The sequence below is a fragment of the Somniosus microcephalus genome, chromosome 4 (genome assembly GCF_052327205.1).
Source record: "Somniosus microcephalus isolate GS21.2 chromosome 4, FLI_Smic_1.0, whole genome shotgun sequence".
In the NCBI taxonomy this organism is placed as follows: domain Eukaryota; kingdom Metazoa; phylum Chordata; class Chondrichthyes; order Squaliformes; family Somniosidae; genus Somniosus; species Somniosus microcephalus.
The window spans coordinates 275,384,308-275,909,816 of NC_140990.1; the positions used below are offsets into that span (position 1 = coordinate 275,384,308).

General features: G+C 46.9%; 2 protein-coding genes across 8 annotated transcripts in view; one reads left to right on the top strand and one right to left on the bottom strand.

Moving 5' to 3' along the window:
• Window positions 1–3,128, bottom strand: part of csrnp3 (cysteine-serine-rich nuclear protein 3) — a 367,963-nt gene extending 364,835 nt beyond the window's left edge. For both annotated transcript variants that reach the window (XM_085986454.1, XM_085986453.1), the window contains exon 1: window positions 2,701–3,128. The gene's annotated coding sequence lies outside the window, so the exon portion shown is untranslated. The remainder of the gene's footprint in view (window positions 1–2,700) is intronic.
• A 196,572-nt stretch (window positions 3,129–199,700) lies between these two features.
• Window positions 199,701–449,856, top strand: xirp2b (xin actin binding repeat containing 2b). Of its 6 annotated transcripts, none has more exons than XM_085986456.1 (11): window positions 199,701–200,011; window positions 201,291–201,879; window positions 302,155–302,305; window positions 333,204–333,340; window positions 343,941–344,069; window positions 378,528–378,638; window positions 380,689–380,764; window positions 387,813–387,928; window positions 388,584–398,709; window positions 449,129–449,253; window positions 449,735–449,856. In XM_085986456.1, the coding sequence occupies exons 2-10, from the start codon at window positions 201,664–201,666 to the stop codon at window positions 449,212–449,214; spliced, it is 11,148 nt and encodes a 3,715-aa protein (XP_085842582.1). In that variant the 5' UTR covers window positions 199,701–200,011; window positions 201,291–201,663; the 3' UTR covers window positions 449,215–449,253; window positions 449,735–449,856. The 6 variants fall into 6 exon arrangements, with proteins under 6 accessions (XP_085842582.1, XP_085842581.1, XP_085842583.1 ...); XM_085986455.1 differs by having other exon boundaries at window positions 199,705–200,011; window positions 449,120–449,253; XM_085986457.1 differs by having other exon boundaries at window positions 199,715–200,011; window positions 390,063–398,709; window positions 449,120–449,253.
• The last annotated feature ends 75,653 nt before the right edge of the window (window positions 449,857–525,509 follow it).

Genomic DNA, 525,509 nt, shown 5'->3' on the forward strand with positions numbered 1-525,509 from the left:
TTGAGAGCAAGTGAGGAATCCATTTTGTATTAAATCCTAGACTAAAAGCCTGCAGAACTTTGCTGACAGTGACCGTCTTCACAGAGGTCACAAACAACCTGATCTCGAGGTTAAGCACATTGATTAGGATATTTAATTCTGAACTGTCTCACAAGTTCATACATGCTTAGAGACTAACTTATCTGTGGTACAACCATAATAGTGTATAATATATCCTTTGCTTAACCTAGGTACCAGCAATTTCTGTTAGCTTCTGAGACCAAAGATGATTGATGTTTAGATAGCCTGGAACTTCTTGGTAACAGCTGGTACAGAGTTTATAAAGGTTATGGAATGTGTGTGTAGTAATATGTAAAAATAATATAAAAAGGGCGAGAGTAGAACACAGATTTAGAAGATGAAACAGAAAGAAGAGATCTAGAAAGTTGAGCACAATGACTGTAACGAGTGATCTTCTGTAGTGTAGCATTAATGTTTTCTAGTATGTTGTTGTGAGTATGTTCATGTAATCCTTAATAAACTTGTAGGTGTTTGACTCCTGCGTCTAAACCTCTAATTTCTGGTACATAGACAGGGTCTGCAGCCTGTCTATCCTTACACTATAATGGTTAGGCATTACTCAAATTAGTTGTTTGATAACATTGCTAATGGTACATTTACTTCATATAAAAGTGCAAATTAAAGATCTTAATTAAAAACATTAACAAAATGACAACTACCTGATGCAAACATTCTGTTAGCAAAGTTACTGATAAACAATGCTCAAAAAGTTCTCCAATAAAATATAAACAACAGTAATTCTGAAATTAAGGAACAAATGCAAACTTTAAAAAAAATGTGACAAGAGATGGTGAGCACAAATATTAAGATGAGGCTTCAAGCCTGTGATTTCCTGCACGATAAGTTCCTGATCTCCACTAAGTTATCAAGAGAAGGCATTGCGCAGAGCCGGGCATCTCCCTACATTGAGGATGGAAATGAACAAGCAGGTCGCCCTCTTGCACTCATTCCAAAGGCAAGCTCAACAATTCAGGAGCATCACCATTAGGGGTCTGGAAAGAAATTAAAATACATTGCGTTTTGGATCCATATTTTGCTGCAATGCATTCTATGGGATAACCCACTCCACTGCTCATAATCATAATCAATGTATAGAAACTAGAACAATTACAACATTAATAACCATTATAATGTAGGTCAATTATCAGAACTTTTCTTTCAAACATTTATTATAACCAACATTAAATATAAGAAATATACCTACAGAAGCAAAACCTAAAGTCTAGACACTAAAACCTCAGAATCATTGGTCAGAAAATGTAAAATGTAATTGGCTCCATACCATGTTTAACTTCAGCTGACACAGAATGGTAGAAATGAAGGGCACTCTACCTAAAAAGATTAAGGAAGCTGGAGTATAAGTCAAAAGGCCCTCTGCTGATTTGAGGGCAACTAAATATTGCTACTAAAATTACTGCTTTTAAACTAACAGTGTGAGGAAATAAACTCCAAACTGTTAACTGCACTTCTGCCTCATTCTATATAATTCTTAAATGAACAGTAGTTGAGTATCATTATTTTTGAATATTTATCATTTGACTTAAATGATCTGAACAACCATACTTATCGCCTTTAAGTACATTTTTAAACTATAGAAATATTGACAACATTTCGTTAAAGTTGCGACTAATTTATTCTGACCACCAATCAACAGTATGCAGAAAGTACGGACAGTGAGGATGATCTACCAATGACATCTTGCCCCGGTCCTGTTTTTAACAAGAGACCATTTATGAAACAGGGATCTCAATTTTAAAACATTCCGCGTTATTGAACGGTCTAGACACCTTTTGGCTCAAGAATCGTAATGTCAGTGATCACTTTTTTTTAATGCTTCTCACTCTGGTCGCTGGCAAAAAGGTGTGGAACAGATAAAAAAAACTGCAGCATGTAAATAAAACTGCCGGCTAATTATATTACTGCAGCACCGAAATAAAAGCTGCATTATTAATAGAATATACGGCTCCAGACTGCAGGTTAGACAGTGTGTGAGGCTGATTTGGCTCGCTGCCTAAACTCAGGAAGCAAAGCGCACAAACCGATTACTCGCGCAATTTTAAATAAGCCTTAAACATCTTGCGCTTTCGATCCCGAAAACCCTGCCAACTATTGCTGAATTTTTTTAAAGAAAATATTTTCCAAACTCGTGCATTTTTGTCGCGACAGTACCTCGCAATGTTTATAAAGTCTAAAATAACACAAGAAAATATTTATTTAAAAGCAATGGGAAAATGTACGATCTGAGGTTGATCTATTTCCTAAAGCTCTAACTTTCACCCCCTTTGATTAATATCGCTTAACCTCCCCATCTCTTGTGAAAAGCAAGTTGATCAAATCGTATTGATAAAAAATAAAGCTAATTTGACTTGATCACTAATCATTTGGTGAACTGCTGTCTCTCCATCCACAGCAGTTTGACACACTCGCCAATGATCTACACACTCAAACCCGTGAGTTTCAATGGTTACTTTCATTCACGCCAGATGGCCAGATTGACAAGCCGTCTCAGAGTCACCGGCAAGACGCAGCCCCGGGACAAACAACCTTCATTCTCCTTAACATTCAAATGGCAGCGACCTAGAGCCTTGGCAAACATTTCAAGAAGATAAAAGTATTCAAGCCTAAATTGACATTACGTACTTTTGGTTTTCCCCCCTGTAGAAAATCCTGAAGATCAAATGTTGAATGGGGGCTTGGTCACGTCGTATAAGCAAGCCCGAGGCTTCCTAGCTGCTGATCCGAGCCTGCTTTTCACCCGATCTTTGCTTTTTGTTTATTTTTGTGCAGAAACATTAATTTGCAAAGCGTGACAGTTGCATTTTTAGTTCCTTGTCCTGCCGGACTTCGTTGTGTCCACATGAAGCGAGGCAAAGAAATAACGCAGCGAAACTGACACACAGTAATACCCAGCTGGAAATAGGAAAGATCTTCCGCCTCTCAATCGAAACAATGGAGCGGCTCTGCACCGGCAGAATGGCAACACGCTGTAACGTGACTTGCCAGAGCCAATCATACACGCATCCACTGAACTATATGGGAGTCATTTACATCGTCTACATGTGCACATTGCTTTTGTTGCTGAGATACACAGACTGCTGTGGAAAGAATAAGAGCAAAGCAAGAGCTATGCAGATGCAGCATGCACATCCACACAAGCCTGGAAAGCACAAAAGGCCTCTGCTTCAATGCATTTCGCATTATAATGAGATTATTATGTGGCCATTGTCCAGATTTTTCTCCCGGCTCTGCCAGTGACATTGCAGTCTGGTAAGAAAGCTGCTCTTGAGCCATCACCAGGTGCGACATAACAGAACAATCTTAAAGATGCCTCATAGCGGGGGTGGGGTAATGCAGCAACTCAGGACAACTTCTCTTTGAAAACTTTGCTTTAATGTTGCCCTGTCGGTCCTGGGGAAGTTTGTCTCACAGACAGTGCTTTTGTAATGCATTGGTTTTAAATGCTAATTTTGAGGTGTTTTTCTAAATGTAAAAAAAATCTTGGGTCTTTGAGACACAATTAGAGTTGTGATGACATTGCACCACCAAATATATACCTCATAGTGACTTATTCTCCTGGACAGAGGAGGTAAATGGAATCTCTAGAGTCGATTTGGCCTGGTGATGGAAACCTGGAACTGGGTCAATCCTACATAGAATACTCAGTAATCCGATATCTAGCTAAAAGGAACCTGCAATATTTCTGGGTGCTGTTGATTTACCAGCCATTAAAGACTTTTTGATGGGACTTGGAGGTGCACTCAGCTGCAGATAACTCAATGATAATAAGATGGGTGGGATGGTACTAGCGCAATTGATGATGGATTTCAAGTGGAGTTATAAAATAGGCATTAGGACTATGATTTGCATATTCAAGGCACCTAATGCCAGTTTCAGGTACTTGGATACTTGGAAGTCACCGGCTTTCAATATGGCGATCGGCACACTTTTGGGCGAGATCAGGCATGAGAGATTGCACCCCAAAATTAGTACCCCAATCCAAATTATTTTGTCCAAAAGATGGGTGTGACAAAGACCACTTTCATCCTTTATAATCCCCCTGTGACTTAATTGTTTCTACCTCCATCAGTTTATAGAATCATAGCAATGTACGGCACAGAAGGAGGCCATTGGACCCATTGGCCGAGATTTTGCTCACCCCGGCAGGTCTGGTGCGGGCGATGTCGGTGGCGGGTCGCGGCCCTGATGTTGGCTCCATCCCACTGTTCAAAATGAATTTACGTTGATAGGGCTTGTTAAGCCTGCCCAGCACGTTTCCTGGTCCAATTAGAGGAAGTGGGTCTGGTGATGTCATTCATGACGCATCATCAGCCAGTTTCCTTAAAGCTTTCATGGCCACATTTCTTTTGGTGTTTGTGCTGTCAGTGTTCTACAGCATTGAGGTGCTGCAAACACTTGACAATCACTGCACAGAGGCAGAGGGCTGCACCCAGGTTCTCCCATGACTCCCTCCATATGCTTATGGAGGGAGTCAGAACACGCAGGGAGGTCCTCTTCCCTTCTGATGGGCGGAAGAGACCTCCACAGGAGACCACAACAGCCTGGTTGCACATTGCACAGGAGGGCACAAGCAGGGATGTGGTCAAGGGGACCGGGCTGCAGTGGCGCAAACCTTTCAATGATCTCAGTAGATCACAAAACATTAGTACAAAACCACACTCAACCTCATCCTGCTGTGCCTCCCATTATATCCCCATCACTCTACCTTCACTACCTTACTCCTGCAAATCCTTACTCACACCAACTTACCTTGCAACCCCACCCATCCCTCTTTATTTACATTTTCACTTCCCCATCTCACTAGCCACCCCTCACACTCACCCTCATCCTAGTGCAATCATACCAACTAACAACACACAAGGATAGGCACTCGGGTGTTTTATCCAATGTTTATATAAAGTTTCTATTAATGTGCTGTCAAACATTCAAACTTTAATTTTCAACACTTTCCGGTGTACACATTTAGAAGTGGCTTAATGAGTTGCAGTGAATGGTGAGATATAACGGTACATGTCCCCACCCACCCTGCCCCCCGCAATGGCGATGAGTGTGAAAGGAATGGCTTGGTCATTGTAGGGGTGCTTTATGGTGTTGGTGTGGAGTGATGCCAACCTGGCGCATCATGTGGCAGCCAGGGTGTACAGCGTAAAGTTAAGTAAATCTGGTCATGATGAGGCCATCCCTGCCTCCCAGGCAGCAATGTGCTTAGGTGCTGATGCCCTCTGTCCTGTGCAGCATCAGGTGATTGCGGAGAAGGTTGGTGTTGTTGTTGGTGCTGCTGGTGTTGGGGCTCATCGTGGTCCGATTCTGAGGACCGAGGTGAGACAGTATAACCGGCATCCATGCTGATGGAACAGATGGCAGTTCAAGTACAGATGATGGTGAGAGAGGTAATGAGGTGAAACTGGATGGAGACTTTGGTGGAAACACTTGCAGCCTGCTGATTCTGTTCTGGAAATGCACCGAGGAGCAGCTTGTGGCTGAGGAAAGTGATCATCTGTCAGGTGGGAGCTTTTACTGTCAAGTAATCAGCTGGAGCAATGGCCACTGAACTCCCGCCTCAGGTTGATAGACGTGGCCATCGAACAGCGTAGTTCTTGGCCATGCAGTTAAAGTTAAAAAGTATGGTTAAAAAAAAGCCTGTTAAGGGTCTGGTAAGTACATTATAATTAGTTTAATTGGGTCGCCCGCCGCTTCCTGTCGGGCCTGCCCAGCGCTGACACACCCGACTTTGGGAAAGCTGCGTTGCGGCGGGTTAACAGCGGGTTCTTGACCCTCAGTCAAATATTTTCCTACCCAACCTGCCACCGATCCCGCCCGCTGACACCCTGGAAAATTCCAGCCCCCGTGCCTGTGCCGGCCGAAACAGAGCTATCCAGTCTAATCCCACTTTCCAGCTCCTGGTCCGTAGCCTTGTAGGTTCTGGCACTTCAAGTGCATATCCAAGTACCTTTTAAATGTGATGAGCGTTTCTGCCTCTACCACCCTTTCAGTCAGTGAGTTCCAGACCCCCACCACCCTCTGGGTGAAAAAAGTTCTCAACTCCTCTCTAATCCTTCTACCAATTACTTTAAATCTGTGCCCCCTGGTTATTGACCGCTCTGTTAAGGGAAATACGTCCTTCCTATCCATTCTATCTAGGCGCCTAATAATTTTATACACCTCGATTAAGTCTCCCCTCAGCCTCCTCTGTTCCAAAGAAAACAACCCCAGCCAATCTTTCCTCACAGCTAAAATTCTCCAGTCTTGGCCACATCTTCGTAAATCTCCTCTGTACCCTCTCTAGTGCAATTTCCCACACTCTGATGATTGCATATGTGCACTTTATCTTTTTATTGTTCATATTTAATACTACTACTGTTCACTTGATAATTTTGTCCATGCTCATATCTCGATCCTTAATCTCACTCTTTGCACTGTTTATACTGGGTGAATTAGATTTGTTTCCTCTACTTTCTGTATTTCTGCATCCTTTCTATGGACTCTATGGTTATAATTGAGGAATAAGAGAGCACTTAAAACTGTAATGGGTGTTTTCTACAGGCCTCCCGATAGCAGCAATTAAGTGCCAGAATGTATTTATTCAGAGATAGAGAGGCTTGTAACAAAAGCAGAGTTGTTTTAATGGGAGACTTTAATTTTCATATAGATTGAGAAGAGCAGAGTAGCTCAAGTCAGAAAGGTAGTCAATTTCTTGAGTGCATTCAAGCTCATTTTCTGGAGCAATATGTTCTAGAACCAACAAGAGGACAGGCCATACTAGATGCGTAACGAGCCAGACTTAGTTAATAATCTAACAGTAAGGGAACATTTATCTAACAGTGATCATAATATGATTGAATTCAATGTTAGGTTTGAAAAGGAGAAACAACACAATTACTATGATTGTACATTTTGCTATGGCTAACTTTAACAGGATGAGACAGAGAATGACTATAGCAAACTGGTCGATTTGTTGTGGAGAAGTTATTGAAATCTATAATTAAGGAACACTTAGAGAAATTTGAGTTGATTAGAGAGAGCCAACATGGATTTGTGAAGGGCTGGTTATGTCTAACAAACTTAATTGAATTTTTGAGGAAGTAACTAAAGCAGTAGATAGGGGAATATCTATAGATGCAGTTTATATGGTCTTCCAGAACCTTTCATTAAGGTTCCACGTAAGAGACTATTAGCTAAAATTAAAGCTCATGATACTGAAAGAAAATTATTGACCTGGTAAGGAGATTGGTTAGGCGGTAGAAGACAAAGAGTAGGGATTATGGGTATGTACAGTACTCTAATTGGAAGGAAGTGACTAGTGGTGTCCCACATGGACCTATGCTGGGCCTCAACTAGTCACTATATTTATTAATGACTTAGATAATGTAATAGAGAGCAATATATCCAAGTTTGCTGATGACACAAATATTGGTGGATTGGCAAGTAGTGTAGACAGGAGCATAAAATTACAAAGAAACATTGATAGGTTAAATGAATGGACAAAGCTGTGGCAGATGGATTTCAACGCAGGTAAGTTCATCCATTTTGGACCAAATAAAGGATAGATCTGAGTGTTATTAAAATGGTGAAAAGCTAGGAACAGTGGAGGTCAAAAGGGATTTAGGGGTCCATGTACACTGATCACTAAAATGTAGTAGTCAAGTACAAAAAATAATCAGTAAGTGTAATAGAATGTTAGCCTTTACAACTACAGGGCTAGAATATAAAGGGAAGGAAATTTTGCTACAGCTATACAAAGCCCTGGTTAGACCACAATTGGAGTATTGTGTACAGTTCTGGGCACCGCATCTTAGAAAGGATAAATTGGCCTTGGAAGGAGTGCAGTGTAGGTTCACCAGAATGTTACTAGGCTCCACGGCTTAGATTACATCCCTGGAATTTAGAAAGTTAAGGGGTGATTTGATTGAGGTTTTTAGGATTTTGAAATTAATTGATAGGTTAGATAGAGAGACACTTTTTCCACCAATGGGGGAATCTTAGACAAGGTGATATAATCTTAAAATCAGAGCCAGGCCATTTAGGAGAGAAGTTAGGAAACACTTCAAAGGGTGGTAGAAGTGTGGAACTCTATCTCACAAAAAACAATAGATGCTAGCTCAATTAATAATTTTAAATCAGAGATTTTTGCTAGCCAAGGGTATAAAAGGATATGGAGCCAAGGCAGGTGGATGGAGTTAAGACGCAGATCACCCATGATCTCATTAAATGGTAGAACAGGCTTGAGGGGCTGATTGGCCTACTCCTGTTTCTAAGTTCCTATGTTTCTTTCCTTTTTGCTGAATTATTTTTTATTTGTATATTAACTTCATCTATTTGTAATCTCTCTGCTTGCTGTTTCTGATTGTCTTTATTTTCCCTGGCCCCTTTCCTTTCCAGTTTAAATAATAATTCACTTCCTTATTTACAGGAAACTTTGGTTTATCCGGAGGTTGTATGTCCGGAATACTCGATCTAACGGCAAAAATCAGGAGCCGTTTTCTATAAGTTTTTTTAGTTCTCATTCTTTTTTTTTCCCAGTCAGGCACTGCAAGGTCTGTAGCTATAGCAACAGCTTCAGCTAGAGATGCTTGCAGCTGCAGCCGACTCTTTAGAAGCTGTTGCTAAGCAACAGTGTTTGTTGTCAGATATGGAGATGAAAACCTCCGTATGCTTCAATATTAACTTTGTATGTCCGGCAGTTTTGATAGATCGGCAACACGCCGATTCCGTCGGTGCCGGATATCACAAAGTTTCCTGTATCTAGTTTGCTAGTTCATTAGCTCTCTTCCTGTTCAGAGGTAGTCCATCCTTGCGGAACAGCCCCCATCTTTCCCCAGAATTGGTCCAGATGCCCCATAAAACAGAAACCCCCTCTTCCTGACACCACCCTTTTACCAACAGGTTGAGTTCTGTAATTTTCCTATCCTTCCTTATTCTAGCTCCCCCAACCCTGAGCCATCTCCTGCTTTTTGGTGTCATTGCAATGCAGTCCTGCCCAGCATCCTCATCCACCCCACATGAAGAGTGGTAGCATGAATTGGGAGATTGGAGGGAGAGAAGAGTGCCACCTTAAAAAGAGTGCTGGTAAGAACTGGAAGGCTTGGGGGAGGAGAGAGTGTTTCTGTAAACAGGGTGAAGAGTTGGAGGGAATACAGTGGGCAGGATTTTCATTGGGCCGTGGAGGCGGGATTGGAGGCGTGTGGGTGGTTAAAATTGCAAAAACTGGCGGGCGGGCCCGACCCCGCCTCCACGCAATTTTCAAAAATTCATGTTTGATGGTCCCGTCTCTGTCCCGCCTCCAAGAGGCGGGATAAGCCATTAAGGCCCTTAACAAGCACTAAATTGCCTCTACAATGCCATTTTGAATGGCCATTGCGATTTTAACCCTTTTCCCACATGAAACACGCCTGTTCTGAAACACGACGGTGAAACCTGACGGGAGGACAATTGGATTGCTGACTATCAGCTGCAGGTCAACCATTAAAGAGGAGATTTGATCAGCCATCATTTGCAGGTGGCAGGACTTTGTAATCTCAGGTCTGGGGGAACTTTTAGAAGGCATAACCACAGCTGTGGAAGTTTGGAGCCTGGCACCCATCTCCAGTGTGACCTCCTGGGAAACCCCTCTCGCCACCTTCACTCAGCGCTTCCTCAACTGAGGCATCTACCAGAAGCATGGGAGCCATTTATTTCCTTCCCTTCTGGATATTAGATGAGGCCGAACAACAGCAGCAACAACAACAGCAGCAGCAACAACAACAGCAGCCCCAACAGCAGCAGCAACAACAGGCGCGCCAAGCTGCTGCTCACCCACCTGAAGATGCACTGGCCAGAAGGGGCCAGTGCATTGTAAGGCTCGCAAAATTACACAATTTCCCCCAAAGTAAGAGAGGAGAGATATTGGACTGTTTGAATTAATATTTGGGCCAAAGGGATTTAAAAATCAAAAACCCCAGGAAGATTTGGCTGGTTTAAAAGGCATGTTCAGACTTGTGGAAAACCTGTGACAAAAGGGAGGTGGGATGGGCCCCCGAAACAGACAGTATGAGTATTGGGCTGTCTGGGAATGTTCTGGGCCACCCCAACCTTTACATAAAGACAATAAAAACTGTTCCCGCCGAAACTCACAGAGCCACAAAGTACATGAATAAAACAGTACATGTCCACAGCAAAACAAAAGAAAGAACATGGCCCAGCAGGAAACAACAATCAAAGAGCAATTCAAAACCAACCAGAGAGATTTCCAAAACGTTTTACATTTTTAAACTGGTTTCAAGGCAATCCCGAAACCAGTTAAAGGCCAATTAAGAATAGATGGACCATCCTGAAGCTCGTTAAAGTTAGATGGACCATCCCCGAAGCTCGTTAAAGTTTTAAAACATATTAAAAATAACGAGCCCGCCAAATTTAACAAAGGAACCAGAGATTTGGCGGTCAGATAAGCCAGGCCTCAAACCAGTATAATTAAGGCCTGCTTGTTCAGTGAAACAGTAAGATCACAGTCACCTACAGTCAGTGAGGAGAGAAGGAGTTCAGATCATCATCAGAGCATGAGTTCAGTACAGGAGAGAAAGTACGGTTCAGAAAAAGGTATCATCATTACCGTACTTAGTCGGAGAATCGGAGACTTGAAGGAAGAAGAAGGAAAAGAAAGTCGCGGCAACCAACGGCCTCAAGAAACCAACAACTACCAATATTACCACCAACCAGGTAATAGTGGGCCACCACGAGCAACAAGAAACCAACCACCGAAAATTCGAAAATCAAAACTTGTTTCCACTCTACAGGCTAGTCTGACTTACCCCGGGTAAGATTTTGACACAAAAGACCCTAAAAACTTTACCTAGCCAAAGAAAATTGGGTACTCACCCAATACATCCAACTACGCAGCTAACCGCATCAGCGGACAAACCCAACACAGGTGCAGTCTTCTACCACGTCCGGGGTACGGCAGGCCCCAACCGCCACAGCTAAGGAGAACCCCGAAATCGCGAACCTCTACAATCTGTCAAGAAAGTCGTTTGGTGAGCATTTCCTGGTCCTCTGGATTTCAACCTAGTTAGGATAGTGGGGTTGGGAGGGTAAGGGATTTTGTCTATTGTAATTCTCCCTCGCATATTCCGAGTGTTTCCCACCCTTTTAGAGTGTAAGTTTTATTGTATTGTATATTTTCCTGTCTCAAAATAAAGATCTTGATTCTGTTGACCAACCCAGGTGTCTGTTGCAATTTCATTACAACTCCCAAATAAGGCCAAAGTCTAGAACCAAAGTGATTCGAACCGCTCAGGGAGTCAGAGGTGAAGCTGACCACACACACCATGTCTTACAGCATGGAAGCCCGTCAGCGCAGGAGATACCCCCCAAACAGGGTCTACAGACACAGGGTCAGCTATCTCAACATGTCTGAGCAGTAGTGCCAAAGGCGGCTCCGACTTTCGCGAGAGGTAGTGGGAGACATCTGCGCAATGCTGCAACAAGACCTGCAGGTCAGAGGACCAAGTGGACAACCCTTACCAGTGGCCATCAAAGTCACCACCGCACTCAACTTTTTTGCCTCAGGCTCATTCCAGGGATCAGCAGCAGACATCAGTGGCATCTCCCAGGCGGCGCACACACTTGCATCATGCCCTCTTTGCCCTTGCGCTCAATCACATCCATTTCACCAAGGATCGAGCATCATGGCGCGTGCAGTTGGATTAGCGCATCTGGCAGGCTTTCCAAGGGTGCAGGGCATCGTTGACTGCACACATGTGGCCCTTAAGGCACTCCATTGCAATCCAGGTATTTTTGTCAATCGCAAGGGCTTCCACTCCCTTAACGTTCAGCTGGTGTGTGACCACAAGGAGATTTTGCATGTTTGTGCCAAGTACCCTGGCAGTTGCCATGACTCCTTCATACTGCGCCAGTCTAGTGTGCCTCCGCTATTCAGTCCGCCAGACCAACTTAACGGATGGCTACTTGGAGACAAGGGCTATCCCCTGAGGACGTGGCTAATGACGCCGTTGAGGAGACTGTCCAACGAAGCTGAGGAGAGCTACAACTCCAGCCACATGTCCACCAGAGCCATAATCGAGCAAACCATCGGTTTGCTGATGATGCGCTTCAGATGCCTGGATAGATCAGGTGGAGCCCTGCAGTACTCAGCAGCCAGGGTCTCCAGAATCGTCGTGGTTTGCTGTGCACTTCACAACATGGCACAGCGTCGTGGCTTGCAGATTCCTGAGGACCAAGTGACTCCTCACATATCCTCCTCAGATGAGGAGGAGGAGGAGGAGGAGAGCGAAAACGAACATCCTGCAGAGGCCCATCAACCAGCGGCAGCAGTACGCGAGAACATAGCTGCCCGGGATACATGGAACGCACTCATCTTGGCCAGATTTGCTTAGCCTAGCCACTCAAGCACTTTTGCCTCGCATCTTCTTACCTGAGCATCGACAATGGCCACGAACCAGCTGTTTCCTAGCAATTTGACCACCATACTGACAATTGCAAGTAATCCTAAGCCCTCAATGTGGAAGACCCATTCGCGAAATGACACACGCCACAACTACAGCAGTAGCCATCAGATTTTTTATGTACATGATTCATATGATGGCTTTTACACATAAAAAATTAAATTTCACCCAAGTGACTACCCTTGTGACTATTTGTGCAGTATCTTTCTCTTACGCGTGCTCCTACGTGGTGCTTCCCCTGTGGCTTCAGCAGATGGTGGAGGCCCCTTGCTTAGTTTCTTGCTGCTCCTGTCTCGACACCTTTGGCGGGTGTCCTCTGGGGTGGAGAACCTGTGAGGGCTCGTCAACAGTCTGCTGCTCCTGCAGCTGTGCAGGGGTTGAGACGCCGATCTCAGTTGGGTGTGGACTCTGATGGGGCTCTGACCAAGGGCTCTGCAGTGGCATGGAAGTGTGAGCGCTTGGAGAGGAGTCCCCACTTCCTTGATGCCTGCCACCAATTTCCCTCTCATGGGTCAGGTCCCCCTCAGCACTTGCAAGTGGCTTGAGAGCACCTTGCTGCACATCAGGGGGGCCATGGGGACCCGTCCCTACACTGGCAGTCCTACTCAGAGGGACTGCCATGAAGGTCTGGTTTCTCTGTTCAATAGCTGACCATCGCTCCTCTAGAGATGTCAGTCTATTCTGAACACTCACCATGTTTTCAACACTCTGGCGACTTAGCACCTCCATGGAGGTTGACATCCTTTCCATGTTGATGCGTTCATGCGCCAATGACTCCACAAAGGCTCTACTCATGTTAGCGAGGGACTCCTCCATTCGCTCCACACTCGCAGTGACCCTGGAGCCAAAACCTGCTAGAGACTCCTGCATCTTTTCCTGGAGTGCCATCACCGCTGATACTGTGGATGGACCCAGAGGCAGAGGGTTGACATGCAGCTGAGCCGAGCTGGCAGAGTCCTGCGCCCTCCGACGAGGACTCTCCACTGCTGTCCCTGTCTCCACAATCTGCTGATGCTCACTTGTGAGCTGTGATACACCAGGTGACAACACTACATTATGCCCCGAAGGTCCCACCGAGGTGTGAGTGTCCGCGCTGGTGCTGGGTGCACTGAATTCTGCTGACGCTGCGCCCTCAGAGGTTGCAGCTTCCTCTGAGGAGTTTGGAGGCTCAGCCTGTTCCTCCTGGCTAGTGGGGATGGGTGCTTGCGATGGTCCTGTGGGGGAGTAAAGGAAAGAGTCAGAGATATGATGCCAAGGTTACATGCACATTGCATATTGCAGATGATCATTAGTCCATCTGTTAGAGCTTCCAAAACATTATCAGCGTCTCATGCAATGTCAATGAGAGAGATGGAAAACTATTCTGTCACCAGCTTGGTGTGATGCACCCGTCTGTCCGTCCCCCACATGCGCACCGTCCTCCACTCTTGCAATCTCCAGGACCGCCTCCTCCCAGGGGGTGAGGTGGGCTACTGATGGTGGCCCTCCTCCTGTCCTCACTCATTCTCTTTTATTGTGAGCTCTCTTTTCCTGCAATGAGGGAGACAAGTGGAGGTTGAGTGAGAATGAAGGAGCGAGTGTAGAGAATCCATAGCATAGATGCTTAGAAGGAGACAAAGATGGAGTGAGGTGGCAAGACCAAGGGCCTTACCTGTGTGTTGTCAGTTGTTTTCATAGCATCACAGTGATAGGGAGTGTGAGAGCTGCATAGTCAAATAATTAGGTGAATGTGACCATAGAGAGAGAGGGAATGGGTAAGGGTGCATGGATGTCAGTGTCAAGTGGGATGTGGAGGAAGAGATTGCTAAAGCTGAGTGCTGGTGAGGAAAAGCAATAGGGATCAGATTGAGAGTGATGGGAAATTCATACTCACTTTTCCAGTGTGCTGAAGGTCATGAAATCTCTTCCTGCACTGTATCCAGGTTCTGCGGGTAGCCGATAAGGAGTTGACCTTCTCTGCCACTTGCAGCCACACAGCCTTTGTCTGCTGGGGAGGCACCTTCCTCCCTGATGAAGGGAAGAGCACCTCCTTGTGAGCTTTTGCTCCCTCCACTAAAGCCTGCAGGGCAACGTCGTCAAACCGGGGTGCAGACCTAGGTCTTTCTGTGGCCATTCTGCTTCCAGCTCAGTGTATCAACAAATGCCAAAAGGTTGGCAGTCAGCAGAAGAAGCAAGGCTTTTTGCGGACCTTAAATGCAGCAGCAATGATGACATCATCGGAGGCAACTTTCAGACTGGAGAAACTCATTTGCCATGGGTTCCCACACGCTGGAACTCAATTGGGCAATTTAGTTAAAATAGCATCAATCTCCCACATCAAATTAGATTCGTGTGGATAACATGAAATGCGGATTACATGACACCAACCCGCACCTGAATGAAAATCCAGCCCAGTGTCTTTGCAAACTGAGTCTGATAGGGGTAAAGACTAAGACAGGTGAGTTGAATGTTGGAAATGTGACTATTGAGGCAGGAACGGATTAATACACAGGCCAACGGGGCCAGTGCTCAAGAGCCATAGGCAAATATGCCCCCTCCCCTCCTGGTAAAACTCACCAAAATGCACACAACCACTGGATCAGTTTCAATTAAGCGTAGTTAATTGTGATATGATTTGCTTTATTATTAATGCAGTAAACACTCTACCAGTCTATTTCTTCATGCTTTTTGCTGCAGGTTTGTGTTTTAACAGTTCAGGGGTGGGGTGGGGGCAGAGGGGGAGGGGATTGATGCCCTGACTGTTGGTGCCCATGGCCCTAAGAATTCTTAATCTGACGCTATGTTTAGGCAGCTTTTGGGGAAGCGATGGACTGGCTGGTCTGTTGAAACCCAAATTTCAGTTGGCTTTTAAATCCAAAAGAAGGAAAAACAATCAATTGTGAAGCATAAAAGTGTTTGAAACTAACCTGCATGCATCATCGTTAATGTAAAAATTCAACATTTTTGAGGATAAGATCCCCTGGACACCTAGAAATGCACCAACAGCTGTGAGCGGTATGGGAGGGATCACATTTGGAAGGAGTGTGCGCCATCCTACAGCCCTGACTGGAATGGCTCCACGGTCCACATTACTTTCATTGCTATCAGACTATTTATTTTTGAAAAAAAATTATTTAAAACTTTTTCCACCCAATTATAGATTATTTGCTGCTACTATGAGTTTTAAACTATAAAGACAAATAATTAATTCCCAAACAGCAAAGAGAATAGTTTTCAATTAAGTTAGCAAATGTCCTGTTTTAGATGAAAAAATACAATGCAGCTTTTGGGGAAGTGATGACCCGGTTGTAAACCCAAATGCAACAGTCATTTTAGATTCCTAATACTGTACTGTACTGCAATATGCACCAAATAAAGTGTGAAAAATCTGTATTTTCAGTGAGGGGTTGTGTCCCCAGACCCCCTTATAAAATAAAATTTGTGCCTTCAACATTTATAGTCCACTCAGGCTTTAATGTGCTTATGTCATTTTCCTCCAATATTAATGATGTAATGTTGGGTACACCTATAGCTTACATTACAAGCCACGCAATAGGTACTTGCACATGCCATAGGCTTATGATGAGGACAGTTCTTGAGCTTTCAGCTTTTTGCAGGTAGTACCAGCTTTTTTGAAACTGTTGGTAAGTTTTGCTAGTTTTCTAGGTTGGCATGTAACTAGTAAGGTGCGCTTTTATAGATTGTTTAATGGCAGCAGCACTTGTGCACACACTTGGGTATCCCTGAACCTTGACTGAGCTTAGGTAACGAAGTAGATATTTCTGACATGTAGACAGTGTGTACTCCTAATCAGGGAAATGAAAATACTGCTCATTTGCATATCTCAGTAGTTTGGCTTGGAGACTCTTTTGCATAATGAGGAGTTTTTGTGAGAGTCAGACATACCCAGCTGAACAAAACTAAAATTAGTTCAGCAAATTGTTTAGCAAGATAATCTCAGATGTAACCTGCAAGAAGATTGATGTTAGATAAATTGTTTTACAATACAAAAACAATGCTATTGACAATGTCCCACATGACAGATTGGTCAGAAAAGTAAAAGCCCATGGGATCCAAGGGAAAGTGGCAAGTTGGATCCAAAATTGGCTCAGTGGCAGGAAGCGAAGGGTAATGGTTGCCGGGTGTATTTGTGACTGGAAGGCTGTTTCCAGTGGGGTTCCGCAAGTACTACGTCCCTTGCTTTTTTTGTGGTATATATCAATGATTTAGACTTCAATGTAGGGGGCATGATTTAGAAGTTTGCAGATGATACAAAAATTGGTCATGTGATTGATAGTGAAGAAGTAAGCTGTAGACTGCAGGAATATGTCAATGGACTGGTCAGGTGGGTAGCAAAGTGGCAAATGGAATTCAATCCGGAGAAGTGGGAGGTAATGCATTTGGGGAGGGCTAACAAGGCAAGGGAATACACAATAAATGGTAGGATACTAAGAAGTGTAGAAGAACAGAGGGACCTTGGAGTGCATGTCCACAGATCCCTGAAGGTAGCAGGACAGGTAGATAAGGTGGTTAAGAATGTTGGAAATATAACACAACATTGCACTTTATTGTGTAATAATTAAATAAAATGTGAAGTAAATTATTGTGAATAAACTACAACAGCTGCATGAACTTCACAGTTGGATATAAATTTGCACATGTGCACTGTGAAGGGTTAATTGTATAGCTGTTACTTTTAGAAGGTGAAGCGTTCAAGTGCCCAAGGAAGAAACGAGAGATTGGCCGGTGTATTACCTTGCCTGTCCTGGTTAGGTCATTGAACTTTTTAACGATACTGGTTGGTGCCACCTCCCTCCACATGGGGCATGAGTGACATTTCTGTCAGGTTTACCAACAGCAGTTGGTGTCTTCTGACCTCAATATCATCAAGGTGGGTTTACAGATCAGACTCCATGAAATCTACATTCTTAAAAAATAGCACAAAACCTTTGTTGAGATGCAGTCAAGCTAACTGATAGTTAACAGAGTGAGCCAACACTGTTTCTTACTTACCTGTTGCTTCCACGGCCTGCTGCTACAATCTTCAGCCAGAAATAGTTTTTTTAATGGCTGCACTCTCATTTCCATAAACCCCAGCAGATTACTTCTATTTTATACACGTTTTATGCCAACCACTGCTCCAATGGATATGCAAATGAGCTAACCCAGGAAATTCTTGTGCAAATACCTTTCTAGATCAGGCTGGCACAACTCTTTTTCCATTGGCATATAAGTGGTGCAACTCACTGTTGAAATTTGGGGTAGTTATATTTAAAATATTGGCTACAAGGACGACATCATAAACCATGACAGTAATGCTTAAGTAATTTACTACCGTCAGCTAAACTCTGAATTAAATTTAAACTTAAAATCATTCCATGGTACCTTTTTAAAAATATACTTCCAAAGCTAATTACTAGTGTGCTCCAACTCATTGATGTGCAATGAAACTCACACTGCAGAATGAATGATTGTGACATAATTAAAATGAATTCATTAAGAAATAATTGGCAGTGGATCAAAAAATTCTATAGCTAATATTTATTATATATAAATAATTAGATGCATATTACTAGTTTGCTTATACTTGGACTTGTAATTCAACAGGTCGACTCAATCCAGACTAGATCTGTGTAGTTTAAGTTATTAATTTGGGATTATTGGAGATATATCTAATATTTTAAAAAAATCAATTCATATCATTAATTGCACTTCTAGTCACTCGCCAGGAATTGCTTTAACAGCAGCATTTTAATGCAGCAATGTTTTAACATGGTTGGAATAAAGCACATGCAGCATTGTATGTAGTACTGGAAAGGAGCTGTTTCCATATTCCGATATAATTACACAATCTAAACATGATCTATAATATATTACATTTGTTATGTAAGTCACACACACACACACACACACACACACACACATTTTTGGCAATTCTGTGACAGGTCTACCAATAGATGGTGCTTCATAAGCTCAAGTTGCTGCAGATCTCTGTACCAATATCTATTGCCTCCTAAAGGAAATTTGCTTTGTCCTGACTTTCTCTCTCCCTCTCTCTCACACACACACGCACACACACATTTTCCCTCTCAATGGTATTCCTTATTGAACCTGCCAAATCATTTCCAAACACTGAATAAATGTGACATTTTGACCTTAGATGATAAACTTGCCTCCCTCTTATTGTGAAGCGTTTTACAAGCCATTTCCTGTGGTTCTGGTAAACTTATTACATTTCACAGTCACCCACATGTTCTCAGGACAATGGGGTCAGGCTGCATGCTGTTGGTCTGTACTGCACCAAGACGGGAGGGAGGCACAAAGTGCAAGGGCCGTCCGTCAGCGGCTTATTGCAAGTCGGTTCTAGGCCCCCTCTCAGGGAATGGCTTGTGCCATTGAAAGAACATGAATGGAGCCGCTCCGCAAACCCTGAGGCAGTCAAGGCAACAAATAGTTCAAAGTGCAAACATGGACAATCTGAATAAAGACAATTTTTTATTTAACAAACTCTGTGCCCTTCCCGCATGACAAACAAATACAGAGAAACCCCCCAAAAAACAGTCAGACACATAACTGGCTCTCACAACCTGGAGAAAATGAACAAAACAGTGAAACAAAAATGACCATGATCCTCGGCCTTCATAAAAAACTAACACAACATCCTCGGCCTTCATAAAAAAGTAACACAACATTCTCGGCCTTCATAAAAAAGTAACACAACATTCTCGGCCGAAATAAAAAACTCAACATTTTGCCACACCGCCTACCTTTTGGCCTGCGAGGGTGATCCGCCTCGTTTGCACGATTGGCCCCTTCCCGCCCTGCAGCTCCTCCTCAATGGGACACCAGTGGCTGCAGCAAGGCTGGGGGAAGGCTGCTGAGGGTCAGATAGTGAGTCGGCAGATGCCCTTGGGGGACGGCCTGGACCAGCTCTGGGCCTGGAGGGCCCGGCTGCTGACTGCTCCAACTCTGCTTGGGCGGCAGCAGTCTGTCCTACGGGTGGTGGCAGCTGCAGTGGAGGAGTGACAGTGTTGGCAGCAGGAATGCTGCCAACCTGACAGAGTACAGCCACTCCCTGGTCGGCCGAGACACTGGCACTCGCACGGGCCAGCACTGAAGCATGCGCAGCAATCTGCTGAAGCACAGACCGCTGGGCTGCTGCGGCGCGGCGAGGACCCCGGCGATTCCTGGCCGATCCAGCGAGGGTGGCAGCAGTTAGTGCCCGTGTGGCCCTGATCTGTGTCTACATCAGACCAGCCAGTGAATGCATGGCACGACTAAGCACTTGGCTGGAAGCCGCATGTGATGCAGCGACGTCCTGCTGACTCCTGGCCTGTGATGCAGCGACCTCCTGCAGACTCCTGGCCTGTGCAGCCCCAAAGTCCTGCAGACTCCTGGCCTGTGCTGCCCCGAATTCCTGCACACTCCTTGCCAGTGGCTCTATGCAGTCAGGCATCCTTGCCACTGCAGCCATGAGTTCAATGTGCCTGCGCTCAGCCTGGGTGCCCATTTCACCAAGGAGCTGCAGCTCCTCTGCGCTCACCGTAGCAGGACTGGAGGCCGAACTCACCCTCCGGGGAGAAGGCCGCCGAGCTTCCCTACCCCTCCCGCGTTGCTGCAGCCCGCTGGGCCCCGGAGCTTCACCGTCATCAGACCCTTACCCCCTGCTCCCCTCCAGGGAAGACGTGTCCCCATCATGGCCATGGGCTGCCTTGGCTGAGGGTGGCACTGATGGTCCGGCTTCCTCTTCCTCCTCCTCGCCTTCCGATTCACTCACAGTGCCAGCTTGAGGGCCCGCCTCCTTACCTGGCGATTCAGCATCTGAAAGCAGGGAGGCACAAGAGTTGCTTTAGAGTGAGGACAGGGCGGCAGCGAGGGAGGCATGAGTGCTGCAATGCACTGCATTGGTTCGAGAGTGGCAAAGGATGCTGCTGTGAGGCACAAGTGGAAAGAGAGAGGTCAAAAAGGTGATGACCTTACCATTGCTGTCCAGAACGGGGTCGGCATCTCCAGTGGCGACGGGGCCAATCAGCCGGCCTCCCATAATCCGCTCCACTCGCTGCTCCAGGTCGCTGAGGTCTTTAAGTTCAGGACGGCCTCCCCCGGTCCATAGCTGCTGCCTGTGATTGTGGGCCAGCTTGCCCTGCAAGAGAAAGGACGGGCTCTGAGTACAGAGTCAAGCCCTGATCTTGCCTGCACTGCCTCCCATGGTGGAATAGCTCTGACAGTGTCAAGCCCTCATCTTGCCTGCACTGCCTCCCATGGTGGAATAGCCCTGACAGTGTGTAAAGTGGTGAATGTGCATGTGATTTTCATGAGAGTCCCATAGGTCTTGGATGAGGGCTGGGCATTGGGGCTTTCAGGACCCTTTGGCCAGAAAGTGAGGTGCACATGCAGGGATGAAGAGGGTACTGGAAAGGGTACTCACCCCGACAACCCGAGTGAGTTTGTTGAACTTCTCTTTGCATTGCGTGGGTGTCTTGGGGACCATGCTGCTGGAGGTCACTCTGTTTGCCACCTCCCTCCAAGCTTTCCTGTACTCGCTGGGCAGTGGCCTCCTGCCACTGTCAGGGAATAGGGCAGGTCGCCGGCGCTCCACTGCGCCAACCAGAACCTTCAGGGCACCCTCACTAAAGCGCTGCGCTCGCTCCCTAGCCTTCTCCATGGTCGTGGGTGTTGAGTTGTTGTAGCAGGTCTGTCTGGGCCTAGATTCAGGGCTGCAGTGTGCAGGGCGTGGCAGCAAAACAAATCGAACCTCCCCCTTTAAGAGCTGACCGGCGCCAACGTGTCTGCCTGCAATCTATAACTCGCCACACCTGTGCTGCGCCCGCCCTCGCTGGTAGCGCCTCGGCTCGCCGGCTTAGCGCCTTATGATAGTCATGCACCGCCTGCTTTAGCGCAGCAGCAACCTCTTGGGGCGATGCAACTCAATTTCGGCGAAGGTGGCGCTAAGTTGCGCTCGGCGCTAAATTTAGCGAATGCCCGGCTGTAGCGCTCCAAACGTGGCAATACTGAATTTCTAGGCCTTAATATTTAATTATTTGTTTTCTTTTGTATTGTTCCCTTTTAAATGTTTAGTGAGTGACGTAATAGCTTACTGCCTATGAAGGCACAGTACAGCAATATATCGGTTGTAGCTCAGCAGAACTAACTCGTTGTTCCTGATGTTCCACCTTCTTTTAATCAACATTAATAAATCAAATAGTTGCAATGTTTATCACTGTGTTTCTTTTATTTTGATTTCACAAAAATATGTCCTCCACTGCATGTATGTGCAGTCATCTCGTTAACAGGGCAGGACACCAGCCCTGTATTTGCACAGCATGTTGCAGAGAGGTGAGGGGAGTATAAAAACAGTGACAACTTTTTCATCCAACCACACTTCACTTTGAGCCAAGAAGTCCATCCTCCTTCACACAACTTGTTTTTGCGCCAGAGATATTCTTAATGTTAGGGCTGATAATGGCATAGAAAGCAGCAACAAAATTTACCTATTCAAATATATGACTTACCGCCAGCTACGAATCCTAACTGTACATCCCATGGTAATCCAACCCATGAAGCTTTAATTTTCAACCAAAATGTAAAAAAAAATATATGATGGAGCAAAGCTAGTTTATGTGTATGATCAATTAGTCATAAACATTTTGAAGCATTGATTAGAAACTTTGCATTTTTAAACACATTTTTAAACAATGTATTCATTCATGGGATGTGGGTGTCGCTGGTATGGCCGGTGTTTATTGCACATCCCTAGTTGCCCTTGAGAAGGTGGTGGTGAGTCACCTTCTTGAACCTCTGCAGTCCGTGTGGTGAAGGTACTCACACAATGGAATTCCAGGATTTTGACCCAGCGATGATGAAGGAATGGCGATGTATATCGAAGTCAAGATGGTGTGTGACTTAGAGGGGAACTTGGAGGTGATGGTGTTCCCATGCGCCTGCTGCCCTTGACCTTCTAGGTGGTAGAGGTTGAGGGTTTGGCAGGTGCTGTCGAAGAAGCCTTGGCGAGTTGCTGCAGTGCATCTTGTAGATGGTACACACTGCAGCCATGTTGCGCTGGTAGGATTCCCAACCCCCCTGGTATGACCAGGAATTCCAGAATCGGATTACCTCTTCCGAGCTGTGACTCCAGCAGCACGGGAGATCAACTATTTAAATTTCCCGCCGCAGTGCACTACCCCTCTCTCTGTGACATCACCGGCTGCTGCTTTTATAGCCTCAGGCTTGGTGATGTCACCCAACGACTGCCGTAAAGAGCCGTGACCGGCAGGGGACCGGAGGCTCGGCAATTGGGAGGCTCAAGAATCCTGGGTGTCGGTATTCGGGGAGTTTCTGAACTCATGAGGGCTCTGAAATCGGTGAAATTGAAATCTGGGGAGGTCTGAAATCAGGGAGAAATCTAAAATCGGGGTGGGGGGCGCTTAAGATTGGGGAGGGGAAGATAAGGAGACTGGGAAATAGGGTTCGGGGGGATAGCTAGAACCTGGGGAATGGGGGCTCTGGGGGAGACTGGGGAATGGAGATCAGGGGCAAAGATGAAGACTTGGGAATGGGGGCTCGGGGTTAGAGAGATGGAGACTGGGGAATGGGGACTTGAGGAGAGGGAGACTGGGAAATGGGGGCTCAGGGGGAGAAATGGGGAATTAGGGGATGGGATGTCATGGGAGAGGAGGGGACTAGTGGTTAGGGGATTGGGGCTCAAGTGAGTGGGGGGGGGAGATGGGTTGAGGGTGGGTGTGGGGATCAGCATTTCCCACAGAGCCGGGAACAGCAGCAAGGTGGTGAGTGTGAGTGGAACTGAGGAAGGAGCAGCCAGTAAAGGGGTAAGTGAAACCTGGAGACCTTACCGTGGGTAAATAGTGAAAGATTATTTCCACTGGTGGTGGAATGGGGAACTATGGAACATAAAACAAGGATTCTCACCAGAAGAAACAAAGGGGAAGGGAGGAGGAAAGTTCTTGAACTGAGGACTATTAGACCATGGAATACTTCACCACATGTGGCGATTGAGGTACAGCCTAAAACTTCATTTCAAAGTGAATGGGATATATATTTGAAAAGTGGGAATATAAAAAGATCTTGGGGGGAGGGGGGGAATGGGGTTGCAGGAGAGAGCGCCAGTACCAGGGATGAATGGCCTCCTCCTGCACTGTATAATTTCTATAATTCTATGAAAACTTTCCTTTATCGAGTTTGAGCTCAGGGAGTGGTTTAGAAATGTTGGTGCTGAGCTGAGTTTAGGACGATGTGCCCTGTGAGAAGTGCCCCAAACACAGAGCCTGCTGTCCTTTGTGTGATCTCTTGGTTTGGTTCAGGTCGGTCTGTGCCGCACGGGTTTGTTGTGTGAAGTCCAAGTACAGATCAGCTCGGACGTACCTTCATACAGAACCCGAGTCCAAACCAGAGTCCAAGAAGATAGGGAGAGAAGTTTCTGGTCAATGGTAACTCCCTGGACGTTGATGGTGGAGGATTCAACAATGGTAATGTCGTTGAATTTCAAGGGGTGGTGGTTAGACTCTCTCGTGTTGGAGATGGTCATTGCCTGGCACTTGTGTGGTGTGAATGTTACTTGCCACTTATCAGCCCAAGCCTGGATGTTGTCCAGGTCTTGCTGCATGTGGGCACAGAATTACAAATGGAACTGAACACTGCAATCATCAGCGAACATCCCCACTTCTGACCTTATGATGGAGGGAAGGTCATTGATGAAGCAGCTGAAGATGGTAAGCCCAGTCTAGCAGCTATATCCTTCAGGACTCGGCCAGCTCGGTCAGTGGTGGTACTACCGAGCCACTCCTGGTGATGGACATTGAAGTCCCCCACCCAGTGTACATTCTGTGTCCTTGCTACCCTCAGTGCTTCTTCCAAGTAATGTTGAACATGGAGGAGTACTGATTCATCAGCTGAGGGACGACAGTAGGTGGTAATCAGCAGGAGGTTTCCTTGCTCATGTTTGACCTGATGCCACGAGACTTCATGAGGTCCAGAGTCAATGTTGAGGACTCCCAGGGCCACTCCCTCACGACTGTGGTGGGTCTGTCCTGCTAGTGGGACAGGACATACCCAGAGATGGCGATGGTAGGTACAATTCTGTGAGGCTGTTGCTTGACTAGTCTGTGGGACAGCTCTCCCAACTTTGGCACAAGTCCCCAGATGTTAGTGAGGAGGATATTACAGGGTCGACTGGGCTGGGTGTGCCATTGTTGTATTCAAATCCAATACCTAGGTTGAAGCCGAGTGGTCGTCCGGTTTTATTCTTATTATACTTCTTTGTAGCAATTTGTTACAACTGAGTGGCTTGCTAGGCTATTTCAGAGGGCAGTTAAGAGTCAATCACGTTGCAGTGGGTCTGGAGTCTCATACAGGCCAGGTCAGGTAAGGACGGCAGGTTTCCTTCCCTAAAGGACATTAGTGAACCAGTTGGGTTTTTACGATAATCTGATAGCTTCATGGCCACCATTACTGATACTAGCTTTTTATTCCAGATTTATTTAATTGTTTTTTTAAACTGAATTCATATTCACAAACTGTCATGGTGGCATTTAAACTCACATCTCTGGATTATTAGTCCAGGCCTCTGGGTTCTCCGCTCTCTTAGCAGGTTTGAATCTTTGCAAAGCAATGATACGTAATGGTCAAACAAAGAAAGAGCAAGTATTTTATGTAAAACAAATGCTTGAACCATATGTTGCCAATCAAATGTTTGGGTAATTAGTGCCCTCTGAAATGTTATTTTAACAAAAGAATGAATATTGAGAGTTAATGCTATTGGTTTGATAACAAACTCTATGCTCTATTGTCCTCTAGTGGAAGAAGTGTTTTATAACATTTCATACTGAGACAGCTGTTTTTATAATACGATGTTTGGTTTGTTGCTCTGTCATTTGGGCACTAAGCCAATAGAAATATTAAGTATAAAACAGGCAAATGCACATTGGTATTAACTTTTGTGCTGGTAATAAGTTCACCTGGAAGAAGCAGGAATGTTGTATAGCGATTGCACTGTTAAAGTATCTGGTGCAATAATAAAAACAAACTCTGGCAACGTGCCTTTCACATTTTAATGATCAGAAAAATGTTGATTATCCTGTTCTTAAATATTCTAGTAGCAGTTGGAAGCCCATTAGTAGTGTTCTGTATTTAAGTGCTTCTCCGGAGCTCTGCTTTACTATCTTCATAGGTAATGTGAGTGAACAGTATGAATGTGGCTCCCCAAATCACATTATAGCTGCAAACTGAGTTGATCTGCACATCTTGTACAGTATAAAGGAGGATAAATTGACGTTATTTTAATACAGAACAAACAGCATGCATTACTTTAAATTAAATTATGGGAGTAGAACAAGTGGACGTAGGTTCAAACTAGTAAAAGATCATTTTAAGACTGATATCAAGAAACTTTTTCTTTACACTAAGATTGATCAATGTGTGGAATATATTTCTAGATAGAGTAGTGGAGGCAAGAGCCTTTGAATCATTAAATAAACAATTTGATGCTACAACAGGGAGACGTTAAAGGTTTAAAAAGAAAGAAAGACAGAAAGAAAGAAAGACTTGCATTTATATAGCGCCTTTCATAACCACCAGGCGTCTCAAAGCACTTTACAGCCAATGAAGTACTTTTGAAGTGTAGTCACTATTGTAATGTGGGAAAACTTTAGCATAACTTCCTTGCTTTTGTACTCTATGGGCTTGATGTTGCCATTGTGGGCGGGCTGGGGCATATCAGGTGGCATTCATGTCAGGACCCCGACTCCAAAGTGAAGTGGGGAAAAAGTGCGATTTCCTCCTAATTGGGGAATTGATTTCCAGTGTGTGGGAACCCCTGACCCAATGAGTCTTTTCATCCAGAAAGTCACCTCCGATGATATCATCAATGCTGCTGGATTTAAGGCCTGCAAGCAGCCTTGCTGCTTCTGGAGACTGCAAACTTTATGGTGATTGTAGTAAGGAATTCAATAATCGACCATGTCCACCAGCAGGCAAAAGTGTGCTGCACGCTTTGATGAGCCCTCCCTCCAAGCTCTGGTGGAGGGAGCAAGATCGAATAAGGAGGTGCTCTTCCCTTCCTCAGGGAGGAAAAAGCCACCACAACAGACCAAAACTGTGTGGCTGCAAGTGGCCCAGGAGGTCAACTCCATATCGATGAGCCACAGAACCTGGCTGCAGTGCAGGAAGAGGATTCATGACCTTCTCTGCACAGGAAAAGTGAGTATGACTTTCCCATCTCCCTCAATCTGATCCCCATCGCTCTCCTCACTAGCACTCTGCTTTGCTAACCTCTTCCTCCACATCCCACTTGACAGTTACACCCCTGCACCCTTAACAATTGCCTCTCTTTCTATGGTCACATTCACTTAACTATTCGACCATATAGCCCTCACACTCCCTATCACTGTGATGCAACAACAACAACAACTTACAACACACTGGGAGGGCCCTTTGTCTCATTCTAAGCATCTATGCTATGCATTCTCTACACTCACTTCTTCATTCTCACTCAAACTCCCTCACTGCAGGAAAAGAGATCCCACAATAAGAGGGAAAGAGCCATGACAGGGGGAGGGCCACCCTCAGTAGCCCAGCTCACTGCCTGGGAGGAGGCGGCCCTGGAAATCGCTGGGATCGAGGAGGATTCCCAAGTGGGGGACGGACAGGCGGGCACATCACAGCAAGCTGGTGCCAGAATAGTTTGGCATCTCTCTCAATGACATTGCATGAGTCACTGATAATGATTCTGATGCTCTAACAGATTGACTTATGATCATCTGCACTATTCAATGTGCAGGCAACCTTGATCTCACATCTCTAACTCTTTCCTTTACTCCCCCACTGGACCATCGAAAGCCCCCGTCCCCACTGTCCGGGAGGAAGAGCCTGAGCTTCCAGACTCCTCAGAGGTAGCTGCAACCTCTGAGGGCGCAGCGTCAACAGATTTCAGCGCACCCAGCACCAGCGCAGACACTCACACCTCGGTGGGACCTTCGTGAGATAGAGTAGTATTGTCACCTGGTGTATCACAGCTCACAAGTGAGCATCAGCAGATGGTGGAGACAGGGACAGCAGTGGAGAGTCCTCGTCGGAGGGCGCAGGATTCAGCCAGTTCGGCTCAGCTGCATGTCGACCCTGTGCCTCTGGGTCCATCCAGAAGGAGAGTTGTGCTGGAACTCCAGGAACAGGTGCGGGATCTCTGGCAGGTTTTGTCTCCAGGGTTGCTGCGAGTGTGGAGCGAATGGAGGAGTGCATCGTGAACATGAGCAGAGCCTTTGTGGAGGCATTGGCGCATGAACGCATCACCGCAGAAAGGATGGCAACCTCCGTGGAAAGGATGGCTACCTTCGTGGTATGGCTGGCTACCATAGAGGAGAGGATGGCTACGGTAGAGGAGAGGATGGTTACGGTCATGGAGGAGCTTAGTCGCCAGGGTCTTGAAAACATGGTCATTGTTCAGAATAGAATGACATCTCTTGAGGAGCGATGGTCAGCTATTGAGCATAAAAACCAGACCTTCATGGAAGTCCTCTGGAGTAGGACTTCCAGTGCAGAAACGGGTCCTCATGGCCCTCCTGAAGTGCAGCAAGGTGCTGTCAAGCCACTTGCTAGCTCTGAAGTGTGGCTGAACCATGAGAGGGATGTTGGTGGCAGACAACAAGGAAGTGGGGGCTCCCCTCCAAGCGCTCACACAACCATGCCACTGCAAAGCCCTCAGTCAGAGCCCCACCGGAGTCCTCACTCAACTGAGATGGGCGTCTCAGCCCCTGCACAGCCGCAGGAGCAGCAAACTGTTGCCGAGCCCTCACAGGTTCGCAATCCCAGAGGATGCCCGCCAAAGGCGTCAAGACAGGAGCAGGAAGAAAGTGAGCAAGGGGCCTCCACATCTGCTGAAGCCACAGGAGAAGCACTACTTAGGAGCATGCGTAAGAGGAAGATAACGCGCAAGTAGTCACAAGGATAGTCACTTGGATGCTGTGATATATTGTATTTGGACCAGCCATCCTTGTCATGGTATCATAAACAGATTTGATGGCAAACTGTTGAAGTTCTGACTTGTGTCATTTTGCAAATGTGACTTTCATATTGAGGGCTTAGGGTGACTTGTAATTGTCAGTATGGTGGTCAGAGTGATAGGAATCCGCAGGTTCTTGTCCATAGTTGATGCTCTGGTAAGAAGGTGCGAGACAAAAGTGTTAGATTGTGCAGGCTAAGCAACTCTGGCCAACATGACTGCGTCCCTTGCGTCCCAGGCAGCAATGTGGTCGCGCTCTGGCGCCTTCTGGCCTGTGGAGTTCCAGGTGGGTGAGCAGCAGCTTGGAGCTCCTGTTGTTGCTCCTGCTGCTGGTGCTGCTGTTGTTCAGTGCTCTGCTGCTGCCGCGGCTGGTCTTCGTCGGAATCTGATGTCCAGGAGGAAAGGAAATAAATGGTTCCCATTCTTCTGGTATATACCTCAGTTGAGGAAGCGCTCATTCAAGGTGGGGAGAGGGGTTTCCCAGGAGGTCACACTGGAGATGGGTCTCAGGCGCCAAACTTCCACAACAATGAGTAGGCCTGCTAAAAGTTCCCCCTGACCTGAGACAACAAAGTTCTGCCACCTGCAAATGATGATTGCTGAAAACTCCTTTTTAATGGTGGAGCTGCAGCTGTTACTAAGCAATCCACTTGTGAGGCCACCAGGATTACCTGGCGTGTTCCAGAGGAGGCGTGTAGGATCGGGGAAAAGTCTAAAAATCAGAAAGGCCTCTCAAAATTGGATTATAGAGGCAATTAAGTGGTTGTTAGGGGCCTTAAGGGCCTATCCCGCCTCTTGGGGGCCCGCACGCCATTTTTTGCGATTTTAACACCTCACACGCCTCCAATCCTGCCTCCTCGGGCCTGGCAAAATTGAGCCTTATGCCTCTATTAATAAAGCCAACGATCCCATATGCCTTTTTAACAGCCTTCTTAACTTGTCCTGCCACGTTCAAAGATTTGTGTATGTACACCCCCAGATCTCTCTGTTACTGCACCCCCTTTAAATTGTACCATTTAGTTTATATTGCCTCCCCTCAGTCTTCCTACCAAAATGGATCACTTCACCCTTCTCTGCATTAAATTTCATCTGCCATGTGTCTGTCTATTTCACCAGTCTGTCTGTGTCCTCCTGATGTCTGTTACTATCCTCCTCACTGTTTACTACATTTCCGAGTTTCGTGTCATCTGAAAACTTTGAAATTATGCCCTGTATACCCAAGTCCAAGTCATTAATATATATCAAAAAGAGCAGTAGTCCTAATACCAACCCCTGGGGGACATCACTGTAACCTTCCCTCCAGTCTGAAAACAACCATTCACCACTACTCTTTGCTTCTGTCCCTTAGCCAATTTTGTATCCACACAGCTACTGCCCTTTTAATTATATGGGCTCAATTTTGCCAACTTCCTCATCTGTAATTATCTTGTGATCTTGTCTAATAATTAATCTAAATCAATCTTAAAAAAATTCCAAACACACAAAGCCAAACCTGTCTTAAAGACCATGTCAAAGCTTTCACATCATAGAATTAGAATATGCAGCACAGAAATAGTCCATGCCAATGTTTATGCTCCACACGAGCCTCCTCCCACCCTTCTTCATCTAACCCCATCAACATATCCTTCTTTTCCTTTCTCCCTCATGTGTTTATCTAGCTTCCCATTAAATGTATCTGTGCTGGTCACCTCAACTACTCCTTGTGGTAGCGAGTTCCACATTCTAGCCACTCTCTGGATATAACTTCTTGATAAAGAAGTTTCTCCTGAATTCCCTGTTGGATTTATTGACTATTTTTGGAGACGGAAAATGTAGACACACCTCCATATAATTTGATAAGATGTACATGCAAAAGGACAAAAATGGCATTGTAAAAGTACAAATGTAGAAGAACTAAAGAAAAAAAACCTGCCTTCACTGGAAGTGGAGTTTTAATTCAGGAAATAAACAGGTAAAAGTATTCTTTGGATTAAGAGAAAAGAGATTTGAGTGCTAATGTGACCCCAAAAGATGGGTGTGATGTAAATTGTATTACCAAAGGTAAAATGATATTGGAACAAATGCTTCTGTGATGGGCCAAATTAGGTTAAGGGTGTATTTAAGAAGTAATTTTTTATATTCATTTTAAATCCATTACTGAAAAGATATTTATGTGACTCTTTATTTAAGCGAAATCATAACTTCCTTTTCAAAGTTACAAATTTCTTGATGAAACTTTTATTAGTTTTCAGATATGTGTATTTATTTTCTTGTTTGCTTTTTTTAATAGTGTTTTTTGTTTTTCTCTACTATTGTTTGAAACCTACTTTTAGCAGCGCTGGCAGTTGTCCAATAGGTGTCAGCCTTGGCTCAGTGGTAGGACTCTTGCTTCTGAGTCAGAAGGTTGTGGGTTTAAGTCCCTCTCCAGAGACTTGAGCACTTCAGTGTAGTACTGAGCCCCGCTGCACTATTAGAGGTGCCATCTTTTGGATGAGACATTAAACCAAACCTTAGTTTCCCTTCTCAGGTGTACGTAAAAGATTTCATGGCATTATTCAAAGATGAGCAGGGGATTTCTCCCCGGTGCCCTGGCCAATAGTTATCCCTCAACCAGCATCAGTGAAAGAGATGATCTGGTCATTATCTCATTGCTGTTTGTGAGACATTGCTGTGCATACATTGGCTGCCGTGTTTCCTACATTATAACAGTGACTAATTTCAAAAGTACTTCATTGGTTGTAAAGCGCTTTGGGGTGTCCTGAGGTTGTGAAAGGCAGTACATAAATGGAAGTTTTTTCTTCTTTTATTAATTATTTGGATTAAGGCATTGGCATAACTGTTCACAGATGATACAAAGATTTGTGTGAATTAGGACCTTAGCTGAGAAAAAACAATCAGATCTAGATGCAATGGGAGAATGGGCCCGCATCTGGCAGATGACATTTAATATAAACAGATGTACTGTTATGTACGGGGTAGTGCAAATGCCAAGCATGTGCATAACATGAAGGGTTCAGCAGTTAAGACTGCTAAGCAGGAAAGAAACCCAGGTGTTACAGTACATAAATCTCTTATGATTCACAATCAGTGCCACAAGGCTTTAGTAAAAGCAAATAGGATGAATGCTAGGACACTCCAATACAAAACAAAAAACACAATACTGTCCTTGTATAAGACATTGTTTCGGCCACATATCGGGGAGAAACATATTGCAGGACACTCATTGGCACACCTCCCTCTTTCCTGCAGGAGAAGATAGCCCATCTGCATGATTTAACCCCATGGAGGAGACATGGGAAGGGGCATCACTGAGGCCATGGCTACTGGCGGGGCTGAAGTGATTGATGATGAGAGTATCTGCATACTGAATTCTCCTTCTCTGGAGATAAGAAATAACAAGGAGCAGAAAACACTGGTGGGAGTAGTTTATAGGCCCCTAATAGTAGCTGTACCATGGGACAGAGTATTAATCAAGAAATAATAGGATCCTGTAACAAAGGTAATGCAATAATCATGGGGGAATTTAATTTTCATATAGACTGGGCAAATCAAATTGGCAAAGGTAGTCTGGAGGACGAGTTCATGGAATGCATTGGAGATAGTTTCCTAGAACAATACTTCATGGAACCAACCAGGTAACAGGCTATTTTACAAGTTATATTATGTAATGAGACAAGGTTAATTAGTAATCTCAGTAAATGATCCTCTGGGGAAGAGTGATCATAATATGATAGAATTTCACATTAAGTTTGAGAGTGAAATACTTAACACCGAACCTAGAGTCTTAAACTTCAATAAAGCCAATATATATGAGGGGTGAGATGGCTGAGGTTGATTGGGAAATTAGATTAAAAGTTATGATGGTAGATAAGCAGTGGCAAACATTTAAAGAAATATTCCAACATTCTCAACAAATATACATTCCATTGAGAAATAAAAACTCCACAGGAACAGTGATCCATCTGTGGCTAACTAAAGTTAAGGATGGCATTAGATTAAAAGAAGAGGCTAATAATGTTGCGAAGAATGGTAGTAAGCCTGAGGATTGGGAGAAATTTAGAAACCAGCAAAGGATGACCAAAAAATTGATTAAAAGGGAGAAAATAGATTATTTGAGTAAACTAGCAAGAAATATAAAAACAGATTGGAGGAGCTTCTACAAGTATGCTAAAAGGAAGAGAACAGCAAAAGTAAGCATTGATCTCATAGAGGCTGAGACAAGAGAAATTATAATGGGGAATAAAGAAATGGCAGAGACTTTAAACAAATATTTTGTATCTGTTTTCACAGTAGAAGACACAAAAAGTATACTAAAAATAGTGGGGCACCAAGGGGCTAATGAGAGTGAGGAACTTAAAGTAATTAAGATCTGTAGTGAAAAAGTACTTGAGAAACTAATGGGACTAAAAGCTGACAAATCCCCTGGACCTGATGGCCTACATCCTATGGTTCTAAAAGAGGTGGCTGCAGAGATAGTGGATCTTCCAGAATTCCCTAAATTCTAGAACGGTCCCAGCGGATTGGATGGTAGTAAATGTAACCCCACTAGTTAAGAAAGGAGAGAGAAAGAAAACAGGGAACTACAGGCCAGTTAGCCTGACATCAGTCATCGGGAAAATGCTGGAATCCATTATTAAGGAAGTGGTAACAGAGCACTTAGAAAATCATAATACAATTAGGCAGAGTCAACATGGTTTTATGAAAGGGAAATCGTGTTTAACAAATTTATTTGAGTTTTTTGAGGATGTAACTAGCAGGGTAGCTAAAGGGGAACCAGTGGATGTAGTAAATTTGGATTTCCAAAAGGCATTCAATAAGGTGCCACTTAAAAGGTTAGCACGCAAGATAAGGGCTCATGAGGTTGGGGGTAATATAGATAGAGGATGGATAGAGGATTGATTAATGGACAGAAAACAGAGAGTAGGGATAAACAGGTTGGCAAGTTGTAACTAGTAGGGTGTCACAAGGATCAGTGCTTGCCCTCAGCTATTTATAATCTATATTAATGACTTCGATGAAGGGACCAAGTGTAATATATCCAAGTTTGCTGACAATACAAAGCTAGGTGGGAAAGTAAGCTGTGAGGAGGACACAAAGAGCCTGCAAAGGTATAAAGACAGGTTAAGTGAGTGGGCAATAAGATGGCAGATGGAGTATAATGTCGGGAAACGTGAGGTTATTCACTTTGGTAGGACAAATGGAAAAACAGAATGGCCTAGAAATTCAGTTGCGTTCGCCAGCCGTTAGCGCCATAAGAGGAGTAGATCTCGAGCGCTAGGCACTTAGCGGCCGGGCGCAGAATGATCTGCGCCTACGCCCAACTTCAGTAGACATTTAGCGCCGGCGCAAAGTGTTTGCGCGCGCTCAGCTGCGCGCGCAACTTATGACGTCATTTCGTTGTGCAACGCCGTTTGTGCGCCCCAAACCGGAACTTCAGTGGCGCTCGCCCAATGTGGGCGTGGCACTGTTAAGAACTGTGAAGTGGAACGCAGCAGAGGCCCTGCGGGCCTCGGGGAGCGCTAATTAAAGGGCACTTAGACTGAACTATAAAGGCCAGCCATTTTGCTGCAATGACTTTAGTGCAACGGATTTCTGGACAGAGACCAAGGAAGAGACCTTACTGATTTGGGCCAACATAGGAGAGGTATTTTTGGCTTCTGGCCAGAGCTTGGAAATTTGACTCATTGTGATTTCACTGTTTGCAAGTATATTATGGGGGCTGCATGGGGTTCCAACCCTCAGTTCCAGCATTATGTGCGAAGGGCTCGCAGACGCTGTGTGAGAGGGGCAGCCATGCCTAGACGCAGAGGGGCCATCAGGCGTCAGCAACGTAGGCCTTACCCACTCAGGGAATACTGCCAGCAGGTGTCCTATCTCACCATGACTGCCGCGCAGTGTGTTAAGAGGCTGCGCTTCAGAAGGGAGGTGGTTGCAGAGATCTGCCAGCTGCTTCACAGAGATCTGCATCCACAGCTGATGTGCAGGACGTCTCTGTCGGTGGAAGTGAAGGTCACGGTGGCTCTGAACTTTTATGCAAGCGGCTCCTTCCAAGCCGCTGCTGGGGACATAGCTAACATCTCCCAGTTCGCCGTGCATCGCTGCATCCGGCAGGTCACCGATGCCCTTTTCACAAGGAGACACCAATTCATCTCCTTCACCATGACCCTAGAGAGGCAGGAGCAGCGTGCAGTCGGATTTGCGAGGATCACTGACTTCCCCATGGTGCAGGGCGCCATTGACTGCACGCATGTGGCTTTGCGGGCACCTATCGACAATGCTGAGGATTACCGCAACCGGAAGGGCTACCATTCCCTCAATGTACAGCTGGTGTGTGACCACAGGCAGCGCATCCTAGCTGTCAATGCCCGCTTTCCAGGCAGCAGCCACGATGCATTTATCCTGCGCCAGACTACTGTGGCTGACATGTTCCAGGCACAGCCTCCCCCAAGAGGATGGCTTATCGGGGACAAAGGCTATCCTTTGTGTACATGGCTCATGACCCCGCTCCGCGCGCCCAGGACCCCTGCTGAGGAGGCATGCAATGAAAGCCATCAAGCCACAAGGAACATCATAGAGCAAACGATTGGCGTCCTCAAGCAACGGTTCCGCTGCCTGGATCGCTCCGGCGGATCTCTGCAGTATTCGCCGGATAGAGTCTCCCAGTTCGTCGTCGTTTGCTGCATGCTGCACAACCTGGCTATCCGCAGGACTCAGGCACTGCCACCTCACGTTGGACCACCACCTCAGGAGGACGAGCAGGAGGACCATGAGGAGGAGGAGGAGTACCAGCCCAGGAGGGAGCCACAAGGTCCAAGGGCCGTCCGTCGGCGGCTTATTGAACGACACTTCTAGGCCCCCTGTCAGGGAATGGCTTGTGGCAATGAAGGCACATGAATGCAGCCGCTCCGCAAGCCCTCAGCCGGTTAACGCAACAACCACTTGAAACATCACACATGGACAAGCTGAATAAAGAAAAAGCTTTATTGAACAAACTCAGTGCCCTTCCCACATGAAACCCAAAAACACATAACACCCCCAAAAAACAGTCAAAAACATATCTCACTCCCACAACCTGGGGAGGAATAACAAAACTTGTCCATCCAAATGGCCTTCATCCTCGGCCTTACCAAGACAAACCCCCCCATACAGAACACAAACACCCCCATATAAAAAAACATTTGCCTTCATCCTCGGCCTTACCAAAAGAACCCCCCCCATAGACAGCACAAGCACCCCCATATAAAAAAACATTTGCCAACACACTCTACTTTGTGTGCCGAGAGGGCGAGTCCTTGTCCAGCCTTTTCCGGCCCCTGGCCGACCTGCTGCTCCGCCTCAACCTGGGCCCTGTGGGTGTTGCAAGGCTGGGGGAAGGCTCCTGAGGGGCACATTGCGTGACGGCAGATGCCCTTGGGGGTCGGCCTAGACGAGCTCTGGCCCTCGAGGGGCCGGCTGCTGACTGCTGCAGCTGTGGCTGGGCAGCATCAGTCTCTCCAGCAGCTCGTCGCAGCTTTGCTGGGGGAGTGGCAGTGACGGCTGCAGCAATGGGGGCAAGCTGGCTGATGCCAGGCGCTCGCTGGTCGCCAGAGACACTGGCACTCGGCCGGGCTGGCACTGCAGCAAGCGCAGCAATCTGGTGAAGGCCAGACCGCTGTGCCGCAGCAGCGCGGCGAGTGCCCTGGCGATGCATGCGTGACACAGCGAGTGTGGCAGCAGTGAGTGCCTGTACTGCCCTGGTCTGTGCCCGCATCAGACCAGCCAGTGACTGCATGGCACCACTGATCAACTGTCCACTCGCTGCCTGTGCTGCCCTGAAGTCGTCCCGACTCGCGTCCTGTGCTGCCCTGAATTCGGCCCGACTCGCGTCCTGTGATGCCCCGAATTCAGCCCGACTCGCGTCCTGTGATGCCCCGAATTGTGCCCGACTCGCGTCCTGTGATGCCCCGAATTGTTCGAGACCCCTGGCCTGTGCTGCCGCGAGTTGTTCGAAACCCCTGGCCTGTGAGGCCCCGAAATCGGACACACTATGAGCCAGGGACTCAATGACCTCAGGCAACCGTGCCACAACCCCCATGAACTCGGTGTGCCGACGATCCGAGTCCGCAGACATTTGATCAAGGAGGCGCACCTCATGGGCGAGGACCGTCTCCGGACTGGAGGCCGGACTCTCCCTCTGGGGAGAAGGCCGCCGAGCTGGCCGACCCTTCCCGCATGGCTGCACGTCACTGGGCCCAGCAACTACACTCCCCTGCAACACTTCCCCCCTCTGGGGAGAAGGCCGCCGAGCTGCCCGACCCTTCCCGCGTGGCTGGACGCCACTGGGCACAGGAGCTACACTCCCCTGCAACACTTCCCCCCTCTGGGGAGAAGGCAGCCGAGCTGCCCGACCCTTCCCGCGTGGCTGGACGCCACTGGGCACAGGAGCTACACTCCCCTGCAACACTTCCCCCTGGCTCTCCTCCAGGGAACACGTGTCCCCTCCATTGCCATCCCCTGGCGCGGATGAGGGTTCCCCCGATGTGCCGCCTTCCTCTTGCTCCTCCTCGTCCTCCTCTTCCGAGGGACTGACACTCGCAGCTTCAGGGACCTCCTCCTCACCAGCTGAAAGCAGGAAGGCACAAGAGTAGCTTTAGAGTGAGGACAGGGCGTCAGCAAGGGAGGCATGAGTGGTGGCATTCTGCACATTGGTCGGACAGTGGCAAAGGATGTAGATCTGAAGGGCAAGGGGAACGAGAGAGGTCCAAACGGTCATGTCCTTACCATTGGGGCCCAGCACAGGGTCGGCATCTCCAATTGCAACGGGGCCAATCACCCGGGCACCTATGACTCGACCCACGCGCTCCTCCAGGTCACTGAGCTGCTGGAACTGGGCACGGCCTCCCCCGGTGACAGTCCGGCCCTTCAGATTCTCGGCCAGCTTGGCCTGCAAGAGAAAGGACGGCCTCTAAGTACAGTGTGGTGCCCTGTTGTTGTGTGCACTGCCTCCCATGGTCGAATAGCTTGGCCAGTGTGGTGCCCTGTTGTTGTGTGCACTGCCTCCCATGGTCGAATAGCTTGGCCAGTGTGTAAAGTGCAGAAAGTGCACTTGATGTTCATGCCAGTGCCATAGCTGCTGGATGAGGGCTGGCCATTAGGCCTTTGAGGTCCCTTTGCCCATAATGTGAGGTCCACATGCAAGGATGAGGAGGACACTGGAAAGGGTACTCACCCTGACAATCCGAGTGAGGTCGTTAAACTTTTTCCGGCATTGGACACCAGTCCTGGGGACATCGCTGTTGGCTGTGACCCTCTGGGCGATTTCCCTCCAGGTTCTCCTGTACACCCTTTTGGGAGGCTTCTTGCCACTGTCCGGGAACAAGATATGGCTTCTCTTCTCCAAAGCCCTAACCAGCACCTTTAAATCATGGGCAGAGAAGCGCTGCGCTCGCTCACGGGCCCTCTGCATCCTTCCTGGCGCTATTTCTCTCCAGCAGCAGTGTTTAGGCCTAGCTGGAGGGCTGCAGTATCCAGGGCGTGGCAGCAGACCAAGTCGACCCTTCCCCCTTTAAGAGCTGGCCGGCGCCAGGGTGTCTGCTGTCAATCAAAACATGACCGCACCTGCGCTGCGCCCGGCCTCGGCGGTATCAGTCTGCACCGCCGGCTTAGCGCCTAAAGATAGCCGTGCAATGCCAGTTTTAGCGCTCGAGCAAACTCCTTGGCCAAAGCTACTGAATATTGGCGAAGTGGCCTCCACTTTCCGGCGGGCGCAAACTGTAGCGGCCGCCCGACTTTACCGCCCCAAAAGTGGCTATACTGAATTTCTAGGCCAATATGTTTTAAATGGTGAGAAACTATTAAATGTTGGTGTTCAGAGAGTTTAGGTGTCCTCATACAGGAAACACAGAGAGTTAATATGCAGGTACAGCAAGCAATTAGGGAGGCAAATGGCATGTTGGCCTTTATTGCAAGGGGGTTGGAGTACAAGAGTAAGGAAGTCTTGCTGCAATTGTACAGGACTTTGGTGAGACCACACCTGGAGTACTGTGCCCAGTTTTGGTCTCCTTATCCGAGGAAGGATATACTTGCCTTAGAGGTGGTGCAATGAAGGTTCACAATAAGGGTTGTGATGTGAGGAGAGATTGAATAGATTGGGCCAATACTCTCTGGAGTTTAGATGAATGAGAGGTGATCGCACTGAAACATGTAAGATTCTGAGGGGGATTGACAGGGTAGATGCTGAGAGGTTGTTCCCCCTGGCTGGAGTGTCTAGAACTAGGGGGCATAGTCTCAGAATAAGGGGTCAGCCATTTAAAACTGAGATGAGGAGAAATTTCTTCACTTAGAGGGTTGTGAATCTTTGGAATTCTCTACCCCAAAGGGCTGTGGATGCTCAATCATTGAGTATATTCAAGGCTGAGATAGATAGATTTTTGAACTCTAGGGGAATCACGGGATATGGGGATCAGGTGGGAAAGTAGAGTTGAGGTTGAAGATCAGCCATGATCTTATTGAATGGCGGAGCAGGCTCGAGGGGCTGTGTGTCCTACTCCTGCTCCTAATTCTCATGTTGTTATGTTCTCTCATTCCACTTGGCCCTCATCCCTCAATATCTGCTGACTTAGAAGCTGCAGAGGGTGTAAGCACGCATTTCTTACTTTCTCCTGTCCCCTCACCACAACCCAACTCTTGTCCATTTTTCATTTTAGATACCCAAGAACTAGAACATTCCAGTCAGAGGAGGAAGAGTAAGAAGACAGTGAAGATGAAGAGACACCATCTCTTGACCTTGCACTCGCAGCCACAAGCTCAGATACTGACACTGCGCGTAATTTAGAGCCTAGGATAGAGGAGGGATCTACACATGGTGAGACACCGGGCACAAGTGCGCAAGAGCCAGGGCAGGGGGAAAGGGCCGCCTCGGTGCCAGCTTGATGGAGGGCGAAGTCGCACACTAATTCTGCTGCAGAGGACTCAGATGAGGACTTTGATGGGCCAGGCTACAGAAAAAGGCTGATGGGTGTATATAACCAAATGCTTGATGCACCGGATAACCTGCCAGAAGGCCTGCGCTCAATGTCAAGGAGCATGGAGGAGTCTGGCACAAACTTGGCACAGGGCTTTGCACAGACCTTGGAGCTCATCCTTTCCAACATGGAATGTGGTGGTCACCTCGATCAGTACACCTGTGGAACCCACCATGATGCAGCTTCTGATGGCCAATGTCACAGCTTCCATTGCAGCACAAACAGCTTCCATCAAAGATCTGAGTGCTGCAGTGGAAGCTCAGACTGCTGCCACCATGGTTCTGGATACTACTGTTCAAAGGGGCTTCCAGGGCATCACAACAATCCATCAGTTTGTTCTCCAACAGATCAATAGGATTGCTGAGGGAGAGTGGCAGTGGCTCCATGGAGCACGAACCTGCTGTCCTCTCTCAGGATGATTGCATTCCTGCTCCCACCCCTGCCATTCCGCCAGTGCCCTTGCTGTGGCCTGTCAGTCAGCCAGCCCAGACTGCTGTCGCCCATGTCGAGATGGTACAGTCCGAAGCAGGGCCTTCTAGTCGCAGAGCTGCTCAAGGTCACCCTCCGAGGTCACCTACAGTCTCCTCAATTGGAGGTCAGCAGCCTTCCACCAGCCACTGGGAAAGCACCTTGTCGGAGCACCAGGAGAGGTAAAGGCACATGGAAGACAGGCAGTAAGGGAATACACAAGGGTGATTAGATTATTTTTGTATGTATTATGTCATGATTGAATTTATTGTTTTTTATTTTTGCGCTGTCGCAAGAGGACAACGTCAGTGATAGGGGAAAGGTACAGAACGTGGGCCCGTTGGTCAATGGGGAGGTGTGGTTGAGGTTACTGGTATTGCCCATGAATTATTTGATCACATAGAGCCTGGGCAGAAAGGGCTGTCTACGTTGTAGCCTCCCTTCCTCTTCCTGTTCTTCCAATTCCTGTTACATTTCCTCCTCCACCTCCTTTTCCACGTGCTCCTGCTCCTGATAGGTGATGGCAAGGGCTGTTTCTTTATAATGGCCAGGTTGTGCAGTATGCTGCATACTATCGCAAATATTGATACCCGCTCATCTGTGTACTGCAGTGCTCCTCCAGAGTGGTCCAGCAGTGGAAGCGTTGCTTGAGGACGCCAATATTGTGCTCTGTAATGTTCCTTGTGGCAGCATGGCTCTCATTATATACCTGCTGTGTACGTGTGTCAGCGTTCCGGATCAGAGTCATGAGCCATGTCATGAGTGGATAACCCTTGTGGCCCAGTCGCCAGCCATTGACTTGCCATGCTGGGTCAAATATAGGTGGCAGAGAGGACTGCTGCAGAATGAAGGAAGCTTGACTACTGCCAGGATAACAGGCATTCACCTGCATAAAGAGCTGCCTGCGGTCACACACTAGCTGCACATTGAGGGAGTGGAATCTCTTTCGGTTCATGAAAATGGCTGAGTTCACATGAGGCGCACGCAAGACAATGTACGTGCAGTCAATGGCACCCTGCACCCTGGGGAAGCCTGCAGTCCGTGCAAATCCTTGTGCTCGCTCTGCTTGCTTGTCTCTGACAAGAAGGAATAAGATGAAACTGTCTCTATGTGTATAGAGAGCCTCATTGACCTCCCTTATGCAGCAGTGTACTGCAAACTGTGAGATGTTGTTTATATATCCAGCAGCAGCCTGGAAGAAGCCAGACGCATAAAAGTTAAGATTCACAGTCACTTTGACAGCCACAGGACATGCTGTCCATACCCTGCTTTGAGTTTGTAGTTGTGACTGTAGCAATTGGCACATTTCAGTCACAACCTCTTTAGTGAAGCATTGGTCCTCGCTGAAGTTGAGGCAAGAGAATTGCTTCCGAAAGACCCTGGGCTCTTCTACTGAGAGCTCTTCTCCCCCTCCTCCTCCTCCCTCTTCTAGCAGCTTGTCCTGCTCTACGTGGCCTCTCTTCATTCTCCCAGTAATGTTCAATTCCAAGAGGAAGGACTACCAGGCCACCCATGTCTAGAAGCAACTTGTTTCAGCACAGGCTTTTAAATGAGCAAAAACGTACTTCATCACCAGCCAGACTACTCCCTGTAGACTACTGAAACTTTAAGCAAGTACAGAAAAGCTCTAAAAACATGTACAATTGCACCAGCAGCCAGAAGAAATAATCCAGCAACTAACCTGTAAGTTCATGATCCCTTTAAATAGTGCTTGTGGGGGTTTCTTCATAGTATTTAATGTCGTGTTCAGCTGTGTGATGTTACGACAGGGCGTAGGCTGGAGCGTGCCATTTGAAAATGACAGAGTTGACATCAAATCAACGTTGCAGTGATTGACATCAGAATCTACCCGATCTGCATGCTGCCGGTGGGCGTTAGGCCCACATGTGCAAACCCCTTTACCAAGATAGCATCCAGCACACATCTCGTCGGAAGTGTGCGCGCGCATCTTGGATGCCATTTTCCACCATTAGAAGGCCGTGTAGCGCCTAGAAAACGGGCGCTACAGAGTCCAATTTCTCCCCCATAGACTATTTTTTCTAGTTTTGGTTCTCTCACATGGTAGGTGATACAGAGGCCCTTCAAAAGATTCAGAGGAGGGACACTGCACTGATACATAGCTTGAAGGCCCATAGTTGCCATCATAGGCTTAGAAAAGCACAGGTCTAGAAATTGGATCGTGCTGTGTCCATTTTACAGGCACAAAATGGGTGCCAAAGGGTCCATTATGGTGGGCGGTATGCACGAGCTCATTCTGCAGTAGAAGTGCACCACCAGCAATATTGGATCAGGCTGCTCAGTAGGCGTCCAGGACGTGTGCCTGAAACTGGCATTAAAACCATTGCATCTGCAAAGTGGGGGCCTAATACTTGTTTCAGACCCCTTTGAGAAATTGGTTTGTGACTGACAGCAGCATGTGCTCCTTAAAGGGACCACCAGAGGCAGCAACTGGAAAGGTAAAATTCAACTTCTTGACTTGGAGAGTGCTCTTGCGCCTCTTGGCTCCACAGCAGCGATTCTGTCTTTGAACCCTCTGGCACATCATGCCTTTCCAGGCTGTAACAGTATCTTTGATCAATATTGCCACCTCCTCCCCCTCCTTTTTTCCCTCACCTGTCAATGTGAAGTACTTTGGAATGTTTCTTAGGGATATGATTTTTAAACAGGTATATATATCTGTATAGAAATGAAGCTGTACTAACACAAGAGGGCACTTTCATACCATACTTAAACTGTCAGCAATTTTTTAAGGACTTGATAAATATGCCTTGTGGTATTTATTACAAATGTGTATTGGGGTTTTAGCTTTTTTGCCTCTGTTTTGTCAATTTCTCTCCTGCTCCTCAAGCACTTTAACTCGGGCGGGAGTACAGTGTGCGGGGGCCTGGGCGGAGGGAGGCGCCCATGATGCCAGTGCCAGCATGAAGGAGGCCTGAGCCATTTTAATTCATGGGCCTCATTTTAAATGACAGAAATTCAACTCCCACCTGAAGTTGGCAGGAATGACTTGCAGGCTGACGGGCGGGAACGTGATGTCGGGCAGTTGGAGGCTGCTGCTGGGGACCCTAGGAAACCGATAATGCCGGTTTCAATATTCACGAAGCCCCTGCTGGCCTGTGGCATATTGCCTTGATGCTCCCAAAAACATGGGAATTAAAATGTCACCTCCACCCGGCTAATGAAGAGGGACCCAGAAACTGGGCCGGGCCCCCCATCCACTCCTCCAGGTGACCTCTGCTCTCGCTTGCCCACCTCCCGCCATTTCCTGCTGGGAGACTAAAATCGGCCCTGTTGAGTCTCCAATCACCAAGCAGATCTGGGAAAATCTGAATACAATTTAATCAGGCTCGCCAGGAATCATTTAGCTTGCACATAAATACCTACTGCTCTTGTGTACTTCCGAGCAGTCAGTTATTGAGCGACATTGACAAAGGCTTGTCCACCCGCTCAGTCAGGAAAGGGTAGGAATGGGAAGAGTAAATTACTGTATGTAAAAAATGTTGGGAAAATCCTACAAGGTCAGAATAACTTCCTGGTTACTGGTGGCTTGATAAATGCCTGACAATTTGAATGAGTAGGCTCTGACTCATAGATTCTTTTCTCAGAGAGACTGATGGACTCAACCTTTAAAGGGGGATTGACATCCTTTAGGGGATTTTTGGATGGCTCATTTACTGGAAAGCCTGCAGCAAAAATCTATTCATACATTGGCTTCCAGACAAGGTCTCTGCCACAATGCAAACTATTGTGATTCTGTTTTCATTAAGACTTTTTTTTCTGATAAACAGAATAAAAGTTCTATTTTTCCAGTTGAATTACTGTCAGTGATAATGTTATGCACCCCTGTTTACAGACATTGCTCTTTTAATGAGAGCCAAGACCACTCGGCTGCTGACCTCATTACAGCCTTGGTCCAAACCTGGACAAAGGAGCTGAATTCCAGAGGTGAGGTGAGAGTGACTGCCATTGACATCAAGGCAGCATTTGGCCAAGTGTGGCATGAAGGAGCACCAGTAAAATTGAAGTCAATGGGAATCGGGGAGGGGGAACTCTCCACTGGCTGGAGTCATAACTAGCACAAAGGAAGATGGTTGTGGTGGTTGAAGGTCAATCATCACAGCCCCAGAACATCGCTGCAGGAGTTCCTCAGGGCAGTATCCTAGGCCCAACCATCTTCAGCTGCTTCATCAATGACCTTCCCTCCAACATAAGGTCAGAAATGGGAATGTTCACTGATGACTGCATAGTGATCAGTGCCATTCGCAACTCCTCAGATAATGAAGCATTCCATGTCCACATGCAACAAGACCTGGATGACATTCAGGTTTGGGCTGATAACTGGCAGGTAACATTCGCGCCACAGAAGTGCCAGGCAATGACTATCTCCAACAAGCGAGAGTCTAAACACCGCCCCTTGACATTCAATGGCATTACCATCACTGAATCCCCCACCATCAACATCCTGGGGGTCACCATTGAACAGAAACTTAACTGGACCAGCCACATAAATACTGTGGAAACAAGAGCAGGTCAGAGGCTAGGTATCCTGCGACGAGTGTCTCACCTCCTGACTTCCCAAAACCTTTCTACTATCTACAAGGCACAAGTAAGGAGTGTGATGGAATACTGTGATATCCGAGTGGTAAGGTCAGAAACTGAGAGAAGCGAGATATTAGGAACAAACCCAACTGTTTATTTACACGGTGTAGCAGAGGAACATATCTCTTACAAGCTGGAGGCCAGGCACAATTCTTATTGCACGAGCACAAGATGGAGGACCAACCTCTGAGTCATACCCATAATGCAATGCCATATTACCGTATTAGCTGGTGTACCAGGACATTGAATACATGACCCATTACCTTAAATACTGGTGAATGTGAACCCTTAACATTTGGCTCCATCTGGTGGATAACTTAAACATTACATCCCAGATTACTATAAATACTCTCCACTTGCCTGGATGAGTGCAGCTCCAACAACACTCAAGAAGCTCGACACCATCCAGGACAAAGCAGCCCGCTTGATTGGTACCCTCTCTACCACCTTAAACATTCACTCCCTCCACCACGGGCGTACCGTGGCTGCAGTGTGTACCATCTATAAGATGCACTGCAGCAACTCGCCAGGACTTCTTCGGCAGCACCTCCCAAACCTGCGACCTCTTCCACCTAGAAGGACAAGGGCAGCAGGCGCATGGGAACACCACCACCTCCAAGTTCCCCTCCAAGTCACACATCATCCTGACTTAGAAGTATATCGCTGATCTTTCATCATCGCTGGGTCAAACTCCTGGAACTCCCTCCCTAACAGCACTGTGGGAGTACCTTCACCACACGGACTGCAGCGGTTCAAGAAGGCGGCTCACCACCACCTTCTCAAGGGCAATTAGGGATGGGCAATAAATGCTGGCATTGCCAGCGATGCCCACATCCCATAAAAAAATGAATTAAAAAAAATAGTTTTACTATCCTGCTGCTGGCCAGCAGCGGTAGTGCCAGTACCTGTCATGTTCAGATCTGAAATTGGGTGAAATTGGGTTCGGTAACACCCATTTTATGGGCGCTACGAGGCCAGTTAAGGTTCCAAAATGTCATCCACGGCACAGGTGCACACTTCTGATGCAAAGTACGCCAGTCACCATATTGGTAAAGGGGATAGTGCGTGCGCACCTAACGTCCACCAGAAGTAGGCAGAGCAGGCAGATCATAAGGTCACTCAGCGTGCAGCACTGATGTGATGCCAGCACTGCCATTTTGGAGCTCCACACCCCAGCCTACACCCTCTCTTGTCCTCCCATAGCTGAACACACATTCAATGGCATGAAGAACCTCCCATCAGCACTATTTAAAGGGGCCATCAACTACTTACAAGTTAGTTGCTGGATTAATATGTTCTGACTGTTGCTGCAACTCTGCGCATTTTGGGTGCTTTTCCATACTTGTTAGAAGTGTCAATAGACTACAGGATGTGGTCTGGCTGGTGCAGAAGTCCTTTTTTGGTAACTTATACGCTTGTGCACAAACCAGTTGCTTCCAGGCATGGGTAACCTCTTGGAATTGAGCATGACTGGGAGAATGAGCAGAGGCCATGCAGAGCAGGACAAACTGCTAGAAGAGGGAGGAGAGGGGTAGAAGGGCTCCCATCAGGAGGCCTTATCCGCCCAGGGTGTTCACGGCACAATTCTCCCACCTGTGACGACCAATGTTTTGAGACACCTGTGCTTCGCTAAGGAGGTCGTCACTGAAATCTACAAACTGCTGCAGTCACAACTCCAACCTCCGAGCAGGACAAAGGACACATTGCCAGTGGCTGTGAAGGTGACCATGCCTATGAGCATTTATGCGCCTGGCTCCTTCCAAAAACTCACAGTTTGCAGTGCACTGCTGGATAAGGAGGTCACTGTGACTCTCTATGCAAAGAGAGGTAACTGAATTTAATTCCCTCTTGCCAGAGACAAGCAGGCGGAGCAAGCACGTGGCTTTGCTAGGATTGCAGGCTTCCCCATGGTGCAAGGTGCCATTGACTGCACGCATATCGCGTTGTGGGTGCCGCATGTCAACTCTGCCCTATACCAGAACCGAAAGGGATTCCACACTCTCAACATTCAGCTGGGGTGAGACCATTGGCAGCAAGTCCTACAGGTCAAGGCCCGGTATCCTGGCAGCAGTCATGAAGCCTTCATTCTGCGGCAGTCCACCGTGTCAGCTGCATTTGAACCACCACAAACAAGCAAAGGGTGGATACTGGGCAACAAGGGCTATCCGCCCATGACATAACTGATGACTCCGGTGCGCAACCCACACACATGTGCGCAGCATGCATACACAAAGTTGGTGTGCTGCCTGCAATCCACTCAACTGGTGTGGGTTAATCGCGCATCACGATCCCCACGCCTGTTTTCGGGGGCTATCCAATTTCTAGCCCCTGATCGTCTTCTATTATTGGAGATAAAAATTTTGTACTCGAGTATTTGATAAGGGATTTGGTGGTCCAAATCTGGGAGGGATGACAATATAAGTATTCCATCAACTGTTGTTCTGTCTGTTGGCACAAATATGATATTTTATAGGCTAATGAAGTAAAGTGAACAGCATTCCATGCCACTTTTAAAAGTGTTTAAAATATTTGTAATATATTTTGTCAGTAAAAGGCTTCTTAATAAAAAATAAATTGTTGAGAAGTGGTTACTTGACTTGGCTGGATCTCATTGTGCCAATTCTTCCTTGACTTCAATGGTACTAGCTTCATTTAAATGCCATTTCCAGATACAGCTTTAGCTTTGTTCAGACATGAAAATAGGAATTTTGAACTCTAATGCAAAGCAGATATAATCAAGGCTACTTATGCAATAGGAAAAATCAATGTTATAGAGCTCTAGAAAAGCAGCTCTATTTGCAGCTATTGTTGGGCAATGACCACAAACATGTGATAAAATACCTGGGGGGGGAAATTCAATTGTTTGCGCCTCCCATTAGCGCCTTAAGAGGGCGCTAATGGGGCTCAAAGCTAGCGCCCGTGCGCGGCAATGTTTGCGCCGCTCGCGAAATTAACTAGACACTTTGCGGCAGCGCTAAACACTACCGCCACGATCTCCTGCGCCGGCAGATTGTGACGTCAGTTGAGTGCGCAGCGCCCTGGACCGGATATTGAGTGGCGCCCCCCGCTAGCAATGACAGGTTGAGGGGAGCGTTTTGCAGTCAGAAAGGGACTGGGGGAGAACTATTTAAAGGCGACCGCTTCCTGCCTTTTTTTGTTGGTGACATTTGTGCACCACACATTCTGAGAGAGAGAGAGAGAGAGAGAGACTTCTGGAGAGATTCAACGCTGTGTGAAGGAGTTTTGGGTACTGAGCAGCACTTTGCAGGTTCATTTTGATTTGCCCTTCCTTGCTTCACCAGCGCTCTGAGGTAGCGCTTCGCTCCTCGGACTTTGCACCTTAAGACAGGTGTGAAGCGCCTGATTTAGTGCTCTATTCACCTCCAGGGGCGATAAAAGCCAAGTTTGCTGTCGGAGGCGATAATTAGCGCCAGGCGCTAAACTTTGCGCACGGCCGATAATGGCGCCCTAAACGGGCCGATACTGAATTTTTCCCCCCTGCAGTTCTGAAATATCAAAAAGGGCTTCAAAATGATCTTTAATGAGAACTGCTTTGAGTAATAATAAAAATAAGGGCTGGGTGTTCAGTGCACGCACCATGTGCATTTTGGTAATTCAGCTGCTGTTGCATAACTTTGTGGGATTTACTCATTTATAATTATTTGTGTACTTTTCCTGTGCACATTATACTGGCACAACGGGGATGCCTCGGCGCATGCAGGATATGTGGCAAACAGCAGCTCCTAAAGGTCCGCTGCTTGCATCTAAAGGGATGCAGCCATCAAAAGTGACGCCATATAGCAGAGTAAACATTTTATGAGCCTTTATAAGGGGTCAAAATGGACCTTAAACAGTTTTCTAAGGATGCACAGAGAAGAGAAAGAACAGGTGACAAACAAAATGAAATGAGGTAACCCAATGTAGATGCCCCAAATGGAGCCTGTGGGCAAGAGGCAGAGTGGTGCAATACATGGGCTCATATTTAATGTTTGACAAAGTGGTACATGAAATGAGTGTGAGGAAGGTTATTCTGTTTGATACTCCAGGACACATTCTCCACAAGAAACCTGTACAGCATGCCAGATTCAATGCTGTGTGCACTACCTGCATGACCTAGGGACAAATGAGGAAAAAGATGGCACACCTTAAAAAAACTGCAATGGCAACCCTATCCAACAGCACCATTTACCAGATAGGTGGTCCAAAATGACATGCCACAAAATGTTGCCTACCAATCTGTTCCTGCCTACCTATGCCAAGCCCTCACATAACTGTACAGTTCTTTCATTGCTTATCCACATGTCAGCAGGGCGCATATTCAAGCTGCAAATGACAATTAAAGGTCTTGCCACATTCACATATTCAGAGGGCTTCACACGCCAAATCATTGTAACACAACTTAGCTGCATGATCACTTACTGACACCCAAGATAGCCTGCAGGATAGACACATGTCTGTCACTGTACTCTTTCAACTTACAATATGTCAAGATTACTTTACTGCTTACATAACAAGTTGGTATATAATACAGGGTAACAGACTCAGTCTGCAGGAGGGCTCAGAAATCATTGGTCTTTATATCCCTTGGAGGATGCCACCCTAGTCATCTTGGCATATAAGCATGGAGAGAATAGAGAAAGTTAAGTAACAGGTCTTGTACAAGTACAGGGCTAATTTCATCTGTTCTTATGTCTTGTCTCACTTCTCGGTCACTTCCACGCAGGTCTGTACACAACCATACAAACATCACACATAGGGTGAAAAATTCGGTTGCTTTGTGCCTCCCATTAAGAGGGCGCTAATGGGGTGCAAAGTAACTAGTGCCTGGGCGCGGCGATGTTTGCGCCGCTCGCGAAATTGACCAGACATTTTGCGGCGACGCTAAATACTACCACGACGATCTCCTGCGCCCGCAGATCGTGATGTTAGTCAAGCGTGCAACGCCCCGGTAGCGCCCAGGACCAGATATTGAGTATCACCTGCCGCTAGCAACGATAGGTTGAGGGGAGTGTTTTGTAGTCGGGAAGGTACTGGGAGAGCGCTATTTAAAGGCGGTCGCTTCCTGCCTTTTTTTGTCGGCTACATTTTTGTACCACGCATTCTGAGAGAGAGAGAGAGACTTCTGGAGAGATTCAGCGCTGTGTGAAGGGGCTTTGGGTACTGAGCAGCACTTTGCAGGTTCATTTTGATTTGACCTTGCAGCGATTTAGAAGAGACTATGGGGGCTGCACTCTGAGCTCTTTCCCTGGGCCTCTCCATTGTTCTTTCCAGCAGATTTGATGTACAGGTCTCTCCAGGCCGAGATTCAAGGCTGCAATGAGCAGGGTGTGGATGGGGAGCAAGATCGACCCTCCACTTTAAGAACTGGCTGGCGCCAGTGTGTCTGTGTTCCATTGCTGACTGACATCACGTGATCTTCGCCAGCGCTCTGAGGTAGCGCCACGCTCCTCGGTGTTAGCACCTTAAGAGAGGTGTGTAGCACCTGATTTAGCGCTCCAATCACCTGCAGGGGCGATAGAAGCCAAGTTTGCAGTCAGAGGCGATAATTAGCACCAGGCGCTAAACTTTGTGCCCGGCTGATAATTGCGCCCCAAACGGGGCGATACCAAATTTCTCCCCCATAATATCTAGCAATGCAAACTCTGTTTGAAGATCTGTTTTGGGGCCAGAATTCTAATATTTGTTCCTTTTCTTTCATTGTGATCTTATAGTTCAGCCTACCAGCACAGCCAGCGGTCCAGAATAAAACAGCACCTCACAACACTCTGCATCCCTCTCATGGCCATTAGCAAACACCAGCACAGCTACACGTATCCTGGCAGATGCAGGATCTTGAGGAGCTAGCACCCATGAGGGAGAGTAGACAAATAAGGAGGAGCATGCTGGTGTGGTGGCAAAGGAGAAGCAGGGAAACTGCTGGCTAGGTGGTCAACAGACCATTGGGAAATGAAGTGTGTTGAAATGAAATGTGTTGTAATTGGACAGCAATGTCATGTTTCTGTTGCTTTTCAATGGGAAAGGAGCTGAAACTGCTGGCTACATTAACCAATGCATCAGATATCTGCTTCATACATGTGCAACAGCCTGGAATAAGAAAAAAAAGAAAGACTTGCATTTATATAGTGCCTTTCACGACCACCGGACGTGTCAAAGCGCTTTACAATGAAGTACTTTTGAAGTGGATTTAGTGTTGTAATGTGGGAAATGCGGCAGCCAATTTGCGCACAGCAAGGTCCCACAAACAGCAATGTGATAATGGCCAGATCAACTGTTTTTGTTATGTTGGTTGAGGGATAAACATTGGCCAGGACACCAGGGATAACTCCCCTGCTCTTCTTTGAAATAGTGCCATGGGATCTTTTATGTCCAACTGAGAGAGTAGACGGGGCCTCGGTTTAACATCTCATCTGAAAGACGGCACCTCCAACAGTGCAGCACTCCCTCAGCATTGCACTTGAGAGTCAGCCTAGCTTTATGTGCTCAAGTCCCTGCTAAAGGTGGAAACTTTGGGCTGGATTTTGTCAATGGGGGTGGGACTGCTGGTTTTCGGGTTTTAGTTCCGCCCCCAATGACGTCCAGGCAACCCACACTATTTTCCCTTGATTGACCTTGTTAAGCCCGCCCTGTGGGCTTAGCCAGCCAATTAAGGGAAAGTCAGTGACAGAGGACATCAGCGTATGACGTTTCATTTGTCAAAAATTTTTGACAGATGAATTGTCAGCATTTGACAGCTTTGAGGAGCTGTCAAACACTGATAATCTCTGTTCTAAGGTGAGCCTTTGTACTGAAGGATCACCAAAACCTATTTCCTCAGCAGAAATCAGATGGCTGCTGCATCTGAGAATCTTTGCCATTGAGATGAGGCATCTCGGGATCCCCAAGGGTTGAAGCCTGCAGAAAGAAACAAAGGTAAATAAACTTTTTCTAACACTTTACACTCACCTCTCATACTTATCTCTCCACACTTGCACCCATCACTCACCTCCACAGCGCATTTTCCGATCCCTCTCACCCCCGCAGAGCCACTGCTCGCCTCGCTGACCCTGGCGAGGTGTGCAGCCGTCGGGAAGCCCGCACTTGCAGGCGTAAAATGGGGATAAGCCTCTTAACTGCCTGTTAACTACCTGTTGGATCAAGTGATCAAATGATCCAACCATGGCTAACAAAAGAAGTTAAAGCTAGTATTAAGTCAAAGGAGGAAGCTTATAAAGTTGCCAGAAAAAGCGGTCAGCCTGAGGATTGGGATCTTTTTAGAAATCAGCAAAGGGGGACCAAGAAATTGATAAAGAAAGGGAAAATGGAATATGAGCACAAACTAGCGAAAAATATAAAAACGGATTGTAAAAGCTTCTATAGTTATGTAAAAAGGAAAAGACTGGCAAAAGTAAATGTAGGTCCTTTACAGCCAGAGATGGGAGAATGTATAATGGGGAATGAGGAAATGGCAGAGAAATTAAATAAAAACTTTGTTTCTGTCTTCACGGAGGAAGACACAAAAATCTCCCAGAAATACGAGAAAACCAAGGGTGTGATGAGGATGAGGAACTTAAAGAAATTATTATTAGCAAAAAAACAGTACTAGCAAAATTAATGGGACTAAAAGTCGACAAATCCCAAGGACCGGATGACCTACATCCTATGGTTTTGAAAGAGGTGGCCATTGGAACAGTGGATGCATTGGTTGTCATCTTCCAAAATTCTATAGATTCTGGAACGGTTCTTGCAGATTGGAGGATAGCAAATGTAACCCCGCTATTTAAGAAAGGAGGGAGAGAGAAAACGGGGAACTACAGACCTGTTAGCCTCACATCAGTAGTTGGGAAAATGCTGGAATCTATTATAAACGATGCAATAACTGGGCACTTAGAAACTAATAGTAAGACTGGGCAGAATCAACATGGATTTATGAAAGGGAAATCCTGTTTGACAAACCTATTGGAGTTCTTTGAGGATGTAACTAGTGGAGTAGACAAAGGGGAACCAGTAGATGTGGTGTATCTGGATTTTCAGAAGGCCTTTGATAAGGTCCCACACAAGAGGTTAGTGAACAAAATTAGAGCACATGGAATTGGGGGTAATATACTAGCATGGATTGAGAATTGGTTAACAGACAGAAAACAAAGAGTAGGGATAATCGGGTCTTTTTCAGGATGGCAGGCTGAGACTAGTGGGGTACCGCAAGGATCGGTGCTTGGGCCCCAACTATTCACAATCTATATCAATGATTTGGATGAGGGGACTAAATGTAACATTTCCAAATTTGCTGATGATACAAAGCTAGGTGGCGGTGTCAGTTGCAAAGAGGACGTGAAGAGGCTTCAAGTGGATCTCGACAGGCTCAGTGAGTGGGCGAGAACATGGCAGATAGAATATAATGTGGATAAATGTGAAGTTATCCACTTTGGTAGAAAAAACAGAAAGGCAGAGTATTTCCTAAATGGTGAAAGATTGGGGAATGCAGATGCTCAAAGGGACCTGGGTGTCCTTGTACATGAGTTACTGAAAGTGAATGTGCAGGTGCAGCAAGCCATTAGGAAGGCAAATGGTATGCTGGCCTTCATTACAAGAGGATTTGAGTACAGGAGTAAAGAAGTCTTACTCCAATTATTTAGGGCCTTGGTGAGACCACACCTGGAGTACTGTGTACAATTTTGGTCTCCTTACCTAAGGAAGGATATACTTGCCATAGAGGGAGTGAAATGAAGGTTCACGAGATTGATTCCTGGGATGGCAGGACTGTCTTATGAGAAGAGAGTGAGTAAACTAGGCCTGTATTCTCTTGAATTCAGAAGAATGAGAGGGGATCTCATTGAAGCATACAAAATTATTACAGAGCTTGATAGGGTGGATGCTGGGAGAGTGTTTCCCTTGGCTGGGGAGTCTAGAACCAGGGGCCATAGCCTCAGGATAAAGGGTAAGCCATTCAGAACTGAGATGAGAAGAAATTTCTTCACACAGAGGGTGGTGAATCTTTGGAATTCTCTACCCCAGAGGGCTGTGGAGGCTCAGTCATTGGGTATATTCAAAACAGAAGTCGATAGATTTCTGACTAGTAAGGGCATCAAGGGATATGGCGATAGGGCCGGTGAATGGAGTTGAGGCAGAAGATCAGCCATGATCTCATTGAATGGCGGAGCAGGCTCGAAGGGCCGAATGGTCTACTCCTGCTCCTATTTCTTATGTTTCTTATGTTCTTATTAATAAATATTTAGGAATATTGAAAACATTCTAATGATTACAACAGAATCCTAAAAAGGCACTTTACAAATTGCAATAAAAAATGCAAAACACCTACACAATGTACTTGCATTGTGCTTTGAAAGCAAGAAATGCACCGTTAGACTAAATTCTTGGAAATTACACAAGGTTTTCAGTTAAATAATTTGCATGCATTTTGGGGCCTTGATGTAATGGCTCAAATTGTACACAAGCACTCTCAGCACAGACATTTACAGGCATAAGGGGCTCGATTTTGCCAGGACCGAGGAGGCAGGATTGGAGGCGTGTGAGGTGTTAAAACGCAAAAAATGGCGGGCGGCTCTGATCCCGCCTCCAGCCCACCTCCGAGCAATTTTCCCTGAATCGGGGTTTCAGACCCCATTTCCGTCCTGCCTCCAAGAGGCGGGATAGGCCCTTAAGACCCTTAACAACCACTTAAGTGCCTCTATAATCCCATTTTGAAATGCCTTTCTGATTTTAACACATTTCCCCCGTCCTGCACGTCTCCTCTGGAACACGCCAGTTAATCCTGGCGGCCTCACAAGTGTATTGCTTACTAACAGCTGCAGCTCCACCATTAAAAAGGAGTTTTCAGCAATCATCATTTGCAGGTGGCAGAACTTTGTTGTCTCAGGTCTGGGGGAACTTTTAGCAGGCCTACTCATTGTTGTGGAAGCTTGGAGCCTGAGACCCATCTCCAGTGTGACCTCCTGTGAAACCCCTCTCCCCACCTTCACTGAGCGCTTGCTCAACTGAGGTATATACCAAAAGCATGGGAACCATTTATTTCCTTTCCTCCTGGACATCAGATTCCGACAAAGACCAGCTGAGGCAGCAGCAGAACCATGAACAACAGCAGCAGCAGCAACAACAGAAGTGCCAAGCTGCTGCTCACCCACCTGAAGCTGCACAGGACAGAAGGTGCCAGCGCGCGACCACGTTGCTGCCCGGGATGCAAGGGACGCACTCATGTTGGCCAGATTTGCTTAGCCGGCACAATCAAACACTTTTGCCTTGCACCTTCTTAACAGAGCATCGACAATGGAGAAGAAGCTGCGGATTCCTATCACTCTGACCCCCATACTGACAATTGCAAGCCGCCCTAAGCCCTCAATGTGGAAGTCCCATTTGCGAGACGACACGGTCCACAACTTCAACAGTTTGCCATCAAATCATAACATTACAAGGATGGCTTGTCAAAAAACAATACAACAGAATACCCAAGTGACTACCCTTGTGACTACTTGTGCTTTATCCTCCTCTTATGTGTGCTCCTACATGGTGCTTCCCCTGTAGCTTCAGCAGATGTGGAGGCCCCTTGCTCACTTTCTTACTGCCGCTGTCTCAACACATTTGGCGGGCGTCCTCTGGGGTTGCAAGCCTGTGAGGGCTCGGCAACAGTCTGCTGCTCCTACGGCTCTGCAGGGGCTCAGACGCCCATCTCGGTTGGGTGAAGACTCTGGTGGGGCTCTGAGCGAGGACTTTGCAGTGGCATGGTCATGTGAGTGCTTGGAGAGGAGCCCCCACTTCCTTGTTGTCTGCCACCAACATCCCTCTCATGGGTCAGCCCCACTTTAGAGCTAGCAAGTGGCTTGACAGCACTGGAGCACTGGAAGTCCTACTCCAGAGGACTTCCATGAAGGTCTGGTTTCTATGCTCAATAGCTGACCATCGCTCCTCAAGAGATATCAGTCTATTCTGAACAATGACCATGTTTTCAACACTCTGGCGACTGAGCTCCTCCATGGCCGTAGCCATCCTCTCCTCTACTGTAGCCATCCTTTCTACGGAGGTTGCCATCCTTTCCGTGGTGATGCATTCATGCACCAATGTCTCCACAAAGGCTCTGCTCATGTTTGCGATGGACTCCTCCATTCGCTCCACACTTGCAGCGACCCTGGAGACAAAACCTGCCAGAGACTCCTGCACCTGTTCCTGGAGTTCCAGCACTGCTCACCTTCTGGATGGACCCAGAGGCACAGGGTCGACATGCAGCTGAGCCGAGCTGGCAGAGTCCTGCGCCCTCCGACGAGGACTCTCCACTGCTGTCCCTGTCTCCACAATCTGCTGATGCTCACTTGTGAGCTGTGATACACCAGGTGACAATACTACTCTATCTCACGAAGGTCCCACCGAGGTGTGAGTGTCTGCGCTGTTGCTGGGTGCGCTGAATTCTGCTGACGCTGCACCCTCAGAGGTTGCAGCTTCTTCTGAGGAGTCTGGAGGCTCAGGCTGTTCTTCCTGGACAGTGGGGACGGGGGCTGTCGATGGTTCTGTGGGAGAGTAAAGGAAAGAGTTAGATATGTGAGGTAAAGGTTGCCTGCACATTGAATTGTGCAGATGATCATAAGTTAATCTGTTAGAGCATCAGAATCATTATCAGTCATTCATGCAATGTCAATGAGAGAGATGCCAAACTATCCTGTCACCAGCTTGCTGTGATGCGCCCGTCTATCCGTCCCCCACTTGCGAACCGTCCTCGACACTGGCGATTTCCAGGGCCCCCTCCTCCGGGGTGGTGAGCTGGGCTACTGATGGTGGCCCTCCTCCTGTCCTCGCTCTTTTCCTCTTATTGTGGGCTCTCTTTTCCTACAATGAGGACCACAAGTGGAGTTTGAGTGAGAATGAAGGAGTGGGTATAGAAAATCCATAGCATAGATGCTTAGAAGGAGACAAAGGGCCCTCCCTGTGTGTTGTATGTTGTTGTCATTGCATCTCAGTGATAGGGAGTGTGAGGGCTGCATGGTTGAATAGATAAGTGAATGTGACCATAGAGAGAGAGGGACTGGGTACGGGTGCAGGGATGTAAGTGTCAAGTGGGATGTGGAGGAAGAGGTTGGCAAAGCAGAGTGCTGGTGAGGAGAGGCGATGGGGATCAGATTGAGGGTGATGGGAAAGTCATACTCACTTTTCCTGTGCTGAGAAGGTCATGAAACCTCTTCCTGCACTGCAGCCAGGTTCTGCGGCACATAGAGATTGAGTTGACCTCCTGGGCCACTTGCAGCCACACAGCTTTAGTCTGCTGGGGAGGCTTTTTCCTCCCTGAGGAAGGGAAGAGTGTAAAGTCTGTGGGTTGTACTGTTAATAACGACACAGACTTCAGGAGTAACAAACAAACAGGTCTTTACTATTCGAAGGTCAGGGTGAATCTGCCCCAGCAATCCTGCCACAACACTTATATACTGGTGTGGTCACTGTCGGTATTACAGTATACAGAAGCCAAACAAGTAGTGCCACACCTAAAGTAGTTCTCTTAAAGGTGAACGGTTACATACAATAGTTTCCTTAAAGGTAGACGGGTACATACACTACAATCCTCCCTTTTTAGCTTATTACTTACAGAGTCCCATTAACATACATATCTTCAACTTCATATAAAACACTTTACAGATATAATCTCGGTGGGAAACAGTTCACAAAGTCAGTCTCTGCGGGAACAGTTCACAGATTCAGTCTCCGATCTTGACTTGGTCCGAACAACATCTCTTTGGTGTAGCCGGTTCACATGGATAGTGTGACTCCTCCATAGCCTTTTCCTTGACGTAACAGCTTGAACTTTCGTCCTGTTGAACCGGCAGTGCCGACTTTTATAACCAACTGGCTGTCTTGATAATTTCCCACTTTTCAACTAATTTAGCTCCTTTCGTAGGTCCCCTCCTGAGCTGGTAGAAGTGATAATATTTTAGATAGTTATTGTCTTCTGCCTCTTCTTTTTCTTTTCTGCCTTTTTGAGACTCTCGGGGCTCCTTTCTCGGCTGCCAGCTGTAGCGCCACCAACTCTCTATGTTCCTTAGACCTTAAGTGTTTCATCCTGATTTCAGCACTTTGGGAGTTTTCCTCACAAACTGGGCAGACCAGATCCTCGTAATATTCAGTGTCACTCAACAGGTCATGGTAATATTCGGGGTCGTCCTGAGTTAGGCCAGCGAGAGGGCCTTCTACTTCCTCCTTACCCATCTGGACGTTAGCCGACTGTGGTTCCTTCCCTAGACATCTTTCTTGAAAAGATTTCCTCATACATTCATATTCATCACGCTCTTCCTGGGTTGTCTGCCATTCCTTCACTACTGTCCTCATTTGTGAGTTCAATACCTTCCCTTCCATCGGGGATTGTGTTATCCGGCTATTTACTCCTTCTACTGGAATAGCTGTTTCCCCATTCTTCTGTTCAATTTGACGTAATTCAGCGTCCTTTTGGCATCCTTGTAAAAGCTGTGTTGCCACCTCAGCTATCTCCATCCCTTTTGGAAGCTCCGAATTCCTTCCCTTTGCAGCCTGAAGCTCGTGTTCCCCTTGTGGAGTCTTGTCACTCCGCCTGTGAAGGAGTTGGCTGGTCGTTAACTCTTCCCCGGGGACACTGTGGATCAGCTTCTTCTCTATTTCATCCACCTTTCCCTCTGGTGCTTGGGTTTTAAGCGCTCGAAGAAGTTGTGCCTTGATGCTCTCTAGCTCCAGTTCAGGGGCCATTCTTCCAGTCTCTGTTTCTCTTCCAGTTGCCTTTCCTTCCACTGCCTGGATTCCCAGTTGACTATGTTCTTCAAGTTGTTGAACCCTGGTCATTTCCGCCTCATATTTGTCTTGGGTTTCCTTCAGTACTTTTATGAGTTCTTGAACCTCTTGGATTTCATGTTCTGCCATGTCTTCCACCTCCAATTTTTCATCGATGGATGGAATCTATACCGATGAGTCTGTCTTGGCCTGGAGCTCCTCAAACATTTCCTGCATCCTTTGGACTTCTTGCTCATGTTCAACCTTTAGTTGCTCATATGCTTTCACTAAAACTAGCTTTTCGGAGGTTGCCGAGTTAACCCCCTCCAGAATTGTAGCCTGGGCCTGTTCATACTGTTCTTTCAACTTCTTACACTCTGCTTGTAAGGAGTCGTAGAGAGGAACTGGGATAAAATCCTGGCTGCCTGAAGATTCCTCTTCATTTGTTTCGTTCTGCAAATATTCTAACTCTTGAACAGCATCAGGGAGATGTGATCGATACTTAGCCATAATGGTCCTATGGTCGCTCTCAGCTTGAGCTAGCTGCCTCTGTTGTCTTTCCAGGTTCTCCCATTCGGTGTCCCAGAATTGTTCCATTGTTTTCATCTCTTGTACGAGACGGTAACTCAACTGTTCTAATTGTTGTTGTATTTTGCGATACGTTTGAGTCCGGGCTCTGTGTTCTTCCGTCGTGGATAAGTCCTTAACTTGGACAGGCTCAGAATTCTCTGTCAACCTCGAGTTCTGCTCTGAAGCTTTATCCTTCTCGGTAGCATAAGCCTTTATGCCTGTCTTCGTTTTCTCCACCATAGTCGGCAAGTCCATTTCAGCCTTGTCTTCCATATTTGAGTTAGTCTTATCGTCATCCGTTCCAGAATCTGAGCTGATTGCTCGTACCGAGTCCTCACTCGTGATGGCTTTTAGATAGTGCCATTCCATGTCTATTTTCTTAATCCACTCCCGTCCTAGAAGTGGTGGTCCTCCCTCAGGTAATACGTACAAGTTCATTCTTGGGTGTTCTTTACCCCTCTCTCTCACCTTGACTCTTATCTTCCCCATGGGGTATACTTTATGCCCCGTGTATGTCTGTAATACGAACTTGGTATTCCTTAAGGGTATGTGAGAGAATAGCCGGTGGTAGTCCCTTCGATTGATGAATGATAGAGCTGATCCAGTGTCCAACTCCATTCTTACTTGGACTCCAGCTATTCTTAGCATGACCCAGATAGTTTGTAGATCAGCTTCCCTCCCCACATTGTGAATTCTCAGACTACCCAGCTCCTGGTTGTTTGGGTCTGAGTCTGAATTCTGTTCGTCTGAACTCTTCTCAGCCACCTTGTGTACCTTGCTGTACTTTTCTTGTGGTGGCTTCCTTTGGTTGTTGGTCTTCTTCCCTGACCGGCATACCTTTGCGATGTGACCCAGTTTGCCACATTTCCTACATTCTTGGTTCTTAAACCAGCATTGATTCTGGTCGTGCGTTGTCTTCCCACAACGATAGCATTTTGTTGTATTCGAGGTAATTTGGTCCACCCCGAGTGCCGCCGCCTTCAGCTGCATTTCTGCCGTTCCTTTCGCTGCGGCTTCGTGCGATGCAGCTATAAGAACAGCCCTGTCTAGTGTGAGGTCGTTCTCTTCCAGTAGTCGCTTTTGCGTCCCTTCTTTGGACAATCCACATACGAACTTGTCTCGCAGTGCCTCTGTCAGATTCCCTCCGAACTGGCAGTATTTCGCCAGCCTACGCAGTTCGACCAAGTATTCCGCATTACTTTCGTCTTTCCTCTGCGTTCTTGCATAGAATTTGAAACGTTCAGCCAGCATCAACGGTGTGGGGTTCAAGTGGTCCTTCAGCACAGCCACAATCTCTTCGAAAGTCTGATCCGCCGGTTTATCTGGTGCTATTAGATGCTTCAAGAGCCCGTATGTTTTTGCCCCCATCGAGTTTAGCAATGTTATCGCCTTGTCGTCTTCCTCTATTTTGTTGGCTTCACAATAAATCTCTATGCATTCCACGTACGTGGCCCAGTCTTCTATCTCAGAATTAAAATCGTTAATATTCCCTTGCTTAGGCATCTTTCTTTCCTTGGGAGCAGCACAAGTATTTCTTTAAGTATTCTTATTTATTTGTTTATTTCTAAGATGGCGGTTTTTCCCGCGAAAATGGCGGTTTCCCGCTCTTTCCTTCTCTCTCCGCCCACTTCAATGGCAGTTAAGATGGCGGTTTTCCCACTTCAATGGCGGTTTCCCGCTCTTTCCTCCTCTCCCCGCCCACTTCAATGGCGGTTTCCCGCTTCTGTCGTCTTCTCCGCCTAATGGCGGCTTCCCGCGTTTCTTCCCTGGTGGAAGGGGTACGCTTTCCCCACAGTGGACAGGTTCAGCCACTGGCTGGCTTCCGCACAGCTCCCCTTACTCGGCTCTGTCTTTCTCTCCTGCTCGCACGGCTCTACCGGCGCTGGGTACACCCCGTTCACGGATAACAGTTCAGCCGCTGGACTGGCTCTCACGCAGTCTCTCTCCCCTTGCTCGGCTCTGTCTCTCTCTCCCGCTTGCACGGCTCTACCGGCGCTGGGTACACCCTGTTCACGGATAACAGTTCAGCCGCTGGACTGGCTCTCACGCAGTCTCTCTCCCCTTGCTCGGCTCTGTCTCTCTCTCCCACACGTTCGGCTCTACCGGCGCTGGGTACCCCGTTGGCGGAGAACAGTTCAGCCGCTGGACTGGCTCTCGCGCAGCCTCCTTTGGTCGGCTCTGCCTCTCCCACACGCTCGGCTCCCGTTCGCCTCCCAGCCCTCACGCAGTCCGGTGCTTCCCTCCCCGGCTGCGGCTGAGTTTCTCTCTTCCCGCGCCTGCTCCCGGTCTCAGCGCTTCGTGGCTTCGGTCGCTGCCCGGCTTTTCCCGCCGATCGCGGTCCGGCTATCTCACGACGCCATTGGACCCGACTTCCTGACCAGCTCTGCTCCCCCTCGACCGTGGTCGCGTGCACAGCCCTTATCCTCCGGATTTCGTTACACTTTCCCCTACTCACAGTCTCCGCGGCCGCCTTGTTTCCTGCTGATCGGCTCACTCCGCACCGTGGTAGAAGGGTAGTCAGTGCCTGTTGCTGCTGGAAGCTTTTGTTGCTAAAGTCTTCTTCCTTTCTATTGCTGCAGCCTCGTGTTTTCTCCCAGCATAACGACGAGGGCGGTTGCCTCTCTTCGACGCTCTTTAGTTGCTTTGGTAGTCTTGCCGCAGGGTACGATCGGACTCGTCGCCACTGTAAAATCTGTGGATTGTACGGTTAATAACGACACAGACTTCAGGAGTAACAAGCAAACAGGTCTTTACTATTCGAAGGTCAGGGCGAATCTGCCCCAGCAATCCTGCCACAACACTTATATACTGGTGTGGTCACTGTCGGTATTACAGTATACAGAAGCCAAACAAATAGTGCCACACCTAAAGTAGTTCTCTTAAAGGTGAACGGTTACATACAATAGTTTCCTTAAAGGTAGACGGGTACATACACTACAAAGAGCACCTTCTTATTTGATCTTGCTCCCTCCACCAGAGCTTGGAGGGAGGCTTCATTGAACTTTGGAGCACACTTTGGCCTACTGGTGGACATAGTTGTTGAATGAAGCGATCACAACAACGGGCATAAAGTTTAAAGTCTCCAAAAGAAGCAAGGCTGCTTGCAGTCCTTAAATCCAGCAGCATTGATGACATCATCGGAGGTGACTTTCTGTATGAAAAGACTCATTGGGCCAGGGGTTTCCACACGCTGGAAATCAAGTGCCCAATTAGGGCAAAATCGCACTTTTTTCCAACTTCACATCGGAGTCGGGGTCCTGACACGAAAACCACCTGACACGCCCCAGCCCACCCCTAATGGCAAAATCAAGCCCATGGAATTGGTTGCAAAGGTAAACTCGTCAACCTTAATATCTCAACATAATTATTTATTTGTAGGTCAAATTGGTTCACAGGAGGGAGGAGCTCCCATAATGGAGGAGGGCACACGTATCTATAATCACTGACATCATTTGAGGAGGCCATGCTGGGCAATATTGGCTATAAGCACCCATAGAGAGTGGGGCAAGATGAAGCTGGAGACCTTCTCCAGCTGAGGTTTAGTACCATACTTTTCCTGTTACTCCATTATTATAATCAACATTATTCAGTCGTGACTGGTTGCGATTCACCAAGTGACTAGATGCAGGGAATGTGCAAGCAACAAACTTTTGAAGATTTGTAACCCACTCCCTTGCCTCAATTTCACATCTTGACATTCCTGATTCAGAAGGGAAAATTAAAATTCAGTGCTAATGTAGAGTTTGATGGAAGAAACAAACTAAACAAAATACAAAAATTAATAAAAAGGTCAGTCATTCCTATGTCCTCCAACCCACAGTAGCCTAATGGTGCTGGTAGCAGAGTGCTGGAGGAAGGATTTATGGGGGAATGAAAAGTCTGATTGAAGATATGAGGAAAGTTATTAATATTGAATCAGATAAGTTAGTCAGGTCAGTTATATCTGTCAAGAACAAGTTCATAAATGCAGAGTGCAGGAAATTGAGGGAAGGATCTAAAATAAAATGGGATTGGGGAGTTGCAGCCCATAAGAAAATATAAGAGTAGGACAAACTTATATCAGAGCTTTCCAAAAAGTTGGCTGATATTCAGAATTAGAATAGAAGAATAATCTGCAGTTGAGTGTGCTTTATAAGGACCTAGCTTCCTGAGTTATTAGGCCGGAAAATTACATTTATGCTGTTTAGACAAGTGGCTTTTCACCATGATTTGACTATTTCTATCTTCCCTGCAGTTAACTTAGTGAGTGAGCACAGCTGAAAATATTCTTGGTTACTTTCTATGTGTGTTGCGGTGGGTAATTATAGATGAGTTTACACATACGCCACACTCTCATCCTCAGGCAGTTCGTCGGTCTAATTTAAATGAGGCCTGAATTCCAATATCAAGAGTGCATCACACTTACCCATTCGGGAGCAGGGATTGTTCCCTGCATCGAGTTCACATTAGCAAGCCCGGGCTATCCAATTTCAGCCCCAGTGGGTGGATAAACATGGGCAGGCGAGGGGAAAAGCCAGAAATTCGGGTCCCAACGCGTGAGTACGGACGGAGCACTCACGCGTGGACCCGATGGAAGTGCCGGAATGTTGCATGCACTACGCATGCGCGGGAAACCGGCATTCCCGATCCTCTGAACCAAGGGGTTCAGAGGTCGAACGCATGTGCGCGGGAGTCTGCGCGTGCGCGTTGAACTTCCTTTTTTTTTTACAGCTTTTAACGTGCGGGTAAGTCTGTACATTTTAGAAATGTGAAAAGCAGCTGTAAGGACTTCATTTTCAAAGGTAAGTGGTCAATTATTTAAAATTAAAACATTTTTTCCACTGGTTTTTTACTTTTAAATACTTTAAAGCAAGGTAAGTTTATTTTTAGCCCTGTTTTTTTATAAAATTATTTTTTTCAAAATTTTAAATTTTTGTTTAAAAGTTATTTAATGTCATTTATAGTTTATTTACAAAGTGTGATTTTTTTAAAACATTTATTTGAAGGTAAAGTACAGTTTTACAGCCTCAGCATTTATACGTTTTGACAGGTCTATCTGTCAAGACTTATGAATGGAGCATTCCCTGCTCCGATTGGCTGCCTGTTGCTCACGTGATCCCAGGGGACGCTTCGCACTAACTACGCCCCTGGGACACGCCAGCATAGCGCGCCGTCCTCTGGGACAGGCCTCGGAGAGGAATTCCACGCAGGCCAAGAGGTCAACTGCCGGCGCGCTAGGTAAGCGTAGGTCAGGGGGCTTGCACCCGCGGGAAGCCACCGACCCGAATTTCTGGGCCAATATGTCCACTTTGATGGTCATTACAGTTTTAGCAATTGCAGGACTGGATGAAAGTCACATTTTTTCCTCTGGAAGAAAAAGTAAAGAAAATAGTAACATAGTTACCTTCTGTGTTTATGGGAAAGATGCAAAAATTTCAATGTTACATTTCACAATATTTTATGTAGTCAATGGGGCATAAATGGTCAGCTGAGTTTGTATTCCTCCCATAAGATGGAAAAGCAATCGTTTAACGTGAATCTAGTAATAAAGAGATGACTGACTGACATCTCTTTAATGCTGATTATCATTAGGTTTCTATTCTTTAATACCATCTCTTTATTGTCTTGTGATGTGCATTACGTCCAAAGGAATATTTGAGCATATAGAAGAAAGAAGTATTTTTTTTACATTTTTATTTGACAACAAGGAATTGATTTGTTGAAAGAATGTTTCCAGGATTCCAGCTCAATTAATAAAACTGAATTACTTTGTCCCTTCATAAACAAATCTAGAAAAAATTAAATGTGCTGGAAGAAACTGGAGCTGGCTTTTACAAGTAATAATTATAATTAAGCTTCTACTAATGTCATCTTCTAAATGGAGTGGTTTCCTGCTGGTCTGCATTGTGTTCGAACTCTCACACCATGTCAGGTCATTGGCATTTCACTGGGAGGTTTCTTTTAATAGGTTGTCATTGTTTAGGTTATAATCACACACTAATGATAGCTTTGAAACCTGTTAGGCTTTTAATGGAATGTACAAATCATATTATTAAAATAAATTGCTTTTACATTTTCTTGATAAGCTTGCAGGTTTTAGCATGGAGTATTTATTTATACATCTGCATATCTTTTTGTTTTTAGTTTCCCATTGTGTATACTGTCCAAACCTTCTACTCAGGGAAGACAGAATGGAGGAGGCACAGTTAAGGATAACGAATGAAATCATTATAAAGTAATATCCAGTACAAAAAATATAAAATCACAATTACAATTCAGGGACTATTCAATAATCTGAGAATCCATGGAAGATTCACTAAAGATCTAAAAAATGTATTATTTATACTCCGGCAATCAGACAATTCCATGTGAAGAATCTAAAATACACCATTACATCATTGTGCTTCAAAAAAATCATGCAATCACATTAACAGCAAGAGCAGAGAGAAGAGGAAATGATGATTTATAAACCTTAATAAATATGTCAGGTCTTCAAAATCAGCCCTGTGCCTGACTGTGGTGCAGGCACGCCTGTGCTGCCAGTGGGGAGGGCTGTTCTTGCTGAATTTTCCAAGTTAAGTCCCTTCCTTTAATTTCCATATATTCCCTGCACATAGAAAACATGCAATGGGAGACAGGCCTGCAGTGCAATTGGTTGGAAATTGCAAAATCTGGTTAGACAGCAACTCTGAAAGGGCTGCTGCTTGCTATTAAAAAAAATAGGGCTGTTTCTTGTATTTATCTGGCTGTAGATGGGGAGTCATAGCTGTGAGGAGGTACTGAAATGATTTTCTTTCAGAACATATGTGATGATGGTAGGGGGGAGCACTCCCTCCTTTTCAGCAGAGTCACCAGAGGACATAAAAACAGAAAATGCTGGAAATACTCAGCAGCAACGTTTCCGCTAAGCTGCGCAGCCACGCAGTCATCTGCAAGGTCCCGCACAGGCCGCTCACTGGCCTTTACATTGTAGGTACCGCGCAGGCGTAAAAATTTAAATGGGCCACACACTGAGGGAGGCAACCTGCGCAGGAGGCAGTGCGGCTTACAGGTGACATTGCTCAGCAGGTCAGGCAGCATCTGTGGAGAGAGAAACAGAGTTAACGTTTCAGGTCATTGACCTTTCATCATTGACCTTTCATCAGAGGACATGCTGCAAAAGGTGCAGCAAAGGAGGGTAGCCCTCGTTAGAGCAGAAGACCACCCTCCTGTTAAATCACTGGTCCAAGCTGCACGGGAGAAGGTTATAGATCAAGTCAATGCTGTCTCCTAGGTTTCTCAGATCCCAAAGCAAATGCAGATGAAGTTCAATGAAATCAGGAGAAGGGCCAAGGTAAGTGTACATACCTTTTGAATATATGATTACTATTTGACTATAGAGGGATGGTATAAATCTAAATGTTGATCTGCTGCACCCTCAGTGAGATAGCATGCAAAGCATGGAGATAACCTTTCCCTTTTCTCCACATTTTCATTGCACAAAAGCTGTAGCACACAATTCTAATGATACACCTTAGAAACATAGAAACATAGAAGATAGGAGCAGGAGTAGGCCATTCGGCCCCTCGAGCCTGCTCCGCCATTCAATGAGATCATGGCTGATCATCCAAATTCAGTACCCTGTTCCTGCCTTCTCTCCATATCCCTTGATCCCTTTAGCCTTAAGAAATATATCTAACTCCTTCTTGAATATATTTAATGAATTGGCCTCTACTGCCTTCTTTGGCAGAGAATTCCACAGGTTCACCACTCTCTGGGTGAAGAAATTCCTCCTCATCTCTGTCCTAAATGGCTTACCCCTTATCCTTATACTGTGACCCCTGGTTCTGGACTCCCCAACCATCGGGAACATCCTTCCAGCATCTAGTCTGTCTAGTCCTGTTAGAATTTTATAAGTTTCGATGAGATCCCCTCTCATTCTTCTAAACTCCAGCGAGTACAAGCCCAATCGACCCAATCTCTCCTCATATGTCATTCCTGCCATCCCAGGTATCAGCCTGGTGAATCTTCGCTGCACTCCTTCCATGGGAAGAACATCCTTCCTCAGATAATGCGACCAAAACTGCACACAATACTCAAGGTGTGGTCTCACCAAGGCCCTGTACAACTGCAGCAAGACATCCTTGCTCCTGTACTCGAATCCTCTCGCTATGAAGGCCAACATGCCATTTGTCTTCTTAACCGCCTGCTGCACCTGCATGCTTACCTTCAGCGACTGGTGCACAAGGACACCCAGGTCTCGTTGCACTTCCCCTTCTCCCAATCTATTGCCATTCAGATAATAATCTGCCTTCCTGTTTTTGACACCAAAGTGGATAACCTCGCATTTATCCACGTTATATTGCATCTGCCATGCTTCTGCCCAATCACCCAACCTGTCCAAATCATACTGGAGTTTCTCGGCATCCTCCTCACAGCACACACGCCCACCCAGCTTTGTGTCATCTGCAAACTTGGAGATATTACATCTAGTTCCCTCGTCCAGATCATTAATATATATTGTGAATATATCGGTCCAAGGACCGATCCCTGCGTTACCCCACTAGTCACTGCCTGCCACTCGGAAAAAGACCCGTTTATTCCAACTCTTTGCTTTCTGTCTGCCAACCAGTTCTCTATCCAAGTCAATACCTTGCCCCCAATCCCATGTGCCTTAATTTTACATGCTAACCTTTTATGCGGGACCTTATCGAAAGCTTTTGAAAATCCAAATACACCACATCAACTGGTTCTCCCTTATCTATTTTACCAGTTACATCCTCAAAAATTCCAGTAGATTAGTCAAGCATGATTTACCTTTTGTAAATCCATGTTGACTTTGTCCGATCCGGTCATTTTTTTCCAAGTGCTCTGCTATTACATCCTTTATAATGGACTCTAGCATTTTCCCCACTACCGATGTCAGGCTTACCGGTCTGTAATTCCCCGTTTTCTCTCTACCACCCTTTTTGAACAGTGGGGTAACATTAGCTACCTGCCAATCCATGGGTACTGTTCCAGAGTCTATCGAATTTTGGAAGATGACCAGCAATGCATCTACGATTTCTAGGGCCACTTCCTTAAGTACCCTAGGATGTAGATGATCAGGCCCTGGGGATTTATCGGCCTTCAATCCCATCAATTTCCCCAACACCATTTCCCTACAAATACTGATTTCTATCAGTTCCTCCCTTTCATTAGACCCTATGTTCCCCAACATCTTTGAGAGTTTATTTGTGTCCTCCTTTGTGAAGACAGAACCAAAGTATGTATTTAATTGGTTAGTCATTTCTTTGTTCCCCATTATAAATTCCCCTGATTCTGACTGCAAGGGACCTACGCTTCACCAATCTTTTTCTCTTCACATATCTATAAAAGCTTTTACAGTCAGTTTTTATGTATCCTGCAAGCTTGCTCTCATATTCTATTTTCCCCCTCTTAATTAATCCCTTTGTCCTCCTTTGTTGATTCGTAAACTGCTCCCAATCCTCAGGTTTACTGCTTTTTCTGGCCATTTTATATGTCCTCTCCTTGGATCTTATACTAACCCTAATTTCCCTTGTTAGCCACAGTTGAGTCACCCATTTAGTTTTATTTGTATGCCAAACTGGGCGGAACAAATTCTGTAGTTCATCCATGCGATCTTTGAATGTTTGCCATTGCCCATCCACGTCAACCCTTTGAGTGACATTCCCCAATCAATCCTACCCAACTCGCACCTCATACCATCGTAGTCTCCTTTATTTAAATTCAGGACCCTAGTCTCTGAGACAATTATTTCACTCTCCATCTTAATGAAGAATTCTATCATATTATGATCGCTCTGGCCAAAGGGGCCTCGCACAACAAGATTGCTAATTAATCCTTTCTCATTACATAATACCCAGTCTAAGATGGCTTGATCTCTAGTTGGTTCCTTGACATATTGGTCCAGGAAACCATCCCGTATACACTCCAGGAATTCCTCCTCCACAGTATTGTTACTAATTTGGTTAGCCCAATCTATATGTAGATTAAAGTCACCCATGATAACTGCTGTGCCCTTATTGCACGCTTCTCTAATTTCCCATTTAATGCCATCCCCAACCTCCGCATTACTGTTTGGAGGTCTATATACCACTCCCACTAATGTTTTCTGCCCCTTGGTATTTCTCAGTTCTACCCATACAGATTCCACATCATCAGATCTAATATCCTTCCTTTCAATTGTGTTAATCCCCTCTTTAACCAGCAATGCTACTCCACCTCCTTTTCCTTTTTGCCTATCTTTCCTGAATATTGAATACTCCTGGATGTTGAGTTCCCAGCCTTGGCCACCCTGGAGCCATGTTTCTGTAATCCCAATCATATCATATTCGTTTACCTCTATTTGCGCAGCTAATTCATCCACCTTATTACGAATGCTCCTCGCATTGGTATCTTACATGGAACAGTTCACCTTGGTATTTGACATGTAACAGTTCAGAGATCAGCTGAGAATTAGTATGGTCACCACAAGCAGCATGAATGCTACTTTGCAATGCCTGGAGGGCAACAACTTAACTGCCTGTGCCGAGTCAGTTTAATAGCCATCCTTGAAAATGTCAAACAGGAATTCACCAGCAGCTGCAGGAACTCCAATGTAGATTGAGGGTGATAGCTCATGCATTGACCAGGTTTTGACCTTTCGTAAAATAATCAAGAAGCAAGAAAAGCTATAAATTATCAATTCAAATTAGCTTCCACTGACTCTATAATTTATTTAATTCCTCTGACTGATCGACTATGTGAAAGATGCAAAAACTGTGTGGTATTACTTCAACGTTTATTAAAAGCAAGTACTATTGTTTAAAGTATATGCAAACTAGCTCAAAAATAACTAAAGACAGTTACTAAAGTTAGATGTTATCTGACAAATTTAATCAAGTTCATTGAGGAAATAGGGGGAGAAATTGGGTATGTAGCGCCACCTATTAGCGCCTAAAGAGGGCAGTCAGTGGCTGTAGCGCCACTGGCCGCGCCTCCCGCGATATTCAGCGGGGGCGCTAATGGTGGCATTAGCCTGTTGCGCTGCGCCGCCACCGATGACATCATCGGTGTGCGCAGTGCCCCATTAGCGCCCCGATCGCGATATTTGGTAGCGAACGCCGCTGTAGCGCCATTCGCTACCCGCGCCCGGTTCACGGGGCCTTGCTGTGCCGGCAGTGGCGCAAGTTAAGGTGGAGGTGCAGGGCGGCCGCCTGCCAGCACCTCCATCCCCGGCCTCCTGACCACCCCCCTCCCCCCGCGGCATTGCCGGCTGTTTCCCGAGAGCCCGGCACTTCTCCTCGGTGCCAGACTCTTTTGCCGGCACTCGCGATCGGGGATTGCGCTGTTGCAGGCCCCTCACCCTTAACAATGGGAGGAAGGCCTGCAGTACTGCAGCGTGCCATGCCGCAGCGTGTGGCGCTGTGGCACGTTGCGCTGCGATATTCAGTTTCAGCGCCCTAAGAGGGACGCGGAGCGCCTCGAGCCTTGCCCGTCTCCCTCTAGGAACGCTGAAACTGAATTTCTGACGTTCGTTAATGCTCCGAACGCTGCGCAAAAATCAGCGACCAGGCGAACTTGGCGCCACTTTGGCGCCTCAACCCAATTTCTAGGCCATAATGTTTATTAATAAAGGAAAAACGGTGGATATGGATTTTCAAAAAGCGTTTGATAAGGTGTCGCATGGGAGGTTTGTTGATAAAATCAAGGCAATGTATTAAAGGAAGTGTGGCAGCATGGATAGGAAGTTGATTAAAGGACAGAAAACAGAGATTATGGTTAATGGATGTTTTTAGACTGGAGCAAGGTAAACAGTGGTATCCTTGAGGAGCTAACGTTGGGATCATTGCTCTTCTCAGTGATGATCTGGACTTGAGTATAGGGCACAGTATCAAGATTTGAAGATGATATAAAAATAAGGAGTGGTTAAAGGTGAGCACTGTAAGTAACTCCAGGAGGACAAAAGCACGTTTGTAAATTGACCAGCTAGATGTGAGATTAAATTTAAAGCAAAGAAATGTGAGGTGATACATTTTGGAAGGAAGAATAAGGAGAGACATATACTCTTAAAATCTTCAAAAGGAGTAGTGGAGTAAGTGGAAAGACTTAGGAATTCAGATACACAAATCTTTCAAAGTAGGAGGACTAGTTGATAAAGTTGTTAGGATCACATATGCTTTTTTAAGTTTTGTAAATGGGAGCATAGGGGGCGATTTTCAGATGTCCGAGGAGGTGGGTTTGGAGGTGGGAAAGCCGGGAAAATCAGAAACAATGAGAACGGGTTTGGAACCCGCCTCCAACCAGCCTCCGCAGGATTTTGCCGGTGCCAGTTTTGGAGGGTGGGAAACGGCAGGTGTCAGAACTTTGCTTTAAATGGTCTTTGAGCACTTTTAGAGGGCCTTCCGAAGTCGGAGGTGCTGCAGCTTGAATCTATCAACTGTGGGACCTCCTTGGAAGACCCTCTCCCCGCTTGCAATGAGCGCTTCCCCAACGGAGGCATCTGCAAGCAGCATGGGAACCATTCGTTTTCTTTCTCCATGGACCTCAGATGAGGATGAGGAGCATCCACGACAGCAGCAGAACCAGGCAGCTCAGGAGCCACAGCAGCAGGAGCCCCAAACTCCTGCTCAGGCAGCTCAGCAGCAACAGCAGCAGGAGCCCCAACCTCCTGCTCAGGCACCTGATGCTGCACAGGGCAGAAGGCGCCAGCGCATCGAGGCACCTCACCGCAGGAGATACCTCCGACAGAGGGTTTACAGACAGAGGATGAGCTACCTCAACATGAGTGAGCAGCAGTGTCAAAGGAGGCTGAGACTTTCACAAAAGGTTGTCCGAGAGATCTGCAGCCTGCTGCAGCAAGACATGGTGCCCAGAGGAACGGGTGGACATCCCTTACCAGTGGCTGTCAAAGTCACCACCGCACTCAACTTCTTTGCCTTAGGCTCCTTCCAGGGATCATCAGCAGACATCAGTGGCATCTCCCAGTTGGCCGCCCACAGTTGCATTACGCAGGTTACCGATGCCCTTTTCGTTAAGGCCCTCAAATACATCCACTTCTCAAGGGATCAAGCAAGCATAACCTTGTCCTTGGCTCCATCCTAAGACATCATTGACAATGGACATGACTCTCTGGCCTCCTTTCACTCAGGCCACCAACCTGACAACACAAGTGTGGTGGAGCCCGCAATGTGGAGCTGCCTAAGGCGAAAGAACAGATGCCATAATGCCAACATTTTGGCATCAAATCATTTTAATGCTTTCCAACAGGGGTGGCATTTCATCAATACACATAAACATTCTCGATCTGGAGGTTATATCCCTTGCCAGCTGTACCCACACAGCCTTGGTTTCTTTGGGAGGCCTCTTCCTCCCAGATGAGTGGAAGAGCACCTCCCTGCTAAGCTGTCACCCTCTCAAACAACATTTGTAGCGCCTCATCCGAGAGCCTCGGGGAGGCCCTTGCCTTGGAATTGGACATAGTGGTTTCTCAGGATATGTTGCAGGTGGTACAGCATAGGCAGAAATCCTGTGGAATGAGCCAAGGCAGCAAGAAGCCATAAAATCAGATTGGAAAAGTGATGTCAGCAGAGGCGGGTTTCAGTCTCAAAACACTAATTGACCAAGGGCATCCCACACCTCTGAAATCAAGTGGCCAATCAGGGGAAAATCGCAAATTTTTGAAAACTATCAGTGGAGGCGGGTTTCAAACCCACCCAAACCGAAACCCACCCCCATCTCGCCTCCAGTGAGAAAATCGCCCCCATAGAGTACAGAAACAAAGAGCTAATGCTAAACCTATACAAATCATTGGTTGGGCTGCAGTTAGAATATTAGGTCCAGTTTTCTGGCTTTACATTAGGAAGGATGCCAAGGTTGTGTAGAAGATGCAGAAGAGATTCAATAAAATGGCACCATGGATGAGAGGCTTTAGTTATGAGAGACTAGAGAAACTGGATCTCTTTTCATTCGATCAAAGAAGGTTAAGCGTAGATTGGATAGAGGTGTTCAAAATTATGAGTGGTTTTGTTAAGTTAAATTGGGACAAATTATTTCTGCTGTTTGGTGAGTTGGTAACTAGAGGACATAAATTAAGGGTTATCATCAAAAGAAAAAAGGGAGATGTTAGGTCAAATGTTTTTTTACACAGAAAGTTGTTAGGGCATGAAAAGTCTTACTAGAAAATGTGTTGGAAGCAGAATCCATAATAGCTTTTAAAAGGGAAATAGATAAATATTTAAAATATATATTTTTAAATGATATTGCAAAAGGGTAGGGGAATATAACTAAGTGGCTAGCACTTCCAGAGAGCTGGCACAAACACAGTGGGCAAAATGGCCTTGTTCTGTCTGTAATGATTCAGTTATTCCAGATTTACGTATGTGTTTGTATAAAACCAATGACTTCCTGTGGTCAAAAATTGAAGTAGGAACAAGCAGTAAATGTTAATACAAAAGCCACAGGCCATTGAAATAGGCAGAAATTGGAGAGGACCATCAGCACCACTAATCAGCAAGCAAATCTGTATGCTCTGCAACTGGTTGGCTGCACAGGGGTGGGGGCCAGACAAATCGCCCATCTTCCAATATGGGATTTTCCCATGGAAGGTAAATTCGAATCTTAAAGGTAGGTGGGAGTGGGAAGTAGAACCTATTTCAAACACAATACTAGGGAGAGGGTTTGCAAGAACACTATGGATCAATGGAGAGAGAAAAAGAGTTAATGTTTCAGGTCGAACGCAGATGCTGCCTGACCTGCTGAGTATTTCCAGCATTCTCTGTTTTTATTTCAGATTTCCAGCATCTGCAGTATTTTGCTTTTGTACTATGTTGGATCCCTTGGGCTCCAACATAGTGTTCTTGCATACCCTTTCCCTAATACTAATGGGGACAAGTTAACAAACCCTGTATCCAGGGACCGCAGATCACTTCCTCAGGTCATGGGGGGCACAGCATATTGGGTAGAAAATGGGCAAACTCTACAACCAGGGATATCACCCAGCTGTCCTGCAGGGATGTGTTTATTACCAGTGGGAAGATACAGAATAACAAACAACCATTACCCCATGCACACAACACATAAACCCAACACCACTGACCGTGGCTATCTTCCGGAATGTCAATGGACTGAGTCACCCAGTTAAAAGGAATAAATCTTGACTTATGCTAAGAAAGGGCAGTTAGATGTGAAATTCCTGCAAGAGCCCCAACTCACATCCTCCAGAGTGCAACAAACTCACAAGGGGTTGGGTGCCTGGGAATGAGACTTACATCATGAGATAGCAGGGGAGGAATGAAGACAGCTGTGCAAGAAAACCCTCACATCTACCACCTGCAGTAGAATGCAAGACAGTCAACTTAAAATAATACATCAAGTGTACCGCACTCCACAGTTGCTTCACAAATTCCAGCCATCTCTGGTGGATGACTGCTGAAGGAGCTGCAGTCGGAAAGGGTCAATGATACACCCATTCTTGTCATGCCTCTGCATATAGCCTTTCTGAATAGTAGTCCAGGAGAACACAGGGAATATGATGGAACTCACAATTCCTCAACCCCAGGCCTGTGCCTATAGAGTCTACTCACTGGAAGAGGAGCCCTCCCCCAACAGCTCATAAGATGTATTCCCATTCTGTGGCAAAGTACAACCCACCCACAAGAAAGATGTAGACAAAACATTTGTGGGATATATGACAGCCAGAACAGGTCATTTATGGCATCAAAATAAAATGTACAGCATAATCTATCTGCAAGAACCATTTTTAGTACTGACCTGTAATGTGAGGTAAATAGAAGATACCCCTTAGGTTCATATGATATATTTATACAGCCATATATGCCACGAGTAATGAGCTTCTATCTGGTCCGTGAATTATGTAACTGTTTCACATCAAAAGACATGTGCTATGTTATTTTATGAAGTGACAAAGCATTGGAAAATGTCATTGCTCCCTTGTGACTTGGTTAGTTTCTGGTAATCGAAAGCAGTTTACAGCACATAGTAATTGAATCACAATCTCCAACCATTCAGGAAAGACTACATAGAGTATTCTGGCCATCACTTGCAGACAGTGAAGTGTGAAGTGCCTTGGGATGTTTTACTATGTTAAAGGCGTTATATAAATACAAGTTATTGTTGTTGTTTCCTACATTACAACAGTGACTACACTTCAAAAAGTATTTTATTGGCTGTAAAGTGCTTTGGGGTGTCCAGTGGTCATGAAAGGTGCTATATAAATGCAAGTCTTTCTTTCTTTTCCATTGTTGACAGTGTGTTGCATGACACTCGCCAACACACAAAACCTACACACAGGACTGTGAGTGCATATAGTCTCATCGTCGTTTGATATTATAACCCCTTGATTGGATATACAGCCTATCAGTTGTTCTTTATGTCAATCATCCGAACTCTTCAATTAGTATCCAGCTTGCAACTCACTCCTGAGTATCCATTATTATTCAATATGTACACCATCTGAACCCCTTGATTAGATGCCAGTTTATAACTCTTTCTTTGATGTGTGTGCATGCTTATTACATATGAACCGCTTGAACGGTAATAAAATGTAAATCTTTTGTTTCCTTTAGGTGTTTGTTTTCTCAGATACAAATCCAGTACCTGATAGTTATATGTGTTGTTGCGAAGGTTCTATATGATTCTGTGAGATGTAGTTTGAACTGGTCATAGCCACATCTGATGTGGAGAGTGTTCTTCCCCTCAAGGATCAAAAATTCAGGAGGCAGGTTATTTTTTGTGCACATAGGAACAGGGTAGGCCATTCATCCTACTGGGCTGGATTTTCATTGAGGAGTCGGGTAGGAGGCGGGACTACAACTTTTGGGGTTGTAGTCCCGCTTCCATCAAGTTCTAGCCAACCCATGTGATTTTGACTTGATTGACCTTGTTGAGCCCGCCCAGCGGGCTCAGCAGGCCAATTAAGGGCCACCCGGCAACAGGTGACGTCACAGATTGAAATTTCATCTGTCAAGACCTTTTGACAGATGAAATATCAGTGTTTCACAGCTGTTTGAAGCTGTCAAACACTGACAATCTGTACTCCAGGTTAATTCCTTCCTCTCAGGATGATTTAGAGATCTCGCCAGTGCAGAAAACAGAATGCTGCAGATTTTGACAGCTGGCGGCCATTCTGCTTTCTGTGCCGGTGAGATGAGGGACTCCCGAGACCTGAAGGAAGGAAGGCTGTAAAGGTAAGTAAAGGTTAGTAGAACTTCTTTAAACACTTTACACAGACCAAACACACTTACCTCTGCACTCATGCACCCATCACTCACCTGAACACCGGACATCTCGACCCCTCCAAGCCCTTCAGCCCGACGGCCCACCTCACTAACTTGCCGTGGTTTGGAGCCATCGGCAATCCCACATTTCAACAATAAAAATAGGGATTAGGCTAAAAACTGCCTGTTAACTACCTGTTAACAGGCAGTTAATTGGCACTAATCCCCTTCCCGCCTCGGGGAGGCGGGTCCCAGTGTGAGGCGGGTACCTGCCTCCTTTGAAACTGGCATGGAGGTGGGTTGGGGGCGGGATGAGGTCGGGATCCCCGATTTCGGGATTTTAAACCCCCACATGCCTCCAATCCTGACTCCGCGGCCCAATAAAAATCCAGCCCTCAATGTTTTCTAGGGGAGGCTGGATAGGCACATGTGAGAAATAAACTTGCAGGGTTATGGGGAAAGAGCTGGGGAATGGGACTGACTGGATTGCTCTAAAGAGAGCCGGCGTGGACTCGATGGGCTGAATGGCCTCCTTTGTGCTGTTATGACTCTATGGGCGCGATCTTGCCAGCCCTGGGGAGGCAAGTATGGAAGAGAGACTGCCGGGAAAATGGCAGAGTTTGGGGTCGGGTGCCCAACCTGCCCCCAACCCACCTCCATTAAATCTTCCCAAGAGGCAGATAGCCATCCCACGCTGAGTCCCATCTCCTTGGAGGCGGGAAGGGATTAAAGCCTATTAACTGCCTGTTGCAGGTAGTTAACAGGCAGACAATAGGATTATCTCCTTTTTGCCCTCACAAGTGCGACCTTCCCGAAGGCTCCAAAACCCGCCAGGGTCACCGAGGTGAGTAGTGGGTCTGCGGGAGTCTGCGGGGTGCAAAAGTGTGCTGTGCAGGTAAGTGATGGGTGCAAGAGTGTAGAGGTGAGTACCTGAGGTAAGTGCAAAGTGTTAGTAAAAGTTTACTTACCTTTGTTTCTTCCTGCAGGCTTCAGTCGGCAGAGATGATAGATGGCCATTGCATTCTCCAATACAACAACAATCTCAGTTCTGCAAAAGAAAGAGGTTTGATGAGGTCTTGAATTCAAGACCTCATCAAACTACACAGAATGTCAGTGTTTGACAACTTCACAGAGCTGTCAAACGATGACAATTCATCTGTCAAAAATTTTTGACAGATGAAACATCATACGTTGATGTTTTCTGTAACAGGCTTTCCCTTAATTGTTCTGCTAAGCCCGCTGGGCGGGCTTATTCTTTATATTCTTAGGCAGTCCCTCGGAACCGAAGATGACTTGCTTCCACATTAAAAATGAGTTCGCAGGTGACTGATGAGTCCAATGCGGGCTCCACTGTCTCTGTCACAGGTGGGGCAGACAGTGGTTGAAGGGATGGGTGGGTGGGGTGCTTGCGTTGATGTGCGCTCCTTGCGCTGCCTGCGTCTGGTTTCCGCTTGCTCCCGGCGAAGAGACTCGAGGTGTTCGGCGCCTTCCCGGATGCTTCTCCTCCACTTTGTGCGGTCTTGGATCAGGGACTCCCAGGTGTCGGTGGGGATGTTACACTTTTTCAAGGAGGCTTTGAGGGTGTCCTTGAAGCGTTTCCTCTGCCCACCTGGGGCTCTCTTGCCATGCCGGAGCTCCGAGTAGAGCGCTTGTTTTGGGACTCTCGTATCGGGCATGCGGACAATGTGACCCGTCCATCGGAGCTGATCGAGCGTGGTCAAAGCTTCGATGCTGGGGATGTTGGCCTGAGCCAGAACACTGATGTTGGTGCGCCTATCCAGCCAATGGATTTGCAGGATCTTGCGGAGGCAGCATTGGTGCTACCTCTCCAGTGCTTTGAGGTGCCTGCTGTACATGGTCCATGTCTCTGAGGCATATAGCAGGGCGGGTATCACTGCTGCTCTGTAGACCATGAGCTTAGTGCCGGGTTTGAGGTCCTGGTCTTCAAACACTCTCTTCCTCAGGCGACCGAAGGCTGCACTGGCACACTGAAGGCAGTGTTGGACTTCGTCGTCGACATCTGCCCTTGTTGACAGTAGGCTCCCGAGGTATGGAAAGTGGTCCATACCTGGGTGGGCTTAACAAGCTCAATCAAGGGAAAATAGCGTGAGTTGGCCAGAAGTTGTTGGAGGCAGGACTGAAACCTGACAAGTGGGAGTCCCGCCTCCAAAAGCGCCCCATTGGCAAAATCACCCCCTTAGACTCTGACTCTAAATGCCAGGAACACAGTGGTCCTGCCGAATTTAAAGGCAGGACCTCATTATCATTGTTTTTCTCCGTTTCCCGCCCGGCAGCTGGCCAGATTGAGAGGCTGTCCGACTGCTGGGTGGGAAAGCCTGTGGTAGAAGGCCACAGCCATGGACCACTGATCGCGGAGGTGAGGGGGGGGGCGGGGTGTTTGGCAGATCATGGAGAGGGGGAAACCCGGCCGGTTGGACAGCATTAAATTTAAATGGCTGCCAAAATCTGAGGAATGGTGCAAGGGGGAGGGATTCAAATTCCTGGGACATTGGAACGGGTTCTGGGGGAGGTGGGACCAGTACAAACTGGACGGTTTGCACCTGGGCAGGACCGGGACCGATGTCCTAGGGGGAGTGTTTGCTAGTGCTCTGGGGGAGGGTTTAAACTAAAATGGCAGGGGGTTGGGAACCTGAGCAGGAAGACAGAGGAAAGGGAAACAAGGATAAAAGCAAAAGACAGGAAGGAGAAAAACAAAAGTGGCAGTCAGAGAAATGAAGGGTTTAAATCAAACATGGCCACAGTAAATAATAATTCTAAAGGGTCTAAGAGCATTAAAAAAACAAGCCTGAAGGCTTTGTGTCAATGCGAGGAGCATTCGTAATAAGGTGGATGAATTAGCTGCGCAAATAGAGGTAAACGAATATGATATGATTGGGATTACGGAAACATGGCTCCAGGGTGGCCAAGGCTGGGAACTCAACATCCAGGGGTATTCAATATTCAGGAAAGATAGGCAAAAAGGAAAAGGAGGTGGGGTAGCATTGCTGGTTGAAGAGGGATTAACACAATTGTAAGGAAGGATATTAGCTCTGATGATGTGGAATCTGTATGGGTAGAACTGAGAAATACCAAGGGGCAGAAAACATTAGTGGGAGTGGTATATAGACCTCCAAACAGTAATGCAGAGGTTGGGGATGGCATTAAAAGGGAAATTAGAGAAGCATGCAATAAGAGCACAGAGTTATCATGGGTGACTTTAATCTACATATAGATTGGGCTAACCAAATTAGTAACAATACTGTGAAGGAGGAATTCTGGAGTGTATACGGGATGGTTTCCTGGACCAATATGTCGAGGAACCAACTAGAGATCAGACCAAAATAACAACAGAAAATGCTGGAAAAACTCAGCAGGCCAGGCAACATCCGTGGAGAGAAATTAGAGTCGACGTTTCGGGTCTAACCCTTTTTCAAAACTGGAAAGGAAATGAAATAGATCGAAAGGCAGGGCTGGGACAGAACAAAAGAAGTGAAGAGACATTAAGAGGTATTCAAAACGAGACGAGATGGTGATAGGACTAGTGGAGACAAAAGACGGCTCAGATTAGGTGTGAAATGTCCTGGCAGAATGAGAGACAGCTGCCATGTGGGAGAGAGAAAAAAAAGGAAAGGGGAGGGGGAAGGAAAAAAACAAAACAAAGGGGTGGATAAAAAATATAAGTAAAATAGGAATAGGGGCCGAGGTTATGATCTGAAATTGTTGAACTCGATATTGAGTCCGGAAGGCTGCAAAGTGCCTAATCGGAAGATGAGGTGCTGTTCCTCGAGTTTACATTGAGCTTCCGTGGAACAATGCAAGAGGCCAAGGACGGTGAGGTCCGAGTGGGAATGGAGCGGTGAATTAAAATGACAGGCGACCGGAAGCTCGGGGTCACCCTTACGGACTGAACGAAGGTGTTCCGCAAAGCGGTCACCCAATCTGCGTTTGGTCTCTCCAATGTAGAGGAGACCGCATCGTGAGCAGCGAATACAGTATACTAGATTGCAAGAAGTACAAGTAAATCGCTGTTTCACCTGGAAGGGGTGTTTGGGGCCCTGGACAGTGGGAAGGGGGGAGGTATAGGGGCAGGTGTTACATCTCCTGCGCTTGCACGGGAAGGTGCCAGGCGAAGGGGAAGGGGTGCTGGGGGTGATAGAGGAGTTGACTAGGGTGTCTCGGAGGGAGCGGTCCCTACGGAATGCTGAAAGGGGAGGGGAGGGGAAGATGCGTTTGGTGGTGGGATCACTTTGGAGGTAGCGGAAATGGTGGAGGATGATCCGTTGAATGTGGAGGCTGGTGGGGTGAAAGGTGAGGACAAGGGGAACCCTATTGTGGTTCTGGGAGGGAGGGGCAGGGGTGAGGGCAGAAGCGCGGGAGATAGAACGGACACGGTCGAGGGCCGTGTCAACCACGGTAGAGGGGAATCCTCGGTTGAGGAAAAAGGAAGACATGTCGGAAGCACTGGTGTGGAAGGTGGCATCGTCGGAGCAGATGCTGCAGAGATGGAGAAACTGGGAGAATGGAATAGAGTCCTTACAGGAGGTGGGGTGGGAGGAAGTGTAGTCCAGGTAGCTGTGGGAGTCAGTGGGCTTGTAGTGAATATTGGTCAATAACCTATCCCCAGAGATGGAGACGGAGAAGTCGAGGAAGGGAAGGGAAGAGTCAGAGATGGACCATGTGAAGGTGAGGGAAGGGTGGAAATTGGAGGCAAAATGAATGAAATTGTCAAGTTCAGGGCGAGAGCAGGAAACGGCACCGATACAGTCATCAATGTATCGGAAAAAGAGGTGAGGGAGGGGACCTGAGTAGGACTGGAACAAAGATTGTTCCACATATCCCATGAAAAGGCAGGCATAGCTAGGACCCATGTGGGTACCCATAGCAACACCTTTGATTTGGAGGAAATGAGTGGAGTCAAAGGAGAAGTTGTTCAATGTGAGAACAAGTTCAGCCAGGCGGAGGAGGGTATTGGTGGATGGGGACTGGTCGGGCCTCTGTTCAAGGAAGAAGCGGAGCGCCCTCAGGCCATCCTGGTGGGGGATGGAGGTGTAGAGGGATTGTACGTCCATAGTGAAAAGGAAGCGGTTGGGGCCAGGAAACTGGAAACTGTTAAAGTGGCGGAGGGCGTCCGAAGAGTCGCGGATGTAGGTGGGAAGAGACTGGACAAGGGGAGAAAAGATAGAGTCGCGATAGGAAGAGATAAGTTCCGTGGGGCAAGAACAGGCTGAAACGATGGGTCTACCAGGGCAGTCCTGTTTGTGGATCTTGGGAAGGAGGTAGAAGCGGGCTGTGCGGGGTTGGGGAACTATGAGGCTGGTGGCCGCGGGGGGAAGATCTCCAGAGGAGATGAGGTCAGTGACAGTCTTGGAAACGGTGGTTTGATGTTCGGTAGTGGGGTCATGGTCCAGGTGGAGGTAGGAGGAGGTGTCGGAGAGTTGGCATTCAGCTTCCGCTAGGTAGAGGTCAGTTCGCCAAACAACAACAGCACCACCCTTGTCAGCAGGTTTAATGACAATGTCAGGGTTGGATCTAAGAGAATGGAGTGCTGCAAGTTCAGAGGGAGGTAGGTTGGAGTGAGTGAGGGGAGCAGAGAAATGGAGACGGCCGATGTCACGGCGGCAGTTAGTGATGAAAAGATCTAGAGAGGGTAAGAGGCCAGGGGGAGGGGTCCAGGTAGAACGGGAATTCTGAAAGCGGGAGAAAGGGTCAGTCGTGCGGGGGGAAGACTCCTGGCCAGAGAAGTGGGCACGGAGACGAAGGTGGCAGAAAAAGAGCTCAACATCGTGCCGAGCTCGAAATTCATTGAGGTGGGGGCGTAAGGGGATGAAGCTCAGGCCTTTGCTGAGGACTGATCGTTCGAGGTCAGAGAGGGGAAGGTCAGAGGGGACAGTGAAAACACGGCAGGGGGTGAGATTGGGAGAAGAGGGGTCAGAGGAAAGTGAAGGGGAAGAAGGTTCCGGAGGGGTGTTGGTGTCCAAGAGTTGATGAAGCTTGCGATCCTTGACATCGGAAAGGAAGAAAAAAAGTTTTTTGTTGAGGCGTCAGATGAGTCGAAGGATGAAATGGAACTGTGGACCCGGACAGCTTTGAGATAGAGTGCGCCGGTGTTGCTGAAGAGAGAGGTCGAGAGTGTTCATGTGGCGGCGCATGGCGTTGAGTGTGGATCTCAAGATGCGGCGAGAGCAGTAGTTCGAGGAACGATGAATATCTTGGAGATATTTGTAATCCTGGGTGGATCTGAAACACGAAGGGTGGAAGTTTAGTTGGAATCCACGTGGAATAAGTCGGAACCGGAGACAGTTGCTGAGGAAAATGATGTGGCTGTGAAACCGTGTCTTGGCAGATACCTGATCAAACACAAGAAGGGAAACTGAAAGTAATGAAGATAAACACGGTTGAAGAGCCAAACGGAGATCCCATCAAATAGAAGAGCAGAACTTCTTCAAGGTAGGCATTCCTAGAAGAGGTGTGACAGTGAACCAAACACTAGTACGACAGCAAAATACTGCAGATGCTGGAAATCCGAAATAACAACAGAAAATGCTGGAAAAACTCAGCAGGCCAGGCTGTGATCAGGCCATCTTGGACTGGGTATTATGTAATGAGAAAGGGTTAATTAGCAATCTTGTTGTGCGAGGCCCCTTTGGTCAGAGCGATCATAATATGATAGAATTCATTAAGATGGAGAGTGAAATAGTTGTCTCAGAGACTAGGGTCCTGAATTTAAATAAAGGAGACTATGATGGTATGAGGTGCGAGTTGGGTAGGATTGATTGGGGAATGTCACTCAAAGGGTTGACGGTGGATGGGCAATGGCAAACATTCAAAGATCGCATGGATGAACTACAGAATTTGTTCATCCCAATTTGGCATAAAAATAAAACAAAAAAGGTGACTCAACCGTGGCTAACAAGGGAAATTAGGGATAGCATAAGATCCAAGGAGAGGACATATAAATTGGCCAGAAAAAGCAGTAAACCTGAGGATTGGGAGCAGTTTAGGATTCAACAAAGGAGGACAAAGGGATTAATTAAGAGGGGGAAAATAGAGTATGAGAGTAAGCTTTCAGGGAACATAAAAACTGACTGTAAAAGCTTTTATAGATATGTGAAGAGAAAAAGATTGGTGAAGTCAAGCGTAGGTCCCTTGCAGTCAGAATCAGGGGAATTTATAATGGGGAACAAAGAAATGGCAGACCAATTAAATACATACTTTGGTTCTGTCTTCACAAAGGAGGACAAAAATAACCTCCCATAGATGTCAGGGAACATAGGGTCTAATGAAAGGGAGGAACTGAAAGAAATCAGTATTTGTAGGGAAATGGTGTTAGGGAAATTGATGGGATTGAAGGCCGATAAATCCCCAGGGCCTGATAATCTACATCCTAGGGTACTTAAGGAAGTGGCCCTAGAAATAGTAGATGCATTGCTGGTCATCTTCCAAAATTCGATAGACTCTGGAACAGTACCCATGGATTGGAGGGTAGCTAATGTTACCCCACTATTCAAAAAAGGTGGTAGAGAGAAAACAGGGAATTACAGACCGGTAAGCCTGACATCGGTAGTGGGGAAAATGCTAGAGTCCATTATAAAAGATGTAATAGCAGAGCACTTGGAAAACAGTGACCGGATCGGACAAAGCCAACATGGATTTACAAAGGGTAAATCATGCTTGACTAATCTACTGGAATATTTTGAGGATGTAACTGGTAAAACAGATAAGGGAGAACCAGTGGATGTGGTGTATTTGGACTTTCAGAAGGCTTTCGATAAGGTCCCGCATAAGAGATTAGCGTGTAAAGTTAAGGCACATGGGATTGGGGGCAAGGTATTGACTTGGATAGAGAACTGGTTGGCAGACAGAAAGCAAAGAGTTGGAATAAACAGGTCTTTTTCCGAGTCGCAGGCAGTGACTAGTGGGGTACCGTGGACCCGGACAGCTTTGAGATAGAGTGCGCCGGTGTTGCTGAAGAGAGAGGTCGAGAGTGTTCATGTGGCGGCGCATGGCGTTGAGTGTGGATCTCAAGATGCGGCGAGAGCAGTAGTTCGAGGAACGATGAATATCTTGGAGATATTTGTAATCCTGGGTGGATCTGAAACACGAAGGGTGGAAGTTTAGTTGGAATCCACGTGGAATAAGTCGGAACCGGAGACAGTTGCTGAGGAAAATGATGTGGCTGTGAAACCGTGTCTTGGCAGATACCTGATCAAACACAAGAAGGGAAACTGAAAGTAATGAAGATAAACACGGTTGAAGAGCCAAACGGAGATCCCATCAAATAGAAGAGCAGAACTTCTTCAAGGTAGGCATTCCTAGAAGAGGTGTGACAGTGAACCAAACACTAGTACGACAGCAAAATACTGCAGATGCTGGAAATCCGAAATAACAACAGAAAATGCTGGAAAAACTCAGCAGGCCAGGCTGTGATCAGGCCATCTTGGACTGGGTATTATGTAATGAGAAAGGGTTAATTAGCAATCTTGTTGTGCGAGGCCCCTTTGGTCAGAGCGATCATAATATGATAGAATTCATTAAGATGGAGAGTGAAATAGTTGTCTCAGAGACTAGGGTCCTGAATTTAAATAAAGGAGACTATGATGGTATGAGGTGCGAGTTGGGTAGGATTGATTGGGGAATGTCACTCAAAGGGTTGACGGTGGATGGGCAATGGCAAACATTCAAAGATCGCATGGATGAACTACAGAATTTGTTCATCCCAATTTGGCATAAAAATAAAACAAAAAAGGTGACTCAACCGTGGCTAACAAGGGAAATTAGGGATAGCATAAGATCCAAGGAGAGGACATATAAATTGGCCAGAAAAAGCAGTAAACCTGAGGATTGGGAGCAGTTTAGGATTCAACAAAGGAGGACAAAGGGATTAATTAAGAGGGGGAAAATAGAGTATGAGAGTAAGCTTTCAGGGAACATAAAAACTGACTGTAAAAGCTTTTATAGATATGTGAAGAGAAAAAGATTGGTGAAGTCAAGCGTAGGTCCCTTGCAGTCAGAATCAGGGGAATTTATAATGGGGAACAAAGAAATGGCAGACCAATTAAATACATACTTTGGTTCTGTCTTCACAAAGGAGGACAAAAATAACCTCCCATAGATGTCAGGGAACATAGGGTCTAATGAAAGGGAGGAACTGAAAGAAATCAGTATTTGTAGGGAAATGGTGTTAGGGAAATTGATGGGATTGAAGGCCGATAAATCCCCAGGGCCTGATAATCTACATCCTAGGGTACTTAAGGAAGTGGCCCTAGAAATAGTAGATGCATTGCTGGTCATCTTCCAAAATTCGATAGACTCTGGAACAGTACCCATGGATTGGAGGGTAGCTAATGTTACCCCACTATTCAAAAAAGGTGGTAGAGAGAAAACAGGGAATTACAGACCGGTAAGCCTGACATCGGTAGTGGGGAAAATGCTAGAGTCCATTATAAAAGATGTAATAGCAGAGCACTTGGAAAACAGTGACCGGATCGGACAAAGCCAACATGGATTTACAAAGGGTAAATCATGCTTGACTAATCTACTGGAATATTTTGAGGATGTAACTGGTAAAACAGATAAGGGAGAACCAGTGGATGTGGTGTATTTGGACTTTCAGAAGGCTTTCGATAAGGTCCCGCATAAGAGATTAGCGTGTAAAGTTAAGGCACATGGGATTGGGGGCAAGGTATTGACTTGGATAGAGAACTGGTTGGCAGACAGAAAGCAAAGAGTTGGAATAAACAGGTCTTTTTCCGAGTCGCAGGCAGTGACTAGTGGGGTACCGCAGGGATTGGTCCTTGGACCCCAGCTATTCACAATATATATTAATGATCTAGACGAGGGAACTAGATGTAATATCTCCAAGTTTGCAGACGACACAAAGCTGGGTGGGCATGTGTGCTGTGAGGAGGATGCCGAGAAACTCCAGTATGATTTGGACAGGTTGGGTGATTGGGCAGAAGCATGGCAGATGCAAAATAACGTGGATAAATGTGAGGTTATCCACTTTGGTGTCAAAAACAGGAAGGCAGATTATTATCTGATTGGCAATAGATTGGGAGAAGGGGAAGTGCAACGAGACCTGGGTGTCTTTGTGCACCAGTCGCTGAAGGTAAGCATGCAGGTGCAGCAGGCGGTTAAGAAGGCAAATGGTATGTTGGCCTTCGTCGCGAGAAGGTTTGAGTACAGGAACAAGGATGTCTTGCTGCAGTTGTACAGGGCCTTGGTGAGACCACATCTTGAGTATTGTGTGCAGTTTTGGTTGCCTTATCTGAGGAAGTGTAAGATTCGAAAATTTTCATTATATAATCACACGAGATAACAGGATTAATAATACAGCTTTATTGACCAAAAGAAGCTTGTACAGATAAAACCTTTGTTAAAAAGGGCATACAAAAATGGCCGCCGGACCTCATCATCAGTTTCTTGGACCATTTGATTTCTGTTACTGCAAGCCAGACAGGCTTGTGGATTGAGAACAGTAAGCCCGCGAAAGCCAGTATCGGGAAACCGAAACTCAGGGAAATGGGCATACATATTCAATTGGATTCTAAGTACAAGACAGTTTCAGGCAACAGGATGGGGCCCATCAAGATATGGGCGGACAATGAATGAACACTTAAACCCATTTAATGTACAAAGGAAAAACCGTTTAACAGCCATCAAGGGGAATCTCCAGACCGATCAATATGCGAACCGAGTTACGGTGACAAAGTAAAAGACATTATCGGCCAGGAAGGCCAGTTAAGCTATCACCGGCTCCTGTTACAAGACAAAGCGCCCCTGCAGAGATTTCTGCCCGCCAAAAATATTACAAAGACTGGACTATGATCTGGCGGGAGATAAGACTGGCCCAAAAGGGTATAACTATGGATTTTGAAAAGTCCATCGGCGCCTCTTCTACCTCGGTAGCTTCGGAATTCGAGCAGGACGTTTCTTCTTTTAAAGACGCTTCGGACGGACATTTCGGAAAAGGACAACGTGGTCGGTGTTCAGCCAGACAAGGCTCGGCCACGACGGGAAGACGACGAGGGTGGCCCGGGTACCGTTGTCGGGAGATCATCGACGACCCAGGCCGAAGAAGAAGACACCCTCAGGAAAACCGACGATCCAGGCCGGAGGAAAAGGACATTCCGGGCCTAGCACTCCCGTGCTTCAACATCCCATTCTCAGGGTTTTCCTCACTGGACTCTCCCATGTGCATCCAGTTATTCAACATCACATCGGTGGCAGAGACTCCTCCATAAATCCAAATCCACAACAGCTTTAACTGATCCATCCTTGACGAGCGCTCATCAAGGCTGTGTCCACTGCCTCATCGCCTGAGAGAGAGAGAAAAACAAGCTGCGCCAGAAGTTTCCAAATCCACGTGACGACGGAAAGCTGTGCCGAAATGCTGCGAACCCCCCTCTTTTGCGAATCTGAAAGTGGTGAGCATGATCCCGAGTTCCTCAAGTCGAAACTTAGTTTAGGTCTAAGGGGAGGGAGAGGGTAAGGGTAATCGTAATGTGTTTCCCCTTCTTCGATGTGCCGTGTGTTTCCCATTTCCATGGAATCAAGTTTATAGATATGTGCATGCTTGTAGTCGCTTTGATTTGTGCTTATGATATGTATTTTGTAATGCTGCAAACTGTTTAATAATAAAAGCATCCATTTTGTGCTATTCAACCTGGTCTATTGAGTCTTTCTCTGCACTACAGTTCCCTGCACCTAAGTCCAAGGTCTAGAACCGTAGGGAAGAGTGGGTCGAACCACTCAAGGGTAATTATTGCACGAAGCCTGGTAGGAGACCAGAACGAGCAAGAGAAACCCCCTACAGAAGGATGTTCTTGCCATGGAGGGAGTGCAGCGAAGATTCACCAGGCTGATACCTGGGATGGCAGGAATGACGTATGAGGAGAGATTGGGTCGATTGGGCTTGTACTCGCTGGAGTTTAGAAGAATGAGAGGGGATATCATCGAAACTTATAAAATTCTAACAGGACTAGACAGACTAGATGCTAGAAGGATGTTCCCGATCGGGGAGTCCAGAACCAGGGGTCACAGTCTAAGGATAAGGGGTAAGCCATTTAGGACAGAGATGAGGAGGATTTCTTCACCCAGAGAGTGGTGAACCTGTGGAATTCTCTACCACAGAAGGCCGTAGAGGCCAATTCAATAAATATATTCAAGAAGGCGTTAGATATATTTCTTAAGGCTAAAGGGATCAAGGGATATGGAGAGAAGGCAGGAACAGGGTACTGAATTTGGATGATCAGCCATGATCTCATTGAATGGCGGAGCAGGCTCGAGGGGCCGAATGGCCTACTCCTGCTGCTATCTTTATGTTTCTATGAATGAGCCTCATTATCATATTATAATCATGGACTTGTCTCTCCCGAGTGGGTTACTCAAACGCCCCAGAAACCGCCAGGGTTAAACTGGAAGTAGCTGCATTCGTGGCGGGTTAGGGACGGGTTTCACATATGTACAGTTTTAACACCCCCACCCCACCTCCGACCCTCTCCCGCCTGTCATGGGGAGCGTTAAAATTCTCCTCAATGTGTCGACATGCATTTTAAAAAGTAATCCCAGTTGCTTATATGCCTGACTAGGCCATAATTGTATAGTTAATTAATATCCCACCAGCCTCAGATCAGGAAATAGGATAAAGCTGAGAATAACAAATAGTAGATGATAATGAAGCATTCCTGCAAAATAGGGACAACACTAAACACTGCATGATGCTCTTGTAGATTGTTCTTTTCAGGAAAAGAATTGTTTTTCCTTTTATATTATTTCTGTGTTATTTTGATTTTTAGTTTCCTCTTCAATAAGGATTTGCATATAAAGACTGACCATCTGAAGAATAAAAAGACACATTGGAAGATATTTTGCTTGTTGAGGGGGCATTCTGCACTTGTTGGAATATGAGAGCCTGGGCAATGTGAGCCATTTCGTGCTAGGTAGGTGAAGCGAGACACGTTCACTAACCAGAGCACAGCTCAGTTCTTTTACAGATACAAGAAAGCAGTGACAATGGGCCACACACACTCAGGATAGTAACAGTTAGATACCAGCTGATAATTTAACATAACTGATATAATAGAAGTAACTGGATTTAAAAGTTCATACAGTTGGGTTATCACTGAACTGAGAGGATTGGTCTAGAGATTAGCTTCAGGTAGGTCTTGTTTTTGAATTGATTGCAGAAGTAAAAGCATTAGTAAAAGTTATTTCAATCTGTAAAAGTGAAAATGTTAATTATTAAAAAGAAAATTAAGAACCTAAGTGTTTCTGTTTAACTTATGTTATATAATATATTTATATTTATCTAGGTATTTCATGTAGAATTTTTTTATTTAATTAGGCTCCAGATAAATAAATTTTTAATGAAATTGCATTGTGCTATTACACAGAGGCTTCTGTTGCATACATAAGTAATAGAGATGGCATTATTAGGTCGTCCGCTTGAAGTAATATTGAAACTAAAATGAACAGAGTAATGCTCCTGTTGTGCTGCATGTTTGATGTCAGTACAACATTATCTTTTCCCAAAAGTGCGGTGCAAAGCTGCAATTTCACAGAAAGCAACAGTTTGGCATTGGTATCAAGACCGTAACAGCATCTGATGTGCAAAATAATTTTTAACTTGAAGTTTAAAGAGAACTCGGGCAGCCCATATAAGGAGGGAGAGAGAAAGCAGGGAGCTACAGGCCAGTTAGCCTGACAGGGAAATGCTGGAATCCATTATTAAGGAAGTGGTAACAGGGCATTTAGAAAATCATAATACGATTAGACAGAGTCAGCATGGTTTTCTGAAAGTGAAATCGTGTTTAACAAATTTATTAGAGTTTTTTTAGGATATAACTAGCAGAGTAGATAAAGGGGAACCAGTGGATGTAGTATATTTGGATTTCCAAAAGGCATTCGATAAGGTGCCACATAAAAAGTTGTTACGCAAGATAAGGGCTCATAGGGTTGGGGGTAATATATTAGCACGGACAGAAAACAGAGAGTAGGGATAAACGGGTCATTTTCAGGTTGGCAGGCTGTAACTAGTGGGGTGCCGTAAGGAACAATGCTTGGGCCTCAGCTATTTACAATTTATATTAATGACTTAGATGAAGGGACTGAGTGTACTGTATCCAAGTTTGCTGAGGATACAAAGCTAGGTAGGAAAGTAAGCTGTGAGGAGGACACAAAGAGCCTGCAAAGGGATATAGACAGGTTAATTGAGTGGGCTATAAGGTGGCATTTGGAGTATAATGTGGGGAAATGTGAGGTTATTCACTTTGATTGGAAGAATAAAGAAACAGAATATTTTTTAAATGGTGAGAAACTATTAAATGCTGGTGTTCAGAGAGATTGAGGTCTCCTCATACAGGAAACACAGAGAGCTGGATTTTACCAACCTTGATGTGTCTGGGGCGGGCGATGTTGGTGGCGGGTCCCGGCCTCGCTGCTGGCTCCAGCCCGCTGTCCAAAATGATTTTCCCCGATTAGGCTTGTTAAGCCCATCCAGTGCGTTTGCTGGCCAATTGAAGGAAGCTGGTCTGATGGCATCACTTGATGACGCGTCATCAGGCTGTTTCCTTAAAGGGACCATGCAGAAATTGATTTTGACATTTGTGCTGTCAGTGTTCTACAGCACTGAGGTGCTGCAAACACTGACAAGCACTGCACAGAGGTGCATGGCTGCACCCAGGCTCTCCCATGACTCCCTCCATATGCTTATGGAGGGAATCACAGCACATAGGGAGGTTCTCTTCCCTTCCAATGGGCAGAAGAGACCTCCCCAGGAGACCAACGCAGCCTTATTGCACATTGCACAGGAGGACACTAGCAGGGATGTCATCAGGAGGACCAGGCTGCAGTGGTGCAAACCTTTCAATGATCACAGTAGATCACGAAACGTTACTGCCAAGCCACACTCAACCTCATCTGCTGTGCCACTCATCACATCCCCATCACTCTGCCTTCCCTACCCTACTCCTGCACTTCCTTACTCACACCAACTTACCTTGCATCTTCACCCATCCCTCTCTATCTACATTATCACTTCCCCATCTCACTAGCCACTCCTCACACTCACCCTCATCCTAGTCCAATCATACCAACTAACAACACACAAGGGTGCTTTAGCCAATGTTCATGTAAAGTTTCTGTTAATGTGGTGTCAAACATTGGAACCTTTATTTTGAAAACTTTGCGTTCTTGGACGGATTTGTGTGCACCTTTGGAAGTGGCTCAGTGAGTTGCAGTGAATGGTGAGACATAATGTTACCCCCTACAATGGTGGTCAGTGTGAAAGGAATGGCTTGGGCATTGTAGGGATGATTTATGGCATTGGTGTGTGGTGGTGCCAACCTGGCGCATCATGTGGCAGCCAGGGTGTACAGCGTCAAGTGAAGTAAATCTGGCCATGGTGAGGCCATCCCTGGCGTCCCTAGCAGCAATGTGGTCGGGTGCTGATGCCTTGTGTCCTGTGCAGCATCAGTTGATTGTGGAGAAGGTTGGTGTTGTTGTTGGTGCTGCTGGTGTGCCTGGTGCTGCTGGTGTTTGGGCTGAGCGTGGTGGGATTCTGAGGACCATGGTGAGATAGTTTCAAGGTCATAATGAACTGAATTGCCTCCCCCACCATTGCGTGTCAGGTCTGCTCAGCATTCACAGACCCGACATTTGGGAAAGGTACGTGGCAGTGGGTTGACAGCGGGGTCTCGATCCACTGTCAAAAAAAAACATTTTCCCACCAATCGCGCCCACTGACCCCCCCCCCCCGAAAAATTCCCCCCAGAGAGTTAGCATGCAGGTACAGCAAGCAATTAGGGAGGCAAATGGCATGTTGGCCTTTATTGCAAGGGGGTTGGAGTACAAGAGTAAGGAAGCCTTGCTGCAATTGTACAGGGCTTTGGTGAGACCACACCTGGAGTACTGTGCACAGTTTTGGTCTCCTTATCCGAGGAAGGATATACTTGCCTTAGAGGTGGTGCAATGAAGGTTCACAACAAGGATTGTGATATGAGGAGAGATTGAATAGATTGGGCCAATACTCTCTGGAGTTTAGAAGAATGAGAGGTGATCGCACTGAAACATGTAAGATTCTGAGGGGGATTGACAGGGTAGATGCTGAGAGGTTGTTTCCCCTGGCTGGAGTGTCTAGAACTAGGGGGCATAGTCTCAGGATAAGGGGTCAGCCATTTAAGACTAAGATAAGGAGGAATTTCTTCACTCAGAGGGTTGTGAATCTTTGGAATTCTCTACCCCAAAGGGCTGTGAATGCTGAATCGTTGAGTATATTCAAAGCTGAGATAGCTGGAATCAAGGGATACGGAGATTGGGCAGGAAAGTGGAGTTGAGGTCGAAGATCAGCCATGATCTTATTGAATGGCGGAGCAGCCTTGAGGGGCCTTATGGCCTACTCCTGCTCCGAATTCCTATGTTCTTATGTTCTTATAAATTTCACCAACAGTTGCAGGCTGATGAATAGAGCCACAGCACAAGTTTGAGTACACATGCACGGAGCATTGCATTTCCCTCCTCAAGAATGATGAGAGAGAGCAGTGTAATCACAGCTGCCTGTGTGCATCGCATTAAATATTTCAACCATGACTGCATGGCTTGCTGTAGTGTAATTTCTACAGCATTGCTCCCTACTTAACACAATGTACTCACACAGGAGTTTATTTTAAACTGTATGGATGCCTAGCAACAATTGGACACCAGGACTGCACTAACTCATTCAGCCTCTATTAGTTCATTCCAGACATAAATTATTGCCTGCAACCCACCTCCCCTAGTATTGGACCAAAAGGGTATAATTGTTCCTGAAGGCAGGAACTGACCACCCATTTACATTCATTGCGTCGGCTCCATTATAACACATGGAACTGACAGAACACTGCATGTTACATTTAGAAAACTTTTAAAGCAGGTGGTTCATATGAAAATAAAGAGTGGCAGCCATCTCCATGACTGCCACTTGGCCTCTTTTAACAAACTAGCACTTATTAAATATTTAGCGATTAGTTTATTTGTGAGGTTTTACTTAAAATTGCCACCCTCTGGCCATTTCAAACTTTATTTGTCTATGCAGCAGCACCCAGCTATTCCGTGAGTTCAGCCATGTTGGGAACTGTAGGTTGCTACTGCCCAGTATACCCCAGCTGCACAAAATGGAGGCGAAAGTGCCATGCAAGGGCAACATGAGTATTGGCCTCACAACGTGTTCGAAGTATAACAGCGATATTAGATTCCTCGAAGCACTATATGAAATTAGTTGAAGGCACAATGAAGACAGAGCTATTAGAATCCAGAGTGGTTTAGACGCAGATATTTTCAAAAATATTTGGAAATTAAAAACTGCTTGTTGGTTTACATTGTGTATAAAACTGCCATAGGACTGGCATGTACCAATTCTGAAAGCTTCTCAGGGTATACTTTCCATCCACAGGATTGGTCCACTTGGTGGTCAATATGTATGCGAGTGTCAGAATATTGGATGGGATCCCTTTGCTGGACCCCCTGAATGAGTTCCATTAGCAATCTTCTGGCTGGCCATTTAAGTCGGCCTCAAGTATTCTTGATTACAATGTGTGAGAGCTTCATTTAAATATTATAGTATATTGCAAACATAAATAAGCCCTAACATGATTTTCCTATTAAAGACAGGATCACCTAGTGCTGCGCTCACCTGTCCAGAGTTGGCGTAAAGGGAAGTCAGTGCATGAAGTAGGTCTTAAGGGGGTAGGGGCTATTTTGTCATTTTATTTTCATTTTTTTCAGTGTTGTTTTTGTGTATCTTTCTCTGTCTTATTGGTATTAGAACATGTAGATAATGTTTATGTAGAAACAAAACTAGCAGATATTGTTTACAAAATCACTGGGAAGTCAACTGTATTTAAAGTATTTCTAAGAGTTTAACAGGACAGAACGATGGTAAAGGAAGAGCGGATATGAAAAGGGCCTCTTACAATATAAACTTTCACTCCAGCTTAGGGAAGGACAAGGCATCGAATTGCAAGCTAAAGCATCCTGTGCCATTTGACAGGACAATTTAAATTTTAATGATGGCAGCTGCATTTAAAGCACTTCGATTGCATTACTTTGTGGTTGAAGTAGTGCAAAATGGAAGAAGGCATGACAAGAGATAATTTGGCACCAAAGCCAGACTGCTTGCATTCACCATTATGCCACCAACCTTATCTACAGGCCCTGGCACACCTACCTAGCAATGACTGAGGGAACTACCTCTGCGGGCTCTAGGTCGGCACAGAGGCAGTTACACAACTGTAACATCTGCCAGGGCGTCTGCAACCAGCCTGCAACACAGGTGTGCCACTGACAGTGGCAGTCAAGGTCAAACACTGTTGTCAATTTTTCTGTTATTTGTCCATACCAGACTGGCTGTAAAGTGCCTCGGGAATCTTGCGAGTTGTAAAAGGCGCTATAGAAATGCATATCTTTCTTTTTCTTTCAGACTGGTACTGCAGTATTGCCCAAGGGTTTCAGTGTCAATTGCAGCTTGAATGTGTGCCCTGGTGGGATATGCATGCATAATGAGCAATAAAATAACAGTAAATGTCTAAAGGTTAGGCATGGGCTAGTAGTAAATGTGTAAAGGCAACACTGTGACCTGCATGCTGTGGGTACCACCTTCCCCTGGCCACCAGTTCCTACTATGCATGCTGCAGTGCTGTCCTTGAGTGCCAAACCGGGCAGCCCTCCTTGCATCCACCTTATACAGCAGCATTTCAACTAGCCATCAAACAGGGGGGTTGAAGCTGGTCTCCTCCATCACTTGTCCACAAAAAACATTTCCTGATTGCACATTTCCTTTGCCATCCAATGGGTTTTCCAGCCACTTCCTTTTCCTCATTTAGCCTTTTGAAAGGCTGCCAACTATTTTCATCCCCACATACCGTCACTTACCTTTAAGTGCCAAAATCACTTTCAGTCTCAGCTGCAATCTTTTAAGAATGCTGACAAGCAAGTTAATCCTTCTCGTTCTGCTGGGATCCCAGCATAAGGTCCAACCCACAGCAGGAACTCGCTTTGAATATTGAACGAGGGCTAACCTTGGAAGATCCAGCGCGTTTGGGTTTTCCATCTTTATACAAGTGCAGAGCTCACTGTGTGCAAATCCCACAGCTTCAGGATGAACATTTACCCTATGCTGTTTGTGTTGTTGCTATTGTTATTATACCAGAAATTTGATGCCAAATTTATGCAGTTACTGGTTAAGTTTGGCAGCACCAGCACAACACTGCTGAAATGTGATGAGTGGGGTTGATTTTAAATCCCTACCAGGCAGGAAAAGTGCACGGGCAGAGTTAAATCAGGCAATTTGTGTTACCGGCTTAAGGTTGCTCCATTCCCACCTGGTGGCATTTTCCCCTTGTTGACTGTCCCCTGCTCGCCTCCAGAATTTCTACCCCGCTGTGTTCATCATTCTTCCAGAATCCTGTGGAGAAGGGAGCGATGCTTGGGCCACACAAAATAATTTAAGGGACGTACCTGAGAAGAAAACCATGAAAGCCCAGCCGAGGGTTACAGTGCTCGACCGAGTGGGGAACGGTCAAAGAACAGAGAAGAAGCTGCTCTATCTTGAAAGGAAACGACTGAGAGGAGATTTTAACTAGCTAAAGGCAAATTTATGACTGATATCAGGAAGTTCTTCTTCTCACAAAGAGTGATTGACACATGGAATTGACTGCTGAGTAGGGTGTTGGAAGCAAAAACCCTGTAGTCATTTAAGAAACAGCTGGAAGCTATGATGGGAGAAAGGTAGGGCAACTAAAGTCAGAGCTCCCTGGATGACGAAAGAGAGAGTAAGATGAAGCAGAAAAAGAGCGCGTATGACAGATGTCAGGTCAAAAATAATCTGAGAATCAGGCTAAATGTAGAAAGTTCAGAGGAGAAGTGAAAAAGAAAATAAGAGGGGCAAAGAGAGGGTATGAGAATAGAATGGTAGCTACTATAAAAGGTAATCCAAAAGTCTTCTATAGGTATTTAAATAGTAAACGGGTAGTAAGAGGATGGGTGGGGCTGATTAGGGACCAAAAAGGAGATCTACACATGGAGGCAGAGGGTATGGCTGAGGTACTAAATGAGTACTTTGCATCTGTCTTCACCAAGGAAGAAGATGCTGCCAGAGACATAGTAAAGGAGGAGGTAGAGGAGATACTGGATGGGATAAGAATTGATAAAGACGAGGTATGAGAAAGGCTGGCTGTATTTAAAGTAGATAAGTCACCAGGACCGGATGGGATGCATCCTAGGACGCTGAGGGAAGTGAAGGAAGAAATCACGGAGGTACTGGCCATAATCTTCCAATCCTCCTTAGAAATGGAGGTGGTGTCAGAGGACTGGAGAATTGTACATGTTACACCGTTGTTCAAAAAAGGGTGTAAAGATAAACCCAGCAACTATAGACCGGTCAGTTTAACCTCGGTAGTGGGGAAGCTTTTAGAAACAATAATCAGGGACAAAATTAACAGTCACTTGGACAAGTGTGGATTAATTAAGGAAAGCTAGCACAGATTTATTAAAGGCAAATTGTGTTTAACCAACTTGATCGAGTTTTTTGATGAGGTAATAGAGAGGGTTGATGAGGGCAATGCGGTTGATGTGGTGTACATGGATTTCCAAAAGGCGTTTAATAAAGTGCCACATAATAGGCTTGCCAACAAAGTTGAAGCCCATGGAATAAAGGGGACAGTGGCAGCATGGATACAAAATTGGCTAAGTGACAGGAAACAGAGGCCCCAATTTTGTCCCAGCCGTCGGGTGGGTTTTCAGGTGGCCGGGGGCCGAAAATCGCAGAAATAGGGGGTCGCGACCCCCCCCGCCCGATTCCCCGCCCTGCCCAACTTTCGCCCCCGTGTTTCAGCGATACCCAAATCAGTCCCGCCCTCCGCAGACGGGAATGGTTGGCGGGAGCCTAATGATCAATTATTGGCATGTTTAATCCTATTTTCAAGGGCCCTTGCAATTTTGCTCCATTCCCACCTGGTGGCATTTTCCCCTTGTTGACTGTCCCCTGCTCGCCTCCAGAATTTCTACCCCGCTGTGTTCATCATTCTTCCAGAATCCTGTGGAGAAGGGAGCGATGCTTGGGCCACACGGGTCTGATCCAGCACTATGTGTCGCAGTTGGAACTGAGCCCCCGCTTGAACGAACCAGGAGGCTGCCTGTTGTTCCCAAAATTGAGGGAGCTTCAAACTCGCTGCATTTACATCCATCTTGTTCTCGAGCTTGTCTCCGCGAAAATCGTCCGCGAAGCTTCGGGGTCACCAATGTAGGAATCAACGGATTCCTATCTAAATCACTGAGGTCTAGGCAGTTCAGTAAATTAACCGAATTTAATTAAACTGGTGAACAAAACAAAAACATGCAGGAGCAACAGCAAACAGGTCTACACAGTAACTAGTTCCACGAGGTCTGAACTCAGAACCTCCCACCTCTGACGTCATGACGTCATCACGTTTCCCGCCACTTGGGGCACCACGTGACCAACGTGATGACGTCATCGCGTTGTTTCAGGGTTTTACAGAAAGCTTGTTTACACTCAGCAAACGGACATAGGTGCTGTAACATTCCTTTAAAGACAGTTATTCATTTGTACAGGAGTTCATTGGTGGTTTTACCACAATATCCCCATTCGCCAAATGACAGACGCCATAACTGCAGCAGCTGCCACCAGATTTTTTATGTACAGGAAAATTATGTCATTAAAACTTTTTACAAGACTTTTCACCCAAGTGACTACCCTTGTGATTAGTGGGGCTTTATTTTTCTCTTACGCGTGCTCCTACGTAGTGGTACCCCTGTGGCTTCAGCAGATGTGGAGGCCCCTTGCTCACTTTCCTGCTGCGCCTGTCTCGACACCTTTGGCGGGCGTCCTCTGTGGTGGCGAGCCTGTGAGGGCTCGCCAGCAGTCTGCTGCTCCTGCGGCTGTGCAGGGCTTGAGACTCCTATCTCACTGGGGTGTGGACCGGATCCGGCGGGCCTCTGACCGAGGGCTCTGAAGTGGCATGGAAGTGTGAGCGCGTGGAGAGGAGCCCCCACTTCCTTGAGGTGTGCCAACAACCTCCCTCTCATGGGTCAGCTCCCCCTCAGCGCCTGCAAGTGACTGGAGAGCACCTTGCTGCACATCAGGGGGCCCCTGGGGACCCGTCTCAGCACTGGAAGTCCTGCTCAGAGGGACTTCCATGAAGGTTTGGTTTCGGTGCTCAATAGATGCCCATCGCTCCTCAAGAGATGCCATTCTATTCAGAGCACTCACCATGTTTTCGACACCCTGGTGACTAAGCTCCTCCATGGCCGCAGCCCTCCTCTCCTCGGCTGCAGCCCTCCTCTCCTCAGCTGCAGCCCTCCTCTCTTTGGCTGCAGCCAGCATTGCCACGGAGGTAGCCATCCTTTCCGTGGCGATGCTTTGATGCGCCAATGACTCCAATAAGGCTCTGCTCATGCTCGCCATGGACTCCTCCATTCGCTCCACACTCGCAGCGACCCTGGAGACAAAACCTCCCAGAGACTCCAGCATCTGTGCATGGAGATCCATCACCTGGAAATGGACATGCAGCTGAGCTGAGCTGGCAGAGCCCTGCGCCCTCCGACGAGGACTCTCCACTGCTGTCCCTGTCTCCACAATCTGCTGATGCTCACTTGTGAGCTGTGAGAGACCAGGTGACAACTCTACTCTATGTCCCGAAGGTCCCACCGAGGTGTGAGTGTCTGCGCTGCTGCTGGGTGCGCTTACTTCTGCTGACGCTGCGCCCTCAGAGGCTGGAGTGTCCTCTGAGGAGTCTGGCTGCAAAGCCTCTTCCTCCTCGGCAGTGGCGACGGGGGCTCCGGATGGTCCTGTGGGGGAGTAAAGGAAAGAGTTTGAGATGTGATGGCAAGGCTACTTGCACATTGGTTTTGGCATATGCTCATAAGTCCAAATGATGTGGCTTCAGAATCATATCAGCAACTCATGCTATGGCAATAAGAGAGATGGGGAACTATTCTGTCACCAGCTTGCAGGCTTGCTCCTGTCTCTCCTGCCCCAGCATCCACAGGCACATCAGCCCCAGCAATCTCCATCACAGCTTCCTCCCAGGGGCTCAGGTGGGCGATTGAGGATGGTCCTCCTCCAGTCCTCGCACGCTCTCGTCTATTGTGAGCCCTCTTTTCCTGCAATGAGAGAGACAAGTGGAGTCTGAGTGAGAGTGCAGGAGTGAGTGTAGAGATTGCATAGCATAGATGCTTAGAAGGAGACAAAGATGGTGTGAGGCTGCAAGACCAAGGGCCCTCCCTGTGTGTTGTCAGTTGTGTTCCAAGCATCAGAGTGAGAGGCAGTGTGAGGGCTGCATGGTGGAATAGTTATGTGAATGTGAGCATAGAGAGAGAGGGAATGGGTAAGGGTGCATGGATGTGACTGTGAAGTGGGATGTGGAGGAAGAGATTGCTGAAGCTGAGTGCTGTTGGGGAAAGGCAATGGGGATCAGGTTGAGGGTGATGGAAACTTCGTACTTACTTTCCCTGTGCGGTGAAGGTCATGGAAGCGCTTCCTGCACTGCATCCAGGTGCGACGGGTGACTCCCAGAGAGTTGACCTCTGCAGCCACCTCCATCCAGGCAGCCCTGGTCTCATTGGGAGGCCTCTTCCTCCCTGAGCGAGGGTAGAGGACCTCCCTGTGGGCCCTTACCCCATCCACCAAGGTCTGCAGTGACGTCTCGTTGAATTTGGCGGCAGCTCGGCCTCTGCCGCTGGCAGCAGCTGGTGCAGGCTTCTCTGCCATTGTGCAACACTGGTTGAGAAGCCTGCAGAGGTGGAGAAGTTTGCTGGACACTTTAAAAGCAGCACAAATGATGACATCATACTGTGGGGTTTTCTGACTGGAAATGGACAATTTGCAAGGCTGCCCACACGCTGGAACTTAATTGGCCACTTGAGGGAAAATTACGTCCAGCTGGCTGACCCATTTTTTTTCAGGTCGGAACCCGACATTCGGGGAACCCAAAAATTTCCCGCACGATCCAGAAAATTGGGCCCAGAGAGTAGAGGTGAATGGTTGTTATTCGGACTGGAGGAAGGTATACAGTGGTGTTCCCAAGGGGTCAGTACTAGGAACACTGCTTTTCTTGATATATATTAATGACTTGGATGTGAGTGTACAGGGCACAATTTCAAAATTTGCAGATGACACAAAACTTGGAAATATAATGAACAGTGAGGAGGATAGTGATAGACTTCAAGAGGACATAGGCTGGTGGAATGGGCGGACACGTGGCAGATGAAATTAAATGCATAAAAGTGTGAAGTGATATATTATGGTAGGAAGAACGAGAAGAGGCAATATAAACTAAAGGGTACAATCCTAAAGGGGGTGCATGAACAGAGGGTATATGTGCACAAATCGTTGAAGGTGGCAGGGCAGGTTGAGAAAGCAGTTAAAAAATCTTACGGGATCCTGGGCTTTATTTTTTTAACATTCGTTCATGGGATGTGGGCATCGCTGGCAAGGCCAGCATTTATTGCCCATCCCTAGTTGGCCTTGAGAAGGTAGTGGTGAGCTGCCTTCTTGAACCGCTGCAGTCCGTGTGGTGAAGGTACTCCCACAGTGCTGATAGGGAGGGAGTTCCAGGATTTTGACCCACCGACGATGAAGGAACGGTGATATACTTCCAAGTCAGAAAGGTGTGTGACTTGGAAGGGAATTTGGAGGCGATGGTGTTCCCATGTGCCTGCTACCCTTGTCCTTCTAGGTGGTAGATTTTGTGGGTTTGGGAGGTGCTGTCAAAGAAGCCTTGGTGAGTTGCTGCAGTGCAGCTTGTAGATGGTACATTGCAGCCACGGTACGCTGGTGGTGGAAGGAGTGAATGTTTAGGGTGATGGATGGGGTGCCAATCAAGGCGGGCTACTTTGTCTTGGATGGTGTCGAGCTTCTTGAGTCTTGTTGGAGCTGCACTCATCCAGGCATGTGGAGAATATTCAGGCACACTCCTTACTTGTGCCTTGTAGATGGTGGAATGGCTTTGGGGAGTCATGAGGTGAGACACTCGCTGCAGAATACCCAGCCTCTGACCTGCTCTTGTTGCCACAGTATTTATGTGGCTGGTCCAGTTAAGTTTCTGGTGAATGGTGACCCCAAGGATATTGATGGTGGGGGATTCAGTGATGGTAATGCCATTCAATGTCAAGGAGCCGTGTTTAGACACTCGTTTGTTGCAGATAGTCATTGCCTGGCACTTGTGTGGTGCGAATGTTACCTGCCACTTATCGGCCCAAGCCTGAATATCGTCCAGGTCTTGCTGCATGCGGACATGGACTGCTTCATTATCTGAGGAGTTGCGAATGGCATTGAACACTGTGCAGTCATCAGCAAACATCCTCACTTCTGACCTTATGATGGAGGGATGGTCATTGATGAAGCAGCTGAAGATAATTGGGCATAGGACACTATCCTGAGGAACTCCTGCAGCGATGTCCTGGGGCTGTGATAATTGACCTCCAACCACCACAACCATATTCCTTTGTGCTAGGTATGACTCCAGCCAGTGGAGAGATTTCCCCCAATTCCCATTGACTTCAGTTTTACTAGGGCTCCTTGATGCCACACTCGGTCAAATGCTGCCTTGATGTCAAGGGCAGTCATTCTCACCTCATGAACAGAGGTATAGAGTACAAAAGTGTGGAAATTATGATGAATCTGTATAAAACACTGGTTCGGCCTCAACTGGAGTATTGGCCCTGAAATTAGGTTCGGGGGCTTGCCGCGCGTGCAAGCCCCCGATCTGCACTCACCCTGCGTGCTGACATCTGAAGCCCGGGCCTGCTTGCATTTCCTGTCACAGGCCCGGTTCAGATGTCAGCGTGCAGTACTTGCCTGATCCAGCGGCGTAGTTAGTGCGATGTGCCGGCTGGGATCAGGTGAGCACTGTACAACCAATCAGGGGAGGGGAAGGTTCATTCATGAGTTTGAGAGTAATAGCTGTCAAACTCATGAAAACTACGGGGGCCCAAAACACTATTTAAACTTTAAATAAAAATTTAAAAAACATCCCAATCATTAAATTAAGTATAAATAAGTTTAAAAAAATAATTTAAACAATAATTTTTTTTTGTTGAAAAAAATAAATTTTTAATAAAAAGGGTCTAAAACTAAACTTACCTTATTGTAGATTCTTTAAAATAATAAACCTATGGAAAAAAAAATTCTAAATTGCACTAAAACACCACTTACCTGTAAAAATAAATACTTACGTGTGCTTTTTACAAGCGTAAAGACCGGAGGCCTTTAGACATGCGCAAATCCCCCAAAACAGAGGAAATCCAAGACGCACGCGCTGCCCCCTACAGCGCACGCGCTAGCCTCTTCACCTCTTGGGTTAGAGGAGAGGAAATGCCGGTTTTCAGCGCATGTGCTGTGCATGCTGAAAACCGGCATTTCCTCCGGCCAGACGCGTGAGTACCCCTTCCGTACTCACGCGTTTGGGGAGGAATTACTGCCCCAATGTGTCCAATTCTGGGCACCGCACTTCAGGAAGGATGTGAAGGCCTTAGAGAGGGTGCAGAAGAGATTTATGAGAATGATTTCAGGGAGGAGGGACTTCAGTCACGTGGATAGACTGGAAAAGCTGTTCTTCTTAGAGAAGATAAGATTGAGAGGAGATTTGATTGAAGTGTTCAAAATCATGAGCGGTCTGGACGGAGTAGATACTGAGGAACTGTTGCCATTGGCGGAAGGTTCAAGAACCAGAGGACACACATTTAAGGTGATTGGCAAAAGAACCAAAGGTGACATAAGAAAAAACTTTTTTACTCAGTGAGTGGTTAGGATCTGGAAAGCACTGCCTGAAAGGGTGGTGGAGGCAGACTCAATCATGGCTTTCAAAAGGAAGTTGAATAAGTACCTGAAAGAAAAAAATTGCAGGGCTACGGGGAAAGGGCGGGAGAGTGGGACTAGCTGAGGTGCTCTTCCAGAGAGCCGGCACGGGCTCGACGGGCCAAATGGCCTTCTTCCGTGCTGTAACCATTCTACGATTCTATGATTCTATGATATAGTTCTTTGTTTATGGTTGAGACAGGATGGGCCAAAAAGCCATCCTCATCCGTATTTACCTCATGTCTGGCCACCTATAACTATCCACGGTTCTTTCGCCAAAGTGACAGTGGACAAGGAAGAGAACACCTATGGAAATTCACCCCCTATGTTACAAAATAAAATTTATATAAGAAACATGGAACATTTAATTGCAATCTTATAATATGTTTTCGTTGTGTCTAGAAAGACTACTGCAGTCCTCACAGTGTTCAGAGTGATTGACAGTTCTGTTATTGGTTATTTCTTTATGAACATTGATTGAAATCTTTGTGTGCTGCAGCTGCTGGATGAATTGCAATGATGAAAACCCTTAAAAGGAAGTTCTGCAATAGAAAGCTTATGGTTTTCTGTGTGAATACAGATTGCAGAACAAATGAAGTTATGTCATAATAGCCTGGATTAGGTAAAAGAACTGTTAGTTTCAGAATGCTGGAATTTACAGTTTCAATTCATGCTTTGAGTTTGGCTTATGCAAAGATTAGTATCAGGCTGAAGATTTTTAATCTTCCTGTCCCTCTAAAAAACTGATGCCATTCAAAGGATTTCTCAATGATGAGAGACTTGGTGGGAGCACCATGGGGAAAACTTTCTTTGTGTGCTAGCTGTAGCAAAATCATAAATCCATTTATTAACAACAACTTTTATTTATATAGTGCCTTTAACATAGTAAAACGTCCCAAGGTGCTTCACAGGAGCGTTATCAAACAAACTTTGACACAGAGCCATATAAGGAGATATTAGGCCAGGTGACCAAAAGCTTGGTCAAAGAGGTAGATCTTAAGGAGCGTCTTAAAGGAGGAAAGAGAGGTAGAGAGTCTGTGGTGTATGTAACCTGTTCCACCTTAAGAGAACTACCTTAAGAGATGTACTACTTTCTCTTGGCTGCTGTATACTGTAATACCGGTGGTGACCACACCGGTATATAAACGTTGTGTAGTGATTTGCTGGGCAGTTCAGCCTTGACCTCCGAATAGTAAAGACCTGTTAAAGTTATTCTTGTTGTCTGTGTCCAGTGATTTATAATAAACATAACTGGGACACACAGACTCAACAGTGGCGACGAGTCCGATCTTACCCTGCGGCAGTTTTACATCCAAGGCAGCTTCGTCCTCAGAACGGGTGTCGAGAAGAGGCATCCGCCCTCATCATCCTGCTGAGCACCACATCGCACGGGAGGCATCGAGAACCCGGGTTAAAAAGAAAAATTCTGACCACGAAGCCCTCCATCAGCGACAGGCAGTGATCATCCCTTCTACCACGGTGGTGGGTAAGCCGATCAGCGACACGAGCAGAAAGTCGGCCGCGTTGGCTGTGGAGTAGGGGAGGGAAAATAGAGGAAAAAGGGCGGAGAACTCGACCGTGGCCAGTGAAAAGGGCCGGGCTGCAATCGGGGCCAAGAGGCGCAGCGACTGGGGCAGCGTTAAGGCCACGAGAACCGCGGGGGAGCAAAAAGCAGCGTCGGGGAATTGAGAACCGCTGGGGAGGCGAGAACGGCAGCAGCACGGCAATCGCCATTGCAGCCAGCGGGGGAAGAAGGCAAACTCGGGAAGCCGCCATTGTAGTCGGCGGGGGAAGAAGACGAGCGCGGGAAAAAACCGCCAAGCGCGGGAAGCTGCCATTTTAGTAGGCGGGGGAAGAAGACAAGCGCGGGAAGCCGCCATTTTGGGAAAAAGAAAATTTAAAGAAACTTGCAAGGATGCCTAAACATGGTAACATCAATGCTTTTGATAGCGATGTCGAAGATTGGGCCACGTATGTAGAATGCATGGAAGTCTATTGTAAAGCAAATGAGGTACCAGATGATAAGAAAGCAGAAACCTTATTAAACTCAATGGGTGCGAGGACGTACGGGCTATTGAAGCACCTTGTATCACCAGATAAACTGACGGATCAGACTTTCGCGAATATTGTTACTGTCCTGAAAAATCATTTAAACCCCATGCCGCTGCTGATAGCGGAACGATTTAAATTTTACAGAAGAACGCAGCTGAAAGAAGAAAGCAACGCTGAATTCTTAATTGAACTGCGTAAGCTATCAAAGTACTGTCAGTTTGGAACAGGACTAGCAGATGCGCTGAGAGATAAATTTGTGTGTGGATTGTTAAAAGAAGGAACACAAAAGCGACTGCTAGAAGAGAATGATCTTACGCTTGATAAAGCTGTCACTATTGCAGCATCGCACGAAGCCGCAGCGAGAGGCACTGCGGAAATGCAGCTAAGGTCATCGGAACTCAGCACCAATCAAATGGCCTTGGGTGCAGTAAAGTGTTATCGTTGTGGAAAGACAACGCACGATCAGAACCAGTGCTGGTTCAAAAATCAGGAATGCAGAAAATGTGGCAGGCTTGGTCACATAGCTAAAGTATGCCGGTCAGGAAAGAAGACCAGCAACAAAAAGTCACCGCAGGAAAAGTGCAGAAAGGTACACAAGGTGACAGAGAACAGTTCGGATGAACAGAAGTCAGATTCAGACTCCAGCAGTAAGGAACTGGGTTGTCTAAGAGTACACAATGTGGGTAATGAAGCAGACCTCCAAACTATCTGGGTCACACTTCAGATAGCAGGAGCCCAAGTGAAGATGGAATTGGACACTGGATCGGCATTGATGGTCATGAATAAGCAAGATTACAAAAGGTTATTCCCACATATTCCCCTACGGGATACGGAGATTGTATTGAAAACATACACGGGGCAAAGAGTATACCCCATCGGAAAGATAAAGGTAAAGGTGGTCCACAAGGGCAAAGAAAGCCGAGGAATGGACTTATATGTGCTACCTGAGGGAGGTCCACCACTACTGGGACGGGAGTGGATCAGGAGAATAAATATGGACTGGCATTCCTTAAAAGCACTAACGGTAGATTCCGGTAAAAAAGAAGATATCAAACCTAAACGATTGTCCAGAATATTGGACGATGCTAAAGAGGTGTTCCAACAGGGACTGGGAACACTGAGAGGAATTACGGCAACCATCAAGTTTGAAGAACATGCAAACCCGAAATTTTTCAAAGCCAGACCGGTACCTTATGCGATACAACCTGCTGTGGAAGCTGAGCTGGAAGGGCTAGAACGTTCAGGAGTACTGTCTAAGGTGGACTGGAGTGAGTGGGCCACGCCCATTGTTCCCGTCATGAAGCGTTCATCGAGCAACAAGCCGGGGGAACCGGGGAAGGTTCGCATCTGTGGAGATTTCAAGATCACTGTTAATCCGGTGCTTCACACGGTGCAATATCCGCTTCCGCGGATTGAGGATATCTTCGCTTCGTTGTCTGGTGGGAAACACTTCACCAAGATAGACCTGGCGCAGGCGTACTTACAGATGGAAGTTGAGGAAGAGTCACGCCAGTATCTCACGATCAACACGCATAGAGGCTTGTATCGGTATAATAGACTGGTTTTTGGAGTGGCATCGGCTCCAGCAATTTGGCAGAGGGCCATGGAGCAGGTATTACAGGGAATTCCAGGCACACAATGTTACCTGGACGATATTCTGATTACAGGAGATGATGATGAGGAACATCTTGCAAATTTGGAACTGGTGCTCACCAGATTGAAAGAATATGGACTTCGAGTTAATCGCCAGAAATGTGAGTTCTTTCAGAAGCGGATCTCGTACTGTGGTCACGTCATTGACCAGGAGGGGCTTCACAAGTCACCTGACAAGATCGAAGCTGTTGTGAAGGCTCCCGCTCCGGAAAATGTATCCCAGTTGAGGTCGTTCCTAGGGTTGATTAACTATTACCATAAGTTTCTGCCAAATTTATCCACGGTGCTGCACCCGCTGAACGCTCTTTTGCAGAAGGGAGTACCATGGAAGTGGAGCGAGGACTGTAAGAGGGCCTTTCGCAAAAGCAAGGCATTGATCACCTCAGAGGAAGTGTTGGCTCACTTCAACCCAACGCTGCCTATTCGGTTGGCTTGTGATGCTTCTCCATATGGTATTGGGGCAGTACTCTCACACAAGTTGCCAAATGGCTTGGAGAGGCCAGTCGCGTTCGCATCCAGATCATTGACCTCCGCTGAGCGCAACTATGCTCAGATAGATAGGGAGGCTCTCAGCCTTGTGTGGGGAGTAAAGAAGTTTAATCATTACCTGCAGGGCCAAAAGTTTACGCTACTGACAGACCACCAGCCGTTGGTATCCATTTTTAACCCTAAGAAGGGTGTTTCGGTGATGACAGCACAGAGGCTCCAGAGATGGTCCCTTTTCCTAGGGGCACATCAATATCAGATTGAATTCAAAGGTACAAAGCAGCATGGTAATGCTGATGGGCTGTCGCGCCTGCCACTACCTTCAGCGGAGGAGGCACCGACGGTTGACCCTGTTGAGTTATTTCACTCGACCATCATCGAATGTTTACCAGTCACCAATGCAAGTATTGAAAGAGAAACCAGGAACGACCCGACACTGTCCCGGGTCTACGAATTGACAGTGAACGGATGGCCAGCACATGGTGATCCACTGTTACCGGCATTCTCAGCAAGACGAGAACAGCTGTCCGTCTGTCAAGGAACATTGATGTATGGAACAAGGGTGATTATTCCTCCTAAGTTAAGAGAGAGAGTTCTAAAGGAACTGCATGAAGGTCATCTGGGGGGAGTCAAGATGAAAAGCCTTGCTAGGGCTTATGTGTGGTGGCCGGGTATCGACCAACAGATAGAGGATCTGACGAAAAGCTGCTCAGGGTGCCAAAAAGTGCAAAATGCACCTCCGATTGCACCGCTGCATCCATGGGAATGGCCTTCAACCCCATGGCAACGTGTACATATTGACTTTGCTGGTCCACTCATGGACTCCATGTTTTTAATTGCGGTGGACGCACATTCTAAATGGCCAGAAGTGATTAAGATGACTACCACTACCTCAGAAAAGACGATCGCGGTGCTAAGAACGATATTTGCAAGAAATGGATTGCCAGAACAAATATGTTCAGACAACGGACCGCAGTTCGTGTCAGAAGAATTCCAGAAATTCATGAAGAAGAATGGGGTGAAACATTATACCTCTGCCCCATATCATCCGGCTACAAACGGGTTGGCTGAGAGATTTGTACAAACGTTCAAAAAAGCAATAAAGGCCATGAGCGAAGATCAGATTCCACTACAACACAAGGTGGACAATTTCCTACTGGCATATCGAAACGCCACTCATGCAGTGACAAATCAAAGCCCTGCCATGATGTTCTATAACAGGAGGTTGCGGTCCAGGTTGGACTTGTTCAAACCAAATGTGCGGAGGGAAGTCGAAAACAAACAGTTCCAGCATATAAATAACAAGACCACTCGGAGTTTCGAAATAGGACAACCAGTGTTAGCCCGGGACTATAAAAATGAGAAATGGCAATCTGGAACAATTCGGGCCAGACAAGGACCCCTGATGTACACGGTAGATATTGGTGAAAATGTAATACGACATCATGCTGACCAACTGGTAGAATCGAGAACAAGGGTCGAACCCAGGGTTACGGCAGAGACAACCGTGGAAGAAGTTAGTGAACCTGAAGCATCTACCTCAGAAGTGAATGTACCTGATGATGATGTCCAATCCATAAGAGATCAACTAGATGAGTCACCCCAGCAACGAGAATCAGAGACCCCTGAAAAGCGTTATCCAACTCGGATCAGGAGGCCTCCTCAGAGACTGAATCTTTGAACTGTTTTGCATGAAGTTGTATATATATATATATATATATATATGTTATTATGTTATGTTAAATGGGGATATACACTGTTAAGCTAAAAAGGGAGGATTGTGGTGTATGTAACCTGTTCCACCTTAGAAGAACTACCTTAAGAGATGTACTACTTTCTCTTGGCTGCTGTATACTGTAATACCGGTGGTGACCACACCGGTATATAAACGTTGTGTAGTGATTTGCTGGGCAGTTCAGCCCTGACCTCCGAATAGTAAAGACCTGTTAAAGTTATTCTTGTTGTCTGTGTCCAGTGATTTATAATAAACATAACTGGGACACACAGACTCAACAGAGGCGGAGAGGTTTAGGGAGGGAATTCCAGAGCTCAGGGCCTTGGCAGCTGATAGCACAACCACCAATGGTGGAGCAATTAATATTGGGATGCTCAAGAGGTCAGAATTGGAGGAGCGCAGATATCTTGGAGGGTTGTAGGACTGGAGGAGATTACAGAGAGATAGGGAGGAGTGAGGTCATGGAGGGATTTGAAAACAACGATGAGAATTTTAAAATCGAGGCTTTGCTGGGCCAGGAGCCCATGTAGGTTAGCGAGCACAGGGACTTGGTACGAATTAGGACATGGGCAGCGGAGGTTTGGATGATCTCAAGTTTACAGAAGTTGGCCAGGAGTGCATTGGAATAGTCAAGTCTAGAGGTAACAGAGAGATGGATGAGGGTTTCAGCAGCAGATGAGCTAAGGCAGGGGTTGTAATGTATGTACCTTTAAGGGGGCGAACTACTTTTTACAGCTCCTGTATCCTGTAGTACCGGCAGTGACCACACCTGTATATAAACCCTGAGTAGTGCTCTGTACAGTCAGTTGCAGTTTGAACCCTCATTCAGTAAACACCTGTTGACCGTTCCCTGCAGTCTTTGTCTGATTATTGAAGGACACCACATTAAGATACCCGGATCTAACATTGGCGACGAGAAAGATTCGAACCTACCTGCAACTCTGCATCACCTCCCAGGGATTCGCTCCTGGAGAACAGTGGAAGGAAGTCGAGTCCAGAAGCACGGGCATTGCAGGGGAGGCTGTCGAGAGCCAGGCTTGGCATTCCAGCCACGGTGGTCCAGCGAAACGGGCTGGCAACAGGTACTGCGCAGACCCTTCCCGGACAGTGGCGGCTAGTGCCGACCGAGCGGCACAGAAAAAGGCCGAGCAGCGTCGACGGGGGAGAGAGAGAGGGCAGAGCGTACGGGGCGCAGCCGGTGTTCAAGGGCCGAGCAGCGTCAACGAGAGAGAGCAGAGCGCAGCCGGTGTTCAGGGCTGAGCAGCGTCAACGGGGGAGAGAGGCGAGAGAGAGCAGAGCGCAGCCGGTGTTCAAGGGCCGAGCAGCGTCAACGGGGGAGAGAGGCGCGCAGGAAAACGCGAGGTGCTGCCATTGCCACGAGGACCGCAGAGAGTGGCATTGGCAGCAGCACAGAAGCAGCGCACAAAACCCACAGGGCATCGCCATTTGCCAGGAGGACCGCCGAGAGTGGCGTTGGCAGCAGCGCGGGAGACGCCATTTTAAGCCGCTGCGGGGAAGAAAGGAAAGCACGGGAGACGCCATTTTAAGCTGCAGCGGGGAAAAAAGGAAAGCGCGGGAGACGCCATTTTAAGCCAGTCTAACCACACCCAAAAATGCCGAAGAGTGGCAGTATCACAGCGTTCGACAAGGAAGTCGAAGATTGGACGACATATGTATACTGCAAGGCGAATGAAGTGCCAGATGACAAGAAAGCGCTGGTATTGTTGAATTCAATGGGTGCAAAAACGTATGTGTTAGATCCGTGATTCTTAAAATAGGATATTCCCAAGAAGTACACGGAGGCTGTAACTTAACAATCAACAGGTGCTTACTGGAGTAGAGTAGTCTCAAGACTGGGAGTACAGAGGCATGCTCAAGGCTTATATACAGGTGTGGTCACTGCCGGTACTACAGTATACAGGAGCTGTAAAAGTAGTTCTCTCTTAAAGGTACATATACTACAATTCCTCCCCCTTTAGATTAACAGTACCCATAACATTCAAATAACAATTAACACTTTAACATGCACATTAAACAGAAATAGTCCATTTATAAATTCAGTCTTTGGGGCGGCTTCCTGATCCTTTCTGGATAGCGCCTTTCCTGAGGTTCTTGTTCTTGGTGCGAAGGCGATTCTGGCCCCCTTCCATCGGTTCCCACTGCTACTGTTTCTGAGGTAGATGCTACCGGTATGTCGGGTTCATTCCCAGGTACACGAGACATGGGGTTGACTCGTTCCTGTGACGCTAAGATCTGGTCGACGTGGCGTCTCACAATGTTCTCCCCGACATCCACTGTGTACATTAATTTCTCTGTTCGGTAGTCACGGGCCAAGACTGGTTGTCCTACATTGAAGCTCCTTGTCGGCTTCTCATTGATGTGCTGGAATTGTTTATCCTCAACATTTCTTCGTACATTTGGTCTGAGCAAATCCAGATGAGATCTCAACCTTCGGTTAAAGAACATCATGGCCGGGGTCTGGTTGGTGATTGTATGTGTCGCATTTCTGTAGGCTAACAGGAAATTGTCCACCTTATGCTGCAGTGGAATGTCGTCATCGCACATGGCCCTTACTGCTTTTTTAAAGGTTTGTACAAACCTCTCAGCCAATCCATTGGTGGCTGGATGATACGGAGCGGAGGTGTAATGCCTTACCCCATTCCTTTTCATAAATCTTCGAAACTCTTCGGACACAAACTGTGGTCCGTTATCAGAGCAAATCTGCTCTGGCAAGCCATTCCTGGCAAAGATGGTCCGTAGGACTGGAATAGTTTTCTCCGTGGTGGTGGAGGACATTTTGATCACCTCAGGCCATTTCAAGTGCGCATCCACAGCTATTAAAAACATTGAGTCCATGAATGGACCAGCAAAATCAATATGCACCCGTTGCCATGGAGAAGAGGGCCACTCCCATGGGTGTACAGGGCCGTGTGGTGGTGCATTTTGGACCTTCTGGCATCCTGAGCAGCTCTTAGATAGGTCCTCAATTTGTTGATTGATCCCCGGCCACCACACATAAGCCCTAACAAGGCTTTTCATTTTCACCCCTCCCAGATGACCTTCGTGAAGCTCATTTAGCACTCTCTCCCTTAACTTGGGTGGAATTACCACTCGGGATCCACACATCAATGTCCCCTGGCATACTGACAGCTGTTCTCTTCTGGATGAGAATGCTGGCAACAGTGAGTCGCCATGTGTTGGCCATCCCCTCACCGTCAAATCATATACCCGAGACAGTGTCGGATCATTGCGGGTCTCCTTCTCTATATCCGCGTCAGTTACTGGCAATCGTTCAATTATTGATGAATAAAATATCTCGATAGGGTCCACTGCGGGTGCTTCCTCCACAGTAGGCAGTGGCAAGCGTGATAGCCCATCAGCATTTCCATGCTGTTTCGTGCCTTTATATTCTATTTCATATTGGTTCTCCCCTAGAAAAAGGGACCATCTTTGTAACCGTTGTGCAGTCATCACTGGAACGCTCTTCTTTGGATTAAAGATGGAGACAAGTGGTTGGTGGTCAGTCAGCAAGGTGAACTTCTGCCCGTGCAGATAGTGATTGAATTTTTTTACTCCCCATACTAGGCTGAGGGCCTCCCTGTCGATCTGGGCGTAGTTGCGCTCGGCTGCGGTTAGTGACCGAGATGCAAAGGCTACTGGCCTCTCCAACCCATCTGGGAATTTGTGCGACAACACTGCTCCAATACCATAGGGTGATGCATCACATGCCAACCGGATTGGTAGTGCTGGGTTGAAATGGGCCAACACCTCTTTTGATGTGATCAAATCTTTGCACTTCTGGAAAGCTCGTTTACATTCGTCATTCCACTTCCATAGTACCCCCGTTTGCAGTAGGGTATTCAGTGGGTGTACTACTGTAGACAAATTTGGTAAGAACTTATGGTAGTAGTTCACCAACCCGAGGAACGACCTCAGTTGTGACACATTTTCTGGTGCTGGAGCCTTGACTACTGCCTCAATCTTTTCAGGGGACTTATGTAACCCCTCTTCATCAATAATGTGGCCACAATACGAGATCTGCTTCTGGAAAAACTCGCACTTGTGGCGATTAGCTCGTAGCCCATATTCCTTTAATCTAGTGAGCACCTTCTCCAGGTTGGCGAGGTGACATTTTCGCCCGTGACCAGGATGTCGTCCAAATAACACTGGGTCCCTGGAATCCCTTGCAGGACTTGATCCATTGCCCTTTGCCAAATAGCCGGAGCCGATGCTATCCCGAACACCAGTCGGTTGTATTGATAGAGACCTTTATGAGTGTTGATCGTGAGGTACTGTTTCGAGGCTTCTTCTACCTCCATTTGCAAGTACGCCTGGGCCAGATCAATTTTGGTGAAACGTTTACCTCCAGATAGCGAGGCAAAAATATCCTTAATCCGTGGAAGCGGATATTGTACCGTGTGAAGGACTGGGTTCACTGTCACCTTAAAATCCCCACAGATGCGGACCTTCTTTGGTCCGAGTCCCTCCTGGAACACTTCTTGTGCGTCAGTTAGCATTTTTGACAGTCATCCAGGTGTGGCGTCGTCATCCTTTTTGGCCTCAACCTTCAGTGCCTGTATGGAATGCCAATCTAATTGTATCTTCCGGATCCATTGACATCCTAGTAGTGGTGGTCCTCCATCTGGCAATACATATAGGTCCATTTTAGGTATTTCCTGGTCTTTGTATATCACTTTCACCCTTATTTTTCCTTTGGGGTAGACTTTTTGCCCCGTGTACGTCTTCAAGACAATCTCTGTAGCTTCCAAGGGTATATGTGAAAATAGCCGCTTGTAGTCCCTTTGGTTTATGACTGTTAGGGCTGATCCAGTGTCCAATTCCATTTTCACTTGGACTCCGTCTATCTTGAGTGTGACCCAGATAGTCTGGTGATCCTCCATTTTGGTTACCTTATGTAGTTTCAGACAACCCAGCTCCTTGCTTCTGGAGTCTGTATCACTTCCCTGTTCGTCTGAACTAATGTCCATCACCTTATGTACCTTTTTGTACTTCTCCTGTGGAGATTTCTTGCTGTTGGTTTTCTTCCCTGGCCTGCAGACTCTTGCTATGTGTCCTGTTTTTCCACACTGTCTGCACACTTGGTCCTTGAACCAACAATCCTTCTGGTCGTGTGTTGTTCTGCCACAGCGATAACACTTCCCTGCTCCATATGACATTTCATTGGTGCCGTATTCTTGTGGTCTCCGTTGTATCTCTGCAGCGCCCCGTGCGGCTGCTTCATGTGATACTGCCATGCTGAAAGCCTTGTCCAGCGTAAGATCCTTTTCTGATGGAAGCCGTTTCCGTGTTCCTTCAATTTGAAGCTCACACACAAACTTGTCCCTTAACGTATCTGATAGTCCCACTCCAAACTGGCAGTGTTTCGATAACTTGCGCAGTTCTGTTAAGTACTCAGCATTACTTTCGTCTTTATGCTGGTTCCTTTTGTGGAACTTAAATCTTTCTGCTATCAGCAGCGGTGTGGGGCTTAAGTGGTCCTGTCGGATTTCTACTATGCTTTCGAAATTCTTATCCACTGGCTTCTCTGGGGTTATCAGGTTTCGCAGTAAGCCATAAGTTTTTGCACCCATAGAATTTAACAAGACCAGAGCTTTCCTAGCATCTGGCACTTCATTCGCCCTGCAGTACACCTCAATGCGTTCCACATATGTCGCCCAATCTTCGACTTCATTGTCGAACGCCGTGATACTGCCACTCTTCGCCATCCCTGGGTGTGATTTAACTGTCTAAAATGGCGTCTCCCGCGCTCTCCCTTCTTCTCCGCTGGCACAAATTGGCGTCTCCCGCGCTTTCCTTCCTTCCCGCGCTCGCCCTTCTTCTCCGCTGCGGCTTCTAAAAATAGCGTCTCCCACGCTCTCCCTTCTTCTCCGCGGCTCAATGGCATCTCCCGCGCTCTCCCTTCTTCTCCCCGTGGACGCGGTTCAGCCCTCGAGCCCTGGCTGTTCTCTGCGTGTTCTCCTGTGCGCCTTTACTGTTGCCGTCGCTCTGTCCTGAACCCGGCTGTTGCTTTACCCTCTCTCTCTCTCTGTTTGCTTTTCCTCGACGCCGCTCAGTTTTCAACCCCCGGCGCTTCACCCTCTCTCTTACCCCGTCGACGCTGCTCGGCTTTTCTACGCCATCGGTCGGCTCCAGCCGCCGCTGTCCGGGGAGGGTGTGCGCTGCACCTGTTGCCAGTCTGTTGCTGGATCGTCGTGGCTGTGGTACCAAGCTCGGCTCTCTACAGCCTCTCCTGCGATGTTTACTTTCTGCCGGATGACTGGGTGGTTGCTCGTGGTCGACGCCCGTGCTTCTGGCCTCGACTTTCTTCCACCGTCCTCCCGGAGCGAATCCTTGAAGGGAAATGCAGAGTTGCAGACAGATTCGAATCGACCTCGTCGCCACTGTTAGATCCGTCATTCTTAAAATAGGATGTTCCCAAGAACTACACGGAGGCTGTAACTTAACAATCAACAGGTGTAGAGTAGTCTCAAGACTGGGAGTAGAGAGGCATGCTCAAGGCTTATATACAGGTGTGGTCACTGCTGGTACTACAGTATACAGGAGCTGTAAAAGTAGTTCTCTCTTAAAGGTACATACACTACAGTATGGCTTACTACGAAACCTAGTAACCCCAGAGAAGCCAGTAGAAAAGGATTTTGAAAACATAGTTTCAATCCTACAGGACCACTTAAAACCCACACCGCTGCTGATAGCAGAAAGATTTAAGTTTCACAAAAGGAACCAGCATAAAGATGAAAGTAATGCTGAGTATTTAATGGAACTGCGCAAGCTATCGAAACACTGCCAGTTTGGAACGGGACTAGCAGATACTTTAAGGGACAAGTTTGTGTGTGGGCTTCAAAGTGATGGAACCCAGAAACGGTTTCTATCAGAAAAGGATCTTACGCTGGACAAGGCTTCCAGCATTGCAGTATCACATGAAGCAGTCGCACGGGGCGCTGCAGAGATACAATGGAGACCGCAAGAATATGGCACAAATGAAATGTCATACGGAACAGTGAAGTGCTATCGCTGCGGCAGAACAACACATGACCATAATGATTGCTGGTTCAAGGACAAAGTGTGCAGACAGTGTGGAAAGGTAGGACACATAGCAAGAGTCTACAGGTCGGGAAAGAAAACCAGCAGCAAGAAATCTCCACAGGAGAAGTACAAGAAGGTACATAAGGTGACGGAGAGTAGTTCAGACGAACAGAAGAGTGATACAGACTCCGGAAGCAAGGAGCTGGGTTGTCTGAAACTACAAAATGTGATCAAAATGGAGGATCACCAAACTATCTGGGTCACGCTCAAGATAGCAGGAGTCCAAGTGAAAATGGAATTGGACACAGGATCAGCCCTAACAGTCATAAACCGAAGGGACTACAAGCAGCTATTCTCACATATACCCTTGAGAGATACAAAGATTGTCTTGAAGACGTACACAGGGCAAAAAGTCTACCCCAAAGGAAAAATAAGGGTGAACGTTATATATAACGGCAAGGAAACACCAAAAATGGACCTATATGTAATACCAGATGGAGGACCACCGCAACTAGGACGTGAATGGATCCGGAAGATACAGCTAGATTGGCATTCCATACAAGCACTGACTGTAGATGCCAAAAAAGATGACGACATCACACCTGGACGACTGTCAAAAATGCTAACTGACGCACAAGAAGTGTTGCAGCAGGGACTCGGAACACTAAAAGGCATAACAGCGACGATCAAAATAGAGGAAAACGCAAGCCCAAAGTTTTTAAGGCCAGACCGGTACCTTATGCGATCCGCCCAGCCATCGAAGCAGAGCTGGAAGGTTTGGAACGTTCAGGAGTACTGTCCAAAGTGGACTGGAGTGAGTGGGCTACACCCATCGTTCCTGTAATGAAGAGGTCGTTGAGTAATACGCCTGGGGAACCAACAAAGGTTCGCATCTGTGGGGACTTTAAGGTGACAGTGAACCCAGTCCTTCACACTGTACAATATCCGCTTCCGCGGATTGAAGATATTTTCGCCTCGCTATCTGGAGGGAAACGCTTCACTAAGATTGATCTGGCCCAGGCGTACCTGCAAATGGAGGTAGAAGAAGCCTCGAAACAGTACCTCACGATCAACACTCATAAAGGTCTCTACCAATACAACCAGCTGGTGTTCGGGGTAGCATCAGCTCCGGCTATTTGGCAAAGGGCAATGGAACAAGTCCTGCAAGGGATTCCAGGGACCCAGTGTTATTTGGACGGCATCCTGGTCACGGGCGAAAATGACAGTGATCACCTCGCCAACCTGGAGCAGGTGCTCACTAGATTGAAGTAATATGGGCTCCGCGCTAATCGCCACAAATGCGAGTTTTTCCAGGAGCAGATCTCGTATTGTGGCCTCATTATTGATAAAGAGGGGTTACATAAGTCCCCTGAAAAGATTGAGGCAGTAGTCAAGGCTCCAGCACCGGAAAATGTGCCACAACTGAGGTCGTTCCTCGGGCTGGTGAACTAGTACCATAAGTTCTTGCCGAATTTGTCTACCGTACTACACCCACTGAACACCCTACTGCAAACGGGGGTACCATGGAAGTGGAGTGACGAATGTAAACTAGCTTTCCAGAAGAGCAAAGCATTGATCACATCGAAAGAGGTGTTGGCTCATTTCAACCCAGCACTACCAATTCGGTTGGCGTGTGATGCATCACCCTATGGCATTGGAGCGGTGCTGTCGCACAAATTCCCGGACGGCTCGGAGAGGCCAGTAGCATTTGCATCTCGGTCACTAACCTCAGCCGAGCGTAACTACACCCAGAGTGACAGGGAGGCCCTCAGCCTAGTGTGTGGAGTGAAAAAGTTCAACCACTATCTGCACGGGCAGAAGTTCACCTTGCTGACTGACCATCAACCACTTGTCTCCATCTTTAATCCAAAGAAGGGCGTTCCGGTGATGACTGCACAACGGCTACAAAGATGGTCCCTTTTTCTAGGGGCGCACCAATATGATATCGAGTATAAGGGCACGAAACGGCATGGGAACGCTGATGGGCTATCACGCCTGCCACTGCCTACTGTGGAGGAAGCACCAGCAGTGGATCCTGTTGAAATATTTCATTCGACTATAATTGAATGCTTCCCAGTAACTAACGCTGGTATAGAGAAGGAGACCCGAAATAACCCGACACTGTCTCGGGTATATGATTTGACGGTGAAAGGATGGCCAGCTCATGGCGACTCACTGTTGCCAGCATTCTCATCCGGAAGAGAACAGCTGTCAGTATGCCAGGGGACCTTGATGTGTGGATCCCGAGTGGTAATTCCACCCAAGTTAAGGGAGAGAGTGCTCAATAAGCTTCACGAAGGTCATCTGGGAGGGGTGAAAATGAAAAGCCTTGCTAGGGCTTATGTGTGGTGGCCGGGGATCGATCAGCAAATCTAGGACCTGACAAAGAGCTGCTCAGGATGCCAGAAGGTCCATAATGCACCACCACATGCCCCTGTACACCCATGGGAGTTGCCCTCATCTCCATGGCAACGGGTGCATATTGATTTTGCTGATCCATTCATGGACTCAATGTTTTTAACAGCCGTGGATGCGCACTCGAAATGGCCTGAGGTGATCAAAATGTCCTCCACCACCACGGAGAAAACTATTGCAGTCCTACAGACCATTTTTGCCAGGAACGGCTTGCCAGAGCAGATTTGCTCTGATAACGGACCACAGTTTGTGTCCGAAGAGTTTCGAAGATTTATGAAAAGGAATGGGGTAAGGCATTACACACCCGCCCCGTATCATCCAGCCACAAATGGATTGGCTGAGAGGTTCGTACAAACCTTTAAAAAAGCAGTAAAGGCCATGTGCAATGACGACATTCCACTGCAGCATAAGGTGGACAATTTCCTGTTAGCCTACAGAAATGCAACACATGCTGTTGTGTCTGTGTGTTGATAGAGACACTGAAGACAGGAGTTGGTTTGATAGGTGTTTACTAAACAAAGTCTGGAGGGGAACTAACGGATACAACACAATACTCAGGCTTATATAGCCCGAGTGGCCATTACCGGCATTACAGTACACATGGGCTCTTAAAGGCACATACACTACAATTCCTCCCCTTTTAGCTAACCAGTACATAATATTTTAAGTAATTATTAATTACATGTTACAAGAAAAATAATCTATACATTGCTGCAGTTAATTAATTATAAGTCAGTCTCTCTGGAGGCTTCCTGACTCGGCCCGGATAACGCCTCGGTGGTGTAGTAGTTTCTGGTGGTGTAGTAGGTTCTTTTGGCAAGGCTGATTCGGCTTGAATGCCAGTGTCGGGTTCATCGGGTTCCAGTATCACCGGATCGGAGGTAGATATAGCTATCTCTACTTCATCGTTAGGCGTATAGAGTTGTGGTGTAGGTTGTCCCTTTTCGGATGACTCTATGATTTGGTCAGCATGGCGCCTTATTATGCTTTCTCCGATGTCCACGGTATACATCAGCGGTCCTAGTCATGTGCAGATAGTTCCAGGCTGCCATTTCTCGGTACGGTAGTCCCGGGCCAAAACTTGTTGACCTATCTGGAAGGTTCTAGCTGGCCTTTCATGCATGCCTTGAAATTGCCGGTTCTCCACGTCCCTTCTGATGTTGGGCTTGATCAAATCCAGCCGGCATCTTAGGCTTCTATTGAAGAACATCATGGCGGGAGTTTGGTTTGTAACCATATGTGTTGCATTCCTGTATGCAAACAAGAAGTTATCCACCTTGTGCTGAAGTTTTATGTCTTCATTACCCATGGCTTTCATGGCCTTCTTGAAGGTCTGGACAAACCTTTCAGCCAATCCATTGGTGGCGAGATGGTATGGGGCGGACGTGTAGTGCTTAACCCCATTGTTTTTTAAGAACTTCCTGAATTCTTCAGACACAAATTGCGGTCCTTTATCAGAACAGGTCTGTTCCGGCAGCCCATTCCTGGCAAATATGGTCCTTAATATTGTGATGGTTTTTTCCGTGGTGGTGGAGGGCATCTTGATTACCTCTGGCCACTTGGAGTGTGCATCAACCGCGATTAAGAACATTGAGTCCATAAATGGACCAGCAAAGTCGATGTGTACCCTTTGCCAGGGAGATGAGGGCCACTCCCATGGACGTAGAGGGGCTTGGGGTGGAGCGTTTTGGACCTTCTGGCATCCTAGGCAGCTCTTGGTCATTTCTTCGATGTCTCCATTGATACCTGGCCACCATACAAACGCTCTGGCTAGGTTCTTCATTTTCACTCCACCCAGATGCCCCTCGTGAAGCTCCTTTAGCACTTTATCCTGGAGTTTGGGTGGAATCACCACTCTGGATCCACACATCAAGGTTCCTCGGCACACTGACAGCTGTTCTATTCTTTGCGAGAATGCTGGCAACAGTGGTTCGCCATGTGCTGGCCATCCCTTCACCATTAAGTCGTAGACTCGTGAGAGAGTCGGGTAATTTCTCGTTTCCTTTTCAATGGCAGAATTTGTTACTGGTAGACATTCCACTATGGTTGAGTGGAACATCTCCACTGGGTCTACTGTAGGTGCCTCTTCTACCGTTGGCAACGGTAGGCGCGATAAACCATCAGCATTCCCATGCTGTTTTGATCCTTTGTATTCTATGTTGTATTGGTGTGCCCCTAGAAAAAGGGACCACCTCTGTAGCCTTTGCGCTGTCATAATGGGAACACCCTTTTTAGGGTTGAATATGGAGATGAGGGGTTGATGGTCAGTCAACAAGGTAAATTTTTGTCCGTGTAGGTAATGGTTGAATTTCTTCACTTCCCATACCAGGCTGAGTGCTTCCCTGTCGATTTGGGCATGTTACGCTCAGCTGAGTTCAATGAGCGTGACGCAAAAGCTATCGGCCGTTCCGAGCCATCAGGGAATTTATGCGATAATACTGCTCCTATGCCGTAAGGGGAGGCATCGCACGCCAGTCTGATTGGCAGTGATGAGTTGTAATGAGCCAAAACTTCTTTGGACGTGATTAAGTCTTTGCATTTGTGGAAGGCACGTTTACAGTCTTCGCTCCATTTCCAAATTACTCCTGTTTGTAGCAGTTCATTAAGAGGGTGTAGAAGAGTTGATAAGTTCGGTAAAAATTTATGATAGTAATTTATTAATCCCAGGAACGACCTTAATTGTGAAACATTTTCAGGTGCTGGGGCTTTTATGACCGCTTCAATTTTTTCAGGTGATTTATGCAACCCTTCCTTATTAATTATGTGGCCACAATATGATATTTGATTTTGGAAAAATTTGCACTTGGGGCGATTTGCTCGTAGGCCACGTTCTCTCAGCCTAGTGAGCACCTGCTCCAAATTGGCAAGGTGCTCGTTGTCGTTTTCTCCTGTTACAAGGATGTCGTCTAGGTAGCATTGAGTCCCTGGAATCCCTTGGAGGACTTGCTCCATAGCTCTTTGCCAGATAGCTGGAGCGGATGCTACTCCGAAAACCAGTCGATTGTACTGGTACAGACCTTTGTGTGTATTTATCGTGAGATATTTTTTAGAGGCCTCTTCAACCTCCATCTGTAGATATGCCTGTGCCAAGTCAATTTTGGTGAAACGTTTCCCTCTGGATAGTGAGGCAAAAATATCTTCTATCCTCGGAAGAGGATACTGTACCGTGTGAAGGACCGGGTTTACAGTCACCTTGAAGTCTCCACAGATGCGAATTTTTCTCTGTTCTTCAGATTTATCATTCTTCAATGCTTTCTTCATGACTGGGACGATGGGTGTTGCCCACTCGCTCCAATCTATTTTGGATAATACGCCTGCCTTTTCCAAATTCTCCAGCTCTGCCTCGACTGCTGGACGAATTGCCTTAAAAAACTTGGGAATTGCTGCATCTTCCACTTTTATTGAGGCGGTGATGCCTTTCAAGGTTCCTAGTTTCTCTTGAAACACTTCCTTGGCGTTGGCTAAGATGTCTTTTAATCGTTCAGGTATGACGTCATCATTTTTTTCCTTACTGGTCACCGTCAGTGCCTGAATGGAGTGCCAGTCTAAACGTATTTTCCTGATCCATTCATGTCCCAACAGCGGTGGACCACCATCTTGTAGAACGTATAAATACAACTTCTGTATTTCCTTGCCGTTGTATACAACAGGCACCCTTATTTTTCCTTTGGGGTATACTTTCTGCCCCGTATATGTTTTCAAGATAATGGATGTGTCTTTTAAAGGTATATGCGGAAATAGCCGCTCGTAATCACGTCGATTTATGATGGTCAGAGCTGATCCTGTATCTAGCTCCATTTTAACTGAGGACCCTGCTATTGTGAGGGTAACCCAAATGGTCTGGTAATCTTCTTTGGCAATTACATTATGTAGTTTGAGAGAGCTTAGTCTCTTGTTCCCGGAGTCGCTATCGCTCTTCTGGTCTTCGGAGCTACTGTCCGTCATCATTTGTACCTTTCTGTGTTTTTCTTATTGATTTTTTTCCTGTTAGTGGATTTTTTGTTTCCAGATTGGCATACACGTGTAATGTGTCCCATCTTTCCGCATTGCCTGCATGCTTTGTCCTTGAACCAGCAGTCCCTCTGGTCATGGGTGGATCTGCCGCAGCGATAACATCTCTCGAAACCCCGTGTCATTTCATGGGTGCCGAAGTCCTGTGGCTTTTGCTGTATCTCTGCAGCTCCTCTTGCACTGAAAACCTTGTCCAGTGTTAAATCTTTCTCAGAAAATAGCCTTTTTTGTGTTCCTACACTTAGGAGACCGCAGACGAATTTGTCTCGTAGAGAATCTGCCAGTCCTGCCTCGAATTGGCAGTGTAGGGTATCAACAATCTCCTTAAAATTCTTGTCCATCGGTTCGGCTGGAGTGATTAAGTTTCATAACAGCTTGTATGTCTTTGCGCCCATTAGATTTAGAAGTACTGAAGCTTTTTTTTCATCTTCTATTCCATTTGCGGTGCAATATACCTCCACTCTTTCCACATATGTGGTCCAATCCTCTATCTCGTTATCAAAAGCATCAATATTGCCAGAATTAGGCATCTTAGAAAAGATATGGCGCTTCCCGCGCTTTTCTTTCTTTTCTGCAGAAAAGATATGGTGCTTCCCGCACTTTCCCGCCGCTGCTGCCGATGACAACGCCGTTTCCCGCGGTTTCCGTTCTTTTCCATTCATTTATTTACAGTTGGAGACTCGTTCCTGCCGGACTCTCCCTCCAGGTCTGAACGCCGACCCGCCCGCAGCGCCAGCCGTCTCCCGAGTGCTCCCTCCCCGTCCGCCACTGCCCGCCTCCGCCCCAGCCGCTCGGCCCAGCCGCAGAGCCAACCGCCCAGGAAGGACCACCGCAGCACCTGCCACCAGCCTGGCCAGCTGGTGAAACAACAGCTTCCTTCACTTCTTGATTCTTCTGGACGCCAGAGGAATCGATGTCATTGAGGTGCTGCCGAATTGTAGGTAAGTCCGTTTCCACTTCGTCGTCACTGTTGTGTCTGTGTGTTGATAGAGACACTGAAGACAGGAGTTGGTTTGATAGGTGTTTACTAAACAAAGTCTGGAGGGGAACTAATGGATACAACACAATACTCAGGCTTATATAACCCGAGTGGCCATTACCGGCATTACAGTACACATGGACTCTTAAAGGCACATACACTACACATGCAGTCACCAACCAGGCCCCGGCCATGATGTTCTTTAACCGAAGGTTGAGATCTCGTCTGGATTTGCTCAGACCAAATGTACGAAGAGATGTTGAGAATAAGCAATTCCAGCACCTCAATGAGAAGCCGACAAGGAGCTTCAATGTAGGGCAACCAGTCTTGGCCCGCAACTACCGAACAGAGAAATGGCAACCAGGAGCGATATGCACACAGCAGGGGCCACTAATGTACACAGTGGATGTTGGGGAGAACATTGTGAGACGCCATGCTGACCAGATCCTAGAGTCACAGGAACGAGTCAACCCCATGTCTCGGCCATACATACCTGGTGAGGAACCCGACGTACAGGTCACATCTACCTCAGAAACAATAGCATTGGAAGCTGATGAATCAACTGACGACAGGGTGTTAGAATCGCCTCTGCACCAAGAGCGAGACACTCGGGAAAGGCGTTATCCAGAAAGAATCAGGAAGCCTCCCCAAAGACTGAATTTATAAATAGACTATTTCCAGTTAATGTTGCATTTTAAAAGTGTTAATTGTAATTAGTTTGATATTTAATTGTTAAATGAGTGTTATGGTACTGTTAATCTAAAAGGGGAGGAATTGTAATGTATGTACCTTTAAGGGAGAGAACTACTTTTTACAGCTCCTGTATCCTGTAGTACCGGCAGTGACCACACCTGTATATAAACCCTGAGTAGTGATCTGTACAGTCAGTTGCAGTTTGAACCCTCATTCAGTAAACACCTGTTGATCGTTCCCTGCAGTCTTTGTCTGATTATTGAAGGACACCACATTTAGATACCCAGATCTAACAGGGGTGGAATCGAGCGACATTCCGGAGATGGAAATAGGCAGTCTTAGTGATGGCGCTGATATGTGGTTGGAAGTTCATATTGGGTTCAAATATGACACCAAGGTTGGGAACAGTCTGGTTCAGCCTCAGACAGTTGCCAGGGAGAGGGATGGAGTCAGTGGCTAGGAAACGGAGTTTGTGGCGGGGACTGAAGACAATGGCCCTGAAATTCGGGTCGGGGGCTTCCAGCGGGTGCAAGCCCCCGATCTGCACTTACCTTGCGCGCCGGTCGTTGAGCTGTAGGGCCCCGTGGAATTCCGATCCAGGGCCTGGTTCAGCTGCCGGCACGCAGTGCTTGCGTATCCCAGGGGCGCAGTTCGTTCGATGCGTCCCCTGGGATCACGTGGTCCATGGGCAGCCAATCGGAGCAGGGAATGCTCCATTCAATTCAATTCAATTTTATTTGCCATATGTAACTTGTACTAGTACAAGTACAATGGAATGCTTACTCCCCGTAGGGACACGTCAGCTATTCTTACAGCGCTGTGTTCAGAAAGTCAATTCAATGGCATCCAGTGGCAGTGGGAGCACGATGTCCCTCAGCCGCTCCGTCCTCCTCGTCACCGCGGCCTCCTCCTCACTGTTGCCGGCTCCACGTGTGGTGGCCTGCTTCTCCTGCTCACGATCTGACCTCTGGCCACCATGCCCAGCTCCCCTCCTCCCAGTCAGACTGCGAGCTTCCCGCCAAGGAGCTGCTGGCCGACGTGCTGTAGCGAGTCATAAGTCTCACAACGTAAGTCACAAGTTTCATAAGTCTGACAGGAAGTGCTATCAAGACTTATAAATACTACGGCCCCAAAATAGCACTAAACCTTCAAATAAATTTTTTAAAAACATCACATTTTTGAAATAAACTATAAATTACATGAAATAACTATTTTAAACAATAATTTAAATTTTTGAAAAAAATAATTTTATATTCTAACGGGGCTAAAAATAAACTTACCTTGCTTTAAAGTATTTAAAAATAATAAACTTGTGGAAAAAATGTTTTAATTTTCATTAATTCACCACTTACCTTGTAAAAAGCAGGCCTTACGCCTGCTTTTTACATTTCTAACTTCTGCTGGCTTACGTTCCCGGAGAAACCTGTAAAAAAAACGTAAGTTTGATGCGCACGTGCAGCCTCACCCGTGCACGCGTTCGACCTCTGAACCTCTTCGTTCAGAGGAACGGAAGTGCCGGTTTCCCACGCATGCGCAGTGCACTTCCATCGGGCCTACGGGTGAGTACCCCGTGCGTACTCACCCGTGAAGACCCGAATTTCTGGGCCATTGGCTTCGGTCTTCACAATATTTAATTGGAGGAAATTTTTGCTCATCCAGCACTGGATGTCGGATGAGCAGTCTGACAATTTAGGGACAGTGGAGGGGTCGAGAGAGCTGGGTGTCATCAGCATACATGTGGAAACTGATGTTGTGTTTTTGGATGATGTTGCCGAGAGGCAGCATTTAGATGAGAAATAGGAGGGGTCCAAGGATAGATCCTCCGGGGACACCAGAGGTAACGATGCGGGAGCGGGAAGAGAAGCCATTGCAGGTGATTCTCTGGCTACGATTAGATAGATAAGAATGGAACCAGGCGAGTGCAGTCCCACCCAGCTGGATGATGGTGGAGAGGCGTTGGTGGAGGATGGTGAGGTCAACTGTGTCAAAGACCACAGATAGGTCGAGAAGGTCGAGGAGGGATACTTTACCTTTGTCACAGTCACGTAGGATGTCATTTGTGACTTTGATAAGAGCCGTTTTGGTATGTAGTAGGGGCGGAAGCCTGATTGGAGGAAAGTTCAGCACGGATTTGGGAGGCGATAACACGTTCAAGGACTTTGGAGAGGACAGTGAGATTGGAGATGGGGTGGTGGTTTGCAAGGATGGAGGTGTCAAGGGTTGTGTTTTTGAGGAGAGGGGTGATGACGACAGATTTGAAGGAGAGGGGGACAATACCTGAGGAGAGAGATCCGTTAACAGTATCAGCTAACATGCAAGCCAGGAAGGGAAGTTGGGTGGTCAGCAGTTTAGTGAGAATAGTGTTGAGGGAGCAGAAAGTGGGTCTCACGGACAAGATGAGCTTGGAGAGGGCATGAGGGGAGATCGGAAAGAATCTGGGGAAAGATGCTAGTTCAGGGCTAGAGAAGGGGGGAGCCTTAGAGGAAGTTTGGCCCGGTGGGCATGGGGAAGGGAGGGAAGTGGCAGAGGCAGCTGATCGGATGGTCTCAATCTAAGTGACAAAGAAGTCCATGAGCTCCTCACACTTGTTGTTGGAGGTGAGGGTAGAGGAGGCAGGAAGAGGGTTTTAAGAAGACAGTTTGCAGTAGAGAAAAGAAGCCGGAGGTTATCTTTGCATTCCTGAATGATCCTGGAATAGTGACCAACTTTGACAGACGAGAGCAGGACTTGATAGTGCTTTATATGGTCCAGCCAGATCGGGCGGTGAATGTCTTAAACCAGTTGTCCAGCATATCCGTTCGAATCTGCGTCCCTTGGACTTAAGAGAGTGATGATGAGGGCCGTACCGGGGGAGGGGGAATGGCCAGAGTGAAAGAGACTAATGGTTTTAAAGGCATCAAAGGTGGCGGTGAGGGTGTGGTTGAGCAGATTGGTAGCTGCAGAAATGTCATGGTGAATGGAGGGCCAAAGGCTAGACAGTTGGGATTTTTAAAGTGTAGTTGTAAGTGAATTGGGAGAGAGTTTTTTCCAGAAGCGTACACAGAAGGAAGTAGGGTTGGAAGGGGGAAGGGGGATGTGGGTGGAGAGCGATACAAGGAAGTGATCAAAGATGGCTTTATCTGTGATTGACATGATGGGAGTAGCGAGGTCAAGTGAGATGGCAAGGCCGAGAGAGTTGCCATGAATATGGGTTGGGGCGTTTACATGGAGGGAGAGATTAATGGACGATAGGAGGGCAGTGAACTCAGACGAAAGAGAACATGATGAATTGAGATGGAGGTTGAAATTAGCGAAGAGGAGAAGTTGCTCAGTGCAGAGGCTGAGGGAGGAAAGCAGTGAAGATATCTCCGTGAGAACATTTTTATGGTACTTGGGTGAGTGGGAGAGAACAATGATTTTAAATGAGAGGTAAGAGAAGTGGAACAAGGTGAGATGCTCAAAGGAAGAGAAAGTGCCAGAGGAGTACGGGGACAGACCAAGATGTGATTTGGTGATAAGAGCCACACCGCCACCACGTTGGTCTGGGTGGGGCAAGTGGTGAAAGGTATAGCCAGATGGAGAGGCTTCATTTAGGGGGAAGGTGTCATTACCCTTCAGCCAGGTTTCTGTCAAGGTCATGATGTTGATGCAATCATCCACAATAAGCTCATGGATGGCAAGGGCCTTGTTCACAAGTGAATGGACATTGTGGAGCGAGATGCAGAGAGGGGCGGTGATAGCTAATTCACTGGCAGAGTCCACAGGGTCATCACTGGGAGGCAATGTTCCCCCTAAGTCCACACACCAAATCAAATCAACTTTTATTGTCATTGTTAGTGCACAAGTGCAGTACAATGAAATGTAGGCTTGCGGCTCCCGAGAGTGTACATTTAGATTAAGACTTTTAAACATTCAACATACATTTGGCTTGTAATACATTAACATAAACATAACCATAATAAAGTGCATTGGCAGATGTGCAGGCTTTAGAGTTTATTTGTGGAGTTCAGTAGGATGACAGCCCTGGGAAAGAAGCTGTTCCTAAATCTGGTCGTACGGGTGCGAATGCATCTGTAGCATCTCCCAGATGGCAGGAGGGCGAACAGACTGTGGCTGGGGTGGGTAGGGTCTTTGATGATGGACCGTGACCTCCGTAAACAGCGTTTCTGGTATATGTGCTCTATGGTTGGTAGCCGGGTGCCGGTAATGCGTTGGGCAGTTTTGACTACCCGCTGCAGGGCTTTCCGGTCATAGTAGCTACAGCTGCCATACCATACTGTGATACAGTTCGTCAGGATGCTCTCTATTGTGCAGCGGTAAAAGTTAGAGAGGATCAGGGGTGACAGGTTACATCCCTTCAGCCGCTCACCAGCTACTGTCTCTGGAAAAGATACTGCGTATGGGCGGCCGCGCAGCAAATTTAAAGGGACCGCACACAAAAAAAAATTAGAGGGAGCATTGCTGGGAGGGGTGAGTTGGACAGGGAGGAGTTTGGTAAGATTAGACCCCAGCGCGTGCGCTGGGCGGGAAGGTCGCTGGGAGAGTAGGATGGGGCAGTTGGAGTTGCTGCTCATATGGAGGCAGTGACGAGTGCCTCGATGGACCCTTGAGAGGATGCCAAGAGAGGCACAGTTGGAAGCTGTAGGCTTATCTAAGAGGAAGTCAAGAGTCAAGCCTAGGAAGGCGGAAGGAGAGTAGGAAGGTCGAGGAGTACGGAAGGGTTGGGGTAGGGATTTGGGAGGGAAGAGTACCCGCTAGGGGTGAAATGAAAGGAGGCATGATGACAGGAGAAAGGGGTCTAGGAGGGGTGGAGAGTAAAGAAGTAAAAAAGGCAGTGAAAAAAGTGGAAATAGAAGTGATGGGCTTGGGTCCGGAGCAGCAGACAAAATGCACATGCGAATGGACACAGGGAAAACTCAAGTTACACAGGTCTGGTTACCTAGCAATTATTAGGATACATATATCCTGGTAGTAACTGGGAACAGAAAGGAGTCAATAGGAGGGAGTTCAGTGTTAAAGTCAGAGGTCACGTGGTGGGATAAAGTTGACGTTGGTAGGGTGGAGTCGGCGTGGAGCTTCGACGAACTGTTGTCCAAGTTCGGAGACAGGTGTAGCAGGCGATTGAAATCCAGAAGCTATTTGAAGGGTAGAGTTTCGGAGGATGGAGGTATTTCCATGGGAATGAAGATCCAGGATATTTGCAGAATTGGTTGTGGGGCATAGAGATGATGGCAAAGTTGGAGGTCACCATAAGATCCAAAAGCGGTGGAGAAATGTACTTCGGCCGAGAAGAGTAAAACACTAGCCAGGAAACAGACTGTAGCTGTAGCTGAAAAACCAGTAGGCCAGTCACAGGCTCAGCAGGGAACAGCAGTGGTGGGGTAAGCGCTGTAAGCTGAACAAAGTTACTTTAAAATTTAAGCAACAGAGCATCAGATCACAGAGACAGCAACTGAGTCTTACGGTGTAGTCCAATGTAGTCCAGTGCTGATGTCTTGCTGTCCAGAGAAGTCCAGGAATTTGGAAGCCAGGTTTTAGAAGAGATCCAGGAGCTCAATGAGAAAAGCAGAGAGCAGGGATGGTAGGAGGATGGGCGTTTACAATATTGCTTCAGCTATCACACAAAGGAAATCATCCCACCATGTTTTATTTCCAGTCTCTATAACATACTTTTGGTGTGGAAGTGGACAATCTGTTGTTAGTTATTCCATTTTTTTATGATGTACCCAATATTGTTTCCTTATGATGTACACTAACTTTAGTAGCCTCTCATAAATGTTATGTGAATGAATCATTTATCTGGCTTAGGTGCAGTTTTGCAGAAATAATTTTAGATTGGCCAGTAACTTTTCATATTTAGAAGGTGCTGCAGATGTAATAATAAAATCATAGTATTAATATTTCTATAAGGAAACCAGGTTACTGTACATTAATGATCTGCATTTAGCTGAAGCAGAATGCAAAATCAAACAAATTCACAGTCCTGTTAGATATTTATCAGAAACAGGAAATAGAGAGCCATTTGCATTTTAACAACTCTTTGTTTGTCCCCTAAGAACATTAAATGAATTGTAGCATTATTTACTATTTATATTCCTACATTGTGCAGAATAGAAAAGCACTTATTAAGATTGACTAGAGTCGGATAGGTTGGCTTGTCTTAAAATCGAAAGTCTGGTCTATATTAAAATAACGTCTTTCCCGGCCATCTCATCCAATCATTTGGAAACAGCAGTATAGTTGTGTCTGTCGCTAATAGAGTACAGAGCTTTCATTACATGTTTAAAAAAATGCCCCTGCAGCAAAATTATCGAACTAGCAATCCCCACTTTCATTTTACTTATTACTCATGACATTGCTGTGCATTATGGATTGTCATAAGCATGTGCTCTCCTTTATTATTCCAAAGATTTACATCAGATGTACAGGCAACTAAGCAATGTAGACATTTAGCTATTAGTTTGGCCTTTCATTCATGGCAGATGTTTTTATTCATACATGTGGCCTGAAAGCATAGGTTTTTAATCTAATTTCAAAGGCAGAAAATGTGCGTGAATAGATATGAGATGCTGCACGTTATTAGGTTTGTTTCTAAGTATTCTTTAGATTCAATGCAAATAGCAGAGATGTTGCCATTTGCCAAGACTTTTATCTGTAACAAGGTACGTGAAAGTTATATTTTCTATGTGCAAGATTCAGTTTTGACCTGAGGTAATGAAATTTCATTTACGATTTTCAGCTTTCATATTTTCCCACTGCTTGTCAGATGTCTGTCTATGTTGATTAAAAACCTAGAAGTTCCTGTCAACGTAAGTGCTTCTGCTAGCATGAACTGTATGGGCAAGGGCCAGAAAACTGAACGTTGTTGAACTTGCATCTCTCCAGCTGAGCATAGCACTACAAATCCCCACACTGCTTCCCTCTGCGATGAGTGCTCTCGCACAGAGTGTGCCATAACTTCATTACCAATCCAAATCTGCTGATAAATATCTGGTGCATTTTCAAGTGCTTTGGAGTACACTTTTCTTATATATTTTTCATGTATAAAATCTACACTTTAGGATGCATACTTCATGATATGTAAAAACGTGCCATACAATCAAAGAACACAAAGCATGCTCTTCTGATGACTCAGTGATTTTTATCTAATGAGTACCTGAGCCATACACACCAGGAAGGACAACCAACCAGTCAGTCCTACTCAGCCTACCAGCCAACACCCAACCACCACCAGCAGCCAGCCAAACGACAGCCAGCTACCATTGTCAACCAGAGGTCAGCCACCAAACAACAGCAGCCAGCCACAGACAGCCATCCATCCACCATCATCGGGCAGACAAAGCACAGCCAGTCAACCATCCACCATCAAGAGCCAGCCATCAGCTGTCCGTCTGCAGTCTGCTACCAGTCGCCAGTCTCCTGCCAGTCTTCATCAGTCAGCCAGCAGCCCATCTGTAGCTCGGTGCAGGAACAGATCCGGAAGCCTGTAAGTGGGTGAGGGGGCCAAAAGAGATCGGTTGGGAGTTGCAGGTCTGGGAAAAACCTGTGGAAGACATTGTTGATCAATCTGCAAAGAAATAATTGCTGCAACACTCACTGCTTACTGGGAATGCAGAAAGCTGCCTTCTAGATGTAACTTGCAAAACTGTGGCAAACATGATTAAGGGAAAACTCCTGAAGAAATTCGCAAAACTTTCAACATCAAGAATGATTTTACTGAGGAAGAGGAAGCACAGGTACGGAAGGAGAATCAGTGGTGTGAAGAGAAGTGATCCAGCAGGAAACACTTGTGCGACTCAGTGGAAAATCTGTGGTTGCACAAAATGTATCAAATCACTAATAGCCTGTGATGACAAGATAACCATGCATAAACATTTGTAACTAGTGTTAAGAACTTGGCTTGCTCCATGAAATCTATTCCTTTTTAGCGAGTTGAGCAGTGACTCTCGTGTATTTATTACTTCACCATATCTGAAGTTTCTTCTTTGATCAGTGGAATGAAAGTTGTATAAAGAGCTCCAACTGGCAGTATGACAGCAATTATGATTTGAATTTTTTTTTAGTATTTTAATTTGTAATTAAAGTTTACTTTTTTTTTATTGTGGTTTTTCTGTTGGGTTTTAAAAAAACATTACTCTTTGTCTTTAAAATGGTCCCCCAGTTCATCTTTGTAATTTAATACATGGCATCATGGCTACTTGTGTATGGATTTTTACTTTAGACAGCCAGCTACTATCACAGCTCATGAAAACCCAACAGAATGCAAAATACCCTCGAGATTGGTGGACAGCCCAGTGTTGTTTCAAGATATATTCCTGCTACATCAAAGATGAGTTGGGTTCCATTCTTGTCCAAAATTTATTTACAGTACACAGCTGTAGTTGGTATAGAAATGTCCTACGAGCAGATAAAGGCAGTGTGAGGTTTAAATAAAAGACCTGTGCCGAAAGCATTGATGGTGGGGAGGTGTGGGTGCTGTTGGGAATGAGAGCAGCGAATCGTGATGAGCATTGTGTTTGGCACCGAAGCTTTAAAAGACCCCGGATCCATACTTGGCATAAGAACATAAGAGATAGGAGTAGGCCATATGGCCCCTCGAGCCTATTCCGCCGGTCAATAAGATCATGGCTGTTCTTTGACCTCAACTCCACTTTCCTGCCCAGAATACTGACTTTACAGTTTTAATTCTTTGAATTGCTGCCTAATGTAGAGGTATCAAGCTTGAGATATGTTCTATGATAGTGTAGAGCTGGTTTGCTTATTTTATGGGCAATGTCCTTTGAGAAATTAGCGCTTATTACTGAATAACTTTGCCACTGTTTTGGAAGTAGATCAGTACCAACAAATGGCTTTTGTTACCCTAATTACTGTAGCATTTGCTATAGCTAACATGTTTCCATTAGATCAGGAAAGTGTGTAGCAAAAACAATGTGGTTACAATGGGAGATAGTAATTTTCAGAGTGCTTAAGCAGTAATGGCAATGAATTTCTAGAATGTATCTGGGACAGTTTTCTGGAACAGGGTGATTTATAATGAGTTTGAGAGGGTTTCAGTGTTTCCTTCACTCTTCATGCCATAACTCTCAATGTAGTCAATGCACTCTCGAAAAACTGCTGGCAGCTGGATCCCATCATACAGCATAGTCCTCTCAGCAGCCTCGGCTAATGGAACACCAAAGATTGGCCTGAGGGAAGAAGGAGTATCCACCGGAACTGCTTCCTGCTCTGGTGCAGGCTTCTTCTTTTTCTTTTTCTCTTTCCACTGCTTAACAACATCTGCTGCGGTTATATCTTTGGACTTTTTCTCCTTGTGTTTTTCCTCTTTGTGCTTTTGGCTTCTCTTTGACCTTAAAGTCTTTTTCTTTCTTCTTGGAGAAACTAGGCTTTTTGAAGACATGGATACCCTTTGGCCTTTTCATCCTTGATGGGCTCTCTGCTTCATCACCTGAGTCATCTGGTCTGCTTATGGCACAGTTTATACGGTAGACTCTTTTGACCAGTTCTAAGTCCTCACAAGCTTTGTCACCTAGTATCGAATCAAGTCTTTCAGCCACAACAGAAAACATGAGATGATGCACTTTGTCTTTGACTGTCACTTTAAGTCTGCATACACCTAAGCTATCTATTTTCTGTCCATTATAGTCCTTCAGTAGTACTGACTTTTTCTGTATTTTGGGCTTTTTTTTCATATTTTTTATGCCACTCATACTGATTAAGTTTGCTTTTGCCCCAGTGTCCAGTTTCAATGTAACTAATGCTCCATTTATCTGCAGTGGGATCATCCATTTGTCCACTTTTACTGCATTGACTTTATGTTCAGCATTGTCCATTTCTGAGGGCTGCACATTTTCTGTATCTTTTTTGATATCGTCACATGACACCATTCCTACAAAAAATGTCTCACTTAAATCAGTGTCCTCAATCACATTAACTTGTTGCCCTTTCGTTGTTTTTACTTTTGAAAAGCATTGTTTGGCAAAGTGATTCTTTCCATTACACTTTGTGCGCATTTTTCCAAACGCTGGGCATTGTCTTAACTGGTGTTTGTAACCACAGCGTTTACAATTAAAAATTTCATCCTCCGATTGCTTTTCATTTCTGTTCTGCCCACATTTCTTCCCCTTGTAGGACACAGCACCGACAGCAGCATTTTCACTCATTACAATCGCATCATTATTGATTTTACTGAAAGTCTTCGCGTGCTTTCGAGCTAGTTCGCTGGCTTGGCATATTTTCACCGCATTTTCCAAATTTAGTTCGGTTTCTCTCAACAGACGTTCCCTGACTTTTTTTATCATGAATACCAAACACAATCTGGTCACGAATCATGGATGATTTCAGCTCAGAGAAATTACATGTCTGTGCTTTCAGTTTCAGATCAGTTATAAAGCTATCAAAAGTCTCATTTTGTTGCTGTGTCTGAGAACGGAAGATGTATCTTTCATACGTCTCATTCTTTTTGGGAGAGCAATGTGCATCAAATTTTTTTAGCACATCTTCTAATTTTTCTCTGTTCTCCACTGGATTAAATACAAATGTATTAAATACCTCTATCGCCTGTGGGCCTGCAACCGTAAGCAGCAATGCTATCTTCCTTGCGTCTGGCTTCGTACCGAATCCGATGGCTGCAATGTAGAGTTCGAATTGCTGTTTAAAAGTCTGCCAATTGTAGTCGATTTTTTCTGTGAGATTCAAACGCTCTGGTGGCTTCAAATTCTCCATGTCGCTTTTCACAATTTTCAGCAGATCTTCACCATCCTGGTACCATGTTATGTTCATTAATAACTAGACATTCTTATTATGAACACAGCTAGCTTCTAGCTAGTCATTTATTCTGTACACGTTCTCTAGGTACAGTATCTGTAGAGATGCAGCATGTGTGCTCCTGTGTGCAGGCTGCCATCCTGACTGTTGCCTTGTGCGTAGCCTAGTGCCTCTTGGGTAATGTAGTCATAATATATATACAGCTGGGTAGTGTAGTCTTATACATACAGCTATATACAGCTCTACGGCTCCACCTAGTGTCCACTATAGAATGACATGTTATTGATCATTACAGTGTTGTTACTGGGCTGTCATGGATTACAAATACTGTTGATTGTAGCCAATAATGCTGGAAAGAAGTGCTTCAAAGCTAGGCTACAGGCAACAGAACAGAATAAATAAGCTATCTATTGCTTCCACCTTAGTCCATGTAGGCACTGTGTGTCTCCTCTCCTCACCCAGTCCATGCCGACACTCTGCTCCCTCACCCAGACCATGCCGACACTCTGCTCCCTCACCCAGTCCATGCCGACACTCTGCTCCCTCACCCAGTCCATGCCGACACTCTGCTCCCTCAACCAGTCCATGCTGACACTCTGCTCCCTCACCCAGTCCATGCCGACACTCTGCTCCCTCAACCAGTCCATGCTGACACTCTGCTCCCTCACCCAGTCCATGCCGACACTCTGCTCCCTCACCCAGTCCATGCTGACACTCTGCTCCCCTAATGTACGGATGCGCTGGCAGCAGGGGGTGGGATGGGGTGACCTGATAATGCATGGGAAATCCAGAAAAATGCGAAGCGCATCTGTCAGTGGCTTTTTAACCCAACCGCTGCATTAACATATGATTTCTAGGTTTCCCGACCAATTAGTGTCAGCGGGTGTGATGACGACCTGCATGGCGCGATCTGAACTCCACTATTAAAAGGGACACTCCAAACACGCAAGTTGAAGCAGTTGGAGGTGGGTAGGAGAGAGAAAGAAGTGTTGCCATGGAAGGTAGAAGGTCAAAGGCTGAGACATGCTTCAGCAATGCATCCCTGGATGTGCTGCTGTGGGCTGTGAGGAACCGGAGGGATATACAGTTCCCTAGCAACGGGAGGAAGGAGCTGACTGGGGACACCAAGAAGACACGGTTGGTGGTGGCACAATAGGTTAGCAGCAGGAGCGTGGTGCCACTCTTCTGGATCCAATGCAGGAAATAGTTCAATGACCTAAGCAGGGCAGGAAAGGTGAGAACAATGGCACATTCAACTACACCCTGATGTGCGTATCACCCTAATCCCTTCATTCTGCCTTCTCAAGACTAATCCAGCACATCACTCTTCACACCAATTTACCTTGCAGGTATGCCCAACCCTCTGTCTATGCATTTCCTCACATCCCCACCTGTCCATCCACCATTGACACTCACCCTCATCCTTATGCAATGCCTCTTCCTCATAGTCACCCTCAGAAAAATGCTCTCCATCCATCCGTTCAACACATTACTCTCACTCATAGGTCTCTTCTTTCCCTCCTTTCAGGAGAAGAGAGCACAGAACATGAGAGAGGGGCAGAGAACCGGAGGTGGCCGTCCAGCCATCTCTCTACTAACAGCTGCAGAGGAGGAGGTGCTGGAGATCAGCGAAGTCTCGGCATGTCTGGTGTTGGAGATGGGGGCCCCTAGCTACCTGGTGACGGAATTAAATATCAGACAGCCATATGGCACACTGTAGTGTATGTACCTTTAAGGGGAGAACTACTTTTTACAGCTCCTGTATACTGTAGTACCGGCAGTGACCACACCTGTATATAACCCTGAGTAGGGATCTGTACAATTAGTTTTAGAGTAACCCTCATCCAGTAAACACCTGTTGATTGTTCCCTGCAGTCTCTTGTCTAATTATTGAAGGACACACAACATCAAGATACACGGATCTAACATTGGCGACGAGAAGATTCAAACCTACCTGCAACTCTGCATCACCTCCCAGGGATTCGCTCCTGGAGAACAGTGAAAGAAGAAGGCCGAGTCCAGAAGCACGGGCGTCGACCATCCAGTGGAGACTCCAGCGAAACGGGCTGGCAACAGGTACGGTGCAGACCCTTCCCGGACAGCAGCAGCTAGAGCCGACCGACGGCACAGAAAAAGGCCGAGCAGCGTCGACGGGAGAAGAGAGAGGGTAGAGCGCACAGGGCACAGCCGGTGTTCAGGACCGAGTGGCGTCGACGGGAGAAGAGAGAGGGTAGAGCGCACAGGGCGCAGCCGGTGTTCAGGGCCGAGCAGCGTCAACGAGAGAGAGAGGCACGCAGGAAAACGCGCAGAGCGCAGCCGGTGTTCAAGGGCTAAGCAGCATCAGCGGGGAAGAAAGGAAAGCGCGGGAGACGCCATTTTGAGCCACAGCGGAGAAGAAGGGAGAGCGCGGCAGACGCCATTTTGAGCCAGTCTAACCACACCCAGGGATGCCGGAGAGTGACAGTGTCACAGTGTTCGACAATGAAGTCGAAGATTGGACGACATATGTCGAACGCATAGAAGTGTACTGCAAGGTGAATGAAGTGCCAGATGACACGAAAGCGCTGATATTGTTGAATTCAATGGGTGCAAAAATGTATGGCTTACTGCGAAACCTAGTAACCCCAGAGAAGCCAGTGGAAAATGATTTTGAAAACATAGTGTCAATCCTACAGGACCACTTAGACCCCACACCGCTGCTGATAGCAGAAAGATTTAATTTTCACAAAAGGAACCAGCATAAAGATGAAAGTAATGCTGAGTTTTTAACGGAACTGCGCAAGCTATCGAAACCCTACCAGTTTGGAACGGGACTAGCAGATACTTTAAGGGACAAGTTTGTGTGTGGGCTTCAAAGTGAAGGAACCCAGAAACGGCTTCTATCAGAAAAGGATCTTACGCTGGACAAGCCTTTCAGCATGGCAGTATCACACAAAGCAGCAGCACGGGGCGCGACAGAGATACAATGGAGACCGCAAGAATATGGCACAAATGAAATGTCATACGGAACAGTGAAGTGCTTTCACTGTGGCAGAACAACACACGACCATAAGGATTGCTGGTTCAAGGACAAAGTGCGCAGACAGTGTGGGAAAGTAGGACACATAGCAAGAGTCTGCAGGTCGGGAAAGAAAACCAGCAGCAAGAAATCTCCACAGGAGAAGTACAAGAAGGTACATAAGGTGACGGAGAGTAGTTCAGATGAACAGAAAAGTGATACAGACTCCGGAAGCAAGGAGCTGGGTTGTCTGAAACTACATAATGTGATCAAAATGGAGGATCACCAAACTATCTGGGTCACGCTCAAGATAGCCGGAGTCCAAGTGAAAATGGAATTGGACACAGGATCAGCCCTAACAGTCATAAACCGAAGGGACTACAAGCAGCTATTCTCACATACACCCTTCAGAGATACAGAGATTGTCTTGAAGACGTACACGGGGCAAAAAGTCTACCCCAAAGGAAAAATAAGGGTGAACGTTATATATAACGGCAAGGAAACACCAAAAATGAACCTATATATATTGCCAGATGGAGGACCACCACTACTAGGATGTGAATGGATCCGGAAGATACAGCTAGATTGGCATTCCATACAAGCACTGACTGTAGATGCCAAAAAGGATGACGACGTCACACCTGGACGACTGTCAAAAATGCTAACTGACGCACAAGAAGTGTTCCAGCAGGGACTCGGAACACTAAAAGGCATAACAGCAACAATCAAAATAGAGGAAAATGCAAGCCCAAAGTTTTTTAAGGCCAGACCGGTACCTTATGCGATCCGCCCAGCTGTCGAAGCAGAGCTGGAAGGTTTGGAACGCTCAGGAGTACTGTCCAAAGTGGACTGGAGCGAGTGGGCTACACCCATCATTCCTGTAATGAAGAGGTCATTGAGTGATACGCCTGGGGAACCAAAGAAGGTTCGCATCTGTGGGGACTTTAAGGTGACAGTGAACTCAGTCCTTCACACTGTACAATATCTGCTTCTGCAGATTGAAGATATTTTCGCCTCGCTATCTGGAGGGAAACGTTTCACTAAGATTGATCTGGCCCAGGCGTACCTGCAAATGGAGGTAGAAGAAGCCTCGAAACAGTACCTCACGATCAACACTCATAAAGGTCTCTACCAATACAACCGGCTGGTGTTCGGGGTAGCATCAGCTCCGGCTATTTGGCAAAGGGCAATGGATCAAGTCCTGCAAGGGATTCCAGGGACCCAGTGTTATCTGGACGACATCCTGGTCACGGGCGAAAATGACAGTGATCACCTCGCCAACCTGGGGCAGGTGCTCACTAGATTGAAGGAATATGGGCTCCGAGCTAATCGCCACAAATGCAAATTTTTCCAGAAGCAGATCTCGTATTGTGGCCACGTTATTGATGAAGAGGGGTTACATAAGTCCCCTGAAAAGATTGAGGCGGTAGTCAAGGCTCCAGCACCGGAAAATGTGTCACAACTGAGGTTGTTCCTCGGGCTGGTGAACTACTACCATAAGTTCTTGCCGAATTTGTCTACAGTACTACACCCACTGAACACCCTACTGCAAACGGGGGTACCATGGAAGTGGAATGACGAATGTAAACGAGCTTTCCAGAAGTGCAAAGAATTGATCACATCAAAAGAGGTGTTGGCTCATTTCAACCCAGCACTATCAATTCGGTTGGCGTGTGATGCATCACCCTATGGCATTGGAGCGGTGCTGTCGCACAAATTCCCGGACGGCTCGGAGAGGCCAGTAGCATTTGCGTCTCGGTCACTAACCTCAGCCGAGCGTAACTACGCCCAGATTGACAGGGAGGCCCTCAGCCGAGTGTGGGGAGTGAAAAAGTTCAACCACTATCTGCACGGGCAGAAGTTCCACTTGCTGACTGACCATCAACCACTTGTCTCCATCTTTAATCCAAAGAAGGGCTTTCCGGTGATGACTGCGCAACGGCTACAAAGATGGTCCCTTTTTCTAGGGGCGAACCAATATGAAATCGAGTATAAGGGCACGAAACAGCATGGAAACGCTGATGGGCTATCACGCCTGCCACTGCCTACTGCGGAGGAAGCACCAGCAGTGGACCTTGTCGAAATATTTTATTCGACTATAATTGAACGCTTGCCAGTAACTAACGCTGATATAGAGAAGGAGACCCGAAATGACCCGACACTGTCTCGGGTATATGACTTGACGGTGAAGGGATGGCCAACACATGGCGACTCACTGTTGCCAGCATTCTCATCCAGAAGAGAACAGCTGTCAGTATGCCAGGGGACCTTGATGTGTGGATCCCGAGTGGTAATTCCACCCAAGTTAAGGGAGAGAGTGCTCAATGAGCTTCACGAAGGCCATCTGGGAGGGGTGAAAATGAAAAGCCTTGCTAGGGCTTATGTGTGGTGGCCGGGGATCGATCAGCAAATCGAGGACCTGACAAAGAGCTGCTCAGGATGCCAGAAGGTCCAAAATGCACCACCACATGCCCCTCTACACCCATGGGAGTGGCCCTCATCTCCATGGCAACGGGTGCATATTGATTTTGCTGGTACATTCATGGACTCAATGTTCTTAATAGCCATGGATGCGCACTCGAAATGGCCTGAGGTGATCAAAATGTCCTCCACCACCACGGAGAAAACTATTGCAGTCCTACGGACCATATTTGCCAGGAACGGCTTGCCAGAGCAGATTTGCTCTGATAACGGACCACAGTTTGTGTCCGAAGAGTTTTGAAGATTTATGAAAATGAATGGGGTAAGGCATTACACATCCGCCCCGTATCATCCAGCCGCAAATGCATTGGCTGAGAGGTTCGTACAAACCTTTAAAAAAGCAGTAAGGGCCATGTGCGATGTCGACATTCCACTGCAGCATAAGGTGGACAATTTCCTGTTAGCCTACAGAAATGCGACACATGCTGTCACCAACCAGACCCCGGCCATGATGTTCTTTAACCGAACGTTGAGATCTCGTCTGGATTTGCTCAGACCAAATGTACGAAGAGATGTTGAGAATAAGCAATTCCAGCACATCAATGAGAAGCCGACAAGGAGCTTCAATGTAGGGCAACCAGTCTTGGCCCGCGACTACCGAACAGAGAAATGGCAACCAGGAACAATATGCACACGGCAGAGGCCACTAATGTACACAGTGGATGTTGTGGAGAACATTGTGAGACGCCATGTTGACCAGATCCTAGAGTCACAGGAACAAGTCAACCCCATGTCTCACGTACCTGGTGATGAACCCAACATACAGGTAGCATCTACCCCAGAAACAGTAGCATCGGAAGCTGATGAACCAACCGACGACAGGGGGCCAGAATCGCCTCCGCACCAAGAGAGAGACACTCAGGAAAGGCACTATCCAGAAAGGATCAGGAAGCCTCCCCAAAGACTGAATATATAAATAGACTATTTTCAGTTAATATTGCATGTTAAAAGTGTTAATTGTAATTAGTTGATATTTAATTGTTAAATGAATGTTATGGTACTGTTAATCTAAAAGGGGCGGAATTGTAGTGTATGTACCTTTAAGGGGAGAATTACTTTTTACAGCTCCTGTATACTGTAGTACCGGCAGTGACCACACCTGTATATAACCCTGAGTAGGGATCTGTACAGTTAGTTTTAGAGTAACCCTCATCCAGTAAACACCTGTTGATTGTCCCCTGCAGTCTCTTGTCTAATTATTGAAGGACACACAACATCAAGATACATGGATCTAACACACACAACACTCAGTCATATTGACTTGATGTCAACAGCAAATAAAATATGATCATGTGCATAATGATAATTTCAAACATTCTTACCTTGACAGTACTCATTCATGTCTTTTATCCCCCAAAAGGCCTTTACGCATCCATCAGGTGGTGGTTGAGGTCACCTACAATGACAACTCCTCCTCAGAGGAGCTCACTCCCTCTAAGGCTACACCGTCACAGAACTTATTCAGACCATGCACCAGCTCAGATACTCGCACTTCAGTGGGAGGACTTAGATAGTTGTGTTTTCACATGGGGACTCGCACTTCACAAGTGAGCAAGAACAGAAGGTGGAGTCAGGGACAGCAGTGGAGAGTCTGCGTCAGAGGGCACAGGACTCTGCAAGCTCTGCTCAGCTGGATGCAGATGCTGTACCTCGATGTCGGTCGACGAACAGGATACTTCTTGAGCAGCAGCAGAGAATGTGCGATGTACTGGCAGATGTTCCAGCTGTTCTGTGCACCATTGCAGAGCGATTGGAGGAGTCCATCTCAAGCATGAGTGACATGATGTCGCAGGCCTTTGCGATGATGTCATCTTCCATGGAAAGAGTGGCCACCTGCATGGAACATCAAGTGCGGCAATCACATGAGTGCATGCAAGCCCTCACCAATGGGTCGCACACTATGAATGCCACCTTAATTAGGATGATTGATACCCTAGCCTTGGCCTTTCATCGCCCCACTGATCTGCAGCAAAGTGTTCTCCAGCACATTGCTAGCAGGGAAGTGTGGCTGGGCCATGAAAGGATGGTGGTGAAAGGGGAGATAGAAGTGGTGACTCGGCTCAAAGTGTTCCCACTTCTCACCCATTGCCCCACCTCCTCCCCTCCCCTCCCTTAGTCAGTACTCCACATGCAGCCTTGTGTCCCAATGGCCGAGTCTGCCCCTGCACAGGTGCAGGTGGAACAGTCTTTGGCATGGCCCTCACGGGCTTCAAAGCCCAGAGGACATCCACCAAGAGCATCTCCGCAGTCAGAGCAGGGATCTGAGCAGCCTGCCTCTACCTCTGCTGAAGCCACAAGGTTTGCACCACGTAGAACTGTTAGGAAAACTGTTATGCTCCTCTTGCTCTATGTGGGAATTCAGGGACGCTGCCAGTGTCCCTGACGACCACATGTGCCAGAAATGCATCCAGCTGCAGCTACTAGCAGACCGCATGGAGGCGCTGGAGCTGCGGATGGATGGGCTTTGGAGCATTCACGATGCTGAGAGGGTCGTGGATTACACATTTGATGAGTTGGTCACGCCGCAGGGTAGGGCTGCACAGGCAGAAGGGAAATGGGTGACCATCAGGCAGAGCACGAGAGACAGGCAGGTAGTGCAGGGGACCCCTGTGGCCATCCCCCTTTCAAACAGGTATACCAATTTGGATACTGTTGAGGGGGATTACTTACCAGAGGAAGGCAGCAGCAGCCAACTTCCTGGCACCTGCTCAGGAAGGGAAGAAAAAGAGTGGGAGAGCAATAGTGGTAGGGGATTCTATCGTAAGGGGAACAGATAGGCGTTTCTATGGCCGTAGACGTGACTCCAGGATGGTTTGTTGCCTCCCTGGTGCCAGGGTCAAGGATGTCACTGAACGGCTGCAGGGCATTCTGAAGGGGGAGGGTGAACAGGCAGAGGTCGTGGTTCACATTGGGACCAACGACATAGGTAGGAAGAGGGATGAGGTCCTGCAGCAAGAATTTAGGGAGCTAGGTAGCAGATTAAAGAATAGGACCTCAAAGGTTGTAATCTCTGGATTACTCCCGGTGCCACGTGCTAGTGAGTATAGGAATAGGAGGATGGAGCAGATGAATGCGTGGCTAAAGAGTTGGTGCAGGAGGGAGGGCTTTAGTTTCCTGGATCACTGGGCCTGCTTCTGGGGAAGGTGGGACTTGTACAAGTCGGACGGGTTGCACCTGAACCAGAGCGGGACAAATATCCTTGCGGGGAGGTTTGCTAGCATTGTTTGGGGGGGTTTAAACTAAAATGGCAGGGGGTTGGGAACCTCAGCAGGGAGACAGAGGAAAGGAAAACAGAGCTAAAAGCAAAAGATAGGAAGGAGAAAAACAAAAGTGGCAGTCAGAGAAATCAACGGTTTAAATCAAATGTGGCCACAGTAAATAATAATTCTAATAGGTCTAAGAGCGTTAAAAAAACAAGCCTGAAGGCTATGTGTCTTAATGCGAGGAGCATTTGTAATAAGGTGGTTGAATTGGCTGCGCAAATAGAGGTAAACGAATATGATTTGGTTGGGATTACGGAAACGTGGCTCAAGGATGGCCAAGACTGGGAATTCAACATTCAGGGGTATTCAATATTTAGGAAAGATAGGCAAAAAGGAAAGGGAAGTGGGGTAGCATTACTGGTTTAAAGAAGGGATTAATACAATTGTAATGAAGGATATTAGCTCTGATGATGTGGAATCTGTATGGGTAGAATTGAGAAATACTAAGGGGAAAAAAACATTAGTGGGAGTGGTATACAGACCTCCAAACAGTAAGGTGGAGGTTGGGGATGGCATTAAAAGGGAAATTAAAGAAGCGTGCTGTTGTGTCCGTGTATAATAAGACACAGACTGCAGGAGAACGGTACAACAGGTGTTTACTAAACGTGGCTCACACTGGAACTGATCTGTACAGATTACTACTCAGTGCTATATACAGGTGTGGTCACTGCCGGTACTGCAGTATACATGAGCTGTAAAAGATAGTTCCCCCCTTAAAGGTATATACATTACAATTCCTCCCCTTTTAGATTAACAGTACCATAACACTCATTTAACAATTAAATATCAAACTAATTACAATTAACACTTTTAACATGCAACATTAGCTGAAAATAGTCTATTTATATATTCAGTCTTTGGGGAGGCTTCCTGATCCTTTCTGGATAGCGCCTTTCCCGAGTGTCTTGTTCTTGGTGCGGAGGCGATTCTGGCCCCCTGTCGTCGGTTGGTTCATCAGCTTCCGATGCTACTGCTTCTGGGGTAGATGCGACCTGTACGTTGGGTTCATAACCAGGTACGTATGAGCGAGGCATGGGGTTGACTTGTTCCTGTGACTCTAGGATCTGGTCAGCATGGCGTCTCACGATGCTCTCTCCAATGTCCACTGTGTACATTAGTGGGCCCTGCCGTGTGCATATCGTTCCTGGCTGCCATTTTTCTGTTCGGTAGTCGCGGGCCAAGACTGGTTGCCCTACATTGAAGCTCCTTGTTGGCTTCTCATGGATGTGCTGGAATTGCTTACTCTCAACATCTCTTCGTACGTTTGGTCTGAGCAAATCCAGGCGAGATCTTAACCTTCGGTAAAGAACATCATGGCTGGGGCCTGGTTGGTGACTGCATGTGTCGCATTCCGGTAGGCGAACAGGAAATTGTCCACCTTGTGCTGCAGTGGAATGTTGTCATTGTACATAGCCTTTATTGCCTTCTTAAAGGTTTGTACGAACCTCTCAGCCAATCCATTTGTGGCTGGATGATACGGGGCGGATGTGTAATGCCTTACCCCATTCTTTTTCAAGAACCTCCAGAACTCTTCGGACACAAACTGTGGTCCGTTGTCGGAGCAAATCTGTTCTGGCAAGCCATTCCTGGCAAAAATGGTCCGTAGGACTGCAATAGTTTTCTCCGTGGTGGTGGAGGACATTTTGATGACCTCAGGCCATTTCGAGTGCGCATCCACGGCTATTAAAAACATTGAGTCCATGAATGGACCAGCAAAATCAATATGCACCCGTTGCCATGGAGATGAGGGCCACTCCCATGGGTGTAGAGGGGCCTGTGGTGGTGCATTTTGGGCTTTCTGGCAGCCTGAGCAGCTCTTGGTCAGGTCCTCGATTTGTTTATCGATTCCCGGCCACCACACATAAGCCCTGGCTAGGCTTTTCATTTTTACCCCTCCCAGACGACCCTCATGAAGCTCATTGGGCACTCTATCCCTTAACTTGGGTGGAATTACCACTCGGGATCCACACATCAGGGTCCCCCGGCACACTGACAGCTGTTCTCTCCTTGTCGAGAATGCTGGCAACAGTGAGTCGCCATGTGCTGGCCATCCCTTCACCGTCAAATCATATACCCGAGACAGTGTCGGGTCATTTCGGGTTTCCTTTTTGATACAACCGCTAGTTACCGGTAGGTATTTAACTGTAGTTGAATGGAATATTTCGATAGGATCCACTGCTGGTACTTCCTCCGCAGTAGGCAGTGGCAGGCATGATAGCCCATCAGCATTTCCATGCTGTTTCGTGCCCTTATATTCAATCTCATAGTGGTGCGCCCCTAGAAAAAGTGACCATCTTTGTAGTCGTTGCGCAGTCATCACCGGAACGCCCTTCTTTGGATTAAAATTGGAGACAAGAAGCTGGTGATCAGTCAGCAAGGTGAATTTCTGCCCGTGCAGATAGTGATTGAACTTTTTCACTCCCCACACTAGGGTGAGGGCCTCCCTGTCAATCTGGGCGTAGTTACGCTCGGCTGAGGTTAGTGATCGTGACGCAAAGGCTATTGGCCTCTCTGAGCCGTCCGAGAATTTGTGCGACAGCACCGCTCCAATGCCGTAGGGTGACGCATCACATGCGAACCGAATTGGTAATGCCGGGTTGTAATGGGCCAATCCCTCTTTCGATGTGATTAGTGTTTTGCTCTTCTGGAAAGCTCATCTACAAATTAAGGCACATGGGTATTGACTTGGATAGAGAACTGGTTGGCGGACAGAAAGCAAAGTGTTGGAATAAACGGGTCGTTTTCAGAGTGGCAGGCAGTGACTAGTGGGGTACAGCAAGGATCGGTCCTAGGACCACAGCTGTTCACAATATATATTAATGATCTGGACGAGGGAATTGGATGTAATGGCCCAGAAATTAGGTTCGGGGGCTTGCCGCGCGTGCAAGCCCCCGATGTGCACTTACCCGGCACGCTGACATTTCAATCCTGGCCCGCATTGCATTTCCTGTCACTGGCCCGCTTCAGGTCCTGCCGTGCTGTGTGTGCGTGACCCAGTGGCGTACTTAGTGTGATGAGCCGGATGGGATCACGTGAGCACTGGGCAACCAATGGGAGGTTGCAAAAGTTCATTCATGAGTTTGATAGTAAGAACTGTCAAACTCATGAAAACTCCTGGCCCCAAAACACTACTTAAACTTGAAAGAAAATTTAAAAAAACATCGCACTACTTAAATGAACTATAAATAACTGTAAAAAACTATTTTAAACAATAATTTTAAATTTTGAAAAAAATTATTATATAAAAAATTCGGGGCTAAAAATACCTACCTTACTGTAAAGTCTTCAAAAATAATGAACCTGTGGAAAATTTCTCTAATTTTACTTAATAGACCACTTACCTGTTAAAAGTAAGTACTTACGGCTGCTTTTTTCATGCATAAAAACCGGAGTCTTTTCCCCACAGGCAACTCTTCAAAAAAAAGTGAAGTTCAGCGCGCACGCGCTACCTGAAACCTCGCACGCGTTCCACCTCTTAACCCCTTGGGTCAGAGGAGAGGAAATGCCGGTTTTCCCCGCATGCGCTGTGCATGCTGAAAACCGGCAATTCCTCCGGGCCCACGCGTGAGTACCCCGTCCGTACTCACGCGTTGGGACAGGAATTACTGGCCCAATATCCAAATTTGCAGATGACACAAAGCTGGGTGGGAGGGTAAGCTGTGAGGAGGATGTCGTGAAACTCCAGTACGGTTTGGACAGGTTGGGTGATTGGGCAGAAACATGGCAAATGCACTATAATGTGGATAAATGTGAGGTTATCCACTTTGGTGGCAAAAACAGGAAGGCAGATTATTATTTGAATGGCAATAGATTGAGAGAAGGGAAAGTGCAAAGAGACCTGGGTGTTATTGTGCACCAGTCGCTGAAGGTAAGCATGCAGGTGCAGCAGGCGGTTAAGAAGGCAAATGGTATGTTGGCCTTCGTAGCAAGAGGGTTCGAGTACAGGAACAAGGATGTCTTGCTACAGTTGTACAGGGCCTTGGTGAGACCGCACCTTGAGTATTGTGTGCAGTTTTGGTCGCCTTACCTGAGGAAGGACGTTCTTGCCATGGAGGGATTGCAGCGAAGATTCACCAGGCTGATACCTGGGATGGCAGGAATGACGTATGAGGAGAGATTGTGTCAATTGGGCTTATACTCACTGGAGTTTAGAAGATTGAGAGGGGATCTCATCGAAACCTATAAAATTCTGGCAGGTCTGGACAGACTAGATGCAGGAAGGATGTTTCTGATGGCCGGGGAGTCCAGAACCAGGGGTCATAGTCTAAGGATAAGGGGTAAGCCATTTAGGACTGAAATGAGGAGGAATTTCTTCACCCAGAGAGTGGTGAACCTGTGGAATTCTCTGCCACAGAGGGCGGTGGAGGCCAGTTCATTAAATATATTCAAGAAAGAGTTGGATATATTTCTTAAGGCTAAAGGGATCAAGGGATATGGGGAGAAGGCAGGGACAGGGTACTGAAATTGGATGATCAGCCATGATCTCATTGAATGGCGGAGCAGGCTCGAAGGGCCGAATGGCCTACTCCTGCTCCTATCTTCTATGAATCTATGAATCTATGAAGGGTGAAGATTTATAGTCGCACAAGGGTATGCACATGGATGTGTTACACATTGTTAGAATGATAAGTTTCTGTTTTATATGTGAGCCACATAAATATTATTCTTTTGCACCACTTTCCCGTCTTGCTCATTCTTGGTTGCTGGCTGGCAAGTGGCCTTTTCAGTTGTATGATGATGAATGGGAAAACATGAATTGACACTGGGCAATGGGGGGGCTGTGTAAGAGAGGCTTGGATGTTTGCAGGACTGCTTTGCGTTAGTGCCATTGGGAGGGGGCAGGGGGCGAAGTGGCTTTTGCAAGTAGTTTTCAGATAGGTGCACCGGTGGAACCTAAGTGAACCTCACAATAATGAGAGTATCCCGGGCAGCAATGTGCGCCACTGGTGGTACATTAGCTGCATCACCTTCCGCCTCCTCTCCGTGAAGCCAAAGTTAAACTGCAAAGCCCACATCATTATCGCTTTAATTGAGTGAGCACCATATTGAAATTGACAACCCGCCTCTCCCGAGGGTGTTGCCACACACAGCCGAATGAGTTGGAGTGAAATGCGAAAGTTGGCGGGTTGGAGCCAGCTTCCCGACACGCTCGCATTGTTCCAGGATTTCACCACCCACCCACACCCAAACCCACGCTCTCACCCATGTTAAAATGACCCCCTCCTGTTTCTTTCACCCCTCTATACTGCCCCCAGGTTGTCCCCTCTCTTCCTTCCTCCCACCCCTACCTACGTTCTGACACAGCCCCAATTGCATTCGAATGTTGCTGTAGTAAAAACTGTGGGTGGGAGTTCTCTTGAATGGAACTGTAGTCAATCATTTTCAGCACTTACTGACATAGAATTGTGGTGGGTGGAGTGGGCAGCTGGCTAACAAACGTAGAATGTCGTTGATTGCGCCAAATAAGCAAGTAGTCGCTTGTCAACAAAAATTAAAAGTGGGTAAATGCCATATATCCACATACATTCTCCACTACATCCCTTGTTCCAATACAAAAGAGAAGGAGGGCAACCTGCAATGAGGTCAGAAACACCATTGCCACCAGAAAGACTGGTGTGCAAGGTGCTCATCCAAGACACATTCAGTGAGGTGCCCAAGTTGCCCCTTCAAGGAACTCTGATGCTCACCTGGCACCACAAAGGTGGCTCAAAGTAACTTTTGGAACATGGTCCACTGCACTTCCTCAATCAACATCAATACCAACGTTTGCTGCACTAATTCTTTACAATCAGGAGGCAGCTCGCTGAACAAAGTTAAAACACAGCACAACCAATTCATTCACCTACTTTGTATCATGTGTGATTTATGCTAATGTTACTTTGCCATTACTGCCAGTGTATTGTTTATTACTTCTAATTCCTAACCTGTGATTTCTAAAGTGGAATAAATAACTGTGCTGGCTGGAAGCTGGGTTTCAATGAGAACCAGTTGATATTCGGGTGGTTCTATATCTGCTAGTGTAGGTTCCAGAGATGACCTTGCAACTGATACAGCCACATCTGTTGTTGATCTTGTGGTTGGCTGGCTTGCCCTTCCTGTGTTCTGGCACATTTGCTGTCACTTTCACAGGGATACTGGTCGGGCTAGATTTGACATCACCTTGAGAGACAGCAGATTCAGCTATGTGTACTACAAGCATGCTCCTGCTGCTGGCACCCCTTAGTATGACCACTGATCTACTTGGGAGTAAATCCCTGAGAATAGCAATAAGGTTGGTGAAGCCCTGCCCCAAGGTTCGCTCCATCCAAATTCCCCCAGCATGTTCAAGCTGGTCAGGAGAGCTTCTTGTGTAGTTTGGATCTCAAGGCCTCATAGCAGAAGTTTGAAGATTCACAAATGATACTCTGACTGGGCTTGGTACTTCTGCCACTGGGAGCTCCACTGAAGATGCCCTAACGTTACCACCATAGTAGACTGCAGTGCTGAAAACAATTTTTTTGAACAACTGGCCAGATGTGGCTAGTGCACTCCTCCACATTCCTAGCCAGACCTTGCAAAGTGTTTCGGAAAGATTCAAGTGATTCCTTTAGATGATCTTGTGCAGGAAGCAATCTCCTTTTACTTGTAGATCTTGTGAGGCCTGAATACTTGAGCACTACATTGGAGGAAGAAACTGAATTGACCCTCCTGCCGCAGATTACTGAAACTCCTTTGCCGCCACCACTACTTGCTCCTTCTCACTGTGACTTATTGGATATTACCTCCTCAAGATCACTGTTTAAATCCTGTGCTTATGATAGTTGTTGAGAGTGAAATAAGATGCTGTGAGTTGCTGGCTTGCTAGGGACCAATAGCAGTGCTGATAGGCTGTTCTATCAAGTCTACAAAAATAAAAGAGATGCATGTTATAATCATAGAATCATAGAATGGTTACAGCACAGAAGGAGGCCATTCGGCTCGTCGAACCTATGCCAGCTCTCTGCAAGAACACTTCAGCTAGTCCCACTCCCCCGCCCTTTCCCCGTAGCCCTGCAAATTTTTTTCCTCCAAAAGGTGGCTCCAAAAGATACCTTTTAAAAGTGTGTGCTGTGCAGTATACGTATATGTTTTTGTGGTTGAGGTTACGCCTGTGTTGAATGAACGGCTGGGGTTTTAATTCGGAGTTGCTCCTGCTCCACAGTAACTGCGCCGGGTTATGCCGCACTTCCAGCAAAGTTACAGCAGTGGAGCTTGAGCAACTCCAAGGAAATTCCCAGCCAATGAGTGATAGATATGATGAGAGGAAAATGGTACTAACTCCAAGCTCACTGGAGCCCTCTGGCTTCATCCTTCCCAATTCCCTCAATGTTCTTATATTATGACCTCAAAGGGAGTTAAAGACTTATCGGCCCAGAAATTCCATTTGCAGGCCTCTCGCGGGCGGAGGGCTGCGATCTGGAAAAATCTGCGCCTGGACCGGAGAGCTCCCGGGAGGCGCAGAGTTCCGTTGCTGGGTCTCTCCAAACTGCCAGTGCGCAGGGCCCACGTATCCCAGAGGCGCAGGTGGTTCGCAGCGCATCCCTGCAATCACGTGGGCCATGGGGAGCCAATCAGAGAAGGGAATCTCCCTTCATACATTTGACAGGAAGACCTGTCAAACATATGAATGGAGATCACCCCCAAAACATAGTAAAACTTTAAATAATTTTTTTTTTAAATCACATTTTTAAAATGACTTTAAATTACATAAATTAAGTATTTTAAACAAAAATTTTATTTTTGGAAATAAATATTTAAAGATTTTAATGGGGCTAAAAATAAACTTACCTTTCTTTAAAGTATTTTTAAATGATAAATCAGTGGAATTTTTTTTTTTTTTTTTAAACTTTTTTCAACTCTTATCCTGGTAAAAGCAGGCCTTACACCTGCTTTTACCAGGCGCAAGAATTGTAAGTGTTTTCTGCGGGCGGAGGGCCTCCAAAAAACAGAACTCTCCACCCGCAGAGGCCCTGTTCCCGGGCAGGCGGAGGATCTGTCAAGACTTTCTTGACAGATCAGAAATGCCGGTTTCCAGCGCATGCGCAGTGCATGCCTAAAACTGACATTTCCGTTGGCCCTACGGGTGAGTACACAGCGCGTACACACCCGTAGGGACCGGAATTTCTGCCTCATCATTTCTGAGCTCTCCTTCAGTTGGATCCATTCACTTTTATTATTTGCCTGCAAAGACAGGCATAGCCTTGAGCTATTGCAGTTTTAAGGAGCACATATAGATTTTTTTTATTCGTTCGTGGAATGTGGGCATCGCTGGCAAGGCCAGCATTTATTGTCCCTCCCTAATTGCCCTTGAGAAGGTGGTGGTGAGCTCCCATTTCAGAGGGCAGTTAAGAGTCAACCATATTGCTGTGAGTCTGAAGTCACATATAGGCAAGGTAAGGACAGCAGATTTCCTTCCCTAAAGGACATTAGTGAACCAGATGGGTTTTTACAACATGATACTAACTTTTTAGTCCATATTTATTTAATTAACTGAATTTAAATTCCCCAGCTCCCGTGGTGGGATTTGAACTCATGTCTCTGGATAATTAGCCCAGACCTCTGGATTGCTAGTCGAGTAGTATAACCACTTTGCTATCGTACCCCTAAATATAGTGAAAGACATGTGCCCAATGTACAGTAAATAAGCATGCATCATGCAGCTTGATTTTATTAGAAGCTTGGCTGCATGAAGCATATTTAAGATTTCAAGGTAACAGCAGTTTCAGAAGCAAGTTGCAGTTTTTACTTGTGCTATTGTTGTAATATGGTCTCTCTCTCACCTGGCAGCTGTCTCTTAACTGCCTAATCTCAGCTGCCTTTTGTCTCCACGGGCCTATTGCCATCTCGTCTGGCTTCGAATACCTTTTATTGTCTCTTTTGTTCGATCGCAGCCTTGCCTTTGATCTATTTTCTTTTCTTTCCAGTTTTGAAGAAGGGTTTCGACCCGAAACGCCAACTCAAATTTCTCTCCACGGATGTTGCCTGGCCTGCTGAGTTTTTCCAGTGTTTTCTGTTGTTGTTTCGGATTTCCAGCATCTGCAGTATTTTGCTATCATTCAAAGGTGGTAGATTGTTTTGGATGCGGCAGCAATAAAAGACTACAAGAAAACAATCTGTGGCATACATACTTGGGGCAGCTATTTGGCTTAGAAACGTGTTCAGTAGCCTCACTTTAACTGCTTCTTTCAGATCTGTCACCTTATGCATTTGTATCCAGGCCCTTTGGATGTTACTGACAGCATTCACTCTATCAGCTATCTGCTGTCAGACTTGCTGCATCCATTGTTGCTGGGGAGTGTAGCCCACAGTGGTAATGAGGACAGTCCTTTTCCTCTTACTTTCTGCAGCATGCGTGATCAAGAGGCCTCCATTGCCCAGGAATTTTAAAGGTCAAACACCTTCCCTTCCGTTGCAGGCAAGAATGTTACAGTTTATATTGTTGCTGGAGCTCTTCAAATCAGCGCCACTATTGACCTCATGCAAATGTTCCATTAGTCAGCCTGTTGTGCTGGTGGAACTTGCATACAGTAGATAAATTATAAAAATCCTAAATATCACAAGTAAATAGCCAGCTGAGTGCAGTCACATTACCCCTGGTTTGTCAGGGAACAGAAATTTACAGGCCATGGGGGAAAAATTCAGTTGTTTGCGCCTCCCGATAGCGCCTTAAGAGGGCGCTAATGGGGCACAAAGCAACTAGCGCCTGGGCACAGCAATGTTTGCGCCGCTCACGAAATTAACTAGACATTTTGCGGCGGCGCTAAACACTATCGCCATGATCTCCTGCGCCAGCAGATTGTGACGTCAGTGGAGTGCGCAATGCCCCGTTAGCGCCCTGGACCGGAAATTGAGTGGCGCCCCCTGCCTTACCACCTGCCGCTAGCAATGACAGGTTGAGGGGAGCGTTATGCTGTCAGAAAAGGACTAGAGGAGCGCTATTTAAAGGCGACCGCTTCCTGCCTTTTTTTGTCGGTGACATTTTTGCACCATGCATTCTGAGAGAGAGAGAGAGAGACTTCTGGAGAGATTCAACGCTGTGTGAAGGAGTTTTGGGTATTGAGCAGCACTTTGCAGGTTGATTTTGATTTGCCCTTCCTTGTATCGATTTAGAAGAGACTGTGGGGGCTGCACTCTGAGCTCTTTCCCTGGTTCTCTCCATTGTTCTTTCCAGCAGATTTGATGTACAGGTCTCTCCAGGCTGAGATTCAGGCTGAGATTCAAGGCTGCAATGAGCAGGATGTGGATGGAGCGCAAGATCAACCTTTCCCTTTAAGATAAAAACAGAAAATGCAGGAGAAACTCAGCAGGTCAAACAGCATCTGTGAAGAGAGAAACAGAGTTAACGTTTCAGGTCGATGACCATTCGTCAGAACTCCCCTTTAAGAATTGGACGGTGCCAGTGTGTCTGTGTTCCATTGCTGACTGACATCACATGAGCTTCGCCAGCGCTGTGAGGTAGCGCCTCGCTCCTTGGCCTTTGCACCTTAAGACAGGTGTGAAGCGCCTGATTTAGCGCTCCAATCACCTCCAGGGCGATAAAAGCCAAGTTTGCCGTCGGAGGCGATAATTAGTGCCAGGCGCTAAACTTTGCGCACGGCCGCTAATGGCGCCCCAAACAGGGCTATACCGAATTTCTCCCCATTTCTTAAGTAAAAAGATACAAGAAAATCTATGATACTATGGGCTAGATTTTCAGTTGCTAGTGCCAGCAGTTAGCGCCTTAAGAGAAGTGATTTTCGGGCGCTATGCGTGTAGCGCCCGTGCGCAGCGCAGTTTGCGCCCCGCCCCAAATTAAGTTGCCCGTTAGCGCCGGCGCAAAGTTTAGCGCCCGCCCGGATGCGCGCGCAGAAAATGACGTCACATCCTCGTGCAACGCCCTTTGTGCGCCCCGATTCCAAACTTCAGTCGGACCGCCCCATTGTGCGGCCGGCGCGTTTGGAAAAAGGAACGCAACACAACCAGCGCGGGCCCCGGGGGGCGCAAATTAAAGGGGACGTGCTCTCCAGTATAAAGGCCAGCCTTTTTTCAGAAAACACTCTTGTGCAACGCATTTCTGGAGACACAACAAGGAGGATAGCGAACTGGTTTCAAGCAGCAAGAGCTCAGGTATTTTTGGACTCAGGCCAGAGCGTTGCAAGTGGCCTTTTGGAAATTTGAGTGTTTGCCAGGATTTGATGGGGGTTGCATGGGGTGCCAACGCGGAGCTGCAGCTCCATGTCCGTAGGGCTCGCAGACGCATCGTGAGAGGGGCAGCCCTGGCTAGAGGCAGAGGGGGCTACAGGCGTCGGCCACGTAGGCCTTACCCAGTCAGGCTATACCGCCAGCAGCGCTCCTACCTAAACATGAGTGCCGCGCGATGTGTTAAAATGCTCCGATTCCGAAAGGAGGTGATTGCAGAGATCTGCCACCTGCTTCGCCGAGATCTGCGGCCAAAGCTCAGGTGCAAGGCGTCTCTGTCGGTGGAAGTGAAGGTGACGGTGGCATTGAACTTCTATGCCACCGGCTCCTTCCAATACGCTGCTGGGGACATAGCAAACATCTCCCAGTACGGCGCGCATCGCTGCATCCGCCAGGTGACCGAAGCACTGTTCAGAAGGAGAAGCCAATTCATCTCCTTCCCCATGGCCCTGGAGAGCCAGCATCAGCGCGCATTGGGATTTTCCAGACTCGGGGAATTCCCCTTGGTGCAGGGCGCCATTGACTGTATGCATGTGGCTTTGCGGGCCCCTCTGGAGCATGGCGAGCAGTATCGCAACAGGAAGGGCTACCATTCTCTGAATGTGCAGCTGGTGTGTGACCACAAGCAGCGCATCATGGCAGTCAATGCCAGCTTCCCAGGCAGCAGCCACGATGCCTTTATCCTGCGGCAGAGTACTGTGCATGACATGTTCCAGGCACAGCCTCCCCCAAGAGGATGGCTACTCGGGGACAAAGGCTATCCTTTGTGCACCTGGCTCATGACCCCGCTCCGCGCGCCCAGGACCGCTGCTGAAGAGGCCTACAACGAGAGCCATCAAACCACCCGCAACATCATCGAGCTAACTATTGGGGTCCTCAAGCAGCGGTTCCGCTGCCTTGATCGCTCCGGAGGAGCTCTCCAGTATTCGCCGGACCGGGTCTCCCAATTTGTGGTGGTTTGCTGCATGCTACACAACCTGGCTATCCGCAGGACTCAGGCACTGCCACCTGACGTTGGACCAGCACCTCAGGAGGAGGAGCAGGAGGAGCATGAGGAGGAGGAGGAGGAGGAGCAGGAGTACGTTCCCAGGAGGGAGCGACCAGGGCCAAGGGCCGCACGACGCCACCTTATTACACGGTACTTCTAAGCCCCCTGTCAGGGAATGGCCAGGGGCCATGAGGGAAGATGAATGCAGCCGCTCCGCAAGCCCTCGGCCGGCGAAGCCAACAAACACTAAGAAGAACAACCATGGAGACTGCATGAATAAAGATAATTTTTTATTACACAAAAATGAAAAGCCCTTCCCACATGAATCCCCAAAAACAATAAACGGGCCCCACAAAAAGCCCAACAAACGACTCACTCCCACAAACTGGGGAGGAGTCACTCCACCTTTCTTAAACCGGGCCTCAACGTCGGCCTAACGCAAAAAATAAGCCCTCCAACAACACAACCATGGGCAAAATAAAGATGGCCACCGCCATATAAAAGGAAAGCTGGCCACACCCTCTACTGAGTGGCCCGCGAGGGCGAGACCTTGCCCAGCCTTTTGCCTCCCCTGCCCGGCCTGCTGCTCCTTCGCAAGCTCTGCCCAGTGGCTGCTGCGAGGCTGGGGGAAGGCGCCTGAGGCTCAGATGCCCTTCCGCCAGATGCCGCTGGGGGGCGGCCTACACGGCGTTTGGGCCTCGAGGGGCCATCTACTGAGTGGCGCACCTGAGCCTGGCCACCATCAGCTGCAGCCGCTTGCCCTTGACACCCCAGTGGGGGAATGGCGGCGACGGATGGCGCAATGTGGGCCAGCTGGCGTCTGGGATGCGCTGGCTGGTGCTGTGGCGCGGTGGCACTCGGCCAGGCCCGCACTGCAGGATCCGCAACAATCAGCCGAGGGGCGGCTTGCTGGGATGGTCCAGCGCGGCGGCTGCCCTGGCGATGCCTGCCTGAGACAGCGCGTGTGGCAGCAGTGAGTGCCCCTGTTGTCCTGGTGTGTGCGCGCATCACATCCGCCAGGGTCTTGACGGCATCAGTCAGCATGCGGCCACTCGCGGCAGTTGCTGCCCCGAACTCGCGCACACTGGTCGCCAGCGACTCGATGGCCTCAGGCATGCGCCCCACCACGCTCATGTGCTCCGTGTGGCGCCGGTCCGAATCCTCGGCCATCTTATCCAGCTTCCGCACCTCCTCCGAGGTGAAGGTGTCCGGACTGGAGTCGCGACTCTCCCGCTGGGGAGGAGGGGGCCGAACTAGGGGACCCTTGCCACGTTGGTGGCGGCGAGTGTGCCGATCAGCAGCACTCCCCTCTGATCCTTCCCCCCTTTGGGGGAAGGCCGCGGGCCACGCGCACGGCTCCTGGGTGGCTGGACGCCACGGGTCCCAGAAGCTGCATTGCCCTGCGACAGTTCCTCCAGGCACTCGTCCAGTGAGGAGGTGTCAAGCATTTCCTCCTCTCCTGCGGGACGTGACTGTTCCCCCGATGGTCCGGCTTGCTCCTCCTCCTCCTCCTGCTCGGAGGTGCTGTCACTGGCAGCTTCAGGGTCCTGGTCGTCACCAGCTGAAAGCAGGAATGCACAAGAGTAGCTTCAGAGTGAGGAGACGGCGTCAGCAAGGGAGTTAGGACTGGTGGCATTCAGCGCATTGGTGGGACAGTGGCAAAGGAGGTAGCTCGGATGGGCCAGTGCGACGCGAGAGGGCCAAAAGGCGAGGTCCTTACCATTGCCGGGCAGTGGAGGGTCGGATACTCCGCACGCTGTGGGGACGATCACACGGGCTCCCATGAGCACACACACGCGCTCCTCCAGCCGAGTGAGCTTCTGCAGCTTGGCGCGGCCACCCCTGGCACGGGCCTGGCGATTAAAGGCTACTTTAGCCTGCAAGAGAAAGGACGGGCTGTAAGTGCGCAGTGTAGCCCTGATGTAGTGTGCACTGCCTCCCATGGTGGAATAGCTTGGCCAGAGTGAAGCCCTGATGTAGTGTGCACTGCCTCCCATGGTGGAATAGCTTGGCCAGAGTGAAGCCCTGATGTAGTGTGCACTGCCTCCCATGGTGGAATAGCTTGGCCAGAGTGTAGAGTGCCGAATGGCCAATTGATGCTCATGACTGTCCCAATGCTGCTGGCTGAGGGCTGGCCAATAGGACTTTCAGCTCCCTTTGCCCATCATGTCAGGTGTACATGCAAGAATGAGGAGGAGACTGGAAAGGGTACTCACCCTGACAATCCTGGTCAGGTCGTTGTATTTTTTACGACATTGTTTGTGGGTCCTGGGGGCATCGCCGGTGAACGTCACCCTCTGGGCGATCTGCTTCCAGGCTTTGGTGTAGTCGTGGTGGGTTGGATTCCTCCCACTCTCTGGGAACAAGATCTTGCGCCTCACCTCCAGAGCTGTGACCATTATGTCCAGATCACCCTCTGAGAAGCGCAGGGCACGCTGACGGGCCTTCTCTGGCGTTGCCATGACTCCCTGGGGCTGAGCAGCAGTGTTGAGGCCTCTTTGCAAGGCTGCAGTGTGCAGGGCGTGGCAGCAGACCAATTCGTCCCTTCCCCCTTTAAGAGCTGGTCGGCGCCACGGGGTCTGCTGTCAGTCCAAAAATGACCGCACCCGCGCTGCGCCCCCGCCTGGGCGCTATCCCTCTGGACCGCCGGCTTAGCGCCTAAAGATAGTAGTGGAACGCCTCTTTTAGCGCTCCACCAACCTCTTAGGGCGAAGCCACTGAATTCCCGGCAACGGGGCGCTACTTTGGGGCGGGCGCTAAGGTTAGCGCCCCAAAACTGCCTATACTGAAAATCTAGCCCATTATCTATTTAAAAAAATACTTACCATTTAATAAATTCTTTATGGTGATTTGAAGAGCAGATAGCAATCTTTTAGATAAAGAAATGTCTATTTTGAAAAGTAGCACCTTGGGTGACTTAATGAGGCAAACCATCAGATGACCTCAACGAATAGCCAGTGTCATATGTCACGTAGCCTAATGCTCAGCTGCTAAATGTAGTCAACTGCATTTAAAAATAATGCCCACTACATGGATAGTATCACTGATGGTGATAACAAGTTTTAATAGAGCTATTGAGACTATTTCCACTTTATCCATGTATAATATGACATTATGCATTTAAAAATGAATTTTAACATTTGCTGCCTTGAGGGCTTAGTGAGTAGCTGAGCTACGGAGGCTATGGAGGGTCAGGTTCTATCAAGGTCGATGCTGAGTTAGCTGCTATCAGTCAGGGTAATGGTAGACTTTCTACATTTGGCTTCAGCATCTCCAGCTGGGGAGGCAAAAATCATTCAGGGTTCTCACTTCGGATTGCTATCCAGTGACTGCTGCTGGAAGTGTACATGTGTGAATGTTTGGTGCCACCCCTATGATAAAATAGGCTGTCAATGTCACTGGCAAGGTGCACACAGGAATAACGCTCACTTGGCAAGGTACCAGAGGCTGACTGGAACCAGTGGAAGGGTACTCCAGCAAGGAGTCAAACTCTTCAGAAGAGAAGGGGATGCGAGAAAACTGGTGGGGGGACAAAAGCAATGTACTGACAGCTTATACATTATCCAGTTACAAAATATCCATAAATAACATTACCATTAGTTTTCTTAGTTGATAAATCCTAAGTATGTCGTATAATATTTTGAAATACCACTAATTACAGACAAATATAACAATGCAGCAGTGCTTGTATTTCTTTTAGTGGCTTATGACACAGATACTGTTCCTTGAGAAAGTGTATAACCAACCTTTAGTTTACTGACTAACCATGAAACAAATGAGATGACCAGGTTGTTGAGTGTTAGTGTTTTTTAGATTTTCATGCAGATGGAACCCAGAAAGCAGAAGTCTCCAGGCAGGCCTTCTCTGTTATCATGGTCGCAGTCAATGCTTATCACTGTTCCAGATCTTTCAGCTGTTTCCAAGGCAACTTCAGCAACATTTATGGAATGGTTATTGAAGTGAATAACCTTATGTCATAATTCAGTTCGTATAGTTAGAGGAAAAAAAAGTGAATAACTATATTTTGCTGAACTAGTTTACAAGAACTGCACTGAAACATTCATTAACAAAGAGAAGTAATATATTTTTGCTTTAGAGTATTGGTGCATAAAAAATGAAATAAAATGAGTAGTTACTCAAAGGAAACGTGTCATTTAGTGACCATAGCAATTATTACTAAATCAGTAAAACATGGCCAAAACATTTCTCCTTACTTTATATGGGTTTATACAGTAAATATGTTTCTTGTTACCAAAACTGTTGGGAATCTGCGAGTGAATCAGTCTGTCTGACCTATAATCGAGCAGATGCTTTTGTGATTGTGAAGCATAAGATATTTATTTTTTGAGGTTTGCATTTGAAAGATATCAATCAGATTTTTTTTCTAAAGACTATTAATTCTATTTTGTCCAAATATTTTTATAGTACCATATACAATGAAGTAAAGAAATCTGTAGCTTTCTGAAACTCAGTTATTGTTTAAAAAAAAACTTTTTCCTGTGTGTTGTCACTATAAATTTATTTTCGCAGTTTATTGTATATATTCAACAGCTGTTTTGAGATTATTTATGAAAGCTACTTCATTCCCTTTTATTTGTTTAAAAACTGTAAATTTTATATCTATTTAACAAATCAGTAGTGCTACATGGCAAGGATCTCACTAATAGATTGCATGCATTATAGTCCACTAAAATCCTGAATCATTTATTCCTGTCCTGCATATACTCTGTGAGACAGTATGCAAATACAAAAGCATTGGCTGGACAGCACAGAAAGAAACATAAGAAATTCTGTGATAAAAGGACAGTAGGGGCTAGGTGATTTATGTAAGGGTTGGATGGAAATATTCAACGGTAGTGGGCACATGTGATAGAGCGGGTCAGTGCCATCAGCATTGCCCCATTGTCCCCGGTTGCAATGCAGGAAAAAGTTTAATGACCTGACCAGGGTTGCTAAGGTAAGACTGCTAATTCCTATCTCGCATCACTCTCTGCATAACCCTACACTACTTGAAGTCCCAGCACTCACAACCTTGCCCTCTCCTGATCACCAGCTCTCTCCTCCAATCACTGCAGCACAACACCCCACCTCCTTCTGCTCCTAATGCCACATTCTGCACCTGCTACTCTCCTCACTATGACTTCCTTCTCCTCAAACTCAGCCAAATTAGGCTCAACAGGCCAAATGGCTTCTTTCTGTGCTATAACTGTTCTACGAAAATAGCTCCAAAAATCCTCTTAATGGAATTGGGGATCCCTTTAAATATTGCTGCTTCATTCTGCTTCTTGAGTGTTCATGGTATGTTTTTCAGGGCATGCTTAAGAAAAATTCCCAAGCACCAATTTCCCAAAAGGATCCTAAATCAAGCGCAGGACCCCTATTTAAATATTTTAATGAGGCTAACGTTCAAGGAGCACCTTAACCAATATAACAGCGCTTTCTTTTCATGTGCATTTTCAGCACGGGACGTCCCACCGTGAAATTGGTAAATGGAACACTAATTTAGAGCCTGAAAACTGGACAAAACTGAATTGAATTTCTACCCATCCCCCTACCAGCCTCCCCCAACCACCCCCATCCCCATCCCCGCTGGACTACCTTGTATCCTTGTATGCTCATTATTTGAATGGGAAATAGCCCTAGTAGTACAAAGGATTAAAGAACTGATTTTCAAACTGGAGTCCCTGGATACTAGGGGGTCTGTGATGGGATCTCATGGACACTTCTGTTATCAAATTTCAGTATTTTTTTGCACTTGTTTACTTGGATGGTATTTGTATTCTGCAAATCAATAAACATTTTCTGCAATGATAGGATGGTTTCTGTTTGGGAAGCAGAGATTTGGGGTTAAATTGGGCCATGTAGCGCCAATTTTTCAGGCCCTACATGGCCTCCTAAGGTCCCAAAATAGCAGGCAGGAAGTGCATGCAAGCTTCCAATTGGAAGTGCGCCCCCCACCATATTAGGTAAGGAAGAATAAGAGGTGAGCTTTACCATCGTCCGAAACAGGTGTTACACCCTTTGCATTTGCAAATAAGGGTCCTGACGACTACTTCAGGTCCTTGCTGCAACAATGGTTTGCCTGGAGGCAGCCAACGCCAGCACCAGTTGCACTCAGGGAAACCAGCCCTAAGTATTGCCTACATTAAAAAAATGGTAAGTTTCGTTGCACAATCCCAATCCCAAACACTGCCACTGCTGGCCCAAGGGGGATCTTGTGCTCCAGGCTCCCTGACCCCCGATCTCACACTCCTCTCGACCACCAATCTCCCTTCACCCCACCCCACCCTGAGGCCCAATCTTCTTCTCCATCAAGGCCTAATCGTTCCCCCCCGAGGCCCGATTGCTTCTCCCACCTCCCAAGGCCCAAACACTCCACCTCCACAAGGCCAGATTGCTTCCCCCTTCGAGGCTCAATCACTTGCCCCTCCTCCCCACGAGGCCCAATTCCCCCCCTCCTCCACCCACCCCAACACCTCTACCCACCCCAACGAGGCCCAATTCCCCCCCCCCGCCCCAGTTTAGGCTCGCAATCTCACCACCAGCCACCAATCACTTGCTTGTGGGCCAATGCGGCGCTAGCAGTGGCCCCAACTTCCAGTAACATACCGGCATGGCCTCCTCTTGCAGCTCAGTCGCTATTTCAATGAGCTCCAAAGCCCAATATCCGGAGCTCCTCTGACTTCACCATTTATGTACAGGATAATTAAAAATGTGAACTCCCAAATTTCTAGCACACTGCCTTTTAGGAGTTTGGACAGGAGTTCCTGGGAAGGTATCAATATTTACAGGGAGTCTCCTGAAACAAAAAGTTAGAAAAGCACTGTATTAAGTTTACATTTTCATGAGAGAAAGCTATAAGGAACATCGTGGCCTTTAAAATGCTTTTCATACCATTGATGTCCAAGTATTTATGGCAATGTGACTCATTGGTCACAAAGAAATGTATGAGATTACATCTACTTGAATCATTTGTGGGTTAAGTGTTATCATATGACTACTGGGGATTGGGAACAAAGCCACTAGAAGGATTGATTGTTGGCTGCTTGCAAATTACACCAGGGAGACTGGTACAGTGAGCAATGATGCAAGAATGAGTCCTGGACTTTTAGGGCTGCTAATATTGGCTCTCCCTTTGTCGATAGTAGGAGCGATTTTTTTTTCCACTCTCAGAGCGGAGTCCTTCCCTACATGGCACATCTCTGAGATAGTCCTGAGATTGTGTGCTGATGTGTTTTTTGTAGCTCTTCTGGCCCTATAGCCATTTTCATTAAAGGTAATTTCAAACAGTCTTTAATTCAATGGGGGTGGTGGGGGTGGAGGATGAGAAATTTGTTATGAAACATAATGGCACAATTGATCTTTCTCATCACAATACATTCCTAAATCAAGGACATCCACTGGAACATATCACTATAGGAAGGTGACGGCAGGAGATTTTATAGTTATGACCCAAATAATTTAGAAACAGGGTAAGATGAAATAAGGCTAGATGAAAAAAAAATCAAGATCCATCTAGTTTGTCTTTTATCATCTTGATACAATGATAATGGAGTTGTTGACAAATCATAGCATTCAATCTCTATCAATTAGTCTACAACAGACCCAGACATGAAACGAGGAAAACCCAGTGGTGGAGAGCTTTGGGAAGCATGGGACCAAAGTCACCTTTTTCCTCCCAAGCATGTTGCACGTCAGTTTAATCAGATAACAGTGTAGCTTATAAGCAGAGAGCATTGGTCATCATCATCATCATCATCATCATCAACATCAAAAATGAAATGCTCAAGTTCAGCAATATGGAGATGCAGGGTACGGTACTCAAGTTATTCAACATCATATTACGTTCAGGCTGTTTTCCCGATATCTGGTGCCAAGGACTCATCTCTCCCATATATAAAAGTGGAAACAAATCAGACCCAAATAACTACCGCGGCATCTGTGTCAACAGTTGTCTAGGGAAGTTATTCTGCAGTATTCTAAATAGTAGATTACTGGATTTTCTTAACAAACATAAGATCCTTAGAAAAAATCAAATAGGCTTTCTTCCAAAACACCGCACCACCGACCATATCTATACCCTTCACACTCTCATTGAAAAGCATGTACACCAAACAAAAAATGGGAAAATATTCGCTTGTTTCATTGACTTCAAGAAAGCCTTTGACTCTATCTGGCACGAAGGGCTCTATTACAAACTTTTTCAGTGTGGAATAGGGGGCAAAGTCTATGACCTTATTAAATCGATGTATCTGAAAAATAAATGCGGTGTCAAAATTGGAGACAAACGCACCTGTTTCTTCACCCAGAGAAGAGGCGTCCGGCAGGGCTGCAATTTGAGCCCGACCCTGTTCAACATATACATAAATGAACTAGCAGACATGCTGGAGCAAAGCGAGTCACCGGGTCTATGTCTCCTGGATGGAGAAGTGAAATCCCTGTTCTATGCGGACGACCTGGTTCTGCTGTCTCCCACAGAACAGGGATTACAGCAACAACTAGACCTACTCGACAAATACTACCAAAATTGGGCCCTAACAGTAAATCTAAAGAAAACCAACATCATGATTTTTCAAAAAAGGCCCAGGTGTCAGGAAAACAAATACCAGTTTACTCTCAGTGATACCATCATAGGACACACTATGAGCTACACTTACCTTGGTCTAACCATTACAGCATCAGGGAGCTTCAGCATAGCAGTGAATGCACTAAAAGAAAAAGCCCGAAGAGCCCTATATGCAATAAAAAGAAAATTCTACAACATCCAAATCCCAATCAAAATCTGGCTAAAAATATTTGACAGCGTAATCCTGCCGATTGCGCTGTACGGTAGTGAAGTATGGGGCCCGCTCAATCACCATAGCTACACTAAATGGGAAAAACACACAATAGAAGCCCTACATGCAGAATTTTGCCGAAGCATCCTTCGCACCCAAAGGAAAACACCAACAAATGCATGCAGAGCCGAACTAGGCAGATACCCACTGATAATAAACATCCAAAAACGAGCACTAAACTTCCTAAATCACCTCAAATCTAGCTCCCCAGACACCCTTCATTTTAAAGCCTTCCAGACCCAAGAGCTAAACGCAGAAAAGAGTCCCCTGAGTCAGCTGCTACTGAAACTAAGTACTCCTACTCAGCCGGACCCTGACCAGTCCCAGACCAACACTGCCGTCCAAACACCAATCCGAGTGAACCAAATCATTAAACAAAGCAAATAAACCTACCTGGAACATTGGAACAAAATAACCAAAAGCCAAAGCAGATTAGAATGTTACCGGGCCCTAAAAAGAGAATATAAACTGGCAGACTATCTCTCGGCCATCAGAGACACAAAACAGAGACAGACCCTCACCAGGTACAGACTAAGCGACCACCAACTGGCAATTGAAAAAGGAAGATACAAGAAATCCTGGCAGCCTAGAGAGAATAGAATATGTGATCAATGTCTGGCTGGCGAGGTTGAGACAGAGATGCATTTCCTCCTAAAATGCGAAAAATTCAACACATCAAGAAACATATTATTTGACAAGCTCAGCCAAACAACCCCAGATTTCAAGGAATTGGATGACCTGTCAAAATTAAGATTAGTCCCGGGAGAAGGAGACAGACCATACCTTGGTGCCAAATATGTAACAACATGTCACAACCTGAGGACTGTTTAAAATTAATACTGAATATACCCACTGATGTACAAAGACTGTTTAAATTAATATTGTTTAAAGTAATATTGTATGTACCCAACGAAGGTCAAAATTGTTTGACACCTACAGAATGTTGGAAAACTGTACTTTTTGTTATGTAAGCTTTGGCAATATGGTTCCCTGTAAACTTTCATGCCAATAAAGCATTTGAATTGAATTGAATTGAATTGAATTGAATTGGTGAGTGAGGATTTCGATTCAATGGATAGGACCACCAGTCTGTGAGATTGCATAATTGTGTTACTTCCTGGCACTGAGCTAGCTGATCCAATACACATTTAGGTTCAGGGACGGTGCATCATGGCCTCCAGTGCCATCCTGGCCTGGGAACATTTTAATTTCCCTGGCACTGGCTCAATTGCCAATCTGGGAAAATTCCTCTTGTGACTATGTTTCAGTAGGATTGCTGTGCAGTGCATTGCTGAGGGAGAGACGCTAAACCATGGCCCCATCTGCTCTCTCAGGTGGACGTAAAAGATCCTATGGCACTATTTCGAAGAAGAGCAGGGGAGTTATCCCCGGTGTCCTGGCCAATATTTATCCCTCAATTAATATTACTAAAACTGATGATCTGGTCATTATCACATTGCTGTTTGTGGGAGCTTGCTGTGTGCAAATTGGCTGCCACGTTTCCCACATTACAACAGTGACTACACTTCAAAAGTGCTTAATTGGCTGTAAAGCGCTTTGAGACGTCTGGTGGTCATGAAAGGTGCTATATAAATGCAAGTCTTTCTTTTTCTTTTAGGATCTCCTCCCAGCTTTAGAGATCCATCATGGTTAGATGATATTCATCTTAAGTTGCTTGTTGTGCCTATTTGTGATAACAAAGGCCTTTCAACATATATTGTAGGTCACATTCCTGTCAGCATTTTTTTTATTTTTTGTGTTGCAAAAATCTTAAATCAAAAAGCATCAAACAGATAACTCACTCTACAAGAAAGAAGCCAGGGAGTCAGAAAGTAACCAGTCTGCCATTGACATGGATAAGAACTGGCATGCCACCACAGGAGATATAATTTTGTATGGTACTTCAAAAGACTATCATGTGTTTGACGTCCCAATGTGATCAACATCAATATCTTAAAAGGACAACGGCCGAGAAATTCAGTTGCGTTCGCCAGCCGTTAGCGCCATAAGAGGAGTAGATTTCGAGCGCTAGGCACTTTGCGCCCGGGTGCAGAGCGATCTGCGCCTACGCCCAACTTCAGTTGACATTTTGCGCCAGCGCAAAGTGTTTGCGCGCGCTCAGCTGCGCGCGCACCTTATGACGTCATTTCGTCGTGCAACGCCGTTTGTGCGCCCCAAACCGGAACTTCAGTGGCGCCCGCCCAATGTGGGCGTGGCGCTGTTAAGAACTGTGAAGTGGAACGCAGCAGAGGCCCTGCGGGCCTCGGGGAGCGCTAATTAAAGGGCACTTAGACTGAGGTATAAAGGCCAGCCATTTTGCTGCAATGACTTTAGTGCTTTGGATTTCTGGACAGAGACCAAGGAACAGACCTTACTGATTTGGGACAACATAGGAGAGGTATTTTTGGCTTCTGGCCAGAGCTTGGAAATTTGACTCATTGTGAATTGACTGTTTGCAAGTATATTATGGGGGCTGCATGGGGTTCCAACCCTCAGTTCCAGCATTATGTGCGAAGGGCTCGCAGACGCTGTGTGAGAGGGGCAGCCATGCCTAGACGCAGAGGGGCCATCAGGCGTCGGCAACGTAGGCCTTACCCACTCAGGGAATACCGCCAGCAGGTGTCCTATCTCACCATAACTGCCGCGCATTGTGTGAAGAGGCTGCGCTTCAGAAGGGAGGTGGTTGCAGAGATCTGCCAGCTGCTTCACAGAGATCTGCGTCCACAGCTGATGTGCAGGATGTCTCTGTCGGTGGAAGTGAAGGTCACGGTGGCTCTGAACTTTTAGGCAAGCGGCTCCTTCCAAGCCGCTGCTGGGGACATAGCGAACATCTCCCAGTTCGCCGTGCATCGCTGCATCCGGCAGGTCACCGATGCCCTTTTCGCAAGGAGACACCAATTCATCTCCTTCGCCATGACCCTAGAGAGGCAGGAGCAGCGTGCAGTCGGATTTGCCAGGATCGCCGACTTCCCCATGGTGCAGGGCACCATTGACTGCACGCATGTGGCTATGCGGGCACCTATCGACAATGCCGAGGATTACCGCAACCGGAAGGGCTACCATTCCCTCAATGTACAGCTGGTGTGTGACCACAGGCAGCGCATCCTAGCTGTCAATGCCCGCTTTCCAGGAAGCAGCCACGATGCATTTATCCTGCGCCCGACTACTGTGGCTGACATGTTCCAGGCACAGCCTCCCCCAAGGGGATGGCTTATCGGGGACAAGGGCTACCCTTTGTGTACATGGCTCATGACCCCGCTCCGCGCGCCCAGGACCCCTGCTGAGGAGGCATACAATGAAAGCCATCAAGCCACAAGGAACATCATAGAGCAAACGATTGGCGTCCTCAAGCAACGGTTCCGCTGCCTGGATCGTTCCGGCGGATCTCTACAGTATTCGCCGGATAGAGTCTCCCAGTTCGTCGTCGTTTGCTGCATGCTGCACAACCTGGCTATCCGCAGGACTCAGGCACTGCCACCTCACGTTGGACCACCACCTCAGGAGGAGGAGCAGGAGGAGCATGAGGAGGAGGAGGAGGAGGAGTACCAGCCCAGGAGGGAGCCACAAGGTCCAAGGGCCGTCCGCCAGCGGCTTATTGAACGACACTTCTAGGCCCCCTGTCAGGGAATGGCTTGTGGCAATGAACGCACATGAATGCAACCGCTCCGCAAGCCCTCAGCTGGTTAACGCAACAACCACTTGAAACATGACACATGGACAAGCTGAATAAATAAAAAGCTTTATTTAACAAACTCAGGGCCCTTCCCACATGAAACACAAAAACAGACAAGACCCCCAAAAAACAGTCAAAAACATATCTCACTCCCACAACCTGGGGAGGAATAACAAAACTTGTCCATCCAATTGGCCTTCATCCTCGGCCTTACCAAGACAAACCCCCCCATACAGAACACAAACACCCCCATCTAAAAAAACATTTGCCATCATCTTCGGCCTTACCAAAATAAACCCCCCCCATACAGAACACAAACACCCCCATATAAAAAAACATTTGGCAACACACTCTACTTGGTGTGCCGAGAGGGCGAGTCCTTGTGCAGGCTTCTCCGGCCCCTGCCCGACCTGCTGCTCCGCCTCAACCTGGGCCCTGTGGGTGTTGCAAGGCTGGGGGAAGGCTCCTGAGGGGCACAAAGCGTGACGGCAGATGCCCTTGGGGGTCGGCCTAGACGAGGTCCGGCCCTGGAGGGGCCGGCTGCTGACTGCTGCAGCTGTGGCTGGGCAGCATCAGTCTCTCCAGCAGCTCGTCGCAGCTTTGCTGGGGGAGTGGCAGTGGCGGCTGCAGCAATGGGGGCAAGCTGGCTGATGCCAGGCGCTCGCTGGTCGCCAGAGACACTGGCACTCGGCCGGGCTGGCACTGCAGCAAGCGCAGCAATCTGGTGAAGGCCAGACCGCTGTGCTGCAGCAGCGCGGCGGGTGCCCTGGCGATGCGTCCGTGACACAGCGAGTGTGGCAGAAGTGAGTGCCCGTACTGCCCTGGTCTGTGCCCACATCAGACCAGCCAGTGTCTGCACGGCAGCACTCATGAACTCTCGACTCGCGTCCTGTGCTGCCGCGAGTTGTTCGACACCCCTGGCCTGTGAGTCCCCGAAATCGGCCACACTATGAGCCAGGGACTCAATGGCCTGAGGCAACTGTCCCACAACCCCCATGAACTCGGTGTGGCGCCGCTCCGAATCCGCGGACATTTGATCAAGGAGGCGCACCTCCTGGGCGAGGACCGTCTCCGGACTGGAGGCCGGACTCTCCCTCTGGGGAGAAGGCCGCCGAGCTGGCCGACCCTTCCCGCGTGGCTGGACGCCACTGGGCCCAGCAACTGCCCTCCCCTGCAACACTTCCCCCCTCTGGGGAGAAGGCAGCCGTGCTGCCCGACCCTTCCCGCGTGGCTGGACGCCACTGGGCCCAGCAACTGCCCTCCCCTGCAACACTTCCCCCCTCTGGGGAGAAGGCAGCCGTGCTGCCCGACCCTTCCCGCGTGGCTGGACACCACTGGGCACAGGAGCTACACCCCCCTGCAACACTTCCCCCTGGCTCTCCTCCAGGCAAGACGTGTCCCCTCCATTGCCATCCCCTGGTGCGGATGAGGGTTCCCCCGATGTGCCGCCTTCCTCTTGGTCCTCCTCTTCCGAGGGACTGACACTCGCAGCTTCAGGGACCTCCTCCTCACCAGCTGAAAGCAGGAAGGCGCAAGAGTAGCTTTAGAGTGAGGACAGGGCGTCAGCGAGGGAGGCATGAGTGGTGGCATTATGCGCATTGGTGGGACAGTGGCAAAGGATGTAGATCTGAAGCGCAAGGGGAACGAGAGAGGTCCAAACGGTCATGTCCTTACCATTGGGGCCCAGCACAGGGCCGGCATCTCCAATAGCAACGGGGCCAATCACCCGGGCATGCATGAGTCGAGCCACGCGCTCCTCCAGGTCACTGAGCTCCTGGAACTGGACACGGCCTCCCCCGGTGACAGTCCGGCTCTTCAGATTCTGCGCCAGCTTGGCCTGCAAGAGAAAGGACGGCCTCTAAGTACAGTGTGGTGCCCTGTTGTTGTGTGCACTGCCTCCCATGGTTGAATAGCTTGGCCAGTGTGGTGCCCTGTTGTTGTGTGTACTGCCTCCCATGGTCGAATAGCTTGGCCAGTGTGTCAAGTGCAGAAAGTGCTACTGATGATCATGCCAGTGCCATAGCTGCTGGAGGAGGGCTGGCCATTAGGCCTTTGAGGTCCCTTTGCCCATAATGTGAGGTGCACATGCAAGGATGAGGAGGACACTGGAAAGGGTACTCACCCTGACCAACCGAGTGAGGTCGTTGAACTTCTTGCGGCATTGGTCACCAGTCCTGGGGACATCGCTGTTGGCTGTGACCCTCTGGGCGATTTCCCTCCAGGCTCTCCTGTACAGCCTCTTGGGAGCCTTCTTGCCACTGTCCGGGCACAAGATATCTCTTTTCTTCTCCAAACCCCTAAGCAGCACCCTCAAAGCATGCTCTGAGAAGCGCTGCGCTCGTTCACGGGCCTTCTGCATGGCTTCAGGTGCTATTTGGGTCCAGCAGCAGTGTTCAGGCCTAGCTGGAGGGCTCCACTATCCAGGGCGTGGCAGCAGACCAAGTCGACCCTTCCCCCTTTAAGAGCTGGCCGGCGTCAGGGTGTCTGCTGTCAATCAAAACATGACCGCACCTGCGCTGCGCCCGGCCTCGGCGTTATCACTCTGCACCGCCGGCTTAGCGCCTAAAGATAGGGGTGCAACACCAGTTTCAGCGCTCGCCCAAACTCCTTGGCCAAAGTTACTGAATATCGGCGAAGTGGCCTCCACTTTCCGGCGGGCGCTAACTTTAGCGCCCGCCCGACTTTACCGCCCCAAAAGTGGCTATACTGAATTTCTAGGCCAACGTCCGTAATGATTTTTCTCATTGACAATTTAGGTTTGTTCTTGCAGTATGTGGAGGATACCCGAATAAACAATATTCATTTCAGGCTCCCAGTATCAATTTTGAAACAGTGTGCATAAATCTTAAAATTCTTGCAGTTTAAGGGATGGTCTTACATTTGAAATGTGTGAGAACTGACTTCAATTTTCAGTTAAAGTTCAATTACTCACTCTCATTTGACAAATGGGAGGAAATATAGTGTTAAAGCTGGGTACACATGAAAGGGTTAGCAGCCTTTCTGTAATATCCAGAGTAAAATGTTTTCTGGGATGTTCACAGGCATGGTTGTTTACTATGGATTGAGTACTTGATCCTGGCTGGTATAAATATACCAAATATTTTTAGCTGTGATATGCAGTAGCAAGTTAATACTGTAGATATCTTTTGAATTCTCATTAAAGCTCAGATATCATGTAGTACTGAGATATTGCAGGCTTTTGCATTCAGTTTTTGTAAATTAGTAATTTCTAAATTAATTTATCCGTTAACATTATGCGTCAACAATAAAATGCTTTATACGGATGATTCCCTAACCACAGGAAAAAAGCAGCTACGATTATGACGCTTGTATGCACTCACATGCTGAGTGGCCTGCAGACCTTGCTGGATTTGATGAGGAGATCACCTTGTGGATAACTGCTGCCTCTACTAAAGAAAACTAGGATGTGCTTCTGGAGGAGCTGCAGCAGAACAAGATGAGCATTTTTGCCACAAAGGGGAACCCTCCAAATTGAACCAATGTGCATCAAGGAAGGTGGGCGGTGGCCAGCTATCTGAATGGGGCCTCCTATGTCCATAGGTCATGAGAGAGAATGAGGAGAACATTCTCTAAGCTGAGGAAAAGTGACACGGTAAAGGGTGCCTACTTAAAGGAAAAGAATGCTTGCACTTTGCATGCACAAGTACACAGTATGGTGCCACATTAACAATATAGCCTGAAAAGCACTGGCTACCTCCTAACATCTTCCACCTCCTAACTACTATGTCTGTAAAACTGGAGTTGCCTCACATGGCATGTTTTGTCATCATAAACTATGGTTTCTTAAACTACTTGTATGCTCTGTACTCATCCTTTCACACCGGTGGACTGTAAGTCGGTCATTGAATGTACCTCATGTTACATCATATTGCTGAAAGCATCTGTTTGTACTGTTATTAAAGAAGCCTGCCTACAACCATCATGAGAGAACCCGTACTGGTGATGGTCCAGCCAACCTGCACCACCTCACTAACTTGAGGAGATCAACTTCCAAATTATTGAGGCCATAGAGGGAGTAGGCAAGGGAGAGTTTGGTGGTCTTGTGGCGTCCCAGAAACGAAATATTCTCTTCAACTTCTTCTTGCTTGCCCTTCAAACTCAGTGAGTCACATACAGACACATCTTCCCATCAGCAGTATAGCACTGTAATTGGCCTTGTTGTGGTGTGCACAGCCATTTGTTTCATGCCCCATTCTAACCCATGTTACCTTTCTCTTTGTATTGGAGCTCCCAAGATGAAGCATCTGCCACTAGGGATGAGCAAGGAATCGGCTCATCATATGAACATCCATCTAGTAGTCCTCAGCACATTGGTACCAGCAAAGAAACATGCACTTGGCGAATCAGATAAAGAGTCAAGAGGGAGTACCTGTTGAACCACTCAACATAAGCGAGGAGGAACAGCTGGAGATAACAGCAACAAGAAGGAGAAAGGGCTCGGACCAGAAGTGCAGCTGCTGTGGGACACACAAATTTGTACTTTATAGCACCTTTTCTGCACTTAGCTAAACCGATTAATCAGCAGAGAAAATACTTTGTGCAGTCTTCTGAGCATCTACAGATCTCTGTGCAGGGAACGGTGGTGAACATGCATTAGTGCCCCTCCAACATCTGTGTAGGCATACAAGAGGCTTCAGAGAACCAACTAAGTACCATGGAGTGGCAACTCCAGAATGTATCGGTGTAAAATTCCCAAGGACACAGCGCCCAAGCAAAGATTGAATAGAATGGAGTTTAGATGAGAGATGATCTCATTGAAATGTACAGCATTTTTAGAGGGCTTGACAGGATAGATGAGGCGTGACAGCTGAGAGGCTGTTCCCCCTGGCTGGAGAGTCTAGGAATAGGGGTCATTGTCTCAGGATAAGGGGTCAGCCATTTAGGACTGAAATGAGGAGTAATTTCATCTTTGGAATTCTCTCCCCCAGAGGGCTGTAGATACTCAGGCAATGATCAATAGACTTTTGGACGTTAAGGGAATCAAGGGATATGGGGATAGGGCGAGAAAGTGGAGTTGAGATAGAAAATCAGCCATGATCTTATTGCATGGTAGAGCAGGCTCGAGGGGCCATATGGTCTACCCCTGCTCCTATTTCTTATGTTCTTAAATGCAGTGTTACTGGACATCACTGCGTTTACCATTATTGTGACCTTGGACTCTAATTTGCAAAAGGCTCTGGCTTCTGGACTGGAGAAACTAATGGATAAGCTGGAGAGGACCTCAATAACAGGCTTCATACTCTCTAGTGGTGGCCAAGGATTGGCTTCACACAGATCCATGTACATCCACAAGGGTCACCCAGCTGCTGGCAATTAGTAGTAAGACACACGGATGAGGCATTTACTTCTCAGGGTGGCAAGTGGCAACCCATCTGCCCAATCTAGCCTGCCCCTCTGAGGACTGCAGAAGAGATAAGTAGGTGACAGGACTAGCCAGTTAGTGCAGGGCCAAAGTGCTGACTCAAAAAGGAAACCCGCCACAGTTGAGTCATGAGGTTCCCATTGAAGAACAGCATTTTCTACTCCCAGTGAGGTGACACGTCTAAGGAGCACAAGATTAGGTAGTAGATGATAGGTGGTGAGACTCTTACTGAATATAAGGAATTTGTAAGGGAGTCTTCAGAGGTCCTGGGACCACAAATGTTGGCGCCCTGTGTAAACTAACTAGTATGTACCACATAAACTACATCTTCTATGATTGGCATAATATGCTACAGCAATGTGTCCATACATATAATTTTGCAGAAGTGCATAATACTGCCATAACAATAACATTATAATACCTAAATAGATAAGGGTGCTTATGTTGAAGCCAATGGAATAAAAGGGACAGTGGCAGCATGGATACGAAATTGGCTAAGTGACAGGAAACAGAGAGTAGTGGTGAACGGTTGTTTTTCAGACTGGAGGAAGTTATACAGTGGTGTTCCCCAGGGGTCAGTTCTAGGACCACTGCTTTTCTTGATATATATTAATGACTTGGATGTGGGTATACAGGGCACAATTTCAAAATTTGCAGATGACACAAACTTGGAAGTATAGTGAACAGTGAGGAGGATAGTGACAAACTTCAAGAGTTCATAGACAGGCTGGTGGAATGGCCGGACACGTGGCTGATGAAATTTAACGCAGAAAAGTGTGAAGTGATACATTTTGGTAGAAAGAATGAAGAGAGGAAATATAAACTAAAGAGTACAATCCTAAAGGGGGTGCATGAACAGAGAGGCCTGGGGGTATATGTGCACAATGCGTTGAAGGTGGCAGGGCAGGTTGAGAAGGCAGTTAAAAAAGCTTATGTGATCCTGGGCTTCATGAATAGAGGTAGAGTACAAAAGTTGTGTATAAAACACTGATTCGGCCTCAACTGGAGTATTGTGTCCAAATCTGGGCACCGCACTTTAGGAAGGATGTGAAGGTCTTAGAGAGAGTGCAGAAAAGATTTACAAGAATGATTCCAGGGATGAGGGACTTCAGTGGATAGATTGGAGATGCTGGGGTTATTCTCCTTAGAGCAGAGAAGGTTGAGAGGAGATTTGATAGAGGTATTCAAAATCATGAGGGGTCTAGACAGAGTAGATAGAGAGAAACTGTTCCCATTGGCAGAAGGGTCGAGACACAGATTTAAGGTGATTGGCAGAAGAACCAAAGGTGACATGAGCGAGTGGTTAGGATCTGGAATGCACTGCCTGAAAGGGTGGTGGAGGCAGACTCAATCACAGCTTTCAAAAGGGAGTTGGATAAGTACCCGAAGGAAAGAAATTTGCAGGGCTATGGGGAAAGGGCAGGGGAGTGGGACTAGCTGAAGTGCTCTTGCAGAGAGACGGCACGGGCTTGACGGGCCGAATGGCCTCCTTCCATGCTGTAACCATTCTATGATTCTAAGTGTAGAGTGAAGGAAAACCAATCACAATCGCATTGAAGAAAATTGGAGAAGACATCATCTCAGGTCACTTCTGTTACCCCATAGCAGCTGTCTTCAGAATAGCATTGATGGAGCCTAGGAAACAATTTTGTACTCCTCTTCTCGGGTGAGAAATGATGTGCTACAAGGTACACGGATCTATGGAGATTGTCAGATGAAAATATTTTTTAAAGAATGGGTATACAAAAGGTAAGAGAAAGGTTTAAGTTAACAGTTACCAAAATGGTGCAAGAAGCCTCAATTTTATTATCTATGCATGTTGCCTGAGTTGTTGCATTCTATAGTATTTTCATCACTTCTTGAGCACTGAGTGACTTTCCTTTGCATTTTATGCCAAATAAACTTAATTGCCTTGTAATTCAATTGCGGCGTGCCTAAGGCTCCAACATGGCAGCCGTGTGTGCGTGCTCATTCCGCTCCAGAAGTGCACCGTCCCCTTGTATTGGATCGGGCTCCTCAGTGGGTGTCCAGGGTGTACGGCAGAAGTATTATAAATCTCATTAAAATATTTAAATAAGGGACCTACGCTGGTTGCAGGACCCTTATGTGAAATTGGTCTGCCCCAGCACATTGTGATAAATTTGTTCAGCAACTCGTGGCGCTAACAGGCAGGAAAGGCTGTTCAGCAGTGTTATTTAAAGGGCTCATCCACTCCATACAGGCTAGTTTGTCCTTTTAGGATGCAGTTTAACTTCTGAGAGTTTTTTTGCCTATTTTCTGCCTTTTACCACTGATTTCTGAATTCTACTAAGAACTTGTTGCTGGTTCTGGACTGCTTTTGGCTGCTTTCACAACAGTGCAGAAGTCAAGGTTGAAGCATTCACAACTGTCTTCAGTCAGAAGTGCCGAGTGGATGATCCATATCGGCCTCCTCCTGAGGTCCCCACTATCACAGAAGCCAGTCTTCAGCCAATTCAATTCACTCCACGTGATATCAAGAAACAGCTGAGCGAACTGGATACAGCAAAGGCTATGGGCCTCGACAACATCCCGGCTGTAGTGCTGAAGACTTGTGCTCCAGAACTAGCTGTGCCTCCAGCCAGCTGCTCCAGTTTAGCTACACCACTGGCATCTACCTGACAATGTGGAAAACTGCCCAGCTTTGTCCTGTCCACAAAAAGCGGGACAAATCCAATTGGGCCAATTACCGCCCCATCAGCCTACTCTAAATCATCAGCAAAGTGATGGAAGGTGTCATCGACATTGCTATCAAGTGTCACTTACTCACCAATAACCTGCTCACCGATGTCCAGTTTGGGTTCCACCAGGACCACTTGGTTCCAGACCTCATTACAGCCTTGGTCCAAACATGGACAAAAAGAGCTGAATTCCAGAGGTGATGTGAGAGTGACTGCCCTTGATATGAAGGCAACATTTGACCAAGTGTGGCATCAAGGAGCCCCAGTAAAATTGAAGTCAATGGGAATCAGGGGGAAAACTCTCCACTGGCTGGAGACATACCTAGCACAAAGGAAGATCGTTGTGGTTGTTGGAGGCCAATCATCACAGCCCCAGGACATTGCTGCAGAGGTTCCCCAGGGCTGTGTCCTAAGCCCAACCATCTTCAGCTGCTTCATCAATGACCTTCACTCCATCATAGGGTCAAAAATGGGGATGTTCACTGATGACTGCACAGTACCATTCACAACTCCTCAGCAAGACCTGGATGACATTCAGGCTTGGGCTGATAAGTGGCAAGTAACATTTGTGCCACACAAGTGCCAGGCAATGACTATCTCCAACAAGAGAGTGTCTAACCACCGTCCCTTGACATTCAACAACATTACCATCGCCGAATCCCCCACCATCAACATCCTGGGGGTCACCATTGACCAGAACATTAACTGGACCAGCTACATAAATACTGTAGCTACAAGAGCAGGTCAGAGGCTGGGTATTCTGCGACGAGTGTCTCACCTCCTGACTCCCCAAAGCCTTTCCACCATCTACAAGGCACAAGCTAGGTGTGTGATGGAATACTCTCCACTTGCCTAGATGAGTGCAGCTCTAACACTCAAGAAGCTCGACACCATCCAAGACAAAGCAGCCCGCTTGATCAGCATCCCATCCACCACCTTAAACATTCACTCTGTCCACCACCGGCGTACCGTGGCTGCAGTGTGCATCATCCACAAGATGCACTGCAGCAATTCGCCAAGGCTTCTTCGGCAACACCTCCCAAACCCACGACCTCTACCACCTAGAAGGACAAGGGCAGCACGCGGATGGGAACACCATGACCTCGAAGTCACACATCATCCTGACTTGGAAATATATCACCGTTCCTTCATAGACACTGGGTCAAAATCCTGGAACTCCCTACCTAACAGCACAGTGGGAGTACCTTCACCACACGGACTGCAGCGGTTCAAGAAGGCAGCTCGCCACAACCTTCTCATAGGCAATTAGGGATGGGTAATAAATGCTGGCCTTGCCAGTGACGCCCACATCCCAGGAACAAATTTAAAAAAAGTTATATTGCAGTCATGGAGGGTCTGGTAGGTTTCCCTTTGGGGGGCTGAAGGATGAGAGGAGCAGCCAATAAGATAGGAGAGAGCAGGAGCAGCTGGGAGAAGAGGGGGGATGAGGGCACAGTGCAGGAGACCATACCCACATTGTGTCTTCAGGGAGCACACCTCCTACCTTAACTGGACTGAGGAGCAATATGTTTGGCGCCTTCGCTTCACCAAGGAGGCTATCACCGAGCTATTTTATCTGCTACAGTCACAACTTGAGCCTTGAACCACGGCATGGATAGGACTACCTGTGGTTTTCAAGGTCTTCAACCAGAATAAAAAAAGGCAGCCAGCAGTGACCAATAGCACTAGTTGTGGTCATTTGTAGAAAACTTGAAGATCACTTCCAAAGGTGGTTCTTGCTTCCACTGATGGTGGAAATGCCACCTCAATTATATTACCACATTGGTGTCAACTTTTCCAATATAAAGGGGGAAATAACCTAATGTCTTGAGAATGTCAGCAAATTATTATTGTTTTTGTACAGAGATCCACGGTTCTGTAGTTTGTTGGCCACAGGGGGGTGGGACTAGCTGAAGTGCTCTTTCAGAGAGCCGGCATGGGCTCGACGGGCCGAATGGCTTCCTTCTGTGCTGTAACCATTCTATGATTCTATTCAATAAATGGGAATAATGACTAAAAAAAAGGCCTGGAAACAATATTGCCGTCAGACTTTCTAAGCATTACTGTTATATCCATGTTTGATTATAAACAGCGTTTTTGACTGTTCCAACCTATTGTCACTTTGAATGATACATGATGTTGTGGTTTATTGTATTTATAACATGGATAAACAGACCTGCATTACTGATGACTGATGCAGTCACAGTGGCAATGTGGTCATGTCAGTTTAGTTCATGAATGGTGTAAATATGACAAACTACTGTCAGGCGCACTGTATAATTATTTATATTGTGCAAGTTTGTTAATTTTTTTTCAAATTTAGCATTAAAAAGTTTAAGTGAAATATGTAAATAGAAGTTACATACATCAGTTGGAATAATTGAACATATTACATAGAATTACATAGTTTACATTTACAGCACAGGAACAGGCCACTTGGCCCAACTGGCCCATGCCAGTGTTTATGCTCCACACGAGCCTCCTCCCACCCCTCTTCATTTAACCCTATCAAAATATCACAGAATCACAGAATCTACAGTGCAGATAGAGGCCATTTCGGCCCATCGAGCCTGCACCGACACACATCCCACCCCATCCCCGCAACCCCACGTATTTAATCCCCTAACACTAAGGGTCAATTTATCACAGCCAAATCAACCTAACCTGCACATCTTTGGACTGTGGGAGGAAACCGGAGCACCCAGAGGAAACCCACGCAGACACAGGGAGAATGTGCAAACTCCACACAGACAGTCGCCCGAGGCCAGATTTGAACCCGGGTCCCTGGCGCTGTGAGGCAACAGTGCTAACCACTATGCCACCGTGCCCCCCTAAATTTATTTTTTTTCCCAAAAGGCTAATGGAATCACAGAAACCTCACAGTGCAGATAGAGGCCATTTCGACCCATCGAGCCTGCACCGACACATATCCCACCCGATCCCCGTAACCCCTACACCAACACATATCCCACCCTATCCCCGTAATCCCACATATTTAATCCCCCTAACACTAAGGGTCAATTTATCATAGCCAATCAACCTAACCCGCACATCTTTGGACTGTGGGAGGAAACCGGAGCACCCGGAGGAAACCCACGCAAACACGGGGAGAATGTGCAAACTCCACACAGACAGTCGCCCGAGGCCGGATTCGAACGCGGGTCCCTGGTGCTGTGAGGCAACAGTGCTAACCACTATGCCACCGTGTCTGCTGCCACCGTATCCTTCTATTCCTTTCTCCCTCATGTGCTTATCTAGCTTCCCCTTAAATGCATCTATGTTATTCGCCTCAACTACTCCATGTGGTAGCAAGTTCCACATTCTAACCACACTCTGGATAAAGACATTTCCCCAGCATTCCCTGTTGGGTTTATTAGTGACTATCCTATATTTATGACCTCCAGTTTTGACTCGCCACAGCATTTTCTTTATGTCTACCCAGCCAGCCTCTCAATCCGTCCACCTGCCGGGTGTGAAACGGAGAAAGAAATTCAAAGGAGGTCCTGCCCCCCGTTAAATTCGGCAGGACCTCCGTGTTCCCCGTACTTCCATGTTTCTCGGCCACTAAAAGTTGCCCCGGCTCCCTCGCCACCAGGGCCATTATTTTAGAAAGGTTTCCTTCTGAGTATTTAAAGAAAACAGAATAAAGAACAACACGTTAAACAATGTGCACCATCTCAGAGTAAATGGGAAAAAGTCAGCATAAATGTCCTGAATGTATGGTCGGTATGACGGAGTACTGTCCGAGTCAGTGACAGCTCCAAAATTGGGTCGCTGTGCCCCCCACCCCCCACCCCTCGAGCTGCCAATCAGTGAAATCTCGTAAATCATTGAAACTGATGAAAACTTCGGCTCTTCCACAGTAAGTACGCTGTTAAATTCCCCACTAAAATGGATTAGGTGTAACTGGGGTTTTAACAGCGTATTGACTGCTAAACAAATGTTAAGGGGCTGGAAAACTAATTTTAATTTTGTGCAGTGTGAAATTTATCCATTTTAATAAAAATAAAAAATTTTTTGGAAACTTTTCTAAAATTTACATTTTTTTAAAGTTTGTGCTTCTTTATTTTAGGTTCATCTTTTTCCCATGTGAGAACCCCAATCTTTGTTTTACTCTCTCTAACTATTTAAAAAAGTTAGGGGGAAAAATTCGGTTGGTTGCGCCACCCATTAGCGCCTAAAGAGGTCGAGAAGTGGGGCGCTAACCAACTAGCGCCCGGGCGCAGCGAACCCTGCGCCTCTTCCCAAATTGAGCGGACATTTAGCGCCGGCACTAAACCGTAGTACCCGCTCACCGGCGCACGCAGATCATGACGTCATTTCAGTGTGCAACGCCCTTGGGGCGCCCCGGACCGGAAATTCAGTGGCGCCCCCCTCCGTTCCGCCTGTCGCTACCAATGACAGGTTACCTGGAATGTTTCCCAGTCGCTGTCGGGCTGGGGGGGGCGCTATTTAAAGGGGACTCTTCCTGGATTATTAGTGGTAGCCATTTTTGGACCACACCTTCTGTGAGAGAGAGAGAGAGTTGCTCAGAGACAAACGGAGAGCTATTTCTGCAGTGAGCCAGCGCTGGCTGAGGAACTTTAGCCTTCTGAACATAACTTTGCAGTTGGCAAGCTTCTCAACCGGCATAACTTTCAGTGCGCACTTACTATGGGGGCTGCATTGGATGGGAACGTCGTCCTTCTCAATCATATTGACAGGGCACAGAGACGCAGGGATAGCATGGCAGACATGGCCAAATGGAGGAGGGCCTACAAATGTCGGCACACGAGACCTTACACTGCCAGGGTTTTCCGCCAACAGTTTTCGTATATCAACATGTCGGAGGAGCAGTGTTTCCGAAGGCTGCACTTCAGTAAGGAGGTGGTCACTGAGCTCTGCCACCTGCTTCAACCAGATCTGCAGCCTCAACTAAGGTGCAGGACATCTCTGTCGGTGGCTGTGAAGATCACTGTGGCTCTAAACTTCTATGCCAGTGGCTCCTTTCAGGCCGCTGCTGGGGACATTGCCAACATCTCACAGTTCCCGGTGCATTGCTGCATCTGTCAAGTGACTAATGCCCTCTTTAAAAGGAGACAGCAGTACATCTCCTTCCCAATGACCCTGGAAAAGCAGCGAGAGCGCGCAAAGGGCTTCGCAAGGATAGCGGGCTTCCCCATGGTGCAGGGCGCCATTGATTGCACGCATGTGGCTTTGCGGGCGCCTCTAGAGAAGCAACCGAAAGGGGTTCCATTCTTTGAATGTGCAGCTGGTCTGTGACCACCGACAGCTGATACTCGCTGTCAATGCCCACTTTCCAGGCAGCAGCCACGACGCCATCATCCTGCGCCAGACTTCTGTGGCAGACCTTGTCGAAGCCCCGGCTCACCCAGGAGGCTGGCTTCTCGGGGACAAGGGCTATCCTCTGTGCCCCTGGCTGCTGACCCCGCTCCATTCGCCCAGCACCCCTGCTGAAGAATGTTACAATGAGAGCCATCAAGCGACCAGGAACATCGTGGAGCACACAATTGGCGTGCTGAAGCAACGGTTCCGCTGTCTGGACCATTCAGTACTCACCTGAGCGAGTCTCCCACTTCGTGGTTGTGTGTTGCATGCTGCATAACCTGGCAATCCTCAGGACCCAGCCAATGCCACCAGACATTGAAGCACGAGCAGAGGAGGAGGAGCAGCACCAAGACGGGAGGGAGGCACAAACTGCAAGGGCCGTCCGTCAGAGGCTTATAGCAAGTCGCTTCTAGGCCCCTCTGAGGGAATGCTTTCTGCCATTCCAAGAACATGAATGGAACTGTTCTGCTACCCCTAAGCTGGTCAAGGCAACAACTTGTGCAAAGAACAGACATGGACATTGTGAATAAATAAGCTTCTTTATTTAACAAACTATGTATCCTTCCCGCATGACAAAGCAATGGAAACAAACACCAAAACAAACAGACTGCCACATAACTGGCTCTCACACCCTGGAGACAATATCCAAAACATAACTGGCTCTCACACCCTGGAGACAATGTCGAAAACATAACCAACATTCAGACCAGCATCCTCGGCTTTGAATGAAAGAAATAACATAATTTAGCAACACCTCCTACTTTTTGCCCCTCAATGGTGATCTGCTTCCCTTGCAGAATTGCCCCCTTCCCACCCTGCAGCTCCTCCGTAATGGGACCCCAGTGGCTGCAGCAAGGCTGGGGGTGACCTGCTGACTGTCCGAAACTGAGACCGCAGATGCCCTTGAGGTACAGCCTGGAACAGGTCTGGGCCTGGAGGGCCCGGCTGCTGACTGCTCCAACTCTGCATGGGCGGCAGCAGTCTGTCCTACAGGTGGTGGCAGCTGCAGTGGAGAAGTGCCAGTGGTGGCATCAGGAATGCTGTCATCCTGAGAGTGGACAGCAGCTCCCTGGTCGGCCGACACACTGGCACTCTGACGGGGCAGCACCACAGCATGCGCAGCAATCGGCTGGTGCACAAATTGCTGGCCTGCTGTGGCGCAGCAAGGGCCCCGGGGAATCCTGCCTGATCCAGCGAGGGTGGCAGCAGTCAGTGCTCGCGTGGCCTCAATCTGCGTCTGCATGAGACCAGCCACTGACTGCGTGGCAGCACTCAGCACTTGCGTGGCAGGTGCCAGTGCTTCGCTGAAGTCCTGGACACTCCTTGCCAGTGCTGTGCCGAAGTCCTGGACACTCCTTGCCAGTGCTGTGCCGAAGTCCTGGACACTCCTTGCCAGTGTCTCAATGGAATCGGGCATCCTTGCCACTGCAGCCATGAGCTCAGTGTGCCTCTGCCCAGCCTGGGCGCTCATTTCTGCGAGGGCACGCACCTCTTCTGCGTTCTGTGCAGCAGCACTCGCGGGCCGACTCGCCCTCCGGGGAGACGGCCTCAGAGCTTCCCTACCCCCCTCGCGTTGCTGCAGGCCGCTGGGTCCTGGAGCTGCATCCTCCTCAGACCATTCCCCCCCGCTCCCCTCCAGGGAAGCGTCTCCCCAGTCTGGACATGGGCGGGCTCGCCTGAGGGTGGCACGGATGGTCCGGCTTCCTCCTCCTCGTTGCCTCCAGAGTCACTCGCACTGGCAGCTTGCGGGCCCGCCTCCCGAGCTGGTGATGCAGCATCTGAAAGCAGGGAGGTTCAAGAGTACCTTTAGCGAAACGACAGGGTGGCAGCAAGGGATGCATGAGTGCTGTAATGCTCTGAGTTGGCTCGAGAGTGAAAAAGCATGCTGGTGTGGGGAACAAGTGGAAGGAGAGAGGTCAAAAAGATGATGACCTTACCATTGTTGTCCACAATGGGGTCGGCATCTCCAGAGGCGACGGGGCCAATCATCCGGCTTGCCACAATCCGATGGACTCGCTCCTCCAGGTCTGTGAGGGTCTGCAGGTGAGGCCGGCCTCCTCCGGTCCGATGCTGTTGCCTTCTATTATGGGCCAGCTTGGCCTGCAAGAGAAAGGACGGGGTGTGAGGAAACCTGCAGCCCTGATCTGGGATGACATGCCTCCCATGGTCGATTAGCCCTTACATTATGCTGCCCTGATCTGGGATGACATGCCTCCCATGGTCGATTAGCCCTTACATTATGCTCCTTGATCTGGGATGACATGCCTCCCATGGTCCAGGAGCCCTTACATTATGCACAGAGCTGAATGTGTGTGTGTGTTTCCAGAAAGGGCCATGGGTGCTGGATGACAGCTGGCCATTGGGGCTTTGCACACCCTCTGGCCATAAAGTGAGGTCCAGATGGAGGGATGAAGATGATTCTGAAAAAGGCACTCACCCTGACGACCCGAGTGAGGTCGTTGAACTTCTTCCTGCATTGCACAGGAGTCCTGGGAACCATGCTGCTGGAGGTGACTCTGTTGGAAACCTCCCTCCAAGCTCTGCGATAGTCGCTGTGCTGAGGCCTCCTGCCATTCCCTGGGTAGAGTACAGATCACCTGCGCTCCACCGCGCCAACCAGAGCATCCAATGCCTCCTCGCTGAAGCGCTGCACTCTCTCCCTGGCCCTCTCCATGTTCAGGCAGTTGTCGACGCCACAGGTAGGTTACCGCCGACTTTGAGGCCTACGATGCGCAGGGTGCAGCTGGAGATGATGATCGATCCGCCCCTTTAAGAGCTGTCTGGCGCCAGCGTGTCTGGCTGCACTCCATAATTGACAGCACCTGCGCTGCGCCCGCCCACGGAAATATTGCGTTGCGCCGCCGGGTTAGCGCCTTAAGACTGTCGTGCAGCGTCTGATTTAGCACCGCAATCACCTTCAGGGGCGCAGGTATCCAATATCGCTGGAGGTGGCGATAACTTGCGCCTGGCGCTAAACTTTGCGCACCGCCAATACTAGCACCCCAAACGGGGCGATACTGAATTTCTCCCCTGTAGAATTTTACGGGCTTACCCACTTCCTTGTTCACTGAATTCTGCCTTTCGAGTGGCTGCTTAGACAGCCTGTTGCCATCACAGCACTTCGCACAAGGAGATTCCCATTAAGTTCCATTGAATTGAATTCAAGGTCGGATAACCCGAAGTTTTCGACACAGGAATCGCTGCCGGCCTCAAATTCAGGGCCATTGTGTTTTTCCAAGTGCAAAGAGATACCTCGCATTTTGCAGATTTAAATAATTAAACAGTAACACTTTTAGAAAACAAAACGATTTTTCAAATGAATGCTTTGTTAATAATATGGCAATCAAGAAAGTAACAAAGCTGTTCTGCAAAGTTGTGGTCTCTGTGGTTTGAGAAAGGACGAAGGAAGTTAGTACACACCAGTATGTTGAAATTCAGGCGCGGTTTTACCAACATAATGTCGAATAGAATTACACCGTTGTGTAAAGAGAACTTATTATGACTATTGATGTTATGTTATCTTCTGACTCACAATTATATCACGTATTGCAAAGCGAGGAATATTAGAGTATAATGGAAAGGAGCTTTGAGTACATTTTAGCAACACAAAGACAGCTTATTATGTCAAACTAAACTTTTCCTAAAAGGCACATAGGAATTGCTGGACGACTAAAGACTAAGGTCCATCAAGGTCTTATCAGGAACATCTTTTACATCGTTAGGTCCCTAATTAACATATTCAAGTGGCCTAATGCCTGTTTTAGGCATCTTCCCAGAATGCTAAAAAATGGTCTGCACAAGTTTAGCAGTTGGACCAATGCCTGTGCAGATTGGGCATAAGCCTTTCTACTGCTACATTGCTTTGCTTCCATTTTAAGCCCATAAAACCAGTGCTCCAGATACCAATTTCTACCCAGAATGTTTTCTGAAATCTTTGTATGCAGAGAATGTTCATGGACCCTGTAATCTTTGTTGACATGAGTACCAATGTTGGTCTTTGGGCGGAAGCAGTTTATTGAAAGTTGGAAGGTCCGAGATCTGTTAATGCAGGGGAGCAGGGATTGTTCAGCTGAAGCACTGTTCAGATAGCTCTGTCAAACAGCTCTGTTTGCAGGCAGGTTTTGCAGCACTCCCGCTTCCTCACCATCTTTGATGTCATCAGTCGTCTCTTCCATTTATGGCTCCATGTGTTGTCCCTGTCGTAGTGCAAAGTTGTGCAACATACAGCAAATCGCTATGATTTGGGACACTCTTTTGGGGTTGTATTGAAGCACGCCACCAGGCCTGTCCAGGTAGTAGAAAGTAATCTGGTCTTCCCGATAAAGGGCTCTAGTGGAGTCATGGATCTGGTTGTACCGCAGTTCAGCGGGTGAGTGTGGGTTTCTGAGAGGAGTCAGAAGCCGCACATGCAGAGGATAGCCCTTGTCCCCAAGCAGCCAGACTCTGACTTGATGTGCAGTGTCAAAGAGTGGGTGCATGAAGGACTGATGCAGTATGAAGGCATCGTGACAATGGTTATATACCTGCATGATGCACTGCTGGGCATTACATAGCAGATGAACATTCATTGAGTGGAGCCCTTGCTATTTACAAAAGTACCCTGTGCAATCAATGATGCCCTAGATTTTGGGGAATCCCAGTATCCTATCCTGCTGTTTCCAGTTGTCCATGGGGAAAGTGATGAAATTGTTTGCTGCGGCAAACATGGTATCAGTTACCTGCTTAATGCAACTGTGTCCTGCAGACTGACTGATGTCACTGAATCCCTTGTTGCCACCTGGAAGGAGCCAAAGGCAAAGAAGTGGAGGCTGCAGTCACTGTCACTGCAACAGGCAATGCTTTGCTCGCTGTGACAGTTGGCTGCAGGTTTTGCTGCAGGAGATGCCACAACTCTGTCACAGCCTTCCTGGGGAAGCACAGCCACTTCATGCACTGCTTGTCTGAGAAAGACAGGGCCTATAAACTCTGGGAAGAAAAGGTTTCCTGCAAGCTCTCCTCCTCCTGCTTGCTCTCCCTGAAGCTGCAGCTCTGTCTGCTCCTTCGTGCTGATCCTCTTCTTCTGCTAACCACAGTGGAAATCCCAGAAAGACCCCTATGATAACAAAAGTGCATCACCAGAAGCCACTTAACAGTCTACATTGTAGAGACACTGCCAGCAGTTGTAAATGGTTCCCAGGCAGCTCACATGTTAAAAAGATTTCAATTTTGGATCACTGTATTGCTGGCAGCTGAGTCCTGGGGCAGGGGACGGGGTTGGGGGATGGGGGGGGTTGGTGGTGCATGATGGAAGCTGTAGTGTATGTGTGGTGTATGTCCTTTGCAGAAGGAACTATATTCTGCAGCCCCTGTATACTGCAGTACCAGTAGTGACCACCCCTGTATATAAGCCTGTGTAGTAACATTTGCATAGTAGTTCCAGGTTGTCTCCATTCAGTAAAGACCTGTTATAACCAACTCCTGCAGTCCGTGTCTCAATTATACACGGGCATAATACTGGCGACGAGCAGATACGAACTTACCTACAGTCTGCACCACCTCATGGGGATCCATCCCTGAAGCGAAGTTATCAGAGGTCGAGGCCAGAAGGAAGAAAGAAACAGAAGAAACGGGCGTCGACCGTGGGCATCCGCCTCTGAGTCAGCGGAGTTGAAGATTTGCAGGAGAGGCTGTCGAGAGCGGGGCTTGGTTATCCTGTCGATGGTGCTTCAGCTAATCGGGCTGGTGGCAGGTAGTACACTGATCCTTCCTGGGCTGCGGCGGTCTAGAGCTCGAGCGGGTGGCTTTGCAACGGGACCGAGCAGCGTTGTCGGGAAGAGGAGAGAGAGGGTGGAGCACACAGGGCGCGGCCGGTGCTACGAAGCCGGGCAGCGTACAGACCCGAGAAGAGGGAGGCAAGTGTCCCGCAGGGTTGTTCCGATGACGGGGAAATAACAAAACTTAAACGCGCAGAAAGCCGCGAGGAGCTGCAGTTTGCCACGGGAACCGCGGAGAGTGGCATTAGCAGCAGCGCGGGGGGAAGTGCGCGAAGACCATAGGGCATCGCCATCAAGGCATAAAACGCCAGCAACAGCGCTAGCAACAGCGGAGAAGACAGAAAGCGCGGGAGGCGCCATCTTAATCCAGCGGGGAAGAAGGCAAAGCGCAGGAGGCGCCATCTTAGATTTCCAAGATGCCGAAGACTGGCTATATCACTGCCTTCGATAATGCAATAGAAGACTGGACCACGTATGTGGAAAGAGTCGAGGTATATTGCGAGGCAAACGAAGTAGCCGATGAGAAAAAGGCATCGGTACTGCTAAACTTAATGGGCGCAAGAACGTACGGCCTATTGCGGGACCTGATTACTCCAGCCAAACCGAAGGCGAAGAGTTTTAATGAAATTGTTGCCATCCTACAGGAACACCTAAATCCTACACCGCTGCTGATAGCAGAAAGATTTAAATTCCACAGGAGAAATCAGCATAAAGATGAGAGCAATGCTGATTACCTTACGGAACTACGCAAGCTATCAAAGCACTGCCAGTTCGGAGCAGGACTGGCAGATACCTTACGGGACAAATTTGTCTGTGGACTCCTGAGTGAAGGAACCCAGAAGAGGTTACTCTCAGAGAAAGAGCTGATGCTAGATAAGGCTTTCAGCGTGGCAGTAGCGTACGAAGCAGCAACAAGGGGAGCTGCGGAAATACAGCAAAAGCCACAGGAATACGGCACCCACAAAATGACACGGGGATTTGCAAAATGTTATCGCTGCGGCAGAACAACCCATGACCAGAAGGACTGCTGGTCCAAGGACAAAATATGCAGGCAATGCGGAAAGATGGGACACATTGCACGAGTTTGCAGGTCTGGGAAGAAGACCAACGACAACAAAAAGGCTACTAAGGAACCGTACAGGAAAGTACAAAAGATGACGGACAGTAGTTCCGAAGACCAGATGAGCGATAGTGAATCCGGGAACAAGAGACTAAGCTGTCTCAAACTTCACAACGTAATCGCAAAAGAGGATCACCGAACCATTTGGGTCACCCTCACGATAGCAGGGTCCCAAGTCAAAATGGAATTGGATACAGGATCAGCCCTGACCGTCATGAATCGACGAGACTACGAGCGGCTATTCTCACACATACCCTTGAAAGACACATCCATTGTCTTGAAGACATATACGGGGCAGAAAGTATACCCCAGAGGGAAAATAAGGGTGCCTGTTGAATACAACGGCAAGGAAATACAGAAATTGTATCTGTACATACTGCAAGATGGTGGACAACCATTATTGGGACGTGAATGGATCAGAAAGATAAGTTTAGACTGGCACTCCATTCAGGCACTGACTGTGGCTGATAAAAAGGATGACGACGTCACACCTGGATGATTGTCAAAAATCTTAGCTAATGCTAAAGAGGTATTGCAACAAGGACTGGGAACTCTTAAAGGCATAACCGCCTCGATAAAAATAGAAGAGAATGCAATTCCCAAGTTTTTCAAAGCAAGACCGGTACCGTATGCAATTCACCCAGCCGTCGAGGCAGAGCTGGAGAATCTGGAGAATGCAGGTGTGTTATCTAAGGTAGACTGGAGCGAGTGGGCGACACCCATCGTTCCTGTCATGAAGAAAATGTTAAACAAAAAGTCTGAGGAGCCAAGGAAGGTTCGCATCTGTGGGGACTTCAAGGTGACTGTGAACCCAGTCCTTCACACAGTACAGTATCCTCTTCCGAGGATAGAAGATATTTTTGCCTCACTATTTGGAGGGAAACGTTTTACAAAAATTGACCTAGCGCAAGCATATTTGCAGATGGAGGTTGAAGAATCCTCTAGGAAATATCTCACGATAAACACTCACAAAGGTCTTTACCAGTATAATCGACTGGTATTCGGAGTAGCATCAGCTCCGGCTATATGGCAAAGAGCGATGGAACAAGTCCTGCAAGGGATTCCGGGGACTCGGTCTTAGTTGGACGACATCCTAGTGACAGGTGAAAATGACAGTGAACACCTTGCCAACCTAGAGCATGTACTCACTAGACTAAGAGAACGTGGGCTACGAGCCAATCGCCCCAAGTGCGAGTTTTTTAAGAAACAAATATCGTATTGTGGCCACGTGATTGATGAAGAGGGGTTACATAAGTCCCCTGACAAAATTGAAGCAGTAGTTAAGGCTCCAGCGCCTGAAAATGTGTCGCAACTGAGGTAATTCCTCGGATTGGTGAATTACTACCATAAGTTTTTGCCGAACTTGTCCACAATTCTGCACCCACTGAACGCCCTGCTACAAACTGGAGTAGCATGGAAATGGAGCGATGAATGTAAGCGGGCCTTTCAGAAGTGTAAGGGCCTGATCACTTCAAGAGAAGTATTGGCTCACTACAACCCATCACTACCGATAAAACTGGCGTGTGATGCGTCTCCCTATGGCGTTGGAGCGGTACTGTCACATAAATCCCTTGATGGTTCAGAGAGGCCGATAGCTTTTGCATCACGCTCGTTAACTGCAGCCGAGCGTAACTACGCCCAGATTGACAGAGAGGCCCTCAGCCTGGTGTGGGGAGTGAAGAAGTTCAATCACTACCTGCACAGACAGAAATTTACTCTACTAACTGATCATCAACCTCTTGTCTCCATTTTCAACCCCAAGAAGGGCGTCCCGATAATGACAGTACAACGGCTACAGAGGTGGTCCCTTTTCCTAGGGGCACACCAATATGACATCGAGTACAAAGGAACTAAACAGCATGGGAATGCTGATGGATTGTCGCGCCTACTGTTGCCGACTGTGGAAGAAGCACCTGCAGTGGATCCTGTAGAGATGTTCCACTCGACCATAGTCGAATGTCTACCTGTGACGAATGCAAACATAGAAAAGGAAACACGAAATGACCCGACACTCTCCAGGGTCTATGATTTAACGGTGAAGGGATGGCCAGCATATGGCGAACCACTGTTGCCAGCATTCTCGCCGAGAAGAGAACAGCTGTCAGTGTGCCGAGGAACCTTGATGTGTGGATCCAGAGTAGTAATTCCACCCAAATTGAAGGATAGAGTGCTGAATGAGCTTCATGAGGGTCATCTGGGAGGGGTAAAAATGAAGAACTTAGCCAGAGCATTTGTGTGGTGGCCGGGAATTGATAGAGAAATCGAAGAGATGACCAAGAGCTGTACAGGATGCCAGAAGGTCCAAAACGCCCCACCACAAGCCCCTCTACATCCATGGGAGTGGCCCTCATCTCCATGGCAAAGGGTACACATTGATTTTGCTGGTCCATTTATGGACTCGATGTTTTTAATTGCGGTGGATGCACATTCAAAGTGGCCAGAGGTAATAAAAATATCCTCAACCACCACAGAAAAAACTATCAGTCTTACGAACCATATTCACCAGGAATGGGCTGCCTGAACAGATTTGCTCCGACAATGGACCACAGTTTGTGTCTGAAGAGTTCCAGAGGTTCTTAAAGAACAATGGTGTTAAGCATTACACATCCGCCCCATATCATCCAGCCACCAATGGATTGGCCGAGAGGTTCGTTCAAACATTCAAGAAGGCTATCAAGGCAATGTGTAATGAAGACATACCCCTACAACACAAGGTGGATAACTTCTTGTTTGCCTACCGGAATGCGACACATGCGGTTACCAACCAAACTCCAGCCATGATGTTCTTCAATCGAAGACTAAGATGCCGCTTGGATTTGGTTAGGCCAAACATCAGAAGAGATGTGGAGAACAGGCAGTTTCAGAATATGAATGAAAGGCCAACCAGGAGTTTCAAGATAGTTCAACCAGTTTTGGCCCGGGACTACCGCACAGAGAAATGGCAGCCAGGAACGATCTGCACACGGCAAGGACCTCTAATGTATACCGTGGACGTTGGAGAGAGCATTGTAAGACGCCATGCTGACCAGATTCTAGAGTCACTGGAAAACGTCAAATTTACACCACAATCCTATACACCTGGTGATGAAACCGAAGTACCAATTGCATCTACCTCAGAATCGGTGATATTGGAAGCAGACGAACCAAACAACGACGTTGATCCCAAATCAACTTTGCCAGAAGAACCTGATACCCAAAGAGGCGTTATCCGGACAGAATCAGGAAGCCTCCTCAAAGACTGAATTTATAATTGATTAACTTCAGCTAATGTATATAGCAACTGTAATTGTAAATATGTTATTTAATTATTAATCGAATGTTATGTACTGTTTAGCTAAAAGGGGAGGAATTGTAGTGTATGTACCTCGAAGAAGGAACTATATTCTGCAGCCCCTGTACACTGCAGTACCAGTAGTGACCACCCCTGTATATAAGGCTGTGTAGTAACTTTGTATAGTAGTTCCAGTTTTGTCTCCATTCAGTAAACACCTGTTGTAACCAACTTCTGCAGTCCGTGTCTCAATTACACACGGACATTACAGAAGCGATTGGAAGGAAGGAGGCAATTGGAAGAAGTTGATGTCAATCAGAAGGAAGGGTTGGTGGGGTGGGTGCATGGGTTACATTATCTTTTTTACCACCCAGGACAAGTCGCAGAAAGGAAAATGTTGTGGGGAGGTTCGCACACAGAACTCACAGGGTTTCTTTCCATTGAAATTGGTTCAGTTAGAGGCGTGTGAACCTCCCCATCGGATTGTCCTTCCTGCACTCTGCCCAGACAATGCTTGACATAAAGGTGGTAAAGATGAAAATCCACTCCAATGTTAAACTGTGCCAGTTAGGAAAGCTACAGCTGATATTTGCCTCAACCAACCTAGAATTAATCTAGGATCAGGTGTTGATCATGAATGCCGAGGATATCAGAAGAAAATGGCAGTCTCTTTTGACGGATTAAGCCCATAAAAGACAGTTGCCAAAGCAAAAGGAAACAGAAAAGGAATTTGTGGTTTTGGGAAAATAGTTCACTTGATAGATTCATCTGGGTTTTGTATAACCACATAAGGAGAAGTAAAACCTCTGATGAGGAATAGATCCATCATTTGGAAATATAGCGGAAATGAAATTCTGACATTATGACCTCCCTGCATCAGCCAATATTGACCAATGTTTAACTGCTAGGCTGTGAAATTCCAGCCTGTTTAATTTAGCAAAAGTTAGCATAAGTGCTCATCGCTTAAAGCCCTTATGTCAACCCCTTCTTTCAAGGGAACGGAAGTTCCAGTTTCCCGCGCATGCGCAGTGCATGCACGAAACCGGCACTTTCGTTAGGCCTACGCGTGAGTACCCAGTGCGTACTCATGCGTGGGGACCCGAATTTCTGGGCCATTGTTCAGTTTCCTGCGGTTCCTGCTCTCGTCCGGAACTAGAAAATTTCATTCACTTTGCTTCCAATTTCCATCCTTCCCTCACCTTCACATGGTTCATCTGACTCTTTCCTTCCCTTCCTCGACTTCTCCATCACCATTTCTGGGGATAGGCTATTGACAAACATCCACTATAAGCCCACTGACTCCCACAGCTACCTGGACTACAATTCCTCCCACCCTGCTTCCTGTAAGGACTCTATTCTATTCTCCCAGTTTTTCCGTCTCCATTGTATGTGTTCTGATGATGCCACCTTCCATACTAGTGTGTCCGATATGGCTTCCTTTTTCCTCAACCAAGGATTCCCCTTAACCATGGTTGACACGGCCCTCGGCCATGTCTGTTCTATTTCCCGCACTTCTGCACTCACTGTTTCCCCTCCCTCCCAGAACCACAATAGGGTTTCCCTTGCCCTAACTTTTCACCACACCAGCCTCCACATTCAACAGATCATCCTCTGCCATTTCCGCCACCTCCAGCGTGATCCCACCACCAAACACATCTTCCCCTCCCCTCCCCTTTCAGAATCGCAAAGGGGCCGCCCCCTTCGAGACACCCTGGTCCACTCCTCTATCACCCCCAACAGTCCCTCCCCTTCCCACTGCACCGTCCCATGCAAGCGCAGGAGATGCAACAACTGCCCTTTTACCTTCTCCCTTCCTACTGCCCAAGGCCCCAAACACTCCTTCCAGGTGAAACGGCGATTTACTTATACTTCTTGCAATTTAGTATACTGTATTCGCTGCTCACAATGCAGTCTCATCTATCTTGGGGAGACTAAACACAGATTGGGTGACCGCTTTGCGGAACATCTTTGTTCAGTCTGTAAGCGTGACCCTGAGCTTCCGGTCGCCTGTCACTTTAATTCTCCGCTCCACTCCCACTTTGACCTCTTGGGCCTTGGCCTCTTACACTGTTCCAATGAAGCTCAACATAAGCTCGAGGAACAGCACCTCATCTTTCTAATAGGCACTTTATAGCCTTCTGGACTCAACATTGAGTTCAACAATTTCAGACCATAACCTCTGCCCCTATTTTTTCACATGGTAGCTGTTGATGTTTCTGCCATTCCCATTTACACCTCTTCTAGACTCATCTTTTGTTTCTTTACTTGTCCCATTTCCATCTCCTTTTGCTTTGTACTATCATCCCTTTTGTCATTTAATCACTCCTACCTTCCACCCTATCACGGACATTCCCTTTTGTTCTTTCCTCCCCTCCCCCCTTTCCCTGCCTCTGCACCTGCTTAAAATCTGTTACATCTCTAAATCTTTCCAGTTCTGACGAAAGGTCATCAATCTGAAACGTTAACTCTGTTTCTCTCTCCACAGATACTGCCTGACCTGCTGAGTGTTTCCAGCATTATCTGATTCTATTACATATTGTTCAGTGTTGTATGCAAAGCTGTGGCAAATCTAAAACTATAGGGGTTACCTGCTCAACCTTGGTTCTACTACCATAAAGCAAGCTGGTATTTGAATACTGCATGCAGTGCACCCACGATTTTCTAATAAGATGCCTGGCGCACGTGAGGCCCTGCCAGTAATGCAAAGTCATGGATAATTTTGCCCATAGTCATCTTTGGGACAGTTCATCAACAATAACATGCACCTTCTTTCAGGCAATGGATGGTGTGCCATTTTAATTGGAGTATTACCATTGATCCTAAAGAAATACCGCTATGCCAATTAGACAAAAACATTTCATTGTTTACTCTCAGTAACATATGGAAACACCCAAGATTTGGGGACAACTTTAAGAATTATATGTACCTTATTAACTTTTGAATGTTTGTGCTGTTTTCATTGGAACCTTGATAGAATAATAATTGGCTAACATATTGCTTTAATTCAGATAAGTAATGGTACTTAAAGAGGAAGTCTAGCTTTAGGTTGTAGAAGTAAAAAGATTTTGAAATGTGATAAGGATGTTTTCAAATGTTTAGAATTAGAAGAATATGAAGTGGTGTTTAGTCCAACAGTTAACCCAGTACTATAAATTCAAAGTTAAGAATTATGAGAAATATAGTGTAATAGCATTTATACAAGGATTAGCTTGAAGTCAAAAAAAGTTCCAAAATGAACCCAAAAAGAATTTAGAGGACCCGCCAAAGCTGTATCGCGAGGTGGTACAGGTAGACTATCCTTTATCCGAAAACCTCGGGACCAGCCGTGTTTCGGTTTTTCGGAAAATTTCGGATTTCGGAAGGTGCGCGAAAACACTTCGGTTTTCAGAGGTAATTCGGTTTTCGGGAGTGCGGATAAAGGATACACTATCCCTTATCCGAAAATAACGACTATAAATACTGTAGTTACAGGGATAAATACTGTAGTACAGTTTATTTGTAAGGAAAACATTCAGTAAAACTTCAAACATGTACAGGTACAAACTAAACTAAATACCTGTACATAAACATGCAATAAAGGTACATTACATCTGGCTTGAGGATCTTGGAGAAGATGGTACATCAGTGTTGGCATCATTGTCATCAGGTTGGAGTTGGACATCTGAAGATGGGCCAGGAACAGGATTCTCAAGTGATGAAGCATGACTACGACAGACGGCCTTTTTAAAGACTTCTTCCAGTGTCATCTGTCTCATTAACATTGGTTTCTGCCTAAGCAGTCTCTCTTTAATTGAGTAAACTTGCATAATCTCTTGCTCACTGATAAATGCACATTTTTCAAGGCCAGCAATTAACTGATCACACATTGTCACCATATCGTCTATGGGGATTTTTTCACCTGTGTTCACAATGTCATCATCATCATCACTACTGTCCTCATGCTTGTCTTTATTTAACACCATTTCAGCAATTTCCCCATCACTCAATGAATTCACAACAGGTGCATCATTGTCAATGTTCAGCACTTCTTCGATGTCAGCTTCCTCTAACGTATTTACACTTTCGGATGATAAACCTTTGGCGTAAGTGAGGAGGTTTGATATCATCATCTTCTCCTGACTGACAGGAAATCCTTCAAACTCGTCATCTGCAGGTCCATCTTCATGAAACATCGTTGAAGGCCAAAGTCTGTGCCAAGCATTTGTTAATGTTGGTTTGTCAACATCGTTCCAAGCATTAGCAACTGCATAAATGGCATCCTTAACATTGAATTCTTTCAGGAAGCTTTGGATTCCTTCGCCTCTGTTGAAAAACGTCTTTATACTTGCTCTTCATGGAGCGTAAAATTCCTTGGTCACAAGGCTGTATTAAAGATGTCACATTAGGGGGAAAGTTAATGCCGAAAACATAACTTTTCACAAGAAGTTCAGGAGGGGGATGTGCGGAGCAGTTGTCCAGGAACAATAAAATTTTGCAGTTTTCTTCCAGTCCAACTTGCCTGCAATGAGCTCGTGTCGCTGGTACGAAGTGGTTATTGAACCAGTGAGAAAATATTCCTCTGGTTACCCATGCTTTCCTGCTCGCATAATAATGCACAGGTAAATTGCATACACCTTTCAAACATCTCGGATGTTGGCTTTTTCCAATCACTACCAACTTTAACTTGTGTGTGCCTGCAGCATTGGCACACCCAAGAACAGTCAACCTGTCCTTAGCATCCTTAAAACCTGCTGGTGCACTCTCATCAGCCGTTGCTAATGTTTTTCTAGGAACGTAGCGCCAGAACAGAGCTGTTTCATCAGCATTGTAAATTTGTTCAGGACCGAGGTTTTCATCCGATATTATTTTTGCAAACTCATCTATGTAATTTTCAGCTGCTTCATGATCAGCAGAAGCTTTTTCACCACAGATTTTCAGATATTTTATACCATGACGCTTCTTAAATTTATGCAGCCAACCTTCTGAATATTCACACTCAACTTCAATGTTCAGTTCTTCATGGTATATTCTAGCTTGCTTCATGACCATCAAACCAGTCAGTGGCACACGTTCACCTCTGCGTTGTCGAATCCACTCAATCAGCACACGGTCAAGATCTTCATTTTTTGCCCTATGCAATGTTTTCCTAATTTTCATTAGTTTATGGTCATCACTGTCAGTGTAAAATTTCAACAACTTGTCTTTCTGTTTCTTTAAGTCATATACGGTGGTACTTCCCACACCATATTCTTCAGTAAGATGTCGCACAGACACACCACGATCAAGCTTCTGCAATAACTCCACTTTCTGCGATATTGATAATGAGTGATGCTTCCTTCTCTGCTTCTTACTGTTACCCATTGGGGTATCTGCAGTTCTTTTTAGCATTTTCACAAATTGTTAAAAGCCAGCAAATATCTAAGAGAGCAGCAAATATCTAAGAGAGCTGCAAATATCTAAGAGAGCTGCAAATATCTAAGAGAGCAGCAAATATCTAAGAGAGCAGCAAATAGCAGCAAATATCTAAGAGAGCAGCAAATATCACACAGAGCAGCATAACACCTGTGTGGGTCAAGCATCGGCAGCGTCGGGTCATGCTTTGCGCCACTTTCGGCTTTCAGAGGTTTTCTGGTTTCGGATGTGCGGATAAAGGCTGGTACACTATCTCTTATCCGAAATGGGGTGGGGTTCGGCGGGGGTGGGGTACGGCGGGGGGGGTCGGGGGTCGGTGGGGGTCGGGGGTCGGTGGGGGTCGGGTTCGGCCGGGGGGTCGGGGGTGGGGGTCGGCGGGGGTCGTGGTCGTGCGCATTTCGGTTTTCAGAAGTCATGCTTTGCTCCACTTTCGGCTTTCAGAGGTTTTCTGGTTTCGGATGTGCGGATAAAGGCTGGTACACTTATGCTGAGCGATTTCGGTTTTCAGAAGTGCGGAAAAATGCTACACTATCCCTTATCCGGCTAGGCCTGTAAGTCATGCGCCACTCTGGTCATGTCGTGCGCACGACTTACGCTGACCGAAACCCTCTAAAAACCGAAGGTTTTTTCGGTTTTCGGAAGTCCGGATAAAGGGTAGTCTACCTGTACCAGGATCCTGCAGAAAAAAAACTGACTGTTAATACAATGGTTATATTACCACATTATTGAATAAGTTATATGCCTTTATTTTATCATAGATTTAACAATTGCTGCTTGTTATATTACCAAATAATCTCCAAAAAGATGCTTTTGCCAAGTAGGTACAGTAATCCTAGAGACGGAATATTATTGTTCTGCTATGATATGTTGAACCAAACTTATCCCACTCCCCTGTCCTTTCCGTATAGCTCTGCAAATCTTTCCCCTTCAAGTATTTACCCAATTCCCTTTTGAAAGTTATTACATCTGCTTCCACCATCCTTTCAGGCAGTGCATTCTAAATCATAACTTGCTGCGTAAAAAAAATTCTCATCTCGTCTCTGGTTCTTTTGCCAATTACCTGAAAAATGTGTCCTCTGGTTACCGACCCTTTTGCCACTGGAAACAGTTTCTCCTTACTTACTCTATCAAAACCATTCATGATTTTGAACACCTCCATCAAATCTCCCCTTAATCTTCTCTACTCTAAGGCGAATAACCCCAGCTGATGAGTTATGTTATATTAAGTTAAACCCAACTACTGCTGAGCTGTTCAAATTCTGAAATCAGGGGCACGATCTTGCCAGCCCTGGGGAGGCGGGTCTGCCGGGAAAATGGCAGACTTTGGGGGCGGATGACCAACCTGCCTCAACCTGCCTCCGTGCCATCTTGCCAGGAGGCGGGTAGCCGTCCCACGCCGGGTTCCATCTCCTTGGAGGCGGGAAGGGGATTAGTGCCACTTATCTACCTGTTCCAGGCAGATAAGAGGGTTATCCCCATTTTACCCACAAAAGTGCGAGTTTCCCGAAGGCTCTGAACCACCAGGGTCACCGAGGTGAGTAGTGGATCTGTGGGGGTTGGAGGGGTGCAAAAGTGTGCTGTGGAGGTGAGTGATGGGTGCAAGTGTGGAGAAGTAAGTATCCAAGGTAAGTGGAAAGTGTTAGAAAAAGTTTACTTACCTTTGTTTCTTCCTGCAGGCTTCAATCACTGAGTATGCGGAGAGTCTCATACCTCCGCAGCAGAGATGACAGATGCCCGTTACATTCTCCAGTGCAACAACCATCTCATTTCTGCAAAAGAAAGAGGTTTGATGAGGTCTTGAATTCAAGAACTCATCAAACTACAGAGAATGTCACTGTTTGACAGCTTCACAGAGCTGTCAAACGATGACAATTTTGACAGATGAAACATCATACATTGACGTTCTCTGTAATCGGCTTTCCCTTAATTGGCCTGCTGAGCCCGCTGGGCGGGCTTAACAAGGTCAATCAAGGGAAAATAGCGTGGGTTGGCCACAAATCGATGGCGGCGGGACATTGACCCGCCAAGCAGCAGTCCCGCCTCCAACTCGTCCCCATTGGCGAAATCACCCCCCAGTTTACTGTACTGCTTATGATGATTAGACCAAATAATTTGCTGTAGCAAATAAATTGTTATTACGCAGATCTGCTCCGGAACATACATTTTCACCTCGGGAGCATTTTGCGTGAAAGTGCAATATCCAGATAACAAATCGCGGCATATGCTTTAAGTGTACAAATTTGCGAAAGTAGCAAAATACCTCTAGTAAATACACCCGATTGTCAGTGTGCAACATCCCTGAGGTAAGCTAAGAGTTAAATAATACTTCAACCAATATTGTCTTGCATTCCTGCGGATCTAGTCAAACAGTGACTAGATTTTTTTTATTTGAGTTGTTTCTGCAGCATGATTCAAGAACCAGACTAGGCATGATAATACATCCCTCGACACGAAGATAAATGCTGATCTGTTTTTCTTGCAAGCTATTATAAAAATGGTTACAGTGTGTGTCGAACTGCAATAAAATGAACTCTCCATAATATTAATAACATCTGTATGGTTACTGATGAGTAGGCTAGTACTGGATAACTAAGCAAAATGTTCCTAATCCAAGTTTATCACTTATTTTCAGCGACTTGCAAAATTAAGCTAGGGTTTGACGGACTGCACTGTAAACTGAGCACATAGGAAGAGCTGAAATATGCAGCCATTGGCTCTTTGCTTTCCCTTGGGGATCTCTTAAATAATGCATCGTCCTGAGCGGAATATTGGAGATTTTGTATCCTTCAGCTATCTGTTATCAGATGTGTGTCAGACCATCATGCTGGATGCTCATTAGCTTAATGAGCGCTGCGAAAGTGTCTTTACTTTTAAAATTTTTATCAGATACCAGAATGCTGTTGCTGCATCCGATACTGCTACAACTTCAAAAAAGGAATCAGTGGTAAGAAAATACAGTACAAGAATTGTTTTGCTACAATGTCATAACGTATTTACAGTTATAGTACTACAGTTCTAGTTCATTTGCAATTAAATTATTTCCCAGATTTAACATATTGTACTAAACATTATAGCTATTAAATTTTTTATGGCTTCAGAATAATTTAGGAGCATGTATGAAGAACCATTTGTTTCAATGAACTGAGGCAGACCTTTATATTGCAAGAGATACATTTTGTTGTAAAGATTCATATTTTTATAACAGAATGGTATTTATGTCTTAAACCAGACATTGAAGTCTATTACTGAATATTTAAAGAACATAATAAAAAGTCTGTTTAAAATATCATGCAGCTTACTAATCTAAAATTATATTTTAATGTAAAACAAATGCTACTGAAATTCTCACTCCCCCCCCCCCCCCACCCCCCAAGGTTATTTATGGCGCTTACACAATGGGGAGCAGTGGTGTGTGGAAAAATTCACTGAGTGACAGTGGGCTAAATAACAAGAGCGAGTTATTAGGTTCTGCACACATGCAGTGTGTTTGTTTCCCAGCCCGGCCGCTCCAAACGTTTTGTAATCGGATTGTACCTTTTCCCATTTTTATTCATTTGTAAAGCTCCGGTTGGAATGATACATCATCGTGGTGTATCACTACTGTGCATGCTACAAATATGCAACATTGAATTGGCTAGTGGCACAGTCTATCCTCGATCCAGCTCTTCTCTGTGCTATAATGGGCAGGACAGTAAAGCTCTGCATTTATTGTAAATTCTAAAAAGTTGCAGAATTTTTTTTTATTTAGAAGAAAAAGGTGCCAATTTGCAAAGCAACTGGTGGTTTATGCATTAAGTGTTATCTGTGAAAGGGCTGACGTCAGGGTGTTTTTTTCATTTTTTTTCCCCCGAGCATTTACTTAACAAAAAGTGGGTTTCCAAGTAAAATCATTACGTGGCATTATTTCATATGAGGAAGTGATGGGAATGCACTCTCTTCCTGGCCTGGTTTCCTGTTAGCTGGGAATTTTCTCCCCGAGTTCAGCAGTGTTTGTTGAAGGTCAACCGTGTGCCTGATACTTGCTGCTTGAAGCAAAACAAGGAAAATGTCTTTTAGAATGACTGAGTTTTCACATGACCTGGGCTGCTGGATTTAAACAAATTCATGTTTTTGCACAGCTGTGGTTTAGCCACAAATGAGATTCATTTTATAAACACATACTTTCCCTATGATGTTTCAATTGTCTACCATATGTTTAAATTTTTAAATCTTCTGACTTGTAGAAAACTGAGGGGTTGGCAGAATGCCAAATATAGAAGGGTTCACTGAGTCTTTTGAAGAAGAAGTGGGAGTCTTGTGATTCAATTGCATCGTCCTCAAGGAATGTTCTCAGAAGCAAGTCGTATGAGTCTTTACCTCAGTCTGTTTCCAGTAATTTGAAGTTCCTGCTGAACAATTCGTTCGATATCAGGCTTTCAGACAGTACTGAAGAGCCTTTACATCAGCCCTTCACCAGTCAGCCAATGCTTCCATCCCAAGAATATCAGCGACTGTAATACAAGTACCAGAGCTGGAATTTCTGTGGTAATTTTACCGAAGACATCCTGTGTTCAGAGGCACTGCAACTTACCTGCTGAGAATATTATTTCTACAAGAATGGAAAGTGAGTCAGAAACCAGAATGATGGTGAGGGAAACGCAGAGAAAGGACATTTCAGCTTCACCACTATCCACACAAGAAACAGAATCAACCCAAAATGAAATTGTTAAGGAAGATCTACAAGCTGCTCGAAGGATTGAAAGATTTGTTATCCCACTGGATGACCTGAAAATGCTGTTTGAGAAATCAGACACACCAAAGAATAGCAAAAAGGTAATATATTCTTTGTACTTTGAAGGAGTTAGATATATTTCTTAAGGCTAAAGGGATCAAAGGATATGGGGAGAAAGCAGGGACAGGGTACTGAATTTGGATGATCAGCCATGATCTCATTAAATGGCGGAGCAGGCTAGAGGGGCCGAATGGCCTACTCCTGCTCCTATCTTCTATGTTTCTATGTACTGTACCATTTTATTAAGAAAAATTACAGAATATTTAAACTTTTCATTTCACCGAAGTATATTCACAAAAAAAAAATCAGCTAATAATATAAATTGCTTCAGGCTATCTAGAATCTATAAATTTGATAAAAACAAATATCTAGCAATATCCTGATACAAGAGATTGTCACCTGATGTTTTCATGCAATAATATCCAGTCGGTGCAGGTGTGACTGGTACGGTTTCATGGATGGTTGATTAAAATAAACTTTTTTCTCCATGTTGATTTGTTGCTTCTAAAATAATTCTACTAAGTTGGATTGGCATAGTCAGCAACATCCTTCAAAACAAACATTAACACTTATGTCCTTGAGTTAAACTATGATTTTCACATTGCAACTATGCCCAAAGCAGTCTAAATCTGGCCTAAAACTTGCTGTATGTAGCAGCAAATCTCACTGCAATTCAACTGAATGAAAAGTTCAGTAGTGAAGTAACTTTGTTAGAACTAGTCAACTGGAACTGCAAATGCCCCCAAACCTGTTAAATCTGTGAGTTGTTCAAGTAATTAATACTCAGACTTAATCAGTAACAATAAAACAGGTCTTTACTGGTTGGAGGTAGGGACTACACGTAGCTCTTTACTTCATGCCCACAGGCGGGAACTGAGGAGAGATCAGTACCCACAGTACTATTTATACCCCTATGGCCAGGAGTGGTACTGCGTATCACTACGCCCAACAAGTAGTGCAGTCCTGTCCATAGGTTCAAAGTAGCACACATATTACATACACAACATTCCTCCCTTCCTAGCTTTACAGTCATCTCCCCATTTAACATAACGTAATAACATATATACATATATAACTTCAGGTTTACATAACAGAATAACATAGATAACTTCATGTCAAAACAGATCACAGATTCAGTCTCTGCGGAAAACAGTTCACAGATTCAATCTCTGTGGTGGAGTCGGTTCACATTGCTGGAGTGACTCATTCAATAGTCCTTCCATGGATTTAACAGTTTGAACTTCCGAACTGAATTGGCTCCGTTCGGAGGGACCACGTGTGTGATCTGGTAGAGGTGATAATGGTTCAGATGGGTCATCTTCTGTTTTTACTTTTCCTTTTCTGCTTCTTGGAGACTCTCTGGGCTCCATTGTCAGCTGCCACAGCTGCCAGCTGCATGCGCAGTTCCTCCTTCTCTTCCTCCTGTTTCCGTCGTAGAGCCAGCTTCTCCCGATGTTCCGTAGACTTTTGGTGCTCCTCCATGATTTCTGCACTTTGGGAGTCGAAGTTACAAGCTGGGCAGGACAGGACATCGTAATATTCGGTGTCGTTCTGAGCTAGACCAGTGAGAGGGTCGTCTATTTCCTCCATACCCAGCTGGACGTTAGCCAGCTCTTGTTCCAAATCCAGACATCTTTCCTGAAGAGACTTCTTCATGTGTACCTCTGCATCCAGCTTTTTCTGGGCTTTCAGCAAGTCGTTTACTAGTGACCTCATTTGTGATTTTAATACTTCAACTTCCTTTGGAGATTGATTGATCGGACTATGCAATCCCTCTACTGGAGCAGCTGTTTCAGCGGTCTGTTGTTCTACGTTGACGTGAGTCAGCGTACTTTTGGCATCCAAGGGCTGCTCTGTTGCAGTCATCTCAGTCTGTGTTGCCACCTCAGCTCTTCCAATAACCTTTGAGAGCTCCGAACCCCTTTCGTTTGAATATTGAAGTTCGTGTTCAAGTTTTTCCCATTTCAGAGTCCTGTCCTTCAGCATATGCAGGAGTTGGCTGACCGTTAACTCCTCTGACATCAGACGTTTTGTGTGCTCCTGTTCCATTTTCTCCATCAGCTGCTTCTGTTGTCTTTCCAGATTCTCCAACTCTATATCAAAGAACTCTTTCGTTGCATTCAACTCTTGCTCACAACGGCGAAGCATTTGTTCTAATTGCTGTTGTAGTTTGAAATGGAGTTGAGTTCGAGCCCGGTGTCCCTCAGAAATGGGCACATCAGTAGACTTGCCAGACTCAGAATTCACAGTTAAACTATGTTGTTGTTGCTCAGTGGAATTCTGTGCTGAAACTTTGTCTTTTGCACCTGAGTTGGGCTTACCATCATCCGTTCCAGAGTCTGGGCCGACTATCTTCACCGAGTTCTCACTCGTTATTGTTTGTAGGAAATGCCAGTCCATATTCATTTTCCTAATCCACTCCCGTCCTAGTAGTGGAGGACCTCCTTCAGATATCACATATAAGTCCATTATTTGACTGTCTTCGCCCTTGTGGACCACTGCAACCTCTATTTTCCCGATGGGGTACACCCTTTGCCCCGTGTATGTTTCCAATATAATCCCCGTATCCTGTAGGGGAATATGTTGGAATAACTTTCCGTAATCTTTCTTATTTATGACCGTCAATGCCGATCCAGTGTCCAATTCCAGTTTTACTTGGACTCCTTCTATCTGAAGAGTGACCCAAATTGTCTGGAGGTCTGCACCCTTACCAGCGTTGAGTACTCTTAAGCTAGCCAGTTCATTACTGCTAGCGTCTGAATCGGACTCCTGTTCGGTCACCTTGTGTACCTTTGCGTATTTTCCTTGCGGTGACTTCTTGTTGCTGGTCTTCTTCCCTGACCTGCATACTCTAGCTATATGTCCAAGCCTACCACAAGTTCTACATTCTTGGTTTTTAAACCAACACTGGTTCTGATCATGCGTTGTCTTTCCACAACGATAACATTTGCCAGAACTCACACCCAATTTGTGTGCACTGAGCTCCGGTGACCGTAGCTGCATTACTGCCGTGCCTCTCGCTGCGGCTTCGTGTGCTGCTGCCATAGTGACCGCCTTCTCAAGCGTCAGCTCATTCTCCTCGAGCAGTCGCTTTTGTGTATCCTGTTTAAATAAACCACACACAAATTTGTCTCGAAGTGCCTCTGTCAGTCCCGTTCCAAACTGGCAATATTTCGCTAATTTACGCAATTCCAGCAAATATTCAGCATTGCTTTCATGCTGTAGCTGCCTTCTGTCATAAAATTTAAATCGTTCCGCTAGCATCAGCGGCGTGGGGTTTAGATGATCTTTCAGGACAGTAACAATCTCATCGAACGTCTTATCCGCCGGTTCATCTGGTGATAACAGGTGTTTCAATTGCCCGTATGTCTTCGCACCCATTAAATTTAATAATGTTAGAGCTTTATCTTGGTCATGAATTTTATTGGCCTTACAATAATTTTTTACTCTTTCAACATATATGGCCCAATCTTCGAGGTCACTATCAAAGGTGCTAATATTCCCGTGTTTAGGCATTGTAGATTTGCAATTTCTCAGATTTTATTTTCTTTACTTGTTATCAAAGATGGCGGCTTCCCGCTCTTGCCGTCGTCCTCCGCCCACAAAATGGCGGTTTTCCCGCGCTTGGCGGTCTTCACCCGTCCCCCAACGCCGTCTCCCTTCAGCCCCCGAGTGCGGCCCTTATCTTCGCCGCGATCGCCCGAGTGCGGCCCTTATCAGCGGATGCGATCGCTGGATCGCGAAGCGGCTCTTATCAGGAGATGCGATCGCTCTGTTGAAACGCCTCCCGCTCGAAGCGGCTCTCGCGCCCTATTCCTCCAGCTCCCCCAGCCCCGTTCGTGCGGCCAACGCGGTCGACTGCCTGTCGCGTCGCTGCCCGGCTCAGACAACGGCTTACCCACCACCAAGCTGGAGAAGAAGCTGACGGTCGCCGATGGAGGCTCCGAGGTCAGGATGTCTTCCAGTGGGGTGGAGAGGGTGGAAACCTCTCTGCAACGTCCTGGCTGTGGACGAAGCTGCCGTGGAGTGACTGCCGCAGGGTCCGAATCAGACTCGTCGCCAGTGTTAAATCTGTGAGTTGTTCAAGTAATTAATACTCAGACTTAATCAGTAACAATAAAACAGGTCTTTACTGGTTGGAGGTAGGGACTACACGTAGCTCTTTACTTCATGCCCACAGGCGGGAACTGAGGAGAGATCAGTACCCACAGTACTATTTATACCCCTATGGCCAGGAGTGGTACTGCGTATCACTACGCCCAACAAGTAGTGCAGTCCTGTCCATAGGTTCAAAGTAGCACACATATTACATACACAACAAAACCTACCTATTAATGTGAGTGCAAGTCATCACACTAGCAGATTTATGGCTGTGGGTAGATGTACCCAGCTTCCTGCAAACATCAAAGAACCATATGTAGCATGCGCATGTCTGCATAGGGCAGGTATTGCTGACCGGGTGATTGAGGCAGTGTTATTTGATATACTTTAGCTTGCATCAAGCAGCGGAGTACAAAACAGCATAAATGAGCTCCCTTGATGGTGGAGTGGGAAAATTCGATGTCTGGTGTGGTATTGAATCACAAGAGAGCAGGGTTCAATCTTTAGTCTGTGTTGAACTATCTGATCCCAACCAGGGTGGTGGTACGGGCATGACAACTGGTCTCAGGCTACAGAGGGGGGAAATCAACCAGGGTTTCCATTCTTGATCACTGCCCTGTGACCCCTGTTGATGAGGCCTTGTTTGGTATATTGTTGACAATTTCTGAGCATTCTACCTTCATCATTGATATATTAAAGAGGGTTCAAAGAAGAATGATGTTTCTGGAGCTCAGATCTAGCTTATGAAGTGACACTCAGAGTTGAACTTGCTTCCATTAGAGAAAAGTAGAGAGGAGACATGATCCACAGTTTTAAAATGCTAAAAGGAATGAATAATGCAGATATAAATAGATTTTGCAGAGTATGAGCATAGAACTAACACATAAGATTAGAAGACATTTTTTCCCCCATACAGTGACAGCTATGCGGAATAGACTTCCAGTAAAAATTGTTAATGCTGTTTTGATTAACTTCTTTACAACAACAATTTGCACTTGTTTAGCATGTTTAACATTTCAAAATATCTCAAGGTGCTACAAGGAGGGACAGAAAGGGGAAACAAACACCAATCAGGAATTAGATGTAGAACTGGAAGCACATGCAGAGGTAGGGCAAGGGTGAGACCAAGGAGAGATTTGTAAACAAGGACAAGGATTTCAAAATGAATGCATTATGCAATTGGGATCTAGTGAAAGTCATTTAACAGAGGTGAGCAACATTTAATATTGGAAAAATATCCAATTTGGATTGCAGGTGATAAGGACAAGTACAGACAAAAATGATCAAATGCTCTATGATGGTTCCTGCATGTCTGGAACCATGGAAATGTCATGGCAAGAAAGCAGCCAGCCAGGCTGAATAATGTAAGTTGTAAGTTTAGGTAGGTACTGTGGAGTTTTGCCTGATTACCCTTGAGGAGCAGGGAGAAACTTTGAAAGTCCTACCCTCAGGAAATTAAATAAGTTAGTTTCAAATGGCCTTTTCACTTTCTATGTTCTTGTATTACAAGTGAACTTACTATCAATGGATCACAGAGACAGCACTTGCAGTGTCGTTTCTATTGCAGGCTGTCCCTCCCTCCTAGCTGAACTAGGCAGTCACTTTTAGTGGAATTATGGAGGGAAGAGGAAATAAAGATAAGGAAAGGATGTAGTCTTTACTGTACAATCTTACCCAGCAGTCCTACATGGCTCTTACACTGCAGTGTAGTCCAGACAACTGGTGCAAAAGACTATAGTTTGGCTTTCTCTGGCCTCAAGGCCCCACATGCAATTTATTTACAAGAGTTTCATGCTGCTGTAGAAAAACAGACAACAGAAAACACATGTAATTTCACGAATACCGGATACCTAGAGACATGTGGTGTTCATCAAATGCTCTCCTCTCAGCAGAATGTACTTTGCACCAATGTGAATTCAATGATTAGAGGTTAATATTTGGCACTGCAATTACTTTAGCACAGAGGGGAAAATACTACAATTCGCAGGACAGAATTTGTAATGTAAATAAAGCTAATAAGCAACTTTTACTAACATTTGCGAGATATGGGTGGGCAGTAAGCTGCTGGAATTTGAATAAATGCTTTAGAGGTTTACTCTTATACACTTAAAACATGAAAAAGATGCAAATAACTTCAAAGACAATTTTTAAAAAGTTTTTTTTATCTCTTTATTTTATTTCCTCTCAACCTCCTCACCCCTCCCTAAAAAGCTAGTTCCCTACCCCAACATTCTCCTTCAGGAAAGTGCAACAGTCAAAAATGTACTGTCTGGATGTTGATAATGTTACAAAGGACTTGCTGAGACTGGCAAACTTTACTTGCTTCCTAATACAAGTCTGAGCGCAAATGTCAATCTGTCAGTGCTGGAACTGGAATCTGCTTCTTTAATGTTGTAGCTATGCCTGTCACAATTTAAATTTATAAGTGTGACTCATGACTCTTATGAGAAATGTAAAATAAAACCGTTTAAAAAAAAAACTAGCAAACTCCTCTGTGAGAAACATGAAGAGCAACTACTTTCACAGTATTTAAAGGTTATTTATTCTTGGCATATAGTAGACCATTATTGTTTTTATGAGCAATGTGTGCTGACTTTTATTGTTGTTGAATAGCAGGACCTTGTGGAAAAAATGAGTAAATGTGTGTGACTTTTATTGCATCTCAGCCCAGTCTCCCAAGAGAAAAATCAGAATCCATTTCCTGCACTTAATCATTCAGTGTCTACAGTAGCATATATGGACTGCATTAGCAATGCCAAGGTCAACAGTTCCAACGTGCGTAGTTTCAATGTTATACAGTCTCTTGATAAACAGCAGGAAATCAGTTAGAAAAATACAAAAATTTTCTTCATTATACTTTTTAATTTTAGGAATACAAAAAGTTAACGTTTGCCTAGATTCCAGTTCAGGCCAGTTTTCAGTGGGTGAGATTTGGTGTCAGTTCAAAACTCACCTACTGCAGGAAAGAAAAAGAGGCCCGGGGTAATTTAACTCCTGGACCTCATTTAAATACCGTTGGCCGACTTTGGGAGGTGGCATAAAGTTGCACGGCCCCGAAGCCGCCTGCTAAGTCCTGCTCCTTCTGTCCCCACAAAGAAAGTTACAAAAAAAAATTAAACTTACCTTTTTGGGTCTCTTCTGGCGCCGATCAGATTTTTTTTTACTGCATTGATTGGCAGGAACCTCACTGTGCTTCCCACTCCGGCCAGCTAGTAAAATTTGCTGTCAGGTCCCAAAGACATTATTGGGCCCCGACATGCATGTGTTAAAAAGAACCCCTCTGGCTTTGGGCCGGTCTCCTTACTGCCTGCTCCGAAGAACAAGTAAAAAAATCACGGCAGGTCAGTTCCCGGTGGCTCCAGGGCCAGTAAGTGACCTGGGTGATTTTAATTGCTTTCCGGGTAGGGTTAAAATTGCTCCCGTGAAACTATTTTGCAGCATATAATAAATCAAAGAGCATTGTAACTGCTCTAAACGTCTGGTGGCAAATTTCACATTAGATTAATTTAATCACCATTCTCATGTGTAAGATGATATCTGGCAACCAAATATGCAATGAAATTTTATAGGTTAGGCCTTTAAACATGTAAATCCATTTGTTCAACACTGCGAAGAAATACATCAATGTTTCTGTAGGAAAATGGAAAAGCATTGCTTATACTATAATGGAAAGTATCACATAACAAATATTTAAATGTTCAACACTGTGGCATGAAATGTATACTTCATGTCCTTTAGAATACAAAGCACCTGGCTTTGGTCATTGCTAATAATTTACCAGTAACTGCTGGTAGATTTCCACTATTTTTGTTTGCACATTCAGTCCTTCATAACCTTTTGCCTCTGCCAAAATTAAACTCCAGTTGGTTGTACAGCAGTGCTGATTCCTTTGCTGTTTGGTTGCTGGCTTTATTTGCATGTTGTTTTTACTGTAACTGAAATTATCAGTCTTGGGGGGTTGCTAATTTATTGTTTTGCCACCAAGATGCTAACTAGTTAAATAGATGACACACAGAAAGTGGCTTTCCTGTGTTTGCTAATTTTAATGAAAAAGTAGATGTGAGGTCAAAGTGCCAGCAGATGATTCATTTGTGTTTAATCCTACTCGAAAAATTCCTATCACCCCCTCCAAAAAAAGGGAGTACAAAAGCTGACAACAAATGAGAACAAATTGGATTTTTACTTAAGATATTGCAAATTAATCATTAACCTATACAGTACCACAATTTAAAAATGTATTATTTACGCTCAGCCTGACCTGTGTTAGAGGGCTCAAAAAGGAGAAGATTTGGAAGTATCACCACAGCAGTGAGACATGAATGGTACAGGGAAGGTTTCTGCCCAAGATATATTAATGGATATATCATGGCAGTGTAGCAAGAAAAGGCAGTACAGGAGCACAGGGGCACACAACTTGCAGCAGATACTAACTCATGTACTGCTGAATTGGAACAGAGTCAGCTAATTCTCATGGCTGAGGACCATTGGATGAGGAGACTGAGGCTCACAACAAAAACTGTGACTGAGGTGTTCCATGTGGCCAATAAAGACCCGAAGGGACAGTCAAGCATCTGCTTTGCCATGTCAGTGGCAGCAAAGTACATTGTTCCCTCAAATATTATACAACAGGGCCTTCTAAGTCCAAAACCGACTCCTTTGAAACTATTCCCACTAAACTGGTATCCAACCAACTTCCCTTTTAGCTGACACTGTAAATGGTTCTTTCTCCGAAGGCACTGACCTCTCCATTTCAAAACAACTGTCATCACTCCCCTCATCAAAAAACCCACTATCCTTACAAACTACTGTTCCATCTCCAACATCTCTTTCCTCTCCAAAGTCGTTGAACGTGTTGTCGCTTTCAAAATCCGTGCCCAGCTTTCCTGCAACCCCATGTTTGCACCTCCAAGCAGGTTTCTGACCCTGCCACAGCGCCTGAAATAGCCCTAATAACATCACAAAAGATATCCTCTGTAGCTGTGATCATTTTCTCTCCTAGCCCGCCTGAAACATTTTTTAAAAATGTATTCATTCATGGGATGTGGGCATCGCTTGCAGGGTCATTATTTATTGCCCATCCCCAATTGCCCTCGAGAAGGTGGTGGTGAGCCGTCTTCTTGAACCGCTGCAGTCTGTGTGGTGAAGGTACTCCCACAGTGCTGTTAGCAGGGAATTCCAGGATTTTGGCCCAGCAACAATGCAGGAATGGCGATATATTTCCAAGTCAGGATGGTGTGTGACTTGGAGGGGAATTTGCAGGTGGTGGTGTTCCCATGCGCCTGCTGCCCTTGTCCTTCTAGGTGGTAGAAATTCTGGGATTGGGAGGTACTGTTGATTGCCTTGGTGAGTTTCTGCAATGCATCTTGTAGATGGTACACACTGCAGCCATGGTGCACTGGTGGTGGAGGGAGTGAATGTTTAAGGTGGTGGATGTAAGAACATAAGAACATAAGAAATAGGAGCAGGAGTAGGCCAATCGGCCCCTCGAGCCTGCTCCACCATTCAATAAGATCATGGCTGATCTGATCCTAACCGCCAATCTACTATCACAGAACCATCTCCTGAATCTAACAGAATTAGACACACGAAATAGGAGCAGGATCAGGCTACATGGCCCCTGGGCCCGCTCCGCTACCCACAGGGCCGTGACCGATCCGAACCTAGACTCATGTCCAAATTCCTGCCCGCTCCCCGTAACCCTTAATTCCCTTTACTTCTAGGAAACTGTCTATTTCTGTTTTAAATTTATGTAATGATGTAGCTTCTACAGCTTTTTGGGGCAGCATATTCCATGGACCTACCACCCTCTGAGTGAAGTAGTTCCTCCTCATCTCAGTTTTGAAAGAGCAGCCAAACAATGGAGAGCTTTACTCCTAATCCCCATTAACTTCAATTTTACGAGAGCTCCTTGATGCCACACTCAGTCAAATGCTGCCTTGATGTCAAGGGCTGTCACTCTCACCTCACCTCTGGAATTCAGCTCTTTGTCCATGTTTGGACTAAGTTTGGAATGCGGACTGTGTTAGATCCGTGGTTCAGTGGATAAATAATTACACGGATGCTGTACATAAACAAACAACAGGTCTTTACTGGAGGAGGGTCATCTCTAGACTGGGTGCAGAGGCATGCGCACAGCTTATGGTGTGGTTACTGCCGGTACTACAGTATACAGGAGCTGTAAAAAGTAGTTCTGACTTAAAGCACATACACTACAATTCCTCCCTTTTTAGATTAATATCCCCTTAATATTCAAATAACAATTACATTTTTACATGTACATTCAATAACAAAAGTCCATTTATAGATTCAGTCTTTGGGGCGGCTTCCTGACCCTTTCGGGATAGCGCCTTTCCGGAGGTTCTTGTTCTTGGTGCAGAGGCGATTCTGACCCCCTTTCATCGGGTAGTTCATCGGGTTCCACTGCTACTGGGTCTGAAGTAGATACTACCGGTATGTCGGGTTCATCCCCAGGTACTCGAGACATGGGGTTGACGCATTCCTGTGATGCTAAGATCTGATCGACGTGGCGTCTCACAATGTTCTCCCCGACATCCACTGTGTACATTAATGGCCCCTGCCTTGTACATATTGTTCCGGGTTGCCACTTCTCTGTTCGATAGTCCCGGGCCAAGACTGGTTGCCTTACATTGAAGCTCCTTGTCGGCTTCTCGTTGATGTGCTGGAATTGTTTGTCCTCAACATTTCTTCACACATTTGGTCTGAGCAAGTCCAGACGAGATCTCAACCTTCGGTTAAAGAACATCATGGCCGGGGTCTGGTCGGTAACTGCATGTGTCGCGTTTCGGTAGGCTAATAAGAAATTGTCCATCTTATGCTGTAGTGGAATTTCCTCGTCGCACATGGCCTTTATCGCCTTCTTAATGGTTTGTACGAACCTCTCAGCCAATCCATTGGTGGCTGGATGATACGGGGCGGATGTGTAATGCCTTACCCCATTCCTTTTCATGAATTTTTGGAACTCATCGGACACAAACTGTGGTCCATTATCAGAGCAGATCTGCTCTGGCAACCCGTTTCTGGCAAATATGGTCCGTAGAACTGCAATCGTTTTCTCTGTAGTGGTTGAAGACATCTTTATCACCTCAGGCCACTTTGAATGAGCATCCACTGCAATGAAGAACATTGAGTCCATGAATGGACCAGCAAAATCAATGTGCACCCGTTGCCATGGAGAGGAGGGCCACTCCCATGGGTGTAGAGGGGCATGTGGTGGTGCATTTTGGACCTTCTGGCATACTAAGCAGCTCTTAGTTAGGTCTTCGATTTGTTGATCGATTCCCGGCCACCACACATAAGCCCTAGCTAGGCTTTTCATTTTCACTCCCCCCAGATGACCTTCATGTAGCTCATTTAGCACTCTCTCCCTTAACTTGGGTGGAATCACCACTCTGGATCCACACATCACTGTCCTCTGGCATACTGACAGCTGTTTTCTTCTGGATGAGAATGCTGGCAACAGTGAGTCGCCATGTGTTGGCCATCCCCTCACCGTCAATTCATATACCCGTGACAGCATCGGATCATTGCGGGTCTCCTTCTCTATATCCGTGTTTGTTACTGGCAATCGCTCAATTATCGACAAATAAAATATCTCGATAGGGTCCACTGCTGGTGCTTCCTCCACAGTAGGCAGTGGCAGGTGCGATAGCCCATCAGCGTTCCCATGCTGTCTCGTGCCTTTATATTCTATTTCATATTGATTCGCCCCTAGAAACAGGGACCATCTTTGTAACTGCTGTGCAGTCATTACTGGCACGCCCTTCTTAGGATTAAAGATGGAGACAAGTGGTTGGTGGTCAGTCAGCAAGGTGAACTTCTGTCCATGCAGATAGTGATTGAATTTTTTTACTCCCCATACTAGGCTGAGGGCCTCCCTGTCAATCTGGGCGTAGTTGCGCTCGGCTGAGGTTAGTGACCGAGACGCAAAGGCTATTGGCCTCTCCAAACCGTCCGGGAATTTGTGCGACAGCACCGCTCCAATGCCATAGGGTGATGCATCACATGCCAAATGAATTGGTAGTGCTGGGTTGAAATGGGCCAACACCTCTTTTGATGTGATCAATTCTTTACACTTCTGGAAAGCTTGTCTACGTTCGTCATCCCACTTCCATGGTACCCCTGTTTGCAGTAGGGTGTTCAGCAGGTGTAATACCGTAGACAAATTTGGTAAGAACTTGTGGTAATAGTTTACCAGCCCGAGGAACGACCTCAGTTGTGACACATTTTCCGGTGCTGGAGCCTTGACTACTGCCTCAATCTTGTCAGGGGACTTATGTAACCCCTCTTCATCGATGACGTGGTCGCAATACGAGATCTGTTTCTGGAAAAACTTGCACTTGTGGCGATTAGCTCGTAGCCCATATTCCTTTAATCTGGCGAGCACCTTCTCCAAGTTAGCGAGGTGATCACCGTCATTTTCGCCCATGACCAAGATGTCGTCCAAATAACACTTGGTCCCTGGAATCCCTTGCAGGACCTGGTCCATTGCCCTTTGCCAGATAGCCGGAGCCGAGGTTACTCCAAACACCAGCCGGTTGTATTGATAGAGACCTTTATGGGTGTTGATCGTAAGGTAATGTTTCGAAGCTTCTACTACCTCCATTTGCAAGTACGCCTGGGCTAGATCAATTTTGGCGAAGCGTTTACCACCAGATAGCGAGGCGAAAATACCCTCAATTCATGGAAGCGGATATTGCACCGTGTGAAGGACTGGGTTCACTGTCACTTTAAAATCCCCACAGATGCGGACCTTCTTTGGTTCCCCAGGTGTATTACTCAACGACCTCTTCATTACAGGGACGATGGGTGTAGCCCACTCGCTCCAGGCCACTTTGGACAGTACTCCTGAATGTTCCAACCCTTCCAGCTCTGCTTCAACCGCTGGTCTGATCGCATAAGGCACTGGTCTGGCCTTCAGAAACTTTGGGCTTGCATTATCCTCTATTTTAATTGTTGCTGTTATTCCTTTTAGTGTTCCTAGTCCCTCCTGGAACACTTCTTTTGCGTCAGTTAGCATTTTTGACAGTCGTCCAGGTGTGACGTCGTCATCCTTTTTGGCCTCAACCTTCAGTGCCTGTATGGAATGCCAATCTAAATGTATCTTCCGGATCCACTCACGTCCTAGCAGTGGTGGTCCTCCATTTGGCAATACATATATATCCATTTTAGGTATTTCCTGACCTTTATATGTCACTTTCACCCTTATTTTTCCTTTGGGGTAGACTTTTTGCCCCGTATACGTCTTCAAGACAATCTCTGTAGCTTTCAAGGGTATGTGTGAAAATAGCCGCTTGTAGTCTCTTTGATTTATGACTGTTAGAGCTGACCCTGTGTCCAATTCCATTTCCACTTGGACTCCGTCTATCTTGAGTGTAACCCAGATAGTCTGGTGATCCTCTATTTCGGTTACATTATGTAGTTTCAGACAACCCAGCTCCTTGCTTCCGGAGTCTGTGTCACTTTTCTGTTCGTCTGAACCACTGTCCATCACCTGGTGTACCTTTTTGTACTTCTCCTGTGGAGATTTCTTACTGTTGGTTTTCTTCCCAGACCTGCAGACTCTTGCTATGTGTCCTGCTTTCCCACACTGCCTGCACATTTGGTCCTTGAACCAACAATCTTTCTGGTCATGTGTTGTTCTGCCACAGCGATAGCACTTCCCTGTTCCATAGGTCATTTCGTTGGTGCCGTATTCTTGCGGTTTCCGTTGTATCTCTGCAGTGCCCCTTGCGGCTGCTTCGTGTGATACTGCCATATTGAAAGCTTTGTCCAGTGTAAGGTCCTTTTTTGATAGAAACCGTTTCTGGGTTCCTTCACTTTGTAGCCCACACACAAACTTGTCCCTTAACGTGTCTGCTAGTCCCGCTCCAAACTGGCAGTATTTCGATAGCTTGCGCAGTTCCGTTAGGTACTCAGCATTGCTTTCATCTGTGTGTTGGTTCCTTTTATGGAACTTAAATCGTTCTACTATCAGCAGCGGTGTGGGGCTTAAGTGGTCCTGTAGGATTTCTACTATGCTTCCAAAATCCTTGTTTACCGGCTTCTCTGGGGTTATTAGATTTCGCAGTAACCCATAAGTTTTTGCACCCATGGAATTTAACAGAACCAGTGCTTTATTAGCATCTGGCACTTCATTCGCCCTGCAGTACACCTCAATACGTTCCACATATGTCGCCCAATCTTCGACTTCATTGTCGAACGTAGAGATACTGCCACTCTTCGGCATCCTTGGTTGTGCGTTAACTATCCCCAATGGCGCCTCCCGCGCTTCCCCTTCTTCTCCGCTGGCACAAAATGGCGTCTCTCACGCTTTCCTTCCTTCCCGCGCTCGCCCGTCTTCTCCGCTGCGGCTTCGCAAAATGGCATCTCCCGCGCTCTTCCTTCTTCTCCGCGGCTCAATGGCGCCTCCCGCGCTCTCCCTGCTTCTCCGCGGCTCAATGACGCCTCCCGCGCTCTCCCTGCTTCTCCGCGGCTCAATGGCATCTCCCCTTGCTTCGCCCCGCGGACCCTGATCAGCCCGTGATCCCTGGCTGTGCTCTGCGCGTTCTTCTCTTGATATTTGTCGACGCCGCTCAGTCTAGAACCTGGCTGTTTCTTACCTTCTCTCTCTCCGGTTTGCAGTATTTTTCCTCGACGCCGCTCGGTGATCAATCCCCGGCTGTGCCCTGCTCTCTTCACCCTCTTTCTTACCCCGTCGACGCTGCCCGGCTCTCTCTCTCTGCCGTCGGTCGGCTCCAGCCGCCGCTGCTCGGGAAGGGTCTGCTCTGGACCTGTCGTCGGTCTCTTACTGCTCGTTGTGGCTGGGGAACCAAGCCCAGCTCTCCACAGCCTCCCCAGCGAAGTTGGATCTCTGCCTGACTGCTAGGCGGTTGCTCGCGGTTGACGCCCGTGTTCCTGGACTTGACTATTTTTTTTTATGTTGCAGTTAGATTCGCATCAACACTCGTCGCCACTGTTAGATCCGTGGTTCAGTGGATAAATAATTACACGGATGCTGTACATAAACAAACAACAGGTCTTTACTGGAGGAGGGTCATCTCTAGACTGGGGTACAGAGGCATGTGCACAGCTTATATACCGGTGTGGTTACTGCCGGTACTACAGTATACAGGAGCTGTAAAAAGTAGTTCTGACTTAAAGCACATACACTACAGTCTGGAGCCAAGTGGTCCTGGCGGAACCCAAACTGAGCAGGTGATTGGTGAGTAAGTGGCGGTTGATAGCACTGTCAACCACACCTTCCATCACTTTGCTGATGATTGAGAGTAGGCTGATGGGGTGGTAATTGGCCGGATTGGATTTGTCCTGCTTTTTGTGGACAGAACATACTTGGGCAATGTTTCACTTTGCCGGGTAGATGCCAGTGTTGTAGCTGTATTGGAACAGCTAGTTCTGGAGCACAGGCTTTCAGCACTGCAGCTGGGATAATTTGGGGCTCATAGCATTTGCTGTATCCAGTGTGCTCAGCCATTTCTTGATCACCTGGGGTGAATTGAATTGGCTGAAGATTGGTATCTGTGAAGATGGAGACTTCAGGATGAGGCCGAGCTGAATCATCCACTCAGCACTTATGGCTGAAGATGGTTGCGAATGCTTCAGCCTTGTCACGTGCTGGGCTCCTCCATCATTGAGGATGGGGATGTTCAAGGAGCCTCCTTCTCTTAGTTGTTTAATTGTGCACCACCATTCATGACTGGCTGTGGCAGGATTGCAGTGCTTTGATCTGATCCGTTGATTGTGGGATTGCTTAGCCCTGTCCATAGCATGCTGCTTCCACTTTTTAGCATGCATGTAGTCCTGTGTTGTAGCTTCACCAGGTTGGCACCTCATTTTCAGGTATGCCTGGTGCTGCTCCTGGCATGCTCTCTACACTCCTCATTGAACCAGGGTTGGTTGCCTGGCTTGATGGTAATGGTAGAGTGAAGGATATCCCTGGCCACGAGGTTACAGATTGTGGTGGAATACAATTCTGCTGTAGATGGACCACAGCGCCTTATGGATGCCCACTTTTGAGCTGCTAGATCTGTTCTGAATCTATTCCATTTAGCACGGTGGTAGTGCCACACAATATGATGGAGGGTTTCCTCAGTGTGAAGACGGGACTTTGTCTCCATAAGGACTGTGCGGTGGTCATTCCTACCAATACTGTCATGGGCAGATACATCTGTGACAGGTAGATCGGTGAGGATGAGGTCGTGCAGATTTTTCCATTGTGTTGGTTCTCTCACTACCTGCCGTAAGTCCAATCTAGCAGCTATATCCTTCAGGACTTGGCCAGCTCAGTCAGTAGTGGTGCTACTGAGCCACTCTTGTTGATGGACACTGAAGTCCCCCACCCAGAGTACATTCTGTGCCCTGGTTACCCTCAGTGCTGCTTTGAAGTGGTGTTCAACATGGAGGAGTACTGATTCATTAGCTGAGGGAGCACAGTAGGCAGTGATCAGCAGAAGGTTTCCTTGCCCATATTTGACTTGGTGCCACAAGACTTCATGGGGTCACTCCCTCCCGACTGTATAGCACTGTGCCGCCACCTCTGGTGGGTCTGTCCTGCTGGTGAGACAGGATATACCCAGGGATGGTGATGGAGGAGATTGGGACATTGGCTGAAAGATATGATTCTGAGTATGACTATGTCAGGCTGTTGCTTGGCTAGTCTGTGGGGCAGCTCTTCCAAGTGTGGCACATCCCCAGGTGATAGTGCACTTTGCAGGGTTGACTCTTCTGGGTGTGTCTTTGTCGTGTCCGAATCTGAAGCTTAGGTTGATGCCAGATGGTCCATCCAGTTTTATGCTTATTATACTTTCTTGTAGCAGTTTGATACAATGGTATGGCTTTATAGGCCATTTCAGAGGGCAGTTAAGAGTCAACCACATTGCCATGGGTCTGGAGTCACATATAGGCCAGCAGGTTTCCTTCCCTAAAGGACATTAGTTGGGCTCTTATGACAATCCAATAGCTTTAACTAACTAAATTCAAAAACTGCCATGGTGGGATTTGAACTCACGTCTTTTGTTTATTAGTCCAGGCCTCTGGATTATTAGTCCAGTAACATAACTACTATAACCACATAACCACTATGCTACCGTACCCACCAGAGCATCATCCTTAACAGCTTCTCTTCCCGTCTTTGCACTGTTATCTCTGGGGACCCCCAAATATCTATCCTTGACCTCCTCCTCTTGCTCCTCTGTGTCAGCTGTGACTCAGTTGGTAGCAGCCTTTGCTCAGAGTCAGAAGGTTGTGGGTTCAAGTCCTGGGTGTCCTTGTACATGAGTCACTGAAAGTGAATGTGCAGCAAACCATTAGGAAGGCAAATGGTATGCTGGCCTTCATTACAAGAGGATTTGAGTAAAGAAATCTTACTCCAATTATATAGGGCCTTGGTGAGACCACACCTGGAGTACTGTGTACAATTTTGGTCTCCTTACCTAAGGAAGGATATACTTGCCATAGAGGGAGTGCAACAAAGGTTTTCGAGATTGATTCCTGGGATGGCAGGACTGTCGTATGAGAAGAGATTGAGTAAACTAGGCCTGTATTCTCTTGAATTCAGAAGAATGAGAGGGGATCTCATTGAAGCATACAAAATTATTACAGGGCTTGATAGGATGGATGCTGGAAGAATATTTCCCTTGGCTGGGGAGTCTAGAACCAGGGGCCACAGCCTCAGGATAAAGGGTAGGCCATTCAGGACCGAGATGAGAAGAAATTTCTTCACACAGAGGGTGGTGAATCTTTGGAATTCTCTACCCCAGAGGGCTGTGGAGGCTCAGTCATTGGGTATATTCAAAACAGAAGTCGATAGATTTCTGACTAGTAAAGGCATCAAAGGATATGACGATAGGGCCGGTGAATGGAGTTGAGGCAGAAGATCAGCCCTGATCTCATTGAATGGCGGAGCAGGCTCGAAGGGCCGAATGGCCTACTCCTGCTTCTATTTCTTATGTTCTTATGTCCCACTCCAGAGCCTTGAGTGCAAAAATCTAGGCTGACACTCCAGTGCAGTACTGAGGGAGTGCTGCACTGTTGGAGGTACCGTCCTTTGGATCAGACATTAAACCGAGGTCCTGTCTGTTCTCTCAGGTGGACGTAAAACATCCTATGGCACTATTTCAAAAAAGAGCAGGGGCGTTATCCTTGGTGTCCTAGCCAATATTTATCCCTCAATCAATATCACTAAAACAGATTATTAGGTCATTATCACATTGCTGTTTGTGGGAGCTTGCTGTGCGCAAATTGGCTGCCGCGTTTCCTACATTACAACAGTGATTACACTTGTTTTGGGTTTTGGCTGTAAAGCTTTGGGACATCCAGTGGTCATGCAAGGCGCTATAAATGCATCCAGCTGTACCTCTGTTGCTCCTGCTTTGACCCCTCCACTGCCTCTGCATTGGCCGACTGCTTGTCTGACATCCATTCTCGGATTAGCCGCAACTTCCTCCAATTAATTATTAGGAAGACTGAAGCCATCGTCTTCGGCCTCCACCACAAACCCTTGCTATCAATTCTACCCCCCTTCCCCAGCCACTGTCTCAGGCTGATCCAGACTGTTTACAACCTTGGTGTCCTATTTGAGCAGCTACTTATGTCCACCTCTGCCCGTGCCACCTCTGCCCATGCCTCAGTCAATCTGCTGCTGAAACTCATCTATTCCTTTGTCACCTCCACACTGAACTATTCCAATGCTCTCCTGGTCAGTCTCTCATCTTCTATGCTCTGTAAACGATAGCTCAACAAAAACTTTGCTGCCCGTATCCCCTCCCCATCTCTGTAACCGCGTCCATCCCTCAAACCCACCCCACCCAATCTCTCCATTCCTCTGACTCTGTCCTCTTGTCCACCCCTCCTCTTCACCCCCTCCATTGGCGGCCGTGCCTTCAGCCGTCTAAGCACCATACTCTGGAATTCCCTCCACAAACCACTCCTCCTCTCGCTCATCCTTTAAAACTGTCCTTAAAACCGACCTCTTCTCCCCTCCTAATATCTCCTTCTCTAACACAGCATCTATTTTTGCTTGATTACACCTCTGTTAAACTCCTTGGAACATTTTTCTAATGTTAAAGGCATTTTATAAATGCAAGTTGTTTTTGTTCTTATTGTTATTGTTGCTAGACTATGATATTATATACGATATATTAAAAGTGAACTAATTTTATTCAGTCATACAGTCCGAGTGGCTGATTTTAATTTTATGTGCACAACGGGCTGTCAGTGGCCAGAGTGTGCCCACCACTCACCCGTTCTTACCGTGAGTCCCAAACTATTTTTAAACACTCTGATCTCATTTGCATGTTGCTGGCAAGCTGCGGGCACCAAACATGTACTCCAAGGCAGTTTGCCAGTTCGGGAGGGTAGAAGATTGTTCAGAGCTGGTCGACAGTTGTAGTCTGGGGTCGAGCTCCTCCTGGCCCCACAAGAATAAAAGTTAAAAAAAGCTTTGGCCGATTTTTGAGCGGATACCATTGGTCCTTTTAAAAGGTCCACTGGTTAGGCTGCTCAATGCTGGCATAAATGGATTGAGGAATGGCCATTTGTAGCTCAAAATTGCATTCAGGGTCCTATGTACATCATGGATCCCCAATTAGTCTATTACAAGCCTAAAACAGGACTGTACCAAAAATGGCAGCAGCCAGAGCCAGGCGGAGGTTCGTAAAATCAGCCCTATTTTAAATCTGTCATATTTGCCCTTTATGTGACATGTTGATTGTAGACATGACCTATTATTAAGTGTTCCCCCAGCTGAGGGAGTAGTGCTGGTGGATGGCTGCATAGCCAACTGGCAAGCTGTAGGGAATTGAGAAGGCCTGCTACCTTTAGCCACAACTTACCCTGTGGAGCTCCGGTACCAGAAATCTCTCTTGCTGTATTCTCCGTAGGCTCATTGCTTTTGGAAGTGGTACATGCTCCCTTATTCAGGGCTACAACTGCCACTAGCACGAGTGTTAAACAACTGCACCTTTGCTGATCCATGCATAGCACCTGCTTTGTACTTGCACTTACATTTTCACTAAAATTAAAGAACTGCAGAAAACAAACCCACAGATAGCTAAAATGAAAAAATATTTAATTGCCCAATGTTAGACACTGCTTCAAACATACCTCTTTGGCCAAGCTTTGATTACCTGTCCCAATATCTCCTTCTTTGGCTTGGTTTAAAAAAATTCTGATTACCGTTCTGTGAAATGCCTTGGGATGTTTTACTATGTTAAAGGCTCTGTATAAATTCAAGTTGTTGTAGTTAATGGCCCTTATTTGGACTACTAGTTTTTAACCAAAAAAAGTTAAAGAAGAAAGAAAAGTGATATTATTTCCTTGTAGTTGTTGGCTTGATAAACTCAATAACCATCATCAAATAAAGTTCATTAGAAAAGGTTTGCATGGTAGGGATGAGTGCTGAAACAAATTCTTGTTAAATTGCATATATGCAATTTGATGAGGTTTTCTAACTACTTGGGGTAACTGTACAGTAAAAAGGAGAGTGGCGTCTAATGCTTAGTTTCGATGTAGTGAATTAACTGAAAAATTCTGAATAAACCCAATATATTTTGTTACAGAAGAGAAAATGGTTTTATTTTTAAAATTACTTGGAACAGAATGTTTCATTGATTCTATAGGTGACTGAAAGAAGCACTGTGGTTCTTAAACATTGTATTTAAGTGCCTTCCCCTCCAGCAGGGCAGTGTGTCCCTGGAACTGACTATTATTTGAACTCGAGCTTATATGCTGGTAAACAATCAATGTTTAAGCCATCAATTATCCCAAATGGTAGCAAGGAGGTCACATTAAGTACTCTATATGTGTAATAGAAACTGCAAGTAAACCACATGACTGTGCTTAGATAATCTGTTTATGCATGGAAGTTTCCAATGAACACATTCAACTTTGGACAAACTACTTGGCACTAAAATAATAGCTCTGCATATATTAACAGCTGTATTTTTTTTCCTTCTTCTATCATTGTGGAATTCTTAATACCACAAGATTTCCACCATTACTTTTGACCATACAGGCAATGAATTTCAAAGTAACATGTTTACTATACTGCAAAAAGAGCATAAAAGGGCTTTATCTCAATCTACTTATATTTTTTGCAATTGTGATTCCCAAATGTATTTAATAATGCGATGAATTGTTAATATGTGTGGCCATTACTGCTGCACACTCTTATGTTCAAGTTGGTTAATTCTATTGGCCCTTGCTTAATAACAAAGCCAAATCACATTTCTGTACTAGGATGCATAATTAAATACATTCCATTCAGTTGTAAATAAAATATATGTGATAAATCCAATAAAAGACTACGGCCTAGAAATTCACTAGCCTTAGCGCCGCTTTTGAGGCGCTAGAGGGACTAGCGCCAGAGTTATGGCCAGTTGAAAAATTCCCTGGGGCCCTAAAGCGGCGTTGCACCGGTAGCGCTGCGCCGGCACCGATGACGTCATCGGTGTGCACAGCATCCCGGTTGCCATGCCGACGGGCCCCAGCGCCGAAATTCAGTTGCGGCCGCCTCGCCCGTGGCAGCCGCAACTAAGACTCTGGCAACAGAGTCCAACATGTGTTTGCGCCGGCGCATTAAAGGCCCCGCGGCGGCCGGCCGCTTTCCCGCCGGCCGCCTGCCCGCAGCTCCCTCCCCGGACTTCTCCCCCCCGCCCCCCCCCCGGAACAGATGCAAGCCCGGCACTTGTCCGAGGTGCCGGGCTCATTTTTAAACAGATTTGCGCGGGCCGCGGCCGGGTGCAGGCAGCTCCTCCTTAACGGAAGGAGGAGGCCTGCACTTCCCCAGCCTGCCGCACTGCATCGGGTGCCGCAGCGCCGGAATTGCGGCGCTAAACGACAGTTAGCGCCCTTTTCCAGGCGCTAAGACCCTTCAGTAGCGCCGGCAGCCGTTTGGGCGCGGCGCTACTGAATTTTTGGCGCGCGCAGGGGGACTTAGCGCCGGCACTAACTTCCGGCGCTAAAGCCCTGGCTAAGCCAAAACCCAATTTCTAGGCCTACAAGTATCTGAAAAACACCATTATGCATTTTTGTTTGGGCACACCATCAGCTCTCAGATTATTTACTTGATACTTTGCTGGCTTACAATACTATGTTTAAAATTCTTGTAATAATAGTTATACAGTTTTTCAGGGTATCATTTAGCACTAAATTCAGAACATGATGCCAGAAAATAGGTATACATAACCTAACTGTTTTGTACAATTAAAAGAAAAAAAATTGCACTTATATAGCACCTTTCATGACCTCAGGATGCCCCAAAGTGCTTCACAGCCAATGAAGCACTTTTGAAGTATAGTCATTGTAATGTAGGAAACATGGCAGCCAATTTGCGTACAGCAAAGTCCCGCAAACAGCAATGAAATAATGACCAAATAATCTGTTTTTAACGATGTTAGTTGAGGGATACATATTGGACAGGACACCAGGAGAACTCCCCTGCTCTTCTTCGAATAGTACCAGGGCATCTTTTACGTCTACCCGAGAAGACAGACGGGGCCTCGGTTTAATGTCTCCTCCAAAAGACTCCCTCAGTACTGCACTGAAGTGCCAGCCTAGATTACATGCTCAAGTCTCTGGAGTGGGACTTGAATCCATGACTTTCTGACGGCGAGGTGGGAGTACTACTGTGGTGTATGTGCCTTTAAGAGCAATTATGGTGTATGTGCCTTTAAGAGCCCCAGGTGTGCGTAATGCCGGTAATTGCCACTTGGGCTATATAAGCCTGTGTATTGTGTATATCCTTTAGAAACCCCCCCCAGACTTGGTTAGTAAATACCTATGAACCAAAAAAAAAAGAACGAGTCTCCAACAGTGAATAAACAGAAACCACAGTAAAACAGCGTTGTTATCGGTAGCAGTGGCGGGAAAGCGCGGGAAGCGCCATATCGTTGCTACAAAGAAAAAAAAGCGCGGGAAGCGCCATATCTTTTTTGAAATGCTTAAATCTGGTAATATTGAGGCTTTTGATGGCGAAATAGAAGATTGGACCACATACGTGGAAAGAGTAGGTTTATTGCACTGCAAATGGAATAACAGATGAAAAAAAAGCTTCAGTACTTCTGAACTTAATGGGCGCGAAGACATACGGGCTGTTACGAAATTTAATCACTCCAGCCAAACCAAAGGACAAGACTTTTAAAGAAATTGTTGATACCCTGCAGGAGCATTTAAACCCAACACTGCTGCTGATAGCGGAACGATTCAAGTTCTTCAAGAGAAATCAACACAAGAATGAAAGGAACGCTGATTACCTAACCGAATTAAGAAAGCTATCAAAGTATTGCCAATTCGGAGCAGGACTATCGGATTATCTTCGAGACAAATTTGTTTGCGGTCTCTTAAGTGAAGGAACACAAAAAAGACTGCTTTCTGAAAAAGATTTAACATTGGACAAAGCTTTCAGTATGGCTGTATCATACGAAGCAGCAGCAAAAGGAGCTGCAGAGATACAACAAGAGACACAGGACTTCGGCACCCATAAAATGACACAGGAGTTCGGAAGATGTTATCGCTGCGGCAGATCCACCCATAACCAGAGGGACTGCTGGTTCAAGGGCAAAGCATGCAGGCAATGCAGAAAGATTGGACACATTGCACGGGTATGCCAATCTGGACAAAATAAATCCACTGACAGAAAACAAAAAATCAATAAAGAAAAGTACAGGAAGGTACAAATGATGGCGGACAGTAGCTCCGAAGACCAGAATAGCGATAGCGACTCCGGAAACAAGAGACTAAGCTGTCTCAAATTACATAATGTACTTGCCAAAGAGGATTACCAAACCATTTGGGTTACCCTCACAATAGCAGGGTCCCCAGTTAAAATGGAGCTAGATACAGGATCAGCACTAACCGTAATAAATCGACGAGATTACGAGAGGCTATTTTCGCATATACCTCTAAAAGACACATCCATTATCTTAAAAACATATACGGGGCAGAAAGTATACCCCAAAGGAAAAATAAGGGTGCCTGTGGTATACAACGGCAAAGAAATACAAAAGTTGTATTTATATATTCTACAAGATGGTGGTCCACCGTTGTTGGGACGTGAATGGATAAGGAAGATACGTTTAGACTGGCACTCCATTCAGGCACTGACGGTGACCAGTAAGGAAAAAAACAATGATGACATCATACCTGAACGATTAAAAGACATCTTGGCCAACGCCAAAGAAGTGTTTCAAGAGAAACTAGGAACCTTGAAAGGCATCACCGCCTCAATAAAAGTGGAAGATACAGCAATTCCAAAATTTTTTAAGGCAAGACCGGTGCCATACGCAATACGTCCGGCAGTCGAGGCAGAGCTGAAGAATTTGGAAAAGGCAGGCATATTATCCAAAATAGATTGGAGCGAATGGGCAACACCCATCGTTCCAGTCATGGAAAAAACATTGAAAAATAACTCTGAGGAACAGAAATTTTTTTTGCATCTGTGGGGACTTTAAGGTGACTGTAAACCCGGTCCTTCACACGGTACAGTATCCTCTTCCGAGGATAGAAGATATTTTCGCCTCACTATCCGGAGGGAAACGTTTCACAAAAATTGACTTGGCACAGGCATATCTACAGATGGAGGTTGAGGAGACCTCTAAAAAGTATCTCACAATAAACACACACAAAGGCCTGTACCAGTACAATCGACTGGTTTTTGGAATAGCATCAGCTCCAGCTATCTGGCAAAGAGCTATGGAGCAAGTCCTGCAAGGGATTCCGGGGACTCAATGCTACCTAGACGACATCCTTATAACAGGAAAAAACGACAACGAGCACCTTGCCAATTTGGAGCAGGTGCTCACTAGGCTGAAAAAACGGGGCCTACGAGCAAATCGCCCCAAGTGCGAATTTTTCCAAAATCAGATATCATATTGTGGCCACATAATTAATAAGGAAGGGTTGCATAAGTCACCTGAAAAAATTGAAGCAGTTATAAAAGCCCCAGCACCTGAAAATGTTTCACAATTAAGGTCATTCCTGGGATTAATAAATTACTATCATAAATTTTTACCGAACTTATCAACTATTCTACACCCTCTTAATGATCTTCGACAGACAGGAGTGATTTGGAAATGGAACGAAGACTGTAAACGTGCCTTCCATAAATGTAAAGACTTAATCACATCCGAGAAAATTTTGGCTCATTACAGCCCATCACTACCAATCAGACTGGCGTGCGATGCATCCCCTTACGGCATAGGAGCGGTATTGTCCCATAGATTCCCTGATGGCTCGGAACGGCCGATAGCTTTTGCGTCACGCTCATTGAACTCAGCTGAGCGTAACTATGCCCAGATAGACAGGGAAGCACTCAGCCTGGTATGGGGAGTGAAGAAATTCAACCATTACCTACACGGACAAAAATTTACCTTGCTGACTGACCATCAACCCCTCATCTCCATATTCAACCCTAAGAAAGGTGTCCCCATTATGACGGCACAAAGACAACAGAGGTGGTCCCTTTTTCTAGGAGCACACCAATACAACATTGAATACAAAGGGTCAAAACAGCATGGGAATGCTGACGGTTTATCACGCCTACCGTTGCCAACGATAGAAGAGGCACCTACAGTAGACCCAGTAGAGATATTCCACTCTACCATAGTGGAATGTCTACCGGTGACAAATTCTGCCATTGAAAGGGAGACAAGAAATGACCCTACTCTCTCACGGGTCTACGATTTAACAGTGAAGGGATGGCCAGCACATGGCGAACCACTGTTGCCAGCATTCTCGCAAAGCAGAGAACAGCTATCAGTGTGCCGAGGAACCTTGATGTGTGGATCCAGAGTGGTGATTCCACCCAAACTCCAGGATAAAGTGCTAAAGGAGCTTCACGAGGGGCATCTGTGTGGAGTGAAAATGCAGAACCTAGCTAGGGCGTTTGTATGGTGGCCAGGTATCGATGGAGACATCGAAGACATGACCAAGAGCTGCCTAGGATGCCAGAAGGTCCAAAATGCTCCGCCACAGGCCCCTCTACATTCATGGGAGTGGCCCTCATCTCCCTGGCAAAGGGTGCACATCGACTTTGCTGGTCCATTTATGGACTCAATGTTCTTAATCGCAGTTGATGCACACTCCAAGTGGCCGGAGGTAATAAAGATGTCCTCCACCACCACGGAAAAAACCATCACAGTATTAAGGACCATATTTGCCAGGAATGGGCTGCCGGAGCAGATATGTTCTGATAATGGACCGCAATTTGTGTCCGAAGAATTCAGAAAGTTCTTAAGGAACAATGGGGTAAAGCACTACACGTCCGCCCCATACCATCCCGCCACCAATGGATTGGCTGAAAGGTTTGTCCAGACCTTCAAGAAGGCCATCAAGGCCATGGGTAATGAAGACATAAAACTTCAGCACAAGGTGGATAACTTCTTATTTGCATATAGGAATGCAACGCATATGGTTACTAACCAAACTCCCGCCATGATGTTCTACAATAGAAACCTAAGATGCCGGCTGGATTTGGTCAAGCCCAACATCCGAAGGGACGTGGAGAACCGGCAGTTTCATGGCATGAATGAAAGGCCAACTAGGGTCTTCCAGATAGGCCAACCGGTTTTGGCCCGGGACTACCGTACCGAGAAATGGCAGCCTGGAACTATCTGCACACGATTAGGACCACTGATGTATACCGTGGACATCGGAGACAGCATAATAAGGCGCCATGCTGACCAAATCATCAAGTCATCCGAAAAGGGACAACCTACACCACCACTCTATACATCTAATGATGAAGTAGAGATACCCATATCTACCTCCGATCCGGTGATACTGGAGCCCGATGAACCCGACACTGGCCTTCAAGCCGAATCAGCCTTGCCAGAAGAACCTACTACACCACCAGAAACTACTACACCCCCGAGGCGTTATCCGGACCGAGTCAGGAAGCCTCCTGAGAGACTAACTTATAATTAATTAATACAGCAATGTATATTATTTTGCATATAACATGTAATTAATAATTACTTAAAATATGATGTACTAGTTAGCTAGAAGGGGAGGAATTGTGGTGTATGTGCCTTTAAGAGCAATTATGGTGTATGTGCCTTTAAGAGCCCCAGGTGTGCGTAATGCCGGTAATTGCCACTTGGGCTATATAAGCCTGTGTATTGTGTATATCCTTTAGAAACCCCCCCCAGACTTGCTTAGTAAATACCTATGAACCAACTCCTGTCTTCAGTGTCTTTATCTACACACGGACACTACAACTACCAACTGAGCCAAGGCTGTCACCATGATATATGTTTAGCTGGTCAAAATTATTAATAATCAGGATATTTAAATATTGGTTCATATGGATCTTCAGAGACAATGGCAAGTAGCATGGGTTTAAGATGATGAAAATAATGCAAACAAAATGGGACGTTGATGTTACAACACATTACATTAAGCAATGGTAGTTGCAGTGTGTAGCCCAATAACAATGTGGCTGGAGCATAAAGGAGATCCTTTTCCCCCTACTAATTAAAGTGAGGAACATCAGTGCTGAGGAATTAAATACCCTCCATTTCAGACACCCAATCCTTGATGTGGTGCCCATTTTACAGGTGCTTAAGCATTCAATATGCACATGCACAAACCGCGAGGGAAGTGTGCCTCCTGTCTTATTAGTAAAGGCTGAGGTATAGATGCCCAGGACCAGCGCCTGAAACATATGCAAATGTGGGGCCCTTTCCGAAATTGGGCTGCCCTCACACTGCGTTCAGCATAACCATGTCTACCGGGGCCTAACCAGCCACCCTTGAAGGGATAATTTAAAATGTTTCTGGTAATACTCATTGGAAAGATTGATTTGCGTATATCTCTGCTCTCTTCCAATTGTAGCAGATCTAGCCAGATTGTCACAGCCATCTTTTCCATGTGTAGCAAATACTGACTTCTGATTCAAAATAAAATGCAGGACTCTAATTTATTATGGGTTTTCCCATAAAATATTAAAAAAGCCAAAAATTCTGTCATTCAAGCAAATTGAATTAAGTTTAATAGGCCAGCTGGTTAAACCATAGAACTCTTCATTGCTGCCAAATATTGATAAAAGACACAGATGTTCTCCGCATTTTAAACATCTAATTAAACATGTTTGTTCAAGTCAAATATTATTGGTTGCTTTGCTTCTTTTGTTACATTGACAACTGAATTCAGTTATACATAATTTATTAGTGGAATTTTGCACCCTTTAAAGAAAGGCTTTTTTGAGAAAAAGAGAGGATCTATTAAAAATTAACATTATGGGCTAGAAATTCGGCTCGTTTGCACCTGCCTTCAGTGCCTCCGGGAGACGCTAATGGGGTGCAAAGGGCGTATCACCTCGGGGGGGGGGGGGGTGCGAGAGAAGCACCTGCACCTCCAGAGAAATTTGGCAGGGCCTTGCTGAGGCGCTACCCGATAGCACCGCGCCCCCACCGGTAGCGCCCCAGAAAAATTAGCGCCTCCGTGCTGGAACTTGAGTGGTTGCGCCCCAAGGGGGAAGCGGGGCGCTACTGGAAGTGCCCTGCATCCCTCTTGGGGCGCTGCGAGTCAATAATGCAGCGTTTATGCTGCAGCGCCACACTTAAAAGGGAGGGGCCTTGTGCAGCACGACCTGAGGCCCAGCTGGGCCCCCGGGGATCGGAAGTGCAGGCAAAAGAGCCCGGCACTCAAGAGAAGTGCCAGGCTCTTGGAGCGCAGCCAGCACTCCGCGGGGTGGGGGGGGGGGGGCGTTTCAGGAGGTCTGGGACCAGCTGAATTTTTCCCCCTAAATGTCCGGCCTTAACTCGGTTACCGCCCCCAAACGGGGTGTAACCAAATTTTGTGCCCTATATGTTACAGCTACCTTCACCCAAACAAACTCAGTCTTGAAAATTTAAATTATTACAGCATCCACAACCTTTTGGGAGAGAGTTCTAGAATTCCACTACCTTTCTTGTGAGAAAAAAAGTGTATCCAGATTTCATCCATGAATGACATTGTTCTAATTCTAAAATTGTGCCCTCTTGTTCTGGATTCTCCCACCAGACTAAATAATTTCTCTGTATCTACTCTATCGAATCCTTTTATCATTTTAAACACCTTGATCAGATCACCTCTCAACCTCCCACACACTGACTGAAGCCTATAGGAAGAAACAAAGTTAAGTACACTTTTACTAACACTTTGCACTTACCTCAGATACTCACCTCTTGACTCTTGCACCCATCATTTACCTTCACAGCACACTTTTGCACCCCGCAGACCCACTACTTGCCTCGCTGACCTGGCAGGTTTTGGAGCCTTCGGGAAGCCCGCACTTACATAAGAACATAAGAAGTAGGAGCAGGAGTAGGCCATACGGCCCCTCGGGCCTGCTCCGCCATTCAATAGGATCATGGCTGATCCGAACCTAGACTCATGTCCACTTCCCTGCCCGCTCCCCATAACCCTTAATTCCCTTATCAGCTAGGAAACTGTCTATCTCCGTTTTAAATTTATTTAATGTTGCAGCTTCCACAGCTCTCTGAGGTAGCAAATTCCATAGATTTACTACCCTCTGAGTGAAGAAGTTTCTCCTCATCTCAGTTTTGAAACGGCAGCCCCTTATTCTAAGATTATGCCCCCTAGTTCTAGTCTCACCCATCAGTGGAAACATCCTCCCTGCATCCACCTGATCAAGCCCCCTCACAATCTTATATGTTTCGATAAGATCGCCTCTCGTTCTTCTGAATTCCAATGAGTAGAGGCCCAACCTACTCAACCTTTCCTCATAAGTCAACCCCCTCATCTCCGGAATCAACCGAGTGAGCCTTCTCTGAACTGCCTCGAGAGCAAGTATATCTTTCCTTAAATATGGAAACCAAAACTCTACGCAAAAACTGTGAGGCCAAAAAGGGGATAATCCTATTTTCTGCCTGTTAACAGGCAGTTAATAGGCTTTAATCCCTTCCCACCTCCAATGAGATGGGACCCGGCGCAAGACGGCTACCCGCCTCCTAGGAAGATGGCATGGAGGCGGGTTGGGGGCAGGTTGGGCACCCGCCCCTAAATTGTGCCATTTTCCCAGCAGCCCTGTCTCCATACCCGCCTCCCCAGGGCTGGCAAAACTACCCCTTAGTTTCATCTGCAAACATGGGTATACAACTTTATCCAAGTCAGTAATATATGTGATGAATTGCCCTAGTATTGATCCCTGGGTGAACACCACTTGTCACATCCCACAAATCAGAGAATGTTCCCTTTATCCCTACTTTCTGTCTCCTACCTCCCAACCAATTATAAACCATTGAGAGTTTGGTTAAAATTAGCCTGATCTTTCTCATAAAATCAAGTTTCTTTCATTCAAAGTGAGGTCAAAGAGAGACTCTAGAAGCAATCAATTGTGCACAATGAAATTATATGTTATTGACTGCAGATCCAGGGGAGTAATTTCATAGAACTTTATATCCTTTGAGAGGATTAGCATGTAGTTGGTCACATTCCTTAGAGGGATTCATTGAGTTGAGTAGATTCCCTAACAGAACAAATTGCACAATTTAACAATGGAAGGAACATCATAAGTCACCTGTGTCTGTGTAGTACACTTTAACGTTAGTAGGGTCAACTTTCCTGTTCTACGGGTTCAATGGTTCGGAAACCTGGGTTTCCAACTCTTTAATACTGCCCCAGTATTTGCAGGGGGTTCCGATAGAGACAGAGCATGGCTGGTGCCTGCAGTAGGTGCAGGCCACATGAGGTAGGGGGAGGGAGGGGGAAATTCCCAGCCTCCCGCCGTGATTTTCAACCACTACGCTTGTTGGGCAACCCAGCACAGGATTCCCAGAAGAGATGATGCTCTGGTCTGCCCCTGGATCCCTGCCAACCAGTGGGTCCACGGGATCCCAGGCACAATCTGAAGATCTCAATGTAGACCGCCTCTATTATTATTGAGTCTAATATTTTTCTTTTAGAAAGCCATAAAGGTACTCTTCAGCAATAGTCAGAAACTGTATTTTTCTCTTTACTGAAGTGTGAATAAAATGTAACCAAGACAAAAACAAGCATAAGAATCTGGTCTCAATTGAAGATAAACTGAGATATTTGTGCCCTGCTCTCATGATGAAGCATGACAATGTAGATGCAATAGACAGAAAAATTTTTTTTTAAACATATTAAAAAATGTCATAAGCACTTACGCAATATATATGGTTTTAAACGATATGCAAAATAACAAAACTAAGAAGAAACAGTAGAATAGCAAGTGTGAAAAGGAAACTAAAACAACAAATCACCTCAAGAGACTTAATGTTATATTTTAATGCAGTTAAAACTTTGCATTGGTTAAATATGTATCTGAAAATTAATCAGTAACCTTTAATATACAGCATACATTTTGAAGTACTGTAGATGTATGTCTATGTGTGTAAGGTTTTTTTAAGAAATGCACAAGAATAATGTTTAACTGGGTCATGCTTTCATCTCCACTCCAAGGTCAACATATTTATAAATCATTACATAACTCTGGACCAATGGGGAGCATTGGCTTACAGCATGAGACAGCAATATATTATTTTCATGCAGATATAGATAATCTGGGCACACTATTGAGTAACAGCCAAGGCATTAGACCAACTGAACATTCTCAGAGGGGAGCAACGTTTCAATGTTATTTTAATTTGGACTTAAAATAAAAAGAAATTATAAAAATTCAATTGGGTTGAAAAATAACACAAATGTTTCGGAATACCATCATAGTGCTTAAATTAGATCTCCGCCCCCCCCCCCAACACACATTTCAAATATTACCATTTATAAAAGGCCATAGGACCTACTGGGGATGTTTTGGTCTCTCCATTGCCCCATTTTTCAGTGGAAACAGGGCTGTAATGGCAATGAAAAACATCCTATTTTGGGTTGGGCCTAAAAATAAGTGGCCAAGGCTGCCAGCAGAAACAGGCGGGAGCCTCATTATTGTATGAAAATCAGGGTCCTATGACATACATAGGACCCCAATGCAATTTTGATGGGTAAACACCGGCTTTGTGTAAGCCCTGCCCACCACACCATAGCGAATGCACCCAAACCAGCATCCCTTAAAGGGACTGTTGGAGGCCACTTGAACGAATGAGAACTGCATGCTTTTTGGAACATTTTTGGGTTCCAGATGAGCAAAAAGCTCTTCCTGCGCCACCAATAGAATGCTTCCAGCCACTCACTCGTCCTTCCTCGATTATCATGACCTTTAAATTACAGTTGTTGGTTCATCTCCTCAGATGTGCTGCCAGATTTCCCACCCCTACCCACAATCGACGAGCTCTCAGTGCTGGAAATGCACAGGCAGTTCATCTGTCAAATTTAAATGAGGCCCAACCATCAAAATCTTTGGAATTCTCTACCCCAGAGGGCTGTGGAGGCTCAGTCATTGGGTATATTCAAAACAGAAGTCGATAGATTTCTGACTAGCAAGGGCATCAAGGGATATGGCAATAGGGCCGGTGAATGGAGTTGAGGCAGAAGATCAGCCATGATCTCATTGAATGGACAGAGCAGGCTCAAAGGGCCGAATGGCCTACTCCTGCTCCTATTTCTTATATTCTTATGATTCAGGCCTCCAGCTGGTGACATTGGGTGGGTGTAAATAGTGGGAGAAAATCTAACTTATAATTATTATGAAAATGGACTATATGAAAGTAAATTGGGGAAACACACAATATTAGGGTGCTGAGATAATTTAAGCAATATTTACAACTATTGGCACTTTGTTGTGCAGGCTATTTTTCAAATACGGTCTTTCTAAATAGGATCCTCGGACTGAATTTTCTCCATAATATCACACAAACAACTGTACAAAGATATCCCAATTTTGACCTTGTAAACAACAACTACCATTAAACAGGCTAACTGAAAATTGAAATGATTCTTTATATAGTCTGGCCCTATTATTATTGTAATTTATATTCAAAGTGAAGGATATGTGAGGATAATTATGTCTGTCCTCCAAAAAGGTTATTTAAGCATAATAATCCTTTTGATATTTCAATTAGGGTTAAAACTATGGGCTGAATTTTCCGGGGTGGTAGCGGGCGCAATTGGTGGTGGGTCAGGTGGGAAAGTTATTATTTTTGACAGCAGGTCGGGAACTCGCTCCCACACGCCTTTCCCCCAGGTGCATCTGTCATCGTGGCGCCGACCCGACCTGCAGCAGCGTGGGACCCAATTGAAATCATTATGAGGTACTTTACAGGCACTTAAGAGCATTCCCCCCCGCCCCCCCCACCCCCAACCGCACACTTTTTCAATTTCCCTGCATGGCCACGGGATTCACGCAGCTCGGGAACTACATCTGTCAACCTGAGGCGTGAGTTCTGTGGCCATTGCTCCAGCTGATTAGATGACAGCATGGAAAACAAAGCAAAATAAAAATATGTGGATTACATTAGCTAACAGATTGATGGAGATTCTGTACTACTTGAAAAGCTACTGGTAAATGTTAATTCAGAAATTCTTGAAGGGATGCAAGTGCTACCCTGGATGGTGAGGGAAATACATTTTTGACTGGCCATTCTCGGCTGTTGCCTTTCAACTCAACAGTAATTGCAGTGAATTGATCCGCACTATAAAAAGAATGAGATATGCCATTTAAATAAATTTTTGTGTTGTTTCTGGTCAGGTTTTTCTCACAGTATACTGTGATTGTCCAGTTACACATTAAATCAAGTAATCAACCGTAATAATTTAATTCTCATCACTCATTCAATTTGCTTTCAGTCCTTGAATAAGACTAATTTAATTTTTCAGTCTGAGACTTTAGGGTGAATTTCTGCAGAGGTTCTCTCACTTGTCTATTGTGAGCTTCAATGGAAGAGCTGCAGAAATCCCAGAAACACATAAGCACCACTTAGACTGTTTGTCAGGGATTCCGCAGCTCTTCCGCTGAACTTGCATAAGATTGTAAATCCACCCCTTTACAATTACATTTAAAATGTGTGATATGCCTATCAATTAGTCCAATAAAAGGCGACGAGTTAAGAACGTAACTGAAGGTTTTTATTGGCTAAATAACAGAGCCCACCCTCGTGGGTGATCTGATCCAACAGGGAGGAATACTAGCCAGTCAGCTACCTTTATACCTGGGCAGGTAATGGGCGGAGTCGGAGGTGGTCAGCCCAGGTATAACAGTGCGACAAGAGGCGACCTCGTGTAGTGATGTGACAGTGAGAACAGTGAGAACAATATACAGTGATAACTATAACAGTGGTTTACCACATTCACCCCTTGTTTAGATTAGAGTCCGGCGGGGTGAAGTGTATTACCAGCTCTGGTATGTCAGTCTGTCCGGAGGCTTCGTTAGCCTCTCCGATCGTCGCAGCGGCGGTGTTACATTATCCGGTGTTAAAGCTGGTGTCTGCGTAGTCGGCAAAGGCTCGTGGGGTTCCGGCATGCCGTCTACCTCGGCTGGACTCGGGGGGTTGGGAGGGGGGGGTGAGGGTGCGAGGTCTCGTAAGGAGACAGTGTCCTCCCGTCCGTCTGGGTAAGCCACATAGGCGTACTGGGGGTTGGCGTGCAGGAGGTTCACCTTCTCGACCAGGGGGTCCGTTTTATGGGCCCTCATGTGCTTTCGCAGCAAGACGGGTCCCGGAGAGGTCAGCCAGGTTGGTAGGGTGGTTCCCGTAGTCGACTTCCTGGGGAAGACAAACATTCGGGCATGGGGGGTGGTGTTAATGGCAGTGCAAAGTAGTGACCGGATGGAGTGCAGCGCAATCGGGAGGACCTCTTGCCAGCGGGAGGTTGGGAGGCCCTTAGACTTTAAGGCTAAGAGGGTGGCCTTCCATACCGTCGCGTTCTCTCTTTCCACCTGGCCGTTCCCTCGGGGGTTGTAGCTGGTGGTCCTGCTTGCTGCAATACCCCTCTCCAATAGGAACTGACGGAGTTCCTCGCTCATGAAGGAGGCGCCCCGGTCACTATGTATATAGTTCGGGAACCCGAACAAGGCGAAGAGTTTGTTCAGGCATTTAATGACCGTGTTACTGGTCATGTCTGGGCAGGGGAAGGCAAAGGGGAAACGGGAGTACTCATCAACGATGTTGAGGAAGTACACATTACGGTCGGATGACGGTAGGGGCCCCTTGAAGTCGATGCTCAGACGCTCGAAGGGGCGGGTGGCCTTGATCAGGCTTGCTCTGTCCGGCTTATAGAAGTGCGGTTTGCACTCAGCACAGATCTGGCAGTTCCTGGTCATGGTCCTGACCTCCTCGATGGAGTATGGCAGGTTGCGGGCCTTAATGAAATGGTAGAGTCTGGTGACTCCGGGGTGGCAGAGGTCATTGTGGAGGGTCTGAAGTCTATCACTTTGCGCGCTGGCGCATGTAATGCGTGAAAGAGCATCAGGGGGGTCGTTCAGTTTACCGGGCCGGTACAAGATCTCATAATCATAGGTGGAAAGCTCGATTCTCCACCTCAAGATTTTGTCGTTCTTGATCTTGCCCCTCAGCTTGTTATTAAACATGAAGGCAACCGAGCGTTGGTCGGTGAGGAGGGTAAATCGTTTGCCTGCCAAGTAGTGCCTCCAGCGCCGTACTGCCTCCACAATTGCCTGGGCTTCCTTCTCGACCGACGAGTGTCGGGTCTCGGGGCCCTGTAGGGTCCTTGAGAAGAAGGCTACCGGCCTACCCTCCTGGTTAAGGGTAGCGGCTAGGGCGAAGTCGGATGCATCGCTCTCCACTTGGAAGGGGATTGACTCATCCACTGCGTGCATTGTGGCCTTGGCTATGTCTCCCTTAATGAGGGAGAAGGCCGCGCACGCCTCTTCCGTGAGGGGGAAGGATGTGGTTTTCAGGAGGGGTCTGGCTTTGTCCGCATAATTGGGTACCCATTGGGCATAGTAGGCGAAAAGCCCCAGGGTTCTCCTAAGTGCTTTTGGACAGTGGGGGAGGGGTAGCTCCATGAGGGGGCGCATTCTTTCGGGGTCGGGGCCGATGACTCCGTTCTCTACTACACAGCCAAGGATGGCAAGGCGCGCTGTGTTAAACACGCATTTCTCCTTATTGTAGGTGAGGTTCAGCCGTTGGGCCGTACGGAGGAATTTCTCCAGATTCACGTCATGGTCCTGCCGGTTGCGGCCGCAGATGGTGACGTTATCGAGATAGGGGAAAGTGGCCTGTAGTCCGTTCTGGTCAACCATCCGGTCCATCTCCCGTTGGAAAGCCGAGACCCCGTTGGTGACACCAAAGGGGACCCTAAGGAATTGGTAGAGGCGGCCATTCGCCTCGAAGGCGGTGTACTGGCTGTCCTCCGGGCTGATGGGGAGTTGGTGGTAGGTCGACTTGAGGTCGATGGTCGAGAGTACGCGGTATTGTGCAATCTCATTGACCATGTCCGATATGCGGGGGAGGGGGTATGCGTCCAGCTGGGTGTATCTGTTTATGGTCTGGCTGTAGTCGATAACCAGGCGATTTTTGTCGCCGGTCTTGACTACCACCACCTGGGCACGCCAGGGGCTGCTGCTCCCCTCAATAATGCCCTCTTTCAGGAGTCGCTGCACCTCAGAGCTAATGAAGGCTCTGTCCCCAGCGCTGTACCGCCTGCTCTTAGTAGCGACAGGTTTGCAGTCGGGGGTGAGGTTAGCGAACAGGGAAGGTGGCGGTACCTTGAGGGTGGATAGGCTGCAGGTGTTACGCGGTGGGCGGTTTAACTTTCGCTGGTTGTCGACTGTGAGTGGGGGGAGGGGTCCACCGTATGCTAGGGTTACACTTTGGAGGTGGGATTGGAAGTCCAGCCCTAGTATGACGGCAGCGCACAGCTGGGGGAGTACGAGGAGTTTAAAATTTTTATACTCTGTCCCTTTAACCGACAATGTCACGACACAGTAGCCGCTGATGTCTGTGGCGTGCGACCTCGATGCCATCGAGATGCGGCTGCGCGTTGGCAGGACGGGGAGGGAGTAGTGGCTCACCGTGTCTGGGTGGATGAAGCTCTCCGTGCTTCCGCTGTCGAACAGGCAGGTCGTGGCGTGGCCGTTGACTTTGATGTCCATCATTGAGCTGGCCAGGTGGTGCGGGCGGGCTTGATCCAGGGTCACGGAAGCTAGGGTGTAGATGAGCGCGTCGTTGTCATGACAAGATGGCGGCGAAGATGGCGGCCCCCGTAGTTCACATGAGGCTCTGTTTAAATCGTTTGCCCCGCACAAAGATGGCCGCCCCTGCTGTTCCCATGAGGCTCTGCAGGCTTCGGCTGCCCCGCACAAAGATGGCCGCCCCTGGTTTTCCCATGAGGCTCTGCAGGCTTTGGCTGCCCTGCACAAAGATGGCCGCCCCTGGTTTTCCCATGAGGCTCTGCAGGCTTCGGCTGCCCCGCACAAAGATGGCCGCCCCCAGGGTTCGCATGAGGCACTGCTGGCTTCTGAGGATTTGCTTCTGCAAGCCTTGGAGAAGTGGCCTTTCTTGAGGCAGGTTTTGCAGGTCGAGTTTTTGGCTGGGCAGCGCGACCTCGGATGCTTCTCCTGGCCGCAAAAGAAGCAGCCAGCGGCCCGATCGGGGTTGCCTGATGTCGGGGCCGGTACCGGGGCTAGCGGGCCCGGTCGGATCCGTGATGCAGACGCTGAGGTAGGTCCCGGGGGCAGCGCTGTGAAGGGTGGTGGGGTGGGGGTCGGGCCCGAGTCCCAGGGTTGCGAATAGTACCTGGCAAACGCTTCCTGGTCTTGCTGGGTGGCCTCTAGGGTGAGGGCGAGGGCTTCGGCCTTGTCCAGGTCTATGTCCTTAGCTTCAAGCAGTCTTTGCCGTGTGTAGTCGGAACGTAGGCCTCTCACCAAGGCGTCGCGGACATTGTCTTCCATGTTCGCAGTAGCCGTCACCGCTTTAAAGTCACAGTTCCTGCCGAGTTGTCTCAGCGCTCGTGAAAATTCAGCTATCGATTCTCCTGGCTGTTGCTGGCGAGATCTTAAGAGATGCCTAGTGTACATGTAGTTTACCGGGCTCCGGTACTGCTGTTTCAGTAGGTTGATGGCGTCGTCGTACGTAGTCATGTCCTGGATGAGTGTATATACTCTCGGGCTCGCTTGGGCTTTCAGGACTCTTAGTTTGGATCTCTGAGGGACGACGGCTTCCTCCAGGTACGATTCGAAGCAGTCCAGCCAGTGTTTGAAGTCGTTGGCTGAGTTTGGTGCCTGTGGGTTTAGATCCAGGTATGGTGGTTTCAAGGCTTGCAGCCAAGCCGGCTGGTGTGGCCCGTTGTCTGGAGGCTGCTGTTGCTGTGCTGCTGGGTGAGCTCCTTGCTGTTGCTGTTCATTATCAGACATCTTTAAAATTTAGCCAATAAAATTGATATGCCTATCAATTAGTCCAATAAAAGGCGACGAGTTAAGAACGTAACTGAAGGTTTTTATTGGCTAAATAACAGAGCCCACCCTCGTGGGTGATCCGATCCAACAGGGAGGAATACTAGCCAGTCAGCTACCTTTATACCTGGGCAGGTAATGGGCGGAGTCGGAGGTGGTCAGCCCAGGTATAACAGTGCGACAAGAGGCGACCTCGTGTAGTGATGTGACAGTGAGAACAGTGAGAACAATATACAGTGATAACTATAACAGTGGTTTACCACAATGTGTATGTATTACCTATACACACACATCTTTTATTTGTACCAGTTACTGATACAAAAGTCTAAAGATTTGTGGCTAAAGCACCAATAATTTCCTAATTAATGTACATTTTAAAGTATGTTCTTGATCATATTTTAGATGGAATCATATTACTTAATGATAATATTATTTAAATATTTCTTTGTCACTCATACATAACTTTTATTATATTATTGTACAGTAAAGACTCAACACCCACTATGTTAGATTAAACATCAAATGTAATGTGGCCATGGTCCCTTTAAGGATCCCGGCTTAAAACGCGTCATGAATGGCATCACGAGACCCGGTCCATCTCATTGGGCTGGGTAACGCACTGAGTGGGCTTAATAGGCCCCATTAAGATAAGTTCATTTTCTACAGCCGGATGGAGCCAGAAGCAGGGCCATGACCCGCCACAGACACTGGCCGCACCAAACCCGCCCAGGTAAAGAAAATTCCAGCCTATGTCTTTTTATTATTCATTCACAGAATGTGTGCATTGCTGGCAAGGCCAGCATTTATTGCCCATCCCTAATTGCCCTCGAGAAGGAGGTAGTGAGCCGCCTTCTTAAACCACTGCAGTTTTTTGTAGCGGACCATTGAGTGGCTTGCTTGGCCACAGAGGGCAGTTAAAAGTCAACCACATTGCTTTGGTCTGGAGTCACATATAGGCCAGACTGGGTAAGGGTGGCAGGTTTCCTTCCCTAAAGAACATTAGTGAACTAGATGGGTACTTATGACAATCCAGTAGTTTCATGGTCACGGTTACTGATACTAGCTTTTTTGTTCCAGCTTTATTTCAATTAACTGAATTTATAACCAGGAAACAATTGGATCCCCATTTCTGGTGCGCCAGCTTAGATCTTGGGGTGGAAATTGCATAATGGTGAGTTGGGTGCAGAGAATGATCTCTGTACTGAAACAAGCAGGCCTGAGGCCTGATCGAAAATAAGCTTCGAGCCTCATTCATATCAGTGAGCTGCAAACGCCTATTTTGCGTCCACAGGCAGAATGCCGGCCTAGCAGGAGTTCAATTTCAGATGGCTGCAGTGACTCTCAGGTCGAGACTGGCGCGGAGAAGGTGATCACGAGGTTGGGGGGAAGAGAGAGGCGATTGGGGGGGGGGGAAGAGGCCTTTATGGGGGGAGAGAGGCGATCGGGGGGGGGAAGAGAGGTGATCGGGGGGGGAAGAGAGGTGATCGGGGGGGGAAGAGAGGTGATGGGGGGAGAGAGGTGATGGGGGGGGAGAGAGGTGATGGGGGGGGAAGAGAGGTGATCAGGGGGGGAGAGAGGTGATCGGGGGGAGAGAGAGAGGTGATCGGGGAGAGAGAGGTGATCGGGGAGAGAGAGGTGATCGGGGAGAGAGAGGTGATCGGGGAGAGAGAGGTGATCGGGGAGAGAGAGGTGATCGGGGAGAGGGAGGTGATCGGGGAGAGGGAGGTGATCGGGGAGAGGGAGGTGATCGGGAAGAGAGAGGTGATCGGGGAGAGAGAGGTGATCGGGGGGGGAGAGGTGATCGGGGAGGGAGAGGTGATCGGGGAGAGAGAGGTGATCGGGGAGAGAGAGGTGATCGGGGAGAGAGAGGTGATCGGGGGGGGAGAGGTGATCGGGGGGGGGAGAGAGGTGATCGGGGGGGGAGAGAGGTGATCGGGGGGGAGAGAGAGAGGTGATCGGGGGGAGAGAGAAACACAACCCAGTAAGAAACACAACCCAGTAAGCTGTACAACACCAAAAAATCCTACAGATGGGCCAAAAACAGCACGGAAAAATACCAGAAAGCAATAAGCAATCAATCAACTCAAGCTCTCTTGGACACCTTTCTGGAAAATATATACACTCACAATAAAGAAGGCGTAAACCGGGCAGTGAATAACCTAAATAATATTTTTGATAATTTGGCAACAATGTCAAACTTGAAAGTTCGCAAGAATAAACCCAAAACAAAAAACTATGAAAAATGGTTTGACCCAGATTGCCATAACATGAGGAAAAAACTCAGAAAAATATCAAACCAAAAACACAGACAGCCAGAAAACGAGGAATTACGCCTTACTTATTGTCAGACACTAACACAATACAGAAACACACTCAGAACCAAAAAAGAGCAGTATATTAAGAATACACTCAGCTCCATTGAGGAATCCATTGATTCCAATTGTTTCTGGGACAACTGGAATACATTACACAAAAAACAACACGACAAATTGGCCATTCAAAACGGAGACACATGGGAAAACCACTTTGAAAAATTATACCAGAAAAACACACTAAGCCCAGAGATATAATGCGGGGGAGAGGGGTGATCGGGGGGGGAGAGAGGTGATCGGGGGGGGAGAGAGGTGATCGGGGGGGGAGAGAGGTGATCGGGGGGGGAGAGAGGTGATCGGGGGGGGGGAGAGAGATGATCGGGGGGGGGGGGAGAGAGATGATTGGGGGGGGGGAAGAGAGGTGATCGGGGGGGGAAGAGAGGTGGTTGGCGGGGGGGGAGAGAGGTGATAGAAACATAGAAACATAGAAGATAGGAGCAGGAGTAGGCCATTCGGCCCTTCGAGCCTGCTCCGCCATTCAATGTGATCATGGCTGATCATCCAAATTCAGTACCATATCCCTTGATCCCTTCAGCCTCAAGAAACATATCCAACTCTTTCTTGAATATATTTAATGAACTGGCCTCCACCGCCCTCTGTGGCAGAGAATTCCACAGGTTCACCACTCTCTGGGTGAAGAAATTCCTCCTCATTTCAGTCCTAAATGGCTTACCCCTTTATCCTTAGACTATGACCCCTGGTTCTGGACTCCCCGGCCATCAGAAACATCCTTCCTGCATCTAGTCTGTCCAGACCTGACAGAATTTTATAGGTTTCGATGAGATTCCCTCTCAATCTTCTAAACTCCAGTGAGTATAAGCCCAATCGACACAATCTCTCCTCATACGTCATTCCTGCCATCCCAGGTATCAGCCTGGTGAATCTTCGCTGCACTCCCTCCATGGCAAGAACGTCCTTCCTCAGGTATGGTGACCAAAACTGCACACAATACTCAAGGTGCGGTCTCACCAAGGCCCTGTACAACTGTAGCAAGACATCCTTGTTCCTGTACTCGAACCCTCTTGCTACGAAGGCCAACATACCATTTGCCTTCTTAACCACCTGCTGCACCTGCATGCTTACCTTCAGCGACTGGTGCACAAGGACACCCAGGTCTCTTTGCACTTCCCCTTCTCCCAATCTATTGCCATTCAAATAATAATCTGCCTTCCTGTTTTTGCCACCAAAGTGGATAACCTCACATTTATCCACATTATAGTGCATTTGCCATGTTTCTGCCCAATCACCCAACCTGTCCAAATCGTACTGGAGTTTCGCGACATCCTCCTCGCAGCTTACCCTCCCGCCCAGCTTTGTGTCGTCTGCAAATTTGGTGATATTACATCCAATTCCCTCGTCCAGATCATTAATATATATTGTGAACAGCTGGGGTCCTAGGACCGATCCTTGCGATACCCCACTAGTCACTGCCTGCCACTCGGAAAACGACCCGTTTATTCCTACTCTTTGCTTTCTGTCCGACAACCAGTTCTCTATCCAAGTCAATACCTTGCCCCCAATCCCATGTGCCTTAATTTTGCACGCTAATCTCTTATGTGGGACCTTATCGAAAGCCTTCTGAAAGTCCAAATACACCACATCCACTGGTTCTCCCTTATCTATTTTACCAGTTACATCCTCAAAAAATTCCAGTAGATTAGTCAAGCATGATTTACCTTTTGTAAATCCATGTTGACTTTGTCCGATCCTGTCACTGCTTTCCAAGTGCTCTGCTATTACATCTTTTATAATAGACTCTAGCATTTTCCCCACTACCGATGTCAGGCTTACCGGTCTATAATTCCCCGCTTTTTCTCTACCACCTTTTTTGAATAGTGGGGTAACATTAGCTACCCTCCAATCCATGGGTACCGTTCCAGAGTCTATCGAGTTCTGGAAGATGATCAGTAATGCATCTACTATCTCTAGGGCCACTTCCTTAAGTACCCTGGGATGTAGACCATCAGGCCCTGGGGATTTATCGGCCTTCAGTCCCATCAATTTTCCTAACACCATTTTCCTACAAATACTGATTTCTTTCAGTTCCTCGCTTTCATCAGACCCTATGTTCCCCGGCATCTCTGGGAGGTTATTTGTGTCCTCCTTTGTGAAGACAGAACCAAAGTATGCATTTAGTTGGTCTGCCATTTCCTTGTTTCCCATTATAAATTCCCCTGATTCTGACTGTAAGGGACCTACGCTTGACTTCACTAATCTTTTTCTCTTCACATATCTATAAAAGCTTTTACAGTCAGTTTTTATGTTCCATGCTAGCTTACTCTCATATTCTATTTTCCCTTTCTTAATTAATCCCTTTGTCCTCCTTTGTTGACTCCTAAACTGCTCCCAATCCTCAGGATTATTGCTTTTTCTAGCCAATTTATATGTCCTCTCCTTGGATCTTATGCTATCCCTAATTTCCCTTGTTAGCCACGGTTGAGTCACCTTTTTTGTTTTATTTTTACGCCAAACTGGGATGAACAAATTCTGTAGCTCATCCATTTGGTCTTTGAATGTTCGCCATTGCCTATCCACCGTCAACCCTTTGAGCGCCATTCCCCACTCAATCCTACCCAACTCGCTCCTCAGACCATTGTAGTTTCCTCTATTTAAATTGAGGACCCTTGTCTCTGAGTCAACTACTTCATTCTCCATCTTAATGAAGAATTCGATCATATTATGATCGCTCCGACCCAAGGGGCCTCGTACAACAAGATTGCTAATTAATCCTTTCTCGTTGCATAATACCCAGTCTAAGATGGCCTGATCTCTGGTTGGTTCCTCGACATATTGATCCAGGAAACCATCCCGTAAACACTCCAGGAATTCCTCCTCCACAGTATTGTTACTAATTTGGTTGGCCCAATCTATATGTAGGTTAAAGTCACCCATGATGACTGCTGTGCCCTTATTGCACGCTTCTTTAATTTCCCTTTTAATGCCATCCCCAACCTGCACCTTACTGTTTGGAGGTCTATATACCACCCCCACTAATGTTTTTTTCCCCTTAGTATTTCTCAATTCTACCCATACAGATTCCACATCATCAGAGCTAATATCCTTCATTACAATTGTATTAATCCCTTCTTTAACCAGTAATGCTACCCCACCTCCCTTTCCTTTTTGCCTATCTTTCCTGAATATCGAATACCCCTGGATGTTGAGTTCCCAGTCTTGGCCATCCTTGAGCCACGTTTCTGTAATCCCAACCAAATCGTATTCGTTTACCTCTATTTGCACAGCCAATTCATCCACCTTATTACAAATGCTCCTCGCATTAAGACACAAAGCCTTCAGGCTTGTTTTTTTAACGCTCTTAGACCTATTAGAATTATTATTTACTGTGGCCACGTTTGATTTAAACCGTTGATTTCTCTGACTGCCACTTCTGTTGTTCTCCTTCCTATCTTTTGCTTTTATCCCTGTTTTCCTTTCCTCTGTCTGCCTGCTCAGGTTCCCAACCCCCTGCCATTTTAGTTTAAACCCCCCCGAACAGTGCTAGCAAACCTCCCCGCAAGGATATTTATCCCGCTCTGGTTCAGGTGCAACCCGTCCGACTTGTACAAGTCCCACCTTTCCCAGAAGCAGGCCCAGTGATCCAGGAAACTAAAGCCCTCCCTCCTGCACCAACTCTTTAGCCACGCATTCATCTGCTCTATCCTCCTATTCCTATACTCACTAGCACGTGGCACCGGGAGTAATCCAGAGATTACAACCTTTGAGGTCCTGCTCTTTAATCTGCTACCTAGCTCCCTAAATTCTTGTTGCAGGACCTCATCCCTCTTCCTACCTATGTCGTTGGTCCCAATGTGAACCACGACCTCTACCTGTTCACCCTCCCCCTTCAGAATGCCCTGCAGCCGTTCAGTAACATCCTTGACCCTGGCACCAGGGAGGCAACAAACCATCCTGGAGTCACGTCTACGGCCACAGAACCGTCTATCTGTTCCCCTTACGATAGAATCCCCTACCACTATTGCTCTCCCACTCTTTTTCCTCCCTTCCTGATCGGCGGGGGGGAGAGAGGTGATCGTGGGGGAGAGAGGTGATCGTGGGGGAGGGGAGGAGAGGTGATCGGGGGGCAAGCATCGATCTTCGGGAATGATGTGGAAGCTTCTCCTGGCTCTCCAGGAAGGGATGGGATATTTAAAAATAATTTTACACTTGCTGTTGTTATCTATTAATTTAGGCTCCTTTATGTCTGATTCGACTTCTGCTTGCAGGTTTTTTTGTTTTAATTTAATAATTAGTAACATTACTTACTGTCTTCAGGGATATATTAGTGTTTACTCGTTTAGATTGCTCGTGCACTATGGCCTAGTGTAATATTTTCATTAAAATATATCTGGTGAAATAGGAATTTTATTTTCATAGAGGTAAATTTTGTTCCATTTGTTTATGAAGTTTAAAGGAAAATTCTTTCACTAAACTATTATAAACCTGTCCTGTTTTGTAAAATATTTTTCTTTAGCCAAGATAAATGTACCCCATGCTATTTTTATTTATAAATTATGAAAACAAACTCTGAAAAATAAAACTCATTGTTTTGATTTACTTCTTGCCTTCAATTTCCCCTTGATAACCTGGTCTATTCCGGTATTTCTCCTCGTATCATCTTCGAGCTGAAAGAGTGTGTCAATGGATTGCCAATTCCATCAAAGATTTTGACAAGAAATCTTCTCTCCAACTCAGCTGACAGATGGTACCCATCATGGCAAGACACAGGCACAGTTTTCCCCACAGATGAGATACTTTAACTTGCAGCCCGAATGGGAATATTTTCAATTCTTTTAGTTCAATTTTTATTTTACCTGCTTTAATTTTGTCTTTTTTAAAATTCAATAGGAATGGAATAATTTCTTCGTAGCCAGCATTTTTAAAGGGATACTGAGAGAAACTCCCCCTCTCTCAACTATTTTCAGCTGCTTCATCAATGACCTTCCCATCGTCATAAAGTCAGAAGTGGAGCTGTTCACTGATGATTGCACATTCAGCTCTATTCGCAATTCGTCAGATAATGAATCACTCCATGTCCAATTGCAGCACGACTTGGACAACATCCAGGTTTGGGCTGATAAATGGCAAGTAACATTCACACCAAATGGCAAGTAACATTCACACCACACAAATGCCAGGTAATGACCATCTTCAACAAGAGAAAGCCTAACACACTTCCCTTTACGTTCAAAGGCATTACCATCACTAAATCCCCCAGCATCAATGTCCTGGAGGTCACCATTGACCAGAAACTCAACTGGACCAGCCACATAAATACAATGGCTACTAGAGCAGGGTCTAAGGCTGGGTATTATGTGGTTAGTGGCTCACCTCTTGACTCTCCAAAGCCTCTCAACCATCTACAAAGCACAAGTTAGGAGTGTGATGGCATATTCTTGACTTGCCTGGATGAATGCAGTTGCAACAGCACTCAAGAAACTCAACACCAACCCTGACAAAGCAGTCCACTTGATCAACACTTCCTCCACAAGTCTAAAATCCACCTGCTCCATCACCGGCATTCCACGGCTGCAGTGTGTACTAGCTACAGGATGCACTGCAGCAACTCGCCAAGGCTTCTTGGGCAGCACTTCCTAAACCTGTGACCTTGACCACCTAGAAGGACAAAGGCAGCAGGTGTATGGGAACACCATCCACCTCCAAGTCACACTTCATCCTGACTTGGACATATATCACCCGTCTTTCCTTAATCTTCATTGGGTCAAAATCCTGGAACTCCCTATTTAACAACCTTGTGGTAGCATCTTCTCCACACAGGCTGCAGTGGTTCAAGATGGTGGCCCACCATCGCCTTCTGAAAGCCAACTAGGGATGGATGATAAATACCAGCCTTGTCAGGGTTGTGCATATCTCAAATATAAACAAAAAATATATTTTTTACATCCTTTTTCTTTCCCTACCTCTCCTGAACCCCAGTAACCAATCAGAGTTAAGATGTTATAATAGCAGGCTCGAAGGGCCATTTCTTATGTTCTAATATGATGATATACTTATTGAAGTCAGTCTGCTCCTCCCCATTACTCAGCTACACACATATTAGCTACATTCTTGATGAAATAGGGACACTCCGAGTGCTTCAGTTGCCTTAGAAACTAAGTGCTGCTGTGTATGTATAAATACTTATTGCAATAAATCACATAGCAAAGTGTACCTGTGCGTGAACACTGGTGTTTTGAGTTTCAGACAAAGATGGAGCATCACTACAATTTGGCTTAAATGTGTTGGCATTGCTTAATGTGACTCACTCACCCTGGGCCCTTCCAGGTACAATGCTATTATTCATTGGCCTGGATTTTCCTGTTAGCAGCGAAGGAACGGTGCTCACCGTTTACCTCGCTGACGGATGCCCACAAAGTTTTGATAGGCTTTAGAGTGGAGACTTCCTGTCATGGGGCATCTGTTTCAGTGCGGTGTCATCTCCAGGGTATCTGTGGCTTTTCTGGACAGGGCAAGAAAAAGCAAGGCTCTACAACTAATCAGATTGAAGAATCCTCACTGAGACACGCAGACCCAAACCAGGAAGTATAAAGCAAGAAATATAAATTAGATTTAAATGATGTAGAGAAAGCAAAATAAAGATTGGGAAATACAGCTAGGATTAATGGAGAGAGATAAAAGAGACAAGCAGAAAAAGTAAAAAAAAGTAATTTAATTTTTTTAAATCCGCAATGTTAATTTTTTTCTGAGGTAATGAGACTCCACACTTGTAAAATTATTTTTTCAGGGCTAGAGAGGTTGTTCTGTAGTAATTATCACTTATTACACTGATAAAAACTCACTTACTCCTAAATGCATGAGCCCTAACTTTATCAGCTGTCTTTAGTGCGGAACTAGTGAGTAAGTACCCTAAGTTCACGCCATTCCAGTGATTCAGTGCCGAGTCAATTGGCGAAGACTGCAACAGTGCAGGAGCAGGGTATCTCTGACAGCAAATTCTGGATTTCCGTGTTTAACTGTACATGTGCGGATGCCAGAAGTTGCTGTCAGATTTACCCTGTAATAACGGTGAGCGCTGATAGCCTCACTGTTATTATTACAGCAAAATCTGGCCCAATATGATTAGGTTTCTCCAAAAGAGACAACAACTTGTTCATAGCTGTTATTTTGCTCAGATTCGAAGGGCATGATGGCCCCAGCTTCTATAGCTACTAAAAGATCAACCTTTTATAACAGTCCATAAACTAATTATACCATTTACTAATTTTCCCAAACAAACAATCACAGTATACACATACTTATCAGTGAGAATGTTGATTAAAAATCTCTTCCTACCCATAGTGTAAATTTAAAAGTGCAAAGAACATCTTTAAACTACGTATAGCAGCTCAAATATCAGAAAACTATATAAACATTATAATGTTAAGCATATGCTGATGTAATTTCTAACTTACATTTTCAAGCTGTTGTTGAGATACCGTGGCAAACGTGGGAGTCGAGACCAGAGTTAGTTAAACACAACTGCTTTAATCAACCTCATGGCAAAGAGGAACTGGGAAAGACCGCGCAACCACTTAAATACTCCCCAGACAGGAAGTGCTCCCAGCAGCCTGTCCCTGCGGGAAACAAGTTGCTGGAGTAGAGGGCCCCCGGCTGGGGGCGTCTGCTTAAACTGTCTGTGCCGCCGTGAACGGATTATGTCCAGTGGTGGCGTGTCGCCACAGAGCTCCCCCCAGAATCCGCTTAGGAGGAGTGGACGAGTCGTGACGGTGGTCTAATGGTTCTGCCGGAGCGGCTCTGAGTGGTCGCCGGTCTAGTTGGTGGGGCCGGTCGGTTCGCCGCCGGCTGTGATGGCTTGCTGGCGGGACGGCCTCTAGTTGGAGGTCGGGCCACGGGGACCCGTTCCCCTGGTTCTGTGTGTGCTGGTTTGAGCCAGTCGATGGAGACTGTGTCGACCCTGTCGCCGAGTCGCAGCTTGAAGACCTTGTCCCCGGTTTGTAGTACCTCGTACGGTCCGTCGTACGGGGGTCGCAGGGGTCCGCGGTGCGCGTCGTGTTGCACGAAGACGAAGCGTGCCTGCTGTAAGTTTGGCGGGACGTGAGGTGCGAGTTCGCCATGTCGGTTGACCGGAAGTGGGGCGAACTGTTGAGCGGAAGAGAAAGAGCTGAGCCGCTGCCGTTCGGCCGACCAAGGCGTGGTAGCCTCCGGAAGGAATTCGCCTGGGACGCGCAGCGGTTGTCCGTAGACTAACTCCGCTGCCGAGGACTGGAGGTCTTCCTTGACCGCAGTGCATAGGCCCAGTAGCACCCACGGTAGGCAGTCAGTCCAGGTACTGTCCTGCAGGCCGGCGCGGACTGAGGCCTTGAGTGACCTGTGGAAGCGTTCACACAGCCCATTGGCCTGCGGGTGGTACGCCGTGGTTTGGTGGAGCGTCACCCCGAGGTTGCGTGCTGTGGCCGTCCAGAGTTCGGAGGTGAACTGGGCGCCTCTGTCGGAGGTTATGTCAACTGGTATGCCGAACCTTGCGACCCAGGTGTTAATGAGCGCCCTGGCGATGTTGGCTGTGGTGGTGGAGGGCAGTGGCACAGCCTCAGGCCAGCGTGTGTAGCGGTCGACCATCGTGAGGAGATAAGTTTGGCCTTGCGATGGCGGCAGAGGACCGACAATGTCGACGTGTACGTGGTCGAAGCGGCGGCTGGGTACCTCAAAGTCTCCCAGGGGTGCTTTTGTGTGTAGCTGTACCTTAGCCCGTTGGCAGGCGGGGCAGGAGGTGGCCCAAGTCCGAACATCTTTGCTGAGGCCACGCCAGACGAAACGCTGGGAGAGGAGTTTGACGGATGCGCGGGCACCCGGATGGGAGAGCGCGTGTAGCGCGTCGAAGATGCGGCGGCGCCAGGTTGCAGGGACGACCGGCCTGGGTTGGCCGAGTGAGACATCGCAAGTGACTGCCGCGGCTTCGGGCCCATGCGCGACCTTGGCTAGGCATAGCCCTGGCAGGCTGGTAGCCGCTGAGAGGAGGTCTGGGTCCGTGAGCTGGGCCGCTGCTAGTTGCGCGTAGTCGACCGCGAGGTGATTCGCGCAGATGGCGGGACGGGAAAGGCAGTCGGCGACAACGTTGTCTCTACCAGAGACGTGCTGGATGTCCGTAGTAAACTCGGACACGGCCGCGAGCTGGCGTTGCTGCCTAGCGGACCAGGGTTCGGTGTGCTTGGCCATCGCGTATGTGAGCGGCTTGTGGTCCACGTACGCGGTGAAGGGGCGGCCCTCCAGGAGGAACCTGAAATGGCGGACCGACAGGTGGAGTGCGAGAAGCTCGTGGTCGAAAGTAGAGTATTTGACCTCCGGGGGGCGCAGTTGGCGGCTGTAGAAGGCAAGTGGCTGCCACGCGCCATTGACCCACTGCTCGAACACGGCTCCGACCGCGTGGTCGGAGGCGTCGGTGGTGAGCGCGACCCGGGCATCGGCCCTCAGGTGCGCGAGCAGGGTGGCGTCGGCGAGTGCGTTTTTGGTGGCGTCGAAGGCGGCTGACGTGTCAGTGGTCCAGGCTACGGCCATCTTGCCGGATTTACCTCGGAGGGAGTCGTATAGGGGCTTCATGAGGGCTGCAGTGCTGGGGATGAACCTGTTGTAGAAGTTCACCATCCTGAGGAACTCCTGGAGGCCCTTGATGGTGTTGGGGCGGGGGAATTGCTGGACGGCCTGCACCTTGTTGAGCAGGGGGACGGCCCCAGCAGGGGTGATGTGGTGGTCGAGAAAATCGATCTCGGTTAGGCCGAATTGGCACTTCGCCGGGCTGAGGATGAGCCCGTGTTGGGCTTGGCGCCCGAACAGGATGCGAATGTGTTCGAGGTGTTCCTGTTGGGAGGAGCTGGCCACGAGAATGTCGTCTAGATAGATGAATAGGAAGTTCAGGTCCCGGAGGACTGAGTCCATAAGGCGCTGGAAAGCCTGGGCTACATTCTTGAGGCCGAAGGGCATCCTCAGGAACTCGAACAGGCCGAATGGGGTGATGACGGCCGTTTTGGGGATGTCCGCGGGGTGTGCGGGGACTTGGTGGTAACCGCGCACCAGGTCGACCTTGGAAAAGACGGTTCATCCGGCCAGTCGGGCCGAGAAGTCCTGGATGTGCGGCACCGGGTATCGGTCGGGGGTGGTGGCGTCGTTGAGGCGGTGGTAGTCCCCGCAAGGGCGCCAGCCTCTGCCGGGCTTGGGGGCGATGTGGAGGGGCGAGGCCCAAGGGCTGCTGGAGCGGCGGATGATGCCGAGTTGTTCCATGGTGGTGAACTCGGCCCGCGCGATTTCCAGCTTGGCCGGGTTGAGTCTGCGGGCGTGGGCAGAAACCGGGGGGCCGGTGGTGGGGATATAGTGCTCCACACCGTGTTTGGCGGCTTTGGCCGAAAAGGTCGGGTTAGTGAGGGCGGGAAACTCGGCTAGTAGTGCCGAGTAGTCATCCGTGGCTCTGGCGAGGCAGTAGGTCGTCAGGCCGGCCGAACGGGCCGGGGTAAATGCACCAGGGATGGGGGCCATAGTGTTGATGTCGATGAGGCGGCGCCTCGGAATGTCGACAAGGAGGCCGTGGGCGCGTAGGAAGTCGGCGCCGATGAGTGGGCAGAGGACCCTGGCTGTGAGGAACTCCCAGCGGTAGTGGCGGCCTGCGAGGTCGAGTGTGACCATGCGGGTGCCATATGTGCGGATGTCAGAGCCATTGGCTGCGTCCAGCGTGATACCCCGTGCGCCGCGTTGGATTTCGAGGGCGGAGGCGGGGGTGGTGCTGTGCTGGGCCCCTGTGTCGCACAGAAATCGGCGGTTGGTGCTGTCGTCGGTGACGTACAGTAGAGGCCCCTTTTGCCCCGCGGCCATCGTGGGGGCCGGTGCGGGGGGGGGGGGTTTGAAAGTGCACGGTGGCGTGCAGCGTTGGGCCCTAGTGCCAAAACGGGTGTGGTAGTAGCAGTGACCCGGAGTGGTAGGGCGGTCGGGCCTAGTTGGCCGGGAAGACTGCGTGGTCGTTGCCGTGAGGTCGGGCGCGACGTCGCGGGCGGACTGCGCAGAGAACAGCCGGTCGGCCTTTTCGGCTATCTCATTCAGGTCCGTAGAGCCAGATTCCACAATGAGCGGGCGGATGCTGGCGGGGAGCTGCCGAATGAAAAGCGTGCGAAAGAGGGCGCCGGTGTTTTTGTCGTCCGAGAGGGACAGCATGTGGGAGAGCAGATCCGACGGTGAAGCATCACCAAGGCCGGGGAGGTCGAGGAGTTGGCAGTTGCGCTGGTAAGAGGACGTTTGAAATTTTTTAAGGAGCGTAGCCTTCAGATGTTCATACTTGCCTTCCGCTGGTGGCTCCTGCAGCGCTGCCCAAACCTTGGGGACTGTGGCGTAGGTGAGAGAGGCGATGAGGTAGTCGTACTTCGTGGCGTCGACTGTAATGTGTTTCAGCCGGAATCTGGACTCGGCTTGAACAAACCAAGCTTCGGCCAGGTTCTACCAAAAGTCTGGTAGTTTAACCGTGACTGCGTTTGTATCCGCCATGCTAGCTTAGGATTCGTCCTGAGCGTCGGGGTCACCAGTGTTGAGATTCCGCGGCAAACGTGGGAGTCGAGACCAGAGTTAGTTAAACACAACTGCTTTAATCAACCTCATGGCAAAGAGGAACTGGAAAAGACCGCGCAACCACTTAAATACTCCCCAGACAGGAAGAGCTCCCGGCAGCCTGTCCCTGCGGGAAACAAGTTGCTGGAGTAGAGGGCCCCCGGCTGGGGGCGTCTGCTTAAACTGTCCGTGCCGCTGTGAGCAGATTATGTCCAGTGGTGGCGTGTTGCCACACTGTAATAGTTTAAAACAGTGCAGCAAAGAGGGTCATTTTCATTATAATTTTGATGCCATTTTTTCTCCCTTTTCTTACCTCTTCTCCTAAAGGTCTAGACCCCTGCTGATCTATGCCTTGTCCAAGTAGCCATTATTCGCCTAAGTCTACGCAATAAGTGCTATCAAACTGTTTAATCATGCAAGTCATCATAGCTGAGCCCAATGATGTCCTCATGCACTATTCACACACACAATTCCAGCGGGGGTAATTGGAGAATGATCAGGAGCTGATTTTTCCCAGGGGCACTGAGGTCAATTATAGTGTCTCCACTGCCACCCCAGCAGAGATCAGCTAGTTCCGCACAGACCGGGGATAGAAGTTGGGGCCTGCTGATTGTATGCGTCAGCTACATTCTGTCTTTATCAATTGAAGCATTAGGGAATGCTATATTTTTAAATCCCTGAATTAATTAATTTTTCTCTAAATATATACCTCAGTAAAAGGCTGTGTTTGTTTTTTTACTTTGCCACACCACAATATGTTAATATGATAGATACAAATCTAAGCATTACTAAATTATAATGTTTCATTTGCAAAAGACTTCAGTTATGTAGTGAGACTAAAGAAACTGGGGTTGTTCTCATCAGAGCAGGGAAGGTTAAGGGGAGATTTGATAGAGGTATTCAAAATCATGAAGGGTTTTGAAAAAGTAAATAAGGAAAAACTGTTTTCAGTGACAGAGGAGTCAGTAACCAGAGGACAGAGATTTAAGGTAATTGGCAAAAGAACCAGAGGTGACTTGAGTGGAAACAAATTATGATCTGGAATGCTCTGCCTGAAATGGTGGTGGAAGCAGGTTCAATAATAACTTTCAACAGGTAATTGGATAAATACTTGAAGTGGAAACATTTGTAGGGCTATGGGGAAAGAGCAGGGGAGTGGGATTAATTGGATAGCTCTTTCAAAGAGCCGGCACAGATACAATGGACCGAATGGCCTCCTTCTGTGCTGTATCATTCTATGATTTCATTGCTATTATTGATAATATTCATATTTAGAGGAGAGGCATTAAATATTGTGGAATCAGGGAACGAGAAGACTGGTGATTTAGTTGGCAATTAAGAGAATGGGCTGTTGAACACAACAGGTGTGTGACATGAGCCCCTGTGTATACTGCGAAGACCAATTTGTTCAGGCTTGAGTGAGGCTGCTACAAGCACTATAATTGGGCTAAATCGGTTAGGTGAACATAACTTGCTAATTGTATCAATTTGAAAGAAAATTCTGTTCTATTGAGAGAAGTTTTTTCCCTACTGAGTGCTGTTAATTGGATACATTTAGATTTTTGAGGATGCAAAATGCACTCCTGTTGGTTGTGGGGCTGATTGGTATAGTTGGTTAACACACTGGTCTTTCATTTTTGGCATCTGGATTTGAATCTTACCCGGACTGATCGGACAAAAGTCTTCTCTGTATGTTAGCCATAAATGTTTTATGTTGAAAGATTTTGGTATACACAGGGGCCCGTGTCACACACCAGTTGATGAGCTAGTGGGCTTGGATTCCATAGCACAAAACTACTACAAACTGGTACAGGAAACTTTGTGATATCCGGCACCGACGGGACTGAGCTGTTGCCGTCCCATCAAAACTGCCGGACAAACCAGCGCTAATGTTGAAACATACGGAGCTTCCGTATCTGGCAACAAACCACAGCTTCTAAACAGTCAGCCGTACCTTGCAAGCGTCTCTGTAGCTTAGCAACAGCTTCAGCGAGACCTTGCAGAGCCTGACTGGTGGAATAAAAAGCAACGAAAAGAAAAAAAACCTAACGAAACGGCTCCTGATTTTTGCCGGTGGATCGAGCATTCCGGACAGTTAACCTTTGGATAAACCAAAGTTTCCTGTACTAAGTTGACAATTTCACTCAGAAGGGTTACAGGATAGCTGGTTCTGAAAAATCTCAAGTGCTGCAAGTATTTCTCTGAGATTGGGGCTGTGGGATATTACAGGATAAAAGGAGCTTACCTCAGTGTGCAGCTGTTGCTATACTTGGCCAGTAAAGACTTGACACCAATGTTCCCTCTAAATTGTCTTTGTTGTATGCGGCCTGTTTATTTCATTACTTTAAATATCTGCACGTGCGCGGTATTTCAAATGGAAAAGCTTGTGAGCGGCCTGCGCAGTACCTTGCAGATTACTGTGCGGCCGTGCACAAGCACAGCTTAGAGAAAGACTTGTATTTATATAGCGCCTTTCATAACCACCGGACATCCCAAAGTGCTTTACAGCCAATGAAGTACTTTCTGAAGTGTAGTCACCCTTGTAATGTAAGAAATGCAGCAGCCAGCCTAGAGGTTTGTCTTCGGAGTGGGACTTGAACCCACAAATTTCTGACTCCGAGGCGAGGGGGTTACAGACTGAGCCACATTGGCTGACGTAGAAGGGAACGTTGCTTGACACTGAGGCTGGTTGCTTGAACTGGGAGCTTTCTCAGAATTGACAATTGATATTGCTCAACCTCATCATTTTAAAAAAACCTGCTATTGATGCCAAATTGCCGGTACTGCTTTGTTTAATACAAAAAAAAGATTTGCAGTAGCACCGTGACTCAGTGACATTACTTTGTTGACCACTCAATTGGAAAGTCCGCGCCTCAATAATACACGGACTTCGGGAGAACAGTTAAACAGGTACTTTACTGAACAGGAAGCAACGTCAGACTGAAATACAGAAGCCTGCTAGGGCCTTTTATACAGGGGTGGTCACTGCTGGTACTGCAGTCTAAACCCAATTATTCCCTTAAAGGTACATACACAACAATTCCTCCCCTTTTAGATAAACAGTCATAACATTCATTTAACAACTAAATAATAACTAATTACAATTACAATTTTCTCGGTACTATATACAGCAACTGAAATAATCATTTATAAGTTCAGTCTTTGAGGAGGCTTCCTGATCCTGACTGGATAGCGCCTTTCTCGAGTATCCTGTTTTTGTGGTGGAGTTGATTCAGGCTCATTGTCATTGGTTGGTTCGTCAGCTTCCAATACCACTGCTTCTGAGGTAGACGAAATCTGTACTTCGGGCTCATTACCAGGTACATATGCTTGTGGTATAGATTTGGCTTGTTTCTGTGACTCTAGAATCTGGTCAGCATGGCATCTCACGATGCTCTCTCCAACGTCCACTGTGTACATTAGTGGTCCCTGCTGTGTGCATATCGTTCCTGGCTGCCATTTTTCTGTTCGGTAGTCGCGGGCCAAGACTGGTTGCCCTATCCTGAAGCTCCTGGTTGGCTTCTCATTTATGTGCTGGAACTGCTTATCCTCAACATCTCGTCTTATGTTTGGTTTGAGCAAATCCAAGCGACATCTTAGCCTTCGGTTGAAAAACAGTACAGCTGGAGTTTGGTTGGTTACTGCATGTGTTGCATTCCGGTAAGCAAACAAGAAATTATCCACCTTGTGTTGTAGTGGTATGTCGTCATTATACATTGCCTTTATGGCCTTTTTAAAGGTCTGAACAAACCTCTCAGCCAATCCATTTGTGGCTGGATGATATGGGGCAGATGTGTAATGTTTCACCCCATTATTCTTCAGGAACCTCCGGAAATCCTCAGACACAAACTGTGGCCCATTGCCGGAGCAAATCTGTTCTGGCAACCCATTCCTGGCGAAGATGGTCCTTAGGACTGCAATAGTTTTCTCCGTGGTGGTGGAGGACATTTTAATGACCTCTGGCCATTTCGAATGGGCGTCCACAGCGATTAGAAACTTGAGTCCATAAATGGACCAGCAAAATCAATGTGTACCCATTGCCATGGAGATGAGGGCCACTCCCATGGATGTAGCGGGGCCTGTATTGGAGCGTTTTGGACCTTCTGGCATCCTGTGCATCTCTTGGTCATATCCTCGATTTCTTTATCGATTCCCAGCCACCACACAAACGCCCTGGCTAGGCTCTTCATTTTTACCCCTCCCAGATGGCCCTCATGAAGCTCATTGAGCACTCTATCTCTCAACTTGGGTGGAATTACCACTCGGGATCCACACATCAAGGCCCCCCGGCACACTGACAGTTGTTCTCTCCTTGGCGAGAATGCTGGCAACAGTGAGTCGCCATATGCTGGCCATCCCTTCACCGTCAAATCATAGACCCGAGAGAGTGTCGGGTCATTTCGGGTTTCCTTCTCAATATTTGCGTTTGTAACAGGCAAACATTCGACTATGGTCGCATGGAATATCTCCACAGGGTCCACTGCAGGTGCTTCTTCCGCCGTAGGCAACGGTAGGCGCGACAGGCCATCAGCGTTCCCATGCTGTTTCGTACCCTTGTACTTTATGTCGTACTGATGTGCCCCTAGGAAAACATAGAAACATAGAAGATAGGAGCAGGAGTAGGCCATTCGGCCCTTCAAGCCTGCTCCGCCATTCAATGTGATCATGGCTGATCATCCAAACTCAGTACCCTGTCCCCGCCTTTTCCCCATATCCCTTGATCCCTTCAGCCTCAAGAAACATATCCAACTCTTCCTTGAATATATTTAATGAACTGGCCTCCACCGCCCTCTGTGGCAGAGAATTCCACAGGTTCACCACTCTCTGGGTGAAGAAATTCCTCCTCATTTCAGTCCTAAATGGCTTACCCCTTATCCTTAGACTATGAGCCCTGGTTCTGGACTCCCCGGCCATCAGAAACATCCTTCCTGCATCTAGTCTGTCCAGACCTGACAGAATTTTATAGGTCTCGATGAGATCCCCTCTCAATCTTCTAAACTCCAGTGAGTATAAGCCCAATCGACACAATCTCTCCTCATACGTCATTCCTGCCATCCCAGGTATCAGCCTGGTGAATCTTCGCTACACTCCCTCCATGGCAAGAACGTCCTTCCTCAGGTATGGTGACCAAAACTGCACACAATACTCAAGGTGCGGTCTCACCAAGGCCCTGTACAACTGTAGCAAGACATCCTTGTTCCTGTACTCGAACCCTCTTGCTACGAAGGCCAACATACCATTTGCCTTCTTAGCCGCCTGCTGCACCTGCATGCTTACCTTCAGCGACTGGTGCACAAGGACACCCAGGTCTCTTTGCACTTCCCCTTCTCCCAATCTATTGCCATTCAAATAATAATCTGCCTTCCTGTTTTTGCCACCAAAGTGGATAACCTCACATTTATCCACATTATAGTGCATTTGCCATGTTTCTGCCCAATCACCCTACCTGTCCAAATCGTACTGGATTTTCCCGACATCCTCCTCGCAGCTTACCCTCCCGCCCAGCTTTGTGTCGTCTGCAAATTTGGAGATATTACATCCAATTCCCTCATCCAGATCATTAATATATATTGTGAACAGCTGGGGTCCTAGGACCGATCCTTGCGGTACCCCACCAGTCACTGCCTGCCACTCGGAAAACGACCCGTTTATTCCAACTCTTTGCTTTCTGTCCGCCAACCAGTTCTCTATCCAAGTCAATACCTGGCCCCCAATCCCATGTGCCTTAATTTTGCACGCTAATCTCTTGTGTGGGACCTTATCGAAAGCCTTCTGAAAGTCCAAATACACCACATCCACTGGTTCTCCCTTATCTATTTTACCAGTTACATCCTCAAAAAATTCCAGTAGATTAGTCAAGCATGATTTACCTTTTGTAAATCCATGTTGACTTTGTCCGATCCTGTCACTGCTTTCCAAGTGCTCTGCTATTACATCTTTTATAATAGACTCTAGCATTTTCCCCACTACCGATGTCAGGCTTACCGGTCTATAATTCCCTGCTTTTTCTCTACCACCTTTTTTGAATAGTGGGGTAACATTAGCTACCCTCCAATCCATGGGTACCGTTCCAGAGTCTATCGAGTTCTGGAAGATGATCAGTAGTGCATCTACTATCTCTAGGGCCACTTCCTTAAGTACCCTGGGATGTAGACCATCGGGCCCTGGGGATTTATCGGCCTTCAGTCCCATCAATTTTCCTAACACCATTTTCCTACAAATACTGATTTCTTTCAGTTCCTCACTTTCATCAGACCCTATGTTCCCCGGCATCTCTGGGAGGTTATTTGTGTCCTCCTTTGTGAAGACAGAACCAAAGTATGCATTTAGTTGGTCTGCCATTTCCTTGTTTCCCATTATAAATTCCCCCGAGTCTGACTGCAAGGGACCTACGCTTGACTTCACTAATCTTTTTCTCTTCACATATCTATAAAAGCTTTTACAGTCAGTTTTTATGTTCCATGCTAGCTTACTCTCATATTTTATTTTCCCTTTCTTAATTAATCCCTTTGTCCTCCTTTGTTGACTCCTAAACTGCTCCCAATCCTCAGGATTATTGCTTTTTCTAGCCAATTTATATGTCCTCTCCTTGGATCTTATGCTATCCCTAATTTCCCTTGCTAGCCACGGTTGAGTCACCTTTTTTGTTTTATTTTTGCGCCAAACTGGGATGAACAAATTCTGTAGCTCATCCATTCGGTCTTTGAATGTTCACCATTGCCTATCCACCGTCAACACTTTGAGCGCCATTCCCCACTCAATCCTGCCCAACTCGCTCCTCAGACCATCGTAGTTTCCTTTATTTAAATTGAGGACCCTTGTCTCTGAGTCAACTACTTCATTCTCCATCTTAATGAAGAATTCGATCATATCATGATCGCTCCGACCCAAGGGGCCTCGTACAACAAGATTGCTAATTAATCCTTTCTCGTTGCATAATACCCAGTCTAAGATGGCCTGATCTCTGGTTGGTTCCTCGACATATTGGTCCAGGAAACCATCCCATAAACACTCCAGGAATTCCTCCTCCACAGTATTGTTACTAATTTGGTTGGCCCAATCTATATGTAGGTTAAAGTCACCCATGATGACTGCTGTGCCCTTATTGCACGCTTATTTAATTTCCCTTTTAATGCCATCCCCAACCTCCACCTTACTGTTTGGAGGTCTATATACCACTCCCACTAATGTTTTTTTCCCCTTAGTATTTCTCAATTCTACCCATACAGATTCCACATCATCAGAGCTAATATCCTTCATTACAATTGTATTAATCCCTTCTTTAACCAGTAATGCTACCCCACCTCCCTTTCCTTTTTGCCTATCTTTCCTGAATATCGAACACCCCTGGATGTTGAGTTCCCAGTCCTGGCCATCCTTGAGCCACGTTTCTGCAATCCCAACCAAATCGTATTCGTTTACCTCTATTTGCGCAGCCAATTCATCCACCTTATTACAAATGCTCCTCGCATTAAGACACAAAGCCTTCAGGCTTGTTTTTTTAATGCTCTTAGACCTATTAGAATTATTATTTACTGTGGCCACGTTTGATTTAAACCGTTGATTTCTCTGACTGCCACTTCTGTTGTTCTCCTTCCTATCTTTTGCTTTTATCCCTGTTTTCCTTTCCTCTGTCTCCCTGTTCAGGTTCCCAACCCCCTGCCATTTTAGTTTAAACCCCCCCGAACAGTGCTAGCAAACCTCCCCGCAAGGATATTTATCCCGCTCTGGTTCAGGTGCAACCCGTCCGACTTGTACAAGTCCCACCTTTCCCAGAAGCAGGCCCAGTGATCCAGGAAACTAAAGCCCTCCCTCCTGCACCAACTCTTTAGCCAAGCATTCAAAAGTGACCATCTTTGCAGCCGTTGCGCCGTCATCACCGGAACGCCCTTCTTTGGGTTAAAAATGGAGACCAGGGGCTGATGATCAGTCAGTAGGGTGAATTTCTGCCCGTGCAGATAGTGGTTGAACTTCTTCACCCCCCACACCAGGCTGAGGGCCTCCCTGTCAATCTGGGCGTAGTTACGCTCGGCTGAGGTTAGCGAGCACGATGCAAAGGCTATTGGCCTCTCTGAACCGTCACGGACTTTGTGTGACAGCACCGCTCCAATGCCGTAAGGTGACACATCACATGCCAACCGAATCGGTAGTGTTGGGTTGTAGTGGGCCAATACTTCTTTTGAAGTGATTAGGCATTTACATTCCTGAAAGGCACGCTTACACTCATCACTCCATTTCCATGTTACTCCAGTTTGAAGCAGGGCATTCAGTGGGTGCAGAATTGTAGATAAATTCGGCAAGAACTCATGGTAGTAGTTCACCAACCCGAGGAACGACCTCAGTTGCGACACATTTTACGGTGCTGGAGCCTTGACTACAGCCTCAATCTTGTCCGGCGATTTATGCAACCCTTCCTCATCAATCATGTGGCCACAATACGAGATTTGTCTCCTGAAGAACTCGCATTTGGGGCGGCTGGCTCGTAGCCCATATTCCTGCAATCTCATGAGCACCTGCTCCAGGTTGGCAAGGTGTTCACTGTCATCTTCACCCGTAACCAGGATGTCGTCCAAATAACACTGGGTCCCCGGGATCCCTTGCAGGACTTGTTCCATTGCCCTCTGCCAAATAGCTGGGGCCGATGCTACCCCGAATACCAGTCGATTGTACTGGTAAAGGCCTTTGTGAGTGTTTATCGTGAGGTATTTCCTAGATGCTTCTTCCAAATCCATCTGTAGATACGCTTGAGCCAGATCAATCTTTGGAAAACATTTCCCTCCAGATAGTGAGGCGAAAATATCTTCTATCCGCGGAAGTGGATACTGTACTGTGTGCAGGACTGGGTTCACAGTCACCTTGAAGTCCCCACAGATGCGAACCTTCCTTGGCTCCCCAGGCGAGCTGCTCAATGCTTTCTTCATTACAGGAACGATGGGTGTGGCCCACTCGCTCCAGTCCACCTTGGACAGCACACCCGAACGCTCCAGACTCTCCAGTTCAGCTTCAACGGCTGGGCGGATCGCGTATGGCCCCGGTCTGGCCTTGAAAAATGTTGGGTTTGCGTTATCCTCAATCTTTATGGTTGCCTTTACTCCTTTTAGAGTCCCAAGTCCTTGTTGGAACACCTCTTCCGCATCAGATAGAATTTGTGACAGACGTCCAGGTGCGACATCATCATCCTTTTTGTCAGTCACAGTTAGCGCCAGAACGGAATGCCAATCCAATTGTATTTTTTGGATCCATTCACGTCCCAATAATGGTGGTCCTCCATCTCGTGGTATATACATATATAGTTTCTGTGTTTCCTTGCCGTTATATTTAACTGGCACCCTTATTTTTTCTCTGGGGTAGACCTTTTGCCCCGTGTATGTCTTCAATACAATGGACGTGTCATTTAAGGGTATGTGTGAGAATAGCCGCTTATAGTCTCGTCGATTCATGACAGTTAGGGCTGATCCTGTGTCCAATTCCATCTTTACTGGGGACCCTGCTATCATGAGAGTGACCCAAATGGTTCGGTGATCTTCCTTTGCGATCACGTTGTGTAACTTCAAACAACTTAGTCTCCTGCTCCCGGAGTCCTTATCACTCTCCTGATCTTCCAAAATACTGTCTGTCAGTTTCTTTACTTTCCTGTACTGTTCCTTAGTAGTTCTTGTCGTGTTGGCTTTCTTTCCCAACCTGCAGACTCTTGCTATATGTCCCATTTTTCCGCATTGCCTGCATACTTTGTCTTTAAACCAGCAGTCCTTCTGCTCATGGGTTGTTCTGCAGCAGCGATAGCACTTTTCTGCTCCATACGCCATTTCGTTAGTGCTGTATTCTTGTGGTTCCTGTTGTATTTCCGCAGCTCCCCGTGCTGCTGCTTCGTAGGATACTGCCACGCTGAAAGCCTGTTCTAGCGTCAGGTCCTTTTTTGAAAGTAGTCGTTTCTGGGTTCCTTCACTCTGGAGCCCGCAAACTTATCCCGTAAGGTGTCTGCCAGTCCTGCTCCGAACTGGCAGTGCTTCGATAACTTGCATAGTTCCGTAAGATAGTTAGCATTGCTCTCATTTTTGTGCTGGTTTCTTTTATGGAACTTGAATCTTTCTGCTATCAGCAGTGGTGTAGGGCTTAGGTGTTCCTGTAAGATATGAACAATCTCCTCAAAACTTTTCTCCATTGGTTTAGCTGGGGTAATTAAATTCCGCAATAGGCCGTACGTACTCGCACCCATCAGATTTAATAATACCGACGCCCTCTTTCCATCGGCCACCTCATTTGCCTTGCAGTACACTTCAATTCTTTCCACATACGTGGTCCAGTCTTCGACCTCGTTGTCGAAAGCAGTGATACTGCCACTTTTCGGCACCTTGGGTGATTTAAAATGGCGCCTCCCGCGCTTTTGCTTCTTCCCCAATGGAATAAAATGGCGCCTCCCGCGCTTTTGCTTCTTCCCCAACGGGATAAAATGGCGCCTCCCGCGCTTTTGCTTCTTCCCCTTGCTGCCACACTGCTCCTAGCGTTCTACAGGGTAATGGCGGCGACCCGCAGTTTCGGCGCGTCTCGCTTTCCTTCCCCCCGTTTATTTTCTCTCCGCTGCCCTGTTCTTGAGCACCGACCGCGCCCTGTGCGCTCCACCCTCTCTCTCTCTTGTTTTCTTTTCCCGGCGACGCTGTGCGGCCCGTTTTGTAGAGCCGCTCGATCGAGCTTGAGCCTGCCGCAGTCCGGAAGGGTCAGCGCGCTACCTGCTACCAGCACGATTTGCTGGAACACCTTAACTGGGGAGCCAAGCACAGCTCTCCACAGTCTCTCCCGCAATTCTCCGAACACCGATGAATTCTTTGGGCGGTTGCCCTCGGTCAACGCCCGTTGCTCAGACTACGACCTCCAAGAACCCTCCTCTCAGGGCGAGACCCCGTGAGATGATGCCACACTGCAGGTGAGTTCGAACTTACTCGTCGCCACTGTAAAGTCCGCGCCTCAATAATACACGGACTTCGGGAGAACAGTTTAACAGGTACTTTACTGAACAGGAGGCAACGTCAGACTGAAATACAGAAGCCTGCTAGGGCCTTTTATACAGGGGTGGTCACTGCCGGTACTGCAGTCTAAACCCAGTTATTCCCTTAAAGGTACATACACAACATCAATAAGTTTATTTAATGGGTAGTTGAGTCATACAGATCAGGAAGGTCTCTGGCTCTGTGTCAAATTAGCTGATCTTAACTGAGGTGATGCTCGGGGTACTGTGTAAATGGTCTCGGAGCCCCGAAGTTGAGATTGTTTAGGGTTCCCACACCTGATTACTACCTCTTCTGGAACTGTGCTTCTGTGGACATCAAGTAAGGACAGGGGCAGCCATGGCTGTAATGGCCCACATGATAAAATATCCAGCGGACACTCACTGTCAAGGCTTCCACATGCAGAATAACTAGTTGGGCAAGTTAACAAAGGATATGCGGTGACTTTGGAATCATACCTCAACAAGGAGTCATTGCATTCAGGAGAGAAAAAGAGGAGACAAATCAAGAAATTATGTAGAAGCAGAACAACAGAACATTCCCTAATTGACTATATTAGCTCAGGGCTACAGGGAGGCCCATTGAACACTAAAGCATCACTAAAGTATGGCATTTACATATTACACAGAAAGCAGGTCTAAATCTATATAATGATTCATTGAAAGCTCCTCCTCTAAGAGTATGTTTCTACTATAACATTAGCATCATTGTAAAGTAGGGTTGCCAACTCTATTCCTATTCCTGGAGGTTTGGTCAGATGACCTTCTCTGCAGTCTGCAAATGTTTTTGCATTTACTTAATGGCTTGATATCTGCATTGCTGAGGGTGCCAATGACTGCCATTGAAGGCTATAATTTTAAACGACTGACCTGAGTATGATGCCACTGAAATTGAAGCTTAAGGATGGCAATGCATATTCTGTTATATTGGTAACCTAAGAACCTAATACTTCTTTTGCAAATTCATCACCACTAGACTCCTCTATAGAGTTAGAGGCCTCTACCATATGGGTCGTCCTGCTCCTGCCCGCTCAAGACAATAAAGCAAACAAGGCAGGCTGCTAAATGCACAGTGAATTTCCTCGTGGCTACTCCCGCTCCACTGCCGTAACTTCACAGAAATTGCAGCAAGCCGCCTCTCCGGTGATCTTAAGGGGTTAGGACCAACGGCCAGCAACAAAGGATATTCCAGTGGGGCACCGCTCGATCTGGTGATAGGCAGTGTCTTCAGCTCCATGGAGGTACGGTAGCATAGTGGTTATGTTACTGGACTAGTAATTCAGAAGCCTGGACTAATGATCCAATTCATAAGTTCAAATCCTATCACAGCAGCTGGGGAATTTAAATTCAATTAGTTAAATAAAAGGTTAGTATCAGTAATGATGATCATGAAACTACCAGATTGTCATAAAAAACCATCTGGTTCACTAGGGAAGGAAACCTGCCATCCTTACCTGGTCTGGCCTATATGTGACTCCAGACCCACAGCAATGTGGTTGACTCTTAACTGCCCTCTGAAATGGCCTAGCAAGCCACTCAGTTATATAAGGTGGCTCACCACCACCTTCTCAAGGGCAATTAGGGATGGGCAATAAATGCTGGCAGTGCCAGTGATGCCCACATTCTGTGAATGAATTAAAAAAGTGGTGGGTAGGATGGTGCAGGGTGGATATTGACAAATCAGAGCCATCAGAGGCATGCAGGTGTGAACTGGAACACAAAGTACTGGGGCAGCAGCAGGACTGATATCTGGGAGTTATAGGAGGAAGTTAGAGCAGTGTGAGCAAGAGAGAAGGCAGAGTGGGGTGAAGCAGGATTAGAGGAGGGTAAGTGGTTTCTACACCAAGACTAAAGTTGCAGTATTTATCTGGGATCAAGTTTTGGATTTCTCCTGGACCCCATGCAAGGAGTAGGCTTGCATCACTTAGGTTTGACACTGCACATGTATAAATAGTGCACTAGTAACGCCTTGTAAGAGATGCTTAGAAATAGAAAATTATTTCAGCAGTTTACATGAGGAGATATGTTCTTATGATCAGTCCAAAAAGGTTAAAGAAAGAAAGTCTTGCACCAAGAGATTGATTAAGAGGGGGAAAATAGAGTATAAGAGTAAACGTGCAAGGAGCATAAAAGTGGACTGTAAAAGCTTCTACAAGCATGTAAAAAGAAGATTAATGAAGACAAATGTAGGTCCCTTACAGTCAGAAATGGGAGAATTTATAATGGGGAACAAGGAAATGGCAGAGCAATTAAACAAATACTTTGGTTCTGTCTTCAGGAAGAGGACACAAATAACTTCCCAGAAATGCGAGGGAACCAAGGGTCTAGTGAGAAGGAGGAATTAAAGGAAACTAGTATTAGTAAAAAAATAGTGCTGGAGAAATTAATGGGGCTGAAAGCCAATAAATCCCCAGGGCCTGATAATCTGCATCCCAGAGTACTAAAAGAGGTAGCCATGGAAATAGTGGATGCATTGGTTGTCATCTTCCAAAATTCTATAGATTATGGAACAGTTCCGGCAGATTGGAGGGTGGCAAATGTAACCCCACTATTTAAAAATGGAGGGAGAGAGAAAACAGGAAATTACAGACCGGTTAGCCTAACATCAGCAGTAGGGAAAATGCTAGAGTCTATTATAAATATCAACGGGATTAGACAAAGTCAACATGGATTTATGAAAGGGAAATAGTGTTTGACAAACCTACTGGAGTTTTTTGAGGATGTAACTGGTAGAATAGATAAGGGAGAACCAGTGGATATGGTGTATTTGGATTTTCAGAAGGCCTTTGATAAAGTCCCACCTAAGAGGTTAGTGTGCAAAATTAAATCACATGGGATTGGAGGTAATATACTGGCATGGATTGAAAATTGGTTAAAAGACAGGAAACAGAGAGTAGGAATAAATGGGTCTTTTTTGGGGTGGCAGGCGGTGACTAGTGGGGTACCTCAGGGATCAGTGCTTGGGCCCCAGCTATTCACAATATATATCAATGATTTGGATGAGGGAACCAAACGTAATATTTCCAAGTTTGCTGACGACACAAAACTAGGTGGGATTGTGAGTTGTGAGGAGGATGCAAAGAGGCTTCAAGGTGATTTAGACAAGTTGAGTGAGTGGGCAAATACATGACAGATGCAGTATAATGTGGATAAATGTGAAGTTATCCACTTCGGTAGGAAAAACAGAAAGGTAGAGTATTATTTAAATGGTGATAGATTGGGAAATGCTGATGTACAAAGGGACCTGGGTGTCCTTGTACACCAGTCACTGAAAACAAACATGCAGGTGCAGCAAGCAGTTAGGAAAGCAAATGGTATGTTGGCCTTCATTGCAAGAGGATTTGAGTACAGGAGCAAGGATGTCTTACTACAGTTGTATAGGGCCTTGGTGAGACCACACCTGGAGTACAGTGTGCAGTTTTGGTCTCCTTACCTAAGAAAGGATATACTTGCCATAGAGAGAGTGCAGCAAAGGTTCAGCAGACTGATTCCTGGGATGGCAGGACTGTTGTATGAGGAGAGATTGGGTCGACTAGGCCTATATTCACTAGAGTTCAGAAGAATGTGAGGGGATCTCATTAAAACATATAAAATTCTGACAGGGCTAGACAGACTGGATGCTGGGAGGATTTTCCCCCTGGCTGGGGGGGGGGGGGGTCTAGAACAAGGGGTCACAGTCTCAGGATATGGGGTAGGACATTTAGGACTGAGATGAGGAGAAATTTCTTCACTCAGAGGGTGGTGAACCTGTGGAATTCTCTACCACAGAAGGCTGTGGAGGCCAAGTCACTGAATATATTTAAGAAGGAGATAGATAGATTTCTAGACGCAAAAGGCATCAAGGGGTATGAGGAGAGAGTGGGAATGTGGTACTGAGATAGAGGATCAGCCATGATCATATTGAATGGCAGAGCAGGCTCGAAGGGCCGAATGGCCTACTTCTGCTCCTATCTTTCTATGTTTCTATTTATATAGCGCCTTTCACGACCACCGGACGTCCCAAAGTGCTTTACAGCCAATTAAGTACTTTTTGAAATGTAGTCACTGTTGTATTGTAGGAAACACAGCAGCCAATTTGTGCAAACAAGCTCCCACAAACAACAATGTGCTAATGACCAGTTAAGGCATGTTTCTGATATAAAAGGGCCTTCTGTAAACTTGAATAACAGAACCAAAGTGTGAAGTCTAGGATAAGGAAACTCTTGTTTTAGATGCAAATATTCCTGCCAGTGAATAGTGGGACAGATTTAGGCTCCTGTGAACTACTGCAGAGAGAAACTTCACTTTTGATAGATATTCACATGATGAATGCTCAGCAGAATGTCTATGGAAATCAGGAAAGTTTAGGGAAGTACTTTTGCCCAGTGTAAAATAATACTCTCATCAGAATTTGGTTCTTTGTTTATAAGATCATCGATTTTCTTACTTATATGAAGACTCTCCTGTTGGGTCTCCCTCCCTACTATCTCTGGGTGGTATCAAGGGTAACCAGGTTCAGGTGGTGTTGGAACACTTTTAGTGATGCTCTGAAACTTGAATTGCTCTGGGATGCTCCCCACCAGTGACATAACTGGAGAGGCCGAGTGAGGAGGGAAACTCGATGCACGATTGTCCGTGCAGGAAGACCATTGACATTTTGCAAAGCTGCAAACAAAATTCTGGTGGAAATACAATTAATCCATGAAATTAAGCATTTTGAAAAGAAAAGTACAACTCTAGGCATTCCTTCCTTTTTAATATTGGACAGCTTTTGTTTTATATTCAGGATAAGCAGCTCATTTGAAAGATTATTAATGCAGGTTTTGTATTCAATTGGCCTGCTCTCCTCAATTCCCCAGTGCAGTACAGGCAGAATCCATTATTACTATGTGATCTTACCTCTTTGCTGTGAAATTATGTGAAATTATAGGTGGGGTTGGTGGTCTGATCCCGGGGGGGTTTCTAATTCCTGATCCGGGCGTGGGAGGGGCGGTGGTCTGATCCCGGGGGGTCCGATCTCTAATCTCGGTGGGGTGGGGGGGCCGCGGGAGCAGATCACGGGGGGTGGGGGTCCGATCTCCGATTCCGGGGTGGATCCGATCTCCGATCACGGGGGTGATCCAATCTCCGATTCCGGGGGGAGGGGGTCCCATCTCCATTTCCGGGGGGATCCGATCTCCGATCATGGGGGGGGGGCTCCGATCTCCGATCACGGGGGGGGGGGATTCAATCTCCGATCACGGGAGGGGATCCAATCTCCGATTCCGGGGGGAGGGGGTCCGATCTCCGATCACGGGGGGAGATCCGATCTCCGATCACGGGGGTGGGGGAGATCTGATCTCCAATCACGGGGGGGGGGGGGGGAGATCCGATCTCCGATCATGGGGGGGGAGATCTGATCTCCGATCACGGGGGGGTTCCGATCTCCGATCACGGGGGAGAGATCCGATCTCCGATCACGGAGGGGAGATCCGATCTCCGATCACGGGGGGGAGATCCGATCTCCGATCACGGGGGGGGGGTTCCGATCTCCGATCACGGGGAGGGGCGATCCGATCTCCGATCACGGGGGGGGGGGATCCGATCTCCGATCCCGGGGGGGGTTCCGATCTCCGATGTGTTCCGAACTCCGATCACGGGGGGGAGATCCGATCTCCAATCACGGGGGGGGGGGGAGTGGGATCCGATCTCCGATCACGGGGGGGGTTCTGATCTCCGATCATGCGGGGGGGGGGGGGAGATCCGATCTACGATCACGGGGGGATCCAATCTCCGATCACGGGGTGGGGATCCAATCTCCGATCACGGGGTGGGGATCCAATCTCCGATCATGGGGTGGGTTCCGATCTCCGATCACTGGGGGAGATCCGATCTCCAATCACGGGGGGGGGGGGGGGGGTGATCCGATCTCCGATCACGGGGGGATCCGATCTCCGATCACGGGGGGGCGATCCGATCTCCGATCCCGGGGAGTTTCCGATCTCTGATCACTGGGGGGGGGGGGGATCCGATCACGGGGGGATCCGATCTCCGATCACGGGGGGGATCCAATCTTCGATCACGGGGGAGGGATCCAATCTCCGATCACGGGGGGGAGATCCGATCTCCGATCACGGTGGGGGGGGGGGGTTCCAATCTCCGATCACGGCGGAGAGATCCGATCTCTGATCACTGGGGGGGGATCCGATCACGGGGGGATCCGATCTCCGATCACGGGGGGGGATCCAATCTCCGATCACGGAGGGATCCAATCTCCGATCACGGGGTGGGGATCCGATCTCCGATCATGGGGGGGGGGGGGGGTTCCGATCTCCGATCACTGGGGGAGATCCAATCTCCAATCACGGGGGGATCCGATCTCTGATCACGGGGGGGCGATCCGATCTCCGATCCCGGGGGGTTTCCGATCTCCGATCACGGCGGAGAGATCCGATCTCCGATCACCGGGGGGAGATCGATCTCCGATCACGGGGGGTTTCTGATCTCCGATCACGGCGGAGAGATCCGATCTCCGATCACGGGGGGGGATCCGATCTCCGATCACAGGGGGGCGGGGGATCCGATCTCCGATCACGGGGGGATCCAATCTCCGATCACGGGGGGGATTCGATCTCCGATTCTGGGGGAAGGGGGTCCGAGCTCCGATTCCGGGGGAGATCCGATCTCCGATCACGGGGGTGGGGGGAACCGATCTCCGATCCCGGGGGGTTTCCGATCTCCGATCACGGGGCGGGGGGGGGGATCCGATCTCCGATCACGGGGTGGATCCAATCTCTGATCATGTCGGAGAGATCCGATCTCCGATCATGGGGGGGCCCCGATCTCCGATCACGGGGGGGATCCGATTTCCATTCACGGAGTGGGGGAGGATCCAATCACAGCGGGTGGGGATCCGATCTCCAACCCTGGGGTGGGGGGTGCATGGGGGGCGGTCCAATGGTGGGCAGGGAAAAATGTAATTTGGTGGGCTGGGAGAAAGCACTCCTGCTCCTCTTGGCCCACAAGCAGTGCTGTAAAGGCACTTATGTTTTCCACGAAGCAGTCCTCTCCTTCCTTTAGCTGCCGGGTTTCCCAAGGTGGGGAAACCTAGCCAGCCAGGGTTAAACCTGGAAGATAGATTAAATCTGAGGCACGCAGCCTCATTATAAAACTTAAATGACCAACCCGCCTCCTGGGAGCGGATTGGTTGCTCGCCCCCCGTCCCACCTCCGTTAAAACCGGAAGTGGGTGGGTTGGGTTTGGGTTTGGGTTTGAGATTTTTTTTAATGTTTCACATCTCGCCTGACCCCAACCCACCTGTTTTTGGGGGTTAACATTCCCCCCATAGTTTCCCATGTATGCTTCTGTAATGTGCGTTTGTTAGGAGCTGTGTGGGTATTTCATTGTATGTGGAGAATGTACCTTCCCCTGTGAAATTAGTGAAAACCTAAGTAAAGTTTGAATCCCCAAGCATGCAGCATGAAGGTGTTGTTTGTTTTCTGATGGGTTACTAATGCATTGTTATTCATGTGAGGATACCCTGCACCACATCTGATTGTCAAACAAATTCATACAGGTCTGCCAGTCAGAGCAGAAATTCTGCATATGGAATCTTTAATTATGCTGAGTTCACTTTTAAATAAAGATGCAATAGAAAATAAGTACTCTGCCAAATAAAATAAAATCTTTATTATGAAAGAACCTGCACTGTTTTCCTATGACATTGCAAATAAATGGCTGTTGCACTTTATAAATACAATAGATCTACACAACATTAACTTGCTTTCCATTTCCTGCTTTTTTTCCAGTTCTGACGAAAGGTCATCGACCTGAAACGTTAACTCTGTTTCTCTCTCCACCGATGCTGCCTGGCCTGCTGAGTTTTTACAGCGTTTCCTGTTGTTATTTCGGATTTCCAGCATCCGCAGTATTTTGCTATTGTATTAATACTTTCTCATTGTAGCCTACTTCAGGGTGCTTTTATTTTGAAGGTTAAGTCTCCATTAAATATTCACTGATTTAATTATTGCAATTTTCAAAGTTGGATGAATTATGGATTATGGTTTAGTATTTGATCTGTTGTAATTGCAACTTTTTTTTAGCTGAAATAGTATTAAACAGAGTTTTTTCTACGCTATTATGTGTAAAGCTGTGGGTCTGCAGCTGAATAATGGGAATTGTTAATATGGGCACTTACTGATTAACTAACAAGAAATTGTTGTGCCAGATATAGATAAAGGAGTATTAAGCAACTGAGCATATTTTGTACCTATGACTGTATCTCACACAACAGTCAATTGACTTGGTAGCTGTAATCACCCCTCACTCTACAGCAAGACTTCATCACAGACATTGTGAGCGAAACATTCTGAGCAGTAGCTAAGTATCAACAATATATTGAACGGTTCCTGTCGTCTCCCCCTCCCCTCAACTCCTGAGTGCATCGACTCCTTATTAGGTAGTGGTTTCATGGTGGCTGGTTGCCCATTGGTTATGACTGAGTCTTGACGGTGAGCATCAGTTGGTTATCAGGAATGGGGGCATCACAGAACCCACTTCTCCTGTCCTTGACCGATTTTCCTCTCCCTAACCCGAGGTGCTCAGCTTAATTGTAACATCACCAGCATCTTTCCGAGCTCAGTACAGATGTGGTCAAACTTGGGACCTTCTGATCTGTATGATTCAGCAATTCATGAGGTATCATTACCCCAACAACTCAATGAATATATAATATATATGTATTTAATTTTAACTCTTCTGATTGTCTTGATACTACAATCTGTTTATGCCAGGTAACTTTAAAGCTGATTTATGAGATGAACTAGAAAATCTTTGCCAGTTGTATGATAGTTTTAAGTATACAGTTGCTAACCTAGCCCTGTCTTTAACCTCCCTCCATCCAGTGCATCCCAAAATAGAAGCCCATGAAATCAATCAGTAGGGAAGATTTACAACCTGCAGGAGAGACCTCGGTCCTCAGACTACCAAGCCAATGCTTTGACTTTAACCCTAAATAAGTTCTTTCCATGAAATAGCTTTTGCCAACAATTGAATTTATTTTCCCATTTATTTTGTTCACTTGCACACCCTTTGCTTTCCTTTGTTCTGTCACAAAACTTTCATTGTCACTTTGTACATGCATGAAACACATACAACAAGCTCTGAAACCAAAACAGAAAATGCTGGAAGCACTCGACAAGCCAATCACAGCATCTGTGGAGAGAGGTGGAGTTAACAATTTGGGCACATTGCACTTCATCAGAACCAGAAAATATTACAGATGAACAGCTTATAAGAGGGAACAGTGGGAGGGAACACTTTACCAGCATCTACTGTCAGAGAGAAAATAGGAGCTTTGTTAAAGTTTGAAGTAAATGGCCTGGATTTTGCAGTCGGCACGTACCTACGGAGGATGCCACCAGCATCCGAATGGAATGCGCACTTACCTGATGGGGACCCTCCTTCATGAACTTGCTGTTTGATGCTGCATACACGAGATCAGCTTAATGGCCCATGGATCCCAGGGGCGCAGCGTGTGTGGGAGCATACCTGGGATCACGTGGGCCGGTGCTCCAATCGGGAAACAGAAGGTCTCATTCATTTAAGACCTCATTACTAGAGCCTTCCGGGATTTAAATGTGCATAAACATCTGTACAATAATTATTTAAAATACAGCTGGTATTACAGATTTCCCATCTCCCTATAGGTAATAGCAGTACAATTTCAGAACTAATGACTCGTAATTTCCGATAGGAAGCTTCCTGTGTGCGGAGGCCTTCACAGAATCACAGAAACCCCACAGTGCAGATAGAGGCCATTTCGGTCCATCGAGCCTGCACCCGATCCCCTTAACCCCTACACCAACACATATCCCACCCTATCCCCGTAACCCCACGTATTTAATCCCCCTAACACTAAGGGTCAATTTTTTATCATAGCCAATCAACCTAACCCGCACATCTTTGGACTGTGGGAGGAAACCGGAGCACCCGGAGGAAACCCACGCAAACACAGGGAGAATGTGCAAACTCCACACAGACAGTCACCCGAGGCCGGATTCGAACCCGGGTCTCTGGCGCTGTGAGGCAACAGTGCTAACCACTATGCCACCGTGCTGCCCTTTTCTATCGGGAAAAAATCTACGCCCTTACCTGAGGGCACCCAAGGTGCGGCCATTTCCGATCCTGGGCCTCTCCACGATGCAATGCGCAGGGCCCACGTATCCCAGGAGCGCGTGCAGTTCACAAGCGTCCCTGGGATCACGTGGGCCAGGCGAGCCAATGGGAGAAGGGAATCCCCCTTCATAATTTTGATAGACCTTTCAAAAGCATGAATGGGGATCACTGAAAAAAGACACTACAACATTAAATACATTTTTTAAAAACCATCACGCTTTTAAAATGAGTTAAAATTACATTAAATATTTTAAACGAAAATTAAATTTTTTGAAAAAAATAATTAAAGTTTTTTTACGGGGCTAAAAATGAACTTTTACCAGGCGTAAGATTTTTAAGGGATTTCAGCGGGCGGAGGTTCTGCAGAAAGTGGAACTCTCCACCCGCAGATGCCTTTCTTCAGGGCAGGCGTGCGACCTGTCAAGCAAAATACAGATATTCTCCAACTCCAACAAGCTCTGGCATTCTAATTATTTCAATTCAGACAAAAATGGGATCATTAAGCAAATTCAAATGATAATTCTTGGTTTGCGTAATATGTTGCAATGTGTGCATGTCTGTTTACATTTTATAGTTTCTCACCTTACTTTCACACATCAATTGGCACAGCAACATTCTGCACTGACATTGGAAGCACTTATGCTGCCTGGTTAGACTGTTCTTTAATCTCCTCGGGTACTCATTTGAATTCATATTGCAACAAGCTAACTAGGCAAACAGGGTTATACAAAACCAACTGGACACATATGTGGTAAACCACTGTCATACCTGTCTGTGTCTGTATGTGTATTCCACTAGGTACAGGTCTGGACATGCCTCGGCTGACTCCTCCCACTATTCCAGGTATATAAGTGACTACCTCCCAGTCCCTTAGTATTCTGGACGGGTCGACCACTCGAGACAAGACCTTCATTCTTTAGTTAATAAAAGCCTGATTGTTACTCGCTCAACCTCAGTCTTTTGAGTAATTGATGGCGCATCAATTTTATTAACTAAATTTTTTATAATGGAGAAGATCCTCACACCAGCATGCCTGGACCTGGACAGTCGGGAAGCGGACGCTTCCACCAAGTTTGCTCACTGGCTCACGTGCTTCGAGACATTCCTGACTGCCTCCACTGCGGTCGAAACGGATGCGGACAAACTGTCTGTCCTGTTCTCCAAGGTGAACCACCGAGTGTACTCAGTCATCCGGGACGCGACCTCGTACACAGCCGCCTTCCAGCTCCTCAAGACCCAGTACACGCGCCCTGTGAACGAAGTATACGCTAGGCACCTTCTGGGGAGTCGCAAGCAACAACCTGGGGAATCGACTGAGGAATACCTCCAAGCACTGTCCGTGCTTGGCCGGGCCTGTGGGTGTAAGGCGGTAACGCCCACTAAGTACACGGAGGAACTGATCCGGGATGCCTTCGTAGCGGGCCACAGGTCCAACTACACCCGACAGCGACTGCTGGAGCAGAGTGACCTCACCCTCGACAAAGCCTCCGACATCGCACTAACGCTGGACGCAGCCTTCCGGGGCATGGATGCCTACTCCTCTGCACCGTGGATGCCGCGGGGAACGACAACCTGGGACACGGTAGGACAGCCCCATAGCACCGTGCCACCCCAGCCACAGCCCAACAACGGCCCAACTACCGCAGCAGTGTCCCATAGCCAGACAGCAGTATCCCAAGGCCAGAAATGCTACTTCTGTGGCCAGGCCAAACACCCCAGAGCGCGCTGCCCGGCGAAGAATGCGACCTGCTCGGGCTGCGGGAAAAAGGGACACTACGCCAGCGTCTGCAAGGCCAAAGCCACCCCGAACGCCAGCAGCGCTGCGTGTGGGCCGTGCGAGCCGCCATCTTGGGCCTCCCCAGCCATGTGCGAACCACCGCAGCAGCAGCCATCTTGGACGACTCCAGCCACATGGGAATCATGGACGCCGCCATCTTGGACACCAGCCGGGACGCAGCAGACCGCCAACCCCCCCCCATCTGATACTCGCAGCGACACACCGACCCCTACGCTGGCCTCTGTGACGCTGGACCAAACGAGACCGCACCAGCTAGCTCGGTCCAAAATGGACGTTAAGGTAAACGGCCATGCAATAAACTGCCTTTTTGACTCCGGGAGCACAGAGAGCTTCATCCACCCCGACACGGTGCGGCGTTGCTCTCTCCCAGTCCTGCCTGCGCACCAGCGGATTTCTATGGCCTCCGAGTCCCAGTCAGCGGACATTGGCGGCTACTGCGTGGTGACACTAGTAGTAGACGGGACTGTGTTCAATAATTTTAAACTCCTGGTCCTGCCCGACCTCTGCGCTGCCGTTCTACTGGGGTTGGATTTCCAGTGCCACCTCAAAAGCGTTACGATGGCATACGGTGGCCCCCTCCCCCCACTCACAGTCCGCAGCCAGCAGCCTCCAAATTGCCCGCCGTGCACCAGATGCAACCTCTCCACACTCAGAGTCCCACCCCCCCCACTGTTTGCTAACCTCACCCCCGACTGTAAGCCCATCGCCACAAAGAGCAGGCGATACAGTGCCGGGGACAGGGTTTTCATCAAAACCGAAGTGGAACGGCTCCTGAAGGAGGGGATTATTGAGGGCAGCTCCAGCCCCTGGCGAGCCCAGGTTGTGGTCGTTAAGACCGGCGAGAAACAACGCCTGGTCATCGACTACAGCCAAACAATAAACCGCTACACCCTGCTGGACGCCTACCCACTCCCCCGCATAGCTGACATGGTCAACCAGATCGCGCAGTACCGCGTCTTTTCGACCATTGACCTGAAATCAGCATACCACCAGCTCCCCATCAGCCCTGAAGACCGCCAGTATACTGCTTTTGAGGCAAACGGCCGCCTCTATCACTTCCTTAGGGTTCCCTTTGGCGTTACCAACGGGGTCTCCGTCTTCCAAAGGGAGATGGACCGGATGGTCGATCAAAACGAGCTGCAGGCCACTTTCCCTTACCTAGATAATGTGACCATCTGCGGCCATGACTTGCAGGACCATGACGCAAACCTCGAGAAATTCCTCCGCACCGCCCAACTCCTGAACCTGACATATAACAAGGAGAAGTGCATATTCCGCACAGACCGCCTCGCCATCCTTGGCTGTGTTGTAGAACACGGGATCATCGGTCCCGACCCGGACCGGATGCGTCCCCTTATGGAACTCCCACTGCCCCACTGCCTAAAAGCTCTGAAGAGGTGCCTAGGGTTTTTTTCCTACTACGCTCAGTGGGTCCCCTACTATGCAGACAAAGCCCGTCCGCTGATCAAGTCCACCTCTTTTCCCGTGACGGCAGAGGCCCGCTTAGCCTTCCACCGTATCAAGGAAGACATTGCCAAAGCCACCATGCACGCAGTGGACGAATCCATTCCCTTCCAGGTGGAAAGCGATGCGTCTGACTTCGCTCTGGCCGCCACCCTTAATCAGGCGGGGAGACCTGTGGCATTCTTCTCACGAACCCTCCAGGGCCCGGAGACCAGACACTCCGCGGTCGAGAAGGAGGCCCAGGCTATCGTGGAGGCTGTGCGTCATTGGAGGCACTACCTGGCCGGAAAACGATTTACCCTGCTCACTGACCAGCGTTCAGTTGCTTTTATGTTCAACAACAAGCAGAGGGGCAAAATCAAAAATGACAAGATCTTGAGGTGGAGAATCGAACTTTCCACCTACAATTACGAGATCTTGTACCGGCCTGGGAAGCTCAATGAACCCCCAGATGCCCTATCGCGTGGCACCTGCGCCAGCGCGCAGATCGATAGGCTGAGGGCCCTCCACAATGACCTCTGCCACCCGGGGGTCACCAGGTTCTTCCACTTCATCAAGGCCCGCAACCTGCCTTACTCCATCGAGGAGGTCAGGACCATGACCAAGAACTGCCAAGTCTGCGCTGAGTGCAAACCGCACTTTTATAGACCAGACAGAGCCCACCTGATAAAAGCCACTCGCCCTTTCGAACGCCTGAGCGTCGATTTCAAAGGGCCTCTCCCCTCCTCCGACCGCAATGTGTACTTCCTCAACATCATTGACGAGTACTCCCGGTTCCCGTTTGCTATCCCCTGCCCGGACATGACCAGTGCCACGGTCATTAAATCTCTGAACAGCCTCTTCACCCTGTTCGGTTTCCCCAGCTATATCCATAGCGACCGGGGCTCATCGTTTATGAGCGACGAACTCCGCCAGTACCTGCTCGCTAGGGGTATAGCCACAAGCAGGACCACCAGTTACAACCCCCGGGGGAACGGACAGGTGGAAAGAGAGAATGCAACTGTTTGGAAGGCCGCCCTACTAGCCTTAAAGTCTAGGGGCCTTCCGACCTCCCGCTGGCAGGAGGTGCTCCCCGATGCGCTCCACTCGATTCGGTCACTTCTCTGCACTGCCACCAATGCCACCCCTCACGAGGAAATGTTTGTCTTCCCAAGGAAGTCCACATCGGGGACATCGTTACCGCCATGGCTGACGTCCCCAGGGCCGGTACTACTGAGAAGACACGTGAGGGCCAATAAAATGGACCCCCTGGTCGAGAGGGTCGACCTCCTCCACGCCAACCCCCAGTACGCTTACATTGCGTACCCGGACGGGCGGGAGGACACAGTCTCCATACGAGACCTCGCACCCTCGGGGACCGCTGTAACCCACTACCCATTACCACCCCCCCCCACGACCCGATATCCAACCCCAGCAGCCGGCTCGCCTTGGACCATCACCCACGAGGACTACACTCCAGGGCCCCAGCCTACACGGGACGCGACGCCAGAAGCTCCACCACCCCTGCCGTCGCCACGTCGATCACAGCGGCAGACAAGACCTCCGGAGAGACTCCAATACACGAACTTTTAAATACACTTCACCCCGCCGGACTCATTTTTAAACAAGGGGTGAATGTGGTAAACCACTGTCATACCTGTCTGTGTCTGTATGTGTATTCCACTAGGTACAGGTCTGGACATGCCTCGGCTGACTCCTCCCACTATTCCAGGTATATAAGTGACTACCTCCCAGTCCCTTAGTATTCTGGACGGGTCGACCACTCGAGACAAGACCTTCATTCTTTAGTTAATAAAAGCCTGATTGTTACTCGCTCAACCTCAGTCTTTTGAGTAATTGATGGCGCATCACATGTCTGTTTACATTTTATAGTTTCTCACCTTACTTTCACACATCAATTGGCACAGCAACATTCTGCACTGACATTGGAAGCACTTATGCTGCCTGGTTAGACTGTTCTTTAATCTCCTCGGGTACTCATTTGAATTCATATTGCAACAAGCTAACTAGGCAAACAGGGTTATACAAAACCAACTGGACACAATTAAGATACAGTTGACAAATTAAAAACAATTTCCTGTACATTTATTTAATGTAATATAATCTGGTCATGTTATGTCAGAGATTTTAGCAGAAAACTACAGAAACTAAAGAAAAGAGGGTTAAAAAACTGGTTGTCTTAAACTGCCTGTGGTTGTTGGAAAAGTTGTATAACATGCATGGAACCTTTTTATTTTACCTTTCTTAACTAACTGCTTGAAATAAACTATACTTAAACAAAACGTTAACAGATTGTGTGAGCAAAATTAAAACTCTAGTGAGTTATAATTAACGATTTCTCATATCAAAGGATGCTTAACACAGTTCTGTCATTAGATTTATTATATCTAACACTAATCATTTTTAGAATAGCATAGGCTGTTTGTTGTTCAGTAACTTTTATGAAAACCTTTAGTGGTGCCCTGATGTATTGTGCCAGAGAGCAGTAAGATGCAGACTTGTGCCTGCAGTTTGCCACACCGTACATTCTTGCTCTTAATTGTGTAATAGGAAAGTTGCAGAGTATAGTTCAGGCACTTTTCCAAAGGAGGGAAAGTTGGAGACAATAGGGCTGATTTTAACTTAGTCCAATCAGTACGAACGGGCCGGTAGTAGCCTGAATATCGGAATTCTGCACTTACCGCCATATTGCCAGGGTCTTTATAAAGACGGTGCAGGTGACCACCTGAATTAGGCATGAGACTCATTAAATTATATAATTGATGGCATACATAGAATGCAATTTGGGGTACAAATGGGTGGAGTTTACGCCATTCATACTCCGCCCATTTGTACCAGGTGTTGAATGGCCTAACCAGTGGTCCTTAAAGGTCTAGTAAATGTCAGATTTTTTTTGTGACCAGAAAAAAATCCAGATAGGTGCCCGTCCATCCAAGTCCTTCCCTTCCCCGGATTACCTTCCCTCCCCAGGCTCTGACTGTTGGCCAGTTCAGCATGGGAGCCAGCCAATTTCAGGGCATCTGTTTGGTACCTGCAGCTCGCCGGTGGAATGAAACTGAGGCCCAGGCCTCTAAATAGCTTGGAATTCCCGCTGGCAAGAATGGGTTTGGCAGGTGGTCGTGATCCGCCTTCCCATTGCTAAATTCAGCCCTAATGTCCATTTCTGCAAGTGAAGGGTGAAATAAATTAGATGGCTTCATGAAAAAAGCTCTGTAGAATCTACAAACATAATGTTTTGGAGAAATTGCTTTTTAGAGCCCTCAATGAGTGATTACTGCACAGAGTAGTCATTTGAAGCCTTTGTGAGCATCTTTCTTTCTGCTGCAGAAAAGCTGGATATGCATGTTACTCTTTAAGTAGAAATTCTAACTGCATGTATTTTCAAATGTGTGTTTGCAATCTTCTATTTCTTAAGCTTCTATATATTCTTTAATGTATAAGTAAACACTGTAGTGATTTTATCTTGTATATAGGTCTGATCTGGCATATGTTATTACTGCTTTTGATATGATAGAAGATGTAGTTGTAATCCTAAGTAATAGCCAATATACAATATTACTGCAGTTGGGTTAATCTTTAAACCTAGGCTGTGTTTGCTTCTGCAATAGCAGAGCTCATAAGGAGCACCCTTCCCATTCGCAAATAATTGGGTCTGCTCATGGGAAGTACTACACGGGCCTTTGGAAAAGAAATTTGAGCTTTAAAAGCCCAAACTGGAACAGAAAGCAAATAACCTCAAGCTACTATTCTATATCTCCGTGCAGCTAGCTTAATATTAACATTGCCAGAAGCTTAGGAACAGATTTCCTTGGCACCAGCTGGGAAAATGTATGTGGAATGAGTGCACATGTGGAAAAGACCTCAAAGGAAGAGAAAATATGTTTTTTTAAATTAGAAGATTATGAAAAAGAACCCATCAGCAAGTAATAAAGGAACTAAATAGAAGACCTATAAGCCTTGCATCAGTATTCAGATTTACTGTAGGTCCGACTGCATGCATTTATTAGACATACAGGCACCATTCAATCTTGTTGATTCTTCAGATGGATTTTATGTAAGTAAAGGCCTTCCTGTAAATTGATTAAGTGCTGTAATCAACCAAAATAAACACAGAACAGTGGGAATATTCATATTAAAGAGGTGCTGATTCTAGCTACAATTTTCTTAGAATCATGTTAACTATATTCTTAGAAACGTGGTGGTTTTATGGGTGTTCAACAATGATGCACAGCAATCCTGTATAGCGTTATTCAGCAAAGCTTGTAAGTTACTAACTAAACCAGAAAATAAGAAATTGACTCATGAGGGAGGACTTCAGTTTGCTTTTGATCCATTTCATTTGCAGTTAATTATTATAAACTTATTTCGATAGTTATTGAAAGTGTGCTTGATTATTTTCAATCGAGGGAAAGGTATAATAACTGACAGATTTAGCTTGAAGAGCAATAATGATGTAGATGGGCACCAGCACGGTAATTTTGTGAACAGATGCAAAAAACCTCTGCTTCTCCTCTCTATTCTTGTATGAGCTGGGTAAAACACCATTATCATTATTAGTTTCACATTTACATTTTGTCATCAAACCTGAGTTTAATACTGGGCAATTGGAACTACTTAGTTAAAATGACCAAGAGTTTGTTAGAAATTATTCCCTAGGCAGTTACAGTTAATGCGAAAAGTGGTATTAACAGCAGATATTCAGCCTTCTAATTAATATGACACAATAAAATACAAAGAGGTAGATAAAAGCTTAGCTTCCATCACCCACACTTAGTCACTGAATGTCACAGTAGCATTCTCAGCCACTGTTAACTGCTGGGTTTATACAATGTGCAATGTTGCTATTTATTTCCTGTTGTATTACAAGAACAATACTTATGGAAGGAAATTCTTTTATATATTAAGCAATATGACTTAATTCTTTATATATGGGTATTCTCAGTTTTCTTTTATTGCAATTGATAAAATTATAAGTTTCTTATTTGATTTGTATTACAATGTGCAACATGAACAGTTCTCTCATGAGATTGACTTTAGTAATTGTTGACAACACAAAAAGATCTGAGCAATTGGTGTTGGGTTACCAGTGGGAACATCCATGGCTCTTCCATAGCCCAACATGCCACAAGTGTGTTGGTCCAGTAAGTACTGGCTTATTCTACATTTGTACTTCTATATAATGGGAACAGAATTCCAAACATTGACACTCCCAGGAGAGAGGTACGTAGTAAGGAGAAGAGGTGTACGAAGTTTCACCTCACGTATTCAATACAGATGTTTGGGATTGACACAGAGGGCAGGATTTTCATTGGGCCATGGAGGCGGGATTGGAGGCATGTGGGGGGTTAAAATCCCGAAATCGGGGGGGCACGAACCCATCCCGCACCCAACCCGCCTCCATGCCAGTTTCAAAGGAGGCGGGTACCCAACCTGTGCTGGAACCCGCCTCCCTGAGGCGGGAAGGGGATTAGTGACAATTAACTGTCTGTTAACATGTAGTTAACAGGCAGTTTTTAGCCTAATCCCTATTTTTAATGTTGAAGTGTGGGATTCCCGATGGCTCCAAACCACGCCAAGTTAAAGGAGGCGGAACGTCGGGATGAAGGGCTTGGAGGGGTCGAGATGTCCGGTGTTCAGGTGAGTGGTGGGTGCATGAGTGCAAAGGTAAGTGTGTTTGGTGTGTGTAAAGTGTTTAAAGAAGTTTAACATACCTTTACTTACCTTTACAGCCTTCCTTCCTTCAGGTCTCGGGAGTCCCTCATCTCACTGGCACAGAAAGCAGAATGGCTGCGAGCTGTCAAAAATTGCAGCATTCAGCTTTCTGTTCTGGGGAGATCTCTAAATCATCCTGAGAAGAAGGAATTAACTTAGAATACAGATTGTCAGTGTTTGACAGCTTCAAACATCTGTGAAACACTGATATTTCATCTGTCAAAAGGTCTTGACAGATGAAATATCAATCTGTGATGTCACCTGTTGCCGGGTGGCCCTTAATTGGCCTGCTGAGCCCGCTGGGCGGGTTCAACAAGGCCAATTAAGTCAAAATCGCGTGGGTTGGCTACAACTCGATGGAGGCGGGATTACAACCCAAAAAGTTGTAGTCCCGCCTCCTACCCGACTCCTCAATGAAAATCCAGCCCAGAGTGTTGCACTGCAGTGCATTAGCTGTTGTATACCTGGCCTAAACACAGAAGTCTGTCTTAGAGCTCATGGCAACACTTCTGATTTTGTTTCAAGATGGAGTAGGCCAACCTAATTCTGTCCACTGGTCTTAATGGCTTTGTCTGTGTTGAGTCCAGGAACAAACCTATCAGGGCTATAGCTTTCTGTCATTGGCAGGTATAGATTTTATAGAATACTATAAATACTAACATAAGACTTATCTTAGAAACATGAATAAAACTGAAAATCAATGAAAGTTCCAGAAAGTGTAATTATTATCTAGCAATACTTACAATGAAGTGGAGTTTGCAATAATTGTGAGTCCTCAAACTATGGATTTATACAAACACTACAACATCCTGGCCATGGGAATAACGACAAATACAATATGTAAGGTGTTTGGTTTCCTCATCCTTACAAGGGTTCTTAGACTCTGGGTTTTACAGGAACAAAATTGTAGATGACACAAAGGGATGTGGTGTATTTGGACTTCCAAAAGGCATTTGACAAGGTGCCACACAAAAGATTACTGCACAAGATAAAAAATCACGGGATTGGGGGCAATATACTGGCATGGGTGGAAGATTGGCTATCTAACAGAAAACAGAGAGTTGGGATAAATGGTTCATTCTCGGGTTGGAAATCAGTGACTAGTGGTGTTCCGCAGGGGTCAGTGCTGGGACCCAAACTCTTTACAATCTATATTAACGATTTGGAGGAAGGGACCGAGTGCAACGTATCCAGGTTTGCTGACGATACAAAGATGGAAGGGAAAGCAGTGAGTGAGGAGGACATAAAAAACCTGCAAAAGGACATAGACAGGCTAAGTGAGTGCGCAAAAATTTGGCAGATGGAATATAATGTTGGAAAGTGTGAGGTTATGCACTTTGGCAGAAAAAATCAAAGAGCAAGTTATTATCTAAATGGAGAGAAACTGCAAAGTGCTACAGTGCAAAGAGATCTGGGGGTCCTGGTGCATGAAACACAGAAGGTTAGTATGCAGGTACAGCAGGTGATCAGGAAGGCCAATGGAATCTTGGCTTTTATTGCAAGGGGGATGGAGTATAAAAGCAGGGAAGTCTTGCTGCAAAATAACAACAGAGAATGCTGGAAAAACTCAGCAGGTCAGGCAACATCTGTGGAGAGAAATTTGAGTTGACGTTTCGGGTTGAAACCCTTCTTCAAAACTGGAAAGAAAATAAAAAGATCGAAGGCAAAGCTGCGATCGAACAAAAGAAGAAAAGGAGACAATAAAAGGTATTAGAAGCCAGATGAGATGGTAATGGGCCCGTGGAGACAAAAGGCAGCTGAGATTAGGTGTGAAGTGTACTGGCAGGATAAGGACAGCTGCCAGGTGAGAGAGAGAAACAAAAGGAAAGGAGGGGTGGGGGTGGGGGGGGAAAGGAGGACCCAAAACAAAGGGGTGGAAAAAATTTAAAGGAAAAAAGTAATAGAGGCCGAGGTTATGATCTGAAATTATTGAACTCGATATTGAGTCCGGAAGGCTGCAAAGTGCCTAATCGGAAGATGATTTGCTGTTCCTCGAGTTTACGTTGAGCTTCCGTGGAACAATACAAGAGGCCAAGGACGGTGAGGTCCGAGTGGGAATGGAGCGGTGAATTACTATGACAGGCGACCGGAAGCTCGGGGTCACACTTACGGACTGAACGGAGGTGTTCCGCAAAGCGGTCACCCAATCTGCGTTTGGTCTCCCCAATGTAGAGGAGACCGCATCGTGAGCAGCGAATACAGTATACTAGATTGCAAGAAGTACAAGTGAATCGCTGTTTCACCTGGAAGGGGTGTTTGGGGCCCTGGACAGTGGGAAGCGGGGAGGTATAGGGGCAGGTGTTACATCTCCTGCGCTTGCACGGGAAGGTGCCAGGTGAAGGGGAAGGGCTGTTGGGGGTGATAGAGGAGTGGACTAGGGTGTCTCGGAGGGAGCAGTCCCTACGGAATGCTGAAAGGGGAGGGGAGGGGAAGATGTGTTTGGTGGTGCGATCACTTTGGAGGTAGCGGAAATGGTGGAGGATGATCCGTTGAATGTGGAGGCTGGTGGGGTGAAAGGTGAGGACAAGGGAAACCCTATCGTGGTTCCGGGAGGGAGGGGCAGGGGTGAGGGCAGAAGTGCGGGAGATAGAACGGACACGGTCGAGGGCCGTGTCGACCACGGTAGAGGGGAATTCTCGGTTGCGGAAAAAGGAAGACATGTCGGAAGCACTGGTGTGGAAGGTGGCATCGTCGGAGCAGATACGGCGGAGGCGGAGAAACTGGGAGAATGGAATAGAGTTCTTACAGGAGGCAGGGTGGGAGGAAGTGTAGTCCAGGTAGCTGTGGGAGTCAGTGGGCTTGTAGTGAATATTGGTCGATAACCTATCCCCAGAGATGGAGACGGAGAAGTCGAGGAAGGGAAGGGAGGAGTCAGAGATGGACCATGTGAAGGTGAGGGAAGGGTGGAAATTGGAGGCAAAGTGAATGAAATTGTCTAGTTCGGAGCGAGAGCAGGAAACGGCACCGATACAGTCATCAATGTATCGGAAAAAGAGGTGAGGAAGGGGACCTGAGTAGGACTGGAACAAAGATTGTTCCACATAGCCCACGAAAAGGCAGGCATAGCTAGGACCCATGCGGGTACCCATAGCAACACTTTTAATTTGGAGGAAATGAGTGGAGTTAAAGGAGAAGTTGTTCAATGTGAGAAAAAGCTCAGCCAGGCGGAGGAGGGTGGTGGTGGATGGGGACTGGATGGGCCTCTGTTCAAGGAAGAAGTGGAGCGCCCCCAGGCCATCCTGGTGGGGGATGGAGGTGTAGAGGGTCTTGCTGCAGTTTTACTGCAGTTTTACAGGGTACTGGTGAGGCCACACCTGGAATACTGCGTACAGTTTTGGTTTCCATATTTAAGAAAAGATATACTTGCTCTCGAGGCAGTTAAGAGAAGGTTCACTCGGTTGATTCCGGAGATGAGGGGGTTGACTTATGAGGAAAGGTTGAGTAGGTTGGGCCTCTACTCATTGGAATTCAGAAGAATGAGAAGCGATCTTATCGAAACATATAAGATTGTGAGGGGGCTTGATCGGGTGGATGCGGTGAGGATGTTTCCACTGATGGGTGAGACTAGAACTAGGGGGCATAATCTTAGAATAAGGGGCTGCCCTTTCAAAACTGAGATGAGGAGAAACTTCTTCACTCAGAGGGTAGTAAATCTATGGAATTTGCTACCTCAGAGCGCTGTGGAAGCTGCAACATTAAATAAATTTAAAACGGAGATACAGTTTCCTAGCTGATAAGGGAATAAGGGGTTACGGGGAAAGGGCAGGGAAGTGGACGTGAGTCTAAGTTCAGATCAGCCGTGATCCAATTGAATGGCGGAGCAGGCCCGAGGGGCCGTATGGCCTACTCCTGCTCCTACTTCTTATGTTCTTATGTTTATGTTCTTATGTTTAGGTTCAACCCAAAACTGTTAGTTTATTAAAACCAACAAAACACAGATGAAAACCTTACAATCACTCATCTGGCCGGTCATTACTGTTGTGGATTGCAGGCCTGGATCGGAGATGACCTGCCCACGTCTCTTTTATCTGACTGCAGCTGCCTACACAGCGCAGACACCTTGTAGAGTCAACTGAATACTTACAATCACCCGTCCGGCTGGTCGTGGCTGACGTCGATGACCGTCTTCCCTTCCTCCTTACACCTGGCAGTCCCTGTAGTCAGAGCTAGCTTCCGAGAGAGAGAGAGAGCTTCCGAGAGTGAGAGAGCTTCTGAGCGAAAAAGAGAGAGAGAGCTGTGGGTGTGGTTCTTTCTTTTAGTTCTTTTAGTCACCTGGCTTCATGCTGGGCCTTCACCAACCAGTTTCGGTTGTTGGTTTGCTGAACTGTCCGACATTTACACCTCGTCAACCTGTAATTCAATCACCAGAGGTGTACGGAGTTGTGAGATCGAAGATAACTCCTTATTTCCTCTATAACAACAGAAAATGCTGGAAAAACTCAGCAGGCCAGGCAACATCCGTGGAGCGAAATTAAAAGTCGACGTTTCGGGTTGAAACCCTTTTTCAAAACTGGAAAGGAAATAAAATAGATCGAAGGCAGGGCTGCGATAGAACAAAAGAGAAGTAAAGAGACATTAAGAGGTATTCAAAACCAGACGAGATGGTAATAGGACAGAGGAGACAAAGACAGCTCAGATTAGGTGTGAAGTGTACTGGCAGGATGAGAAACAGCTGCCATGTGGGAAAGAGAAAAAAAAGGAAAGGGGGGGGTGGGAAAGGGAAGACCCAAAACAAAGGGGTGGAAAAGAAATATATAAGTAAAAATGTAATAGGGGCCGAGGTTATGATCTGAAATTGTTGAACTCGATATTGAGCCCAGAAGGCTGCAAAGTGCCTAATCGGAAGATGAGGTGCTGTTCCTTGAGTTTACGTTGAGCTTCCATGGCACAATGCAAGAGGCCAAGGACGGTGAGGCCCGAGTGGGAATGGAGCGGTGAATTAAAATGACAGGCGACCGGAAGCTCGGGGTCACCCTTACGGACTGAACGAAGGTGTTCCGCAAAACGGTCACCCAATCTGCGTTTGGTCTCCCCAATGTAGAGGAGACCGCATCGTGAGCAGCGAATACAGTATCTTCCGATTAGGCACTTTGCAGCCTTCCGGACTCAATAGCGAGTTCAACAATTTCAGATCATAACCTCAGCCCCTATTACATTTTTACTGATACATTTCTTTTCCACCCCTTTATTTTGGGTCTTCCCTTTCCCACCCCCCCTTTCCTTTTTTTCTCTTTCCCACATGGCAGCTGTTTCTCATCCTGCCAGTACACTTCATACCTAATCTGAGCCGTCTTTGTCTCCTCTGTCCTATTACCATCTCGTCTGGTTTTGAATACCTCTTAATGTCTCTTTACTTCTCTTTTGTTCTATCGCAGCCCTGCCTTCGATCTATTTTATTTCCTTTCCAGTTTTGAAAAAGGGTTTCAACCCGAAACGTCAACTTTTAATTTCTCTCCACGGATGTTGCCTGGCCTGCTGAGTTTTTCCAGCATTTTCTGTTGTTATTTCGGATTTCCAGCATCTGCAGTATTTTGCTATCGTCCTTATTTCCTCTCCCGCTTTCTGTTACGCATATTCAATGTGATTTCTATTAATGTTGATGGCCGGTTGGCTGATTGACTTGTCATTATCTTCCATTCATGTCAGGAAGTCGATCGTGACCCTATTGTTTCAGTTAAACTCAGAGCATTGTCCAGATGTTAATTTTTCCCATCGAAACCAATCATGATTCAAGGGCTCACAGTTCAATGTCAATGTCCTTTTCAGAGTTAATCATGAGCCACAGCTTTCATTGTCCAGTATCAATGTGTTCTCCAAGAACTGCAAACTTTAATGACTGGCACCTTTTCTGTGCCTTGAAGTTTAACCGTTTCATGCCCTTATGCTGGGGCCGAACTGTTCCATGAAACTTACAAATAAAGTAACCTAAATTGAATTTATATTGGCACCTGCACTCCAATCCCATGTACACTAGGCTAGGAGTAACAGATAAGGTTCTATTTGTGCAAATTTCAAATTGCTAGCTACATCTCAGTACACCCTACCTAATAAAAAGGTTTTGCCAATTGATTTCTAGCTCAATGATTTAAGTGCACAAATGTTATATAACCTTCTGTTAATTTGAAAGACCTGCCAATACTTTGTGTAATATTCAGAAGCAACAAAAATATTGGTTACCATGGAAAATATACTTTGACAAGGAATTGCATTTGGATTGCAATGAGTTTTTATAAAGTATAATAATGAGTAAATAATTTGTGTAGGTATGATTATCAAAGAACCAAAATCTTGGTGTACAGTGCAGACTCTGTATTGGGTTTTTATTAACACTGTCAAGTGTAGTCAAAAAGGCAGTATTTACTATGGCCTGGAAATTGTGGTCGGAGGCTTGCCGCCCATGTACGCTGCCGAAATACAAGAAAGATACGTACTTACCTGATGGCTCCAGAGCATCGGACTATTGCGGTCCCGGCCTGCAGGTGTCCGCCTGGGTAAAGGCCCACAGATCCCAGGGGCGCATGTGGTTTACAAGTGTCCCTGGGATCCACCCTTCCCTCACCTTCATATGGTCCATCTTCGACCCTTCCCTTCCCTTCCTCGACTTCTCCATCTCCATCACTGGGGATAGGTTATTGACAAACATTCACTACAAGCCCACTGATCCCACAGCTACCTGGACTACACTTCCTCCCACCCCGCCTCCTGTAAAGACTCTATTCCATTCTCCTAGTTTCTCCGTCTCCGCCGCACCTGCTCCGACAATGCCACCTTCCACACCAGTGCTTCCGACATGTCTTCCTTTTTCCTCAACCGAGGATTCCCCTCTACCGTGGTTGACACGGCCCTCGACCGTGTCCGTTCTATCTCCCGCACTTCTGCCCTCACCCCTGCCCCTCCCTCCCGCAACCACGATAGAGATCCCCTTGTCCTCACCTTTCACCCCACCAACCTCCACATTCAACGGATCATCCTCCACCATTTCCGCCACCTCCAGCATGATCCCACCACCAAACACATCCTCCCCTCACCTCCCCTTTCAGCATTCCGTAGGGACCGCTCCCTCCGCGACACCCTAGTCCACTCCTCTATCACCCCCAACATAGCTTCCCCTTCGCCCGGCACCTTCCCATGCAAGCGCAGGAGATGCAACACATGCCCTTATACCATCCCCCTTCCCACTGTCCAGGGCCCCAAACACCCCTTCCATGTGAAACAGCGATTTACTTGTACTTCTTGCAATTTAGTATACTGTATTCACTGCTCACGATGCGGTCTCCTCTACATTGGGGAGACCAAACGCAGATTGGGTGACCGCTTTGCAGAATACCTCCATTCAGTCCGTAAGGGGGACCCCGAGCTTCCAGTCACCTGTCACTTTAATTCACCGCTCCACTCCCACTCCGACCTCACCGTCCTCGGCCTTTTGCATTGTTCCACTGAAGCTCAGCGTAAGCTCGAGGAACAGCACCTCATCTTTTGATTAGGCACTTTACAACCTTCTGGACTCAACATAGAGTTCAACAATTTCAGATCATAACCTCGGCCCCTATCATATATATATTTTTATATCCACACTTTTTGTCTGTGTCTTTTTTTCTTCTCTCCCACGTGGCAGCTGTATTCCATTCTGCCAGCGCAATTTACACTTCATCTGGAGCCATCCTTTGTTTCTTAACCTGTCCCATTACCATCTCCTTTTGCCTTGAATATCTCTTAATGTCTCTTAACCTCTCCTGCCTTCCATCCTATCACAGACCTTCCCTTTTGTTCTTTCATCCCCTCCCCCATTTCCCAGCCCCTACACTTGCTTAAAAATCTGTTCCATTTCCTGCTTTTTTCCAATTCTGATGAAAGGTCATCAACCTGAAACGTTAACTCTGTTTCTGTCTTCATAGATGCTGCCTGACCTTCTGATTATCTCCAGCATTTTCTGTTTTTATTTCAGATTTCCAGCATCTGCAGTATTTTCTTTTTGTAAAAGCACTTCCTTGTTTGCTCTTGCTCCCTCCACCAGAGCTTGGAGGGAGGCCTCATCAAATCTAGGTGCACACTTTGGTCTGGTGCTGGACATAGTAGTAGTAGGAATCCCTCAGAAGTATGTTTAAAATGTTGTACGGCTGAAAAAGAACCAAGGGTGCTTGCAGGCCTTAAATCCAGCTGCATAGATGACGTCATCAGAGGCGAGTTTCAGTATCAAAAGACTCATTGAGCCAGGGGTTCCCACACGCTGGAAAACAAGTGCCCAATTAGGGCAAAATTGCACTTTTGTCCCACCTCACATTGGAGGCAGGGTCCTGACATGCCCCCAGCCTGCCCCCAGTGACAAAATCCAGCCCTTTGTCTGTAGAAGTGTTTCCTAGCTTCTCTCCTGAAGAGCCTGCCTCTACTTTTTAGGCTATGTCCCCTAGTCCTAGACTCCCCAACCAGCAGAAAAAAGTCTCTCTCCATCTACCCTGACAGTTCCCCTTAATATCTTGACAACTTTGATCAAATCACCCTTAATCTTCTAAATTCCAGGGAATACAATCCTAGTTTGTGTAATCTTGCCTCATAATTTAACCCTTGGAGTCCGGGTATCATTTTAGTAAATCTACGCTGCACTCCCTCCAAGGCCAATATATTCTTCCTAAGGTGCGGTGCCCAGAACTGCTCACAGTACTCCAGGTGTGGTCTAACCAGGGCTTTGTATAGCTCCAGCATGACTTCTAACCCCTTGTATTCTATTCCTTTAAATATAAAGGCCAGCTTTCCATTAGCCATTTTGATTATTTTTTGTCCCTGTCTATGATATTTTAATGATCTATGTACCTGGACCCCTAAGTTTCTTTTCACCATTTAGAAAGTACTCAGATGTATCCTTTTTAGGTCTAAAGTGGATGACCTCATGCTTGCCTATATTGAAATCCATTTGCCACAGTTTTGCCCATTCACAATCTATTAATAGCTCTTTGTAATGTTATGCTTCCATCTACACTGCTTACAATGCTGCCTATCTTTGTGTCGTCAGCAAACTTGAATATGTGGCTCTCTATCCTATCATCTAAGTCATTAATAAAAACAGTGAATAGTTGAGGCCCCAACACCGATCTCTGTGGGATGCCACTAGTCATACCCTGCCAACTAGAGTACCTGCTCATTATCCCTACTCTGTGTCTCCTGCTGCTCAGCCGATCTCCTAACCATGTCAATAATTTTCCCTCAATTCCATGAGCTTCAACTTTAGCTAACAGTCTCTTATGAGGGACTTTATTGAATGCTTTCTGAAAGTCCATGGGGGGAAAATTCGGTTAGTTAGCGCCTCCGGGGGAAGGAACTTAGCGCCCGAGCGTGGCGATTTTAGCGGCGCTCACAAAATTGACCAGTCGTTTTGCGGCGGCACTAAACACTACCGCCACGATCTCCTGTGCCCGCAGATTGTGATGTCAGTCAAGCGTGCAACGCCCCGGTAGCGCCTCAGACAGGATATTGAGTCACGCCCCCTGCCTTAGCACTTGCCGCTAGGAATGACAGGTAGAGTGGAACGTTTTCAAGTCGGGAAGGGGCTGGGGGAACGCTATTTAAAGGCGGGCGCTTCCTGCCTTTTCTTGTCGGCAAAAGTTTTGGTTTTAACGCTGTCCTAAGGAGTTTTGGCCCTCAGCACCACTTTTGAGGTTCCTAAGCGCCGAGCTCTTTCCCTGGGCCTATCTATTAGTGCTTCCACGCAATAGCTTTTGAGGTCTCTCCAGGCTGAGATTCAAGGCTGCAATGAGCAGGGTGTGGCTGGCCAGCAAGGTGGCCCCTCCCCTTTAAGAGCTGGACGGCGCCTATTACATTTTTACTTACATTTTTTTCCACCCCTTTTTTTTGGGTCTTCCCTTCCCCCCCCTTTTCCTTTTTTTCTCTCTCCCACATGGCAGCTCTGTCTCATCCGCCCAGTACACTATACACCTATCTCAGCCGTCTTTTGTCTCCACTTGTCCTATTACCATTTCGTCTGGTTTTGAATACCTCTTAATGTCTCTTTTACTTCTTTTGTTCTATCGCAGCCCTGCCTTCGATCTATTTTATTTCCTTTCCAGTTTTGAAAAAGGGTTTCGACCCGAAATGTCAACTCTAATTTCTCTCCACGAATGTTGCCTGGCCTGCTGAGTTTTTCCAGCATTTTCTGTTGTTATTATGGCTAACCCTTTGTTGGTTCTAGGACATATTGTTGCAGAAAACTATCCTGAACACACTCAAGAAATTCGCTACCTTTGTGACATGAGCTTGTCTGCTTATCCCAATCTATATGGAAGTTAAAATCCCTCATTAAAACCACACTGTCTTTACTAAATACTTGTCTAATCTCTGCATGAATACATTACTAAACATAAAAGATTGAAAATAATACATTTATAGTACAGCATCAAATGTGATTAACAACACAATGCCATAATTTTGCTGTAATACCCTTTTGTATGTGCAAACATGGTACAGTAAAATAGATTAAATGAAATTTTGGCATGGTGACATTGTCCTTTTAATAAAGTAAAATATTATTTATACTGGATGTATGATGTAATAATGTCAAACTTGAAATATTATTGAGACTACAAATTTTGCAGAACTCGATCATCAGTGAGTGTCAAAATAGTTCTTTGAAAGATAGCAGCCAGTGAAATTGGGAATTGTTTAGCAAAATTTAATCTGCAATCATCTCAATACTTTGAGTAATTGAGGGTTTGTCTGTCTTCTCTTCCCTCCCCCCCACCCCCCACCCAACATTTCTCTTTTTCCAAAAAAGCTATCATGATTTGTGTGGTGTATGTAACCTGTTCCGCCTTAAGAGAACTACCTTAAGAGATGTACTACTTTCTCTTAGCTGCTGTATACTGTAATACTGTAATACCGGTGGTGACCACACCGGTATATAAGTGTTGTGCAAGGATTTGCTGGGCAGTTCAGCCCTGACCTTCGAATAGTAAAGACCTGTTAAAAGTTATTCTTGTTGTCTGTGTCCAGTGATTGATCCTAAACCTAACTGGGACATACAGACTCAACAGTGGCGACGAGTCCGATCTTACCCTGCGGCAAATTTACATCCAAGGCAGCTTCGTCCTCAAAACGGCCGTCGAGAAGAGGCATCCACCCTCATCATCCTGCTGAGCACCATCACACGGGAGGCATCGAGAACCCGGGTTAAAAAGAAAAAGAATTCTGACCACGAAGCCCTCCATCAGCGACAGGCAGTGTTCATCCCTTCTACCATGGTGGTGGGTAAGCCGATCAGCGACACGAGCAGAAAGTCGGCCGCGTTGACTGTGGAGTAGGGGAGGGAAAACGGAGGAATAAGGGCGGAGAGCTCGACCACGGCCAGTAGAAAGGGCCGGGCTGCAATCGAGGCTGAGAGGCGCAGCGACTGGGGCAGCTTAAGGCTCGAGAGCCGCGGAGAACTCAAACGCAGCCGGTGTACAGGACCGGGCTGCGAGCGGGGCTGCGAGGCAGAACAGCGTCGGGGAGTTGAGAAGCTTAAGGCACGAGAGCCGCGGAGAATTCAAACGCAGCCGGTGTAAAGGACCGGGCTGCAAGCGGGGCTGCAAGGCAAAGCAGCGTCGGGGAGTGAGAACCGCTGGGGAGGCGAGAACGGCAGCAGCAAGGCAATCGCCATTGCAGCCAGCGGGGGAAGAAGGCAAACGCGGGAATCCGCCATTGTAGTCGGCGGGGGAAGAAGACGAGCGCGGGAAAGACAGCCAAGCGCGGGAAGCCGCCATTTTAGTAGGCGGGGGAAGAAGACAAGCGCGGGAAGCCGCCATTTAAAAAAAAAAAAAAAAATTTTTAACTTGCAAGGATGCCTAAACATGGGAACATTAATACCTTTGATAGTGATGTCGAAGATTGGACCACGTATGTAGAACGCATGGAAGTTTATTGTAAAGCAAATAAGGTACCAGATGATGAGAAAGCATTAACCTTATTAAGCTCAATGGGGGCGAAGACATACGGGCTATTGAAGCACCTTCTATCACCAATTAAACCGGCGGATCAGGCCTTCGCGAATATTGTTACTGTTCTGAAAAATCATTTAAACCCCACGCCGCTGATGATAGCGGAACGATTTAAATTTTACAGAAGAACGCAGTTGAAAGACGAAAGCAACGCTGAATTTCTAATTGAACTATGTAAGCTATCGAAGTACTGTCAGTTTGGGACAGGGCTAGCAGATGCGCTGAGAGATAAATTTGTGTGTGGATTGTTAAAAGAAGGAACACAAAAGCGACTGCTTGAAGAGAATGATCTTACGCTTGATAAAGCTGTCACTATTGCAGCATCGCAAGAAGCCGCAGCAAGAGGCACTGCGGAAATGCAGCTACGGTCACCGGAACTCTGTACCAATCAAATGGTCTTGAGTACAGTCAAATGTTATCGTTGTGGAAAGACAACACATGATCAGAACCAGTGCTGGTTCAAAAATCAGGAATGCAGAAAATGTGGCAGGCTTGGTCACATAGCTAAAGTATGCCGGTCAGGAAAGAAGACCAGCAACAAAAAGTCACCGCAGGAAAAGTACAAAAAGGTACACAAGGTGACAGGGAACAGTTCGAACGAACAGAAGTCAGATTCAGACGCCAGCAGTAATGAACTGGGTAGTCTAAGAGTACACAATGTTGGTAAGGAAGCAGACCTCCAAACAATTTGGGTCACACTTCAGATAGCAGGAGTCCAAGTGAAGATGGAATTGGACACTGGATCGGCATTGACGGTCATGAATAAGAAAGATTACAAAAGGTTATTCCCACATATTCCCCTACGGGATACGGAGATTGTATTGAAAACATACATGAGGCAAAGAGTATACCCCATCGGGAAGATAGAGGTAAAGGTGGTCCACAAGGGCAAAGAAAGCCGAGGAATGGACTTATATGTGCTACCTGAGGGAGGTCCACCACTACTGGGATGGGAGTGGATTAGGAAAATAAATATGGACTGGCATTCCTTAAAAGCACTAACGGTAGATTCCGGTACAAAAGATGTCAAACCTAAACGATTGTCCAGAATATTGGACGATGCTAAAGAGGTGTTCCAACAAGGACTGGGAACACTGAGAGGAATTACGGCAAACATCAAGATTGAAGAACATGCAAACCCGAAATTTTTCAAAGCCCGACCGGTACCTTATGCAATACGACCTGCTGTGGAAGCTGAGCTGGAAGGGCTAGAACGTTCAGGAGTACTGTCTAAGGTAGACTGGAGTGAGTGGGCCACACCCATTGTCCCAGTCATGAAGCGTTCATCGAGCAACAAGCCGGGGGAACCGGGGAAGGTTCGCATCTGTGGAGATTTCAAGATCACTGTTAATCCGGTGCTTCACACGGTGCAGTATCCGCTTCCACGGATTGAGGATATCTTCGCTTCATTGCCTGGTGGGAAACACTTCACCAAGATAGACCTGGCGCAGGCGTACTTACAGATGGAAGTTGAGGAAGAGTCACGCCAGTATCTCACAATCAACACGCATAGAGGCTTGTACCGGTATAATAGACTGGTTTTTGGAGTGGCATCGGCTCCAGCAATTTGGCAGAGGGCCATGGAGCAGGTATTACAGGGAATTCCAGGTACACAATGTTACCTGGACGATATTCTGATTACAGGAGATGATGGCGAGGAACACCTTGCAAACTTGGAACTGGTGCTCACCAGGTTGAAAGAATATGGTCTTCGAGTTAATCGCCAGAAATGTGAATTCTTTCAGAAGCGGATCTCGTACTGTGGTCATGTCATTGACCAGGAGGGGCTTCATAAGTCTCCTGACAAGATTGAAGCTGTTGTGAAGGCTCCGCTCCGGATAATGTATCCCAATTGAGGTCGTTTCTAGGGTTGATTAACTATTACCATAAGTTTCTGCCAAATTTATCCACGGTGCTGCACCCGCTGAATGCTCTTTTGCAGAAGGGAGTACCATGGAAGTGGAGCGAGGACTGTAAGAGGGCCTTTCGCGAAAGCAAGGCATTGATCACCTCAGAGGAAGTGTTGGCTCACTTCAACCCAACGCTGCCTATTTGTTTGGCTTGTGATGCTTCTCCATATGGCATTGGGGCAGTACTCTCACACAAGTTGCCAAATGGCCAGGAGAGGCCAGTTGCGTTCGCATCCAGATCATTGACCTCCGCTGAGCGCAATTATGCTCAGATAGATAGGGAGGCTCTCAGCCTTGTGTGGGGAGTAAAGAAGTTTAATCATTACCTGCAGGGCCAAAAGTTTACGCTACTGACAGACCACCAGCCGTTGGTATCCATTTTTAACCCTAAGAAGGGTGTTTCGGTGATGACAGCACAGAGTCTCCAGAGATGGTCCCTTTTCCTAGGGGCACATCAATATCAGATAGAATTCAAAGGTACAAAGCAGCATGGTAATGCTGATGGGCTGTCGCGCCTGCCACTACCTACAGAGGAGGAGGCACCGACGGTTGACCCTGTTGAGTTATTTCACTCGACCATCATCGAATGTTTACCAGTCACCAATGCAAGTATTGAAAGAGAAACCAGGAACGACCCGACACTGTCCAGGGTCTATGAAGTGACAGTGAAGGGATGGCCAGCACATGGTGATCCACTGTTACCGGCATTCTCAGCAAGACGAGAACAGCTGTCCGTCTGTCAAGGAACATTGATGTATGGAACAAGGGTGATTATTCCTCCTAAGTTAAGAGAGAGAGTTCTAAAGGAACTGCATGAAGGTCATCTGGGGGGAGTCAAGATGAAAAGCCTTGCTAGGGTTTATGTGTGGTGGCCGGGTATCGACCAACAGATAGAGGAGCTGACGAAAAGCTGCTCAGGGTGCCAAAAAGTGCAAAATGCACCTCCGATTGCACCGCTGCTTCCATGGGAATGGCCTTCAACCCCATGGCAACGTGTACATATTGACTTTGCTGGTCCGTTCATGGACTCCATGTTTTTAATTGCGGTGGACGCACATTCTAAATGGCCAGAAGTGATTAAGATGACTACCACTACCTCGGAAAAGACGATCACGGTGTTAAGAACGATATTTGCGAGAAATGGATTGCCAGAACAAATATGTTCAGACAACGGACCGCAGTTCGTGTCAGAAGAATTGCAGGGATTCATGAAGAAGAATGGGGTGAAACATTATACCTCTGCCCCATATCATCTGGCTACAAACGGGTTGGCCAAGAGATTTGTACAAACGTTTAAAAAAGCAATAAAGGCCATGAGCGAAGATCAGATTCCACTACAACACAAGGTGGACAAATTCCTACTGGCATATCGAAACGCCACTCATGCAGTGACAAACCAAAGTCCTGCCATGATGTTCTACAACAGGAGGTTGCGGTCCAGGTTGGACTTGTTAAAACCAAATGTGTGGAGGGAAGTTGAAAACAAACAGTTCCAGCATATAAATAACAAGACCACTCAGAGTTTTGAAATAGGACAACCAGTGTTAGCCCGGGACTATAAAAACGAGAAATGGCAATCTGGAACAATTCGGGCCAGACAAGGACCGCTGATGTACACGGTAGATATTGGTGAAAATGTAACACGGCGTCATGCTGACCAACTGGTAGAATCGAGAACAAGGGTCGAACCCATGGTTACGGCAGAGACAACCGTGAAAGAAGTTAGTGAACCTGAAGCATCTACCTCAGAAGTGAATGTACCTGATGATGATGTCCAATCCATAAGAGACCAACTAGATGAGTCACCCCAGCAACGAGAATCAGAGACCCCTGAAAGGCGTTATCCAACTCGAATCAGGAGGCCTCCTCAGAGACTGAATCTTTGAACTGTTTTGCATGAAGTTGTATATATATATGTTATTATGTTATGTTAAATGGGGATATAACTGTTAAGCTAAAAAGGGAGGATTGTGGTGTATGTAACCTGTTCCACCTTAAGAGAACTACCTTAAGAGATGTACTACTTTCTCTTAGCTGCTGTATACTGTAATACCGGTGGTGACCACACCGGTATATAAGTGTTGTGCAAGGATTTGCTGGGCAGTTCAGCCCTGACCTTCGAATAGTAAAGACCTGTTAAAAGTTATTCTTGTTGTCTGTGTCCAGTGATTGATCCTAAACCTAACTGGGACATACAGACTCAACAATTTGAATCCAAGACTGCTTCCCACTCTTACATGCCTGCCTCAGTTGGGTGATTGTCACCATTGCTAATTTCAGGTCACTTTATAGTGAGATGTTCATCTTTGATCCTGTTACACAATCATGAAACAATAGTTATGTTGGTTTACAGATATTTCAACTTTTAAAATCCAATTTCATCAGCCACAGCAGTCAGTCCTCTGGCCACCTCTAGTCTAAAGTTATCCAGTTTCAGTCTGTAGCAAAATTGACCAATCTATGATGTGGGAGAAGCGAGTAAACTCAAGACAAGCTGGGACCTGTTGGTTAGAGAAATGCCTGTGGCCCAGACTATGCCTGCCTCGTGGTCAGAGAAAAAAACAGCATACAAGAATTATAAAGTGGAAGTAACTTGGGAAAAACAATTAACTTGGGAAGAAACTACACTTTCTCAAGGTTTTTGAATGGGGAAGTTGATGAACAATTAAAGCTTTTAAAAAAAAATGTATCAGGCAGCAATTTTAGGCGTCAGCTTTGGCTCAGTGGGTAATATTTTTTGCCTCTGAGTCAGAGGGTTGTGGGTTCAAGTCCCACTTCAGGGACTTATGCATAAAATCTAGGCCGACACTCCAGTACAGTACTCCAGGAGTGCTGCACTGTCGACGGTGCGTCTTTTGGATGTGACGTTAAACCAAGGCCCTGTCTCCCCTCTCAAATGGATGTAAAAGATCCCATGGCACTCTTTTGAAGGGGAGTTCTCCCCGTGTCCTGGCCAATATTTATCCCCCAACCAACCTCACTAAAATCAGATTATCTGGTCATTAACACATTGATGTTTGTGGGAGCTTGCTGTGCACAAATTGACTGTGTTTGCTACAAAATAAAACACTTAATTGGCTGTAAAGTGCTTTGGGGCATTCTGCAGTTATGAAATGTGCCATATAAATGCAAGTCTTTATTTCTTTCAGTTTTGATTAAACTTGAATGTTTATGGTACTGGTATCACATTGCAGGTTTCATATTTGTAAAATAGCTTCACCTATCCCGTGACTTTACTTACAATAACTGAAATAACTTGCTGTAATTTTATTTATGGGATCATAAATATTTAATATCCAGTAATTTAACATATCTTAGTAAAATTATTACATAGGGGTTGTCCATAATGAATCTTACTCAAAGTATACTTGTTTGTGAGTAATTAAGTAATCTCAGTTATACTTTATAATTTGCATTTTACTATAGCTAGAATTTTTTTTTTCAAAAATGGCCTAAATGTAAAAGACTTGGTTCACCATGTTGGGAAGTTATCAAGCAGAGTAATTTCCTAGTACAGCTTGGAACAGACTGTTCCAAATGTTCAGTTCAAACTGTACAATGCCGGCTTCTGTGTTTGTTTACGTGGTAACAAGCTCTGTATCTGTCATGGCACAAGGTTATAAAATAGCTTGGAAATTTTTTGAAGAGTTGATTTTGGCAAGAATACATTGTTCAAAAAGTCCCCTTTAAGGAACCAAGAATTAATAAAATGACCTTCTTATGAAGGATCAACTAAATGGCCTTTGCATTATACACGGCACCCGATACCTATTGTTTATTTAGTGATGTCATTCTTCCTGTTTTATAAAAACCTGTAACTGATCAGTAGAAACATGTACTGAGAACTTATCTGTAGGACTTGCTTGTGCTGAAACTAATGTGGTATGGTTTGTGTCTTTTGTGGGCCTATTTTACTGAGAACTACTATATGATCAGTTCCACTGATAAGGGGTTTGAGCTCAATAAGTGTAAGAGGAAAACCACAGATGTTTCCAAATAGCTGTTAACATGACAGTTTTTTTCCTTTTATTATTTTACAGGAACTGAGAGCTGGTGGTTCGCCCTCTCCACCATCAAAGCAGCAGTCTGGAAATCCTTCAGGCAGCTCTTTAACCAATCTAGATTGTAAAGTTAGGGGGGAACTGGAGAAAACAATGCCCCTGGATGGCAAGGAAACAAACAGCAGTGCGGGTAAGTGCCATAACATTTAAGCTGCCTTGTCATAGCAAAGCTGTCTATAGAATGCCAGATCTACTTTTGGACTGTGCATTTTTCACATAGTGTATTTTAACCCTTAACAGTCGTGAAAGAATTAGTTATTTTCTCTTTTCAGTTTAGTTGTTCATAGTTTCCTTCAAGTGTATGTTTTGTTAATTTTGTCTCAAGAAGGATAAGAGCTACTTCTCCACTCTCATCCAGGGAAGTATCTTCTATCTCATCCCTCCTACCCCACCCCCGCCCACCACCCCTTAGCCTTCCGCTGGGTTAGATACCTCGTCCTTCTGACCAGCATCATTTATATACAAATTCTGCTTTTTAACATTTAGCATGAAGAATTGATAAGAGTTTGGACATTTTTAAAACTCTTCTGTGCAGAAAATGCCTGACCTCTACTTATCATTTTATTCTGATGGCAAGGCTAAGATCAAGAACTCATTGTGCGCACAGGTAGGTGCGTATACTGCAACAAACTGGCATTGCGATGGCTCACTAATTCATGGTACTATTTGGACTCTTGAATACAATGCCGTTTCTAACAAATGGGTGCTTTTTACCACAACAGTGCTTCCTACCTATTGTCGCACCATATCAAAAGTCAGCATTTAGCATTGCACATTCAAAGCAAAGAGCCATTAAAGACTGTGTATCTGGGTTTGGTACCTTGCCATTCATTTTCTCATTCTGTGAGGAAATGAGAGTACAAAATCTGTTCTATTTCCTCTCCCATCACCTGGTGATTGGGACAGATAAACTATTGTGATTAGCCATAGTGAAAATTGATGTGTCTTCTCCTAACGCTGAGCTCACAACTTCATTGTCCTGAACAAGCTTCTTGCTGCAATGGAATCTCATGTCTATTGGAGTTACTAAGAACATAATGATTCTTACCGCTTACCGATCCTAATTCTGTAGACCTAAAATAGAAAATGGTTTATTGTGCTTGTGTGCGTATATAAGGTGGTGCTTGAATGTTAAAGTCAGATTTGTTTTGAGAATTCATCTGCAGGGGAAATGAAACCTGATGATTCTGTATTATTTTTGTTGCAATAAGTTTGTAATTGGCCAGTCCTTTGAAAGGTAGCATTGTCGGTGGTACAAAATAATTTTCCCTGTATTTTTAATATACTGAATTAAAGTATTACGTTTGTTAGCACTGAATGCTAAATATTGTGGCACTGAATTTCCATGGGGTTATCCCAATCTCCTGAGCATAACTTCAGCAGGAGATCAGCAGAAACCCTGGAGATAAAGTGTGTGTGTGTGTGTGTGTGTATGTGTGTGTGTGTATGTGTGTGTGTGTGTGTGTGTGTCTCTATGTCTGTCTTCTTTCCCCACCCCAGTCACTAGTGTATGGGAGGTTGGTAGCATTCAAAGAACTCTGAACCATCTAAGTAGATGGACTAAACTGTTAGATGAATGTTAATGAGAATAATTTTAAAACAATGCACACTGGAAAGGTGAAGCATCTGCACACAATAGATAATTGTCCAGTATAGTAAAGGTGGAAAAGGAGAAGTATTTGGAGATGGTTATCAATCATTCACAAAGTATCGATGTTAGACTGTCATCAACAAGTCTAATCAGCGAGTGAGATACATTTCAAGGATATTTGATTAGAAGTGAAAGCAAGTTGTCTAAGCCCTGTAGACACAATGATATGCCAACATTTGGGACTTTTATGTGGAATTTTGGATAACCTAAAGGATATTGCTGCGTTGGAGGAAAGTTCAGAGTTGGGAGACAAGAAGATTCTGGAACTTACAATTTTAAATTACAAAGGTAGACTCTGAATTTAATTTATTTTCTGTAGAGAAAAGAAAATGAGTAATCAGCCTTTAAAATACCAGAAGACCCACATAAGATGGCTACTTAACTTGATTGTGAAACAATTGTGAAGAAACCAATCTTGTGAGTTTAGGGGTTAGCAGAATCCGCCCCTCCCCCCAACCCCTTGTACAGAGATCTATCTTTCATTTTATATGGGAGCTTGTGTCCATTTTAATTCGGTTATAGCTCTGAGAACAATCTGATCAGTTAGAATAAGCACATTCTCTGGCTCATAACTATATATTTAGGGTGCCTGAGTTCCTTTTCTTCACTGATTTTTTTCGACATTGCTTTTAATAACAGAAGTGTTAGTATTCTATGGACATTATCCTTGGACACCCTCAGCCAGCCACACTGAGGAATTCAGACATGAGGATGTAATGTAAACCTCATAGTACTACAGGTATAAGCTATAAACTATAAGTTGTGACAAAATACATAGAAAAACATCAGTAAGGCATTTTATATCAATTGGGAAACTGAGTGACAACAGTCTAGATTTTTTGGGGGGGAAGCTTCAAAAACTTGGTTGTCAGTCTATAAGAAGGAGACAGTTATTCATCTGTGATTGCTGACCTACTACGAGGTAGGAGTCTGTTGCAGCAGGCATTTTATTCAGTGTCTAGAGCTTATGTTGATTGACAATTCCAAACACGAGGCTTGCCTCACAGCGAGATATTTAAACTGAAGCCTTTTCCCATTTCACTAGTTCCTTTTTTTGTATGGACATTTGGGTAGTGGCAAATGCAGGAATCTGTGAGGTTTTTTTTCTTGCATGGTAGAGTTGTTTTAATCTCGTGCAAAGGAAAGCTAAGGGTTTTTTAACTTATTATTGTTTTGACCGATTACCTGAAGTGTTAAATCTTGTGAAACGTGCAGCTCTTGCTCTTGCTTCTCAAGAATTTTACTTAAAGTGCTCTTGCAGAGAGCCAGCACGGGCTCGATGGGCCAAATGGCCTCCTTCTGTGCTGCAACCATTCTATGATTCTATGATTAACAAACCTCATTCATAACGTAGTCTAATATGGTGTCAGCTGTGGCTCAGTGGGTAGCACCCTTGCCTCTGAGTCAGAAGGTTGTGGGTTCAAGTCCCACTCCAGAGATTTGAGCACAAAAGTCTAGGCTGACACTCCAGTGAAGTGCTGAGGGAGTGCTGCACTGTTGGACATGCCGTCTTCTGGATGAGACATTAAATAAAGGCCCAGTCTGCCCTCTCAGATGGATGTAAAAGATCCTATTGCACTATTTCGAAGAAGAGCAGGGGAGTTATCTCCGGTGTCCTGGCCAATATTTATCCCTCAATCAACATCATTAAAACAGATTATGGGGCCATTATCACATTGCTGTTTGTGGGAGCTTGCTGTGCGCAAATTAGCTGCTGCGTTTCCGACATTACAACAGTGACTACACTTCAGAAAGTACTGCGTTGGCTGTAAAGCGCTTTGCAACGTCCGGTGGCCGTGAAAGTTGCTATATAAATGCTAGTCTTTCTTTTTTTAATATGGCCTTTCAGAATGTTATTTGTCCATCCATCAGTCAGAGACCAGGAGAATGAGGTGTAAAGTAATCATTTCCATTTGGTTTATCAGTAGCATAATGGGTTTATTGTTCACCCTGGGCATGCTACTTCCCAGATAACTTCATGCTAACCTTGACTGTAAATATTTAATCTCCTGAGGGGAAAGGAAAGCACAAGTACACTTTTACTCCACCCCCAGAGTAACTCCAGATTAGCCATCTGTTTCATGTCTCCAATCTTTAGCCCTAACTGGCAATCCTCCACAGATGATGCTCGTGTCCCACCAACAATATTTAAAAAATATATTTATTAATTCACGGGATGTGGGTGTCACTGGCCAGGCCAGCATTTATTGCTCATCCTTAATTGTCCTTGAGAAGGTGGTGGTGTGCCGTTGCCTTGAGCCGCTGCAGTCCGTGTGGTGAAGGTACTCCCACAGTGCTGTTAGGTAGGGAGTTCCAGGCACTTGACCCAGCGACGATGAAGGAACGGTGATATATTTCCAAGTCAGGATGGTGTGTGACTTTAAAGAGAATTTGGAGGTGGCAGTGTTCCCATAATAACCATGATATGCCATAGAGTATTCGAGAAAGTGCCACCTTGGCTCAGTGATAGCACTGCCTCTGAGTCAGAAGTTTATGGCTTCAAACCCTACTGCAGAACATGAGCACATAATCTAGGCTAATGCTTCAGTGCAGACCGAGGGAATCTCATAGGTATCGTCTTTTTAATAAGATGTTGAACCAACTTTCTGTGTGCTTGTTGAGGTAGACATAAAAGTTTACATTTAACCCCTGGCCTTTTTTTTTGCCTATTGGAGAAAGAATCAATCAACATCATTAATTGCTTTTGCTGGGAATTTTTCCATATAACCATTACTCAGAATTTGTGTGTATTCAGCAAGTTACTCCAGAGACGAGAGCACATAATCTACAACAGCAACAACAACTTGCATTTATATAGCTCCTTTAACATAGTTAAAAGCTCCAAGGCATTTCACAGGAGCGTTATCAAACACAATTTGACACTGAGCCACATAAGAGATATTAGCCACATAAGAAAGCTTGGGGGCATTTTAAAGGAGGAGAGAGAGGTGGAGAGGCAGAGAGGATTAGGAAGGGAATTCCAGAGCTTATGAATAATAGAATTGAAGGAGCATAATCTAGGTTAACATTTCATTGCAGTACTGAGGGAGTGCTACACTGTTACAGGTGCTATCTAACACATGAAACATTAAACTGAGGTCCCGTCCGCCTGCTCAGGTGAATGTAAAATTTCAAAATTTGCAGATGACACAAAACTTGGAAGTATAGTGAACAGTGAGGAGGATAGAGATAGACTTCAAGAAATCATAGACAGGCTGGTGAAATGAGCGCTTTGGCAGAAAAAATCAAAGAGCAAGTTATTATCTAAATGGAGAGAAACTGCAAAGTGCTACAGTACAAAGGGATCTGGGGGTCCTGGTGCATGAAACACAAAAAGTTAGTATGCAGGTGCAGCAGGTGATCAGGAAGGCCAATGGAATCTTGGCTTTTATTGCAAGGGGGATGGAGTATAAAAACAGGGAAGTCTTGCTGCAGTTATACAGGGTATTGGTGAGGCCACACCTGGAATACTGCGTACAGTTTTGGTTTCCATATTTAAGAAAAGATATACTTGCTCTCGAGGCGGTTCAGAGAAGGTTCACTCGGTTGATTCCGGAGATGAGGGGGTTGACGTATGAGGAAAGGTTGAGTAGGTTGGGACTCTACTCATTGGAGTTCAGAAGAATGAGAGGCGATCTTATCGAAACATATAAGATTGTGAGGGGGCTTGATCGGGTGGATGCGGTGAGGATGTTTACGCTGATGGGTGAGACTAGAACTAGGGGGCATAATCTTAGAATAAGGGGCTGCCCTTTCAAAACTGAGATGAGGAGAAACTTCTTCACTCAGAGGGTAGTAAATCTATGAAATTTGCTACCCCAGAGAGCTGTGGAAGCTGCAACATTAAATAAATTTAAAATGGAGATAGACATTTTCCTAGCAGATAAGGGAATTAGGGGTTACGGGGAGAGGGCAGGGAAGTGGACGTGAGTCTAGATTCGGATCAGCCATGATCCTATTGAATGGTGGAGCAGGCCCGAGGGGCCGTATGGCCTACTCCTGCTCCTACTTCTTATGTTCTTATGTTCTTACACATGGCAGATGAAATTTAATGCAGAAAAGTGAGAAGTGATGTATTTTGGTAGGAACAATGAGGAGAGGCAATATAAACTAAAGGCTACAATTCTAAAGGGGGTGCAGGAACAGAGAGACCTGGGGGTATATGTGCACAAATCATTGAAGGTGGCAGGGCAGGTTGAGAAAGTGGTTAAAAAAGCATATGGGATCCTGGGCTTCATAAATAGAGGCATAGGCCTAGAAATTCAGTTGGCTGCGCCAGGCGTTAGCGCCTTAGGAGGAGCAGATCTCGAGCGCTAGGCACTTAGCGCCCGGGCGCTGCGCGATCTGCGCCTCGCCCCAACTTCAGTAGACATTCAGCGCCGGCGCAAAGTCTTAGCGCGCGCCCTGCTGCGCGCGCAGATCATGACGTCATTTCATCGTGCATCGCCCTTTGTGCGCCCGGAACCGGAACTTCACTCGCGCTGCCCCATTGTGCGCCGGGCGGCCCTAACGACTGTGAAGTGGAACGGTACACAGCCGAGGCGGGCCGCGGGGAGCGCAAATTAAAGGGCACTTACCCTGCACTATAAATGGCAGCCATTTTGCAGCATTCACTCTTGTGCAACGGATTTTTCGAGAGAGACCAAGGAAGAGAGCTTACTGCTTTGGCCCAACACTAGGACAGGTCTTTTTGGCTTCAGGCCAGAGCTGTGCAATTCTCTTTGCCTTCATTGAGATCTCAATGTTTGCCAGCATATTATGGGGGCTGCATTGGGTGCCAACGCTGAGTTTCAGCCTTATGTCGGAAGGGCTTACAGACACCGTGAGAGAGTGGCAGCCCTGGCTAGACACAGAGGAGGCAACAGGCATCGCCAAGTGAGGCCTTACCCACCCAGGGTATACCGCCAGCAGTTCTCCTATCTCAACATGTCTGCCGCGCAGTGTGTTAGGAGGCTGCGATTCAGAACGGAGGTGGTTGCAGACATCTGCCAGCTGCTTCACAGAGATCTGCGTCCACAGCTGATGCGCAGGACGTCTCTGTTGGTGGCAGTGAAGGTGACGGTGGCTCTCAACTTCTATGCCACCGGCTCCTTCCAATCCGCTACTGGGGACATCGCTAACATCTCCCAGTTCGCCGTGCATTGCTGCATCCGCCAGGTGACCAATGCCCTTTTCAGAAGGAGACGTCAATTCATCTCCTTCCCCATGACCCTGGACAAGCAGCAGCAGCGTGCAGTAGGATTTGCAAGAATAGCGGGCTTCCCCATGGTGCACAGCGCCATTGACTGCACGCATGTGGCTTTGCGGGCACCTCTGGAGCATGCCGAGGATTACCGCAACCGGAAGGGCTACCATTCCCTCAACGTACAGCTGGTGTGTGACCACAGGCAGCGCATCCTAGCTGTCAATGCCCGCTTTCCAGGCAGCAGCCATGATGGCTTTATCCTGCGACAGACAACTGTGGCTGACATGTTCCAGGCACAGCCTCACCCAAGAGGATGGCTTATCGGGGACAAAGGCTATCCTTTGTGTACCTGGCTCATGACCCCGCTCCGCGCGCCCACGAACCCTGCTGAAGAGGCATACAACGAGAGCCATCAAGCGACCAGGAACCTCATCGAACAAACAATCGGCGTCCTGAAGCAACGGTTCCACTGTCTGGATCGCTCCGGGGGAGCCCTCCAGTATTCGCAGGAGCGAGTCTCCCAATTCGTCGTCGTTTGCTGCATGCTGCACAACCTGGCTATCTGCAGGACTCAGGCACTGCCACCTCACGTTGGACCACCACCTCAGGAGGAGGAGCAGGAGGAGCATGAGGAGGAGGAGGACAAGGAGTACCAGCCCAGGAGGGAGGCAGAAGGTCCAAGGGCCGCCCGTCGGCGGCTTATTGAACGTCACTTCCAGGCCCCCTTTCAGGGAATGGCTTGTGCCAATGAAAGAACATGATTGCAGCCGCTGCGCAAGCCCTCAGCCGGTTAACGCAACAAACACTTCAAAGATCAAACATGGACAATGTGAATAAATAAAATGGTTTATTGTACAAACTCAGGGCCCTTCCCACATGAAAACCAAGAACACACGAAACCCCCAAAAAACACTCACACACATGAGTCACTCCCACAACCTGGGGAGGATTAACCAAAGATGTAAATAAAAATGGCCTCATCCTCGGCCTTCAAAAAACAACCATTCCACAAAACACAACATTTGGACACACCCTCTACTTTGTGTCCCGCGAGGGCGATGCCCTCTGCAAACTTTGCCGGCCCCTGGACGCCCTGCTGCTCCTCCTCAAAGTGAGGCCAGTGGCTGCTGCAAGGCTGGGGGAAGGCTCCTGAGGGGCACATGTCGTGACGGCAGATGCCCTTGGGGGTCGGCCTAGACGAGGCCTGGCCCTCGAGGGGCCGGCTGGTGAATGCTGCAGCTGTGGCTGGCCAGCATCAGTCGCTGCAGCAGCTCGTGGCAGCTCCACTGGGGGAGTGGCAGTGGCGGCTGGAGCAATGGGGGCAAGCTGGCGGATGGCAGGCGCTTGCTGGTCGCCTGAGACACTGGCACTCGGCCGGGCCAGCACTGCAGCATGCGCAGCAATCTGCCGAGGGACAGACCGCTGTGCTGCTGCAGCGCGCCGGGTGCCCTGGCGATGCCGGGCTGACACAGCGAGTGTGGCAGCAGTGAGTGCCCGTGTTGCCCTGTTCTGTGACCGCATCAGAGCAGCCAGTGACTGCACGGCACCACTGATCACCTGGCCAGTTGCTGCCACAGAGGCCCCGAATTCGGTGACACTCCGAGACAGGGACTGCATGGCCTCAGGCATCCGTCCCACTACCCCCATGAGCTCTGTGTGCCGGCGCTCCGAGTCCGCGGACATGTCCTCGAGGCGGCGCATCTCCTCGGCGTTGACCGTCCCCGGACTGGAGGCCGGACTCTCCCTCTGGGGAGAAGGCCGCCGAACTGGCCGACCCTTCCTGCGTTGCTGGACGCCGCTGGACCCAGCAATTGGACTCCCCTCCAACCCTTCCCCCACGCTCCCCTCCAGGGAAGACGTCTCCCCTACAGTGGCCGCCTTCTTGCTCCTCCTCCTCCTCCTCTTCTGAGGGGCTGTCACTGGCAACTTCAGGGACCTCCTCCTCACCATCTGAAAGCAGGAAGGCACAAGAGTAACTTTAGAGTGAGGAGAGGGCGTCAGCGAGGGATGCATGAGTGGTGGCATTCAGCGCATTGGTCGGACAGTGGCAAAGGATGTAGATCTGATGCGCAAGTGGGACGAGAGAGGTCCAAAAAATGATGTCCTTACCATTGGTGCCCAGAACAGGGTCGGCATCTCCAGATGCAACGGGGCCAATCACCCGGGCACCCATGATGCGCTCCATGCGCTGTTGCAGCTCGGTGAGCGGCTGGATCTGGGGTCCGCCTCCCCCGGTCACAGTCCGGCTCCTCTTATTATTGGCCAGCTTGGCCTGCAAGAGAAAGGACGGCCTCTAAGTACAGTGTGTAGCCCTGATCTTGTGTGCACTGCCTCCCATGGTCGAATAGCCTGGCCAGTGTGTAGCCCTGATTTTGTGTGCACTGCCTCCCATGGTCGAATAGCCTGGCCAGTGTGTTAAGTGTACAATGTGCAATTGATGTTCATGACTGACCCATAGCTGCTGCATGAGGGCTGGCCATTAGGGCTTTCAGGTCCCTTTGCCCATAATGTGAGGTGCACATGCAAGGATGAGGAGGACACTGGAAAGGGTACTCACCCTGACAATCCTGGCGAGGTCATTTAGTTTCTTGCGGCATTGTACCGCGCTCCTGGGGACCTCACTGTTCGATGTCACCCTGGTGGCGACATGCCTCCAGGCTCTCCGGTAGACGCGGGTCGACGGCTTCCTCCCATTGTCTGGGAACAAAATATGGCGTCTCTTCTCCACAGCGCTAACCAGCACCCTCAGATCAAGCTCTGAGAAGCGCTGCGCTCGTTCACGGGCCTTCTCCATACTTTGAGGTGCTATATGGGTCCAGCAGCAGTGTTCAGGCCTAGCTGGAGGGCGCCAGTGTGCAGGGCGTGGCAGCAGACCAAGTCAACCCTTCCCCCTTAAGAGCTGGCCGGCGCCAGGGTGTCTGCTGTCAATCAAGAAATGGCCGCACCTGTGCTGCGCCCGGCCTCAGCGGTATCGCTCAGCACCTCCGGCTTAGCGCCTAAAGAGAGCCGTGCATCGCCAGTTTTAGCGCTCGAGCAAACTCTTAAGGCGAAGCTAATGAATATCGGCGAAGTGGCCTCGAATTTGCGCCGGGCGCAAACTTTAGCGGTCGCCCGACTTTACCGCCCCAAAAGTGGCTATAATGAATTTCTAGGCCATAGAGTACAAAAGCAAGGAAGTTATGATGAACCTTTATAAAACACTGGTTCGGCCTCAACTGGAGTAATGGCCCAGAAATTGGTGTCGGGGGCTTCCCGTGGGTGCAAGCCCCCGACCTACACTTACAGTTGAAGCCTGGCCCTGCATGGATTTCCTGTCAGTGGCCCGGTTCAGCTCCCGGCGCGCTGTGCTTGCGTGATCCAGCGGTGTAGTTAGTTCGATGAGCCGGCTGGGATCACGTGAGCACTGGGCAACCAATCGGAGGTTGCAAAAGTTCATTCATGAGTTTGATAGTAAGAACTGTCAAACTCATGAAAACTCTGGGCACCCAAAACAGTACTTAAACTTCAAATAAAAGTTTAAAAAAACATCCCACTAATTAAATGAACTATTAATAACTGTAAAAAAATGAATTTAAACAATTATTCAAATTTTTGAAAAAAATAATTTTTTAACAAATCAGGTCTAAAAATACACTTACCTTACTGTAAAGTCTTTAAAAATAATAAACCTGTGGAAAAAATGTTCTAACTTTAATTAATAGACCACTTATCTTTTAAAACTAAGTACTTACGTCTGCCTTTTTCTCGCGTAAAAACTGGAGGCCTTATCGCACGGGCAACCCTGTAAAAAAAAAAGGAATTTCAGCGCGCACGCGCAGACTCCTGCACGCACGCGTTCGACCTCTGAACCCCTTGGTTCAGAGGATCAGAAATGCCGGTTTCCCGCGCATGCGCTGTGCATGCAGAAAACCGGCAATTCCATCGGTCCCACGCGTGAGTACACGATGCTTACTCACGCGTTGGGACCCAAATTACTGGGCCATTGTGTCCAATTCTGGGCACTGCACTTTAGGAAAGATGTGAAGTCTTTAGAGAGGGTGCAGAAAAGATTTACAAGAATGGTTCCAGGGATGAGGGACTTCAGTTACGTGGATAGACTGGAGAAGCTGGGGTTGTTCTCCTTAGAGCAGAAAAGGTTAAGAGGAGATTTGATAGCGGTATTCAAAATCATGAGGGGTCTAGACAGAGTAGATAGAGAGGTACTGTTCCCATTGGCGGAAGTATTGAGAACCAGAGGACACAGCTTTAAGGTGATTGTCAGAAGAACCAAAGGCGACATGAGGGAAAACTTTTTTACGCAGCGAGTGGTTAGGATCTGGAATGCACTGCCTGAAAGTGTGGTGGAGGCAGATTTAATTGTGGCTTTCAAAAGGGAATTGGATAAGTACCTGAAAGAAAAAATTTGCAGGACAACGGGGAAAGGGCAGGGGAATAGGACTAGCTGAAGTGTTCTTGCAGAGAGCTGGCATGGGCTTGACAGGCCGAATGGCCTCCTTTTGTGCTGTAACCATTCTATGATTCTAAACAATCCCATGGCACTATTCAAAGAAGAGTTGGGAAATTATCCTAGTGTCCTGGCCAACATTTGTCCCTCAACCAACACCACTGAAACAGACTATCTGGTCACTAATCTCAATGCTGTTTGTGGAACCTTTCTGTGTGCATTTTTGGCTGCTGCATTTTGCTACATTACAACAGTGACTACACTTCAAAAAAAGTACTTCATAGGCTGTGAAGTTCTGAGGTTGTGAAAGGTGCTATATAAATAGAGGTTTGATTGTTCGTTTCTATGTGTGGTCTAGCCTTTAGGTTTCTGCAGGCTTGAAATAAGAGCTAATGCCCAACTCTTTTAAAAAAAAATATATAAGACCTGTCAATTACAATTTTAAAAGTCTCTTGTTTAAAATGATAAAGCCTTGATTTTTCAGATATCAGGAAAAATGTCCTGAAATTATGTTTTGAAATCTTTTCCTTCTTCTTCTCTTAGGCAGTCCCTCGGAACCGAGGATGACTTAATGTTTTGAACTACCAACATATGAACAATTAATGCATTAGCTAGAATCTTTCTCTCTCTCTCTCTCTCTGTTATTTTAGCATGGCCATTGAACCCCGCACTCCAGGGCATTAAACTCTGAGCATGTTAATCTATTGTACTTTAGTAGCCCAGGGTATAATTTCAGCGCCATTGTCTTTCCCAAAATAAGGCACAATTATATATTAGAATGAAGAAAGAAAGACTAGCATTTATATAGCGCCTTTTCATGACCACCAGACGTCCCAAAGCGCTTTACAACCAATGAAGTAGTTTTTGAAGTGTAGTCACTTGTAATGAAAGAAACATGGCTGCCAATTTGCGCACAGCAAGCTCCCACAAACAGCAATGTAATAATGACCAGATAATCTGTTTTTAGTGATGAATATTGGCCAGGACACTGGGGATAACTCCCCTGCACTTCTTCGAAATAGTGCCATGGGATCTTTTACATCCACCTGAGAGCAGATGGGGCCTCAGTTTAACGTCTCATCTGAATGGCAGCACCTCCGACAGTACAGCACTCCCTCAGTACTACACTGGAGGGTCAGCCTAGAATTTTGTGCTCAAGTCTCTGGAGTGAGACTTGAACCTACAAGCTTCTGACTCAGAAGCAAGGGTGCTACCGACTGAGCCACAGCTGACACTACATTAAGGAATAGTAAGTGATAATTCAGTGCAGTGAACAATCACATTGCAGATGCTGAGTTATCAACCATATTCATGGAATAATTCACCCAATGGCTGTCTTAGAACAAGTAGTTCTGTTGCTAGTCTTTTGGATGTGCACTTTAGGATTTGATTTGTGTGTAACACATTCGTACAATGCAAAATATGATTCCTATTAGAGTATAAAACTATTCACTGCGGGCAGATGGATATTAGATGTTGAAAATATTAAATCGCGCTATGTAATTACTATTCTCCATTCAACCAACCCCTCCAAAGCTTAATTAATAATTTAAGAATATGACGTAAGTCTTGTATCAGTGAAATGCTGAGTTTGGAGACGGCTTTTTAAGCTCTATTATATCTGTTGCTGTGGAGATTAAGTTCAGTTTTGATGAAGTTCAAAAATATGTGGATTTTGTGTGGAGGGCTTCTCTTAAATCAATTCTGGAATTGGAAAGTATTCATTTAAGTGTGAACATATTTTAGTGATATTTTTCATCAGTAATCAACAAGTCTTTAGCATTAGTTATCATACCAGTTTTTATTACAAAAGCTGAAGTAAGTTATTTATTTATGATCCAGTACCATAGCCACTATACTATAATACCCTATGTTACCAAGCCTTAACTTGCACTTTCAGCAGACCTGCAAATTTATAGCTGCTCTTTGCTTTTCCATCAAACAAACATTTTGTAATTGTGTATTTTGAAACCATATACAAATTAATCACTTACTAATAAAATATAATTAAATACAATTAAATACTATTGTTTTTCTGTGGAAGCTCTTCATTTCCCATTTTCTCAAGATTCCAAATCAATCCTGCAATGTCTATCACTTAAAATAAAACTCCAACATTGTAACAAAATGTGTTACCTTGTCTGATGCTTTACTTTTGGTGATAGTTTCTCTCGCACGCGCTCTCGCTTTCTTCATTACTTAGATCCCTGTTGATTACAATCCCATTTCTCCCCAATGGATGATTGAGAAGTCTAGCCCTGCATTAATCACCTCTTTTAGTGCCTTGCACTACACAACCAATAGGAGGTATACTTCAGTGCTGTGGGATAAATCAATTTTCCTTTCAAATGCTGCTAGTATTAGGTTCAAAATTAATTATGCACCCATCAGTCATTCTAGCACCAACATAGATGAAGTATTAAAGAGCAAAGAAAGCATTTCACCAGTGTTGCAGTTTGGTATTGTGCTGTTATTAAACTGGCAGCAGTGTGTTGACATAAAGCTAATGTATTGAGCTACGGAACAATAGGGTGTGGTGGGTTCATGTCAAGGATTTCCCACATGGTAAAATGTTAGCAGTTATACTCACTTCACCATGACCGTCATTCCGCAGTTGTCATAGCAATTACTGAAATGATGTTTGGGAGGGAACAGTACTTGCTTCAGAAGAACTGACTATTGTTCATGATGTGTGTCATGAGATGACCCAGACAAGCACTGTAAATGATGTTTGCCTGTCATGATCAGCATTATCATAGTTGACGTTGTATGTTGTTAGGAACAGCTCTTTATTCGGGTGGGGTCAACATTGTTCTGTACTGTATATTGGCCCAGAAATTCGGGTCGGGGGCTTCCTGCGGGTGCATGCCCCTGACCTGCACTTACCTACCGCACCGGCCATTGAGCTGTGGGCCCACATGCAATTCCGATTCTGGGCCTCCTCCAACTGCTGGCGTGCAGTGCTTGCGTATCCCAGGGCCGCAGTTAGTTCGATGCGTCCCCTGGGATCACGTGGGCCATGGGGAGCCAATCGAAGCAGGGAATGCTTCATTCATAAGTTTGACAAGACCTGTCAAACCTATAAATACTATAAGCCCCAAAACATCACTAAATCTTCAAATAAATTTTTAAAAAACATCACATTTTTTAAATAAATGATAAATTACATGAAATAACTATTTTAAACAATAATTTAAATTTTTGAAAAAATTAATTACATTTTCTAATGGGGCTAAAAATAAACTTACTTTTCTTTAAAGTATTTAAAAATAATAAACCTGTGGAAAAATTGTTTTAATTTTAATTCATTCACCACTTACCTTGTAAAAAGCAGGCCTTGTGACTGCTTTTTACATGTCTAACTTCTGGAGACTTACCTTCCCGGGAAAACTTGCAAAAAAAGCGTAAGTTCGATGCGCACGCGCCGCCTCTCCTGCACACGCGTTCGACTTCTGAACCCCTTCTTTCGGGGAACGGAAGTGCCGGTTTCCCGCGCATGCACAGTGCATGCATGAAACCGGCACTTCCATCGGGCTTACGGGTGAGTACCCCATGCGTACTCACCCGTGGAGACCCGAATTTCTGGGCCATTGTAAAACAAATGTTGTTTGCCTTTTGTATCATGTGACTACATCTATACTGCATATTTTAATATTCTACATTAATCAAATAATAAAACAAAAATTACCCCTTTCTTATTTACTCTTTCTCTGTTTGGATCACACAGAATTGCACAATGTGCCCCTTTACCCAAACCATAGATTTGCAAACTCTGCTTTGAAGGAATCTGTGAAGTCCTTAGATTTCAGTCCCTCTGGAGCAGGGCCTACTGTGATATGCAAGCAAAGTTTCTTGCATTCTGTACTTTTTTGGGGGGGCGGGGGCGGGGAGAGTATCTGTTAACTGACAGGTTTTTATGGCATTGTATATATGTGTATATATATATGTAATATATTCTTAATAAAGTTAGCAATTACAGCAGTGTTTTCTTTTGCATAGCTGGCACTGTTCTTTGGAAATTAGGACAAGGGGTTTCCTGGCATGTCAATATTTGTAGGATACCCTAATTTGAAAACAACTGACCTAAATTTATCTGGCTACTCTGCCAGAAAGATTTGATTTGACTGTCTCCATGGAATGCAAGTTCATGCATGGCTTGGATTTGATATACTGCTCATAGAATTTCTCAATAATCTAATGCAGGTTTCTTCACCATGAAACTGCAGTAATTGCAACAGAGCCCAGAGTGGGCACACAGCAGTTGTTTCCACTAGTGATTACAGCTGGGTTAAAACCTAATAAATCCCTAAATGAAGTTGAAACTCCATATTTTAAACAAATGCCAGAGACTGACTTCAAGGCTGTAATATAATCTCAAGTTTCAGGTGACTGGCAGAAACTGTTTGAACTTAAATTTTGTGCTACACTTCTTGTTAACATTAGTGCCTTTAACCATTCCCAATATATGCTATTCTATATGTGACTTACAGCTCTTTAATTTCCACACAGTTTATTACTTTTGAAGTAATACCAGAACTTCCTTACTGACATTTGCACGGCTCAAAACTCGTTGAGGAAGCTATAGGACAGCACTGTGCATTCCATGATGATTAATATTCTGCTCAAATTCCCTATCTCTCGATAGCAAGACATCTTTTGACATATTAGATTTTGCTATATGATCCATCTATGCTTATTCCTGCGCTATGTTTGAAACTGAAGCTTCTGTCCCATTATCCTAAAGGCTATTTCCATGCCAGTGTGTATGTAATGTATATGCTGGCAGTGTGTGCAGGAAGGGAATTGGGAGGAAGAGCAGCCTCACAAGTCCGGTCTCTTGCAGAGAGGTTAACTCGTCAGTGCACTTCCATTTGTTTCACACTCTGAGTAACTGTGCCGTTTCCTACAGACTGAAACGCAAAGTAAGACATCTTGGGAGATCTTTAGCAGTTAGTTGAACCAAAACTTTAAACCAAATATTAGCTATTTTGAGCACCTTGTTGATTTTTCCAAGATGGGAACTATAAACTACACTGATGGTAATATAAACTCGGGTAAGTATCATCATATTTATTCATGGGCTCAGTCCGAATTCAGACTTCTTTTGTCTTTTATATGTTGTTATCCTGAGGTTGTAAAAAGATGGCTTCAATTATACATTTTTGTTATCACTGAATAGGATTTGATGGTCTTTCCACAATCTGCAATGGGATACAGTACTAACTGGGAAATTATGTCATCCATTTCAGAGCCGCTGTTGTGCAGTTTGTAAGGCCAGTCACAGGATGCATGTAATTTTAGTTCTTTTAGTCAAATGGAGTCCAGAGTAATGAGAGGCAGGATTGAGAGTGTTTTATGAAGTGTTCCACACCAGTCTATTGTGCTTGCTCATACTGGAAAATGTTATGGCTTGTTTGAACACTAAACAATTCTAACATAAGATTTCTATGAAAACTCTTCAGAAATCCAAGACTGTAAACTAATATAATATGAAAAGCAGATGTAACCTGTTTGAAATAGACTGCTTGAGTTTGAGTGTTTATGTTAACAGTTGCAAATAGTGAACGTATTAACAACAACTCGTATTTATATAGTGCCTTTAACATAGTAAAATGCCCCAAGGCGCTGCACAGGAGTGTTATAAACCAACATTCGACACTGAACCACATGGAGAAATTAGGGCAGTAAGAGTTAGGTTTTAAGGAGCATCTTAAAGGAGGAAAGAGAGGGAGCGAGGCGGAGAGGTTTAGGAACGGAATTCCAGAGCTTAGGGCCATGGCAGCTGAAGGCACGGCCACCAATGGGGGAGCAATTAATAGCTTGGATGCTTAAGAGGGCAGAATTAGAGGAGCGCAGATATCTCGAGGGGCTGTAGGGCTGGAGGAGATTGCAGAGAAGGGGAGGGCGAGGACACGGAGGGATTTGAAAACAAAGATGAGAATTTTAAAATCGAGTCTTTGCTTAACCAGGAGCCAATGTAGGTCAGCGAGCACAGGGGTGATAGGTGAACGGGACTTGCTGCGAGTTAGGACACAGGCAGCAGTGTTTTGGAAATATAACTGGAAATATATTGGTCCAGAAATTTGAGCGTACCCTAAAGAGGACTACGCAGGGGGCGCTGCAATTGCCTGTTCACGTGGTCCCAGGCAACACATTAAATTCATGATGGGACCTCAATTAAAATGATTCAGGTGGTCATTCATTAGTTGAATGCCTGGTTGTGAAGATAGTAGTCACCCGAGTGTCCATGGCAGCAGCATGAGCTGCCCAGGAAGCTGTCAGAGCTGTTAGCAGAGGCCAGAAATTGGGCATTTCAGACGCCACTTAAAGGCAACCAGCACCTCTTAGAGGGGAGATGCACTCTGGTATAGAAAATGGAGGAGTCCAGCTCCAACTTGTGTTAAGGCTTCGTGCAGAGCATGGAGACCATTCTGTCCAACATGGGCCGGCCAGTCAGCTCCATGAACACGACAGTGGTGCCCACCATGATGGAGACTCTGCTAACCGCTCTGACAGCTTTCTGGGCAGCTCACACTGAGGCACCTGCTGTCCTCTCTCAGGATGACAGCATGCCTGATTCCCCACCAGCTACGCTGCCAGTGCACTTGTTAGTGCCACACAGCCAGCTGGGCCAGACTGACCACGTTGAGACATTGCAGTCTGCATTTGGGCCCTCAAGGTTTCCCACCACAGCCATCTAAAGTGTCCTCGATGGAAGCTCAGCAGACTTCCACCTCCCAAACTGTAGCCCCTGGGGAAACACTTCATAGGAGCACTAGGATAGGTAAAAGAGCACTCAACACAGGCACTAAGGGGTTGCATCAATGCAATTCATAATTATAACTATTAGATAGAATTAAGTTGTTAAATTTGTCTTTTGATCTGGATTTGCTGTTAATGTTTATATTTGTAGTGAAGTGAGGGCAAGACCTATAAGGTTGGACTAAAGGAATGCAATGGGATGGTGATAGAAAGGATGGTGTGATAAGGATTGTGGAATAGTTGGTGTATTGGGGATGTGAGGGATGGTTCATATGAAGTGCTCCTGGATGAGCTCCTCTCTGAGAGCTATGGCATCTAGTCTCCCTGAAGATCCACTGTGGTTATGGCCACCTGCACAGTGCCTCCCCCCCCCACTTCTGCGAGCTGCTCCTGCTCTCTCCAGTCTTCCTTGCTGCTCCCCCTCCTTCTCCAGCCCCAAAAGCAGCCCTACCAGACCACCTATAGCTGCAGTAAAACTGTTTAGACAGCAGCCAGAAACGGTGCAGCACTGGCAAGATCTTTTCAGCAGTCACAATTCAGTTTTCACAGGCAGAAAACAGGCCAAGAATCACCCAGAAGTTGACCAGTAGCCTCAACTGACAAGCTATCAACTAAACTGTAAGTAGTGGATGATGTGGTGTATGTAACCTGTTCCACCTTAAGAGAACTACCTTAAGAGATGTACTACTTTCTCTTGGCTGCTGTATACTGTAATACCGGTGGTGACCACACCGGTATATAAACGTTGTGTAGTGATTTGCTGGGCAGTTCAGCCCTGACCTCCGAATAGTAAAGACCTGTTAAAGTTATTCTTGTTGTCTGTGTCCAGTGATTTATAATAAGCATAACTGTGACATACAGACTCAACAGTGGCGACAAGTCCGATCTTACCCTGCGGCAGTTTTACATCCAAGGCAGCTTCGTCCTCAGAATGGGCGTCGAGAAGAGGCATCCGCCCTCATCATTCTGCTGAGCACCACATCGCATGGGAGGCATCAAGAACCCGGGTTAAAAAGAAAAATTCTGACCACGAAGCCCTCCATCAGCGACAGGCAGTGATCATCCCTTCTACCACGGTGGTGGGTAAGCCGACCAGCGACACGAGCAGAAAGTCGGCCGCGTTGGCTGTGGAGTAGGGGAGAGAAAACGGAGGAAAAAGGGCGGAGAACTCGACCGCGGCCGGTGAAAAGGGCCGGGCTGCAATCGGGGCCGAGAGGCGCAGCGACTGGGGCAGCGTTAAGGCCACGAGAACCACAGAGAACTCAACCGCAGCCGGTGTAAAGGACCGGCCTGCAAGCGGGGCTGAGAGGCGCAACAGCAGGGGAAGCGTGAATGCCCACGGGAACCGCGGGGGAGCAAAAAAGCAGCGTCGGGGAAATTGAGAACCGCTGGGGAGGCGAGAATGGCAGCAGCACGGCAATCGCCATTGCAGCCAGCGGGGGAAGAAGGCAAACGCGGGAAGCCGCCATTGTAGTCGGCGGGGGAAGAAGACGAGCGCGGGAAAAACCGCCAAGCGCGGGAAGCCGTCATTTTAGTAGGCGGGGGAAGAAGACAAGCGCGGGAAGCCGCCATTTTGGGAAAAAGAAAATTTAAAGAAACTTGCAAGGATGCCTAAACATGGTAACATCAATGCTTTTGATAGCGATGTCGAAGATTGGGCCACGTATGTAGAACGCATGGAAGTTTATTGTAAAGCAAATGAGGTACCAGATGATAAGAAAGCACTAACCTTATTAAACTCAATGGGTGCAAAGACGTACGGGCTATTGAAGCACCTTGTATCACCAGATAAACCGGCGGATCAGACTTTCGCGAATATTGTTACTGTCCTGAAAAATCATTTAAACCCCACGCCACTGCTGATAGCGGAACGATTTAAATTTTACAGAAGAACGCAGCTGAAAGAAGAAAGCAATGCTGAATTCTTAATTGAACTGCATAAGCTATCAAAGTACTGTCAGTTTGGAACAGGACTAGCAGATGCGCTGAGAGATAAATTTGTGTGTGGATTGTTAAAAGAAGGAACACAAAAGCGACTGCTAGAGGAGAATGATCTTACGCTTGATAAAGCTGTCACTATTGCAGCATCGCATGAAGCCGCAGCGAGAGGCACTGCGGAAGTGCAGCTAAGGTCATCGGAACTCAGCACCAATCAAATGGCCTTGGGTACAGTAAAGTGTTATCGTTGTGGAAAGACAACGCACGATCAGAACCAGTGCTGGTTCAAAAATCAGGAATGCAGAAAATGTGGCAGGCTTGGTCACATAGCTAAAGTGTGCCGGTCAGGAAAGAAGACCAGCAACAAAAAGTCACCGCAGGAAAAGTGCAGAAAGGTACACAAGGTGACAGAGAACAGTTCGGATGAACAGAAGTCAGATTCAGACTCCAGCAGTAAGGAACTGGGTTGTCTAAGAGTACACAATGTGGGTAATGAAGCAGACCTCCAAACTATCTGGGTCACACTCCAGATAGCAGGAGTCCAAGTGAAGATGGAATTGGACACTGGATCAGCATTGATGGTCATGAATAAGCAAGATTACAAAAGGTTATTCCCACATATTCCCCTACGGGATACGGAGATTGTATTGAAAACATACACGGGGCAAAGAGTGTACCCCATCGGAAAGATAAAGGTAAAGGTGGTCCACAAGGGCAAAGAAAGCCGAGGAATGGACTTATATGTGCTACCTGAGGGAGGTCCACCACTACTGGGACGGGAGTGGATCAGGAGAATAAATATGGACTGGCATTCCTTAAAAGCACTAACGGTAGATTCCGGTAAAAAAGATGTCAAACCTAAACGATTGTCCAGAATATTGGACGATGCTAAAGAGGTGTTCCAACAGGGACTGGGAACACTGAGAGGAATTACGGCAAACATCAAGGCTGAAGAACATGCAAACCCGAAATTTTTCAAAGCCAGACCGGTACCTTATGCGATACGACCTGCTGTGGAAGCTGAGCTGGAAGGGCTAGAACGTTCAGGAGTACTGTCTAAGGTGGACTGGAGTGAGTGGGCCACGCCCATTGTTCCCGTCATGAAGCGTTCATCGAGCAAGAAGCCGGGGGAACCAGGGAAGGTTCGCATCTGTGGAGATTTCAAGATCACTGTTAATCCGGTGCTTCACACGGTGCAATATCCGCTTCCGCGGATTGAGGATATCTTCGCTTCGTTGTCTGGCGGGAAACACTTCACCAAGATAGACCTGGCGCAGGCGTACTTACAGATGGAAGTTGAGGAAGAGTCACGCCAGTATCTCACGATCAACACGCATAGAGGCTTGTATCGGTAGAATAGACTGGTTTTTGGAGTGGCATCGGCTCCAGCAATTTGGCAGAGGGCCATGGAGCAGGTATTACAGGGAATTCCAGGCACACAATGTTACCTGGACGATATTCTGATTACAGGAGATGATGATGAGGAACACCTTGCAAATTTGGAACTGGTGCTCACCAGATTGAAAGAATATGGACTTCGAGTTAATCGCCAGAAATGTGAGTTCTTTCAGAAGCGGATCTCGTACTGTGGTCATGTCTTTGACCAGGAGGGGCTTCATAAGTCTCCTGACAAGATCGAAGCTGTTGTGAAGGCTCCCGCTCCGGATAATGTATCCCAGTTGAGGTCGTTCCTAGGGTTGATTAACTATTACCATAAGTTTCTGCCAAATTTATCCACGGTGCTGCACCCGCTGAACGCTCTTTTGCAGAAGGGAGTAACATGGAAGTGGAGCGAGGACTGTAAGAGGGCCTTTCGCAAAAGCAAGGCATTGATCACCTCAGAGGAAGTGTTGGCTCACTTCAACCCAACGCTGCCCATTCGGTTGGCTTGTGATGCTTCTCCATATGGTATTGGGGCAGTACTCTCACACAAGTTGCCAAATGGCTTGGAGAGGCCAGTTGCGTTCGCATCCAGATCATTGACCTCCGCTGAGCGCAACTATGCTCAGATAGATAGGGAGGCTCTCAGCCTTGTGTGGGGAGTAAAGAAGTTTAATCATTATCTGCAGGGCCAAAAGTTTACGCTACTGACAGACCACCAGCCGTTGGTATCCATTTTTAACCCTAAGAAGGGTGTTTCGGTGATGACAGCACAGAGGCTCCAGAGATGGTCCCTTTTCCTAGGGGCACATCAATATCAGATAGAATTCAAAGGTACAAAGCAGCATGGTAATGCTGATGGGCTGTCGCGCCTGCCACTACCTACAGCGGAGGAGGCACCGACGGTTGACCCTGTTGAGTTATTTCACTCGACCATCATCGAATGTTTACCAGTCACCAATGCAAGTATTGAAAGAGAAACCAGGAACGACCCGACACTGTCCCGGGTCTACGAATTGACAGTGAAGGGATGGCCAGCACATGGTGATCCACTGTTACCGGCATTCTCAGCAAGACGAGAACAGCTGTCCGTCTGTCAAGGAACATTGATGTATGGAACAAGGGTGATTATTCCTCCTAAGTTAAGAGAGAGAGTTCTAAAGGAACTGCATGAAGGTCATCTGGGGGGAGTCAAGATGAAAAGCCTTGCTAGGGCTTATGTGTGGTGGCCGGGTATCGACCAACAGATAGAGGACCTGACGAAAAGCTGCTCAGGGTGCCAAAAAGTGCAAAATGCACCTCCGATTGCACCGCTGCATCCATGGGAATGGCCTTCAACCCCATGGCAACGTGTACATATTGACTTTGCTGGTCCATTCATGGACTCCATGTTTTTAATTGCGGTGGACGCACATTCTAAATGGCCAGAAGTGATTAAGATGACTACCACTACCTCGGAAAAGACGATCGCGGTGCTAAGAACGATATTTGCAAGAAATGGATTGCCAGAAGAAATATGTTCAGACAACGGACCGCAGTTCGTGTCAGAAGAATTCCAGAAATTCATGAAGAACAATGGGGTGAAACATTATACCTCTGCCCCATATCATCCGGCTACAAACGGGTTGGCCGAGAGATTTGTACAAACGTTCAAAAAAGCAATAAAGGCCATGAGCGAAGATCAGATTCCACTACAACACAAGGTGGACAATTTCCTACTGGCATATCGAAACGCCACTCATGCAGTGACAAACCAAAGTCCTGCCATGATGTTCTATAACAGGAGGTTGCGGTCCAGGTTGGACTTGTTAAAACCAAATGTGCGGAGGGAAGTCGAAAACAAACAGTTCCAGCATATAAATAACAAGACCACTTGGAGTTTCGAAATAGGACAACCAGTGTTAGCCTGGGACTATAAAAATGAGAAATGGCAATCTGGAACAATTCGGGCCAGACAAGGACCCCTGATGTACACGGTAGATATTGGTGAAAATGTAATACGACGTCATGCTGACCAACTGGTAGAATCGAGAACAAGGGTCGAACCCATGGTTACGGCAGAGACAACCGTGGAAGAAGTTAGTGAACCTGAAGCATCTACCTCGGCATTGAATGTACCTGATGATGATGTCCAATCCATAAGAGATCAACTAGATGAGTCACCCCAGCAACGAGAATCAGAGACCCCTGAAAGGCGTTATCCAACTCGGATCAGGAGGCCTCCTCAGAGACTGAATCTTTGAACTGTTTTGCATGAAGTTGTATATATATATATATGTTATTATGTTATGTTAAATGGGGATATACACTGTTAAGCTAAAAAGGGAGGATTGTGGTGTATGTAACCTGTTCCACCTTAAGAGAACTACCTTAAGAGATGTACTACTTTCTCTTGGCTGCTGTATACTGTAATACCGGTGGTGACCACACCGGTATATAAACGTTGTGTAGTGATTTGCTGGGCAGTTCAGCCCTGACCTCCGAATAATAAAGACCTGTTAAAGTTATTCTTGTTGTCTGTGTCCAGTGATTTATAATAAGCATAACTGGGACACACAGACTCAACAGATGAGACCATTAAATAGCGCTCCTGAAGGGTTCTTCCTGCCTGTTAGTGCCATAAGTTGCTGATCAAGTTGATCATGTGGTGCGTCCAGTGCTAGGGCAGACCAATATCAGAAAAGGGTCCTACCACAAGTATCCTGGATGCCTATGGAGCAGCCCAATCCAATATTGCGGGTGGCGCACTTCCGGCTCATAATTAATAGGCATCCCCGCCCGCCATATTGAATGCCTAGGTGCCTGTTTTGCATCATCAAATTTCTAGGCCTATATTTTTTAAATCATTGATCACTTGCTTAATGTAGGCAATGGATCATTTGAATGGAAGTTACATTTCAATTAAAATGTAAAATACCAGTGGCTGTTCTGTCTAATTTAAGATAAATTGTCCTGTAGAACATTCATTCTCTCCAATATAGAATTGTACAGCATTGTTCACTTTCCTATAATAAGATGTATTGATAATTATAGCAGGTGCTTAACCTAATGGCTTCAACTTGTTTTATACCCTAGTCAATTTGATTGGTTTGACAGGTGCCAAAGGCATTTGGAGGACAGCATGAGTCTGTCTGTCTTGCAAAATAGATTTCCAGCACAAGTAATTGACTAGATGTAGCATCTATAGGCCTCAACTCCTAAAAATAACTGGATTCTTCCTTACAAGCAGCTAAAATAAAATCAGCTGTCACCATCAAGCCTGAGAGGAGGTCGAGGCAGATGTGACTGGAGCTGGTCTCCAGTAAATTGCTGCAATAAGAGGGATTTTTCACTTTTACTGGACATAAGGTACAAAACACTGCTGGTACAGGATTAAAGAGAAGTCGCTTCTACATAAATTGCTGATTTTCAAAATCTTACCAACCGAACGATTGCTGAACTAAAGGGGTATGTATGAAACATCCTGATGTGTACTAAATATACTTATCACATATGCAGTAGATTGATTTTCATTAGTTACGCAAGGTTTTCTTTCTCTGTTTGAAGTATGTTATATGGGTTGAGTTTACAAAGGTAAAAACCAAAGGTGATTTTATCTTTTTTTTAGAATACCATTAGTGTTTATGCTTTTTTTTCCAAATTGCATTTAAGTACCAATCTTTTGAAATTACAGTAAAGTGAATATGCACGGCCAAAAATTGCCTACTTTAGCAAAGTGTCAGTCATTCCAGTATATTTGTAACATTAAACCTGATCTTGGTAATTTCCTCTGCTGGTCTTGAGGGGAACTTTTAATCCAAAATGCCTCTAATAGCCAAGCAGATTCTGACGATAAAAACGTGCTAATTCATGCAACAATTTCCTCAGATCTCTAGTTGTTTGCTTGAATAGATACTATTTATATATTTATATTTATAAATGCAAATCTTTCTTTCTTTATTTTATGAGAATTGGAATATATTCCATTTCTGTCTCGCTCTCCACAGCAAATTGCTGTCTGAAGAGTAGAGGATGGCAACAGTCTTTCAGCCTTCTGTACATGCAACAGTGAACACATAAGAACATATGCTCCTTTGGCCTTTTTTTCCCCATATCTCAGGACAAGCAACAACAACAATAACATTTATATAGCACCTTTAACATTGTAAAATGTCCCAAGGCACTTCATATGAGCGTAATCGGACAAAAAATTGACACCGAGCCAAAGAAGGAGATTTTAGCACCTTGCTCCCTCGATAGGCAGCCAGTTGGAACTTGTCACGAGGGCTCAAACCAGTACCTTGCTGCTCTGCGGTGTGTCAGCGCATGAACTCAATATTCCTCTTACACTCTTCCTTTCTCACAGTAATTCCTTATCCAGATGAAATATGTAGTCTACATAAAGCTTTACTTAAACGTATAGTTAAGGTGCTTGTTCCTATGCAACAACGAACATTCATACAGTGCTATAGACAAAGGCAGTGGTTGAAACAATTGCAAATTTACAGACTTAAATGTCGGCATGTCCTTTTGTGAAGATTTAATTCGGTAAATAACACCAGACCTCATGAGACACTGTAAAAAAGAGACTTCAGGGAACAGTTTTATCCAATCTTGTGCAGGCCATAGTTTCTGGCTCTCATCAATATCTTTCTTTGTGCTGTGTATGTACAAAGATAATGGATACTCGGCTAATGTGAGGTGCTCGGACTAATCTGCATGTCGTTCCATTCAATATTTGCCTGTTATCAAGGAACTTTGACAGTAAAATAACAATAACAATACACATCATTCTTTGTCAGCTAATAAACAAAAGATAACATTTTAAGAGAATGGCTATGCTAGATTTGTTGACTATTTGGTTTAAAGTTACTTTGTATGCAGCTCATATTTTTTAAACTGGCTTGGTTAAAATATCCGATTTTAACAGTGGCCATTGACTTGATGCTTGCTTTCTCAAATGGAGCGGTTATGTTAATTATCCATTGAAAGACCTGTCATGAAATGAAGCTGTTGCTAAGCATTAATACTCTAGATTTTGCAGTGTATGTGGGTAATCAGAAAGCTGCTGATTAATGTGAAAAGAATGGCAAGACTCACTTTTCTAAAATTTGATTTTTACAGGGTCAGTTGATCATCATGCTATAAAACGGGCTGAATTATTTTAGGCCATCCTGGGTACTGTGATCACTTCACCTTCCCATGTTAAGTAAGCCCTTAACTTCACTCCCAACCCATCATAAGGCATCCTAGGTCTATCACTCTTGACTTTTTAAAACAGAAATATATGACAAATGTGCGATCTTGATAATAAGAGGTACTCTTATTCTAGAACCGTATTTCTCCCAATCAATTCAAAACTCCATGAGTATTTTTGCTTGTGTTTTTTTTAACTGTCTGACCAATACCTTAAATATGTGCCCTCTACTTTTTAAAACAGTGACAAAAATGACACCGTTTATTTTAAGAGATTGCTGTGCAAGTATCAGATCTAATAGCATTAACCTGATAGGTTTGCAATTGCATGCTAGTTATAACTCATAAGGGTGGTTAAAAGTTTTAAAATGGAACATACTGTGATCAGATGGCAGTCTTTGTCAGCCCGCATGCTTCCAATGTGTATTTGGAAATTATTCTAAACAACATGGGGGGAGGATTTTTAAAAATATCTTGGATTGTATTTGTGAAAGAAGTTCTTCTGTTTTTGTATTATGATCTAGAGAATCATAACATTGCCTCCACTAAATAGTATCTTGGTCAGGGCTGTGTGTTAATGATCTCTGCACAAGCCTTTGCAGGCACTATGTACTTGTACTTAAAATTTCCACTTGTGAGTTTAAATTTGTTCTTATCTGATGTAGTCAGTTAGTTTAAAATAAGGAAAATGACATGTTAGTGGTAGCTATTGACTGGCAAATTCCATCAAATAAAACAGAATAACAATATAAGCATTTGAAGTGGATGGGGTTAAAAATAGAAACTATTCTCCAAGGTGTGAAGAACATCTACTGCTAAGAAAATGGGATGTTATGTGAGGTTATGAATCACTTTTTATGAATTATCCACTAGCTGCCTACTTTCTATAAGACTTGTCCCATATTGCAACTGCGATTGAGCAGTAGGTTGCAGAACTGGCTTGCCGTTCCGCACAGTGGCGGAGCTGATACTGGAAACCCAATAGTGTGGGGTCTTGTGGCTAATTTAGATCTGTTCTGTCAATCAAAACACTTGTTTTCAAGCTATTGAAACTGATAACTTGTCTAATGTATTGAGCTGGGGTTGCACCTTCAGTAAATTGAAAAGATAAACAAAACTATACTGCTTTAGTCACTATTTTCAAAAGAGAAAACTTTATTTGACATAGACAAGAAATTGTTAAATAAGCAAGTACAGTGGATTTGCATTGCTCCGCTCAGTTCTTTTTGTTACATTTTTTGAAATATAACAGCTGAAACTGGACCAATATTAGAAATTGATATCAACTGGTACTGTATAGTAACAGAATAGTAGAAACATGACCATTTGGCCTTCTTTATCAGGTGACCTATCTTTACTTACCTCCATGATGAAAAGTGTCATTTATTAGTTGTAGTTTTGCGAATAGAAAACCTGTCAGGGTATAATTGTGCAGGAATGGTTTGATGCAGGATATCCCCATGACTTTTCCTGGACAACTGTTCCTTCTTGGAATTCAGCAATTGCATTTTTTCCTCTCTATTCATGGTAACCTCCAATACGCACAGCAGGCTGCTTGTGGTAGCATTTGCAGATCTTCAGAAGCTTCCAAATATTCCTACTGCTATTTAAAGGCTTGCATTTTCCATTGACCAGCGAGCTGAGGGGATTGAGGGCGAATGACTGCAGTGAAATACTGGGTTCCACAGAATGATTTACAGATGCTGCTCTTGAGATATTGTATGAAGCGAGTCATAGGTGGACTGCCATGTTCGGCGCTTAAAGACAATCTCCCCATGGAAGAGTCATCCAAAACATATGTTCTTGTTCTTTCTACTCTCAGTTACTCTCTACTCAAGTACAAAACTACTACACACAATATCTTGTAATATAAGCATTGTTTAGTTGCTCTAAAATGGCTTGAAGTGTTATGGCCTTGTGGCAATGTTTCAAATTCTATGTATGTTGATGGTGTGCAATCCTGAGGCATGGGTATGCACACGATTCAAAGAACAAGCAGCAAGATTATAGAAGGGTATAGGGGAGGAACAGATTTGGAGTAGGCAACACTTTGCACCAAGCAACTTCTGAGCCATCCACTGAACACATGGTATAGGTGGGTACTGTACCCATGACAAATTATTTCACATGTGTTCTTCTTCTCCATCTGGTCTGAGGCCCTGCAGGTTAGTGTGCAATGCCGAGCCTTCTTATCACCTGCTGCCATGAATGGTGTCCGGGTGCCCTCCTTGGAGGATGATCTGAAGTGCCAAATTGAGAACCCTCCTCACTCCTACCTAATGCAGCTGCTTAGCTACTTAAGTCATTCCTCAAACACTACTCATGCACTTGCCTACAAAATCAGTTTTGTGCCTTCACATTGGGTTTCCTTTCACTTCCTTCATGTTTGACACTTCCTCTCCTAACCCCACCCTCACTCCAGCCTTGGCAAAGCTTAAATACCTGAAACTGAGTATGAAGCTTGATAAAGCTGAACTGATATGGCCATGTGTGGCACTATACCAGCTGGCTGATTCTGCCCACCTTCTGCCACATCCACTGTCAGCGACTAGATGAACCAGAAGTGGCATCATCTGGAGAGACAGCAGCCTGATCCATGCAGCTCCTCAAAGTTAGGCAACTGTACATTGCATTAAACTAAACATTGGGTCAATTTCCCGAGTGTGCACCAGAGAGATACCTTGCCACCAGCAGAGACTCAACATTTAGACTATGTAATCACTGTCTGTTGTTTACAAATATGTTTTTCCTGGTATTAAAGCCAGGAAAACATGATCCAACAGCCGAATTTTTCAACTATGCTTCTACAATCAAATGGTTAAGTCTGGAGGGAGGATTTGTCAAGTGTTCCACACCAGTCCTTAGGCTTGCTGTACTCACTCATACTTGAGAATTGTAAGAAGTCACACAACACCAGGTTATAGTCCAACAGCTTTATTTGAAATCACAAGCTTTCGGAGCGCTGCTCCTTCTTCAGGTGAAGTGGAGAAATGCATAAAGACACAGCTTATATAGTCAGAGAATCATGTCAGATGTTTACAGGTAACCTTTCCAACTGCCATTTATCACACCTCGGCAGAGAGATAATCACAGCAGTCAAAGGTGTGAATGGTGTCCAAACAGGTCAGTCAGGGAAACATTACATCAAAGAACAATGAGGTGGGGTCACAAGGGGTCAAATATTGCAGATGCTGGGGTCTGTATGAAAAACAAAAAAAGACAACAAAAAAAATGTTTTTTGTCTGTTTTTTTGTTTTTCATACAGACCCCAGCATCTGCAATATTTGACCCCTTGTGACCCCACCTCATTGTTCTTTGATGTAATGTTTCCCTGGCTGACCTGTTTGGACACCATTCACACCTTTGACTGCTGTGATTATCTCTCTGCCGAGGTGTGATAAATGGCAGTTGGAAAGGTTACCTGTAAACATCTGACATGATTCTCTGACTATATAAGCTGTGTCTTTATGCATTTCTCCACTTCACCTGAAGAAGGAGCAGCGCTCCGAAAGCTTGTGATTTCAAATAAATCTGTTGGACTATAACCTGGTGTTGTGTGACTTCTTACATTTGTCCACCCCAGTCCAACTCCGGCATCTCCACACCATGGATACTTGAGAATGTTATGGTCACCACCATGTCCTGTAACAGGTTGTTTGCTGATGGAAAATCTATTCCATTGTGGGCTGTAGCAAAAAAAAATTCCTAATATTGAAATGGCTTTTATTGCGGCACCTGCTAAGCAATAGGTTTCAGTGGTTTTCGTTTAGTAAGTTTTCGATGTATGTGTCATTAAACAACTAGGTGGATATGAGGAAACATTTGAGAATGATCATGGTAAAATAGGTACCAAAGCTACTAACACATCTCTAGATAAAGTGACTACTTTGGTCATCTTTTGTGTACTAATATCGTTTTAAGAATTATTTAAAACATTTGCTTTGCATGGAAGTTTTAGACCCAACAACAGATACAAAAGTTTTGACAATCCTTTGGGGATATATAAAATAATTTCATAGCTACAGTAAGACTGACCGGTTACGTTCAAACTACTTCCATGTTGTGCTTTTGTTTTCCTGTATTAAGGCCTCCCCCTCTACCCCCAAGTAACTGCAAGTCATTTTCCATTGTTGCTTGGATGCATAGAAAGTCCCAATGCCTGCTCTTTCTTGATACCATAATCTTCTATGCTCGGTTTGCTTAGTTATTTTTGTGTCTTGCAAAATAGTACCCTGTATAAACAATGATAATTGTTAGAAAATGAACCACAAAGACAACTCATCCATCCTCAAGAAACATGTATTATTAAAATAAAATGGGTCTCCTACCTCTTCATTTGTTTTTTGACTTATTCAATCCTCTCCCCAAATGGAGAGGGGGTGGGAGGTGAGGGTTAGCATTGTGATTCATGATAGTACACCTAGTATCTTTCTCTGTGACTTAATGAACTACTATTATAAAGTCTTGAAATCCAGTTGTGTTCTCATTTCCAGCTGCTGTCATATCTGATGAGCCTAGCCAGGCTGACAGTGTGCCTCTTGATATCCAGGAGACTGTCTCGCTTAAGGACAGATTGGCCATGTACCAAGCAGCTGTTTCTAAGAAGGAGAGCAGCAGCTCTTCAGTTGCCGTAAGTAGCAATCTTACTAATTTTTTTTTAAAAAGCTGATCATTATCAAATTTCAATGTTGTTGTCCTTCAGTGTTCGCTTGTATAGTACAAAGACTGATGTACTTGCCCTTCGATCAATAGATGAGCTTGAGCTGTAGGACAACTTGAATCCCAATAGTTGTAAAAGTGGGAGACATGCTGGGTTTACTTTTCTTGGTGGAAGGGCAGGGTAGAAGAGGAGAAGCTTATTGTCTGCCATGTTTGAGACTTGGAACTAAGGCAATATATAACACATTCTTGTTTCTGTTTGCTTTAACTTATTGGCAGCTTTCTGCATCTGCATTGTCTTTATCCAATTGACTTATAGGCAAGAAATGCAGTCAAAGACTTCATAGAATCATAGAATGGTTACAGCACTGAAGAAGGCCATTTGGCCCGTCGAGCTCGTGCCGACTGTCAGCTAATCCCACTCCCTTGCCCTTTCCCCATAGCCCTGCAATTTCTTTTCCTTCAAATACTTATCCAACTTCCTTTTGAAAGATAAGATTGAGTCTGCCTCCACCACCCTTTCAGGCAGTGCATTCCAGATCTTAAGTACTCACTGCGTAAAAACGTTTTTTTTTACGTCGCCTTTGGTTCTTTTGCCAATCACTTTAAATCTGTGTTCTCTGGTTCTCGACCCTTCTGCCAATAGGAACAGTTTCTCTCTATCTACTCTTTCCAGACCCCTCATGATTTTGAACACCTCTATCAAATCTCCTCTCAATCTTCTCTGCTCCAAAGAGAACAGCCCCAGCTTTTCCAGTCTATCAACGTAACTGAAGTCCCTCAATCCTGGAATCATTCTCCTAAATCTTTTCTGCACTTTCTCTAAGGCTTTCATATCCTTCCTAAAGTGTGGTGCCCAGAATTGGACACACTACTCCAGTTGAGGCCGAACCAATGTTTTATACCGGTTCATCATAATTTCCACACTTTTGTTCTCTACCTCTATTTATGAAGCCCAGGATCCCGTAAGCCTTTTTAACTGCTTCTTCAACCTGCCCTGCCACCTTCAACGATTTGTGCACACATACCCCCAGGTCTCTTTGTTCATGTATCCACTTTAGGATTGTACCCTTTAGTTTATATTTCCTCTCCTCATTCTTTCTACCAAAATGTATCACTTCACACTTTTGTGCGTTAAATTTAATCTGCCACGTGTCTGCTCATTTCACCAGCCTGACTCTCTTCCTGAAGTCTATCACTATCCTCCACTGTTCACTATACTTCCAAGTTTTGTATCATCTGCAAATTTTGAAATTGTGCCCTGTACACCCACGTCCAAGTGATTAATATATATCAAGAAAAGCTGTGGTCCTAGAACCGACCTGTGGGGAACACCACTATATACCTTCCTCCGGTCCGAAAAACAACCATTCACCTCTACTCTCTGTTTCCTATCACTTAGCCAATTTCGTATCCATGCTGACACTATCTCTTTTATTCCATAAGCTTCAACTTTGCTGGCAAGCTTATTATATGGAACTTTGTCGAACGCCTTTTGAAAGTCCATGTACACTACGTAAACCACATTACTCTCATCAACCCTCTCTGTTACCTCATCAAAAAACTTGATCAAGTTGGTTAAACACGATTTGCCTTTAACAAATCCATGCTGGTTTTCCTTAATTAATCCATACCTATCCAAGTGACTGTTAATTTTGTCCCTGATTACTGTTTCTAAAACTTCCTCACTACCGAGGTTAAACTGACTGGCCTGTAGTTGCTGGGTTTATCTTTGAACAATGGTGTAACATTTGCAATTCTCCAGTCCTCTGGCACCACCCCCGTATCTATGGAGGATTGGAATATTATGGTCCGCGATTTCTGCCCTCAATTCCCTCAGCATCCTAGGATGCATCCCATCCGCTCCTGGTGATTTATCTACTTTAAGTACAGCCAGCCTTTCTAATACCTCTTCTTTATCAATTTCTATCCTATCAAGTGTCTCCACTACCTTCTCCTTCACTATGTCTATGGCAGCATCCTCTTCCTTGATGAAGACAGATGCGTAGGTCTCCTTTTTGGTCCCTAATCAGCCCCACCCCTCCTCTTACTACCCGTTTACTATTTATATGCCTATAGAATACTTTTGGATCACCTTTTATGTTGGCCATTCTATTCTCATAGCCTCTCTTTGCCCCTCTTGTTTTCTTTTTCACTTCCCCTCTGACCCTTCTATATATAGCCTGATTTTCAGATGTATTTTCAATCTGACATCTGTCATACGTGCTCCTTTTCTGATTCATCGTATTCTCTATCTGTTTCGTCATCCAGGGAGCCCTGACTTTAGTTGCCCTGCCTTTCCCCCTTAGTGGGAATGTACCTCAACTGTACCTGAACTATTTCCTCTTTAAAGGCAGCCCATTGTTCCATTACAGTTTTGCCTGCCAATCTTTGATTCCAGTCTACTCGGGCCAGATCCGTTCTCATCCCACTGAAACTGGCTTTCCCCCAGTTAAACAGTTTTACTCTTTATTGCTCCCTGTCCTTTTCCATAGCTAATCTAAACCTTATGATACTATGATCACTGTTCCCTAAATGTTCATCTACTGACACTTGCTCCACTTGACCTACCTCATTCCCCAGAACCAGATCCAGCAATGCCTCCTCCTTCGTCAGGCCGGAAACATACTGATCAAGAAAGTTCTCCTGAACACACTTCAGAAATTCTTCCCCTTCTCTGCCTTTTACACTATTATGATCCAAGTCATTAGAATAATTGAAGTCCCCCATTATTACTGCTCTATAGTTCTTACATCTCTCTGTAATTTCTCTGCAAATTTGCTCCTCCATATGTTTCCCACTAATTGGTGGTCTATAGAATACACCTAGTAGTGTAATGGCACCTCGATTATTTCTTAACTCTAACCATATAGATTCTGTCCTTGACCCCTCCAGGACATCCTCTCTCTCCAGCACTGTAACATTCTCCTTAATCCATACTGCCACACCAGCTCCTATCTTTCCTGAACACCTTATATGTGAATATTTAATACCCATTCCTGCCCTTTTTTGAGCCAGGTTTCAGTTATTGCCACATCATATTCTCCGCTCCACTCCCACTCAGACCTCACTGTCCTCGGCCTCTTACACTGTTCCAATGAAGCTCAACGTAAGCTCGAGGAACAGCACCTCATCTTTCAATTGGGCACTTTACAGCCTTCTGGACTCAACATCGAATTAAACAATTTCAGACCATAACCTCTGCCCCTGTCTTTTTTTTTCTTTCTCTCTCTCTCTCACATGGCAGCTGTCTTTCATTCTGCCATTGCCATTTACACTTCATCTAGAGCCATCTTTTGTATCTTAACTTGTCCCATTACCATCTCCTTTTGCCATGCACCATCATCCCTTTAGTCTCTTAATCTCTCCTGCCTTCCGTCCTATCACAGACCTTCCCTTTTGTTCTTTCCTCCCCTCCCCCTCCTTTCCCTGCCCCTACACTTGCTTAAAAACTTGTTCCATCTCCAGCTTTTTCCAGTTCTGACGAAGGGTCATCGACCTGAAACGTTAACTCTGTTTCTCTCTCCACAGATGCTGCCTGACCTGCTGAGTATTTCCAGCATTTTCTGTTTTCATATCATATTCCCATGTGGCTATTTGTGCCTGCAGCTCACTTACCTTGTTTACTACGCTTCGTGCGTTCACATACATACACTGTAAACCCATCTTAGACCACCCTGTATTCTCTTCATTTGACCCCACCTAATACTTACTATTTCTTACTTTAGTGCTCTCTGCCTCTCCCAATCCTATGAGCACTTTATTTCCCCTTTCTAATGTTACATCCTGGTGCCCATCCCCCTCCCAAATTTGTTTAAATCCTCCCCAACAGCACTAGCAAACCTCCCCACGAGAATATATGTTCCGGCCCTGTTGAGGTGCAACCCGTCCAGCCTGTACAGGTCTCACCTCCCCCCGAACCGATCCCAATGCCCCAGGAATCTAAAGTCCTCCTTCCTGCACCATCTCTCCAGCCACGCATTCATCTGCTCTATCCTTCTATTTCTATATACTCACTCACACGTGACACCGGGAGTAATCTGGAGATTACTACCTTTGAGGTCCTGCTTTTTAATCTCTTTCCTAGCTCCCTAAAATCTGCCTGCAGGACCTCATCCCTCTTTCTACCTATGTCGTTGGTACCGATATGGACCCCGGCCTCTGGCTGCTCGCCCTCCCCCCTCAGAATGTTCTGCAGCCGCTCAGAGATATCCTTAACCCTGGCACCAGGGAGGCAACATATCCTGGAGTCACACCTGTGGCCGCAGAAACACTTGTCTGCTCCTCTAACTATCAAATCCCCTACCACCCATGTCAAATTTACCTAACATTATCTAGATTTTAAATTTAAACTGTTTCATTATCTTGACAGAAATTTTTGAAAGAAAAAAGTATGCCACACCCTAACTGTTAGTGTTTTCCTTGGGTCTTTGTCGTGATCAGAGTACCAAATCTGAGTTGGAAATAATCCTCTTAAAGGGATTTCACAGTTGATGAGGTGTGGTTATTTTCTCTCTGGGTGGGAGGTTTTGTTTGCATTGTAAGCTCTACTATATCTTTAAGTAGTGATAACTTTCTGCCAAATACAATTGTGCAATATATGATTCAAACAATGCTAGAGTTAAACATGATGCCATTTTGTACTTATCAGGAGTTTGAATGCTTGTAGTGTCTGCTTTCTGTTCAAATGTTTATAACTGAGTAATTCTGGTTGATGTTAAAGTGCGGGAGCTATGCTTCCACACACAACGCTGCCATACTTAAGTTTCATGTGAACAAAGCTATTGGGGGTGAAACTAGTTGTGGGTGGTAACGTAAAATAGGTGATAGCGAATCGGCAGCCCATTTTACACCACGGTTCAGTAATTGGTTGGAAGGTAGGAGATAGAGAGTAGGGATAAAGGGAATATATTCTGATTGGCGGGATGTGACAAGTGGTGTTTCCCAGGGATCTGTACTGGGGCCTCAGCTTTTCATCTTATGTATTAATGACTTGGATGAAGGAATAGAGTTGTATATCCATGTTTGCAGATGAAACTATGTTAGGAGGCACAGTAGGTTGTGCAGATGGAAGCAGGGAGTTACAAAGGGACATAGTCCGATTAAGTGAGTGGGCAAAACTATGGCAGGAGGAGTTCAATGTGGGGAATCAGGCAGAGTGTAAAACAGGCTGCTGATTCACTATTGCCCAATTTGCTGTACTGCCCAAGGAGAATTTCACCCCATTATGTCAACATTGTGTATTAAAAAAATGAAGACCTCTGTAAGCTTCCTGTAATATTTAGTCTTTTGCTGCAAACTAGTTGCGTTCATCCAAATTCAGCTTTCAGCAGATAAACATACCCGAAACGCAGAGTGTGGCAATCTCTTGGATGTGCTGACCCATGAATATACAGGTGGGTGCAAGGCTGTCCTGATAGCTATTACATTTTCTTATTAAACAAGACCAGTACTGGTATGATAGCAAAATACTACAGATGCTGGAAATCCGAAATAACAACAGAAAATGCTGGAAAAACTCAGCAGGCCAGGCAACATCCGTGGTCTGTACTGGTCTGGCTGGTATGCCACACTCTGAAGGTCTTTATCTGAGTCACAGCAGCTTCAGAATCCCAATATGTTGCCATAGCTTACTGCTCAGTGCTGTTTTCACATTTTTGAAAAGGTTATTTTTGAAGAGATTTTCTGATCAAAATACAAAGTCAAAGTTTGTGTGCCATAGTAAGTTAAAACATTGGGGGGAAAATTGGGTTGCGCCCCCTTTGGGGCGCTAACTTTGCCAGGGCGCTACTTTTAGCGCCCCGAAAAAACTAGCGCCCCCACGCCTGAAATTGAATGGTAGCGCCCCAAGCAGGAGGCAGGGCGCTACTGAAAGCGCTCCCCCTACCTCTTGGGGCACTACCATTCAATATCACAGCGCTACGTGCAACAGCGCCACACGCGTCGGCATGTAGCACCACTGTATTACAGGCCTCCCTCCCCTGATTAAAGGAGTGGGGCCTAGCGCAGCGCACACCGGGGCCCTGCGGGACCACCGGGGAGCGGGGTGCCAGCAAAAGAGCCTGGCACTCAAGAGGATTGCCGGGCTGACCGATCACGGCCGGCACCCTGCAGGAGGAGGCGAGAGGGGGCAGGTGCTGGCAGGCAGCCCAAAAAAAATGGCCGCCCGGCACCTGCCCTTTAATTTGCGCCACCATGGCCGCAAACACGGCACCCTGACCCTGTCGGACATAGCATCCGGCGGTAGGTCAGGGGGCGCGAGCGAAGTTTGCAGCTGGGGTGCTGCACACGGTGATGACATCATCACCGGAGGCGCAGCGCCCTGGGGCGCTACCGGCTACTGTCGCCACTAACCTCTCACTGAATTTTGCGGGAGGCGTTAGCGGTGCCGTGCCCGGGTGCTAGGTGCTTTGTGCCCTGTTAGCAACCCAATTTTTCCCCCATTGACTTTTTACCCCTGGGACGAGTTTGACTCCAGCCTAAACCAGTGAGATATTCTTGGACTCTAACCATTGCAAGCCATCTGAGTGGAATTAGTTTGGGGGCAATTTCAACTGGGAGCTGGGTTCAGCAAAGTTTCCAGTTGGCACATGCCCACAGTGCACAGTACTGATGTTAAAGTTGCAGTGTAAATCCAGTGATCCTATACTATGTAAACTGGGCTCGATGGGCCGAAATGGCCTCTATCTGCACTGTGGGGTTTCTGTGATTCTGTGAAGGCTATATCGGTCTCAACAAGTTGTTGGAAAATTAGTGACTTTAAATTCAAACTACTTATAGTCATTATACACACGCAAAGCAAGTTTGAGTATTTTGGCATCACAAAAACGTATTCCTTCTATATCGTTTATAATTATATGTTTCTTTATATGCCATACCTTTCTTTGTCAATTAAGCCATCAGACCTCAAATATAAGATGCCTTTGTATTATACCACTGAATAAATATCTGGGTAATTAGCAAACAGCCATAGTTGCTAGCAGCCAGATGACCACAGATAAAGAAACTGAATACAAATACTGCAGATGCTGGAAATCTGAAATAAAAACAGAAAATGCTGAAAATACTCAGCAGGTCAGGCAGCATCTGTGGAGAGAGAAACAGAGTTAATGTTTCAGGTCGATGACCTTTCATCAGAACACAGATGCTGCCTGACCTGCTGAGTATTTCCAGCATTTTCTGTTTTTATTAAAGAAACTGATTCTTCAGTATGGTCAAAAACACAATTTAACGATAAATTACACTTTAACTTCACCTCAAAATAACCACACCTCAAAAAAAATTCAGCTAACTTAAGTTTTGTGCATAGTCTGAATGTTAACCATTTTCCATCATGCAGTTGTTTTGTAACCTCTGCATCCATAAGACTGATGTAACGTGGGGGAACAAAGTATTTTTTTTATTTTAAAGAAGAGAGCTTGTTATATATTTATGCTCATCAAGGTGGAAGAAGTTGTTTCTGCCCAGTTTACATAGTATAGGATAACTGGATTTACACTGCAACTTTAACATCAGTACTGTGCACTGTGGGCATGTGCCAACTGGAAACTTTGCTGAACCCAGCTCCCAGTTGAAATTGCCCCCAAACTAATTCCACTCAGATGGCTTGCAATGGTTAGAGTCCAAGAATATCTCACTGGTTTAGGCTGGAGTCAAACTCGTCCCAGGGGTAAAAAGTCAATGGGGGAAAAATTGGGTTGCTAACAGGGCACAAAGCACCTAGCACCCGGGCACGGCACTGCTAACGCCTCCCGCAAAATTCAGTGAGAGGTTAGTGGCGACAGTAGCCGGTAGCGCCCCAGGGCGCTGCGCCTCCGGTGATGATGTCATCACCGTGTGCAGCACCCCAGCTGCAAACTTCGCTCGCGCCCCCTGACCTACCGCCGGATGCTATGTCCGACAGGGTCAGGGTGCCGTGTTTGCGGCCATGGTGGCGCAAATTAAAGGGCAGGTGCCGGGCGGCCATTTTTTTTGGGCTGCCTGCCAGCACCTGCCCCCTCTCGCCTCCTCCTGCAGGGTGCCAGCCGTGATCGGTCAGCCCGGCAATCCTCTTGAGTGCCAGGCTCTTTTGCTGGCACCCCGCTCCCCGGTGGTCCAGCAGGGCCCCGGTGTGCGCTGCGCTAGGCCCCACTCCTTTAATCAGGGGAGGGAGGCCTGTAATACAGTGGTGCTACATGCCGACGCGTGTGGCGCTGTTGCACGTAGCGCTGTGATATTGAATGGTAGTGCCCCAAGAGGTAGGGGGAGCGCTTTCAGTAGCGCCCTGCCTCCTGCTTGGGGCGCTACCATTCAATTTCAGGCGTGGGGGCGCTAGTTTTTTCAGGGCGCTAAAAGTAGCGCCCTGGCAAAGTTAGCGCCCCGGCAAAGTTAGCGCCCCAAAGGGGGCGCAACCCAATTTTCCCCCCAATGTTTTAACTTACTATGGCACACAAACTTTGACTTTGTATTTTGATCAGAAAATCTCTTCAAAAATAACCTTTTCAAAAATGTGAAAACAGCACTGAGCAGTAAGCTATGGCAACATATTGGGATTCTGAAGCTGCTGTGACTCAGATAAAGACCTTCAGAGTGTGGCATACCAGCCAGACCAGTACAGACCACGGATGTTGCCTGGCCTGCTGAGTTTTTCCAGCATTTTCTGTTGTTATTTCGGATTTCCAGCATCTGTAGTATTTTGCTATCATACCAGTACTGGTCTTGTTTAATAAGAAAATGTAATAGCTATCAGGACAGCCTTGCACCCACCTGTATATTCATGGGTCAGCACATCCAAGAGAGCCTTGTTCTTTGCTAAACTGTGGGCTAAACTTAGCTGACTGGAAGGGCTGTTTATTTTGTATCATAGACTGCCAGATATGCATTGACTTTCTTCAATGTATTTGTCAGTTAGATTGACAAATGTGGGATGTCAGTGGACAAAGCATGGAATATTTTCCATATGCTGAGTTAAGGTTGATACCATGAGCTAAAGCTTTGAGGCATTTCTTCAGTGTGATTGGGTGCTGTCATGTCAAGTTATCCTTCTCCTCCCCTGTTGCTGTTGTTCATTAATTTAAGAAGCGAGAAGTGGGCTGGGGACTGCCAGTAACACAAGGCAATTAAGAAAAGGTATTTTCGTATCTGTGAAATAAAAGTAAGTTATTTAGACTGTTGGATTCTGGAACTATGGCAGTTTGTGTTTCTTCACTCTAGAAGTAGTGTTTAATGGGGCATCCACTTAACCATATTACAACACCTGAAATACATTTGACAGCGATCTCGTTCCAACAATCTACATGACCTTGCTAGCCTTCTGTGCAAAAGTTGACTTCTCTGAAAATGTGCCATTTTAACCTACAATTGTGTACATATTGAAATAATGATCAATGTCAGCCTTTTGCCGATTCTTTGTAAACACTGAAATACATCAAATACATGAGGAATGGTAAACTGTGTTATGTACCATTGTAACCGAAGTACTGAAGGAGTTTGTTGAAGCTAAAGCATTAGCTGGTAACATCAATAGGCTTACATTTTACCCTTTAGTTTGCTATCATATAGCATTAAGGTGAGCGATGTTAATGCTGTAGAATAGGATATTTTCCTGTATTTGTCACCAGTGTCAGCACCAGGTATTCTCAGACCAAGAACACCCTAAAGCTTTTGTCACACAGTCTCTAACATTTGCTCTTCTCCCCAACTTCAGAAGTTGCCCACTAATGCACCATAGACTGAGCATAGAAGGAGGCCACGGAAAAGAAAATCAGGCAAGGTGTAAAATGGACAGCCGATTTGCTATCACTCATTTTGCACTACCACCGAAATAGAATTTTGCCCTGTTTTCCAAAATGGAAAGGATTATGTGAAGTGAAACATGGGAACAAAATGGTTAAATACTGAAAGCAACAGTCTTCATCGGTTCAGTTTGATATATTAACTGTGTTGCTTTCTGTTAATCAAATGCAGAGTATCATCTGATTGCAAGTTAAATCAGTAATATTCTCCTGCATACACTTATGAAGGGTTGGGGGTTGAAGAAAGGTTCCAATGTTTTCCAGGTAAATCAAATCTTGGAAGGTTTAGATTTCTCGGGCAATATTCTGCCTCCCATAGCTTTTCTCCACCAAGTTTTATAATTCCTGCAAAGGTGCAGTAATATTAATAGCATTGCACTGCATGAAAGTGCTGAACAAGAATCTGAGGTCAACAAACTTGTATTTTATTATATTGCATTTTTAAGCTTTTTTGCTAATAAATTAGTGCTGCTGAAGCAACGTGAACATTTGCAAATTGCATTCAAACTGGTTAATGCAAAATGTTTCAGCTCACCAAATCCTATATGAGCTTTTCCAGTACCGGGTTTGAAACTGCAATGAAGAATGCCAGTTTGGATGAACTAACATAGCTTGTCGTACATGGTTATACAAATTGTTTTTGATCTGTGGCCTTGCTAGACATTATCTTATAAGAATCACTGGTAAAACAAACTAGACACACAGGGTCAATACATTAAGATTCTCAGGGTTTAGCAGCATTTCTGTTTTCAAAGGGATTTACAACAGTGTAATATTTCTTTGTTATCATTCTGCCAGGCTTCAGAAGAAGAAGCTCGCACCTTGCCTGGAGGCCTAGCAAACGTAAAGAAACAGTTTGAATCACACGAGATTGCTTCCTCACATAGCACTGCTGTTCACTATCACTACCAGCAGCAAACGGCACAGGTAATTAGCTGCACTTGTGAAACTTGGCTTTATCAATGTAGGCTGCATACTTCAGCTGACACCTGATATAATTGCTGTTAGGTTATATTTTAAAATTGTTAAAGTAATGAGACTTTTCTTAAAATAATGAAAACGTTGCTCTTTGGATCAGATATCGGTTATTTCTTTTATTTAGTTGTCAACCTTGGCTCGGTGGTAGCACTCTCACCTCCTGAGTCAGCAGGTTGTGGGTTCAAGGCCCACTCCAGAGACTTGAGGACATAATCTAGGCTGGCACTTTAGTGCAGTACTGAGGGAGTGCTGCATTGCCGGAGGTGCCGTCTTTCAGATGATATATTAAAACCAAAGCCCCATCTGCCCTCTCAGGTGGACGTAAAAGAACCCATGATACTATTTCTACAGTTCTCCTGGTGTCCTGGCCAATATTTATCCCTCAACCAACACCTGAAACAGAAGATTTAGTCATTTATTTAATTGCTATTCACAAATTGGTTAGTACGTTTCCCGTATTACAACAGTGACTACACTTCAAAAGTACTTCATTGGCTGTAAAACGTTTTGAGACATCCTGAGGTTGTGAAAGGCGCTATATAAATGCAAGTCTTTTTCTTAAAATCAACATCTTTTTGATTAGTCTTTACTCACTTTTCTGAAGAGTACCAAAGACTTTTTTAGTATTAGTTAGTAATGTACAATAATTATGTGTGTGTGTGTAAAAAAGAGCATGGTCACAACGTTTCAAGGGCATTGTGCAATTAGATGGCACTGTCAGCATAATATTATACAACGTAATGTTACAGGCAGGTCCACCCTGTAGACCCTCTGATTGCTGCAGGAGATTCCCCAAAAAGGTTAAAAGGGCACTAGAAATGTTCTAATGAATCAGGAAACTTGGGGCAAGACGAAAGAAAATCAGAACTGTGGAAAAATTAAAGACCTTCTGACAACATTGGTAGCAATGAACAGATGCCCAAACATGGGAATGTTGAACTAGGCTGCAGAAGATAAGGCAAAGTAACAAAAAGTTGGCCTCTTCCCAATTAATACCGGCTGGTTGAAGACTTAAAAATAAATATTATCGGATGCCCCTCCTCCAACAGTCCCCTCTGATCGCAATATTATCCAAAGGTCTCCCTCCCCCATGTCTGCCATTCCTTCCTCACTATTCTCCTCTCCTCACTGGTTCAATTACACTCAAATCCTCTAATCATACTTGACCTGAGGAGTACCCTTGAACTTGACATGTGCAGCACCATGGGAGAACCACTGTGTGTGTATTTTAGTAAAAGTTTCAACAAAATAACTTCAACTATTCATACGATTTTCCTATTCATATAAATATTGAAATGCATATGTGCAGTCATAGTTTGCAGATGTTATCCTGAGGTAAAATTAATTCTAAGGTGAAAGGAAATGTGATATCTTGAAAACCAAAATGTCTTCACTTAGCATCAAAGAACCGCTCAAGGAACAAAGACCACAAAAATGCAAGGAACATGATCCCGACGGTTACATTGGGATTGCGCCTGTTGATGCCCTCCAGCAGTGACCCTGCCACAGTTTGGTAAATGTTTTGGTCCCAGTCAGTGCTGATGCAGCATGGACTGAGCAGTGAGCCTAGCACGAGGCTGACTAATCCGAATTGGCCACCTGAAACAAAATGAGGGTCAGCGCAAGCGACGCCATCCATTTCCTTTCTCCCCCACCCAGTCCTGATCATTTGTTCTATTCTGCCAGCATTATTTCTACCAGCAATAGCCATCATTACGACACAATACTTGTTTGTTTCCTTGTGATTTATGGAGGGTCTGCTTCCCCCAATCTCTGGTAGTTATTGTACAGATTGTTCCCAGATTTCTTTTCTCTTACTTTAAAGAAGCCAAGTGAAGACATTCCAGGTTTTTATGCTTCTGGACAAATCTTTGAAATGGTACTGGTATAACTGGAAATAAACAGATGTTGGGAGCCCCACATTGTGGGCTCTAATTAACTGGTAAGGAATAGCTTCTGGAAGTTCCACACATGCTCATATAAAAGTAGTTGATTAATGTACACAAATTTTTTTTAAATAATTTTATTAAAAACAAACTGACAGTTATTGGAAAGCATTCATTCCTGGTATTCATACAAATCCAGGTTTCTAAAAGACTGGAGCCTCTGATCTTTATTAAAAGATGGTGCAGGGCAATACTAATGCAAAACTGGCTTCCATTCTGAAATTCACTCAAAGGAATTCATTCTCACTGCATGTGTGTAGAATTTACATAAAGTAGCTTGAGACCAACTACACTCTGTACTTGGAAAACTGAATAATTGAAATTCTCTATAGAATTTTAGAGCAGCATAATTTATGTACTTTGAATTTTTTTCTGAAGTGTTTAATTAGGCCAGGTTTCTGTCAATGTGTGTGTGCGATAGTTATCTGATTCCTTGCAGTTTAAAGTGGTTTCACCAATGATAATAAGCACATGACACACAACCCAAATAGAGACAGTGACTGGAATTTTCAGTTTCTGCAATGTCCAGACACAATTTCCTGCCCATTGTTTCACTATGATCTTTAGCTTAATAAAATGGCTCTGTAGAATGCAAACTGCATGTTTGCTAAGGAGCATGGTCACAGTTACACCATGTGGGTTCGAAGACTGAGTTTGCATTCCTCTCACTGGTGGGCTAGGTAAAATGGTTACCCCAGTGATTGGTGAGCCAGCAACATTCCCTATCTGAAAAAAATGTTTCTAGCTGTATTACAAATGTAGAGAGAAAACAAATTTTAGTGAAATGAAGCCCTTATACAAGTGTAACCAAGAACCCACTAAGGCAGCTTAATCCTGCCCTAGCTGCAGAGTGACTACCAGGACTAATGACCAAAGGGAAAATATGTTCATATCAACCATGGCAATACTGGAGTTCAGTAAAGATTTTTGGAATTTGCTCCTAGCAAAGAGAAAACTACACTGCAGTCGACGCGGAGTCATGCTGGAGTCCATAGCAAAAATGTCTAATGATCTGAGAAATATCCAAATAAAACACATGCATTGGGAAACAAAAAGGAAGCAAAAATGGGGGAAATAAGACTCCAGCCACCTGGTCCAACGAAGAGCTCAGCTGCTAGCCTTGGATCACCCACAGTTTTGCTTCAATCACCTCCCTCTTTTCCATATGCATCTGGATCATAGAATGGTTACAGCACAGAAGGAGGCCATTCGACTCGTCGAGCCCGTGCCGGATCTCTGCAAGAGCAATTCAGCTAGTCCCACTCCCCGCCCTTTCCCCGTAGCCCAACATTTTTTTTCCTTCAGGTACTTATCCCATTCCCTTTTGGAAGCCATGATTGTGTCTGCCTCCACCACCCTTTCAGGCAGTGCATTCCTAACCACTCACTGCGTAAAGAATTTTTTCCTCATGTTGCCTTTGGTTCTTCTGCCAATCACCTTAAAACTATGTCATCTGGTTCTTGACCCTTCCGCCAATGGGAACAGTTTCTCTCTATCTACTCTGTCTAGACTTCTCATGATTTTGAACACCTCTATCAAATTTCCTCTCAACCTTCTCTGCTCTAAGGAGAAGAATCCCAGCTTCTCCAGTCTATCCACTTAACTGAAGTCCCTCATCCCTGGAACCATTCTTGTAAATCTTTTCTTCACCCTCCCTAAAGCCTTCACATCCTCCTAAAGTGCAGTGCCCAGAATTGGACACAATCCTCCAGTTGAGGCGGATCCTGGGTTGGGTATGGTAGCAAAGTGGGTATGTTACTGGACTAGTAATCCAGAGGCCTGGACTAATGATCTGGAGACATGAGTTTAAATCCCACCATGGCAGCTGGTGAATTTAAATTCAGTTAGTTAAATAAATCTGGAATAAAAAGCTAGCATCAGTTATGGTGACCATGAAACTACTGGATTATTGTAAAAATCCATCTGGTTCACTAATGTCCTTTAGGGAAGGAAATCTGCCGTCCTTACCCGGTCTGGCCTGCTTGTGACTCCAGACCCACAACAATATGGTTTACTCTTCTGCCCTCTGAAATGGTCTAGCAAGCCTCACCACGATCTTCTCAAGGACAATTAGCGATGGGCAATAAATACTGCCCTTGCCAGCGACACTCACATCCCATGAACGAATAAAATAAAACAGTGTTTTAAAAAGGTTCATCATAACTTCCTTGCTTTTGTAATCTATGCATCTATTTATGAAGCCCAGGATCCCATGTGCTTTTTTAACTGCTTTCTCAACCTGTCCTGCCACCTTCAACGATTTGTGCACATATACCCCCAGGTCTCTCTGTTCATGCACCCCCTTTAGGATTGTACTCTTTAGTTTATATTGCCTCTCCTCGTTCTTCCTACCAAAATGTATCACTTCGCACTCCCCTGGGTTAAATTTCATCTGCCGCGTGTCACCCATTCCACCAGCCTGTCTATGAACTCTTGAAGTCTATTGCTATCCTCCTCACTGTTCACTATACTTCCAAGTTTTGTGTCACCTACAAATTTTGATCTGAGGAGGATAAGGCAGGATTGCATGCCATTGTTTGTATCCCCAGAGGTTTTCATTCATGACTCTTTGTTTGGGTACTCTCAGTGCTGTGATATGGATGGAGGCTGGGCTTGACGCCCTTCTTTTGAACCTTCAGCAAAATGAGGTGCAAGGGCTGGGATCACTCTCCCCCCGCCCCGCCACTTCACTTTTGGCAACACCTGTCATTGGTGTAGACATCCTGTCCCTGCCCCACCCTTTTTGGGACATCTGCAGAGAGGGATGGAGAGTTGGCATTCCAGTCCCCTCCACCCTTTTTCCCTGGGAATTGAGCATGATGGCTAAAACCCCACCTTTTATGAGATACTGCTATCAACAGGGTCTCTTTGTGGTGTTTTATCTCACTATAGGATTTTTTGTAGCTAGAAACCACTGCCATGCTCTATGCATGACTCAGACAGATTATCTTAAAAAAACAGCTCGAAGCCAAGATGTTGGTTTGTGGGCACTGATCTCTAAGGCTACTACAATTTCCTCTCACTCTTGTCTAGACTGCACTGAAAAGAGGAGTAAAGAATATGTGCTTATAAGGTCAAAAACTGAGAGCAGTATTTCGGACAAGGGGTCAGAGGTGAAAGAGACCAACTAGGCAAAATCATTTTACTTGGAGAAATGAAAGGCCAAAAACGATGAGGAAACCTGAGGAAGAATGTGTCTGATTTGCCTTCTTGTTGGTCTGATTCAAATAAGGACTGGACAATAACAACAGTACATGACTGTTAGTATTAGTACAGGATTGTGTGTTGTTTTCTAACCTGAAACATGATAGTAACACTTGAAAAATAATCTATACTGAGTTTTATTTTGATGTCAAAAAATTATTTTCAAAAACATTTAAAAAAAATCTGTATTCAAATGCTTTGCTTAGTTTGGACATTTGCCAGAAATCATTTACCACTTCTGCCCTTTACTTTTCCTTGAGCTATTGGGCCAGAATGGTTTTAAGATGCATTGGTGTTCCAAAGCATTGCATACTAGGTAATTAGAACCTGATTCATGTTCACTGTTACAATCCATGTCGATCTTATAATCTATTCTGTGACTTTAAGGAAGAAAACTAAGTGAAGACCATGCATTGCTTCACTGAGAGGGAACAATATAAGTGCTACCTTCAGACTGAGCTTGTACGCCACCTAGTGGTTAATTCAGAATAGCTAGGACCTGGTTGAGTGCCTGCTGAGCAATGATGCTTAAGGGAAGAGAAGACCTAAACGGGGAGAAGGGAATTCAGAACATGTAAATTTCCTTTGAGACCTGTGTGTACATTGATGCATTTACAGGTGTCATCTGTTGCATTAATATTTGCAGAACCTGGACAAATAGGCACCTTTATTCTGAAAGGTGCTTTTTCCTCAGCATTAACATTTTTGCATCAATATTAAGCTCAAATTAGAGAGTTCTGTGATGATATATTGTGCATGCATTTTCAGCAATGTAGTGTGAATGTTTCTTGTATGTTGCAAATTATTTAGAAAATTACAATTCCCATATTCCCATGTTGTATTTTTACAAATGGAACAATAGTAAAATTTAAGACCTTTATGCATGCATTCCAATATAAAAATGTAGGAGTATATGGACAGAAGTAGGCCATTGAGCCCCTCCAGCCTGTTCTGTCATTCAATGAGATCATTGCTGATCTGCGACCTAACTCCAAATACCCACCTTTGGCCCGTATCCCTTAGATTTTTGTTAAGCAAAGGTATTATCAATCTCCGATTTAAAATTAACAGTTGATCCAGCATCAATTGCCATTTGTGGAAGAGAGTTCCAAACTTCTACCACCCTTTGTGTGTAGAAGTGTTTCCTAATTTCACTCCTGAAAGGCCTGGCTCTAATTGTTAGACTGTGCCCCCTAGTCCTAGACTCCCCAACCAGCGGAAATAGTTTCTTTCTATCTACCCTATCTGTTCCCCTTAATATCTTGAAAACTTCGATCGGATCACCCCTTAACCTTCTAAATTCTAGGGAATACAACTCTAATTTGTGTAATCTCCCCTCGTAACTTAACCCTTGAAGTCCGGGTATCATTCTGGTAAACCTACACCGCACTCCCTCCAAGGCCAATATATCCTTCCTAAGGTGTGGTGCCCAGAACTGCTCACAGTACTCCAGGTGTGGTCTAACCAGGGCTTTGTATGACTGCAGCATAACTTCTACCCCCTTGTGTTCTAGTCCTCTAGATAGAAAGGCCAGCATTCCATTAGCCCTTTTGATTATTTTCTGTATCTGTTCATGACATTTTAATGATCTGGACCCCCAAGTCTCTTTGGACCTCTACTGTTTTTAGCTTTTCACCATTTAGAAAGTACCCTGTTCTATCCTCTTTAGGTCCAAAGTGGATGACCTCACATTTGCCTATATTGAAATCCATCTGCCACAGTTTTGCCTATTCACTTAATCTATCGATATCCCTTTGTAATTTTATGTTTTCATCGACACTGTAGAGATTCACATATCTCTGGTAAACAGGATCGAGTGCAAACCAATATGGTGGGTATATTGTGTTTAATCGGAGTTTAGGGCGGAATATAACACACTAGTAATACAGCAAAAACATGCGACCGTGACAAGCAGCTGGTATCGGATCCAATCGGACAGACGGCTGGCGTGCGTGAACAGTTCTCTGGCTTCTGGCCTCTCTCTCTCTCTCTCTCTCTCTCTAGGGCCTTTGATGGTGAGCGTGGGATCACTCTCAAAAGAGCATTCAACCAGCCCAACTTCTCTTTGCAACTTCTGTTCAGCTCTCCCCTCCACCGTCTCTGTGGGCAAGCCCCTGGGGTGTCACTTTTTATTCTCTTTTTAGGGGTGGGCCTGAGGCCAAGTTATTGACAAGACCATTTAACCTATAGAGGTTCCTCTAAAACCTCATCAACCAATGGGGCGTCGATTTCTTTGTCTCAATTCTTCGATGAAAGCCCTCCCCAAAAGAGGGTCTCATTAGCTCATCCAATTTATCTTTCTTGTTTTTACATTTTGAAGGTTCCTCCATTGGAATCCATCTTATCTCTCTTGACTCTATCCTCCTTAACCCAGCAAGTGCAAGGCCCGGCCCACTGTCCCTCTTAATCATGGCCCCAGCCAGAGCCGTTGCATGTTAGCCAGTCGCTATCTCACCTTCATCTAGCAAATGGCCCATTTTAAGATGGATACCTTAGAATGAAAGGAATTTGAGGAGGCTATGTCTTTTCCTAATTAACTTTTAATTATCTTCGCAAGCAGTTTTGCTAAACAAACTCCAAATTCTATCTGTGAAGACTATAATATGGTTATTAGTAATAATGGAAGAAACATAGGTTGGGCCTTCACTGGCCAAATTAAAGATACATTAACAAAGTCAAAACCCTAACTTACAAACAACAGATAACTAGCCTGGCAGGGCCATCCTATGGCCCCCATGTGGAATGTTTATGTTTTACCTAATCTAACTGATTAAAAAGAACATCTCAAATTCTAATGCAAGCTTTCCAGGATAACAAAACTTATCATTTAAACACAGTATTATTCGTGTAACCATATACATTTTTAGGCACCCCTAGTTTCTAACAACACTGCCTACAATGCCGTCTATGTTTGTGTCAACGGCAAATTTGGATATGTGGCTTTCTATGCCATCATTTAAGTTGTTGATATAGTACATATGTGAATAGTTGAGGCCCCAACACAGACCCCTTTGGGACACCACTAGTCACATCCTGCCAATTCTACTTTAGAAGGACAAAATCTGTAATTGTAGAACTGGGTCTTTTTTTTTATAGTTCAGGTGCATACAGCATGATCATTTCACATACTCAACTTCATGGTTTACTGGGTGACAATACAAATACATTCAAAACTGCCTACTAGCACAAGGTCATATTGGGTAAATTTTCAGCTTCCGTGCTCCCAGGGCAGAGCTTCACACAGCAGGAGAGCATATTGGGAATTCTGGTGCCTTGGCCAACATTCCTCTCTCAACAGCACAAAAAAGCAGATTAATTAGACATCCATCCAATTATTTCCTGACATCTGCACCCTAGAAATGCTGGGTGTAAGGAATGCTGAGTATGGGCCACGAGGGAGGGCTTTAAATTTAAATAACCATTTTGACTAACTATCAATCACCTTAGTCAAAGCATGAATTTAAAAAAATTAAACTTTAACACTTTTTGAGGTCTTCAGCCTGTGCTACCAGCCAATGTGCTGCAGCAATTCCCTCCCCTCAGCAGAGGCAGACGTCCCTACGACACTGTAAATGGCTCTGGTGCCTGCCAGCATCTAGGTCACTCAAGGCAAAGAAGATGGAGCAATTGAATTCTGGTGGGTGTTGCCATCCTGCTAGCTCTGTCTCTTTCTTAATAGGCCAGGAGTGGGGTGGACAGAACTTCTACATGACCTCACCCCCAACAGGAATTCTTGGTTACAGGATACAGGATACAGACCCAGCATTTTCAGGCCCCACCAGATTTCCTGCAGGTTCTCTCCCACCTCTTTTGTGCTGGAACTCCAACCCACGCCCCTAGGAAATTCAGAGCCAAACTCTGATGATATATCAAGTATACTTTATAATTGTATAATATATTAACAATTTTATTTCCTGTGCCATTTTTCCACTATAATTGTGGACATATACATTTACACTGGAAAGTGCTTATGTAAACCTGCCGGCCTGTAATTCTGTAAGGCTTCTGTTTTGAGTCTCCCAGTTCTTCAGCCGGAATGGTAGAAAAACCCCTGCGTTCCAACCAACTCTACTTCTCTTTTTCCCAAATTGCTGTAGGTTTTGAGAAAGTATTATTTAAAAATAAGGACAAAATGTATGACTTCAAAATGTGGACCAAATTAAGTATGCTTATCTTGGTCCAAAGATCACCCATCCTCTAGTGCCCTTTTACCTGAAGACTACTGGTATTCACTTTCATTATGCAACACCAAAGGAGGGTGATTATTAAATGTTGAGTCTAAGTGCTTCCTTGGGATCTGTTTTAATCATCTTCTTCTTCTTCTTCTTCTTCTTTCGTATGGTAGTAGCAAATCAAAGCACATCAAATGTCAATATCTAAGTTAGATATCCAGGCCAAAGCTTCCTGTGTAACAGTGTGGATATCTTGTAGGCTATCTATGAATTTCCTCTGAGGGCAGTGCTCAATGATATGCTCCAGGGTCTGAACTGCAGACAGTGAAATTGGGCCTAAGCAAACCAGCCTTTGTTCCCCCAAGATGGTCAAATTAAAGGTTCTTTGAAAACCCAGGAATAATTTGCATGCTGTTTACATTTCAACCACCCAGGTGGAATTGCGATTTCTATTACTTTCAGAAACCTATTATTTGAAATGTTAATATATGCAAATTAACACACTGTGGAATTCAGTAGACTAATTTAGTTTCCTTGATTGTTGAACTATTAAAAACAAATGTTTGGAAGAAGACCTTAGTACTTATAGATTAACCCCTCCATCCATCTAACAAGGTGCGAGAATGATATACTCCCAGTTTTGTTTGTTGATCGCAATGGCTGTAACATTGACCCCTGGCATGAGAGGGTTGTCCGATGAGGAGAGATTGAGTAGAATGGGTTTATACTCTCTGGAGTTTAGAAGAATGAGAGGTGATCTCATTGAAATATATAAGATTCTGAGGGGATTGACAGGGTAGATGTTGAGAGGTTGTTTCCCCTGGCTGGATATTCTAGAAATAGGGGGCATAGTCTCAGGATAAGGGGTCGGCCATTTAAGACTGAGATGAGGAGGAATTTCTTCACTCAGAGGGTTGTGAATCTTTGGAATTCTCTTCCCCAGTGGGCTGTGGATGCTGAGTCTTTGAATATAGTCAAGGCTGAGATAGATAGACTTTTGGACTCTAGGAGAATCAAGGGGATATGGAGATCGGGCGGGGAAGTGGAGTTGAGGTCGGAGATGAGCCATGATCTTATTGAATGGTGGAGCAGGCTCGAGCGGCTGTATGGCCTACTCCTGCTCCTAATTCTTATGTTCTAACATAAAATAATTCCCCTGGCATAATCATAGTGTAGGTGGCTCACATCTTCAGTTCTGACTGGAGATCTGAATTCCATGGGTATATTGGAGATTTGTGCCACTCACACACACACACCTTGAAGGTCCACAAGTGACAATTTCATCCAAAGGTCTGCTAAGACATGTTTTAAAAAGGATATTTTTACCCCTTATGGACTGACGCCATAATTACTTTAGCCTCAGTACCTTACTGCATTTATATATTTTCAATTTACACATGAATATATTGGTTTTAGCCCGTAGATCTTAGTCTGATGGCATATTTTCTTCCTTTGAACATGATTTAACATAATTTAAATAATTTACATGTGCTGCCTGTACAGCTTGATCCTTGCGTGGAGAACAGAATGAGGTGGGGTGCGGGAGGGGGAGAGGAGGCCCATTCAATGCTTGCTGCTCAAAATCAAAGTAATATAGCTACTTAAAGGTAAATGGCTGCATATAAGAAGATTAAAGTTGTTGTAAACTTTATCAGGACTCAAAAATAGTCACAGCAGTTTCAGCCTTTGAAAAGGCTATATGGAGTGGAGGGGGAAACTGAATAGCATACAATGCAATGTGGTGGCACTGAACGGAGTCTGTGGGCAAATGGAAGTGTGGCATTACCACAATTATCTGTTTGGTGGCTGGTGAAGTAGACATTGTACTACATGAGGTGAGTGCAGAGAGATTTGTCCTGTTTGACAGGGTATCCTCCCAGAGGACAATAGTGCAACCTTCCTAATGGGAAGTGGCAGCTGGACCTCCTCCTACAGTGCCCGCAGGGCTTGGAAATGGAGGAGGGGGAAGACAGCACTCATTAAAGAATCTGGCAAGTTAAGACTAACCGACAGCATCAAGCCCCAAGCAGATGGCAAATGCCAAAGAGTGTAATCTATCAACCTGCATCATGCTTACTGCTTGCCCATGCCAAGTATCCACAGAACCTGTAGTGTCCGAGTATCAATAATACACGGACTGCAGGAGAACAATAATAACAGGTATTTACTGAACAGAGGGTACTCTTTTATTTGGACCCAAAAAAAACCCAATTCGACTGTAAATAAACAAAAGTTCAACTAAAGCTTAACAAATCAAATTAAAATTTGGTTTTCCGTGTTGATGATGCACTCCAGTCCCCGCGGCGCCCACCGGTCGTGGAAATACTCAAGCGCACCGGCGGACACTGCGTGCTCCATCTCCAGGGCCACCCGGGCGCGAACATGGCCGCGGAAGAGATGCAGGCAATCCGGCTGGACGACCCCCTCGACCGCCCGCTGCCTGGACCAATTGATGGCTCTTTTAGCCAGGCCCAGGAGCAGGCCCACAAGGAGGTCCTCCAACCTGTCCGCTCCCCTCCGCACCGGGTGACCGTAGATCAAGAGCGTGGGACTGAAGTGCAACCAAAAATCGAGGAGCAGCCCCTTCAAGTAGTGAAAGAGGGGCTGCAACCTCTCACAATCCATATAAACGTGAAACACGGACTCCTCCAGGCCGCAAAAATGCAGGCGGCCTGGGAGTCCGTGAACCTACTTAAAACCTTATTGCACGGGACCGCTCCATGCAACACCCTCCAGGCCAAGTCCCCGATGGAACAAGGGAGGACTCCCGCATAGAGAGCCCTCCATTGGGGACCTCCGCTACCGCCGGTCGGCAAAACGCCACGCCAAGGCGTGTCCGGACGGTAGACGAAGATGGCAAAGTGGAGAGTGTGCAGGAGCAGCCCGTACAGGAAACCCCTCCGCGCGGAATGAAAAGGCACGGAGGGTATTTCCTCGAGACGGCTCAAGTTGTGAGGCGCCGGTTCCCGAGGGGAGTTTCGGGGCCGGGCGCCGATGAGGAATTCCGTCCGAACGGGGGTAAGCTCGGACGGGATCGCCCCACGTGCTTGAGCCGCCTCGATACACCTAGTGGAGTCGGGGCCCAGTGCCGCTTTTACCGATTCGATGGTTTCGACCGCGAGCTGGACGTTGGCCCAGGACAGGCGCCGCGCCAGCTCCTCCGGCGCCATCCAGCCCGCTCCTCCGCCATCGAGCAGGTCCCCGACTCTGGTCACCTTGCCAGCCACAGCCCTACCCTCCGCCAGCCGCCCGAACCCGTGTTCGTGGAGGTGCGGATTCCTGAGCAGCGGCTCCCGAAGGAGAGCCGCCGCTCCTGACGGGGGAGAGCTCCGCCTGGAAGCGACGTAGTTCCAAACCCATAGTAGTTCCTGGTAGAAGACAGGCAGCTCCCGCAGGCCGGCACGCCTGCTGCCCACTTTCGCAAACAGGAGCTGCGTGTCGTAATTGAGGCCATGCAGCTGGCGGAAGAAAAACGTCGCCAGCGCACACCATCTCGGAGGATTCTCGACGTACAGGTATCTCTGCAGCGTCTGAAGACGGAAAGTCGCAGCCTGGGTGCGAAGGCACACCAGCGCCTGACCGCCCTCCCTAAGCGGGAGACACAGAACCGCGGCAGAGACCCAGTGCTTCCTTTTGTCCCAGAAGAAGTCGATGAGCTTCTTCTGAATCTTGGCGACAAACGCAGGGGGAGGGATCAAAGTGACCAACCGGTACCACAACATGGCGGTCACCAGCTGGTTTATGACCAGCGCTCGACCCCTGTAGGACAACACTCGGAGCAGTCCTGTCCAGCGTCCTAGGCGAGCGGTGACTTTGGCCTCCAGCTCTTGCCAGTTCGCCGGCCAAGCGTCCTCGGCAGGGCTAAGGTAGACTCCCAAATAGAGGAGGTGCGTGGTGCTCCAGGCGAAAGGCCTGAACTCCTCCGGCAGGGAGTCCACCCGCCACTGACCCACCAGGAGTCCGGAACATTTCTCCCAGTTGATCTTGGCGGAGGATGCGTCCGAGTAAATCTGCTGGCATTCCCGCATCCTCCGCAAGTCAGCGGGATCCGTGACCGTGAGGAGCACGTCATCGGCGTAAGCCGAGAGGACCACCTCCACGCCCGGCCCTTGCAGAGCCAGTCCCGTCAACCTCTTCCGCAAGAGGCGCAGGAAAGGCTCCACGCAAATGGCATATAACTGACCGGACATGGGGCATCCCTGACGCACCCCCCTCCCGAAGCGAAGGGGCGCCGTCAAGGACCCGTTAACTTTAATCAGACACTCCACGGCGGCGTACAGAAGTCGGATCCGGGCGACGAAATGCGTCCCGAACCCGAATGCGCGCAGAGTCCCGAAGAGATACTCGTGATCCACCCTGTCGAACGCCTTCTCCTGATCCAGGGAAAGGAAGGCGACCGACAGACCAGCCCTCTGGGAGTGGTGGACCAGGTCCCGGACCAGATGGATGTTATCGTGGATGGTCCGGCCCGGGACCGTGTAGGACTGGTCGGGGTGGATCATGTGGGCCAGCATGGTGCCAAGGCGAGCAGACATGGCCCTGGCAAAGATTTTATAGTCCGTGCTGAGGAGGGAGACCGGGCGCCAGTTCTTAAGGAGGCGGAGATCGCCCTTCTTAGGCAGCAGGACAATGACCGCCCTGCGCCAAGAGAGGGGCATCTCCCCGGTCGCCAAACTTTCCCCCAGGACCCGCGCGTAGTCGCCCCCCAAGACGTCCCAGAACGCCCTGTGGAACTCCACGGTCAGCCCGTCCAGCCCCGGGGACTTTCCCCTAGAGAGCTGGCGGAGGGCGCCGGTCAGCTCCGCCAGACTTAGCGGAGCGTCCAATTTTTCAGCGCCCTCCGGGCCAACCTTCGTCAGGTCCTCCCACAAAACTCTGCGCGCATCCTCGCTGGACGGATCCGGAGAGAACAGAGCCCCGTAATAGGCGCGGGTCTCCGCGCTGATTCCCTCCGGATCCGAGACCAGAGATCCGTCGTCGGCCAGCAGCCCCAAGAGCTGCTTACGGACCCCCCGTCTTTTTTCCAGTGAGTAGAAGAAGGGGGAGCCGCGGTCCAGGTCCCGCAGGAGCTGGATCCGCGACCTCGCGTACGCGCCTCGGGACCCGACGAGTTGCAGGTCCTTCAGCGCGCCCTTCTTCTCTTCGTACACCTTCCGCAGGGCCGGGTCCTCGATGACCTGACCGAGACGGGACTCCAGGTCGAGCACCTCCTTCTCCAACCGCCCGACCCGGGCCTCCCGCCTCTTGGTCGACCCCTTCGCGTACTCCTGACAGAAGAGACGGATGTGAGCCTTGCCCACATCCCACCATAGCCTCAAGGAGGGGAAGCCCCCCTGCTTCCTTCTCCAGTCGGCCCAGAATCGACGAAACGAATCCCGGAACCGTGCGTCCTCCAGCAGCAGGTTGTTAAAATGCCAGTACACGGACCCCCCCCGCGCGCGCAGCGGAGCGAGCTCCGCCCACACCAGGTGGTGGTCCGTGCACGGCACCGGCCGCATGGAAGCTGCCGGAACGCAGGAGACGAACGCCCGGGAAATGTAGAGGCGGTCGATTCTGGACCTTCCTCCCCCAGACCTCACGCTAGTGAAGGCGCTGGAGTCGGGGTGGAGATTTCGCCAGACGTCCACCAAGTCGAAGGACCCAACCAGGTCCCTCAACTTCTCCATCGCCGCCGGGCTTCGCGGGGGACCCGAACGGTCCCTCGCCTCGAGGGTGCAGTTAAAATCCCCCCCGAGGATGACGCACTCGCCCACGTCGATGGAGCCCAAGAGAGCGGACACTTCTTCGAAGAAGCGCACTTGCTGCGCACTGGTCTGAGGGGCGTACACGTTCACTAGATGGAGCGGCACGCCCCCCAGGCGAACAGTGACATGGAGCAAGCGGCCCGGCACGTGCTCCTTGACCCCCAAGATCTCCGGCTGAAAATGCGGGGCCAGCAAGATAGCCACCCCGCTGGAATTGTTGGAGAGGTGACTCATGCTGACCCCTCCTTGCCACTCCAGGAGCCACGTGGCTTCGTCTCCCGGAACGGTGTGGGTTTCTTGCAGGAAGCACACCGCATACTTCCCGTCCCGAAGGACCGAGAAGTTATTGAATCTGCGGCGCGCCTCCCTGCTGCCGTTGATGTTGAGGCTGGCTATGGTTATCTTCATGTCAGAAGCATAGTGCAACCTCGACCTACACCTAACGGGGCGAGGAAGCGCAGCCGCTGGTCCGCCGCCACTTCCTCAGCAGCCCAGTGAGAAACGTTGTGAGCCGACGCAGCTCGAGCGGGTTCACACCCTCGTCCGCGCCCAAGATCTTAACGGCGGCGCGGACGGAATCGATGAGCAGCGCCAGCTCCGACCACCTGTCGAGGGCCAGCCGGACCTTATTGCGCTGACCCAGGCACGTGGCCATAAAATCCCGGAGTTCCCTTACAGAAATGAGGGGAGACTCGGCAAGGGGCACGAGGTCATCCATCGCCACGTCGGCGCTGGAGTCCGAATCGTCCTCCGTGCCCATCACCGAGTCCCCATCCTCCTCCAGGGGGTCGTCACCAGCGGCCGACCCGTCCGCCGCGCAGTGCGAAGCGAACGACTCGGCCGCGCCAGCCAGCCCCGCCTCCGCCCGGATCCCACCCCCAGGATCGGCGGCAGAGGATTTCTCCCTGGGCTCCTCTAGGGGTGCCGGGCCAGAAGACGGCGGCGGTTCAGAGCTCCCCTCCGCCTCAGACGCCGGAACGACCGGAGAAACCGGGGAGAGAACAATTTCCAGCTCCTCCAGTACGTCCGGCACCAGAGACGCAGCCAGGGGGCCATCCTCCTCCCCGCCACCAACCTCCGACCCAGCGGACGGGGGGTTTTGAATTAAAAGCTCTACCAGGACGAGCATCCCCTGGGAGACGTCCGGGTCGCATTGGGCGAGCTCATTATCCTCGAGCTCGCCCGACCCAACCCCCAGGCTGCCCGACCCGGCGAGGGGTAACGACACCGATAAAAGGTCAACTTCAATTACTGCCGCGGGTTGTTCCACAACCCCCCCCCACGGGCAGGGTCTCATCCCCATCCCCGGGAGGCACGTGCTGGACAGACACATCTGCCTCAGCCTCCCGAGGGACAGGCGACCCCTGCCGATCGCTGGTGATGACGACAGCGCTGGGGGGGCGGGGGGGCGCAGTACCCGCGGCGGGCGACGACTCCCCCTGCTCGGAGGGACCTTCCTCCTCCCGGTCCTCCTCCTCATCCAGGGGGTTGCGCCTTCTTTTTAGCACGGAGGGAGCGAGGGAGACCTCCATGTCTGCAAAGGCCTCCTCCTCGACTCCCTCCGGCGGAGCAGGTTTGTCGGGTTCCTCGGGCCCGAGCCCGGCCGCAGGTATTGGCATTACCGCTGCGGCGGTTGCGGCCACAGGCTCGGGCACGGGGCCCCTCCCGCTCACATCTGCCCTGATCAACTCCGCGAGGAGCGCGGGTGTAAGGGGCTCAAGGGGCAAGGGCTCACCATCCACGGGGGGACCTGCCCTAAGGTGCTTCTTTTTTCCCCGCGCCTTCTTTCCGGCCGGACACGCTCCCTCCCCCCCGGAGGCCTTGGTGGCATCGGCCCCCGACGTCAACCGCGCATCAGACGTACTTGACGCGTGGGCAGATCCGGGGGGGAAGGGCGGCGGCGGCGGCGCCAGCCTCGGCCGCACGAGATGATCCGGCGGCCTTGGAGGCAGGGCAGTTCCTCCTGATGTGCCCCACCTCCCTGCAGGCATGGCACCTCACACCGTCCGACGTCCAAAAGGCGCGGTAGGCGGTCCCCTCGTGGAGGACGACGAACGCCCCTTCAGTGTCCTCCTCCCGCGCCAGCTGGATAAACAGCTGGCGCCGGAAGGAGAAGACGTGGCGAAGGCTGGCCTCCCGGAAGCCGAGCGGGATGGGCGTGATCCCCGACCTCACCTCCCCAAGTTGTCGCAAATGGGGAAGGAGGAGCTCACCAGGAACATAGGGCGGGACGTTGGAAATAATGATCCTCTGCGCGGTGGCCTCGAGAGGATCCACCGGCAGGAAGGTCCCGCCCACGGTGAGCCCCTTGGCGACAGCCAGGGACACCGCCCGCTCCGACCCCAGGTAGAACACAGCCTTCCCATACATTTTCGAGGCCGCGACGATGGCTGAGGGGCCGACAACCCCAGCCATGGCCTTGACGCAGGCCTCGATGGTCATAGTGGGGTGAGTGTAGCTCTTCACCCCAAGCTTTTTTGTTATTAATCGAAAAGGTGACGGGGCAGCAGGAACAGCGGGAGCAGCTGTGGCCGTGGCTACCACTCTCGCATAGGTCCCGGCTGGCCCCGCCACCGGCGAAGACGCAGTCGCCATTCTGGGGTGCTTTTTTTAAGGGCTACACTCACCCCAAGTCACAGGCCTGAAGGTGTTAATGGCCTCGGTGTATATATATTTTTTTTGTCCTCTATTGAGCAGAGGGAGCTGATTAAAATGAGGACACACCTCTCTCCTTATTGATTTAAATTGGGAGAGTGGCCTCTCCCCTCTGCTCAATTGGCAATTAATAAAATAGATGAAACTAAGGTGCCTTAGAAAGACAGGCAGAGAGAGACAAAGAGAGAGAGAGAGAGAGAGGTGGGGGCGTGGGAAGCCGCAAAGGGCAGTGTTGCCACTCAGGATGGTGGGTGGGTGTAGGCAGGGTTGCACTCTCCGATGGAAAAAGTCTTTGGTGATGGTGGTCTTCTGGCAGGGGGAGAAGAAGACGTCTTCACCTGGAAAAGCTGGAGAAGCCCAGGCTTAGTCCTGCAACAGGTCTTAACGATGTAATTAAATTAAATTAAGGACTTCACCTTGGGCAGCTCCAAGCTCTCCCAGGGCAGGCAATAGAAGGGATGCTAATTAGTGGTGTGTGTGGCCTAGCTTTTAACAAGAGCACACACACACTACACCCCTTGATGATCCGGCCTTGCTTCTTCTTTTCTCCCCCCACCTAAAATACAAAGTCTTGGGAGAGTGCCCCAAATAACACCCACCTGTAGATGTTCCGGATGAAGTTTTCTTCCCTCCTTTCAAGCAGTTGGTTTCTCTCCCCTCTCTCCCTCTCCTGAAGTGGAGGCCAAATTGGGGAGGCAGTGATAGAAAGGCCTCTCCCCTGGTTGATGTTGATGTAGGCCTCCTTTCCCCTTCTCCTCCTCTGTCCTCTCTCTCCAGGCACCTCAGTTGATGTAATGATGGTGGAGTTGGTGGTAGTGGTCCAACGTTCTCCTCCTCTTCCTGGTCAGGGGACCACCACTTTAATCCACTCTCCAAAGTCTGGCTGCTCCCTCTGCTCGTGCTTGCAGCTGAACAGAGGGTACTCTTTTATTTGGACCCAAAAAAAACCAATCCGACTGTAAATAAACAAAAGTTCAACGAAAGCTTAACAAATCAAATTAAAATTTGGTTTTCCGTGTTGATGATGCACTCCAGTCCCCGCGGCGCCCACCGGTCGCGGAAATACTCAAGCGCACCGGCGGACACCGCGTGCTCCATCTCCAGGGCCACCCGGGCGCGAACATGGCCGCGGAAGAGATGCAGGCAATCCGGCTGGACGACCCCCTCGACCGCCCGCTGCCTGGACCAATTGATGGCTCTTTTAGCCAGGCCCAGGAGCAGGCCCACAAGGAGGTCCTCCAACCTGTCCGCTCCCCTCCGCACCGGGTGACCGTAGATCAAGAGCGTGGGACTGAAGTGCAACCAAAAATCGAGGAGCAGCCCCTTCAAGTAGTGAAAGAGGGGCTGCAACCTCTCACAATCCATATAAACGTGAAACACGGACTCCTCCAGGCCGCAAAAAATGCAGGCGGCCTGGGAGTCCGTGAACCTACTTAAAACCTTATTGCATGGGACCGCTCCGTGCAACACCCTCCAGGCCAAGTCCCCGATGGAACAAGGGAGGACTCCCGCATAGAGAGCCCTCCATTGGGGACCTCCGCTACCGCCGGTCGGCAAAACGCCACGCCAAGGCGTGTCCGGACGGTAGACGAAGATGGCAAAGTGGAGAGTGTGCAGGAGCAGCCCGTACAGGAAACCCCTCCGCGCGGAATGAAAAGGCACGGAGGGTATTTCCTCGAGACGGCTCAAGTTGTGAGGCGCCGGTTCCCGAGGGGAGTTTCGGGGCCGGGCGCCGATGAGGAATTCCGTCCGAACGGGGGTAAGCTCGGACGGGATCGCCCCACGTGCTTGAGCCGCCTCGATACACCTAGTGGAGTCGGGGCCCAGTGCCGCTTTTACCGATTCGATGGTTTCGACCGCGAGCCGGACGTTGGCCCAGGACAGGCGCCGCGCCAGCTCCTCCGGCGCCATCCAGCCCGCTCCTCCGCCATCGAGCAGGTCCCCGACTCTGGTCACCTTGCCAGCCACAGCCCTACCCTCCGCCAGCCGCCCGAACCCGTGTTCGTGGAGGTGCGGATTCCTGAGCAGCGGCTCCCGAAGGAGAGCCGCCGCTCCTGACGGGGGAGAGCTCCGCCTGGAAGCGACGTAGTTCCAAACCCATAGTAGTTCCTGGTAGAAGACAGGCAGCTCCCGCAGGCCGGCACGCCTGCTGCCCACTTTCGCAAACAGGAGCTGCGTGTCGTAATTGAGGCCATGCAGCTGGCGGAAGAAAAACGTCGCCAGCGCACACCATCTCGGAGGATTCTCGACGTACAGGTATCTCTGCAGCGTCTGAAGACGGAAAGTCGCAGCCTGGGTGCGAAGGCACACCAGCGCCTGACCGCCCTCCCTAAGCGGGAGACACAGAACCGCGGCAGAGACCCAGTGCTTCCTTTTGTCCCAGAAGAAGTCGATGAGCTTCTTCTGAATCTTGGCGACAAACGCAGGGGGAGGGATCAAAGTGACCAACCGGTACCACAACATGGCGGTCACCAGCTGGTTTATGACCAGCGCTCGACCCCTGTAGGACAACACTCGGAGCAGTCCTGTCCAGCGTCCTAGGCGAGCGGTGACTTTGGCCTCCAGCTCTTGCCAGTTCGCCGGCCAAGCGTCCTCGGCAGGGCTAAGGTAGACTCCCAAATAGAGGAGGTGCGTGGTGCTCCAGGCGAAAGGCCTGAACTCCTCCGGCAGGGAGTCCACCCGCCACTGACCCACCAGGAGTCCGGAACATTTCTCCCAGTTGATCTTGGCGGAGGATGCGTCCGAGTAAATCTGCTGGCATTCCCGCATCCTCCGCAAGTCAGCGGGATCCGTGACCGTGAGGAGCACGTCATCGGCGTAAGCCGAGAGGACCACCTCCACGCCCGGCCCTTGCAGAGCCAGTCCCGTCAACCTCTTCCGCAAGAGGCGCAGGAAAGGCTCCACGCAAATGGCATATAACTGGCCGGACATGGGGCATCCCTGACGCACCCCCCTCCCGAAGCGAAGGGGCGCCGTCAAGGACCCGTTAACTTTAATCAGACACTCCGCGGCGGCGTACAGAAGTCGGATCCGGGCGACGAAATGCGTCCCGAACCCGAATGCGCGCAGAGTCCCGAAGAGATACTCGTGATCCACCCTGTCGAACGCCTTCTCCTGATCCAGGGAAAGGAAGGCGACCGACAGACCAGCCCTCTGGGAGTGGTGGACCAGGTCCCGGACCAGATGGATGTTATCGTGGATGGTCCGGCCCGGGACCGTGTAGGACTGGTCGGGGTGGATCATGTGGGCCAGCATGGTGCCAAGGCGAGCAGACATGGCCCTGGCAAAGATTTTATAGTCCGTGCTGAGGAGGGAGACCGGGCGCCAGTTCTTAAGGAGGCGGAGATCGCCCTTCTTAGGCAGCAGGACAATGACCGCCCTGCGCCAAGAGAGGGGCATCTCCCCGGTCGCCAAACTTTCCCCCAGGACCCGCGCGTAGTCGCCCCCCAAGACGTCCCAGAACGCCCTGTGGAACTCCACGGTCAGCCCGTCCAGCCCCGGGGACTTTCCCCTAGAGAGCTGGCGGAGGGCGCCGGTCAGCTCCGCCAGACTTAGCGGAGCGTCCAATTTTTCGGCGCCCTCCGGGCCAACCTTCGTCAGGTCCTCCCACAAAACTCTGCGCGCATCCTCGCTGGACGGATCCGGAGAGAACAGAGCCCCGTAATAGGCGCGGGTCTCCGCGTTGATTCCCTCCGGATCCGAGACCAGAGATCCGTCGTCGGCCAGCAGCCCCAAGAGCTGCTTACGGACCCCCCGTCTTTTTTCCAGCGAGTAGAAGAAGGGGGAGCCGCGGTCCAGGTCCCGCAGGAGCTGGATCCGCGACCTCACGTACGCGCCTCGGGACCCGACGAGCTGCAGGTCCTTCAGCGCGCCCTTCTTCTCTTCGTACACCTTCCGCAGGGCCGGGTCCTCGACGACCTGACCGAGACGGGACTCCAGGTCGAGCACCTCCTTCTCCAACCGCCCGACCCGGGCCTCCCGCCTCTTGGTCGACCCCTTCGCGTACTCCTGACAGAAGAGACGGATGTGAGCCTTGCCCACATCCCACCATAGCCTCAAGGAGGGGAAGCCCCCCTGCTTCCTTCTCCAGTCGGCCCAGAATCGACGAAACGAATCCCGGAACCGTGCGTCCTCCAGCAGCAGGTTGTTAAAATGCCAGTACACGGACCCCCCCCGCGTGCGCAGCGGAGCGAGCTCCGCCCACACCAGGTGGTGGTCCGTGCACGGCACCGGCCGCATGGAAGCTGCCGGAACGCAGGAGACGAACGCCCGGGAAATGTAGAGGCGGTCGATTCTGGACCTTCCTCCCCCAGACCTCACGCTAGTGAAGGCGCTGGAGTCGGGGTGGAGATTTCGCCAGACGTCCACCAAGTCGAAGGACCCAACCAGGTCCCTCAACTTCTCCATCGCCGCCGGGCTTCGCGGGGGACCCGAACGGTCCCTCGCCTCGAGGGTGCAGTTAAAATCCCCCCCGAGGATGACGCACTCGCCCACGTCGATGGAGCCCAAGAGAGCGGACACTTCTTCGAAGAAGCGCACTTGCTGCGCACTGGTCTGAGGGGCGTACACGTTCACTAGATGGAGCGGCACGCCCCCCAGGCGAACAGTGACATGGAGCAAGCGGCCCGGCACGTGCTCCTTGACCCCCAAGATCTCCGGCTGAAAATGCGGGGCCAGCAAGATAGCCACCCCGCTGGAATTGTTGGAGAGGTGACTCATGCTGACCCCTCCTTGCCACTCCAGGAGCCACGTGGCTTCGTCTCCCGGAACGGTGTGGGTTTCTTGCAGGAAGCACACCGCATACTTCCCGTCCCGAAGGACCGAGAAGTTATTGAATCTGCGGCGCGCCTCCCTGCTGCCGTTGATGTTGAGGCTGGCTATGGTTATCTTCATGTCAGAAGCATAGTGCAACCTCTACCTACACCTAACGGGGCGAGGAAGCGCAGCCGCTGGTCAGCCGCCACTTCCTCAGCAGCCCAGTGAGAAACGTTGTGAGCCGACGCAGCTCGAGCGGGTTCACACCCTCGTCCGCGCCCAAGATCTTAACGGCGGCGCGGACGGAATCGATGAGCAGCGCCAGCTCCGACCACCTGTCGAGGGCCAGCCGGACCTTATTGCGCTGACCCAGGCACGTGGCCATAAAATCCCGGAGTTCCCTTACGGAAATGAGGGGAGACTCGGCAAGGGGCACGAGGTCATCCATCGCCACGTCGGCGCTGGAGTCCGAATCATCCTCCGTGCCCATCACCGAGTCCCCATCCTCCTCCAGGGGGTCGTCACCAGCGGCCGACCCGTCCGCCGCGCAGTGCGAAGCGAACGACTCGGCCGCGCCAGCCAGCCCCGCCTCCGCCCGGATCCCACCCCCAGGATCGGCGGCAGAGGATTTCTCCCTGGGCTCCTCTAGGGGTGCCGGGCCAGAAGACGGCGGCGGTTCAGAGCTCCCCTCCGCCTCAGACGCCGGAACGACCGGAGAAACCGGGGAGAGAACAATTTCCAGCTCCTCCAGTACGTCCGGCACCAGAGACGCAGCCAGGGGGCCATCCTCCTCCCCGCCACCAACCTCCGACCCAGCGGACGGGGGGTTTTGAATTAAAAGCTCCACCAGGACGAGCATCCCCTGGGAGACGTCCGGGTCGCATTGGGCGAGCTCATTATCCTCGAGCTCGCCCGACCCAGCCCCCAGGCTGCCCGACCCGGCGAGGGGTAACGACACCGATAAAAGGTCAACTTCAATTACTGCCGCGGGTTGTTCCGCAACCCCCCCCACGGGCAGGGTCTCATCCCCATCCCCGGGAGGCACGTGCTGGACAGACACATCTGCCTCAGCCTCCCGAGGGACAGGCGACCCCTGCCGATCGCTGGTGATGACGACAGCGCTGGGGGGGCGGGGGGGCGCAGTACCCGCGGCGGGCGACGACTCCCCCTGCTCGGAGGGACCTTCCTCCTCCCGGTCCTCCTCCTCATCCAGGGGGTCGCGCCTTCTTTTTAGCACGGAGGGAGCGAGGGAGACCTCCATGTCTGCAAAGGCCTCCTCCTCGACTCCCTCCGGCGGAGCAGGTTTGTCGGGTTCCTCGGGCCCGAGCCCGGCCGCAGGTATTGGCATTACCGCTGCGGCGGTTGCGGCCACAGGCTCGGGCACGGGGCCCCTCCCGCTCACATCTGCCCTGATCAACTCCGCGAGGAGCGCGGGTGTAAGGGGCTCAAGGGGCAAGGGCTCACCATCCACGGGCGGACCTGCCCTAAGGTGCTTCTTTTTTCCCCGCGCCTTCTTTCCGGCCGGACACGCTCCCTCCCCCCCGCCGGAGGCCTTGGTGGCATCGGCCCCCGACGTCAACCGCGCATCAGACGTACTTGACGCGCGGGCAGATCCGGGGGGAAGGGCGGCGGCGGCGGCGCCAGCCTCGGCCGCACGAGACGGTCCGGCGGCCTTGGAGGCAGGGCAGTTCCTCCTGATGTGCCCCACCTCCCTGCAGGCATGGCACCTCACACCGTCCGACGTCCAAAAGGCGCGGTAGGCGGTCCCCTCGTGGAGGACGACGAACGCCCCTTCAGTGTCCTCCTCCCGCGCCAGCTGGATAAACAGCTGGCGCCGGAAGGAGAAGACGTGGCGAAGGCTGGCCTCCCGGAAGCCGAGCGGGATGGGCGTGATCCCCGACCTCACCTCCCCAAGTTGTCGCAAATGGGGAAGGAGGAGCTCACCAGGAACATAGGGCGGGATGTTGGAAATAATGATCCTCTGCGCGGTGGCCTCGAGAGGATCCACCGGCAGGAAAGTCCCGCCCACGGTGAGCCCCTTGGCGACAGCCAGGGACACCGCCCGCTCCGACCCCAGGAAGAACACAGCCTTCCCATACATTTTCGAGGCCGCGACGATGGCTGAGGGGCCGACAACCCCAGCCATGGCCTTGACGCAGGCCTCGATGTTCATAGTGGGGTGAGTGTAGCTCTTCACCCCAAGCTTTTTTGTTATTAATCGAAAAGGTGACGGGGCAGCAGGAACAGCGGGAGCAGCTGTGGCTGTGGCTACCACTCTCGCATAGGTCCCGGCTGGCCCCGCCACCGGCGAAGATGCAGTCGCCATTCTGGGGTGCTTTTTTTAAGGGCTACACTCACCCCAAGTCACAGGCCTGAAGGTGTTAATGGCCTCGGTGTATATATATATTTTTTTGTCCTCTATTGAGCAGAGGGAGCTGATTAAAATGAGGACACACCTCTCTCCTTATTGATTTAAATTGGGAGAGGAGCCCTCGCCCCTCTGCTTCAATTGGCAATTAATAAAATAGATGAAACTAAGGTGCCTTAGAAAGACAGGCAGAGAGAGACAAAGAGAGAGAGAGAGAGAGAGAGAGGTGGGGGGTGGTGGGAAGGAGGGAGGCCGCAAAGGGCAGTGTTGCCACTCAGGATGGTGGGTGGGTGTAGGCAGGGTTGCACTCTCCGATGGAAAAAGTCTTTGGTGATGGTGGTCTTCTGGCAGGGGGAGAAGACGTCTTCACCTGGAAAAGCTGGAGAAGCCCAAGCTTAGTCCTGCAACAGGTCTTAACGAGGTAATTAAATTAAATTAAGGACTTCACCTTGGGCAGCTCCAAGCTCTCCCAGGGCAGGCAATAGAAGGGATGCTAATTAGTGGTGTGTGTGGCCTAGCTTTTAACAAGAGCACACACACTACACCCCTTGATGATCCGGCCTTGCTTCTTCTTTTCTCCCCCCACCTAAAATACAAAGTCTTGGGAGAGTGCCCCAAATAACACCCACCTGTAGATGTTCCGGATGAAGTTTTCTTCCCTCCTTTCAAGCAGTTGGTTTCTCTCCCCTCTCTCCCTCTCCTGAAGTGGAGGCCAAATTGGGGAGGCAGTGATAGAAAGGCCTCTCCCCTGGTTGATGTTGATGTAGGCCTCCTTTCTCCTTCTCCTCCTCTGTCCTCTCTCTCCAGGCACCTCAGTTGATGTAATGATGGTGGAGTTGGTGGTGGTGGTCCAACGTTCTCCTCCTCTTCCTGGTCAGGGGACCACCACTTTAATCCACTCTCCAAAGTCTGGCTGCTCCCTCTACTCGTGCTTGCAGCTGAACAGAGGGTACTCTTTTATTTGGACCCAAAAAAAAAACCAATTCGACTGTAAATAAACAAAAGTTCAACTAAAGCTTAACAAATCAAATTAAAATTTGGTTTTCCGTGTTGATGATGCACTCCAGTCCCCGCGGCGCCCACCGGTCGCGGAAATACTCAAGCGCACCGGCGGACACCGCGTGCTCCATCTCCAGGGCCACCCGGGCGCGAACATGGCCGCGGAAGAGATGCAGGCAATCCGGCTGGACGACCCCCTCGACCGCCCGCTGCCTGGACCAATTGATGGCTCTTTTAGCCAGGCCCAGGAGCAGGCCCACAAGGAGGTCCTCCAACCTGTCCGCTCCCCTCCGCACCGGGTGACCGTAGATCAAGAGCGTGGGACTGAAGTGCAACCAAAAATCGAGGAGCAGCCCCTTCAAGTAGTGAAAGAGGGGCTGCAACCTCTCACAATCCATATAAACGTGAAACACGGACTCCTCCAGGCCGCAAAAAATGCAGGCGGCCCGGGAGTCCGTGAACCTACTTAAAACCTTATTGCACGGGACCGCTCCGTGCAACACCCTCCAGGCCAAGTCCCCGATGGAACAAGGGAGGACTCCCGCATAGAGAGCCCTCCATTGGGGACCTCCGCTACCGCCGGTCGGCAAAACGCCACGCCAAGGCGTGTCCGGACGGTAGACGAAGATGGCAAAGTGGAGAGTGTGCAGGAGCAGCCCGTACAGGAAACCCCTCCGCGCGGAATGAAAAGGCACGGAGGGTATTTCCTCGAGACGGCTCAAGTTGTGAGGCGCCGGTTCCCGAGGGGAGTTTCGGGGCCGGGCGCCGATGAGGAATTCCGTCCGAACGGGGGTAAGCTCGGACGGGATCGCCCCACGTGCTTGAGCCGCCTCGATACACCTAGTGGAGTCGGGGCCCAGTGCCGCTTTTACCGATTCGATGGTTTCGACCGCGAGCTGGACGTTGGCCCAGGACAGGCGCCGCGCCAGCTCCTCTGGCGCCATCCAGCCCGCTCCTCCGCCATCGAGCAGGTCCCCGACTCTGGTCACCTTGCCAGCCACAGCCCTACCCTCCGCCAGCCGCCCGAACCCGTGTTCGTGGAGGTGCGGATTCCTGAGCAGCGGCTCCCGAAGGAGAGCCGCCGCTCCTGACGGGGGAGAGCTCCGCCTGGAAGCGACGTAGTTCCAAACCCATAGTAGTTCCTGGTAGAAGACAGGCAGCTCCCGCAGGCCGGCACGCCTGCTGCCCACTTTCGCAAACAGGAGCTGCGTGTCGTAATTGAGGCCATGCAGCTGGCGGAAGAAAAACGTCGCCAGCGCACACCATCTCGGAGGATTCTCGACGTACAGGTATCTCTGCAGCGTCTGAAGACGGAAAGTCGCAGCCTGGGTGCGAAGGCACACCAGCGCCTGACCGCCCTCCCTAAGCGGGAGACACAGAACCGCGGCAGAGACCCAGTGCTTCCTTTTGTCCCAGAAGAAGTCGATGAGCTTCTTCTGAATCTTGGCGACAAACGCAGGGGGAGGGATCAAAGTGACCAACCGGTACCACAACATGGCGGCCACCAGCTGGTTTATGACTAGCGCTCGACCCCTGTAGGACAACACTCGGAGCAGTCCTGTCCAGCGTCCTAGGCGAGCGGTGACTTTGGCCTCCAGCTCTTGCCAGTTTGCCGGCCAAGCGTCCTCGGCAGGGCTAAGGTAGACTCCCAAATAGAGGAGGTGCGTGGTGCTCCAGGCGAAAGGCCTGAACTCCTCCGGCAGGGAGTCCACCCGCCACTGACCCACCAGGAGTCCGGAACATTTCTCCCAGTTGATCTTGGCGGAGGATGCGTCCGAGTAAATCTGCTGGCATTCCCGCATCCTCCGCAAGTCAGCGGGATCCGTGACCGTGAGGAGCACGTCATCGGCGTAAGCCGAGAGGACCACCTCCACGCCCGGCCCTTGCAGAGCCAGTCCCGTCAACCTCTTCCGCAAGAGGCGCAGGAAAGGCTCCACGCAAATGGCATATAACTGACCGGACATGGGGCATCCCTGACGCACCCCCCTCCCGAAGCGAAGGGGCGCCGTCAAGGACCCGTTAACTTTAATCAGACACTCCGCGGCGGTGTACAGAAGTCGGATCCGGGCGACGAAATGCGTCCCGAACCCGAATGCGCGCAGAGTCCCGAAGAGATACTCGTGATCCACCCTGTCGAACGCCTTCTCCTGATCCAGGGAAAGGAAGGCGACCGACAGACCAGCCCTCTGGGAGTGGTGGACCAGGTCCCGGACCAGATGGATGTTATCGTGGATGGTCCGGCCCGGGACCGTGTAGGACTGGTCGGGGTGGATCATGTGGGCCAGCACGGTGCCAAGGCGAGCAGACATGGCCCTGGCAAAGATTTTATAGTCCGTGCTGAGGAGGGAGACCGGGCGCCAGTTCTTAAGGAGGCGGAGATCGCCCTTCTTAGGCAGCAGGACAATGACCGCCCTGCGCCAAGAGAGGGGCATCTCCCCGGTCGCCAAACTTTCCCCCAGGACCCGCGCGTAGTCGCCCCCCAAGACGTCCCAGAACGCCCTGTGGAACTCCACGGTCAGCCCGTCCAGCCCCGGGGACTTTCCCCTAGAGAGCTGGCGGAGGGCGCCGGTCAGCTCCGCCAGACTTAGCGGAGCGTCCAATTTTTCGGCGCCCTCCGGGCCAACCTTCGTCAGGTCCTCCCACAAAACTCTGCGCGCATCCTCGCTGGACGGATCCGGAGAGAACAGAGCCCCGTAATAGGCGCGGGTCTCCGCGTTGATTCCCTCCGGATCCGAGACCAGAGATCCGTCGTCGGCCAGCAGCCCCAAGAGCTGCTTACGGACCCCCCGTCTTTTTTCCAGCGAGTAGAAGAAGGGGGAGCCGCGGTCCAGGTCCCGCAGGAGCTGGATCCGCGACCTCACGTACGCGCCTCGGGACCCGACGAGCTGCAGGTCCTTCAGCGCGCCCTTCTTCTCTTCGTACACCTTCCGCAGGGCCGGGTCCTCGACGACCTGACCGAGACGGGACTCCAGGTCGAGCACCTCCTTCTCCAACCGCCCGACCCGGGCCTCCCGCCTCTTGGTCGACCCCTTCGCGTACTCCTGACAGAAGAGACGGATGTGAGCCTTGCCCACATCCCACCATAGCCTCAAGGAGGGGAAGCCCCCCTGCTTCCTTCTCCAGTCGGCCCAGAATCGACGAAACGAATCCCGGAACCGTGCGTCCTCCAGCAGCAGGTTGTTAAAATGCCAGTACACGGACCCCCCCCGCGTGCGCAGCGGAGCGAGCTCCGCCCACACCAGGTGGTGGTCCGTGCACGGCACCGGCCGCATGGAAGCTGCCGGAACGCAGGAGACGAACGCCCGGGAAATGTAGAGGCGGTCGATTCTGGACCTTCCTCCCCCAGACCTCACGCTAGTGAAGGCGCTGGAGTCGGGGTGGAGATTTCGCCAGACGTCCACCAAGTCGAAGGACCCAACCAGGTCCCTCAACTTCTCCATCGCCGCCGGGCTTCGCGGGGGACCCGAACGGTCCCTCGCCTCGAGGGTGCAGTTAAAATCCCCCCCGAGGATGACGCACTCGCCCACGTCGATGGAGCCCAAGAGAGCGGACACGTCTTCGAAGAAGCGCACTTGCTGCGCACTGGTCTGAGGGGCGTACACGTTCACTAGATGGAGCGGCACGCCCCCCAGGCGAACAGTGACATGGAGCAAGCGGCCCGGCACGTGCTCCTTGACCCCCAAGATCGCCGGCTGAAAATGCGGGGCCAGCAAGATAGCCACCCCGCTGGAATTGTTGGAGAGGTGACTCATGCTGACCCCTCCTTGCCACTCCAGGAGCCACGTGGCTTCGTCTCCCGGAACGGTGTGGGTTTCTTGCAGGAAGCACACCGCATACTTCCCGTCCCGAAGGACCGAGAAGTTATTGAATCTGCGGCGCGCCTCCCTGCTGCCGTTGATGTTGAGGCTGGCTATGGTTATCTTCATGTCAGAAGCATAGTGCAACCTCTACCTACACCTAACGGGGCGAGGAAGCGCAGCCGCTGGTCAGCCGCCACTTCCTCAGCAGCCCAGTGAGAAACGTTGTGAGCCGACGCAGCTCGAGCGGGTTCACACCCTCATCCGCGCCCAAGATCTTAACGGCGGCGCGGACGGAATCGATGAGCAGCGCCAGCTCCGACCACCTGTCGAGGGCCAGCCGGACCTTATTGCGCTGACCCAGGCACGTGGCCATAAAATCCCGGAGTTCCCTTACGGAAATGAGGGGAGACTCGGCAAGGGGCACGAGGTCATCCATCGCCACGTCGGCGCTGGAGTCCGAATCATCCTCCGTGCCCATCACCGAGTCCCCATCCTCCTCCAGGGGGTCGTCACCAGCGGCCGACCCGTCCGCCGCGCAGTGCGAAGCGAACGACTCGGCCGCGCCAGCCAGCCCCGCCTCCGCCCGGATCCCACCCCCAGGATCGGCGGCAGAGGATTTCTCCCTGGGCTCCTCTAGGGGTGCCGGGCCAGAAGACGGCGGCGGTTCAGAGCTCCCCTCCGCCTCAGACGCCGGAACGACCGGAGAAACCGGGGAGAGAACAATTTCCAGCTCCTCCAGTACGTCCGGCACCAGAGACGCAGCCAGGGGGCCATCCTCCTCCCCGCCACCAACCTCCGACCCAGCGGACGGGGGGTTTTGAATTAAAAGCTCCACCAGGACGAGCATCCCCTGGGAGACGTCCGGGTCGCATTGGGCGAGCTCATTATCCTCGAGCTCGCCCGACCCAGCCCCCAGGCTGCCCGACCCGGCGAGGGGTAACGACACCGATAAAAGGTCAACTTCAATTACTGCCGCGGGTTGTTCCGCAACCCCCCCCACGGGCAGGGTCTCATCCCCATCCCCGGGAGGCACGTGCTGGACAGACACATCTGCCTCAGCCTCCCGAGGGACAGGCGACCCCTGCCGATCGCTGGTGATGACGACAGCGCTGGGGGGGCGGGGGGGCGCAGTACCCGCGGCGGGCGACGACTCCCCCTGCTCGGAGGGACCTTCCTCCTCCCGGTCCTCCTCCTCATCCAGGGGGTCGCGCCTTCTTTTTAGCACGGAGGGAGCGAGGGAGACCTCCATGTCTGCAAAGGCCTCCTCCTCGACTCCCTCCGGCGGAGCAGGTTTGTCGGGTTCCTCGGGCCCGAGCCCGGCCGCAGGTATTGGCATTACCGCTGCGGCGGTTGCGGCCACAGGCTCGGGCACGGGGCCCCTCCCGCTCACATCTGCCCTGATCAACTCCGCGAGGAGCGCGGGTGTAAGGGGCTCAAGGGGCAAGGGCTCACCATCCACGGGCGGACCTGCCCTAAGGTGCTTCTTTTTTCCCCGCGCCTTCTTTCCGGCTAGACACGCTCCCTCCCCCCCGCCGGAGGCCTTGGTGGCATCGGCCCCCGACGTCAACCGCGCATCAGACGTACTTGACGCGCGGGCAGATCCGGGGGGAAGGGCGGCGGCGGCGGCGCCAGCCTCGGCCGCACGAGACGGTCCGGCGGCCTTGGAGGCAGGGCAGTTCCTCCTGATGTGCCCCACCTCCCTGCAGGCATGGCACCTCACACCGTCCGACGTCCAAAAGGCGCGGTAGGCGGTCCCCTCGTGGAGGACGACGAACGCCCCTTCAGTGTCCTCCTCCCGCGCCAGCTGGATAAACAGCTGGCGCCGGAAGGAGAAGACGTGGCGAAGGCTGGCCTCCCGGAAGCCGAGCGGGATGGGCGTGATCCCCGACCTCACCTCCCCAAGTTGTCGCAAATGGGGAAGGAGGAGCTCACCAGGAACATAGGGCGGGACGTTGGAAATAATGATCCTCTGCGCGGTGGCCTCGAGAGGATCCACCGGCAGGAAAGTCCCGCCCACGGTGAGCCCCTTGGCGACAGCCAGGGACACCGCCCGCTCCGACCCCAGGAAGAACACAGCCTTCCCATACATTTTCGAGGCCGCGACGATGGCTGAGGGGCCGACAACCCCAGCCATGGCCTTGACGCAGGCCTCGATGGTCATAGTGGGGTGAGTGTAGCTCTTCACCCCAAGCTTTTTTGTTATTAATCGAAAAGGTGACGGGGCAGCAGGAACAGCGGGAGCAGCTGTGGCTGTGGCTACCACTCTCGCATAGGTCCCGGCTGGCCCCGCCACCGGCGAAGATGCAGTCGCCATTCTGGGGTGCTTTTTTTAAGGGCTACACTCACCCCAAGTCACAGGCCTGAAGGTGTTAATGGCCTCGGTGTATATATATATTTTTTTGTCCTCTATTGAGCAGAGGGAGCTGATTAAAATGAGGACACACCTCTCTCCTTATTGATTTAAATTGGGAGAGGAGCCCTCGCCCCTCTGCTTCAATTGGCAATTAATAAAATAGATGAAACTAAGGTGCCTTAGAAAGACAGGCAGAGAGAGACAAAGAGAGAGAGAGAGAGAGAGGTGGGGGGGGTGGGAAGGAGGGAGGCCGCAAAGGGCAGTGTTGCCACTCAGGATGGTGGGTGGGTGTAGGCAGGGTTGCACTCTCCGATGGAAAAAGTCTTTGGTGATGGTGGTCTTCTGGCAGGGGGAGAAGACGTCTTCACCTGGAAAAGCTGGAGAAGCCCAAGCTTAGTCCTGCAACAGGTCTTAACGAGGTAATTAAATTAAATTAAGGACTTCACCTTGGGCAGCTCCAAGCTCTCCCAGGGCAGGCAATAGAAGGGATGCTAATTAGTGGTGTGTGTGGCCTAGCTTTTAACAAGAGCACACACACTACACCCCTTGATGATCCGGCCTTGCTTCTTCTTTTCTCCCCCCACCTAAAATACAAAGTCTTGGGAGAGTGCCCCAAATAACACCCACCTGTAGATGTTCCGGATGAAGTTTTCTTCCCTCCTTTCAAGCAGTTGGTTTCTCTCCCCTCTCTCCCTCTCCTGAAGTGGAGGCCAAATTGGGGAGGCAGTGATAGAAAGGCCTCTCCCCTGGTTGATGTTGATGTAGGCCTCCTTTCTCCTTCTCCTCCTCTGTCCTCTCTCTCCAGGCACCTCAGTTGATGTAATGATGGTGGAGTTGGTGGTGGTGGTCCAACGTTCTCCTCCTCTTCCTGGTCAGGGGACCACCACTTTAATCCACTCTCCAAAGTCTGGCAGCTCCCTCTACTCGTGCTTGCAGCTGAACAGAGGGTAACTTAAGACTGAAGTACAGAAGCCTGCTATGGCTTTATATACAGGGGTGGTCACTGCCGGTACTGCAGTATAGAATCAGTTCTTCTCTTAAAGGTACATACACAACAGAACCTACCTGTAATTACACCTTGTACATATCCATACCTCAGCAGGGCACACAGGCAGCACGTAATGTACAACTGAAGGCCCTGACATCCTCCAAGAGCTTTAGATTGGATGTGTGGGAGCCATTCGTGACCCCCTGCATTTGGTAACATTGGGAATATGTACCATGGTATTCAGTGGTAAAGTAAATCAAAGTGCGGACCAATTAATTAATAACCTTTTTGATCCATACACTAGGGTGACATACGTCCCCGTTCTCCGGGACAGTCCCCGGATGAGGTACTGTGTCCCTGGGTAAACAATGTCCCCGGAAAAATCCCCGATTCACAAAATCCGTCCCCGAAGTGCACCCCTGCACAGTGAGTGTAACCCCCTGAGCTGTCCGTTTGTGGCTCTAAGGCTAAATTAAACAACAAGGCATAACAGTTGAGTGGTAATCTTGCTAACCACTGGTAGTGCCACACATGTGTTACAAGTTTGTTGCAGATGCTCTTGCAGCAAATGACAAAACCCTGTCATACTGACTGTAGCAAGCTGATGCATTTGCCTTGAGTTGCTAGCAGGTAGGTGTGCCAAGATCTGCAGAATGGTCTGCTGATCACCATGAAATGTTTTCTTGTACCATATCAACCAAAAAGTACTGTATTTGAGGTATTTTAAAAGCAAACTTACGTTAAGAAGTTGGGAAAAAAACTGCAATTTTTCAAAAAAAAATACAAAATGTCAATATGGAATCAAACACTCCACTATAAAGGTACTGTAAACATTACAAAAAATCATGAAAGACAATTTAAGAGCCCCTGTGTCTCTTGAGATTTCCTTGTTTCAATTCCAAATGGGCCCACAGGGAAGATTGTACTGTGCTAAGTGTGCATTTAAATAGGTTTGCATTAAATCTGGGGCCTTGTGCAGGAAATAGGCACAAGCAGCTCAGCTCACTAAAATGCACACTGCATAATTGCAGGCCAAAAAAAGAATTGGTGCAAGGCCTTCGCTCTCAATTCAGTATTCCCTCGGAGCCAGTTATTCACCAGCTACTGCTAAATCAGCCCAGTCATCTCTACAGCCATATAAATGCAAAGGTTTACTTGTATAAAAGGTGATTGAAATACAATAACCCTTTACTTATATTGAATAAGCTGTTTGTGCGTGTGTGCACATTTTATACATATATGCCCTGTAGTTGCGTATAAAATAAGTTATTTAGCTTTCTGTTATTTTAGCCATAGTTAATGCCACTGATTGTAATGCTAAGCAAATCCTTTGGACTGATGTCATGAATAAAAACCTTTTTTAGGTGCCAAGCTTTACCTCTGTGAAGGATTTTTATGTTGCATGTTACGCTACTTATTTCAGGATGTGACGAGCGCCAGCGAGGTTAAAGTGAACAGCAGTGCCAGAAAAACTGATCAGGGAAATGGTCCACTTCCAGCAAATGAACAGCTTTTAGCCTACCAAATGGAAACGGTAATAAGTGCCATACAACACTTGGATAAAGTTTTATTTAAATTTAATTTCTATTCTACAAGATTCTATCTTTAAAATTTAATGGCCCAGAAATTCGGGTCGGGGGCTTCCCACGGGTGTAAGCCCCCGACCTGCACTTACCTTGCACGCCGGCCGTTGAGCTGTGGGCCCCCGTGGAATTGCAATCCTGGGCCTCCTCCAACTGTCAGCATGCAGTGTCATAGAGTCATAGAGTCATAGAGTAATACAGCACGGATAGAGGCCCTTCGGCCCATCGTGTCCGCGCCGGCCATCAAGCCCTGTCTAATCTAATCCCATATTCCAGCATTTGGCCCGTAGCCTTGTATGCTATGGCATTTCAAGTGCACATCCAAATGCTTCTTAAATGTTGTGAGGGTTTCTGCCTCCACAACCCTTTCAGGCAGTGAGTTCCAGACTCCAACCACCCTCTGGGTGAAAAAGTTCTTTCTCAAATCCCCTCTAAACCTCCCGCCCTTTACCTTGAATCTATGCCCCCTAGTTATCGACCCCTCTACTAAGGGAAAAAGCTCCTCAGCATCCATCCTATCTATGCCCCTCATAATTTTGTACACCTCAATCATGTCCCCCCTCAGCCTCCTCAGCTCCAAGGAAAACAAACCCAACCTGCCCAGTCTCTCTTCATAGCTGAAGCGCTCCAGCCCTGGTAACATCCTGGTGAACCTCCTCTGCACCCTCTCTAACGCGATCACATCCTTCCTGTAGTGTGGCGACCAGAACTGCACACAATATTCCAGCTGTGGCCTAACCAGTGTTTTATACAGCTCCATCATAACCGCCTTGCTCTTATATTCAATGCCTCGGCTAATGAAGGCAAGTATCCCATATGCCTTTTTTACCACCTTATCCACCTGTTCCGCCGCCTTCAGGGATCTGTGTACTTGCACACCCAGATCCCTCTGACCCTCCGTCTTGCCTAGGGTCTTTCCATTCATTGTGTATTCCTTTGCCTTGTTAGTCCCCCCAAAGTGCATCACCTCGCACTTTTCCGGGTTAAATTCCATTTGCCACTGTTCCGCCCATCTGACCAACCCATCTATATCGTCCTGCAGACTGAGGCTACCCTCCTCGCTATTTACCACCCTACCAATTTTTGTATCATCCGCGAACTTACTGATCATACCCTTTACATTCCCAGGGGCGCAGTTAGTTCGATGCGTCCCCTGGGATCACGTGGGCCATGGAGAGCCAATGGTAGCAGGGAATGCTTCATTCATAAGTTTGACAGGAAGACCTGTCAAACTTATAAATACTATAAGCCCCAAAACATCACTAAATCTTCAACTAAATTTTTTAAAAAAAATCACATTTTTAAAATAAACTATAAATTACATGAAATAACTATTTTAAACAATAATTTAAATTTTTGAAAAAAAAAAATTATTTTCTAACGGGGCTAAAAATAAACTTATTTTACTTGAAAGCATTTAAAAATAATAAACCTGTGGGAAAAATGTTTTAATTTTAATTAATTCACCACTTACCTTGTAAAAAGCAGGCCTTGCAACTGCTTTTTACATGTCTAACTTCTGGAGACTTACCCTCCCGGGAAAACCTGCAAAATAAACGTAAGTTCGCTGCGCACGCGTTCGACCTCTGAACCCCTTCTTTCAGGGGAACGGAAGTGCCGGTTTCCCGCGCATGCGCAGTGCATGCAGGAAACCGACACTTCCATTGGGCTTATGGGTGAATACCCCGTGTGTACTCACCCGTGGAGACCCGAATTTCTGGGCCAAATTAATGTTTTGAATTAGCTAAAATGTTTTGCTGTTTTCCAATGGTTTGCCTTTGTATTTGAGTAAAACTATATCACAAATAGTTTGTGTGGGTTTGAGAGCTAAAGCCCAAGAAATTCAGTGATTTCACTTTGCAAAATACAATACTGCTTTAAAAATGAGAATTGTCTTTAGCTAGTGCCTATGATACCTCGACTATATGATTGTTACATATTTTATGTATTTTACTAAATTTTAATAGATACAGTACCAGTAAACTTGATATGTTTCTGCAGGTCTCTGTTATTGAACAGAATACTCATCAGTCAAGTATGGTGAGCAACTTTGAAAATCACTTCAATGATTTCAGTGGTAAGCGCACATAATTCTATTATACGTGTGAGTACCACAGCAATAGCTTATTTATGCCAAATGCTTCAGCTTAAATTACTTTGAGCTTCAAGCTGTCATAAACCACTAATGACTCAACTTCATACTTAATTCAATAGAAATTGACAACCAGAGCTTGGTGCTAATTAGCACAGCCCTTCCCTCTCAAAATGGCAGTATGCACACACAAAATTCCTTGAGCCCAGAACTACCGCCCTTTCTTGGAATGGAAGTGTGGTGTAGCAGTGGCGGAGGGACTGGATGTTGGAGCTGAGCCCAACTCTGCTGGGTTTCTAGTACTTCAGAGCAGGAATGGAAAATTCTGATGAAGGGATGGTACATCTTCTGCCTGCCCCCACCCCGACATCCCAACTTCAGTTTGGGAGCATGTCTGTAGGCGTTTCCAGGCTCCCAGGATTCCTGCCAGATGTGTTGCTATAAGGCCTAGAAATATTTATGCCTGTAGAAAAGTGGCGTTGATGCCATTCCGGGCTACAAGTATGCCCCACCAGGAAGAAACTGAGGGATCAATTACTCTTTGATTTGGGAGCCTAGCAGTGTGGAAGCTTCTCTGAAGAGTCTGACACAACTTTATTTCTTCAGCCTGACTGGCCTGTGGCACTCCCTCTTAGAGAATTTGAACATTCAGCATTTCAAGCACCCAGTGCTATCATCAAGCACGCACATTATTCGGTGTAACATGGTAAAGCTTTCTCTACTCTGCCTAATGACGTACCTCAGCCCCAACCTTAGATGAGCCTCCATTATTGCACTTGTGTGACCTTTTCCCATTTCCTGCACTAGCTTTCTTCTGAATGGGAATGACTATTAGTTGCTGTTTTGTGCTTTGCAACTGTGACCACTAGGAACTGGATTAAGACTACCTAAGCTCATAGGAGCCCTAGATCCAGCAGACTTTCATCCCATTAGTCTGAGATGGATTTGAACATAGGCCCCAGAGGTGAAAGGCCAATGTCTAATGCTATCAATTATTTCTGATTGTATATGAAAGATATTGAATACTACTTCTAATTTCTCCACTTTTCTCCTATGCTCACTTGAATGCACTATTGCTTGGGTAAGATTCCATAGCTCTCCTGTACCTGGACAGGGTACTTGGCTGTAGAGGCCATCAAAATCAAGCTTGATCTTGTTCTCACCCAATATCTATAAATGTTCACATTCAAATAAGGGGTATTGGCCAGAAATCTGGGGCAAGAACTGTTAGATCCGTGGTTCAGTGGATAAATAATCACACGGATGCTGTACATAAACAAATAGAGGAGGGTAAACTCTAGACTGGGGTACAGAGGCATGCGCACAGCTTATATACCGGTGTGGTCACTGCCGGTACTACAGTATACAGGAGCTGTAAAAAGTAGTTCTGACTTAAAGGCACATGCACTACAATTCCTCCCTTTTTAGATTAATAATACCCCCTTAATATTCAAATAACAATTACATTTTTACATGTACATTCAATAACAAAAGTCAATTTATAGATTCAGTCTTTGGGGCGGCTTCCTGACCCTTTCGGGATAGCGCCTTTCCGGAGGTTCTTGTTCTTGGTGCAGAGGCGATTCTGACCCCCTTTCGTCGGGTAGTTCATCGGGTTCCACTGCTACTGGGTCTGAAGTAGATGCTACCGGTATGTCGGGTTCATCCCCAGGTACTCGAGACATGGGGTTGACGCATTCCTGTGATGCTAAGATCTGATCGACGTGGCGTCTCACAATGTTCTCCCCGACATCCACTGTGTACATTAATGGCCCCTGCCTTGTACATATCGTTCCGGGTTGCCACTTCTCTGTTCGATAGTCCCGGGCCAAGACTGGTTGCCCTACATTGAAGCTTCTTGTCGGCTTCTCGTTGATGTGCTGGAATTGTTTGTCCTCAACATTTCTTCGCACATTTGGCCTGAGCAGGTCCAGACGAGATCTCAACCTTCGGTTAAAGAACATCATGGCCGGGGTCTGGTTGGTAACTGCATGTGTCGCGTTTCGGTAGGCTAATAAAAAATTGTCCATCTTATGCTGTAGTGGAATTTCCTCGTCGCACATGGCCTTTATCGCCTTCTTAAAGGTTTGTACGAATCTCTCAGCCAATCCATTGGTGGCTGGATGATACGGGGCGGATGTGTAATGCCTTACCCCATTCCTTTTCATGAATTTTTGGAACTCGTCGGACACAAACTGTGGTCCATTATCAGAGCAGATCTGCTCTGGCAAACCGTTTCTGGCAAATATGGTCCGTAGGACTGCAATCGTTTTCTCTGTAGTGGTTGAAGACATCTTTATCACCTCAGGCCACTTTGAATGAGCATCCACTGCTATTAGGAACATTGAGTCCATGAATGGACCAGCGAAATCAATGTGCACCCGTTGCCATGGAGAGGAGGGCCACTCCCATGGGTGTAGAGGGGCATGTGGTGGTGCATTTTGGACCTTCTGGCATCCTAAGCAGCTCTTAGGTAGGTCTTCAATTTGTTGATCGATTCCCGGCCTCCACAGATAAGCCCTAGCTAGGCTTTTCATTTTCACTCCCCCAGATGACCTTCATGTAGCTCATTTAGCACTCTCTCCCTTAACTTGGGTGGAATCACCACTCTGGATCCACACATCACTGTCCCCTGGCATACTGACAGCTGTCCTCTTCTGGATGAGAATGCTGGCAACAGTGAGTCGCCATGTGTTGGCCATCCCCTCACCGTCAATTCATATACCCGTGACAGCGTCGGATCATTGCAGGTCTCCTTCTCTATATTCGCGTTTGTTACTGGCAATCGTTCAATTATCGACGAATAAAATATCTCGATAGGGTCCACTGCTGGTGCTTCCTCCACAGTAGGCAGTGGCAGGCGCGATAGCCCATCAGCGTTCCCATGCTGTCTCGTGCCTTTATATTCTATTTCATATTGATTCGCCCCTAGAAACAGGGACCATCTTTGTAACCGCTGTGCAGTCATTACTGGCACGCCCTTCTTAGGATTAAAGATGGAGACAAGTGGTTGGTGGTCAGTCAGCAAGGTGAACTTCTGTCCATGCAGATAGTGGTTGAATTTTTTTACTCCCCATACTAGGCTGAGGGCCTCCCTGTCAATCTGGGCGTAGTTGCGCTCGGCTGAGGTTAGTGACCGAGACGCAAAGGCTACTGGCCTCTCCAACCCGTCTGGGAATTTGTGCGACAGCACCGCTCCAATGCCGTAGGGTGATGCATCACATGCCAAACGAATTGATAGTGCTGGGTTGAAATGGGCCAACACCTCTTTTGATGTGATCAATTCTTTACACTTCTGGAAAGCTCGTCTACGTTCGTCATCCCACTTCCATGGTACCCCTGTTTGCAGTAGGGTGTTCAGCGGGTGTAATACTGTAGACAAATTTGGTAAGAACTTGTGGTAATAGTTTACCAGCCCAAGGAACGACCTCAGTTGTGACACATTTTCCGGTGCTGGAGCCTTGACTACTGCCTCAATCTTGTCAGGGGACTTATGTAACCCCTTTTCATCGATGACGTGGCCGCAATACGAGATCTGTTTCTGGAAAAACTCGCACTTGTGGCGATTAGCTCGTAGCCCATATTCCTTTAATCTGGCGAGCACCGTCTCCAAGTTAGCGAGGTGATCACCGTCATTTTCGCCCGTGACCAAGATGCCGTCCAAATAACACTGGGTCCCTGGAATCCCTTGCAGGACCTGATCCATCGCCCTTTGCCAGATAGCCGGAGCTGAGGCTACTCCAAAAACCAGCCGGTTGTATTGATAGAGACCTTTATGGGTGTTGATCGGAAGGTAATGTTTCGAAGGTTCTTCTACCTCCATTTGCAAGTATGCCTGGGCTGGATCAATTTTGGGGAAGCGTTTACCACCAGATAGCGAGGTGAAAATATCCTCAATTCGTGGAATCGGATGTTGCACCGTGTGAAGGACTGGGTTCACTGTCACCTTAAAATCCCCACAGATGCGGACCTTCTTTGGTTCCCCAGGCGTATTACTCAATGACCTCTTCATTACAGGAATGATGGGTGTAGCCCACTCGCTCCAGTCCACTTTGGACAGTACTCCTGAACATTCCAACCCTTCCAGCTCTGCTTCAACCGCTGGTCTGATCGCATAAGGCACTGGTCTGGCCTTCAGAAACTTTGGGCTTGCATTATCCTCTATTTTAATTGTTGCTGTTATTCCTTTTAGTGTTCCTGGTCCCTCCTGGAACACTTCTTTTGCGTCAGTTAGCATTTTTGACAGTCGTCCAGGTGTGACGTCGTCATCCTTTTTGGCCTCCACCTTCAGTGCCTGTATGGAATGCCAATCTAAATGTATCTTCCAGATCCATTCACGTCCTAGCAGTGGTGGTCCTCCATTTGGCAATACATATATATCCATTTTAGGTATTTCCTGACCTTTATATGTCACTTTCACCCTTATTTTTCCTTTGGGGTAGACTTTTTGCCCCGTATACGTCTTCAAGACATCTCTGTAGCTTTCAAGGGTATGTGTGAAAATAGCCGCTTGTAGTCTCTTTGATTTATGACTGTTAGAGCTGACCCTGTGTCCAATTCCATTTCCACTTGGACTCCGTCTATCTTGAGTGTAACCCAGATAGTCTGGTGATCCTCCATTTTGGTTACATTATGTAGTTTCAGACAACCCAGCTCCTTGCTTCCGGAGTCTGTGTCACTTTTCTGTTCGTCTGAACCACTGTCCATCACCTGGTGTACCTTTTTGTACTTCTCCTGTGGAGATTTCTTACTGTTGGTTTTCTTCCCAGACCTGCAGACTCTTGTTATGTGTCCTGCTTTCCCACACTGTCTGCACACTTGGTACTTGAACCAACAATCTTTCTGGTCATGTGTTGTTCTGCCGCAGCGATAGCACTTCCCTGTTCCATAGCTCATTTCGTTGGTGCCATATTCTTGCGGTCTCCGTTGTATCTCTGCAGCGCCCCTTGCGGCTGCTTCATGTGATACTGCCATACTGAAAGCTTTGTCCAGCGTAAGGTCCTTTTCTGATAGAAGCCATTTCTGGGTTCCTTCACTTTGTAGCCCACACACAAACTTGTCCCTTAACGTGTCTGCTAGTCCCGCTCCAAACTGGCAGTATTTCGATAGCTTGCGCAGTTCCGTTAGGTACTCAGCATTGCTTTCGTCTTTGTGTTGGTTCCTTTTATGGAACTTAAATCGTTCTGCTATCAGCAGCGGTGTGGGGTTTAAGTGGTCCTGTCGGATTTCTACTATGCTTTCAAAATTCTTGTTTACCGGCTTCTCTGGGGTTATTAGATTTTGCAGTAACCCATAAGTTTTTGCACCCACGGAATTTAACAGAACCAGTGCTTTATTAGCATCTGGCACTTCATTCGCCCTGCAGTACACCTCAATATGATCCACATATGTCGCCCAATCTTCGACTTCATTGTCGAACGTAGAGATACTGCCACTCTTCGGCATCCTTGGTTGTGCGTTAACTATCACCAATGGCGCCTCCCGCGCTTCCCTTCCTTCCCACGCTCGCCCGTCTTCTCCGCTGCAGCTTCGCAAAATGGCGTCTCCCGCGCTCTTCCTTCTTCTCCGCGGCTCAATGACGCCTCCCGCGCTCTCCCTGCTTCTCCGCGGCTCAATGGCGTCTCCCGCGCTCTCCCTGCTTCTCCGCGGCTCAATGGCATCTCCCCTTGCTTCGCCCTGCGGACCCTGATCAGCCCGTGATCCCTGGCTGTGCTCTGCGCGTTCTTCTCTTGATATTTGTCGACGCCGCCCAGTCTATACCCGGCTGTTTCTTACCCTCTCTCTCTCCGGTTTGCAGTATTTTTCCTCGACGCCGCTCGGTGATCAACCCCCGGCTGCGCCCTGCTCTCTTCACCCTCTTTCTTACCCCGTCGACGCTGCTCGGCTCTCTCTGCCGTCGGTCGGCTCCAGCCGCCGCTGCTCGGGAAGAGTCTGCTCTAGACCTGTCGTCGGTCTCTTACTGCTCGTTGTGGCTGAGGAACCAAGCCCGGCTCTCCACAGCCTCCCCAGCGAAGTTGGGTCTCTGCCTGACTGCTGGGCGGTTGCTCGCGGTCGATGCCCGTGTTCCTGGACTCGACTATTTTTTATTGTTTTTTGTTTTATGTTGCAGGTAGATTCACATCGACACTCGTCGCCACTGTTAGATCCGTGGTTCAGTGGATAAATAATCACACGGATGCTGTACATAAACAAATAACAAGTCTTTACTGGAGGAGGGTAAACTCTAGATTGGGGTACAGAGGCATGCGCACAGCTTATATACCGGTGTGGTCACTGCCGGTACTACAGTATACAGGAGCTGTAAAAAGTAGTTCTGACTTAAAGGCACATGCACTACAAGAACCATGGCTGATTTTCCTCCATTTAATCCAGGGTACTGAGACTAATTTTATCGTTCAACTGTCTTCTCAATTGGGGTCAGATATCATGGCACACCCTAGAAGTTGAACATGTACATTTAATCTGTATCACTGAGAATTTCCTTGGGGACTCTCCTGCTCCACCGCCATAATCTTGGCAGAAACTCATTTACGTGTGCAAATGGGGTTTTGTCCAAAGTTACAGCAAGGAATAGGAGAAGCTTTGAGGAAATTCACGGAGCATATTCTTATGCCACACCAGTCAGTATCTTTATTTACTTGGGAGCAGCTTCTATATTGTTAAAGGAAAGTTCACTCTTGAGTTAATATTGATGCTATGTATACAGGCGTGTGTTCAGAGGCCATGTTAATTAAGTGAAAGGATTACAAGTTTGACTTCTGATGTTTGACTTAAAGATATACAGCATCATGCAACTGGGAGTGTAGTATTGGTTGTTGGATAAAACTTTTTAAAAAGAAAACATTTTCTTCCATTCAAACTTGACTTCTGGCAGGTTAGTCTGGAAGGGACATGGATAGTACCTGTGAAGGAATTTTGTTATAAAGGATAGAATAAATCTGGTGTGTCAATTGGGAGTTTGGGGGAGATTGTATTTTGCTTTCTCCTTCTATTCCAAGAATGTTTTTCATATATTTGTTTTATATTTGAATAGTGGATGTAGTGACTGAAGATGAGAAGCCTAAAATCTCCACTCAGATGTTAAAACAGCAGTTCGAAAAATCAGCCCAGCCCACCCAAATGGCGACTAACACCAGCAAACAGATTAAGGTATATATTAGTGTGTTCTTGAATGTGTGCATGTTGACAACAATGACCATTAACATTGTTTGACTACTGGTAAAACTTATAAATGCAAGAAATGCACATTTGAAATGCAGTGGCTTCATTTGGAAAGTGTACTTTTCTAACTTTATGCCTTGCTTTTTTCTAATTCTTTGACATTTCTTTTCTCTGCTGCACATCATTTATCTTTTCAACTTCCTATCATCTTGTAAATATTGTATCCCCTTTCATCATTTTCCCCTATGTAAAGTATTTTTTGTTTCACTAAGTCATACAGTTAGGTATGAAAAGGAACCATTGTGGAGAAATTAAGGATATTTAGAAGAAAACAGAAAGGTAAGAAATCACTTCCACACCAGGCAGCTTCCTTAATTATGACGGCCATCAAATAATGGGATCAATCTTTAAAATCTGCAGCAGGGAAGCAACTTGAAGAATCAAAATAATATTACAAAAGTTTTCTTTTTTTCAAAATTGCACTGTGACACTAAAATAGAATGTTTGGTGGAATTTTTTGAAGATGGTGTGTTGACATTGCATTGCATGGAGGCTGATTTGAAGCAGAATTCTAAACTGCATGTTGAGAAACAGCAACAAAAACTATGCGTGGTTCAACATGATTATTGACTTTTCCATTAAGACAGAACATAACTTCCAAGAGATGCAGTGGCCTCCTGTTGTTTCTACTTCCAACATTTCCACAACAGCAGGCAAGATTTCTGAAGCTACATCATTAAGAAAAATAGACAGTACAGCTGCTTCAGTTTCTCTCAGCTCCAGTAACCGTGGAAGCATGGAAGAATTCCCTCCTCCCCCACCAGATTTACTAAATACACCATCAGAAATAACATATTTTTCACAATCTCCCGAACCCTCTCTTTCTTCAACAAAACAAGTCATTCCTAAGGAACTATATTCAAAGCAAAGAAATCTTTACGAGCTAAAACGTTTGTATAAACATATCAATCCAGAGGTGAGAAAGAACCTGGAAAAGGAATTTATACAAGAGATCAGTGAGATTGTGACAAATGAAACAAAAGATAATGATGTAATGGGAGATGTGCAGCAGGCCAAGTATGTTTTTGAACACACTGGTCATAGCCCCCAGAAATGTCTGAGCCCAGAAAGAGAGTATTTAGAATGGGATGAGATCCTTAAAGGAGAGGTACAGTCCATGCGCTGGATGTTTGAGACTCAACCATTAGATTCTATCAAGGATGAATCCCCTGACCAAAGCAATGCGAAATGCATTTCACAACAAGAAATGATAGCAGGAGGTGATGTGAAGTACACAGCATGGATGTTTGAGACACAAGCCATTGATACGCTTGGTGTAAGTTCTCCTGAATCTATAGAAGCCACTGGGAAGATTCCTGAATTAGCAAGAGGAGATGTCCGCACTGCCACTTGGTTGTTTGAAACACAGCCACTTGATTCAATGAATAAGATTTACCAAGAATGTGACCAGGCCATAGAGACTTCTGCCACAAAAGACATTACTGCTGGTGATGTCAAAACTGCAAGATATTTATTTGAAACTCAGTCCCTTGATACACTTGGGCACTTGGATTCAGTGGATGAACTGAACTTCATGCATCTGAAAACTGAATTTGAAGAAATTAAAGGAAATGTGAAGAAAACAACAAAGTTGTTTGAAACTCAACCCCTCTATGTTATTAGGGACCAGTCTGGTCAAGTGCTAGAAATCAAAACTGTCAAAAGAGAGGAGATTGAAAGAGGAGATGTAAGAACTGCACGCTGGCTGTTTGAGACAAAACCTTTAGACATGATTAATGAGGATGTTTCAAGTATAAAGGTTGTATGTGGTATCTCTAGGGAGGAAGTTAATCAAGGTGGTGTGAACAGAGCTAAATGGTTATTTGAAACACATCCCCTGGACAGCATCAAAGAACAGTTAGAAACAGACACTTCTGTCAACTATAAAGAAGAAATACAAGGTGCTGATGTTAGCAGACAATGCTGGATGTTTGAAACCCAACCATTTGACTTGCTAAAAGACAATGATAATGCAAGACCTATAGAAACTGAAGTAATAATAGGAGGTGATGTGCGTTCAACAAAACACTTGTTTGAGACTGTTCCCATTGATGCTTTAAAGGACAGCCCAGATGTAGGAAAGCTGAAATATATGATCGCCTCTGAAGAGGAAAAAGGGGACGTGAGACACCAAACATGGATTTTTGAGACCCAACCACTTGAGATGATTGGGGAGGAGAAAGAAAAATATACAAAAACAATTCAGCTAGAAGAAATCAAAAAAGGTGATGTAAGCAATTACAAACAGGTGTTTGAAACTATGAATCTAAGTCACATTGATGAATCTAAAAAGATTCAAGTGGATGGTGTGACTAGTGGTGCTGTAATGTCAAATAGAACTTTATTTGAAACAACTCCTCTATATGCTGTTCAAGATAGTGCTGGACACTATCATGAGATTAAAACTGTGAGGAGAGAAGAAATTGTGAGGGGTGATGTACGAACATGCAGATGGATGTTTGAGACAACTCCTATTGATCAGTTTGATGAAAGTATTCAAAAGTTTCAAATCATCAAAGGGATATCAAAAGAAGAAATACAATCTGGTGATGTGAAAACAGCTAAGTGGCTGTTTGAAACACAACCACTTGATGCCATCAAATATTTTAGCAATGTAGAAGATGAAGAAATTGTATCAAAGCTGCGTGATGATGTTAAAGGAGATGTACAAACCTGCAGGTGGTTGTTTGAGACACAGCCAATGGATGCTCTCTATGAAAAAGTAGATATTAAAAATGAAGTAGATGAGATCCAGAAAGGGGATGTAAAAACTTGTACTTGGTTATTTGAAACTCAGCCTTTAGATGCAATAAAAGATCATTCAGAAACCATTATAACAATGCGTACAGTACAGCGGGAAGACATCCAGGGTAGTGATGTACGAATGGCCCGCTTTCTGTTTGAGACTGAACCTCTGGAAAATATACAAGGGGATAAGGAGGAAGAATTTAGGCGGCTAACTAAAATAGATATTCAATCAGGGGATGTATCTCGTAAGAAGTGGATCTTTGAAAATAAGTCTCTTGATTTGATAAACTCCAGTTCAGAAGAGGTGTTAAAAAAAATTAGATCTATGACAGCAGAAGATATTCAGAAAGGTAATGTTATTAATTGCACTTGGCTTTTTGAAAACCATCCAATAGATGCTATAAAAGAAAACTCTGAAGAACGAGAGATTCTCCACACAATCACAGATGTTCAGGGTGGGGATGTTGGTAAAGGACGTTTCATTTTTGAGACCTATTCACTGGATCAGATTAAGGAAGAATCTTCAGAAACTACAGACCTCAAAAAATTTAGTATGGAACAAATAGAAAAAGGAGATGTTAAAAACTACACTATGCTGTTTGAAACTCAGCCACTATATGCCATCAAAGATAAGGAAGGATATTACCATGAAGTAATGACTGTTCGGAAGGAGGAAGTGATTAGTGGAGATGTGCGGGGCACCAGGTGGCTATTTGAAACGAAGCCACTAGATTTAATTAAAGAAACTGATGAAGTATATGTCATCAAAGCTGTGACTCAAGAGGATATTCAAAAAGGAGATGTTACTTCTGCACGTTGGAGATTTGAAACACAGCCACTGGACAAAATAGCAGATCACGAGAAAGTAATCCTCAAGACAGTTTGTGATGTACAAGGTGGTGATGTGAGATCAAGTACTCAACTATTTGAATCAGATCTTGATCAGAAATACATTCGAACAGTAAGTGTCAGTGAAATTCAGCACGGTAATGTAAGGACTGTCACTTGGCTTTTTGAATCGCATACCATTGATGAGATAAAAGGGGAAGATTCAGAATATAAAAAGATTGAGACAGTTGGACGAGAAGATGTACAAAAAGGAGATGTAAAACAGGCCATTTGGCTTTTTGAAAAGCAACCATTGGACAGCATACAGGAAATTAATAATACAAATATAAAAATAGTTCAAGAAGATATTCCACAAGTGGATGTCAAAACGACGACCTGGCTTTTTGAAACTACACCTTTGCACCAATTCAATGAAAGTGCAGCAGAAAGGCCAGAAATAATAGGAAAAAATATTGAAGAAACCCTTAAGTCGCTTTATGACTGCAAAATTCTCCAATCCCAAGGAATCCTCATTGAAGCAAATGAGGTTGGAGATGTCAGAATGGCAAAATATCAACTATTGAACCAAACATCCCCAGAGATACAAAAAGAACAGATTGTCAGAGGAGATCTCCAAAACATCATGATGGAATTACTATCCAAGAAAGGGTCTACAGAAAAGGGAATCACTGTAGACCATAATGAAAAAGGCAATGTCCATTTGACAACAGCACAGCTTTTGAAGAGGACAACAGATATCGATGTCGAAAAAGAAGAAATAATTGGTTGTGATATTCAGCAAGTTATCAACAATCTTTTAAGTCATGACAACTCTGCAAAAAAGGGGATTCTGATTCAGGAGAGTGAGAAAGGGGATGTTAGGATGACAGTTTATTCTCTTCTCAACAGAACAGATGATACTGAAGTTAAACAGGGTGAAGTCATAAAAGGTGATATACAAGCTGCAATTGATAAGCTTATAGCTACTTCTCAGAGCAGTGAACTTTTACAGAAAGTTAAAGTAAATGACACTGAAAAAGGAAATGTTCAATTTTACACAACTTGTATTGAGTCTGGAGCACTCGACTATCTTAAACTACTCCAGCAGGAGACTGGGGAAACCGCTGTGGTTCAACCGGAGTCTGAGGAAATAATACATGGAGATGTTGAGGGTGCCAAAAAAATGCTTAAGCAGCAGCAAATGCAAATTGAACGTACAGTTGCAGAGTCTGAAATTTTATCTGGTGATGTCCAAAATGCAGTGCTGGCTTTTATGGCAGAAAGGCAAAACGTATCTGCCAATGTAGAAAAAGAAGAAATCATGCGAGGCGATTTAAGAGCAGCTTTGGATTCACTCAATCAGGCCATAAATCAGCCCACACTAGTAGAAAAGGAACAGATTGTACGAGGTAATTTATCTGCAACTCTAAAATTTCTTGAAGAAGCAAAATCTCAGAAAAAATATATTGAAAAGCTTGAAGTTATTCCAGGAGACATTAAAGGCACTCTAGATTCTCTAGAAAAGTCAGTAAATACCAGAAATGAAGTAGTTGAGGAAGATGTGGTGCCTGGTGATCTCCAGTGTACTTCAAAATGTTTGGAGGAAGCACAAAGCAAATTGAAGCAGTTTGAAAAGGAAGTCATAATGAGAGCTGACTTTCAAGCCTCAATGAGCAATTTATTGGAAGCAGCTTCTGAAAAAATAGCGGTGCCGTATCAGATGAGCAATAAAGAGGATGTAAAAGCTACTATCCAAAATCTACTGGAGCCAACACAACAGCAGGTTCAACCCCAGGCCAGTGGAGCAGGAGTTGTTCAAAATACTATTAAAATCCATCAGGAAGGCCAGAAACAGATACCTACTGCAAAGGGTATTGGCCATAAAGAAGGTGCACATAGCTCCGTAAAATCTCTCTTAGCAGCTAAAGAACAAAGTAAGATGGATATTACAAAAAATGTTAACACAATAATACGGACAAAACTGAATGTCGAACAACATGAGGGTACTAAAAAGGTTAACATTAAAGCAGATGATTCAGTGAAAAGTGATATACAAGAGAAAGTTCAATCTCTCTTGCCACCTGATCAGCAACATCAATATAATGCATATGAAGTTGTTAAGGAAGATGTAAAGAAAATCTCAGATGTGCACACTACCAGGATCACATCTAAACATATTGGTGCTCAAAGTGTACAAGCAACCAGAATCAAGTCTACAGATGATAAATACAATGCACGTAAAGTAAAAGAAAACTTTGGTTCAGTTGACAGACAAACAGCTAAACAGATGGTTTCAGTCTCAACAGATGGTCAGAGTTCCTTCCAGTCACCAAGCACTTCTGAGGTTATTGAAATACCAAATATTGAGATTTGTACAGGAGCCGATACAGCAGTTGCACAAGTCATCAACTCTCAAACCATTCAGGGCACCAGTATTCTTCAGGAAATTGCACAGGCATCCAATCAAACACTTCAGACTTTTGCATCTCAGTCAATTATGGAACATGATGTAAAAAGCAAACAGGAAATTAAAAGTAACAAAGAGTTGCATAAAACTGTTGACGACCGTAGCCAGATAATGAATACAAGACTTGCACCTAAGATCAAATCTGGAACTACTTCGTTAGAAAAATTAAGAATGTCTACAAACAAGATGGACATTAAAACTCACAATACTAGAAAGAAAGAATTAAGCCATGTAAAAATGGACAAAAAGAGTATGCCAGAGGTTCAATTTTCAATTCCACCTCCACCTCCACCAGCTCCGCTGTCTTCTGATGCTGAACTCTCGCTTCCTCCTCCTCCTCCTTCACATATAGAAGAAGATGGTCAAATGTTTCCTCTCCCACCACCACCATTAGTCCAGATAAAACCAGAGATGTATGAAACTGAACTCCCTCCTTCTCCTCTTCCTCCTCCACCCCCTCCCCCTATTACTCCTACTATAACTCTTATCGAGGACAGGTTCACAGCAGGACATCTTCCTCCATCTCCTTTACAGCCTGAGTTAAATTTATTACCATTACCACCATCCCTTCCTCAATCACCTTCCCAACAAAGGAAACTCGTTAATAAGACATCAAAGTTACAGTCTTTACAGAAAATGCCAAACCTTGAATCTATCAAACCAAAAGAGCAACCGAAGAAGAAAGTACCGCTCATTTCAAAACCAAATGTAATTAAAGCTGAGGATTCCACAGCATCAAAGCTAGATATTCAACAGCAGAAACATGAACCCACACAAGAGAAACAACATTCAACATGTCCACAAGCTATACAATCACCACCCCCTCAACCTGTTCAAAAGCTATCACAGAAAAAGGAAGCACAGGCTGCTTCTGCTGTTAACAACGTTTTTGTGCCACTAGATCCTTCACCCAAAACTGAAACTGCAAAACCACAACCTAAACCTTATGCCAGGAAATTTAAAACTCCTTTAATGATAGCTGAAGAAAAATATAGGAAAGAGAGAGAAGAAATGGAAAAAAATAAAGCAGCTAAAATTGCTTGGCCTGTAAATATGGGGAAGCCAGTGACAGAAGAATCAAAAAGTCCAGATAAAGGAGAATCCGAAAATAGTTTCACAGTGAAGCCTTCAGTTTTACCGACTGTCACACCAGCTGCTGATTATCTGACTTCTCCAGCTAGTCAGGTAACGGAAACAGAAAGCATGCATACTATTGCAAAGCATCAAATTTATCCAAAACCAAGAATGCCCACTGCTGAAGAACATCCAGTTTATCCAAAACCAGGAGTGTCCAATATTGTGGAGCATCAGGATTATCCAAAACCAGCAGTGTCCAGTGCTGCAAAACATCAGGATTATCCAAAACCAGCAGTATCCAGTGCTGCAAAACATCAGGATTATCCAAAACCAGCAGTGTCCAGTGCCACAAAACATCAGGATTATCCAAAACCAAAAGTGTCCACTACTGAAGAACGTCCAGTTTATCCAAAACCAGGAGTGCCCACTATTGGGCATCAGGATTATCCAAAACCAACAGTGCCCACTGCCGCAAAACATCAGGATTATCCTAAATCAGCAGTGCCCACTGCCGCAAAACATCAGGATTATCCTAAATCAACAGTGCCCACTGCCACAAAACATCAGGATTATCCTAAATCAGCAGTGCCCACTGCCGCAAAACATCAGGATTATCCTAAATCAACAGTGCCCACTGCCGCAGAACATCAAGTTTATCCAAAACCAACAGTGCCCACTGCCGCAAAACATCAAGTTTATCCAAAACCAACAGTGCCCACTGCCGCAAAACATCAAGTTTATCCAAAACCAACAGTGCCCACTGCCGCAGAACATCAAGTTTATCCAAAACCAACAGTGCCCACTGCCGCAGAACATCAAGTTTATCCAAAACCAACAGTGCCCACAGCTTCAGAAGATCAGATGTCCACAAAAACAGTGTCTTCTGCTTCTTCCTCCCAGTCAGCAGTGGCATCTGCTTCAGAGCAACTGCACCATATCTTAAAATATTCTTCAGATGTAATGAGTAATAAGGAAGAGATATTTAATGCATTTAAAGATTCAGTGAAAGATATTGGCTTGGAAACTATTAAACAACACAATGAGGCACAAGAACAACCTAGTCATCTAAAACCTCAGTCAATTTCTCTGCCAAAATTTAAGGTTAAAACTATTCAGCTACCTAAAATGGATCAAATAATGCAAGAAAAGAAAGAAAGTGAACTGTCATACAAAAAGAAGCAAAAACATATTTCAATGCCAGAAGAAAATAAAAATCAAGAGAAAACTGCCATTAAACATTTTCAACTAAAACCAAATGACTATGTGGATGTGGCTAAACAAGAGCAGCATAACATTATTGTTCAGCAACATAATCATTTGGGTGAATATTACCAATCAGCAACTGATGTTAAAGATCCGAACAATGAAAAGACATCTGTTTCACAAACACTTGCAATAAATGTGGCAGAAGATCAAGTGAAAAATAAGAAAGAGGTACAACAGCATAATCAACAATCTCATACAGCTCATTTCAAAGAAACTCAGAAAGTGCAACAAAAGAAGGAAAAGGAGGTCATATACAAAGAAGTGAAGAGTGAAAAAATGCAGAAGCATCATGTTAAGGTTCAGAAAGGAGCATTTCTAAAAATTCAAGGAGAACAAGATCAGCAGAAAGGTGACTTAGCAATGCAAGTAATTAATCAAAAGCCCTTGGGTGAACAGGCACATGTGCAAAAACACCTTGATTGGAAGGAAATTGTAACTTCAGAAAATCAGGTTGAATATAAAAGTGAACAGGATTCCTTTCAGGCAAAGGAAGAACAAGTTTGTTATGTAAGAAATGCAGATAGTAAGCAAGGGCTGGTCCCTGCTCATGTGGAGGATATAAAACAGGAGAACAAAGAAAGTAGAAATACTGCTGTGCATGAAAAGGAATTTGATAAAAGTGTGGCAAGACATTATGTAGAAATTAGTGATAGTTACCGAAAGCGTGAAGAACTGCAAAACATTTTGATCAGACTGATTCAGTTTGAAAAAGAGAATGACAACATAGATTTAAATGCAATAACAGCCTTTTGGGGAAAGGTTCCTAAATGGCTTACAGATGGCCATGGATTCCCAATGAAGGTTACCAAAGGGACTGATTTGCAAAAGGTGAGGCGAGAACTAACACAGATTAAACAGAAAGCATTACTAAAGCTTGCATATTTTGATGAATCAATACAAAAAGCATTGATTTCTATGGCTGGTTTAAAACCTGAAAAAGAAACATTGGGTTGCACTACACCTTCGCAGAAGATATCTAAGATAAGCATTGGTTCTTGCAAATTAGATAAACAAGGAAAAAGCAATGTTGAAGAGCAAGCATGTGAAAGTAAAAAGGAACAGTTAAGTGAAATTAGACTTGCAGAGCAGAGAGCCCAGTCTCCAACAAAAAGAATGCCGTCACCATCCCCTTCTTACATCACTATCGAGTCTACAGCAAGGCGCACAGAATCACCTCTTAGAACTGTTCCCTCTCCACCACTTTCTCAGAAAGCATACAGTACACCATCCCCAGTCCAACGGGAAACTACACCGACACCTCCACTACCGATGCGCAGCTCAGAGATGCCAACATCCAGAATTCGCACATCTTCAACATCACCCTCTCCACCAAGAGGTAAACGTTATGATCAGCTTGCCAAACTTAAAGATACTACAGCAAAACTGTCACAGGGAATTTCACAATCTACACAGTCTACACATGTTGCAATAGCAGAAAAGAGGTCGGAAATTATTCCATCACCAGCAACTCTTCGACGTCAGTTAAAGATTGACACGCCGGTTACAGATACATTACCTAAATCCGAATCGCCTGTCACGATTATTACGGTTAAGGATATAGCAGAAATGTTTGAAGAGGCTAGAAGGTCAGAAGAAAACAAAGTGTACATGCGTAAGGATCCCATAGACATTCCAGAACGTTTGGGCTCTGACACAGAAGAGTCTGAATCTGCTGTTAGCAAGCAGAAAGTTCAGATGCCGAAAGTAGATCTTTCAGAACTTGTTAATAAATTTGAAATACCTGATACAACAATTTATTTTCAAAAGGAGCCAGTCATAATCACTGATAGAATAGGAAGTGATAGTGAAGATGACCTTCTTGGGGAAAAAACTGTGTTTGACGTAATCCCAACTTTTGATATAAAATCTGTCAAGCCTGCGTTTGAAAGTTCTGGACAAGCTACTAGTCCTGAAAATCCCCAGGGAGATGGAAAACCTCTGAAAAAATCTCAACATTCTCATAAAGTCAAGGAAGGAATTAAGACGTCAACACAATCCATGCTATATCCTGAAGCAAATAATAAGCAGTTTGCACGTGTGGATGAGTTTGAAACTGAAGCAACTAGCTCAAGAACTAGCATTCAGCACTCTGAAATGTTTTCAGGCACTGATTCCAGGCATGCACCACCAACCTATGAAGATGTAATTTCAGGACAGATATTAGATATATCAGCTGATAACACACCAGAAGAATTGCTGAAGAATTTTCAAAAGACATGGCAGGAAAGTGAACGTGTCTTCAGGAGTCTTGGTTACAAAATCTCAGACACCAGTGAAGCTATGGGGCAAGAAGATGTACTTCAGGAACATACGGCTTTGACTGGTAATCTGCATGAATAGCGTGAAAATTAAACATAAAAAGCAATGAAATTAATAACCCCATTGTACAGATCAAAACTAAAATGGAATTAATACTAATCTATTTTTTTCTTCACTGATTTGCTGTACTATTTTACACTCATCACACTTTTCTTGTGATGAATGTGAACATTGATAGTAATACTGAACTAAAACAAATGAGATTTCTTAGGACATTAAGGTAATGATGCAATAGGATAAATATTTCCACTTGTAAGGTTAACTGGATCACTTCTGAGTGGCAAATTCAACAACTTACATTTCCATAGTACAGGAAACTTTGGTTTATCCGGAGGTTAAAAGTCCGGAAAGCTCTATCTACCGGCAAAATTCAGGAGCCGTTTCCTATAAGTATTTTTACTTCTCGTTGCTTTTTTCCCCCAGTCAGGCTCTGCAAGGTCTGTAGCTAAGCAACAGCTTCAGCTAGAGATGCTTTTAAGCTGCAGCCGACTGTTTTGAAGCTGTTGCTAAGCAACAGGGTTTGTTGATTCACCCGGAGCTGAAAATCTCCGTATGTTTCAACATGTCCGGCAGTTTTGATCTAACGGCAACAGCTCGGTCCCGTCGGTGCCGGATATCACAAAGTTTCCTGTATTCCTAACTTACAGAGAGATGTCTTATAGTGTGCTTTCAGAGTATAGAAACATAGAAACATAGAAGATAGCAGCAGGAGTAGGCCATTCGGCCCCTCGAGCCTGCTCCGCCATTCAATGAGATCATGGCTGATCATCCAAATTCAGTACCCTGTTCCTGCCTTCTCTCCATATCCCTTGATCCCTTTAGCCTTAAGAAATATATCCAACTCCTTCTTGAATATATTTCATGAATTGGCCTCTACTGCCTTCTTTGGCAGAGAATTCCACAGGTTCACCACTCTCTGGGTGAAGAAATTCCTCCTCATCTCTGTCCTAAATGGCTTACCCCTTATCCTTAGACTGTGACCCCTGGTTCTGGACTCCCCGACCATCGGGAACATCCTTCCAGCATCTAGTCTGTCTAGTCCTGTTAGAATTTTATAAGTTTCGATGAGATCCCCTCTCATTCTTCTAAACCCCAGCGAGTACAAGCCCAATCGACCCAATCTCTCCTCATACGTCATTCCTGCCATCCCAGGTATCAGCCTGGTGAATCTTCGCTGCACTCCTTCCATGGCAAGAACATCCTTCCTCAGATAAGGTGACCAAAACTGCACACAATACTCAAGATGTGGCCTCACCAAGGCCCTGTACAACTGCAGCAAGACATCCTTGTCCCTGTACTCAAACCCTCTCGCTACGAAGGCCAACATACCATTTGCCTTCTTAACCGCCTGCTGCAGCTGCATGCTTACTTTCAGCGACTGGTACACAAGGATGCCCAGGTCTCGTTGCACTTCCCCTTCTCCCAATCTATTGCCATTTAGATAATAATCTGCCTTCCTGTTTTTGACACCAAAGTGGATAACCTCGCATTTATCCACGTTATATTGCATCTGCCATGCTTCTGCCCAATCACCCAACCTGTCCTCCTCATAGCACACACGCCCACCCAGCTTTGTGTTGTCTGCAAAATTGGCCCAGAAATTCAGGTCAAGGGCTTCCCGCGGGTGTAAGCCCCCGACCTGCACTTACCTTGCGCGCCGGGAGTTGAGCTGTAGGGCCCCGTGGAATTCCGATCTGGCGCCTAGCCCAGCTGCCGGCGCGCAGTGCTTGCGTATCCCAGGGGCATAGTTAGTTCGATGCGTCCCCTGGGATCACGTGGGCCATGGGCAGCCAATCGGAGGAGGAAAAAGCCTATTCATAAGTCTTGACAGTAAGACCTGTCAAGACTTATAAATACTACGGCCCCAAAATAGCAGTAAACCTTCAAATAATTTTTTTTTTTAAATCACACTTTTTAAATAAACTATAAATTACATTAAATAACTATTTTAAACAATACTTTAAATTTTTGAAAAAAATAACTTTATATTCTAACGGGACTAAAAATAAACTTACCTTGCTTTAAAGTATTTAAAAATAATAAACCTGTGGAAAAAATGTTTTAATTTTAATTAATTGACCACTTACCTTGTAAAAAGCAGGCCTTACGCCTGCTTTTTACATTTCTAAATTCGGCAGGCTTACGTTCCCGGAGAAACCTGTAAAAAAAACGTAAGTTCAAAGCGCACGCGCAGATTCCCCCACACACGCGTTCGACCTCTGAACCCCTTCATTCAGAGGAACGGAAGTGCCGGTTTCCCGCGCATGCGCAGTGCATGCAGGAAACTGGCACTTCCATCGGGCCCACGCGTGAGTACCCCGTGCGTACTCACCCGTGGAGACCCGAATTTCTGGGCCATTACATCTAGTTCCCTCGTCCAGATCCAGTGGACAATAAGTGGGAACTGAACAGATACAAGAAAGGGATGATACAAATTAGGAGGGGTGAAAGTGCAGTTGGAGAAGGGTTTTTAGGAGGCTTTTGAAAGCAGGATGGAGGTGACGAGGCAGAGGTGCTGAGGGTGGGAGTGAAGTAGCTGCTGATAGTAGAGCAGTGGGAGTAAGGTACAAGAAGTAAGTCAGTATTAGAAGAATGGTAAATGTGCGAAAGGACATTCCTGGAGGAGATCATGGTGGCAGAGAGGGAGAAGGCCATGGAGACATTTGATGGTGAGGAAAAGGATCTTAAAATCAATTCTCTGGGGTATCAGTGGAGCTTCGTACAGAATGGGGTAATCAGGATAGGAACTCTTCTTCTTCTTAGGCAGCCCCTTGGAACCGAGGATGACTTGATTCCACATTAAAAATGAGTTCTCAGGTGACTGATGAGTCCAATGCAAGACCTACAGTCTCTGTCACAGGTGGGGCAGACGGTGGTTGAAGGGGCAGGTGGGTGGGGTGCTTGGGTTGATGTGTGCTCCTTGTGCTACTTGCACTTGGCTTCCGCTTGCTCCCGGCGAAGAGACTCGAGGTGTTCGGCGCCTTCCTGGATGCTTCTCCTCCACTTTGTGCGGTCTTGGGCCAGGGATTCCCAGGTGTCGGTGGGGATATTGCACTTTTTCAAGGAGGCTTTGAGGGTGTCCTTGAAGCATTTCCTCTGCCCACCTGGGGCTCTCTTGCTGTGTCGGAGCTCCGAGTAGAGTGCTTGTTTTGGGAGTCTCGTATCGGGCATGTGGACGATGTGACCCATCCATCGGAGCTGATCGAGCGTGGTCAAAGCTTCGATGCTGGGGATGTTGGCCTGAGCGAGAACACTGACGTTGGTGCACCTATCCTGCCAATGGATTTGCAGGATCTTGCGGAGGCAACGTTGGTGGTACCTCTCCAGTGCTTTGAGGTGCCTGCTGTAAATGGTCCATGTCTCTCAGGCATACAGGAGGGCGGGTATCACTACTGCTCTGTAGACCATGATCTTGGTGCCAGATTTGAGGTCCTGGTCTTCAACACTCTCTTCCTCAGGCGACCGAAGGCTGCACTGGCACACTGAAGGCGGTGTTGGACTTCGTCATCAACATCTGCCCTTGTTGACAGTAGGCTCCCGAGGTATGGAAAGTGGTCCACATTGTCCAAGGCCTTGTCATGGATTTTGATTATCGGTGGGCAGTACTGTTTGGCGGGGGCAGGTTGGTAGAGGACCTTTGTCTTACGGATGTTTAGTGTAAGGCCCATGCTCTCGTATGCTTCGGTGAAGGTGTTGACGATGGTTTGGAGTTCGACATCCGAGTGTGCACAGAAGCAAGCGTCGTCTGCATACTGTAATTCGATAACAGATGGGACGACCTTAGATCTGGACTGGAGGCGACGGAGGTTGAACAGTTTCCTGTTAGTTCTGTAAATTAGCTCCACTCCAGCGGGGAGCTTACTGAGGGTGAGATGGAGCATTGCAGCAAGGAAGATCGAGAAGAGCGTTGGTGCGATGACACAACTTTGCTTGACCCCGGTCCGTACGTGAATTGGGTCTGTGGTGGAACCGTTGGCCAGGATCACGGCTTGCATGCTGTCATGAAGCAGGCGGAGGATGGTGACAAACTTTTGAGGGCAGCCGAATTTGAGGAGGACACTCCATAATCCCTCACGGTTGACAGTGTCAAAGGCCTTTGTGAGGTCAAAGAAGGCCATGTACAATGGTTGGTGCTGTTCCCTGCATTTCTCTTGTAATTGACACGTGGTGAAAATCATGTCCATTGTGCCCCTTAGTGGGCGGAATCCGCATTGCGACTCTGGGAGGAGCTCTTCAGCCACTGGGAGAAGGCGATTGTGGAGGATTCTTGCAATGACTTTCCCTGTGGCAGACAGCAGGGAAACTCCTCTGTAATTACCATAATCGGACTCATCACCTTTCTTGAAGATGGTCACAATTATAGCATCTCTGAGATCCCCTGGTATGCTCTCCTCCTTCAAGATAAGAGAAATTATTTCATGAATTCATACCAGTAGTGCTTCTCCGCCATGCTTTAATGCCTCGGCAGGGATTCTCTGCTCCTGAGGCCTTGTTGTTCTTCAGTTGTCAGATGGCCTTTTCAACGTCTTGCCAGGCTGGGCTTGTGCTGAGGTGGTAGCGGGTAGCATGCAGTGGATGGAGTTGAGGACACTCATGTCGAAGACAGAGTCTTGGTTAAGGAAATCTTCGAATTGCTCCTTCCAGCGGGCACTGACTTGATGAGTACCTCTCCATTCTTGGTCCGCAGTGGGGTAGGGCCTTGGGTGATTGGGCCGTAGCAGGTCTTGACTGCGCTAAAGAATCCACGCACATCATGGTTGTCGGCTAGCTGCTGGATCTCCTGCGCTTTCTCCACCCACCATCTGTTCTTTAGGTCGCGAGTTTTTTGTTGGACCTCGGCCTTCAGGCTTCTGTAGAGCTGCTTTCTTGCTCTCGAGTTGTGTTGCTGTTTCCAGTTCAGGAATGCCTTACACTTGCAGCTTATTATCTCCTGGATCTCCTGGTCATTTTCGTCAAACCAGCCTTGGTGTTTCCTGGTTGAGTGACCGAGCATCTCTTCACAGGTGCTGGTTTGGAGGCCTTGAGTGCAGACCAGGCGCTGTGGACACTCTGTGTCTCTGCATCACTGGGAGTCGTCGGGTTGGTTGTGAGGCGTAGGCTGAATAGGGCTTTCTTAGCGGGGTCTTTGAGTGCTCCAGCGTTGATTTTCTGTTGTCGCTGCTGTTTTGGGGCTACTTTGATGGAGATGACAGAGCGGATTAGGCGATGGTCTGTCCAGCAGTCGTCAGCTCTTGCCATGGCGCGGATGATGTGGACATCCTTGCTGTCCCTCGCTCAGACGATGACGTAGTCCAGCAGATGCCAGTGCTTGGAGCGAGGGTGCTGCCCTGAAGCCTTGTACTTGTCTCTCTGATGGAACAGGGTGTTGGTTATGACCAGGCCATGTTCTAAGCATTTCATCAGGAGGAGGGTACCATTGGAGTTGGCTTTCCCTACCCCCTCTCTGTCGATCACACCTCTCCAGAAGGCAATGGAGACATTTGATGGTGAGGAAAAGAATCTTAAAATCAATCCTCTGGGGTATCAGTGGAGCTTCGTACAGAATGGAGTAATCAGGATAGGAACAGGAGTAGTGCATCAAGCATGCTCCTTTTGTTAGCTATGGCAGCTCTATCTTTTTAATCTCAATTCCCTGTGCATTCTCCCTTAATAATTTAAATGTCTTTTTTAAACACGATTTTAAACTCTTGGGGGGTAAAATTCATTTGGTAGCACCACCTGCTAGCGCCTTAAGAGGGCGTTAAGTGGGGCGCAAACCAACTAGTGCCTGGGCGTGACACTGCCCACGCCTCCCGCAAAATTCAGCGGGAGGTTAGTGGTGGTGCTAACCGGTAGCGCCCTGCGGCGCTGGGCCGCTGGCGATGACGTCATTGGTGTGCTCAGCGCCCAGCTCACGCCCCGGCCATGATCTTCGGGAGCGCCCCCTGATTTACCGCCGGACGCTATGTCCGACGGGGTCAGGGAGGCGTACCTGCGGCCAGGGAGGCGCAATTTAAAGGCAAGGTGCGGGGCGGCCATTTTTGTTGCTGGCCGCCTGCCAGCACCTGCTTGCGCTCCCGTCCCCGGCCTCCTGAACCCCCACCCCCCCCACGCTGAGTGCCGGCTGTGCTCCAAGAACCTGGCACTTCTCTTGGGTTCCGGGCTCTTTTGCCTGCACTCCCGATCCCCGGGAGCCCAGCTGGGCCCCAGGTCGCGCTACACAAGGCCCCGCCACTTTAAGAAGGGGAGGAAAACCTGCAATACTGTGGCACGTAGCACCACGATATTCACTCGCAGCGCCCCAAGAGGGAGGCGGGGCGCTTCCCGTAGCGCCCCGCTTCCCTCTTGGGGTGCAACCACTCAATTTCCGGCGCGGGGTGCTCATTTTTCCAGGGCGCTACTTTTAGTGCCCCGGCGAAGTTAGCGCCTCAATTGGGGCGCTACTGAATTTTTAGCCCTTGGTCTTCTGGGGCATATTCACACAGCACTTTGTAAGAAGCTGTTTTCCCGAATTTGTTTTTAACTGGTATAGCTCAAATTCTGATTATGCCCCTTTGTTCTGGATTCCTGACTCGAGGAAAGTCATTGGGCTGTATATTCCGGTCCCTACGGGTGTGTACGCGCTGTGTACACACCCATAGGGACATGGGGAATGCTGGTTTCAGGCGCTGAAAACCGACATTTCCGATCTGTCAAGAATGCTCTTGACAGATCAGACGTCTGTTCTAGGCGAAGGGCCTCTGTGAGCAGATCCTTCGACTTTCTGGAGAATCTCCGCCCGCAGAAAACCCTTAGAAATCTTACGCCTGGTGAAAGCAGGCGTAGCATAAGATTTGAAAAAAAGATTTTTTAAAATTTTCACTCATTTATCATTTAAAAATAAAAGTTTATTTTTAGCCTCGTAAAAAACTTTAATTATTTTTTTCAAAAAATTAAAGTTTTGTTTAAAATATTTAATTTATTGTAATTTCAATTCATTTTAAAAATTAGATTAAAAAAAAATTATTTAATGTTTTGCAGTGTTTTTGGGGTGATCTCCATTCATATATTTGAGAGGTCTATTTGTCAAGTGTATGAAGGGAGATTCCCTTCTTTGATTGGCTCCCCATGGCCCACGTGATCCCAGGGACGCCAGGGAACTGCTTGGGCCCTGCACATTTCCAGTTGGAGAGGCCCAGGAGCGGAAGTGTCCGGACCTCGGGAGCCCTTGGGTAAGTCCGTAGATTTTTTTCCAGATCGGAGGCCTCCGCACGCAGGAAGCTTCCGATCGTAAAATACGGCCCATTAGTTTTTTATTCTTTAAGGTGAGGGATTTTGGTGCTGAGAATGGAGGATTTTCCATTTCAGGTGCCCAGGGTCAACATCAAGCATTTCCAGATGAGATATAGCTATACACAGAATAAAGCTCTCTCTACTCGACCGGAACAATGTGTAAGGGGGTTTCTCCGATACTGGTCCCCCATTACACACAGTTCTTGGACGTCAGGATTTATAAGAACAAAATACACACGGCACAGGATTTTGGCTCAACCTTTGATTCATTCGTTTATTGAACACACACACTTACTTCCCTAATATAAATCCCTACGATTTATATCAAGCTAACAACCCCAAAATACAAACCCCTACGCAAGGGTCATTTGCATCGACACAATATGACACAGTTAAACCCGTCCGCGATTTGACTGTTACATATAAAGTTACCCAGACTCAATCACAAAATCCTTATTGTGATCTGACTGAAACTCACAAACTTATTCAGACTCAATCTTAAAAGCCCCCTCTATGATATGGCTGAAACATACAATCACCACTCCCGATCGACTGTCTCTTGGAGTTGATTGTAGGCTCTGAAACATACAATCACTGTGATGAAATATGCCATTCATCAGGCACTCTGTATTCTCTGTGTTTGATTGTGCCTGTGACTGTGCCAAGCAGGGGAGTTTAGTTTCAGTTTCATTTCCTTACCTGTATTGTATTGTGTGTAGGGCTCCGCCCATACCTGGCCCCTACTTAAGCAGGCCCCAGCGTGTCTCACAGGCAGTACAGCAGATCTCTGGATGAGAGACACTTCTCCACTGTGTATTACTTTCTGAGTTAATAAAAGCCTTGCTTTGCTCCGTTAACGTTGAGTCTCGGATTCATTGAGGCACATCAATTTTATTAACTCAATTTTCAATGCAATGGATCAACTCTTGAAACCCGAACGTTTGGATTTGGACCCGCATGCTTCGGATGCATCGGCACGATTCGGACACTGGTTTAAGTGTATGGAATTCTTCCTGGACAATTCCGCAGCCATCACAGACGCTACGGACGCTGAAAGTATGAAACTCGGAATCCTGCGGAATTGGGTAAGCCACCGGGTTTACCCCCTCATCCAAGACGCCGACACGTACCCGGCCGCCTGCGACATCCTAAAGGCGCATTACCAGCAGCCTACGAATGAGGTGTACGCTAGGCATCTGCTCGCTACTCGCACACAGCGACCTGGGGAATCGCTGGATGAGTTCCTAGTCACCCTGAAAACGCTTGGCAAAGACTGCAAGTGCCAAGATGTAAAAGCCGCAGTGTACACTGACGAGCTTGTTCGTGATGCCTTTATCACAGGCCTCAGCTCCACTTACATCCGGCAGAGACTACTGGAAAAAATGGGATTGGACCTGAAACAGGCTGTGGACACAACGCGATCCCTGGATGTGGCCCAGAGAAACTCGGACGCCTATTCTTCAGCCCGCGCCGCCCACGCCGCCACGTTTGCACCAAAGGCGCCACCACCTTGGAAGGCATCTTCCCCGCCCGGCAGCCCGACACCGTCGGGGCCCCGCTCTCCCCCCAGAAGCCCTACGACAGCCGCGACGCGTCGGGGCCCCAACTGCTACTTCTGCGGGCAGCCGAAGCACACCAGAAACCTGTGCCCGGCGAAAGGCACCACCTGCTTTGAGTGCGGTAAGAAGGGGCACTTCGGGAAGGTGTGCAGAGGGAACCCCGCTGGAAAACCCGCCACCGCCGCGTGTGCGCCGTGGGAGCGGCCATCTTGGACGCCATCTTGCCCGACCTCGTGGGGTCCGCCATCTTGTGAGCAGACAGCGTGGACACCATCTTGTCTCGATCAGGGCCCTACAGTGGCATCGGTCACAGTGGACCAGACCAGACCGCACCCGCTATCCAAATCAATGGTGGACATCGAGGTAAACGGGTGCGGGGTTAAATGTTTAATTGACAGTGGAAGCACGGAGAGTTTTATCCACCCTGAACTAGCACAACAACTCTCTCTAACGGTGGTCCCTGCTCGGGGCACCATCTCTATGGCTGATAAAACCCAGACATCGACCATTATGGGTTACTGCGCGGTACAATTGTCCGTTAACGGAACTGTATACGATAATTTTAAATTACTAATCATGAAGAGTCTATGTGCGAGCGTGATCTTGGGCCTGGATTTCCAGTGCCACCACCAAAGCATCACGCTCAATTACGGTGGGTCCCAGCCGCCCCTCACAGTGTGCGGTCTGGCTACCCTGAAGGTAAAGCCGCCTTCGCTATTCACGAACCTTACTCCCAACTGTCGGCCAATAGCGACCAAAAGCAGGACGTACAGCTGGGAGGACAGGCAGTTTATCACGACCGAGGTGGACAGGCTGCTGAGGGAGCGCGTTATTGAACGCAGCAACAGCCCGTGGCGCGCCCAAGTGGTGGTGGTGAGGGGTAGCGAGAAGAAACGGATGGTGATCGACTATAGCCAAACGATCAACATGTACACCCAACTAGACGCCTACCCGCTACCCCGCATATCAGAAATGGTGAACCAAATTGCCCAATACCGGGTGTTCTCCACCATCGACCTCAAGTCAGCGTACCACCAGCTCCCTTTCAGACCAGAGGACCGCCCGTACACCGCCTTCGAGGTGAACGGACGCCTCTACCAATTCCTCAGAGTCCCCTTTGGGGTGACGAATGGGGTCTCGGTCTTCCAGAGGGAGATGGACCGCATGGTCGATGACCACCACTTGCAGGCAACCTTCCCCTACCTCGACAACGTCACCATCTGCGGTCACAACCAGCAGGATCACGACTCGAACCTCGAGAGGTTCCTGAAAACCGCACAAAAACTCAACCTCACTTACAACGAGGACAAGTGCGTTTTCAACACCACGCGCCTCTGTATATTAGGCAGCGTGGTGGAGAATGGGGAAATTGGACCCGACCCTGACCGATTGCGCCCCCTATGGGAGCTGCCCCTGCCCAACACTCCCAAAGCCCTGAAAAGGTGCCTGGGGTTATTTTCTTATTATGCCCAATGGGTCCCCAACTACTCCGACAAAGCCCGCCCCCTCTTGAAAGCATCCTCTTTTCCGCTCTCTGCTGAGGCCCACGCCGCCTTCAAAAGCATTAAGCGGGATATTGAATGGGCCACGCTACAGGCAGCGGACGAGAACACTCCCTTTCAAGTGGAAAGTGATGCGTCTGACTTTGCCTTGGCGGCCACCCTCAACCAGGCGGGGCGGCCCGTAGCTTTCTTCTCGAGGACCCTCCAAGGGCCCGAGATCAGACACTCCTCCGTGGAAAAGGAGGCCCAAGCCATCGTGGAGGCAGTGCGCCACTGGCACCACTACCTAGCCGGCAAACGCTTCACCCTACTTACCGACCAGCGGTCGGTAGCGTTTATGTTTAATAATAAACAGAAGGGGAAGATTAAAAATGATAAGATTCTCAGGTGGCGGATCGAGCTCTCCACCTTCGAGTATGACATCATTTACCGGCCAGGGGCCCTTAACGAATCCCCCGACGCCCTCTCACGAGGGATGTGTGCCAGCGCCACCGGGGATCGGCTACAGACCCTCCACAACGACCTCTGCCACCCAGGGGTCACACGGCTGTTCCACTTCATAAAGTCCCGCAACTTACCCTACTCGATTGAGGAAGTTCGGTCTCTGACCAGGAACTGCCGCACTTGCGCTGAGTGCAAGCCTCGGTTCTACCGCCCAGATAGAGCCCACTTAATCAAAACTACACGGCCCTTTGAGCGGCTCAGCTTAGATTTCAAGGGCCCCCTCCCGTCAGTCGACCGCAATGTTTACTTCCTGAACATTGTGGACGAATACTCCCGTTTCTCATTCGCCTTCCCCAGCGCCACGGTCATTAAATGCCTCAACAGCCTGTTCTGCCTGTTCGGTATGCCGAGCTACATCCATACGGATAGGGGGGCGTCCTTCATGAGTGAAGAGCTACGCCAGTACATGCTGTCCAGGGGGATCGCCACGAGCCGTACCACCAGCTACAACCCCCAGGGTAACGGCCAGGTGGAGCGAGAGAATGGGACAGTATGGAAAGCAGTCACTCTAGCTCTAAGGACCAAGGGCCTCCCTATCTCCCGCTGGCAGGAAGTCCTCCCAGATGTGCTCCATTCGATACGGTTGCTATTGTGTACTGCCACTAATGCCACGCCTCATGAACGAATGTTTGTCTTTCCCCGGAAATCCACCTCAGGCGTATCCATGCCGTCATGGCTCTCCACCCCAGGTCCGGTATTTGTACGAAGGCATGTGAAGGGCCACAAGACGGACCCTCTCGTGGAGTCAGTGCACCTACTCCACGCCAACCCCCAATACGCGTATGTCCGGCACGCCGACGGAAGGGAGGACACCGTGTCCATAAAAGACGTCGCCCCAGCCGGTAACGACAACAACCATGACAACAACAGCAACAACAATCACAGCAACTCTTACCCACCCAATATCCTTTCATCACCCCCGGAAGAACATCGACCAACGGTGCCCCCACCAACTACCCCTTCAACAACCCTGGCGGCGCCCCCGGCAGAGACCCAGGAGGCCACCGGGGACACCCAGCCGACACCCGCGGCACCACAACAGCTACGTCGGTCACAGAGGACTATCAAACCCCCGAACAGACTAAATCTGTAGAAAGGGTGAATGTGATGAAATATGCCATTCATCAGGCACTCTGTATTCTCTGTGTTTGATTGTGCCTGTGACTGTGACAAGCAGGGGAGTTTAGTTTCAGTTTCATTTCCTTACCTGTATTGTGTGTAGGGCTCCGCCCATACCTGGCCCCTACTTAAGCAGGCCCCAGCGTGTCTCACAGGCAGTACAGCAGATCTCTGGATGAGAGACACTTCTCCACTGTGTATTACTTTCTGAGTTAATAAAAGCCTTGCTTTGCTCCGTTAACGTTGAGTCTCGGATTCATTGAGGCACATCAATCACCACTCCCGATCGGCTGTCTCTTGGAGATGATTGTAGGCTCGAATTTTTCTGTTTGCTGTTCTGCCGTCGGCTTCCACACACTGTCTTCGAAGTGATCTTACTTTAAACCAAAACCAACCTTCAGTATTTCCTGGCCCCCTCTGAGCATGCGATGGCCATTTCAAAATGTGTGAATTGTTCCTGGTATTGTCCATTGATTAGAGATTCCTTTCTGACAAAGCAACCTTCCCAAAGTGACTGCATATGCGAGGTTGTTGGTTTCTGTTAGCATTCGTATTCAAAAGGTTCAAGGCCCGGCCCATTGTCTAGGCCTGCACTGAAACGCGCTATTCGGGGGCCATGGTCTAAGGTGGACAATGTAACCCCTTAAGGTAGATGAATATGCAGATTTCTTGTTCAGACTTTAGATTCGTATATTAGATTGTCTGTGATCCAGTCTCTTGACGGTTCGTAGTTTCGGCTGCAATGTTTGAATTAACCCTTTATTGCCGAGCTCTTTTTGCGAGCTGTGCACTTCTGGGTTTTTATATTTCATAGTTCAATATTTTTACCGTTGTGGGGGAGGAATCGATCCTACACTTCCCCCTTTTAATATCTCTTACATTAGAGATATTACTTCCATCCATTCTTCTGCCGTGGAGGGTGCATTGTCAGTCCCAGCCAAATCTCACATTTTTTACACAGTCGATACATTTGATTCTATAATCCCAAATCCCCTTTATACAGTCTTTGCTGCTTTTCCCTTTTTACCCTTCATTTCGTTTTACAAGATAACCTGAACAGATAGAACACCATAATTAATTGCGCAATTATCAATACATGTGAAGCAATTCGGATCCAGGAAGGAATTTCAATATTAAACCCAACGTCCCACCAAGGTGGGGTGGTCATTTCCCTGATATCCTCTCGTGTTTCTCTGTTTTCCTGCTGGAGGGTGCAGTAATGTTTCTGGGCAAGCTTCACTTCCTTTACCAGTTTTGCCAAGTGCTCAGGTAATGGCGGGATATCATACCCAAAATATGGTATATAATCTTCTCGTAATTCCTGTCCCTCAATCTCATTACCCTCCCCCAGTATCCTCGTTAGCTGATCCCGGAAGGTATTGACCTGCGTTTGTAGCTGGACATCATCTATATTATTGACCAGTGACGTCCCTGTATTAAACACCATGGCCGCGTCATTGATCAATCCCCTCTTCCGTCTCCCCAAACCGGTGTGAATGTTGTCAGCTCGCTTATACAAATCCTCCCGACTTTCTTCCCCATAGTTCAACTCGTAGAATTGCCAGAACATTTCTTGTAATAGTTTCTCGTACAATTTTTCCATTTCAGCTGGTCACCACCGGGGTAGCCGTACCTTTGTCAAATTAAGGATAACAGACGCTACCTTGTAATGCACGTCATGGTACAACACCTTCCCTGTTGGAATCAGTACTAACCCATTCCTAGGTCTGGGTGTCATTATGGGGCACTTAACCTCTTTATCCTGTGTCTTTGGGGCTGATGGTAGGGGCTTCTTATCGTGCGCTACTAGTTCGGTAGCATTGACTGCGTTTGGAGGATCTGGGACCACACACGAATCGAAACTGAGTCCAGCCTCCAGACCCGAAATCTAGCCATTGCCATTTAAAAGCGATGGACACCCCCTTCTGGCATTTACGTTCCAATTCTCCCACACACCTGACCATACTCCCTCATGGAAGTATGTAGCTATCCCATCAGTGCCCCGTGCTCTACCTCCCTGTGTTACGGTGAGCCCAGCTCCTCCCTTACACCCGTAAGTAAATGTCATCTCGATGTTGCCTCACTCCATCTGTCCTGATCTGATCAGGATTACCAACAGGCCCAGCCACAGAGTGCATTCCATTCTGCGTCCTCCGTTCAACTCGCCTCTGCAAATAAAAGAAAAGAAAAATAGCACTGCTCTGTGAGAGGTCTTCCCTCCACAGGTCAAACTTAGGTTATATACATATTATACATGCTGTGATTGCTGCAATCACCGCGTCCCTTTTTCCTTACTGTCTGGTTGGGACCTCTTGCAGCTCGGGGTCGGTGTGCGAGGAGGCGTCCAAGGCACCCTAGGTCGGGAGTGTTCGACTACTCCTTCTCACCACTCCGCTCTCTGGGTTTTCATCATCATCCCACAACATGGGAGAAAAACTTACATTGGTCAAACTCATGATCGTTCCCTGGGCTCTGGTTCGTTTTATTCCCCTCTTCCCGGGGTCATAGCATTTACATTGATTAATATGGAACCACTTTGTCCGTTTTGGCAGCTGCACTGCATAAACCATAGGGCTGGCCTTGTCCACTATACTGTATGGCCCCATGTACAGTGGCTCAAAAGCCCCTACCTGTAATGATCAGTAACATGTCATTCTAGAATGGTAGAACTCCAAATCCTTTGAACACATCCTGGAAATTACTCACTACAGAATCCATTGATTCATCTGGTCTGCTTATGGCACAGTTTATACGGTAGACTCTCTTGACCAGTTCTAAGTCCTCACAAGCTTTGTCACCTAGTAGTGAATCAAGTCCTTCAGCCACAACAGAAAACATGAGATGATGCACTTTGTCTTTGACTGTCACTTTAAGTCTGCATACACCTAAGCTATCTATTTTCTGCCCATTATAGTCCTTCAGTAGTTCTGACTTTTTCTGTATTTTGGGCTTTTCTTTCATATTTTTAATGTCACTCATACTGATTAAGTTTGCTTTTGCCCCAGTGTCTAGTTTCAATGTAACTAATGCTCCATTTACCTGCAGTGGGATCATCCATTTGTCCTCTTTTACTGCATTAACTTTATGTTCAGCATTGTCCATTCCTGAGGGCTGCACATTTTCTGTATCTTTTTCTATATTGTCACATGACACCATTCCTACAGAAAATGTCTCACTTAAATCAGTGTCCTCAATCACATTGACTTGTTGCCCTTTGTTTTTACTTTTGAAAAGCATTGTTTGGCAAAGTGATTCTTTCCATTACATTTTGTGCACATTTTCCCAAACGCTGGGCATTTTCGTGACTGGTGTTTGTAACCACAGCGTTTACAATTAAAAATTCCTTCCTCCGATTGCTTTTCATTTCTGTTCTGCCCATGTTTCTTCCCCTTGTAGGACACAGCACCGACAGCAGCACAGTTACTTACTACAATCGCATTATTATTAATTTCACTGAAAGTCTTCGCGTGCTGTTGAGCTAGCTCACTGGCTTGGCATATTTTCACAGCATTCTCCAATGTTAGTTCGGTTTCTCTCAACAAACGTTCCCTGACTTTTTATCATGAATACCAAACACAATCTGGTCACGAATCATGGATGATTTCAGTTCAGAGAAATTACATGTCTGTGCTTTCAGTTTCAGGTCGGTTATAAAGCTATCAAAAGTCTCATTTCGCTGCTGTGTCCGTGAACGGAACACGTACCTCTCATAGGTTTTGTTCTTTTTGGGAGAACAATGTGTATCAAATTTCTTTAGCACATCTTCCATCTTTTCTCTGTCCTCCTCTTGATCAAATACAAACGTATTAAATACCTCTATCGCCTGTGGGCCTGCAACCATGAGCAGCAATGCTATTTTCCTTGCGCCTGGCTTCATGCCGAACCCGATGGCAGCAATGTAGAGTTCGAATTGTTGTTTGAAAGTCCACCAATTGCAGTCGACATTCCCCGTGAGTTTCAAACCCTCCGGTGGCTTCAAAGTCTCCATGTCGCGTTTCACAATATTCAGCAGATTTTACCAATCCTGGTACCATGTTATGTTCATAAATAAATAGACATTTTCATTATGAACAGCTAGCTTGAGCTAGTCACTTTATTCAGCCATGTGGACTTCGTGTGCAGGCATCCATCTTGACTACTGCCTTGTGGGTAACCTCATGCATCGTGGGTAGCCCACTCTTATATACATACAGCTCCACCTAGTGTACCATTCTAGAATGACATGTTACTGATCATTACACTACCCGGGCATAATTTCTCACCATGACCTGGTCCCCTACCTTCCACTCCTGTACCTTCTGTGGCTCTAACAGCATTCTATTCTTCTGGTTCTGGCTTCCCATGTTATTTGCAGCTTCCCATTGTACTTTCCTCAAGGTCTTATACAGGTCTTTTACGAACCTCCCTCATTTGAGCTTCGGTCAGGACTGGTACCAACACATGAGTTGGGATCCTCATCAGCTCATACGGAGAGTGTCCTGTGCTTTTGGAGAGGCTGGCCCTGATATTCATGAGAACTAGAGGCAGGACCTTGTCCCATTTCTTTGGGTACCCCCCATCTCCTTCCTAAGCCTTTCCTTTAAGGTCCGGTTCATCATTTCCACTATACCCGATGATTGGGGGTTGTGGGCCACATGCCATTTTCCCTGTATCCTTAAAAGTTTCAGGGTGGTCTGCAGGACTTGTCCTGTGAAATGGCTCCCCTGATCTGATTCCACTACCTGGGGCAATCCCCATTGGGAGAACACATCCCTTACTAGGATCTTAGCCGTGTTTAACGCTGTGGCTGTTCAACAAGGGAAGGCCTCAACCCATTAGAGAAAACGTCCACCAACACCAGACAATGCTTGTTGCCTGCTTTTGTGGTGGGCAGGGGCCCAATGAAGTCTATTTGTACAGAACGCCATGGTCCCTCTACCCTCCTAACGTATCCCAATGGTGCCTTTCTACAGTAGGGGGTCTGGATTATTCGCAGCGCACACTAGGCACTCACTGCAATATTCCTTCACCTCTTCCCTGAGCTGAGGCCAGCAACCCACCTCTTCCACTTTCTTCCAGGTAGTTTCCAGCCCTGGATGTCCAGCTCCCGGATCCCCGTGAGCTAGCTGCATAAATTCCTCCCGGTACTGTGTGGGCACAATCCACCTTTCCCCTTTAAACAGCATCCCCTCTTTGACCACTATATCTGCTGCTCCAAAAGGACCCTCAATTGGTTCCCCTTCTACCCTTTTCTTAATCACAGTTTTTAAAACCGTATCTTGTGCTTGAACCTGGGTCAGGTCTGGGGGCAACTTCTCTGTCCAGATCGGTACGGGTCCCAAAGTACTCCCTCCCTGACCCTCTTTTTTGCCAACTCGTCGGCCTTCTGGTTACCTTTCCATTTAGGCACGGTTTTAGAGTACGCCTTTACTTTTTGAATGTAATACTCCCCTTTATTGCCCGTATGGGGTATGGGGAGAAAGCAGGGACAGGGTACTGAATTTGGATGATCAGCCATGATCTCATTGAATGGCGGAGCAGGCTCAAGGGGCAGAATGGCCTACTCCTGCTCCTATCTTCTATGTTTCTATGTAATACCCAGGATTGTGTTCAGCAGTAGGGCGATTACTAACGGTTTCCCGTCGGCGGACTTAAATCCTCGTCTAGCCCATATTGCCAGATATTCAGTACAAGAATTGCACGTGAACATCGAGTCTAAGCATATTGTGTAGGCGGTTGGGAATTCCTTGGGACGCGTGACCACATAAGCTACAGCCACCAGCTCGGCCTGCTGTGCGCTCAGTGTGCTGGGGAGTTTAATGGCTTTCTCTATCCCAGCCCCTGGGTCATAAATTTCACACCCTGTTCTACGCTCTCCGTTTGTCACCGAGCTCGACCCATCCACATATATATCTCTCCCTGTCGGATGTTGCCCGGCCCGGAATCCCGCGTCTACATCCCATACCCCTTCTACCGTGCACACGTGTTTCGTCCCTGATGTAAAAAGACAACTGAGCGCTTGGTTTGAGTATAAAACAAGGCTTTAATACAGGAAACTTCGCGATATCCGGCACCGACGGGACCGGCATGATGCCGATCTATGAAAACTTCCGGACAGACCAGCGCTAATGTTGAAGGATACGGAGGTTTTCATCTCAATATCTGACAACAAACACTGTTGCTTAGCAACAGCTTGTAAACAGTCGGCCCGTACCTTGGAAGCGTCTCTGTAGCTTAGCAACAGCTTCAGAGAGGCTTTCCAGAGACTGACTGTTTAAAAAAATGCTAGGAGAAGAAAAAAAAAGAAAAAAAACCTAACAAAACGGCTGCTGATTTCTGTCGTTAGATTGAGGTTTCCAGACATACAGCCTCCGGATAAACCAAAGTTTCCTGTAAACTGTATCAAAACCATGAGATTTCTAGTTACATCACTAGTTCCTGGTTACAGAAACAGCCTGAGCAAGCTGGGCCCACGCCCAAGTATTTATACTCCTTGGACGGCGCCACCAGCTGGCCGCCCAGTGTTACTTCATGAGTCATGATAAGATTCATGACAGTCCCTGAATAAATCATGTTCAAGGCCAGCTTAGGTTCCGCCAATCTTTCCACCCTCAGGTTCATCTGGGAGAGTAACAATGTCCAACAGGCAATACAACTGCTACTCACTGTCCCAACTTTTATCCTCCCATCCAATAGCATCTGTGTCGGGGTATGACATGTCAGTAAGGTTATTAAAGATGACCCCGTAAATAATTGGAAACGTTTGACGGCCCAATAGCTCGCTGTTGAGTCTGAGTGTCCCAGATATGCTTATTCTAAATCACTGGACACAGACAACAAGAATAACTTAAACAGGTCTTTACTAATCGAAGGTCAGGGCTGAACTGCTTAGCAAATTACTACACAGAGTATATATACCGGTGTGGTCACCACCGGTACTACAATATACAGTAGCCAAGAGAAAGTAGTCCATCTCTTAAGGTAGTCTCTTAAGGTGGTACAGGTTACATACACCACAATTCCTCCCTTTTTAGCTTAACAGTGTACATCCCAATTTAAACATAACATGGATAACATATATACAACTTCATGCAAAACTGTTCAAAGATTCAGTCTCTGAGGAGGCCTCCTGATCCGAGTTGGATAACGCCTTTCAGGGGTCTCTGATTCTCGTTGCTGGGGTGACTCATCTAGTTGATCTCTTATGGGTTGGACATCATCAGATACATTGGCGTCTGAGGTAGGTGCTTCAGGTTCACTAACTTCTTCCACTGGTGTCTCTGTCGTAGTCATGGGTTCGACCCTTGTTCTCGATTCTACAAGTTGGTCAGCATGACGTCGTATTACGTTTTCACCAATATCTACCGTGTACATCAGGGGTCCTTGTCTGGCACGAATTGTCCCAGATTGCCATTTCTCATTCTTATAGTCCCGGGCTAACACTGGTTGTCCTATTTCGAAACTCTGAGTGGTCTTGTTATTTATATGCTGGAACTGTTTGTTTTCAACTTCCCTCCGCACATTTGGTTTTAACAAGTCCAACCTGGACCGCAACCTCCTGTTATAGAACATCATGGCAGGGCTTTGATTTGTCACTGTATGAGTGGCGTTTCGATATGCCATTAGGAAATTGTCCACCTTGTGTTGTAGTGGAATCTGGTCTTCGCTCATGGCCTTTATCGCCTTTTTGAACGTTTGTACAAATCTCTCGGCCAACCCATTTGTAGCCGGATGATATGGGGCAGAGGTATAATGTTTCACCCCATTCTTCTTCATGAATTTCTGGAATTCTTCTGACACGAACTGCGGTCCGTTGTCTGAACATATTTGTTCTGGCGATCCATTTCTTGCGAATATCGTTCTTAGAACTGCGATCGTCTTTTCCGAGGTAGTGGTCGCCATCTTAATCACTTCTGGCCATTTAGAATGTGCGTCTACCGCAATTAAAAACATGGAGTCCATGAATGGACCTGCAAAGTCAATATGTACACGTTGCCATGGGGTTGAAGGCCATTCGCATGGATGCAGCGGTGCAATTGGAGGTGCATTTTGAACTTTTTGGCACCCTGAGCAGCTTTTAGTCAGATCCTCTATTTGTTGGTCGATACCTGGCCACCACACATAAGCCCTAGCAAGGCTTTTCATCTTGACTCCCCCCAGATGACCTTCATGCAGTTCCTTTAGAACTCTCTCCCTTAATTTAGGAGGAATAATCACCCTTGTTCCATACATCAATGTTCCTTGACAGACGGACAGCTGTTCTCGTCTGGCTGAGAATGCCGGTAACAGTGGTTCACCATGAGCTGGCCATCCCTTCACTGTCAATTCGTACACCCGAGACAGTGTCGGGTCGTTCCTGGTTTCTCTCTCAATACTTGCATTGGTGACTGGTAAACATTCGATGATGGTCGAGTGAAATAACTCAACAGGGTCAACTGTCGGTGCCTCTTCCGCTGTAGGTAGTGGCAGGCGCGACAGCCCATCAGCATTACCATGTTGCTTTGTACCTTTGAATTCAATCTGATATTGATGTGCCCCTAGGAAAAGGGACCATCTCTGGAGCCTCTGCACTGTCATCACCGAAACACCCTTCTTAGGGTTAAAAATGGAAACCAACGGCTGGTGGTCTGTCAGCAGCGTACACTTTTGCCCTTGCAGGTAATGATTAAATTTTTTTACTCCTCACACAAGGCTGAGAGCCTCCCTATCTATCTGAGCATAGTTGCGCTCAGCGGAGGTCAATAATCTGGATGCGAATGCGACTGGTCTTTCCAAGCCATTTGGCAACTTATGTGAGAGCACTGCCCCAATACCATATGGAGAAGCATCACAAGCTAAACGAATAGGCAGCGTTGGGTTAAAGTGAGCCAACACTTCCTTAGAGGTGATCAATGCCTTGCTTTTGTGAAAGGCCCGCTTACAGTCCTCGCTCCACTTCCATGGCACTCCCTTCTGCAAAAGAGCGTTCAGCGGGTGTAGCACTGTGGATAAATTTGGCAGAAACTTATGGTAATAGTTAATCAACCCTAGGAATGACCTCAACTGGGATACATTTTCCGGAGCGGGAGCCTTCACAACAGCTTCGATCTTGTCAGGTGACTTGTGAAGCCCCTCCTGGTCAATGACGTGACCACAGTACGAGATTTGCTTCTGAAAGAACTCACATTTCTGGCGATTAACTTGAAGTCCATATTCTTTCAATCTGGTGAGCACCTGTTCCAAATTTGCAAGGTGTTCCTCATCATCATCTCCTGTAATCAGAATGTCGTCCAGGTAGCATTGTGTGCCTGGAATTCCCTGTAATACCTGCTCCATGGCCCTTTGCCAAATCGCTGGAGCCGATGCCACTCCAAAAACTAGTCTATTATACCGATATAAGCCCTTATGCGTGTTGATCGTGAGATACTGGCGTGACGCTTCATCAACTTCCATCTGTAAGTACGCCTGCGCCAGGTCTATCTTGGTGAAGTGTTTCCCGCCAGACAACGAAGCGAAGATATCCTCAATCCGTGGAAGCGGATATTGCACCGTGTGAAGCACCGGATTAACAGTGATCTTGAAATCGCCACAGATGCGAACCTTCCCCGGTTCCCCCGGCTTGTTACTCAATGAACGCTTCATGACGGGAACAATGGGCGTGGCCCATTCACTCCAGTCCACCTTTGACAGTACTCCGGAACATTCTAGTCCTTCCAGCTCAGCTTCCACAGCAGGCTGTATCGCATAAGGTACCAGTCTAGCTTTGAAAAATTTCGGGTTTGCATGTTCTTCAACCTTGATGTTTGCCGTAATTCCTTTCAGTGTTCCCAGTCCCTGCTGGAACACCTCTTTAGCATTGTCCAATATTCTGGACAATCGTTTAGGTTTGACATCATCCTTTTTACCGGAATCTACAGTTAGTGCTTTTAAGGAATGCCAGTCCATATTTATTCTCCTGATCCATTCCCGTCCCAGTAGTGGTGGACCTCCCTCAGGTAACACATATAAGTCCATTCCTCGGCTTTCTTTACCCTTGTGGACCACCTTTACCTTTATCTTTCCAATGGGGTATACTCTTTGCCCCGTGTATGTTTTCAATACAGTCTCCGTATCCCTTAGGGGAATGTGTGGAAATAACCTTTTGTAATCTTGCTTATTCATGACCGTCAATGCCGATCCAGTGTCCAATTCCATCTTCACTTGGACTCCTGCTTTCTGAAGTGTGACCCAGATAGTTTGGTGGTCTGCTGTGTTACCCACATTATGTATTCTTAGACAACCCAGTTCCTTACTGCTGGAGTCTGAATCTGTCTTCTGTTCATCCGAACTGTTCTCTGTCACCTTGTATACCTTTTTGCACTTTTCCTGCGGTGACTTTTTGTTGCTGGTCTTCTTTCCTGACCGGCATACTTTAGCTATGTGACCGAGCTTGCCACATTTTCTGCATTCCTGATTTTTGAACCAGCACTGGTTCTGATCGTGCGTTGTCCTTCCGCAACGATAATACTTTACTGCACCCAATGCCATTTGATTGGTGCTGAGTTCCGATGACCTTAGCTGCATTTCCGCGGTGCCTCTTGCCGCGGCCTCGTGCGATGCTGCAATGGTGACAGCTTTATCAAGCGTTAGGTCCTTTTCCTCTAGCAGTCGCTTTTGTGTTCCTTCTTTTAATAATCCACACACGAATTTATCTCTCAGAGCATCTGCTAGTCCTGTACCAAACTGACAGTACTTTGATAGCTTGCGCAGTTCAATTAAGAATTCAGTGTTGCTTTCCTCTTTCAGCTGCGTTCTTCTGTAAAATTTAAATCGTTCCGCTATCAGCAGCGGCGTGGGGTTTAAATGTTCTTGCAGGATATTAACAATATTCGCGAAAGTCTGATCCGCCAGTTTATCTGGTGTTAAAAGGTGCCTCAATAACCCATACGTCTTTGCACCCATTGAGTTTAATAAGGTTAGTGCTTTCTTTTCATCTGGTACCTCATTTGCTGTACAATAAACTTCAATGCGTTCTACATACGTGGCCCAATCTTCAACATCGCTATCAAAAGCAGTGATGTTACCGTGTTTAGGCATCCTTGAGAGTTTCTTTAAATATTTTATTTTTCCAAAATGGCGGCTTCCCGCGCTTGTCTTCTTCCCCCGCCTACTAAAATGGCGGCTTCCTGCGCTTGGCGGCTTTTCCCGTGCTTGTCTTCTTCCCCCGCCGACTACAATGGCGGCTTCCCGCGCTTGTCTTCTTCCCCCACTGGCTACAATGGCGATGACCGCGCTGTTGCCGTTCTCGCCTCCCAGCGGTTCTTAATTTCCCCGACGCTGCTTTTGCTCCCCCGCGGTTCTCGTGGGCATTAACGCTTCCCTCGTTGCTGCGCCTCTCAGCCCCGATTGCAGCCCGGCCCTTTACACCAGCTGCGGTCGAGTTCTCCGTGGTTCTCGTGGCATTAACGCTGCCCTTGTCGCTGCGCCTCTCGGCCCCGATTGCAGCCCGGCCCTTTTCACCGGCTGCGGTCGAGTTCTCCGCCCTTTTTCCTCCGGTTTCCCTCCCCTTCTCCACTGACAACGCGGCCGACTTTCTGCCCGTGTCGCTAGATCGGCTTACCCACCACCGTGGTAGAAGGATGATCACTGCCTGTCGCTGATGGAGGACTTCGTGGTCAGTAATTTCAACCCGGGTTCTCGATGCCTCCCGTGCGATGCGGTGCTCAGCAGGATGATGAGGGCGGATGCCTCTTCTCGACGCCCGTTCTGAGGACGAAGCTGCCTTGGATGCAAAATTGCCGCAGGGTAAGATCGGACTCGTCGCCACTGTTGAGTCTGAGTGTCCCAGATATGCTTATTCTAAATCACTGGACACAGACAACAAGAATAACTTAAACAGGTCTTTACTAATCGAAGGTCAGGGCTGAACTGCTTAGCAAATTACTACACAGAGTTTATATACCGGTGTGGTCACCACCGGTACTACAATATACAGTAGCCAAGAGAAAGTAGTTCATCTCTTAAGGTAGTCTCTTAAGGTGGTACAGGTTACATACACCACACTCGCCAAAAGGTGTCTTTCTCAGTTCGAGTAACCTCTTTCTACATCTGTCAGGACTCGGGAGGCATAAGCCACTGGCCTCAACTTGTCATGCCGTTCTTGGAGCAACTGTGCACTCAAACTATCCCCAGTAGCTGCTACCTCCAGATAAAAATCTTCATTCCCGTTTATAGCTCCTAGTGCGGGTGCAGTTTGTAAATTTTCCTTTAGGCGAGTAAATGCCTCCTTACAACTCTCATCCCATTCCCATCCTACTCCTTCCCTAAGGAGTCTAAGCAAAGGGGCTGCCGTGGCTGCATAGCCTTCAATAAAATCCCTGCAATACCCTGTCATACCAAGAAAAGATCTCACCCTAGTTACACTCTTTGGAGTGGGTAATTCCTGTACTGCCCTCTCCTTTGCCTCGTCTATAGCCCTTTCCCCCACCCTAATTGTCAATCCTAAGAATTTCACCTCCTCCGGTCCTATTTGGGCTTTCTTGGGGTTTGCCTTAAACCCTGCCTCCCCCAACAGCTTTAGTAGCTTGTCCAGTGGTCCTCTGCACTTTCTGAGAATAATAATAGGTCATGCATGTACTGGATCAACTGGCTAGGCTGACTGAAATTCTTTAAAGCATTAGCCATACACTGATGGAAATTTGAGGGACTGTTATGAAACCCTTGCGGGAGGCATGTCCATGTATACTGTTGCCCTTTGAATGTAAAGGCAAATTTATACTGATCCTCCTGCCTTACTGGGATAGACCAGAACCCATTAGCTATGTCCAATACAATGAACGTCGTTGCCTCCGCAGGGATATTCCCTATTAGATCGGCTACTGCTGCTACTGTGGTGCGCATGCTGGAATACCTTTATTGAGAACCCGGTAGCCTACTGTGGCTCTCCATGACTGATCGGGCTTCTTAACTGGCCATAGGGGTGAATTTACATGGGTCGCTATCGGCCTCAGTACCCCTTGTTACACGAGGGAGCTCAGTGCAGTGTCCATGCCCTTCTCTGCCTCCCGGGGAGAACTATACTGTTTCTGAGGTCGCGACATTGGGTCCCCGTGTACCTCCACCTCTACCCCCGTTACCCTACCATAGTCATGTCGGTGAGTGGCGAACACTCCGAGATTATTTTTCATATACCCCCGATACCTTTCCGAGGTGTTACGGAGCAATTGTTCCAAGTCATAGCTACCCTTCAGTTTCATAGTACAGGCGCTACCTTTCACTTTCTCCGCCTTGGGGATAACTAGAACTTCCTTAGGTTTATCTGAAGCAACCGCCCCCCATAGACAATGGTTTCAAATATCCACAATCACATAGTGGGCCAGCATAAAATCAGCTCCGAGGAACCCCGCGCCAGGCTGATCCCATTGCATCAGTATGCATTCCCACTTAGTGACAAGGGGTCCTAACCCTATAGACAAAGGTTTCGATACCGCCTCAGCCTGCTCGTTCCCTGTGAAACCCACTAACTTAAACGGGAATACAAAAAGAAAATACTGCAGATGCTGGAAATCTGAAATAAAAACAGAAAATGCTGGAGAAACTCAGCATGTCAGGCAACATCTGTGCTGAGAAACAGAGTTAACGTTTCAGGTCGATGACCTTTCGTCAGAACTGGAAAAAAGCAGGAAATGGAACAGATTTTTAAGCAAGTGTAGTGGCTGGGAAATGGGGAGGGGATGAAAGAACAAAAGGGAAGGCCTGTGATAGGATAGAAGGCAGGAGAGATTAAGAGACATTGAGAGATATTAAGAGATATTCAAGGCAAAAGGAGATGGTAATGGGACAGGTTAAGAAACAAAGGATGGCTCTAGATGAAGTGTAAATTGCGCTGGCAGAATCGAAGACAGCTGCCAACTTAAACGGGACCCTGCTCGATCATGGAGAAATGGTCGGGTTTGGCAAGTGATCCACCATACTGGAAGCTCCGGTGTCCACGAGATACTTTCCCCGAACGACCTCTACCCTGATCTCTACACAAGGTCTGCCCCACTCATCGTAGGTGAGCGGGCACAGGTACTCGGGCTGGGTGCGTCCTAGTCATGGGAGAAGTGGGGGCGTGCTGGGCTTTTCTCTACATACGGCAGCGACCAGCTTTCCCTGGTCTTTGCCCATAACCTGCCGTAACGCGGTCACTAGAAGTTCCACCGGGTCTTCTACCCTCTCCTTCTCTGCCTCTACTATCCGTGGTTTTGACCCTGAGGAAACCCCCCATATCCTGGTTTTTCCCTTTTTGGGAACTTGCACTCCCTGTTCCAGTGTCCCATTCTTCCACAGTTAAAGCACACCTGGGATCTTTCCACCTTACCCCCCTCCTGCTTCCATTCTTTTCTACCATTCACGCTTCCCTTCATCTCGTGTACTTTTCCCTTTTGTTTATTCTCCTCCCCTCGGTCGGATTTAAAAGCCAGAGTCAGTTTCCTTAACATGCCTGGCTCTGTATTATTAACATCCTCGGAATCGAATCATGATTCCGCCCTAGCCCTGATCCATGGCAGGCTGTTAGCCACTAGGGTCCTCAACCAATGATTCCTGGGAGCCCCTAACAACTGCACTCGGGCTAGATCTCCCCCCGTTGCTTTCAGATACACGGGCTACAACCTGTCGGCGCCCAGCCAGCTGTCTGGTCTGCTCGACCTGCAAGAACGGGCTGCCCTGGCTATGTCCCAGCGCCATTAAAATTTCGTCCTTTACCCCGTCCAGGGTACCCCCTCCTAACTTAGTGGCTGCCGACAAACTCTGGTACAGCTTCCTATCTAGAGAGAACATGATCAGCTTTTTCCGTTCATCGTCGTCACAACTATTGATCCCTCCTATCTGCTCTACATTGGCAAAATGAACAGAGGCATCCCCTCCGTGCTTCAGTTTCGGCACTCTGGCCAGCATTTCCTGCCACTGAAGGGACATACAGAGAAGCACATAATTGTAGTGTATGTACTTTGCAGAAGGAACTATATTCTGCAGCCCCTGTATACTGCAGTACCAGTAGTGACCACCTCTGTATATAAGCCTGTGTAGTAACCTTGCATAGTTAGTTCCAGTTTGTCTCCACTCAGTAAAGACCTGTTATAACCAACTCCTGCAGTCCGTGTCTCAATTACACACGGACATAATACTGGCGACGAGCAGATCCGAACTTACCTACAGTCTGCACCACCTCATGGGGATCCACCCCTGAAGCGAAGTTGTCAGAAGTCGAGGCTAGAAGGAAGAAAGAAAAAATAAATAAAACAAACAGAAGAAACGGGCGTCGACCGTGGGCAACCGCCTCTGATTCATCGGAGTTGAAGATTTGCAGGAGAGGCTGTCAAGAGCGGGGCTTGGTTATCCTGTCGATGGTGTTCCAGCTAATCGGGCTGGTGGCAGGTAGTACACTGATCCTTCCTGGGCTGCGGCGGGCTAGAGCTCGATCGGGTGGATTTTCAACGGGGCTGAGCAGCGTTGTCGGGAAGAGGAGAGAGAGAGAGAGGGTGGAGCACACAGGGCGCGGCTGGTGCTACGAAGCCGGGCAGCGTACAGACCCGAGAAGAGGGAGGAAAGTGTCCCGTCGGGTTGCTCCAACGAAGGGGAAATAAAAGAAATTAGAAGCGCAGAAAGCCGCGAGGAGCTGCAGTTTGCCATGGGAACCGCGGAGAGCGGCGTTAGCAGCAGCGCGGGGGGAAGTGCGCGAAGACCATAGGGCGTCGCCATCAAGGCATAAAACGCCAGCAACAGCGCTAGCAGCAGCGGAGAAGACGGAAAGCGCGGGAGGCGCCATTTTGTTAAATCGGGGAAGAAGGGAAAGCGTGGGAGGCGCCATCTTAGATTTCCAAGATGCTGAAGACTGGCAATATCACTGCCTTCGATAATGCAATAGAAGACTGGACCACATATGTGGAAAGAATCGAAGTATCTTGCGAGGCAAACGAAGTAGCCGATGAAAAAAAGGCATCGGTACTACTAAACTTAATGGGCGCAAGAACGTACGGCCTATTGCGGAACCTGATTACTCCAGCCAAACCGATGGCGAAGAGTTTTAACGAAATTGCTGATATCCTACAGGAACACCTAAACCCTACACCGCTGCTGATAGCAGAAAGATTTAAATTCCACAGGAGAAATCAGCATAAAGATGAGAGCAATGCTGATTATCTTACGGAACTACGCAAGCTATCAAAGCACTGCCAGTTCGGAGCAGGACTGACAGATACTCTACAGGACAAATTTGTCTGTGGACTCCTGAGTGAAGGAACCCAGAAGAGGTTACTCTCAGAGAAAGAGCTGACGCTAGATAAGGCTTTCAGCATGGCAGTATCGTACGAAGCAGCAGCAAGGGGAGCTGCAGAAATACAGCAAAAGCCACAGGAATACGGCACCCACAAAATGACACGGGGATTTGAAAAATGTTATCGCTGCGGCAGAACAACCCATGACCAGAAGGACTGCTGGTCCAAGGACAAAATATGCAGGCAATGCGGAAAGATGGGACACATTGCACGAGTTTGCAGGTCTGGGAAGAAGACTAACGACAACAAAAAGGCTACTAAGGAACAGTACAGGAAAGTACAAAAGATGACGGACAGTAGTTCCGAAGACCAGATGAGCGATAGTGAATCCGGGAACAAGAGACTAAGCTGTCTCAAACTTCACAATGTAATCGCAAAAGAGGATCACCGAACCATTTGGGTCACCCTCACGATAGCAGGGTCCCAAGTCAAAATGGAATTGGATACAGGATCAGCTCTAACCATCATGAATCGACGAGACTACGAGCAGCTATTCTCACACATACCCTTGAAAGAGACATCCATTGCCTTGAAGACGTATACGGGGCAAAAAGTATACCCCAGAGGGAAAATAAGGGTGCTTGTCGAATACAACGGCAAGGAAATATAGAAATTGTATCTGTACACACTGCAAGATGGTGGACCACCGTTATTGGGACGTGAATGGATCAGAAAGATAAGTTTAGACTGGCACTCCATTCAGGCACTGACAGTGGCTGGTAAAAAGGATGACGACGTCACACCTGGATGATTGTCAAAAATCTTAGCTAACGCCAAAGAGGTATTTCAACAAGAACTGGGAACTCTTAAAGGCGTAACCGCCTCGATAAAAATAGAAGAGAATACAATTCCCAAGTTTTTCAAAGCAAGACTGGTACCATATGCAATTCGCCCAGCCGTCGAGGCAGAGCTGGAGAATCTGGAGAATGCAGGCATGTTATCTAAGGTAGACTGGAGCAAGTGGGCGACACCCATCGTTCCTGTCATGAAGAAAACGTTAAACAATAAGTCTGATGAGCCAAGGAAGGTTCGCATCTGTGGGGACTTGAAAGTGACGGTGAACCCAGTCCTTCACACAGTACAATATCCTCTCCCGAGGATAGAAGATATTTTCGCCTCACTATCTGGAGGGAAGCGTTTTACAAAAATTGACCTAGCACCAGCATATTTGCAGATGGAGGTTGAAGAATCCTCTAGGAAGTATCTCACAATAAACACTCACAAAGGTCTTTACCAGTATAATCGACTGGTATTCGGAGTAGCATCAGCTCCGGCGATATGGCAAAGAGCGATGGAACAAGCCCTGCAAGGGATTCCGGGGACTCAGTGTTACTTGGACGACATCCTAGTGACAGGTGAAAATGACAGTGAACACCTTGCCAACCTAGAGCAGGTGCTCACTAGACTAAGAGAACATGGGCTACGAGCCAATCGCCCCAAGTGCGAGTTTTTTAAGAAACAGATATCGTATTGTGGCCACGTGATTGCTGAAGAGGGGTTACATAAGTCCCCTGACAAAATTGAAGCGGTAGTTAAGGCTCCAGCGCCTGAAAATGTGTCGCAACTGAGGTCATTCCTCGGATTGGTGAATTACTACCACAAGTTTTTGCTGAATTTGTCCACAATTCTGCACCCACTGAACACCCTACTACAAACTGGAGTAGCATGGAAATGGAGCAATGAATGTAAGCGGGCCTTTCAGAAGAGTAAAGACCTAATCACTTCAAGAGAAGTATTGGCTCACTACAACTCATCACTACCGATAAGACTGGCGTGTGATGCGTCTCCCTACGGCATTGGAGCGGTACTGTCACATAAATTCCTTGATGGTTCAGAGAGGCCGATAGCTTTTGCGTCACGCTCGTTAACCTCAGCCAAGCGTAACTACGCCCAGATTGACAGAGAGGCCCTCAGCCTGGTGTGGGGGGTGAAGAAGTTCAATCACTACCTGCACGGTCAGAAATTTACTCTACTAACTGATCATCAACCTCTTGTCTCCATTTTCAACCCTCAGAAGGGCGTCCTGATAATGACAGCACAACAGCTACAGAGGTGGTCCCTTTTGCTAGGGGCACACCAATATGACATTGAATACAAAGGAACTAAACAGCATGGGAATGCTGATGGATTGTCGCGCCTACCGTTGCCGACGATGGAAGAAGCACCTGCAGTGGATCCAGTTGAGATATTCCACTCGACCATAGTCGAATGTCTACCTGTGACGAATGCAAACATAGAAAACGAAACACGAAATGACCCGACACTCTCCTGGGTCTATGATTTAACGGTGAAGGGATGGCCAGCACATGGCGAACCACTGTTGCCAGCATTCTCGCCGAGAAGAGAACAGCTGTCAGTGTGCAGAGGAACCTTGATGTGTGGATCCAGAGTAGTAATTCCACCCAAATTGAGGGATAGAGTGCTCAACGAGCTTCATGACGGTCATCTGGGAGGGGTAAAAATGAAGAACTTAGCCAGAGCGTTTGTGTGGTGGCCGGGAATCGATAGAGAAATCGAAGAGATGACCAAGAGCTGTACAGGATGCCAGAAGGTCCAAAACGCCCCACCACAAGCCCCTCTACATCCATGGGAGTGGCCCTCATCTCCAATGCAAAGGGTGCACATTGATTTTGCTGGTCCATTTATGGACTCGATGTTTTTAATTGCGGTGGATGCACATTCAAAGTGGCCAGAGGTAATAAAAATGTCCTCAACCACCACAGAAAAAACTATCACAATCTTACGAACCATATTCGCCATAAATGGGCTGCCTGAACAGATTTGCTCCGACAATGGACCACAGTTTGTGTCTGAAGAGTTCCGGAGGCTCTTAAAGAACAATGGTGTTAAGCATTACACATCCGCCCCATATCATCCAGCCACCAATGGAATAGCTGAGAGGTTCGTTCAAACATTCAAGAAGGCTATCAAGGCAATGTGTAATGAAGACATACCCCTACAACACAAGGTGGATAACTTCTTGTTTGCCTACCGGAATGCGACACATGCGGTTACCAACCAAACTTCAGCCATGATGTTCTTCAATCGAAGACTACGATGCCGCTTGGATTTGGTTAAGCCAAACATCAGAAGAGATGTGGAGAACAGGCAGTTTCAGAATATGAATGAAAGGCCGACCAGGAGTTTTAAGATAGGTCAACCAGTTTTGGCCCGGGACTACCGCACAGAGAAATGGCAGCCAGGAACGATCTGTACACGGCAAGGACTTCTAATGTATACCGTGGACGTTGGAGAGAGCATTGTAAGACGCCATGCTGACCAGATTCTAGAGTCACTGGAAAACGTCAATTCCACACCACGATCCGATACACCTGGTGGTGAAACCGAAGTACCAATTGCATCTACCTCAGAATCGGGAATATTGGAAGCAGACGAACCCAACAACGACGTTGATTCCGAATCAACTCTGCCAGAAGAACCTGATACCCCAAAGAGGCGTTATCCAGACAGAATCAGGAAGCCTCCTCAAAGACTGAACTTATAATTGCTTAACTTCAGCTAATGTATATGACAACTGTAATTGTAAATATGTTATTCAATTATTAATTGAATGTTATGTACTGTTTAGCTAAAAGGGGAGGAATTGTAGTGTATGTACTTTGCAGAAGGAACTATATTCTGCAGCCCCTGTATACTGCAGTACCAGTAGTGACCACCCCTGTATATAAGCCTGTGTAGTAACTTTGCATAGTTAGTTCCAGTTTGTCTCCACTCAGTAAAGACCTGTTATAACCAACTCCTGCAGTCCGTGTCTCAATTACACACGGACATAATAATTATCACTCTGCAATGGCCCCTGACCGCCACCTTGTGGGAGTGGACAGAACTTTTGCTGTCGCAGGGGACACATCGGTCTCAGTGGTCCCTGTGCTTCGGGAGCCGGTCGAATCTCTCTGTACTGGATCCCATCATCGGGCTCCTCATTCCAATCTACCCCAACTTCCCCTGGTGCCATGAGACAAACCATACCCCTGGCCCTGGATAATGCTCGGGTCAACTTACGGATTTTTTCATTAGAGGGCCCGTGATCAGCCTCTTCATGTACCCGGTTTTTGGCTACCCTGTATGCCACCTTTATATCTTTTAACTGCTCCTCAGCCTTGTCAGCTCTCTCTGAGTTCCTATTACCTTCCTCACGCTGAGCCTGACACTGCCTTCAACTTTCGGTGACCTGACATTGCAGGTACTCTAACGTATTTCTAGCTGTTTCTTCCTGCGCTTTTCTCTTCTGCCTTTCAAAGCTCAAATCTTCTGTCAGTCGGTTCACTATGGCTCGCTCTCTCCTGCCCTACTTTCAGATTCCTGTTTCTCTATTCCTAAATGCTCAACTTTCTCCATGAGCATCTGAATTTGTTTCTGCATACATATTAGCCAAATCGCCTTTTCCTTCGATTTCTTATGTATACTACTGCAGGTCCACGCTACCGCTTTCTCATACGGACTGTCAGAGTGTAACATTTCACGCACCCAGTGCTCGGAAATGTTTACTTTCCCAAACACATACGAGGATATCCTATCCTCCATCGTGGGTTTCTTGCACTTAACCCTGTCCATAATTTTGTTCTAAACCTTGATGTCCTGCCACGGTTGCCAGATTCTGTAAGGGGTTTTCCCCGATACTGGTCCCCCCGTTGCACACAGTTCTTGGACGTCAGGATTTATAAGAACAAAATACACACGGCACAGGGTTTTGGATCAACCTTTGATTCATTTGTTTATTGAACACACACACTTACTTCCATAATATAAATCTCTACGATTTATATCAAGCTAACAACCCCAAAATACAAACGCCTACGCAAGGGTCATTTGCATCAACACAATATGACACAGTTAAACCCGTCCGCGATTTGACTGTTACATATAAAGTTACCCAGACTCAATAACAAAACCCTTATTGTGATCTGACTGAAACTCACAAAATTACTCAGACTCAATCATAAAAGCCCCCTCGATGATTTGGCTGAATCATACAATCACCACTCCCGATCAGCTGTCTCTTGGAGTTGATTGTAGGCTCGAATCTTTCTGTTTGCTATTCTGCCCTTGGCTTCCACTCACTGTCATCCACACCTTTGTTTTGGTTTCCCCTCCCCCCCCCTTTCCTTTTTTTTTCTCTCTCCCACATGGCAGCTGTCTCCCATTCTGCCAGCGCATTTCATAGAAACATAGACATAGAAGATAGGAGCGGGAGTAGGCCATTCGGCCCCTCGAGCCTGCTCCACCATTCAATGTGATCATAGCTGATCATCCAAATTCAGTACCTGGTCCCTGCTTTCTCCCCATATCCCTTGATCCCTTTAGTCTTAAGAAATATATCCAACTCCTTCTTGAATATATTTAATGAATTGGCCTCTACTGCCTTCTGTGGTAGAGAATTCCACAGGTTCACCACTCTCTGGGTGAAGAAATTCCTCCTCATTTCTGTCCTAAATGGCAAACCCTTTATCCTTAGACTGTGACCCCTGGTTCTGGACTCCCCGACCATCGGGAACATCCTTCCTGCATCTAGTCTGTCCAGTCCTGTTAGAATTTTATAAGTTTCAATGAGATCCCCTCTCATTCTTCTAAACTCCAGCGAGTATAAGCCCAATCGACCCAATCTCTCCTCATACGTCATACCTGCCATCCCAGGTATCAGCCTGGTGAATCTTCGCTGAACTCCTTCCATGGCAAGAACATCCTTCCTCAGATAAGGCGACCAAAACTGCACACAATACTCAAGATGTGGTCTCACCAAGGCCCTGGACAACTGCAGCAAGACATCCTTGTTCCTGTACTCAAACCCTCTCGCTACGAAGGCCAACATACCATTTGCCTTCTTAACCGCCTGCTGCACCTGCATGCTTACCTTCAGCGACTGGTGCACAAGGACACCCAGGTCTCGTTGCACTTCCCCTTCTCCCAATCTATTGCCATTCAGATAATAACCTGCCTTCCTGTTTTTGCCACCAAAGTGGATAACCTCACATTTATCCACGTTATATTGCATCTGCCATGCTTCTGCCCAATCACCCAACCTGTCCAAATCATCCTGGAGTTTCTCGGCATCCTCCTCACAGCACACACGCCCACCCAGCTTTGTGTCGTCTGCAAATTTGGAGATTTCACACCTAATCTAGAGCTGTCTTTTGTCTCCACTAGTCCTATCACCATCTCGTCTCATTTTGAATACCTCTTAATGTCTCTTCTTCTCTTTTGTTTTCTCCCAACCCAATCCTCCTTAGGCTTGTCTAAGTAACATTGCCAATCAGTGCTGTAGGCTCATGCCCATTAGGAACTCGATTGAGGCTGTCCACATTAATTTCACGTAGAACCCTTATGAGCAGCAGACAGAAGAGACTTTCATCCCATCCATGGATTTGAACCAAAGTCCCAGAGGTGAAAGGCCAGGGTCTAACCCACTCTACCACCTAGTTTCCCTGGAAGAGTCATTCCCTATCTACCCTGCCAATTTTCTTCATTATTTGAAACACCTAAATCAGATCACCCCTTAACCTCTTTATTTCCATAGAATGCAACCCAAGTTTACCCAGTTTCTTATCGTAACTCAGTCCCTTCTTCCCAGGTGCCATCCTGGTGAATAATCACTGGACTTTCTCCAAGACCAGTTTCTCCTTCCTAAGGTAGCGTACCCAAAGCTGAATACAATATTTCAACTGAGGTCTGACCAGTGTTCTGTATAAATGTACTACTTTTTCCTTGATATTCTAAACTTCTTGCTCCCTTGACCCTATTCCCACCAAACTGCTGACCACTCAACTTCCTTTTCTGGCTCCCATGTTAGCTGACATTGTTAACGGTTCGCTCTCCTCAGGTACTGTCCCCCTTTCCTTCAAATCTGCCGTCATCACCCCTCTCCTCAAAAAACCATCCCTTGACCCCTCCGTCCTTGCAAACTACCACCCCATCTTCAACCTCCCTTTCCTCTCCAAAGTCCTTGAACTTGTTGTCGCCTCCCAAATCCATGTCCATCTTTCCCACAATTCCATGTTTGAATCCCTCCAATCAGGTTTTCGCCCTTGCCACAGTACCAAAACGGTTCTCATCAAAGTCACAAATGACATCCTTTGTGATTGTGACAAAGGTTAACAATCGCTCCTTGTCCTTCTTAACTTGTCAACAGTCTTTGACATGGTTGACCACGCCATCCTTCTCCAAAGCCTCTCCACCGTTGTCCAGCTGGGTGGGACTGCCCTCGCCTGGTTCCATTCTTATCTATCTAATCGTAGCCAGAGAATCACCTGCAACGGCTTCTCTTGCCACTCCTGCATTGTTACCTCTGGGGTCCCCCAAGGAGCTATCCTTGGCCCACTCCTATTTCTCATCTACATGTTGCCCCTTGGCGACATCATCCAAAAACACAGCGCCAGTTTCCACATGTACGCTGACAACACCTACCTCTACCTCACTACCATTTCTCTCAACCCCTCCACGGTCTCTAAGTTGTCTGACTGCTTGTCTGACATTCAGTTCTGGATGAGCAGAAATTTTCTCCAATTAAATATTGGGAAGACCGAAGCCATTGTTTTTGGTCCATGCCACAAATTTCGTTCCCTAGCCACTGACTCCACCCTTTCCCTAACATCTGTCTGAGGCTGAACCACACTGTTTGCAGCCTTGGTGTCATATTTGATCCTGAAATGAGCTTCCGACCACATATCCGAAGCATAACTAAGAACGCCTATTTCCACCTCCGTAACATCACCCGTCTCCGCCCTTACCTCAGCTCATCCGCTGCTGAAACCCTCATCCATGCCTTTGTTACCTCTAGACTTGACTATTCCAACGCACTCCTGGCTGGCCTCCCACATTCTACCCTACGTAAACCTGAGGTTATCCAAAACTCGACTGCCCACATCCTAGTTCGCACCAAGTCTTGTTCACCCATCAACCCTGTGCTCGCTGACCTACATTGGCTCCCAGTTAAGCAATGCCTCAATTTCAAAATTCTCATCCTTGTTTTCAAATCCCTCCATGGCCTTGCCCCTCCCTATCTCTGTAATCTCCTTCAGCCCCACAACCCCTCGAGATATCTGCGCTCCTCTATTTCTGCCCTCTTGAGCATCCCTGATTATAATTGCTCAACCATTGGTAGCCGTGCCTTCTGTTGCCTAGACCCTAAGCTCTGAAATTCCCTGCCTAAATCTCTCTGCCTCGCTACCTCTCGTTCCTCCTTTAAGACACTCCTTAAAACCTACCTCTTTGAACAAGCTTTTGGTCACCTGCTCTAATTTTTCATTATGTGGCTCGATGTCAAATTGTTTGGCCTAGAAATTGAGTTTTGGCTTAGCCAGGGCTTTAGTGCCGGAAGTTAGTGCCGGCGCTAAGTCCCCCTGCGCGCGCCAAAAATTCAGCAGGGCCGCGCCCAAACGGCTGCCGGCGCTACTGAAGGGTCTTTGCGGCGGTAAATCGGCGCTAACTGCCGTTTCGCGCCGCAATTCCGGCGCTGCGGCACCCGATGCGGTGCGGCAGGCTCGGGAAGTGCAGGCCTCCTCCTTCCCTTAAGGAGGAGCTGCCTGCACCCGGCCGCGGCCCGCGAAAATCTTTTTAAAAATGAGCCCGGCACCTCGGACAAGTGCCGGGCTTGCTTCTGTTCCGGGGGGGGGGGGGGGGGGAAGTCCGGGGAGGGAGCTGCGGCCAGGCGGCCGGCGGGAAAGCGGCCGGCCGCCGCGGGGCCTTTAATGCGCCGGCGCAAAGACTTGTAAGACTCTGTTGCCAGAGTCTTAGTTGCGGCTGCCACGGGCGAGGCGGCCGCAACTGAATTTCGGCGCTGGGGCCCGTTGGCATGGCAACCGGGACGCTGCGCACACCGATGACGTCATCGGTGCCGGCGCAGCGCTACCGGTCTACCGCGGCGGAAGGGCCCCAGGCAATTTCGGCGCCAATTGCAGCGCTAGGCCCTCTAGCGCCGCAAAATCGGTGCTAAGGGCACTCAATTTCTAGGCCTTTGTCTTTTAATACTCTCCTGTGCAGCGCCTTGGGACGTTTTACTATGTTAAAAGCGCTATATAAATACAAGTTGTTGTTGATGTTGTTGTAGACCTCTTCTGGCAAAGCCCAGCATTCCATTATCCTTTATTGATCCTGCTTTATTTCTCAGAACTAGCTTTAATGATTTACATACCTGCACTCTTAAATCCCTTTGCTAATCGTTTTCTCCCTAGTGCTTCCTATTCAGATTATACTCCCATATCCCATTCTTGCATCTAAAGTACATTACGTCAAACTTTGTTATGTTAAGTGGCATTTGCCATTGTTTTACGAATGTGTTCATTTGAAGTCAGAGTACACTATACCTCGTAGTTTAGTATCATTTGAAACCTTGGACATACCTTCCTCTATCCCCAAATCCATGTCATAAGTATCTTTTACTAAAAATCTTACAAAGCTAACACGAGATCAGATTGGATGGAATTATTTTTCTCTCAGAATAGTGTATATGTGAGGAATAATTTTGTGAATTTGCTGGGCAGAAAATCATGAACCTTGGTCAGACCCCATCTGGAGTACTGCATTCAATTTTGAACACTGCAACTCAGGAAAGGTATATTGGCCTTGAGATTTGTAGAGCACAAATTCATCAGAATGATAGCAGGACTTAAAGTGTTAAATTTTGAGGACATTGTTTGCATTGCCTTGAATTTAGAAAATTAAGGGGTGATCAAATTGAGGTGTTTAAAATTATAAAGAGATTCAATAGTGTAAATATAGAGAAACTATTTCCTATGTTGGGAGAATCCAGAACAAGACAGCATAATCTTAAAATTAGAGGTGGGCCAGTTAGGACTTGAAATCAGGAAATACTTTTTCCCCCACAAAGGGTCATGGAAATCTGGAACTCTGTCCCCCAGAAAGCTATGGATGCTAGATCAATTGAAATTTTCAAGACTGAGATTGCGAGATTTTTGTTTGGTAGTGGCATCGGGGCTATGGAGCAAAGGTGGATAAATGGAGTTGAGGTACAGATCAGCCATGATCTAACTGGACGGCGGAACAGGCTCAATGGACTGAATGACCTCCTCTTGTTCCTATGTTCCAATGTTAGGCTTTTTCTCACATCTAGCACACAGAGCCAGTTTCAACTAGTGTTAGTTCCATTGGGAGCTAAAACTAACCACAGCTAAAATTGACTGTGTGCATTTCTTATGAGAAAACGCGAGGCTAAGTGAATGACTCCGCTAGATGACTAGAATAGGCTGTCCCCTGACTGGTGGATTTAGACTGATCAGAAAGCAGACTTTTTACACCAAACTGTCCTGTAGCCCAAGAAGTTTAAAGAGCTCAGACTGAAGCTTCCCATTTTTCATGCTTCTCAGGAGGGAAAAGATGGGCAGAGAAGAATGAGAGTGAAAATATGGGAGGTGGGGAGGGTGAGAATGAGGGCGGAGGGAAAGATGGGGCTAAGTATGGTGGGAAGAGGGAAGATGGCTTGAATTTATGTGTCTCGGGACTTGGATTTTTGTGTAAAAGGGTTTTACTTTTTTGTGATGAGGGGTTCTCACATTTTGAGTGTGGAGGATATGGATTTGCATTTGAGCATAAGCATAAGAGCATAAGAAATAGGAGCAGGAGTAGGCCAATCGGCCCCTCGAGCCTGCTCCACCATTCAATAAGATCATGGCTGATCTGATCCTAACCTCAAATCTTCTATCACCCTCCATCCCACCCGAACCCATGTGATCTCCTGAGAGAGGCGTAAAACCAGATAAAAAAACCAATGGCCAACTTGGGAGAAAAAAATCTGGGAAATTCCTCTCCGACCCATCTAGGCGATCGAAACTCGTCCAGGAGATCACTCTGTCCCTATATTTTCTACAGTACTTACCTTCTGTAAAGGCGATCGCCACCCCAGCCAGGAACAGGAATAAAACTATCTCCTGAAATCTAACACAGAATTAGAACACAAGAAGTAGGAGCAGAACCAGGCTACACGGCCCCTGGGCCCGCTCCACTACCCACAGGGCCATGACCATTCCGAACCTAGACTCGTCCAATTTCCTGCCCGCTCCCCGTAACCCTTAATTCCCTTTACTCCTAGGGAACTATCTATTTCTGTTTTAAATTTATTTAATGATGTAGCTTCCACAGCTTTCTGGGGCAGCAAATTCCACAAACCTACCACCCTCTGAGTGAAGAAGTTTCTCCTCATCTCAGTTTTGAAAGAGCAGCCCCTTATTCTAAGATTATGCCCCCTAGTTCTAGTTACACCCATCATTGGTAACATCCTCACTGCATCCACCCGATCAAGCCCCTGCACAATCTTATATGTTTCAATAAGATCGCCTCTCATTCTTCTGAACTCCAATGAGTAGAGTCCCAATCTACTCAATCTCTCCTCATATGACCACCCCCTCATCCCCGGGATTAACCGAGTGAACCTTCTTTGTACTGACTCGAGAGCAAGTATGTCTTTTCTTAAGTATGGACACCAAAACTGTATGCAGTATTCCAGGTGCGGTCTCACCAATACCTTGTACAACTGCAGCAATACCTCCCTGTTTTTATATTCTATCCCCCTAGCAATAAAAGCCAACATTCCATTGGCCTTCTTGATCACCTGCTGCACTTGCATACTAACTTTTTGAGTTTCGTGCACCAGGACCCCCAGATCCCTTTGTACTACAGTACTTTCCAGTTTCTTGCCATTAAGATAATAACTTGCTCTATGATTTTTCCTGCCAAAGTGCATAACCTCACACTTTCCAGTATTGTATTCCATCTGCCAAATCTCTGCCCACTTACTTAGCCTGTCTATGTCCCTTTGCAGGTTTTTTATGTCCTCCTCACTCACTACTTTCCCTCTCATCTTTGTATCATCTGCAAACTTTGATATGTTACACTCGGTCCCCTCCTCCAAACCGTTAATATAGATTGTAAAGAGTTGGGGACCCAGCACTGACCCCTGCGGAACACCACTAGTTACTAATTGCCAGTCTGAGAACGAACCATTTATCCCAACTCTCTGCTTTCTGTTAGAGAGCCAATCCTCCACCCACACCAGAATATTACCCCGAATCCCGTGATTTTTTATCTTGAGCAATAATCTTTTGTGTGGCACCTTGTCAAATGCCTTTTGGAAGTCTAAATACACTATGTCCACTGGTTCCCCTTTATCCACCCTGTATGTTACTTCCTCAAAGAACTCAAGCAAATTTGTCAAACATGACTTCCCCTTCATGAAACCATGCTGAGTTTGTCCTATTAAATTATGTTTATCCAAATGTCCCGTTACTGTCTCCTTAATAATGGACTCTAACATTTTACCAACCACAGATGTTAGGCTAACAGGTCTATAGTTTCCAGCCTTCTGCCTACTACCCTTTTTAAATAAGGGTGTTACATTAGCAGTTTTCCAATCTGCCGGGACCTTTGCTGAGTCCAGGGAGTTTTGGAAAATTATTACCAATGCATCCACAATCCCTACCGTCACTTCCCTCAAGACCCTAGGATGTAAGCCATCAGGTCCAGGGGATTTATCCGCCTTGAGTCCCATTATTTTACCAAGTACCACTTCCTTAGTGATTTTAATCGTATTTAGCTCCTCCCCCCCCAGAGCCCCCTGTTTGTCCAGTGTTGGGATATTCTTCGTGTCCTCTACCGTAAAGACTGATACAAAATATTTGTTCAGCGTTTTTGCCATCTCCATGTTTCCCACCATTAATTTCCCGGTCTCATCCTCTAAGGGACCAACATTTACTTTAGCCACCCTGTTTCTTTTTATATAACTATCGAAACCTTTGCTATCTGTTTTTATATTTTTTGCTAATTTACTTTCATAATCTATCTTCCCTTTCTTAATCAATCATTTAGTTATTTTTTGCTGTCTTTTAAAGACTTCCCAATCTTCTATCCTCCCACTAGATTTGGCTACCTTATATGCCCTTGTTTTTAGTCAGATACTATCCTTAATTACTTAACTTAGCCACGGATGGCGCTCTTTTCTTTTCACCCTTTTTTCCTCAGTGGAATATATATTTTTTGGAAGTTGTAAAATAACTCCTTGAATGTACACCACTGATCATGTACCGTCTTATCCTTTAATCTATTTTCCCAGTCCACTCTAATCAATTCCGCTCTCATGCCTTCATAGTCTCCTTTATTCAAGCTCAGCATGCTTGTTTGAGATCCAACCTTCTCACCCTCTAATTGAATATGGAATTCAACAATGTTATGGTCACTCATTCCAAGGGGATCCTTTACTAGGACATTTTTAATTAATCCTGTCTCATTACACAGGACGAAATCTAAGGTTGCTTGCCCCCTGGTCGGTTCAGTTACATACTGCTAAAGAAACCCATCCCTAATACACTCAATGACCTGCCAATTTGATTTGTCCAGTTAATATGATAGTTAAAATCCCCCACAATTATAGCTGTTCCCTTATTACAAGCCTCAACTATTTCCTGATTAATACTCCATCCAACAGAGTTGCAACTGTTCGGAGGCCTATAGACTACGCCCACTAGTGTTTTTTTCCCCTTATTATTCCTTATCTTCACCCAAACTGTTTCACCATCCTGCTCCTTTGACCCAATATCATTTCTCTGAATTACAGTGATTCCTTCCTTTATTAACATAGCCACCCCACCTCCCCTTCCTTCCTGCCTGTCCTTCCTGATTGTTAAATACCCTGGTATGTTTAATTCCCAGTCATGGTCACCCTGCAGCCATGTTTCTGTAATGGCCACAAGATCATACCCATATGTAGTTATTTGTGCCATTAACTCATTCATTTTGTTACGAATGCTACGTGCATTCAGATAAAGAACTTTCAAATATGTTTTGTGACACTTAGTTCCTGTTTTTTCCCCTTTTACTACTGTACCTTTTACTCCATACTTTCTGTCCCTTCCTGACACATTCTGTTTTTTAATTCCCCCACTGCTACCTAAGTCTATGACCTTCTCCGTTGTCATTTCTATTATTTGCTCTCTCGAAACCTCCCCCCCACTAATTAGTTTAATAGGCAGTCTCGCTTCTTTTGTGTCTATGTGAGTATCACAAGTTTTATGTATGGGGGTTTGAATCTTTGTGTACGAGAGTATTTGAATCTTCTGCCTATTGGCATTCACAGATCTATGTAATCATCTAGCCCACTCACTGATTTTGACACAAGTATTGGCCCCCAGATCAAAAACATTGGACGTTCCTGTCCTATCTTGTATGAAAATAGAATGTTTGATGGTTACTGTCAGTGCTGCAGTGTATACAAGGTTGTAGCTTACGTTGTAAGTGTATGACCTACTCTTCATATTGGGGAGGTTTGTAAAATAAAGCCAGAGTGGAGAGCAAAAATAGCCAACAAGGATGGAGAGGAAAGAAAGTGTGAGGAGTTAGGCCTGAATGAAAACTGCACTGAGGAGAAGAACACGGTTATTTTAATTAGAGGTGCATAGTTTAAGAGGGGTCATAGAATCATAGAACCATTTGGCCCATTGTGCCTGTGCTGGCTTTTTGAAAGAGCAGTCATGCTTAGTCTATTCCCTGTTACCTCATCAAAGAATTCAATCGTTAGTCAGACACGATTTATCTTTAACAAATCATTGTGGGCTCTCCTTGATTAACCCATGCCTTTCCAAATGAAAGATTATTTTGTTCCTGATGATGGTTTCCAATAACTTCCCCACCACTGATGATAGGCTGACTGGCCTGTAGTTTCCTGGTTTATCCATCTCCCTTTCTTGAATAGTGGTATAACATTAGCAACCCTCCAGTCCTCCGGCATTACTCCTGTATCCGATGAGGATTGAAAGATTGTGACCAATGCCTCTGCTATTTCTACCTTTTCTTCTTTCAGCAACCTAGGATGCATTTCATCTGGACCAGGTGACTAACCAACTTTCAGTAATGTTAATATTTTTAGTAGGTCTTCTCTATCTATTACTATCCTGTCCATAACTTCCCTCTCCTCTTTTAGTGTAATCTTCACATCATCCGCTTCCTTTGTGAAGACAGATGCAAAGTACTCATTTAATACTTTTGCCATGTCCTGTGCCTCTACATGAAGATATCCCTTTGGGACATGACAACATTAAAATGTTGATAAGAATGGATAATAAAACAAGCAGGTTATTTAACTAGACCGTAAGTGCTAGATGGCATGAACAACCCAAAACAAGAACAGATTCAAATTATTTTTCTCACAGAATAGTGGATGTGTCAGGGATAATTTTGTAAATTTGTTGGACAGAAAATCATGGGGAATGCATGCTTGAATTCCCAATATGTCCTTCTAGTGGGCAAAGCACCACATGAGGAGTGGAAATTTTATTTAAAATACCCCTTTAGGTATAGACTCTGAAGCTAATGTAGTAAATGCAGTATCAATTAACACCTTTGAAAAAATTGGATAAGCATCCAGTCAAGAGCTGGTTTGAGGGTTAATATAGATAGAGGTGACCAAATGCTCTATGGAACATGATGGCTTATAAACTGCTGGAACCAGATGAATTTGGTGCTGAGAAAGGCCAAGAGAAAATAACATACAATCTAAATTTAGAAAGAGTTTTGTTCAGTTTTTGAGGGGTAGATAGTTGTTTAGAATCCAAGAATGGGCTTAGACTGAATGGCCTCTTGTTCCCTAAATGCTTATGTACTATGCTGACAGGAGAGAAAAAATACTGAACAAGTTGGAAGAAACAGATTATCAGCTGACAAATTTAGCAATTATAGGTTGTGGCACAATTTGAATTCCAAAATAATTCCTGTTGAGGCACATAAAGCCTGTAAACCTATTGATGTAAACATATTTTCTAGGAATTTCCTCAGAGGTTCTCCACCAAAGTTATGGCAACCTATTGGGAGAACACCGGAGGAACTTTCCAGTGAATGGCCCCAAAATTCTGAGCTGGGGGAAGGCGTGTCGGCAATTACGCCTTTGTGAAGCCAGGAATTTCTGATGGGGCTAACCTATGCTGAGGCTCTGCAGGATAAATGTATAGTGTTAATTAGCTGTTGCAGTCTCTAGATCCAGCAGTCACAATCAATCAGGATTTGTGGAATGGATGGTAGTAATGGCAGGTGTAAGAGAGCAAGGACTTGGGTTTGAGACTTCAGTGTGCTAGCATGTTTTAGAAGATGTGAGTTGGTTAAAGTGAGTACTGCTTCTGGGATAAGAGCTGTGGTGCCATGTGATACTCTAAAGGGCAATGCTTCACTATTCATAGGAACATAGGAACAAGAGTAGGCCATTCAGCCCCTTGAGCCTGTTCTGCCATTCAATGAGATCATGGCTGATCTGCAACCTAACTCCATATACCCGCCTTTGGCCCATATCCCTTAATACCTTTGGTTAACAAAAAGCTATCAATCTCTGATTTAAAATTAACAATTGATCTAGCGTCAGAGAGTTCCAAACTTCTACCACCCTTTGTGTGTAGAAGTGTTTCCTAATTTTACTTCTGAAAGGTCTGGCTCTAATTTTTAGATTATGCCCCTAGTCCTTGAATCCCGAACCAGTGGAAATAGTTTCTCTCTATCCCCTTAATATCTTGAAAACTTCAATCAGGTCACCCCTTAACCTCCTAACCCCTTATTCTTCTCAGGAATATCCATGGGCTTCTCTGTGTATCAGTTATCTGGCTTGTTAAGAACATAAGAAATAGGAGCAGGAGTAGCCCATTTGGCCTTTTGAGCCTGCTCCGTCATTCAATAAGATCATGGCTGATCTTCTACCTCATCTCCACTTTCCTGCACTATCCCCATATCCTTGGTTCCCTTAATATTCAAAAATCTATCAATCTCTGTCTTGAATATACTCAACGACTGAGCCTCCACAACCCTCTGGGGTAGAGAATTCCAAAGATTCACCACCCTCTGAGTGAAGAAATTTCTCCTCATCTCAGTCGTAAATGGCCAACCCCTTATTCTGAGACTGACACCCCTGGTTCTAGACTCCCCATAAGAACATAAGAAATAGGAGCAGGAGCGGGCCAATCGGCCCCTCAAGCCTGCTCCGCCACTCAAAAAGATCATGGCTGATCCAATCTTGGCCTCAACACCACTTTCCCGCTCTCTCCCCATACCCCTTGACTCCCTTGTAGTTCAAATGTCTGTCAATCTCTGCCTTGAATATATTCAATGACTCCGCCTCCACATCTCTCTGGGGTAGAGAATTCCAAAGATACACGACCCTCTGAGAGAAGAAATTCCTCCTCATCTCTGTCTTAAATGGATGACCCCTTATTCTGAAACGATGCCCCCCTAGTTCTAGATACCCCCACTAGGGGAAACATCCTCTCAGCATCCACCCTGTCAAGCCCTATAAGAATTTTGTATGTTTCAATGAGATCACCTCTCATTCTTCTAAACTCCAGAGAATATAGGCCTAGTCTACTCAATCTCTCCTCACAGGACAATCCCCCCATCCCAGGAACCAGTCTGGTGAACCTTCGTTGCCCTCCCTCTATGGCAAGTATATCCTTCCTTAGGTAAGACCAAAACTGTACACAATATCCAGGTATGGTCTCACCAGGGCCCTATATAATTGCTGTAAGACCTCTTTATTCTTATACTCAAATCCTCTTGTAATTAAGGCCAACATACCATTTGCTTTCCTAATTGCTTGCTGTACATGCATGTTAACTTTCAGTGATTCTTGTACAAGGACACCCAGGTCCCTCTGAACACCAACATTTCCCAATCTCTGCTTTTCTATTTTTTCTACGAAAGTGGATAACTTCACATTTCTCCACATTATATTCCATTTGCCATGTTCTTGCCCACTCACATAGCCTGTCTATATCCCCTTGAAGCCTCTATATCCCCTTGAAGCCTCTTTGCATCCTCCTCACAACTTACATTTCACCCAGCTATGTATCATTAGCAAACTTGGATATATTACATTTGGTCCCCTCGTCCAAATCATTGATGTAGATTGTGAATAGCTGAGGCCCAAGCACTGATCATTGCGGTACCCCACTACTTACAGCCTGCCAACCCGAAAATGACCCGTCTATTCCTACTCTCTGTTTTCTGTCCGTTAACCAATCCTCAATCCAGGCTAGTATATTACCCCCAATCCCACGAGTCCCAATTTTGTTTAATAACCTCTTGTTATTCATCTGAAAACACTCATACATTTGCTGACCTAGTGAGGTCATTAAACTTCTTCCGACACTGCAAGGAGGTGCTTGGGCTTGTGGAGGACACACTTACAGCCAACAGTTGCAACCTTCCACATGGCAGGTGCTGCTACATGTGATTGCTTCTTTCCTGGTGCTCCAACAATGACATCCCCCTGTTCTCTGATGTGGGCCAGCAGCTTCAGAAAAGTTACATGCTCATCTTTTTTCTTCTTTAGTTGTCAGTTTTTGGCTCAGTGGTAACACTCTCGCCTCTGAGTCAGAAGGTCATAGGTTCAAACCCCACTTCAGGATTTGAGCATATAATCTAGGCTGACAGATCAGTGTGGTACTGAAAGAGTGCTGCACTGTCGGAGTTGCTGTCTTTCAGATGAGAATTGAAAGACTGTGACCAATAATGCCTTTCCACCCGCCCCGACGCCCGCCACCGCCCTCCCCCAAGTGTCCTGGCCAATATTTATCGTTAAACCAACATCACTTTTTTAAAAATGATCTGGTCATATATTGCATTGCTGTTGTAAGCAAGTTGGCTGCCACATTGCCTTACATTGCAACAGTGACTACACTTCAAAAGTACTTAATCGGCTGTAAAGTGCTTTGGGACATCCTGCGGTCATGAAAGGTGCTATATAAATGGAAGTTCTTTATTTCTTTAGCTCCAGCCATTTTACTCCCTCTTCCAAGAGCCTGCTCAATCCTTGAAATATAGAAGTTGCATCCTTACTCTGCCTTTCCGAAATTTTTTCAGTTCCCTCATTGATTGGACAATGGCCTTCCTCCTGACAACATTATTTCAGTTTGCTTATTCCAGTATTTCTGACTGGGTTAGCCTCCTCCGATATTCCCACCTCACTGCACTTACACCACTGCATTGGGGACCCAGGAATTTCCAGGTCTATGTGCATATGAAACACATTTCCATGTTGTACTTTACTCATAGTATGTAAGATTGATCTGTATTAGCCCAATTGTAGACAGTACAGTACATTGATTTATTTCATAACTTTAAGACATATTTTAGAAGGTGTTGATGTTAGATTTTAGGAGAATAATCAATAAAATTATCTGTGTGATCCTGAAAGCTTCTGCCTACATCTTGCAATCTAATGCCTTCTGTTGCCTAGACCCTAAGCTCTGAAATTCCCTGCCTAAACCTCTCCGCCTCGCTACCTCACTTTCCTCCATTAAGACACTCCTTAAAACCTACCTCTTTGACCAAGCTTTTGGTCACCTGTTCTAATTTCTCCTTATGTGGCTCGGTGTCAAAATTATTTTTGTCTTATAAAACTGCTGTGCAGCGCCTTGGGACGTTTTACTACGTTAAAGGCGCTATATAAATACAAGTTGCTGTTGTTGTTGTAATGTTGGGATTGAGTTAGAAATATTCACTACATTTTCTGTCCACTGACTATGAATGGGTGGAATCATAACCATAATTCATTTTTGCTTTACATTTATTTGCTGTACAGATTTACTTTTATTGACAGTATTTATAAATTCCAGATGACTGACCAACTGTTCAGAACTAATTTTAGATCCCAAATCGCATGTCAGTTCACAATTCTTACACAACCATATATGAACGTAGGAATGTTCAGAACGGGAAATGACCACTGTAATCCATCATAGAATCATAGAAAGTTACAGCACAGAAGAAGGCCATTTCGGCCCATTGTGTCCGCGCCGGCCAACAAAGAGCTATCCAGCCTAATCCCACTTCCAGCTCTTGGTCCGTAGCCCTGCAGGTTACAGCATCCCAAGTGCACATCCAAGTACTTTTTAAATGTGGTTAGGGTTCCTGCCTCTACCACCCCTTCAGGCAGTGAGTTCCAGACCCCCACAACCATCTGGGTGAAGAAATTTCCCCTCAAATCCCCTCTAAACCTTCCCCCAATTACTTTAAATTTGTTCCCCCTGGTTTTTGACCCCTCTGCTAAGGGAAATAGGTCCTTTCTATCTACTTTATCTATGCCCCTCATGATTTTATACACCTCCCCTCAGCCTCCTCTGTTCCAAGGAAAACAGACCCAGCCTATCCAGTCTTTCCTCATAGCTAAGATTCTCTACTCCCAGCAACATCCTTGTAAATTTCCTCTGTACCCTCTCTAGTGCAATCACATCTTTCCTGTAATGTGGTGACTAGAACTGCACGCAGTACTCTAGCTGAGGCCTAACTAGTATTTTATACAGTTGTAGCATACCCCCCTGCTCTTGTATTCTATGCCAAGGCTAATATTTCAATTTCAATTTTATTTGTCACATAACCAAATACAACAAGTGAAATCCAGTCAGTGAAATGCTTTTTTCTTAACGAGCCGAGCGCACCAAGCAGCAAAGGACACTTAGCTGCCTGGTACGCACGGAGCCCGCAAGGACGGCAGCCATCTTCATCGGCGCCATCACAATAGGGTCCGCTCTCGCCTCGCTCCGCCTTTCCCGCACTCCTGCCCGACAATCTTCAGCCGCCGTGGTACCGACGTCCCGGGGCCTGCTTCTCCCTGGCTCTCCTTCCACCCGGTCTGACCGCCTCCCCTCCCGCGGTGTCCGACCTTCCAGGGCATGCTTTTCCCGCCCTCGGTCCGCTGGCCACCTCCCCTCCTACCAGTTCGACCTCCGAGCCTCCCGCCGAGGAGCTGCCGGCCGCCGTGCTACGGCGGGTCGTCGTGGCCTCCATCGCTGCTTCTGCTGCCTCCCCACCGACAATAAAGGCAAGCATTCTGTATGCCTTCTTAACCACCTTATCTACTTGGCCTGCTATCTTCAGGGATCTGTGGACATGCACTCCAAGGTCCCTTTGTTCCTCTACACTACTCCGTGTCCTACCATTTAATGTGTATTCCATTTCCTTGTTAGCCCTCCCCAAATGCATTACCTCACACTTCTCCGGATTGAATTCCATTTGCCACTGTTCTGCCCACCTGACCAATTTATTGATATCTTCCTGCAGTCTACAGCTTCCTTTTTCAGTATCAACCACACAGCCGATTTTAGTATCATCTGCAAACTTCTTAATCATACCCCCTATATTTAAGTCTAGATCATTGATATATACCACAAAAAGCAAGGGACCTTGTACTGAGCCCTGCGGAACCCCACTGGAAACAGCCTTCCAGTCACAAAAACACCCGTCAACCATTACCCTCTGCTTCCTGTCTCCGAGCCAGTTTTGAATCCTACTTGACACTTTGCCCTGAATCCCATGGGCTTTTAACTTCATGACCAGTCTGCCATGTGGAACCTTATCAAAAGCCTTGCCAATCCCAAACTTCAAAACACATGGGACTGAATTTTCCATCCCCTTGTTTCCTCCTCTTGCCCACCAGCCCCCCCCCCACTCCACCCCAGGACACAGCTTTGACCCAACCTTCCTCCAAGTGTTGGTGGGGGTCTGCACCTAGAATTGGGGGTGACAGGCTTAAGAGGTCTGTAGAAGTGCTAATGGCTGACGGATGCGGGGTCTTCTGACTGCTATCCAAAATTGGCATCAAAGGCTCCATACCTTTTCACTGTCTCCTTTGCACCTGGGAACTGAGCATTTACCAGGTACATAGAAGAAGAAAATATGCTCTATGATGTTCACATGACTTTTGTAAGAACAGAACAAGATTCTTGTTTGCAATTCAATATTATGATTTTCACTAACATGTCTGCAAGGACATTTAGCTGGCAACATTATATGTAACTGAATTTTTATTCAGATTTAAATATTTTTGACTGTGTTAACATTGAAATGATAATTTTTGTGAAAATCACAAAAGCTGCTGGATATTTTTGAAGTAATAGTTACTAAATAATTCCACTTAATAATAAAATATGAGAAAATCAATGTTGAAATCTCACTTTTGACCTTAATAAAATTTGGTATTTTTTTGTAAAATTTTAACAAATTCTTATATTACTAAATATATGGCATCAGATTTAAAATAAATTAATCAAAGGAACAAAATCCAAATTTTACAGTTTTCCTATTTTAGGTGTTCACTGGAAAAGTTTCTATAGATTTTTGTATGCAACAATATTTTACTATTGGACATATAAACTAAACCGTCCCAGAAAAAATACAGAATTAGAAAGAAAAGGAGTAAGAACTATTGTAACATTTTTTTGTTGTCTTAGAAAATACAGGTTCTTACCAAGGAGACCTGCACAGTTTGTCGAAAGATAGTATATCCCATGGAAAGTCTGACAGCAGACAAGCAAATCTTTCATAAGTCCTGTTTCCGCTGTCACCACTGTAACAGTAAATTAAGGTAGGAGATATTCCTTATCTACAAGTAAGTTCTTAAAAATTATAGTATCTATTTCATCGTTCTCATCTGCAATGTGTTCAATATAATATTTTTATGTATTAGTGCTTCAAAGTAGGCATAATATTAATGTCTTTATAGTATTTGTTGATAGATATAGTTTGTGATTAGTATTTGACAATTCCCTTTTTGAGAAGACAAGATGTGCTAAAATAGTCAGGTAGGTTTCATTCATCTTCATAAATAAAAACTGCAAGAACACACTAACTACTGTTGGTTTACATTATTTAACTGAAATCTGAGACAATTAAAATAAACTAGGATTTTTGAATTGTGTTATGTACATCAGGTTAATACAGCAGTCATATACAAGCAGAATAGAACAACTATTTGATTTTAACTTAAGATTATTTAATGACAGTCTATGTGCCAATGAAATGTCTTTTGGATGATGATGTTAAATTGTATGTTTCATTTTCACCAGTCTTGGAAATTATGCATCGCTCCATGGACAAATGTACTGCAAACCTCATTTTAAGCAGCTTTTCAAATCCAAAGGCAACTATGATGAAGGTTTTGGACACACACCATACAAAGGAGGCTGGATAAATAACAGTCAAAGTAACCCCTCTGTTAATAAAAATTCTCCATGCAATAAAACCACCACAGATTGCAGCACGATGGAGATGCTGGGAGAAAAGAAAACCATTAGCAACAAAGTTGATCAGTTGGATGATGCAAATGATATAGAGCAACTGAGGACAGATACGGAGGAACAATTGAAAGATTCGCCTGATCAGATCAAGAAGGCTGCAGAGAGAAATAAATTAAATATCAATTGGCCTCCTTCCATCGATGCAAATAAGAAAGCTTTCAGTATTGAAGAGGAAGTGAAAGTGACAAAACCAAAATGGCCTCCAGAAGGTTCCAGTCAACAAATGTTGAATTCTAAAGTAATTGAGTGTGAGGAACCTACAGAATCATTAGTCAGCACTCTGCAACCACAAATCAAAACTGTGGAAAAAGCAGAAAGCATCTTGTACAATGATCATTCTAACGCTGAAAATATTGAGAAAGAAGACAATGAGGCACAGTTTGAAGTGAATGGTAAAGAGAATGTGAAAGTGGAACTGAATGATGGAAAAAATGCAAATGAAGTATGTGTAAATGGAACAAGTGATGTGTTTAATGAAGGTGGAGAAAAGGATCCAAAAGACTTTGAAGGAAAACCGGTTGAGCCTGAAGAGACAATGAAATCATTGGCTGTCCATGATAAAGGAAGTGAAAATTATCTTAAAGACTTAAATTCCAATAACAACAATAATGGGGACGTGCAACAAATAGATTTTCTGCAATTTGATGGATCTGAAGGATCTTCAACAATCGATTTCCTCCCAGATCAGGCTATGGTGAATCAATTCGCACAACCACATAACAAAATCTTAACAGAAGAATTAGGTGATAACATCTCAACAGATCTAGTCAGTCAAATTGATGTAACTTTTTCAGACTTCTTTGATGATAAACAGTTGGTAACTGGTTCTAAACAAGATGCTAATACTGCTAATGTATCCAATAACTCATTTGGAGAAAGCTGTTTGACCCCATTAAAACAATCTGAAGAGAAAGGTGCAAGTTTTCTTGATGAAATTCTTTATGAAATAAACAGTAAGCCAAATGATGCTGAATATAATTTCTCGTCCGCTGATCAGAATTCAGGAGAAGCTGACGTCCTTGGCCTCAGTCTGACAGAGTCTTCAGCGATGCAGTGCATTAGCAACCAAAAGGATTATACATTTTTGTGTGACCTTTTGGATACTGAAATTGAACCAAATGCATTGGGGGGTAATAAACTGCCTCATGACATTCTTGGCTCAGGACATGTAATGGAACCATTATCCAATACCAGCCTTTCAAAAAACGAGCCTCTTCTACTTACAGTTGAAGAACAAATCAAGAGAAACAGATGTTATGATGAAGATGAATAAAAAAAATTAAGGTTTTAAGTAACACTGTGGATTGATTTTTGAAGACGTACTCATGTCTGATACATTAATTTTGATTTTGGTTATTTCTCACTTTAAGTCTTGAATATCATTTTCAAGTATATACAAAACCTTTTTAGTTCTATATTTCATTATCAGTTTTCAGTATACAAATTCATGAAGTGATGCATCATGTTACATTTTTAATACAACAATGGGAATAGACAGGCCTTATGCTACATTTTATATTCTACCATACTATTGTTTTTAAGGCTGGTTGATGAGCTTATCTCTATTGCTGTACAAACCATTTTAAATTTGAGTAAAGCACCTGGAGTGCAGAGTAGGAATGTTCTTGTTTTACAACATAATGGTCAGTTTATTGATAGAGCTGTTGCTCATAGTTGGTACAATTTTATTTTAATTTCCTTGAAATTACACAGAAATTTCTTTTTAATGGCTACACGTACAGCAAAAATACTCAATGTAAAGAAGCCACAAATCATTTAGCTGCTTCTAGAATATACACTTTCAACTTTAACTCTATTTGATAACAGTTCACTCATATGTTGCTTGTTTCTGCTTCAATATATTTCTTTTAGCTTTTCATTAGTAAATTGTAACCATGCTTTTGTGGCTGTTTTTTTATGCATAATAAAAAGCTATATTCATAAAATGTCCTTGATTTTTCTAGTTATTTGAAATAGCACAAAAATGACACCACTTATTTAATTTTTCAGAAAAATAATACAGATCAGCGCATATTTTCTGGCCCCAGCTAAATGAAGCTAGGATTGGCTATCAGCTATAGCAATGATAGCGAAATGTGCATTAAGCTGACTTACCAAAATTTTCCAAGTCATGTCATAACATAATTATAACAAGCTCCTTCCATAGTTTTTGGTTTGAGCTAGCTTAATGAGAAGAGCACAAACTAGAACTGCAGCTGAAATTTAAAGGGATGCTATCATTTAAAGGCATTGAGTGGGAGAATCGTTTACAACATTTGAAAGGCTGTAAATGCACTGAACCTATTGACAATCTTTGCCGAGGCTGAATTGAGGGAGAAGAGAAAGAAATGCCAGAGAATAATGAAGTGAAAGGAAACCCAAATGTGAAGCCACAAAACAGAAGCAAGTAATGGAGCAGGGCAGCACCTGCTTCTCCAGTTCCATGGCTGCAAAGTGAGTGTTCTACTACACAGATTCTACTACCCTGTTTGGCATTTCAGAGCAACTTCCCCAGAAAAGAGCAGTGCACGATGCCTGGTGGCCAAGTTCAATAGTCCTTACAGTACCCACAGGACAAGGGAACAGAAGCAAAACAAAATAGCCTTCTCCCACCAACCCTGCTCACATTACACCCCTCGATAGAATGAGCTACATTGATTCCCCAACGCATGGCCTTGTCTATCCAATTTTTCAATTTTCTCCAGCTCTAAGTCCTCCACCTTTCCAGGAACACTGCATTCTTCTGGTCTCTTGTGCATATCGCTTTCTTTTTGCCCCACCATTGGTGACAGTCCCATCAGCCACCTGTGTCCTACTGTCTGGAATTCACTTTTTAAATCCCTTCACCTCTCCACCTCTCTCTTTAAAAACTCCCTCAAAACCCATGTCTTAATAAGCTTTTGGCCAACTCCCCTACATTCTCCTTCCTTGGTTTGACATAGATTTTCCATATGCCTTCCTGTTGTTGTCGTCATCTGCTGCTACTACAGCTAGCGATGCAGAATCTAAATAGCAATCTAACACAAAAAAATGCTTCCTTTTTGTCACAGGGCAATTTGCATTTTTTAACATTATTTTCTAAATTTCAATGATTCTCTCATTATCAAGTAGCAACAACTTCCATCGCTGGCAATACAGCCCATCTGGGAAATTATGGACATATAGTAGGCATAAGTGTGATTTTCTGTTCCCCACCCCCAATGCAATGTGATAGGGCGGTCTATCTTCCATGATTTTGCAATGTCAGCTGTTTATAATAATATATACATTCACTCTGCGCACCAGGTGAAAGAATAGTTATTGAGTGGCAGAAATAAAACTGATAGCACCCAATTTTAAAGAGAGCTCATTCAATGCATGGGTGGATATCTGGTGAGCCAGAAGCTTTTAATGAGCTCTTATTCACATATAAAGGGCAGCTATCCTCAAGAACTTCCGGATAGTCTTTGCATTGTGGCAGAATGGAGGCCAGAAGATATAGCAAAAGAAGCAAGACTGCTCTATTTAAGGATGTTGGTCTCAAGGTGTTGCTTGAGATACATCAAAGGAAGGTTGGCCTCTTCAAAACAGAAAGGCACCTTCATATCAGGGTTAATGTCTGAAATAAAAGAAAACACTGGAAATACTCAGCAGATGAGGCAGCATCTGTGGAGAGAGAAATAGAGTTAATGGCCAGAATTTTCTGGGGTCCGTGTGGGCGCGATTGGAGGCATGTCAGGGTGGAAATTTGGAAAAAGTTGGAGCGGGTCAGAAACCCGCTGTCATCCCACCTCCACGTGCCTTTCCCTCCGGAGTGTTTGCTGGTGTGGCAGCGACCCAAACGGCAGAGGCGGGCAACCTGAACGGCAGAGGCGGGTGACCTAATTCAAATCATTATCAGCTTGTTGTCAGACACTTAAGAGCCTTTTTCAGCCTACCTTTCAAATTTCCCTGCATGGCCACGGGATTCACACAGCTCTGTCAACCTGAGGTGGGAGTTGAGTGGACATTGATCCAGCTGATTACTTGACAGCATCAAATGTACTATAAAAGCTCCAACCTCACAGCTGATCACTTTCCTCAGGCAGAAGCTGTTGCTGACTGCATTGCCAGCACAGATTTAACTTTCTGCAGGCTGCAAGTGTTTCCAGCAAAGTCTCCATCCAGTGTCACCTCATTGGAAGATCACTAGCACACGGTTGACAGATTGCTTCTGTCAACTCTACTTGACCTGCCATCTGTTCCATCAACATGGGTGCCATTTATACTGTCTCACCTTGGTCCTCAGAATCTGACTACAACGAGACCCAACACCAGCAGCACCAGGCATACCAGCAGCACCACCAACAAAATCATCAACCTTTTCTGCAACCACCTGATGCTGCACAGGACAGAGGATATCAGCACCCGAGCACATTGCTGCCCGGTAGGCCATGGATGTCCTCATCATGGCCAGATTTACTTAACTTTACGCAGTACACCCATATGGCTGCCACATGTTTTGCCAGGTTGGCACTGTTACGTCCGTGTATAATCAGACACAGACTGTGGAGAATGGTGCAACGGTGTTTACTCAACGTGGCTCACACTGCAACTGAACTGCACAGATTACTACTCAGTGTTATATACAGGTGTGGTCACTGCCGGTACTGCAGTATACATGAGCTGTAAAACATAGTTCCCCCCTTAAAGCTACATACATTACAATTCCTCCCCTTTTAGATTAACAGTACCTTAACACTCATTTAACAATTAAATATCAAACTAATTACAATTAACACTTTTAACATGCAACATTAGCTGAAAATAGTCTATTTATATATTCAGTCTTTGGGGAGGCTTCCTGATCCTTTCTGGATAGTGCCTTTCCCGAGTGTCTTGCTCTTGGTGCGGAGGCGATTCTGGCCCCCTGTCGTCGGTTGGTTCATCAGCTTCCGATGCTACTGTTTCTGGGGTAGATGCGACCTGTACGTCGGGTTCCTCACCAGGTACGTATGGGCGAGGCATGGGGTTGACTTGTTCCTGTGACTCTAGGATCTGGTCAACATAGCGTCTCATGATGCTCTCCCCAACGTCCACTGTGTACATTAGTGGGCCCTGCCGTGTGCATATCGTTCCTGGCTGCCATTTTTCTGTTCGGTAGTCGCGGGCCAAGACTGGTTGCCCTACATTGAAGCTCCTTGTTGGCTTCTCATGGATGTGCTGGAATTGCTTACTCTCAACATCTCTTCGCACGTTTGGTCTGAGCAAATCCAGGCGAGATCTTAACCTTCGGTTAAAGAACATCATGGCTGGGGCCTGGTTGGTGACTGCATGTGTCGCATTCCGGTAGGCGAACAGGAAATTGTCCACCTTGTGCTGCAGCGGAATGTTGTCATTGTACATAGCCTTTATTGCCTTCTTAAAGGTTTGTACAAACCTCTCAGCCAATCCATTTGTGGCTGGATGATACGAGGCAGATGTGTAATGCCTTACCCCATTCTTTTTCAAGAACCTCCGGAACTCTTCGGACACAAACTGTGGTCCGTTGTCGGAGCAAATCTGTTCTGGCAAGCCATTCCTGGCAAAAATGGTCCGTAGGACTGCAATAGTTTTCTCCGTGGTGGTGGAGGACATTTTGATTACCTCAGGCCATTTCAAGTGCGCATCCACGGCTATTAAAAACATTGAGTCCATGAATGGACCAGCAAAATCAATATGCACCCGTTGCCATGGAGATGAGGGCCACTCCCATGGGTGTAGAGGGGCCTGTGGTGGTGCATTTTGGACTTTCTGGCATCCTGAGCAGCTCTCAGTCAGGTCCTCGAATTGTTTATTGATTCCCGGCCACCACACAAGCCCTGGCTAGGCTTTTCATTTTTACCCCTCCCAGATGACCCTCATGAAGCTCATTGAGCACTCTATCCCTTAACTTGGGTGGAATTACCACTCGGGATCCACACATCAAGGTCCCCCGGCACACTGACAGCTGTTCTCTCCTTGTCGAGAATGCTGGCAACAGTGAGTCGCCATGTGCTGGCCATCCCTTCACCGTCAAATCATATACCCGAGACAGTGTCGGGTCATTTCGGGTTTCCTTTTCGATACAAGCGTTAATTACCGGTAGGTATTCAACTATAGTCAAATGGAATATTTCGACAGGATCCACTGCTGGTGCTTCCTCCACAGTAGGCAATGGCAGGTGTGATAGCCCATCAGCATTTCCATGCTGTTTTGTGCCCTTATATTCAATCTCATAGTGGTGCGCCCCTAGAAAAAGTGACCATCTTTGTAGTCGTTGCGCAGTCATTACCGGAACGCCCTTCTTCGGATTAAAAATGGAGACAAGAGGCTGGTGATCAGTCAGCAAGGTGAATTTCTGCCCGTGCAAATAGTGATTGAACTTTTTCACTCCCCACACTAGGCTGAGGGCCTCCCTGTCAATCTGGGCGTAGTTACGCTCGGCTGAGGTTAGTGATCGTGACGCAAAGGCTATTGGCCTCTCTGAGCCGTCCGAGAATTTGTGTGACAGCACCGCTCCAATGCCGTAGGGTGACGCATCACATGCCAACCGAATTGGTAATGCTGGGTTGTAATGGGCCAATACCTCTTTCGATGTGATTAGTGTTTTGCTCTTCTGGAAAGCTCGTCTACATTCGTCACTCCACTTCCATGGCACCCCAGTTTGCAGTAGGGTGTTCAGTGGGTGCAGTATTGTAGACAGATTTGGCAAGAACTTATGGTAGTAGTTTACCAGCCCGAGGAACGACCTCAGTTGTGACACATTTTCCGGTGCTGGAGCCTTGACTACTGCCTCAATCTTTTCTGGGGACTTATGTAACCCCTCTTTATCGATAACGTGGCCACAATACGAGATCTGTTTTCTAAAAAACTCGCATTTGGGGCGGTTAGCTCGGAGCCCATATTCCTGCAATCTAGTGAGCACCTGCTCCATGTTGGCAAGGTGATCACTGTCATTTTCGCCCGTGACCAGGATGTCGTCCAAATAACACTGGGTCCCTGGGATCCCTTGCAGGACTTGTTCCATTGCCCTCTGCCAAATAGCCGGAGCTGATGCTACCCCGAATACCAGCCGGTTGTGTTGGTAGAGACCCTTATGGGTGTTGATTGTGAGGTATTTTTTTGATGCTTCTTCTACCTCCATTTGCAGATACGCCTGGGCCAGATCAATCTTAGTGAAACGTTTCCCTCCAGATAGCGAGGCGAAAATATCTTCAATCCGCGGAAGTGGATATTGTACGGTGTGAATGACCGGGTTCACTTTTACCTTAAAGTCCCCACAGGTGCAAACCTTCCTTGGTTCCCCAGGCGTGCTGCTCAACGACTTTTTCATCACAGGGACGATGGGTGTAGCCCACTCGCTCCAGTCTACCTTGAACAGTACACCTGAACGTTCCAGACCCTCCAGCTCTGCTTTGACGGCTGGGCGGATCGCATAAGGTACAGGTCTGGCCTTAAAAAATTTTGGGCTTGCGTTTTCTTCAATTTTAATCATCGCTGTCATGCCTTTTAGTGTTTCGAGTCCTTCCTGGAACACTTCTTTCGCGTCAGTTAGGATCTTTGACAGTCGCCCAGGTGTGACGTCGTCATCCTTTTTGTCAGCCACAGTCAGTGCCTGTATGGAATGCCAATCCAGTTGTATTTTCCGGATCCATTCACGTCCCAGTAATGGTGGTCCTCCATCTTGCAATACATCCAGGTCTAGTTTTGGTGTTTCCTTACCGTTATATATAACGGTCACCCTTATTTTTCCTTTGGGGTAGACTTTTTGCCCCATGTACGTCTTCAAAATAATTTTTATGTCTCTCAAGGGTATGTGTGAGAATAGCCGCTCGTAGTCCCATCGGTTTATGACTGTTAGGGCTGATCCTGTGTCCAATTCCATCTTTACCTGGACTCCTGCTATCTTGAGAGTGACCCAAATGGTTCGGTGATCCTCCGTTGTGATCACATTATGTAGTTTCAGACAACTCAGTTCCCTGCTTTCGGAGTCGTTATCACTCTTTTGTTCGTCTGAACTATTCTCCGTTATCTTATGTACCTTCTTGTACTTTCCTTTGGTCGGTTTCTTATTGCTGGTTTTCTTTCCCGACCTGCAGACTCGTGCTATGTGTCCTACTTTTCCACACTGTCTGCACACTTTGTCTTTGAACCAGCAATCATTCTGGTCGTGTGTTGTTCTGCCGCAGCGATAGCACTTCTCTGTTCCATATGACATTTCGTTTGTGCCATATTCTTGCGGTCTCTGTTGTATCTCTGCAGCGTCCCGTGCTGCTGCTTCATATGATACCGCAATGCTGAAAGCCTTTTCCAGTGTAAGGTCCTTTTGAGATAAAAGCCATTTCTTCGTTCCTTCACTTTGAAGCCCACACACAAACTTGGCCCTTAAGGTATCTGCCAGTCCCGCTCCAAGCTGGCAGTGTTTCGATAGTTTGCGCAGTTCTGTTAAATAATCAGCATTGCTTTCATCCTTATGCTGGTTCCGTTTGTGAAACTTGAATCTTTCTGCTATCAGCAGCGGTGTGGGGTTTAAATGTTCCTTTAGTATCGTTACTATGTCTTCAAATCTTTTCCATTGGCTTCGTTGGGGTTACTAGATTTTGTAATAAACCATACGTCTTTGCACCCATTAAATTTAACAATACCGACACTTTCTTGTCATCTGACACCTCATTTGCCTCGCAGCACACCTCTATTCGTTCGACATATGTAGTCCAATTTTCGACTTCATTGTCAAATGCGGTGATACTGGCACTCTTCGGCATTTTGGGTGTGGTTTAAAATGGCGTCTCCCAATGGCTTAAAATGGCATCTCCCGCGCTTTCCTTCCTCCCCTGCTGCTGCCGACGCCGCTCCTGGCGGTTCTCGTGGCAATGGCGGCGCCCTGTAGGTTTCGCGCGCTTCTCCTGCACTGCTGCCAACGCCACTCTCGGTAGTCCTCGTGGCAATGGCGGTGCCTCGCGGGTTTCTGCACGTCTCTCTCTCCCTCTCTCCGACGCTGCTCGGCCCCTGAACATCGGCTGCACCCTGTGCGCTCTGCCCTCGCTCGCTCTCCCCCGTCGATGCTGCTCGGCCCTTTGCTGTGCTGCTCGGTCGGGCTCTAGCCCGCCGCTGTCCGGGAATGGTCTGCGCACTACCTGTTGCCAGCCCATTTCGCTGGACCACCTCGCTTGGAAAGCCAAGCCTGGCTCTCGACAGCCTCCGCCGCAATTCTCGAGTCTCTGCTGGATGACTGGGCGGTTGCCCGTGGTCAACGCCCGAGTCTCTGGCCTTGACCTCCAATCCACTGATCTCCAGGAACGAATTCCCGGGAGGTGATGCAGAGTTGCAGGTAGGTTCGAACTTGCCTCGTCGCCAATGTTACGTCCGTGTATAATCAGACACAGACTGCGGAGAACGGTACAACGGTGTTTACTCAACGTGGCTCACACTGCAACTGATCTGTACAGATTACTACTCAGTGTTATATACAGGTGTGGTCACTGCCGGTACTGCAGTACACATGAGCTGTAAAACATAGTTCCCCCCCTTAAAGGTACATACATTACAGGCACCACCCCACAGTAACACCATAAAGGATCCCTACAATAACCAAGCCATTCCTTTCACACTGGCCACCATTGCTGGAGGTACCGTTATGTCTCACCGTTCACTGCAACTCACTAAGCCACTTCCAAAGGTTCACACAAATTTGCCCAAGACGGGAAAGTTGTGAAAATAAAGACTTTAATGGTTGACAATATATTAACGCAAACTTGCCATTAACAGTGACTAAAACACCCAGTGGCTATCCTTGTGAATCTGCTTGTCTGTTATCTTTCTCTTCTGCATGCTTCTATGAGGTGCTACCCCTGTGGCTTCAGCAGAGGTAGAGGCAGCCTGCTCACTTCCCTGCTGCGACGCTTAGACACTCTTGGTGGACGTCCTCTGGGTTTTGGAGCCTAGGATGACCCCGCCAAAGTTTGCTCCTCCAGTGACTGTGCAGGGGCAGACTTGGCCATCGCGATCCGAGAAGCCATCTGGGGCTCTGACTGAGGGGGTGGCAATGGGAGAGAAGTGTAAGCACTTTGACAGGAGCCCACACTTCCCTCTCCCCTCCCACCATCATCCCTCTCACGGGCCACCCGCAATTCCCGGCTAGCAAGGAGCTAGACAGTACCTTGCTGCACATCAGCGGAGCCATGAGAACCCATGCCTACGCTAACATCCCTCCTAGACAGGTGATCTATGAGCCTCTGCCATCTATTCTCTATAGATAGCCGTCTATTCTCCATAGAGACCATGTGCTCCTGTGAGTGGCACATTAGCTGCTCCATGGAGGTTGCCATCCTATCCATGGAAGAGCCTACAGTCACCATCGTCTGCGACATGGTGGTGCTCATGTTGGCGATGGACTTCGCCATTCTCTGAACATTTGCAGACATCATGCCCGCAAAACCTGTCAGAGCTTCCTGCACTTCTTGCTGCACCTCCAGGATCACCCTCTTTCTGGATGGCCCCCAAGGCTCAATGTCTGCATGCAGCTGAGCAGAGCTGGGAGTGCCCTGCGTCCTCCGGTGAGGAGTATCCACTGCTGTCCCTGTCTCCACTATCTCCTCTTGCTCACATGTGACTTGTGACAAACCCGGTGATAACATTACTCTATCTTGCGTTGGACCCACCGAGGTGTGCGTATCTGCGCTGCTGCTGGGTGCGCTCATGTCTGGTGATGCGCGCTCTGAGGCTGGAGGCTCCTCTGAGGAGTCATCTTGCTCTTCCTCCTGGACAGTTGGCGGTGGGGTGGTGGGGGTTGGGGGGGGCGTGGCTCTTGATGGACCTGTGGGAGAGTAAAGAGATGAGTTAGATATGTCATATGAAGAATGGGTACACATACCATTATGCACATGATGACCCTTCAGTGGCTGATGACATCAGTCCCCATATGAGTGACTGATGTATGCCATGTAGCTTTATGAGATGTAATTCTGTCACCAGGCTGCTGAGATGTCCCCCTGTCTCCATCTCCCACCTCCAGCTGCTCAGTCACTCTTGATACTTCCAATGCAGCCTCCTCTGCTGTTGTGAGGGTGGCAAATGATGGAGACCTAACTCAAGTTCTCTCCCTCTTATTGTGGGCTCTCTTCTCCTGCAAGGAGGGAAAAAAGAGAAGGTTGAGTGAGAGTGATGGAATGAGTGTAAGGAATGGATAGATTACATCTTTAGAGGGAGACTATGATGGATTGGGGCGGCAATGCCAAGTGGCCTCCTTGTGTGTTGTTAGTTGGTATGATTGCATTAGGATGAGGCCGAGCATGAGGGGTGGCTAGTAAGATGGTGATGTGAAAATGTAGATAGAGGGAGAGGGATGGGTGGATGTGCAAGGTATGTTGGTGTGAGTAAGGATGTGCAGGAGTAAGTTTGGGAATGCAGAATGATGGGGATATGATGAGAGGCACAGCAGGATGAAGTTGAGTGTGGCTTTGTATTCACCTTTCCAGATCTAATGAGATCATTGAAACGTTTGCGACACTACACCCAGGTCCTCCTGAACACATCCCTGCAGTTGACCTCCTCTGCAAATTGGAGCCAGGCTCTTTTTGTCTCCTGGGGAGGTCTCTTCCACCCATTGGAAGGGAAGAGGACCTCCCTGCGTGCAATGACTCCCTCCACAAGGATGTGGAGGGAGTCATCGAAGATCCTGAGTGCAACCCTCTGCCTCTGTGTAGCCATCTCTCCAACTGTTTGGAGCAATGAAAACCTCCAGTGTGCTACCTGGACACTCCTAGATGAACCTTCAAGTGCAATGTAGCCACGGCTCCTTTAAATATCCCAGCTGAAAACGCATCACAGATGACATCATCAGACCCACACCATTTAATTGGGCCAGGTAACTCACAGGGCGGGCTTAATAGGTCCCATTATCGCAAAGTCGATTTCTGCAGCAGGATGGAAGCAACAACGGGGTCGCGACCCGCCATGTCGACCACCCGCACCCGGCCCGCACAGGTAAAGAACATTTCTGCCAACGTTTCAGGTCGATGACCTTTCATCAGAACTGGAAAAAGTTAGAGATGTAACCGGTTTTAAGCAAGTACAGAGGCAAGGAAAAGGAGGAGGGGAGGAAAGAACAAAAGGGAAGGTCTGTGATAGGATAGAAGGCAGGAGAGATTAAATGACAAAAGGGGTGATAGTGTAAGGCAAAAGTAGATGGAAATGGGACAAGTAAAGAAACAAAAGATGGTCTAGAGGAGGTGTAAATGGGAATATCGGAATCATCAGCAACAGCTGCCGTCTGAAAAAAATGGGGCCAGAGGTTATGATCTGAAATTGTTGAACTCAACCAAGCAGTGTTCTTGTCCCTCATTGTGCTGCTGAATAGCACAGGTTGAACAGTTCATTTGAAAGGTTGCACAGAGGTTTCTTGCTGGTTCAACTGCTGCACCGGTTTTAAATTAATGCCTGCATGAATCAGTTGCAAATGAGCATACCTGGTATATCTCCCTCTAGATGACAGGGTATGATGTAACACTTCTTGTTAAAGAGTCATAGAATCATAGAAATTTACGGCACAGAAGGAGGCCATTCAGCGCATTGTGTTTGTGCCGGCCGAAAAAGAGCTATCCAGCCTAATCCCGCTTTCCAACTCCTGGTCCATAACCTTGTACGTTACGACACTTCAAGTGCATAAAAGAGCTACAGTGGTGTAAATCATATATAGGAAATTTGGGCCTAGAAATTGAGTTTGCCTCCGCCAGGGCTGTAGCGCCCGAAATTTAGCGCCAGCGTTAATTGCCGCTGCGCCCGCCAAAAATTCAGCTGCGCCACGCCCAGACGGCTGCGGGCGCTAATGGAGGGTGTCAGCGCCTCGCAATGGGCGCTGAATGCAGGATTGCGGCGCTAATCCCCCGCTGCGGCACCCGATGCGGTGCGGCAGGCTGGGGTACTGCAGGCCTCCTCCTTCTGTTAAGGAGGAGCTGCCTGCAGCCGACCGCTGGCCGGTGGAATCGCACGAAAAATGAGCCCGGCACCTCGGAGAAGTGCCGGGCTCGAGGCCTACACACATCTGTGCCGCGGGGGGGTGGTGGAGGAGTCCGGGGAGGGAGGTGCGGGCAGGCGGCCGCCGGGAAAGCGGCCGGCCGCCGCGCCGCCTTAATGCGCCGGCGCTAAGTCCAGCAAGAAACTTTTGAAAAATCGTTGGTTGCGGCTGCCACGGGCGAGGCGGCCGCAACTGAATTTCGGCGTCCGGCCGCGTTACCACGGCAACCGGGACGCTGCGCACACTGATGATGTCATCGGTGCCGGCGCAGTGCTACCGGCTAACGCCGATGGTAGGGCCCAAATCAATTTCTGAAGCGGCTATAATTCCGGTGCAAGGCCCTCTAGCGCCTCTAATTGGGCGCTAACCCCACTCAATTTCTAGGCCTTGATTTCCAGGCCGTTGAATCCCATATTCTTCTCTTCATTGCTGTCTGACTTGTAAAGATTAAGATAATAACTGGCAAACTGAAAATACTACCTTCTCATGGTTATGATTTGGGAAAATACCATCAATGGATTTGTAGCCATAGGGATTATGCCAATGATCTCCCAGGTTTGCCCATGTTCATTGTATCTGTCTACCTCAATCACCCTTCTATAATGACCAACAATAAATCATTGAGCCAAAATAACTTTTTTCATATTAAGATATGCTGTTCTAAGCATTCTGTGTAGTTATTGTTCATTTTTAATTACTTTCAACATTACACCTTCCCCATAAGAATTCTCGTACAGCAGAATTTTGCAGATCCATACAGAAAATGGATCACTTTCCATAACACAAGCTAACTTTGCAGCTCTCTGAAGAGTGAGAGGTTCAGGCACCCATGTGAAGAGTGTAGAGCTATCTTCCCTAATGTGATCTTGTTTAAGATTTTAATGCATTATTTTGGGAACAAAAAGGACCATTTTGCACAGTTCAGTATGAATCAATATTGTGTAGCTGTTTGGAAGATTTCTGAAAGTGTGCATGTACATCAACATGTCACTGGCAAAAAGGTTCTGTACCAATGAATTAGGTCAGTATGTGCAAAACAGAGTGGAGAGCTAAACAGCAAACTGAGCAGCTACAGCTACAGCTATTAAACACAAAAATTGTGCTTCTGTATATCATTTCCTTTTTTACTGGAATTGTCACAAGAGAGCTTATTTGTTTGTAATTCATTTTTCTTAAGGGTAAATCATTTGCACAGTGCTCAACCTCATGAAAGCCATTAACATAACAAACATATAGTTTCCAATAACTTTAATTTACTTATCAATCATTACTTTTTTCAATTAGGTAGGAATAGAGGAACAGGAGTAGGCCATTCAGCCACCCGAGCCTGTTCTGCCATTCAATTAGATCATGGCTAACCTGCATCTTAACTCCATCTATCCGCCTTGGTTCCATAAATCTCAATTCCCTTGCCTAACAAAAATCTATCAATCTCAGTTTTGAAATTTTCAATGGACCCAGCTTCAACAGCTTTTTGGGGGAGGAAGTTCCAGATTTCTACTACTCTTTGTGCAAAGAAGTGCTTCCTGACATCACTCCTGAATGGCCTAACTCCAATTTTAAGGTTCTGCCCGCACCCTCCCCCCACCCTTGTTCTGGACTCCCCCACCAGAGGAAATAATTTCTCTCTAGCTCCCCGATCAACTCCTTTAATCGTCTTAAACATCTCAATTAGATCACCCCTTAATCTTCTACACTCAAGGAAATACAAGTCTAGTCTGTGCAACCCGTCTTCATAATTTAATTGTTTTAGCCCCGGTATCATTCTAGTGAATCTGCAATGCACCCCCACCAAAGCCAATATATCCCTCCTGAGGTGTGGTGCCCAGAACTGAATCCAGTACTCTAAATGAGGGCTAACCAGAGCTTTATACAACTGTAACATAACTTCTACCACTTTGTATTCCAGGCCCATGAGAGAAAGGCCAACATTCCTTTCAATTATATTTTGTACCTGTCCACTAGCTTTTAGTGATTTCTGTACTTGGACCCCTAGATCTCTCTACTCCACAATTCTCACCAGTTATGAACAAATTGAGGTATGTATATCTCAAAAACATTTGAAGCTAATATACTCAGAGGAAAATCAGCATGCCATTATGTATATTTTGCTGTCCAGAAATGTTGGCGATTTTCAGTCTCATTCAAACCCAGAATTTTTCAATCAAATAAAAGTTCAAGGTTAGCTTTTATGCCCTTGTAATCCACAAAAATAAATGTCAATAATTACTTTATTGCTAAATTATTAATAACTTATAATGTAGCCATTTGGATTGTCCTGAATTCATGGGTCACAACAGCAGTGAAACTGACAAAAATCTCAAACCTCAAAAAGGGACACTACAGCTTAAAATAATTGCAGATTTAAGTTTATTTAAGAAGTTACTCTTCCATACACTACTGTGGCTCTGGATGGTGAATGTGCCATCATTTCAGCTTAGATTAGAACCGAGTGCCTGATTTGCCACTATGCTTGCTGTGGTGCATTCTAATTAGAATATCAGTAATATTTGGAACACGTTACCAATGGCGACATTGGTATGCCAATACAAGAAGATTTACAGTGTACATCATTATTCTCACCATTGCGGGTAAATCTGGGTTTATGTGACAGGGCCACCTAAAATGAAAATTAGCAGCCCTCCAGGACCCCCACCCTCAAGAGACAAAAATTGCACTATAGCACCCCCAACCCTCCACCAAAGCCAAGTCGTATCTTGGAACCTGGAACCCAGAAACACTGCCCACCCCACTGAAACTAAATTCACACCCCAAACACCACTGCCACCCCCCCACCCCCGCTCAGGCCCAATCACCCATCCCTTAATGAAGAACCCCCACCAGATCTTGCTCTCCGCCCTTTCCTCTTACATATCCCCTACATTTGTCCCTTCTCTTCCCTTCCAAATCTCTTCATTCTCTCCTGTTCCTCCCCTCCTTTCCCACTCCCCTCCTCTCCACCTTCTCCTTCCCTCTAGTCTCCTCCCCTCCATTCCCCTTTTCTCCCCTTCCCTGTTCTTCCCTTCCTCTCTCCATCCCCTATTTCCTCTAACCCTTTCCTCTCTTATCCTTTCTTCCTCTCTTCTCTATCCTCCTCTCCCCATTCTACTTCCTCTGCTCTCGAGTAAAACATGGAACTGATAATTGATGAATTGTTACACAGAAAAATCTAGAAATGATCATCTAATGTAACTAAGTAAAATCTTAAAATTATCACTTTTAAAAGAAATTGTAAAATTAATTCAAATGACTATATATAAATATCATCTTAGTCTTTCTCAAAGTTTAGCTGAAGGAAATTGCAGCTTATCCAAGACTGGATGTCGGACAAGCAGCCTCACAGCACAAAGGCAATGGCGGGGTTGGGAGAGAGGATATGAGGTAAAGCTGATTATAATCAGAGTACATGTGGTAGCTGACCTTATGTGAGTGAATGACGTTACCAAGGAACAGCAAGTGGATGAGGAATGGGAGGGGACCAAATAATGGGGTCTTATGAGGTGACAGTGTGAGGCTAGGAATGAAAGATATTGCTAGAAATGATCTGGCTATGGTTGGATAAATAATAGTGGAGTTTCACTCAATCCCATCGAGCTGGAAAACAGAGGAGAGGCATTGGAGGAGGATGGTGTGGTTGCTGCTGTAACAGGTTGCAGAGACATTGAAGAGAACATGGAAGGATAATGCATAGCAGTCACAGAGAATGTCATTCATGGTGTTGGTTCGGGCCATTTTGGTGCTGTAGGAAGAATGGAAACGAGATTGGAGGGATTTAGGTGTCAGCCTTGGCTCAGTGATAGCATTCTTGTCTCTGAGTCAGAAGGTTGTAGATTCAAGCCCCACTCCAAGAAATAAGCACATAATCAAGACTGACATTGCATTACAGTACTGAGGCATTATTGGAGGTGCTGCCTTTTGGATGAGATGTTAAACCGAGGCCCCATAGCACTATTCGAAGAGCAGGAAAATTCTTCCGGTGTCTGGGCCGACATTTATCCTTTAACTAACACCATTAAAACAATTTAATTTGTCATTTATCTCATTGCTGTTTGTGGGACCTTACTATTTGCAAAATGGTTCAGGGATAAATATTGGCCAGGACATCCAAAGAACTGCTCTAATCTCCTTCGAAGAGTGCCTTGGAATCTTTTATGTCCACCTGAGAGAGCAGACAGCGCCTCAGTTTAATTATGTGCCAGCTTGGCCTGCAAGAGAAAGAGAAGTGTGTGTAGTGCAATGTGTTTGGGTGATGTGCCTGCCATAGTTAAATAACTGTCAGTGTGTGCAAGGAGTGAGATGTGGCTGTGAGTGTTGCAGCAGTGGTAAATGTTGTGAGGGTGACGTGAAGCTATGATTGTGAGGTGTGAGTGGTGAAAGGTAAAGGTTGTTGGTATGTAAGTGCTGGAGGTGTGGTGCATTGAGCAGTGAGTGAGGCTTGTGGTGCAGATGGTGGGATATGGCATTTGCTGAAGCCTTCACGCATCTTGACCACCCGTGTGAGGCCATTAAACTTCTTCCTGCACTGGATGGCGGACCGTGGAACCACAGTGCAGGCTGTCTCATGGTCCGCTATCTCATGCCACATGGTACAGGACGTATAGGGCAAGGGCTTCCTGCCACTTTGTGGGTAGAGGACAGCCTGCCTCCTCTCCACAGCCACTATGCGTGTCTCCAGAGCTTAATCGGAGAACCTCACAGCTCTCTCCCTTGCTTGTCCTTAAGCTTCTCCTTCTCCTTGTTGGGGTAGCTGCAAACCCAATTGTCCTGTCAATGAGGTGCTGAAGCATCAATGCACCTCCTCTTTAAGTAGCGGAAAGGCCTTTGGTGCACATGACTGTGAATTAGACTGGTCCTCATATTGGTCCACCTGTTGAGCGTTAAGCCAATGAGAAGCAATTTTAGCACTGAAATCATGACTAAAATTATATTAATGATGAGTGAGCATGAATTTTGCGTGCTACTTAGACCATTTTGAGGTGGCGCAGCTTAACATCTTTTGACCTTAACACTGCCAAGTTCGTGGCTATATCCAATTTCTAGGTCAAGGTGTTTCCATCCATTAGCCAAGTTTCAGTCAAAGGCAGGATGCTAATATAAACATCTGCAATAATGTTGTGGATGGCAAGGCCTTGTTTTTAAGTTAAAATTACATTCTGGGGGGAGATGTGGAGAGGGGTTGTAAGGGGTTTTCCTGAGAGAGATTTCCCTGAGGTTTCTCTCTCTAGAGGCCTCTCTCTCTTGCACAGTAAAACCTTGAGTGGTTCGACCCACTCACCCCTTAGATTCTATACTCTGGACTTAGGTGCAGGAACTACAATGTAGAGAAAACTCTTGTAGACCAAATTTGATGAAACAAAATGAAATTTTATTGCATAAGGAAAAATATCAAATCAAATGCAAGCAGATAAGGGAGTACATGGGAGGGAAAAACACACAAACAAATCATAACGACACAGTACTAACTAAGGCAAATACCGGCATCTTATACTCTACAAAGGTCATCATGAAATAAGGAAACACACGGAACATCGAGGGACAACAACTCATGTTAATTGTACCCTTAAAATCAACCCCTTATTAAACCTATCTAGATCTGATTGTGAAGGGCCAGAAACATGCTCACCAATCCCACTAGGAAGTGCAAGGTTTTGAAATCGAGACTGTGTTTGGTTCTTTCAGGCGTTTCATCTCCACGTGAATCGTGGAGCCCCTGCGAGCTGCGCCACACCTCTCTCCCGAGGTGGGGGTTGGGGGCGGCCGGACACCGGCGGGCCTGGATGTCGGCGGGGTCGAGGATCGTCGGCTCAACCCTGGTTAGAGGAGCCTTGGGCTGGCTCCCATCGCTTCTTCAGTTTCCTTTTCTCTCTTCTCCCGAGCCAGGGTGGCTGGAAGGTTTCTTCTCTTGGGGTTTTAATTTTTTTTGTCTCTTCTCCCAAGTTGGGTCGATGGCCTCTTGTTCCGGCAACGGCCCGGGGATGGTCGATGATCTCCCGATGTGTTTCCCCGGGGTGGGACGCCGGCTTTGAGACGGCCTTCTCGATGTTGGCTTGGTTCTTCTTCCTCCTCCGAGTGCCTGCTTCTTCTTCTGGCTGTGATTCAAAACTCTCATCTCTCCAGCTCTCCCCAACTGCCGAAAAGTCTTTCTGATATACCTTTCTCCCAGAAACTTCCGTCTCCCGCCCAAAATCAGGTTAGTCTTTGTTTTACTTTTGGCGGGCTGGGAGCACAGCGGGGTAGTTACTATATTTTAAAATGTCTTAAACGGCTGGTAAAGGCCAATCTCTGGTCTGGAATTACCTTCATTGTTTTTAATGTCCTGCTGATCTCGTTATCTAGTCCTGGGTGCTGTTCTCATGAATATGAAATTGTCCCCTTTTGTCTGGGTCAACATTTTGATGGCCTCTGTCTCCAGGCCGATCTTGACTGGATCTGCATCTAATCCATATGCATACGTGTGGGTCTGGTTTCGCTCTCTCAGAAACGGCTTCCAGAACTTACTGTGGGTTGAATCCACAAAGCTGTCTGAGGTTGCGCAGGAACCATTTTAAAGTGTCCCAATAAGCTGGTCACATGGTATGGTGGCCATTTTGTATGCCCCTTTTTCTGGGCTTCTTTTAAAACAGTCTTTAAAATCACGGCCTCTTCTGCCATTTGACCCTTATTAATACAAAGTCCAATTTTGCGAATCCTACAGGGTGGTGATTGTTTCTCCACTGGCAGTGTCCAAGGGGGCACTGGTAGGTAGGGTGAGTGAGATGGGAATAAGGTTGGTGATGTTAGCCCCAGTGGATCTGTTGGGTGGGAAGGTTAGCAAGAGAGGAGAATGGGCATTTGGGTTCGATACACATAAGAATGCAATGATGGGTGCCTCAGTGGACCACTTCGGAGAATGCAGAGAGAGGCATAGTTTATGTAGATGATGGAGGCTTTAGGGAATCAGGAGGTAAGCCAGTCATCACAGAAGGTTTAGGGAGTTAAATTGGATAACCCCCATAACAATGCGCTATTAACTCGTTGATTGCAATGCAGGCAGGACGACAACTTTGTCCTGCTTGCTCATTTCCATGATTGCTGCATGCAGCCAGCGCTCCTGGCACTGTTCATTGGATGCACGCATCAGCAGGGGGCCCAGTGTCGGGAGAAGCCGGTGAATACTTATACTCAGTTTTGCGGGCTTTTTTTCAGAGGCCCAGTGTCGGGAGAAGCCGGTGAGTACTTATACTCAGATTCGCGGGCTTTTTTTCAGAGGCCCAGTGCCGGGAGAAGCCGGTGAGTACTTATACTTAGTTTCACGGGCTTTTTTCAGAGGCCCAGTGTCGGGAAAAGCCGGTGAGTATTTAAACTCACTTTTGCGGGCTTTTTTCAGAGGCTTACCAATCTCACAGACCAGCGGCAGCGTTCTAGAGCCACATCACAATTCAAAAAGTGACGTGGACAAGAGGAAGCAGCTGATTGGGTGAGTGCAGCCAGGTGACTATTTATACTACTCTATAGTTTGATAGTTTAGGTTAATAGTTTATAAAGTTTAGAAGGTCTTAATTTTTGTGGTTATAATTTGTAGGGTCTCAGTTGTGTAGCTGGGTGTGCTAGTAAACAAGGGCTCTTGAGTATATCATTTAATTGTAGTGTAATTGGTGGTATTGATTTGATTTAATTTAATTTGAATTAATTAAAGGGTAAGTCATGACAGCACAGCTCGGCCCCGTGGCATGCTCCTCTTGCACTATGTGGGAAATCAGGGTCACTTCCTGTGTCTCTGATGACCATGTGTGTGGGTAGTGTATCCAGCTGCAGCTACTGGCAGACCGCATTGCGGCGCTGGAGCTGCGAATGGATACATACTGGAGCATTTGCGATGCTGAGGACATCGTGGATAGCACGTTTAATGAGTTGGTCACACCACAGTTAAAGGCTGCACAGGCAGGAAGGGAATGGGTGACCGCCAGGCAGCGTAGTAGGCGCAGGCAGGTAGTGCAGGGGTCCCCTGTGGCCATCCCCCTCTCAAACAGATATACCACTTTGGATATTGTTGAGGGAGATGGCTTGTCGGGGGAAGGCAGCAGCAGCCAACTTCCTGGCACCATGGGTGGTCCTGCTGCACAGGACGGGAGGAAAAAGAGCGGGAGAGCTATAGTGGTAGGGGATTCTATTGTAAGGGGAATAGATAGGCATTTCCGCGGCTGCAAACAAGACTCCAGGATGGTATATTGCCTCCCTGGTGCAAGGGTCAAGGATGTCTCAGGGCGGCTCCAGGGCATTCTGAAGGGGGAGGGTGAACAGCCAGTTGTCAGGGTGCATATAGGTACCAAAGATATAGGTAAAAAATGGGATGAGGTCCTAAAAGCTGAATATAGGGAGTTAGGAGGTAAATTAAAAAATAGGACCTCAAAGGTAGTAATCTCAGGATTGCTACCAGTGCCACATGCTAGTCAGAGTAGAAATAGAAGGATATTTCAGATGACTATGTGGCTAGTGGAATGGTGCAAGGGGGAGGGATTCAAATTCCTAGGACATTGGAACCGGTTCTGGGGGAGGTGGGACCAGTACAAACTGGACGGTTTGCACCTGGGTGGGACCGGGACCAATGTCCTCGGGGAAGTGTTTGCTAGTGCTGTTGGGGAGGGTTTAAACTAAAATGGCAGGGGGTTTGGAACCTGTGCAGGGAGACAGAGGAAAGGGAAGCAAGGATAGAAACAAAAGACAGGAAGGAGAAAAGCAAAAGTGGAAGGCAGAGAAATCAAGGGTGTAAATCAAACAGGGCTACAGTAAATAATAATTCTAAAAGGACTAAGAGTGTTAAAAAAATCAAGCCTGAAGGCTTTGGCCTAGAAATTCAGTTGTTAGCGCCAGCCGCTAGCGCCTTAGGAGGAGGAGAAGTGGGGCGCTAAGCGGCTAGCACCTGGGCGCGGCGCGATCTGCGCCTCTCGCGAACTTCACTCAAGATTTAGTGGCGGCGCAAAACCGCAGCGCCCGCTCAGCTGCGCGTGCAGATCCTGACATCATTTCATGGTGCAACGCCCTTGGTGCGCCCCGAAACGGAACTTCTGTGGCGCTGCCCTTCTGTGCGCCTGGCGCCCCCAGTGGCTGGTAGAGGGGAATGGTTCCCAGTCGCTGCGGGGCGCAGGGGGCGCTATTGAAAGGGGACTCCTCCTGCATTATAAGTGGCAATCATTTTGTGGCAATCCTTCTGTGTGAGAGATGGATATTTGGAGAGAGACAAAGGGAGAGAGCTTTCTGCTTTGACTCAGCACTCGCACAGGTACTTCTGGCTTCAGGCCAGAGCTTTGCACTTGGATTTAACTTTCAGTGCCATAGCCTTGAGTTGCCACATATAATGGGGGCTGCAATGGGTGGAAACGTTGGCTTACTGCATTGCATTCAAAGGGCTCAGAGATGCCGTGAGAGAGTGCTAGTCATGGCCAGATGGAGAAGGGCCAACAGGCGTCGGCACAGGAGGCCTTACCCACCCAGGGTATACCGCCAGCAGTTCTCATATCTGAACATATCTGAGGAGCAGTGTGTTCGGAGGCTGCGATTCAGAAGGGAGGTGGTCACTGAGATCTGCCACCTGCTTTGCAGAGATCTGCAGCCACAGCTGAGGAGCAGGACGTCTCTGTCAGTGGCAGTGAAGGTGACAGTGGCTCTCAACTTCTATGCCACCGGCTCCTTCCAATCCGCTACTAGGGACATTGCCAACATCTCCCAGTTCGCGGTACATTGCTGCATCCGCCAGGTGGCCAATGCCCTTTTCAGAAGGAGATGTCAGTACATCTCCTTCCCCATGACCCTGGACAAGCAGCAAAAGCGTGCAATGGGATTTGGAGGAATAGCGGGCTTCCCCATGGTTCAGGGCGCCATTGACTGCACGCATGTGGCTTTGCGGGCACCTCTAGAGAATGCCGAGGATTACCGCAACGGGAAGGGCTACTATTCGCTCAACGTCCAGTTGGTGTGTGACCACAGGCAGCTCATACTAGCTGTCAATGCCCGCTTTCCAGGCAGCAGCCACGATGCCTTCATCCTGCGCCAGACTTCTGTGACAAACATTTTCGAAGCCCAGGCTCACCCACGAGGATGGCTTCTCGGGGACAAAGGCTATCCTTTGTGCACCTGGCTGATGAGCCCGCTCCGTGCACCCAGCACCCCTGCTGAAGAGCGATACAATGACAGCCATCAAGCTACCAGGAACATCATTGAGCACACAATCGCCGTGCTCAAGCAATGGTTCCGCTGTCTGGATCGCTCTGGAGGAGCCCTACAGACTCGCCTGAGCGAGTCTCCCATTTTGTTGTAGTGTGCTGCATGCTGCACAACCTGGCTATCCTCAGGACTCAGCCACTGCCAGCAGATATTGGAGGACCACCAGAGGAGGAGGAGGAGGAGGAGGAGGAGCACCAAGACGGGAGGGAGGCACAAAGTGCAAGGGCCGTCCATCGGCGGCTTATTGCAACTCGGTTCTAGGCCCCCTCTCAGGGAATGGCTTGTGCCAATGAAAGAACATGAATGGAGCCGCTCCGCATGCCCTGAGCCGGTCAAGGCAACAAATAGTTCAAAGTGCAAACATGGACAATGTGATTAAAGAACATTTTTCACTGTGCAAACTCTGTGCCCTTCCCGCATGACAAACTAATTCAGATAAACCCCGCAAAAAACAGTCAGAGACAAAACTGACCCTCACAACCTTCAGAAAATGAAAAAAAGTTAAACAAAAATGACCATGATCCTCGGCCTTCATATAAAAAACAAACACAACAGTCTCGGCCTTCATATATAAAAAAAACATTCTCGGCCTTTGATGTAAGAAAAAGGAGACTTACCATCAAGTAACTTTAAAGTAAGCTTTAAGTAACTTATAAACACACTATATACACAAGAGAGGTCTTTACCATGCCTCTGGTAGAAGCCTCTTACAATACTGAACAGACCAGTATTTATACCAGTCCAACAGGAAGTGACATATGACAGGAAGTGAGGTATGTACACAGTTCATAGTTCATAGTTCATAGTTCATAGTTCACAGGAAGTGATGACATAACTTCCCGGATGTTATCATTTTTATCACATTCTTCCCTCCTGCAGGATTAGGAGGCTGTGGTCTACCTTTTGGTCCGCAGCCGCCGAACAAGGAAGAGTCGCACCCGTTTGGATTCCCGTCGTAGAGGGTCGCTGGTCCGCTTACATGCGGTTGGCCATTGGTCAGAGTCTGTGTGGCCTGGATTGCCCTGTGAAGGGTCGGGGAGATCATGGCTTCGAGTACGAGCCCCAATAGGTTCAAAGTCGGACTGCCTCTGTTCAGAGGGAGGTGCAGAGCTGGTCTGTGGCGGATCAGTACTTTCATGCGCGGTACTGGGAGGGTCGCAACCTTGAGCACGTGGTTCTACCGGCACCAAGCTAGTTGGTGTCCGATCAGGATCCTGGAGAGGGGTACCCGATAGGTCCCAAGAGTTTCCTGGTGAAATGCCATCACCCGATGTCCCACTAGGTCCTGGTGGGCAGGGAGCCAGATCCCGTAATGATACGGTAGATTCTCGGCCGTCGGAATATCGTATGTTTGCATAGGTGGGGTTGGCATCGGTTAGTTCGACCTCATCTACAAGAGGGTCATTTTTAGACGTCCGAACGTATCTTCGGAGTAATACAGGTCCAGGAGTAGTTAGCCATGACGGGAGTGATGTCCCATGAGATGAGCGACGCTGGAATCCAAAGAACCGCTCATGAGGTGTAGTATTTGTGGCTGTAGAAAGCAGGGACCGTATAGAGTGCAATGCATCCGGAAGCACTGTTTCCCATTGCTGGTCTGGTAGGCCCCGAGATCTTAAAGCGAGACGTACGGAATTCCAGATGATACCGTTATACCTCTCTACCTGCCCATTTCCGATGGGATGGTATGGTGTTGTTTTGCTTGTAGCAATTCCCCGTTCTGAGAGGTAGTCCTTGAGTTCCCTTGACATAAAGGATGGACCCCGATCTGAGTGAATATAAGCCGGCATGCCACAGAGAGAAAATACCTGCTCAAGGCAGCAGATTACTGTGGACGCCAGCATATTGGAGCAGGGGAAGGCAAACGGAAAACGTGAATATTCGTCGATCATGGTGAGCAAATATGTGTTCCGAGTTGAAGAGGGCACTGGGCCCTTAAAATCGATGCTAAGTCGTTGCATCGGTTGGGTTGCATGTATGAGTATACCATCTGAGGGGCGGAAGAACTGAGGTTTTAATTCCGCACAAAGCCGGCATTCTGAGCATATTTTCTTTACATCTCCAGTGGAAAAAGGGAGATTCCGTGATCGTACGAAATGTAGCATGCGCGTAACGCCAGGATGACACAAACCATTGTGGACATCCATGAGAGTGGAGGATGACATAGTGGAGCAGAATGCCCGTGTGAGGGTGTCCGGGGCCACATTCTCCTTGCCAGGCCGATAGAGAATGGTATAACCAAAAGAGGCCAGTTCCATCCTCCAAAGTTGTATTTTATTATTCTTAATTTTGGTTCGTTTTCGATTATCGAGCATGAAGGCGACTGATCGTTGGTCCGTGATCAATGTAAAGTGCTGGCGAGCTAGAAAATGGTTCCACTTCCGTACTGCCTCTATGATGGCTGTGGCTTCTTTCTCAACCGGAGGATAATGTAGCTCGGCACCTTGTAAGGTCCTGGACATAAATGCTACAGGACGACCTTCCTGATTCAGAGTAGCCGAGATCGCCACCTCCGAGGCATCACATTCAACCACGAAAGGGAGATTCTCATCAATGGAGTGAAGAGCCGCTTTCTCCAACTGTTTTTTGAGAAGGTTAAAGGCTGCAACAGCCGCTGTTCCCAGTGGAAATGATCTAGCATGCAGCAAGGGTTGGATTTCGTCCGAAAAATGAGGAATCCATTTAGCGTAGTATGCAAACAGACCGAGAGCCCGACGTAAAGAAGCCGGATTCTTAGGTGACGGGAGCTCTTGGAGCGGGCGAAGTCTTTCTGGGTCTGGCTTAATGATACCATTGCCTACGCAGTAGCCAAGGATGTTGATGGTCGGTTGCGACTCAACAGATTTGGATTCATTCAGGGTCAAATTACGGCGATGGAGGGCATCCCGAAATTTTTGGAGGTTGGAGTCGTGTTCCTGTTGATCGTGACCTGCAATGGTAATGTTATCAAGATAGGGAAAAGTGTCCCTTAGGTTTTCCTGCTTAACCAGGCCATCCATTGCCCGTTGAAAGACAGCCACTCCATTAGTAACCCCGAATGGGAGGCGACGAAATTGGTACAGCCGTCCATTAGCCTCAAAGGCTGTGTACTGCTTATCTGAGACCTTCAAGGGTAACTGATGATAGGCACTTTTTAAATCGTAAGTTGAGAACACTTTGTATTCGGCCAGTTTATTAACCATATCATCAATGCGTGGCAATGGGTAGGCGTCCAAGTCGGTATATTGATTGATGGTTTGCGAATAATCGATGCATAGTCGCTGTTTGTGAGGTTTTAGAGGGTTCTTGACAATGACGACTTGAGCCCGCCAGGGCGACGAACATGGTTCAATGATATCCTCTGCTAGAAGTCGAGAGATTTCAGCCGCAATAAAAGATTGGTCTTCCTGATTAAAGCGCCGCGATTTCGTTATTATCGGTTGGCATTGAGGCGGAATACTGGCAAATAATGAGGGTTCATTAAGTGAAGCTGCTGATAATGCACAAAATGGTAATTTAGATGGTATATTAGAAATAGTAAGTCCGGGTTTGGATCCACCAAACTCAATGGTGAGTTTCTTATGCTGTTTTTGGAAGTCCAGCCCTAAGAGGAGATCACTACATAAGTCTTTGAGCACCGAAAGTCGGGTGGAGGGATACATACGACCATGAAGTGTCATATCAACAACACAAAAGCCGGAGATTCTGGTATTAAGTGATGACTGGGCCATCGCAATTGCCTGGTCCGATGGGAAGACATGTAGTTTCAATTTCGCAACAATCTGTTCCTTAATGAAACTATCAGTACTTCCTGAGTCAATTAAGGCATCTAAGGTATGCCCTTTAATTGAAATTTTTGTGGCTGCCTGAGACAGGTTCTGTGGGCAAGCAGCTGTAATTGGTGTCGTTGCACAGAGAGTGGCTAAAACTCTCGGTGTGCTTCTTCGGGAGAGAGCTCGAGAGGAAGCTTGATAGGTCCTAGCTGGAGCATCTTGATAGGCCCTAATTGGGGCAGTTCGGTAGGCCTTAGCTGGATTGGCCCTCGTAGAGGCCCTTGATAGGCAAACTTTAGCAAAGTGTCCTTTTTTCCCGCAATAACTGCAGATTGCATTGCGAGCAGGGCAGGTTTTCCTAGGGTGAAAAGCATCTCCACAAAAGAAGCATTCCTTCCTAGATTGCCAAGAGGCTGCTAAAGTGGGGTCGTCCTCCTCTTCTTCATCAGAATTATCAGAATTAGATTCCCCCATGATAGGGTTCACCTGAGACCGCTTGAATTGTCTGGTTGCAGCTACAGCAGCAGATCGAGATCTGGGCAGCTGATAGAGGTCTGCATTTCTCTTTGCCAAATCCAGTGAACAAGCTAGGTCAAAAGCTTTTTGTAGCTCAAGTGTTTTACTTTCTAGTAGACGCTGGCGTATAAATGGAGAGGCAATCCCGCAGATGAAAGCATCACGAATCATTTCTTGGCGGTACAGCTCAGCTGAGGCTGCCTGAAAGTTACAATCTACGCTGAGCCTGCGAAGTTCTTGCAGGAATTCGTCAATTGATTCCCCTGGCCCTTGTCGGGCTGTGGCCAGTAGATGTCTAGCATAGACCTCATTTGGGGTCTTCGCATACAGTTTCTTAAGTGCCCGAATCACCTCTTCGTAACTATCCCAGTCATCAACATATTCGAACACTTTTGGGGTCACATAATTGACAAGTATCTTCAATTTAGCAGGAGCATCCACTTTACATTCATCCAGAAAATTCTCAAAAGTACGATACCAATGCTTCCATACCCTGCCAGCTGCTGGTGTATTCGGGTCCAAGTCCAGACGAATAGGTCTAAGGATTTTCTCCATGATGGGTGGTTCCCTGGATCCTTAACTTCCGAGTTTGTCTGAAGGTCTAGTATTTGTCAGTGTAAATACTAAGTTACTTAAATTGATGTAAGAAAAAGGAGACTTACCATCAAGTAACTTTAAAGTAAGCTTTAAGTAACTTATAAACACACTATATACACAAGAGAGGTCTTTACCATGCCTCTGGTAGAAGCCTCTTACAATACTGAACAGACCAGTATTTATACCAGTCCAACAGGAAGTGACATAGACAGGAAGTGAGGTATGTACACAGTTCATAGTTCATAGTTCACAGGAAGTGATGACATAACTTCCCGGATGTTATCATTTTTATCACAGCCTTCATATATAAACACAAGATTTGGCCACAACTTCTACTTTTTACCCTGTGAGGGTGATCTGTCTCGCTTCCACAAATGGCCCCTTCCCACCCTGCAGCTCCTCCTCAATGGGACCCCAGTGGCTGCAGCAAGGCTGGGGGAAGGCTGCTGAGGGTCAGATGGTGAGACGCCAGATGCCCTTGGGGGATGGCCTGGACCAGCTCTGGGCCTGGAGGGCCCGGCTGCTGACTGCTCCAACTCTGCTTGGGCGGCAGCAGTCTGTCCTACGGGTGGTGGCAGCTGCAGTGGAGAGTGACATTGTTGGCTGCAGGAATGCTGCCAACCTGACAGAGTACAGGCACACCCTGGTCAGCTGATACACTGGCACTCGCATGGGCCAGCACTGCAGCATGCGCAGCAATCTGCTGAAGCACAGACTGCTGGGCTGCTGCGGCGCGGCGAGGGCCCCGGCGATGCCTGGCTGATCCAGTGAGGGTGGCAGCAGTTAGTGCCCATGTGGCCCTGATCTGTGTCTGCATCAGACCAGCCAGTGAATGCATGGCATGACTGAGCACTTGGCTGGAAGCCGCCTGTGATGCAGCGAAGTCCTGCTGACTCCTAGCCTGTGCTGCCGCGAAGTCCTGCAGACTCCTTGCCTGTGCTGCACTGAATTCTTGCAGACTCCTGGCCTGTGCTGCCCCGAATTCCTGAGCACTCCTTGCCAGTGCCTCTATGGAGTCAGGCATCCTTGCCACTGCAGCCATGAGCTCAGTGTGCCTGCGCTCAGCCTGGGTGCCCATTTCACCAAGGAGCCGCACCTCCTCTGCGCTCACTGTAGCAGGACTGGAGGCCGCACTCACCCTCCGGGGAGAAGGCCGCCGAGCTTCCCCACCCCTCCCGCGTTGCTGCAGCCCACTGGGCCCCGGAGCTTCACTCTCCTCAGACCCTTCCCCGCTGCTCCCCTCCAGGGAAGACGTGTCCCCATCATGGCCATGGGCTGCCTCGGCTGAGGGTGGCACTGATGGGCCGGCTTCCTCCTCCTCCTCCTCGAATTCAGAATCACTGACAGTGGCAGCTTGAGGGCCCGCCTCCTCACCTGGCGAATCAGCATCTGAAAGCAGGGAGGCACAAGAGCTGCTTTAGAGTGAGGACAGGGCGGCAGCAAGGGAGACATGAGTGCTGCTATGCACTGCATTGGTTCGATAGTGGCAAAGAATGCTGGTGTGAGGCACAAGTGGAAAGAGAGAGGTCAAAAAGGTGATGACATTACCATTGCTGTCCAGAACAGGGTCGGCATCTCCACTGGCGACGGGGCCAATCAGCCGGCCTGCCATAATGCACTCCACACGCTGCTCCAGGTCGCTGAGATCTTTGAGGTCAGGACGCCTCACCCGGTCCGTCGCTGCTGCCTGCAATTGTGGGCCAGCTTGCCCTGCAAGAGAAAGGACGGCCTTTAAGTACAGTGTCAAGCCCTGATCTTGCATGCACTGCCTCCCATGGTGGAATAGCCCTGACAGTGTCAAGCCCTGATCTTGCCTGCACTGCCTCCCATGGTGGAATAGCCCTGACAGTGTCAAGCCCTCATCTTGCCTGCACTGCCTCCCATGGTGGAATAGCCCTGACAGTGTCAAGCCCTCATCTTGCCTGCACTGCCTCCCATGGTGGAATAGCCCTGACAGTGTGTAAAGTGCTGAATGTGCAAGTGGTTTTCATGAGAGTCCCATAGCTCTTGGATGAGGGCTGGGCATTGGGGCTTTCAGGTCCCTTTGGCCAGAAACTGAGGTGCACATGCAGGGATGAACAGGATAGTGGAAAGGGTACTCACCCTGACAACCTGAGTGAGGTCGTTGAACTTTTTCCTGCATTGAAGTGGAGTCCTGGCAACCATGCTGTTGGTGGTCACCCTGTTTGCCACCTCCCTCCAGGCTTTTCGGTATTCGCTGGGAAGCGGCCTCCTCCCACTGTCAGGGAAGAGGACAGGTCGCTTGCGCTCTACTGCACCAACCAGTAGCCTCAGGGCACCCTCGCTGAAGCGCTCCGATTGCTCCCTAGCCTTCTGCATGGTCCTGGGCATAGAAATGATGATCCAGCAATGGTCAGGCCTTGCTTCAGGGCTGCAGTGTGCAGGGCGTGGCAGCCAAACAAGTCCACCCTCCCCCTTTAAGAGCTGACCAGCGCCAGCGTGTCTGCCTTCAATCAGCAACTCGCCGCACCTGCGCTGCACCCGCCCTCGGTGTTAGCGCCTCGGATCGCCCGGCTGTAGCGCCCCAAACGTGGCGATACTGAATTTCTAGGCCTTTGTGTCTTAATGCGAGGAGCATTTGTAATAAGGTGGATGAATTAGCTGCGCAAATAGATGTAAACGGATATGATATAATTGGAATTACAGAGACATGGCTCCAGGGTGACTGTGAGTCAATCAGAGTTCTTGGACAAGACACAAATAGGCAGCAGCCAGTATGTTTGAGCAATAGATCAGATTTATTAAGCTTACAGCGTAATCAATACTTAACATTAGGTGATAGTAACGAATAGCTCACAGCCCTTCATCTCTGGAGCCCTTCGGACACAGGCAACGTCGTCGCAGGTCTGTTCCTTATCCTCGCAGCAAAACTCTGTGTGAAACTGTTGTTTGAATATCGAGGTTTTAACCCATTCCTTATCAACAGTTTGGTTGGCCAGTGTCCATATATGGTGTAATACATATATTATTCTCATCTACAAAATATATTTAAATATCAGCTTTTCATACAGTGACCAAGACTGGGAATTCAACATCCAGGGGTATTCAATATTCAAGAAGGACAGGATAAAAGGAAAAGGAGGTGGGGTAGCATTGCTGGTTAAAGAGATTAACACAATAGTAAGGATGGATATTAGCTCTGATGATGTGGAATCTGTATGGGCAGAGCTGAGAAATACCAAGGGGCAGAAAATGTTAGTGGGAGTTGTATACAGACCACCAAACAGTAATGCTGAGGTTGGGGATGGCATTAAATGGGAAATTAGAGATGCGTGCAATAAGGGCACTGCAGTTATCATGGGTGACTTTAATCTACATATAGATTGGGCTAACCAAATTATAACAATATACTGTGGAAGAGGAATTCCTAGAGTGTATACGGGATGGTTTCCTGGACCAATATGTCAAGTCAAGGAACCAACTAGAGATCAGGCCATCTTAGATTTGGTATTACGTAATGAGAAAGGATTAATTAGCAATTTTGTTATGTGAGACCCCTTGGGGAGGAGCGATCATAATATGATAGAATTCTTCATTAAGATGGAGAGTGAAGTATTTGACTCAGAGACTAGGGTCCTGAATTTAAATAAAGGAAACTACGATGGTATGAGGCACGAGTTGGCTAGGATGGATTGGGGAATGTTGACGGTGGATAGGCAATGGCAAACATTTAAAGATTGCATGGATGAACTACAGAATTTGTTCATACCTGTTTGGCATAAAAATAAAACAAAAATGGTGACTCAACCGTGGCTAACAAGGGAAATTAGGGATAGCATAAGATCCAAGGAGAGGACATATCATTTGGCCAGAAAAAGCAGTAAACTTGAGGATTGGGAGGGGGAAAATAGATTATGAGAGTAAGCTTGTAGGGAACATAAAAACTGACTGTACAAGCTTCTATAGATATGTGAAGAGAAAAAGATTGGTGAAGTCAAGCGTAGGTCCCTTGCAGTCAGAATCAGGGGAATTTATAATGGGGAACAAAGAAATGGCAGACCAACTAAATACATACTTTGGTTCTGTCTTCACAAAGGAGGACACAAATAACCTCCCAGAGATGTTGGGGAACATATGGTCCAATGAGAGGGAGGAATTGAATGAAATCAGTATTTGTAGGGAAATGGTGTTAGGGAAATTGATGGGATTGAAGGCCTGATAATCTACATCCTAGGGTACTTAAAGAAGTGGCCCTAGAAATAGTAGATGCATTGCTGGTCATCTTCCAAAATTCTATAGACTCTGGAACAGTTCCCATGGATTGGAGGATAGCTAATGTAACCCCACTATTTAAAAAGGATGGTAGTGAGAAAACGGGGAATTATAGACCGGTAATCCTGACATCAGTAGTGGGGAAAATGCTAGAGTCCATTATAAAAGATGTAATAGCAGTGTACTTGGAAAACAGTGACAGGATCGGACAAAGTCAACATGGATTTACAAAAGGTAAATCATGCTTGACTAATCTACTGGAATTTTTTGAGGATGTAACTGGTAGAATAGATAAGGGAGAACCGGTGGATGTGGTGTATTTGGACTTTCAGAAGGCTTTCGATAAGGACCCGCATAAGAGATTAGCATGCAAATTTAAAGCACATGGGATTGGGGGTAAGGTACTGACTTGAATAGAGAACTGGTTGGCAGACAGGAAGCAAAGAGTTGGAATAAACGGGTCTTTTTCCGAGTAGCAGGCAGTGACTAGTATGGTACCACAGGGATCGGTGCTAGGACTCCAGCTATTCACAATATATATTAATGATCTAAACAAGGGAACTAGATGTAATATCTCCAAGTTTGCAGATGACACAAAGCTGGGTGGGCGTGTGTGCTGTGAGGAGGATGCAGAGAAACTCCAGTATGATTTGGACAGGTTGCGTGATTGGGCAGGTGCATGGCAGATGCAGTATAATGCGGATAAATGTGAGGTTATCCACTTCGGTGGCAAAAACAGGAAGACAGATCATTATCTGAATGGCAATAGATTGGGAAAAGGGGAAGTGCAACGAGACCTGGGTGTCCTTGTGCACCAGTCACTGAAGGTAAGCATGCAGGTGCAGCAGGTTGTTAAGAAGTCAAATGGTATGTTGGCCTTCATAGCGTGAGGATTTGAGTACAGGAGTAAGGATGTCTTGCTGCAGTTGCACAGGGCCATGATGAGACCACACCTTGAGTATTGTGTGCACTTTTGGTCACCTTATCTGAGGAAGGATGTTCTTGCCATGGAGAGAGTGCAGCGAAGATTCACCAGACTGATTCCTGGGATGGCAGGAATGACGTATGAGGAGAGATTGGATCGATTAGGCTTATGTTCGCTAGAGTTTAGAAGAATGAGAGGGGATCTCATTGAAACGTATAAAATTCTAACAGGACTAGACAGACTAGATGCAGGAAGGATGTTCCCGATGGCGGGGGAGTCCAGAACCAGGGGTCACAGTCTAAGGATAAGGGGTAAGCCATTTAGGACTGAGATGAGGAGGAATTTCTTCACCCAGAGAGTGGTGAACCTGTGGAATTCTCTACCACACAAGGCAGTTGAGGCCAATTCATTAAATATATTCAAGAAGGAGTTAGATATATTTCTTAAGGCTAAAGGGATCAAGGGATATAGGGAGAAAGCAGGGACAGGGTACTGAATTTGGATGATCAGCCATGATCTCATTAAATGGCGGAACAGGCTCGAGTGGCTGAATGGCCTACTCCTGCTCCTATCTTCTATGCCTCGAAGTACTTAAAGCTAGTCTGCACCTCTTAAAGGCTACTGGTGGTGCTGAGATCATTCTGAATATTATGCTGTGGAAGAATCAACAACGGCTGGCCGTGGGAGAGAGCGTGCATCAAGGTTTTTGGACGCTGTACTGCAAGTTTTGGTGGAAGAGGTAGAAAGGAGAGATGTCCTGTATCCTCAGGGGGGCAGGAGGCCCTCCAGGCACATGCTCAGAAGGCAGTGGGAAGAGATAGTGGTAGAAGTCATTGCTGGGAGTGTTGCTCCAAGAACATGGATGCAGTGCAGGAAGAAGTTTAATGATCTCACACGATTTGTCAAGGTCAGTGAGTGCATCTTTAAATGCCATAGCCTACCACCTGCACCACTAGCCTCATCCACTGCTAAATTCACTACACCCTCATCACCCACCTACCAACAATCTCTATCAATCAGGACTCATACCTAACATTCATATGCTTTACCTCACCCTTGCACACTTAACACTGTTGTAAGCCTCGCACCCACATCTCACAACTTACACACACTGGCAGCTATTAAACCATGACAGCCACATCAGCCAAACACATTGCATGACACTCACTGACACACTGGCTGTGAATTTCCCAGCGGAGGCGGGATGGTGGCGGGCGAGCTGATTTCCGGGTTCCAGTCACGAACCTGTCTGTAACCGAGATTTTCCCTTGATTGGCCTTGTTAAGCCTGCCCTGCGGGCTTCCCGGCCAATTAAGAGGAAGCGGGTCTGATGATGTCATTTGATGACGTGTCATCAGCCAGTTTCCTTAAAGGGACCAAGTCCACATGGAGTTTGACAGTTGTTCTATCAATGTTTGACAGCATTGAGATGCTGCAAACACTGACAAGCACTGCACAAAGGTGGACGTTTGCACCCAGGTTCTCCAATGACTCCCACATATGCTTATGGAGGGAGTCACAGCATACAGGGAGGTTCTCTTCCTTTCTTACTGAGTTCCAGTGAATGTTCAGACATAACTTCCCCCCTCCCCCCGCCCCCCCACTATAGTGATGAGTGTGCATGGAATGGCTTGGACATTAAAGGGATGTTTCACGGTGCTGGTGTGGGATGGTATCAACCTGGTGCATCATCTGGCAGCCAGGGTTAACAGCGTCAAGTGAAGTAAATCTGTCCATGGTGATGCCATCGCTGACCTCCTGGGCAGCTATGTTGTCAGGGGCTGATGCCCTGTGTCCTGTGCAGCATCAGGTGATGGCGGAGAAGGCTGGTGATGTTGTTGGTGATATTGGTGTGCCTGGTGATGTTGGTGTTGGGGCTGATCGTGGAAGAATTCAGAGGACCAAGGTCTGATTTTTTCAAGGGCACCGATATTGCTGCAATAGATGGCAGCTGCAGGTGAGATGTCAGAAGGATCTGTCAATGGTGAGAGAGGTTGTTCCAATGAGGTAGCACTGGACATACAGTTGGATTAAAAAACTTGTAAGCTAAAGAAATCTCTATATGTATTAAAAATGCAGAAACCAACATTTTCTGCACTCTGAAACTGACCATCTGCAACATGGAATCCTTTACACCACTTCTGCAGCTGTCAGTTTATCAGATACATCAGAGCAGACTCAAATCACGCCAGGGTGAGCTGGCGTGTTCCCGAACAGCAGGTAACTCGTGGGGGAGAATGTAAAATTGGTAGGAAGCCACAAAATAGTATTAAATTAGCTCCTAACAAGTCATTTCACAAGCTCAATTGTATCCACCGCTGCTTGGTGTCGGGTCAGTTCTCTGCTGACAGACCCGACGCCTGGGAGACTCGCGTGGAGGCAGGTTGACAGTGGGTTTCCTACCCGCTGTCAATGTTGGCTATTTCGACAGCAGACCCGCCTCCAAACCCGCCCTCTGAACACTGGTAAATTCGTGGCCACTCTCTCTTGCAGGAAAAAGTGACACATAACAGCCAGCAGCAGCAAAGAAATGGAGGAGGACAGGCATGCCTGCATATTTTAACCCCCATGGAGGAAACAGTGCTGGCCATTACATGAAGGGGCTTCACTGAGGCCATGGCCACTGATTGGGCTGGAGGGATCAATGATCGGGGTATCTGCATACCTAATCCTCCTTCTCTTATCCCAATTCCTGCTCATCCCTAACTTTCTTCTGACTTACAAGCTGCAGATGGCGTAAGCGAGCACTTCTTACTTTCTCCTCTCCCCTCACCACAACCCAACCCTTGTCCCTTTATCATTTAAGATACTCAAGAACTGGAACCTGCCCAGGCAGTGGAGGAAGAGCAAGAAGAAAGTGAAGATGAAGGGACACCGTCACTCGATTTCACAGTTGCAGCCACCAGCTCAGATACTGAAACTGCACGTAATTTAGATAGGATAGGATAGAGGTGGGATCTGCATGTGGTGAGACACCAGGCACAAGAGTGCTGGAGCCAGGGCTGGGGGAATGGATAGTGCAGGTGCCAGCTCACCGGAGGGCAAGGTTGCACAGTAGTTCTGCTGCAGAGGACTCAGATGAGGACTTCGATGGGCCAGGCTACAGAAGAAGGCTGATGGGTGTATACATGGGTGTGCTGGGAAGCCTGCCGGAAAGCTTGCATTCAATGTCAAGGAGCATGGAGGAGTCCAGCACTAACTTGGCATAGGGCTTTGCGCAAAGATTGGAGCCCATCCTTTCCAACATGGAATGGATGGTCACCTCCATCAACACACCTGTGGAACCAATCATGATGCAACTTCTGATGGTCAATGTCTCAGCTCCCATTGCAGCACAAGCAGCACCCAGCCAACGTCTGAGTGCTGCACTGGAAGCTCAGACTGTTGTCATGCAATCTCAGCTTACTGCCATGGAAGCTCAGACTGCTGCCAAGATGGCTCTGGATATTGGTATGCACAGGGCCTTCTAGGGTGTCACAGCACTCGAGCAATCTTATCTCCAAAAGAGTACGAGAAATGCTGGGGTACCGCCCCGAGAGTGTAGCAGTGGCTCCATGGAGTACAAACCTGCTTTCCTCTCTCAGGATGACAGCATTCATCCTCCCATCCCATCAATGCCCTTGCTATTGCCTGTCAGCCAGCCAGCCCAGACTACTGCAGCCCAGGCCGAGATGGTGCAGTCTGCAGCTGGGGCTTCTAGACCCAGACCTGCTTGAGGTCACCCTCCAAGTCCGTCTGCAGTCTTCTCCATTGAAAGTCAGCAGCCTTCCACCAGCTATGCTGTAGCCATTGGGGAAGCACATCGTAGGAGCACTTGGACAGGCAAAGTTACATGGAAGTGGCACTAAGGGAACGCACAAGGGTGATTTGTTTATTTTTGTTTGCACTATGGCATGATTTAATTTATAAATTTGGATTGGAATATGTATTTCTGGGCAGAAAGGGGCTGTCTAGGTTCCAGCCTCCCATCCTCTTGCTCCTCCTCTTCCACCTCCTCCTCCCCCTTCTAGCAGCTTGTGCTGCTCTCCGTGGCCTCTGCTCATTTTCTCATCATGCTCAATGCCAATTGGAACCCCAACTCGGCCACCCATGTCTGGACACAACTCGCTTGTGCACAAGGCTTTCAGTCACCAAAAAGCCCCACTTCAGCACCAGCCAGACCACTCCCTGTAAACTACTGAATCTTTAAGCAAGTATGAAAAACATCCAAAATGTGTAGAATTGCAGCAACAGCCAGAAGAAATAATCTAACAACTTTTCTGCAAGTAGTGGATGATCCCTTTAAATAGCACTGGTGGGGGGTTCTTCATGCCGTTTAATGTCGTGTTCAGCTGCGCGAAGTTAAGAGAGGGCATAGGCTGGAGTGTGGAGCTTCAAAATGGCAGCGCTGGCATCAAATCAGTATTACACGCTGATTGATGTCATGATCTCAGGCTGCCGGCGATCGTTATGTGCGCGCACACTAACCTCTTTACGAAGATGGCATCCGCCGCATTTCCTGTTAGAAGTGTGCTTGCGCATCACGGACACCATTTTCACAGTTTAAGGGTTCTGCTAGCACCTGTTTTAATTTCGCCCACCCCAGCCTTTGACCAGCTCTAGTGGCCATGGTATTTATGTGGCTGGTCCAGTTGAGTTTCTGGTGACTCGCAGGATGTTTTTGGTGGGGTCTCGGCAACGGTAATGCCATTGAATGTCAAACAGAGGTGGTTAGGCTCTCTTTTTGGAAATTGTCTTTGCCTGGCACTTGTGTGGTGCGAATATTACTTGCCACTTATCAGCCCAAATCAGGATGTTGTCCGTTTTTTGCTGCATGCAGGCATGAACTGCTTCATTATGAGGAATTGCGAATGGAACTGAACACTGTGCATTTATCAGTTAACAGCCCCACTTCTGATCTTATGATGGAGGGAAGGTCATTGATCAAGCAGCTGAAGATAATTGGACCTAGGACACTGCACTGAGGAACATCTGCAGCGATGTCCTGAAGCGGAGATGTTTGGGCTCTACAACCACAACCATCTTCCAGCCACTGAAGAGTTTTCCCCTGGATCCCCATTGACTTCAGTTTTAATAGAATTATCCAATGGCTGTAAAACACTATGGGACATTCTGAGGTCGTGAAGGGTGCTATGTAAATGCAAGTCTTGTCTTTATCTAGGCTCAGGATCTTCAAGTGCCTTTTCTCCTTTCAGAGAATCATCACTTCATTTTCCCTTAGTAACTTATTGATTTCCAGTATCATTTATGGATTTTTATCATGCTGTCTTCATTTTGTTAACTTTCCACTGGTACAGGAATTCCACTGTTACAAGCATAAATTGAATTGGTATACGTCACAAATTCTTTAATTGCATGGTTAACTGCCGCTTGAAGAATTAGCAAGACTCCAGAAATCTCTGCATATTGACTGAAACTTGGTCCTACGTGGTACCTCTTGGAGCAGATGGATAATCTTCATCTCACTTTACTCTGACTCTTGCAGTTTTCCTTCATAATATATAAAAGTATCCATCTACATCTTTGTCAAACCTTCACATACATCCTCTTCATAACTATAATAAATGTTTTCCTCTCAGAATCAAACATGCATTTTAGCAAGATTTGGTACAACCTGCCATCTTTTGTCTTTAGCATATCTGACTTCCTGGGGACATCATTGATTACTAGAGTCCATTAAATGTTTGGCTGCTGGAAATGTTAACCACTGTTTGCTGTTCAAAAAGATAACATTTTGATGTTCCAATGACCTTTTGTCCACAGGTGTAATTCCAAAAATATATTGTATTGCCTAAACAACAGTGAACAATAGGGCTAATTTCCCAATCAGCTGCACCTGGTGCCAACAGGGTTTGCTAATCAGGAAGTTGCAGGCCAGCAATTGCTGATGTTTGGAGTGCCTGATTGGGGAATTAGTCCTAAGCATTTCCTCTCAATGTTATTAGGGCGCACCATCTTGTCGTCCGGAGAAGGCGGGGGTCCCCAATGGAGGGCTCTCTATGTGGGAGTCCTCCCTTTATCTATTGGGAAATTGGCCTGGAGGGTGTTGCACAGAGCAGTCCGTGCAATAAATTTTAAAGTCGGTTCATGGACTCCCAGGCCACCTGCCTTTTCTACAGCCTGGAGGAGTCCGTGTTCTATGTTTATATAGAATGTGAGAGGTTGCAGCCTCTCTTCCATTATTTGAAGGGGCTGCTCCTCGATTTTTGGCTGCACTTCAGTCCCACGCTCCTGATCTTTGGTCACCCAGTGCGGAGGGGAGTGGGCAGGTCGGGGGACATCCTCGTGGGACTGCTCCTGGGCCTGGCCAAAGTGGCCATTAATTGTTCCAGGCAGCAGGCGGTCGAGGGGGTCGTTCGGCCCAACTGCCTGCCTCTCTTCCGCGGCCATGTTCGCGCCCAGGTGGCCCTGGACATGGAGCACGCGGTGTTCGCTGGCAGGCTCGAGGCCTTCCGCAACCAGTGGGCACCGCAGGGACTGGGGTGCATCATCATCCCCGGAAACTAAATCTTAATTTAATTTGTTAAGTTTCATTTGATGTATTTTTGTTAAGTTACAGTTTTTGTTTATTGATTGCACCAAAAGAGCTCAACGTCATTAGGGTTTTGCTGGAATTTGCAATTTTTATGTTATCCTTGTAATGATACAACACAATGTTTTTCCCAATGCAACCAGTTTTGATATAGAACATTTTCTTGTCACAGTAAGCAGTGAGCCACTTATAACAGTTCTGTGGCATTTCCTTGTTCCTCCCCCCATTTCCATGGTTTATTTTTCTTCAATGTGAGTGGTTTCCATGTAGTCATCTATGAATTGTTTTACTCATTGTTGCCCCACTTCTCTCAGCAGCGTTGCATCCATGAATATACTGCTGAACTGAGTGTAAGAGATATGATGTCATTTCATCTGGCACAGGCCTCACATGGGTCAGATGTTCTGCAATGCTACCACTCGCAGTGTCAGAGTCTAATTTAGTTATTAGAGGAACACAATCTAATAATCTTTCTATAATTGCACAATACTGCGGATGCTGGAAATCTGAAATAACAACAGAAAATGCTGGAAATACTCAGCAGGCCAGGCAGCATCCGTGGAGAGAGAAACAGAGTTAACGTTTCAGGTCTGGGACCCTTCCATCAGAACTGGAAAAAGCTGGAGATGTAACAGATATTAAGCAGGTGCAGAGACGGGGGGGGGGGGGGGAGCAGGGGTTAGGAGGGGAGGATGGAGTAGAAAGAACATCCTGTACTTTTGTAAGAGGCAGGAAAGATAAAATGTTGCAAATGGTAATGGCAAAAATCATACTGCATGAAAAATGGGGGCAGGGATAATTATCTGAAATTGTTGAACTCAATGTTGAGTCCGGCAGACTGCAAAGTGCCTACTCGGAAGATGAGGTGCTGTTCCTTGAGCTTACGCTGAGCTTCCGTGGAACAATGCAAGAGGCCGCAGACAGTGAGGTTTGAGTGGGAATGGAACGGTGAATTGAAATGACAGGCGACCAGAAGCTCGGGATCACCCTTACGGACTGAACGGAGGTGTTCCGCAAAGCGGTCACCCAATCTGCGTTTGGTCTCCCCAATGTAGATGAGACCACATCGTGAGCAGTGAATACAGTATACTAGATTGCAAGAAGTACAAGTAAATCGCTGTTTCACCTGGAAGGGGTGTTTGGGGCCCTGGACAGTGGGACGGGGGAGGTATAAGGGCAGGTGTTACATCTCCTGTGCTTGCACGGGAAGGTGCCGGGCGAAGGGGAAGGCGTGCTGGGGGTGATAGAGGAGTGAACTAGGGTGTCTCGGAGGGAGCGGTCCCTACGGAATGCTGAAAGGGGAGGGGAGGGGAAGATGCGTTTGGTGGTGGGATCACGTTGGAGGTGGCAGAAATGGCAGAGGATGATCCGTTGAATGTGGAGGCTGGTGGGGTGAAAGGTGAGGACAAGGGGAACCCTGTCGTGGTTCCGGGAGGGAGGGGCAGGGGTGAGGGCAGAAGTGCGGGAGATGGAACGGACCCGGTCGAGGGCCGTGTCAACCACGGTAGAGGGGAATCCTCGGTTGAGGAAAAACGAAGACATGTCGGAAGCACTGGTGTGGAAGGTGGCATCGTCAGAGCAGATGCGGCGGAGACGGAGAAACTGGGAGAATGGCCTGTCTGTTAGAATTTGACAGTAGGAGGCTGCCGCCGGGGGCCCAGGGGACTGGTCTCCGCCAGAAGGCAAGTGCTCTCGGTGAGAATCCTGGTCGGGGGAGGGACAGGGAAGTCCGGGCCGGGACAGTTTTACTATGTAGAGGAGCACTCCTGCTTTTACTGGCCCACATAAAAACTTGTAAAAAAAAATCACCTTGGTGGGCCTCTTCTGGCTCAAACTGCAGTTCCCAGAAGGTTTTGCTTGGCGGGGAAGCCACTATTTTACCCCAAGGCTCAGGCCTTTGGGGCAAAATGGCCTATCAGGCCCTGATGACATCATCGGAGCCTGGTCTGCATACTTAAAGAGGACCCGCCAGGCAGGGATAGTTAAAATTGACCCCAATGTCTTCTCTAGCTCCTTCCTGTTTTACTCAAACCATGCCAAGCAGTTTGCAGTTTATTAACCCTTGGGGGAACAGTTCAACTTTGCCTACAGTCAAACAATACAGACCTTTAGTTATAAGTAAAAACAGAAAATGCTGGAAATACTCAACAGGTCAGGCAGCACCTGTGGAGAGAGAATCCTAAAAAGTTTCTCCACAGATGCTGCCTGACCTGCTAAGTATTTCCAGCATTTTCTGTTTTTATTTCCGATTTTCAGCATCCGCAGTATTCTGCTTTTGTACAGACCTTTAGCTGTTGCATTAAAATTTGTACTTTTAACAATTAACAGTTATACATAAAACTTTTTGCATTCTAAACATTCAACTAAACAGCAAAAAAGCGGCTGTTCAAGGTCTGATTTCAATCACCATAAAGAAAACATTGCACTTTTAATAAGTTATTGCTCATCACACACCTTTCAACAAGCCTTGGCTTCATTATAAAATTGCATGATGTAAACATAAATGTCAGACTTGACAAGCCCTTGATTCTCAGCAAGAGTTAAAATTAATTAGCACTTAGCTACACTTCATCTTATAATATACAAGTTAATTACATCACTAATTTTCTGCCTGTTAAGTTCACATTCCAGTCAATGTTCCCATTAATGTAGGAACGATTAATGCACACCTTGAACCCAAGCTCCAACACCCCTGCCATCCCCCCACCAGTTAAGATCGAAGCTTAGACTTTCTCAACAGTGTTCATATAATGCTGGTAGTAATCCATTTAAAATAATGGGTTACCACTAATGTTAAAAGAATGTTGATCAGAAACTCTAGGTGTAAATATTTAACTTTTGGGTCCCAAGAACACATTGAGAGAGCAAATGATTAGCTGGAAAAATCAAACATTTTTATAATGCACACGACTGATGCAAGAAATATATTAGAATTAATCTTTGTATTTAAAGAGTTTAATATGATGCTGTTTTTGGCTTTTGAGTTGTTCTACATTGACCTACCCAAATCCTTTTTGAAAGGGGTCTGCCAATTGCCTAAGTACAGTGCAGTGTTGGTGAAAATCATTTAAAATAATAGTGGGAAAAGAGCTGAGAGTTGCCATTAGGAGATCAAGAGCTGCTGGAATAAAAATATTTTTGTTGTGGTTAAGGTTGAATGGCTCGATTTTTTGTGCGCTGGTGTAAGTCGGTTCTTAAGGATAAGTACGGTGAAATCTCACTAGAATGGTAATGTGCTAACAGCATTCACTTTTTAGGATTCAGACTGCTTCATTATTATTCACAGCTCCAGGTGCAAATAGCAAACACCTTCTGGGAATGGAAAATTGTGTGTCATAGAAACATAGAAGATAGGAGCAGGAGTAGGCCATTCGGCCCCTCGAGCCTGCTCCGCCATTCAATGCGATCATGGCTGATCATCCAAATTCAGTACCCGGTCCCTGCTTTCTCCCCATATCCCTTGATCCCTTTTGTTAGATCCGTGTATCTTGATGTTGTGTGTCCTTCAATAATTAGACAAGAGACTGCAGGGAACAATCAACAGGTGTCTACTGGATGAGGGTTACTCTAAAACTAACTGTACAGATCCCTACTCAGGGTTTATATACAGGTGTGGTCACTGCCGGTACTACAGTATACAGGAGCTGTAAAAAGTAGTTCTCCCCTTAAAGGTACATACACTACAATTCCTCCCCTTTTAGATTAACAGTACCATAACATTCATTTAACAATTAAATATCAACTAATTACAATTAACGCTTTTAACATGCAACATTAACTGAAAATAGTCTATTTATAAATTCAGTCTTTGGGGAGGCTTCCTGATCCTTTCTGGATAGCGCCTTTCCTGAGTGTCTTGCTCTTGGTGTGGAGGCGATTCTGGCTCCCTGTCGTCGGTTGGTTCATCAGCTTCCGATGCTACTGTTTCTGGGGTAGATGCTACCTGTATGTCGGGTTCATCACCAGGTACGCGAGACATTGGGTTGACTTGTTCCTGTGACTCTAGGATCTGGTCAACATGGCGTCTCACAATGTTCTCCCCAACATCCACTGTGTACATTAGTGGCCCCTGCCGTGTGCATATCGTTCCTGGTTGCCATTTCTCTGTTCGGCAGTCGCGGGCCAAGACTGGTTGCCCTACATTGAAGCTCCTTGTCGGCTTCTCATTGATGTGCTGGAATTGCTTACTCTCAACATCTCTTCGTGCATTTGGTCTGAGCAAATCCAGATGAGATCTCAACCTTCGGTTAAAGAACATCATGGCCGGGGTCTGGTTGGTGACTGCATGTGTCGCATTTCTGTAGGCTAACAGGAAATTGTCCACCTTATGCTGCATTGGAATGTCATCATCACACTGCCTTTTTAAAGGTTTGTACGAACCTCTCAGCCAGTCCATTTGTGGCTGGATGATACGGGGCGGATGTGTAATGCCATACCCCATTCCTTTTCATAAATCTTCGAAACTCTTCAGACACAAACTGTGGTCCGTTATCAGACAAGTCGTTCCTGGCAAATATGGTCCGTAGGACTGCAATAGTTTTCTCCGTGGTGGTGGAGGACATTTTGATCACCTCAGGCCATTTCGAGTGCGCATCCACGGCTATTAAAAACATTGAGTCCATGAATGGACCAGCAAAATCAATATGCACCCATTGCCATGGAGATGAGGGCCACTCCCATGGGTGTAGAGGGGCATGTGGTGGTGCATTTTGGACTTTCTGGCATCCTGAGCAGCTCTTTGTCAGGTCCTCGATTTGCTGATCGATCCCCGGGCACCACACATAAGCCCTAGCAAGGCTTTTCATTTTCACCCCTCCCAGATGGCCTTCGTGAAGCTCATTGAGCACTCTCTCCCTTAACTTGGGTGGAATTACCACTCGGGATCCACACATCAAGGTCCCCTGGCATACTGACAGCTGTTCTCTTCTGGATGAGAATGCTGGCAACAGTGAGTCACCATGTGTTGGCCATCCCTTCACCGTCAAATCATATACCCGAGACAGTGTCAGGTCATTTCGGGTCTCCTTCTCTATATCAGCGTTAGTTACTGGCAAGCGTTCAATTATAGTCGAATAAAATATTTCGACAGGGTCCACTACTGGTGCTTCCTCCGCAGTAGGCAGTGGCAGGCATGATAGCCCATCAGCGTTTCCATGCTGTTTCGTGCCCTTATACTCGATTTCATATTGGTTCGCCCCTAGAAAAAAGGACCATCTTTGTAGCCGTTGCGCAGTCATCACCGGAACGCCCTTCTTTGGATTAAAGATGGAGACAAGTGGTTGATGGTCAGTCAGCAAGGTGAACTTCTGCCCGTGCAGATAGTGGTTGAACTTTTTCACTCCCCACACTAGGCTGAGGGCCTCCCTGTCAATCTGGGCATAGTTACGCTCGGCTGAGGTTAGTGACCGAGACGCAAAGGCTACTGGCCTCTCTGAGCCATCCGGGAATTTGTGCGACAGCACCGCTCCAATGCCATAGGGTGATGCATCACACGCCAACCGAATTGGTAGTGCTGGGTTGAAATGAGCCAACACCTCTTTTGATGTGATCAATTCTTTGCACTTCTGGAAAGCTCGTTTACATTCGTCATTCCACTTCCATGGTACCCCCGTTTGCAGTAGGGTGTTCAGTGGGTGTACTACTGTAGACAAATTCGGCAAGAACTTATGGTAGTAGTTCACCAGCCCGAGGAACGACCTCAGTTGTGACACATTTTCCGGTGCTGGAGTCTTGACTGCTGCCTCAATCTTTTCAGGGGACTTATGTAACCCCTCTTCATCAATAACGTGGGCACAATACGAGATCTGCTTCTGGAAAAACTCGCATTTGTGGCGATTAGCTCGGAGCCCATATTCCTTCAATCTAGTGAGCACCTGCTCCAGGTTGGCGAGGTGATCACTGTCATTTTCACCCATGACCAGGATGTCGTCCAAATAACACTGGGTCCCTGGAATCCCTTGCAGGACTTGATCCCTTGCCCTTTGCCAAATAGCCGGAGCTGATGCTACCCCGAACACCAGCCAGTTGTATTGGTAGAGACCTTTATGAGTGTTGATCGTGAGGTACTGTTTCGAGGCTTCTTCTACCTCCATTTGCAGGTACGCCTGGGCCAGATCAATCTTAGTGAAGCATTTCCCTCCAGATAGCAAGGCGAAAATATCTTCAATCCGCGGAAGCGGATATTGTACAGTGTGAAGGACTGGGTTCACTGTCACCTTAAATTCCCCACAGATGCGAACCTTCTTTGGTTCCCCAGGCGTATTACTCAATGACCTCTTCATTACAGGAACGATGGGTGTAGCCCACTCGCTCCAGTCCACTTTGGACAGTACACCTGAACGTTCCAAACCTTCCAGCTCTGCTTCAACGGCTGGGGGCATAAGGTACCGGTCAGGCCTTAAAAAACTTTGGGCTTGCATTTTCCTCTATTTTGATCGTCGCTGTTATGCCTTTTAGTGTTCCGAGTCCCTCCTGGAACACTTCTTGTGCGTCAGTTAGCATTTTTGACAGTCGTCCAGGTGTGACGTCGTCATCCTTTTTGGCATCTACAGTCAGTGCTTGTATGGAATGCCAATCTAGCTGTATCTTCCGGATCCATTCACGTCCTAGTAGTGGTGGTCCTCCATCTGGCAATACATATAGGTCCATTTTTGGTGTTTCCTTGCCGTTATATATAACGTTCACCCTTATTTTTCCTTTGGGGTAGACTTTTTGCCCCGTGTACGTCTTCAAGACAATCTCTGTATCTCTCAAGGGTATATGTGGGAATAGCTGCTTGTAGTCCCTTCGGTTTATGACTGTTAGGGCTGATCCTGTGTCCAATTCCATTTTCACTTGGACTCCGGCTATCTTGAGCGTGACCCAGATAGTTTGGTGATCCTCCGTTTTGATCACATTATGTAGTTTCAGACAACCCAGCTCCTTGCTTCCAGAGTCTGTATCACTTTTCTGTTCATCTGCACTACTCTCCGTCACCTTATGTACCTTCTTGTACTTCTCCTGTGGGGATTTCTTGCTGCTGGTTTTCTTTCCCAACCTGCAGACTCTTGCTATGTGTCCTACTTTTCCACACTGTCTGCACACTTGGTCCTTGAACCAGCAATCTTTATGGTTATGTGTTGTTCTGCCGCAGTGATAGCACTTCACTGTTCCGTATGACATTTCATTTGTGCCATATACTTGCGGTTTCCGTTGTGTCTCTGCCGCGCCCCATGCTGCTGCTTTGTGTGATACTGCCATGCTGAAAGCCTTGTCCAGCGTAAGATCCTTTTCTGATAGAAGCCGTTTCTGGGTTCCTTCACTTTGAAGCCCACACACAAACTTGTCCCTTAAAGTATCTGCTAGTCCCGTTCCAAACTGGCAGTGTTTCGATAGCTTGCGCAGTTCCGTTAAAAACTCAGCATTACTTTCATCTTTATGCTGGTTCCTTTTGTGAAACTTAAATCTTTCCGCTATCAGCAGCGGTGTGGGGTCTAAGTGGTCCTGTAGGAATGACACTATGTTTTCAAAATCCTTTCCCACTGGCTTCTCTGGGGTTATTAGGTTTCGCAGTAAGCCATACATTTTTGCACCCATTGAATTCAACAATACCAGTGCTTTCCTGTCATCTGGCACTTCATTCGCCTTGCAGTACACTTCTATGCGTTCGACATATGTCGTCCAATCTTCGACTTCATTGTCGAACGCTGTGACACTGCCACTCTTCGACATCCCTGGGTGTGGTTAGACTGGCTCAAAATGGCATCTCCCGCGCTCTCCCTTCTTCTCCGCTGCGGCTCAAAATGGCGTCTCCCGTGCTTTCCTTTCTTCCCCGCTGACGCTGCTCGGCCCTTGAACACCTGCTGCGCTCTGCGCGTTTTCCTGCGTGCCTCTCTCTCTCGTTGACGCTGCTCGGCCCTTGAACACCGGCTGCGCTCTGCTCTCTCTCGTTGACACCGCTCGGTCCTGAACACCGGCTGTGCCCTGTGCGCTCTACCCTCTCTCTTCTCCCGTCAACGCTGCTCGGCCTTTTTATGTGCCGTCGATCGGCTCTAGCCGCCGCTGTCTGGGAAGGGTCTGCACCGTACCTGCTGCCAGCCCATTTCGCTGGACCACCCTGACTGGAGAACCAAGCCCAGCTCTCAACAGCCTCCCCTGCGATGCTCAAGTCTCCGCTGGATGGTCGACGCCCGTGCTTCTGGACTTGGCCTTCTTCTTTCACTGTTCTCCAGGAGTAAATCCCTGGGAGGTGATGCAGAGTTGCAGGTAGGTTTGAATCTTCTCGTCGCCAATGTTAGATCCGTGTATCTTGATGTTGTGTGTCCTTCAATAATTAGACAAGAGACTGCAGGGAACAATCAACAGGTGTTTACTGGATGAGGGTTACTCTAAAAGTAACTGTACAGATCCCTACTCAGGGTTTATATACAGGTGTGGTCACTGCCGGTACTACAGTATACAGGAGCTGTAAAAAGTAGTTCTCCCCTTAAAGGTACATACACTACACCTTTAGCCTTAAGAAATATATCTAAGTCCTTCTTGAATATATGTAATGAATTAGCCTCCACTGCCTTCTGTGGTAGAGAATTCCACAGGTTCACCACTCTCTGGGTGAAGAAATTCCTCCTCATCTCTGTCCTAAATGGCTTACCCCTTATCCTTAGACTGTGGCCCCTGGTTCTGGACTCCCCGACCATCGGGAACATCCTTCCTGCATCTAGTCTGTCTAGTCCTGTTAGAATTTTATAAGTTTCAATGAGATCCCCTCTCATTCTTCTAAACTCTAACGAATATAAGCCCAATCGACCCTGTCATCCAAGGTATCAGTCTGGTAAACGTAGTAAAATGTCCCAAGTCGCTGCACAGGAGTATTTTAAGACAAAAAATTTGACAGCGATCCACATAAGGATAAATTAGGGCATGTGACCAAAAGCTTGGTCAAAGAGGTAGGTTTTAAGGAGCGTCTTAAAGGAGGAATGAGAGGTAGCGAGGCGCAGAGGTTTAGGCAGGGAACTCCAGAGCTTAGGGACCAGGCAACAGAAGGCACGGCCACTAAAGGTTGAGCGATTATAAATCAGGGATGCTCAAGAGGGCAGAATTAGAGGAGCGCAGATATCTCTGGGGGGGAGGGGGGGCGGTTATGGGGCTGGAGGAGTTTACAGAGATAGGGAGGGTTGTAGGGGCTGGAGGAGGTTACAGAGATAGGGAAGGTTGTAGGGGCTGGAGGAGGTTACAGAGATAGGGAGGGTTGTAGGTGCTGGAGGAGATTACAGAGATAGGGAGGGTTGTAGGGGCTGGAGGAGGTTACAGAGATAGGGAGGGTTGTAGGGGCTGGAGGAGGTTACAGAGATATAAGAACATAAGAAGTAGGAGCAGGAGTAGGCCATACGGCCCTTCGGGCCTGCTCCGCCATTCAATAGGATCATGGCTGATCCGAACCTAGACTCACGTCCACTTCCCTGCCCACTCCCTGTAACCCCCAATTCCCTTATCAGCTAGGAAACTGTCTATCTCCGTTTTAAATTTATTTAATGTTGCAGCTTCCACAGCTCTCTGAGGTAGCAAATTCCATAGATTTACTACCCTCTGAGTGAAGAAGTTTCTCCTCATCTCAGTTTTGAAACGGCAGCCCCTTATTCTAAGATTATGCCCCCTAGTTCTAGTCTCACCCATCAGTGGAAACATCCTCCCCGCACCCACCCGATCAAGCCCCCTCACAATCTTATATGTTTCGATAAGATCACCTCTCATTCTTCTGAATTCCAATGAGTAGAGGCCCAGCCGACTCAACCTTTCCTCATAAGTCAACCCCCTCATCTCCGGAATCAACCGAGCGAACCTTCTCTGAACTGCCTCGAGAGCAAGTATATCTTTTCTTAAATATGGAAACCAAAACTGCACGTAGTATTCCAGGTGTGGCCTCACCAGTACCCTGTATAACTGAAGCAAGACTTCCCTGCTTTTATACTCCATCCCCCTTGCAATAAAAGCCGAGATTCCATTGGCCTTCCTGATCACCTGCTGTACCTGCATACTAACCTTCTGCGTTTCATGCACCAGGACCCCCAGATCCCTTTGTACTGTAGCACTTTGCAGTTTCTCTCCATTTAGATAATAACTTGCTCTTTGATTTTTTCTGCCAAAGTGCATAACCTCACACTTTCCAACATTATATTCCATCTGCCAAATTTCTGCCCACTCACTTAGCCTGTCTATTATTGTGTATGTACCTTTAAGAGGGAACTGCTTTTATACTGTAGTACCGGTAGTGGCCACACCTGTATATAAAGCCATAGCAGGCTTCTGTACTTTCAGTTTCCAGCATACCCTCTGTTCAGTAAACACCTGTTATTACCGTTCTCCTGCAGTCCGTGTGTTATTGATACGCGGACACTACAGTGGCGACGAGCAGGTTCGAAATCACCTGCAGTACTGCATCACCTCGCGGGGATCCATCCCTGAAAAGAGGCTTCTTGGAGGTCGAAACCAGAGCAACGGGCGTCGATCGTGGGCAACTGCCCAGTGATCCATCGGAGTTCAGTGAATCGCAGGGGAAGCTGTGGAGAGCTGGGCTTGGCTCCCCAGTCAAGGTGTTCCAGCAAATCGTGCTGGTAGCAGGTAGTGCGCTGACACTTCCGGAGTGCGGTGGGCTTGAGCTTGATTGAGCGGCTCTGCAAGGGGGCCGTGCAGCATCGTCGGGAAGGAAAAGTGAGAGAGGGGGTGGAGCGCACAGGGCGCAGTCGGTGCTCAAGAGCCGGGCAGCGTTAAAGAAAATAAAAAGAGGGGAAGGAAAAGAGATGTGCAGTGGACAGCGTCGAAGAAAAATAAAACTAAGGAAATTAATTAACAAAAGAGAGACGCGCTGAAGCTGCGGGGCGCCGCCATTACTATCTAGAACGCTAGGAGCAGCATTGGCAGCAAGGCGAAGAAGGAAAAGCGCGGGAGGCGCCATTTTAATCCATTGGGGAAGAAGGAAAAGTGCGGGAGGCGCCATTTTAAACCACCCAAGATGCCGAAGAGTGGCAGTATCACTGCTTTCGACAACGAAATAGAAGACTGGACCACGTATGTGGAAAGAATTGAAGTGTACTGCAAGGCAAATGAGGTGGCCGATGAAAAGAAGGCATCGGTATTATTAAATTTGATGGGCGCGAGAACGTACGGCCTATTGCGTAATTTAATTACCCCAGCTAAACCAATGGAGAAAGGCTTTGAAGAGATTGTCAATATCTTACAGGAACATCTAAACCCTACACCGCTGCTGATAGCAGAAAGATTCAAGTTCCATAAAAGAAACCAGCACAAAGATGAGAGTAATGCTGACTATCTTACGGAACTACGCAAGTTATCAAAGCACTGCCAGTTCGGAGCAGGACTGGCAGATACCTTAAGGGATAAGTTTGTCTGCGGGCTCCAGAGTGAAGGAACCCAGAAACGACTACTTTCGGAAAAGGACCTTATGCTAGAAAAGGCTTTCAGCATGGCAGTATCCTACGAAGCAGCAGCACGGGGAGCTGCAGAAATACAACAGAAACCGCAAGAATATAGCACCAACGAAATGGCATATGGAGCAGAAAAGTGCTCTCGCTGCGGCAGAACAACCCATAACCAGAAGGATTGCTGGTTTAAGGACAAAGTATGCAGGCAATGTGGAAAAGTGGGACACATAGCACGAGTCTGCAGGTCGGGAAAGAAAACCAACACTAAAAGAACTACTAAGGAAAAGTACAAGAAAGTAAAAAAAATGACAGACAGTAGTTCAGAAGATCAGGAGAGTGATAATGACTCCGGGAGCAGGAGACTAAGTTGTCTAAAGTTACACAACGTGATCACAAAGGAGGATCACCAAACCATTTGGGTCACCCTCATGATAGCAGGGTCCCAAGTAAAGATGGAATTGGACACAGGATCAGCCCTAACAGTCATGAATCGATGAGACTACGAGCGGCTATTCTCACACATACCCTTGAAGGACACGTCCATTGTATTGAAGACATATACGGGGCAAAAAGTCTAACCCAGAGGAAAAATAAGGGTGCCCGTTGAATACAACGGCAAGGAAACACAGAAACTGTATCTATATATACTACAAGATGGAGGACCACCATTATTGGGACAGGAATGGATCCGAAAAATACAATTGGATTGGCATTCCATTCAGGCGCTAACTGTGGCTGACAAAAAGGATGACGACGTCACACCTGGACGACTGTCAAAAATTCTAACTGACGCGAAAGAGGTGTTCCAGCAAGGACTTGGGACTCTAAAAGGCGTAACAGCATTGATAAAAGTCGAAGATAACGCAAACCCCAAATTTTTTAAGGCCAGACCGGTACCGTATGCGATCCGCCCAGCCGTCGAAGCAGAGCTGGAGAGTCTGGAGCATTCGGGTGTGCTGTCCAAGGTGGACTGGAGCGAGTGGGCCACACCCATCGTTCCTGTAATGAAGAAATCATTGAGCAGCACGCCTGGGGAGCTGAAGAAGGTTCGCATCTGTGGGGACTTTAAGGTAACTGTGAACCCAGTCCTGCACACAGTACAATATCCACTTCCGCGGATAGAAGATATTTTCGCCTCACTATCTGGAGGGAAACGCTTTACGAAGATTGATCTGGCCCAAGCGTATCTACAAATGGAGGTAGAAGAAGCATCTAGAAAATACCTCACGATAAACACTCACAAAGGTCTTTACCAGTACAACCGACTGGTATTCTGGGTAGCATCAGCTCCGGCTATTTGGCAGAGGGCAATGGAACAAGTCCTGCAAGGGATCCCGGGGACCCAGTGTTATTTGGACGACATCCTGGTTATGGGCGAAAATGACAGTGAACACCTTGCCAACCTGGAGCAGGTGCTCACTAGATTACAAGAATATGGGCTATGAGCCAACCGCCCCAAATGCGAGTTTTTCAGGAAACAAATCTCGTATTGTGGCCACGTGATTGATGAAGAGGGGTTACATAAGTCCCCAGACAAGATTGAGGCAGTAGTCAAGGCTCCAGCACCGGAAAATGTGTCACAACTGATGTCGTTCCTCGGGTTGGTGAACTACTACCATAATTCTTGCCAAATTTATCTACAATTCTGCACCCACTGAACGCCCTGCTGCAAACTGGAGTAGCATGGAAATGGAGTGATGAGTGTAAGCGTGCCTTTCAGAAATGTAAATGCCTAATCACTTCAAAAGAAGTATTGGCCCACTACAATCCAACACTACCGATTCGGTTGGCATGTGATGCGTCTCCCTACGGCATTAGAGCGGTGCTGTCACACAAATTCCTTGAAGGTTCAGAGAGGCCAATAGCCTTTGCGTCGCGCTTGTTAACCTCAGCCGAGCGTAACTACGCCCAGATTGACAGGGAGGCCCTCAGCCTGGTGTGGGGGGTGAAGAAGTTCAATCACTATCTGCACGGGCAGAAATTCACCCTACTGACTGATCACCAGCCTCTTGTCTCCATTTTTAATCCAAAGAAGGGCGTTCCGGTGATGACGGCGCAACGGCTGCAAAGGTGGTCACTTTTTCTAGGGGCACATCAATACGACATAGAGTACAAGGGTACGAAACAGCATGGAAACGCTGATGGGCTGTCGCGCCTGCCGTTGCCTACGGTGGAGGAAGCACCTGCAGTGGACCCTGTTGAGATATTCCATTCGACCATAGTCGAATGTCTACCTGTTACAAACTCAAGTATAGAGAAGGAAACCCGAAATGACCCGACACTCTCTCGGGTCTGTAGTGTCCGTGTGTAGATAAAGACACTGAAGACAGGAGTTGGTTCATAGGTATTTACTAAGCAAGTCTGGGGTGGGGTTCTAAAGGATATATACAATACACAGGCTTATATAGCCCAAGTGGCAATTACCGGCATTACGCACACCTGGGGCTCTTAAAGGCACATACACCACAATTGCTCTTAAAGGCACATACACCACAACTCCTCCCCTTCTAGCTAACTAGTACATCATATTTTAAGTAATTATTAATTACATGTTATATGCAAAATAATATACATTGCTGTATTAATTAATTATAAGTTAGTCTCTCAGGAGGCTTCCTGACTCGGTCCGGATAACGCCTCGGGGGTGTAGTAGTTTCTGGTGGTGTAGTAGGTTCTTCTGGCAAGGTTGATTCAGCTTGAAGGCCAGTGTCGGGTTCATCGGGTTCCAGTATCACCGGATCGGAGGTAGATATAGGTATCTCTACTTCATCGTTAGATGTATAGCGTGGTGGTGTAGGTTGTCCCTTTTCGGATGACTTGATGATTTGGTCAGCATGGCGCCTTATTATGCTTTCTCCGATGTCCACGGTATACATCAGTGGTCCTAGTCGTGTGCAGATAGTTCCAGGCTGCCATTTCTCGGTACGGTAGTCCCGGGCCAAAACCGGTTGGCCTATCTGGAAGGCCCTAGTTGGCCTTTCATTCATGCCCTGAAACTGCCGGTTCTCCACGTCCATTCGGATGTTGGGCTTGACCAAATCCAGCTGGCATCTTAGGTTTCTAATGTAGAACATCATGGCGGGAGTTTGGTTTGTAACCATATGTGTTGCATTCCTATATGCAAATAAGAAGTTATCCACCTTGTGCTGAAGTTTTATGTCTTCATTACCCATGGCCTTTATGGCCTTCTTAAAGGTCTGGACAAACCTTTCAGCCAATCCATAGGTGGCGGGATGGTATGGGGTGGACGTGTAGTGCTTTACCCCATTGTTCTTTAAGAACTTTCTGAATTCTTCAGACACAAATTGCGGTCCATTATCAGAACATATCTGTTCCGGCAGCCCATTCCTGGCAAATATGGTCCTTAATACTGTGATGGTTTTTTCCGTGGTGGTGGAGGACATCTTTATTACCTCCGGCCACTTGGAGTGTGCATCAACTGCGATTAAGAACATTGAGTCCATAAATGGACCAGCAAAGTCGATGTGCACCCTTTGCCAGGGAGATGAGGGCCACTCCCATGGATGTAGAGGGGCCTGTGGCGGAGCATTTTGGACCTTCTGGCATCCTAGGCAGCTCTTGGTCATGTCTTCGATGTCTCCATCGATACCTGGCCACCATACAAACGCCCTAGCTAGGTTCTTCATTTTCACTCCACCCAGATGCCCCTCGTGAAGCTCCTTTAGCACTTTATCCTGGAGTTTGGGTGGAATCACCACTCTGGATCCACACATCAAGGTTCCTCGGCACACTGACAGCTGTTCTCTTCTTTGCGAGAATGCTGGCAACAGTGGTTCGCCATGTGCTGGCCATCCCTTCATTGTTAAATCGTAGACCCGTGAGAGAGTAGGGTCATTTCTGGTCTCCCTTTCAATGGCAGAATTTGTCACCGGTAGACATTCCACTATGGTAGAGTGGAATATCTCTACTGGGTCTACTGTAGGTGCCTCTTCTATCGTTGGCAACGGCAGGCGCGATAAACCGTCAGCATTCCCATGCTGTTTTGACCCTTTGTATTCAATGTTGTATTGGTGTGCCCCTAGAAAAAGGGACCACCTCTGTAGTCTTTGTGCCGTCATAATGGGGACACCTTTCTTAGGGTTGAATATGGAGATGAGGGGTTGATGGTCAGTCAGCAAGGTAAATTTTTGTCCGTGTAGGTAATGGTTGAATTTCTTCACTCCCCATACCAGGCTGAGTGCTTCCCTGTCTATCTGGGAATAGTTACGCTCAGCTGAGTTCAATGAGCGTGACGCAAAAGCTATCGGTCGTTCCGAGCCATCAGGGAATCTATGGGACAATACCGCTCCTATGCCGTAAGGGGATGCATCGCACGCCAGTCTGATTGGTAGTGATGGGTTGTAATGAGCCAAAACTTTCTCGGATGTGATTAAGTCTTTACATTTATGGAAGGCACGTTTACAGTCTTCGTTCCATTTCCAAATCACTCCTGTCTGTAGAAGATCATTAAGAGGGTGTAGAATAGTTGATAAGTTCGGTAAAAATTTATGATAGTAATTTATTAATCCCAGGAATGACCTCAATTGTGAAACATTTTCAGGTGCTGGGGCTTTTATAACTGCTTCAATTTTTTCAGGTGACTTATGCAACCCTTCCTTATTAATTATGTGGCCACAATATGATATCTGATTTTGGAAAAATTCGCACTTGGGGCGATTTGCTCGTAGGCCCCGTTCTTTCAGCCTAGTGAGCACCTGCTCCAAATTGGCAAGGTGCTCGTTGTCGTTTTCTCCTGTTATAAGGATGTCGTCTAGGTAACACTGAGTCCCCAGAATCCCTTGCAGGACTTGCTCCATAGCTCTTTGCCAGATAGCTGGAGCTGATGCTACTCCAAAAACCAGTCGATTGTACTGGTACAGGCCTTTGTGTGTGTTTATTGTGAGATACTTTTTAGAGATCTCCTCAACCTCCATCTGTAGATATGCCTGTGCCAAGTCAATTTTTGTGAAACGTTTTCCTCCGGATAGTGAGGCGAAAATATCTTCTCTCCTCGGAAGAGGATACTGTACCGTGTGAAGGACCGGGTTTACAGTCACCTTAAAGTCCTCACAGATGCGAATTTTTCTCTGTTCCTCAGAGTTATTTTTCAATGCTTTTTTCATGACTGGAACGATGGGTGTTGCCCATTCGCTCCAATCTATTTTGGATAATACGCCTGCCTTTTCCAAATTCTCCAGCTCTGCCTCGACTGCCGGACGTATTGCGTATGGCACCGGTCTTGCCTTAAAAAATTTTGGAATTGCTGCATCTTCCACTTTTATTGAGGCGGTGATGCCTTTCAAGGTTCCTAGTTTCTCTTGAAACACTTCTTTGGCGTTGGCCAAGATGTCTTTTAATCATTCAGGTATGATGTCATCCTTGTTTTTTTCCTTACTGGTCACCGTCAGTGCCTGAATGGAGTGCCAGTCTAAACGTATCTTCCTTATCCATTCACGTCCCAACAACGGTGGACCACCATCTTGTAGAATGTATAAATACAACTTTTGTATTTCTTTGCCGTTGTATACCACAGGCACCTTTATTTTTCCTTTGGGGTATACTTTCTGCCCCGTATATGTTTTTAAGATAATGGATGTGTCTTTTAGAGGTATATGCGAAAATAGCCTCTCGTAATCTCGTCGATTTATTACGGTTAGAGCTGATCCTGTATCTAGCTCCATTTTAACTGGGGACCCTGCTATTATGAGGGTAACCCAGATGGTCTGGTAATCTTCATTGGCAATTACATTATGTAATTTGAGAGAGCTTAGTCTCTTGTTCCCGGAGTCGCTATCGCTCTTCTGGTCTGTGGAGCTACTGTCCGTCATCATTTGTACCTTTCTGTGCTTTTCCTTATTGATTCTTTTCCCGTTAGTGGATTTTTTATTTTCAGATCGGCATACACGTGGAATGTGTCCCATCTTTCCGCATCGCCTGCATGCTTTTTCTTTGATCCAGCAATCCCTCTGGTCATGGTTGGATCTGCCGCAGCGATAACATCTCTTGAAACCCCGTGTCATTTCATGGGTGCCGAAGTCCTGTGGCCTTTGCTGTATCTTTGCCGCTCCTATTGCACTGAAAGCCTTGTCCAGTGTTAAATCTTTTCCAGAAGATACCTTTTTTTGTGTTTCTACACTTAGGGGATCGCAGATGAATTTGTCTTGCAGAGAATCTGCCAGTCCTGCCTCAAATTGGCAGTGTAGGGTATCAACAATCTCCTCAAAATTCTTGTCCATCGGTTCGGCTGGAGTGATTAAGTTGCGTAACAGCTTGTATGTTTCTGCGCCCATTAGATCCAGAAGCACTGAAGCTTTTTTTTCATCTTCTATTCCATTTGCGGTGCAAAACACCTCCACTCTTTCTACATATGCGGTCCAATTCTCTATCTTGTTATCAAAAACATCAATATTGCCAAAGTTAGGCTCTGTTTCGTTATCAAAAGCATCAATATTGCCAGACTTAGGCATTTCAAAAAAAGATATGGCGCTTCCCGCGCTCTTTTTTTTTCTCTCTGTAGCAACGATATGGCGCTTCCTGCGCTTTCCCGCCGCTGCTACCGATAACAACGCTGTTTTACTGTGGTTTCCGTTTATTCACTGTTGGAGACTCGTTCCCGACGGAGGTCTAAACGCTGACCTGCTTGCCGCGCCGGCCGTCTCCCGAGTTCACCCTCCCAGTCCGATATTGCTTGCCTCCGATTTCGCTGCCTGTCTCAGCTGTAGAGCTCGACGCTGGAGCCCCAGCCTGACGCCCAGGAAGGATTAGCGCAGTACCTGCCACCAGCTTGGCCAGCTGGTGAAACCACAGTTTCTATAACTTCCTTGAGTCTTCTGGACGCTGGAGGAATCGATGTCCTTGAGGTGCTGCCGAATTACAGGTAAGTCCGTTTCCACTTCATCGCCACTGTAGTGTCCGTGTGTAGATAAAGACACTGAAGACAGGAGTTGGTTCATAGGTATTTACTAAGCAAGTCTGGGGGGGGGTTCTAAAGGATATATACAATACACAGGCTTATATAGCCCAAGTGGCAATTACCGGCATTACGCACACCTGGGGCTCTTAAAGGCACATACACCACAATTGCTCTTAAAGGCACATACACCACAGGGTCTATGATTTGACAGTGAAGGGAAGGCCAGCACATGGCGACTCACTGTTGCCAGCATTCTCGCCAAGGAGAGAACAGCTGTCAGTGTGCCGGGGGACCTTGATGTGTGGATCCCGAGTGGTAATTCCACCCAAGTTGAGAGATAGAGTGCTCAATGAGCTTCATGAGGGTCATCTGGGAGGGGTAAAAATGAAGAGCCTAGCCAGGGCGTTTGTGTGGTGGCCGGGAATCGATAAAGAAATCGAGGAAATGACCAAGAGATGCACAGGATGCCAGAAAGTCCAAAACGCTCCACCACAGGCCCTGCTACACCCATGGGAGTGGCCCTCATCTCCATGGCAACGGGTACACATTGATTTTGCTGGTCCATTTATGGACTCAATGTTTTTAATCGCCGTGGATGCACATTCGAAATGGCCAGAGGTCATCAAAATGTCCTCCACCACCACGGAGAAAACTATTGCAGTCCTACGGACCATCTTCGCCAGGAATGGCTTGCCAGAACAGATTTGCTCCGACAATGGACCACAGTTTGTGTCCGAGGATTTCCGGAGGTTTTTGAGGAATAATGGGGTAAAGCATTACACATCTGCCCCATATCATCCAGCCACAAATGGATTGGCTGAGAGGTTTGTTCAGACATTTAAAAAAGCAATTAAGGTGATGTATAACGACAACATACCACTACAACACAAGGTGGATAATTTCTTGTTTGCTTACCGGAATGCGACACATGCAGTCACCAACCAAGCTCCAGCCATAATGTTCTTTAACCGAAGGTTAAGAAGTCACCTGGATTTGCTCAAACCAAACATAAGACGAGATGTTGAGGATAAGCAATTCCAGCACATCAATGAGAAGCCAACCAGGAGCTTCAAGATAGGGCAACCAGTCTTGGCCCGCGACTACCGAACAGAAAAATGGCAGCCAGGAACAATATGCACACAGCAGGGACCACTACTGTACACAGTGGACGTTGGAGAGAGCATCGTGAGACGCCATGCTGACCAGGTTCTAGAGTCACAGGAACAAGTCAAACCCATACCACGAGCATGTGCACCTGGTGATGAACCCGAAGTACAGATTGCGTCTACCTCAGAATCAATGGTATTGGAAGCTGACGAACCAACCAATGACAATGAGCCAGAATCGACTCCGCCGCAAGAACAGGATACTCGAGAAAGGCGCTATCTAGACAGGATCAGGAAGCCTCCTCAAAGACTGAATTTATAAATGATTACTTCAGCTGATGTATATAGTACAGAGAAAATTGTAATTGTAATTAGTTATTCTTTAATTGTTAAATGAATGTTATGTACTGTTTATCTAAAAGGGGAGGAATTGTTGTGTATGTACCTTTAAGAGAGAACTGCTTTTATACTGTAGTACCGGCAGTGGCCACACCTGTATATAAAGCCGTAGCAGGCTTCTGTACTTTCAGTTTCCAGCATACCCTCTGTTCAGTAAACACCTGTTATTACCGTTCTCCTGCAGTCCGTGTGTTATTGATACGCGGACACTACATCTATGTCCTTTTGCAGGTTTTTTATGTCCTCCTCACTCACTGCTTTCCCTCCCATCTTTGTATCGTCGGCAAACTTGGATATGTTGCACTTGGTCCCCTCCTCCAAATCGTTAATATAGATTGTAAAGAATTGGGGTCCCAGCACTGACCCCTGCAGAACACCACTAGTTACTGATTGCCAACCCAAGAATGAACCATTTATCCCCACTCTCTGTTTTCTGTTAGATAGCCAATCTTCCACCCATGCCAGTATATTGCCCCCAATCCTGTGATTTTTTATCTTGTGCAGTAACCTTTTGTGTGGCACCTTGTCAAATGCCTTTTGGAAGTCGAAATACACCACATCCACTGGTTCCCCTTTACCCACCCTGTTTGTTACGTCCTCAAAGAATTCAAGCAAATTTGTCAAACATGACTTCCCCTTCATAAAACCATGCTGACTCTGTCCGATTAAATTATGCTTATCCAAATGTCCTGTTACTGCTTCCTTAATAATGGACTCCAACATTTTACCAACCACAGATGTTAGGCTAACTGGTCTATAGTTTCCAGCCTTTTGTCTACCTCCCTTTTTAAATAAGGGCGTTACATTAGCAGTTTTCCAATCTGCTGAGACCTTTCCTGAATCCAGGGAGTTTTGGAAAATTACCACCAATGCTTCCGCAATCCCTACTGTACTGGTCTCGCTAGACGTGCTCCTATCTAGTTATCCAGCCAGCTAAACACTCATTCAAATAATTCCTCGACAAGCGGGTTTGCTGTTTTGAAGCTTTACTTGAACAAATTTGTGAAACTGTAAACAAAGACAAAGTATGTTTTGTACATAGAACTGAGTACTATACATTAGATGTTACATAAGATATAAACATATTTATAACAATAGAATAGACTAATTGTATAACTAAATGGCACTTGAGCTAAACTTCTGTAGCTAACACTAATAACTTCTTATAAACAAAGTATTGTCAAATACTACACTGACAAAGTTGCTATCATGTTTACAAACAAAGATACTCACAGACATTGCGTCCTGCCCAATGTATGAGAAGAGATGGAACCGGATTGAGAATCTCACATGAGGGATTCTCCATAACTCTGCCAGGTTCTTCCTGGCATACTACTTCCGGGTCGAAACAGGAAGGTCAAATGACCTATTGCAGTATACTAACACTGCTATACCCTAACTACCACTAGAGGGTGCTATCTGCATGTAATAAGTCCAGAACACTCCCCGTCTGGGGTCGTTAGCGACTCCACATAATCCTAACTTTACTGGTCACTGGAGTCCTCTGGCGACAAAAGAAGAACCACCTCAGAGAAGTCGGTGTCGAAGATAGGATGCAGCTTCCATAGACTGCTGCTATGCACTTCAACTCTTCTGAGTAACATTCATGTTGGACGCTCTTCATCACAAGGATTTTGGCTCTCTTGAGCTCCTCTTCAGAGGGACTCTTATGACAGATGTGCCACCCATGGCAGCCACTCTTTTGAGTAGACTGGGAGAAAGTATGAGCTATGTGGGTTAGGCGTGCTACTGTCTTTATGAGAGTGTTCCATTTGGAGAAATGCTCGAAGCGTTTGGTGCTCATCAGGTCCTTAGAGATTTGAGTAACGTTTGCTGTGACTTGTGGGCATATCTCGGAGTCAGAAACAGGGTTGAGGAGGTTGAATGACTCATTGAGTTCAGAGGAGTGCAGGGACGGATCCTGAAGAAAAGCAGGTCCTGACAGCCATGTCGTGCTGCTGAGAAGGGACGCTGTTACAGATCTAGACCCATGGTCAGCTGGGTTCAGGTCTATGGGGACGTACATCCACTGGTCGGGGGATGTGGACTGTCGAATACGTTGGACCCTGTTGTTCACGTGTACGTAGAACCGTCTACTTTGGTTATGGATGTATCCTAGCACCACTTTGCTGTCTATATAATATGTGATGCTGTCGAGCTTCAGATCAATCTCCTCCACTATGAACTCTGCAATCTCAGCTGCTAATACTGCTGCGCACAGTTCCAATCTGGGTATGGTGAGGTCTGGCTGGGGTGCCAACTTGGCCTTACCAAAGATGAAGCCGACTTTGCTTTGTCCACCTTGAGTGGTGACCTTCAGATAAGCCACACCTGCAATGGCCTTAGCGATGCGTCTGCAAAGACACAAAGCTCTTTGAATTGGGCTCTTGAGGGAGAGAAGGACGTATAGGAGTGAGGTATTTGGATCTCCTGTAAGTCTTGAAGTGAGTCTCTCCATCTGTCCCACTCTGCTTCCATCTCTTCAGGGAGGGGTGAATCCCACTCTTCAGCGCGTGTGGAGAGTTCCCTGAGGAGCAGCCTGCCCTGTATGGTGACAGGGGCTAAGAAGCCGAGAGGGTCGTATAGGCTGTTGACTGGAGAGAGCACTCCTCTCCGTGTGAAGGGTTTCTTGTCATCTAAGGCTTGGAACGTGAATGTGTCTGTTGCTATGTTCCAAGACACTCCTAGGCTACGCTGTAGGGGGAGGTCATCAGTGAAGAGGTCTAGATCCTTGACGTCTTTAGCACGATCTTCAGGGGGGAATGCCTCCATCACTGCTGGTCTGTTAGAGGCTATCTCGTGCAGCCTGAGGTTGGATAGTGCAAGTAGTTCCTGAGCTCGTCCAAGGGTACTGATGGCCTCTGCTTCGGTCGGGAATGACTTCAGTGCATCGTCGACATAGAACTCTCGTTCGATGAACCCTCTCACATCACTGCCAAAGTCATCTTCTTCTTCCTTGGCAGCCCTCCTTAGTCCGTATATGGCGACAGCAGGGGACGGGCTATTCCCGAAGACATGGACACGCATTCTGTAGTCCACAATGTCTCTGTTGGGGTCGTTGTCACGATACCACAGGAAGCGGAGGAAGTCTCTGTGGTCTTCTCTCACCACAAAGCAGTGAAACATGTGCTGGATAGCGGCAGTGATGGCGACGGGCTCTTTCCTGAATCTCATGAGTACCCCCAAGAGGCTGTTGTTGAGATCGGGCCCTGTGAGGAGTACGTCATTGAGAGAGACTCCCTGATATGGTGCACTGGAGCCAAACACCACGCGGATCTGTTCCGGCTTTTTGGGGTGATATACTCCGAAGGAAGGGAGGTACCAACACTCTTGGCCTTCCTGGAGTGGAGGAGCTATCTCTGCATGATCGTTGACAAGCATTTTCTTGACAAACTCTAGGAAGTGTGCTTTCATCTTCGGCTTCTTCTCTAGTGTGCGACGGAGTGAGTTAAGACGATTATAGGCATACTCCCTGTTGTTCAGCAGCTGTTGTCTGGGGTTCTGGAAGGGTAAGGGTGCAACCCAGCTGTTAGAGCTGTCACGAGAGACCTCATTGTCCATAATCTGGAGGAATATCATGTCGTCGATCGATGGAGCAAGTTTTTGATCATTGGCGGTGCGACAGAAGACTGACTGACCCGGGCTCTTTCCAGTGAGCATCATCTGTGTGCTGTCTGTGGAGATCAGCGCTGGGGGTTTCTGAGGCTGGGCCATATCACTGAACTTCTCTGTCACTCGGATCTGACTACTGCATGGGGTAAGGTAGCTTGGACGACCATTCTCCAAGATGGAAGTCTTGAGTGTGCTCACCTGAGATGGCTTGTGAGCACCCCTGAGGCACATGTCTCCAACAATGACCCAGCCGAGGTCTAGCCTTTGGGCGAAAGGGGAGTCATGTGGACCGTTGATCTGTTTCCTTATCTTATGTACCCTCAGGATGTCCCTTCCCAACAACAGAAGTATGTCTGCATCTGGATCAAGAGGTGGGATCTCGTCTGCAATGCGTCTCAGATGACGGTGGTGATGAGCTGCATTCGGAGTGGGAATCCCAGAACGGTTGTCGGGGACTTGATTACATTCGATGAGTGTAGGAAGGGGGAGACTAATCTTCCCGTCAGCTGACTCAACAACATAACCACAGGCCCTCCTGCCGGCTGTCTCTGAAAGTCCAGCACACGTCTTCAACGTGTAAGGCGACGGACTTCCTTTGACCTTGAAGATGTCGAAGAACTCGGATCTTGCTAGAGAATGATTGCTTTGTTTGTCTAGTATGGCATACATCTTTTCAGATTCCTGGCGACGTCCTACAGGGTACACATTAACGAGGCATATCTTGGAGCATGCTCTTGCGCTCACTCCTTCTCCACACACCTCGGTGCACTTAGATGTAATCTCCGGACCGGCAGTTCCCTCTCTCTCCCCGTCGTGCTCTGAGGCGGGAGGAGGCGACTCTGACTTCCAAGGAGCTGGGCCTGGGTGGAGTGCTGAAATGTGCCGATCACTTTCACATTCTGTGCATTTTGCATCTACCTTGCAGTTCTTGGCGAGATGGTTCATGGAAGAGCAGCACTTGAAACATATAGAGTTCTCTTTGAGATACTGTTTCTGATCTTCCAGGGACATCTCCCTGAAGCCTCTGCACTTCCTTAATGGATGGGGCTTGTTGTGGATGGGACATTGTTTGCTCATATCCTCAGATTTCTTCTGATCCCTTGTGTTCTCGGTTGAAGACACTTGCATTTTGTGGACAGATATTGGTGTCTTTCCCTGTCTGTCAAACTTATCTCTTCTGGCAAGTGCTGTGTGGGAGGAGAAGAGGTTGAAGCTGGGGTCGGTCCTGGCTTTGGTTTCTTTACGGATGAAGTTGGCAAACACAGAGAATGGAGGGAAGGTAACATCGTGCTTTAGCTTGAACTCTGACCCGAATGATATCCACTTCTCCTGCAGATTGAATGGAAGCTTCTCAATGATGGGACTTACCCCTCTGGAAGTGTCTAAGTACGATAGGCCGGGTAGGTAGCTGTCCTGCTTTGCGGCTTTGAGTTCCGACAGCAGATCTCCAAGGTCGCGGAGCTTCTGGGGTTCCTTATTTGTCAACTTCGGAAAGTTCTCCAACCTGTCAGAGAGCCCTTTCAATGGCTTCAGGTGAGCCGTAGCTTTCTTCCAGCCTCGCCCAAGCCATCTTCAACCCTGCTGGCGGATGTCCCACATTGACAGCTTTTATCCTGCATGCCTGTCCGGCGGACTCTGGGCCGAGCCATTTGATAAGCAGGCCGAGCTCTTCTCCTGCCAACAGGTCTAAGCCCGATATGGCATCGTGGAAGGAGGACTTCCAAGCCTGATAATTCTCTGGCCTGTCATCAAACTTGGTTAACCCTGTAGTCACCAGCTGGCTGCGTGCAAGGTATTTGGCAAGGTCGTAGGTGCTGGGACCTGTGCCGGGGTTGCCTTGAGTAGGGGCTCTAATGGGGGTCTCAAGGAAACGAAAGGGGGTGTGCTGCTGAAATTCTCTCTTCAGCGTTCTATTCCTCTGCACCGTGTCCTCTGTTTTGCAGGGGAGGATCCTGCGACTTGAGGCACGCTGTCTATTTTGACCTTGGTTGGCGACTTGGGGCATGTTATATGAAGTGATTGCGTCTGTAGAGATGTGCAGGTCTTCATCCCTGTCTCTCGTAAACTGTATGTCGGCATGGTCGCTCTCGTAATCTCTGGTGCACTGTCGTCGACTCTGCCGCGGAACGGGAATTAAAGGTTTGTTAGCTGTCTCGGGATCAGCTTCCTCTAAAATTGCCTCGAATACTTGTGTCTCAGCTAATGCAGCATCTTTCTCTTTTTGTTGCTGCAGAGCGTCTAATGTGGCTTGGAGACGGGCCTGTTCAGCCTGCGTCCAACCTGGTGACGGGCCTGGTCAGCTTGGAGTTCAGCTTGGAAACGGGCCTGTTCAGCTTGGAAACGGGCCTGGTCAGCTTGGAGTTCAGCTTTGAGACGGGCCTGTTCTACTTTTATTTCTATTTCTCTGTCGGCATGCGCAGCTCTGGCTTGAGCTGCTTCTAGCTTAGCCCGTGCTTTGGCGATGGCCATGCTTACCCCAGAACCACCTGATGACCGTGAACCAGCTTGCGATCTAGAACCAGCCGATGACCGTGAACCAGCTTGCGATCTAGAACCAGCCGATGACCGTGAACCAGCTGGTGACCGTGAACCAGCTGATGACCGTGAACCAGCTTGCGATATGTAGTAACCAGAGCTTATAGACCGATTGTCACATTCTACAGTTTCGTCTAACTGTTTAAGGTCTTCTACTCGCTGAGTAGCGTTTTCGGTATTATCTTCTGACATGTTGATATGAGGTAAGTGTGGTGTACATGGCGAAGACTTAAGCTGGCTCTGTTGTGATGGCCTGCTCTGAGTTCCTGCTGCTCCACTCTTCACAGCTAGCCGTATTGTTGTCTTTTCACTGTACTGGTCTCGCTAGATGTGCTCCTATCTAGTTATCCAGCCAGCTAAACACTCATTCAAATAATTCCTCGACAAGCGGGTTTGCTGTTTTGAAGCTTTACTTGAACAAATTTGTGAAACTGTAAACAAAGACAAAGTATGTTTTGTACATAGAACTGAGTACGATACATTAGATGTTACATAAGATATAAACATATTTATAATAGAATAGACTAATTGTATAACTAAATGGCACTTGAGCTAAACTTCTGTAGCTAACACTAATAACTTCTTATAAACAAAGTATTGTCAAATACTACACTGACAAAGTTGCTGTCATGTTAACAAACAAAGATACTCACAGACATTGCGTCCTGCCCAACGTATGAGAAGAGATGGAACCGGATTGAGAATCTCACATGAGGGATTCTCCAAAACTCTGCCAGGTTCTTCCTGGCATACTACTTCCGGGTCGAAACAGGAAGGTCAAATGACCTATTGCAGTATACTAACACTGCTATACCCTAACTACCACTAGAGGGTGCTATCTGCATGTAATAAGTCCAGAACACCTACCGCTACTTCTCTCAAGACCCTAGGATATAAGCCATCAGGTCCAGGGGATTTATCCGCCTTAAGTCCCATTATCTTACCGAGTACCATCTCCTTAGTGACTTTAATCGTGTTTAGCTCCTCCCCCCCATAGCCCCCTGTTTGTCCAGTGTTGGGATATTTTTAGTGTCCTCTACTGTAAAGACTGATACAAAATATTTGTTCAGCGTTTCTGCCATCTCCATGTTCCCCACCACTAATTTCCCGGTCTCGTCCTCTAAGGGACCAACATTCACTTTAGCCACTCTTTTTCTTTTTATATAACTGTAGAAACTCTTGCTATCTGTTTTTATATTTTTTGCTAGTTTACTTTCATAATCTATCTTCCCTTTCTTAATTAATCTTTTAGTTATTCTTTGCTGGCTTTTAAATGCTTCCCAATCTTCTATCCTCCCACTAGATTTGGCTACTTTATATGCCCTTGTTTTCAGTCGGATACTATCCTTTATTACTTTACTTAGCCACGGATGGCTGACTTTTCTTTTACGCCCCTTTTTCCTCAGTGGAATATATTTTTCTTGAAAGTTGTGAAATATCTCCTTGAATGTACACCACTGCTCATGTACCGTCTTACACCTTAATCTATTTTCCCAGTCCACTTTAGTCAACTCTGCTCTCATACCTTCATAGTCTGCTTTATTTAAGCTTAGTACGCTGGTTTGAGATCCAACTCTCTCACCCTCCAACTGAATTTGGAATTCAACCATGTTATGGTCACTCATTCCAAGGGGATCCTTTACTAGGACATCTTTTATTAATCCTATCTCATTACACAGGACCAGATCTAAGATTGCCTGCCCCCTGGTTGGTTCAGTAACATACTGCTCAAGGAACCCGTCCCTAATGCACTCTATGAACTCTTCCTCAAGGCTGCCCTGCCCAATTTGATTTGTCCAGTCAATATGAAAGTTAAAATCTCCCATGATTATAGCTGTTCCCTTATTACAAGCCCCAACTATTTCCTGATTTATACTCTGACCAACAGAGTTGCAACTGTTAGGAGGCCTATAGACTACGCCCACTAGTGACTTTTTCCCCTTATTATTCCTTATCTCCACCCAAACTGTTTCACTATCCTGATCCTTTGACCCAATATCATGTCTCACTATTGCAGTGATTCCATCCTTTATTAACATAGCCACCCCACCTCCCTTTCCTTCCTGTCTGTCCTTCCTAATAGTCAAATACCCCTGGATGTTTAGTTCCCAGTCATGGTCACCTTGCAGCCATGTTTCTGTAACGGCCACCAGATCATACCCATGTGTAGTTATTTGTACCGTCAACTCGTCTATTTTGTTACGAATGCTGCGTGCATTCAGACAAAGAACTTTTAAATATGTTTTGTGACAATTTATTCCTGCTTTTACCCCCTTTACTACTTTATCTTTATCTTTATTATATATTCTGTCCCTTCCTGACATGCTCTGGTTTTTAATTCCCCCACTGCTACCTTGCTCTATTGCCTTCTCTGCTGACATTTATATTTTTCGCTCTCTTGAAACCTCCCCCCCACTAATTAGTTTAAAGCCCTCTCTACAGCCCTAGTTATTCGATTGGCAGGATTCTAGTCCCAGCACTGGCCAAGTGAAGTCCGTCCCAACGGAACAGCTCTCTCCTGTCTCAGTACTGGTGCCAGTGTCCCAAGAAGCAAAACCCATTTCTCCCACACCAGTCTTTGAGCCACGCATTTAACTCTCTGATTTTATTTACCCTAGCCAAATTTGCTTGTGGTTCTGCTTTTTAATTTGGTCCCTAGCTGCTCATACTCCCTCAGCAGAACCTCTTTCCTTGTCCTATCTATGTCGTTGGTACCAACATGGACCACGACAACTGGATCCTCCCCCTCCCACTCCAAGTTTCTCTCCAGCCGAGAGGAGATGTCCTTAACCCTGGCACCGGGCAGGCAACATAACCTTCGGGACTCTTGCTCTCGGCTGCAAAGAACCCTATCTATCCCCCTAATGATACTATCCTCTACCACTACAACATTTCTTTTTACTCCCCCCACTTGAATGGCCCCTCGTTCCACGGTGCTGTGGCCAGGTTGCTCATCCTCCCTACAGTCCCTGTTCCCGTCCTCACAGGGAGTAAGAGCCTCGAACCTGTTAAACAAGAGCAAGGGCTGCGGCTCCTCCAACACTACCTCCTGGATCCCCGATCCTGCCTCACTCATAGTCACACCCTCCTGTCCCTGACCATGGTCTACATCTGAATTAGTTAATCTAATTGGTGTGACTACTTCCTGGAACACAGAGTCCAGGTAACTCTCCCCCTCCCTGATGTGTCACAGTGTTTGAAGTTCAGACTCCAGCTCATCAACACGGAGCCTGAGTTCATCGAGCAGCCAGCACTTACTGCAAATGTGATCACCGTGAGCATCAATGGTGTCCACCAGCTCCCACATATTGCAGCAGTAACACATCACCTGCTCTCCCATTCTATGTAATTAACTAAATTTATTATTATTTTAAAATACCCTCTGCCCCGGTTCTAGGTGATGAATATCACATCTCTATTTAATTGAACTTACCAACTTATAAAGGTTTCAAAGGGAAGGAAAAGTACTCACCAACCAGCCAATCACCTACCAGCTTGGCTGTGATGTCACTTTTGAATTCTGACCTCCCCTTGGAATGTTGCCTGTGGAGCCTGTTTAGGCTGCCTCGCTTCGCTGCTCTGACTCGGCTCAACACCCGCTGCTGCTCCCGGCTGCCTCGACTGGGCCTCGCCTCTCTGCTCCGCCTCCGCGATGCCTGCTAATCCTTTGGCTGGCAGGAAAAACAAGGCCAGAAACAAAACAGAAACAGCACCTAACACCCCGCTTACCCTAACTCTCTCACTTACCCAAACTCTCAGCACTCTCTGCTGCTCGCACTCAGTGCTGCTCACACAAGCAGTTGTAGGGAGGTTACAGAGATAGGGAGGGTTGTAGGGGCTGGAGGAGGTTACAGAGATAGGGAGGGTTGTAGGGGCTGGAGGAGGTTACAGAGATAGGAAGGGTTAAACATAGAAGATAGGAGCAGGAGTAGGCCATTCGTCTCTTCGAGCCTTCTCCGCCATTCAATGAGATCATGGCTGATCATCCAAATTCAGTACCCTGTCCCTGCCTTCTCCCCGTATCCCTTGGTCCCTTTAGCTTTAAGAAATATATCCAACTCTTTCTTGAATATATTTAATGAACTGGCCTCCACCGCCTTCTGTGGCAGAGAATTCCACAGGTTCACCACTCTCTGGGTGAAGAAATTCCTCCTCATTTCAGTCCTAAATGGCTTACCCCTTATCCTTAGACTATGACCCCTGGTTCTGGACTCCCCGGCCATCAGAAACATCCTTCCTGCATCTAGTCTGTCCAAGCCTGACAGAATTTTAAAGGTTTCGATGAGATCCCCTCTCAATCTTCTAAACTCCAGTGAGTATAAGCCCAATCGACACAATCTCTCCTCATACGTCATTCCTGCCATCCCAGGTATCAGCCTGGTGAATCTTCGCTGCACTCCTTCCATGGCAAGAACGTCCTTCCTCAGGTAAGGCGACCAAAACTGCACACAATATTCAAGGTGCGGTCTCACCAAGGCCCTGTACAACTGTAGCAAGACATCCTTGTTCCTGTACTCGAACTCTCTTGCTACGAAGGCCAACATACCATTTGCCTTCTTAACCGCCTGCTGCACCTGCATGCTTACCTTCAGCGACTGGTGCACAAGAACACCCAGGTCTCTTTGCACTTCCCCTTCTCCCAATCTATTGCCATTCAAATAATAATCTGCCTTCCTGTTTTTGCCACCAAAGTGGATAACCTCACATTTATCCACATTATAGTGCATTTGCCATGTTTCTGCCCAATCACCCAACCTGTCCAAATCATACTGGAGTTTCACGACATCCTCCTCACAGCATACCCTCCCACCCAGCTTTGTGTCATCTGCAAATTTGGAGATATTACATCCAATTCCATCGTCTAGATCATTAATGTATATTGTGAACAGCTGGGGTCCTAGGACCGATCCTTGCGGTACCCCACTAGTCATTGCCTGCCACTCGGAAAACGACCCGTTTATTCCAACTCTTTGCTTTCTGTCCGCCAACCAGTTCTCTATCCAAGTCAATACCTTGCCCCCAATCCCATGTGCCTTAATTTTGCACGCTAATCTCTTATGCGGGACCTTATCGAAAGCCTTCTGAAAGTCCAAATACACCACATCCACTGGTTCTCCCCTATCTATTTTACCAGTTACATCCTCAAAAAATTCCAGTAGATTAGTCAAGCATGATTTACCTTTTGTAAATCCATGTTGACTTTGTCCGATCCTGTCACTGCTTTCCAAGTGCTCTGCTATTACATCTTTTATAATGGACTCTAGCATTTTCCCCACTACCGATGTCAGGCTTACCGGTCTATAATTCCCCGCTTTTTCTCTACCACCCTTTTTGAATAGTGGAGTAACATTAGCTACCCTCCAATCCATGGGTACTGTTCCAGAGTCTATCGAGTTCTGCAAGATGACCAGCAATGCATCTACTATTTCTAGGGCCACTTCCTTAAGTACCCTGGGATGTAGATTATCAGGCCCTGGGGATTTATCGGCCTTCAGCCCCATCAATTTTCCTAACACCATTTCCCTACAAATACTGATTTCTTTCAGTTCCACCCTTTCATCAGTCCCTATGTTCCCCGGCATCTCTGGGAGGTTATTTGTGTCCTCCTTTGTGAAGACAGAACCAAAGTATGAATTTAGTTGGTCTGCCATTTCTTTGTTTCCCATTATAAATTCCCCTGATTCTGACTGCAAGGGACCTACGCTTGACTTCACCAATCTTTTTCTCTTCACATATCTATAAAAGCTTTTAGTCAGTTTTTATGTTCCCTATTAGCTTACTCTCATATTCTATTTTCCCTTTCTTAATTAATCCCTTTGTCCTCCTTTGTTGAATCCTAAACTGCTCCCAATCCTCAGGATTATTGCTTTTTCTGGCCAATTTATATGTCCTCTCCTTGGATCTTATGCTATCCCTAATTTCCCTTGTTAGCCATGGTTGAGTCACCTTTTTTGTTTTATTTTGTAGGGGTTGGAGGAGGTTAGAGATAGGGAGGGTTGTAGGGGCTGGAGGAGGTTACAGAGATAGGGAGGGTTGTCGAGGCTGGAGGAGGTTAGAGATAGGGAGGGTTGTAGGGGCTGGAGGAGGTTACAGAGATAGGGAGGGTTGTCGGGGACTGGAGGAGGTTACAGAGATAAGGAGGGTTGTAGGGGCTGGAGGAGGTTACAGAGATAGGGAGGTTTGTAGGGGCTGGAGGAGGTTACAGAGATAGGGAGCGTTGTAGGGGCTGGAGGTCAGTGAGCACAGGGGGTGATGGGTGAATGGGACTTGGTGTGAGTTAGGACACGGGGCAGCCGGGTTTTGGATGACCTCGAGTTTACGTAGGGTGGAATGCGGGAGGCCGGCCAGGAGTGTGTTGGAATAGTCGAGTCTAGTCAAATGTCCCGAGACACTTTGCAGAGGTGGAACCCGGACCTCACGGACAACGAACCGCGGGAGAAGGCAGGAGTGGTGAGCAAAAGAAAGCAGGGAAGAAGGAAAGATCGATAGCAAAATACTGCAGATGCTGGAAATCCAAAATAACAACAGAAAATGCTGGAAAAACTCAGCAGACCAGGCAACATCCGTGGAGAGAGAAACAGAGTCAACGTTTCAGGTCGAAAGCCTTTGTCAAGACTGAAAAAGCACAGGAAATGAAACAGATTAAAAGGCCAGGCTGGGAGAGAACAAAAGAGAAGTGAAGAGAAATTAAGAGGTATTCAAAACAAGACGAGATGGTGATAAGACCAGTGGAGACAAAAGACGGCTCTAGATTGGGTGTGAAATGCGCTGGCAGAATGGGAGACAGCTGCCATGTGGGAGAGGAAAAAAAGGGCGGGGGGGGAAAGGGCCAAAACAAAGGTGTGGATAAAAAATAAGTAAAAATGATTAAATCCGTGTGTTAATGGAGACACGGAATGCAGGAGTTGGTTTAACAAGCCTTTACTGAATAGAGACAATCTGGAAACTGAAACTACAGAAGCCCGCCAGGGCCTTTTATACAGGGATGGTCACTGCCGGTACTGCAGTCTGAGACCAGTTATTCCCTTAAAGGGACATACACAACAATTCCTCCCCTTTTAGATAAACAGTACACAACATTCATTTAACAACTAAATAATAACTAATTACAATTACAATTACGGTTGCTAGATACATTAGTTGAAGTTAAGCAATTATAAGTTCAGTCTTTGAGGAGGCTTTCTGATTCTGTCTGGATAACGCCTCTTTGGGATATCAGGTTCTTCTGGCAAGGTTGAGTCGGGATCAATGCCGTTGTTTGGTTCGTCTGCTTCCAATATCACCGATTCTGCGGTAGATGCAATTGGTTCTTCGGTTTCATCGCCAGGTGTATCAGATCGTGGTGTGGAGTTGAGGTTTTCCAGTGACTCTAGAATCTGGTCAGCATGGCGTCTTACAATGCTCTCTCCAACGTCCACGGTATACATTAGAGGTCCTTGCCGTGTACAGATCGTTCCTGGCTGCCATTTCTCTGTGCGGTAGTCCCGGGCCAAAACTGGTTGACCTATCTTAAAACTCCTAGTCGGCCTTTCATTCATATTCTGAAACTGCCTGTTCTCCACATCTCTTCTGACGTTTGGCTTAACCAAATCCAAGCGGCATCGTAGTCTTCGATTGAAGAACATCATGGCTGGAGTTTGGTTGGTAACCGCATGTGTCGCATTCCGGTAGGCAAACAAGAAGTTATCCACCTTGTGTTGTAGGGATATATCTTCATTACACATTGCCTTGATAGCCTTCTTGAATGTTTGAAGAAACCTCTCGGCCAATCCATTAGTGGCTGGATGATATGGGGCGGATGTGTAATGCTTAACACCATTGTTCTTTAAGAACCTCCGGAACTCTTCAGACACAAACTGTGGTCCATTGTCAGAGCAAATCTGTTCAGGCAGCCCATTCCTGGCGAATATGGTTCGTAAGACTGTGATAGTTTTTTCTGTGGTGGTTGAGGACATTTTTATTACCTCTGGCCACTTTGAATGTGCATCCACCGCAATTAAAAACATTGAGTCCATAAAGGGACCAGCAAAATCAATGTGCACCCTTTGCCATGGAGATGAGGGCCACTCCCATGGATGTAGAGGTGCTTGTGGTGGGGCGTTTTGGACCTTCTGGCATCCTGTACAGCTCTTGGTCATCGCTTCGATTTCTCTATCGATTCCCGGCCACCACACAAACGCTCTGGCTAAGTTCTTCATTTTTACCCCTCCCAGATGACCCTCATGAAGCTCATTGAGCACTCTATCCTTCAATTTGGGTGGAATTACTACTCTGGATCCACACATCAAGGTTCCTCTGCACACTGACAGCTGTTCTCTTCTCGGCAAGAATGCTGGCAGCAGTGGTTCGCCATGTGCTGGCCATCCCTTCACCGTTAAATCATAGACCCAGGAGAGTGTCGGGTCATTTTGTGTTTCCTTTTCTATGTTTGCATTCGTCACAGGGAGATATTCGACAATGGTCGAGTGGAATAACTCCACTGGGTCCACTGCCAGTTCTTCTTCCACCGTCGGCAACGGTAGGCGCGACAATCCATCAGCATTCCCATGCTGTTTAGTTCCTTTGTACTCGATGTCATATTGGTGTGCCCCTAGGAAAAGGGACCACCTCTGTAGCCGTTGTGCCATCATTATCGGTACACCCTTCTGAGGGTTGAAAATGGAGACGAGAGGTTGATGATCAGTTAGTATAGTAAATTTCTGACCGTGCAGGTAGTGATTGAACCTTTTCACCCCCCACACCAGGCTGAGGGCCTCTCTGTCAATCTGGGCGTAGTTACGCTCGGCTGCAGTTAACGAGCGTGACGCAAAAGCTATCGGCCTCTCAGAACCATCAAGGAATTTATGTGACAGTACCGCCCCAATGCTGTAGGGAGACGCATCACACGCCAGTCTTATCGGTAGTGATGGGTTGTAGTGAGCCAATACTTCTCTTGAAGTGATTAGGTCCTTACTCTTCTGAAAGGCCCGCTTACATTCATTGCTCCATTTCCATGCTACTCCCGTTCGTAGTAGGGCGTTCAGTGGATGCAGAATTGTGGACAAATTCGGCAAAAACTTATGGTAGTAATTCACCAATCCGAGGAATGACCTCAGTTGTGACACATTTTCAGGTGCTGGAGCCTTAACTACCGCTTCAATTTTGTCAGCGGACTTATGCAACCCCTCTTCATCAATCACGTGGCCACAATACGATATCTGTTTCTTAAAAAACTCGCACTTGGGGTGATTGGCTCATAGCCCATGTTCACATAGTCTAGTGAGCACCTGCTCTAGGTTGGCAAGGTGTTCACTGTCATCTTCACCTGTCACTAGGATGTCGTCCAAGTAACACTGAGTCCTCGGAATCCCTTGCAGGACTTGTTCCATCGCTCTTTGCCATATCGCCGGAGCTGATGCTACTCCGAATACCAGTCGATTATACTGGTAAAGACCTTTGTGAGTGTTTATCGTGAGATACTTCCTAGAGGATTCTTCAACCTCCATCTGCAAATATGCTTGCGCTAGGTCAATTTTTGTATAACGCTTCCCTCCGGATAGTGAGGCGAAGATATCTTCTATCCTTGGAAGAGGATATTGTACTGTGTGAAGGACTGGGTTCACTGTCACCTTGAAGTCCCCACAGATGCGAACCTTCCTTGGCTCCTCAGACTTATTGTTTAATGTTTTCTTCATGACAGGAACGATGGGTGTCGCCCACTCGCTCCAGTCTACCTTAGATAACACGCCTGCATTCTCCAGATTCTCCAGCTCTGCCTCGACAGCTGGGCGAATTGCGTATGGTACCGGTCTTGCTTTGAAAAACTTGGGAATT

Excerpts from the sequence above, each read along its gene's own strand:
- xirp2b (XM_085986455.1), top strand. The coding sequence starts at position 201,664 with ATGGAAAGTGAGTCAGAAACCAGAATGATGGTGAGGGAAACGCAGAGA. Across the intron at positions 201,880-302,154 it reads CACCAAAGAATAGCAAAAAG|GAACTGAGAGCTGGTGGTTC; the intron begins GTAATATATTCT and ends ATTATTTTACAG. Across the intron at positions 380,765-387,812 it reads TCACTTCAATGATTTCAGTG|TGGATGTAGTGACTGAAGAT; the intron begins GTAAGCGCACAT and ends ATATTTGAATAG.